The sequence below is a fragment of the Giraffa tippelskirchi genome, chromosome 3, assembly GCF_054371585.1.
Source record: "Giraffa tippelskirchi isolate mGirTip1 chromosome 3, T2T-mGirTip1v1.2.pri, whole genome shotgun sequence".
Classification (NCBI taxonomy): domain Eukaryota; kingdom Metazoa; phylum Chordata; class Mammalia; order Artiodactyla; family Giraffidae; genus Giraffa; species Giraffa tippelskirchi.
Genome location: NC_137277.1, coordinates 105,714,606 through 106,250,738, shown reverse-complemented (window position 1 = coordinate 106,250,738; position 536,133 = coordinate 105,714,606). Strand labels below are relative to the sequence as shown.

At 38.4% G+C, this 536,133-nt stretch overlaps 6 protein-coding genes, 3 long non-coding RNA genes and 2 pseudogenes across 74 annotated transcripts; 5 read left to right on the top strand and 6 right to left on the bottom strand.

Annotated features, from left to right (window-relative positions):
• Positions 1-4,686: 4,686 nt before the first annotated feature.
• Positions 4,687-16,785, bottom strand: RBM43 (RNA binding motif protein 43). Its single transcript, XM_081575111.1, has 4 exons — positions 16,744-16,785; positions 10,306-10,513; positions 9,164-9,252; positions 4,687-8,120 (listed from the first exon to the last, which is right to left on the bottom strand). Exons 1-4 carry the CDS (start codon positions 16,744-16,746, stop codon positions 7,392-7,394), a joined length of 1,029 nt encoding a protein of 342 aa, XP_081431237.1. The 5' UTR covers positions 16,747-16,785; the 3' UTR covers positions 4,687-7,391.
• An 11,291-nt stretch (positions 16,786-28,076) lies between these two features.
• NMI (N-myc and STAT interactor) lies at positions 28,077-47,862 on the bottom strand. 3 transcript variants are annotated; one of them, XM_081578145.1, is made up of 8 exons: positions 47,562-47,862; positions 38,805-38,894; positions 37,964-38,059; positions 35,315-35,477; positions 32,014-32,120; positions 31,740-31,926; positions 29,269-29,375; positions 28,077-28,488 (listed from the first exon to the last, which is right to left on the bottom strand). In XM_081578145.1, exons 2-8 carry the CDS (start codon positions 38,886-38,888, stop codon positions 28,303-28,305), a joined length of 930 nt encoding a protein of 309 aa, XP_081434271.1. In that variant the 5' UTR covers positions 38,889-38,894; positions 47,562-47,862; the 3' UTR covers positions 28,077-28,302. The 3 variants fall into 3 exon arrangements, with proteins under 3 accessions (XP_081434271.1, XP_081434270.1, XP_081434272.1); XM_081578144.1 differs by having other exon boundaries at positions 47,626-47,862; XM_081578146.1 differs by having other exon boundaries at positions 28,077-28,478; positions 47,626-47,862.
• Positions 47,863-51,087: 3,225 nt separating this feature from the next.
• Positions 51,088-51,992, top strand: LOC145543712 (large ribosomal subunit protein uL18 pseudogene; annotated as a pseudogene).
• Positions 51,993-97,203: 45,211 nt separating this feature from the next.
• On the top strand, positions 97,204-118,892 carry TNFAIP6 (TNF alpha induced protein 6). 4 transcript variants are annotated; one of them, XM_081578142.1, is made up of 9 exons: positions 97,204-97,447; positions 98,483-98,630; positions 99,710-100,071; positions 100,645-100,707; positions 105,429-105,566; positions 107,000-107,161; positions 111,580-111,808; positions 113,949-113,989; positions 118,195-118,892. In XM_081578142.1, exons 4-9 carry the CDS (start codon positions 100,692-100,694, stop codon positions 118,371-118,373), a joined length of 765 nt encoding a protein of 254 aa, XP_081434268.1. In that variant the 5' UTR covers positions 97,204-97,447; positions 98,483-98,630; positions 99,710-100,071; positions 100,645-100,691; the 3' UTR covers positions 118,374-118,892. The 4 variants fall into 4 exon arrangements, with proteins under 4 accessions (XP_081434268.1, XP_081434269.1, XP_081434267.1 ...); XM_081578143.1 differs by having other exon boundaries at positions 98,483-98,733; positions 99,979-100,071; XM_081578141.1 differs by lacking the exon at positions 99,710-100,071.
• A 17,218-nt stretch (positions 118,893-136,110) lies between these two features.
• On the bottom strand, positions 136,111-137,411 carry LOC145540455 (ubiquitin-conjugating enzyme E2 variant 1 pseudogene; annotated as a pseudogene).
• Positions 137,412-141,386: 3,975 nt separating this feature from the next.
• On the bottom strand, positions 141,387-150,075 carry LOC145541492 (uncharacterized). Its single transcript, XR_014079061.1, has 3 exons — positions 148,922-150,075; positions 142,165-142,248; positions 141,387-141,663 (listed from the first exon to the last, which is right to left on the bottom strand). It is a non-coding gene; the product is annotated as an uncharacterized LOC145541492 (long non-coding RNA).
• A 59-nt stretch (positions 150,076-150,134) lies between these two features.
• On the top strand, positions 150,135-206,664 carry RIF1 (replication timing regulatory factor 1). Of its 7 annotated transcripts, none has more exons than XM_081578135.1 (36): positions 150,135-150,254; positions 150,641-150,754; positions 151,677-151,755; positions 154,014-154,110; positions 155,596-155,723; positions 155,817-155,911; positions 156,943-157,132; positions 158,900-158,992; positions 161,087-161,225; positions 163,203-163,354; positions 167,446-167,563; positions 168,310-168,480; positions 168,659-168,769; positions 169,422-169,484; positions 169,728-169,828; positions 171,242-171,304; positions 173,023-173,093; positions 173,308-173,488; positions 174,797-174,904; positions 175,252-175,401; positions 184,250-184,349; positions 186,320-186,584; positions 187,692-187,734; positions 188,749-188,951; positions 189,516-189,615; positions 190,754-190,873; positions 192,141-192,286; positions 193,203-193,283; positions 193,365-193,419; positions 193,788-196,982; positions 198,906-199,052; positions 199,379-199,456; positions 199,546-199,661; positions 200,049-200,202; positions 203,718-203,826; positions 204,263-205,750. In XM_081578135.1, exons 2-36 carry the CDS (start codon positions 150,651-150,653, stop codon positions 204,475-204,477), a joined length of 7,341 nt encoding a protein of 2,446 aa, XP_081434261.1. In that variant the 5' UTR covers positions 150,135-150,254; positions 150,641-150,650; the 3' UTR covers positions 204,478-205,750. The 7 variants fall into 7 exon arrangements, with proteins under 7 accessions (XP_081434261.1, XP_081434258.1, XP_081434262.1 ...); XM_081578132.1 differs by having other exon boundaries at positions 171,242-171,328; XM_081578136.1 differs by having other exon boundaries at positions 150,135-150,477.
• Positions 206,665-212,194: 5,530 nt separating this feature from the next.
• Positions 212,195-457,194, bottom strand: NEB (nebulin). Of its 50 annotated transcripts, none has more exons than XM_081578089.1 (178): positions 457,117-457,194; positions 456,419-456,503; positions 455,810-455,874; positions 452,521-452,562; positions 449,068-449,268; positions 447,115-447,222; positions 446,543-446,647; positions 445,759-445,863; positions 444,780-444,884; positions 439,205-439,309; positions 435,488-435,592; positions 434,733-434,840; positions 431,875-431,991; positions 430,070-430,174; positions 429,871-429,978; positions 429,672-429,776; positions 429,136-429,234; positions 426,737-426,841; positions 425,983-426,090; positions 423,122-423,238; positions 421,320-421,424; positions 421,121-421,228; positions 420,922-421,026; positions 420,386-420,484; positions 417,984-418,088; positions 417,226-417,333; positions 414,373-414,489; positions 412,313-412,417; positions 412,114-412,221; positions 411,915-412,019; positions 411,379-411,477; positions 410,004-410,108; positions 408,929-409,036; positions 408,730-408,843; positions 407,471-407,572; positions 407,264-407,371; positions 407,070-407,174; positions 405,859-405,957; positions 403,375-403,479; positions 402,691-402,798; positions 402,493-402,606; positions 398,668-398,865; positions 396,575-396,682; positions 386,369-386,467; positions 385,476-385,580; positions 385,281-385,388; positions 380,341-380,652; positions 380,029-380,235; positions 377,845-377,949; positions 376,795-376,902; positions 374,566-374,877; positions 373,390-373,596; positions 371,462-371,566; positions 369,867-369,974; positions 368,603-368,914; positions 367,867-368,073; positions 367,290-367,394; positions 367,021-367,128; positions 365,840-366,151; positions 364,212-364,418; positions 361,223-361,327; positions 360,291-360,398; positions 358,474-358,785; positions 358,147-358,353; positions 357,652-357,756; positions 356,559-356,666; positions 347,451-347,762; positions 347,043-347,246; positions 343,445-343,549; positions 341,053-341,160; positions 340,396-340,707; positions 339,732-339,935; positions 339,129-339,233; positions 338,932-339,039; positions 337,033-337,344; positions 336,537-336,740; positions 335,966-336,070; positions 332,673-332,780; positions 330,740-331,051; positions 328,482-328,685; positions 328,040-328,144; positions 326,464-326,571; positions 324,367-324,678; positions 323,841-324,044; positions 322,750-322,854; positions 315,898-316,005; positions 314,473-314,784; positions 313,213-313,416; positions 312,664-312,768; positions 311,579-311,686; positions 309,927-310,238; positions 308,232-308,435; positions 306,747-306,851; positions 306,493-306,600; positions 305,822-306,133; positions 304,775-304,978; positions 303,857-303,961; positions 302,866-302,973; positions 301,176-301,487; positions 299,934-300,137; positions 298,406-298,510; positions 297,429-297,536; positions 296,261-296,572; positions 294,051-294,254; positions 293,596-293,700; positions 289,044-289,148; positions 288,632-288,943; positions 287,597-287,701; positions 286,967-287,065; positions 286,605-286,706; positions 286,366-286,473; positions 285,570-285,881; positions 284,120-284,224; positions 283,906-284,010; positions 283,432-283,539; positions 282,122-282,229; positions 281,907-282,020; positions 281,244-281,441; positions 280,581-280,685; positions 279,796-279,900; positions 279,595-279,699; positions 276,236-276,343; positions 274,045-274,158; positions 273,534-273,731; positions 273,105-273,209; positions 272,376-272,480; positions 271,315-271,422; positions 269,610-269,717; positions 268,186-268,293; positions 267,536-267,640; positions 267,330-267,434; positions 266,605-266,703; positions 266,158-266,268; positions 262,083-262,187; positions 260,998-261,102; positions 260,638-260,742; positions 258,312-258,416; positions 258,055-258,159; positions 257,314-257,418; positions 256,230-256,334; positions 254,873-254,977; positions 252,597-252,701; positions 252,114-252,221; positions 249,412-249,516; positions 247,781-247,885; positions 247,244-247,348; positions 246,522-246,626; positions 246,323-246,433; positions 245,333-245,443; positions 245,015-245,116; positions 244,803-244,907; positions 240,362-240,472; positions 239,659-239,763; positions 239,010-239,114; positions 237,375-237,479; positions 235,862-235,972; positions 235,321-235,431; positions 234,644-234,757; positions 233,989-234,093; positions 230,847-230,951; positions 230,210-230,314; positions 229,507-229,599; positions 228,430-228,522; positions 226,420-226,512; positions 225,847-225,939; positions 224,689-224,781; positions 223,000-223,092; positions 221,989-222,081; positions 221,376-221,468; positions 219,745-219,837; positions 219,356-219,448; positions 218,943-219,035; positions 218,008-218,115; positions 217,719-217,902; positions 217,493-217,585; positions 216,410-216,556; positions 216,012-216,122; positions 212,195-212,949 (listed from the first exon to the last, which is right to left on the bottom strand). In XM_081578089.1, exons 3-178 carry the CDS (start codon positions 455,843-455,845, stop codon positions 212,927-212,929), a joined length of 23,814 nt encoding a protein of 7,937 aa, XP_081434215.1. In that variant the 5' UTR covers positions 455,846-455,874; positions 456,419-456,503; positions 457,117-457,194; the 3' UTR covers positions 212,195-212,926. The 50 variants fall into 50 exon arrangements, with proteins under 50 accessions (XP_081434215.1, XP_081434206.1, XP_081434216.1 ...); XM_081578080.1 differs by having other exon boundaries at positions 216,016-216,122; XM_081578090.1 differs by lacking the exon at positions 254,873-254,977 and adding an exon at positions 254,140-254,244.
• LOC145541491 (uncharacterized) lies at positions 220,490-255,067 on the top strand. 2 transcript variants are annotated; one of them, XR_014079059.1, is made up of 4 exons: positions 220,490-220,682; positions 227,385-227,599; positions 230,576-230,684; positions 254,581-255,067. It is a non-coding gene; the product is annotated as an uncharacterized LOC145541491 (long non-coding RNA). The 2 variants fall into 2 exon arrangements; XR_014079060.1 differs by lacking the exon at positions 254,581-255,067 and adding an exon at positions 231,142-232,465.
• A 16,694-nt stretch (positions 457,195-473,888) lies between the features above and the next one.
• Positions 473,889-483,135, top strand: LOC145541485 (uncharacterized). The gene is made up of 4 exons (XR_014079056.1): positions 473,889-474,071; positions 482,309-482,389; positions 482,545-482,776; positions 482,884-483,135. It is a non-coding gene; the product is annotated as an uncharacterized LOC145541485 (long non-coding RNA).
• Positions 482,858-526,555, bottom strand: ARL5A (ARF like GTPase 5A). 5 transcript variants are annotated; one of them, XR_014079055.1, is made up of 10 exons: positions 526,228-526,555; positions 515,736-515,796; positions 514,484-514,631; positions 512,654-512,737; positions 507,802-507,953; positions 504,834-505,158; positions 491,691-491,787; positions 490,104-490,210; positions 483,696-483,931; positions 482,858-483,241 (listed from the first exon to the last, which is right to left on the bottom strand). XR_014079055.1 is itself a non-coding variant. In XM_081578078.1 (6 exons), the coding sequence occupies exons 1-6, from the start codon at positions 526,271-526,273 to the stop codon at positions 505,110-505,112; spliced, it is 540 nt and encodes a 179-aa protein (XP_081434204.1). In that variant the 5' UTR covers positions 526,274-526,555; the 3' UTR covers positions 500,593-505,109. The 5 variants fall into 5 exon arrangements, 1 of the variants encoding a protein (XP_081434204.1); XR_014079054.1 differs by lacking the exon at positions 483,696-483,931; XR_014079053.1 differs by lacking the exon at positions 490,104-490,210 and having other exon boundaries at positions 483,696-483,952.
• Between the last annotated feature and the right edge of the window lie 9,578 nt (positions 526,556-536,133).

Below are 536,133 nucleotides of genomic sequence, written 5' to 3'. Positions count from 1 at the left end.
CTTCATTGTATCAGCTCAAAACCTTATGAGGTCAGAGTTATTATTCCCATTTTATAGATGTGAAAACTGAAGGCCCAAAGTCATCAGTCAGTAAGTAGCATTGCTAAAATTCGATCTTAGACTATCAAGCTGACCATGCCGTCAGCCTCTGTACTCTTGATTACTACATAGGCAGTGTTCTTCTGACACAGTGCTACTTGTAAGTGATGCCTACTAGCTGTAGCTTATAAAAAGAAAACAAAGACAAATGTATTCACTTCTGAACATTAGACATTTAAAAAACAGAGAATATTAGTTAATATATGACAAAACACTAATCTTTTATGAGCGTAAGTAGGCTGTACAGAAAACACACGCTGTGAATGGATAAAGAGAACATAAGATTAAATGCTGCAATGAAACTGCAGCTAGGACAATTAACACCAGCCAGACAGTTGAAGGCTCCCAAATTCCACTAATCATTGTAGACACATTAATCTTGTCGTGGCATACAGGGCGGATTGAGGGCATGGGGGTGGGGAGAGCAGAGCCAGAAAGGCCAGTTAGAATATTATAATGGCTCAGGTATGAGCTCATTACAGTAGAGCCATTGCGAATGGAAAAGAGGAAACAAATGCAAGTGATGGTATGGAGATAGAATCCAAAATGCTTGGTGAGGGACGGGAATTGTGAGCTTTTCAGTCTAACAGGTACCTTGCCAGGGAGAAAGAAGGTGAGTGAGCTGTCTAATTTGGTTGACATTTTTGATAAACTTCAAACATCTATCTTCACCAGGAGCAACTTGTTCCTCCCAATCTTCATACACATCCCCGGAAAAGGCTACCATTTTTACATTTTATCTTTTTATTCTCCTCAAGAAATTATTTAAACAAATCTCTCCAACAACAAAAAGAACCTTTTTTATATTTTATGTCCCTCTACTCACTCCCTCCCTAAAAGTCCCTACTCTTTAAGTTAATCTTATAATATCTTAATCAGTGAGATATTTGTTAGACTAATTTCCTCCCGTCCTTAATCCATAGAAAATCAAAAGGAGGTATTAATATTCTGCTCATATTGCTTTCCTCAGAAATATGTTAACTGTGGGATGTTCTTAATAGACTTACACAAGTAAGTGAATCTTCATAACTTCTCCAGTGAGCTCCTAGAGCTGACAACAGCCAGATACCAGCATAGAGAGACCCAGTGAATCTTCATAACTATCAAATTAAGTCACAAGCAATCTTTGTCTTACTGGTGAAACCTAGTCAGAAGCTAGGCAAATGGAGGGAATTCAGGGAACATGCCTAATGCTTTCCTGCCAGGGCAATAACTGGCCAGCCTGCTTGTGTTTGTCTTGCTAGAGTTTCCTGTACGAAAGGAAATGATACAAGAATTGAGGACACATCCTAAAGAGAAGGTTAGAGATATTAGCTTTATGATATTGGCAAGTGGGAAAACTATGTAAAAAGACAGAAAATTCCAATGAACACGCATTTATAAGACACTTATTTCAGTATAAAATCCTGCACTAAATTCTGTGAGGAACACAGAAATTGTTCATATATTTCATAATTTGTGGAATGCCCACTTTGTGCCAGGCACTCTGTTATAAACAGGGGATAGATAAAGTAGAAAAAAGACAAAAATTTCTGCCCTTGGAAATTCCCTGGTGGTCCAGTGGAAGACTCCTTGCTTCCTCTGCAGGGGTCATGGGTTCAATCCCTGGTCAGGGAACTAAGAATCACATGGCATGGCCAAGAAGAAAAACCTTATAAGAAAAACTTACAAAAAAATTCTAATCCTCAAGGAGTCCACAGCCACGTAGTGGGAAAGGGAGACAAGAAACCAACAAAAAGTACAGTGAAATCCTATCACAGAGAGGGGGCTATAGAGCATACAACAGGGTCCCACACAGAGAGTCAGTGTAAGGATCAGGAGTTTTTTGAAGGAAAGCCATGTGTATTGGTTTATGGAGCTGCCGTCACAAGCTGCCACAAAGCTGGTGGCTTAAAACAACAGAAGTTTATTCTCTCACGGTTCTGGAGGCTAGAAGCCTAAAATCAAAGTATTGGCAGGGTCACGCTCAATCTGAAGACTCCAGGGAAGACCTCCTCCTTGCCTCTCCCCATTCCTGTGGTTCCCTGCCATCCTTGGCCTTCCTTGTCGTTGTGTCACTCCACCCTCTGCCTTTGTCATCACAAGAGCATATTCCCTGTTTTCTCTGAGTCCCTCCCCAGAGTGTCCTCTCCTGTTCTTACGAGAATACCAGTCACTGGGTTAAGACCTCATTCTTAACTAACCACATCTACAAAGACCCTGTTTCCAAATAAGATCACATTCTGAAGTTCCAAGAGGCCGTGAATTTTGAGGGAATACCACTCAACCCTCTAAACGAGTCAAGAAACGACCTAGGCCTGATCTAAGGTGGTGGCTACATGAATGGAAAGGAGAAGAAACCCAGAATGACTCTTTGTTTTCCAGTTTCGGCAACATGTTGGTGCCAGCTCTGAGATGAGGTATTCCAAGCAGAGGGAGCTTTTCTTGGGCTGTTGGTGTTACCAAGCTCTCACGATGATAACCACTATTCTTTTTTTTTTTTTCTGGCTGCACTGCGCGGCTTAGGAAAGTGCCTTAGTTAGCCAACTAGGGATCGAACTCACACAGTCATCAATGAAAATGTGGAGTCCTAATCACCGGACCGCAAGGGAATTTGCTACTACAATTCTTGACCATCTCTTGCTTAACATGTTTTCTAAAACTCAATAACCCTGCAAAATAGGTATTATTTTCAGATTACAACTGAGAACACTGAAGCTAGAGGGGTGAGCAACTTTTCCAGAACCACTCAGTTTGGAGGAGGTAAAAGCTGAAAGGGAAAGGGTGGGTGGAGAATATGGAAAAGTTCCCACTTGAGTTTCCTAAGCCAGTATTCATACCAGGAAATGGTCCTAGAGTAATGACATTTTGACAGGATAGTTACATTCCTTAAACTACTGTCTTTTGGGAGCTCCATACCTTGTCACTAACAAGGTTTAGATGGAGAAATTCTCAAGGCAAATTTGACATTTCCTTCCCTTTACTCCTTTATATATGTGAGTTTTTCATAGAGGAATCAAAGAATCTTGTCCCTAAGTTAGAAGTTGTATATAATAACCAAAGCTGTTAAGATTTAGCCATCCTTCTCATTTTGAAGTATGATTTTATATTTATATGTAAAAGCATTTTTAAGAGCCATCCAGTTAGTCCCGATATAGGTTATTAGTGGAAATTGAGAGGTGCTCTGTTCTCAGAGACAGGCAGTAACATAAAAGCAATACAAAATGCACTATTTGTCCAAGGTTTATTTGTAACTTAATTTCTGAATAGCAACATGCTTTATAGCTAAATTTTATTATATTGACAATCTACTCAGAACTTTAACTTCTGAACGGCTAAATGCAGTTAAAATTCTACAAATTAAAATTCCATATATTAAATTAAAATTTCATATATGAAAAAGCACAAATATTCCGTGATTTGTAAATAGGCATTACTTGGAAAAATGAAAATGCTGGAGTAAAATCTTTACTGATGATTTGGCAGTGTTTGCATTCCTGTATTTTATCCAATAAATGACCTCTTTTACAAAGCATTAAAAAAGAAATTCAGCCATCCCTAAACTTGGTATTCATCTACCAAACCAAGTACTGTCCTGTTCTCCCTTCTCATCCCTCCGTTGGACTAACATCCATCCATAGGCTGTCATCCATAAGCTCTGGGAGCTTCTCCTGACGCTTATTGAAGAAAATTACTCAAAACACAAAGAGAAGGCAAAAAATAATTCTGTGACCTTTCGATGCCATGCTAGACATGCTCTAATAAGCCCACTTTTGGGTCATCTCTTTTGAGGAATACAAGTTTGTTTCACTTAATATCACAGTTGATTAGGGCAATGACATTTTACAACTCTGTAAAATTAGAAATTTAACTTCTTAAAAAACTGCTAAGGTGTGATTATTTTCTGTTTAGCTGAGAAAACAACCTTCCAAATCAGGTTTATTGCATTGACAAGTTTTGTTTCTAATTTAGCAATTCTTACTAACATGCTTTCTCCTGTTGACTTTTAAATTTCATTTCTCATGTCCTTTTTGAATCAGTTTTGTCATTATGCTCATTTACTCAATAATAAGGTAGATAAAACTTTAACACTTTTTCCATGAGAATTATGCTAAAAATTGGGAAATGACTAACATATCATAGGTAAGAACTGCTTCTCCAACTCTACCCCAAGTGCTTCTGTGTGTGTATAGCAAGCACTGCTGTAATGGCTTGTTTACTTTCTCTGCCAGACTACATGTTGAATTCTAAAGAGTCAGTGAACATTTCTGTTAACGTCACACTGTTGTCTCCAGAACCCAGAGGACAAGCACAACAAAAATCCCTGAGTTTCTTACTCAAATGTTTCAGAGTCCTTTCTCCTACTCTTTTCCTTTGTTCATCATGAGTGAAACTCACACATCTTCTTTTTTAATTTGATAATGGCTCTTACCACATTCTGCAGCCTCTCTGAAAAGTACCAACTTACTATCTAATTAAATGATAGGTTTTTCTCCCAATGGCAGACACATAGGAGGGTTTAGGCTTGACAACAGAACAGAATCCACATTATCTCCCTAGGCATCAGCAACTTTCAAAAATAAATTTTAATAAAAATCACTACTACCATTTTGAAGATTAAAGAGTCAGTTTTTATTAAGGATAGAAAATGGTTACACAAGCATATTATAAGGAGAGTGTCACTAAATGAACTCTAAAATGGACATCAATATGTAAAACACCTGAAACAATAATCTTCTCAAACAAAAGATGCAATATTCATACCTGTAAACCAGTTAGCAGCATTCAGTCTAGCAATCAAGGAATGATCATCACTCTGACCCAGCTCTTTGTTGAAAGACTATTCTATTGGTGTTAAACTTGTGGTAATAATGAAAACCTGTGCAGGTATCAAATACAACTGCACCAGTTATCAATTTATTAACTCAGCTTTAAATTCATCCTCTATGCCTACTCAGTAACAACAAATCTGGGCCCTTTAAATATTTTCCCCTTGTAGCTGACAAGGTGTTAGGCTTTCTCAGTAGAGGGCGCTGGAGAGGCATTGCGGGAAGAAAGTCTTGTTCCTACTTGAGTGGATTAAATTGGCAGGCTCTTCAGAATCCGGCGTCCCCCCCATACCTACCCAGCTTCTTCAGCAAAGGCAGCTTCTCCAACATTAGGCTCCTGCAGCACGGGTAGCTGCTCCCGTGTCCAGCCCCCCCAACCCCCCACAGAAGGCCTCCCCCCACTCAGCAGCTGTAGTACACATTGGCCAGCAGGAACCCCCTCAGGCATGTTGTAAGGGCGGGTCCCTAGGCAGACACCCACTGTGAACAGACTCTTCCAGTACCCTAGAGGGCGGATTTCTAGCAAGATCCCCTGACACAAACCCTCCAGCGAAGTCTGGATTTCAGTTCTGGGGTGCATGGTGGATGGGAGGAGGTTCTTCATTGGGTGCTCTATCTAAACTCCTTGTATCTGCTATTTCTATATCTGGTAGAGTTTTCTCTATTTCTTATGAGCCAATCCCTCATTATTCCAATTCCCAACTGCTAACAATTCTTTATCTGAAACTTTCCCTGTTCAAATTACTGTGTGCCTCCTCTCTCCTGATCGGACCTAGACTGAGACAATACCCCTAGAAGCAAAATGAAAACCAAACACCTAGACTGAGACAATACCCCTAGAAGCAAAATGAAAACCAAACACCTTTTTAAAGATACCTTATTGGGTACTTAATATAAACAGAAGTTTCCCGTGACAAAAAGTTTAGCCGTAGAGAAATGAAATAAGACATTCAAAGAAATGGAGATAATTTATATAGTTGGGATTTAGGTAGCTAAGAAAAAGGAAAAGCACATAGATTTGTCTTAAGCTTTTCTACTGCTACAAACAGTTCAAATCATCATAATCATGTTTGTTTACGTTGAGATGAGCAAGATGTATGTTTTATAATCCTGGGAGGGTCTCTGCAGTGCCCCAGATACTGAAAACTAGCTTAATGCTAAATTAAATGCAAGTCAGTCACAGACAGCCCAATGACTTACAAGTTTTACTTCTCTTTCAGTAAAAAATTTTCAAATCCTTCTGTCATCTTTAAAGGAACATTTCTCAATTGTTTAAGTAGCATTCAGAACACTATGAAAGGGAGAAGAACGGTTCACTAACCAAGAGCATGGGCAAGTTACATTCCATCACTGGGCACCAGTTTCCTCATCTGAGAAAGGGGGATCAAGACAGTGCCTACCTCACAGGGTTCCTGTCAGGACTGAAGGAGTCAAGATAGGCAATGCACTTAAACTTATGCCTAGCAAGTAAGTGTTTGCTATTATTCTCATCGTCCACAATCCTATTGCTGAAATGCTATTACTTTTACAATTATAAAATAGACACTACATCATTTCAACAAGAGAATCAACATTTTATATAAGCAATTAGGCTAAGTAAGCGACAGTAAAAATGTCTTGTATGTCCAGTAGCCTTATACCAATATGGGATTTAGTCAAGTAATGACTACCTGCATCAGAAATACTTATCATCTAAGCAGCTTCTCAGGTGAGTTTTGCTAACATTTTAATTCTATTTGTGGTAAACATAAACTTTATAAATGTTAAGCTTATGTAACTTTATAAATGTGTAAATATTGTCAATGGCATAATAATAATCAAACTTCTTATGTGTTAGAATGAAGGCTCTTTTAAAAATTTATTTATTTTTAATTGAAGGATAATTGCTTTATAATATTGTGTTGGTTTCTGCCATACATCAAAATGAATCGGCCATGGGTATATACATGCCCCATCCCTTTTGAACCTCCCTCCCACCTCTCACCCCTCGAGATTGTCACAGAGACCCAGTTTGAGTTCACTAAAGGCTATTTTTTTTCCTAAGAATGTGGGGTTGCAGAGAAAGTGAGGTTTCCTCAAAGTTTAGTGAGTTTTTTAACTTTTATACCTTAGATACTATCTTTGGGTTGAACTCTTACTGATGGACAGCTAAATAACTTCAGACAAGGGTTTTTACGTTCTCAAATCCTAGTCTCTTCTCCTGTAGCATGAGAGTGGCAATGCCTATGATGAAAGATGGTCACAAGAATTAAATGAGATAGGCAGTTCCCTGCCAGTCCAACGGTTAGGACTCAGCACTTCCACTGCAGGGGGCCCAGGTTTGATCCCTGGTTGGGGAACTAAAATCCCATAAGCTGTGCGATACAGCCAAAAACAAATAAATAAATGAGATTAATGTGTGTAAAGCTGGCATCACGCATGACATCACCACTGCTTAGTAAAGGAAGGTATCAGCCCTTCTTGTTAGTACTGCTGAGGATTTTATTACCTAACTTTTTGCCTTATTAATTCCATGACCTCTTTTTTAAACAAGTATGTGTCAGAAGGAGGTCCTATAACATCAATGTGTGTCTTATAGAAATTAACCAGAACCTGAAGGTAACTCAAACTTAGCTGCTTACATGCCAACTTAATATTTTTTTTCTCTCTACCTTCCTTTCCTTCTAAAATAAATGTCTCCTTTGTAAGCTCAAAGTGAAGAGCATGTGAATATTTCTCAATGAACTCTTTTACCTGTTTTTCATTGTTTGGCTGAGAACCACCTTGAGCATTCTTTATACAAAGTGTGGTAATTTCACCATCCACTGTCTCTTGACATAGAACATGAAATTTTCTCAGTGTGCTTTCATAAAATTCTCTCTTCTTTTTCAGGTAAAGGAAAGTATCTGTGTCAAGAACAAGACTTTCTCCTCTTTTCGTAGTCTCAGGTGTCAATGACCTGGGTGGCTTTAAAGAGTGACTACTCTGTGTACTTCCCCTGGGGCTCTGTCTTCTCCTATTTTTTTCTAAAAGAAAACTTGCTTTTAATAGCAAAGATTCTTTGAGCTTCTTGACAGCCAGAAATGTTCCTTGAACAGAGATTCTTCCATTGGCTTCCAAAGGACTTAAGCATAACGTTGGGATTTCCCGTTTCAGGTCCATTACCAGACTTTCTAGATGGATTTGACTCCGAAAAACAGAAAGATCAAGGACAGCCTTTACAGAGCTGAAGACCTAAAATTAAACAGAGAAGTTAAAACAGCACCACCTCGGGGAAAGACTGCATAAACACATTCTTGTTTTGCCACTTTGTCTGCCCAGCAGTAGCACTAACCAGGTCTCCAAAGCCTGACAGACTGGCTTCTTGCCCCATAACTGCCCATTAAAGGGGCCCCACAACCTATCAAGGCCACAGTGTTCGATGTGGGGTTCACAGTTCCTCACTGGATTCCCCCAAATTGAGCTAATTAAATATTATTTAGAGGCAGAATGTTTTTTTGAATCAAAGTTTTAAGCAGAACGCATAGATAAACTGTTCCACTGGTGCTCCGTGGATAGGGGTCCCTGGAGAGAGCCCTCCCCCCTCTTGAGAAGTTCATTGGATGGCTGCAGAGAACCCTACCTTTGTTACAGAATAAAGTTTTAAATCAATGCTTTGAATTTTACTTTTTCCTCTTATTTCCTCCTTATCTGTGTCTTCAAAGCTCCTTTTTAATGTTCATCCAAATTGGTTTTTTACCCCACAAAATAAGTCTTTAGGTAGATGCCAGACATCATCCATGACAGTATAAGAGCTCATTGTCACTTTAAAAGTATCAAGGAAGGGGAGGAAGGAAGGGAAGTTGCTCAGTCGTGTCCGACTCTTTGCGACCCCGTGGACCGTAGCCTACCAGGCTCCTCCGTCCATGGGATTCTCCAGGCAAGAATACCGGAGTGGTTTGCCATTTCCTTCTCCAGAGAATCTTCCCGACCCAGGGATCGAACCCAGGTCTCCCGCATTGGAGGCAGATGCTTTAACCTCTGAGCCACCAGGGAGAGGACAAAAAAAAAAAAAAAAAGTATCAAGAGCATCATAGAAAAACAGGAAAACAGAACAAGCAATAACAAAAAAACTTTCAAGACACAGGTTTGGCCTTTAACATTGACCCAGGTTAAGGAGCTTGCACTTTCTTTTCTAGAAGTCATGGGGTGAAGGTGCTTTCTGCCTCCTGGGTAGGAGACACTTGGCAGAAAACATGGGATCTAGACGATCAACATGGCTTCAGGGTCACACCTACCTTTTCACTGAAATGGGAGACTGTGAGTTGAACAGATCCAACCATGTCTGCTAGATAGTGTTCCTTTTTTCTGATGACATTCTCTGCAACTACGTGGAAGAGGGGCCATCAGAAAGGTTTGTGGCACAATACAGTAATAATTATTTTAATTAATAATAATAGAGATGTTCAATTCTTTTAAAATACGTAAGATTTTTTTCTGTTTTTCCTCTAAATTCAGCATTTAAATCCTTTTTCCTTCTAGTTTAATATATTAAAATTTATACATATATATATATATATATAAAACACATGTATGTTATGTGTGTTACATACATAACAAACACCTAAAAGTAAATCCCCCACCACTCTGTTAATTATGGTCATGAGGAGACTTCACCTTTCTGAATCCAGGATATCACACTATCCCGGCTGGTTTTCCTCTGATTCACTGGCTGACCTGCTCAGTCTTCTTCACTAATTCTCCTTCCCTCCCCCTTCTCTCAAGGCACTGGCATGCACAATCCATGAGGCTAGAGAGGTGAACAGCTCCGCAGACCCAACTTTCTCACCTATGTCAGGTGCAGGCCAGGAAGAAAACGGCTCAATGTGACCTCAGATCCAAGCCATATTTCCCCAGTCCAACTTTCCCATTAATAAAGCATCACCTATCTTGTTTACGAGATTACGGATAGCTTTTGTGGGGCTTTTTTCTGTATTTTACAAGTTTTCTACAATAAAATGTATCACCTTTATCTTATGATATAGATGGACTTAAAATACAGAAAACAAGAAGTCTTTAAGACTTTTTCGATTAATGACAACTCTATCATAAGGCACTTTCACATATATTTTTCCTAACGCACTATTGTGCCACTTTTATATTCAAGAATAGAATTACTATTTTTTAAATTTAAACTTTACCAATCCCATGAATTATTTTGTTGTTGTTGTTGTTTTTGTTGCTGCTGTTGTTTAGTCACCAAGTTGTGTCCTTCTCTTTGTGACTCCATGAACTGCAGCACACCAGGCTTCCCTGTCCTTCACTATCTCACAGAGTTTGCTCAAACTCATGTCCATCAAGTTGGTGATGCTATCCAACCATCTTTTTAATTTCATTCCAGAAGTATTTCTAAGGTTATAAAAATTTGATTTGGAAATACCTGTTTTTTCTTTGAATGTTACATATGCAACTCCCTTAGTTCTTGTTGGATATGTCACATCTTCAACAACTCCACCCCCATTGTCAGTATCTTGAAAGTGAATCTTCACTAATGTGGTCAGTAACTGGTCATTAATACCAGTTGGAAGACCAGCAACTACAATTGTTCTTTCAGAAGCTTTGGATTCCTTAACATTCAAAACTGATGCCTGTGAAAGAAACAATAGGACACTTTTTAAGTATATAAGATTCTACTTAATATAGGCAATATTACACACCAGTGGGAAAGGCTATTTTATTTAATAAAGGCCCTCTTGGAACTGATCAGATACCTGAAAAGAAAAATATCAAGGATAGGAGCCTGGCCTCACGCCATATACCAGCATATATGCTATATACATTTGAGAGTTAAAATGTAAAAAGTAAACCCTCTTTTTTAAAAAATGGAAAACACTGGTTAATATTCGCCAGATGTTAGAAAGACCTAAAAATAATTGTAATCACAAAGGAAAAAATTAAGAGATAGTTTTCTAAATCAAATTTTTTTTTAAAAGTCAAACTAATCACAAAATGTGATAGTTTGGATTTGACCGTATGTATTCTTGATTCTAGAGTTGAAAGTACATAAGACAATAAGAAATACGTTCCCTCTTATTTTTTTGTTGTTGGTCAAAACTAGGGAAAAGTCACTATAAAAAATAAATCAATGAAACACCAGCAATAATATTGGGACTGCAGTGGAGTAAACCCTACCTTTCAGCACACATCTGAGATACAACCCAACCACTGAGAGCACACGCTATTGCAGACCATGCCACCCTGGGCACAGGGGATCAGCTGCAAGCAGATTCTTCCCTGAGCTCATGCTCTGTTCAGTTCAGTTCAGTTCAGTTCAGTCGCTCAGTCGTGTCCGACTCTTTGCGACCCCATGAACCATGGCACACCAAGCCTCCCTGTCCATCACCAACTCCCAGATTTACCCAAACTCATGTCCATTGAGTCGGTGATGCCATCCAACCATCTCATCCTCTGTCATCCCCTTCTCCTCCTGCCCTCAATCTTTCCCAGCATCAGGATCTTTTCAAATGAGTCAGCTCTTCGCATCAGGTGGCCAAAGTACTGGAGTTTCAGCTACAACATCAGTCCTTCCAATGAACACCCAGGACTAATTACCTTAAGGATGGACTGGTTGGATCTCCTTGCAGTCCAAGAGACTCTCAAGAGTTTTCTAGAACACCACAGTTCAAAAGCATCAATTCTTCTGTGCTCAGCTTTTTTTAAAGTCCAACTCTCACATCCATACATGACCACTAGAAAAACCATAGCCTTGATTAGACAGACCTTTGTCTGCTTTTTAATATGCTGTCTAAATTGGCCATAACTTTCCTTCCAAAGAGTAAGTGTCTTTTAATTTCATGGCTGCAATCACCATCTGCAGTGATTGTGGAGCCCAGAAAAATAAAGTCAACCACTGTTTCCCCATCTATTTGCCATGAAGTGATGGGACTGGATACCATCATCTTAGTTTTCTGAATGTTGAGCTTTAAGCCAAATTTTTCACTCTCCTCTTTCACTTTCATCAAGAGGCTCTTTAGTTCTTCGTTTTCTGCCATAAGGGTGGTGTCATCTGCATATCTGAGGTTATTGATATTTCTCCCGGCAATCTTGATTCCAGCTTGTGCTTCTTCCAGCGCAGCGTTTCTCATGATGTACTCTGCACATAAGTTAAATAATCAGGCTGACAATATACAGCCTTGATGTACTCCTTTTCTTATTTGGAACCAGTCTGTTGTTCCCTGTCTAGTTCTAACTGTTGCTTCCTGACTTGCATACAGGTTTCTCAAGAGGCAGGTCAGGTGGTCTGGTATTCCTATCTCTTTCAGAATTTTCCACAGTTTATTGTGATCCACATAGTCAAAGGCTTTGGCATAGTTAACAAAGCAGAAAGAGATGTTTTTCTGGAACTCTCTTGCTTTTTTGATGATCCAGCGGATGTTGGCAATTTGATCTCTGGCTCCTCTGCCTTTTCTAAAACCAGCTTGAACATCTGGAAGTTCACGGTCCACGTATTGCTGAAGCCTGGCTTGGAGAATTTTAAGCATTATTTTACTAGTGTGTGAGATGAGTGCAATTGTGTGGTAGTTTGAGCATTCTTTGGCATTGCCTTTCTTTAGGATTGGAATGAAAACTGACCTTTTCCAGTCCTGTGGCCACTGCTGAGTTTTCCAGATTTGCTGGCATATCGAGTGCAGCACTTTCACAGCATCATCTTTTAGGATTTGAAATAGCTCAACTGGAATTCCATTACCTCCACTAGCTTTGTTCGTAGTGATGCTTCCTTAGGCCCACTTGACTTCACATTCCAGGATATCTGGCTCTAGGTGAGTGATCACACCATCGTGATTATCTGGGTCGTGAAGATCTTTTTTGTACAGTTCTTCTGTGTATTCTTGCCACCTCTTCTTAATATCTTCTGCTTCTGTTAGGTTCATACCATTTCTGTCCTTTATTGAGGCCATCTTTGCATGAAATGTTCCCTTGGTATCTCTAATTTTCTTGAAGAGATCTCTAGTCTTTCCCGTTCTATTGTTTTCCTCTATTTCTTTGCATTGATCGCTGAGGAAGGCTTTCTTATCTCTCCTTGCTATTCTTTGGAACTCTGCATTCAAATGGGTATATCTCTCCTTCTCTCCTTTGCTTTTCGCTTCTCTTCTTTTCACAGTGATTTGTAAGGCCTCCTCAGACAGCCATTTTGCTTTTTTGCATTTCTTTTCTTGGGGATGGTCTTGATCCCTGTCTCCTATACAATGTCACGAACCTCCGTCCATAGTTCATCAGGCACTCTGTCTATCAGACCTAGGCCCTTAAATCTATTTCTCACTTCCACTGTATAATCATAAGGGATTATGATTATAATACACTCTCTGTTAACTTCTTATATTAATGTTTTAATTTATTCCCCAGCTCATTTAGGGAACTAGACCTATAAACTTCTCCCAATGCTTCTATAGTTAGTCCAGCCTGATTACACCAGAGCTCAGATATAATCTATCCTAAATTATCCCCAAGGAGGACAGGATATCTCATGGGTTCAAGTCATGGTTGATCAATCACAAAGATGTTTTGGTTTTCATTTCAGAGGACTCTGTATACTCAGAGTCAGACTTTACTGGCCATAGGCAAACTGCTTCTGACCTCCCTGATAAAGAAATCAGTCTAAGCACACATACTATGTCCTATCCCAAGAGTACATTAAACTGAAAATGAAAATAGAATAAAAAAGATAATAAATCCAGTTAAGGAGAGCAATCAGCAGCACAGGAGAGATCGCAACAAATTTGTTGAAGACTGGAAAGACATAAAAGTATGTGGAAGTATATGACAGGGTAAACCCAGAGTAAAGAAGTGGGGGCTGCAATGGAAAGGGGATAATCTTCTTGGCAGAACCTCAGGAATTAAAAAAGGGACCAAAACCAGAATGATTAGTTGAAAAGCTAGCAGCAAGACAAAACTAAATGAACATTCTAGGGAGAATCTGACCTGCTAGTATAGGTGCTGGCACCCCAGAGCAAATGCCCCTCCCATCCTTTCTGGTATTTGAAAAAGCCCAAGCCTAAAGATCATCAGAAAATTAAAGCATGGCATATTTGGAATAAATTACAGACTACAAATAAAGATTCTATTTGACACAGCTGTTAGGAATATTTTTTTGTAACTGGAAAAAGGAAAAATACACATGACATTGGACCAAAAGGAGAAAAAGTAATACAGAATCTATTAGACCCTGCTGTAAACAATATTTACTGTTTGCATAATAATATAAACACTCTCATAAACTTTTAGACGAATTTTGTAAAAATCTTCAAAATTACCAAAGACTTAAATATGATTACAGAATAAAATGGAATCATTCAACCCTATCAATAGAAGACTAAAGGCAAAACTAACAGAAGTTGAGAAAAAAAGAAAAATCTATACTTAGATTACAGAAAATCATATAATACTATAATCTTAAGTGTATTATGAGTGAAATAAAAAAAGTCCATAGGAGAATTTAAAATACTATTAAAACTTCCAAACTTGGAAGAAGGGAAAAGTCAGAGTTCACTCCAGTGAAATCCTCATTTATCACAACAGGAATTCAATAGAAAATGACTGAAGTCAATGATAACTGATCTCTCAGTATTTCCTTTGACATTTCAGCCAGTAGTTATTAACATAGGGTGGCAAAAATGTACCTGCATTTCTTAGAATACATAATATCTTGTCAATCAGTTGATCAATTAACTAATACAGTATTAACTAAGCATGTGCTCTATCCCTGGCAATATGTCGGGTACCAAAGATGACACATACAAGATATAAAACACCCCTTACCCTGAAATTGTTCCACCATAAAAATTTCCTGAACAATTATTATGTGTGGGGCACCTGGATAGGCTTTAGGATTACCAACACACACACAAAGGGGACCTCCCTTATGGGTGAGGAGGAGGCAGACACATATGTAAATCATTTTAGCAGTGCTTGATAGACACAAAAAGAGGAAGATCTTCTTAACAAGAACAGACCAACACCCCAAAATGTGAGAAGGATACAAGACCATTCACAAGAAAATGCTAAAACACACAATAGAAGCCATTCTGAATTAGGAAGCAAGATTAATGCTGGCTAAAGCAGTCAAAGAAGGCTTCATGAAAGACAGACCTTGACGGCTGAGGTCAAATTTTAATTAATGGTCAAATTTAATTTAAAATGCAAAAAGAGTTCACAGCAAAACAAAGGGACAGAGGAGTGGAGGATGCAAATAGCTTCTGTTGAGACAAAGAAAGCAAAGGTCCTTGTATCTCTTAAAAGGGAAATTCATAATTGACTCTTTGTTATGGTAGGTACTTTCAATGGAGCAAAACAGATTCTTAAAATATTTGGGGACAACTAGATTGCATAGGAGACAGTAAAAATATAAAAATGTGTTCCTCCATCCTAGCCCCATGTGTAAGATGTAATTATCTTAAAATAGTTCTAGAAGAGGAAAAAAAAATGACAGACTATTCAGACGTTCAGGGAATCTTGTTTCATAGAAGATTTGTCTTGACTTACTGTGCATCTAACGGTCCATGGTTAAAGTGGCTAATGAATTAGCATCCTTTTTGTCCTTCATCAGTATCAAAGAAAAACTTTCAATCAATTTAAATTCAGAGAATCTTACTTCTTCGCCACTACCTTCAGCAATACTAGTGTCATATTTCTTTATTCAAATGTGTAAAATTTATCTTTGAAATCAACAGACGGCTATTCATCTCTTCCATCCACCATTAAGAAGAAAAAGAGAGGTCTTCGAGATAGCCCTTTCAATAGTTATCACATGGAGATACAGTTTTTTTGAAATAAGAGCAAAATTCAGGCCAGGAGGTATCAAGGTGATGCCATTTTCCCTGTATCAGTGATACGTTTTAAGAGACTTTTGACCATCCTATCAGAAAGCAAAAAGATATAAAGATAAACTGAATTTATTTTTTAAGGAAAGCACTAGGGAGAGATAATTAAATTTATCCACTTCATCGACTTACATTCCTTTTCTTAAAATTGGTTTCATTCAAGTTGCCTTTACTGCCCCTGGTAAACAAAATCACACTTGAAACTCACAACTGCTTTGGCGTTTCTCACCTGAAATGGAAGGCCCCTGCCACTGTTTTCAGGCGCTTGATGGCAAAAAGGAGCCTGCCTGCTTAGTCGCTCAGTCTTGTCCCGCTCTGTGGGACCCCCTGGACTGCAGACCTCCAGGCTCCTTTCTGTCTACGGGATTTCCAGGCGAGAATACTGGAGTGGGTTGCCGTGTCCTCCTCCAAGGGATTTTCCCCCACCCGATGGAAAGAACACGGAAGGCTAAATCTTAAATTTGCTAACAATTCTTGCTAGGCATCCAAGATGGTGACAACACAAAGCCCTTTGTGTCTAGAGAAAGAACTAAGGCCACAAGAGAAAAGAATTCCCGCTAAGACACCAGGCTGCTTTCCCAACTTGTGTCCTTGGCTCCAACCCTTCTGGCTGGCCCTTTAACAAAGAAAACGGTGGCCTCCATTTCTGGGCAATTCTCTTCGCTCCTGTTCCCCAAAGCGTGGGAGGACAACAGTTAGCTCTAACACTGCCACTCCTCGAACAAAGGGCTGTGTCCGGGACAGCCGGGCACTGGGTGCGGGAGGCGGCCGCGGCGATGCGCGCCTTCGGACCTGGCGGCACAGCTACGGTCAATTTCAGGAGCGCGCCGGACTGCCACCCGGGCAGGTGCGGAAAGGCTGGGCTGGGTTTGCCTCTGGGGTCCCTCCTCGCGCCTCCCCGGGTCACCCCTCACTCACGCCGGTCCTCCGGATCTTGGGGGGACCGGATGACGGCACGGGGACCACTCCGCCCTGCAAAACCCAAAACAAAAGCAACTTGCCATGGCGGAGGAGAGACTCGCCTTCGGCGGCCGGCGGGGCCCAGAGCTAGGGGAGCCCGGGCTGGCGGACAGGTTTTGGTTTCGGTTTTCTGTTCCCGCTCTCTTGGAGACCGCCCCTCCGCCCCACCCCGCGGTTCTGCGGCCTGGGGCCCTCGGGAGGGGAGCCTGGACCTGGGACAGCGGCTGTAAGGACGCCCCCGGTAATTTTGCAACTTTTGAAACCAAGCTGAAGAGAGGCCAGAGGATTCCCTGGCCAGAGTGTGGGCATTCTCCCCGGGGCTGTGTCCTGCGCGCAGTAGAAGCTGAATGATCCTTCTTTACGCCCTTATTATCTCCCTAGCCCTGTTCTCACCACGCCATGCTTGTCTCTCCTCTTGTCACCTACCCAGGGCCAGCAGCTAGGTGCGCAGGGCGCAGGATGGACGGCTCACTGTCCATACCAAGAAAGAGCTCACCACCCTGTCCACCCTGTGCTCAGATTCCTCAGCCAGACACCTATTGGGACGCAGGGAATCTACATACATAGCTTCAGAGTCAAAGAGAGCATGAGTAAGAAAAGCAGATGGCTGACTAGTATGCAGAAATCCAATTCCACGACTAAGAAATACAAGCTGAAATCAGAACAGGATCCCTTTCTCTGGGGATTAGATTGGCAAAAATTTAAAAGTGTTGGTAATATCCACCGTTGACCAGTGTGGGGAAGCATCAGTGTTGCTGCAAGCGTAGACAGGTATAAACATTTCTAAGGATTTTGGCCCCTCTCAAAAATGTAAAGTGCAACAACAACAAAAAAAGTAAAAATGCATATGTCCTTATAATTAGCAACTCCATTTTCAGAAATGAAGTTACAGTGCACAAGAGTAACTAAGATATTGTACAGAAATTTTAACTGTGCATTGCTTGTAATACAACTTTTTTTTTCAGACACTGGAATCCACCCAGTTTAACCAAGAATATAACTATTACATGGCCAATAGCACATTTAAAAGGCCTATGGCTATGAAGATTTTAAAACAATGAGGTGTAATTCCCCAATTTATATTTTGTATTCAGATCCCTACACTTAAAAGCCCACTGTAATGTCCAATAAGCATGCAAAATTTAATGAGAACTTCCTCCCATTCTTCCCTCTTGCTAAACTGCACTAGCACCCACCAAGGAGCTTAAATTCAAGACTTAATTGTCTTCCTTAATCCCTCTTTTCCTAGCTCAGTTAGTACAGTCCATTAACTGCGCACTCTCTCCAACTTTGTTTCTACCACCCAAATGAACCCAGCCTTTCGGCCTTGTTCCCCTTCAATTCATTCTGGATACCACACCCAGTAAGATATTTTTTAAATGTACATCAGGTTTGATCACTGTTCAAGCACTTCATTGTTTTTCTGTTGCACTTTGAATAAGATTTACATCCGCACCAAGGAGGGTTTCCCTGACCCTGCTTCTACCTCTTGACCTTGTTGGCTCCTCCCTGATACTCACTTAACTGGCTCACTGCTTTCACGGAGCCTTAGCTCAAATGAGCCCTCTTCAGAGAGACTCTGATCACCCAGTCCAAATTTGTCCCCCCAGTTATTATTCAATCTTAATAACACTCACCTCTTTCTAAAAATATCTTCACACATTTGTTTCTTTTTTCTTAACATGTCACCTTCACCAACACATACATAGGAGGGTAGTAGGAAGGGGGACCCCTTCAGGGCGGGAGAGTGGGCTTTTGTCTAACACTCAAAAATGAACTGTCCCAGGAGACACACGTGCTGACAGAAAAAGAGATTTTATTGGGAAGGGACAATGGGGTGGAGAGAGAAAGGGTAAGGGAGTCTAGGAGAACTGCTCTGCCATGTGGCTGACGTCTCAGGTTTTATGGTGATGGGATTAGTTTCCAAGCTCTCTGTGTCCAATCATTCTGACTCAGAGTCCTTCCTGGTGTGCTGTGCATTGCTCAGCCAAGATGAAATCCAGCAAGAAGAATTCTGAGAGATTGGTAGGACTTATGGACTGGCATCTCCTCTCTCCTTTTGGCCTTTCCTGAATTCTTCCGGTGGGTAGTAGCTTGTTAGTTAAGATAACTCAAGCAAGTGCTTACTATCAGGCCTGGCCAGGGTGGGCAGTTTTGCTCAATAGTTTCCCTAACAGTATTGCTCGCCAATATTCTGTTTGTCCTCAATTCAATCTCATGTGGAGGGACTGGCCTTCTTCCTTTGATGCTAGGCATGGTCATATGATTCATTCAGCCAAAAAATGTAAGGAGAATTGATAAGTCTCATATTTGGATGGGAGAATTTCACTGCTTTAGCCCAAGAGTCTCCAATGCTCTCTTTGCCTTGGTGCTCATAGAAGCATGTATTGAACATGTGTCAGTGAGCCAACATGTAGAACACAGCTGCAAGAGGGAGTTGCCTGAACCCATAGCAAAATTTACATGATTATGAATAACTTTGATGTTTAAAACCCCTGAACTTTTTTTCAGCAGTATCACCTAGCATACTCTGACTAATATATCGAAGCTACTAGAATAAAAGAACACCAAGAAAATATCTGCAAATCACACATCTGGTAAGGGATTTGTGTTCAGAATACACAAAGAGCTCTTACAACTCAAAAATAAGATAACCTACTTCAAAATGGACAAAAATTGAAGAGACATTTTGTCAAAGAAGATACATGAATGGCTAATATGCACATGAAAATGTGCTCAACATCATTAGTCATTAAAGAAACGCAAATTAAAACAATGAAATATCACTCCATACTGACTGTAATCAAAAAGACAGATAACAGCAAATGTCAAGAATGTGGAGAAATGAGAACTCTCATGCATTGCTGTTGGGGAAGTAAAATGTTACAGCCATCTTTTAATATAGTTGATCAATTTTTCAAAAGTTAAGCATAAATTTACTGTGTGACCAAGAAAATTCACTCCTGGATAATCCCCCAAGAGAAATGAAAACATGCAAGCAAACACTTATAAGCAAAAATTCATAACATTATACATAATAGCCAAGAAGTAGAAATAACCCAAATGGCCATCAATTGCTTAATAGATAAATAAAATGCATTATGTAGAGAGATATATCTCTCTATATATATATATACACACACACAAGGTAATACTGCTTGGAAATGAAAAGGAATGAAATACTGATACATGCTATAACAAGGACGCTGCTGCTGCTGCTGCTAAGTCGCTTCAGTCGTGTCCAACTCTGTGCGACCCCATAGACGGCAGCTCACCAGGCTCCGCCATCCCTGGGATTCTCCAGGCAAGAATACTGGAGTGGATTGCCATTTCCTTCTCCAATAACAAGGATGAAGCTCAAAAAAATCCTGCTAACTCCAAAAAATCTGGACACATAGTGCCACAGTTAACCAGAAAAGATAAATATGTGAAGAGAGAAAGTAGAAAAACAGTGCCTTGGGCTGGAGGTGGAAACAAAGATTAACTGTAGATGGACATGAACACCATAATCCAAGTTGGGATCCTTCGTCTCCAGGGAATAATGAGAGATTTCAGAATAGAGTCAACAATGCAGGGCTACTCACCTGTGGAATCAAACCTGGCCTCGACTGACCCTTAACATCGTTTGTGCCAACTATTCCAACTTGTATGTGCTTATAGCATTCTGGATACACTACCCCACAAAATGACTCCTTGACATATTGAATATTTCAAACTTAAGGAAATGGGAGGTACTAGAAGGACTTTCTGAACTTCTCCCAAAGCAGGTCATAAAACCCTCATGTGAGAGGTGCTCTCCCTGTACCCACAGGAAAGGAACATCCTGATCTCCAGAGACAGAGAGACACAGAGAGGAATCTGAGTGAATAGGCTTCACTAAGCTCCCCTTCTTTTACTACACTTAGCTGATGTTGTTGTTTAGTCGTTAAGTCCTGTCTGACTCTTTATTACCCCAAGGACTTAGCCTGCCAGTCTCCTCTGTTCATGGGATTTTCCAGGCAAGAATATTGGAGTGGGTTACCATTCCTTCTCTAAGGGATCTTTCCAGAGATCGAACCCTTGTCTCCTACACTGGCAGGCAGATTCTTTACTACTGAGCCAGTGGGGAAACACACTTAGCAGGTACTCTGTAGCCTATCATTGTCCTCCTTCTACAACATCACTCTTCAACTCTTGACACAGTCAAGAAAGCAAAAATAGATGTTTTTCTGGGACTCTAGTGTAACTCAGGTGTAACCATTTCTCTGGTCTTAATTTCCTTATGAAGGTTCCCATGTCACATAAAACTGATATTAAATAAATGCGTATACTTTTCTTCTGTTAATCTGTCTTTGTCAATTTAATTTCCATATCCAGCTAGGCACGCTAAGAGGCTTAAGGAAAACTTGTTTCTCCCCCACCGTGCCAGACTGTCTCTGAGGAAGCATGACTCCAAATGTGGCCAAAATAATTCTGGCAGTTTATTACTAAAACTACATCCAAAAGAAAAATATTTAACCTCTTATAGGCCCAGTTAGAAAACCTCCTATCTCACTACACTTTTTTCTGTCTCACAGCTTAAGTAAAATCAAATTGGTTGACATTTTTCTGAATGTTTTTAATCTGTGATACCAGAAAAACAAAAACAAAGCCTATTACTAGATATGTCACCTGTTCAGTTCAGTTCAGTTCAGTCACTCAGTCGTGTCCGACTCTTTGCGACCCCATGAACCGCAGCACGCCAGGCCTCCCTGTCCATCACCAACTGACGGAGTCCACCCAAACCCATGTCCATCGAGTCGGTGATGCCATCCAACCATCTCATCCTCTGTCATCCCCTTCTTCTCCTGCCCTCAATCTTTCCCAGCATCAGGGTCTTTTCCAATGAGTCAGCTCTTCGCATCAGGTGGCCAAAGTATTGGAGTTTCAGCTTCAACATCAGTCCTTCCAATGAACACCCAGGACTGATCTCCTTTAGGATGGATTGACTGGATCTCCTTGCAGTCCAAGGGACTCTCAAGAGTCTTCTCCAACACCACAGTTCAAAAGCATCAATTCTTCGGCGCTCAGCTTTCTTCACCGTCCAACTCTCACATCCATACATGACCACTGGAAAAACCATAGCCTTGACTAGATGCCAAAAGTCCATCTCAAGACTCTTGAGAGTCCCTTGGACTGCAAGGAGATCCAGTCAATCCATCCTAAAGGAGATCAGTCCTGGGTGTTCATTGGAAGGACTGATGTTGAAGCTGAAACTCCAATACTTTGGCCACCTGATGCGAAGAGCTGACTCATTGGAAAAGACCCTGATGCTGGGAAAGATTGAGGGCAGGAGAAGAAGGGGATGACAGAGGATGAGATGGTTGGATGGCATCACCGACTCGATGGACATGGGTTTGGGTGGACTCCGTCAGTTGGTGATGGACAGGGAGGCCTGGCGTGCTGCGGTTCATGGGGTCGCAAAGAGTCGGACACGACTGAGTGACTGAACTGAACTGAACTGACTAGACGCACTTTTGTTGGCAAAGTAATGTCTCTGCTTTTTAATATGCTGTCTAGGTTGGTCATAACTTTCCTTCCAAGGAGTAAGCATCTTTTAATTTCATGGCTGCAATCACCATCTGCAGTGATTTTGGAGCCACAAAATATGAAGTCAGCCACTGTTTCCACTGTTTCCCCATCTATTTGCCATGAAGTGTTGGGACCAGATGCCATGATCTTAGTTTTCTGAATGCTGAGCTTTAAGACAACTTTTTCACTCCCCTCTTTCACTTTCATCAAGAGGCTCTTTACTTCTTCTTCACTTTCTGCCATAAGGGAGATGTCATCTGCATATCTGAGGTTATTGATATTTCTCCCAGCAATCTTGATTCCAGCTTGTGCTTCTTCCAGCCCAGCATTTCTCATGATGTACTCTGCTAATAAGTTAAATAAGTAGGGTGACAATATACAGCCTTGACGTACTCCTTTTCCTATTTGGAACCAGTCTGTTGTTCCATGTCCAGTTCTAACTGTTGCTTCCTGACCTGCATACAGGTTTCTCAAGAGACAGGTCAGATGGTCTGGTATTCCCATCTCTTTCAGCATTTTCCACAGTTTATTGTGATCCACACAAAGGCTTTGGCATAGTCCACAAAGCAGAAATAGATGTTTTTCTGGAACTCTCTTGCTTTTTCGATGATCCAGGGGATGTTGGCAATTTGGTCTCTGGTTCCTCTGCCTTTTCTAAATCCAGCTTGTACATCTGGAAGTTCAGGATTCAGGTATTGCTGAAGCCTGACTTGGAGAATTTTGAGCATGAGTGCAATTGTGCGGTAGTTTGAGCATTCTTTGGCATTGCCTTTCTTTGGGATTGGAATGAAAACTGACCTTTTCCAGTCCTGTGGCCACTGCTGAGTTTTCCGAATTTGCTGGCATATGTCACCTGTATCTTGATAATTACTTATCTTCATAAGATATGATATTCATTGTAAAGATTTTCAGATAGGATAGAAAGAAAATTATTTTTAAATGTCAGTGCTGAAATGTAGCAGTGGGATAGTCCTTTGTTGCACAATTTATACAAGTATAGACTGATGCCTACCTTTCCAGAAGGCAATTGTAGTCATAAGTTAAGATCCTTAAAAGTTAACTTAAAAGCCATAAGTTACGATCCTCAACATATCAACCTAATAAGTATCACCTTGAAATAAGGTCAGCACTGCAGAAAAATATTGTGTAACGAGATATACAAGGGTTTATGTACAACTTACCACTTCTAAGTATGAAAGAAATGGAAACAATCTTAATGTCAAACAATTGGGGAAATAATAGCATGGGTTATATTCATAAGATTAAATGTAACATGATTAAAAAATGAAAAACTAGAAAAGAGGACATAAAAATATCTTCCATTATCCATGAGGGTAAATTTTTAATGATTTTTATCATCTTCATTATACTTTGGGTAATTTTCAAGAAGAAGCATCCTTTTCTTTTTAAGTATCAACTAGATATCATTAATGCTATTCACTATACAGTTTTGGCTTTCTGCCTTCCAGGCATATGATGCGATTGAATATCCAAGTTCCTTTACAGTTGGGTGGAGCCACATATGTAGCTCTAGTTCAGTCGTGAAAGGAAGAAACATATTTGGAACAAGAATTTCATTGTCAGTTCGAGACTCTTCAAAACTCTTTTTCTCTGGCATTGCATCCAGCAGTAAAGCTGGTGGTCACTAAGTGTCTACCATGGGCATTCCTTCTGTTGACCCATCATGGACATGTAGCATGAACAGTAAGTGAACTTTTGTTGTTTTAGGTCTATAAAACGTGGAGATAATTTATCATATCAACATCACATATTCTAACACAATTAATACAGAAATTGGTATTCTGAAGTGGAGTATTGCTGTATGTGTGTGTGTGTGTGTGTGTGTGTGTGTGTGTGTGTGTGTGTGTGTGTGTGTGCTTGGTTGCTCAGTCTTGTCCTACTCTTTGCAGCCCCATGGACTATAGCCCAACAGGCTTCTCTGTCCATGGGATTTTCCAGGCAAAAATACTGGATTGGGTTGACATTTCCTCCTCCAAAGGATTTTGTAGGGAAAAAAAAGAAAAAGACAATCTACAACACAATCTAAAACACTTGGCTTTGGCTCAGAGTCCAAGCGGCAGATGATGAGAAAATAGAGATTAGGATGGTAATCAGTATTATGTAGCGGGGAAACATTTGGTAAAACTATCACACATGATAGCTTGGAAGGCAGATAATGTACCTACTAGCTTGCAGTTTTATTTTTTTTTGTAAAAACAGTGTGAAAACCAGAATTAGTAGCATATGTCTCGGTGAGTTTAACAAAGTAATATAAGAAAGAAGTGAGCTTAAAAAAGAATTGGCCCGTTTGAAAGCAAGAAAAATGGGGAGTAAAGTCCAAAACTATGGGAACTTGCAGAGGTGGACATACAATCCTTTTCGTTCTTAAATGATAAAACTGAAAAGACCTTTGAGTAAAAAAGACTGATTAGATCTTCTGCAAGGATAAAATCAGTGATCAAATCAAGGTTTAAATCTGAACAAATTAAGGTCCCTCAGAGTAAAAATGGCAATTAAGGTTGTGGAATTCAATAAACACTTTCAATTAGACAAACTAATTCAGGGAAAAGAAACGATAAGTGGCCTGATTGACTCAAATCAAGTGAAGACAGGGAAAGAAGGGAGCAAAGAAAAAGCAGAGAATTATAGCTACTCTGAAAAGAGAGGGCTTCCTTTGTAGCTCAGCTGGTAAAGAATCTGCCTTCAATGCAGGAGACCCTGGTTCAATTCCTGGGTCAGAAAGTTCCCCTGGAGAAGGGAAAGGCTATATATTCCAGTATTCTTGGGTTTCCCTGGTGGCTCAGACAGTAAAGAATCAGCTTGCAATGAGGGAGACCTGGGTTCCAATCCCTGGGTTGGGAAGATCCCCTGGAGGAGGGCATGGCAATCCATTCCAATACTCTTGCCTGGAGAGTCCCCGTGGACAGAGGGGGTGTCAAAGAGTCAGACACAACTGAGCACAGCTAAAAACAGAAGTCTAGGAAAACAAAGCCAAAACCAAAGGTATGGCTATTAGCATATGTAAGCTGACCAGACTTTAGTCTATTGTAACAGAGAAAAAGCCTATTAGGTTTTTTAAATATACCAGCTAACCAGCCACTGGCCAGGTAAAGAAACTATGACTGTTCAAAACTTTAAAAACTTGGTCCCAAACATTTATCATAGAAAGTGTACCAAATGAGGAAGCTTTTCAGCCTCCAAGAAAAATACATTATGAATGTCCAGTCTAGATATGGCCCAGGAGAATAATGGAAAAAGAAGAAGGTCCAGGACCTATGAGAACAATGAGCAAGAAAAGAACTTCCAGGGAGTCACAGCCGCATCAAAAACTCCATGGGATTTCACAATGGCTCTGGCCCAGTGACGGCTTTGTGCCTCCCATTCTTTCCTTTTCCAAATGCAAGAGAGCAGTTATCTTATTCTGGTTCTACTACTGTCTATGGGGGGGTCTCTGGATAAAGAGGAGTAACATTCAGACTTGATACAGAAATTTCCACATATCGCCAAGAGTTTTTGCATCTTGAGTTTCATGTTACGATTGGGTGAAATTTGAGGATTTTTTACCTTGGAGATGGGGTGAGTGTATTTTGTGTGTGAAGAAGAGTGATCCAAATATTGATAACCAGTAGGACAGCACAGACTACCCTTGTTAGTATTCTGGGCTCAGCTACATCTGGTTTTTCTCATTTTTATAAGACAGAATTTTCTAGTCCCCTTATGTTTCAGTGAGGCCATGTGACTTCCTGGCCAGTGAGATGTGAGAGGAAATAACACAGGTCACTTTTGGGTCATAGCATTTAATTTCTGGTGCAAGACTTTCCAGGCTTCAGCTTCCCCACCTTGATGATTCTGGAAGCATGCCTCAAGATGGGGCCTGAAGTGATCAGGACAGAGTCCCTTGCCCATCTCTGCTGGATATTTAGCCTGAGTGAGAATACTTTTATTCTGCTAGGTCTCCAAGTCTTGGAAGGTTGTGTTATCTGAGTGTGACCTAGCCTCTCCTGACTGATAAATCTACAAACAGCAAAATGCACATGTAACTCCACATATCTGTCTTTTCCTGATATATACTGACAAAATCTTTTCACACATTAATAAGTGGAGCTAGCTCACCCTGGACACACAATTGAAGGATTCCTAACATTATATGCAATATATTAAACAGTCAATACAGTATTTTTTGTTAAATTTTTAAAGAAAACTTTCCTCTTGTAAAATCTCCAAAACTCTGGAAATAAGCAGGAGTGTCAATGCTTGATTTCCGAGTTTCAGTCAGATTACACTAGGTGGAATGGTGAAAGAACCCAAAGGAAAAGTATAATTTTCTAGAATAAGTAACATATCAAAACCATTGTGAAAATTTAAAATGAAATGAAATTATCCATTGTACTGCCTGAAGAAGGCCCCCAGAGGAACAAAAATGACAGTGTCCAACTTTGTTGTAAATATTAGGAAAAATTTATTTCTGATTAGCAGTCTGCTACAGGTTCAAAATGACACACTCTGTGCTATGAGACTGTGTCAATCAAAATTAAATGAGGTTCTTTAAATTCTTCTTCTTAATATTTTGGGAAGCTTGAAATAATTTTACTATTTCCAAAGAACAGCTGACAGAATGAGAGATTTTTTTTTTCCCCTAAAATGGTGAATACAAAGATTTATCATAAACTGCCCAGTTTTTAGGTACCATTTCTTATTCCAAAGAGAAATATGAGAGTAATGAGTATTTCTGATGGTACTATACTAACTTTAAGGGATTCCCCAATGGCTCAGCAGTAAGGGATCCACCTGCAATGCAGGAGACACTGGTTCAATCCTTAGGTCAGGAAGATCCCCTGGTGGAGGAAATGGCAACCTACTGCAGTATTCTTGCCTGGAAAATTCCATGGTCAGAGGAGTCTGGTGGACTACAGTCCATAGAGTCACAAGAGTCAAGTATGACTGAGCACACAGACAATAACAACTTTAAAACCTAAAAATAAAATATCAGAAGCAAAACCAGTATTTTTTTTCCTATAGTTTTCCCTTGTTTATTTTAGATGGCAGGCAGCATTGGATAGGTTTAGGTTTATAATCTCTTCTAAAAGCATTTCATTTCTGCCATCATTTTAATATGAATTTAATTCTGCGGTTGGCTCTTCATGAAACATATTAGTATTAAAACTGTCCAAATATTCTTTACCAAAGAGAATTTTACCTTCTCTGATAGGAAACTTGAATTTTCCCATTGAATTTCTGCACGTTAAAAACAGCATGACGCTAATAAACTCAGTCTCTCTCCAACTAAATTTTAAGCCCCTAACTGGTAGATATGGTGCAGACATTCATTCCCAGCATCTCCCAAGATGTGTGATGAGTCACTAGCTTTGCACTTTCCTCTCTCTTTATTCCAAGGTTTTCAATCCATTAAACTGACTCCTTACCTTATAAGTGTAAAAGAAAATTCCAGTATTTACAAGTTCAATTTGGAGGGGGGATGTCTTGAAAGGAATCAGGGGACACTTGGCATTCTGGGTGAAAGTTCAAGAGAAAGACCACACTCAGCTCTGAGAAAGACTTTGGGGCTGTGGGATGAAATGCTGGGCAGAGAGGAAAAGTATTGCTCTTGAAGTTCCTTGAAAAGTCAGTAAAGTCTACAGAAATTACAAACTGCTAAATGCAACATTTCTTCTGGGAAATGTTAAGAGTCAAGTCTGCATGTTGGTGGACCTAGATCCAAAACAGACTGGAGCCCACAAGACTATGACAGAAGGAGCCAACATGGCAGGCAGACAACTGGATGGCTTGCGGTTCTTTTCAACAGACATGGCATCCAGCCACAAAATTTATGAACAAAACTGTTTTAATACAGTTACTGCATTTGTAAACACACAGCACAGTTGGAAACAAAGAATTTAAAAACACAGAAATATATTTTGTATCTAAGAATAAACGAACACTAAAGAATTACATTTTTCTTTTTTTTTTTTAAGGAAAGGGACATTCATTTTTGTCAAGCACTGACAGGAAGCTGGGTTTAGAAGCTCTAATTTTCATAGGATTCCGTGAGCCTATTCTTCAAAGTATGCTGTGTGAGGTTGCCCAAGGGAACATTTGACCACCTCTACTTCTCCACCTCCATTCTTCTCCCGCTGAAAGTGAATGCTAATGAAATCCTCTACAACTTCTTCATCTGTCATCTGAAGGTCTTTCAATCCAGTCAGAAGCACTGTCTTCTTAGATACTCCTGAAAATACCTAAGGAGGAAAATAGAAAAATGAAAGATAAATAGCAATTTTCTAAGAGCTGTGAATTGCAAAACTTTACATTTATAAGCTCTGCTCAATATTTTGGACAGTATCCTAAGAGAGACAAGTGGCCTCAGGAAGATTTTTCAAGGAAGAGAATATCAGAGTTAGACATGAGTTTCAGAAAGATAACTCTGGCAGAATTGTGACAAGTGGAGGAGAGGAAGGCAACTCTATGGAGAGAGAGACCAGTGAGAGAAGTGGTGAGAAGTGGAAGTGAAAAAATTGAGTGATTAAATAGATGTTGGAGGTGAAGCTAAACCAAGAGTTAGGCATGAGTTCTAGTTTTCAGGATGGTAGACTAGGAAGATCATGATGACCTTTTAGGAACAGAAAAGAAGACCTTTCTTTTAGGAACAGAAAAAAGCAGCAGGTTTGGAGTAAAGATAATGAATTCAGAGAAAATAAGAAGGGAAAACCATTTTTAATGCCCAGTGATAGTAGATATATGAGAAAAATGTAGTTATGTCTTCACATACAAAAATATTGTGCCATAGTCTGAGTAATTTCAGTTTTAAAAAAGTGAATAATAAATTAAGGTACAGTTTTACATTAAAAAGTATTCTGAAAATAGAAAAATCCATTCTGTACCAGGCAGATATGGAGAGACTATTTTGATATCCCTCATTAATAAGATTCAAATGAAAACAGAATCATAACTTTTTATTTTTGTGGGGGTGGGGAGTCAAGCACTTAGCTTCCAAAATGAAAGAAAAGAGATGACTTTACCTGAAACTTTTTCAAGTGTGTTTCTGTGTATGGAGAAACCGTAACTCTATGGCAGTTTTGATTTATATAAAGAGGATAGTCTCTCATTTTCAAAATCTTGTCAGCAACTAGAAATAAATTTTTAAAAATTATTTTCTTCTTTATCATAAACATTTTTAACCAAAGGTAAAACTTCTTTCAAATAGTATGTCAAAGTAAACAGTGATTTGAGTGATTAATTTTTAAGAAACTCTAAAATCCCTTTTAAACAATTCACAGTACATAGTTTTGAAAAACAAGACCAAATGATAACGAGACTTAGATATCGCCGTCTGCCTTAAACTATTAGTCAGTCAATGGACAGTGTGCTACAAAGGCCTCAGATAGACCTACCTTGAGCTACATAAAATGGGATAACCATCTGCAAAAAGTAACCCAGCCACCCTAACAAAACCCAGTATTTCCCAATCTTTCAAGAAGTATATGTGAAAAATACAATTAGAATACTCTCTATCTTTATGTGAGAGATTTATAGAAAATTACTATATTACTATGATATATATAAAATTACTGTAACTGATACATGACATTCAGTAAATCTCTGTAATGATGTTAATCAAAGGTGGAGGGGTGCTGAATGTCATCCAAAAAACATGAATGCAAATAACAAAAATTCATCAGTTTTCTCCAACATAAAAAATAATCAGAATTATTTTTAGCAGCATTTTTCTCCTAGAGAGGAAACAGCTAATGTGTCAAGATTGCATAAAGTTTAACAGAAACAGTTCTTAAGAATATCTGATCACTTCTTTTCTCCTCTCACCAGTCCACCTTGAATCAGCAATGTGGTACAGTGGTTAAGAGTGCAGACCCTTGCTGGCGAGAACATGGAGAAATTGGTACCCTGATACATTGCTGGTAGGAATGCGATGGTGCAGTCACTGTGGAAAGCAGTATGGCAGTTACTCAAACATTAAACATAGAATTACCATATTACCTAGCAATTCCAGAAAGATTTTGAAAAACATTCACCTAACCATAACTACATAACAGGACAAAGGAAGTTTGGAAATTTAAGGAAATGGCTCAATTTTTATTAAATTAATGTTGTCTATTATTTCAATTTTCTTTAAAAAGCATGTATTTTTTTATTATGAAAAAACCTAATCAGGCAATGGCTTTTAATTGTATAGTTGGATTTCTGTCATATGTAATAAACCCAGGAGAAGCCCTAAGAACTAACAAGAGCAAGAGACTTTTTTTTATTGAAAATTACTTGACTTTGGACACAGTTGGGGAAGGAGAGGGTGGGAGGAATTGCGACAGTAGCACTAAAATATATAAAATAGATATTTAAATAGATAGCTAGTGGGAAGTTGCTGTATAACACAGGGATCTCAACGTGGTGCTCTGTGACAGCCTAGAGGGGTATGGGGTAGGGGATTGATGGGAGGTTCAAGAGGGAGGGGACATATGTATACTTACGGCTGATTCACATTGTTATATGGCAGAAGCCAACACAATATTGTAAAGCAATTATCCTCCAATTAAAAATAAATTAATAAAAAAGAAAGTCACTTGACCATATTAACAGAAGCAGCTGGAGAATCTTTTATTTTTAATCATAATAATGTAAACCTCCCTAAGATGATTTGATAAAAGTCCATTTCTACTGAAAAAGAGACCAGCTGTTCTCTCCATTACCCCCCTTTTTCTTCCTGGAAATGATTCCCTCCATTTAAGAGACCCTTGTCAATGGTAAAAAGTGAGATGGAAGAGATAGTTTCATATATATACACACACAGATACATATGTGTGAAAGTGAAGTGAAAGCGAAAGTTGCTCAGTCGTGTCTGACTCTTTGTGACCCCATGGACTGTATAGTCCATGGAATTCTCTAGTCAAGAATACTGGACTGGGTAGCCTTTTCCTTCTTCAGGGGATCTTCCCGACCCAGGGAATGCAATGCGGGAGACCTGGGTTCAATCCCTGGGTCGGGAAGATCCCCTGGAGAAGGAAAAGGCTACCCAGTCCAATATTCTTGACTAGATAATTCCATGGACAGAGGAGCCTGGTGGGCTACAGTCCATGGAGTCCCAAAATTTCTCTGCCATGCACCCACCGTGTGATCTTGGGTAAACTACTTATCTTGCATATGTCTTAGCTGCCTCATCATTAAAATGAATATAACACCCTCATTCAGAGTTGTGCTATGGATCAGAGGAGATAAATGTGTAAAACACCCAGCTCCATGCCTGGCAGGTGATAGGAAGGCATTAACACGGAGGGACTTGTTATTTCTAATCTTATTTTTAATAGTATTCAGGAAAATCATTTTCAGGACACTACCATTTTATAAGGTTAAAAAATCCCTGTTATTATGCTACCTAATAAATTCCAAATAAAAGAAGTAGAAAAAGAAATATTTTCAGACCTGGCAGAGCATAATTGAAACGCTCGAGTACTGTTTAACTCTCTCAGTGCCGTCATACCTCCACTTTGCACAAAGGTGATGAGGGCGCTCCGGGTCTGCTTGTCGTATTCCACGTACTCCACTTCTCCGCCTCCGTTGCGAGACTTGGAGAAACTCAATTCTAGCTTGTCTCTCATCTGACTTTCTGGCAGTTCATCAGGAATGTCAGTAACGTTGATTTTCATTTTAGACACTCCTACATGAACCTGGGAAATTGTTTCATGTTCAGGAGTATGGACGAGAAGTGTCTTTGCTTAATAGCATTCTAAAAAAAGCTTTGATCACCATGTTACCTGGCATTTGACTCCTAAATTTAATGTGACGGGGTTGGCCACGAGCGTCACATTTTCATTCTGTACCTGCACATGATGCCGTTCCATTCTGATCACATTCTGGGCAACTGAAAAATAATTTGGGAAGTATGAATTTCCAATATTTCAATACACTTTTACACATTTGGCTTAACAAAAAATAATCCTGGGTAGTTTAACTTTTCTTTAATTTTTTTATTAAAAAAAATTTTTTTTGGTGTTGTTTATTTTTGGTGATGCTGAGTTGCAGCGAGCGGGACTTACTCTCTAGTTGTGGCACACTGGCTCTCAAGTGTGGGCTCGGCAGCTGTGGTGCACCGGCTTGGTTGCCCCATGGCATGTGGGGATCTTAGTTTCCAGACTAGGAATCAAAGCTGCATCCCCTGCATCAGCAGGCAGGTTCTTAACCACAGGACCACCAGGGAAGTCCCCAAATTTTCTTCAATTTTCAGGGATCTTATTTTTACATTTTTCTTAGGGTTCCTAAATGATAATGGTGTTGCCACCATACTAGGATATATTAATGTCAAAATACATCAGCCAAAAATTACAATGTAGAAATTCTCAAGTTCTGGATTCACCTCTTAAGAGATAAGCCTGATGATCCTTTAGAAATTCAGTACAGTCAACACCCTTCCTTTCCACTGTTGACAGAATTATCAGAGAATTCCCTCAGTACATTAAAGCCCAGCCAGAAATTTCTTCCAGGTTGAGTAAGCTGGGAAGACTTTTGTAGGTCAGTGTCATTCTGACAATTAATCTTATTTATCATTTCTCACTTCTTCTTAATATGTTACAAGCACCATAGAAATAAATATTTGTTCTTATCTCTGTCTTTCCCAAAGATTACATATTAAAGACCACATAGACTTAAATACCAAAGAGTGAGTCTTCATTTTTTTTGGAAGGCAGGTCATATTTAACAAAGAATTCTACTTTCACTAAAACGCTCTTGAGATCATTCATTAAAAAGTCAATAGCCTTGATATACTGACCACGAAACTATCAAATCTAATTTATCCATGCAAATAGGAGAGGCTCAGTAATATAATTTTGCCAAAAATCATTAGAAATCCAAAAGCAACTATATGTCAGTTTAAAATGCATGTGGGTATGTGTTTTTTTTTAACTGTGTAACATGAGAGTTTATAACATTTTACTTGTTGATATTGGAGCTGTTTATTCTAATACGTCATGAAGACAAAAGATGCCCAATCCTGGGCTTATAAACCTCACATGTGTTTATGACAACCAGACAGCACACCACAGCCAGAGAAAGAGAAAAACAGGGCTGGAAAACAGGGCGTTGTCATGTGGGAATTCAGATGCCTCGTACCATGATGTGACTCTATAACTTGAATTATAGCGTTTTTGTTGTTGTTAATGACAACCGGGAACAATAACAGAGGATGCCAACCATAAGTAATACTTAGATGATGACCTTTCCCTCCCAATCCCCACCTCTCCCTCGCCCCCCAAACCTCCAACATCTGGTGATCTGACGCAGTTGAGAGGCACTACTTATGTTTCAACCCTTGTGACTCTGACTGTCAAAAGCCAACTCCCATTGATTTGTGTGGGAACCCAAAGTTGTCCCAGAGGAGCAGGACGTCAGAGTCATGCCACGAGTGGAAGCAGTGACAAAGCTATCTGTGAAGAGAATCTTATTCTCAGCATCCCCAGGTAATTTCTATATCGGATCCCACCTTCCCAAATCCTCACTTCTATCTTTCAGTTATATCCCAGTGACCACTGCCAATGGCCAACAGGGTTCTTGACCTCACCCTCCATCCACAGCTACAAGGGTGGAGCCAGGGTGGACAAAGAGAATGTGCATATAGTGACCTGCCAGAATGCCTTTCTATCTATTTTCAGGCTATAGTAACTAACCAGGCATCAGGAGACGTGAGTTATAATCATAGACTCCCAGTACCTGAGCACTGGAAGTGCTTGTGAAGACTATCTGAACCCACTCATCACTTGACAAACATGAGAACAGAGGCCCAGATGGTGGCCTGCACAGAGGAATAATGGTCCAGTAGAAAGTACAAGGGTACTCGGGGTTTGGTTCTCAGCTCGGCAGTTTATCACCTGTATGGACCCTGTGCAAGTAAGCTTCTGTTTCCTTAGCTGAAAAATTTCTTAACACGGAGCAATAACAACAACTAACATTTATTAAGTGTTTATTATGTATCAGATACTGTGCTAAGTATTTTTTCAACACTTCTCATTTAATATTCAAAGCAACTCCATGAGGTAGGCACTGTCACAAAGCCTGCCATAAAAACTTGAGATTTATAAAGAACCCAACCCAAACTACACTTCTGCAAAGAGGCAAAGCTGGGGACTTCCCTGGTGGTCCAGTGGCTACAGCTCTTTGTTCCCAATGCAGGGAGCCCAAGGTCGGTTCCGGTCAGGAAACTAGATCCCATACGCCAAAACTAAGACCTGGTGCAAACAAATAAATAAAAATATTGGGACTTCTCTGGTGGTCCAGTGGTTAAGAATCTGCCTTCCAATGCAGGGGACATGGGTTGGACTCCCTGCTGGGGAACTAAGATGCCACATGCCACGGGGCAACTCAGCCTACATACCGCAACAAAGATCCCAAGTGATGCAACTAAGACCCCACACAGTCAATTAATAAATAAAGTGCTGTTTTGGTTTGATTAAAAATAAAAAGAGGCAAAGCTGGCATTCAAAGCCATATTCTCCTCATTAAGGTGTCCCCAGCTCTCAAGAGGGTTTCACACCATGGCAAAAATCAGGTCCCACTCCAAATCTTCGACTCCAGAGCTCTTTTCATTTTCATGCCTTGTGCACGTAGGTAAATCACTTAAACATCTGAGAATCTGATTTCTTAATGATGTAAATAGTATCTCTGTCTTATTACTTTTACAGAGTCATATGAGTATAAAATGAGACCATGTCTGTCAGAACTCTCTGCTTTGCTACCTTGAAACATTATTACTAGTATTATCATTTGCAGGTAGCAGGAGTGGTATAAAAATGCTGGTATTGGATATCACAACACGGGTTTGATTTCTAGAGCACTCATATTCTGTGCTAGTGATCATGTTCAAATCACTCAACATCTCAGAGTCTTGTTTTCTGGTCTGCAAAACAGGGATAATCATATCTACCTCAGGGCACCTCTATGAGGATGAGACGAAATGATATATACAAAAATTGTAAAGCAATGGCCAAATATCTACAAAAACTCTTTGGAAGTCCCAGTGCTTTCTAAAGGTAACATGGTCAAGTTTTTGAACGTTAGTCATACCTTCTTCTTTTTCAAAGGTAATAAGTGCTTGTCCTTTTTGAAGCTCATAAGGGACTTTTGAGCTCACTTGACATGAATAGGAGATATTTGAAAACTCGCTGTCACTCTCAGGATTCTCCATAGATGTGAACTTTATCTTTGTTTCAGGAATATCCTCATTAATCTAATTCAAACAGAAAGGTTTGATTAAAATCAACACAAGAAGTAACTTAAGTCCTTCCAGTGATAATGTGATCTGATTAATAATTCATTCTCCACTGACTTTATAACCCCACAGAACACTGAGGGTGGTCTTATTTAATATCACTAGTAATTGCTTCTTCCCAGAAAAGTACTCAGTAATCTAGTCAAATGTCAATTCTTTAAAATTATTTCACAGATGAAACTATAAGTATATAGTCTCTCACTTTTTCTAATCAATGTTTAAACTGGTCAATATTGTGTTGTTTGGTTCTTAAGCCTACATCATTTCTGCAGAAAAGTATCTTCTAAACAACTATGCCAATAATACGCTGTTTCACAGAGGAATCATTGCACAGTATCTTTAGTCTCATTGCAAAGAGGTATGAAATAGACATGGGTGCATACTGCAGTTATTTTGACAGCAAACTCAGGTAATGTCATCCAAAGAGAAACTCCTAAATTCAGTTCACTGACTTAAAATTTATCAAATGTAAACTCCCCCTTCCTCAATACCTGTCCATCAACTTTTTAACCATTCCTACAACTTAGGTTTATAAAAATGTGAAAGGACACCACTAGCAAGATTTGTATAAAAAAAAAAAAAACCTGGAGGATAAAGTTAAGTGGTTATACTTAGGTGCTGAAAATCACTAGGATGAACAGGTTTTTGTTGTTTAATCTCTAAGTCACGTCTGACTCTTTTTGCAACCCCTTGGACTATAGCCCGCCAGACTCCTCTGTCCGTGGGATTTCCCAAGCAAGAATACTGGAGTAGGTTGCCATTTCCTACTCCAGGGGATCTTCCCGATCCAGGGACCTAACCCATGCATTGGTAGGCAGATTCTTTACTACTGAGCCGCCAAGGAAGCCCTGAACAGACAGTACAATTACACATAAATGCACAAATGAGTCAGGTGTTTTCATTTCTATTTCTCATGGTTATTTTACAGGTTGCAAGGACAAGTATTATCATGAAGAGATTAGAAACAGCCAATGAGTCATTTGGTCTAATCTGACATTTATTCTACAATTTGACATGTCACTTCGCTAGAATTTCTGATTACCATAAGTCTGATTTCAAAACAATCTGCAGTGTGAAAAGGCAGTGTTTCCCAATAACAGAGAAACATCTAGTATACCCAGAAGTGTCAAGAGCTTTCCCCAGTGAGAGTGAGAATGGCTGTTCTAGTCCTGAGCGCACCATGGCAGGGAACAATGCACTCATGGTCCTTAGACCCCAGTTTTCAGTCCTCTGTGAAGTGGATCAACTGAGTTGGCTGGGTTCCCAAGACCCTTTGGGTTGTAGGATTAAGTGATTCTACCTCCAGTCTAAAAATTATGCAGGATCTTAACAGAGACTTCTCTAAACCTCACAAACACAGGAAACCTCACTTCTGATATTTAACATCCTATCCCCAACTTCAGAAATAAAAAGTGATAATGCTTTAAAGTATTTTTTTTTAACAATCTGGGTTTTGATGAAGAAAAAGGGAGTGAGAGCTGTCGAAGTCAAATAAAGAAAAAATTAAGAAAGAATTTAAATGGTGAAGATACTCTTTCAATTTTTTTTTTAAACTGTGAAACTCACTTAAATTATTACTTGGATGAGGACAGCAATGAAAGAATTTAGTGAGAAGACCAAGAATTTTATTCAAAAATGATTGATAATGACCATCAGTGGGAGGCTGTGTGTGTTGTATTAATGTATATATGAATATTAACACATGCATTAGCATAAATGTATGAGTGAGTGAGTGTGTGAAGTTGCTCAGTCAGTCCGACTCTTTGCGACCCTATGGGCTGTAGCCCACCAGGCTCCTCTGTCCATGGGATTGTCCAGGCAAGAATACTGGAGTGGGTTGCCATTTCCTTCTCCAGAGGATCTTGCGCACCCAGGGATTAAACTCAGGTCTCCTGCATTGAGGGCAGACTCTTTACCGTCTGAGCCACCAGGGAACCCCAGCATAAATGTATAGCAAGATGAAATTTTACAGAGGGATCACACACCTGTGACCAGCACCCAGGTCAATCATCAGAACAAGACCAACATCTCAGAAGCCCTCTGGGGTTCCCTTCCAGTTTCTATCTGCCTCTAACAGTAAGCACCATACTAACTTCTAACACTGTGCTTTTGTGCTCCCCTTAAGTCAAAGCATATGGTACGCCCTCTTTTTCCTTTTTTGGCTCAACACTGTGTCTATGAAATTCATCCATGTTATTGCATATAGTTATTGCCTGTTCATTTTCATTGCTGTGTAGTATTCCATTATGTGAATACACCCGAATTTATAAATTCATTCTACTATGGAGGGAGAGTTGAGTTGTTTTCAGTTTGGAGCTGTTGCAAACAGTGGTGACATGAATGATCATAATGTCTTAGAAATGACTTCTGTATCATTAAATTTCTTTTTCTGGAAAAAAATAGCATCTGTTAAAAATGAGATACAAAAATAATTAAAGGGGTACCTGGGAGGTCCTGGTGGTCCCTTGTAACTCAGCTTCAAGTTTTTGGATCTCCTCCTTTAACTGAATATTTTCCTTTGTAATTTCACTAATTAATTTCTAAAAAATAAAATAAAATAACAGCCCAAATTTAAAGAGCCTAACTTCATTTTTCCAAATGAGTTAAAGAAGCAAAAGTTCTCTCTCTGAACAAGGCAAAGAAAGACATTAGATAGTCTCAGAATAAATATGATCACATGAATAAACACTTGTACAATGCTTTACATCATCATCTGTTGATTTTTCTACCACTGCCAAGGATTATTATCTCCATCATACAAACAAGGAAACCACCTTTCATGCTAGACCAAAGTCACAGAAATGTTTATAGTAGAGCCAGGATTGAGACTCATGTCTTCTGAATCTTAGCTCAGGGCTCTACCAACTCGTTCCTAGCTATTTGTGACTCCAACATGAATTTTAAATTGCAGCATAATTGTGGACATATGTTAGTCTAGGACAATTAAAGATTTTTTTGCCACAGTATAGCTCAGGTAGTTTAAAGCATAGCCTCCATTCTGTCGGGTCTGATCATATAATTGTTAACGAAGCTCCTAACTTCTAGGTGCAAGTCAAAGAAATGAGAGGAAGTGAAAGAGCAGTTAATAGGAGTTGTGTAAGAGAAAGAATAGAAACATGATTCTTCTTGTCAGTCTTGAATACTAGAAGTAAGAAAAAAAACTGAAAACCCTAATATTCTCCCAAATTCAAGTTAATGTTGGACAAAGACATATGAAACATGCCTCACTGCAAAACCAATAGATATGTCAATTTTTAATAGTACTCAGTAATTTTTCCTTTTTACCTGGTTTTGTTCATCTTTCATAATTTCTTCAGCTTGCTCACATTCCTTAAGAACTTCTTTTTTGTTATCTTCATCAGCTGCCATGACTCCCTAATTATTACAAAAAATAAATACTTCAAAAATAGTACATATGCACAAAGTCAAGAAGAAAAAATATCTTTTACCCTTTTATGGATAAAACATCTCTTCTTTGCTATATCTTTTTCCCTACAATCAAAGTCTTTATTATCATGTGAATTACATTCAAACAAATTCTGTATTTCAAATAACTTTCACATCTATAAATATTTAAAAGGTTCTAAAAATCCTTTGTATTTCAATACCATAATAGAACATAATAGGTATTAACATTCCTTTGTAGTTCTGGTCTCAATCATGATATGATGCCCCATTTTAAAAGACTATTATTTCAGTCTTCTAGACTTTTTCCAAAGGCTTTAATTTAAATATTTCATTCTCCTTGTTATACTCCAAGAATGTAATGGAGTGAAAATATCTCCAAACACCTTTCCTCTATGATAACTGAGGTTTTCACAAAACTTCCCCTGAGTTCACACACTTGAACATGGAAATAAAAACAAAGTTCATATTTATTTCTAAAAATCTCTGATTGAAATGGCATTCTCTTCAAACATGAATATTGGCAACAAGTCACATGGTATTTGTAGTACCTGTGACAAAAGTCACCAGGACACATGCCTCAATTACTGAAGCCTTTGTGCCGTAGAGTCCATGCTCTGCAGCAAGAGAACCCAGCACAATGAGAAGCCCGAGCACTGCAACTAGACAGTAGCCCTCCCTCACCACACCTAAAGAAAAGCCCTCACAGCAACGAAGACCCAGCGCAGCCAAAAATTAATTAATTAATTAATTATTTTTTAAAACGTCACCAGGATGGCAGATAGTTTCATAAAAGACAGAGGAGCCTGGTAGGCTGCAGTCCATGGGGTCGCTAAGTTTCGGACACGACTGAGAGACTTCACTTTCACTTTTCACTTTTGTGCGTTGGAGAAGGAAATGGCAACCCACTCCAGTATTCTTGCCTGGAGAATCCCAGGGACAGAGGAGCCTGGTGGGCTGCCGTCTGTGGGGTCGCACAGAGTTGCACACGACTGAAGCAACTTAGCAGCAGCAGCAGCAGCATACTGGTAAAGTAGAAAGTGAAGTACAGTGTTAGTCACTCAGTCGTGTCCAACTCTGCGACCCCATGGACTGTAGCCCACCAGGCTCCTCTATCCATGGGGTTCTCCGGGCAAGAATACTGGAGTGGGTTGCCATGCCCTTCTTCAGGAGATCTTCCTGACCTAGGGATCAAACCCCAGCCTCTTGGGTCTCCTGCATTGGCAGGCGGGTTCTTTACCACTAGCGCCACCTGGGAAGGTATCAGTATACTGGTATACACTACTAAATTAAACATTTGCTTTTTAAATAACACTGATAATCATATTTCAATATAATTGGTTTCCTTTATAATTCTCTGTATTTTGTTTTAGATGACTTAAAAAACTTTCTGAGAAAAGCTCACAGACTTTATCAGACTGGCATCAAAAGAGTAAGAACTCTTGCCTGCATATGAATTTACCGAAATGGAGAAGTCCCAGATCAAATATGACACAAGGAATATCACAACTATTTTTACTGTTTTAGAAGCATATAAATAATGTGTCTATTAACACAATCTTCCAAGATTTCAACTGATTAAATTCTCACTATTCCTATAGAACAAACAGAAAAGACAGGTATTCCTCTTTAAAAATACAATAGAAGATTAGCAAAAAATTAACTATGGCTTAGTTTACTCAGTGTGAACCCAAGCAGTGTCCAAAATATGGGTCACATGGTAATTCTACTTTCAATTTTTTGAGGATTCGCCATAACTGTTTTCCATAGTGAATGCAACAATTTACATTCACATCAAGAGTGCACAAGGGTTCCCTTTTCTCCACATCCTCACGGCATTTGTTAACTCTTGTCTTTTTGATGATGGCCATTCCAATAGATGTAAGGTGTTATCTCACTGGGATTTAAATTTACATTTCACTAGTGATTAGTGACGTTGAGCATCTTTTCATGTTCCTATAGATCTTTCATATATCTTCTTTGGAAAAATGTCTTTTCAAGTCCTTTTGCCCAGTTTTTAATGAAGTTATTTGATATTTTGGTATTGAGTTTCATGAGTTCTTTATACATTTTGGATATTAACCCCTTATCAGATATACTGAGGCTTCCCCTGTGGCTCAGCAGGTAAAGAATCTACCTGCAATGCAGGAGACACAGGAGACACGGTTTTGATCCCTGATCGAGAAGATTCCTTGGAGAAGGAAATGGCAGCCCACTCCAATGGACTGGATTTTCCTGTCTGGAAAATCCCATGCATGGAGGAGCCTGGTGGGCTACAGTCAAAAGGGTGGCAAAGAGTCTGACATGACTAAGCACTGTACATATACATCCATCAGATATATGGTTTGGAAATATTTTTTTCCATTCCATAGGCTGTCTTTTTACTTTGTTTATGGTTTCATTTGCTGCATAGAAGCTGTTTAGTTTAATATGGTGCTGTAACTCACAGCTTCACTTTTGGAAATATATCCAAAGAAAAAGAAAACCCTAACTTGAAAAGATTTCTGTATCCCCTGTTCATTGCAGCATTATTTACAATAGCCAAGACATGGAAATAACCTGCATGTCCCTCAGTGGATGAATGAATAGATAAACAAATTGTGGTGTGTATATGTATATAAAGTGATTATATACTTTATGATATTATTCAGTCATAAAAAAAAATGAGGAAATTCTACCATTTGCAACCACACTGATGGACCTTGAAGGCATGATGTTAAGTCAGACAGAAAAAGACAAATATTGTATGATCTCACATATAGAGTCTAAAAAAAAAAAAACCAAATAAAACTCATAGAAGAAAAAGATCAGATTTGCGCTTACCAGAGGTAGAGGGTGGTATGGAGGGTGATTTGGAGGAAAGTGGTCAAAAGCTACAAACTTCCAGTTACAAGATAAATAAGTAGTAGGTATGTAATGTACATCACGATGACTGTAGCTAACACTGCTATGATACATAAGGAAGTTGTCAACAGAGTAAATCCTGAGTTCTTATCACAAGCAGAAATTTTTTTCTGTCTTTTCTTTTTATTGTATCTATATTACAAGATGGATGTTAGCTGAACCTAATATGGTAATCATTTCATAATATGCGTGAGTCAAGCCATCATGCTATAAACATATACAGTGGTGTATGTCAATTATTTTTCAGTAACACCAGAAAAAAAAATTGAAGAAGAAGCAGTCATGAAGCACCTAGATCTTGGTTTCTAAACTATTTTCCAATGAAAGGATCTCCTTTGAGCAAAAAGGAGCCCTCAAAAGGGCAGGAATACACAAGATGAGCATGGAGCTCCCAGTCGCCAAAGGTACATAAACATGATTCATCAAGTAAGAAAATATGTGGAGGACAATAGGAGCCAGGTTCTTCATTGTCAGAGAAAGTGACTTAAATATGGAAAGGGAAAAAAATAGAATTAATGCTATGAAATGGAACTGGAGATATCAGTATAATCTCATAATTTCTGATAGATTGATAGGAAAGTACAGAAATTTAAATATAGATATAAGTGTGCAGATGTGTGATATTTCCCAGTTCTGTCTGCTAAAAGGGCCTGGAAACAAAGACAATAGCAATGAGCACATTTAGCATCCAGAATTTGGTTTCTAATACCATTCTCAGCTACCAGGAACCAAGGCTATTCAGAGAAATGGCCGCTTCTAGAACTGGGACAGGAAAAGTATAAGACAAGCGTCTTATGATGCCAGAAAGCAAGAAGTGCTCAAAGAATGATGAGAATATGTCACAAGAACAGAGTCCAGCTTGAGGGGGTTCTTACTGGAAGAATCTGGGAATCAATTAAGCATAGAGATAAATAATGACAGTAATAATTAATCCACTTAGTACTAAAGCAGATAGATAAATTGATATTTTTATGACAAAAGGACCATTTAAGTAGCTTAAAATACTTACCCACAAGTACTGCTAACCAAATTCCAGTGCAATCTCAATCACTTAGGTGTTTTGAGTACTCACCAGTCCTGTTATTGACCAGCCCTGAAGGAGATCAACAACTTCAGTAGGGGTAAGTCTCAGCTTGCCCTTTTGCATTGAACATGTCAAGCTGATCTTCAAGAATATAAGCACCACAAGGGCAGTGATTTTTGTTTTGTTCTCGAAAGTATGCCCTACTTCATCCAGAACTATACTGGAACAGTACCAAAAGAATGCTAGGGATATAGTTTGTACTCAAGAAATGATATTTTTAAATTGTGTTAAAGTGAGCTATTTCAAATCCTCAAAGGTGATGCTGTGAAAGTGCTGCACTTGATATGCCAGCAAATTTGGAAAACTCAGCAGTGGCCACAGGACTGGAAAAGGTCAGTTTTCATTCCAATCCCAAAGAAAGGCAATGCAAAAGAGTGCTCAAACTACCGCACAATTGCACTCATCTCACACACTAGTAAAGTAATGCTCAAAATTCTCCAAGCCAGGCTTCAGCAATACGTGAACCGTGAACTTCCAGATGTTCAAGCTGGTTTTAGAAAAGGCAGAGGAACCAGAGATCAAATTGCCAATATCCGCTGGATCATTGAAAAAGCAAGAGAGTTCCACAAAAACATCTATTTCTGCTTTATTGACTATGCCAAAGCCTTTGACCGTGTGGATCACAATAAACTGTGGAAAATTCTGAAAGAGATGGGAATACCAGACCATCTGACCTGTCTCTTGAGAAACCTGTATGCAGGTCAGGAAGCAACAGTTAGAACTGGACATGGAACAACAGACTGGTTCCAAATAGGAAAAGGAGTACGTCAAGGTTGTATATTGTCACCCTGCTTATTTAACTTCTATGCAGAGTACATCATGAGAAACGCTGGGCTGGAAGAAACACAAGCTGGAATCAAGGTTGCCAGGAGAAATATCAATAACCTCAGATATGCAGATGACATCACCCTTATGGCAGAAAGTGAAGAAGAACTAAAGAGCCTCTTGATGAAGGTGAAAGAGTAGAGTGAAAAAGTTGGCTTAAAGCTCAACGTTCAGAAAACTAAGATCATGGCATCTGGTCCCACCACTTCATGGCAAATAGATGGGGAAACAGTGGAAACAGTGTCAGACTTTATTTTTGGGGGCTCCAGAATCACTGCTGATGGTGACTGCAGCCATGAAATTAAAAGATGCTTACTCCTTGGAAGGAAGGTTATGGCCAACCTAGATAGCATATTTAAAAGCAGAGACATTACTTTGCCAACAAAAGTCCGTCTAGTCAAGGCTATGGTTTTTCCAGTGGTCATGTATGGATGTGAGAGTTGGACGGTGAAGAAAGCTGAGCGCCGAAGAATTGATGCTTTTGAACTGTGGTGTTGGAGAAGACTCTTGAGAGTCCCTTGGACTGCAAGGAGATCCAATCAATCCATCCTAAAAGAGATCAATCCTGGGTGTTCATTGGAAGGACTGATGTTGAGGCTGAAACTCCAATACTTTGGCCACCTCATGCGAAGGGTTGACTCACTGGAAAAGACCCTAATGCTGGGTAGGATTGGGGGCGGGAGGAGAAGGGAACGACAGAGGATGAGATGGTTGGATGGCATCACCGACTCGATGGACCTGGGTTTGGGTAAACTCCAGGAGTTGGTGATGGACAGAGAGGCCTGGCGTGCTGCAATTCATGGGGTCGCAAAGAGTCAGACACGACTGAGCGACTGAACTGAACTGAACTGAAAGTTTCCTTACCCTGAGCAAACTGTTCTTGAACTTCACACAAGTAGAATAATTTAGCATGTATCTTTCTGTATGTGCTAGAGTTTTAAACTCAACATGTGTTAGAGATTTGTTCACATTATTGCATGTATTAGTAGTTTATTCCTTTTTATTGGTGTGTAGTATTCCCTACATGGATAGTTCACACTTGGTTTATCCATTCTCCTGTTGGCGGGTATTTGGTTGTTTCCAGTTTGGGGTCACTATGAAGAAAGCTTCTTAAAGCAAAACAAAAACAAACATAAGAAATACTTCCCCAAAAAACACTTATTAATTTCAAAGGGGAAAAGAGTAAATTTTAGTGAAGAAGCCAGGCAGACGCCACCATAATGAAACAGTCAAAGTAAATAATGAGATACATCAAAATTATCTGACATATGATAGGCCCACCAAGAACACAGCAAGACTTCTGTGATGCTCCTGCCAAAGATGCATAAGCTGAATTTAAGAAAAAGGAAACAGGATACACACTGGCCTGTTCTCTTCAAAAGTGTTAAGCACATGAAAGCCAAGGAAAGATTGAGAAACTGTCCCAGAGAGGAGGCTAAAGATACATCGTAACTAAACACCATGCATAGTTCTTAAATCTGTTATATACGATCTTTGTGTTACACACTATATAATAGGAACAATGGGCAAAATTAAAATTAGATCGAAGCATTAGATGGCATTAATGTACCAATATTTATTTTCTGATCTTGATCGCTGTATTGTAGTTATGTAAAGAACATCTTTTTTTTTTTTACAGGAAATAAATGCTCAAGACTTCCAGGTTATGGGTCATGATACCTACACTCAAATAACTCAGGAAAAAGAAAAGTTGTTACTTGTAACTTTTCTGTAAGTTTGAAAGGGTTTAAAAATTTTTTTAAAGATACATATTAGTAGTTCTTATTGCATCAACAACTGCAGAGTCTTTACAACAGTATTCATCCCAGATCTTACACAATTTAACCCCACCTAGTCTTATTTAGACAACTCCTGGACCAAGTTCCTTAACCATACTGAACACTCTAAGGGTTTCTCTTCTCCCTCCTGTCCCTCAATGTCACATCCTCCCTCCCCTGCCAATCTTAATTTCCACTTAATGAAATCCTACTGTTCTTCAATGTCCATCCCAAATTCCCCCCCAAGTTCTTGAAGTCTTTTCTGATTCCCCCAAATGATACTACTTCTCCCCCATTACCTCTCTTGGGGAGCTTTATTTGTGTACTTGTGTCATTTTCCATGACAAGATAGTCATGACCTTGAGGCCAGGGACTACATTCCCTCTTCCTTGTATCCATTCAGAGTGTGAGTTCACATACTGAAAACACTTAATGTTTATACAGGACTGCGTGGTATCTTGACTCAGGTATTTGTTCAGCTCCAGATACCTGGGGCATGCGATGTTCTATGCAATGTTCTCATTACATTTCCAGAAAGCAGAAACTGCAACATTCTTTAACTGCTTTTTTAAGTCTATTCTTAAATTCTTGTAATAAAAGCTCTCAATAATACACTTAACTCATATAAATGGTCTACTACATAATATCCCCAGAACTTGTTACAGCATATATAGTATCTGGATACTTTCCCTCCTTGATGAATGGGATGTATAGTAATAGCTTTCTTTTTATGCACTCAAAAGGTAGGCAGAATAATGGCCCTTTTAAAGAGGTCCACATCCTAACCCCCATAATCTGTGAAAATGTTAGGTTATGCTGCAAAGGAGAACTAAGGTTATGACTGAATTAAGGTTGCTAATTTACAGCTGACTTTAAAATATAAAGCTCTTCCTGGATTATTGGTGGGGAACAATGTAATCACCAGGGTCCTTCTTCAAAGTGAAAGAGGAAGGCAGAAGAGCAGAATCATAGTGAGACGTGACAAGGGAAGAATAGTCAGAGAGATGCAATGCTGCTGGTTTTGAGGATGGAGAAAGGGCACCACTGAGCCAAAGGAGATGAGCAATCTACAGAAGCAGAAAAGATGAGAAAACAGGTTCACACCATTAGCCTCCAGAAAGGCAGGCAGAGCAGCTGACACCTTGATTTTAACCTAGTGACGCCCACCCAGACTTATACTGATATATATATATTTTTTTGTAATTTGGCCAGGTTGCAGGGCATGTAGGACCTTAGTTCCTGGACCAGGGATCGAACTCACGGCCTCTACAATGGAAACACAAAGTCTAACCACTGGACGGCCAGGGAAATCTCCGACACATAATTTTAAGATAAATTTGTAGCTTTTAAGGTTTTACTGAGTCCATGGTAATTTATTATGCTAGCAAATGAAAAAAACAGTACAAATCACCTCCACCTGTTCACCACCTATTTCCCTAACATATTCACTGTGGTGCCAGGACTGATAGAGGCAAATCTTCCCATACACATGCCTGGCAGCAAAAACAAAGGAAATGAGGCAAAGGAAGGAAAAAAGGAGGCAGAGATGCACAGACAGGATTGCTTCTTGTTTTTTAATATATGAGTGTTGCATAGATAGGGAAACATCACATTCTGTTTTGGATGTCTCTTTAAATAAAATCCTGTATGTTCTGAAAAATCAGGCACGACTGCCAAACCCTGCGCCTGCCAAGAGACTAAATCTCCTTAAGGAATCTGTTTTCCTAAGAACTTTCTCCTGAGACACTACAGAAACAGTGGGGAAACACAAACCATTTTAAGTTTCAATTTCCTAAATGAAGCAAAGCAAAGGAGACGGGGTCAGAGGCCCGGACTGCAGGCAGAAAGCCCCGTGGACCGGGGGCAGGCGCGCCCCCTCGGCGTCCAGGTGGTCCCCACGACCTCGGCAGCGGGCAGCGCAGGAGGGCGGCGCAGGGGATGGGGGCGCACAGCCAACGACCCCCCACTCTCCGCCAGGCGTTCCCACCAACCCTCAACCCCCCGGGAGGTCCCCGGCACCGCGGAGCCCGCCTTGTCGCCACTCACGGCCTCTCCAGCCCGAGCCCACTAGGAGCAGCAATGGCAGCGCGGGAAGGGGTCGCCCACTCACCCGCCTCGGCAGGCCGAGCTCCGCGCCTAGGTTCCCGGAAACCTCGCTGGCGGCGCGCGGTAGTCGCTGGAACCCTCGGGGCCTGGCTGGGGCTCCCTTGTCCGGAAGCGCCTTCAGCCTTTTTCAAATGGATGGCCCGCGCATCAACAGTTTGCTTCCTTTTAAAAAAAGAAAGAAAGAATAAAAGAAGAAAACTACCAAATGATGATTTTCTTTCAGTCTAGTCACTGCTCGAATACCAAACCCAGTTCTCCAATGATTAGTCACTAACAAGTTATACCTATTTTCACTTTCGATTTTTAAAATGTGTTGGTTTTGTTTTTGTTTGGAGGAAATCTACTGCCAGAGTATTCCTGAAGTTTCCATAGACATGTTTTAATAACCACTCCTTCGGATGTGTATCACAGGACACGTTTTTGGAAAAATGGACAGAAACCAAATAAATCCAAGTGGCAGTCTCTCTTCAGACAATAACTCTCACTGTAATCTGTTGGTCACTATAACCTTAATCTACAAATCCTCGCAGCCAGCACAAGGTCTACTTTTGTGTGTTTCTTCTGTAACTTCGCAGGAAATTGGAAAAGTGTGGTGTTCAACTGATTTCTGTGATCCATGTCCCTTGAAACTTTTCTTATAATCTTTGGTATTATTGTGAAGCTTGTAAACAAATACTTCACTAGGTGTGATCTTTTTCTTTGAAACGGAAAACATCTGGTTTATTTCAAAAAATGGCAGTGTTTCTGAATCCTGTATGAGAGCTACCCCACAGCTGCACTTACTGTAAATAGGTCAGGGAGCAGATGCATGAAAATGACTTCCAGACAGAAATTCTAGTTGATAGTGCTATATAGTAAAAAACTGACATATAATCTGATAAAAGATTAACCAAAGTCAAATTCCTTTATATCAAGAATATTGATGGCAATCTAGTTTACATTGGACTTCCTAACTGAAAAAAATAAAGTGGTGTGTAGACACTTGTGCTCATCAACCCAGTCAAAAGAGCAACAAAACGCTACCTGATACAGCTTGAGAATTACTTCTGGTCTCCCTTAGAATTTTATTTTTTATTTTATTTTTGGCTGCACCATGAAGCTTGTGGGATCTTAGTTCCCTGACCAGGAACTGAACATGCGACCACAGCAGTGAAAGCACCGAGACCTAACCCCTGAACCACCGGGAAAACTCCATCCCTTAAAATTTTAGAGAACATGAACTCTAGAAATTATTTAGTTCAAACCTCATTTCTTCTTCTATCTTATTTTTGTTTTTTATAAGAAGATACTAAGCAATAGGACCATGACCACAATGGGACTCATCTAAGATGGACTCCAATCTTGTTAAAGGACAAAGGATACAGATAGGAGGGAAGCCATTGGGCCACCCACACGCTGAAGCTGAGCCATGTGTAACAATCTGAACTCAACTCAGCTTCAGATTCAGGACTCTGCAAAGCACTGAAGTTCTGAAGATAAATAGTCAGATCCCAGATATATTATTGTTAATAGTCGTAATTGCAAAGATCTACTGAGAACATCTAAGCATTTTGTAAACATTTTCTGATTTGCCAACAGCAATATGAAATAAGTATTATCCCCATTTTGCACATGAGGAAACTTAACATGCTGATCCAAATGTAGGCAATGAATCCGTGATGACATTAATATCTTTCTCTATTCTCAACCATGAAATCAGGCTCTACATTGTGTTCTACAGGACATGAAGAAAGAAGGAATTCTATGGGCACATATGATTAGGAAATGCTGCATACTGGATTCACACTTGGGAGGTTCACAATGCACATCCACACATTAAGAGTTTTGAGAAATATTGCAGAGAAAAATTAAAGCATACATTTAAAAATTTAACTTTATTTAATCTTGAATTTATCAAACTAACTTGACCTTTAAATTCTTTTTTTTTTATTATTTTTTTAAGAAACAGCTATTTAAATCTTGAAAAGTTCCTAGTGGGGCAATTTGAACTATGCTTTACTAATGATGGGGTCCAGGACTTGATTCCTCAAAATATGGCACCTTGGCATATTGACTATTTTAAGTGGAAGGAGTTTAAGAAAACAACAGAAGCTCTAAGACAGTTACTCTGACCTTCTTCCCACTACTACCTTTGAAAGAGCACCTCCTGTGAGAGGTGCTCTCTCTATACCTGTAGGAAAGAAGCATTCTTTCTCCAAAGACAAATGGACCCGGAGAAGAATCCTAACAAATCAACTTTGCTAAGTTTTCCCCAGTTTACTTTGATTACCTCATATTCTCTAACCTATTATATTCTTCCATGACTATCCTCTCTTCACCAAACCTAGCATGAAAATTCTCAGGTCTAACTATTTCTGTGGGTCTTCATCTCTTTTGTTTTTTTTTTCTTTATTGGCCACGCCACACAGCATGCAGAATTTTAGTTCCCGGACTGGGGATGAAACTTGTGTCCCCTGCAGTGAAAGTATAGAGTCCTAACTACAGAATGGCCAGGGAATTCCCATGAGTCTTCATTTCCTATTGAAGACTTCTATGTCATGTAAAACTTACATTAAATAAAGTTGTGTGCTTTTCTCTTGCTCATCTGTCTTTGTCAGTTTCAGTTGTAGACCTAGCCAGGAATCCTATGAAGGTCAAGGAAAACTTCTTCCTTCTATCTATCTACCTACCTATCTACCTACTTATATATCTGAACATGTCATGTAAATCTACACAGCCATGATGTGAGATGTATATTGTGCTACGGATTTATCTCCCCACCAGATGGCAATGAACTTCTCCCAGACTTCCGTGTAAAGGCACCACCCAACCCCTACCCCCACACAAACACATCAGTGTTACATACTTTATCACGTGTGCTATGAAGTGTGATACTAGGAGTAGCAGAACACAAAGGAGAAAGCAGTCCCTTCTACCTCAAGAAGTCAAGGAATGTTCCCTCCACAGAAGAGGTGAAGATTGAGCTGTCTCTTAAAGGCAGAAGCGACTTAGCACGCACACACACTTAAAGGCAAGAGGAAGTGAACTGAGACCAAAGTTCAGGTGAAAAATCCCCAAAGAAAGAAACAACTCGGGAGGCACCAAGAGTTTAGCGGGCATGCAAACCACGAAAAAACCACCTGATACCTCTTATGTTATGCTCTTTCTTTTAGAAAAGGTCTAGCACACCAGGTTTATGCTGCTGTTGCCATGATTTTGGTAATCCTGTTTGCAGTTCATGCTTGAGGAAGTTGGAACATTTGTACCATCCATGCCCAGCACTGTGCAGGGTACTGAGTGATACAAAGGAATTGTTATTGTTGTTTAGTCGCTAAGTCGTGTCTGACTCTTTGCGATCTCACAGACTGTAGCCTGCCAGGCTCTTCTGCCCATGGGATTTCCTAGGCAAGAATATTGGAGTGGGGCTTTTCCACCCCCAAAACCGTGCTGGTCCTGTAGCTCTGTGGCAAGCTGCGGAGTCAGGGTTATGTTCTGCAGGATGGGGTTTGTTAAAGTTGTCAAGAACAAGGCCTACTTCAAGAGATATAAAGTGAAATTCAGAAGACAGCAAGAGGGCAAAATTGACTACTATGCTCGGAAACGATTGGTAATCCAAGATAAAAATAAGTACAACACACCTAAATACAGAATGATTGTTCATGTAACAAACAGAGATATTATTTGTCAGATTTCTTATGCCTGGATAGAAGGAGATATGATAGCTTGTGCAACTTATGCTCACGAACTCCCAAAATATGGTGTGAAGGTTGGCCTGACAAATTATGCTGCAGCATATTGTACTGGCCTGCTGCTGGCCTGCAGGCTTCTTAATAGGTTTGGTATGGGCAAAATTTATGAAGGCCAAGTCGAGGTGACTGGAGATGAATACAATGTGGAAGGCATTGATGGTCAGCCTGGTGCTTTCACCTGTTACCTGGATGCAGGACTTGCCAGAATTACTACCAGGAATAAAGTTTTTGAGGCCCTGAAAGGGAGCTGTCAATGGAGGCTTGTCTATCCCTCACAGTACCAAACAGTTCCCTGGTTATGATTCAGAAAGCAAAGAATTTAGTGCTGAGGTACACAGAAGGCACATCATGGGGCAGAACGTTGTAGATTACATGCGTTACCTGATTGAAGAAATGAGGATGCTTACAAGAAACATTCTCTCAGTACCTAACGAACAACGTAACTCCAGACATGATGGAGGAGATGTATCAGAAAGCTCATGCTGCAATACGAGAGAATCCAGTGTATGAGAAGAATCCTAAGAAAGAAGTTAAAAAGAAGAGGTAGAACCATCCCAAAATGTTACTTGCCCAGAAGAAAGATCGGGTAGCTCAGAAGAAGGCAAGCTTCCTTAGAGCTCAGAAACGGGCTGCCGAGAGTTAAACCAAACCACAATTTTCTACCAAGATTTTTCAGATAAAGACAATAATAAACTTATTGAACAAGGAGCAAAAAAAAAAAAAGAATATTGGAGTGGGTTGCCATTTCTTCTCCAAGGGATCTTCTCACCCAGGGATTGAACCTGAGTCTTCTATATTACAGGAGGATTTTCTACCACTGAGCTACTGGGGAAGCCCACAAAGGAATTAGGTAACATCAGTCTGGTTTTCAAGAGGTTTGAATTGAAATATCTAGAGTAAAGGAATGTTGCTAAGAAGGTAGATTTTAAATGCTCTCACCCCAAAGAGAAAACAATAATTACATGACATGATGGGGTATTATCCATGGTAATCATTTGATACTCTACATATGTAACAAATCAATACTTTGTATGCCTTGTTCATCTTAAATTCACACAATATTATTTGTCAATTGTATCCTAACAAAGTTGTAAAAAAAAATAAGTAAAATAGTAGACAACAGATTTTTTAAAAAGTAAAAGAAAATGAGTATTCTATCCCTTACTATCAGGCAGGGCTTCCATGGAGGCTCAGTTGGTAAAGACTCTGCCTGCAATACAATACAGTATTCTTGGGCTTCCCTGGTGGCTCAGCTGGTAAAGAATCCCCCTACAATGCGGGAGACCTGGGTTCAATCCCTGGGTTGGCAAGATATCCTGGAGAAAGAAACTGTTACCCCCTTCAATATTCTGGCCTGGAGAATTCCATGGACTGTATATAGTCCACGGGGTCACAAAGAATCGGACACAACTGAGTGACTTTCACTCACTCACGATCAGGCAGGCAGTACTATATAAAGAACATGGTTTTCGTATGAGTTGTTGGTTTGAATACCAATTCCAAGTTACTGAAGTTTCCCAGCCTCATTTTTCTCCTCTGTAGAATGGAGCTATTGTGAATGAGGTACTGCTACATGTCAAAGGCTAAACACAGTGCATTACCCAGGATAAGTGCTCCATTAGCTTGACACTGGTAGCCCAGGTAGCTGTTACTATCTTTTTTTTTTTCCTTTGGCCACACTTCACCACGAGGGATTCTTAGTTCCCCACCTGGGATCAAACCATGCCCTGGCAGTGAAATTGCAGAGTCCTAACCGCTGGACCACCAGGGAATTCCCTTCAATTACTATCTTGTACACGGGTGAGCATTTTTTTCCAGTTTTTTTCCTTGTATATTTCTTCCGCTTTGTCTTCCTACCTAAAAAGATACTTTTAAGACAAAGACCATTTTTTATTTCTTTTGTGTCACCTGCAGTTACTAATGACTATACTTAGTACATGCAATATAAATACTTATTTCTAGCTAGTAGTTAGATACAAAAATAGGAGTCAAATACTCTGGGTCCAATGTTATAACCCCTTTGAATAGGTTTTCATGTTAGTGTATGAAAGTTTGACTAAGTGAATAAAATATTGTGAGATCGATCAAGCATTAAGAAACAGAAGTTAATCCAAGTAAACTAACAATAATAAAATTAATGCATAAAGGACATTACCTTCTTAAATCATGCCTGTGCCACTGACTTATCATATAAACATAAATGTTCCGTCAGAAAATTCTGTTTTTTGTTAAAGTATTTAGAGAATAAAGCTACTGTCTTTGGACAATCCTGAAAAGGACAAGTAATTTCCTGCTTTGCTTACAAACTGAATACTGCTTCTGACAGAATTCTCTCAGGGTGAAGTGATAGAAGGATTTTTCCTATCACTTTTTTCGCTTGGCTTGAATGTAAGATCACAGGGGAGAAAAAGCTTAAAGAACCTTGAGATTTTCAGAGCGCTTAAAAAGAACATAGCTTTGGAATCAAAATATTAAATTCTAAATTAATTATATTATCACCAAAAATCCCAAATGAGAAAGAATAAGGCAAAGCATCCAAATAGATCAATGCGGCTTCTCAGGGAGTTCAGCAGTTAAAAAGAATGTGCATAAACATAGTGAAAACAACTAAAGAAATATGATAAAAAATTTACTTTGCTTGACTATCTGTGTTTTTTGATTTGGGAATTTATAGTTTGCTTTTGCCTGAGAAGCTGTATGAGAGGTTCTAAAAATTGCCAAGTAGCAAGATTTGGATTGGTGTTTGAATATTGGGTTGGTGTCTGATTATTCCCCTGGTTTGCATATTTCCTCTACAAGAGGTGTCAAGTCATGGCAACAAGGAAATTCACCAATCTACTCAGAGCATTAAAAACATATCAGGCAAAGAGCTCAATATCCTAAGTTACACTTATTTTCAGTTGGTCTTAGTGTACCCAGTTATACATAGGGGCATAATTTCCACTAAGATATATCTCAGTGTAGTATATGATTTCTGTTGAATCGTGTCTCAAAGTCACAAGAAAGAAAATGTGTCTTTGGGTAAGATGACGCCCTCTATACCAGGGCTTCTCAAACTTTAATGCCCATCTGAATCAGCTGAGGATCCTGTTAACATGCAGATCCTGATACCACAGGCACGGGGTGAAAGTTCTTCATTTTGAACCTTGCTTGGTGATGCTGATGGTGCCAGGCTTGGACTATACTTGGAGTATCAAGGCTGTAGACTAACCAGTTCACTGAAGAAGAAAAAGGGAGTGGAAGGGGCATTCCAGTGGCACTCCTGACTGTGTGGCTCAGTCAGGGAGTACAGACCTTTTCCTGTCTGCCAGCCTGTTGGCCTAGGTTCATGGGTAGAAGGCAAGGCATTTCCTGGTGTCCATGGTAGACAGGACAACAGCAGTTCCTGTCTTTCATGCCATCTATTTCAGAGGACAAAGTCTCCTTGTGTGCATTAGGCTGCCATTAAAGCTGCTCTGAAATGGAAAGGAAGGAATAAGCCATGAGGGTGAATGGGTCAAAATGATGCACAAGTGGAAAGAAGAAGTAAGGAAAAGCCAGAAAAAAAAGAACAGGACTAGTGCATCCAGGGACCTTGAAAGGAATATTCTTGTCTCTTTCATTAAGTTATTCATTTCAGTTTATTCTAAATAGTTTGCCCTGGTGTCCACTGTAACAAGATAGAATGACTTCACACACAGGGCTCATTTTAATAACAAAATATCTGCATGGGGCAGTTTGATGATGTTGGACACATAAAGCCAGAGGTAATTCATCCCTCTAAATGCTTGAACTCCTCCAGAGAAATTATAAAGGAAAAAGATCTTTATCTCCAATGAAAACAAAACAAAGACGTGTCCTTCAGATCTGCTTGGTGACTTTATGAATTGGAATAGAAACATTATTGCCTCTGGGAGGTCGACCTCAGCTGATTTTCAATCATTTGAAGAATAAGAACTCTAATTTTGGTGCCAATACTCAAAGCGAAGTGTCCTCAGGTGGATGAACAACAACTGGTAGATTGGCTTGTCGTGGAAATTGCACCCCCTTAAAATCTCCAAGAGAACTAGGCATAGTCTCTGCTCTGACCCTTACCAGCTCTGTGAATCTGTGCGTATGTGATGGATCTGACACAAAATAGGTGCTCAGAAAAATGTGAGTTCTGATCATGTTTCCTTGAATTTTCTAAGATTTTGTTTCTTAGTTTCCTCAAATTTAAAATTAAGATAATAACTTCTACGTAACAATTATAGGGTGTTTGGTGTACATTAAAATTCTTTTTGAATAGTAAATGTAAAAATAATATTATTAATATTGGATTTTGAGTTGATTTTCAGAGGTAATTGTGAAATAGGAGGTAATCGTGAGATGAGAGGTGATTGTATAGGTGGGAAAAATATAGAAAATTTAAATAAAATTTAGGTTCTCACAGGGGCACCAAGGCAATGACTATAACCTCAGTGGTTGTTCATTGTACTTCTCCTGGTCTTCCAGAAATGTGCAGTGCCTGCTGGGAAGGAACTCTGGACAGCCAAGATTTGCTTGATTGCTGTTCTAGAATTAGATAGAACAAGTCAGTCAAATAACAAGTTCAAGATTCATTCATATTCTCACTGTTTCTCCCAACTATTTTTTCATATTACCTTATGAACTTTACATAAGACAGATAAGTAACTGTCGAGTGGTATTTTGGATGTGTGTGAGCTCTAGTCTCTATTCTACTGGGTCCCTGGTGGCTCAGATGGTAAAGAATCTGCCTGCAATGCAGGAGAACCCAGTTCAATCCCTGGGTCAAAAAGATGCCCTGGAGAAGGAAATGGCAACCCACTCCAATATTCTTCCCTGGAGAATCCCATGGACAGAGGAGCCTGGCAGGCTACAGTCCATGGGGGTCACAAAGAGTCAGACACAACTGAGGGACTAATACACACACACACACATACACACACACACACACACACACTCTTTCTCTCCTACTACCCTGATGATACCACAAGCAGCAATACAGTTTTCCATGCTCTTCTTTACTGGTTCCTTTCTGTGGCCACTAACCTCATCTGCCCTCTCCTAGGGACACTGTGACCAGATGGTCCAGGTTTCTTAAGACTTCACTTCAAATATTATATCCAGTTTCATTCTGTGCCATAGCCATTGTCTCTTTTTCTTCACACCCTCTTGTATTATGCAGATGTTGAGAACAGACATGCAGATACAGTGGGGAAGGAGAGGGTGGGATGAATTGGGAGATTGGGATTGACATATACACACTGCTGCTGCTGCTGCTGCTGCTGCTAAGTCGCTTCAGTCGTGTCTGACTCTGTGCAACCCCATAGATGGCAGCCCACCAGGCTCCACCGTCCCTGGGATTCTCCAGGCAAGAATACTGGAGTGGGTTGCCATCTCCTTCTCCAATGCATGAAAGTGAAAAGTGAAAGTGAAGTTGCTCAGTCGTGTCCAACTCTTAGCGACCCCATGGACTGCAGCCTACCAGGCTCCTCCATCCATGGAGGAGGCAAGAGTACTGGAATGGGGTGCCATTGCCTTCTCTGGTATACACACTACCATGTGTGAAATAGATAGCTAGCGGGAACCTGCTATATAGCATGGGGAGCTCTGTGATGACCTAGATGGGTGGGATGGGAGTGGTGGGAGGGAGATCCAAAAGGGAGGGGATTTTTCATGATGGTTAATTTACATCTAGAATTTATTTGCTAATGATTCCTTCACCCTTTCATCCTACACACCCCTGCCAGATTATTCTTCTAAAAGTTCTGCTGTTATCATGTCATTCCACACCTTAAGCATTTGCAAGTGACATCTAATATATACAGCCCATACTCCAGGGTGCAAAACCCAGCCTCCCTCCCATGCTCCCAGGCCCAAACTGTTTCCTAATCAAGCTGGCTACAGCTCATCGTTTCAACTTTATCATTCATTCATTCTTCTTCTCTGTATCCAACCAAATTAGTCAGCTATCCTGCAATTCCAGAATAGTCTTATCAACCAACTGATTTTGTTTCTTTCACCATTTCTCTTTCCTGAGATATTTTCCTTTTCCTTTCAATTATTTCAGTCATACATGACTTCTAAGTGTACTTAGAAGTACACATGAACTTCTAACAAACAGATATCATACCTTAAAGGTAGTGATGATATGTAAGATATCAATAGCTGGTCAGAATGGACACTGAACCCCCAGAAAAGCTCTAGCCAGAAGGCTGGAATGGTGTCTAGAAGATCTTTCCGGGCCAGGCATCGATCCTACAGTTACTGGATTCTAGAAGGTGGAGGGAGGAGGGAAATTGTTGGGAATTCCTGGTAGAGATATGCCCAGGGCAGTAGAGGCCCTGGGGTGGGCTTAGGGGGAGACTGCAACCAATGACACAGAAATATTTCATTATTTAACATCTGTGATGAAAACACCCAGGGCACAGTGGCTGAACACGTGTCAGGGTTTGCTGTTGCATCTCCAGGCTCAACTTAAGTTCCTGCGCAACAACCCCAGAGGCAATGATCCCACCCCTTCTAAATTATTTTAGCATGTTTTACCCATACCACTGGAGAATCCCATGGACAGAGGAGCCAGGCAGGCTACAGTCCATGGGGTTGCAAGAATCAGACATGACCTAGTGACTAAATCACCACCACCCATACCACTTAATAGGTAGTCATAATTCATAGCCTTGCATTGTTAATTGTCTTTTGAGGGTAGTCTTTTCCAAAATAAGAGTTACACTGTAACTCTGTCTCTCCCTAAATGTCAAATATTTCTTCGCCTTTTTTAGGCAATCACTTATCCTATATTTATTAATGAAAATTACCGAATGAGAAACTAGGAACTATGTACACCATAATGTGGTCATTTCAAATGATCTCATTTATGAAGTGAGGGAGTTACTGACATCTTTCAGACTCTGAGAAGAGCTAGACACTTTCTTCTCAGAAATACCCACACAAAATTGTACATACAATTTCAGGCATCTCATATATCCCCTAAAGTCATTCAGAGATTCCTGGGAGTCCATAGAATCTAGGTTAAGGACTGTGATTTAAAAGGAATGTTATAGAACCAGAACACTAACCTAAAGAATTCACTGGATTTTGTTTTGGTTTTGCTTCTTACACGTACATTTATAAGAAGGAAATGGTCCTTATACAGGGGTACAAATGTTTCGTGTTCCTGTCTTACAGAACTTGCTTACATTTACAGCCAGACCATGTTTCACCCAATGTACACTCCAAGTAAAGCTGGTTGATGATGACTATGAGCAGGTCTCGGACCTGAAGCTTTCAAAGCTCAATTACTTTTATTAGCACTCTTGGTTTTATAAACAATGAAGCTCATCAACCCTGTTTTTACCCAAATCTCCTGGTAAACTTGAGTCTAGTAGGGTTTCACCAGGGGTCCAAACCTTTTTTTCCATTTGGAGGATAATTGTTTTACAATGATGTGTTGGTTTCTGCCGTATAACAATATGAATCAGCCATAATTATTTATATATATATATATGTCCCCTCCCTGAAAGCCTCCCTCCCCACTTCTGTTTCACTCCTCTAGGTCATCACAGAGCACCAGGCTGGGCTCCCTGTGTTACACAGCAGCTCTCCACTAACAATCTGTTTTACACGTGGTAGTGCTATATATGCCAATGCCATTTTCTTAACTTGTCCTACCCTCTCCTTCCCCTACTGTGTCCACATGTCTGTTCTCTATGTCTGCATCTCCATTCCTTCCCTGAAAATAGGTTCATCAGTACTATTTTTAATAAGGTTTTGAAGCATCTTGGAGCAGGACAAATGGCTCAGGCCACAACAAGGCCCTACAACTACCAAAGACTTAACTTGGATGCTCCCTTGGTAAGCCAGTGAGAGATATTTAGACAAGTTCATCCTAGGTCACCTCTGGGATCACAGTATCTCAGTGCCAATCTCCTTGCCTCTACCTGGAAGGCAGAAGAGCAGCAGGACCCACATGCTTGCCGTAATGGTCCCCTGAGAATGTGGCACTGCTGACTATGGTTTCAGCTAAAGTGCACACATTGCCAGCTATCCTCATAGATGTCAGATAACAAATGCCAGTAACAATCTGGAGTGGGGCCATCTTTGGTTGAATTCATTAACAGGTACCACTGGCCAAAGTATATCTAACTATGGAGGAAAGGAACATAGGAAAAGGCAAGATCAACTTTGTCTTAGATAGAATTTTGTTCAGCAGGGAAAGCAAACTTGGCATACAAACTAAAACATAGATGTGAGGTATAAAACAGTGAGATCATTGTCACTAGAACTCTGTACGGAATTGACTCCCACCGAGTTACGCGCCATGACTCAAAGAGATGGGACTTCCATCAACTCCCCAAGGTAGTTAACTAGCCTCTTGTAATAAATTTCTTTCTTTCTGTAAGAAGAGCACTTATTTATAAGGGAGCTCCCTGCTATGGTAGAGACATGAAAGTCTAGAAAAATTATACTTCTTCATATTTCACACTGATTTCCTTTACTTCTTGAAAAAAGTAGAAAATCTATATACTATTAATATTAATCTTTGGATTGTTTTTGGAGCTCACTAGCAGTATGAAGACATTATTAATAGATGTGGATAGTGAAGAGAACCCCAGAAGATAATAGTATGGAAAAACAGGGCAGTAAATGACAATTAAAATTAGAGCCAGTCAGAAGGGATTAATTGAGAGATTGAGGTTGATATACATACACACTCTCTCTCTCTCAGTCATGTTCAACTCCTTTCAGCCTCATGGACTGTAGCCCAGCAGGCTCCTCTGTCCATAGAATTTTCCAGGCAAGAATACTGGAGCAGGTTGCCATTTCCTACTCCAGGGGATCTACCCAACCCAGAGGTTGAAACTGTCTCTTGCATTTCCTGCATTGACAGGTGGATTCTTTACTACCAGTGCCACCTGGGAAGCCCATATACACACTACTATATACAGAATAGATAATTAATAAGAACATACTGAATAGCATAGGGAACTCTATTCAATACTCTGTAATAACTGACATGGGAATATAATCTTAAAAAGAGTGGACATATGTGTAAGTATAACTGACTCACTTTGCTGTACAGCAGAAACTAGCACAACATTATATATCAACTATACTCCAATTTTAAAATTAATTAGATAACAATGTTAGGACCAACTAAAAAAATTAAAATAAAAATAAGTTTTAATTCACACACACACACACACACAGATACAAGATGTCCATCAACAGATAAATGGATAAAGAAGATGTGGTACATATACACAATGGAATACTTCTTGGCCATAAAAAGGAATGAAACAATGCCATTTGCAACAATATGGATGGAACTAAAGATGATCATACTAAGTGAAGTAAATCAGAAAGAGGAAGACAAATACCATACAATATCATTTATATGCAGAATCTAAAATATAACAAATGGACTTAACTATGAAACAGAAACAAATTTACAGAAAGAGAAAACAGATTTGTGGTTGCCAAAGGGGAGAGGGGGTGCAGAACAGATAGAGTCGGAGTTTGGAATTAGCAGATGTAAACTATTATACATAGAATTGATAACAACAAAATCCTACCATATAGCATGGGGAACTGTACTCAATATCCTGTGATAAACCATAATGGAAAATAAAAGAGAATGTTTATACATGTGTAACTAAGTCACTTTGCTGTATGGCAGAAATTATCACAACATGGTAAATCAACTACACTTAGACAAAAAAAAAAAACAAATAGAGCTAATCTTTGGCTTTTCTGGCCAAAGACCAAAGTAATATTACTGAGAGACACAAAAAAACAGTAGATATTTTTCCAAGAACTCTTTAGAGAAATTACATCAGTTCTCTGGACACACGTTGAAGAGAGGGTATGCAATGAAACAGGCTGTGACTCAGTGCAGCCCTAGTTTTCATCCACTTTGACAACTGTGATGGGATACAGAAGTGTCTGAAAAGGAGAAAATGAATTCTATGTCATTCTGTATAGTGCAAACACTGTGATGACAGTGTGAGATCGAGGGGATCTCGGGTGGTCGAGGGAATGAGCATCAGGAGAAGCAACTCCCCTGCTCTTGTGCCGCTAATTCAACATGCTCTCAAAACCAAGCTACGAGAAGCAAGCAGTCGTGGTGAGAAGGGTGGATGGTGGGAAGAGGGGGAAGCAGAGTTACTTAACTGTCTTCTGCTGTTTCTTGATTTATGGCCATCTCTGTGCAATGAGTGAAATACGCAACTTCTCTCCAACAATCTGTCTTGGTTATTGGGCACAAGGTTGAAGTAGTATTAAGCCTACTGTTTTAGCACTCTTGTCCATTCTCTCCACCAAACAGCCATCTGGCCATTATCGGAAGAGTGACTAAGGGGCTGCCTTGTGCACAGAAGCAACCTGGGAATACTTGTTGAATAAGGTAATATGAATCAACTCATGACCTTGACCACACTCTACCTGTTTACACCACAGCCTTGGCCCTAAGATGACATGCTCCTTGGGAGAACAGCAGCTATGTCTGAGAATAAAAAGCAACTCAGAGAATTTTAGGCTGCCAAAATCTGGAAATGTTGGGAAACTTTCAAGTGAAATAGTAGTAAAGGCTTAACTATGGGTTATAGGATTACTATTAGAAAATGTTTGGTAAGATGAATGGACAAATAAAACACAGGAAATATGTACAATGGAGTTATCATTTTAAATAGGAAGTAAATTCTGACATAAGCTACAACATGGATGAACCTTGAGGACATTATTTGAGGTGAAATAAGCCAGTCAAAAATGGACAAATATTGTATGACTCAACTTATATGAGGTACTGACAGCAGTCAAATTCATAGAGTTAGAAAGTATAATCATGGTTGCCAGGTGCTGGGGGATGGGAGAAATGGAGAGTTTGATATAGCATTTCAGTTTGGGATGATAAAAAGGCCCGGAGATGGATGGTGATGATTACACAACAGTGTGAATGTACTAGATGCCACTGAAATGTAAGCTTAAAATGATTACTGGTAAATTCTACTTGGGTTTCCCTGGTGGCTCAATGGTAAAGAATCTGCCTGCCAAAGCAGGATGTGGGTTTGATTTCTGGGTTGGGAAGAACCCCTGGAGAAGGAAATGGCAGCCCACTCTAGTATTCTTGCCTAGGAAATCCCACAGACAGAGGAGCCTGGTGGACTACAGTCCATGAAGTTGTGAAGAGTCAGACACGACTTAGCGACTAAATCACAACAACAAAATTCTATTTACCACAATTAAAAATAAAAATTGTAGTCCTATTTGTATGTTATTTTTATATAACATTGTCAAATTATGTGAGTAAAATCAATCACTGTTTTACTGTTTCCAGATCGATGGAATAAAAAGAAGACTGATGTGTGTATCTGGCATTAAATTTCTCATGTATCTGGGAAATGAGCTCAAATTATTTCGTACGGGAATTCAAGAAAGAGGAGACTCAGAATGTTGAAAGAACTTGATCATTCCGTGAAAAAGTAAATGAAAGAGGAAGAGAAGAAGACAAAAGAGGAAGGAGGAAGAAGAAGAGGAAGAAAATGACCCCTGACCTTGGCACTTTCATACAAATTCACTTCCACAAGCTTCCACACACACTATGTCCCCAGTTTTGGATCCAAGATATAAATGCAACCAAGTTGAAATCTGATTTTCCAATCTAATTTCCCAGAACTCCCTTACACTAGTTCCTTCAGCCATTTCAGTCTGGTTAGCCTTAGAAATTCCTGTCTCCTCTCTTCATTCACAGACTCTCAGAGCTGGAGAATTCAGAGGTCATGTTTCCAACTGTTAGCCAGATGCTTGAACCCTCTCTACACAGTTTTTCCTTCAGTAGGGCTGGCATCCTACTCAGTTGGGCTCATAGACTATTCTTGCAAAAGAACTACTTTCAGGGCAAAAAGAAATAAGCACACTCTAAACTAAAAGTCAAGTTTTTCTTATTAATTTTACCTTAAAAGAATATTAAAATCCAATTACAAAACATTAAGTCTATAGTGATCCCATTTTTGTCCCCTCCTGAATGTGTCTCTGTGTATACCCAGTAAAAAGTCCCCACAGAATTATATAGTTTCTGTGCAAGTAAAGTCATGGGTGCTCTTTATTTTCTACCTTTGTTTATTTGTATCTTGTAATTTTTATTCAATTGAGGTTTATTATTTTTTCAATAAAGAAAAAGAAAGTATCTATAAAGTGTGTTTATTCATGTAAGTGAAAAGAATTGAAGTGGTGATTAGTTATATAATAATACAATATTTGCAACACAACAAAAAACATAAATTAACTTTGAAATGTACCTGGGAGAATTCAGTCTAATCAAACAAATGGAGTGAAGGAATTGGTGATGGTCTTCTGCTTCCAAGGACAGAGAGATTAGTATTCATAGGACCCGAACTAAACCATAATACATAAATTTGATGTTGAAGATAACAATAGAAAGGACTGGGGATTATCTGGGACAACTGTCATTTTTCTCTGTGCTTGATTCTCCACCCCACTCCTTTATTCAATACATGTTGAACCTTAGGGTTTATCTTGTGTCACACCTGGTGTCAAGCCTTGAGTAGGAATTCAAAGATGACTAAGACACAATCTTTGCTCTCAAAGCACTCACACTTTTCCTATTTGGCTAGAAAAATGCTCCAGTAGGCAAACTGATGCTGTCTTCAAAGGTGTTTTCAGAAATACTTTGGTTAGGGGCTTCCCTAGTGGTCCAGTGGCTAACACTCCTCACACCCATTGCAGGGAGTCCAGGTTCAGTTCCAGGTCAGGGAACTAGATCCCACATGCTGCAGCTAAGAGTTCTCATGTTGCAACTAAAGTTCCACATGCAGCAACATAGATTGAAGATCTCCTGTGCCCCAACTAAGACCTGGTGCAGCCAAATAAATGTTAAAAGAGAAAAAAGAAAAAACTTCGGTTTACCATGTCTCATTGTCTCTGCACACCTCACAGTTACCTGCAGGAAAAGCCCGGGAGCTCTTTCTGTGTTGGCATCTTCGACTTCTGATATTACTGGTGTGGGCAGATCCCATGTACCTCCGACTGACCTGTTTTGGTGAGCTTTGGCCTGGGCTTATTAAATATTCATGTTTTTTTAATTTGATTTTTTTTAACACCAGAAACATTTTGTATTAGGGTATAGCTGATTAACAATGTTGTGATAGTTTCAGGGGAACAATGAAGGGACTCAGCCAAACATATACATGTATCCATTCTCCCCCAAACTTCCCTCTCATCCAGGCTGTCACATAACATTGAGCAGAGTTCCATGTGCTATACAAAAGTCTTTGTTAATTATCCATTTTAAATATAGCAGTGTATACATGACCTTGCCAAAGGCCCTAACTATGCCTTCCCTCCTGCAACCATGAGGTTCATTTTCTATGTCTGTGAGTCTCTTTCTGTTTTGCAAGTAAGCTTGTTTGTATCATTTCTTTTTAGATTCCACAATAAGGAATGTCATATGACATTTCTCCTTCACTGTCTGTAAGTCAGACAGAGAGGGAAAATTATCAAATATTTGTAACCTGGGCACTCTCTTCCTCAAGGAAAGACTAAGTATTTCCTCTCTCCAAGGACACACTCTTCTCTACCTTGACTTTCTGTTCAATAGCCATAAGCAAGATCTTTGAATCTCCTTCTACACTCTTTCCTCTCGTGATGAACATAAGAAAGAACTAGTAACAAAGGTAAATAAAAGACTTAGATTCAATCAAATTACACTTGAAATCTCTTATCCTCTCATCTGTTCATCAAATTCAGGAGCAAACCTCCAAACCAAAATATTCCCAAGTCAGCACACTTCTTCCCCTTCTTTAGAGCTACTACCACTATCCATGACAACCATCCCATTTCTCTCTCTGGACATCTGCAGGGCCTCCTTACATGACTTCCTGTTTTCCTTCTTAACCCACCATGAATTATTTTCTGAATAGATTCCAAAGGGATATTGCTAAAGTATAGATTAAATCATGGCTTGCATGTTTGCTAAGTTGCCTCTGTCCGACTCTGCAATCCTATGGACTGTAGCCTGCCAGGCTCCTCTGTCCATGGGATTCTCCAGGCAAGAATACTGGTGTTGGTTGCCATGCCCTCCTCCAGGGGATCTTCCTAACCTAGCAATGGAATCCGCATCTCTTATGTCTCCTACATTGGCAGGTGAGTTCTTTACCATTAGCACCATCTAGGACATCTCCTGCTTAACAACCAATAGCTTCCTACTGCATGTAGACTAGACTCCACTGCTGAAGTGACTTCCATAACCACATAGTACTGGTCATTGCCTGCTTTTCCCCTGCCATTCAGCTCCATCACTGTGATCTCCTTTCTGTCCCTGGAGTAGAGGCCAAGTTCATAATTGCCCCAGAGCGTATTTTCCAGCCTTTCAATCTATCCGGTACACTTGGCCATTGATTTTTGCCTGACACTTTCTTCACCTCATTCAGATCTAAGCTTTAATTTCACCTCCCCAGAGAGGCCTTTCCTGACTTTCTTTTCTGGAAGCTTCCCAGTTTTTCTCTATCATATCACCTTACTTTGTTTCTGCAGAGCACTTATCATTATCTGGTAATTTTCTCATTTATTTATTTATTGCTTTATTAATCTGTCACTGTCTCTAGAATATAGGTGCCACAAAAGCAGTAACTTTTTATGTCTTATTCGTTACTGTGTTGGAATTGATGTCTCGCACAAAGTAGACATGAAACAAGTAAGTGCTGAATGAAGGTGCTAAATGTGTAAGAGAAAATGATTGTAGATTTGGTGAGCTTAATATTATACCCATTACACAGGCTCATTCATTCACTCACTTACTCAAAAACAATTTATTGAATTAATTATATACCAGGTAGTATTTCAGAAAACAAAGGTAAATATAACCAAATTCTTACCTTCCTGGATACTTAGAATTCCTGTACCTAAAACTGGGGAATATAACCAAGGAAAGATTTATAATATCATGTCTTAAGTGTTATATTAAAAATGTGTATAGAATGATTGGGGATGTGGGCTCTTCTATGTGGTGAGTGGACTTTCTCTAGTTGCAGAGCCTGGGTTCCACAGCACTCTAGATGAGGCATGAGGCTTAGTTGCCCTGCAGAAGGTAGGAATCTTAGTTCCCTTGCCAGAGATTAAACCCATATCCCTGGCATTAGAAGGCAGATCCTTAACTACTGGACAAGCAGGGAGATCCAATCATCTTGAAGAATGAATTCACCAAATGTGTTTCAGAGAGAAGAGACAAAAGACAGAGAGTTGAGAAAAAGAACGGCACCTTTGGGCAGGGTGGAAATATAGGTTACTATCCAATTGTAGAGTTTAAACTTTATTCTGGAGGATTTTAAGAGAGGGAGGACACTCTCTGACTTGCATGTAAAAAGACTACTCTTGTATCAGAGTAACAAATTAATAGAAGGCAGAAATGTGGCAGAACACAGAATAGTCAGAGGATGACACCTGGACTAAAGTAGAAGCTGAAAGAATGGAGAGGAAAGGATAGACTTCAGGGATATTTAGGGAGCAGAAGTAGTGGAACTTGGGGATCAATTAGAGCTTCTCAGGTTATGAGGTCTGTGAGGATGCAGGATTGATAGACACAATTATATCCTCTGGCACAAAGTATCTAAGTTCGTAATAAATAAACAGATACAAGAACAAAAAAAGGCAAAGTCTAAAGTCAGTCCCAGTTTCCAGTGTGGGCATCGGATGTTACTGATACCATTACCAATATACGGGCAAGCCTAGAAAGACGAAGATAAATTCAGGTAGGAAATACTGGATGTGTGGCCCTTGCTAGCAAGTTTCAGGCTGTCCACACTTGCTCTGCATTCTGCTTGCAAATAAAATGGTTCCTTTTTTAATTCCTCTCTATTTTATGACACCTTTTTATCCCAAGATAAAAGAAGCCACTTGGCACCTTCAGTGTTGTCATCAGCTGTCTCCAGTTTACTAGGAAGAAGTTGACTAGGAAGAAGTTGACCGTGTCACTAATTTTTCCACTGCCACATTATATCAGTTGCCCTTTTTGAAGCCTTCCAGCCTCCACTGATAGTCTTCCTGACACCTCGTTAGCCTCAGCCTACTGCCTGATTCCCAAAACAGTATTTTAACGTTTTGTTGTAAGAACAGCCCAACTCCTGTTTCAGTTATCTATTGCTCTATACATAGAGCAAAACACTCTATGCCATCCAATTATTGTTTGAAACAACAATAATTTATTGAAAGAAGGAAAGTGTAGTTGCTCAGTCAAGTCCGACTCTTTGCAATCCTATGGACTGTAGCCCTCTAGGCTCCTCTGTCCATGGGATTTTCCAGGCAAGAATACTGGTGTGAGGTGCCATTTCCTTCTCCAGGGGACCTTCTAGACCCAGGGATTGAACTTGGGCCTCCTGCATTGTGGGCAGACTCTTTATCCTCTGAGCTATCCCTAATAATTTATTATTTCTTATAATTTCGCTGTTTGGCATGCTGGATGGTTTTGCTGGTCTCACCTGAACTATGGGCTGCTGGTCATGTGACTCTTTCCAAGCAGAAGTGAGGCTAGCCTGGAAAGTCCAAGAAGACCTCACCACATTGCTGAGAACATCATGCTCTCTGCTGACGGGGGAGCCTTGTTTTTCCTCTACACTGTCCCACGTTCTCCACTAGGCTAATCTGGGTGTCTTCACAGTATGATGATCAAGGCTAACTAGGTCCCAGACAGTGAAGAAAGAGACTCATTTCCTGAGGAAGTGAATGCAAGGTCATATTACACAGGGACATAGAAACGGAGAGACATGATTCACTGAAGGTCATAATAATCTACTGCACTCATTCACCCTTATGTAAAATATGCCATTGCTGCATCTGTCATGATTGATAAGCTGGCTGCAGCAGCCAGCCCCAACACAACACTGCTCTTGCTTAGTTTGATGCCAGTAAAACGGATGATCTGTGTCCTGCCTGTTTTAGTAAATAACTATTTCTGTGCCAGTCTCATGTGATGCATCTGATTGTTGTGATTTCTATACTCACCCAGCAGAAAGGAAGCTGGAAATTACGATTTTGGATTACCCATTAATATGGCAAGATTTCTACCATAGCTAACCATCAAAATATGAAGAATGTGTTCAAAAATTCCAGTTAGTCACAAATAACAGATATCTTTCTCTCTTTAGTAGCGAAGTTCTGTCCGACTCTTGCAACCCCATGCACTTTAGCCTGCCAGGCTCCTCTGTCCATGGGATTCTCCAGGCAGGAATACTGGAGTGGGTTGCCATTTCCTTCTCCAGGGGATCTACCGACCTAGGAATCAAACCCAGGTCTCCTACATTGCAGCCAGATTCTTTACCGACTGAGCTATAAGGGAAGCCCTAACAGATATCTGCTATCTACCAAATCCTTCAGTAAAGTGTAAAAACATTTTACAACCTTAAGTGGTGATGTTGTAGCAAATAAAGGAAAAGAGCTCTAGGTGGAATTGAGGCTTATCACATGCTTACCTGATGCTTAATCAGAGCTAGAGCAAATAGCATGTTATTGAAAGTCTGTGCCCAAAAAGCCCAGTAAATGGCAGCAAATTGAGTCATGGTTCACATGTAACTTGGAGCAGCAGAGAGAATACAGATTTCAGGCCAACATTTCCAGAGAAAAGTGACTCATGTTAAAAAGTAATTTTTATAAAGTATACAGTTATCAGTTCAGTTCAGGTCAGTAGCTCAGTCGTGTCCGACTCTTTGAGACCCTATGAATCGCAGCACGCCAGGCCTCTCTGTCCATCACCAACTCCCGGAGTCTACCCAAACCCATGTCCATCAAGTCAGTGATGTCATCCAACCATCTCATCCTTTGTTGTCCCCTTCTCCTCCTTCCCTCAATCTTTCTCAGCATCAGGGTCTTTACAAATGAGTCAGCTCTTCGCATCAGGTGGCCAAAGGGTTGGAGTTTCAGCTTCAGCATCAGTCCTTCCAGTGAATATTCAGGACTGATTTCCTTTAGGATGATGGACTGATTGAATCTCCTTGCAGTCCAAGGGACTCTCAAGAGTCTTCTCCAACACTACAGTTCAAAAACATCAATTCTTCATTGCTCAGCTTTTTTTATAGTCCAACTCTCACATCCATACATGCCTACTGAAAATACAATAGCCTTGACTAGATGGACCTTTGTTGGCAAAGTAATGTGCTGTCTAGGTTAGTCATTGCTTTTCTTCCGAGGAGTAAGCGTCTTTTAATTTTATGGCTGCAGTCAGCATCTGCAGTGATTTTGGAGTCCAAAAAATAGTCTGTCACTGTTTCATTGTTTCTCCATCTATTTGCCATGAAGCGATGGGACCAGATTCCATGATCTTAGTTTTCTGAATGTTGAGTTTTAAGCCAAATTTTTCACTCTCCTCTTTCACTTTCATCAAGAGGCTCTTTAGTTCTTCACTTCCTGACATAATGGTGGTGTCATCTGCATATCTGAGGTTATTGATATTTCTCCCAGCAATCTTGATTACACTTTGTGCTTCATCTAGCCCAGCATTTCTCATGATGTGCTCTGCATATAAGTTAAATAAGCAGGGTGACAATATATAGCCTTGATGTACTCCTTTCCCGATTTGGAACCAGTCTGTTGTTCCATGTCCAATTTTAACTGTTGCTTCTTGACCTGCGTACAGATTTCTCAGAAGGCAGGTCAGGTGACCTAGTATTCCCATCTCTTTCAGAATTTTCCACAGTTTGTCGTGATCCACACAGTCAAAGGCTTTGGTGTAGTCAATAAAGCAGAAGCAGATGTTTTCCTGGAAACTCTCTTGCTTTTTCGATGATCCAACAGATGTTGGCAATTTGATCTCTGGTTCCTCTGCCTTTTCTAAAACCAGCTTGAACATTTAGAAGTTCACAGTTCATGTATTGTTGAAGCCTGGCTTGGAGAATTTTGAGCGTTACTTTGCTAGTGTGAGATGAGTGTAATTGTGTAGTAGTTTGAACATTCTTTGGCATTGCCTTTCTTTGGGATTGAAATGAAAACTGATCTTTTCCAGTCCTGTGGCCACTGCTGAGTTTTCCAAATTTGCTGGCATATTGAGTGTAGCACTTTCACAGCATCGTCTTTTAGGATTTGGAATAGCTGAACTGGAATTCTGTCACCTCCACTAGCTTTGTTTGCAGTGATGCTTCCTAAGGCCCACTTGACCTCACATTCCAGGATGTCTGGTTCTAGGTGAGTTATCACACCATCGTGGTTATCTGGGTCATGAAGATTGTTTCTGTATAGTTCTTCTGTGTATTCTTGCCACCTCTTCTTAATATCTTCTGCTTCTATTAGGTCTATACCATTTCTATCCTTTATTGTGCTCATCTTTGCATAAAATGTTCCCTTGGTATCTCTAATTTTCTTGAAGAGATCTCTAGTCTTTCCCATTCTATTGTTTCCCTCTATTTCTTTGCACTGATCACTGAGGAAGGCTTTCTTATCTCTCCTTGCTCTTCTTTGGAACTCTGCATTCAAATGGGTATATCTTTCCTTTTCTCCTTTGCCTTTAGCTTCTCTTGTTTTCTCAGCTATTTTTAATGCCTTCTCAGACAAGCATTTTGCCTTTTTGCATTTCTTTTTCTTGGGGACAGTCTTGATCCCCAGCTCCTGTATAATGTCATGAACCTCCATCCATAGTTCTTCAGGCACTCTGTCTATCAGATCTAATCCCTTGAATCTATTTGCCACTTCACTATATAATGGTAAGGGATTTGATTTAGATCATACCTGAATGCTCTAGTGGTTTTCCCCACTTTCTTTAATTTAAGTCTGAATTTGGCCATATGGAGTTCTTGATCTGAGCCACAGTCAGCTCTTGGTCTTGTTTTTGCTGACTGTATAGAGCTTCCTCATCTTTGGCTGCAAAGAATATAATCAATCCGATTTCAGTATTGACCATCTGGTGATGCCCATGTGTAGAGTCTTCTCTTTGTTGCTGGAGGAGGGTGTTTGCTATGACCACTGTGTTCTCTTGGCAAAACCCTGTTAGCCTTTTACTTGCTTTATTTTGTACTCCAAAGCCAAATTTGCCTGTTACTCCAGGTAGCTCTTGACTTCCTATCTTTGCATTCCAGTCCCCTATAATGAAAAGGACATCTTTACTGGATGTAAGTTCTAGAAGGTTTTGTAGATCGTCATAGAATCATTTGACTCCAGCTTCTTCAGCATTATCGGTCAGGGCATAGACTTGGATTACTGTGATATTGAATGGTTTGCATTGGAAATGAACAGACATCATTCTGTCATTTTTGAGATTGCATCCAAGTATTGCATTTTGAACTCTTTTGTTGACTATGATGGCTACTCCATTTCTTCTAAGGGATTCTTGTCCACAGTAGTAGATATAATGGTCATCTGAATTAAATTCACCATTCCAGTCCATTTCAGTTCACTGATTCCTGAAATGTCGATGTTCACCCTTGCCATCTCCTGTTTGACCACTTCCAACTTGCCTTGATTCATGGACCTATCATTCCAGGTTTCTATGACATATTGTTCTTTACAGTATCGGACTTGACTTCCACCACCCGTCACATCCACAACTGAGGGTTGTTTTTGCTTTGGCTCTGTCTCTTCATTCTTTCTGGAGTTATTTCTCTACTGATCTCCTGTAGCATATTGGGCACCTACTGACCTGGGGAGTTCATCTTTCCGTGTCATATCTTTTTGCCTTTTCATACTGTTCATGGGGTTCTCAAGGCAAGAATACTGAAGTGGTTTGCCATTCCCTTCTCCAGTGGACCACGTTTGTCAGAACTCTCCACCATGACCCATCCATCTTGGGTGGCCCTACATGGCATGGCTCATAGGTTCACTGAGCTAGACAAGGCTGCGGTACAAGTAAAGAGCACAATATACAATACTTAATTTTCCATTGAAAATGCTGCCAGTAAACTTTTGCTCACTTTAAACTCTTTCACATTATTTTCTGATCTTTTAAGGGAGAGAAAAACTGATTCTTGAGCTATGTAAGTCCACATTTGCCTGTATTTCCACAAACATATTAAGAAAAAAAACCCAGAAATTTCTATTTCAAATTAAAATTTACAAAGTCTTGAGAGACACTTGCTTCCACTCTACTGGTGAGAACAAGGTATTAGCTACAAAACCATAGTTTAAAAAAAAAATCAGAACACCTGAAATGAATACAATGTATGTCAATTACATGTCAATTTATATATATATATACATATACATATATATATATATATCAGAAAACTAAGAACAACCCCCCTAAAAAAATCCCTTAAGTTAACTAAATTATAGAAAGTAATAAGCCCTTTCTAGAAGAGATGAAACTCATAGCTGCTTTCATTACTAGCAGACTAGAGAGAGAAGGAGAAAGCCATAGATTAGACTGATGTAGTCAAACAGAGGAAGCAATGTTGCTTACTTCAGTCTCAACTGAGGTCTCCACTCAAAATCTTTGGCATACAATAAAAATTTATTTATAAGACACATAAAGAAGCAAGATGTGACCTAATTTTAAGAGAGAATGTAGTCAAGAGAGCAAACCTAAAGTTGAAACTATAGACCAGAGACAGGAACTTTAAGGTAACTATGTTAAAAATGTTCAGTGATTTGGTGGGTAGACAAATTACATAATATGCGTGAATAATGGATAGTTTCTTTAGAGATGGAACCTATCAAAAAGAACTCATTGTAAATATCTGAAACAAAAAACAAAAATATCAATTTGACAAGCTCAACAGAAGCCTGCACAGAGCAGAGGAAAGGATCAACTCAAATACAGGTGAAAACACAGAAAGAAAATAGAGAAAACAAAATGGAACAGTGAATCCAAGAGTTGTAGCAACAAATGGTCTAACACATATTATATGTACTGGATCCCCATAAAGAAGGGAGAAAAAATGGGAAAAATAAACATGTGAGGAGATAGTGGTCAAGAATTTTCTAAGGAGTGTCTGAGTTGGTAAACATGTGGAGGTTCAGGGAAAATGGAACCCTGGGAAGAGCTTGGAAGTTCCTTGCACCTTCTCACAAACTTTGCCCTATGTAGCTCTATCATCTGGCTATTTCTGAGTTTTATCCTTTTAAAATAAACTGGAAACCTAATTACATTGACAATGATTGGCTATGGAGACAAAACTCCCCTAACTTGGCCAGGAAGATTGCTTTCTAGCAGCGTTGCACTCCTTAGCACATCTTTCTTTGCACTTCCTGCCAGAATTCTTGGCTCAGAATTTGCACTAAAGCACGAGAACAGCATGACCAGGAACACTTTGAGAAAACAAAGAACCTAGCTGCCAACCTTATTCAGAACCACATTTTCCAACTTGTGAATGCTGAAGTTATTTCATGGGTTCCTTGCATCCATTCAGGCACCAAGTCCTGTCTACATCAGAACAATAATACATCTAACATATCTAAAGAAAGTAACTGCAAAAGAATATACACCATATGATTCCATTTAAATGACATTCCCAAATAGGCAAAACTTATCTGTGATGACAGAAATTAGAACAACGCTTACCTCAGGTTGTTTGAAGGGTATTGCCTGAAAAGGAGCAACAGGAAAAGTTCTGAGGAGATGGAGGTGTTCTATGTCTTATTTAACCAAAACTCATTGAACAAACCATCTAAAGTCTGCATTTTATATAAATTATACCCCTACTAAAAGCATGATAAAGAAAAAATGTAAAAAATAAGTCTTTAAAAAGTAATCTAGGCCTAGTTCTTAAAAACAAAAGTTGTCAACATTCTGAACTCTTTTAATCAATGTTAAATAAAACGTATCAGTCTAACATCATCTTCTTCCAACCCAAGAACTTAGACATGATGGTGCAAGAAATGAGAAAGATTCTGAATCACCAGAGAAAAACTATTTTAATGCAATCAGCTTGCATGATATCATGTCTGACTAGAATACAGGAATGGAAGAAAGAGTTCTATTTTTCACTAATAATAAAAATAAACCTAAGATAGTCAACTACCAAGTAGAACATAATGTTACTTTTTCTCCAACATTTTCATATTTAAGAAAAAACTCAAAGTTTTATGGTGCACAGAAGATCTTTTTAGAAAGATTTCCAAAAGCAGAGTAAGAATTTTCATACTCTAAGTTTTAAAGGAGTGTTGTGTTATTTTAATGAAGTATAAGATCACTCAGAGAAAAAACTTATCCTTAATATTTCTCTTTCCTTTCTTCCTCTCTTTTTCAACCTTCCTCTTCATGATTGTTCTCATATCTTGATTTCATTAACAAAAAAGATTGTTGTTCATTATGTAAGATACTGGTTTAGTGACTGTAAACCAACCAACCAAATAAATAAAAAGCAGTAAGAGAAGCTTGTATAAAATACAAGTTAATTTCTCTCCCACAAAACTTTGCAAGCACAAGGGTGTGACAGCATCACAGTGTCAAGGATTCAGATTTTTTACATTGTTGATCTGCCATCTCTAGGGTGCCTCCTTCATATATGTTGTCCATGTCCATATGCCAGGTAGCAGAATTATTATTCATCAGTTCTTTGTATTTGATTGGCCAAAAATTAGTGGAGGACAATTAGCAGATGGGGTCACAGTTTTTTCTGATGCTTCCTAAGTTTGACCATTGGGAAATAATGACCATTTATATTTATATTAGAATGCAAGAAGTTTGGACTGCCATTCCAATATGGCAAAGCAAAAACACCTCTTGACCCTCATTGTCATTACCCAAAAATCTAACTGGAATTATGGTAGAAAAATGCTTAAAAGAAAAACCTCAAAAATTTACAAGCATAGAGAATATGGGAGAGGAGATAATAAGAGACATCAACAAAATAGACAGGGTAACTTAGCAGACTAGAGGAAGAAGAAATGAAATGTCCAGTAAGAGTGAGGATAGAGAATGCCAAGAAGCATGTGGATTAAGTCACCAAATCCTTTAAAGCCAAGAAATTAGAGCCACAAATTGTCTTCCCACAAAGAGGGAAGTAGATGAAGCTGTAAAGAAGAGGAGTGGCTGGTGGTTGGCACAAAAGTAGTTCAACCACTAGATCTCCTCACTACCCTGCACAGCCAAGAAATAGACCTTCCTCCTCTGCAAAAGGGCCTTAGAGATATCTCCAAGCAAATTTGAACAGATAGCTTCATGAACATGTTTGCCTACATGGAAAGCTGCTGTATAATTCTGCAGGAGGTTTAGAGCTGAAATAGCAATACAGGCAGAGAAAACTGAACAAATGGGGAAAAAGGCAAGTATTACCTTCAGAGATAGGATCTTCAGAGAAAATATCCATCTTATACAGGAATGAGTATTTAATCATAGTATACTTACTGGACTCAGCTAAAGAGAGCCATTTACGTATATGCATAGTCATAGTAGTATAAGCACTTAAATAAGTGTTTATACTTCTGGTATAACTATATTGGGTGGATGAGGGTGGGAAAGTGTGGAGATGATAAGAAGGAGATAAGAGACCTAAATCTTTATTTTTCATAGTAGAAAACCAGTGGATAATAACTTAAAGTTAAAAATTAAGAAACAGTACTATAAGCATATTATAACAGAAATGCAGAGGTATAAATACCTAAAGAAACTACTGAAACAATCTAAAATGATTGACATGAAGTAGAAATTAAATGAGTGGGGCAGATTAAAGAGAGGTCAGACAAGAGGTTGCTATATTTTCTCTTACAGAACTGACTTTGCAAACTCTGATAAAAATTTTAAATTAAATGTAGGGGATTCCCTGGTGGTCCAAGAGCTTCCCTGGTAGCTCAGCTAGTTAAAGAATTCACCTGCAATGCGGGAGACCCTGGTTGAACTCCTGGGTTGCGAACATCTGCTGGAGAAGGGATACGCTACCCACTCCAGTATTCTTGGGCTTCCCTGGAGGCTCAGCTGGTAAAGAAAGCACCCACAATGTGGGAGACCCCGGTTTGATTCCTGGCTTCGGAAGATTCCCCAGAGATGGGAACGGCTACCTCATTCTAGTATTCTGGCCTGGAGAATTTCGTGGACTTCACAGTCCACGGGGTCGCGAAGAGTTGGACACAACTGAGCGACTTTCACTCACTGGTGGTCCAGTGGTTAGGACTCTGTGCTTTCACTTGCTGAGGGACCAGGTTTAATCCCTGGTTGGGAAACTAAGATCTTGCAAGCTGTGTGGTGCAGCCCTCCAAAAAATTTTTTTTTAATTTAGAGTGTTGACTTTTTAATTCTAGCCATGCTAGTAGGTATGAAGTGGTATTTCATTATAGCTTTGATTTGTATTTCTCTGATCACCAGTGATACTGAGCATCTTTTCATGTGCTTATTGACCATTTGTATATCTTCTTTGGAGAAATGCCTGTTCAGATCCTTTTATTATTTTTCATATTGCATTATCTTTTTATTGATGAGTTGTAAGAGTTCTTTATATATTTTGGGTACTATATCTTTATCAGATTTTGCAAATATTTTCTTCCATTCCGAGGGCTGTCTTTGCATGTTTAATTTTGTAAGATACTACCAATCTGTTTTTTAGAATGGGCTTATCATTTTTATTCCTACCAGCAAAGTATGAGTGTTCCATTTTCTATGCATTCTCATCAGCATTGGTGTTGTCATTTTCTTTAATTTTAGCCATTCTGATAGATGCATCATGATATTCTAATTTCGTATTTTCTAATGGCTAGTGATGTTGAACATCTAAATGTGCTTATTTGCCAGCTATCTACTTTCTTCAGTGAGTTATACATTCTATTTATATGTTTGCCCACTTTCCAATTGGACTATTTTGGTTTTGAGTGTTCTTTATTTTAGATACTAGTCCTTTCTCAGATATATGAATTTCAAAGTTTTCTCCCAGTTTGTAGCTTGTCTTTTCATTTTGTTAACAGAATTTTTCCTAGAGCAAAGGAAAATAATTTTTTTTTTTCATTTTGAAGAGGGACAATTTATTAGCATTTACTTTTAACAGGTAGTGTTTTGGGGTCCAGTCTAAGACCTAGTCCTTTGATCCTGAAGTCTCTGCCTAGTCAGATTCTGAAGATTTTCTCCTTTTTCTTTTTTTCTCTAAAAGTTTTGGTTTTACATTTTACTTTGAGTACATAATCCATTTGAGCTAATTTTTAATAAAATGTGAAGTTTAAGTCTTGTTTCATTTTTTCACCTACAGATATTCAGTTGCTGTAGCACCATTTGGGGGGTATGCATGCATACATGTTAAGTCGCTTCAGTTGTGTCCAGCTCTTTGTGACCCTATGGACTGTAGGCCTCCAGGCTCCTCTCTTCATGGGATTCTCCAGGCAAAAACACTGGAGTAGGTTGCCTTGCCCTCCTCCAGGGGATCTTCCCAACCCAGGGATCAAACCTGCATCTCTTACATCTCCTGCATTAGCAGGTGGGTTCTTTACCACTGTTGCTACCTGGGAAGCCCTTTGGTGAGTATTCATTAGTTAAATCCATTTCCCCTCTAACCTGCATTCACTAATCAATGTCGTTTTAATTGTGGCTACAAAAGACTTGCATGTCCTTCAAGCTGCATGTAGCCTAAACAATATGATGTTGCCTGAGCAATTTTTCCACAAACTTAGAGTCATCTGCATTTTGCTTGAGCTAAGCGAAGAGTCAGCTGTGTATAGTTCCAGCTGAGCTGCTTAAGGCTGGATGAGATCACCAACCCTTCAGTTGGGCCCTCAAGAGTGACCACTTAGTGACCTTTGGGACACACAGCGTCCTGTAGCTCAGTTAAGCCTGTGCAGAACCATTTTTATTGCACTTTCCCCAACACCTTTCCCCATGCTCTCCATGCCTCCAACTGCCCTGTTGCTTTATTCTTTATCCCAGCATGAACCACTGTGCATGCTCAGTCATGTCTGACTCTTTGCAACCTCATGGGCTGTAACCCACCAGGCTCCACTGTCCATCGCCTTTACCAGGCAAGAATACTGGAGAGGGTCGCCATTTCCTTCTCCAGTGGATCTTCCCCACCCTGGGATCGAACCCAGGTCTGCTGAATTGCAGGCGGATTCTTTATCACTGAGCCACCTTTATCCCATAAATGCCCTAAGCCCCTTACCTTCAGGGAGGCAGATTTGGGATTTGTTCTCCTGTCTCCTTCCTTGGTCCGTCTTGCAAATAAACCCTCTCTTTGCTGCAAACCTTGTTGTGCTTCAGGCAAAATAAACCTGGTTCAGTAACAAAAGTCTATTCCTAGTTTTCCTGCACTGAACTAACATTTCATGCTTGTCAAAAATGACTTGGACATATTTGAGTCTATTTTTCTATCTGTTCTATTTATCTATGTGTCTACCCTTCAGCCAGTGCCACATTGTCTTGATCACTAGAGCTACTTGGCGGGCAAATTATATCAGGTAGTGTGATTCCTCTCCCTTTATGCATCTTCTTCAAGGTTGTTTTAGCTATTTTAGGATCTGTATTTTTCCATATGCTTCCTAGGTGGCTAAGTGGTAAAGAATCCACCTGCCAATGCAAGAGACCTGGATTCGATCCCAGGGTGGGGAAGATCCCCTGGAGAAGGAAATGGCAACCCAGTCCAGTATTCTTGCCGGGAAAATTCCATGGTCGGAGGAGCCTGGTAGGCTACAGTCCATGAGGTCACAAAGAGTCGGACACGACTGAGTGACTTCACTTTCACTTTCACTTTTCAACCTCAAGTAACTTATCATAAGTCAAATTGAACCTATTTAACTGAATGTATAGGAGTAATATGGGGCTTCCCTGGTGACTTAATAGTAGAGAATCTGCCTGTAATGCAGGAGACTCAGTTCAATCCCTGGGTCTTCCCAACCCAGGGAGATCCCTGGAGAAGGAAATGGCACCCCACTCCAATATTCTTGCCTGGAAAATTCCATGGACAGAGGAGCCTTGTGGACTACAGTACATGGGGTCTCAAGAGTTACACATGACTTAGCGACTAAACCACCACTCATAGGAGTAATATAATGCTGGTCGACCAACAGTGACTTTGTTTCCCACTTAATTTATTAGACTCTTTTAGATTTATGCTATTTTTCAGGGATTGCTCCCAAATATTACTAAACGACTCCCTTGGCATTTTAGACAAAGGCAAATCTGGTGCTCATTAGTGAGTCATTTTCTTTGGCTCTCATAAAACAACATGGGATTTCAGAGGCACAGAACTGAGCATTGATCTACTCTTAGACTGTAACCAGCAGAGATTGTAAAAAGTCAACCATTGTTTCTGTAGGCAGGGTCTACCGACCATCTATCCCTGATGGGGTAAGAATTTTCAATTTATTTTCTGAAGACTTGTTGAATTTGTGTCTATCCATGCCAAATGCCAGCAGCCTCCAGTGGCACCTGTAAATAGCCTTCTTTTGGTTGCCATGTTTATCAGTCAAGGCTTTTGTCTGAAAGCAACTGAAACAGCTGGCTATCTTAAGCAAAAAAGAAATTTATTATAAAGTCATCAGAGCTGACCGAATTGGTGAGAGTCCAGATGGCCCCACTTGAGAAATGAGAATAATCTCAGAGTAGACTGTTCGACCAGGTTGAGCAACAGAAACCACGACAACAGTCACTCAGAGGACAAGGCCTCTGCCTCTGTGATAAACCTGACTTCACAACCTTTCAGGACAAAGTGTAGGACAGTGTCCAATAGGGAGATCCAAAGCTATATGTCCCCTGAATCTGTCTAAGGCCAAGATGGTTACTATCTCCCACTGAGAACACATGTATTGGGAGATATCTCAAAAGGTAGATGACGATAGTGCTAGAACAAAATAACACAGTTTGCATGGTGGCCATGGCTAAAGGCAAAATTGTGGACTATTATTAATATTAAGTTGTTAAAATAGTATTATCAAGCCCCAATATTTTGGCCACTTGATGCGAAGAGCTGACTCATTAGAAAAGACCCCAATGCTGGGAAAGAGTGAAGGCAAAAGGAGAAGGGGGCGGCAGAGGATGAGGTGGTTAGATGGCATCACCAACTCAATGGACATGAATTTGAGCAAGCTCCAAGAGATAGTGGAGAACTGAGGAGCCTAGCATGCTGCAGTCCATGGGGTTACAAAGAGTCAGACATGGCTTAGTGACTGAACAACAGCAAGTGGTATTTTCACAGTAACATCAGAGCACAGTTATTGAATTACCCTGCTTTTCACAGGATCACTGATTTCGTATAAGAATAATATATCTTCCCAGTATCAATAATTATGAAGTGGAAAGTGGTCTTGTTTCATTTGCTATCAATAAACAGCCACATATTGGGGAAGAAAGTGCTCTAAAGTATATAGATGGCAAACAACAGGTTATTATGGATCTCTTTTCTTCAGTTAGAGAAAGTTATAATTAGGTTTAAATAGATAAATATGGCAGATTTAACAAATGCATTACTGTTCTCTCCCTCCCAAAAGCCCACTGTGTGCGCTATGCTGTGCTTAATCACTCAGTCATGTCCAACTCTTTGCGATCCCATGGACTACAGCCTGTCAGGCTCCTCTTTCCATGGGGATTCTCCAGGCAAGAATACTGGAGTGGGTTGTCATACCCTCCTCCAGGGGAATCTACCCAACCCAGGGATTGAACCCTGGTCTTCTGCATTGCAGGTAGATTCTTTACCAACTGAGCCACCAGGGAAGCCCCAAAAGCCCACTAAAAGACACTAAATGGATATATTTTATTATTTTATTTATTTTTAAATTTTGGCCCCACCTCTTGACTTGTGGGATCTTAGTTCCCCAACTAAGGATTGAACCCTCACCCTCAGCAATGAAAGCACAGAGTCTTAATCACTGGACTGCCTGGATATACTTTAAAAGATCCTTATCTAATATGAAGATTTTGGATGCTAGAAAGCAGACGTGAGAGTGCAACTACCTTAGCAAAACAAGGAACGAAGTCCTGTCTTAGTAGTGAGGGAAGTTGAGAAGCAACAATTATACTGCATAGGAAAAAAATATGCTCAAAAATCGATAGTGCCATATACTTGCATAAGTGGTAAAATAGAATTGGTTGAAAAAGTGTTGAGGAATCATCATAACTCCCAGATCTGTACCCAATGCTGATCAACTTAACCACCACCCTCCTCTTGTAGAAGACTCAAGGTCTTTTTGGTTTTTGCATTTTTTCCCTTTGAAGAGGGCAAAGTAGATGTCTGGATAGGAAAAAAAAATCAGTTACAATAGAGAGTAGTCATGATGTACTTAAAACCGAGCGATTAAGTGGATATTTTCATAATGAATGATGAAGTCCTGGCTTCTTTCCCTACTTGGCTTTTAGGTATGGCAGCCAGACTGTCTCTCCAAAGTAAATGATTGGAAGATTCTTATCTGGGGAACTGTTGGTTTTTAGTTGTTCAGTTGTGTCTGACTCTTTTGTGATCCCATGGACTGTAGCCTGCCAGGCTCCTCTGTCCGTGGGATTTCCCAGGCAAGATTACTGGAGTGGGTTGCCATTTCCTCCTCCAGGGGGATTGTTCTGACCCAGGGATCGAAACTGTGTCTCCAACATTGGCAGGCGGATTCTTTATCACTGCACCACCTGGGAAGCCCATCTGGGAAATAGGACCAGTCTAAAAGCTCAGACCTAAGCTGTGTTTCACAAAAACACAGCTCAGCCAAGTCAACCTAAAATGAAGATCACGGCCAACAAGATTAACCTGTGCACTCTAGGTCTCTGTTCCTTTTTTTACTTCCAATTCTTAAATATGAACAAACACTCAAAGATTACCAGGGATTGAAAACATATGCAACACGAAAAACAATGATGAAAATATATGAACGAAAGGAATGTGGAGGAAATGGAGACTAAGCAGAGAGAAGAAAATTCAATATCTACCAAACACAAAAATCCAACAAACCAATATCTTCACATAGTTAAAAAGGACAGTATATCAACGAAATATAAATATTAATGTTTAAAATGGTTCATTCCAGGAGAATAAAAGTGATGGGGGACAGGGAAGGAATGATGGCAAAAATGAAAAGTTCAATAGAAGTGTTGGAAGATAAAGTCAGATAAATCTCTCAAACAGTAAACAAAAAAGACAAGTGTGAAAGACAGAAAAAAAGATCAGGAAAACTAGAGGGTAAGAAAGGAATTTCTAACATCTACAATATAGTAATATGAAATGCTAGAAAGAAAGAACTTGAGAAACACAGAAGACAACAAACTAATCAAGAAAAATTCCCAGTGTTCAAGGGCATAAAATTCCAGATTCTAAGAGCCCATTGTCCAAGACAATGATGGGGAAAGTCTCTCAAAGAAGACACAACTTTGTGAAATTTCATAGCACCAGAGAAAAAGAGATTTAATGAGATTCTGGGCTTGGGAAGACAGACACTTTAGGAATCAAAATCTCAGAAGCGATGTCATTATAATTCTGAAGAAGGTAATTTCTAACTGATAAATCTATAAATTATCAATCAAGCATATCAGTCAGGAAGAGGGTGCCCTCCAGGAGGATAATGGAGAAGGCTGAATAAAGAAACTGACTGAAGTTTCAAGCAGAGCCTATTACTGCCAGGGCACAAAGAGAAGGATGAATTACTAGCATGCAGAAAGTCGGAAGACAAGGGCTGCATCCTTTAGCAGAGGATGCAGATAATTGCCTCAAGCTGACAGGAAGGAGGCCAGGAAACAAAGGCCCCAACCTCCTTCCCCCTGCCTCCCTCCAGACTCCTGCCTGTTTCCCATGGACCAGACACCCTGAAGATGAGGAACTCTAACAATGTTGTTTGTAAACCTCAACTCCCAGGAAACTAAGTAAGGTGAAAACAAGGAGAGTAAGTTATAAAGACTAAATTTGTTTAAATATGTGAAGTCTTTAGAATAATGGCCATCACTATTTATTTATTTATTTTTGGTTATGCTGGGTCTTCATTATGGCATGCAGGCTTTCTCTAGTTATGGTGTGCAGGCTTAGTTGCCCTGAGCCATGGGGGATCTTAGTTCCCCAGGCAAGGATCAAACCTTCTTAACCACTGGACCACCAGGGAAGTCCCTGACCATCACCTTTTAAACACTCAATATATCTTATCCATTATTGTTGTTGTTACTGTTTGTTTACTATCATTATCATCATTAACAAGAAACTATTAAAAGTCACATGAAATCAAATATTGACAAAGTTTCTAATTGTTTTCTAAATTCCTCTTTCCCTGATAAGATTCTTCAACACAAACACATAAAATATATAATAAATTTTATTAGCATAAAAAATTTTTCTCTTGACCCCCAGAAACTTTTCAAATTTTTTCCAGATTTATTAGGGATATGTCATTTGTAATAAATTTTTATTGGACTTACGGGTAGTGATGTGTAATTCAGAAGTAGTGTGACTAGGCAGGGATGACCACACAGAATTAAGTCAGCACAACTATTTTCCAGGAAAATATTATGACTTAAACAGTATTTTCCCATGAAAGAACTTAATCTGATCACCATAGTGCAATGTTTTGCAACATAAGTACTATAATCCCCAGATGTGCTAAACAGAATGGGGTAAGATGTTGGGATGGGTGGGGCACTTAATACGAAAATAATAGAATTGAATTGATCTCAAAATATGATTAGTTCAAACAGCAAATAACCGATTATACAAAACATGTTGTTCAATGTTTTCTCACAATGTGATATAAATTTTAATAATAACGAGATGTCAATTTTGGCCTATCAAATTAGCAAAGATTTTAAAAATTATGTTATCTAGTACTTGTTGGCGTGGAGGAAAAATAGTACTCATACTGAAGGTGGCATGTATGAATGAAAGCTTTTCTAGAGAGCAAGCTGGTATTATGTATTGAAAGTCTTTAAAAACCTTCAGACCCATTACGGTCTACATAGAGGAGACAGAAATGAAAAAGATACTATACTATGAATAGTAGAGATGTGTTCCATGTGCTATGAGAACAGAGAAGTAGAAGAGTCAAGAAATTAACTGTTTAAGAGAAGCCAAGATCATTTCACAAGAGAGGGCATTCTGATAGGATTTTGAAGAAGTAATAAATATTCATCTGTTACACAGAAACATTTCAGAAATTAGACACACTCCTTCAGAATTATGCATCACCATGAAAAACCACAGCTGGAATCAAGATTGCCAGGAGAAATATCAATAATCTCAGATATGCAGATGACACCACCCTTATGGCAGAAAGTGAAGAACTAAAGAGCCTCTTGATGAAAGTGAAATAGGAGAGTGAAAAAGTTGGCTTAAAGCTCAACATTCAGAAAACTAAGATCATGGCATCCGGTCCCATCACTTCATGGTAAATAGATGGGGAACCAGTGGAAACAATGGCTGACTTTATTTTTGGATGCTCCAAAAATCACTGCTGATGGTGATTGCAGCCATGAAATTAAAAGACGCTTACTCCTTGGAAGGAAAGTTATGACCAACCTAGACAGCATATTAAATACCAGAGACATTACATTGCCAACAAAGGTCCATCTAGTCAAGGCTATGATTTTTCCAGTAGTCATGTATGGATGTGAGAGTTGGACTATAAAGAAAGCTGAGCGCCAAAGAATTGATGCTTTTGAACTGTGGTGTTGGAGAAGACTCTTGAGAGTCCCTTGGACTGCAAGGAGATCCAACCAGTCCATCCTAAAAGAGATCAGTCCTGGGTGTTCATTGGAAGGACTGATGTTGAGGCTGAAACTCCAGTACTTTGGTCACCTGATGCAAAGAGCTGACTCATTTGAAAAGACCCTGATGCTGGGAAAGATTGAGGGCAGGAGGAGAAGGGGACGACAGAGGATGAGATGGTTGGATGGCATCACTGACTCAATGGACATGAGTTTGGGTAAACTCTAGGAGTTGGTGATGGACAGGGAGGCCTGCGTGCTGTGGTTCACGGGGTCACAAAGAGTCGGACACGACTGAGCGACCGACCTGAACCTGACATGATGAAAAACCATAGCGGCATGGAAAAACATACTCATCAAAGTGAGGCTTTCCATATGTCTAAAGAGGTGGGAGATACTTCCTGACATTGCTTTTAAAATCATAACGTACGAACAAGTTAAGCAATTGCTCATCTGCAGTACTTCCCATCCCTCAACCACCAAACACCTGTAATCTGGTAAAAACAAACAGAAAAAAAGAACATAAAACAACAAGGCTAACATAGGGATAAATTTTTTTTTTTTTTTTTAGGGATAAATATTTAAGAAACTAATGTGGAACTTATTTCAAGCAAAAAGGCAGGCAGGTTAGCAAGGAGTGGGCATAAGCAAGTTGTGGCAAGCAGCCTGAGGTGCCACACTACCATTTATAATTACATTCAATATTTAAGAATAAAATAACCATATTTTATAATAAATATATTGATTTTGTTGTTGTTCAGTCGCTCAGTCATGTCCAACTCTTTGTGACCCCTTGGACTGCAGCATGCCAGGCTTCCCTGTCTACCACCATCTCCCAGAGCTGCTCAAATTCGTGTCCGCTGAGTTGGTGATGCCATCCAACCATCTCATCCTCTGTTATCCCCTTCTCCTCCTACTTCAATTTCTCCCAGCTTCAGGGTCTTTTCCAATGAGTCAGCTCTTCTCACCAGGTGGCCAAGTATTGAAGTTTCAGCTTCAACATCAGTCCCTCCAAGGAATATTCAAGGCTGATTTCCTTTAGGATTGACTGGTTTGATCTCCTTGCAGTCCAAGGGACTCTCAAGAGTCTTCCCCCAACACCACAAGTCAAAAGCATCAATCCTTTGGCGCTCAGCCTTCTTTATGATTATTATTTTGAGAAATATATTATTTTGGAAAAATTCAATTTTAATAAAGAATTCATGTCTGCCACTTTTACAAATGAACTTCTATAACCATTCAACCACAAGCACACCAGAAAAGTGACAGAAATGAGGAAAATTTGGGATAAATTTTTTAAAAAGCAAGAGACAGTTGGCAGTAACTGATGTTAACTAAGAGAAAAGAGAGTAGCAGATGTCTGTCTGTACTGAGTTTCCCCACTTCCTCTTCCCGGGTTTAGAGTAACCTTCTTTCTCCTCCTGCCAAAAATCTCTTTTTCCATTTCCTCATTGCTTCTTAATTGAGAAACCCCAGGCAGAGAAGGGGTTGGGGCAGCATCAGAGTACACAGTGCCCCTCAGGACTCTCCTGCTCCTCACATCCAGCTTTGTACATATATGAGAGGGACAAAAGCCAAGAAGGGAAAGAGAGGAAACTCCACTTGGAGAATCCTAAATGGACACGATTTCTTGGAATATCTCTCTTCTCTTTATTTCCTCAAGCAAACTGTGTGTGTATCAGAGAGAGAGAGAGACAGAGAAGAAGGAGGAAGAGGAGGAGAAGGAAGAGAAGGAGAGTGGGAGGAAGGGAGAGGGAATTTGAAGGTGTTCAATTGCCAATTTGGTTTGCACTTCTGCTGTCACTGCCACCCTGCTCTAGTGGTGAGGGGAAGAGATACAAAGATAATGACAACTTAAGTGGAAGACTTTTTTTCTCAGAAGACCTTTTAAAATACAGATTTAGGACTTCCCTTGTGGCTCAGTGGTAAAGAATCCATCTGCCAATGCAGGAGACATGGGTTCAATCCCCGATATGGGAGGAACTAAATCCGTGTGCCACAACTATTAAGCCTATGCTTCAGAGTCCAGGAGCCGCAACGACTGAAGCCCACGCACCCTGGAGCCCATGCTCCACAACAAGAGAAGCCACCGTAGTGAGAAACCCTCACCACAGCTTGAGAATAGCCCCTGTTTGCCACAACTTGAGAAAAAAGCCCACACAGAAATGAAGACCCAAGACAGCCAAAAATAAGTAAATAAAATTTAAAATGTTTAAAATACAGATTTATATTTTAGTTTGCAAATGATGTATCCTGGGACTAGCGTTCATGTAGCATAACTAATTTTCCAAAATTAAAAATGCTATCTGGATTGTTATACTCTAGTGGAATAGTCAACAGAGACTTCTTTGAAAAATGTGATATAAAGCCCCAAGGGGATTAGCCTTTACTGAGTGCCTGTTATATGCCTAGTACTTCTCATGTGTTAGCTCACTGAAATCTCACAGGAACCTTGCAATCTATTTACTCACGTATTACAGACAAGTAAACTGAAGTTCATGCTCAGGGTCACAAAGCTAATTCATCTGACTTCAAATTTGTTCTCTTCTCAGTACCATACTCTCTCTCTCTTATGAATTATCATTATTATTATGATGGCTATGCTTCTCAGATTGAAGGTGAATTCAATGGAATAACTGCTATGTTTGTGGCAGGGCTTTTCCAAAACAGGCTTGTTTTCAAGAATACGTTTGTTCATTTGCTCAACAAACCTTACCAATGTGACAATGATGTCCTGAAATCACTTTTAATTCAGAGAACACTATCATAAGAATGAACTCTTAAGATAGTCTGAGAGAAATTCATTCTACCTAGGGAGGATAAAGGAAACTTTCATAAAGGAGAGGGAACAAAATTTTGAGTTTGGAAGTTTGAGTTTAATCTACAAATAGATTTTTTTCTAGTGGAGGAAGGGGCAACATAGACAGATGTGGTACATTTGGAAATGGCAAATGTCCACACCCAAAAATGGCAAAGTTCATGTGAAAAGCAATTGCAGGCCTCCAACACTGAAACTCTGAGCAGATCCAGTGGAACTGTGAAAATGAAACTTGTAAATATGTCCTTGTAATACTTGAAATGATCATAAAGTAGAATCATGAGTGTTAACATTCCTGATTTTTATTTCTTCTTCCCTAAGCTGACTCAATGGACATGAATTTGAGCAAACTCTGGGAGATAGTGAAGGACAGAGGAGCCTGGCATGCTGCAGTCCATGGGGTTGCAAAGAGTTGGGCATGACTTAGTGACTGAAAAACAACAGAAACAAAGCCAAAGGGGATAAAAAGCCCACAATTCTGGGATCTCTTGATCTGAAGAATTCCACATTCTTACAGGTAGCAGAGATGACCAAACTTCAGACATGCTTTCATGCTAACTATGAGGTGCATTAGAAAGGAGCATCTCTACACCACTGTTCCCTTGACCTTGTGCAAAGGTAACCTCAGATAAGTCTGAATCATTATTCTTGTCAATTCTTAAAATTCGCCCAGTTTTAATAGTTCAGCCTAACATAAAAATGAACTTCCAGAGGTAGAAATACAAATGATCAACAAGCCTATGAGACTATAATTCAATCTCATTGTTTTAGGATTTACCTAAGTAAATGTGAAAACTGTGGGGCTACAAGATATTTCTCAATGTCTCTCATACTTTTCACGTTTCTGTCCTTTTGCAATATTAAGCTCCAAGATAATTCTTCTTTTCCATCTCCCAGGTCTTATTCAGTCTTCAGTTGTGTCCGTTCCGCTATTCAGCTCATCTAGTTTTTGTTTCAGTGATCATATTTTTCATTGCCGTCATTGTTCATTGATTCTCTTTCATAATATTCTGTTCTTGTTGCATGGTTACAATCCACTCTTACCTCTTGCTCTATAAATCCAGCTTCTGCAGATGTTAGCTGGGTTTAATGCTTCCTTCGTGGTTGTGATTTTTCCTTTAATGGTTGGTGATTTTGGTTTTCAGTTCCTCTGTGTATTTGAGATCCTACATTTACCTGTCTGAGAATTCTGCTTCTGTTCAACAAAGTCTGCACCAGTTATTGTCAGGAAAGAGTTGAATCTGATGCCTGCTGGATTGTTTACAGTAGTTTATCTTCTGGAAATACTAGCTCCTTTCTGAAGATAAAAATCACCCCTGCCTTGGACTCAAGTGCTCACCCCCACTGCTCCAGTTAGGAGGGGACAGTTCTGCTGGCTTCCTCTTGCTGGGCCAGGGTTGACCTGGTTGACCATTCTGGATGCTTCCTTAATCATACTAACAATTGCTGAAGAGATCCTTTCTATTCCTTACAGTCACTGTTATGTGTTCAGAGAAATCCTGGAGCCAGTCCCACCTTCAGCAGAAGCACCTTCCTGCTTATGTATTTTCCTCTACTTAGCTAATCAGGTGTGTTTCTCTTTGGAATTTTTCAAAATTTCTGCACGATGATGGCATTTTCCCTGATTTTTAGTCCTATGAATATATTTTTCTCTTAATTTTTTTTGTTTTGTGGCTGCTGTGGAATGTCTATATAGGAGAGATTTAAGGGCTACAATCTGTTCCTATGGAGGAGACTTAAAAAAAAAACTTTTAATTTTATATTAGAGATTAACAGTGTGTTAGTTTCAGGGGTACAACAAAGTGATTCAGTTATACATATACATGTATCTATTCTTTTTCAAATTCTTTTCCTATTTAGGTTGTTACATAATATTGAGCAAATTTCCCTGTGCTATACAGTAGGTTCTTGTCAGTTATCCGCTTTAAATATAGCAGTGTGTACATGTCAATCCCATACTCCCTAACTATTCCTTCCCCTCATCCCTCCCCCTGGCAACCATAAGTTTGTTCTCTAAGTCTGTGAGTCTGTTTCTGTAAATTATTATTACAAAATTATTCTTTTGTAAATAAGTTCATTTGCATAATCTTTTTTTAGATTCTGCAGATAAGCAATATCATATGATATTTGCCTTTCTCTGTCTGACTTTACAGAGACTTTTAAATATCGATGATATGCCATTGAGTGCTATTGAAATAAGTAAATAAATAATTATTTCAAAAATTTGTATATATGTGTGTGTTCTTGTGGACTTCCCTGGCGGTGGTTAAGACAGTGGTTAAGACTCTGTGCTTCCAATGCAGTGGACATGGGTTCAATCCCTGGTCAGGGGACTAAGATCCCACATACAGTAATGATGCGGCAAAAAAATATTGTATATGTGTGTGTGTTCCTATATGTATTTATTTCTATTTATTTATTCTCCCAATAGTACCTAATGGCAAAATATACTAAATATATGGTAACACACACGCATACACACATAAACACACTTTGCCATTCAATTAAAAACTCTCTTCGTTTAAAACAGATTGCTGTCCTTAATTCTCTCAAATAAATGCATTTAACTGGACCAAGGATTCATAGAAGTTCATGAACTAGGGGACTCCTGAAAAAGAGCTGTGAAGGTTGAAAGAATTAAGGAAAGAAACATGTTGGAGATCATTTCTTGGCCCTTAAAAGGCACCCTCTAACTTCAGGATCAAATTCAAACTCCTTAGGTTTGCAAAGAAGACTTGGCTTGGCCTCCCTCTGGCGTCATCTCTGATCACTTCCCCATCTACTATGCCCCTTGCCCTGCTAAACTGGAGAACTTGCTGTTCTCCAAATGTATCAGCTGTTTCAGTTTCTGAGCCTCCGCATGTGTATTTTCCTTTGCTTTGTAGCCCTGGCAAGATTTTCACATCCAAATGTTAATACTGTTTAAAGATAATTCTTTGGTTAAAGACTCCAACTGATAATGTATTTATTACAAATTAGCTACCATGTTTCATCCCATGATATGCAACATTATCTTCCTTTTCAAGGATGCCAGAGCATGATTTACATGTCAGCCTCCCCTTGATCCTAAGGCCATCAATATCTCTGAGCATTGGCTGTGCAGGGACAGGGTATTAGATAGGTATAAAGACTTTCAGAAACACCTTATTATTCCTTCTCTGGGAGATAAGAATAATAACATTATTGACTTCAGTAATGATGTGTGAACAGGACTCAGCAGACTTGGGTCTTGACCCAGATTCAGATAAAGATGAATTTGACAGGCCAAGACAATTTAATTTCTCTCAGCCTCTGTTTCTACACTGAAGATGCATCCTCTACATGAGGGTGTTAGAAAGGTGCTCCCTCACCTCTCTCCCAGGTTTCAAATTTAGTAGCAGATCAAATAAATTTGTTTTTTTTTTTAATTCTGAATTATTTTAATTACTCAGTAACCAACATTGTTATTAAAATACTCAAATAACACTAATAGAAAAATATTTCTCACCAGTTCTCAGAATTCTTCCTTCTCATTCTTTACACTGCTGCCCGGTACCCCAAGATATTGCCAGACGATCATTTATTTAATCATTCCTTTGCTGATGTACATCAGTCACTTCTATTTTTTTGTCTCATTATACAGAATGTTAGAGGGAACATCCTGGTAAGAAGTTGCATATTTTCTAACATATCTACTTTATTTACAGCAGAAAGTCTGTGCTCTGAGTTTTGTTCCCACCATAAATTGGCTAAGAAGTGTTAAAACAAAGATCTCCAGTGTATGCAGATAGAAGTCCCCTAGAGATGGAAGCTTCAGAAGACCAACAAAGCACTTTCCCTTGAAGTCTGACAATTGTAACCTAGAGCTAGATGAATATTAGCTGTGAGCAGCCGTTCCTTGGAAAAGGATGTCAGGGCTGATATGTAGGATGTTGACTCTCTTCAGGTTTGGGCCCAGGATGAGCATTGACGAGGGCTTAGAGAGGGGAGTAAATCCTTGAGAGAACCCAGAACCTCACAGCAAGGTGAGCTACTCGATTTGCTGAGTCACTGGAGCCATAAAGACAGGAGACAACAGAGAATCCCTTATCTTGCTCCTCATAAAGCCCTCTGGGTCTTGTGAAAGAAACACATGTAATTATTGGCCAGAGCAGGATGGAATCTGGAAGCTTCTCTCTTCACTACCATGGAGGCCACAGAGGGAGGTCAGTGACCACCCTGACCTGAAGAGATGCTACTAGTGAGAGAGAAGCCCTAGACCCGTGGAGGGCAGCACCACAGAACAAAATAGCAAAAGTAGAAGTAAGAAGACCAGTCCAGATGAAAGTGCCAAACAGGCCAAGGAAGACTGTGAACTGACTTCAGATGCTACAGGAGCTCTCTGTACTGAAGGCTGCTAAATGCTAGGGGTGCTTAGAGTCAACATCTCCTGCAGTCCTCACTAGTACTCCAAAAGGGATAATACTAGATATCCCTGTTGGACATATGAAAACATAAGTCAAGCAAGAGTCAAAAAGTTCTCTTTCCTTTCTTTCTTCCTTCCTTTCACAAATATTTGTTCAGAATCTGTGATGAACCTGGTACTATTCTCAGCACTGCAAACAGAGGTAAACCAGGAGATAAGGTCCCTGCTTTCATGGATCTATATCCTAGCAGATGATGACAAATAACAAAACAAATAAATGAGTCAAAATATAAACAAATACATAAATAAACAAGAAAAATATTAGATTGCAATAAGTGTATTAAGAATATTAGGTTGTGATGGATTTAAAGTAGGGATATTAAGGGAACTTTTGGAGGTGATGGAGATGCTCCACGTATTTTAGAAAAAAAATTTTTGAAACAGTTGATTTTCAATGCTGTGTTACTTTCAAGTGTACAGCAAAATAATCAGTTATAAATACACATATATACACTCTTTGAGTTGCTCTACATCTTCCTTAGGGTGGTTACACAATTGTATGCATTTGTCAGAATTCATAGAATGGTATACCTTATAAAAGGTGACTCACCATATGTAAATTAAATCTTGGAAAACTTGACCTTTAAAAAATAGGATTCTATAATAAAAAGCTACAGAAGCTGCTTTGGGTTGTACAACAAAGCCTCACCTAGACGGCTGTAATTAAGTTGAGATTTGAATGTAAGGAAGAAGGTGAATTGAAAGGCAGGTTTTTTTTTTTGCAAAATCTCTTTGGTGGGGGTGAGCTTTGCATATTCAAGTTAGAGCACAATGCGTGAGGTTGGAGAAGTGGACAAGACCCAGAACATGGGGGAGGTTAGAAACCAAGATCAAAAGATTAAGGCTATTTTTGTGCCACATGAAAACTTAGGTTTTTTAAGCAGGTGAATTATAAGTTCTGATTTATACTTTTGAACGATCATTCAGACTTGTAGAAAGCAAGAGTGGAAGGAAGGACACAGGAGGCTATTAAATAGTCCAAGCAAGAGATTATGGTGTCACGGAATGAAAACATAGAGATAGAAAGGATGAAAACATAGAGATAGAAAGCAGTAGATATAACACAATACACTTCCATGCTTAGTTGCTCAGTTGTGTCTGACTCTTTGAGACCCCATGGACTGTAGACTACCAGGCTCCTCTGTCCATGAGATTCTCCAGGCAAGAATACTGGAGTGGATTGCCATTTCCTCCCCCAGAGGATCTTGCCGACCCAGGGATCAAACCTGCATCTTCTGTGTCTCATGCATTGCAGGCGAATTCTTTACCTGCTTTACCCACAACCAGGGAAGCCCCCAAATACCATATAACTATATTATATTAATTAGGGTAACAGGTAAATCCCGATCTCAGTGGCTTAGCAGAGTAGAATTCTCTTTGGTCTTCCTGACTGGTGTGCTTCTATTTGGTACACAGAGGATGAGGCTCCTTCTACCTTCTGACTGCACTCTCCCCCGGGGCTATGGAAGTCCTCCTCGTTCAGTCATCAGATGGCAAATACATGGCCAACTGTGGGAGATTTTTATGGGCCTGGTCAGAAACTGTTATGTATCAAGCTAACCCACACTATGTTAACTAAAATCTAGCCACATACTCCATGCACCTAACTGCCAAGGAGGCAGAGAAAAGTAATCTATGACTGTGCTCAGCTAGAAAGGGAACCTGGTTTGGTAATCATCAATTTCTGCTGCCATTTTCTCTCAGAGGTAGAGATCACAGGACTTGGGAAAGGATTGTGTGACACTGATGAGAGGAAGAGAGGAATCAAGAAGGAAGCCTCAGACATGTACACACTTCTTTATTTAAAATGGATAACCAGCAAGGACCTACTGTATAGCACAGATAACTCTGCTCAATGTTATGTGGCAGCCTGGATAGGAGAGAGGTTTGGGGGAGAATGGATACATGTATATGTATGGCTGAGTCCCTTTGCTGTTCATCTGAAACTATCACAACATTCAGTTCACATTGTTAACTGGCTATCAGTTCAGTTCAGTTCAGTTCAGTCACTTAGTCGTGTCCAACTGTGCAGTCCCATGGACTTCAGCACACCAGGTTTCCTTCTCCATCACCAGCTCCTGGAGCTTGCTCAAACTCATGTCCATCGAGTCAGTGATGCCATCCAATCATCTCATCCTCAGTCGTCCCCTTCTCCTCCTGCCTTCAATCTTTCCCAGCATCAGGGTCTTTTCCAATGAGTCAGTTCTTCGCAACAGGTAGCCTAAGTATTGGAGCTTCAGCTTCAGCATCAGTCCTTCCAATGAATATTCAGGACTGTTTTCCTTTAGGATTGACTGGTTTGGTCTCCTTGCAGTCCAAGGGACTCTCAAGGGTCTTCTCCAACACCACAGTTCAAAAGCAGCAATTCTTTGGTGCTTAGCTTTCTTTATGGTCTCTCACATCCATACTGGCTATACCTCAATAAAAAAATAAAATGTTCCCAAAAAAGGAAGCCTCAGAATTCTCTCACTAGTGATGCTTGGCAACGGGGGTAGAAAAACGCCTAAGATGTATGCTTGATTCCTCACCTTTCTCTGATCTCACCTGTTATGAGGGAGGATGGATGGAAGGAGACACAAAGATCTTGCCCATAGCAATTGAGCAAAACATAAAGGCAGAGATGGAGGAAGTTATTCTAAAGGGAAGCTGTCCCTGATGATATAAAGTATTTCCCTGAAGAAGGGTGTACTCACCTGGCTAATTATACCTAATACTAAGTGAGAAGCCATCGGTCTTGATGCAGCAAGCAGCAGCTAGTCTTACCAGCATTGTTCATACTGAATATGCTAAGACCAAAAATCTTCCTGGTGGGTTTTCCCTTCACTGAGTTAGAGGATGTGCAAAGACAATGGGCATAGTATTACTTTTAACTATAACCCTTCCCAAAACTCCCAGGTGAAGAATCAAGCCTACTTAATAACTTTTTAAAAGCAAATTTTGAACTCTTTGAGATCACTTTTTAAATCTTTATATCCAAACCTAGTACACAGCATAATACTTAACATAAAATATGCCCTCTGTAAACATTTGTAAAAAATTAAATATTTATATGTAGGCTAAAGGTCAAGATTGGTTATATATAGCAAGTTATCTAAAAGCAAGCAAGTATACTACATGACCTCAAATCTATGAACTATGGTTTGGCTTCAGTTTTGATCCTATTATGACTAATCTCATTTTCCTTGGAAAGATGTTTAATCCTAAACCACCCATTTATCTACTTAGACACAAAATGCTTAATTTTCTTAAGGGCTTGTAAAAATTTAATATTCTGTTCTAGTCATGGTTTTTTTGGTATTCTTTATCAATTTCATTGTCATGTCAATTAAGTTAATGTCTTTAAATATATGTATATGAATCGCAACTTTTTCACTCATTATACAAATGATACATATTTATTGAACAAAAATTTACAGAATACAAAACTAAAAACAAAAAGAAGAAAATATAAAATGCTTATAACCCAACTATGCAGAGATATTTGGCATCTGTATGTATACCCTTCTGGACTTTATATTTCATGTATATTTATACATATCCCTCCTTTATCAAGATAGGATCACTCTGAACTTAATATTTCTGCACCTACATTTTAAAAAATATTTAAAAAGCAAATTCCAAGTGAGAATGTTTTAAATTTATTTTCAAATATGTGTTCTTTGTTCCAGCTTCACACATCATGGTAATTTTTCCTAAAAGCAGATATAGGTAACACTTATTCTATGGACTTCAGTAACACAAATGAGTCAAAATTTAACTAAAAGGGTTTCAGGTCAATATAAGTAAGGGCAGCATAGCAGGTATTCACAACACAGGTAGAATTTGAACCAGTTGATCTTTAAGTCCCCAAAAGTGAGTTCTGTTATTCTCTATCCAGAGTAAGGGAAGATAAGAGGAGGAAGCAAGAGTTTTCAAGATTTACCAGAGGTACAGGGAACTGTATGATTGTAATGAAAGCATATGGGGAGTACTGATCAATAAATTTGGATGGATTGAAAGTCTGTCATACAGAGGGAAGGAAGAAAGAGAAGAACAAATGTCATATATTAATGCGTATATATGGAATCTAGAAAAATGTACAGATGAACCTATTTTCAGGGCAGGAATAGAGACAGAGATATAGAGAATGGGCATGTGGGCATGAGGGGAGGAGGAGAATGGGAAGAATTGGGAGATTAGGATTGACATATATACACTACCATGTGTAAAACAGACAGCTAGTGAGAACCTGCTGTAAAACACAGGAAGCTCATCTTAGTGCTCTGTGATGACTCAGAGGAGTGAGATGGGATGGGGGGTGGGGGGTGGAAGTGAGGTCCCACAGGGAGGGGATATATGTATACATATAGCTGGTTCACTTCTTTGTACAGCAAAAGCTAATACAACATTGTAAAACAATTATACTCCAATAAAAAAAATTGGAAGACAGATCATACGCAAACTGGGGAGTTGTGATTATAAGGAGGCAGGGTGGGGAGAGGAAGGATATTAAGTACATAAATCATTACTTCCTTCTCTTTGTTCTCCTCTTCCTCTTTCTTCTTCTGGCTTTAACTTTTGTATCTGAATGTCCCTAGATCTCCAAACTTCTGAAGTAATTCTTTGCTTTGAATTCCCATATACAGATATACGACCTACTTCAGTATTCTTGCCTGGAGAATCCCACGGACAGAGGAGGCTGGCGGGCCACAGTCCATGGGGTCACACAGAGTCGGACACAACTGAAGTTACTTGGCACAGCACAGCACAACACATATACTCACTGCTTCCTATAAACTAGGACAAATTAAGTTATGCTAACAGTAATGAACAATCCCCAAATCTCAATGACATAAAATAATAAAGGTTTATATTTCATTCATGCTACTTAACATCAGGGACTTCCCTGGTGGCTCAGTGGTAAAGAACCCGCCTGCCAATGCAGGAGACGTGGGTTCAATCCTGAGTCGGGAAGATCCCCTGGAGAAGGAAATGACAACCCACTCCAGTATTCTCGTCCAGGAAATCCTAGGGACAGAGGAGCCTGATGGGCTACAGTCCATGAGGTCACAAAGAGTTGGACACAACATGTGACTTAGCAACTAAACACACACACACACACACACATATAACATCAGACTCAATCAGGGATCCAAGTGATAGACCAGCCTCTATCTCAAACATTTCCCTCCATGCCGGAGGGAAAGAGAATTCTAGAGAATCAGCAATCAAATGCTCATCTCTGAGATAACACATCAAATCTCTGCTCACATCTCACCAGCCAGAAATAGTCACATGATCTCACCAAACCACAGGGTACAATGCTACCAAAGTGCTGCTGGAAGGTGAAGAACAAGAAATACTTGGCAGGTATTACTAATTACTTTCACCCCATATGCTTATGGGAAGTCCAGTGTCAGTTTCAGATCTCTTTCTGACATCTGTTTTCCCAAAAACTTGAAAGCACATTGTTCTGTTCAGTGTCATATTCAGTTTCTAAAAAGCTTTTTGATATAAAATAATTAAATGTTTCACTTTTCCATATATTTCCCATTGTTCTACATAGACTCCATTCAGTTCACTGGTGCCGTAAAAGTTTGCAGCATTCCACTTGAAGATTAAGTATTTATTGAATAAATGAGTGGAAATTTAAATTTATTCAATATTTATTTATTGAATAAATGAGTTTAAGAAGCCACATATTTCTTAAGCCTTGCTCTATGCCATGCATTAGAATTTCTCTCCAATAGTTTTAAATTGCACACTAGGGAAGTGAGTTTTATTTCTTTTATTGCCTTTATTCACATCATGGTCCATACGAAGCTCTTGGGGTGGGTGGAGAATTCCTGTACTGTAATTTCATGGCCTTACTGGCAATGTTCTTAATTATGTCCTCTACTGACATATTTTGTAATTCACTGAGCTCTACCGTTTCCTTCTCTTACCTTCTCCTCTTACTCTTTCCTTCACTTCCCAAGATTACAAAACACATGATATAATCAACAAATTATATAATTTATGCTTTAGTTTTAATACTATATGCTATATGTTTCCCCACAATGTCTAGCTATTCAAGTGTATTCTTTTTAGATTATTATAATTAGACATGTGATTTCTTAGAATGTATTTTTTTTTCTTCTCTTCTTCTCTCTACCGCTTGATCCACATTCACCTGACACTTCTCCATAGCTTTTCCCTGTTAGCTGAGGTTGGACATATTGAAAAGATTTTAAATGTCTCCTCTCTTCCTCTGACATTTGAAATTCTGTCTATCTTTAGAGTCTGTTTTAAAGTTTGTGGAATAGTGACATCATCATACCACTGTGCCACTTCAGGCAATCTTAAACTTGTTCAATGCACTCTTAGCCCAGATCAAGTATGACAATCTCCCCACCTTGTCTTTAGGTGTCTAGAAGGGATTGGGCTTATGAGCACTGAAACTCTGTGGGAAAGCAGTCGGAAGGGGAGCTGCCTCTGCCAAAAAAAAAAGGTCCTGCCGGGCTTTCAGTCAGTGACTGGCCAGTGCAATCAAGAGATGGAAGGAGTAGGGGAGGTAAGGTGACATTTATCTCTAAAGGCTGAACACTGGACTAGCAAAGTCTTCTAGCCTTTGAAAGGAACTTTCATCAGTGTATCTTCTCTCAACTCAAATACATGTGCGTAGTGTGTTCTGGGGGGGGAGGGGTGGGCAGGGACGGTTTGTTTTCTTGGGCGACTTTCAAGATTAGTTCACAAACAAAACTTCTTCTCTCCTCTATCCTTCTCCCTCTGGTTCCCCCCTGAATTCCCACCCACACCCACGGCATCTTTTCCACACAAAACCCTCATTCTCCTTTTTTCTTCCACAATCGAACTCAACACCCCCTCAAAACCAGAACCCACAAGATTAGGCAGTGTTTCCTCTTTGCTTAATGTAGGGTTTCCAAACATTGTGCAGAGATGGGGGGAATTGCACGGGGGAAATGGGAGGGGGAGAAAGAAATCCTCCCCCCTTGATTGGGTTAATCCATTAAAGTAATCATTAAATGTTTATGCTAAAATAAGGTGAACATTTACACCTCGTCATACTTGGAGATTTGTTAAAATGTAGATGAATAAAGAAGCGTATCTCTTGTTCATTATTTGGCCTAGTTAAAGGTTAATTTTCAACCCTTTCCTGGTAATAATTTTTGATAAATAAGGACAAGAGGGGACTGAGTACCTTCGAGAGATGCAGAAAGCACATGGGCAGAGAATGTGACCGGGCAAAGAATGGGAAAAGCTGTGATGGTTCAGTTTTTGCCTTGTGCAAGTAAAGTTATATTTACTTCCTAAACCATGGCTTAAAATAGTCATATAATTCCATTTTCCAGAGAAACATGGTTTGTTCCTTCCAACTATCTCTTCGTCCTATTCCCACTGACCATGCTTGTCTTCTCCATAGTCACACCTACCTGGTCTAGACTAGATTCTTCTTGGCACCAAACTTAAACCCTTGAAATTCTATGGGTGAACTGGTATATAATCATCTCATCTCTCATTTGCTTTGGGTCCAAAATAGAGATTTTTGAATCCTGACAGCTTTATCCAACCTCAGTGAGTGTTAGAAAAATTCTGTAACCTCAGTCTACCTCCTACAACTGCTCTTTCCAGGGGAGATGAGATCAGGGCAAGCCTTAGATGTACAATGCAAAGATGCCTAAGAGATTCAAGTTAACTTTAGATCAGAGCAAGTCCAGAAAGCTGACCATTTCAAAAGATTGAATATCAAAGGAGGAACTAAGAAAGCATGAGAGAAATGAATATAATAGGAACAAATGGAAGCAGTTTAGTAGCAGGAGTAGAGAGGATACATAGCAAAGAATGACCAATGAGAAAGAGATGTCAAAGCTGCCCCTCCCCGAATGGCTGTCAATCAACAGGAAAGGCCAGGGAGCATCAGAGCAGTGCCGTATTACCAAACAGGTTACCCAAAGACCCTGCACAAAAGGAGAGCGAAGTTTGGGTATTTTAAGGTATGGTGACTTCACTATGATAACTGTGCCTATTATTTTGATAATCTTCAAAGTTAGAGTGGGGAAGCTAGCACCATATTTTAATTAACTTTATGAGAATCTACTAACCCACCTTCCTCCCCAAATAACAAGGATTTGTAGCCTGGAAGATTTTGTGTTCTAATAAGATAGCCCCAAACTGCTGGAATGTCCTAAGCACCTGAAACTGAACTACTTTTCTGAAAAATGATGTATTTACCTACCTTGGACAACAATAATCCAAGGACTGCAACCCCACCGTAAGACAGAAGCAGACAGAAAAGAAAGTAAAGAAATCCTACAACACTGGAGACAGTTCAGAATTGGCCAACTATGCACACTTTTTGTTTCAAACCTTCTGTTCAAGCTTGACAATGTTTAGGGGAAACTAAAGTATAAATAATACTACCAGGGTCAAGTTCAAGATTAGTGTTTAACCCCAAACCCTATACCACATTTGACTTACTGCAAATGAGATACTTAGGGTCTCTCTTAAAATTCCTACTGAAGTGTGTTTCTTTTGTTTTTTGAAACCACCACTGAATCTGCATCAAGTTATAAAGAACTTCCTAACAGAAGAGTGTCCGTGACAGACAGAATAAATGATCCCCTTTCCAAGTAAGTGAATTTTAAAATGTAGATGATCCTTCTATATCCTTAGTTTGAGTTGCCAATGCAAATGAGTCAGAGGATTTGCCTCAGACAGTGAGTTAATTGTGTAACTCTACAGCAGAAAATGCCATTGGAGAGCGCTTGCTGACCTCACAGCTGAAAAAAAAAAAAAAAACATTTAAAAGATGTGGAAACCAGATGTTTCAGACACATTTCAGCCTCTGCTCTGAGGATTTATCCCGAGCAGCCTCTAACAGGACATTCCTTCTCTACGACTGAGATATGATCATCTTAATTTACTTATTTGTCTTGCTATGGGAAGAGGCTCACGGATGGGGATTCAAGAACGGAATTTTTCATAACTCCATATGGCTTGGTAAGAAACTTCACTCATGAGCTTCTTGCTGGGGAAGTCACTTCTTTGAATTCATACAGAAGTGAATCAAAGCTGTAAATTTTTCTCTTCTATTTAAGGCTGATGTTTTCTAAGAAAATTGTTTGGGGAAAACAGCTGATGGAGTGTATATATCATGTTTTTTTTTTTTTAAGTGTTCCTGCCTTCTAAAATTTTAGAATAGCTTTTTATAAAGTGAACTGTTGAGTAGAAAATAGAGGTTAATATTTATAGTCCATATGAAAATGTCCTTTAAAATTTTCAAAACAGGTGTGGTAGTATAATGAGGAAAGTGTTTTTAACAAAAGAAAGTTACTAATACATTATTTTGTTCTTATTTCAATGCATTTGCAGTCAGATTTCATAACAGGTAACCATAAGAGAATTGTAACAGGTAAACTGGAATATAAAATAATTTTACAATCACTGCTCTGTGTACTCTGACCTGTAGTATATCTCATGTTTTTCCAAACATCTTTCGACTAGTTTTACAAAGCCATCTTGTAATATAGAAAAAATGAAAAAAGCTTGTATTTCTGAATGCATTCTTATCACTTGATTTCTTTTGTTTGAGCTAGCCATTTAAATACTTTCCTACATCTTCTGTTAGACAAGGAAAGTTTCTTTTGTTGTTTTGTTTTGTTAAATGTAAGGAAATGACACAGGCCTAACTGAGAATATAAACAATAGACCAAAAAAAAACTAAATAGATAAAACCCCAAATGCCCCATAGAGTACTCTAAACAATGTTTTAATTCTCATGATACAGACTATTATTGCTTTATGTTCACTGTTTTATCTGATGGTGAAAATTTTTTGAATTGCTCAAGAAGAAAATTGACAGATCCTTATATAAAACAGAAAAATAAAGAGAAAGCAAAATGAACCTAGATCTTGATTTTATGCTTGCTAAGTGGCACAGAGTTGTAGAATATCTTCCCTTTCAGCATATTACTTTCTGGTAATAACTACAGCCATGCGGATTTCATTAAAAAGCTCAATTTGCAATGCACAGCCTTACTGCCTCTTTTTTCAGCTTGAGCCAGTGAACTACTTTCATGCTGAACAGTGCAATCCATTTGGCCAAGATGGGGTCTGAAATTTACTAGAGGAATGAGCAAGTCTTTCTGTTTATTTTCATTACACACCATTGAACTTGAGAAACATACACCTATTTGTCAGAAATGAAAAAGAGGATCAAAGCTAGTAAGAGTTGAACCCAAATGGATAAACTGAAATTCTGTCAAATTCCCTAATGATGAAGTAAAATGGAGTTTTGGGTTTTTTTTAAGTGATGTTGTATATCACCAACATAGAAACCTGGACAATAGAAGTTCTGTCCCAGAGGTAGAGGGAAGGAAACCCAAATATTTGTTAATAGTATGCTGCACATCTGAGGCCTAGAGTGATTGCATATTGCTTCAAAGTGGGACAAATTATTGACCAGTCAGCCTGGCATAAACTGTTCACAGTTGGTTAGATCAATGTAGTATTAGAAAACTGTTTAGAGGGGGAAGAGAGTTGAATTAGAAGGCAGGAATCTGCTAGCAACTATCAAGAACAAGGCACTTAAAATTCTTGGTCTCAGTTCCATGCTGGGAAAATAAGAAGTCTGAAGTAAGGGACCCTAAGGTTTATTTTTAACTCTTGTATACTCTAATTTCTTCCATAGTAAATTTTAAGACACATAAGGATAAGTGACTTCAACTAGTTTAAATGGAAAATCAAAAAATGTACAAATAAGCAATTCCTTTTAACCACTGTTTTGAATCTGAAAAAGGAAAAGGGAAAAGTAACATTATTATGAGCTCCTATAGGATCCAGAAGCAATGCTTATAGGTTTCATGGTCTGTATATTCCAAAAAGTAACTGTCATTATTCCCATTTGATAGATGAAGAAACTGAGGTTCAGGCAGTAATTTATACGAGGTCACACAACTGGTCTATCACAGAACCAGAAGTAGAAATCAGAGCCAACCTGCTACTGTTACCGCTTACTATTAATAAAAGGAAAAGGAAATTATTGGTTAAGCAGATTTTCAATTTTAATGAATGACAGCTAGAAAAATTAATAAATTATTACTTCTTCTGAAAGGTGAAACTCTTTAGATTAAGACTCATTATTCAAAGGACCATTTTAGTAGTATAAATTCTGAATTAAGAAATACTTTAAAATAAATCTGTGCTTAAAATATTCAAGTACACATGCCAAGAGTTCTCAACTTGTTCATAAGGCAAGATAATGGGAAGTTTGGGTCTCTTTCAGGAGCACTGTGGAATATTAATATCATTTAATCAATTAAAAATTATAGTATAGACATTACTGCTATTTAAGTTACTATCTTATTACTAGACAAGTTTCAAGAGGTACCAAAGTTTTAAGAAAAACTACTGGGAAGAAAACTTAAAATTATTTTTTAATCTTTCTGTTTATTTTTTTCCCCTCCAAACCTCTGTTAAAAGAAAAACTGAGACATACTTAAAATTTGGAGTTTATCTGAGCAAAAATCCATTTGAATTCGGCAGCATCCAATTTAACTGAAGGAGCTCCAAGGAGTGGTACAAAATGCAAAACTTTCATAGGCAGAAAGGAGCAGGCATAAGGAAGTTTTACTAGCAAAAAAGTAGGCTTTTGATAGCTAAGTTACTTTCCTTTAGGGGATAGTAGAGTTCTATCAGGCAGATGATTTAACTAGTAATGATCAGGAGTCTTCTGACTAACTGGTTTAAGACTCCATTTCTGGGTAAGCTGAAACTATACTTAAGCCTTCATTTGGTGATGTGGACAGGCTTGCTGTCTTGTTTCTAATACATCAGATTTTTATTTTGGGAGTAAAATATAAAGGAAATTTTAGTTTGAGAAACCTGGGCAGACAAAATAATCAAATTTTTTTCAAATAAAGATCTTTTAGAGAACAAATACAGTTCTAACATTTTTAAAAAGTAACAATCATCTCCATCACATATATTAGTGAATACTACATGTCTGTCTTCTCTACTAAAAGCCTCAGTATCCCTGTACTTCAAAATAGACGTACTTGCCTTGCCCATTTGTGCCCAAGTTGCTTAAGAACAGGGCTTGATTCCCTAGAACATAGCAAAGTACCTAGTGGTAAATACTTAACACAGCTACATTGGAAACTGGCAAAAGTTGAGTTAATGAGGCTTTACCCTATGAAGGACACTTGGAAAGTAGGGAACTCTCAAAAGGGCAAATGACTTTGATGTTCCTTGTGTGTTCTGACCTCTAAGTATCAGACTGACAAATGCACTGTGTATGCATGATAGGCTTTTACCATATAAGATATAAGAGCAGGATCTCACGAGTTTAGAAAAGCAGGGAAAATGCCAAGCAGCATCTCCTATTAAATTGGCATTGTCAACTTCAGCTTTGGGTAGAGAGTAAAGAACAGTATTTCTAATACTGCTGGATTCATACCTTGCTGCAAGGCTAGAAATATAAATTCTTGCTGGAAATGGTCTTAATGGTGGCTGATTACACAGGTCGGGGTACAAAGACTTAACAATAATCTTGATAGTCTACACAGAACTATTAGAGCTATGTTATGATTATTGTCCTGGGAATCTTTTCACATTGTTTCTATGGCAAAATGTACTCCAAACTCAAAACAATCAATTTAAACAGTGATCTACTAGGAGACAGCTCACGTATGACTTAATACCATCTAAAATGTGCTGGGAACAAATGTGAACTAAAAAAAGACAAATCAGGTAAAGAACTTAGGAACTGGTAGTTAGGTGTGTCCCACTTTTTCTCAGCTGTAGTTATATCTATTTTTCTTTTCTTTAATGCACTATTTGGTGCCTTTGGATTCTTTCAAACTCTTCCTCAGTTTTTATTTGTTTACTAAATTCTCAATTACATTGCATTACTCATTTCCCTCAAATGGATATTTTGGCTTATTTTCTCCTTCATTATGAGCCAATTTTCATTGGTTCTTTTGCCTTTGACTCCTTTTCCTAGTGCTTACCTTTCCAAGCTTTTAAAACAAAGCAAAAAAAACAAGTTAAAACTTTATCACCTTTGGATAGTGCAGAAATACAATGCTGTATTAAAACTTTCTTTCGGGCTCTCAGTTCAGAAACATAACTTAGTCTCAAGTTTCTCTCTGTGTCCCCCCCCAAATTCCCCTCATTCAAAATGTTTCCCAAAGCTTTCTAACAATGAAAACTCAGCCACTCAAGGCAGCCAACACAGGGAACCCTTTGGCAGGAACAATAGCTGATGTAATCTTCCAGATGAGGCCACAAAATTTCCCTTGTTCGACAAAAATGGATAACAGTGCATTTACGACATTTTGTGAATTCACAGAACAAGCAGCAGGCGTGTACCACAGGGAAGCGCGATCCGGCAAATACAAGCTCACCTACGCAGAAGCGAAGGCGGTGTGTGAATATGAAGGTGGCCATCTTGCCACCTACAAGCAGTTGGAGGCAGCCAGAAAAATTGGTAACTGCTTTGAGCATAATATTTCTTCTTTTTCACCCTTGGAAAAAAATTTTTTCCACCTTTCCTGCAACCTCTTATTAAGACTTACTTCGCCACCTCTGCTAATAGTTCCTCTGGCTTCTCCCATTTTCTCTGCCTAGAGCTAGATGGTGGACAATTTCTAAAACAAACAACTGAGTTGGAGTCACCTCCCATTCAGAGCAAATAATTTAAAGTCAAAAGAAAATGAAGATATCATCTCTATATCATTTAATTTTCTCATTAATTCTAATGCCATTGCTACTCATTTTTAATATTATACCATTTTATCTTTTCTTGATCTCTGTGGGTTTCCTCAGCTGTTAAATGATGTTACTGTGTTGAATCTTACAAAGAAATTCACTTAGTAGAAGAAACAGTGAATTTAGTGATTTTTTTTCAAGCTTTTCCTTTTCTTTTTTAACATTAAGTGGGAGAATGCATTTGTACTTTAGGATCAAAAGCCATGAGGAAAAGAGTTGTAGAGCACCAGATGAAAGATACTGGGAAGATGATGCCAGGACACCTGGTGAAAACCCAGTAATTAACAAATACTGTTTGCTTCTTTATAATAAAAGCTGGGGGTTGGGAGAGAGTGAGGGGGCTGCTACTGTCTCTCCTGGACTTTCAGGAGAATCCAAAAGGCCGCCTCCATTCAGAATTATCTTCTCCATTAAAGAAATCCCTTTGCTGATAGGAACATACCTGGCAAAGCTCATGCAAATATTATATATTAGCCAAGACAAAAATAAAGGTGTTGTCAAAAATGGCCCAGAGTCTTCCCCAGATGACTGCTCAGTCTATACCCACAGGGCTGTGTGTGACACAGTAACTGGAATGATGCGTGCAAAAGCCAGAGCCATTACTAGCCACCAGGGACTTGTAGTCAAATCGTTCTTGGATGGCATTGGCAAATATTAAAAGAGCCTCCAAAGCTGAGCAAGGAAAACAGGGCTGAGGCTTTGTTTGAAATGTTGAGTGCTTTTATCTTTATTCAAATTTTTAAAAATATTAGCAATATATTAATTGATCCTGAAAGAGACACTATCATTTGAAAAAATTTTTTTCAGTATTGGTGATAATTTTAGTTATCTCATGGCACTAGTAGGGTCATTTGTGAAAAGAAGCGAGCTCTGAAATTGGATTGTTTTCATATCCATGGTATTATTATTTCTTAGTCCATCTTTTTTTTTTTTTGCCAAGATGTCATTTTCTAGTAAAAGTCAGATGTTATAAGAACTTTTATACGTGTTCAAACTGTATTTTTAAAGAAAACCGTTTTTCCCCTTTTATATGAACTGGATTTTGGCAGTTAAGACACCGTCCCTGTTGGGAGGGGCCATCTTGGTTGAGATGACCTTTGCCCAGCTGAGGGAACATACAAGTTAAGCCATTACTCTTCCATTCTCTTGCAGGATTTCATGTCTGTGCCGCTGGGTGGATGGCCAAGGGCAGAGTTGGATATCCTATTGTGAAGCCAGGACCCAACTGTGGATTTGGAAAAACTGGTATTATCGATTACGGAATCCGTCTCAATAGAAGTGAAAGATGGGATGCATATTGCTACAACCCACATGGTTTGTGGAAAATAGTAATTTTATACTATACCAAAACAGTTACATCTTATAAAAAAGAAATGTCTTCTTTTTCCAGAGACAAATCAATTTAATAATGATAATTTTAAAAAAATTTTAAATATACATTTGGCTGCATCAGGTCTTAATTGCAGCGTGTGGGCTCAGCTGCCCCATGGCATGTGGGATCTTGGTTTACCAGACAGGGATCAAACCTGTGGCCCCTGCACTGCAAGCCAGACTCTTAAGTACTGGACCACCAGGGAAGTCCCCAGTAATGATAATTATTAATAACAACTACCATTCATAGAATGATTATGTTGTGCCAAATGCTGACTTATGTCCCTTCATCCACACTGTCACTTAATGTTCACAACTCTGCAAGGAGTTATTGTTATACTCATTTTAGAATTCAGGAAACTGAAAGTTCAAGAACTTAAGTACTTTCCCCAGATCAGACAACTGATAATTAGTAGGCAAGTGAAATCTCAAATTTAGTTTTCTGTGCCAGGAAACTTCCTGAGCACAAAGGAAAAAAAAATGCAGATTATAAACTTATCACAGTGAATTAGCTAAAACTATGAAGTACTATGATACTACAAAATGTTAACTGTTCAAAGTTATCCTTTTAATAGAATGAGAAAAAGGAGACAGGATAAACAAATTATTTTTCCTAATTTCTTTTTGTGTGTAAATTCTTAAACTTCCAAACTAAGCAACTCCCACTCTGTTTTTTTTTAACGAATATATACTGGATATTCTAGTTATTATTATATAGTATATGTTTTATTCATATTCTTTTTCCATGGTTGATTGTAGTCAGGAAAACTTTAAAGAGAAAATTAACTCATCATAATTACTATCAAGAGTAATTCTTGCTCCATGCTCTTAGAGAAAAAAGTAGACTGTTTGGGGATTTATTTCCCCCAGGATAATACTGCAAACTGTTACAACATGTCACAAACTATTTCCTACATTTATGATCATAAATATCCTCAGGTGGTGTCCCATTTGGATCTCCTTTATGAGAAAGTCTGTAACACAGTAGGAGAGTTACAGTGAAGTTCTAGCATAGTATTATAGAATTTGTTACCATTTAATAATATTAGTCATTGGAGAACAGTTTCTCATGTTTGTAGCTAACCTATATCTCAAAATAATATGTACTCTGGTAGAAAAGAATTTTGTCTAGAGCTATCACCTACTCCCACTTGAGACAAAATATGAATAAATACAGCGCATTCATATAGACTCTTTCAAACCACTTTGACATACATTAAGCCTATACTATACTACATTTATGGAATAGGAAATGGCAACCCACTCCAGTATTCTTGCCTGGGAAATTCCAGGGACAGAGGACCCTGGCTAGCTACAGTCCATGGGGTCGCAAAGAGTCAGATACAACTGAGCACGCAAGCACGCATACAACATCTAGTCCTATATTTAGTCATTGTTAATAATTTATAGTCCTTCTTTTCCTCTCTCTCTCCCCTCCTCTCCCCCTTTTTTTTTTTTTTCGGTTGTGCTGCACTGCTTGCAGGATCTCAGTTCCCCAACCAAGGACCGAACCCAGGCCAAGGCGATGAAAGCCCAGAATCCAAACCTCTAGGCCACCAGGGAACTCCCCCTTTTCCTTAAATATATTTATACAGGCACTTCTCTTTTTACTCTAACTTGGAGATACTGATTAATTAATAATCATTATTTTCCTGATACTGTTATGATTTTTTTTTCATTCCAATCATTTTTCAGTGAACTGTGCTTCTCCATTGCTAGTTCAGGTGGCCCCCAGTCCCCTTCAGGTTAACCACATCCTAAATAATCAGCATATCGCTGAATCTAAAAGTAAGCTGAGAATTGAGTAAGAACAAGTCTCCTAGGATTCTGTACATTTCATTGCTCTTTTATAAGAATGCCAACTTAATTTACAAATTTTTGTAAGTTGTATCTATTTCTCATAGAGGCTGGGAAAATGTGTACAGAATAGACTTGTTCTTACGCAATTCTCAGCTTACTTTTAGATTCGGTGATATGCTGATTATTTACGATGTGGTTAAACTGAAGGGGACTGGGGGCTGCCTGAACTAGCAATGGGAGAAGCACAGTTCACTGAAAAATGATTGGAATGAAAAAAATCATAACAGTATCAGGAAAATAAAGTAATGATTATTAATTAATCAGTATTGCCAAGTTACAGCTGCTTGAAGCAAGAAAGAACAGGGTCATTCAGAAGTGTTCAGAAGTAACCTTGCTCATTCAAGTTCCGACCATGTGGCATGATGCTGACTCCCTCCTGCATAAACACTTCTTAACCGATTAGCAGTCAGTCTTCAAATTTATAAAGTCAGATTTAAGAAGTCTGCTTCATAAATCTGTCATTTTCTAAATAAGCCAGAGATGAGGCAACAGTTATATATAACATGAAATGTAGAGCTGATAGATCTAGCTAAATATACAACCAAAGTAGTTCAATATTTGGATTTTTCCCTAATCTAATGATATATACATGGAAGATATAGGAGGCTGGGAATTTCCTAGTGATCTAGTGGTTAGGACTGCGTACTTTCACTGCCAAGGGTGTGGCTTCAATCCCTGGATGGGGAAGTAAGATAGTGCAAACCGCAAGACACGGCTATATATATATATATATATAAATATTATTTATATATAGATATTATATATATATGTAAATATAGGATGCTATGGGACAGAGAAAATCACTCCCAAAGTGGGTACTTGTTAGTCGCTCAGTCATGTCTGACTCTTTGAGACCCCATGGACTGTGTAGCCCATCGGGCTCCTCTGTCCGTGGAATTCTCCAGGCAAGAATACTGGAGTGGGTAGCCATTCCCTTCTCCAGGGGAATCTTACCAACCCAGGGATCCAATCCAGGTGTCCTGCATTACAGGCAGATTCTTTACCATCTGAGCCACCAGGGAAGCCCCTTATGTGCACATAAACACTATATATTTTATAATATTTAATAACACAGTATGAACAGCTTACACTTTGCATAACACCATTAAGCTATCCTCTATATTTATCCACAGAATAGTGCTGTGAGGGAGGCAACAGAAGAGGCATGACTACATTTATTTTATCAATGAAGGCACTGAGGTATAGACTGGTCACCGAGCTCAGACTAGGTTACTGACCTTCCTTGTCACACTCTAGCCTTTCTAAGAGCCTATTCTGTCCTGGGGACACAAACTCTTTAACCTCTATGGTGTTAAGGATTGTAGCACAATGTTTTATCATGGTTGTTTTAAAGAAGAATATTCTTGTAAAAAGCCTCTAACTGGTACAATAAAAATATCTTTGAATACTACCAGAGTCACCACCTCCACACCACCGCTCAGATTATTTTCAAATTTCCAGTTTCTACCTTTTCTTTAAGACACTAGACATTCAGTTGATATGGAATTAAAATGAACTGGGACCCTTCTATAGCTTTCCTTCTAGATCATACTGCAAAATTACTGTTCTGGCAGAGATGGTTCGCTCTTATAAGAGGTTATGGGACATGACAGAAATCTATGAAATGGTAAATGACTTGAAAAAAATGAGCATAGATCTCTCCACCAAATCCTCAAATAGTATTAGAATTAAGTTGCTAATTTAAACCAGTAAAACAAGCACAGAATGATTATAAATTCTTCGTTTTAACTGGATTAGAATGACCAAGTTCCCTCAGTTCAGTTCAGTTCAGTCGCTCAGTCGTGTCCGACTCCTTGAGACCCCATGGACTGCAGCACGCCAGGCCTCCCTGTCCATCACCAACTCCCGGAGTTTACCCAAACCCATGTCCATCGAGTCGGTGATGCCATCCAGCCATCTCATCCTCTGTCGTCCCTTTCTCCTCCTGCCCCCAATCCTTTCAAGTTCCCTAGTGGTCTTTATAAGGATTTTCCAAACAGAATTTATTGCATGCATTATTCTAAGTGTTCAAGTCCCTAAAGACACAGTGGTGACACCACAGGACAAAATCCCTGTCAAAGTTGGTGATGTAGATATATGTTGGTGAAGTAGGTATATGTTGGTAATATACGTAGGTATATGTATCAATATTTGTCAAAATACACTTAAGTGTGCACGTAAGATGTGTGTTCTATGCTTAAAATGTGAACAGAGCAAGAAATGTAAACAGGAGCACAATTATTTCTTCTTGCTACTTTACTTTTTAAAAAAAAAATCACAAGTTGTCTATGTTTATTTTCAAGAATTTAGCAACTATCAACAAAAAAAATGCAGTTATTCTTCAGCTACAATTATACACAATATACTATGGAGGTTATATATTTATTCATGTCTTTATTTTTATTTCATAAAAAGTACTAAATAGATGGACACTAAGAAATGAATATTTTTTTAAAGTAGAATCATCTTTTTAAGTGCTCTTTTTTCTTTTCTCATTTCAGCAAAGGAGTGCGGTGGTGTGTTTACAGATCCAAAGCGAATTTTTAAATCTCCAGGCTTCCCAAATGAGTATGATGATAACCAAATCTGCTACTGGCACATTAGACTCAAGTATGGTCAGCGCATTCACCTGAGTTTTTTGTACTTTGACCTTGAAGATGACCCAGCTTGCTTGGCTGACTATGTGGAAGTATACGACAGTTACGATGATGTCCATGGCTTTGTAGGAAGGTATGTGTTGCTTCTCCATACAGGAAGCTAATGAACATCTGATATTTTGCATGATGCTTCTTTAATAATTTCTCCCCAACTGTCCCTACAATATTGATTTTCCAGTTTATCTATTCCCCTGCAACATCCTTTTCTTTCCTAACCAAGATTTTTCTTTGCACTGTTACTCCTAACAAGCCATAGTCAGCTGCTACCTCTACTTATGATTAAAATAGTGATAGCTACTTTTTGATTTGTTAAATTGTAACAGTTAAATATTCCATTTATACAGACCTCAAGATTTGACTAACAGGAGAAAGAAGATACGTAGGATGGGGAATTTGTTGGGTTTTTTAAGTGTTCTGATTTCTGTCAACCTACTAAAAATAATTATAAATTCAGTAATTGTTGCCTTTCTTCTGTATACAAAGCATTGTACTAAGCATTATGCATATAAGGTAAATAAGTACACTAGAGCCCCTTCTCTCATACAGTTTAGCTCATTATACAATGGATAGCTTCTTAAAAATAGCTTTCTTTGCCATAAAAAGACAAATGTTCCTTTCCTCAGTATTTCTCTCCTGGTATTTCAACATGCTGGGACACAATATCTTTGGTGCGTGTTTTCACCCAATATCTTTAATATAGTTTAAATTTTACAATACAAATTTTGCAACATTATATGAAATATTATAAATTAAAGAGAGCACAGTTAGGTGTTTTATATATTCAGGCCCCCACTTAATAATGTGCATTTTAAAATATCTATCATCAATGAATTATAAGTTATCAATTCTCTATTATCCATGATAGTAATTTAATGAAAGAAAATAGTAGTGGGGATAATTTAAAATAATAAACAATATCTTTTTATTGAATTTGAAATCTGTAACTTAAATAAAAAGAAAAACAAAGGCAATTCTTGCATAAATGAACAGCAGTTTTTGGATGGAAAGTGTTTTTTTGTTGTTGTTTTGTTCTTTAGCTGAGACTACTACTATAGAAAAAAATACAAATAGTTTTAAAAAATAGCTTGAAGAAGACTAGAAGTAGGATCTGAGGAATTAAGAACAAAGTGTTTGAAAGAACAGACTTCTTACCTTGGGACTTAAGATAACATTTTTATTCTAAATCTAGTTTCAGAAATCAATTACAGTTCTAGATAAAATGACTTTTTAATCTACAGGCTAATTTGTTACTTACTGGATTATATTGTATAATTTACCTTTATAATAGACTTTCTCCCTCTCTGGAATAAACTACTTTTTTTTTTTTTAGAAACTAACAAAAACCCTTACTTTTTATATAATTATGTGCAAGGGAATTCCTTTCAAGCCATGATTCAGATAAAAATCACATCATCTTATAAGGTCCAGCGTAATTTTTTCCTTTTTAAATCAGTCATACCTCCCACTTTCTTTCATACCCCCCATTCATCTTTAACTGTGAAAAAAACTTCATGAGATTAATCAGAAACAAATTTTTAAAATTTCCCAAATAGATTTAAATTGTCTATCACACAAAAAGCTTTGTAGACACACAGAATAGAAATGCCACAAATTCTTTCTTAAGAGTCTCAATACTGCAAGAAGGCTATTTCAAACAATATTTTAGCCTCTCTTCTCTCTTGCAAGGGCTTTCCAGGTGACTCTAGTGGTAAGGAACCCACCTGCCAGTGCAGGAGAGTCTCAGGTTCAATCCCAGGGTCAGGAAAATTCCTTGGAGGAATGCATGGCAACCCACTTCAGTATTTTTGCCTGGAGAATCCCATGGACAGAGGAGCCTGGCGGGCTACAGTCCATAGGGTCGCACAGAGTCAGACACACTGAAGCAGCTTAGCACTCATGCAGGCTCTCTTATAAATTCTAGTAAAAAATAAATAAAAAATAAAATGTTGTAAATAATAGAAAAGTGAGCCATTACTTAGAGCAACTGGAGTAGGCAACGGCATCCCACTCCGGTATTCTTGCCTGGGAAATTTCCACGGACAGAGGAGCCTGGCGGGCTATAGTCCATGGGGTCGCAAAGAGTCAATCATGACTGAGCTCACACTCACCTCTTAGGGGAAATATGAAGTACATCAATTATCAGTTAAAGTCACTTGCAAGAGCTATATTATAATCATTCATGTGACCTCTCCTTTTTAAAAATTCTCTTTCAGATACTGTGGAGATGAGCTTCCAGAAGACATCACTAGTACAGGTAATGGCTCTAAATCGAGGAACAAAACTATGATTTGCTTTCTCAGTGTCACTGAAAGTGAACTATCCAACAGTTATTACTACGTAACTTTTTAAAGTTGAGAACTGAAGACAGACATGGCTTGCTAGCCTGTAAAAGGCAAAGAACTATTTATACTTAAAAAAGTGTGTAGTCTCTGGTTACTTGCAGGAAAGGCAATCTGAGATAGTCTTGAGTCTGCAAATCCATAAATACTGCTCTATCTTATAATTCCCATAAAATGTGGTAACAAAAGGCCCAAACTTTTCATCGATAAAGGATTGGAGTAATTTGTCAAATTGTTAAAAATATCTTTCATTGCTGAAAAAAATTTTAAGTTGTATTTATTTATTGCATTTTCACATTAGTACAGCAATCCCCAGAAAGTCTTATGAAGATCACAATTCTGTTAGGTGTTTTTAATAGATATTACATGATAAAAGTGCTCTAAGGTCAGGTAAATTGGGGAAATGTTGGGTTAAACAACGTTAAACAGGTTTCTTTGTTAGAAGATGTCAGAGAACTTTTACTATGCTAATTACGCATAGTTAAGGAAATGGCAACCCACTCCAGTACTCTTGCCTGGAAAATTCCTTGGACTGAGGAGCCTGGTAGGCTACGGTCCATGGAGTCGCAAAGAGTCGGACATGACTGAGCAACTTCACTTTCAATCTTAAAAGCCTAACAATAGTGAGCAATGTTTTCCAAATCTTTTTCATCTTGCTAATTATTTTATGAGACTGTTCCTCGAAATGTGGGCCAAGAAATGTTCCAGGAGCAGCATACATTTATCGCAATAAGCAATACCACTGCTATTGCCTCAAACTGATACTTTCTGGCTAACAACTTTTACTTTCTTTGATGTCTTCATTTTTCTTTTTATTTTCATCACTAGCACCAGTAATTGGCATTCTGGCTTGCTCTATTTTTCCTCTGATCAATAAAAAAAAAAGTTATCACAATACTTCTGCAACTAAAAACACCAAAGCTACATTGAATTGCAATTTCAAAACAGTCCTTAAACTGAGATACTACAAGCTAAATTAGTCCCACACCCTAGCTTTGCTCCATGCAGTTTTCATTGATGAATCATTACAAGAGATGGAAATTCTTGTTCAATACTGGAATGATTAATGCTTAAAGTTTATTAATTCCTTACTATGTCACAATCTCCTTAGGAAGAGTAATCTGTTAAACTTTCTATTTATCTCTTATTCTTTACTTGAGAACATATTTCCTGTTAACAGAAAACTAAAAGAAGACATTTTATGAGATGTAGGACGGTAGTTGGGAGGGGGATGAGAATTCTATTTTAAAAAAGTGAAACAGAGGGAGAATCCAAAGGAAGCCTGAAACTTGACATTTTTCTTATTTTGTCTAAATCAGACTCCAAATGTAATATCAAATCAGTGTTTTTCTTGCATAACTGCAAGAAACTAAAAAAAGAAAAACCCACACAATTTATTATTCAAAGAGAAACAAATCAACAGAAAGAACATAGTTAAATAAAGTGCCAAAGAATTAGCAAAACAGCAGGAAGAATACACACTGATACAGAGTAATAGAAAAAGAATATATAAAATAAGTTTAAAGTACTATCCTCTCAGTCAAGCATAATGCTGTTAACATTTTGATCTAGTTTTCTTCTTAAATATATGCTTACTCACCCCAGGATATTTATATTAAAAAACAAAAACAGAGAGTAAACTAAAAACTACCCATATTTGTACCACTTTAATAAATGGTATATAAGGAAAGAAAGTGCCCACTCTTCTCATCTCTCCCTACCCAAGAAAGGCATTGGACAACTATGTGGTGTCCATCTTTCCAGATGTCTTCCTATAACAAACAAACATTATATACATGGAGACTATGGAGCTACTTCAAAGTCACAGTATAATTGGGAAGCCCTGTATATTTAGATCATTCTAATTCTTTTTAATGACTCTTAATAGGTGCCATAATTTGTCATACACCAATATTTAACATCCTGAAGGCAGTTGTTTCTGATTTTTTTGCCTTTTGCTATTCAACATTTCACTAGAAATTTAAAAAAGATATTTATTTATTTGTCTGTGCTGGGTCTTAGTTGTGGCATGTAGGATCTAGTTCCTTGACCAGGAATTGAACCTTGGCTCCCTGCATTGGGAGTGCAGAGTCTTAGGCACTGAACCACCAGGGAAGTCCCCTAGATATTTTCATACTTTTACTTGTTAGTGCTATTTTTTTTTTAAGAGTCAATTCTTAAAAGTGAAATTTTGGGGTCACAAGTAATGCACACTTAGGGGTGTGTGTGTGTGTATTTTCAGTCGAGTCTGACTCTTAGCTAACCCCGGACTGTAGCTCCTCTGTTCGTAGAATCTTCCAGGGAAGAATACTGGAGTGGGTTTCCATTTCCTTCTTCAGGGAATCTTCCTGACCCAGGGATCAAACCCACAACTCTTGTGTCTCCTGCATTGGCAGGCGGATTTTTTACTACTGTGCCATGTGGGAAGCCATAGATGTGGATCAGTTCAGTTCAGTTCAGTCGCTCAGTCATATCCGACTCTTTGTGACCCCATGAATTGCAGCACGCCAGGCCTCCCTGTCCATCACCAACTCCCGGAGTTTACCCAAACCCATGTCCATTGAGTTGGTGATGCCAACCAACCATCTCATCCTCCCTCATCCCCTTCTCCTCCCGCTCCCAATCCTTCCCAGCATTAGGGTCTTTTCCAATGAGTCAACTCTTCGCATGAGGTGGCCAAAGTATTGGAGTTTCAGCTTCAACATCAGTCCTTCCAATGAACATCCAGGACTGATCTCCCCTAGGATGGACTGGTTGGATCTCCTTGCAGTCCAAGGGACTCTCAAGAGTCTTCTCCAACACCACAGTTCAAAAGCATCAGTTCTTCGGTGCTCAGCTTTCTTCACCGTCGAACTCTCACATCCATACATGACTACTGGAAAAACCATAGCCTTGACTAGACGGACCTTTGTTGGCTTTTAAATATGTCTCTGCTTTTAAATATGCTATATAGGGTGGTCATAACTTTCCTTCCAAGGAGTAAGCGTTTTTTAATTTCATGGCTACAATCACCATCTGCAGTGATTTTGGAGCCCCAAAAAATAAAGTCTGACACTGTTTCCACTGTTTCCCCATCTATTTCCCATGAAGTGATGGGACCAGATGCCATGATCTTAGTTTTCTGAATGTTGAGTTTTAAGCCAACTTTTTCACTCTCCTCTTTCACTTCCATCAAGAGGCTCTTTAGTTCTTCTTCGCTTTCTGCCTTAAGGGTGGTTAGATGCCAGCAAATTAGCACTAGGCCCTACTGTGCCAATTTTTATTTTAACCAGTTGAGTAGTTTACAAAAAATTTTTCTTTTTTCATTTAAGCAGCTCTCCCAAGTTTGAGAAGAGTGCAGTAGACCAGAGTATGAACTCTGGGTTCAAACCTGGTTCTGCCACTTCAAACCCTGTGGCCTTGGGCAAGCTACTCAGGCTCTCTGTGCTTCAATTTCATCTATAAAATGACTATTTTAATAGTATGCACCTCATCATGTTGCTGTAGAAAATAAGATGAAAGACACTTAAAGCTGTGCTTGACAAAAGCAAACATTAGCATTCAGTGTGTATGGGGGTTTTGCAAAGAAATCCGGATTTGTGATTTGGATTAAGAAGGCTTTTCCCACATGAAAAAGAAAAATATTCCTACATTTATTTCATATAATGAAGTTTTTCTTTTTTCTTTTTGGTACATGTTGGTCTTTAATGCAGGTAAAATGTAGTTAAGTGCTTTGTTTAAAAGAGAGATCTAGCTTTGTGGCTTTTTTCCTTTTTTTCTTAGCAAATGCAAGATTTGTTGCCATCATTTAGTAAATAACCCATCTGTTTCTCACTGGTTTGAACTGCCTGCTGTCCTCCTGTAATTCTACCGGTGTTTCTTCTACAAAGAAAACCTTTTAAAACAGAATAGACAAAATTTCCTGTAGGACAGATTAGAGAGCCACAGGAAAAATCTGGAAATCTTTGCCCCACCTGGCAATGATACTACAGACTCAACAACTTGAGAATATAGTTCTGAATTCTAGGAGTCTTGTTCATGAATTTTTATAATTTCCTTATGAGAATGATGCATCTTTGAACTGTCAGCAAAATTGAAGGAGAGTAACATCTTGGTTCTTCGGCATCTTCCTCCTTCCCAGGAAATGTCATGACATTGAAGTTTATAAGTGATGCTTCAGTGACTGCAGGAGGTTTCCAAATCAAATACGTCGCAGTGGATCCTCTATCCAAATCCAGTCAAGGAAAGAATGCAAGTACTACAAGTACTACTTCTACTGGAAATAAAAACTTTTTAGCTGGAAGATTTAGCCATTTATAAAAGCAAAAAAAAAAATGGCATTCTGTATTTATGTTACTATCTTTTGGAACACTTTTGATCTCACTTTTATATTATTATTATTAACATTTATTTATTATTTTTCTAAATGTGAAAGCAATTCCTGATAATTTGAGGAAAACTGGAAAATATGGAAAAGTTTGAATGAGAAAATAAAATCTACCATAATCTCCTTGCATAAAAATAGCAAGCATTAAATTTATACATACTTTTTTAGTCATTTTTCAATTTGTGATATATGTATATATGCATCTATATGTATTTGTACTTCAAATTATTGAATCCTACTCTATGTACAGTTTGACATCTTGAATTTTTTTTAACCTTGAACTTTATGGTATACACATTTTCCCCTATCACTGAGTATTCTGCAAAAACATGATTTTGAATAACTGTAAAATGTCCATGGTATGATTACCCCATACTTTCTGTAAATCTGTCTCTATTGTGGGAATTGTTGGTTGTTTTTATAAATATTGTTTCAATAAACATCCTCGAACATATATGTATTTGGACCTCCCTCTAATTATTCAAGATAGGGTCCTAGAGGTGGAATTACTGAGTCAGAGATTAATTAAAATAAAAACTTTTTTGAGGTAGATCAGCTGGACTTTATGACACTAAATGGGATGGGTGGTAGGCTGGATGGCAGGTGGGCCATACTCACTCAGCAGACGAAGGTATCTTCTAGGGAAGGTAGAAAGTGAATGGACCAGGAAAATAGTGGGTTTTAAGGGCACATTAAGGGCACATTTCATCTCACATGCTAGCAAAGTAATGCTCAAAATCCTCCAAGCCAGGCTTCAACAGTATGTGAACTGTGAACTTCCAGATGTTCAAGTTGGATTTAGAAAAGGCAAAGGAACCAGAGATCAAATTGCCAACATCCATTGGATCATTGAAAAAGCATGAGAGTTCCAGAAAAACATCCACTTCTTTATTGACTATGCCAAAGCCTTTGACTGTGTGGATCACAGCAAACTGTGGAAAATTCTTCAAGAGATGGGAATACTAGACCACCTTACCTGCCTCCTAAGAAATCTGTATGCAGGTCAAGAAGCAATAGTTAGAAGTAGACATGGAACAACAGGACTGGACTGGTTCCAAATCGGGAAAGGAGTACGTCAAGGCTATATATTGTCACTCTGCTTATTTAACTTATATGCAGAGTACATCATGAGAAATGCTGGGCTGGATGAAGCACAAGCAAGAATCAAGACTGCCGGGAGAAATATCAATAACCTCAGATATGCAGATGACACTTCCTTTATGGCAGAAAGTAAAGAAGAACTAAAGAGCTTCTTGATGAAAGTGAAAGAGGATAGTGAAAAAGTTAGCTTAAAACTTAACATTCAGAAAACTAAGATCATGGCATCCAGTCCCATCACTTCATGGCAAATAGATGGGGAAACAATGGAAACGGTGACAGACTTTATTTTTTGGGGCTCCAAAATCACTGCAGATGGTGACTGCTGCCATGAAATTAAAAGATGCTTGTTCCTTGGAAGAAAAGCTATGACCAACCTAGACAGCACATTATTTTGCCAACAAAGGTCCGTCTAGTCAAAGCTATGGTTTTTCCAGTAGTCATGTTTGGATGTGAGAGTTGGACGATAAAGAAAGCTGAGCGCCGAAGAATTGATGCTTTTGAACTGTGGTGTTGGAGAAGACTCTTGAGAGTCCCTTGGACTGCAAGGAGATCCAGCCAGTCTATCCTAAAGGAAATCAGTCCTGAATATTGATTGGAAGAACTGATGCTGAAGCCAAAGCTCCAATACTTTGGCCATCTGATGTGAAGAACTGACTCATTTGAAAAGACTCTGGTGCTGGGAAAGATTGAAGGCAGGAGGAGAAGGGGAAAACAGAGGATGAGATGGGTGGATGGCATCACTGACTCAATGGACATGAGTTTGAGTAAACTCTGGGAGTTGGCAATGGACAGGGAGGCCTGGTGTGCTGCAGTCCATGGGTTGGCAAAGAGTCGGACATGATTGAGTGACTGAACTGAACTGGACTGAAGGGCACATATGAACTTTGCGATATGGATCTTTCTTTTTTTAATTAAAAAATTGTTTTAAAATTTTTTGGCCACCTCACATGGCATAACATTTTTTAGTTCCCAGACCAGCGATAGAACCTGTGCCCCCTGCAGTGGAAATCTTAACCACTGACCTCCAGGGAATTCCCTGTGGTATGGACCTTAATTGGAGATGGGTCAGCAAGCTATTTTTCTCTGAATAAGGACAAAGACAGATTAGTGAGAGAGTAGGAATCACCAGAGTTGGGCTTTTGCCAAGTGAGTGTGGTAAGACAGGGGTAAGGGAATAGAGGATGTAGGTCAGGAGGCATTGCAATGATAACTTAGGAAATTTAGATTCATAAAGAGTGAAGAGAAGACAGTTAGGAAATAAGGAATAAAGCAGTAGACTCAATGAAGTAAAGGTCTCAAAGGGGCTTAAAGGGCTGTCAAATCAGTATGAATCAGTACATTGGAGAGATAGTAGGTTATGGTCTGAGAATGAGATATTAAATTTATGGTAGGCATAGCAGCGCTCCCCCTAAGATGTCTGCAACTTAATCCCTCAAACCTATGAATATGTTCCCTTACTTGGCAAAAGGGACATTGCACAAGTGACTAAGTCAAGGATCTTAAAATGGGATATTATTCTGGATTGTCCGAGTGGGCCCAATGTGATCACAAGTGTCCTTAAAAGTAGATGAAGGAGGCTTAAGAAAAGAGAGTCAGAGGAAATATGTGACAAGAGAAGCAAGGCCAGAAAGATGCAACATTGATGGCCTTGAAGATGGAGGAAAGTGGCCATGAGCCAAGGAATGTGGGTGACTTTTGGAAGCTGGAAAAGGCAAAGGAAGAAATTCTCCCCTAGAGCTTCTGGACAGAATACATCTCTGCTGACTCACTGATTTAGCCCAATGAGTCCCCACTGGATTTCTGAACTACAGAACTATAAGATAATACATTCATATGGTTTGAAGCCACTGGGTATGTTATAATTTGAGGCGAACAGTGATAGAAAGCTAATACACCTGTTAATCAATTTCATGCAGGCTTAGACACAGGAATAAAAGTCTAATTCTAGATAACAAAGCATACACAAGAAGTCGTAAACAGAAGAGTGTTGTTTCTCTAAACTCAGCAAAATTAATTTAGGTAAATATTATTTAAGGCTAGTATATCATCTCTCTGTTCATATGTTCTCCTGCCTACATCTAATACTTTTCCACTTCCTTACTCATGATTTTTTTCCACCCTTTTAAAAAAATTTTTTCCCTCACATCCATAGGTTTTTTGGTCTTTTTTCTCATAGTTTTCAGAAATTTAAGGGTAATTGACTAACAATATTATATTATTTCAGGTGTACAACATAGTGATTTGTTATTTTTATACATTACAAAATGATCATCATTTTAAGTCTAATTATCATCTGTCACCATACAAGGTTGTTGTTGTTCAGTCGCTCATTTGTGTCCAACGCTTTGCGACCCTGTGGACTGCAGCACGCCAGGCTTCCCTATCCATCACCATCTCCCAGGGCCTGCTCAAACTCATGTCCATTGAGCTGGTGATGCCATCCAACCATCTCATCCTCTGTCATCCCCTTCTCCTCCTGCCTTCACTCTTTCCAAGCATCGGGGTCTTTTCTAATGAGTCAGCTCTTTGCATCAGATGGCCAAAGCATTGGAGCTTCAGCTTCAGCATCAGTCCTTCCAATGAATACCCAGGACTGGTTTCCTTTAGGATAGACTGGTTGGATCTCCTTGCAGTCCAAGGGACTCTCAAGAGTCTTCTCCAACACCACAGTTCAAAAGCATCAATTCTTTGGCACTCAGCCTTCTTTATGGCCCAACCCTCACATCCATACATGACTACTGAAAAAACTACAGCTTTGACTATATGGATCTTTGTTGGCAAAGGAATACTATTGATTATATTTGTACCATGAATAGGAATTTAAATAATAAATTGAAGAATGTGTAAACATTTGAAAATTATAATGCTGTCTAGGATATAAGGAATTATTATTGATGATAATGGTGGTAAATATAAATCCTCTAAAATTTCCCAAAAATAATATTAAAATGAGTGAAATATTTAGAATGATATTAAATGCCATCTATTTAACAGATGGCATTATCATACTGACCTAGATTCCCCTATATTCAAATGGTATAGTGAGAAGATTATACACGATCAGAGACGGGTTATAATGACTTCTGCAGATTTGGCTGAATCATTTACAAACCTTTCTACTGAGATTTAGGATACATTATGATCATATTCTAAGATCTATAGAAATATTTGAAAAGGAAGAGTTATATATAGACAACTTTTAGCAAAAATTTTAGTACAAAAAATGAGTAAAAGAAAAAGTGACATAGAACATTTTTTAAAACATGATTTTCTTAATTCAATTTAGCATCTTTTGTATTTCTAATCTAATATTTTTTATGTTCTAGAAATTTCACTTTATTTGAATGTTTTCAACTTAATACATGCTCAGATGTATTTGTAGATGGTTTGTCTATTTTTTTTCTTTGTCATGTTTATGTTTGGGTTTGGGAGGTTCTTTTTTAAGCTTTACTTACTTTCAATTGAATGTGATCTTGATATCAATATCATTCTCTGAAAATAAAATAAATTTACTAATATTTATATGTATACATATTCAGTATTTTATTTAATATAGCATTCAAATTCATATTTTTTGAAGAAAATTTTTTGCAAAGGAAGTTTTTTAGGAATATGTTTTATAACTCATTCCTCTCAAAAAAACTTTCTTCCAGGCTCTGTTTATTTTGAAGAGAAGTTGTTTTCATGTCTTGTATTGTTTTTAAATTTCTAAAATATATATCTACAGCTATTTAATTTCCTTTTGAATAAATGCCCAGCAAAGAAAACCACAAGAAGAAATCACATCCCACAAAACCTCAATGTATAAAAGTAGATTCCCTAAAAACACAAACTCTTGGGCCTCTGCTGGGAAAGCCATATCTTTAAAGAGTATTTTAAAAATACTCTTAAAAAAAGTAAAAATTTGACTGTCAAACAACTATAAACAAGAGTATTACTTGCCTAAGTATTAATAACTTTACAGTTGTTCTCATGATGTCAAAAGAAAAGTTACATGGTATTAGATTTAACTGAATCGAGATACTCACTTAAAATAAAATTACATGTAGAATACAGTACAAAAAATAATTTTCACATTGCTTTTTGAAATATTATCCTTGCTACAGTGAATGAGAATCACAATTTTTATAGTGTTCTTTTTATTTCTCTATTATAAAACACCAAGTATTTTAGTAATTAACATTTTTCAAATACAAACAAGAACACTTAAAATCACAGCATATTGGGACTTCTCTGGTGGTCCAGTAGCTAGAACTCCATGCTCCCTGTGCAGGGGTCCTGGGTTCTATTCCCAGTGAGGGAACTAGATCCCACATGCTGCAACTAAGACCTAGTGCAGCCAAATAAAATAAATGACAGTGGATTAATGACACCAGTGGTGATAGCCTTGCATCTCACTCAAGAAAAGCCAATGATTCCCATGATTTAGAAGACCCATCTAAGTCATGATCTGGACCCCTCCCTCTAACCTCTTTCATCTCATCTCCTTTTTCTTCTCTCACCCCTCATCCACCATTATTTCATCCCAGCTACACTGATATCCTTAGTGGGCCCTTTACTCTAAACATCTTCTCCCTAAAATTTCATATTCCCTTCCTTACTTTATTCTTATCCTTAAAAGTTATTGCTACTTACATATTTAATTATTTACCTTGGTTTGATCTCCTACTAGAATGTAAGCTCCATGACAACAGTGACTTTTGCTAGGATTTTATTTGCTTGTTTCCCTGTTCTATCTATAGGCCCTGCAAAAGAGCCATCACATAGAAGATCCTCAATTTAATGAAGGAATGTATTAGTATTGGCTTTTATCTAGAATGAAATACAGTATATGAAATATAAATTGCTTAAAAGTCATAAGGGCTTCCCTGGTGGCTCAGCAGTAAAGAATACCAATGCAGGAAACATGGGTTCAATCTCTGGGTTGGGAAGATTCTTTGGAGAAGGAAATGGAAACCCACTCAGACTTTTGAGAGTCCCTTGGACTGCAAGGAGATCAAGCCAGTCAATCCTAAAAGAAATCAACCCTGAATATTCATTGGAAGGACTGATGCTGACACTGAAGCTCCAATACTTTGGCCACCTGAAGCAAATAGCTAGCTCATTGGAAAAGACCCTGATGCTAGGAAAGATTGAAAGCAAAGGAAGCAGGCAACAGAGGATGAGATAGATAGCATCACTGACTCAATGGGCATGAATTTGAGCAAGCTCTGGGAGAGAGTGGACAGAGGACCCTGGTGTGCTGCAATCCACGGGGTCACAAAGAGTGGGATATGACTTAGTAACTGAACAAAAGGTGCATGCATGCATACTCAGGTGTGTCAGACTCTTTGTGACCCCATGGACTGTAGCCCACCAGGCTTCTCTGGAATTTTCCTGGCAAGAATATTGAAGTGGTTTGCCATTTCCTACTCCAGGGGATCTTCTCAATCCAGGGATCAAACCCACATCTCTTACTTCTGCTGCATTGGTAGGTGAATTCTTTACCACTGTGCTACCTGGGAAACCCAAACAAAAACAACAAAATCATAAAGTCAAGTGGAGAAAGTAATAAGGTGTGGGCTATCATGAATATTCTTACCATCTGCTAAGAATTAAGTAATAGAAAGTGTATATTTTACACTGTATCAGTAGGGTCCAGTCAGGAAACTTGAAACCACATAGTATTAAAATTTGAACAAGGCAAGTTTACATAAAGAATTATTAACTACTACCAGAGATTTTTTTACAAGCAGCAATATATTGGCTTGTAGAAAGTAAAAATATAAAGAGATATCAGCATAGGTACATAGAGCCACAAGCTCTATGAGATAGAGCATCCTTGGAAGAATCCCCCCAGGACTGAGACCCAGACCTTGATGGAGAGGGTAACATTGGCTCCTGGGTGGCAGAGAAGTCACAGTGGTATTGAAATCAAGCAGGACCCTGCAGGGTCCTCCCAAGTACAAGCCCCTCTAGGTCCCCACTTCTTATTTATAGGAAAAAACTTTAGTCTCCTAGGCCTTCCCTGAGTTCCAAAGAGCACACTCAAACAATTAATGATTAGAGAAGTGAGAGAATACAGAAAGTAAGGAAAAGCAATCAAGCCAGGAAAGTAATACTAGCTTGAACAATAGTTCAGTGATAAACAGAATCACAGGATTCCTAGCTTCTCCTCAAGGGATATAGATAACAATCTGATGTGTGTCTTTGAATGATTTTGCAGATGCTAAACCCCTACTCACTCACCACACAGTGGAGGATGTCGACTATGTACTGATCAAAAGCACGAGACCCCAGGGCTTCCTAGGTGGTGTTAGTGGTAAAGAATCTGCCTGCCAAGCAGGAGACACGAGAGATGCGGGTTCGATCCCTGGGTTGGGAAGTTTCCCTGGAGTAGGAAATGGGAACCCACTCCAGTATTCTTGCCTGGAAAATTCCACAGACAGAAAAGACTGGTGGACTAGAGTCCACAGGGTCACAAAGAATCAGACATGATGGAGCACACACACAAAAAACTGGATTTTTGTGAAAGAAGATATTGAGATAAAAGCACTAGACCCCAGACTGGTTGGAACCAGAAGACTGATTAAGATTCCTGAAACAAACATCAACCTGCTACCTCACTACCAGCCAATCAGAAGAATGTCTACAAGCTGACCATGTACCCTGTGACCCTTAGTCATAATGCTGCCTGTAAACATCCTTGCCTGAAAGCCATTGGGGAGTTCAGGTCTTTTGAACATTAGCTGCTGATTATCCTTACTTGCATGCATGCTAAGTCACTTCAGTCGTGTCTGACTCTTTGTGACCCTATGGACTGTAGCCCCCCAGGCTCCTCTGTCCATGAGGATTCTCCAGGCAAGAATACTGGAGTGGGTTGTACCCTGCAAATAAATGTTGTACTTTCCATCACCATGATCCAGAGTCAGTAGATTGGCTTTGCTGTGCAACATGCAAGTGAACGCAAGTTCAGTTTGCAACAGGACAGTGTATGTGGAACTTTCTGGAATGCACCCTACTGGGGAAAGCTATTCATAGAGAGGTGTCTCATGGAAGACCCTTCATTACTCAAATCATTTGATGTGGGCGCTAAGGAGACCAGGGTGCTGTTGGTCTTGAGGCACTGCAGGAGTTGGATGTTGAAGAAGCCCTGTATACTCTAAGAACTTGCTGAGCAAGCCCTGTGAAACCAGAAAGGAAAGCAGAAAGCCCCTCCCCCATCTCTCCAGTGCTCTCCACTGACAAAGCTTAACATTGTGCAAAGATGCATAAATGATAAACTTTTGAAAATTTTTTCGTTTTTTTCATCCACATGTATGATGGAATATCTGTAATCCTATAACATATATTTTATTACCTAACAAATTCTTTCTTTTTTTTAATTCTTTTATTTATTTATTCATGTAAAAAAATATTTTTTTGTTTGCACCTCATGGCATGTGGGATTTTAGTTTTCAGTTTCCCAATCAGGGATCAAAACTGTACCCCCTGCATTGGAAGCAGAGAGTCTTAACCACTGGACCACCAGGGAAGTCTCATAAAGGATAAAATTTAAGGGGCCCATCTCCATTTTCACAGAGCAGGCAATGAAATATTTAGAACCAAAAAGGAATGAACTGAATACTGGCACAATATCTATTTCTTAAAATTATAATAAATAGTACTATTTTACATACTCTTGAATATTTGGAAAAATGCATATTTCTTACCTGAAACCTACATTTTTAGGAGACTATGGTATAGGCCAAGATTTTATTCCACAGAAGTACCATCTGAAATATACAGGCCTTCAGAATATGTGGACTTCCTAAAGTAAAAACATCATCTGTGCTCAAGGTCTACTGGACAAATTCATCTGAATGTTATAAGTGATGGCTATATTGATAAATTTAGTGAGCTGTTCAGGAATGATAAAGTCAAAGGTAAAAAGATGAAAGGCTTAAGAATTAGAAACATTTAATATTAACTGCAGCAATTACAAATATGTCTTATGTTGTCATTTTTGCTGGGAAGTGTTCATGTTTAGACAATAAGTGTTCATAATAAGATCTGCTTAAAATAGAAAGCAGTACACTTAAAACAAAAGTCTAAGATACATCAATTATAAGAAAACCTAGGTCCATTAAAGGTTTCAGGCATGAAAATTGCCTGAACTTGAATTTTGTTTGCTATGTTCTTAGGCTGTTAAAACATCCTCTTTCAAGTATTCTCAATAAAAGTTAAGCTTAAAAGTATTTCCCAATAGAATCCACAGTTTCCCCTTTATAAGAGTTTATTCAAGATATATAAGACATAGCTCCTGCCCTAAAGTCAATCTGAAAATATAAAACAGCATTAGGCTTTTAATGTCACAGAGAGAGGGGTTCCCTGCCTGTCCAGTGGTCAGGACTTGGGGCTTCCCACTGCCGGGGCCACTGTTCAGTCACTGATGGGGGAACTGATATCCTGCAAGCCCTGGAGCATGGCCAAAAAAAAAAAAAGCTGTCACAGAGAATCAGATTTGGAGGGGTGCATAGACCAGAGTGACTAGCAAAACACAGCAGGTTGAGTCTAGATGGTTGGCTGCATTTGAAATCAAATTTTTCTATGTATATTTTTATACCTAATAAGTATGCCTTATCAACAGTCAATTCACATATTGTAGGCAGAAGTAGGAAAAATTGCGCCAGTATATGAGCTGTTTCTTGCAAAACCAGAAAGAGCAAGGTTAGAAGGTAAAAATGACTAGAGTCGTGAAGCGTGACGAGCTGACTGTTTCTTTTCAATTTAAAAGCTATATGTCATTAAGTTTAAGAATGCTATGGAGGACAATGCAGTGCTAGATAAATGCTGGCGTTCCAGCTACAGTTTCACTGCTATGGGGAAAAAGAGCATGCTGCCTAAATGGCAGTATGTGCAGCACACTGGATCATCTACTTACATACCTCTTCATCTAGAGGTTTATAAGTCAACTAAGATTTCTGTTTCTTTTTGTTTTCAATTTAATTTAATTTGGGGCTAGTTTATTGGCTCATATTAATAAAACTTGAGAAATGACAGATGATATATTATGAGTATTGTTCTTTCAATCCTGTTTCTCCATCTACTCATTTCTACTTGAGAGTTATTTCCAGTGTCTTGGATAGCCTTCAAAAAACAGTCTACATAAATATATATATATTTAAACAATTACTTACTTGCTTTAATTTTTTTTTTTTTGTAATTTGGCTACACCGAATCTTAGTTGCGGCACTCAGGATCTTCACTCTTCATTGTGGCACTCGGGATCCTTAGTTGCAGCATGAGAACTCTTAGTTGCCGCATGCAAGCTCTTAATTGAAGCATGTGGGATCTAGTTCCCTGACGAAGGATTGAACCTAGGCCCCTTGCATTGGGAGCATGGAGTCTCAGACTAGACCACCAGGGAAGTCTCCTACATAAATGCGAATATATATATTTGCACACACATATATTCCATTTTCTCTTCCCCATTCCACTTTTTTAGTAGCATATTATATACACTCATCTCTGTCTTAATTAACTTCATTTATGATATATTAGACAAATAATACAATTTACCAAGTTTATGTGTGCAATTCAACGAGCTTTGGTAAATGCATACACTCACATAACTGCCACCATAAACATGGTGTAGAATATGCCTATCTTTTAAAAATGGCAACCTTGGGCCTCTTTGCAATCAATCTTCTCCTGCCATCCCTTGGGCCCTGAAAATAACAGTTTTTTCTATCACTAGAGTTCTGTCTTTCTTAGAATTTCACTGAAATGGAATCATAGGGTATGTAGTCTTTTGTGTCTGGCTTCTTTCATTTAGCATAGCTCTTTTGAGATTATTTCAGGTTGCTATCTGTATCATTTCTTTTTATTGCTGAGTAGTATTCCATTGCATACAGTTTGTTGGTATTCATCAGTTGATGGACAAGTGATTTTTCCAGTTTTTGGCTACTATGAAAGAAGCTGTTATGAACATTCATGTACAAGCTTTGTCTTGACAGGTATTTTCATTTCTCTTAGGTGTAAAAAATACTTAGGACTGAAATTCCAAGGTTGTATAATATATTTACATTTAACTTATTAAGAATCTGCCTATTGCTTTCAAGATGTCTACCATTTTGCATTCCCACCATCAATGAATAAAAATTCTAGGTGGTCATATCATCATATACTTGGTATAGTGTTGTTGTTTTTTGTTTGTTAGTTTGTTTGTTTTAGCTATTCTAGCAAACATTGAGTGGGTATTAATTTGCATTTCCCTCATGGCTAACAATGTTGAGCACATTTCCATGTGTTTATTTCCACCTTTACACTTTTTATAGTGATGTGTCTGTTAAAATCTTTTGACCATTTAAAAATTTTATTTGTTTGTCTTTTTATTATTGAGTTGTAAGAGTGAAGACGAACTAAAGAGCCTCTTGATGAAAGTGAAAGAGGAGAATGAAAAAGTTGACTTAAAGCTCAACATTCAGAAAACTAAGATCATGGCATCTGGTCCCATCACTTCATGGCAAATAGATGGGGAAACAGTGGCTGACTTTATTTTTGGGGGGCTTCAAAATCACTGCAGATGGTGATTGCAGCCATGAAATTAAAAGATGCTTACTCCTTGGAAGGAAAGTTATGAGCAACCTAGACAGCATATTAAAAAGCAGAGACATTACTTTGTCAACAAAGGTCCGTCTAGTCAAGGCTATGGTTTTTCCAGTAGTCATGTATGGATGTGAGAGTTGGACTATAAAGAAAGCTGAGCACCGAAGATTTGATGATTTTGAACTGTGGTGTTGGAGAAGACTCTTGAGAGTCCCTTGGACTGCAGGGAGGTCCAACCAGTCCATCCTAAAGGAGATCAGTCCTGAATGTTCTTTGGAAGGACTGATGTTGAGGCTGAAACTCCAATATTTTGGCCACCTGATGTGAAGAGCTGACTCATTTGAAAAGACCCTGATGTTGGGAAAGATTGAGGGCGGGAGGAGAAGGTGACAACAGAGGATGAGATGGTTGGATGGCATCACCAACTCAATGGACATGAGTTTGGGTGGATTCCAGGAGTTGGTGATGGACAGGGAGGCCTGGCATGCTGAGGTTCATGGGGGCGCAAAGAGTCAGACACGACTGAGTGATTGAATGGAACTGAACTGAAGAGTTCTTTGCTCTATATACAAGTCCTTTGATGTATGATTTGCAAATATTTCTATTGGTCTGTTTTTTTCACTCTCTTAACAGTATTTTTTGAAGAGCAAAGTTTTAAATTTTAATGAAGTTTCCAAAGGAGATCAGTCCTGGCGTGCTACGATTCATGGGCTTGCAAAGAGTCGGACACGACTGAGCGACTGAACTGAACTGAACTGAATGTATCATTTTCCTTTATAGCTTATGTTTTTTAAGTCTTATTCAAGAAATATTTACTTACTCCAAAGTTATTAAGATTTTCTCCTATATTTTCTTCCAGAAATTTCATAGGCTTTATTTTCACATTTAGGTCAGTTAATATGACTTAATTTTCTAAATGGCAAATGGTCATCTTTCTTTCTTTCCTCACACTAAATTGCATAGGCATCTTGGTAGAAATTCCATTGACTATACATGTATAGGTCTACTTTTGGATTCTGTTCCACTGATCTATAGGTCTACCTTTATACCAATACCACCTTCACTTGATTACTGAAGCTTTATAATAAGTTTTGAAATCAGAAAGTTCTCTAAATTTCTGCTTATTTTACAAATTTGTTTTGGTTATTCTCTCATTTTAATAGTTGTTTTCCCTTTAAATAGGCCATGTTTCCGTTTCTTTGCTTTGCGCTTGTTTATTGAGATTTGGGCATCTGAAAAATAGCTTAGCTAGAGATTTGGGGACCTATCAAAACTTTTCTGGGTAAGGATCTTCTCTGGACTTGTGAAGGTAACTTCCCGGTTAAAGAGGGTTGCCTATGCTGCTTCTTGGGAGCTCATAATCTTCTTCTCCCTCTAGTGTCTGTCTGGGTACTGCAGTCTCTCTGGTGGGATGGTGATGGTCAGTCCCTAGGTTCTGTCTCACATTTTGCGACTCTAAGGACTGCAGCATGCCAGGCTTCCCTGTCCTTCACTATCTCCCAGAGTTTGCTCAAACTCATGTCCACTGGGGCTTCCCTGGTAACTCAGCTGCAGTGCGGGAGAATTGGGTTTGCCTGCAATGCGGGAGACCAGGGTTCAATCCCTGGGTTGGGAAGATCCCCTGGAGGACAGCATGGCAACCCACTCCAGTATTCATGCCTGGGAAATACCATGGACAGAAGAGCCTGGTGGGCTACAGTCCATAGGGTTGCAAAGAGTCGGACACGACTGAGCGACTAACAACACACATGTCCATTGTGTTGGCGATGCCATACAACCATCTCATTCTCTGTCGCCCCCTTCTCCTCATGCCCTCAATCTTTCCCAACATCAAGGACTTTTCCAATGAGTCAGCTCTTCACATCAGGTGACCAAAGTATTGGAGCTTCAGCATCAGTCCTTCCAATGAATATTCAGGATTGATTTCCTTTAGGATTGACTGGTTTGTTCTCCTCGCAGTCCAAGGGACTTTCAAGAGTCTTCTCCAGCACCATAGTTCGAAAGCATCAATTCTTCGGTGCTCAGCCTTCATTATGGGCCAGCTTTCACATCCATATACGATTACTGGAAAAACTGTGGCTTTGTCAGCAAAGTGATATTTCAACCAGCAATCTTGATTATAGCTTGTGATTCATCCAGCCTGGCATTTCCAATGATACACTCTGTTCAGTTCAGTTCAGTCGCTCAGTCGTGTCTGACTCTTTGTGACCCCATGGACTGCAGCACGCCAGGCCTCCCTGTGCATCACCAACTCCCAGAGTTTACCCAAACTCATGTCCATTGAGTCGGTGATGCCATCCAACCATTTCATTCTCTGTCGTCTCATCCCTTTCTCCTCTCACCTTCAACCTTTCCCAGCGTCAGGGTCTTTTCAAATGAGTCAGCTCTTTGCATCAGGTGGCCAAAGTATTGGAGTTTCGGCCTCAATATCAGTCCTTTCAATGAACACTCAGGACTGATCTCCTTTAGGATGGACTGGTTGAATCAGTCCAAGGGACTCTCAAGAGTCTTCTCCAACACCACAGTTCAAAAGCATCAATTCTTCGGTGCTCACCTTTCTTTATAGTCCAACTCTCACATCCATACATGACTACTGGAAAAACCATAGCCTTGAATAGACAGACCTTTGTTGGCAAAGCAATGTCTCTGCTTTTTAATATGCTGTTTATGTTGGTCATAACTTTCCTTCCAAGGAGTAAGCATCTTTTTATTTCATGGCTGCAGTCACCATCTGCAGTGATTCTGGAGCCCCCCCCAAATTAAGTCTGTCACTGTTTCCACTGTTTCCCCATCTATTTGCCATAATGTGATGGGACCAGATGCCATGATCTTAGTTTTCTGAATGTTGAGCTTTAAGCTAACTTTTTCACTCTCCTCTTTCACTTTCATCAAGAGGCTCTTTAGTTCTTCTTCACTTTCTGCCATAAGGGTGGTGTCATCTGCGTATCTGAGGTTATTGATATTTCTCCCAGCAATCTTGATTCCAGCTTGTGCTTCTTCCAGCCCAGCATTTCTCATGATGTACTCTGCATATAAGTTAAATAAGCATGGTGACAATATACAGCCTTGATGTACTCCTTTTCCTATTTGGAACCAGTCTGTTGTTCCATGTCCAGTTCTAACTGTTGCTTCCTGCCCTGCATACAGACTTCTCAAGAGGCAGGTCAGGTGGTCTGGTATTCCCATCTCTTTCAGCATTTTCCACAGTTTATTGTGATCCACATAGTCAAAGGCTTTGGCATAGTCAATAAAGCAGAAATAGATGTTTTTCTGGAACTCTCTTGCTTTTTTGATGATCCAATGGATGTTGACAATTTGATCTCTGGTTCCTCTGCCTTTTTTAAAACCAGCTTGAACATCTGCAAGTTCATGGTTGACGTATTGATGAAGTCTGGCTTGTAGAATTTTGAGCATTACTTTACTAGCGTGTGAGATGAGTACAATTGTGCAGTAGTTTGAGCATTCTTTGGTATTGCCTTTCTTATGGATTGGAATGAAAACTGACTTTTCCAGGCCTGTGGCCACTGCTGAGTTTTCCAAATGTGCTGGCATATTGAGTGCAGCACTTTCACAGCATCATCTTTTAGGATTTGAAATATCTCAACTGGAATTCTATCACCTCCACTAGCTTTGTTCGTAGTGATGCCTCCTAAGGCCCACTTGACTTCACATTCCAGGATGTCTGTCTCTAGGTGAGTGATCACACTGTCATGATTATCTGGGTCGTGAAGATCTTTTTTGTACAGTTCTTCTGTGTATTCTTGCCACCTCTTCTTAATATCTTCTGCTTCTGTTAGGTCCATACCATTTCTGTCCTTTATTGAGCCCATCTTTGCTTTGCATGGTATACTCTGTATATATGTTAAATAAGCAGGGTGACAATAAACAGCCTTGACGTACTCCCTTCCCAATTTTAAAGCAGTCCGTTGTTCCATGTCCGATCCTAATTGTTGCTTTTGACTTGCATACAGGTTTCTCAGGAGACAGGTAAAGGTGGTCTGATAGTCCCATCTCTTTAAGAATTTCCCAATAAAAAAAATTAAAATTAAAAAAAAAAGAACTTCCCACAGTTTGTTGTGATCCACATAGTTAAGGCTTTAGCACAGTCAATGAAGCAGAAGTTTTTCTCTCTCTTGCTCCATGATGCAATGGATGTTGGCAGTTTGTTCCTCTGACTTTTCTAAATCCAGTTTGTACATCTGGAAGTTCTTGGTTCATGTGCTGCTAAAGCCTAGCTTGAAGGTTTTGAGCATTACCTTGCTAGCGTGTGAATTGAGCACAATGGTAGAGTAGTTTTTCAACATTCTTCGGCATTGTTTTTCTTTGGGATTGAAATGAAAACTGAACATTTTCCAATCCTGTGGCCACTATTGAGTTGTCCAAATTTGCTGACATATTGAGTGCAGCACTTTAACAGCATCATTTTTTAAGATTTTAAATAGCTCAGCTGGAATTCTATCACCTCCACTAGCTTTATTTGTAGTAATGCCTCCTAAAGCCCACTTGACTTCACGCTCCAGGATGTCTGGCTTTAGGTGAGTGACCACACAATTGTGGTCATCCGGGTCTTTAAGACCTTTTCTGTATGGTTCTTCCATGTATTCTTGCCACCTCTTCTTTTTTTTTTTTGGAACACAATGAATTGATTTTATTTTGGTATGCATCCACATCTCAGCATTTAGTGGTCCTGAACAGAAAAGTGGAAACACGCAGCGATTTGCCAGGAATTTCAGGGCTCTGCTGCGCACGCCAAGCTCTTTCGTGATCCCTGCTGAGGACCGGCAGAAGAAGCAACACCAAAACCAAAGTCTGCACCGAATTCAAGGTTCTTTTTGTTCCAGTTGTCAGCTTCCAAACTAGACCCGAATGGACTGAAAGGATGAACGAATGCGAGCCCTGTGTAAAACTTCTCCAATTTTAAAAAGCTAGCACCTTTACAGGAAAAGAAAACAATTCATTCAGAGGGATCCTGTGTGCTCACAAGTGTCTCTATGGCCTTTCTCCAAGTTTCACCACCAAGGAGGTTGCGAGCGGGCAGGTCTGAGTAGCCCTGGTGACTGTTCTTTTCACCTTACCGAGACCTGAGCTAAAGGAATGCGTCAGCTGACTATGGCAGCAGAGGGTGGCAAGGCTGAGAGCCCAATCTTCATTTCCCAGGCTGGTGGAGAGGAAATAAACTGTGGATCCAAAACTAAATGAGGGGAGGTCAGAGACTCTTTCCAACCTTACCTGATGGCTTCTGGCCAAAGCAAGGAAGCGTCATGGGAAGAGTTGGGTGGTGATGGTGCAGAAGGGGACTTGAGGAGGAGGAAGGAAAAAGCAGCACCCCTCGATTAAGGCAGGGGGAGAAGATATGGGGAAAGCCCTGAATTCCTCACCAAAGGCCAATTTCAGAGGGGAGCAGAAGGGTTACAATCTATGCCTTGGCCAAGGGCGGCAGTGGAGGGTTGGGGGGAGGAGGATTGATGGCTTGGAAGGGGGGCGTCACTTAAGACTTAGAGAAAGAGACCAGGGATGCAGACAAAGCACCCCACACACCAGCAGTGTCCCCCAGGCTGTGACCTGAAACCTTCACGGCTACGCTAATAAGCCACCCCTAGCTGGAGGGCTGTTGCTGGGAGGGCGGGGGGAGGGGAGAAGGCAGAGACCCCAGGCCATGGAATCAGCAGCAAGGTGATTGTGTGATGTGTCTTTTCACAGTTGAGTTAGATGTGCCGCACAGGTTAGGAAGGGAATCAACTTAAATATAACTTTCTTGATCCCAGAAGTTCAACTATGTGGACAGTGGTTACACTTGACCGGATGCTTTGTTATAGCACAACTTATATATTTCAAATGGACAAAAAAATTAGTATCATTTACAGTATCTTAAGATAAACTGCCTTTGAATGGGAGCTTTCTTTGCAGTACTTTGAGGTCTACAAGACGAATCTAGAAAATTTACTACTGTGGAAAATGAAGACTGCTTAAATCGAAGGGGGGGCAGGGGAGGGCCTGTGGTTTTTCTTTTTGATTAATTGCTGTAACACTGTCCTTCAGGCGGCTGAGGGAGTTTCATATTTTCTTTAGACATCATTAGGCGCCAAAGCTCTTGCAGAACAACTTTGATGCTATACTAATCCTGCCATTTTGCTAGCACTGATATGGCTCTTGGGTCCACCACTCCATTAGAACTATTAACTCCATTCATATTAATTTTTGTTACAAATCTTACAAAGGGGGGGATGCTTCTGGGTATTTAGGTCCACATTCTATTTTAAGGCTGTATATTCGGTTTTCATAAATTGTCCGAGCCCGTGGTGGCTGCCATCTTGCATCGCTGTCGCTCAAAGGCCGGCCCTTGCCACCTCTTCTTAATCTCTTCTGCCTCTGTTAGGTTCTTACCATTTCTGTCCTTTATTGTGCCCATCTTTGCATGAAATGTTCCCTTTGTATCTCCAATTTTCTGCCTGATAGAACAAGCTGTTGTACGGCTATCCTTTTCAGCTACCCCCAACCCAGCATTTAATGTGCACATCCAATCTTTTCCCATCAGTATACTGAACCAGACAAGACAGAAATCAATCTCTTGGGCAGAAAAACCAGACCATTAGATTCACCTTTTTGTTTCCCTTCCAAGGGAGAATCTAGGAGTTGGCAGTGCCAGTGCTTTACTGGGGAGTAGGCGGGGGAGAGGGAGGAGCTAAGATAGGCAAATGGGAAGATCTTTCCTACTTGCTTCTTTATGTCTCTTCTTGGCTTTGCACTTGGCTGTTGCAGCCTCTTAACTGCTTTCTCATAAAGGCAATTTAGCACCGATATTGTGTTTTTTTAATTTTTAGATATTTATCTTTTTGTTTTTTGGCTGCACTCTGTCTTTGTTGCTGCTCTTGGGCTCTCTCTAGTTAAGAGTGGGGGTTACTCTCTAGCTGTGGTGTGTAGGCTCTCATTGCTGTCACTTCTTTTGTTTGGAGCATGGACTCTAGGACGTGCTGGCTCAGTAGTTGTGGCACATGGGCTTAGCTGCCTCGAGGCATGTGGAATCTTCCGAGACCAGAGGTCCAACCTGTGTCCCCTGCACCAGCAGGTGGATTCTGTGCCACTGGACCACGGGGGAAGTCCTGGCACCTCTACTGTTATTAAGTTGGTGTCTCCATGGGGAACAAAGGCCTGGAATTTCCTATTTCATCATCTTCTTGCTATTACTGCTCTTGTTTACATTTTTCAGTTTTGAAGACTCAAACTTACAGAAAAGTTCAGACTACTATAATGAACTCTCACCTAAACTGACTAGCAGAACTATGGCTAATATTTTCACCCATTTGCTTTATCTCTCTGTCTGAACAAATACTGAACCATCTGAAGTTAAGTTGCAGACACATATTTGACTCTAAAAATTTCATGTGTATTCTTTAAAACAGGATGATATTTGTCAAATGATGATAGGATCAACACTTGATATAACAGTGTCGAATTGATTGTTTACTATAGAAAAGAATTTTTTTAAATAGGACTTTGGGGATTGGCAGGCTTTTGGAAGCATCCGTGGGTTAACGCCATCAATTGCAGTGTGGTGACTTAGGCTGGAGAAGGCAATGGCACCCCACTCCAGTACTCTTGCCTGGAAAATCCCGTGGACGGAGGAGCCTGGTAGGCTATATAGTCCATGGGGTCGCTAAGAGTCAGACACGACTGAGCGACTTCACTTTCACTTTTCCCTTTCACGCACTGGAGAAGGAAATGGCAACCCACTCCAGTGTTCTTGCCTGGAGAATCCTAGGGACGGCGGAGCCTGGTGGGCTGCCGTCTATAGGGTCGCACAGAGTCGGACACGACTGAAGCGACTTAGCAGCAGCAGCAGCAGACTTAGGCTACTGTTGACTAGCACTCCACATCATGTTTACTGGACTGAGTTCATACTGGGGCTGACTTTCAGAAGTGAGGCCCTGATGCTGAGTAGTTTGCTTTTAAAATGCTTTTAAAATCTGTGTTCACTGAGGTGAGCTGCCGATCAATCGAACAGGCTTAAGACCAGCTCTGATGGTTAGCTGCTGATCAATCGAACAGGCTTAAGACCAGCTCTGATGGTTACTTAAAATTACGGCTTCTGAGCAAGCAGTGTTTTCCAGCATTTGTGGGGATCCTTTTATAACCAGTCCTCTCTTTTCATCCTCATTCAGTCAAAGCTGAAAGAGCGACCAAATGTCCAGATTTTTACTACCACTTTTGTTCATTGTTCCTGAGTGTTGAGGTTCCCTTTATGGAGATATGATTTTCAATTTGCACATTCATCATTGTGATTTTATCTTGCTTTTATCTTTGAATCATTTGCTGAATCACTGTTAGCCCAGTGGCTGGGTGGAATCATTCAAAACTTTGGACAACAGACACTGAACAACAGTGACACAACAAATAAAATGAGAAGTTCCTGTAATATTAAAAGGAAAAGGAAGATATGCCATAACCATGTACCAAGATTTTACAAGACTGAAGAATAAAACAAGGCCTAACAACTCACCGAGTTTACCTTAGTCAGTTTGTCTTTTCTTTCAACTTTAGTTTTACCTCCCCTAACGTGTTATTCCCTGTATGAGGAGAAATTTTAGTAATAGCACAGACTCGATCTTGGCTAGCCAAAAAAAGAAAATTAAGGCTATTCTATTCTATTACCTGTAGGGCTCAGTCAATGTTAAGGAGCAAATTTTTAGTTACCACTTCAAGTTGTGCTTGCGGGTCAGGGAAAATATTTTGAGGAGTCTTTTCCCACAAAAGGTTTTATCTTTTAGACTCTGTTTAAAGAAATGTAGTTCACTGAAAGTGTTGAGGAGTTAAACTCCTGAAATGATCTCACAAACAGCCCTACAGATCATTAACCTTGGTTCTGGGTCAGCACTGAAGAGACTGACTTTCACAAAGGAAAAAGAATCCAGGAGGTGCCCAAAGGGTATGATCAATCTAGAAGTTACAGATCTGTTGTCTTTGGGTGTAGTTATGAGAAACAATTACCACTAAAACACAAGAATAGTTATATCCCTCTCTTGCCACAAAAGAATATTTTTGTTCATTTATATATTATACATAATATAATTTTATATAATCTATTATCTTATACACTATTAACTAATATATAGTGTATTACATAATATAGTTATCAATATATAAGCTATATTATATATTGTAATACCGTATGTTACAATATTATATAAATTTTATAAATATTTAATTTTTATTATGTAACATACCTTCAATTACTTTTAAACCTGGCTGTATTAGCAAAGCTTAGGAGAACTAAATTACAGATCTAGAAAAGTGATTGTTTTTATTTTTAATTTTTTTCTTTTCCAGCTTTAAAAAATACATTTATTTATTTAATTTTACTCTTTTCCAGTTTTACTGAGGAGAGGCGGTGGTTGTTTTTAGTAAAGTTTACATCTAAGCACATCATTATTATTGGTTAGGGCAACATGATAGACTGAACAAAAAGTACAAACTTTCAATTAGTAGAGAATAAAAAGTATTATTATGTAAAAGTATTTAAGAAGGAGTGTGATATATAGAAGAGTATTGCTCCAACTGTCCTGGGAATTATAGATTTTTTTTCTGACTTTCTGTTTTTTTGGCCACACAGCTCAAAGGATTTCATTTCCCTGACCAGGAATTGAACTCAGTCCATGGCAGTGAAAGCACAGAATCCTGCTAGTCCACTAGGGAAATCCCCCAGAGGTCTTGGGAAAACACATTTTACAGTGTGTAGCTACCAGCTTATTCTTAAGATCTTGAATCAGCAATCCATTTTCAGGAACCATCAGTTACTGGAGGGTCTCTGGAGAATGTCAGTTTAGGATCTCCAATAGCTATAACTTTTCAGTTGCGTTAAGGTCTTTACATTTTTCTAGAGGATTGTCAGTGATATAGACAATAAGGTTTTGGAGTAAAGAACAGAATCCTGTGTAGCTAAAATTTACCCCATATTGCTGGATAAATAAGATGAAACATTCTATATAGGAAATTTGAGATCTAATAGTATTTTAACCATTGTGAGTGTTGTGGCTTTTCAACAGGCAAATGTTTTAACTTATCCAGAAAATAAATGTACTATTAATAGTATATATTCATAAATGATAGAGGGAACCAATTGTTAAAATTCCATCAGTGATCTCAAAGGATCTTTTAGGGCATGATCTTAGTGTTTGCCTTATTTTCACAATTTTTCCAGGTTAATTTGTGTTGTAATAGGGCATGAACTGGCTAAGTCCTTTGTTCCTGAAAGTGTTCACATAATGGTTTGATTCTGTGACCAATTTGTCCCTACTATGGTGGGCTGTTTCATGGACAATTCCACAAGTGTTCATTTGGGGTGTTATTGGGTGCTGTCAGATAGCCGTTATAGATTTGCTAGACTTTATCCTCATAGATTGGATACCTTAATCATCCCCAGTATTTTTTTTCAGAATTTGGGTGTTCAGATTTTATCCATCTATGATAAACTCTTTAAACTTCTACATTAATTTATGGCTTTTATTTTTGTTTTTGATGATTTAATGATGTCCTTGTATAATGACTTTAATCAGAGAAATCTGTTTAGCATGACAATCTATAAATGTATTTATATAGTATATGTAAAGTATTTCTATAGTTATTATAGAATAGTATACTCACTTTTGTAATATCTCTCCTGTGAGTGTCTAGCTTTATGACAGCAATTATTTTAGCATGAAGACATCAGATAATTGATGTATCTGTTATTGCATATCCTTTTGGTGATGGTTGCACAATCTGTGACTATACTAAAGCCACTGAATTGTACACTTCAAATGGGTAAGTTGTAAGGAATGTAAAATAAAGCTGTTAGAAAAAAAGGGAAGAATGAAAAGCATGACATTTATTTCACATAAAAGAGTAAATATGAAAAGTTGCTCAAATTCATTATCAGAAAAAGGCAGATCAAGACCACAGCAAGATACTCTTTTACACCAGTGATCAAAATTATCAAGTTCTAGAAAAAAAATATTGAGCTCTCCTATAAAATTGCTTGTGGCATTATGAATTAGAAACAGTACTTGGGAAAATAAGTTGTCATTGCCTTATAAAGTTAAATGTTCTCATTTCTTGTGACTCAGAAATTCCAGTAAGTATATACCAATAGAAAGAACTTTCTGATGAGATTAGTAGTGATCACATGCATGCTGAAATGTGTAAACGTTTGAAAGATCCAAATTACTCAATGACTTAATATTTTTCAAATGACCAATGCAAACTGATACAAAATCATGCATAAGTAAAAGATCCATTCAGAATTCAAGATACACTAATGTACTTTAATGTAACAGAATATTAAAAGTTCATCTGATTTCAGATTCCACATTGCAATGAATCTTTAAGAAACTATTGCTTGTAAAGTTTTGGTGTTACATAAAAGAAGAATATCCACAATTATTTGAAGAGGCTATAAAAACACTGTTCCTTCTTCCAACTACCTCTCTATGCCAGGCTGGATTTTCTTCCTGTTCTTCAACAAAACAACACAGTACAATAAATTAAAGGCAGAATACTTTCTGAGAACTCAGCTGTCTTCTGTTAAAACAAACAAAAATAAAACATAATGCTATACTTCTAATTATTTTCATAAAATCTTGTCATTAAAATGTATTATTTATACTAACACATAGTGGACTCATTTTTGTTTTTAAATGAATTTTAAAAGTAAATATTTTAAAATTTCTAACAAAACAAAACCAAAGCAATCAGCAGGAGAATATGCAGGTCAATGGCAAACATTTTCAAATGGTAGAGCTTCAAAGCAAAAGGTCTAGTAACCTTATTAAACTCTTCCATGTAGCTACCAAATGACACTATTCCAAACCAAAAGGTCTAATTACTTAGAACAAAGACCTAAGTGTAACAACCTTATACAAAAACTTTGTTAAACATCCCAGGCTAAAACAATAAACACAGCAATGAGAAGTCAATGAAAGTAGAGCTCAGGTGGTTACTGAAACTGACTCATCTGGGAGCTGACCTGACAAAGTTTGGACACAAGGGCTCAGTAAGAGCACCCATTGACCCAGAGCTTACCTGGAATAATGCAAAATCAGCTTTTAAAACAATCTTAGTGGAAATTCCAGAATTGCCAAGGGATAATGAGACTTCCATTGACATCTGAAATAAAAAGACAAAAGCTGAATTTATGCCTTACCATAGTAATGGAGAACTATGCTGGTCAGGCAGAATCTGAGCAAACCTAACTGCAGGACTCATAGGGTCTTTGGAAAGTGTGGCGTTCAGGGTAGGTGGGCTTTGAGGGGCATAGAAGGGTTGGCATGATCCTTAAAAGCTTGGTTACGCAAGTGACTATTGTTGATTGGTTGGTACTCTAAGGAATATTTTTTGGATTGAGTTTATCCCTGATTAGTTGACTTTTATAAGAAAGAGGTTAATGATGATCAGTTGGCTTACAAAAGCAGGTTCACTGAGATGAGTTGTGTTTATCAGCTGAATGTGTTCTCATTGTGACTTGGTTCTGTTTTTGTTTAGTCACTCAGTTGTGTCCCACTCTTTGCAACCCCGTGGTCTATAGCCTACCAGGCTCCTCTGTCCATGGGATTTCCCAGGCAAGAATACTGGAGTGGATTGCCATTTCCTTCTCCAGGGGAGCTTCCTGACCCAGGGAAGGAACCAACATCTCCTGCATTGGCAGGTGGATTCTTTACCACTGAGCCACCTGAGAAGTCTGACTTGGTTTTATAGCTGCAGAGAAATCGATCTTTTTCTAAATTTGTGAGAATTTCTCATTCTGATTTTCTTACAGAACCACAAGACAGTTATCAAATATATTTATTATAACATGTCTTTGTTCAAATTTCACTATTCCCTTAGAGCAAAAAAATTTTCAATTGAAGCATAGTTGATTTACTAGATGAGTTATAAGCTGGAATCAAGATAGGTGGGAGAAACATCAACAACCTCAGATGTTCAGATGATATCACTCTAATGGCAGAAAGCGAAGAGCAACTAAAGGACCTCTTGATGAGGGTGAAAGAGTAGAGCGCCAAAGAATTGATGCTTTCAAACTGTGGTGCTGGAGAAGACTCCTGAGAGTCCCTACTGATCCATGATCATGCATGCATTTAGTTGTTATGGCCCTTGAATCATCTTTATTCTGAAACAGTTCCTCTACTTTTCTTTGTTTCTCATGACCTTGTTATTTGAAGAACATAGGCCAGCTTTTTGTTTGACTTTGGTTTTTATAGAACACCCTTCAATATGGATTTTTCTGATTCTTTCCTAATGGATAGATTTAGTTTATAAATTATTGGTAGGCACATCACAGAAGTGATGCTGTTACCCCAGTGAATTACCTCATGGAACCTCAGTGATGCTAGTTTGTGCAAGTTTTGGTGATCTTCATAGTCGTCTCCACTGTAAAGTTACCATTTATCTCTTATTCGCTAAATATCTTATGAGGAGATACTTTGAGACTGTGCTCCTCCTTAGAATTTTGCTCAATGGTTTTAACATTACTGATAATTATTGCCTGAATCAATTAGCATGGTTGCAAAATGGCATTTCCTAACTCTGTCATTCTGTCTCATTCCTTTATTTATTTATATTTTTAGTATCAGTATAGGCTCATGATTCTTATTTTATTCAATGGTCTATGATTCCACTGTTCCAGATTTAGCCAGTGGGAGCCCTTCAAGCTGGCTCCTATGTCCTTTAAACATATTCCCAACATTTTTAAAGCACTTGTTACTTTCTGGCACAAAAAAAGATATTCCAGGCTCTTATACTTTCTCAACCCAGCCCTGGTATTAGTCATTTCTCTAACAATGTTTGGATCCTTTTAGTGAGACATTTTTTTCCCATTAAAATAGTTTGGATTTCACTACATATTAGTAAGTACATAGATAATTGCATAGTATTCTATAATATAGTTGGACCTAATCTATTTAACATGCCTTCGTTGGTTGTTTCTAATCTTTTTTCTTAAATCAAACAATCCTGAAATGAAATGTCTCCAAACTTTATGAATGAGCATATTTGTAGGATAATCATTTAGAAGTGGTATTTTTGCATCAAAGAATTTGTAATTTTGATAAATACCGCAAGTTGTCTTTCCTAGAGATTGTACCAATTAACATTTCTAACAGTATCATGAGGACCAAAAACGAAGCTTACAAATTTAGGTCAAAATTCTGTTTTATCCATAGTATACTTAGAGGACTTACAATTTTCGATTGTATTATTTTACTAGAATAGGCAGTTTAAGAAAAATTTCCTTAATCCAGTGATCAGGAAAAGTAGAACATTTAATCCTGCCCATGAGTAGCCCTGGTGATGAATTCAAACTGGATTAATTTTCTAAATTTGTGGTTATGTTCTTTCTCCACAAAGGCCTGAAGCATAACAATGAGTCACTATTCCTTTTGACTGCTCAAGACTGTCAGTTTCAATTATCTGTGTAGCTCTTGAGCTTCTAAAGACTTGTTTTCTCTCCATAAATATGTTTTGAGATATAGGCAAATGATTTCTGCCATATATGGAGGGGTCCTTTCAAAAGCAGATATTTGTATTTCAATTACAAATAATATTAATAGTTAAAAGCTGTCCTATAAAAGTTAGGGAATTCCCTGGTGGTCCAGTGGCTAAGACTCTGTGCTCCCAATACAGGGGGGCTGGGTTTGATCCCTGGTCAGGGAACTAGATCCCATGTGCCACAACTAAGACTCTATGCAGCCAAATAAATAAAAATAAATATAAAAAAAATAAAATAACAGTTAAAGAAAATTTGTGCCTGGAACACAGTAGGAATCTCAGACTTTGGTTCTGAAAAGAATAGTTTAGGGGCATATTAAAAATGCAGACTACTTGACTTGTCCAAGAACAACTGATTCAGTAGGTCTGAATCAGGTATTTGCAGTTTGAGAAGCTTTCCAGTTCATGATGCAATGATTTTGGAACCACATTTTGAGACAAGAAGTGAAAGTCACTCAGTCATGTCTGACTCTTTGTGACCCCATGGACTATATAGTCTATGGAATTCTCCAGGCCAGAATACTAGAGTGGGTAGCCATTTCCTTCTCCAGGGGATCTTCCCAACCCAGGAATTGAACCCAGATCTCCCGTATTGCAGGCGGATTCTTTACCAGCTGAGCCACAAAAGAAGCCCACATTTTGAGAAATATAGAATTAAACAACTGCTGATGAACTGTAGTCTCATACTTTTAATGTGGGCTAGAAAAACCACTTCAATGAAAAAGTGTTTTGTTGTTATTGGGAGAGCATTCATGGTTTTCTAACATATTTTAATTAAATCGGAGAAACCAATGTTTCTATGGCTAATATTTTCTGAATATTTATAGCGTGTACCCACTCATTGTTTAAGCATTTTTCATGTATTGATTTACATATACCTCATAAGCCTATGTGGAGAAGGAAATGGCAACCCACTCCAGTACTCTTGCCTGGAAACTCCCATGGACGGAGGAGCCTGGTAGGCTGCAGTCCATGGGGTAGCTAAGGGTCGGACATGACTGAGCGACCTCACTTTCACTTTTCACTTTCATGCATTGGAGAAGGAAATGGCAACCCACTCCAGTGTTCTTGCCTGGAGACTCCCAGGGACGGGGAAGCCTAGTGGGCTACCGTCTATGGGGTCACACAGAGTCAGACAAGACTGAAGCGACTTAGCAGCAGCAGCAGCAGCATAAGCCTAAGAGGCAAGTGCAATTACTCCCATTTTACAGAAAAGGAAACTGAGGCACAAGAGGTCGAGTGACTTGCCAGTCACATAGCTAAGAAGTTGTAGGGTCAGGATTTAAACCTTAGTAATCAGCCTCTCTCATACTATATTGCCCCTCTCTTTTCATTTGAACTTGAAGGAACTCAATTTTCTCATCTGAAAAGGAGTTGACTTGGTCCTAAATGGCAGGAGCCCTCTGCTCAGTTCAGTGGAAAGTGTGTGGTTACATGTACAGATAAAGCCCTTGGTCTATTAAAGGATTAAAACACTTCTTAGTTAATATAATTATATAACATTGTGTAGTAGGTCTGAATGCAAGGGTAGTAGATTTCATGATGGTCATGGGTTATGTTGTTAGCTATATATTTTTATTGTATAGGAATAATGGGATAAAATAATCTTAAAAAAATTTTTCCATCTATTAATTATTGAAAAGTCCATCATGGGATCTCTTAGTAACATAGGATTGAAAAAGCTAAAAAAGATCTCAAAGTCTGCCCTTCTTTAAATGAATCCAGCAAAATAGTTATCATGTTGGGTAATGTTTCAAACATCTCTCAGAACCCTTATTGTTGTTTAGTCGCTAAGTCATGTCCAACTCTTTGCAACCCCATGGAATGTAGCAAACCAGGCTCCTCTGTCCTCCATTATCTTCCAGAGTTTGCTCAAACTCATGTCCATTGAATCTATGATGCCATCCAACCATCTCATCCTCTGTCATCCCGTTCTCCTGCCTTCAATCTTTCCCAGTATCAGGGCCTTTTCCAATGAGTAGGCTCTTTGCATCAGGTGGCCAAAGTATTGGAACCATTATACTCCACAGTTTTTAAATGACAAAATTAAACTAACTCATATATTTCAGAAAAAATATGCAATTTTTCAATCAGTGTATTCATGTAATAGTGAAAGTGTTAGTTGCTCAGTCTTGTCCGACTCTTTGCGATCCCATGGATCCTGTGTCCACGGAATTCTTCAGAAAGGAATATTGGAGTGGGTTGACATTCACTTCTCCAGGGGATCTTCCCAACCCAGGGATTGAACCCAGGTCTCCTGGATTACAGGCAGATTCTTTACTGTCTGAGCCACCAGGGAAGCCTATTCATGTAATAAACACCAGTTAAATTCCTACTATGTGCCAGGATTTGTGCTAGGCATTAAAGTAAGGATATTTATCATTTACCGAACTTTGAGGATGGTGTTTTTCTTCTCGTTTTACTGATGAAGACAGGACAAGTTAAGCATTTTAGGGGCGGATCCTAAGTTGCAGAGTGAGAGAACAGTATTTCACTTCTCACCTATTTGATTCCAAAACTGGGCTCAGTGCATTAACTTCAATAATTTGAATTACAGATGGATATTTTATGTTACTAAATGATTACTAAAAGAGTTCTTTCAATAGTGAGCTTTCATAAGACTGTTACAATGTTCAAGAGTAAATCCACCATAAAAATCATATCCTACAGGGCAGAGCTCATTAAATGTTGATAAATGAATGTAGCTTAAACAGATTAATTTTGGGTTACACATGACTATATTAAAGTTCCCTAGTTTACTCTTTGAGCTTCACATTGTTTATTTGTAAACTCAGGAAAAGTACTTCATCTTAGAACCATTTTGAGAAATAAAGGAGATCATATATTAAAACATCTGGCACTCAGTAAGAAACAGTTTTTCGAAAAGCAATGTTATAATTCTGAAATATGTTTAGGTCATAAACTGGGATTCTAGTTGGACAGGTGGACAGATCTAAGAATTATTAGGGAAGATTCATTAGGACCACAGGGACAAGTGTGACAAAGGAGTCACTGATAGACATGACACAGGCTTGATTATTGCTGGAAAATATGTGATTAAATAAAGAATGGGGAAATTGGGCAGGAATATTGGATTGAAGGTGCAAGACTTTTATGTTCTGAGGAGAAACAGAGATACAGGATTTGGAGAGGCAGAGAAGATAGAAGTTAGTTGAATGAATAGATGAAAGAATGGATGAGTTAATACATGGACAAATTAATAAACTAGTTCAAAATATTCATTGGGTGTCAGGTAGTATAAAATTCAGTGCGAGCATGTTCATGGTGGTTGCTTCCGAATTCCTATAAAAGAGAAGCTTGAGTATAGCAATCTAGTTGGAAAGATGTCTGGAGAAGTGTCTATGTGGTGAATGAGATTTGTCTAGAGATCAGATTGAGAAAATACCAAAGAACAGGGAGGGGGCAATGCTTGAGATAATGGCTGGAACTAATGCCCTCAGGCTAACCTGCAACTCTTCCACTTCAGACATATGTAAGATACTTTAACAGGTTTAGATTCAAAGAGCTATCTTAGCATGGAGACATTTAATTCTCCATTGGGATAAAGTAGATAAGGGAAGGATTTCATTAAAAGGTATATTTTAGTTGACATTTATCACACTTGAAAAACTGACTTAATGTTCTAAACACAAAGAACAACATAGAGCTTCAAAGGCACAGAAAATTTACAGATTTTGGCAGATTGTTTAGAACCTGGCTGAAGTGGGGCTCAGGCTGGAGGTGAAGCAGTGACCCAATAATAGGCTTGCATGTTATGCCAAGAATTTTGAAATTCATCCTGTGATTGATGGGAACTGCTAAAGGATCTCGGATGTGAGAGTGACAATGATAAAATATTACAAAACATTTCAGGAAAAGCATGGTTGTACACATTTGAAAGAGGAGGAGCAAGATGACCACCCCAACCTCTTTTTTATACATGAGGAATTGGGGGAAAAAAAAGTACAAAGGCCCTATATACAAGGGATTGATATTCTAGTGGGGAGAAGCAGACAATAAAAAAAATAGATACACAATGAAATATCAGAGTGTGATAAGTGTTAGAAAGAAAAGAAAAGCAGAGTGAGGCCCACCAGCACTGGATGGAGGTACTGAATACTTGTCTCAATACAAAGTTAATGTTTTTTCCACTAATCTCACAGCCTTCATAAAAAATAACAGGATTTCAAGATCCTCTGTCTCTTTCCAACACAAGAGCTCCACAATACTGAAATCTCAATGCAATGCAGTGCAAACCTGTCCATATATTTCATTCATTGTGTAATAACTTCTTTACCTTAGGTATCTGTGTTTCGCCAAAATGCAGAAAATGAGCAAATTCCCCTCCAAATGTTTAAGGATTTGCTATCAGACTGCATCGAAAAGGTTTCTCCTCCATTATGTCTGAAGTGTCTCTACAGTTCATCCAGACACAGCTTTAAATCATTTCTTAAAATCTTTCATTTCCACAGCTTGGCTCACAAGGACTCGTGTGTCTCCTTCTCTCTTTTCCTTCATCTTTTTGTTTAAGAAACAGGTTCTGAGAGCTTGCTTTGGCAGACGCTTTGCTAGGTGCAGATAACACAGAGCAGGGCAAACCACAGCCCTGAATTCAGTACAACTGATAGTTGTACAGTTGGATAAGTAGAGGCTCAAGCCGGGTGCCTGCACCCATGAGGCCAGAGTGGAAAGACCGGTTGCTCTTGGGCCTTAGATGCCTACTTTAAAGTTGATACAATTTTGCGTGCAGCGGAAAGTGCTCAGAGGTCAATAAAATGGGTAAGGACTTTCATTAAGGGTATAAGTAGGTTCTCCAAGTATTAGTCAAGTCTCCAAGTGTTAAGGGTTAATCAAGTCCCACCCTTCAACACCTGAGGCCAATTAGAAGAATGTGGATCCTAAATCGACTGAATCACAATATCTAAGGCGGGAGGGCGTGGGGGGCAGAAGCAGGCAGTTGAATCATGAATATGCTCCGGGCCATTGTTATGTACACTTAGAACCGGAGAGCCTCTGGCTTCTCCAACCTCTTCTCACTTGGCTTTCACCTGAAGTCGGTACTATTAGCATCCATATTTTACATAGGAGTAAGTTGAGGCATAAAAAAGTTGATTAACTTGCCAAAGTAACGCGGAACTAGGGTTGGAATCTAGACCAATCTAAACGTTGCTCTTAAATATCACAGTACAGTTATCTCCTGTTGTTAAATGATTTGTTGCTAATACTTCAACAAATACTGGACTTGCAGTTTGAAGATCCACTAAATTTAGTCTGGTGAACTTGGGCGATCAGCTTACATTTTGTAATTTCAAGTCTCTAGAAGGTTAAATTTGGGCCCAACCTCCCTCCCCTCCACCCCCCGCAAGGTGACCTGAGGGGCAGGGCGGGACAACAGGCGGGGAAGGGAGGCGATCGATGATTTGGGCGCTCCGCCCCCTGTTGGATTGGCTCGAGCCTCTCCCGCTAGGCCTGTTTTACTCCCGCGCGCTCCGGGGCCCGCCCCCGCCGCCATCTTGGTCGAGGAGGGAGCGGGCCGCACGCGTGAGTAAACAGCCCGAACCGGGAAAGTCGAGCTGTGGCCGCGTCCGGGTGCTGCAGGGCAGCGGCGGAGACAACGCAGGCCTATCCTCGTACGTCGGGGTGAATGCTGGGGTTTCAGTGCTAGGCGGCGGGGAACCCTCAGCTTGGTCAACCTCCGCCCCCTCGCGGCGAGACGCCTTGTTCCCCGGGCTTCTCCCGCCCCCCGCTGGTCTCCTCCCCCTGTTGAAAGCTGCCCGGGAAAGTGGTGGCGGGAGCGGGCCGGGACTGGAGCGCGGCGTGGGCCTGGGTGCGTGTTGCGGCGCTCAGGAGAAGGTTAGGCCCTCGGGTTTGTGCGCCAGGGGCCCCGGTGTGGACGCGGTGGGGCTCTGAGGCCGCGGCGGGATCGCGGGTCTGGGGAGCCTCGCGGGTCTGGGGAGCCTCCCGGGTCTGTTTCCATCGGTCACCGGATTGTCTCCTTTTCCGGTCCGGGCCTCAGGGTGGCCGACATGACGGCCGCGGACCAGAGCCCCCTGGCACCGCTGTTGGAGACTTTGGAAGACCCTTCCGCCTCCTTTGGAGAGCAGACCGACGCTTACCTGACCCTGACCAGGTGAGGTGGGTGGGGGTGGGGCGCCCTGGGGAGTCGTGGGGGCAAGACAGTCCGGGTGCGGCACGCCGAGCGAGTTTGTGTATTCAAGAAGCCTGGCAGCTGGCGAGGGGACACCGGGGTCGCTGGTGAGGCGAGGTGGGGTGGGGGGGTGCGTGCTGGGTGACATTCCCGGGTACAGGTGTTGCTGTCCTTAAGGTGTCTGTTTGGAATGAGGAAGCCTGCACGTGTGTCCTGTAAGAGGAGAATTAAGAAAAGTTTGATTGGGAGGGATTTTGCCAGAGTAGTGGTTTTTCAGTGTAAGCCACCTGTATTTCGGGACAGTGGGGAAACCCAGAGTTGGTTTTTTAATATAGAGCAATAACCCGAATTTTATTTAACCGCAAGTGCTTCACACCGTTTTCTCCCCTGCAGCCTGTATTTTTCTGACTTATCTGTCGGCTGTTTGGAAATTGGTACAAAACGATAAATGCTTAGTAAGTTTTAGTAAATTTGTAACTAGGGATAGGTTTCCTTGTTTCCTCTTGACCTAGTGAAGCTGTCAAAACGTTACTGTGTGGATGCACAAGTTATTCTGAGGTTTATTCGCGTTTAGTCGTTGTTTTAGTCGCCTAAGTTGTGTCGAACTCTTTGCGACCCCATGGACTGTAGCCCACTCTATCCATGGGATTTTCCAGTCAGGAATACCGGAATGGGTTGCCATTTCCTTCTCCAGGGGATCGAACCCACGTCTCCTGCATTGGCAGGCGGATTCTTGACTTCTGAGCCATCAGGGAAGCTTCACTTATTTCAGATGTATATCGCATTAAATATTCTTAAGTACTGGGTCAGTTCTAACATGATGTCTAAAAAGATTGTGCAAGTGTTTCATAGCTCATTTTTGTATGTACCATTTGCATAAACTTATGTTCTTTCTGCTTTTAAGTCGTATGACTGGAGAAGATGGAAAAGAAATCATTACTGAAATTGAGAAAAAACTTCCTCAGCTATTTAAAGTTTTAAAGGTATGTATCTTTGTTGTAAATAGTAAATAGTTTTTTACTTTGTGGGGAGAAAAATATTTTGCTAACTAACTCAAAAACTTTGACTCTAAAATAACAGCAGGGTTATTATAGTACTGTTTGAGGACTTGCTGTGTATCAAGTGCTGTCTTAATTTTCTTGTTTTCTGTTACTTAATCCTCCCTGTCCAGCTGAGGCTCCTCTTTAATCCCCACTTTGCAGAAGAAATTGGTTTAACGTGTGTAAATTTAGTTGCTGTGACCACTTGAATCCAAAACTTGCACTCTTTCAGTGCTTCTAAGTGATTCTGTAGTTTTGTCTTTGATCTACTGTGTAGGTAACATTCATTTTTTTAATCTTTACTCACCCTTATTTCTGCCATTCTTGCTCGATTAAAAAAAAGTTATTATGCTTATCTTGTTTGCTTGTTTATAGGGAGATTGTGTAGTTTAGCATCAAACTGATAGACGTATATTCTTGTCCTCGTTTGAGTATACTGTGGCTTTCCTAAACACCTAACTTAATTTCCTTGTTTTTGTAATGAAGAGGTTGAACTAAATCTCCAAAGTCCCTTTGAGTTCTTATTTTTATGACCCTGTTTTTGTGCTTTTAAATGGAAGTATTCTATCAGGTTGTTTATTGCACACTTAAGCATTATTTTTGGCTAAATATTGAGGCATTTGGGATACTGCCTTGCCTAACCTTAAATATTCTTATAGCCTTCAGTTCTTTTTGTTCATATAAGCAGGAACTTTACTGTGTAGTAGTTCATGACTTATCAATAAGTGAGCAGTGTTAACGATATTATCCGATTTTTCTTTGTCATTTTCCACATTCCAGTACTGTTTGATGTGATGAAGACATGTATCATCTATTTGGTATTTGAGAGCATGTAGGATCGGAAAATCATTTACATGCAATTTGAATCAAGTTGCATTGTTTGTAAATAGAGTTTGTAACTAAAATGCCTGATAAATAATTATTTAGAAGCCTGTGGGTGGTTAATGACAGGATGATCAAAAGTTGATCACACATATGCTAGCTGCTATTTAGGAGATAGAGTATTAGCTCTCATAGTCTTAAGTGTGTAAGACTTCATCCATTTGTGATTGTCTGAACTGATTGCCTTAATATCCCATATATCTCAGTGTTTAGTATTTTGGATGTTTGGTCTGATTAATTATAAGATGGGTGCTCCAAGGAAGTGTCTGTTCTTATATATGACTACTGCTGCTACTGCTAAGTCGCTTCAGTCGTGTCCGACTCTGTGCGACCCCATAGACGGCAGCCCACCAGGCTCCCCCGTCCCTGGGATTCTCCAGGCAAGAGTACTGGAGTGGGTTGCCATTTCCTTCTCCAGGGCATGAAAGTGAAAAGTGAAAGTGGAGTCGCTCAGTCGTGTCCGACTCAGTGACCCCATGGACTGCAGCCCGCCAGGCTCCTCCGTTCATGGGATTTTCCAGGCAAGAGTACTGGAGTGGGGTGCCATTGCCTTCTCCAATATGTGACTACTAACATTTACCATTCTTCCTGGTCAAACATAACAAGTAGTTGAGGATTTCTTGGATATCTGATTTTAGAAGCAGTGGGGAGGCTTAAAGATACATTAGTTTGGAATAGGAAATGGTACCAAGAAAGATGCAAGGTTACAAGTAAATGTAGGGTTAGGAGCAAATGGTAAGACCTTTGCCTTTGACAAGTTTGAGATTTTATAGCTTTTACATGCAGAATATGGGGTTGGGCTTTGAATTCCAAATGGTCATGGATTCAGAATCTACTATCTGAAGTATTGAGATGACATTTAAAGCCCCTTGCACTTTAGCTACTTAGTGAACGTTACATTCTAACTCCTTCCCTCTCTGTTAGAGGTGGTGTTCCACTCTATAGCTGAATGTCAGCTTTTGCCTTTGAATCTTTGCTTACTTTATGTGAAACAGTTTTGCTTCTACTTTTACTTCCTATCTAGTGTCTTCACCATCTTCCATTTGTTGCCCCCTTTCTTTTTTTTTTTTTTTTGCTTTCAGGTGTGCCCAGATGCTCTTTTTCTTTTAAGGAAAATCCTTATTTAGCTGATCTCCACAGTTTCCCTCTTTCTTTGTCAAGCTGTATCCATTGTCTCTTAATCTTACTCACTTTTAATCTACTCAAGGATTTGCTAATTTTTGCCATTAAAATATAATTTTGTTTTTAATGGACTCTTCCGTCTAAAAATTCATTTGCAGTTGTACTTATTTGTAACAAATGTGGTTTTGTTTTTGTAGACTCACATTACCAGTCAAAACTCAGAGCTCAGTAGTGCTGCTCTACAGGCCTTGGGGTTTTGCTTATATAATCCCAAAATTGCCTCTGGATTATCAGGTACGTTTGTTGTGATGGAATATTTTTAGAGTTTATAGTTTGATATTGTTAAAAGTACTGTTACTTCTCAATTTCACAACCTGTAGTTTAGGGTTTGCTTTTGAGAATGAGTCTGTAGATTATATCAGTAGATGATATCATCGAAGTAAAGTTTCTTAGACATAGCTCTAGCGTTGATAACTTTAAAATTTGCTCTAAAATAAAATATAGTAAGCCTATTTTAAAATGTTGACAAAGCCATCTTTTATAACAAACATACCTGCTTTGGAGGTTTATAATTAGATGAAATTAATTTTGGAAGGTAGATGGGTCATTTATTTTATACAAGCATGTGTTAAGGAGTTTGCTATTAGAAGAGTTCTTTTACATAGTGGTAAATTAGATAATTTGGAGCTAAAAATGGTAATGAAAGCACAGGGTCTGATGCTCTTCTGAGTTTTCTAGCATCCTTGACCCTCTGCATCCTTGGATGCAGAACTTATGGATATGGAGATCTCAGTACTACACCATTTCATGTAAGGGAATTGAGCATCTCCTGGGTTTTGATATTCCTGAGGGGAAGTCCTAGAACCAATCCCCCATGGATATCAGGGGAGGACTAGAATCCTAATTGTTGCTCTGTAAGTAGCTTGTCATAGTATAGGTATGGGATGATCTTTAGAGATGGGTAATTAGGAATAGGGAATAAAGATATCAGAAAGTTGTTACCATCTTTTTTCCGAGGGAAAAGTTTCCACTTATTTAATACACAGAAATGTTAGCAATCTGAAGTAGGAGTTGTTCATTTTGTAGCAGAGACACAGGGTTTATAACATCTTTCCAAAAACTGACTAGTATGTTCAAACCTAATCAGTCAGTTCAATGGCTTAGTTGTGTCCGACTCTGCTACCCCATGGACTGCAGCACGCCAGGCTTCCCTGTCCATCACCAACTCTGGAGCTTGCTCAAACTCATGTTCATCAAGTTGGTGATGTCATCCAACCATCTCATCCTCTGTCATCCCCTTCTCTTGCCTTCAGTCTTTCCCAGCATCAGGATCTCTTCAAATGAGTCGGTTCTTCACATCAGGTGGCTAAAGGGTTGGAGTATCAGCTTCAGCATCAGTCCTTCCAGTGAATATTCAGGACTGATTTCCTTTAGAATTGACTGGTTTGATCTCTTTGCAGACCAAGGGACTCTCAAGAGTCTTCCCCAACACCACAGTTGGAAAGCATCAAACCTAATAATAAGATCCTATAGAAATATTTTAGTTGAAAAATTACTGATTTCAATTCTACCATCTGTTTTCACTGGGTATACCTTCTCTCTGACCTGAATTTTGTGTTTTGGGAAAAAGTTTGATTATTAGCATAGGTTTTTCTGGTCCTTTTCTCTGGATATGCATTTAATTTTATTGACAATGATATTTATCTATTATTATGTTAGGGATTTTAAAGGATGTAAATGATTCTACATAATTAAAATGTTTTTCTGCTTGTTTTTCAGAGATAAATATTCAAGAACTGCTTTCAAAACTGAATGATATTGTTAAAAGTTCAGATAAAAATGTACGTACTAGGGCACTTTGGGTGATATCCAAGCAGACGTTTCCCACTGAAGTTGTTGGCAAAGAAGTGAGTATAGTTTTTGTATATGTCTTCTTAACTACATGCCAGTTAAAAAATTGAGGCTTACTCGATTTGTATTTATTTGTTTCTGTCTTTCAGGTATCTAGTATAATTGACTCATTAGAAATAGTATTTAATAGAGGAGAGATGCATTCTGCTATTGTGGATTATGAAGCATTAAATGTCATTATAAGGTATGAGTTTGGATACTATGCAAATTAGAATAGTTTCAGTAATTTAGAATTGAAGGAGGAATCTTTTGGGACTTGAATTTGAGTTAGACATTGAAAGAAGTAAATGTCTTCTAGACTAAAAGTCTCAAAGTAATAGGAAGAGGAAAATAGATGTGCATTAAGGTAGATGTGCAAAAGATTTCTTTATTTTTACTGAAATAGTCTTAAAAATATCTCTGTTAGAGCTTTTACAAAAGTTTAAAAAATAGAGACTTCTAAGTTGGCTGTAGCAGGTAATTTGAAAGTGAAAGTGTTAGTTGCTCAGTCGTGTCTGACTCTTGGTGACCATATGGACTGTAGTCTGCCAGACTCTTCTGTTCATTGAATTCTTCAGGCAAGAATATTGGAATGGGTTGCCATCCCCCTCGCCAGGAGATCTTCCTGACTTGGGGATGGAACCCGGGTCTCCTGCATTGCAGACAGATTCTTTACCATCTAAGACCAGGGAACCCGGTAGCAGGTATTTAGGAAAGCATTAAAACAATTTCTAACAGCGGATGAGGGGAACAGGAAAATCTTCTGTCTTCTTCCTACCCATCCTTGCTTTTCATAATGGATGTGCTGACAACACAAACTATGATGTGCTTTCTCTTAACTTGTTTTTCATTCTTTAGTTGAAACTATTCTTTAGTTGTTGAGCTATATACTTTAACTAGTATTCTGATGCCCTGATTGATGTTCACAGTATATCATGGTTCTGTAGCTGTTCTCTCCTGTAAGAATATAATTTGTGTAAAAATAATTATTAAAGTTTTTTAATCTGAAGAAAGATGATGTGTTTTCATTATTTGAAAATTTTATTAAAATAGGGAAGTCTACAAATTAAGTTATGTTAGATCTATTTTTGTGTGTGTATATTGTAGATAATCTAAAATAAATGGACCGTACTGTGCATATTCTGTGTACTTTTACTTTGCCAGTAGTTTAGACATAAAAGTAGTTTAGAACTAAAACTACTTAAACTAATTTAGTCATTGATTTCTCTATTACAGACTAATTGACCAAGCCCCAGTTCAAATGGGAGAAGAGTCAATTAGGTGGGCAAAATTGGTCATACCTTTAGTGGTTCATTCAGCCCAAAAAGTACATTTGCGGGGAGCCACTGCTCTAGAGATGGGAATGCCTTTGTTGCTTCAGAAACAACAAGAAATAGCATCTATCACAGAGCAGCTTATGACTACCGTAAGTAATACTTAAAGGATTTTTTGGATATTGCACTGTGAGGTTTTGCACCAAGCATAGGACTCATATTGGTGTAATTGCACTATGATCTAGGAAGTTCCTCTTTGAATTAAAACTAAGAATTGCTTGAATTAATGTCACCCAGTTCTAATTACAGTAAGGAAAGGAGCTGTCTATTCAATGTTAACTGCAATCCAGGCATTTTATTTCATCCCTAAAGAATGAAGAAATTGCATTTTTGGAGAAGGGAGAGCATTATCTGATTCTTTGCTATCTGGATTGTTACAGAGTAATACCAGTAGCTACAGATTTAAGGCATATGAGTGCATGTAGTGTGTACAATTTCCTAAAGTTATTATTTGCCCAAAGTTTTAGGTGGTTCAGCCTTTCTTATAACGTTTATTGAGTACCAGTTATATAATGGACATTGTTTTAGGTACTGTGTATATAACAGTGAACAAAAGCAATTTGTTTTGGAGCTTATTTTCTAATGGGAACAATAATAAAGTATGTAGTACATTTAGTAAAGAGATTATGGGAAACAACGGGGACTGGATGAAAGTGCTTTCCAAGAGGAAGGGTGATGCTGTCAGGGAAGGAAAAAGAATAGGTGATTTGAAGGTGATACAGGAGTTAGCTAATTGAATGAAAAGGAGTAAACTTACTCAAGTTAGGAGGAACCATGGGAGCAAAAGGCCTTGTTCTGATGTGCTAGGTTGTATTCATCAAACACTGGGCAGTATGATAGAGCGAATGAGGGTGAGAGGGTAGGAGATGATGTCAGAAACAGGGCCAAGCCACATAGGACCTTGGAGACCATTGTAAGCACTTGGCTTTTATTGCTTTATTGCTTGGTTTTAAAGCATCTGGATTATATTGAAAACCATATTTGAAGGTTTTGAGACTATGAGTGATACACGTACAAACTTGGCTTTTGAGGGGATCCCTCTGCCTATGTTGAGGAAAAAATTCTAGGCAGGCGTTGCATAGGAGCAGGGAGCCTAGTTGGGAGGTAATACAGTAATCCAGGCGGAGGGGCAGACTTCCACATTCTAAAACCTCGGGTTTTGTTTGTTTAGTTTTTTAAAATTCAGGATTCCTCGTGGTAATGGCTGAGCTAAAAGTAACTCCAATGTTTTTTTGTGAGATTTTTAACTGATCAATTTATTAACTTTTTAAGAGCTTATATAGGCAGTCATTGAATAGCTCAAGTTTAACCCATGTATAATTTATAGTTGACCCTCTGTATTCATGGTTCCTCTGCACCTTTGGATTCAACCAACCATGGACTGTAGTACTGTGGTATTTACTGCTGAAAAATATCCAAATGTAAGTGAACCACACAGTTAATAACACACTTTATTCAAGCGTCCACTGTATAAAATTCTTAATAATAAATTTGAATTCAAATTTTCTTAGATGTATTACCCATGAAGCTATTAATGTATTTTTTAAGTTAATAGAGAAGTTAAAACATCATCATTTGAACTCTAATGATATGTATGCTCAAGTTTTTAGGGGAAAGTATATTGGTAGGGGAAAAGAAAGCTATATTGATGGATGGAAGAATGGCCAGATATGTGATAAGACAAGCATAGTAAAATGTTAGTGGTCTTTATACTTGGACATTTACTATAAACTGTCAGCCTTGCTATATGTGTGAAACTTCCCTGATAAAATATTGGGAAAAGTTACATGGCTGAGACAATTTAATACTGCATTCTTTTCAGGAGTCTTTTTGGTAAATATTTTTGCTTTTGTTTTCAGAAATTACTTTCAGAACTCCAGAAACTATTTATGAGTAAAAATGAGACTTATGTATTAAAATTATGGCCTTTATTTGTCAAACTTCTTGGGAAGGTAAGTTCACAGTTAAGGTTTTTATACACACCAGACCTTTTATTTTCTTAACTTTCCATAGTATAGTTGATCCTCATTATTCATGTGTGCCATATATATGAAAATTGACCTACTTACTAAAATTTATTTGTAAACACAGTATCAGTATTTGTGCTGCTTTTGGAGTCAATTGTAGACCTGTAGAGTGGCAACAAATTTGAGTCTTACAGCATGCATGTTCCAGTCTGAGGTTGAGCCAGGGTTAGGTTCTACTTTTTTGCTTTACTTCTTAATGTCCTTTAAACAGATGTCTGTTTCATGATACATTTGATGCCACATTTTTCATGTTTTGCACTTTTTCTTGGAGATTTTGGTTTTAAATGGCCCCCAAGTGTAGTGCTGAAGTGCTGTCTGGTTGCTAAGCAGGGTAAGGCTGTTGCCTTAGGAGGAAGGGTGTGAGTTACAGTGCTGTCTGCTGTGAGCTCAATGTTAGTGAATCAAACTGTATATATTAAATAAGTTGTCTTTAAACCAAACACACATGAAGCAAGATTGTGTGTCAGATGGTTGATGAAAATGTGATCAGAGGCTTGCAGGAACCTAATCCTGCATTTTCCCTAGAAGCCATGGCACAGAATTTGCTAATACAGTATCAAGGCAACTTTATAGAACATAACTGGTGAATAATGAGAATTGACTGTATATTCTTTCTTTAAGCCTGGTTTTGAGGGAGAAGTTGTGATTTTTTTTATTGTAATCATAATATTTATCATAACCATCCTAAGGTATACAGTTTAGTGATATTTTAAGCATTTACAGTTGTGTAAACATCACCACTGTCTATACCCAAAACTTGTTTGCCATCCCCAACAAAAACTGTACATGTTAAATAAGCAGTGGCTCCCTCTGCCCCTCTTCCTGCAGCCCCTCGTAACCTCTATTCTGCTTTCTCTCTGAATTTATTTGCTAATTCCTAAGTTTTGATCTTGGTTCCATTTTGAGTTTATTTTTGTATGTAGAATAAGACAAGGATCCAGCTTTATTATTTTGCACGTGAATACTCCAAGCACCATTTGTTAAAAAGACTGTTCTTATTGAGTGGTCTTGGCATTCTTATTGGTAATCAGTTAACAGTATATGTGAGAGTGTTTTTGGAATCCCTATTCCATTGGTCTATTATGTTACTCCTTATGCCATTACCATAGCTTTATTTTTGGCGGCTGCATCACATGGCAGGAGAGATCTTAATTCCCCAATCAGGGGTCAAACTCATGCCCACTGATTTGGAAGCATGGTCCTAACCACTGGACTGCCAGGGAAGTCCTCACTACCATACGCTTTAATTACTGTAGTGTTGTAGTAGGTTTGGAAGTCAAGGGAATTGATTGAGTCTTCCAACTTCGTAATTTTTTTTTTTTCCAAAATTGTTTTGGCTAAATGGAATTCTTTCATAATGAATTTTTGAGGGTAAGCTTTTATTTCTCAGTTGGAAAAGGTCTTCGGAATTTTGATAGATATTGTGTTGGACTTGCAGATTACTTTGGATAATATTGCTGTTACAATGATATTAAATCTTATTGATGAACACAGAATAGTTTTCCATTTATTTAGGTTTTTTCAAATTTCAACAATACTTTGTAGCCTTTAGTTTAAGTCTTTCATCTCTGATTAAATGTGTTTCTAAGTATTTAGTTCTTTTAGGTGCTGTTATAAATGGAATTGCTTTCCTAATTTGCTTTTTAGATTGTTCATTGCTTTTGTGTAGAAACACAACTGATTTTTGTGTGTTGGTTTAGTACTCTGTACAGAGAGCCTGGTGTGCTACAGTTGTAAAAGAGTCAAACAAGACTTAGCAACTAACAACAGCTTGTACTCTGCAACATTGCTGAAAGTATTTTATTAGCTCTAGTGGCTTTCTTAAGAGTTTTTGTGAATTTCTAAGCCAATTTTTTATTTATATTCTGTTCAGATTATGTGTGGATTATAATCACTTATGACTGTTAATGTTCTATCCTGTGTATTTTTAATTGGGATGCATTAGATAAATGAATGTTAATAGTGCCTATAATTGTTTCAGGCAAGTAAAAAAACTTCTTAATGATTTTTCCTTTTTAGACCTTGCATCGAGGTGGGAGTTTCATCAATTCTCTATTACAGCTGGAAGAACTGGGATTTCGTAGTGGAGCACCCATGATTAAAAAAATAGCTTTTATTGCTTGGAAGAGTTTAATAGATAATTTTGCTTTAAATCCAGGTAAGTAATATTTTAAGACTGATTTTTGTTATGAGTTTTACTTAAGCAAGATGAAAAAGCTTTTATGATTCTTTTTTTTGGACTTAATACTGAATATTTACCTATCATTGAGTATTTTAGGGAATAAATTTGTAGCTAACGATAGAATTTGTAAAGGCCAGGCATTATTGAAAATCACAGCTATAAAATTTACACTATTTCAAAAACTGAACAAAGTGGCATGCCATTTGTGGTTTTCTTAGTACATTCCAGCACTTACCTGAGCACTTATGTACTTCTCATTTAGTCATCATAATAGACATCAGATGGTAAGTATTAACACTTTCAGAACGATTAAGTATTATCAGAAGTCATATAGCCAGTAGACTACAGCAAACAATGGTGATTGCTGTGGAATTCAAGTATCGGTGACAGAGGAACTTTTTTTCAGGACCTTTAAGAATAGCACCTAATAGTGGGTTAACATTAATACATAGGAGTGATTCCTTTTGATGTTTCTTACCCTTATCTTTTTACTGTCCATTGGAAGTGTTTAATATATGTATGAGAAAGTGTTTTGCTCATAAGTGAGAAGTATGAGTCTACCTACTTAACTGTAGTTAATCTTAGATATAATTGATAGTTTATAAGATATGCTAAGTAATGTTGATTTCATCCTGTTTTCTCTTGCAAAGACCATTAGTAATCCTTCTTCCCTTTTAAAATGTGTTTCGTAATTATTTGCATTAACTACAACTACTCTTATTGAAAATATTGGCAGCCATATATTTTAATTGGAAATGTTACCTTTGTTGATAAGCTCTCAGTGTGAGGTATTATATTGTTGAGGATTAAATCTACTGAAATTATATATCTTTGAGTTAAAGAATAAAATGGGAATGACTTAAAGAAGATCAATAAAATGCTATCTGATTTGAAATAGGTCAAGATCTAGAGAGTCTGATTCTGTGTATTCATGAACTCATTAAGGAATCAGATGCTTGTCTTTCTGTTGTCATTGTTAATATGCCTTTGTTGCAGCCTGCAGGAAGGAGGGAAGGCAGAAGGGACAAAAATGAACTTTTTCCCAGAGAGTCAACAGTCTATAAACAGCATTTCAGAAATTCCACATACACTTCTGCTTAAATCTCACTGGGAGAGTGGCTAAATGGGAGACTAGATAAAGTAGTTCAAAAGTAGACACCTAATTCTAAATGAAAGTGAATATTTAGATTTCCAAAGTCTCATGGCACCAACAGTTAAAATGTTTGATAAAAGAAATAACTAGTAGATTTTTTGAAGTTTCCGTAGTGGTCTGGGGTTAAGAATTTGCCTTCCAGTGCAGGGGATGCAGGTTTGATCCCTGGCGGGGAGCTAAGATGCCACATGCCTCGTGGCCAAAAAAAAAACCTCAAACATAGAAGCAGTGTTGTAAAAAAAAAAAAATTCAATAAAAAACTTAAAAAAAAAAAACTAGTACGTTTTTTAAATGACAGCCTTTTTTGAGGTAAAAAATACGCTCTATTTTGTGATCTGTAAAAGGGGGATAATGAGAATACTCAAGCAGTTAGAGTTACTGAGCGTTTTAACATTTAGGCTGGGCAGCTGTTGTGAAGAACTGCCCTGTGTGTCAGTGGAAGTTCAGCAGCATTCCTGGATGCAGCCCACTAGATACCAGTAGCTCTCTATCCCTACCTCCCAGTTGTAACAGCCAAAAATACTGCAGACATTGCTGAATGGTGGGAAAATCAGCTCTGGCATAGGGTATCTAATAAATATTATTGTTGTTTTTTTTTAATAAGCCTTATTAAGTATTGTGACCTAACTGTACTAGAGTGTCAGCATGAAAATTTTGGGGAGAATAGGAATAGCTACTGATTTAAAAATTTTTTTAATTCTCTTGCTAAAGTAAAAGACTATTGCATGCTGTCATTCTCAAAGTTTAATCTTTAGCTTTTCAGTGCTTTTACTTGGGTGCTTATTTTCTTTTCTTTTAAGAAATACTATGTAGTGCAAAAAGACTGAAGTTGTTGATGCAACCTTTGAGTTCTATCCATGTGAGAACAGAAACTCTAGCGCTGACAAAACTAGAAGTCTGGTGGTATTTGTTGATGAGACTAGGACCTCATCTTCCTGCTAATTTTGAACAGGTAACATTGCAAGTGTTGATTATGATACTTGATGTGTTTTTTTTAATAGTATGTTCTCAAAATCCTACCAATCTAGCTTTCAGTGCTTAGCAGACCAGCAGACCATGTTATATATAAAAAATGTTTTTCACCCTGACACAGAACTTGAGGTCATTTTCCTTAAAGGATATTCTCCAGTTGTCTGAAATGGACCTCCACAAACTTTTTAATCAATAGACACTCATGTGTCTATTCTTATTCTAGAGGCATTATGAAAGATTTTTTTAAAGGAATTGCATATGACTTGGAATATAATTGAGGGTAGACTCAGCATTACTGAAATAGAAATCATGTGCTACACTGGGTAGATGATACAAAGTTGGAGGAATTCTAATTTTTAAATCTCTTTCTAGGCTATGTAGTGATAACCAATCATTTAATAACCCTTGTAGCTTTTCACTGTTACACATGAGTTTATTCCTTTAGATTTTGATATCCTTGTTGGCATTTAAACTTAAGTTATTTTGTCTAAGTAAAAAAGAGTAGCTCTGATAACTACTCTTACTTATTTTTAATTAATTTATATTTTAATAATTTTATTTTTATTTTTGGCTGTGCCGGATTTTCGTTGCTTTGCATGGGCTTCCTCTAGTTGCAACAGTGGGGGGGGTCTACTCTTTGGTGCGTGGACTTTGCATTGCAGAGGCCTCTCTTGTTGCAGAGCACAGGCTCTAGACGAGTGGACTTCAGTAGTTGCAGCTCACGGGCGCTAGAGCCACAGGCTCAATAATTGTGGTAAATGGGCTCAGTTACTCCATAGCATGTGGAATCTTCCTGGACCAAGGATTGTACCCATGTCCCCTTCTTTGGGGACAGATTCTTAACCACTCTGCCACCAGGGAAGTCCTTAATTTATTTTTTATTAACGTGTAGTTGATTTACATGTATTAGTTTCTGGTGTACAGCAAAGCGATTTAGTTACATACATATTTTTCATATTTTCCATTATTATAGGATACTGAATATATTTCCCTATGCTCTACAGTAGGACCATGTAGTTTAGCCATCCTATATTTAACAGTTTGCATCTGCTAACCAAGTTCCCTGTCCAATCCTCCCCTACCTGCCCTCCCCCTTGGCAACCATAGTCTATTCTCTATGTCTGTGAGTATGTTTCAAAAATAATTTCATTTGTGTCATTTTAATTCCACATATAAGTGATACCATGTGATATTTGTCTCTTTTTGACTTACTTCACTTGATATGATAATCTGTTGGTCCATCCATGTTGCTGCAGATGCTATTATATTTCATTTTTTTTTTATGACTGAGTAGTAGTCTGTGGTATACGTATGCCATGTTTTTAATGCTTTCATCTGTGGATGGACATTTGCATTGCTTTCATGTCCTGCGGAGAAGGCAATGGCACCCCACTCCAGTACTCTTGCCTGGAAAATCCCATGGATGGAGGAGCCTAGTAGGCTGCAGTCTATGGGGTCGCTAGGGGTCGGACACGACTGAGCGGCTTCACTTTCACTTTTCACTTTCATGCATTGGAGAAGGAAATGGCAGCCCACTCCAGTATTCTTGCCTGGAGAATCCCAGGGACGGGGGAGCCCGGTGGGCTGCTGTCTAGGGGGTCGCACAGAGTTGGACACGACTGAAGCGACTTAGCAGCAGCAGCAGCAGCAGCAGCAGCATGTCCTGCTGTTTATGACAGATAGTGCTACTGTGAACATAGGGGAGCGTGTGTCTTTTCAAAGTACAGAGTTTTGTCCGGATAGATGCCCAGACATGGAGTTACTGGATCAGATGGCAACTCTATTTTTAGTTATTTGAGGAAACTTCATACTGTTTTCTATAGTGGCTGTACCAGTTTACATTCCTACCAACATTGTAGGAGGGTTCCCTTTTCTCCACACCCTCCAACATTTGTTATTTGTAATTTTTAACGATGGCCATTCTGATTGATGTGAGGTGGTACCTCCTTATAGTTTTGATTTGCATTTCTCTAATGCAATTGAGCATCTTTTCATGTGCCTATAGACATGGAAAAGTGTCTGTTTAGGTCTTCTGCCCATTTCGATTGGGTTTTCATTACTGAGTTGTGTGGGCTGTTCATACATTTTAGAAATTAAGCCCTTGTTGATTACATCACTTGCAGATATTTTCTCCCAGTTGGTAGATTGTCTTTTCATTTTGTTATGCCTTCCTTTACTATACTGAGGCTTTACTATACTGAGTACGTTTAATTAGGTCCCATTTGGGTTGTTTTTTTTTTTTTGCTTTTATTTCTATTGCCTTGGGAGACTGACCTAAGAAAACATTACTGTAATTTATGTCAGCAAGTATTTTGCCTATGTTACTTTCTAGGAATTTTATGGTGTCCTGTCTTGTATTTAAGCCACATTGAATTTATTTTTGTGTATGGTGTAAGGAAGTGTTCTACTTCATTGATTTACATGCAGCTGTCCAATGTTCCCAACAGCACTTGCTAAAGAAACTGTCTTTTCACCATTCTTTTCTTTGTCAAAGATTGATTGACCACAAAGTTTATTTTTGGGCTGTCTGTTCTGTTCCATTGATCCATATATCTGTTCCTGTGCCAGTTATCATGCTGTTTTGATTTCTGTAGCTTTGGCGTAGTCTGGGAAGGTTATACTCCTGTGTTATTCTTTCTCCTCAGGATTGCTTTGGCAATTCTGGGATGGTTCCATATGGCAAATTTAATAGCAATCCTATTAAAATGCTTTGGGTAGTATGGCTATTTTAACAGTATTCTTTCAGTGCAAGAGCATGGGATATCTTCTCATGTCTTTCCTTTTTTTTTTTTTGTCTTTATAATTTTTAATTATTTTTGGCTGTATTGGTTCTTCATTATTTTGCTCAGGCTTTCTCTAGTTTTGAGGAGCAGTGGCTACTCTTTGTTGCAATGCACAGGCTTCTCACTGCGGTGGCTTCTGTAGCAGAGCACAGACTCTGGTGTGGAACTCGGTAGTTGGAGCACTTGAGCTCTAGAGCACAGGCTCAGTAATTGTGCACGGACCTTCCCATTTCTTTAAATCATCTTCAGTTTCCTTTATTAATGTTTTATAGTTCTCAGCATATAAGAATTTTACCTCCTTGATCAAGGGTATTCCTAAGTATTTTTCTATGTGATTTTAAAAGGGATTTTTTACTTTCCGTTTCTGATGATATTACTGTACAGAAGTGCAACAGATTTCTGTATGTTAACCTGGTATTGTGCATACCTTGCTGAATTTGTTTATCGGTTCTTCCTCAAGTATACTTGGATTTTTTTAGCAAGTTCTTTTTAAATGTTTAATTGCTCACTATATTGAAGTTTTTAAATTTGTTAAAGCATGAACTAATTAAAATTGGGCATTGATTGTCAGCATGTTATTGGGATCATAATTTTTCGAAATTCTACCATTATTAGTTCCTAGTTGGCTATGTGTGCTCAGTCATGTATGACTCTCTTCGACCCCATGGAGTGTAACCCGCCTGGCTCTTCTATCCATGGGTTGCCATTTCCTTTTCCAGGGGATCTTCCTAACCAAAGGATTGAACCCCCATCTCTTGCTTCTCCTTCATTGCTAGGAGGATTCTTTACCACTGCACCACCTGGGATGCCCTCCTTGTAGGCTAATCTTAACCAATTGTCCCATCCATTTCTTGGCATAATCTACTTACTGGCTAGATTGACAGGTCTTGGAATAATCTTAGAAATGAGCTTGAAGTTGTCTTGGTTCATATTTTTTAAGGTGTTTTTTTAAAAAGCTTTAAATGGTCTATCTGCCAGTAACATTAAAACTCATGTATATGTTATTTGTAAAAGCTCTTTATGTGTATAATTTTCCATCTGGAATATAGAGCTGAAATTTATAAATAATATATATTTAGGGCAAATATAATTGTAATACGATTTTTCACTTTTCCAGATTTCAGTTTCTACCTTTTGCATCAAGGCTGATAAAATTTCAACATACCAAGACAATTGATACTGCTTCTTAAGGAAATGTAACTGTATTTTGTAAGATTTTTTAAAAAATGACATGTATGCAGTTTACAGATACAATTCCCTCTGTCTCTTTTTTTCTTAACCCCAATAGGTTTGTGTGCCTCTGATTCAGAGCACAATAAGCGTTGATTCCAGTGCTTCACCTCAAGGGAGTTCATCTCGTGTAGCTACTACTCCAGGTTTAAGCCCTATGACCCCAGTACACAAAGGTAAGAGGTAGACCTACTTGTTGTTGTTTTTTTTTCTGTATTTTTTTTGAAGGCTTTGAATCAAGTTTTTGTTCCATGTAATTTACGTAAAATTAATCACATAATTTTGGTTCCCATATCACAAAATTGTTTTGACTGTTTTATGTATGTGTTAGGACTTCCCTGGTGACTCAGGTGGTAACGAATCCAGTTACTGTCTTCTGCTGTCATTACATTATTATAGTTGCATACAATCAACTTTTTCCCATGACATTATGTGAAGTGCATTAGATCCTTAGGTTTGTTTTAGAATCTTAGAGTTATTATTAAAAATAGCAGGTTTATTCTGAGTCAAATTTTATATTTTTAGTAATGCCTACATGTTAATATTTTAAAGTATAGGTAAATGCCTGAGATTTGTTTTCATTTAAATGGTGTATGACACTCATCTTTTGTGTGTGTGTGTGTGTGTAAAACTCTAATCTTGTTCTTCTTAACCTGGTATGTTTAGTTTTGTTTTTGGGCTGTGACTTCCTCGACCAGGGATCGAACCTGCACTCTGCTAGGTGCAGTCTAATCAATTGGACCACTGGGGAAGTCCTTAGTAAGATTAGTATTAAGAACTCTGTTATGGGCTTTAAACAAAAAATCTTCAACTTTTATTTGAGAAATAAATTATTTAGTCTTAAAGGTACATTGCGTTGAAATGAAATAAAATATATTTGACTAATTAATCATACGTAACTTAGTTATTTTGTTTTTTGAAGGTGCTTCTCCATATGGAACTCCCGTAACCCCTCGGATGAACTTGAATTCAAGTTTTGGAATGGCCACAATCCCCTCTATACAACTTTTAGGGCTTGAAATGTTGCTTCATTTTTTGTTGGGTCCAGAAGTCGTGAGTTTTGCTAAGCAAAACAAACTTGTACTGAGCCTAGGTATTTAATTTTTTAAAAATAATTTCAATTATTAAAACAATTCAGAACACTGTAAATTGGGGTGAAGAAATTTTATGTCTTTTAATAGAAAACATAACAGACCACCTAATGTTTTGTATTGAGAAATTTATTTCATAAAGCTTTGGTTTTGAATAACTATCTTTTTTTTCTCTTTTAGAGCCACTTGAACATCCATTAATCAGCAGCTCTTCTTTTTTTTCCAAACACTCAAATACACTTATCACTGCTGTTCATGATAGCTTTGTTGCAGTTGGAAAAGATGCTTCTGGTGAATATTTAAGAGAAGATTTTTTATTGCTTAAACCTGTGTTTAAAAAGAAAATAGTAAATATACAGTGCCACTTGCTTCTAGATTTTTCTGCAGGAGCTTTATATGTAATTCATTAAATCCTAACAGTAACCTTATGTGTTAGCCCATTTTGCAGATAAGGGATTGTGTTGTACAGAGAAGTAAGTAACTTGTGCCTGGTTATGTAGTAAGTGATATGATTCATACCTGGGCTTTGTGATTTTAGTACCTGTACCTAAACCTCCTGTATTCTAAAGCCTTCAAATAATGATGACACATTTCAAAAATAAGATAGTTTGCTATTTAACTTGCTGAAAGGTTTTTGTTTAGTGGCTTTCAGATAGCCTTTTGAATCTTGGTTTTTCCTTGTATCAAAAATAAAGTGTTCAATAACAGAAAATATGGTTAATAGGAAAAATTACCCAGAGTGTGTTAGTCCATTTGAAAACATCTTTCTCTAAACAGAAATGAGGTGATAGTATATTATAAACTGAGTTAAAGGGTTGACTATTACGAGGAAAATTATATTTCAAAGTATCGCTCAGTTTATTTCTGTAGTATAAGCATAAAAGGGGGAGCCTTTGTATTTATATCTACTTCATTCTAAAGTACCTTTTATTTTGTTTGGCAGATGTAGTTATCAGTGCTATTTGGAAGGAGTTAATTAGCTTGGTGAAGTCAGTTATTGAATCAGGTAAGCATTGTAATGATTAAGACTTTTATAGCAGTCAGTGAATTGTTTGGCTTTCATATATAAAATTTATTTTAAAATCAAAGTATTGTATCTTCTAGACTTCTGATTAATCAAATCACTTTATTTTTTAAAATTTACTTTTTAATGGCTCTCTGAGTATATATTTTTACTCCTGAATTTACTATATTTTCACCCCTAAAGACACATCTTTAGAGCTATAACCCTTCTTGTACTTTTGGATAGGTAACAAAAAAGAGAGACCAGGTTCTGAAGTTTTGACTCTTTTATTAAAATCTTTGGAAAGCATAATGAATTCAGAAGTATTTCCTGTACTAAAAACACTGGTAAGTACAATACCTGTATGCTGGAATTTTAAAACCATACTCTGAAATTGAATTTTATTTTGAAGGTACTAGCACAGATCAAGATTTGGGAAGACATTTTATATCAAGTATTTATCAGCAATTTAGCCCTGACATAAATACTGTCCCATTGGTTTTGGAGTCATTTGAAACCTTAGTAAAGTAAATGATGACAATGGCAACTCCAAAAATCTTCCAGTGATGAGAAAAAGCATAGGCCGTACAGAGAAAATGGGATAAGAAGCGTGAAACTTAAACTGAAGAAAGTCGGATGAATACTAATTTTATAACAAGATTGCTGAGCCCCACTAATTGTTACTTTGTACATTTGAAAAAATACCTAGTGATAATCTTGTAGAGCTTTTGCATTTTAACTGTGGCCTATATAGTAGAGAAAAAAAAAAGCAAATTGGGATACTTTTTGTAATAGTTTCCCAAAATAATCTGCAGATGGAACAAATCATACCCTTAAGTAAACTTTGAGTCTGTTTCTTTTATGTGCCATGACAGCGATATCTGCTGTGACAGTAGAGGATAGTAGTTAATAGCCAGTCTCTAGTATGAGGCTGAACCTCAGCCTATTAACTTAGTGATCTTGGGCACTTGATCTACTCCCTTGCCTCTCTGTAAAGAAGAGATGTAGTAGTAGTTCTTAATTAAGTGAGTTGATAAATGCAGAGCACTATGGGTTGGAACAAATATGTCTATGAATGCATAATTATCATTAGTTTCTGTTCAAAATAAGAGGGTATGAAACTATTTTCACTAATAATTATTTTTGTCATGTCACTGTGTTATATACTGCAGGTTAATACTTGTGTAATAATACATTTGGATGGCAGTTTGATAGGCTCTGTCACATTTGAGAGATGTGTCTTAGATCCAGCTTTTAGTTAGAAGTCCTTTGAATATTGGCTTCTGGCACTAGTGGGTACATACTTGATTGCAGAATTTCTTTTTGTAGTATAAAAAATAGCCTCTAGGACCATTAGTTTTTAAAAAGTTTGAATAAGCTATGCATATTCGTTTATCAGTTAAGAATATGTCAGTGTAGACTGAAAACTGTTTCACAGTCAGGTGAAGAAAGTTCAAAGTATCTCATAATATCAATAATGTCATAAAAGAATAGATACATGACAGCCAGCCCAGGAAATTATGTTCTCTGTATACTTTATATGGAAAGTTAGGTCTAAAAAAACTCCAGACTGACAGCATTAATTATTCCTGGAGATAAGGAAGGACCTTTTAATTTAATTTTTTTTATTTCTTTACTTGAACGTTTTAAGCTAATGAAAATGTGTTTACATTAATGAGTGAACATTACGTATAATAAATTGTTAAAACTATAGTTCATACTAATGACTAATACACAGTAAAACCTTTTGTCTTTCTTAGGTTCTCATGGAAATTACAATTAAAGGACTTCCTCAGAAAGTATTAGGTTCTCCAGCATATCAGGTTGCTAATATGGATATTCTTAATGCAAGTATCTTAGATGTAATGATATGATTAAATCAGCTAATTTTAAAAATCCATGTTTTTTTTTAAGCTAGAGAAACTTAGATTGCAAAGTTCAAAGAGAACTGAATTTGAATATGCTGATTATATTAAAGGAAAAAAACATAGACAAAGTATAGGTGTGCTTCAGAGATAATTACAAGTTCAGTTCCAGACCACTGCTAAGAAAGTGAATATCACAGTAAAGCAAGTCACATGAAATTTTTGGTTACCTACTGTATGTAAAAGTTATGTTTATATTATAGTCTATTAAGTGTAAGTAAATAGTATTATGTCTTAAAAAAACAATGTACATACCTTAATTTAAAAGTACTTTGTTGCTAAAATTGCCACTTAATCATTTGAGCCTTCAGTGAGTCATAATCTTTTACTGCTTGGGGGTCTCGCCTCTGTATTGATGGCTGCTGACTGATCAGAATGATGGTTGCTGAAGGTTGGGGTGGCCATGGCAGTTTCTTACAACAACAGTGATGTTTTCTATGACTGATTCTTTCTTTCACAAATGATTTCTCTGTAGCATATAATGCTGTTGGATAGTGTTTTACCCACAGTAGAACTTCTTTCAGAATTGGAACTAGTCCTGTCAAATCTTGATGCTGCTTTATCAGTTAAGTTTATCCTGTTGTCATTTCAACAATCTTCACAACATCTGCACAGGAGTAGATTCCGTCTTAAGAAACCACTTTCTGTGCTCATCCATAAGGAGCAACTCAACATCTGTTTACATTTTATCATAAAATTGCAGCAATTCAATCACATTTTCAGGCTCCACTCCTAATTCTAGTTCTTTGCTATTTCTACCACATCTGTAGTTACTTCCACTGGTCTTAACTTTAAGCATGCCGTCACTATTAAGTTTAATCATTTCTAGCTTTTGATTGAAAGTGAGAGATGTGCAGCTCCTTTCCCTTCAACATTTAGAGGCCATTTTAATGTTGTTAATGAATCTAAATTCAATATTGTGTCTCAGGGAATGCGGAGGCCAGAGGAGAGGGAGGGAGACAAAATAATAGCTGGTCCATCGAGCAGTCAGGACACACATTAAGTTTGAAAAATCGTGAGAATTACCCAAAATGTGACAAAGTAAACAAATACTATTAGAAAAAGGATTCCAGTAGACTTGTTCAAAACAGGGTTGCCACAAACCTTCAATATGTAAAATATGCCATATCTGCAAAGCACAATACAATAAAGGATGCTCGTGAGGAATTAAATAATGGCATATTGATGGAGCCCTTTTCCTGGATTAAAGGGCTCTAGAATAAAAGGTTTCTCTTTGCTTTTATGTAAATATAATTTTGGTTACTGTTACAAGTTTGGAAGCTTCGTAAAACTGGCTTAGTTATAGTGAAATATATTTAATATCTGCTGGATGGTAGGTATTGTTGATCCAGCAAGTTTTAAGTCAGTGTTTAGGAATCTCTTAATATTCTTTAATTGCTTGTCTAGATGGAAAAACTGTAATTAAATATAAAGAACTTGATTTTTGTGTGTAGTTTATGGAAATAAATTTGCTACCATTTTTGTTGAATCCTAAGTAATTTCAAAATTCCTCAAACTTGAAAGGGTCATATTTCACATAATTGTAGAAAACAAGTGTAACAAGAGTATACTATTGGTAACAAGAAGATTGACTGCCATCTCCCATCTTTCTTCAGGGAACCCCTGCTTTGTTCTTAATTCAGTTAATTTTCAATAATCTATTGGAATGTGGTGTGGAAGATGAAAGGTAATTTTAAATAAACTATTTTGTTTATCGGAGAAGGCAATGGTTTTGTTTATCTTGGAAAGTTTGTTATGAATGATATTCTTTTGAGTTACAGACATAAATTTTTTAAAAATTAAAAAAGTTGAGATTCATTTTTGGGGGTAACTTTGCTATAATGTAATTTATTTTTACAGAAAGTATAGTTAATGCATAGTTCACAATTTTTTTCCATCAGGTTTTTTCTCAACCTGGAAACACTTGTAGGCTGTGTTCTTTCTGGTCCAACTTCACCACTAGCTTTCAGTGACTCTGTCTTAAGTGTTATTAATCAAAATGCAAAGCAGTTGGACAACAAGGAGCATCTTTGGAGAATGTGGAGTATTATAGTCACCCCATTAACAGAGTTGATTAATCAGGTATGTAAGTCAGCTGCATGTTTTCTCTCAAGTTTAATACCTTGCCTTTTTTTTTCTTTCTTTGTTATATAGTACATGAGTATATGAATAGAAATTTGTATTTGAATGGAAGATATTACATATTTTATCTGTGGGATTGGTTAATTTTCTTTTCTTTAAATTACTTGATTTCATTGTGTTTCTGCCTTATTCAAAAAAGTGTAACTTAGTGGGGACTAAATAGTCCATTTTCTCTTACGATTAGAAAGCCAGAAGGCTCACATGGTAGATACGGATTTCCCTGTTTTTATCTTGGATTCTTTCATTTGTGCTATGGGGAATAATATGGATGTCTTGACTAAAATATATATTCTTAGATATCCATGGTCAAATCATGTTGGTGATTACCTCAAAGCCATATAGTAGTTCCTAAACCTTTAATTGTTGAGTTGACTGACCTTTACATTTAAATACTTAAAAAAGTGATAATATTGGCAAGGTATGGCGCTCAAGTTCTGTCACTATTAATAGTTCATTAGCAGCTTTATCAGTCTTTAAATGGAATTATTCTTTGTGAAATAGTCTGTTATAACTTACAAATGGAGTGAGGACTCTGAAGAATTACATGATTATACAGTAGCCCTTATTTTAGCTACTTGAGCCAACACATTAAACATATTCCTTTGGAACAACAAGGTTTATATTCCTAAATGGTTTCCTTCTGTTTGAGGTCTGCTAGAGGCCATTTTTATAAGTCCTTGCTTGAGTCTTACCTTCTGTGTGTAGTGAAAGATTCTGGAATCACCTCTGGGATTCTTATTTAGGACTTAAAACACAGTATATTGTTTCCCAGGGTTGCTTAAGAGATTACCACAAACTGGTGGCTTAAATCAACAGGAACTTATTAAAGCTCTTGGGGCCAGAATTTCAGTAGTAAGATGTTGGCCGATTTGGTTTCTTCTGGAGCTCTAAAATAGAGAGTATGTTCCATGCTTCTCTTAGCTTCCAGCAGTTGTTGATGTTGTGAATCCATCACTCCAGTCTCAGCCTGTCTTCACATAGTGTTCTTCCAAGTATCTTCTATTAAACTTACTCTTTTGTAAGGATACCAGTTATTGGATTAGAGCGTGCCTTAAGTCAGCATGACTTCCTTATTGCATGATTACATCTGCAAGGACCCTAATTTCAAAGATTAGAGAGGTTAGGGGTTCACCATCTGTTTAACATCTCAGCATTGGGGAGCATAATTCTTACTACATGGGGTAAGGTGTCACTATTTAGGACTAGAATTAGATGGTGGTTTGTCTAACTTCATTATTCTTTTTTCAGACCAATGAAGTGAATCAAGGTGATGCCTTAGAACATAATTTCAGTGCTATCTATGGTGCACTGATTTTGCCAATAAACCATATTTTTCCAGCACAAAAAATTCCAGTGGTAAGACAAATTTTTACGTGAGGAATTTGCAGTTTTTAAATATTATGTTACTCTTTGTAATGAACTTCTATAGTCTTAAAGTAAGACTTTCTTATGATTTATAGTCAGCTTAAGAGAAAGGAAAGTGGTGAAGAGAGAGAAGTTCCTCTTGACCTTTGTTGATTGCTGATATTGTGGCATTTTTACAGTTCTTCAGTTAGACCTCTGTGAAGGTGGGCAAACTTACTACCCTGTGCTAGTCTCTGCTGACACCTTAAGTGTTACTGTGTTTTTAAAATGTTAAACATGTATTCTATTAAGTTATTTAATATGTAGATACACATTTTCTAAATTTTTTTTATTATTAGGTCACCATGAAGACCTTACTTAAAACTTGGTCAGAATTATATAGAGCATTTGCTCGCTGTGCAGCTTTGGTGGCAACTGCGGAAGAGAATTTATGCTGTGAGGAACTTTCTTCCAAGATAATGTCCAGTTTGGAAGATGAAGACCTTTCAGTGAGTTTATTCGGATACTGACCTTTTTTGCATTTAAAGGATTCTTTTCAAGTAAATAGAGATAATGTTTGTGAACTATCATTAAGTAATGCTTTTAGTTGATAAGTAATGAAGTTAAGGTATAAAACAGGTAACAGCTTTGTGAGACAATTTTGTGTCATTGGACTCTAAGGTCCATGTATCAGGACCACTTGATAGTGATGTGCTTTTACTACTCTGGCGTGCCTTTGCCATTCTAGATGAACAGTACAAGGACTTTGCCATCCTTGATCTTGCTTTTTCCCACCTGTTCTTTTTTAATTTAATCTTTTAATTAAAGATAATTGCTCTACAATATAGTGATGGTTTCTGCCACACATCAACGTGAATCAGCCATAGGTATACATAGGTCTCTTCCCTCTTGAACCTCCCTCCACCTCCCATGCATCTTAAGTTGTTACTGAGCCCGGTTTGAGTTTCCTGAGTCATTCAGCAAATTCCCACTGGCTATCTAATTTACATATGGTAGTGTATATGTTGGGCTTCCCAGGTGGTGCTAGTGGTAAAGAACCTGCCTGCTAGTGCATGTAATGTAAGAAACATGGTTTGATTCCTGGGTCAGGAAGATCTGTGGGAGGAGGACATGGCAACTCATTCCAGTATTCTTGCCTGAAAAATCCCATGGACAGAGCCTGGTAGGCTCAGACTGTTCATAGGGTTGCAGAGTTGCACACAACTAAAGCAGTTTAGCACAGTGTATATGTTTTTATGTTACTCTCTTCATTCATCCCACATTCTCCTTCCCCACACCCTTGTCCATAAATCTGTTCTCTACATCTGCATCTCCATTACTGCCCTGCAAATAGGTTCATCAGTACCCTCTTCCTAGATTTCATATATATGCACTAATATATGATATTTGTTTTTCTGTTTCTAACTTACTTCACTCTGTATAATAGGCTCTAGGTTCATCCACCTCATTAGAACCAACTCAAATATGTTCCTTTTTATGGCTGAGTTGTATTCCATTGTATATATGTACCACAGCTTCTTTATCCATTCATTTGTCTATGGACATCTAGTTTGCTTCTATTTCCTAGCTATTGTAAATAGTGCTGCAATGAGAACGTTGGGTTACTGTGTCTTTTTCAATTTTGGTTTCCTCAGGGTATATGCCTAGTAGTAGGATTGCTGGGTCATGTGGTAGTTTTATACCTAGTTTTTTTTTTTTTATTGGAGGATAATTATAATATTGTGATGGTTTTTGCCATACATCAACATTAATTGGCCATATGCGTGCCCCCCCCCCGTCTTGAACCCTCCCCCACCTCCCTCCCCACCCTATCCCTGTAGGTTGTCCCAGAGCACCAGCTTTGGGTGCCCTGCTTCATGCATTGAACTCGAATGGATCATCTGTTTTACATATGGTAGTGTATATATTTCAATATTACTCTCACAAATCATCCCATCGTTGCCTTATGCTGAGTCCAAAAGTCTGTTCTTTACATCTGTGTTGTCTTTGCGGCCATGAAAGTAGGATTGTCGATACTGTCTTTCTAAATTTCTTATATATGCGTTAATATACAATCTTTTTCTTGCTCTTTCTGACTTACTTCACTCTGTATAGTAGGCTCCAGGTTCATCCAGCTCATTAGAACTGACTCGTGCGTTCCTTTTTATAGCTGAGTAATACTCCATTGTGTCTGTGTACCACAACTTTCCTATCCATTCATCTGCCAAAGGACTCTAGGTTGCTCTTTCAATTCTGGTTTCCTCAGAATATATGCTCAGCAGTAGCATTGCTGGGTCGTACGGCAGTTCTGTTCCCAGATTTTTAAGAAATCTCCATACTGTTCTCCATAGTGGCTGTACCAGTTTGCATTTGCACCAACAGTGTAAGAGGGTTCCCTGTTCTCCAAACCCTCTCCAGCATTTGTTTGTAGACTTTCTGATGATGGAAGTTCTGACCTGTGTGCAATGATGTCTCATTGTGGTTTTGATTTGCATTTCTCTAATAATGAGTGATGTTGAGTATCTTTGCATGTATTTATTAGCCATCTGTATGTCTTCTTTGAAAAAATGTCTGTTTAGGTCTTTTGCCCACTTTCTGATCGGGTTCATTTTTTTGTTATTGAGCTGCTTGTGTATTTGGAGATTAATTATTTGCCAGTTTTATATGCTGCCATTTTCTCCCTTTCTGAGGACTGTCTTTTTACCTTGCTTACAGTTTTCCTGCAAAAGCTTTTAAGTTTAATTAGGTCCCATTTGTTTATTTTTGTTTTTATTTCTGTTTCTCTGGGAGGTGGGTCATAGAAGATCTTGCTGTGATTTATGTCATCGAGTGTTCTGCCTTTGTTTTCCTCTTAAGAGTTTTACAGTTCCTGGTGTTACATTTAGGTCTTTAATCCATTTTGAATTTATTTTTGTGTGGTGTTAGAAAATGTTCTAGTTTAATTCTTTTACATGTAGTTGATCAGTTTTCCCAGCACCACTTGTTGAAGAGATTGTCTTTTCTCCATTGTACATTTTTGCCTCCTTTGTCAAAGGTACAATGTCCATAGGTGTATGGGTTTATCTCCAGTCTTTCTGTTTTGTTCCATTAATCTATATTTCTGTCTTTGTGCCAGTACTATACTGTAGCTTTGTAGTATAGTCTGAAATCAGGAAGGTTGATTCCTCCAGCTCCATACTTCTTCCTAGAGGATTGCTTTGGGTATTTGGAGTCTTTTGTGTCTCCATATAAATTGTGAAATTTTTTTGTTCAAAAAAAAATTGAATTTAATCTATAGATTGCTTTGGGTAGTATATTCATTTTCACTATATTGTTTCTTCCAATCCAAGAACATGGTATATTTCTCCATCTGTTTGTGTCATCTTTGATTTCTTTCATCAGTGTTTTATAGTTTTCTGTATACAGGTTTTTTAAGTTAATTTATTCCTAAGTATTTTATTCTTTTTGTTGCAATGGTGAATGGTGTTTCCTTAATTTCTTTTTCTGATTTTACATTGTAAGCCTATAGGGATGCAAGGGATTTCTGTGTATTAATTTTATATCCTGTGACTTTACTATATTCGTTGATTAGCTCTAGTAATTTTCTGGTGGCATCTTTAGGGTTTTCTATGTAGAGTATCATGTCATCTGCAAATAGAGTTTTATTACTACTTTTGCAATCTGAATTCCTTTTATTTCTTCTCTGATTGCTGTGTCTAGGACTTCCAAAACTGTGTTGAATAGTAGTGCGAGTGGGCACCCTTGTCTTGTTCCTGATTTTAGAGTAAAAGCTTTCCTTTTTTCACCATTGAGGATAATGCTTGCTGTGGGTTTGTCATATCTGGCTTTTATTATGTTGAGGTATGTTCCTTCTGTGCCTGTTTTCTGGAGAGTTTTTATCATAAATGGGTTTGAATTTTGTCAAAGGCTTTCTCTGCATCTATAGAAATAATCACGTGGTTTTTATCTTGAATTTGTTAATATGGTGTATCACATTGATCTTGCAAATATTGAAGAATCCTTGTATCCCTGGAATAAAGCCTGCTTGGTCATGATGTATGATCGTTTTAATATGTTGTTGGATTCTGTTTGCTAGAATTTTGTTGATTTTTGCATCTATGTTCATCAGTGATACCAGCCTGTAGTTTTCTCTTTTTTTTTGTGGCATCTTTGTCTGGGTTTGGTATCAGGGTTATGGTGGCCTCATAGAATGAGTTTGGGAGTTTTCCTTCCTCTGCAATTTTCTGGAAGAGTTTGAGTAGGATGGGTGTTAGCTCTTCTCTAAATTTTTGGTAGAATTAACCTGTGAAGCCATGTTGTCCTGGGCTTTTGTTTGTTGGAAGATACAGTTTCGATTTCTGTGCTTGTGATTTGTTTAAATTTTCTATTTGTTCAGTTTTGGAAGGTTATACTTTTCTAAGAATTTGTCCATTTCTTCCAAGTTGTCCATTTTATGGGCCAGTAGCTGCTCATAGTAGTGTCTTACGTTCCTTTGTATTTCTGTGTTGTTATAATTTCTTCATTTTCATTTCTAATTTTATTGATTTGAGACTTTTCCCTCTTTGTCTTGATGAGTATGGCTAATGGTTTATCTATTTTATTTTCTCAAAGAACCAGCTTTTAGTTTTATTGATCTTTGCTATAGTCTCCATTTTTTTTTCCATTTGTTTCTGCTCCGAATTTTATGATATCTTTCCTTCTACTAACTGGGGGTTTTTTTTGCTATTTTTCTAGTTGCTTTTAGTGTGAGGTTAGGTTGTTGATTTGATGTTTCTCTCTAGTTTCCTGAGGTAGCCTTGTATTGCTGTGAACTTCCCACTAAACACTTTCACTGAATCCTATAGGTTTTGGGTTGTTGTGTTTTCATTATCATTTGTTTCTATGCATATTTTGATTTTCTTAGTGATCCTTATTAAGAAGTGTGTTATTTAGCCTCTATATGTTTGTGTTTTTTACAGTTTTTTTTCTCCTGTAGTTGATAATCTAATCTTACAGGATAGTGATCAGAAAAAATGCTTGAAATGATATTAATTATTAGAAATTTACCAGGGCTTGACTTGTGGCCCAGGATGTGGCCTGTCCTGCAGGATGGTCCATGTGCAGTTGAGAAAAAGCAGGTGCCACAGCTTCTTTATGCATTCATCTGTCTATGGACATCTGGTTTGCTTCTTTGTACTAGCTAATGTAAATAGTGCTACAGTAAACATTGGGGTTCAATTCAGTCTCTCAGTCGTGTCTGACCCTGTGACCTCATGGACTGCAGCACACCAGGCCTCCCTGTCCATCACCAACTCCCGGAGTCTACCCAAACCCATGTCTATTGAGTTGGTAATGCCATCCAACCATCTCATCCTCTGTCATCCCCTTCTCCCACCTTCAATCTTTCCCAGCATCAGGGTCTTTTCAGATGAGTCAGTTCTTTGCATCAGGTGGCCAAGTATTGGAGTTTCAGTTTTAGCATCAGTCCTTCCAATGAATATTCAGGCCTGATTTCCTTTAGGATGGACTGGTTGGATCTCCTTGCTGTCCAAGGGACTCTCAAGAGTCTTCTCCAACACCACAGTTCAAAGGCATCAATTCTTCGGCTCTCAACTTGCTTTATAGTCCAATTCTCACAACATTGGGGTAGATGTGTCTTTTTCAGTTTTGGTTTCCTCGGTATATGACTAGTAATGGGTTTGCTGGGTCATAATGATGGTTTTATTCCTAGTTTTTTAAGGAGTCTCCATATTGTCTTCCATAGTGACTGTATCAATTTACATTCCCACAAACAGTGTAAGAAGTTTCCCTTTTCACTACACCCTCTCCAGCATTTATTGTTTGTGGAGTTTTTGGTGATGGCCATTCTGACTCATGTGAGGTGATACCTCATTGTAGTTTTGATTTTCATTTCTCTAATAATGAGCAGTGTTGAGGATCTTTTCATGTGTTTATTAGCCATCCATATGTTTTCTTTGGAGAAATGTCTGTTTAGGTCTTTTTCCCACTTTTTGATTGGGTTTTTCTGGTGTTGAGTTGTATGAGCTGGTTGTATACTTTGGAAATTCTTTGTCAGTTATTTCATTTGCTATTATTTTCACCCATTCTGAGTGTTGTCTTTTCACCTTGTTTATAGTTTCCCTTGCTGTGCAAAAGCTTTTAAGTTTAATTAGGTCTCATTTGTTTATTTTTGTTTTTATTTCCATTACTTTGGGTCATAGAAGATCTTGCTGTGATCTATGTCTTACAGTGTTCTGCCTATGTTTTCCTCTATGAGTTTTATAGTTTCTGGTCTTACATTTAGGTCTTTAATATACCTATTAGCTTTTTAAAGTCTGTCCTTTGGAAGTTTGTGGTCTTAAAAATGTAGGTTCCTATTCATACCTTTCCCTTACTCTATAAAAAGAATAACTACTGTCACCAGTTTGATATGTATCATTCTAAAATAAACCAATAAGTTACATATTTATATGCATATATATATGAATACAGTGTTCTTCCCAGTTGAAATTTATTTTATTACTCTGAAGCATGCATTTTTTTTTATTTGAAAATATTTCTAGTCCTTGATAGCGGTTACCCCTGCTGAGAAGAGTAGAGATAGTTATAATGTGTCAATTCTGATTATGGAATTTTGATATCATAGTATTTGTCAGAGTGGCTTTAAAAGTGTGCTGTTACTGGCCACAGAGACAGTGAACTTGTTGAATGTTTTTGTGATTTTTAGGGAAAAGCTTGATCCTTGGTTTTGGCCTTTAAATTCTTGCCTTGGATGGACTTAGAATTGATGCTTTTGAACTATGGTGTTGGTGGAAACTCTTGAGTCCCTTGGACTGCAAGGAGATCCAACCAGTCCATCCTAAAGGAGATCAGTCCTGAGTGTTCATTGGAAGGACTGATGTTGAAGCTGAAACTCCAAGACTTTGGCCACCTCATGCAAAGGGTTGACTCATTGGAAAAGACCCTAATGCTGGGAAGGATTGGGGGCAGGAGGAGAAGGGGGTGACAGAGGATGAGATGGTTGGATGGCATCACCGACTCTATGGACATGGGTTTGGGTAAACTCCGGGAGTTGGTGATGGACAGGGAGGCCTAGTGTGCTGTGATTCATGGGGTCGCAAAGAGTCGGACACGACTGAGTGACTGAACTGAACTGACATTTTCTCTTCTGAAGAAATTTAGAATCTTCCTGAGTTTTATAAAATACCCTTTTGGGCTTTTGCTTGGCATTGATTGGTTATATTACATTCAGAGATTAATTTGGAAAATAATTTATATCTTTATGACATTGAGTTTTTCTGTTCAGAAATATTTTTTTAGTTCTAAACATAACCTAGCTTGCTTGATTTGGGGGTTTTATAGTTGTTTTTCAGCTAGTATAAATGGTCTCTTCCCTGCCCGTACTTGGTTACTACTGGCATCTATTAAATCTTTTGTTAATATACATTTCTGTATATTAAACCAGTTTTGTGTCCTTGAGATTCCCTTCTTGGTCACAGTGAAATTCTTTTAAAACATTGTAGATTAGTGTTTTAAGATTTTTTGCAGATACCTTCATTTGTGAGATTGAAGTTCCTCATTGTCCAATTTTTATATTGTAGAGATGATAAACATATTATGTGACCAATAACTCCTTGTCAAATATGTAACCAAGTAGTTACAATTTTTAGGTTCCAGAAAATTTTTGATCACAACTCTGAACCCACTCCAGTGTTCTTGCCTGGAGAATCCCAGGGACGGAGGAGCCTGGTGGGCTGCCGTCTATGGGGTCGCACAGAGTTGGACACGACTGATGCAACTTAGCAGCAGCAGCAGCTGAAGTTAAAGATAGGCTCATTTGTTACATTTTCTGTAAAGTTTTTCATTTTCTACAAAATACACACCTAAGACTATTCTTATTTTTGTTACTGCTGCTGTTGCAAATTCATCATTTGATACTAATTTTGTTATTATCAACCTATTTTTTAGTTTAAGTTTTAGAGTTTTCTTTTTGCCTTTGTAATTTAGACGTTTCACAAAGGTTGTGTCTTGAGGCATCTTTTAAAATTGTTCTTTTAAGTACTTGGTAGATCCTTTCAATTTAAGGAGCTGTTCCTTCATCTGAGGGAAAAGTGTTGAGGTCTTCAGGTGTCATCATCTGTGTCTCTTCTTTCTCTATATCTGTTTGTGTTTTGCTTTATTTCTGGTACTGCTTTCTGGGAGCTTGATATTTCTAATTGTGTCCATCTTTAGATTTAAATGCTGGAGTGTTTTATATTTTTATTTTTACGTTTAATGTTTTTAAGTGAATATGATTTCCTCTTACCTTTGAGGGTATTTTCTTCTGTTTCTATTATTACCTCTTTCCTTGTTGATTCGTTCTGTTGGTATTTAACACACCACCTTCATATCTGACAATAAAGGCTAATATTGTGTAATATTATTAGCTGGAATGTGTTTCCTAACCCAGGAGAGAACTCCTGTTTATCTGGCTTTGATAGCAAATTGTAGTTATAAGGAAGCTTTGCCTTGTAATTGTGATCAAGATGGAAGAATCTAGATCTTTAATATCTTTTCTGTATGGGTGTGTAGATTGTCATTTGGACTGAACCTTCCATGTCGTATTCATAGGTTAACAGGCAAGGGGGCTCTCCCTTCCCCTTCTTGGTTCTTAACATCTACCGGGGAAGGTTGTCTTTGGCAGACCTGTGAATTAGTCCAGTAAATTGGACAAGTGAACAGTATTGGAGAATAAAGGAAGGTCAAATGTATAGAACTTTAATTTCAGTAGTCTTTTACCCATTTGGTTTTTCTAATAATGACCAGATCTTTTTCTCAGAACCCTCCCTGTGTCTTGTTACTCAGTTTCTTCTATGAAAGCTCACTGGTTTTTTTTGTTTTGTTTTGTTTTGTGTTGAGAAGTTCTTGACTCGTGGTACTGGGATTTCCTTTGTTCTATTTCATTTGGATCTGAGGAGGGAGGACGAAAGAATATCAGGGAGCTTAGCAACTTTTTTATGTTTGGTTTTTCTGGGTTTAGCGAACACTTCCATTTCAGTATTGAGGGAAAAAAAGGTATAGTATTGAATACTTGGCATACAGCAGATAACTGGGAAATAGTCATAACCATATAGTTGATTGGAGAAGGAAATGGCAACCCACTTAAGTGTTCCTGCCTGGAGAATTCCATGGGTGGAGGAGCCTGGCAGGTTGCAGTCCATGGGGTCACAAAGAGTTGAACACGACTAAGGACTAACACACACACACACATAGTTAATGTGTCTTAAATGACATAAGCTATGGTGTGTGTTAATATGTCATACGTGAGAGTTAAAGTGTTTTTTATTCAGGCTTACAAGTTTTATAAACCATGCCATTAGTTAAAAGATTGTAATGTAATCCCTAACTGTTCTTTTCTAGAATTTATTGTTCTTGGATAGGATCACTCATATTATTACTGTAATGGTTGATTGCATCGACTTTTCACCATATAATATTAAATATCAACCCCAAACTAAATGTAAGTATTTGTTCATTCAGTCTTGTATAAGCAAGGCTATCTGAGCTGTATCAGGGCAAATCCTAATAGCTTTTCCCACCTCATTTTACCTACCTTTAATGTTATATAACCATGTTATTTTGCTAGTTCACATGCTTGCTCTCTTTCCCTCTCTCCATGTATCTTCTCACCCACCCCTGCAATGTATAACTCCTTTTTATGATCCAGAAACAAATTTTGTCCTATTTAGAGATTGCCTAATAATACAGATGATTTTACTTATCCATCTGGTTACAAGGGATTATCTGGACAAAAAGCTTGAACTTAGTTAAAATGTTCTTATTTAATAGCCTTATCTGAAATAATCATTGAATTGATGTTAAATTGCGTAGAAAATCATGGCAGTGGTTAATTGGTTATGGTTTTACAGGAAATTTAAAATGATTCTAAAAGTGTAACAGTTTTTACTGTATAAAATTTGGCAATTGAAATCTTAACAAGTCTTATTTTCATAACTATATGCCTTGATTAATTCTAAATTATATTGTAATATGAGCTGTTTTAATGTACTAATTGGTTCTTTGAAATTATATATTTTCTACCAGTGATCATATATGATCATACTGAATAAAAAAGAACCTTCTAGTAATGAAAAATATCTTGTTTAAAGGTTACTTTTCCTGTTTAAAGAGTGGGAACATACTCAATTTTCCTTTAATAAGATCTTTCTTTGAATTAGTATAAAGATTTCTAGAACATAAAATATTTGCAGGGTTTTTTTGGGGTGGGGGTAGTTTTTATAGTAATATAGAGAAACTTGTTTGGTAATTAAAGCATTCCATCCTCAAGCCATAGAAACAGATTTTTTTTCTTTAGTCTGAGCCCCCTTTCAGACTGAGCAATACTTAATCTGATTACCTCTTTGTCAGGAAAATTAAAATTCTCTAAATACCTGAGCTATAGAAAGGTTATATAGCAAATGATAGCAGAATATATATTTTAAGCCCCTGAAGTTTGATAAGGCATAGATGATGATCCCCTTGTTGAAAGTTTTACATGTTTTGTCAACTTCTGAAAAATTAGAATTAACTAAATATCCATTCTATCCATGATCTATAAACCCAGAATTAGAAATGTTTTTTGTTTTCAATCTTTGTCTTGCAAGAGGTGATCCTGGCTGTTTAAATTTATTGAAACTTGGGGAGATATCTAGAAACTGCCAGCACAAGCTGAGAGGAAACAATTTACAAATAGTTGAAATAAAATTGTTATTATTCATAAATATGCATCAGGATCACTTTGAGAGTTTTTGATAACTTTTATTTTGTAATAATTTGTTTTAGAGAAACATTGCAAAAATTAAACACAGACACTAAATGTTTTTTACTAGGATTCCTCAGTTATCAGTTGATTCTTTTGTCTTATTTTCACCCCCACCCCTTTTTCTACTTTTTATTTCCTAGAACGTTTCACAGCACTTGTAAGACAAGTCTTTGATCTAAAATATTTCCCAAGTCTTGTCTTTCATGACCATTAGACGTGAAGTAAAGGCAAAGTTAGATTTTGAAGGTCTCTCAGTTGGGGTTTATCAGTTATTTCCTCAATATTAGATTGAGATTTTATTTCTTTATGGGGATGCTACAGAAGTAATTCAGTATTTTCTTATCAGCGCATTATGTCAACAGGCATATAAGTCATTTTGTCCCACTATTGATGATGTTAACATTTACTGTTAAGATCATATCTGTCGGTTTTGCACTATAAAATTCATTAGGAAACACTTATAGTAAATGTTTTGTGGCAAATACTTTGAGACTTCGTAAGTATCTTGTTACTCAGCATACTTTGATTCATGAGTTTTTCATCCGTTGATGCTTCTTGGTTAAAACACTGTTTCCTGAAGTAGTGGATCATATTGTTTCATTTAATTACATAAGTTTGCTTTAATTACCATTAATTCTAAAAGCTGTCACTGTTTAATTTTATCTTAGCACCACAGAGACCTTCAGATTGGTCCAAAAAGAAGAAGGAACCTTTAGGGAAGTTGGCTTCTTTATTTAAACTTATTGAGAGAGTGATCTATTCTTTTCACACTCTAAGCCTCAAGGAAGTACATTCTGATACTCTCCTCACTATTGGCAACTCAATCACCAGCATTCTTTCCAATGTACTTGGACGTATTTCTCTGCCTTCTATGATCCGGAAAATATTTGCAGCTTTAACAAGACCTCTGGCATTATTTTATGAAAACTCAAAGTAAGTATTTTGCCTTAATAGCTCTTTGACTTAAACATATATAAGATATGGGTAAACTACCCATAAACTAGATATGGGTAGCAGACTTTTGTTGTTGTCATATCAGCTTTGTTGTTAAAGATCTTAATCTTTAAAGTTTACCAGAGAGGATAATATATGAAACTATGCTTTTGTTAAAAAGATACCTCAAATAATAAAATATGAGGTAGAAATTGGAAGTCCCTTTATTCTTCATTCTTAATCCAACACTCTTTTTACTTTAGTGCATCTCTTTACAGAACTGTTAATACAGAAAGCTTACATGTTAAATATATAATGTATGTGACTTGACACACTACTTAGCAGTTAAGTATATGATATTCACTTAACCTAAGTATCTCATTGTTTTTAATGTCTGCAGAGGACTCCATGACACTTTACCCAATTTTCTGTTGGACATGTTTTCTAGACCTTTTTCTCATAACTAACAATATCACAGGTCAATATATTTGTACATAAATCATTTGCCACTATTCCTACAGAACAGGGCCCTAAAATGAAATTGTTGGTTCAAAAAGTATGTGCATTTAAATTTTTGAATTACTCTCCAGAAGTTTGTGTTGTTTTATATTACCTTTTGCATTTGAACCAAAGCAAGCAGTATATAAGAGAAAAACCATGAAAAAATCCCAACTAACGTATTTTGAAGAAGCATTTTGAGAGAATTCATCAGTGTTCTTTATAGCAAGCTTATGTGGTTCAGTCATAATACAGTCTGTTTTTCATAAACACAGAGGCAGCTTTAGGAACAGATTTAGTGGAACTTCAAATTCATTAAGTTTTTGCAAGTCTTTTTTAGTCCTTAAACTTCATCAAAAATAATGCTTTTTAAAAAGCATAGAAACAAGTGACTAGTAATAATACTTTGAAGTCTATTCCAGATGTTTTTCCTTTAACTCTTATGTTACAAGACAGGTTTGTTTTATGTTTAATGTTTGCAGTTTGACATTTTGTTAAGTCTTTGGGCACCTTTTTATATCACTACAGGTCTCAGTTTTTGGCTGCGTTACAATGTTTCTAGGTTTAATGTTCTAAAATATAAACGGTACTCTTTGTTTTTCTTCCTAGGTTTGATGAAGTTCCTAAAGTGTATAGTTGTATGAACAACAAGGTAAAAATAGACATTGTTCATAAAACATACTTTCATGAAGAAAAATTTTAGAATTTAAATGTCGCCCTTCAATATAGTTCTGCTGATTGTTTTAAAGAGATATCATTATACTTTAATTTTAATGAACTTTTGATATGAAATGAGTATAATCCAAGGATCATTCACAATTTAATAATATTACCTTAAGTTCATACAACTCAACTACTCCGTCTCATTATGTATGAAGATAATTGGCTCCAAGGTCAGGCAACTATTAATCTCAATTTATGTGAAAACAAATTTCTTCTGTTTATGGAAAATAGGCTTGAATTCAAGCTGTTCTATCAATAAAGTAAGTTCTTGTCAGCTTATAAAGAGTATTATATATTGAAGGTGATGAGAGCTTTTATTTTTTTTTTTTTTATTTTTTTTTTTTTATAAATTTATTTATTTTAGTTGGGGGCTAATTACTTTACAATATTGTAATAGTTTTTGCCATACATTGACATGAATCAGCCATGGGTTGAGAGCTTTTAAAAAGCGATTTGAGGACTTCCTGGTGGCTCAGTGGTAAAAAAATCTGCCTGCCAATGCAGAAGACATGGGTTCCGTCCCTTATCTGGGAATATCCTACATCCTGCGGAGCAAATAAGCCTGCATGCCACAGCTACTGAGCCAGTGCTCAAGAGCCCTGGAGCTGCAACTACTGAGCTTGCGTGCTACAGCAGCTGAAGCCTGTGTGCCCTAGAGCTCATGCTCCACAACAGGAGAAGTCCCCTCAACGAGAAGCCCAAGCACCACAACTAGAGAGTAGCCCCCACCCAGCCTGTGCAACTAGAGAAAAGCCTGTGCAGCAACAAAGACGAAGCACAGCCAAAAATAAATCAATAAAAATTTTTTAAAGTTATTTGAGTTTTAAAAATTGAAATGATAACATGCTTTGTGAGTTGTTTAGTATGCTTTGTGCTTTTATTTTTTCTCTTTGAAAAGTAACATTTCTAAGTGTTACCCTAATGAACTTTTTCTTTTTCCTAGTTAGAAAAGCTACTAGGAGAAATTATTGCTTGTCTACACGTCAGCTACACTGGAACTTATGACAGTGAACTTCTTGAAGAGATCTCTCCATTATTATGCATAATATTTTCACACAAGAATAAACAGATAAGAAAACAAAGTGCTCAATTCTGGAATGCCACATTTGCTAAAGTGACGATGTTGATTTATCCTGAGGAGTTAAAGTATGCTAACGATAAAACTTTATATAGTTACTCTGTTCTGATTATGTAAATTGACATTTTGGTTTTAACATAAATACTTATGCAGAATCACTGTAGAGGATTTCCTAGTTAAAAATATTCTTATTTGGAGTACATGGTAATTATTAAAATTATTTGACCCTTTGCTTTGGTCCTTAGAATAAACTTAGTTTTAGAAACACAAAAAGCAGTTTCAAATTATGCTTAACAAAAGGAGTTTCCGGCAAGGGGCAGGAAGCTGATGGCTGTTAAATCTAGCTGATACATACTTAATGTAACAGTCTGCTCTTTTTTGAAATTTTACGGTAAAAATTTGGAAAGTTTGAGAAGTTTTTAAAGTGTAAAATTCAGAAACTGAAGAGTTTAGTGAAATATTCTAATATTGTCTGTAAATTTCTCCCGGTTTTATGTATGTAGAGTAAGAAACAGTCTTAAGCTGAATGTATTTTATCACTTTAAAATTGTAATTGAACTGTTCTTGTTAATGTGCCATCAGTACTACTTAATTCAAAGTATATTTATTCATTTATTTGTTTATTTTTGAAGGCCAGTACTCAAACAAGCCAAACAAAAATCTCTGCTTTTATTGCCTGGTTTGGAAAACGTTGAAATTATGGAGGAATCCAGTGGACCATATTCAGATACAGTAAGTTGGGGGGGATGTTTGTGTTTACTTTTATATGATGTTTGAGTTGTTTATTGGATATCAGTGTAATTTTAAAAAGGACAGAAGCTTAAGACTGTTTTATTGAAGTGATAAAACAAGTAAAACCTGAACAGTAGAGTTCCGTAACATAGGGGTTTTGCATACAGTTCGTTGTGTGGTCTAGAAAACTTACAAATTAAAAGACGGTAAATTTCGCCATAGATTCTCATGTAAATAATACCCGATTCTTATTCATTAATGATCTTTTATTTAAAAAAAACTGGCACCTCATGTATTCTTTTACAAAGGTCAGAATTATTAAGATGTGGTTAAATGTTGCTTTGTATAAACTAGGAATTCTAGTTACTATTCCCCACCTAAGTAAGAGCTACACTTCATTTTCTCATTTCTTTCCATTGAATCTTATTTCTTCTGTTAGAGAAACAAATCATTGATACCACATTTTCCATTTGGAACAAGGTTACTGTGGTTAATAATACTAGATGACTATAAAGATTAAGGAGTAAAGGTAAAAGTACTATATACTCATCAGGTAGAACACTCTTAGACACTTTGTTCCTATTCAGCAACAAATGAGTCTAGCTATTATTTGTTTAGAACCTGTAAGAGAAAACGTTTTAGCTAAGTACTCTATTTAGTTTTGGTTTTTGGATAAACTTAAAATTCTCATCAGAAAATTACCTAGACTTTTTGAGACTCATTCATTGTAATATGGCTTGAAAAAACCATATATTCTGTTAGGAGGGCCTGATAATATTTTCTGACATGTATGTTTTATTGTTTAAAGTGTTACAGTTTGGGTTTTTCTGTTAGAAAAGTTTCCAGTAATAGTGGGATATTTGAGTCCAGTAATTTTTTTTTATAATATCTATTTGGTATAGCTTATTTTAGAATTTATAAAATTAAATGATGCAAGACTAATGCTGTATAAGTTGGAGATACCAAATCTATTTGCTGTTACTGTATTAGACAATGGCTTTGTTTTCTTTGACATGATCTAGTAGATTTGAATACTCAAATTTGAAACGAATATTGATAATACTGTAATTACCAATGTGAAAAGGATAAATAAAAAACATTTGCACATAATAAAATTGTTTTATTTTTATAAAAACAGACAGAAAATTCGCAATTAAATATGAAGATAAGTGGCATGGAAAGAAAATCAAGTGGAAAAAGAGATTCTTTTTTAGCACAAACAAAGGATACAAAAGACAGTGTGAAACCACCAGCTAAAGTATGTTTTTCCAAAGTGTATTTAATAGAACTTTTAAGATTAAAATATATACCAGCTTGAGAACATATAACTTCTAACTGGAAGAAAAAGCTGTTAAAAACTAAATAAAAGATGGGATTGTAGGGAAATAATAGTTTGGCCTAGAAAGACTATTAAGATGGTATGGAAATCTTGACACTTTGGGAGATGATTACTTCTTAGTAAAGTTAAATCTGCATAATACTGAGCGTTTATTTAGTATAATTACTCCAGGCAGTAACCCTCTTCAGATAGAATGAAACTAGATTTGAATAACTTAGGTAGGATGAAAGGAGAATATTTTAGAGCTTCCTTTATTGACTAGAAAGAGAATGCCTGCATAAGACATTTGTCATAACCTCATACATAAAACTCGGAGAAGGCAATGGCACCCCATTCCAGTACTCTTGCCTGGAAAACCCATGGATGGAGGAGCCTGGTAGGCTGCAGTCCATGGGGTTGTGAAGAGTCGGACATGACTGAGCGACATCACTTTCACTTTCCTGCATTGGAGAAGGAAATGGCAACCCACTCCAGTGTTCTTGCCTGGAGAATCCCAGGGATGGTGGAGCCTGGTGTGCTGCGGTCTGTGGGGTTGCACAGAGTCAGACACAACTGAAGCAACTTAGCAGCAGCAGCAGCATATATAAAACTAGATATCTAGTAGCTAGTGGCAAATTAACCAAGTTTCAGATAGTCTTTCTTTCAGGGCCTCCAGTAGAGGGGTTATTCTAGAATCTTGAGACCGTGGCTCTGGGAAAATGAAAAATATTTTTAAAGAATAACTTCGACACAGTCTTGTAGCATTATAAAGTAAAATGAAAACAGCTGCTGAAATTTTGTAAAAGTGACATTGGGTATCAATATTAGTATGTCGGGCATATGATTTTGGCAACTTTTACTTGAGTAGTTTGTGCTTCAACTTGAAATCACAGATGTACTTTTTTCCTGCCAAACCACTTGATTTCTGCATGTTGGGCTGAAAAACATATTTGCCCATGCTTCCTTGGTAAGCACACTTCTTGAAGAGGTGTAATTTTATTTTCTCAGTAATTAATACAGGCAGAATGAAAAGAAAGCTAGGGACATTGTACTAATTATAATTATCCAGGAATATCCTATAGGTTTAAACTTCAAACATCCTAGTCGTCATCAAAAACCATTATCAGAGTGCCAAAGAGAGATTGATTGATGTATTGGAAAATAATTTTAGAAACTCAAAATGTGCATTTACTGTTTCAATTTCCAGTTGAAACTGGAGTCTTCAAAAGCAAAGAGTGAAATGCCTTTGGAAGAAGAAAAGTCTACTGACTTTGTGTTTATACCTCCAGAAGGAAAAGAAACAAAGGAAAGAATACTAACTGAACACCAGAAAGAAGTACTCAAAACAAAGAGGTTTGTAGTACTTTTATCTTGAATTGAGTTTTCTGTATTTACATTTAGATTTCATGCAGCAAACCATAATTTTGAGTTTAGAACTAAGATACTGGTTTATTATACTGTATTTTAAATGTCAAAAAGATTGTACGTAACTACATTTCATAGTGTGTCAGGCTATCTTGAAATGCACCAAATGTTCCTAAACTGAATCCCTTTATTGAGGTCTTGAAAGATCAGGGAAATGGTTTCATGGACACTCTTGGAAATAAGCATCTAAGACTTGATTTTATATTGTTCTTAAAAGGTAACTAGATGTAGAATTGTAAGCTTAATTGTAAGAATATGAAATATTGAAGTTGCTGTTTAGTGGCTAAGTCATGTCTGACTCTTTGCAACCCTAGAGACTGCAGCACGCCAGGCTTCCATGTTCTTCACTGTCTCCCCAAGTTTGCTCCAACTCATGTCCATTGTGTCGTTGATACCATCCAACCTCTCATCTTCTATTGCCCCGTTTCTCCTGCCCTCAATCTTTCCCAGCATCAGGGTCGTTTCCAGTGAGTCTGCTTTTTGCATCAGGTGGCCAAAGTATTGGAGTTTCAGCTTCAGCATTAGTCCTTCCAATGAATATTCAGGGTTGATTTCCTTTAGGATTGAGTAGTTTGATCTCCTTGCTATTCAGAGTACTCTCAAGGGGCTTCCCTGGTTGCTCAAGCAGTAAAGAATCTGCCTGCAATGCAGGAATTCTAGGTTTGATCCTTGAGTCAGAAAGATCCCCTGCAGAAGGAAATGGCTATCCATTCCAGTATTCTTGCATGGAGAACTCCATGGACAGAGGAGTCTAGCGGGCTACAGTTCATGTGGATGCAGAGTCAGACACGATTGAGAGACTTAATAGACACAATATTAAAGTGAGTCTTAAAATCTTTTTCAGGTGTGATATTCCTGCCATGTATAATAATCTGGATGTTTCACAAGATACTTTATTTTCTCAGTATAGTCAGGAAGAATCTATGTAAGTATAGAAGTTGCTGAAGTAACTGATTTTCTGGTTCTTTATTAACAGTATTCTAATTTGCACACTTATTTATTTCAGGGAAATTTCTACTTTAATTGAAAAATCAAAAGAAGACTCCAAGATGATATTTAAGGTACATTGTTATTTTCATATTTTGGGTTTTTTCGAATCAGCTTTCCATTATTGAGTCTCTTATATTAATGTTAAGATTTGTTGTATAATGTCTTAACTCTCCTTAGCAGTCAGTCTTTAGCAGAATTATAGTTGTTGTATGTGTGGATCTGTATCTGTGTGAGTGCATGTTTGTTTAAATGTATTTGGCTTTATTGAATACTTGAATTGGAAACACAAATTAATGAGCATCTACCATCACCTTTGGAATATTTGCAAAATATTGAAAGTCAGATTGCCCTTTGAATTGCTTACGTTTTAAACAGAATTTCTCCAGAAAGTCAGACTTGTTTCCGGTTAATCTATATGTATATGTACATTTCTGTGCAGGAGGAACAAAAGGAGAATGACATTGTTGTTCCTCAACATGTCATGGAAAACTGCGGTATGGATGAACGTCTTGAAAAGGCTTCCCCTTTGAATAACGAGTGTGGTTCTATTGAGGAAACCAGTCCAAAAATACTGAGCAGTAATAATGATGCCAGAAAAAAAGCTTTAATTGCTTCAAAGAAACCAACTGAATGTGCATCTACTACAGAAAATCCATTTGGTGTCAGCAGTAGCTCGGTTTCTAATGCCACCATTTCTGGAGCTCCCTTACAGCCTACAAGTCGAAGGCAGTCCTTTATTACTTTGGAAAAGTTTGATGGTTCAGAAAATAGACCTTTTAGTCCATCACCCTTGAATAATATGTCATCAACTGTAATAGTGAAAAATAACCAGGAAAGCATGGCTAAAACAGATGACCCATCAAAAGCAAAGAAAACAGAAGTGGCTCTTTCCAAATCTGACTCTGAAAAAATAATGCATGGGACTAAGAGATCAAGCCGAAGGTCGAGTAAACCTGAACCAACAGGGAGTAAAAAGTCTAAACCCTTAGAGAAAAGTACTCGAGAATCTGTTGATGGCACGATAACCTTAGAAAATAACCCACCTGGCTTGCTTAATCAGACAGAATGTGTGTTAGATAATCAGGTTCATCTCTCTGAATCTACAATGGACTATGAGGATACAATGCTTAAATCAACAGTGGAGAATACTGTATTAGAAAACAATACTGTAGAAGAGGGAACCTTAGAAATTAACCTGGAATCCAAAGAAAACACACCCCCAGCCATAATAACAGATCAGACAGTAAATGAGGATAGTCATATTCAGGTAACTCCAAATCATAAAACCCTTAGGCGATCTTTAAGGCGACGTTCAGAAACAGCAGAACCAACCACTGATAGCCAAGATAAAGAAAATAATCATCAGAAAAGGGAAAGACGTAAAGAAGAAGAAAAGACTCCGCAGAAGAGTCCATTACATGTAAAAGATGATGTTTTACCTAAGCAAAAAATGATTTCTGAACAAGGTGTACAGGAAAACTTAGTTGACAAAGGAAATAATTTACATGAGAAGACTTTTGGGGAGACCAGTGCTAATGCTGAAATTGATGAAAATAGAAGAAAGCCAGATCTTGAGAATACTAAATCTGAGGGAGATGCTGTGCAGGACATTGCAGATAAATCCTCCGAGAAACCAGTAAGGGGACGAACACGATATCAAACGAGAAGAGCATCCCAGGGTTTACTTTCCAGCATTGAAAATTCAGAATCTGATAGTTCTGAGGCAAAAGAAGAAGGTTCTAAAAAGAAAAGATCTGGAAAATGGAAGAACAAAAGCAGCGACAGTGTTGACATTGAAGATCAAGAAGAGAAAATGGTAAAACAGGAATGTATAAGGGTTGAAAATCAGGCACATGATTATAAAGGGAATTCTGAAGTAGACAAAGATATAAAACCTCAAATCTGTGAAAAAAGAGATGAAAGTAATACTGTAACTCTTCAAGATTCTACAGCATCTCCAGATTTATTACAAGTTTCTGATGTGTTAAATACTTCTGAGGGAAAAAGTAAAACTAACGAAGATGCAGAACATTCCTCTTCAAATGCTTCTGTACCAGAATCAAATCTAAGGACTAGAAATGCCAGTAAGAAGTTACATAAGCGAGATTCTATAGAAAATAGCATGGGGGAATCCTCAAAAATAGGGACATCAGACATTTCTTTGCTTTCTGAAAAAACCCTTCAGACAGTAGAATGCCAACACAAGAGAAGTAGGAGAGTGAGGCGATCTAAAGGTTGTGATTGTTGTGGAGAAAAGTCACAGCTTCAAGAAAAGTCATTTATTGGGTTAAAGAATACAGAAAATTACGATGTGAAAGTCAATGAAACAAAAAAGACAGATGTGGAAACACCTGTATCTATTTCAGAAACTTCGAAAGCTGATCTGTACTCAGAGGTAAAACTTTTAGATGAGCATCATAGTGTGAATTTTCATTTGGATCTCAAGGAAGAGAATGATACTGCTAATGATTCATTAATTATATCTGAAACTGAGTTGAAAGAAAATACTACTCAAAGCTTTCTTCCATCTGAAATGGTAAAATTTAAAGAAACTTCTGGTAGGGATGCTGAGGAAGCAATATCTCTAGAAAGCCAGGAGCCATCTAATAAAAAATGTAAAACTATTGACCCACATTTAGATGTTTCCAAAGATATTTCACTGAAATGTTTGGAGACCAAAGAAGAAAAGTCAGAGGACACCCCAAAAGAGAAATTGAGTACAGAGAACATTGTTAATGTTGAATCAAATGCAGAATCAAATCCAGAAGTAGATGGTATGGAATTGAATGTAGAAAATTATCAGTCTGAAGCTGGCTTCTCTGAACAAAAGAGTGTCAAAACTGGTATTTCAGAGAAAGAAGTAACAGAGGAAAACAGTGAAAGAATGGATGCACCTGAAAAACTGAAAGCCGGTGAAGCAGTAACTGAGGAATTTAATTCAGCTACTGGTTATTCTGATAACCCGACACCTGTAAAAGTGAATGCTCAGGTAGAGATCTCTGAACAAATAGTGGTTGGGGAGCTAGGCAGAGGAAGTGATCAGTCTGATCCAGGCTCATCTGAAGAAATGAACCCTGAAATGAAAAATTGTGAAAAAACAGTGGTTGGTGAGGTGACTACTGAATCTGACCACGTCACTGAAACGGAAGATGAAGGTTTAACTACCAAAGCTTCTCTGCCTATAGAAGCTGAAACAAAGGAGTTAAATGTAGAAATCGATAGCTTTGTTCCCGACACACTTGAGATGATCACTGAAGAAGGAAAGGTTGACCCTAACAAAACTGAAATGAATACTGAACCTAATAAATCGGAGGAAACACAACTAGATGACAATCAAATGGCAGTAGAAAGGAATGAAACTTTACTGGAGGTTCACCATACTTCAGAGAAAGTAGAGGAAACACCACAGCCTCTGACATCTGAAACAGGTGTTTCTGAACTGATATCAGAAGACAGTAATACATCTCCTCAAAAATTAAAGGATCTTGATCCTTTGTTCATGTCAGCAAATGAGAGTCCTAGTGGCATGCACACACGTTGTGTCTGGTCTCCTTTGGCTTCTCCATCCACCAGCATTTTAAAGAGAGGACTAAAAAGACCCCAAGAAGATGAAATCTCGTCACCTGTTCACAAGGTAGGGGGATTGAGGCTGAATATTAATGAGTCCAAGTTTAATTGGAATATTTTGGCCATGTGGTGACACTTAGTGAATGACAGAATATTAGGCTTATATGACCATTCATTATGAATATATGCTATGACAGGGAAAAGGGCAGGTAGAAGGCAAGGTGTTGAGATTTTGAGAAAAAAGACTGAAGCCCTTTAGGTATTCCTTTATTTCAGGACCTGGTGTCAGTCCCTCAGTTGTGCTCGACTCTGCGACCCCATGGACTGCAGCCTGCCAGGCTCCTCTGTTCATGGGATTTTCCAGGCAGGGATACTAGAGTGGTTTGCCATTTCCTTATCCAGGGGATCTTCCCGAACCAGGGATCAAACCTGGGTGTCCTGTACTGCAGGCAGATTCTTTACTGACTGAGCTACCATGGAAGCCTAACACTTAGCTATAAATCTTGATTCACCCATCACCATTTTTCACATTTTGCAAAATTGATAATCTTTCATGGTGATTTTTTTCTGCTCTTCATATAATACACGAGGAAACAGAAGCTGATAAAAGAGCTTTAGTTAGCACTTACTGTGTACTAGGACATAATGCTGTCTGTTTCACATTTAAGTGTTTATATAAACTTAGACCTTTTCTAATTAAAAAAATTTCTTAGGCTATGCCTTCATTAATTTCTGGATATGATTTCATTTGTAATTAATCTTTTTAATGTCCCCATCTTCTTCACTATATTTTTATTCTTTTAGTTTGTACACATATGGATTACCTATGTATCTGCTTTAGCCTCTGGCCCTGTGACTTGAACATAGTTTAGAAAGGAAAAGTTGCATGTGCTTTACGTAGCTCCACTTGTCCTCTATAATTAGCTATTTTATAAAGGTACTGTGTGGGCATTCCTTAATTTTGAAATTGGACCTACCATTTACTGTGGAATATATGTGCTTATGTATACAAACATGTATATATAGATAAAATCATACTGACAAGTAATTTTGCCTTTAGCCAGCATGTTGTGAAAACTTTCCCAGAATATACTAAAAATTTTTGTATTGAGAATTTAGAGATTAGTTCTCAGGAAGACTTAACACTTGAGGGTTTTTGGTTTGGTCTTGCTTTGCTTTTGAGTCTCTTACCTTTTTTTTTAATCTTAGGTTTAAATAGGCCATAGATGTTCTTGAGAAATTTATGAAGATAAAATGATGTCTTCAGTATACTTTAGATTGTTAATGCCAGTTAACTATAGTCATGTTTTGTTTGATAGTAGCTCATGTTTAATTTTTATTTACGTATGATAGTTGTCTATAGCAGATATTTACAAAAAGTTCCCACTATTTTGGGAATAAGACATTTATATACATATTATGGTTTTATGTGCTCCGTTGGATACTTTCATCAGATAGCTGAGTAAGTGAATAAAGAGTTGAGAAAAGGGCAAAATAACTTCAAGCTGGGCTAAGCTTTTGTTTTTTGTTTTTGTTTTAACAAAAAATCCCACCCCATTGCTGTGACTCTGGTACCCTCAAAGAATTAAGAACTAAGATTACTAAGGTATACTAGCGGCCAGTTAGTACTGTCTCTGCCTCTTTACCTTGTTCTTGATGGTCTGTAGTAAGCCTATGAGGTTAGTAGAAATTTGTATACTTGTAACTGTCACATGCAATTTCACTAAGTTTTTGCTGCTATCCTTTCATTCTCCTTGTTGCTGTACTTTGCAGACAGTTTAGACCATGGATACTGAGAATGACCCTTGGTCTTGAGTGATATTTGTGAAAACAATCACCAGGAACAACTGCAGCTATGTGCAGTGGCTTCTAGTGAGATAAATTAGGCCTCTAAACATACATGCTAGTTTTGGCTAACCTTATAATGAGAATTTATGGTATTATTTTTTAAAACCTTTTAAAAATAAAAACATGACTTAAATGTTTCCAGGTTCGCCGTGTCTCCTTTGCAGATCCTATATACCAAGCAGGATTGGCAGATGACATTGATAGGCGATGCTCTATTGTTAGGTGCCATTCTTCAAATAGTTCTTTCATGGTAAAAAGTGTTAAAACTTCACCTACTGTGCAATCTAAGGTAAGCTGTAGGCTTTAAAAAATACATATGCAAACACAGAATTGCATTGGGTAATTTGTCTTAAAGTTAACTTTTTAAGAAACAAAATGTACTTCGTTTGGATATATTTTTCTTTTGTCTGCTTACTTGGTAAGCAGACATGAAGAGAAGAGGTGGTAAGAGGCATTGATGAGCCAGCCAGTAATTGATCCAGTAGTATTGTTATTAGATTTTACACTTTCTAAAAATTGTAAGATATGACTGCAGTCTGTCAGTTGTGAAAATAAACTTGTAAAATTATAGTTATCTAGGGTTCTGAGTTTTTTTTTCTCCTTTCTTCTGTCTAGCATAATACCACTTCAGCCAAAGGATTTCTGTCCCCAGGATCACGTAGCTCTAAATTTAAGAGCTCAAAGAAGTGTTTAGTAAGAAGTGCTTTAGTTTTCATGCAACTTTATATTTTCATGTTCAGTTAGGTGACCTCTGTTTAACAGCTTTTGAAATTTATTCTAAGATTGCAGAAATGGCTAAGGAATCTGTGCCATGTCCAACAGAAAGTGTTTACCCTGCTTTGGTGAACTGTGTAGCACCAGTTGACATCATTTTACCTCAGATTACATCCAACATGTGGTAAGTGGTTATTAATCTCTGGCCTGTACCTAGAGATGCCACTTTGTTAACAGGGATGTTTAAATGATCAGGGTTCTCATGTTTAGAACTGATTTTTCCATACTTTTACACATTTTGTTTTTAGAAGTAAATGAAAATACAGCTAGGAAGATGGTTGAGATAGGGCAGTAATAGAAGTATTGAACAGTTAATCTTGTTTGAGCCAGGCATACACATCAGATTCAAATTTTGTTTTAAATGCACGTATGTCTGTCCTCTGTGGGATAGGTGTGTCTATGGAAATTTTGTTATGATTGCGCTTAAATCAGGAAAATCAATTGGATAGGCCTTTACAAATAGAAAATATAAAACTTCATGACATTTTTCCTGTTTCTCTTATCTCTTTAGGGCAAGAGGACTGGGACAGCTCATTAGAGCCAAGAATATAAAAACAATTGGCGATTTGAGTACCCTTACGGCATCTGAAATAAAAACTCTTCCTATCCGTTCTCCAAAAGTGTCTAATGTAAAAAAGGCTCTCAGAATATATCATGAGCAGCAGGTAAAGACATAGATGTTAAATTGTGTATGAGTAAATGATCAAACAGTACAACTCCAGAAGTTTGCATTTCAAGTATTCTTGCTTTAAAAGCTCATTTTATATGATGCCTTAACTTCCTTTCCCCTGCAGTCAAGAGTAACTTAAAAGGTTGATTTATAATTCCACAGAGAAGTTTACTTATTTATTTTGTACTGTTGTTGTGTATTACACCTCTTTATTCTTTGAATTCTACTTTTCTAGCTCGTCTTTTATGTCTACCAAATAAGTGATTGGTTTCCTGGCTGCTGTTTCTAAAACCTAGATGTTCAAATCTAAACATTTACCCCCCAGAAATCTTGCAGATTTGTAGTTAACAGTATTTTGATTTTGATATCCAAAGCAGTTGTGATCAATTTTTTTTTTAACTTGTTCTTCCTATCAACTTTTAACACACAGATATTTCAGGTTATGGACATTTCTTAAGATTCTTATGAAAACCGAGATTCTTGTCCCTCTAAAAATACATATAGAAAATTTTGTATATCATTTCAGAAGAATTTACAAACTCTTCTGAAACCCATTCAGAAACCTTTTATGTATTCATCAATAGGCAAAACTGTGAATAAATAAAAAATGGAGTATGTTAAGAGTAAAAACGGTGTTCTGTTAGAATTTCTGAGATTGGAGTTTGCAGGCTACTGAAGACTTCAGTATTCTTAAAAATCCTTGATTTGTTATTAGTTTTGTTTGATCTTTTGAAACATTTAACCAGTTCAAGAAAAACAAAAACTATTAGTAATTTGCGTTTGTGTAAGATGAAGAGTTGAAACTGCTTTATTGAGGTACAGCCACATACCATAAAATTCGCCCACCCAAAGCACACAGGTGGTTTTTTAATACAGTTACAAAGTACCACAGCCTTCACCTTGACCTAATTTTAGAACATTTTTTATTCTTTTAAAAAACGAAGCAACCGCCCTACTCATTCATCAGTCACTGTATTTCCACCCCCAATGCAACTATTAATTTTGTCTTTCCTATTGTGGATATTTCATAAAAGGTGGGTTCTTATAATCTGTATATAGTCTTTTGTGACTGATTTCTTTAACTGAGCATAGTGTTTTCAAGGTTCACATGTATTAGTACTTCATTCTGCTTTATGGTTAAATAGTAGGTTGGTGCAAAAGTAATTGTGGTTTCAGACCTTGAATTTTAAATCATTATATTAATAACTAGGTTCAAACACATCTTTATTAATCAAAATAGGAACCATTACAGTCAACGCATTTTTCCCAGTGAGAAATGTTTGTTTATTTCTGTAGTGTAAAAATCTATCCTTTGAGAGTCGATGAACCTCTTGAAAGTAGTTTCTGCCTACTGCTGGTTGTGGAAGTGTTTTCCCTGCAAAAAAGTTGTCGAGATGCTTGAGGAAGTGGTAGTTGGTTGGCAATAGGTCAGGTGAATATGGCAGATGAGGCAAAACTTTGTAGCCCAAGTTGTTCAACTTTTGAAGTGTTGGTTGTGCAACGTGCAGTTAGACGTTATTGTGAAGAAGAATTGGGGTCATTCTGTTGACCAATGTCAGCTGCAGGGGTTGCAGTTTTTGGTATATCTCATCGATTTGCTAAGCATACTTCTCAGATGTAATGGTTTCGCTGGGATTTGGAAAGCTGTAGTGGATCAAACAGGCTGCAGACCACCAAACGGTGACCATGACCTTTTTTTCATACAATTTTGTCTTTGGGAAGTGCTTTGGAGCTTCTCAGCCCAGCCACTGAGCTGGTCATTGCTAGTTGTCGTACAAAATCCACTTTTCATTGCATGTCACAGTCTGAGAAATGGTTTGTTGTTACTGTGTATAATAAGAGACGACGACACTTCAAAATGATGATTTTTTTGATTTGCAGTCAGCTCATGAGGCACCCACTTATCAAGCCTTTTTACCTTTCCAATTTGCTTCAAACGAAACAACTGTAGAATGGTCGACGTTGAGTACTTGGGCAACTTCTCTTGTAGTTATAAGAGGATCAGCTTCAATGATGGCTCTCAGTTGGTCTTTGTCAACTTGCGATGGTCAGCCACTATACTTCTCATCTTCAAGGCTCTTGTGTCCTTTGCAAAACTTCTTGAAGTACCACTGCACTGTATGTTCATGAGCAGTTCCTGAGCTAAATGCGTTGTTGATGATGCGAGTTGACTGCTCTTTTTGTGACTCATTTTGAACTCAAAGAAAATTGCTCACACTTGTTTTTTGTGTAATATCATTTCCATAGTCTAAATAAATATAAATAGCAAGTAATAAGTCATGAGCAAAAAACCATAAAGTGAGAAATGCTCATTAAAATGATGTATAACATAACCACATTTGTTTTGGAATGTATTTCAATATCAAATTATGAATTTCAACAGTGTGAAAACTAGAATTAGATTTGCACCAACCTAGTAATACCTCATTCTATGATTATGCAGCATTTTGGTTATCCATTCATCACTTGTTGAACATTTGGGTTGTTTACACCCTTTTCTATTACAGATATGCTGTTACGTACATTCATACACAAGCTTTTGTGTGGACATGTTTTTATTTTTCTTGAGTATATCTGTAACAGAATCTAATTGCTGGGTTATATGGGAACTCCGGCTTCCGTGGTGGCTCAGCGATAAAGAATGTGCCTGCCAAATGCAGGAGATGCTGGTTAGATCCCTAAGTCAGGAAGATCCCCTGGAGAAGGACAAAGCAACTCACTCTAGTTTTCTTGCTTGGGAAATCCCATGAATAGAGGAATCTGGTGGGCTGTAGTCCATGGAGTGGCCAAAAGAGTCAGTTGTTTAAAGAGACTAAACAACCCCCAGTGATTTTAAGCAGCTAGTATAACCCCTTAATTTTATTCTCCAGATTAAAATCTTACAGGTAGTCTCCCTTCACATTTTTATAAACCTAAGTTGCAGGAATGGTTAAAAAGTTGATGGACAGGTGTTGAGGAAGGGGGAATTTAAATTTGATAAATTTTAAGTAATTGAATTCAGGGGTCTTTCTTTTTGGGTGAAATTATCAGTCCATGGCGTTGCAAAGAGTCTGACACGATCTAATGACTGAATAGCAGTAACTTCTAACAATCTGAAATTAGCATTTTCTCAATCAGCAATCAATAAGCCCTGTTCCCAAGCCTTTGAAAATTGTGTTCTTTTTTTAAAAAGAAGTCCGTATATTTAAGCTTGAAAATGTCTGACTTAGACTTGCTTTTCCCATGTTCCCGAACCTGGGGAATAAAATGTGATTTTTCTTGGCTACCACGGCTATGTTTCTGGACAAATTCATTAAGAAATAATATAAATCCCTTAACCATCTCTTTGAAAAAACACTATGTAGTTCTATTTTTGTGTTAGTAGAACCATGGGTTCTTAACAATAGCTAGACTGTAAAACATAGTTTGTCAGATTCTTTTCCAGTATTAGTGGTTTTATTATTATTAGTCCTGTTAAAAATAACTGTCACTTTTGTTTTTATTTTTACTTATCTTAATGCATAAATCAAGGTGAAGTCTCGTGGACTAGAAGAGATTCCAGTTTTTGATATTTCTGAAAAAACAATAAATGGAATGGAAAATAAATCTATCTCTCCTGATGAAGAAAGACTTGCCTCAGGTATATTAAGATTGGTTGACTTTATTGAAGAAATATTTTGTTGCTCTGCTTTTAGTTCTAATTTGAGCATGCTCTGATTTTTTTGTGTGTGATAGTTTTTAAATACATGAAAAAAAAGCTGATGACTTCAAGTATATCCAATTGCTTTTTCTCTAATTGGCAGCTTTTATTCTATCAAGATCTAAAATGAGGATATAAACTAAACATTGCGATCCAGTTATGTTATGAAGTAGTCAGGATTTCTTTAGTGGCACAGAATAAGCTATGGTGATTTTTCTGTAGCCTCACTCTCTTGATCTTGAACAGGGGCTATGTCAATTTGCACTCTTAATTTGAAACCTAGGCACTTACATTTTTTATTAACTTAGAAGGAGATGCAAGTTAAGGTGTATCTGGAATAGATTTTAATTGTGCTATTTTTTTCTCTTTCCTTCAGATTTAATTGATCCTGTTGCTTTAGAAGCTCCGTTACCTAAAAATCTTGTGGCACAGATTAGTGCACTTGCTCTTCAACTAGATTCAGAAGATCTCCATAATTATTCAGGAAGCCAGCTATTTGAAATGCATGAGAAACTTGGTAGCATGGCAAACTCTATAATTAAAAATCTGCAGTCACGTTGGAGGTCACCAACCCATGAAAATTCTTTTTAGTGTTTTAAGAGAAAATTGAAATTTTTTTTTTTTAATCACTGGATTTGTTGATTCATAAAGTAAGTTCTGAAATACAGCACAATTTCAGACTGAATGTTTGCGAAGTTGGTAACTTCAAATGCTAAAGACCAATAGCTTATTAAATAAGTTAAATTTTGTGAGTGAGAGCAATCTTTCCTGTATAACATATTTTCTTGGCTGCTATGCATAGTTTTTCCAGAACTTGTTTAATGAAATGTGAAAGCAAAAACTACAAGCAAAAGCATAAATTTTGTTTTACGTACTCATGCATATTTTAATGAAACATTTTATGTAATATACCTGTTCTAAGTAAGAAAAACTGAAAATTTTTATTTGAAGTTTTTGCTTAACTGATACGATGTTTATACTTTCTTTTTTTTTTTTTTTTAATTTGTTGTGCTTGAGGTTTAAGAAATTTGTTCTTGGTAAAACACCCCAAATGAGAGGCAAAAGAATTTTTTGGAATGTTTTTCACAGACATCAGCTTCATTTGGACAGCTTTCAAGACAAATAATCAAAAGTTTCAACTTTGGGGGTTAAATATTAAAGCAGAATTAAGTGATTCCATTCATTTGCATTAGCAAATACTTATGCAGCAGCATTTGCCTGTGAAAATATACTCTTATGAGATATAGACTATTCATTTAAAAATGCACGACTGTTTGTACATTATGTATAGATTAAGTCTTTAATTTATGAATTTCAGTCGTTAGTTGCATGAATTTTTCTGTAGCCTCTTGTGAATACCTTTGTTTAATAGAAACATAATTTTGTATATATTGAATACTGAGATATCAGTATGGATAATAGAAGTGCTTTGTGGGATTGCTGCAGATATTTGTAGGATTCTGTATCTACAAATAAAACAACAAATAGTTTTGTACTTAGTTAATAGTTAAACATAAGTTTATTTTCTAAAGTAAGCAGAACAAGTACTAGAAATGAGAAAGTGTTACATGACAACCTTCCTATTCATTCCCATAACCTTTTTTTTTTTTTCTTTTGGTTTGAAAGAGGGGATCGGCCACTAGAAATAGTGCCTCGTTACATTTCTCTTTAATAGGGAGTTAGCTTGAGTATTTTCATTATAACTTGGAGCATAAGAAACCTAGAGCTTATCTGCTGTTTCCACCTATACCTAAAGCAAACTTGGGAGAAATCTGAAAACTGTTCTTTAAAATATGTATGTTTTATTGAGTTTTAAAAAATAGGGTGTATGTAATTAAAACATTTCTGATTTTACCAACTGGTATTAGTGCCTGCCTTTCCCATATTTGTTTCATCTTTTTAACAAATATCTCACTTGTTTTCTAAATAGAATGAGTAATCTCAGATTTAGACTTAATTCAGAAGTAACCCCTACTTGAAAAGGCACACGTTCTTTAGCAACTTACAGAAAGTTTAATGCTTGTGTCTTGGTTAGCTTTATATTCAGAAGGGGACTGCCACCCAGTCATGATAAAAGTTGGTTTCTTTTTCATAATCCATTATCATTACATTTACATCAGTAAATATTTTGGGATCTAAGCTTGATATTTATATGCTGAGGATGGTTTTAAAAGAAAATCTGGGACCATTGAACCTGAAGGATTGCAGCTTGAATTTAAACACTTATAATTTTGGTTTAATTTGTTTGTCATTTATTCCCCAAGTTCTATTTGAGTAAACCAGCACGTTTTGATTGAACAGGTGTTAGTAGAGGGATATGTATGTATGTTGAGAGGAACCAGAATTAACTCATTTCCCGACCTCATATCTTAAAATTTGTGTGAGCTAAACTTACTTGCCTGGTGGACTGAAGTTCTTGGGAAGGTGAACAGTAGCAGAAAATGTGACCAAAATGAATACCATTTACTTCAATCACAAGTTTGATGCAAGTGCAGATATTAATTTTAGAATATCCTGGTTTAACAAAGATATATTCTAAAGTATTTAACAACCAGTTTGCTAAGTCTTCAGTAGTTGATATAGTTATGTGTATATTTAGGCTCCTTATTTTCAATATTCTTGCCTTAAAACTTTCTGCAGATTTTTTTCCTGAGTGTTTCTGGAAGAGAAAAAGCATTAATATTCCATGATCAGCTCCAGTGTGTGTCTTTTTACCATTAAAGTGAAATAAGTTTTTTCAAATAATTTCTAATGGTTAATAAAACATGACAAACATTACTAAGAACACTCAAATGTGATTTTTTATTTTATGCATTTATAAAGAATATAGTTGCATGCAGAACCATAGTATAATTTTTCATGTTCAAAAATGAATTTCCAGTATTTCAGTGAGCACATAATTAAAGATGCTCTGCAGTTTGAACAAGTTTGAAAGCCATTGTTGAATAGTGGAAAGCTTTTGCTCTAGTTTCCTTGTCGATTATAGGATGATTTAGGTTAATAATGCAGTAGGGTAATAGTCAAAAATAAGATTTGAGTATGAATTTCCCATGATTCTGTTTCTGTGCATGTTGGTAGTAGTCAGGGGTGTTTTATATTTAAGAATCATAAAAATGTCAAGAAAATTCAGTTATGTTTTGACTGAAGGTGGGAGGGAGGACAAGAAAATTGGGAAAATTGGAAAAATGGGAGGGATGTGTGGAAGATATACAAGTAGAGTTTTGATTTTTAAAGAGATGAGTAGTTAAAAGTGAATGATGTTTTAAAGGCAGGCTTAGTTGAAATTTAACAAAAGATGCAAAAACTTAACTCATTTTCTTTTAATGCCATTCCTTCCGACTTTGACTTTATAATCCACCAAGAAAAGCCTAGTTTCTATCTAGTATTCTTAATAACTGATTTTCTGGGAGATTATTTGTGAGCCAAGGTTAGAGGTCATAAGAAAAGCAGTTGTTAATGTTATTAGGCTGGGGTTTGAGTCAGGGGAGTTAGCTGCCTGCTTGTTATTACAACACATGTCCATTTTATCCCTAAGCCATTAGAAAGGTCTTATACTTTGTATGCAAACATTAGAGTGAAGTCCTGACTTTTAATACAGTGCTTCTCAAACCTGCATGTATTTGTTAAAATGCAGATTCTGATTCAGTAGGTATGTGATGAGAGCCTAATAGTTCATTTCTAAGAATTCCCATGTGATCCATACAAATGCTAATGTCTGTGTACTGCATTTGTGGTAATAGGTCTAAGAGGCTTCAAGATCCAAATTAGCTTTTGGTAGCCCAGGCAGATTTATATCCTTAAAATTATTGCCACAAAATATAACAACTAGTCTTTTTAAGAAACCTTTTCAGATGTCTGAATTGAGGATTCTGACTGGTCTTGAAGGCTTCATATTAAAGTTAATAAATTTAAATAAAATTGTTAAAGGTAGAATTTTGCCTAATATGGAGACTTTTAATATAGAAGATAAGTATTTTATGTTATCAAGAACCTGATTAAGCAGTTCGGACAATGTGGAATCTTAAGAGTATATATGAATTATGTTCTGACTTTTTTTTGTTAATATGAAGGTAAATTTTCATAATATTAGAGATGAATTTAGTCTCTAAATCTTGCCTTCTAGGTTATAGGACTTGATTATTTTATTAATAAACACTGAAAATAGGCTACCCCTGACAAAGGTTAATTTGGCAGTGAAGTTAGCCGTGCTGTAATAAGTCAGTTCTGACAAGTGTGCCTTGCTATTCCGTTTACTGAAGACCTCTGGTGAGTGCTATGACAGTATGTGATCAAAACTTCCTATTTTGTTGTAAAATGGAGTTGAAAGAGTTGAGTAATCTGATCTTCAAAAATGATTATCAGAATTTATTGATTTTATTGTTTCAATCTGTAAAACAAATCTGGTCTTTGTGGTTTTTCATGGCCCAGTTAATAATGTCTATTATATGCCAGGTTTTGTACATTGCTCTTGGAAAGTTCCATTAAAATCTGAGTCATTTTGAAGATTTGTAGATTAGATCTGTAGTCTAATACAATTATGAATGTTCATTTAGTTCTTGGAATAGAATGTTAACTTTTACAGTGTGATCTTTACCATTTTTTTTTTCTTTCTGTGCCAAGCCTTTCACCAAAAAACAGGTAAAACTAAGTGCCAAGCTGTAAATGCTTCCTCCCCTGAAATATGCCATTAGAATAAAAGTTAACTTCTCCCTTTACCTATGATTATAAAATTAAAGACAGTATTTTAAATTGATGTCACATGGAAGAAAAGAACCTCCGTAGCTTTTGGTTTTCTACTTGTAATAGAGGGAACAATATCTTTATGCCACAGTGTGCCATTTTATAATTGGATGAAACTAAGCTTATCAGCAAATTTACATGTTGATTGAGATTGATGCACTGACAAATGATAAAATGAAGAGAAGAGAAAGATAGATTGAAATAGCAATAAAGAATTAGACCATTAAGTATAGAGAAACAGTTATCTTTATATTTTGAAAGTAGCTGACAGCCAGTGGTCCCTGAGTTACTCTATATATAATACAGTATCATAATAGATTATTAATCCCTTCGGTAATTATTTAGAAATATATTACTTAATACTCCGCCTCCCATCAGTAAATAATTCCAACAAAAGACCATTACTTCTTAAATGGATGAACCTGCATACAAGTAGAAAGTTCAGTTTCAAAATAGTGTCATGGAACTGAAAATGGAATGTAGAATAGCTGTTTTGATACTTAATTGAATAATAGATGTCTGAAGAATTTTTTATGGGATGGAAATTTTCTAGAAAAATGGAATTAAGAGTTGATTTTGATAATAGGAAACAAAAGACAGCAGTCTTTAATAAGTTTTTAAAGAGCAGGGAGGGATTGACAAACTATAGCCTGCCACTTCTTTTTACATTTAAGGAACTAAGAATGAATTTCATGTTTTCTAAATGGTTGAAAAGAAAATATTTTGTGACAAAATGCACAAAATTGTTTTGTTGGTAAATAAGGTTTTTCTGGGACACAGCTGTGCTTATTTACATGTTTGGCTGCATTCTTGCTATCGTGGCAGAATTGAGTAGTCTGAAGACTGGGTGGCATGTAATAACGAACCTAATTACATATTTACTACTTGCTGACCCTTCAATTGTGCCAGTCCTTGACATATACAGTAGTTTTGTTCATATATGGCATATCATCAGTTTGGTTACTTCTGGCTGGCAGAATAGGGTTTTTTATTTAATTTCTATATCCATTATTTAGATTTTATTTTATAAAATGAGTTCCCCTGATTTCTTTTATGTCTTACTGTTGCTCAAATATGCATATACTAGAAGATACTAGTATTTTTTAGGTATACCTTTTTCTCCTTAAATTCTTAAAAGATTATTATGTATTTGCCATGGATATTAAGGGACATGATATGTGAAGGAAAGGCATCTGGCACTGATTGGTTAAATCACACCTGTAAAACAAATTGGGGGGTTTGGGAGTTTGCTTTCTGTGTTGGTGAGTAATCGATTACTTTCAATCTTGAACACTACCTCTTGTGGATAGACTTGACTAATACGCACTTAGAAGAGGACTGAGAGAAGCCAAATCAGTCATTTATTAGCTCTATAATATTTTTGTTTTCATCACTTGATAAATTCTAAGAGAGCTTAGTTTTACATTCAAAAAGTATTTATATTTGATAAGTCGAATGATTTAAGTTGAACCTTCACAGAAGTATGTGTTCATTCCTTGATTACCTGTACTAGTAGATGGGAAATAAGGGTACAGTCAGTTTTGTTGAATGCTTATACAATGTTTGAAGCAGGTACACCTAGACTAAAGTTGTATTTTCAGGTTCATTATGACTGGTTGAAGGAGAGAGAATCGGTGTCTGATCCGCAGTAAAACTTTCATGATCTATTGAGAGTTGACTGTTGTCACTTGCCAATCGAAACTGGACATTGAAACATTTTTAAAGAAATGCACTTTAATCTGAAATAAAATTTAAAAAGAAAAAAGTAAATTCTGGTACTTGTTTTTCTTTGGTGTTTGGGTTTTTAATTTTTTTTGTTTCAGTGAGTCCTCCTGAAATTAATTAAATGGTTCAAACACCAGCCAAAAATGAGTATTGTATTCCTCCACGATCACAGGAACCATTCATATTCTTGCCCTCTTTTATGGCCTGTTTTTAACCAGAGAGGATCTCTGTTTTATTGATAGTTTCAAGGGTTCCACACTTCTAAATTCATACTTTAAAAAAAATTGAAGTATAGTTGATTTATAGTATTGTGCTAATTTCAGGTATACAGCAAGGTGGTTCAGTTTTATATATTTTATTTCAGATTATTCCCATTATAGGTTATTACAAGATACTGGATATTGTTCCCTGTGTTACACAGTAAATCTTTGTTGCTTATCTGTTTTATGTACAGTAGTGTTTATCCGTTAATCCTATACTTAAAGTTTATCCCCCTTCCTCCCTTCTCTCCTTGGTAACCATAAGTTTGTTTTCTATGCCTACGAGTCTGTTTTTTATAGAGATTAATTTGTATTTTATAGATTCTGCATGCAAGACGATATTTGACTGACTTTGTGTGATATTTCCTAGGTCCATCCATGTTGTTTCAGATGTCAATGTTACATTCTTTATTATGGCTGAGTAATATTGTGAGATATACACACACACACACATATATATATATTCACATGCTACCTAATTGTAGGTTTGATTTGGCATTTCTCTAAAACTTAAGTGATTTGTGATTTTGAGCATCTTTTCATGTGCCTGTTGGCCATATGTATGTCTTTGGAGAAATGTCTGTCCAGATCTTATGCCAGTTTTTTGATTGGGTGGTTTGGTTTTTTTGGTAATGAGTCGCATGAACTGTTGGTATATTTTGGAACTTAAGCCCTCATAGGTGGTATCATTTCCAAATATTTTCTCCCATTCCGAGGTGGTCTTATCATGTGATCATTTTCCTTTATTGTGCAAAAGCTTAAAGTTTGATTAGGTCCCATTTGTTTATTTTTGCTTTTATTTTGCTTAGAAGACTGTAAATTCATGCTTTTAAGTAAGAAAAAAAAAGTGTGAGATTTAGTGATGTTGAAAGATACTGTTATTAGTTTACTATGGCTTCTGTAAAAATCAAAAACTGAAAGGCTTAAATAATAGAAATTTATTGTCTTGGTTCTGTAGGCTAGAAGTCTGAGATAAGGTGTCAGCAAGGGTTGGTTCCTTCTAAGGGCTGTGAGGAAGGCTATTCCATGCCTCGCCTTTAGCTTCTTGTGGTTTGCTAGCAATTTTTGGCTTTCCATCACCCCAGTCTCTGCCTTCATTTTTACATGTGCTCTTTGCTCTGTTTCTCCAGACACAAATTAAGGAGCTTAGGGAGAGCAGTATTACTACAGCAATAAAATAACGTGACAGATCTTTTGCTTTTTAGAAAAGATACTCTGTACACTGAAGCAACAAGCCATTATTGGTTGGCACTCCACTCTTTGCCCATTTAATGCCTTTGCCACAAACTGCCAGCCTACTGGATCCAGATGAGGAAGACCCCTTGAAGTTAGGATTGGATCCCACAGCTATTTCTACAACTTTATAAGCCAAGCCATAAGGAAAGCTTCCTGAACATAATTTTGAGAAAGTCCTACACTTGTTCTTATTTTTTTAATTGAAATATAGTTGATTTTCAGTGTTATATCTTGTGCATTTTTCAGTTTAGTTTTTGTAGTGAAGTCTAGCATAGATTTGCTTTGTTGAAGTTATTATTTGTAGATATTACAACTATTAAAAAGTAATGCTCATTCCATCAATGGTGTTTGTTGCAGAATTATAGATTTTATTAGACACTAGTCTAACACCAGTTTATATTGACTATCAGCTTCATAACTTCAGAACTGGATTAGAAATAAAAGTATCAGCAGTCAGTAAGCAAGGAAAAGGTGAGTATCTGCCATTTTTTAAAAATGTGTTTAACATGTTTAGAGCTCTTGATTTAGAAAAGAAATACTGTTAAACATTTTAATAATGGAGAAAGACTCTGGATTGATACAGCAATAATATAACAATGCAGAAGCTTTTAAAAATGTCTGTGCTGAAATCATTTTAAAACCCAAAAAAGTTTTTTAATTATTAAAAAAAAAAAAAAACCTTTGGTTTTAATGTTTTCTCAGGTTTTATGTGCAAGTCGGGAAAATAGAGGTAAGTCTAGTTTAATAATTGGATAGATTAATTGTACTAATATGTTTACTGGTGAATTACTCAGGTATGTGTAGAAACAAATTAAGGGATGGTACAACCATAAATCATAAAAACTATTAGGCAGAATAGTGGAGAGTCTAAACTGAAATATTAACAAGATCTGTAGGTCTGGTGGAGAGGATTGATGCTTTGAAGTGTCTAAATAGCTTCAACATAGTTGGCTGGGAGCATGCCAGTCCTGCCAGTCCTCTGCACAGTGCCATACATCCAACCTTCATCAATAGCTTGAACATTCACAATGGCATCTCCATCTTTGAAGGACACCTCATCTGCATCAGCAGCCATATAGTCATACATGGCACGGAAGATTTTCTATTGGTAAGGACAAAAAAGGGAAATGTTAGATTTGCAACAATTAACCTAAACAACTAATTTTAAAGTCTCTTACAACACCAAAAACTTAAGTTGCATGAAACAGAATGTGCAACTACCACCAAAACTAAAAAGACAAACTAGGAGAAGATATTTGCAAATTGTATATCTAATAAGGATTACTATCTAGATATATATATATATATCCCTGATGACTCAGATGGTAAAGAATCTGCCTGTTAATGCAGGAGATTCAGGTTCGATCCCTGGGTCAGTAAGGTCCCCCAAAGAAAGAAATGGCAACCCACTCCAGTATTCTTGCCTAGAGAATTCCATGGACAGAGGAACCTGGTGGGCTACAGTCCATGGGGGTCAGAGAGTCAGACACGACTGACTGACTGACACACACACACACATCTATTCACATCCTTTACTGAGGATCTGAATTGTCAAAAGGAGATACACTAAGCGCTAACAAGCATATGAAAATACTCGGCATCATTAGTCACCAGGAAAATGGAAAGCTACAATGCGATACCACTACACACTGGAATGATAATTGAAAAGAACAGGTATTGGGGAGGATGTGGAAAAATTGAAGTCTTTTATAAAGATGGAAATGGAAAATGGTGCAGACAGTTTGGAAAACAGCTTTGGAAATTTCTCCTATTTTAGATAGTTACCATGTGACCTAGCAATTCTACTGCTAGGTATATACCCAAGAGGAATGAACGTATGTCCACACAATAACTTGTATACCCTTATTCATAACAGCTAAAAACTGGAAACAGCCCAAATGCCCACCAACTGATGAAGAAAACATATTTTCATACAATGTAGTAATATTTGCTAATATAAAGGAATTAGTACTGATAAATGATACATGGATAAACCTAAAAACATAAAGCCAGTCACAGAAGGCCACATATTACATAGTTTCATTTATATGAAATGTCCCAAATAGGCAAACACATAGAAATTACATTAGTGGTTATACTAATGTTTTATTAGAGAAAAAGAATTTGAAAAATCAACAATAGTGCATATTTCTCTCACTTGGAGAATTTGGGAGCCTACCAGAAATAAAATTTTCTAGAAAGCTAATCTAAACAATGGTGAAAACAAAAAATACAGTATGGTGAGAAAGGAAGATGGGGTGTTGCTAATCAACAGCATAAAGTTTCAGTTAAGCAAGATGAATGAATGCTAGAGATCTGCTGTTCTAGAGACAACTCAACCTTGAAGCTATAGTAAATGTACACTGGAAAATAAGAGGGTAGGTAGATCTCATGTTAAATGTTCTCACAACAACAAAATTTTTACAAACTAACAATTTAGAGATACAAATAAAATTTGAAAGTGCCCAAATTTTCTTCATAGGAGCAGCCACTGGTTAGTTATTTGGCATGAGACCTACATATTTTTCCCTAGCATTTTGAAACACATTCACATTCAAGGATAGCCCCCCCACATAAGTGGAATACTGTAAACAATACTTGATCTTTCCATTTGATATAGCTTGGAGGTCTGTCTGTACATAGATTTATTCTGCTGAAGAAAATTCCATATTTTAATAATAACCACAAGTTATTTTAGCCATTTCTATATTTCTAGACAGTAAACTATCTTCCTGTATTCGTCCACTAACCCCATAGTGTTTGTCTTCAGGTGTCTGTCTTTGCGCTGAAAGTATTAGTGCCTTTTAAGTTTTCTTAAAAGTTTGCTACTATAATAGAATACTTTGTTATAATTTGTATATTTCTGGTTAGTAGTCAGGGTGAACCTCTTTTCCTTGGCCATTTTTATTTCTTTTGTTGTAGATGGTTTAGTCATATGCTTCCAGGCCTCATTTTGAAGGGAAGGGGAATAATAACATCAGTGAATTTTGGATACTTTATGTGGTGTTAGATATTAATCTTTTGTTACATATAATTTCTCCCAGTTTGACATTTCTTAGTCTTTTCCTTTACGTTTCTAGATTTTGGAACTTGCCGAGGAAGGTTTTCCCATCTCCAATATTGTAAAAATAGTCTTTTTCTGTAGTATTTTACAATTTTGCTTTTTTTCCTCTGCTTATTTGTAACTCTTTTAGGGTCTGTTTTTGGACTTCACTTGTTTTAAAATCTATTCTCATGCTAAATTCATATTTAATTATAATAGCTTTCTAGCATATTTTACTCTTATGGTTAAGTCCTTTCCTATTGTCATTTTCAAAATTTGCTTGATCTTACATCTTTACTCTTTCAAATAAATTTTAGGATTAATGTATAAAATTTTTATAATTATTGTACGAGGATTTGATTGGAATTGCCTTGAATTTATGGGTTTATTTCTGGAGAAATGACGGCAAGATTCCCTTCCTGAACTATAATAGGTTTTAATACTTACCAATCTTTATGTCCTTTAGTAAAGATATTCTTCATACAGATATTTTTCATTTCAGTAGTAAAGAATTATAATATTATGTTGTAATATTATGAAATGAGATCCAGGGTTTTTAAAAAATATTTATTCATTTATTTGGCTGCACTGGGTCTTAGTTGCAGCATGTGGGACCTAGTTCCCTGACCAGGGATCGACCTGATAAGCATTCAGAGTCTTAACCACTGGACCAGCAGGGAAGTCCCAAGAGATCCAGGGTTTTAAACTGAGTTTCAAGATACTCTGGTGAATTGGTGAGCATGATTTGACTTATCTCTTGTACATAAAAGGGAAGATATAAGGTGTGACCAGATTACATGTGACACGTGCACACGCATATAATATGGAAGAATGATTCCAAACAACAGATGCTTTGCTTTAAGATGGTGGGTGGGTCTAATGAGCCCACAATGATTATTTTGCTTTAGTTTTTCTGTGTGTTTTGTGTGTGTCCATGTGTTTGTTTTAAATCACTGAATAATGCTCTTTAGTTATGTGAGTTGTTAATGAAGGTTCTCTGATATTTATTACTGTTAACATTATACAAAATAGAAGTTTTGGTTTAAAAAAAAAATCAGCACACCTGTAACCATTTTTTCACATATCAAAAAAGAAGGATGACTTGAGTAAGTGATGGTTACTTACTCCAGCAGTGGATGGGTGAGATGGGATGGAGGATACAGTTGTCTGCTGGGTAGCAACTGAAGATGATCGTTGCTGTGGGAGCTCTGTGGTTCTTGCATGTTTATAACCTGAAAGGAAAGAGGAAAATAGCATTAGGAGAAAACATGACTAGATATCATTTACTCTGTGTTGAGCAGCTGAGCAGCAGTGTCTTCCCCCTTAATTTAAAAAGAATGATTTCCAAGAAAGGAGGAATGAAAATGAAATAGCTAACTGTATGTAGCTCTCCTCAATTTTAGACTCTCTGTAGAAGAAAAGGTCCTGATTTTTTCTGTTTCTACTCAAAGCATCTCTTACAGTAACATCCAGTGAACTGGCTCCCACGGCTGTTGAGGTCAGGGCCATGCACTTGTACCTGCCGAGGTTGCAGAGAAGAAGACGCCCCCATCGCTGTAGGTGGAGAGGCGGGCAGCTTCCGAATGCTCGGACTTCTCCTCGCCACCACTGAGGCTCAGCCCGCTGGCTGATCGAGACTGCTCCCGGCTCCGGCGCTGAGCTTGTGCTGAAGGAGGTAAGATCCATCAGAGAGCGGACAGAAATGAAATTTTCCTAGCAGTAATCCCTAATGGTAATTGGATCTCAGTTGGTTTTTGTTCATCATCAAACAGTTTTTAGTAGATTTCCATGGATTAAACCCTCAAAACTCGATAATACAAGGTACTCCTCGTTTTCCAGTTGAGAGTTTAATCACCCAAGGTCCCCTAGCCATTAAGTGGTATAGCCAGGCTTCCAATCCCTGAGTCTGTCCTTGACCACTGTTTTTTCCTGCTAGCCTGCTCATTTTCCTGGCTCACCAAAACAAAACAGGTAGTAATGTTCACATTCAAATTCCACCTTTCAACTTCTCCAGAAATTTCCCCTGATTTCCAAATTTATTTAGATGGCCTCTCTGTTTCCACAATCTGTGTGAAGACCTTTAAAACTGTTCATGTCAGGGCATAACTGCTGATTTACTGATCTCTATTCATCAGACTAGATATAAATTCTTTGAGATTTACAGGCACTACATATTCTACTTTTAACATGAATAAAGGGTATGAAGGCATGTGGCCTCTTGTTGAATGACGATCTTCCTTGACATAAGGGAGTTCAGAAAGTTGCTAAAGGTCAACCCCGTTTTTTTCCCTTTACTTAAGTATTTTATTTTATTGTCATTATTTATCCAACAGAAAAATTTACTACCTGTTTTTCTTTAGGAAAAAAAAGTATAATGGGGACGGAAGGGGACTTATCTTGAGGCAGTGAAACAATCTTTTCCTAACTTGAACTTGTCTAGAAAGTGAGCTTGGCGCACTAGTCAAGGAGATGTTTTTATGCTGAATGAGCAACTCAGGAAATTGAAAGCCCTGGAGGAGATGAACTTTGAGCCTAAACGCCCCTGGCACTAGCCCACTAAATCGTGATGTTTATGTCATAAGCCTTTTGCAGCATCACATACCGTTAATCATGTGTAAGCTTCGAGACTGAATATTGTCTTCTGCTGGATCATAGTCAAAAACTGAGCCCGGATTGGTACGCCAGACACGTAAACCTGAAAGTGAGATTAAGGGTCAGCACAGATGTTCTCAGACTTGTTGATAATTTGGAGACCGAAATATGAACCTAAACAACCTCAGGCAGATTGAATAATTTAAAGCTGATTTTCTCCCCCAGATCCCAGTTACCTGTAATAGTTTCCTGATCCTGGTCATTCCGTTTCTGTTCCATTTCTACCACTTTCCTCTGAATACCCCGGTAGCTAATGTCACTGAAGTCCTGTGTGTTCTTCTTCACTCTCTCAGTGATGGGGTCTGTCACCACCGGTGTGAAGCAACCCTTGTGTTTCTCAAAGTCTTCATGATATTTCACCTGAAATTTCATTAATTCATTTGGTGAAAATAGGATGGTGTGATCATTTACTTTTTCACTTGTTCCAACAGGCTGCCCACCCCATCTGAGGAATCCCTGACTCACTGTTGAGATGTGGCGCTGGGTCTCTCTCACCCGTCTCATCTCTGGCGTGTCCAAGACATAGGCAGCTTTGCCTTGTATTTGTTTCCGGAAGCTATCAGAATAAAGCACCTGACGGAGGAGAAGCCATGGATGAGGGCAAGTTATGGTACCATTCTAATTCTGAAGTCTCAAAATCTTTCCAACAGATAGAAGTGAAGGGAGCTGGGGAGGGAATCATGAGTCACCTAAAAATTCCCAGCAAGCCCGTGACAGCAGAAGTGCTAGCAAGAGGGTAGAAGGGCAGGGCTTGAATGAGATAAAGGATTTGTTTTGACTCTGAATCATTTTCAAAGGAGATGGGGCAAAGTATAATTTTGAAAGGAAAGGAAAAAAATCGTTCTTGAATTTGCTGGGAATTGTAGCACCAGTACATTGGATGGTATATGGCACTAAATGTGATACATTTGAAAGAACTGTCCTTTAAAATAAGTGATCATGTCCAGATTTTATAAACCAGTACACTAATACAGAAATCAAAGTCTCAGACATGAAAAACCCAAAATATCAAAGTCAGAGTAAGTCATCCATTTCATAGTATTACCTGTTTCATAAAGCATCTTAAAGAATTGCTGAAGACTGAGAATGTTAGGAAGTCAATATGTTATAGTCAGTTATGTAAGACTACCTCAGAGTAAAAGGGAAAACATTGGCAATTAACTTGTTATGTCTTAGTACAATCATTTGGAATTTAAAAGCATAGTTGTGTTAATTTTAGTGTAAATTTTCAGTGGGATAAAAAAATGCACATTTTTATGGTGTTAAAATGTTATTTTCAAGATGTTGCATTTCTCTTTTTGTTTTAGTGTGTTTTTCAGTTGAATGAGAAAGACACTTTATGATGTTAAATTGTTATTTTCTAAGTTGTTGCACTACTCCTTTTTAGTCCTGGAGAATACCGAGCTAATGTTTTCTTGGTTGCGCTTAGCTCTCTCCATCTCTGGAGTGACCGGTGTCGGAGTTGCTTTTCTCATATTCTCTTTGTACAACACCTAGAGGAGCCAAGAGAGCATCCAGATATCAGAGAGCAGAAACCCAATTCTGAAAACCACCATCTAGCTGTTGTTATGGCTCAATTATGTCACACTCTATAACACCTCATGAAGAGAAGCCATTAAAATGTTATGGTATAAAGCAAAAGGTGAAGAAAGAAATCAGTTTGAGCTGGCAGGGCTGGTATGGTTTTTAAGTGGGTAAAGAAGGATTTTAAAAGATAAAAGTTTGGAGGAAACTGAGAGGTAAATTAGTGGTATAACTATGTTTGCCAGGCTTGTTAAAAGTGTCACCGTCTCTTTTTCCCTCTCTCAAATACCGAGCTAAAGTTTTCTTGATTGCGTTTGACTCTTTCCATCTCAGGAGTAAAGGGTGTGGGGGTGGCTTTCCCCAGGTTCTCTTTGTATAATACCTGTGAGATACAAAGTTGGACCCGAAAGTCACTGGGAGGCAGTAGTCAGGCTATTCAATGTAATGCGATTTGGGGGAGAAAAACCCAGGTTTTATCTACTACTATTAGTGAGAACACCTTAAGAAAAAGCTTTAAAAAACAGTTAATGGCAACAGTCAATGTAGTATGTTGTTTAGGGGAGATTCTAAAAAAACTTGCATTTTGTTTGTTTTTAACCTGGGATGGAGTTAGGAGCAGGTCAAACGGCAGGGGTTACTTTGCAGAAAGAAAAGCACTTTTGTTTCTCAAGACAATACCGAGCTAATGTTCTCTTGATTGCGTTTGACTCTCTGCATCTCTGGAGTGACAGGGGTTGGGGTGCCTTTGCCCACATTTTCTTTGTACAAAACCTATGCGAGTCCAATGGATCCAAAAAAGAAAAAAAGAATTACAGTTACAAAAGATTAAACAGAACAGATCATTTGTTAGGAGGCTCAGATTGTTAAACTATTTGGGCAGTAAGATTAGATGGGAAGAAATATGTTTCCAAAGCAAGCTGATAATAGTTACAGCACATTTCCAGAGTAGAACCCTGTCCTGAAATCCTTGCGGCCTAAAAGACAGAACTATAGTTTTTTGTGCCTAGTTCCAGGGCCCAGATGGGAGACCTCCTTTACTCTACCACTAATCTATGCGTGTCAAGCACCTGACAGACCATTTGTCAGGACTTAGGAGCAGGTGCTTGAATACTTAGGAGCAGGCACTTGAATAACACAGAAGGTGGAGGCTGCTCCCTAAATCAGAATGGGAGACTGGACCCTTTTGCCACACACATCAGGGAAATGTATCTGTGTTCTGCCTCTTGCTTTAATTCAGAACATCATCATACTTATCAGTAAGTAAAAATGTTTTCAGCAATTCCATCACTAATAGGGTTAGTCAATAGGAAACAACAGTAATGCATTGTGATAAATTCCCAGCCTCCCTGTCACCAGTGTCATTCTTGATGTCACAGAAGATTCAAGCCATGGAATTCAAAAGGAAGAATTCTATCAAAGAACTGATTCTCAAAGTTGAGATCCCTGGACAACAAGGTTAACATCACCTGAGACTTTGCTGGAATTGCAAAATGTCTGGCCCCATGCCAGATCTACAGAATAAAAGACTGACACTTGGGGTCTCAGTGACCCTGAAGCACACTAAAGTCTCAGTAGTCCTGTGTTTCAGTATCAGAGGAATCTCTCTAGTATGTAAGGTAATGTCCCGACACAAACCCCAATCCACAGCAGTCTCTTTACATCACAGAACGCAGGCTTACAAAAAGTGGCTTACTAAATTAGCATTTAAAGACCATGAAAGACAGAAGAACAGAAAGAACTAAAATTGGTAAAACAAAAAATAGTTCAAATGACACTTTAAAGTAAATGGACAGTGATTTGGCAAAACTACTACTGGATCTTAATTTATGTCATTATGCCTGAAGGAGAGTATAGGGGTTATTTTTCCCAAGGTCTCTTTGTCCAAATCTGACGGAGTAAATTATAACCTAAAGTCAGCTGCAAAAAAAAAAAAAAAAACAAAATTGCAATTCTGATGTTCCAGAAAGAATCCTGTCACACCTACTACTCCACTCCTCACTTTTCACAAATACATAAAACAAAGAGACCTTAGGGGTAATGGATAGAGAGTTAAGTTTGGGGAGAGAGGAGCAAAGGATGACTTATGGGAAAATCTGTTACTTCCTGATATTAGAACTTTAAAATAATGGATTAAAGCAACCTTGTTATTCTGAGGTTAAGTCCAGGAGTAGCCTTAAAAGGAAGAAGGATAAATGTGATTAAGAAATTCACAAAATTTCAGTTATCTTTAAAAAGTAGGATTAATATGTATTATTTTATATTATTAAAGAAGTAGTTTGGTGTTTTTTTTTTTATCTTGCCACAAGTACCGAGCTAATATTTTCTTGATTGTGTTTGATTCTCTCCATCTCTGGAGTGACAGGTAAAGGGGTTCCCTTGCCCATGTTTTCTTTGTATAACACCTGTGTGATAAGCATCCAGAAAAAGAACTGTAAGTAACATTTCATTTGTTGTGAGACTTTGAGGGTGAGTTCAACTTCCTTGTTACCAAACGACACAATAATCCAAGGAGCCAGGAGTTATATGCTGAGAAGATGCCACCAAAAACTTTAACGATAGCCATTCTTGGGATAAGGAGACTGACTTTATCTAGGGTCTCTAGCTGCTGGGGAGAAGCTGTGGAGTTACCTTCCCAAATAATCACATGAGGATTTGAGACTGTTAGAACGTGGTTTTGTTGTTATCCAAGCAAACTAAAAGAAAAGAGGTTTTAAAAAATATTTTTAAATGCCAGATGGAATAGAAATCAGAATTAGCAAAAGAATCCATAGTAGTACCACAGAAATGAGAAATGTCCTTTTGCTAAGTGAGGTATATTAGAAGCAAAGGAAGGGAAATAGGTTTAAAAGAAGAAAAAATGTTAAGTATCAATTTGTTTATGAGGTTAAATGACAGCTACTTTTCCCTTTCTTTCCAAAATACCGAGCTAAGGTTCTCTTGATTGAGTTTGACTCTCTGCATCTCTGGAGTGGTGGAGACTGGGATTCCTGTGCCCAGGTTTTCTTTGTATAGCACCTGTGTGATAAGAAAGCATCCAGAACAAAAAGAGCAGTCAACCACTCTCCCCTTCTTGCAGAGCAGTGGTGAGTAGCAGGGCAGAGAGGAAGAGAATGAGTTAGAGGAAGGAAAATACCAGAAGCTTCTAGGTCCATCCTGTAGGAGCCTAAAGACATCCTTAAAAGCAAGGGAATGCAGGAAGGAGCAGCAAAAACTTGAAAGTTTTGTTGCTGAACTAATCTCTGCAATGCTGAGCAAAGGAGAGCACCATAGAAAAGGAACCATGAGCTGCACCCCTGAGCTTGTTATGAGGATGGGAGAAAACAGGGCAGAGACAGAAGGAGAACCAAGGAAGTTATTTTGTTTTGGAAATATTAATCAACCACATAAGGATATTTAGGTTTTATAAACATTGCATATTTGAAGGTACATACACGCAGATCTTCTTTTGTTGACTTTCAAAAGAAGTCAAATTTTTAGTTTGGGTGAAATATTGGTAAGAATTATACTTGAGGCAAATGGAGAACAGTGAACAAATGCTAAAAGAACTTGAAAATATCTATACAAATACCAGTAGAGATCAAAAAGGTTAGAATAGAAAATAAGGCCAACAGTTTATATTTATCTACAGAACAAATTTTTGTAAACTCTACGTTCAAAGTTGCCAAAGCAGGATAAATGTGGCGGCTTAGACATTGGGTATGTTATGTTTTTAAAGGTTCAAAAGTAATATTGAACATTTTTTAAGTGATATTAATGTTTAACCAAAATGGGGAAACTGATTTCACAGGAAATGGCAGCATTAAGTTGTGAACAAGACATGTCAGAGTTTTTACTAGAATAAGTTGATTAGGTTTTAAGATATAGCCATTAATCTTTTTAAAAAATGATTTTAAATTAGTTAAAGGGTTTTTTGTTTGTTTGTTTTTTAAATACCGAACTAAAGTTTTCTTGATTGTGTTTGACTCTCTCCATCTCTGGAGTGATGGGAATTGGAATCCCTTTCCCGATGTTTTCTTTGTATAACACCTGTACGACATAAGAAAGCATCCAGAAAAAAACAAGAGCAGTCAAAACAGCCCTTTGAGCTATCATTGAAGGAGTCTATGAAACACAGACATCACACAGGAAAGACAAATTCACCAAGTCAACCTGTCTTTTCTAGCACAGGTCTGGATGAGAACATGTTCCACATTTCCTTGGCTAAAGGGCCAGTGTATTTGATATTCAACTTTTATGCTAACTCATGTTAAATGTTGATTTTCTGTGTTAAAAATTATTTCATGAAAGTACTGAAATACTTAGTGTACCATAGAAAGGTTATTTTTTAATTGGAGAGCAAACATTCATTTTCCCTGCGCAGAATATTCGTTTTACAGAATAACAAATATTTTAAACCTCAGGTCAAATCTATGCAATATAGGAAATAGGTCTTTGTTGTGTAAATTCAAGTTATACAGGTGGTTGAGTCTAAATACAGAATCTTTAAAGGTTCTATGCACCACTGGACAATTTTGCGTAAATGCAACCTATGTAAAAATTAACACAAATGGTTACTTAAAGGAAGAAATTGTCCAGGATCATCAGAATCATTAATATCTTAAATAGACATACCAATAATATACTTACTCTAATATAGATGAAAATAATTTTTAAATAACTTTGAAAATTAATGTAGACCTTTCCAAAAGAAGGAATAATAATAACAAACCTATAGGGAAAACAGTAAATACAACATTCCAAAAACATCAATTTATACTGAAAATTCAATAAAATCAAAAGATTGTTAGTGAATAGTAATTACAAACAAAAACAAAACACAAAAAGACAGTGGGACCAAAGAAAGTTATTGATATTATCTGGAAGTTTGATTCCTTCACATAATTATTTCAGTGAACAATTAAAAAACATTTTGGATGAAACCTCTCCCTACTGCTCTACTCCTCCCCCCCCAAAAAAAGAATCCAGCTAAATTTTCCTAATGACATTGGATTCTCCATCTCAGGCACAAGTGAATCTAAGATCCTTATATAAAAGCTTCGCAGACTATTGAGTATTATAGTTTTTCAACAAAAATATTAAGAAAAACATAAACTCATCTAATTCAAGTATTTTTTTAAAAATCATAAGGTCTGGATTTCTATTGACGGAATGTCTTGTTTGGAACAAGTATCAAGATTCCTTTGGGTTCTGGTTCTGAGCAATTTTCTCTCTTGGTGCCACTGTTTAACATTTAACAGGTGGGATCTCTGTTAAGGTAACCCCTGTCCTCAGCAAGGGCCATTATTTCTACATGGGGCCTCAAGTCCTGTGTCTTTTCTTACAATGCTAACCCAGCCACATCAAATAAAAATAGTTCTAAGTAAATAAAAGCTATCGTATTTGGGGGTTTTGGATATAAATTAACTTCAAAAGTCCTATAAAACACGGAAAGGAGCCTGTGAAAAGTTGTAAGGGACTGTTACAGGAAGTATAAAATGTTAGAATCAAATGGTGAGTAAGAGATCTGGAAAAAGGAAGAATTTAGTTGATGAGATTTTTTTTTTTTAAGGGACTAAAAGGAGTTTTGATAGAAAGGTATTATTATTTTTTAATACGAAGTTAAAGGAGCTTTCTCCCAAATACCGAGCTAAAGTTCTCCTGGTTGCGCTTGACCCGCTCCATCTCAGGGGTGACAGGGAGGGGAGTCCCCTTGCTCAAGTTCTCTTTGTACAGAATCTGTGTGTATAAAACCAACAATCAAATCAGCCTGGATCCATTGTTTAGGTAGACTTAGGTTTTAAGGTAGGCTCTAAAAGTATTTTTGCTTGTTTGTTTTCCTAATGATATGAAATAGGCCTAAATAAATTTAAGAAATAGATCAAGTATAGATTACCTTTGGACATTTCATCACAAACAGTATGATGTCTGTCTCATACAAAAAAGTGGCATTAATACCAACAACAGACCTTTCAGATTACAGGCAGGAGTCACTTACTGGATTTGCCAAAAATTTCATTGAGATTTTCTGTAAGATATTACCAAAAAACCCAAATGAACTTTTTGGCCAACCCCCATACATATATAGGCCTTTTCTCAAAGGCAGGATTAGGACTTACCAAATAGTGCTCAAGTTAACTGAAACTCATATGCATAATGAATGAGCTGTTGGTAATTCTCAGGAGACCAAAAAGAAAGGGGTTTGGGGAATAAAATAAGTAAGTATTAAAAGCTAAGTAAATATTAGCTTTCAGTGACCCTGAAACTATTCCAAAGAAACCCATTTATATCTCTTGTGATATACAAAAAATAGCTGAGCCAAGTAAACTTGTATTTCTGAGTCACTGTGAATTGCTAAGTTGTCTTTGGAATGAAAATGTTCAAGAATCAAGAAATGCTGCAAACACAGAATACATCAAACAGAGCCATAATAAATACAAATAGAATTCTAGTTAACATTGTCCTTTTGAAGGCGTGTTAGATTTTACTTTTGATTTGTGCCACAGATCAAACAGTTAGAAACATCTACTGTTATTCAGGGATTTGAGGAAGGAAACACTAAGTATTATAGGTTTTTAAGGAATGTGATCAATAGCTATGTTTTAGGAAAAACAGTTAAAATTTCACACCAGAACTAAAATACTAAATTAGATTTGGGTTGAAAACTGAGGTAACATTTGGTGTCATTTTCATTCTATGAATTTAGTATTTTTATAGGAAGAAAATTATATATTGGCAATGTGTTAAAAATATTATTTTTAAATAAAAATTAAGGGATTTTTTATTTTTCCCCCTAAGAAATACCGAGCTAAAGTTCTCTTGATTGCGTTTGACTCTCTCCATCTCTGGAGTGATAGGTGTTGGGGTTCCTTTCCCCAAATTTTCTTTGTACAAAACCTGTGAGATACAAAAAAGTACCCAAAAGACATTCAAAACAAGCACAAAGATCAAGGAAGAGAGAAAACTGGGGGCAAGGGTGTGTGTGAGGAGGGAGTTTTAGTGAGTTATATTAGTAAGAATAATACTTCTACTTGTTACTTCACGTTTTAAGTATAAACTCTATTCTGCTAATTCTGGGAATGAAAAAGTACAACAGAAAGCACTGAGTTATAGGATATGAATGTAATGATGAGAAATCTTGTATTAATTCTATTTACAGTATTTCAGATCTCAGTGGTCACACTGATCAGTCACCAAAAGGGTTAAAATACCATCAGAAAAATGAGTCATTTTGTGTAAGACTAGATGGTCAGGTGGTAACACACACACCACACACACAAAACTGTTAAGATGTTATTTTTAAAAAGAATGATGGATTATTCTAGTAAGTTTTTAAAATGGGAAGTCAAGTTTCTTAATTGATATATTTGTAAATACCGAGCTAAAGTTCTCCTGATTGCGTTTGACTCTTTCAATCTCTGGAGTGACAGGGGTTGGAATGCCTGTTCCCAGGTTTTCTTTGTACATAACCTGTAGAAGATAATTAGAACATCTAAAAAAGTGAAATGACCACGAATCCTTTGGATTTATACCTATATGCCAGCTATTTGGTGGAAACTCACAGAAAGAATCTAGCTTTCAAACATGACATTTAGGAATAAGGAAAAAAATGCCACAAATATTTATTTTCTCTCTTCAAAGGTAGTAACTTTACTGCCTTGAAGACTACTAAATTGTGGCACTTTTCTTTAGTCAACATTTAGTATCGATACATTCCTAAAATGCATTAAATAGTGCTAATACATTCAACATTGAAACAAACATTAACCATTTCATAACATCTAGTATTAGTCCCTTGAATAGAGCAGGTCCACAGCAGGTTATACATAGGTGGCTTGGTTTAAATTTTTCCAATCATGTGTACTCTTCTTTCAGGGTTATTGAGAATTTTGTTTTGTATTTTCTTCAGAAAATTCTTAACTGGTCTTTAGTCTTAGGTACCCCTTAATGTAAGAAGACTTGAATAGTTTATTTTTGCAGGTAGGTACCCCTTAATGTAAGAAGACTTGAATAGTTTATTTTTGCAGGAAGAGCAACTTTCTCTGAAATTTTTACTCAGTGTTGAATCGTGTAAATTAGTGTTTTTGAATAGGGAGAAGTCCAAAGGACTGTGTTAATGAAACAAGTGAGGAACTTCCAGAGCCTTTTGGCATCCTCATTCTACCCTCCCTCACAGTGTTAACAATTGTCCACCTAAAGGAAGGAAGGAATTCTTTTAAGTGGATGGATTCTGTGTTGTACTAGAGCATAGGCTGGGGAGCAACAGGGAAAATCTGGGGGTTTGTGTCACAAATTAATTCCTAAAATCACTGCCACTAGTGCTAATATCTCTGTTTTGCTAGGAAACTTTTCAAGATCTTTAACAATCTACCCTCTTCGAACAAAGTTGTATTTCTTTACTGGGCAAGGCAATGGAACTGATCATGGACCACGGAACAAAACAAAACTAGAGAAAGGCAAGAAATTGGGATCAGAAGCGGCAAAGGTGATGCTGGCTGGCTTTCCTGGATGAGTGGATGTGCAATTCTAAATGCAGCTTGTAACCATGGGAGCCAAGGTAGGAAGCAGAGAATGCAAAGGGAATGAGGTCTAAGTCGTCTGTATCAGACGACTTGCAAGAGAAACAGCCAGTGTTCTCTAATGGAAATTCAATGGGATTGAATTTCCTCCAGTGGCCAAGAAAGGCTCAGATCAAGAGCCTCGCCTTTTATTGGCTACAAACTATTTCCCAAACTTCACACAATCTTTGGCTAGAAACTGCTGTGGATGGGAAAGAGTGGCATGTGGCGCTGCGGGGATAGGGTGTGGGCAGAGGTGGGGCTGGCTGGACAGAGGTCAGGAGAAATGTGTGCTAAACCTGCTATCTCAAGTGTGGTGGGTCTCCCAACGTATACACAGACACTGTACACAGGTGCCTGAAATTCCTAGTAAGAGAACAGGCTTAAGATACACCTTTGTGGGTAACAGCCAGCACCTTCAGACCACACTGTATTTACTAGGAGAGAGCGAAGGACACAGGGTGAGGGGAGAAGGCTATGTAGACTTCACAAGGCTACCCAGGGTCTTCTGGATGGGGGAGAATATCCTGAGGTACATGCATGTACACAGCTTTGTTTTATATTTTATGTTTATATGTTATGTGTAATTAACAAGATCATCTCAGTAACCTTATCACTACTGTCAGCACATTTTACTTTAAGGAACTGTACATATGATGATTAAACATGAAGCCAAGTCCCTTCTACTCCCTGATTATGTAAAGACAGAATTTCCTTATCTTGATTTTGCAAACTGCACTGCCCATTGCAGGGCAGGGAGGGTTGTCCAAGCGGGTAGGAGGAGGAAGGGGTGACGCAGGAAGGGGCCAGCATGGGGAGGGGCCATTACCGAGCTGATGTGTTTCTGTGTCTGCTTGACGCGCTTCACTTCAGGCAGGTCTGGGATGGGCGTTCCTTGTCCAATCACCTCCTTATACTTCACCTGCAGGTATAAAAATGGGAACATGAGCATGTGTTTGGTTAGTTTCCCCACAGTGTACCAAGTCACGGTTTAAATAGCACAACCTCTATACTTAGTGGGAATGGGGCCACATTCTGATACTGGGTCAGAGGAGAACCATGTCAAGGACAAGGACACATGGGTTCTCTCTGGTTTCTTTAGGGGTGGGGTCCACACTTAGACTGAAGCCCCTTCTCTTCCCTGAGGTCTCCCATGTCTTATGCCACAGTTCATGTGCCCAGGACAGACACACTCACATACACACACCCAGGAAGGGCCATTCTCTGACTCACAAGTGACAAGGATTCTCTTGACCAAATTCTAGTCAGGCTCCTCTCAGTCTTCTTCCAAACTAGGCCTTAACCTTTGGACATCTTTGTGCCGCCCAGTTTTAGCAAGAATCCTGCTAAGTCAGTTTAGCCAAAATCTCCCACCCTGGATATCTCATCCTCCTTAATATTTAATCAAATTCCTTACCCCCCAGCCCCGAGGTGAAGTCTGACTACCTTGATCTGCCATTTTAGCTATAATCCCCCCTTTACTTCCCTGTTTTTTCTGAGTAATTTTCCATCCATTGATCTTTTCTCCACCTTCCCATTCTCCCCCATCCCACCGCATCCATCCACCCCTTATAAAACCCTACTTTCCCTTGTATTCAGAATTGAGCTCAGTTCTATACGGAGATCTCTTTTCTTCTATATTACAATTGTCCTGAATAAAAATCTTTTTTTTTTTTGACTAAACTACTGTCCAACTCTGGTTCATTTTGACACAGGGCTCTCCATTTTTCATGTCTAACAAGCCCTCATGAAAACTGCCTTGACACTGCATTATGAGATGTCCCTCTTAGTTTAGCAACTTCAGCTGTTTTGGTGACAGAAGCTTTGAGTGCAGCTCAGCCATCAGTGTGGATGATCAAAGGGAGGCAGAAGATACTGAAAATGAGTCCCCAGTGGGTGTCTTTACCGAGCTGATATGGTCCTGGGTTTGCTTCACTCTCATCATCTCAGGTGTCTTTCCAATCGCCGTTCCTGGTGAGACATCCTCTTTATATAAAACCTGGGTATTCAGAATTAGGACAGAGTTACACAGAAGAAAGGACAACCACCATTCCTGGAGAGAGTAGGAAACATGGCTTCTGTGAAAACAAAGGACACTAGAGAATGTTCTTAGGCAAGTGCTGGAGTGTCTTCTGCGTCAGCCCCAGTAACTCAAACACGTAACAACACACATCACTTTTCAGACCTGGAGATTTCTTTTAAGATTATCATACTGTATTAATACATAATGAGAAAAACCAGAAAATATTGATTAAAAAACACTCCAGTGTGAAACACAAGATCCATTAAATAAATATAAAGTCAATTATTTTGGGGAAGGATAATAAATCACAGTGTCTAAAAGAAATCCGTCTTCTTGAAGCAAGACGACATGTGTTACTGCCCTGGGATCAAAAGCTCCTTTGTTAGCAGGTTTAAGTTGTTATTTCTAATGGTCTCTGGAGTGGTGGTTTTAGAGCAAATTATGGGAAATTTTAACAAATAACTGCTAGCATTAACTGGGAAGGTTAGATGTTAATTGTCTGAATCAGCGTGAGGCTAGTATATTTTTAAAGAAAAGACTGAAATTATTAGGTTAGCATTAAATGGAAAATAAATAGTAAATATACCGAGCTGAAATTCTTTTGATTTTCTTTAACACGCAATATTTCTGGCGTGTCTTGAACAGCTGTAATTTTTCCTTTACTGTTTTTAAGGTCATACTGGTATTGGAGCTATGAAAAAAGAGTAAACATCTTGTTATGAAAAGGGAGTAAACATCTTGTTAAGATTTCAACATTGTTTTATATATTTCTAATTGTCCTATATTGTGTAAGGGAAGTTAAAACCTTATATATATATATTTTTAAATGTATCTGCCACAATAATCATAGATAGCCAATGAGAAATTCAATAAGAATTTTGGAGAGAAACTAAACTTCCAAACCCTAAAAGTAGTTGTTTTTTGTGTTTTTTTTTAAATATCTCTTGCCTAGAATTAACTTTGAAAAAGATGTCACCACCTGGAAAAGATGGTGATAGTTCATATTCAACGACAAGAAGTCACTAACAAAGTGCGAGATGATGTGGGACGGAGATAGTAAGGTGAGCCCGGAGGAAACTGGAACATACATCTCCTGGGCCGGGGTGGGAGGTGCTGAGGGCAGCTGTAGGCTGGGTACCCAAGTGTGTGCCCAGAGGCATTCTCCTTTCCCGGCCTCAGCCGAGGTCCCAGTGAGGTGTGCCTTAGAATCGATAAAAACTCACAAGGCTGAAGTTCTTTTGGTTCTCCCGGACCCTCTGCATCTCTGGGGTGTCCAAAACGGTCTCATAATATGACATGCACTTCTCTGCATCTTCCTTGTACTTTTTCTGGAAATAGATTCCAAGAAATAAGGATGGTGAACAACACAAGGATATAGGCCAATGGGACCTAAAATAGCCCTTCCTGCTCAGCAGAGGGAAAGTCTTTTTTTTTTTTTTTTTTGGACTGTTTAAGGATGTTAGGGAGTTGTAAAGCAGAGCCCTCTGGATCAGTGAACACCAGGCCTCTTCTTTCCAGGAGAACTGAGCCCAAGATCCACTGCCATGACCCACTGTCATTTTGGTGTTGGAGAAGAACTGCGGTGTTGGAGAAGACTTGAGAGTCCCTTGGACTGTAAGGAGATCAACCCAGTCAATCCTAAAGGAAATCAATCCTGAATATTCATTCATTGGAGGGACTGATGCTGAGGTTGAAGCTCCAATACTTTGGCCACAAAGAGCTGACTCATTGGAAAAGACCCTGATGCTGGGAAAGACTGAAGGCAGGAGGAAGAAGGAGAAGGGGATGACAGAGGATGAGATGGTTGAATGGTATCACCGACTCAATGGACATGAGTTCGAGCAAGCTCTGGGAGTTGGTGGAGAACAGGGAAGCCTGGTGTGCTGCAGTCCAGCATGCAAAGAGTTGGACACAACTGAGCAGCTGAACAACAAAATTGTCAATGGCTAAACTGGCCAAGTGGCCATATGAGGGAGGTGACAGCCCCTGAGGTTCCTGGCAGCGACAAAGGGATGCCTACAGTGAACTGGATGGAGCCAGACTATTCAACAGGCAAAATGGAGAAAAGTAGGAGGGTTGAGAGCCATCAGCAAGGCCTCTTGAATGCCAGTCCTTGGTTGGTGACAGAGATATTGTCACTGAACTGTGAGCAGGTATGGTTGGGCTACTGGCTACAGGGGTGAGCCAGCAGGCAGATCCAACAAGAACTTCCAAGATGGGTTCAGGAAAACTACATTCCCAGGTGTTATGAAGTATAGCCCAGTCAAGCAACTACTGCTTTCTAACTCAACGATTAGAAGACAAGCAAAAAACTTTAATTTGGGGCTACTCAAATAAATTTCAGGTTCCTGATCAGCAGTGACGATTAAAACAAATGAGGATATATCCTGGAGTATGAAGGACATCATACTTTCTTTATCTCTCTGTAGGAAGAGAGAGAGTTATCCATCAGGAAGAATCATGGTTAGGTTGTATGATTAGTGTTGATGACATAATCTCAATCTTGTTAAAGAAACTGATAATCAAATGTGGGTGATTGACTTTGTTTCTTCCAGATTTGCACACAAATTTTACATCCACATTTTAAGAGACTGATTTTCTAACTATGGGTGGTAACTCATGCCTGTCTGAATGGCCATCATCAGAAAGACAAGTGATAACAAACATATGCTGGTGAGGGTGTGGAGAACAGTGCCCCACTGGGATTGTAAACTGGTTTTGCCTCTATGGAAAACAGTATAGAGGATCCACAAAAAATTAAAAACACAACTACCACATGATCCAGCAATTCCACTTCTAAGAATATATCTGAAGGATATAAAAACACTAATTTGAAAAGATACCTGCACTTTGATGTTCATAGCATCATTATTTATAATAGTCAAGACATGGAAACAACCTAAGCGTCTATCAACAAATGATGGATAAAAAATGTTGTGGTGTGTGTGTGTGTGTATATATATATATGTATGTTTAATTGTGGCTGATTTGCATTGCTGTGTGGTAGAAACGAATGCAGGATTGTAAAGCAATTACCCTCCAATTTAAAAAAATGTTGTGCTATATATGTACAACGGAATAATATTCAGGCATAAAAACAGAAAATCCTGCCATCTGTGACAACATGGGTAGACATGGAGGTGCAACACTAAGTGAAATAAGTCAGAGAAAGACAAATACTTGATCTCACAAATAGGTGAGTGTATGATCTCACATATTTGTGGAATCTAAAATCAAAACAAACTCGTAGAAAAAGTGATCAGATTTGTGGTTGCCAGAGGTGGGAGTTGGGGGTGAGGTGGAATTGGAGAAAGGTGGTCAAAAGTGACAAACTTCCAGTTATAAAGTAGTAGGGATGTAATGAATAACATGATGACAACTATAGTTAATACTGCTGCTTGGTGTGTGGAAGTTGTTAAGAGACTAAATCCTGAGAGTTCTCATCGCAAGGAAAAATTTTCTTGCTTGTTTTCTCTTTTTACTATATGATGGATGCTAATTAAACTTATTGAGGTAATCACTTCACAATTGATATAAACCACACCATTACACTAATAGCTCAGTTGGTAAAGAATCTGCCTGCAATGCAGGAGACCCTGGTTCAGTTCCTGGGTCGGGAAGATTCGCTGGCAATGGGATAAGCTACCCACTCCAGTATTCTTAAGCTTCCCCGGTGGCTCAGCTGGTAAAGAATCTGCCTGCAATATAGGAGACCTGGGTTCAATCCCTGGGTTGGGAAGATCCCCTGGAGAAACGAACAGCTACCCACTCCAGTATTCTGGCCTGGAGAATTCCAGGGACTCGACAGTCCATGGGATCGCAAAGAGTCAGACATGACTGAGCGACTTTCACAAACCATTACAACTGTACACCTTAAACTTATACAGTGATACATTCAATTTTATCTCAATAAAACTGGAAAAATAAATTATGTGCATGCATGTGTGTGTTCAGTCATGTCTAAGTCTTTGCGACCCCATGGACTAGTCCGCCAGGCTCCTCTGTCCATGGAATTTTCCAGGCAAGAATACTGGAGTGGGTAGCCAATTCCTACTCCAGGGATAAACCCATGTCTCTTGTATTTCCTTCATTGGCAGGTGGATTCTTTACCACTGGCACCACCTGGGAAGCCCTTAAAAAATTATGAGTGGAACCATTTAAGAGTTCTTCAGTACCTTAAAATTCTCTCCTTTATTTTAATTCTGATATCGGAATCTCAAGTCTAACTCAAATTTGCATCATAGATGAATCCCTTCTTTTCTACTGGGCAAAATTGTGATTTGAAAGAATCTCCTTCAGTATTGATGGAAAGACTTGTTCTTTGTGATTGGGGTCAGTGTGTGATATTCTGATGAATGTCCTTACCTGGCTTGAAAGGTTCTTGACTTGCTGGGCGTGAATGATCTCCGGAGTGTCAACCACAGAAGTGAAATTGGCTTTTTCCATTTCTGCTGATTGCTTATACTTAATCTGCAAAAGGACCATCCAACAGTTGGGTAAATATTTACAGGGCGCATAACATTTGTTGGCTCAGTTTGAGTAATAAGTGATTAATATTTCTTTTCTAAAAGGATTCATTATTCAAAATAAAAAAAAAATAAAAGGATTCATTCATTTGCTACTCAACAATTGTTTTTTCTCTTATCTTTATAGCTTTATGCTAAGGAGTGAGATTCGGAAAGAAAGGTTGAGTCCTAGACTTTCTATCTAGTTGATTGGGGAGTGGGTGGGGTGAGGGCTGGTGAGAGATGTTGTGCAGGGTTTGGGAAAGGAGGAGGAGAGAGATAATCAACAGATAGTAAGGCACTGATTGTTTTCGGAAGAGCTGGGAGAAGGGCAGATGAGAGCAGCCCTGGCAAAGGTCCTGGATCCTTTCATCAAAACAGATTCCACCATGCCATTGTATGTATCTGACTGTAATTGACCAACAAGATAATAGAAGGAAAAAACTGTGTTCTTATAATCACAGCTACTTTTTTGGGTTTTTTTTTTTTTTGAAAGACTGACATGGAACACTCACCTGACTGGCAATATCTGTAGCATTCCTGGCTCTCAGGAAGTCGGGAGTTTCATTGGCCATGGCATTCAGACCTCTTCCTTTGACTTCCAGCTCCAGATCTCTCTTATATTCTTTCTATAGTAGCATTAAAAGAAAATGTTACTTAACTGTCATAGCAAGATAATAAATGTGCAAAGTGAATATAGATCCACATAACATGCCACCTGCATTGCTGGTGTCACCGTCACCGCTCCCTGGAGTAGGATGGAGTGGTGACAACAGAAGACTGCTTTAGAAAACTCTTATACTCATGCCAGAACCTCCTTTGGAGCAATTTCTAGCATTCTCTGCTTAGAACATTAAAGTATAAAGCATATTTTAAATCTGGTTTGGTACATAAACGATTACACTTAGGTGCCCACCACTCCAGTGTGGTGTTTTTATTTAAATGGGCACAACAAATGTATCAAGATTAAATCAAAAGCTATTAGATAAAGAACAGGCATAGCCACTATGGAAACAGTTACAGTATCAACTCATCAGAAATCAAGATATTTTATGTAATGATTAATAATCATGTTGAACAGAGAATCTGAAATTAAAAAACTTTTTATCACTTTTTTTTTTTTTAATGCAACTTGGCTAGGAAGGAGCAGATACTCGGTTGATCCTGTGCATGCAGTCGGCTGGGTGCCCACCTCGTTGAGGATCTGGGTGGCATTCTTTGCTCTTAGCATATCCGGTGTGTCTTCCATTTCACTGAGACCCTTCCCACGGATGCTTTCCTCTAGATCTTTCCTGTACTCTTTCTATAGCACAAAATACAAGCAACAATGCTCACAAGAAAGCCTGGATTGTTCCTCTTTGCTGAAAATTCCTTCACCAAAATACAAAACAAAAACCCCCAAACAAACAAAAACCTCCTAATTTCAAACAGTTACAGTTTAGTCAATGAAAAAGTCAATAAAGGCAGGGTATAAGCTTCATCAGTTAATATCCAATATCAAACAAACTAGAAATTAATAGAATGCTAAGATAAGCACATTTTATTAGGTATTCAATTAAAAAATTAGGAGAATTAACAAGGGTAATAGATTAGGTGCTAGTATGAAACACATGGGAACCCAACTTGGAACCCGAAGAGTTAGGTGGTGGTGAAAATGGTAGGAATACGTTGATGAGTGTCATTAGTGCAATTATTTGAATCAGGAGGGAGAGAAAAGACCGAGTGGGCACTACCTCGCTGGCTATTTTGGTTGCATATTTGACATGTAATAGAGCTGGTGTGACCTCCAGGCCAGTCAGGTTTCTGCCTTTAATGGACTCTTCATAATCTTTCCTATATTCTTTCTAATGTAAGTAGGAAGGAAAGACAAGAAAGAATGTTTGTTACAACTTATTTCTCAACCCTAGGAAGAAAACAATTACATTTTCTTTCTGTGGCCATAGCTTCTTGATCTTAGTTCTGCTGATAATCACACATTTGAAACATGATGGCCTGTTCTGGAAATACCCTGGGTAGAGCAAATTACCCAAGGGAACTTAGAGGCTGAGAACCTTTGGTGGCGTCTCATTTGCCTGTCTGCCACTCCCATGGGGGCTGGCCCTCTGAGGGGAAGGACAGATGTACTCCCAAGACTCTCAACCCATTGTCCTCTCTCCTGATGACACTTTTCTGAAGGCAATAAAAGATTCTACTTCTGTATTAGAAGTGACTCGGGAAGAAAATAAAAAACCACTCAGAGGAAGGGGATCTTGAGGGCACCAAATGCAAATTTGCCCTTTCTCATAATCACAACTATTATTCTAAATCACCAAGCAAATAAGGTGGATAATGAAGCCCAGAGAGTTTCTCAGGCTTTGTTCACTGTTGGGATGAAGGGCCACCACCTCCCCCATCTCTCAAGTCCCTGGATGAGGCTGTATGACTGGGAGGCTTGGAATAGACATTGGGACTTGATTTTTGTCATTTTCAATTCTGATAGAATTTGACATCTACAGAAAAGTAAGTAGTACAAGGAGCTCCCACAGATGCTTTACCCAGGTTTACCAACTGTTTTAAACAGTTTAAAATTTTCTGTTATCTGGCATTCTACACACCAGAAAGCTCCCCAAACTACTACTTATATTGAAAGCCATTTATCTTTATGGTTGGAGATATGCCTATGAAGGTGAGGCAGAAGAAATCCAAAATAAGCCTGTTTCCCAATGAAGACTTTCTAAGTTTCAAAATAAGATTCATTCTTCTCCACTATTGCTTAAAATTTTTTTAAATTTCATTTTAGATGCCTCTGCTTACATTTCTAAAATGGGAAATATGACATACTGACTTTTTTGATATTTTGATAAAAATCCTGATTAAAAGGAAAAAAAAATCTTCCTTTCTGGGACTGGAGGCTTCCTATTAAGAGAACAATTCAAAGCCAACAGTGGGTCTGCATAGAGGGAACTGATTCAAAGAAAAAATTACATTCAAAATAATTTGTTTCAGTATTAGCAACAGTTTGCTATGTCCTAATTCTTTGAAAAGAGTAGTTGAAATAAAACATGGTAAATGTTTATTATTCAGAACCTTTTTTTATATATATAATGGAACCACAGGATTTGAGATATGGAAAAGATTGGTAATTATATGTTGAAGAATCCCATCATCCACATCTTTGGGATAACAATGGGCTCAATACTTTTGCGGGTAGAGATTGTTTGCTTTAGCTTGGTATATTTGCTCTGTGGGGGTTTGTGCAGGACTTACCCCACTCTGCATCTGCTGAGACTCCTTGGCAGTGATGTACGTTGGTGTTTCAAAGTCTAGCATAGGCTTCCCTCGTTCCCTTTCGTACTTTTCTTTGTATTTCACCTAGTGATAAAACCCTTATGAGATATCTCTGGCAAATTCTGAGACAGAGACCAGTTTAACAATAGCATTTTTAATTGATACATTATGTCCAATTGGGTGGCATCTGGTTGCCATGCAAAACAGTTTCCTGTCATGTTTCAGAAAGTAACTTTTTATTTTGGTCTGGCAGGATAACACCATAACTGTCTGCAAGGCATGGTCAGGATTTGTGTTCAATTCAAGGAGACAAAAGGATCACTGCAGAAGAATCAGCCATGACAAGCATTAAGACAAGGAAATTCACGGGAAAACTGCCCACAGAGAAGGTCCGCCGAGATTTGATGCGTATAGATGTGAATATTTTAACCTGAGCATCAGCCAATATTTCTAAAAATCTCCAATCTTCCCTTCATAAGAACTTTAATCAGGGACCTGGGGCCTTAATTTAATAGATAATGCATACAACTTTATTTACATATCAATAACTCAACTGAGGTAATAACTAGTCACATATTCAATGCTGCCAATATAGATCGGTATAAAAATGAAAACCAGTTGGCTAGTCATTGACTGAATTTCTAACAAACCTGACATTCTCACAAAGACCCCAAGGCTATTTTACAAATACGAACTCCTCATCCTCATCACAGGGGCCCAGGAATGGGAGGAGCCTATAGATATCCCTAATTTACACAGAAGACCCTGAAAGAGAGACAAAAGCCTGGGTCACACAGCATCTCATAGCAAAGTCCAATCTCAGCTCTCTTGCTTATGATGACACATTAACATAGAGGTCCAGGAACATGGGCTGCTTTACAGATGATGGAGGGCATTTCCAGTAATTCAGCCCTCTTGTTAATGCCCAATGGGGACGGAAATAACTGAATTTGTGAAATAGGTCATGTGGCAGCAAATTCCTTCCCTGAGTTCTTTCCTGTGAGAATCTTGTATAAATTTTGCAATTTCTTCCACACCCAGAGACTACTTCATTGGTGACCTGATCATATCACTCCTCTGCCCCAAATCCTCCAAAGGCTCCCTATCATTCTTAGTAATATTTTCTTTTCTTTTTTAAAAAAAAATATATTGATTGATTGATCTGGCTGTGTCAGGTCTTAGCTGTGGCATGTGGGATCTTTAGTTGCAACATATGGGACCTAGTTCCCCGACCAGGAATCAAACCCAGGCCCCCTGCATTGGGAGCACGGAGTCTTAGCCACTGGACCACCAGGGAAGTCCCACTAATATTTTCTAAGGGGTCTGTCTCCCTGGTGATGTAATCTTTCTGCTTCCAGTCCCTGAGAGTAACCTGAATAACACATACTGCATGCCTACACACTGTTTCTCCAATGTATGTAGATATTGTTAATCATTCATAACATGAACACTTGTTTCAACATGTTGCTAAATTCCAAGCCCATAATATCTTTGGGCATTTTCACAAGCAATTGTTGCTACAAGTGTAACTACTGTCCTCTAGGGGAATCCATGAAAACTTTTGACATTGTTAGGTGAATGTGCAAGAAAAAAAGACAGTCTTGGTCAACTTACGATACTCTGTAATTCTGTGGCCTCTTTTAGATGAAGCTGCTCCAGATTGTCAGGTATTGTGTGGTAGTGGCCTTTACTCTTCTCATAGTTCTTCTTATACTGGTACTGAGGAGAAGGAGGCAAAAAAAGGCACATTGATGGCAAAGCTGCTCAGCATTCCTATTTTTCTCTTTAGGTTGGATATTTACACAGCAGCAGCATCAGGACCAAATGAAAATTAGCGAACACCACATAGGGGGTTAAAAAAACATTTTAAAGGATGAAGATACATGTTCAATATTGTCAGATAATAAATACAAGGATGTAAGCACTTAGATTATATATATGGCTTATTCAAAGTAGGCTTTTAAGAGTTAAAAGTGAAAGAAACTATTCCGACTGTTAAGTCTATGTTTCTAGGAGGAGGAAAGGGAGTGGTTAATTGGGAGAAAAAGAAGTTAAAATATTCCCCAAATAGAAGCATTTTTATAATCTGAGAGGTGTTGCAGTCAGTGGAGCACTGGTAGATTAATATTGTCATTTGGAAGAATGCACTCCGAGAACAAACATGCTTTCAGTAGCGGAGAAGGAGATGCATGTGACCTCACAGAAGGAATTTAGCTGTAAATGGGTGAAACAAGCTGTTTTTGGAGCAAACGATTAAGCTTACAGAACTGGCAAGGTGGCTTGTATTCAAGACATGGTTCATTATCAGAGATTCCTTCATGTCAGTCACAGGTTTGTGAAGTTTCTTCAAATCAGCCTTATACTTAACCTGTGCCACAGTAAGGGGAAAAAGGAAATCATGTACATAGGAAATGGAAAACGGTACTAATGAAGCCATAATAGGATATCTCATCCTGAAACAAATGCTGGAAATGGTGATAAAAAACCATAACTCATTTACAATAGCCAAAAACGGGGAACAACTCAAGTATCCATTGACAGATGAAGGGACAAACACAGTGTGATATATATATAAAGTGGAATACTATTTAACCATAGATGGAATGAAGTTCTGACATATGCTATACAGCACGATGAACCTTGAAAACATTGTGCTAAATGAAATAAGCCAGACCAAAAAAGGACCAATATTACATGATTCTACTTACATGAAATCTCTAATAGGCAAACTTATAGGGACAGAAAGTAGATTAGAGCTTACTAGGGACTGGTGGGAGAGAGAAATGGAGAGGTATTGCTTAATAGTTATAGAGTTTGTGTTTTGAGCTGATGAAGCAGCTTTGGAAATAATAGTGGTAGTTGGACAATATTGTGAATATAATTAATGCCACTGAATTACATACTTAAAAATACTTAAAATGGCAAATTCACATTATATGTTTTACTACAGTTAAACAAGCACATACCTCACTTGTAAGATTATTAGCATCTTTCATGACCTTGTAGAGCTGGCTATCTTTTGGATTGTATTTAGGTGTCTTGCCCTTCTCTTTGTTGAAATTTTCTCGGTATTTAACCTAATAGCAAATGCAAAAATCCAAATTATTCCTGAATGTCAATTTATTTGAAGGCTGAGGAACATGGGAAATGTAAATGCAAAAGAATATATGTTACACATAAAGTGATCATATAATTTATTATCCAAATTAGGCCACTTTTAAGAGTAAAAGGGAACATTATTAATAATTATGCTGGGACAACAGGCAATTGAGTATAAGAACAAATGACATAGTATTTGTTTTGCTCATTTTTATATTATCCAGAGGTATGAAAGATTCACTTCCTTTTGATTCAGGACAAAAATGCATGGGAAAAGGCTTCTGGCTAAATTCAGAGACATGATCTAACATAGCTGATTTGAAGCATTTCAGTCCTCCTAACTAGCAAAACCGAAAGCATTTTAGGTCTATTACCAGGAGTCCAAAGAGGCTTTATAAATGATCAAGATAAATGAGAAGTAAGGAATCGGTTGAATTTAGGAGAATTTATTATTTTGTACTTTAGCTATATCATTTTAATTTTTTTAATGGGCAAAATATTGGCATAACTTTTGAGTAAAATAATTTAGGGGTTAATGGCTTTGATAAAATTTCAGGTTAGAAGGAGGAAAGAAGTGAGATAAATTTAACGTAAAGAGAAAAATAAGATTAAATATATTTTACTTGCAGGATATATAAAAGAATATGCAAAGGATTAAATAACCTCAATTTCAAAACTAAGTGCAATGCCTGGCACTAATAGTTGCTTAATAAATGTGATTTGATTGATGAAAGAAAGAGACAATCATAATGCCTAAGCGAAATAGCTAAAGATGAGATTTACTTATAGGAATATTCAACAGAATAAACTGAAAGTGACAAAAACACTTCCTTATTGAAAGACAGACTGATTCCTTTGACACTAGGATTAACATCAGAAATAGAACCCTACTAGTTACTTATTATGGGCTTCCCTGGTGGCTCAGATGGTAAAGAATCCGCCTGCAATGCGGGAGACCTGGGTTCAGTTCCTGGGCTGGGAAGATTCCCTGGAGGAGGAAATGGCAACCCACTCCAGTATTCTTGCCTGGAGAATCCCCATGGACAGAGGAGTCTGGCGGGCTACAGGCCATGGGGTTGCAAAGAGTTGGACATGACAGAGTGACTAAGCACAGCACAGTTACTTATTCTAGGAAGAAAGAAAAATTAGCTCTTTCTAGATGTTAGCCCGCTAAAAGGGCAATATTTGATGCTCTGGGACACCTAGAGTTTCTGTTGTTGGTAAAATGAAAGACTTGCTCATTCAAAGTTAGCACAACAGGATCTGGTTGCCCAGATATTTCACACTGTAGACACTTAAAATCAGTCCCCTCATGCTTCATCACTTTACTTCCCCACGACTTTCCACATCCAGCAGAACAGGAACAAGAGGAGGCCACTCAAGTGCTAAGAACAATGAAGTCTGCCACATTAAAGGAGAAGCATTCACAGTGCCAAGACTCATTTATTTTGAATAAATCTCCAGTAAAACGCACAGACAAAATAAGCATGCAGAGCAGTACAGCAGGATGCGGGCACATTGAGTCAGACACACAATGAAGGAAGCAGAAACAACAGAACAGAAAAACACAACATAAAATGCTACAATGGCTCTTCTCTGAAAGGAAATTCACTCCCCAAATAAAATGAAAAGCCTGCTAAGGAAAGTCAGAGGTGGTGAGCTGGTGTCTGGACCAAGAGAAAACTTTTCCTAAGGATACAGAAACCCTAAGAATAGGGCTGATCCCAAGAGCTGAGAAACACAGAAAAGCAAAGTCAGGTAGATGTGCAGAGGCAAGACTGGGGAAGAAAAAATGCAAAGACTCATCTCTGATGTGAATAAAATCCATTTCTTTAGAAGAATGCTAAAAACCCTCTATCTTTTAGAAAATAACTCACGTATGAAAAAAGTACTTGAAGAGCAGCTTTCTACTGGCCTTTCAGTTCCTTTTTCTTCTGTTAATTTTAAGCAGATTCAAATTTCTAACTTTTTAATTAAAAAGTTATGCCTCCTCTTTCCACAAGAAGGCCCCAAGCAAATGCAGTTGAGCATAACTACTGCCAGGAATATGAGCCACCACGTCCAACCTTCCTTTTTGACTGAATCTTCTTAAGTACTACTCTATTTTGCATGATAAGGACACATATCAGATTCAGGACTTCAAGAATTCTTAGAAAGGTGTGCGATGAGGTGGGAAGTACAGTAAACCCACATTCATGTGGCATGTGAAATGGAAAAGCCTTCTTTCTCTTGTTTACCAGGGAAACCTGAGGTGCAACTGTGCAGTGCCATGTTGCAAATGGCAACATCAGTGTCCATAATCCCAGTGGGCTCAGAGCATGTGGGAAAGAGGTTTTCAATCAATTTTTTCAAAGTTCTACTGAATACAAAGATCTAACATCCAGTCCTACTTCTTTGCAGAGACTTGAACAGGACAGTAATATTGGCACTTCTAAAGACTGAAGAGCAGGTTCAAGAATTAGAACATTTCTTGCTATTGAGACTGTAAAACATAGGGTGAAAGCTACAACTGAAAACATCTTGAGCAGTTTATACTGTTGATCTGGAGTATATCTGAACTGCGAGACCATAGTAAATAACCAGTCTTAAATGTATTAAATGCCAACGACAGTCATCAGCAGAGGCTTTCTTTCTGTGGTTGGAGATAAGTCTATCTTCGCTTCATCCTTTGATCGGTGTCAGCAGCCTGAAGAAGTTAGTAGACCATCTCAAAACTACTCTACCTTCCTACTCTGGAGGTATGTTCCAGGGGGAACGTTTCATGCAGGAAAAGATGGGTGTGTGCAAAAGTATATCCCCTGACAAATTTCCACAGCATTCTCCACATTCCAACACGAGACCAACAGAACAAGAGTACAGCTTGGTCAGTCCCCTGACCAAGGCTAAGAAGGTAGACAAGAGAAAGAGGAAGACAGCGATACGGCCTTGCTGGTGCTGGTCTTACATCACTGATGAGCACATTAGTTTTCTTAAGCTGCCTCATCATAGGGGTGTCATAAGATGCGGCGCCGTGCCCGTGCCCTCTCCTTTGGCCTTTGATGTATTCCACCTAGAGTGCCAGCAAGACAGCAAAGTCAGAATGGGCAGGGCCCACACAGATAGGATCTCCTGGACCAGGGGCCACACCAGGAAGCTGTCAATCCTGAGGAAGCCTTTCCCAGGAAGTAATCCCAAGAAGGGGAGCTCATAATATCACCTGGTCAGGTGTCATTCTCCACATCACAGAATTCATCTGAGGTTAGAAATACAGGCCTTGCGATTTTCAAAACCAGCAAAGTCTTCAAGGTTTCAACTTGTTTTTAACTTGCTAATAATTTGAACTTGGAGATTTAAAAACACATTAAAAGTGTTTTAAATTGAAAAGTTCTTGTTACATTTTATTTCACTACTTTTTGTGGGTGATTTCATATCTTTGTTTCAAGTACTTATACCATTCCATTAATTTGTAATAAAAATACTGCATTGGCATTTTAAATTTAAAAACTTAAAAAAAAATCATATTTGCTTATCATTAGACATCTGAACTTTTTTGTCTCTTCATAATTCCCATTTCTTTTGTCACCTGACGTTACTACTTGTATCTTCCAAAAGATTGGGATTTCATGTTTGACATTGCTGAAAGGCATATATACAACCACCAAAGATATCCTAAACCTATTTCTTCAAACAAATACTTGAGAAAACAGTAAAGAAGAAGAAGAAGATAAATAAATATTAAAGAAAAAGAAGGCAGGATCTCTGAATTGGAGAAGAAATAAGATATTCTTGAACTCATCTTTCTGGAGTAAAACTTGCCCTCTGGATGATCTGGTGGTTGATCATGGAGTCTCTGATCTAATGTCTGAAAACTTGTCATAACTCAGGAGTATTCTACATAATTAGTCTAACAAGGGAAATTAGGTAATGGGGCAATCAAGTTTGGGCACATTTCTGAGTCCACCTTCTCACTAATATGAAATCTGCTAGCATTAGGCATTCCCCCTCAGCTCCCTGTGCATACCTCAGTCAGACACAACCCCAAATTGTAATTATTTATCCATAGACATAGAGTCTGAGGACATTTATTCCCCCTAGTTCCTAGCCCAAGCTTTCAATGGATGTTTGTTAAATAAAAAAGTTAAAGTGACTGCACCTGATAGAAATTTTCAAAGCTTTTCGTGATATAATTTTCAAAGCTCTTGAGTGCTATCAAAGACCCTGTATCTTTTTGATCACTAATACTTCTCTTTCATTCTGGGAATCACTTCTTCCTGCAGGGTTTCTAAACACCTCCTCACATTAGAGCGACTGCTTGCCCATGTATGTTACCTGGCTGCTCAGCTTGGCTGCCTTCTTGGCCATTTCAATGTCGGGGCGACCAAGCATGCTGAGTCCATGGCTGCCTTCCTTGCGGTGCTTGGCTCTGTACTCCACCTGAATCAAAGAAAACCAAAATGGGTAACATGTTCTAGGTGGCCGGTGCCTTGTACTACTTGCTCGCTGTGCGTGGTAGACTGGCAACGTTTTAAGCATCCGCTTACCTCGCTGGCCTGTTTGGCAGCCTGCGTGGCCTTCTTGATGTCTGGCCGATCGGCCACTGTGGTGTAATGCAAGTTTTCTTTTGCATCTTTTTTGTAAGCGACCTTCATTTGGAGAAAGAAAACATTTGCTTGTTTGAGAGACAGACTTTCTTTCTGAAAGGAACCTTTTTGATTAAAACCAAATCAATCCCACCACCATATATTTTAAACCAGCAGATATAGAAATTAGGGTGACCACTCACTGGGCCCAGCCCCGCATGTGCCAGTGTGGGACCCCCTGGTGCAGGCGGGCCCCAGAGAGTGAGAAGAGGAACTCACGTTACTCTGCTTCTTGGCCACGTCCATGGCGTGTTTCACATCTGGGGGCTCCAGCATGATGGAGTAGTTGGATTTGCCTTTCTCCTTGACAAACTTCTTCTTGTAATTTGTCTGAAAAGAGCCAGAATTACTTAGGTGAGGAGGGGAAGCCGGGAACAGAATTATTTTACTTGAAGAACTGTGAGAAGATCTCAAGGAAAATCCTTGGTTCCCCGTTTTGGGGTCATTTTGGAACTGGGGTGTCTTGTCTGTATTCCAGTTCTTCTATGTCATTTCTGTCCTGGAGCCTGACATTGAGCCACACACCAGTCTTTAAAGAATGAGTGACAAGCAAAGCAAACTTTTTCATTCATCTTTTTAAAATAAAGGGAACCTTATAAGGCTCACAAATACAAATTATTAAATATATGATTTATTATAAATACATGATACAATAATAAATACATGATTATTAAAGCATTATCGATAAGGATGTAGTGGGCAGTAGGGAGATGTGAAGACATGATTTTGATTCTCTAAAATTGTTCAGCAGTTTAAGGAGAAGAGCGATGACGAGCAAGACAGATTTTCACTATCAAATCTTCCTCCCTTTATTACCACTAGGGTAGTGATATCTTTATTGCGAGACAAGACATCCTGTGGTAAAACCCATATCTGCCACAGTTGCCAAAACTGGAAAGTCAATAAATATTGAGTCTTTATTATCCTTACTATTTTTGGTTGCGCCATGTGGCATGCAGGATCTTAGTTCCCTGACCAGGGATCGAACTCTGAATTGGGAGCATGGAGTCTTAACCACTGGACCACCAGGGAAGTTCCTATTGAATTGTCTTTTAAGCCAGTGTTCAAAGTTCACATATAGGTACTGACTGTAAGAGTGAAGTGACGTAAAAGAAAGTGTGTGAGAGCAAAAACATGACTCAGTCTTTTGCGGGATTCTAAGGTAAAGTGGCATTGCTGCGGCCAAGAGTCCTGGGGCTGTTCACTTACATCACTGACATTCTGGGTCACTTCTTTGACATGAATAGTGTCCCGGGTCTCGGGCAGTGTCGTGTACGAACCCTGCGCCAAGTGCTTCTTCACATACTGCTTGTACTTGTTCTGGGAAAGCACAGAGAGCTTGTTACAATGCCAGCCTGGGGCATCAGCCCAGAACAGAAGGCGAGCATATGGGCTGCCGGAGGGGTACCTCGGACACCAGGCCGCTGACTTTCTTTGCCAGGAGGATCTGTGGCGTGTCAGGCACGACATGGCAGCTTCCTCTTTCCTTGACGTGTTTCTCTTTGTATTTCAGCTGCAGGGGTGAGAAAAAGCATTTCTTCAGCTCCTCTGAGTCTCCTGCATATTTTTCATCAAGCTCCTGAGTTACTAAATAGAGCTGGGAGAGTAGTGTCATTGACATAGTTAGAAACATTAAACTCAGTATAAGATTTGATGTTCAGAAATCTTGGGAAATACTAAAAAAGGATTCTATCTCGTGCAAGCTGAGGCTTTAATAACAATCAGAAGGAATGTTATGATGAATCTTTATATATGCAGCTTTAGTTCAGAGCACTTTGAAATGTCATTGGACCCTCCCCCAAGCCCTGGGAGGCATTATTAGTCCTCCTTTCCAGCTGAGGAAACAGGATGCATAGAGTGTGACCCCAAGAAAATGACTATGTTTCCTTATAGAGTCCAGCCAGGCCCTCAGATCCCCAGTTCTGGCTAGGAGGGCTGGCTCGCGGAACCTCTGTATCAGGCCCGGCCACCTGACTGTAACAGCTTCCCACTGCTGCCACCCTGCTCTGCCAAGTCACTGCTGTGGACTCGGGTCAGCAGCCCTCCCTAGTCCTGGGTGCCCCTGGGGCCTGGGCTTCAGAAGACAGCCCTGCGTGAGGCTAGGCCTCTGGGAAGGGACCGCATGCTTACGTCACTTTCGATGATAGAATTCTTCAGGGCCAGCACCATGTCTTTGTCATCCGTGACAGAAAGCTTGCAACCCTTGAGGTACTCTCGGTCCAGCTTGTATTCAAACTATAGCAGAAGAAAGGCAGAGGAAGCTGGGAAAAGATGCCAGGCACAGGAGCAAGCTGGTATCTGGTTAAATTCCTAGGGAGTCTTCTTCTTGAGGGCACTATGAGGATTTGCTGCCAGGATGGGGGCAAGGGTTTCCCGGCTGGGTCCACTGCAAGCTGGGCTCCTCCTCGCCAGCCCCAAGGCCAGGACAAAGCTTTCCTGGTCCTCCCCTGCCTCCCTCAGGAGCTATTAGTGTTTGGGCTCAGCCATGTGAGACCAGGCTGTGTGGCCAAGTCTACTTGCTGAGCTTGCCTTTCACACTTCACAACCCTCCTATCCTTCTTGGATCTCAAATGAGCTTTGGGTTAACACAGTGACAGTGGTAATTATAGATAATGAGGGACGTTTCTGCCTCGGGTATGTCATGCAGTTCTGTCTCTCTTATCTCACATCGCTCTGCTGCAGGGTCGACTTAGCAGCCTGGATGAAGTCTGGGCGGTCAGGGGTCCATTTCCAGTAGGCTTTGGTGGCTTCATACTTCTTCTTATAGTCCAACTGTTTTTAACAAGACAGAAACAGGTCAGTTCATTCAGTGACCTGAATTCACAACCATACACGCAGCACAGAGGGACTCAGCCTGCATTTTAACCTTTAACAAATCATGGTTCTTTATGCAAAAAGAGAGCCCCAGTTAAAATTTCTGTACAATTTACGCAACTAGTTTTGTCATCCTATGGGACCCCTTGGCCTCAAAATAGAGGCTAATAATTTTTAAAGGATCCAGATGAAACGATTTTTCAAACTAACTCTGCTAGGACAGTTTAATTATTTTGAGTCAAGTATTCTAACTAAATTCAGACAACTTTAAAAAAATTATTAAACATTTTTTATTTTCTGCCAGGCACTTCTCAAAGTGCTTTGTAAATATTAACTCATTTAATCTTCATCACAACTTCATGAAATCAGGAGCTGAGCAACTGTCTAGAGGGGCTAAGTAAGCTGCCCAGGTGAGATAGCTAGTGAGTAGTGGAGCTGGGGTTCAAACCCAGGCAGCCTGACTTCAGAGGGCGAGTGTACTTGCTAGGTTTGCATTTGAGCTGGAGAACTGGCTACCTCAGGCTGAATCTGAGGAATAGAGTGTATATAATTTCATTTGAGTGTCCTTGCCCTCACTATCAGCCACATTTCTTCACTCTTTTTGTCTCTCCTTTTTCTTGGTCAAGGTATCATTTGTGTACAATAAGATACACATGCTTTCACATATTAATTTTGATCAAATTTTTTCCATTTCATTGTGAAATTTTCAAGCATATGAAGAGTTGCACACACAAAAAAAAGAGTTGCATGAATCTTACAGAGAATACCCATATACCCAACACCTAGATTCTACAATGTACATTTTACTGCATTTGCTTTGTCCCACATCTATTCTGCTACTTATCTCTGCATCCATTCTCAGGACACCTGTAAGCTCCCTGTCAGCCCCTAAAGGCATTTCAGTTTGTTTGCCCTAATAAATACAGTTCTCTGTGGCACTAGCGGTCACAGCTTGGATTTTATAATCTTTCACTGTATAACCACATATATTTTTAAGAAGTCAGTACTTATCTAAATGCACAAAAAAGTTTCTGTGGTTGAGGCTTTAAGATGCCCCATCACACAAAGAATCAGCACAGGGAGATGTGAGCAGGAGGAAGGTCTAGGTCAACTCCTGACAGCATCAAGCAGCTCAAGTGCTCTCTTTTTTCAGAAGAAGCAGGCTCCAAAGTTTGAGGCAGGAGAAGAACAAAAAGACTGGAGACACTTTCAAAAATGTAACCTTCATTTCAGAATTAAATCTCCCATTTCTCAGTATCCTGACACAGCGGCTGAGTGGGTACAATATCCATGGGCCACCCTTGCTTTTTCCTACCTTTCCCTGGTGAGAACCACGGGAGCATTTAGAGGTCAGCGTTATCACTCATGCTCCAGGGCCCAGCCCTTGATCTGGAGTCACTAGAATGCAACCACCTGAAGTGATGCCAAAAGAGGCCATGTGTCCTGCAGAAGCTGATGAACCCCTGTTAGATTTAGGGACTTACATTGGTGTTGACTTTGTAGGCATCCTTGGCTGCTTTGATATGAACAGCATCTGGCTCAATGGTACAGTTGGACTTAGTTCTCTGGTAAACTTCTTTGTATTTCAGCTGCAGGAGGAAACACAGGTTAATTTTTTAAAGGAGCTCACAAGTGTCTTAAAAAAAAAAATTAAAATTGTAACTATAGTACACAATGCTTCTTAAGACTGAATACAGAGGAAATGATGCAGCCATCACATCTAGTAGACATGCACTTATCCTGTCTCAGATCTTAGAGTCTACCCCTCAGGACACATTGCATCTGTTCACTGAGTTACCATAGAATTTATGTCCTCTGAGCTTGTGCTGAAAAGAACAGCTGGATAGCAGTCTATGTGTTTTCCCTTCCCCAAATCAGAAACTCCAGAGTTTAGAACAACCACTGATGGAAGACAAGGCTTCCCCCAGTGGCTCACCCAAATGGGATCAGGCTTGTCCTCCTTCCACACCCCTGTAGTTGTAGCTGTTATCATGTTGTAATTATTCATCTGTCTATTCTTTCTTTTGAGCTAAATCCTTTGCGGGCAAAGTTGTGTATCATTCATTATTTCACTCCTAGCAGCACGCACTTAACAAACAACATATGTGCTCAGTCACTCAGTCATGTCTGACTCCTTGCAACCTCATGGACTGTAGCCAGGCTCCTCTGTCTATGGAATTTGCTAGGCAAAAATACTGGAGTGGGCTGCCATTTCCCCCTCCAAGGGATCTTCCTGACCTAGGGATGGAATCTGCGTCTTCTGCATTGGCAGGCAGATTCTTTACCATTAGTGCCACCTGGGAAACTCCCAAGGAACCAAATAAATATTTGATGAATCAATGTACTGATGGGTGAATGCTGTCATCATCATTGCCATTGCTAGAGTTTCGGTGGGCGGGGGAGAAACAGGGAAGGCTTAGCCTCTGTGAGCCCAGCTGGTCCTTTTTTTCACCTTGAGCCTGGAATTTCTAGCTTCACTCATTTTTGCTCCTTTTAAATTTCAGGGCCCTGGGGCCTCGTCTGGGCATTCTCACTAATTATTGCAGAAGGATCTTAGGTCTTAACATGGTTAAATCTGAAATAAAACTATCCAAAGGAAGCCACGGTAGTGCTTACTAAATTTGCATGATCATGTGAATCACAGTTTTCTGTGCTTTTTCATAAATGTAGCAAATCAGTAGCTTTAAGTTTCAGGCCTGGACATCCATATTTCTCATCAGTTTGGGTTATTGTTATAATCGGGAAGCTTAAGGAAATGGATACAGAATTGCTTCACTTTTTTTTTCAATGAGAGAGAACGGGCTGCTCTACATAGGGGATCTACCTTATAGATGTTTATGAATACCCGATGTTCATGTTTGAAGTGCCAAAACTTATTTTTATATGAAAAATATAAAAAATATTTTTAAATGATTTATGCATTTCTGCCTTCATAAACAGCGCACGGATATATTTAACATTTTTCTAGGCAACTCAAATTCAATAGTGTGAACCCATTTGTTTATCTACCAAAGAACTCCTGAGCACCAGCCTCAGTCAAGGCTTTGGGGTAGGGATTCCACAGTTGCTTTTACTATTCTTTATGATGCCCATAAAGCCATGGAGTTCTTTAAAATATTAATCTATTTGTTACCCAAAAGCAAGGAGATCAAACCAGCCAATCCTAAAGGAAATCAACCCTGAATTTTCACTGGAAGGAGTGATGCTAAAGCTGAAGCTCCAATACTTTGGCCACCTGATACGAAGAGCTGACTCATTGGAAAAGACCCTGATGCTGCGAGATTGATGGCAGGAAGAAAAGGGGGGGACAGAGAATGAGATAGTTGGATGGCATCACCAACTCACTGGATATGAGTTTGGGCAAACTCCAGGAGATAGTGAAGGATAGGGAAGCCTGGCATGCTGCAGTCCAGCAAAGAATTGGACACAACTCAGTGACTGAACAACAACAACCAAAATGATGACAGTTTTCCACCACAGAATCTAGCTCTGTATATCAAAATATATGGATATAATTTCTACTCAAATTCAAAGTATTAGGATTTAATGGCTACGTTGTTCCTCTTAGCCGAGATGAAGCTTATAGCGTATTAATAGAGTTTATGGCCCACTGCATTTTTCAAATGGTCTCAACAATATCCTCCTACGCTACATGCTTTTCTGCAATGTGACCTTCCCATTTGTTCACCCAGAGGAGGCCTGTATCTCTTCACCCCTTGAATCTAGGTGTGCATACTATGCCCAGCAAAATAATGCAACAGTGACTCTGTGTCAGTTCTAGGAGTAGCCCTTAATGGGTCTGGAAGCTTCTACTCCAGCCTCTTAGGACCCATCCACCACACTGTGGGACAGCCAAACCACAAAGGCCATGTACAGAGGTTCCTGTCTGTACAGTAACTGAGTGCCCAGCCCAGCTGTGATCAGGCGCCAGCACTGGGAGCCAACAATTCTTGGTTGCTGTGGCTCGCCTGAGCTGCAGCTGTCTGCTAGCACATATAATAGAGCATCTACTCAGCTATGTCCAGTCAGCTCACAGAATGCTGAGCAAAAAAGGATGACTGCTGTCTCAAACTGCTACAATTTAGATTGATTGTTACACAGGTATAGATAAGAGGTCCTGGGTTTGTTAAATCACATTAGAAAGAGGCCAAGGTGAGAGAGGCTGCAAAGCTATCCCGGTACTTACATCACTGACTTCATCTTTGACCTTCCGGACATGCAGCAGCATGGGCGTGTCGTGAATTGTGGTGTAGCCTCTGGGTTTGGCTTTGTTGTATTCCAACTTATACAGTATCTGAAAGAGATGTCAAGGCAGAAAGAGCCAATGTTATGCATCTCAATTTATATTGTAATGTATGTAAAAATATAAAGGGAACATTGTTGCTACTGTCATTGAGTATATATAAAGGAAAGAGAGTCCCATAAACTCATCAGGTTTTCATGCTTTCTGCAAAGGCTCCCATACCTCTACAATAGGGTGTCTGCTAATTTGGCTGGGATGATTCTTTACTCGAAAAGAAGAGTTCTGAGCAGAGTAGGACATTCAGTGTCCCTCCCTCCCTCCCACTAAATGGCAGTAGTCTTCCAAACATGTAACCATCTAAAATGCCCTTCCACATTAGCAAATACCCCCAAGGTCAAGAAACCACTCAGTGCTCCCTGTACTTACATCACTGATTTGTTTGTTGACTTTTGTAGTTCGCAGGTGTTCTGGAGTATCCACAATTGAGGTAAACTTGTCCTTTGTTTTTTCATAATTCTGTCTGTACTTGATCTAAATTGTAGAGGAGAACAAGTTAACTTGAAGTAGGAGAGGGCCTTCAGGGACTCTAGCTTTCCTTTTGAGACAGTCCCATGGAAAACAATAGGACTATTATATAAGCCATAGATGTGGGGAATGATGCCATGCTTTCATATTAAATCTCTGTTTGATAGCAATAGGGTAATAGAGTAATAATAGTGAGGAAATAATAATAAGACTAAAATGATAGTTTCCATATATTTTATCCATGTGGAAACTGAATCCCAGAGAGGTTAAGAGTGTAAGCTAAGGGCCTGTTAGAGTGAAATCTCAGAGCCAGGCCTAGACCCATGCTCTCTGGAGTCTGACAAGGAATGATTCATTCACAGTAAGCTGCATCAAATATATATTTTCTTAAGCTATGTTTTCATATCAAAGATGAAACAGATGAAAAAAAATGAATACATACAGTTCAAAGCAGTTATTTTAAAAGACATTCACTTTTGAAATTTTCAAGTCATGATTTTTTTTTCATGCACATAAGCAGTTTCAAGCAGACACAAAGAGCTCAGAAAAATTCCATGCACAACTATCTGATGATCATATCAAGATGAAGAGAAAAGTTCAGGCAAATAGGATGTCCATAGGAAGGCATCCTCATTTCATGTGTGGGTCTGATGTCATACTAAAGTGATAAAACAAGTTGCTAATACAAAGTAAAGTGATAAAACAAGTTGCCAATACAAAAGATTGATTAAGAACTTTTTGGGGGTGTGGAAACAATGGCATTTTTATTAACATTGTATCTGGTAGTTAGGCAATGACCACTGTTTTTTTGCTGCTTCAAATTTACCTTTCAACATATGATGGAAAGGTGGCAGAGTGTGCTTCAGATGAGCTTGTAGGAAGGCAAGGTGATCAGTAGTATTGTTAACAAGTGTGTGTGAGGACAGATGTACTGAAATAACCTAACAAATACAGCATCAAACACAAGAGGGGCCATGAATATGTCCAATATTCAAAGAACTGCACCATCATCCTCATCTCTCCAAAATGGTACAGAGTAGTCATTAGAGAGCAATGGACACATTGTGTGAAAATTTTAGATATTCAGGCCTTTTAAATACTGTCAAATTTACCTAAGATCCTTATCTCTAAGAAATCTATTTCTTTGGGGCAAACAGTGAAAAACATAAACTAATGTCATACCAATTTGGAAAACTTTGGCAAAGTTTGAAAAAGCCTCAGTCTTACTAGGAGTTCCAAAGGTGTCAGAAGACGTAGAGAAGCTGGCTGCTGCGGCACTGCACTCGGCCACATCCAGAGGTAATTGGCAGGGAGTGAATGTTTATGCAGCTTTGTCATGTGAAACCAGCTTGGGCAGGGGGCAAGGGAAGGAAACCAGGGAAAGCTTAGAGGTGAATGCCCCCAAGGCTTCTCAATCTCTTCTTCCCATCTCATCAGACATTACCTGGCTCCACATGTATGTGTTGTAGAGGGCAATCAACATATCTGGACGCAGAATTTCATTACATCCTTGTTTCAGAAGCATCTTGGCACTAGATTTATATTTTCTCTGTTCATGCAAAGAGCAGTGAAGCACAAAAGAGACTTATGAAGACAGAAAAGAAGACGGCTCTATATCCCGATCACCTCTGAGTGAAGAGATGTAGGCATACACACTTTGTGTTCTCATGTGTATGTGTGGGTGAAGACACCAAATGCATTATAATGCCAAGCAGGCTGACTGTGAATTTGCAGCTGACCACCATAGCCTTTGTAAATGGGCAATAATAGAGACAGACCCACCAAAATTGCCTCATAGAAAAGATGACATCATTGGAGTAGAAAAATACAGTAAGGAATTCTGTCTTCGTTCCATTAATTTGTTTCTTTGTTTCTGCATTTGCAGCTTAATTTGCACTTTGCACCTGCAGTTGACACACAGGCCCTCCAGAAGGATGAAGGGTGGAAGGACCCAGCTGTGCATTGCCTCTTCACCACAGCACACGTGAGGACACAGAGCATAGACTGGCACATTCAAAGAGCTCGTGGGCTCTTTGGGTGGCTAGACAGATACTCTGGAACAGAACATCCCAATATCATAGGCAGAACCTATGACATCCTTGCAGCAGACGGGACGACATCTCATGAGAAACTGGAGCGCAGTCCTGCTTGGCATCCAGGCGGCCCCATCACAGTACCTGACTGATCTGGTCGCCTGCGATCTTAGCCAGCAGATGTCTAGGCTCATCGACTACCAGGTGGTATTTATCTTTCCGCTGCTCATAATCAGCTCTGTATTTTTTCTGCTCAAACATTATATCAAATTATAGCAAGAGTACAATTTCAAGGCTGTATAGAAATGTCCCAAAATAAACACTTCAGAGAGCCAGAAACGTGTCCTTTCTAGAGGTGGGCTCCCAAAACATCCAGGGTAATGAAAACAGGAAGGCAAAGAGAGTTAAACAAAGGAAGATCACCTGGAGAAGGCTGGGGCTTGGGCTAGATCAATGATGACACCCAAGTGGAAGCACCTTGTGCCTAAAATGTCCCATCTTTATATATGATGTCATTAGCAATGTTGGTTTTATGACATCCTATATTGTATTTATAATAAGGCACTGACAAGCTATAGGCTTACTCCTTAATGCTGGTAGAATCAAAAGCGTATTCATGGACACATTCTAATGCTAGTTAATTTATCTTATTATGAAAGAGACCTGGCAATACTTCATGAGTTAGAAAAATAGAAACAAAATATATCAAGACTGTCTTCCTAAGAAGTTACTAACAGTAATTCTTCAGAGTCATCCCACCTGGAAATCTACTGAAAATAAAGCAAATTTAAAAACAAAAAAGAAATACATTGAAACAAATATACCATTGGCTATATTTTCATATTTTAGATTCATTTTACTAATTTTCATTTACTAATTTTCTAATGTTTTTGAATTTATGTAAATCTGTAGAAAATACAAAGACAGGAAATTAAATGTAAAACCACTCAAACATATGTTAATTCATAGCTTGCTTATTTCATCATTTTAAGTTAAATTTAACTTAAAATACTGCAAAGCCAGTTCCACAAAAAACTGGGTAGAAGACAGGAATATCCCGAGTGCAAATGGACATTTCTCTGCAATGTGTGAGTAACTATGGCAATATGTTTGAATGTGTGAATCACAACTACACGATTAGGGCTGCCATTCCTGGGCCTTGGTAAGGGATACTAAATTAACTTTGAACTTAATGGGTCTCCCAACTCTATACAGAATCCTGCTGAAGGGAGTTCAGCTGAGAGTCACCCAAAGGGCTGTGCTGCCGCATGCCAGTGTCGGCAGAGGCCATGCTGGCTGTGGGCCCTCACTGCACTCTGCACAGGCCCTTCATTTGTTCTTATTCCTTCTTTTGGCAGAGCCCATAAAACAGGGATATCATAAGTGTCTTCCCAAAGACTCAAAGGCTTGCCTGTCATTTTATGTTTTGAGTTTTAATCAAATGTCACTTATAGACTACTAAGGGAAGTTAATAGGTTTAACTGGATCAGGTTATACGTACCTCATTCATCAGTTGAGTTGCAAACTTGAAATGCCTATTGATTGGACAATCAGCAACATACTTGAAATTTGACTTTGTCCTTTCAAACACCTCTTTATACTTATACTAGAGAAAACAGAAACATGGTTACTTGATAGCAGGTTGTGATTATCTTAAGAGTGAGACATGTGTGATTAATTCATTCAGAGAGTTAACAAGTAATTACTGAACATACTCTATCTCCCAAAGCAATGCAGGGCATACCACCCCAATGCCTTGAAAACTAGCCCCCAAATACATACTTTCATTGAGTAGACGTCAAATGGATCTGTTCCCATATTGGGTAAAAATTCAAATCAGTTTCTTCTTTGTTTCAATATTTATAGTGATAATTATTTTACTTTGAAGGTGTTTCCATGTGCACATGAAGGCAGTTTTTAACTCTTTAATTAGAAGTAGTTTTCCAGGAATTAATTATAATATCTTAGAGTAAGAATATGCTAGCATCTAGACCACTACCTGTTTTTAAATAGCCCCACGAACTAGACAATTTTTTAAATAATCTTTAGGGATTGTAACAAAGAATATGTGACAGAATGAACGTGGTTCACAAAGTCTAAACTATTTACTATCTGGCGCCTTTCAGAGAAATTTGCTGACTTCTATTTTAGAACTCAAAGGAACCTAATCTGATTGCTTTATTTTGTAAGTAGGAAAATGAGGCCATAAAAAACAGTTATTTGCTTCAAGTCACGTGTTAAGTTTGTGAATCAAAATAATCTCACTTTATATTTGCTGCCATATCAAATCATCCAGAGACATATTACTAAGAAGGAAATTGTCGAAGAGCCGTGAGGAGTTGTACTGAGATGGCCTTTTATCAAATTCCAAGGAATGATATAAATAAATGATTACTGTTATCAATGAGGTCAGTACTAAAATATTCCTGAGTAGAGTGAATAATGCAGTATGTGTTCCTACTTTAGGGTCTAGAAGCAAGGACAGAGATGGAAATATGAGGCGCTGTTTCCTCAGTTCTAGTACTCTCTGTGGGCAGTGGAGGACACTGCATGGATGTGGCCATTATCCCTGAGTAGATACATACCTTGCTGTAGAGAGTCTTGTTCTTTTCAGCCAGAGTAAAGTCGGGAGTATCATAGGCATAGCAACCAATGCCTTTTAGCCAGGTCAAATCTTCTTTATATTTTACCTGGGAGAAGAACATCAAAGAGTTTTAAGAACCTACCTCCAAATAGCAGTAGGTTAGGATCAACAAAAGGAGAACAAATAGAAGCTCTGTGAGGTATATGGAATAATAAAGTACTGAAATAATTATTTAAGAGGTGTTTACATTAATACTGATTTTTGCCCACTTTATGGTATATTGTACTGCATATGGGAATTTTCATTTTAATACCAATTAAAGCAACTTGAATTTAACAGGCATACTTTCCTAGAGAGTATATCATTAAGCTGGCAGCTGTATTTTCATATAAAGAACTAAAATTTCTTTCTAAATAAGCATTGTTATGTGTCTTAATTGCTTCATGAAGTAGTCTCTTCAGTAGATCAAAAATAGGTTATTGTTTAGATGAAGTATATCACTTTTAGACATGTAATATGATGTAACACATTTAGAAGAAAAATTAGGCTGATAAACTTGAATACATTTTTCTGTCTCCCAAGTTGAAGCTCACTTATTCAGCAATGAGTGTTGGGACTTAAACATCCTCCATACACAAGAGCTAAAAGTTAGTCAAGTTTCAATCAGTTGTTATACAGTGTTTGATTTCATAAGTCATGTGGGCATATGAATTTATGTGTAAAAATAGATTTCACAACTCACATCACTAACTGCATCAGTGACTGCCCGATGGTGGAAATGCTCAGGGCGATCAGGAATGGACCTCCAGATTCCCAGCTGGCTCATGTAGTTCTCCTTGTACTTTATCTGTAAAACCACAAAGACAGTTTTAACGTCTTATCCAAAGTTAACATAAAAAAATCTACTTGTTTCCAGACAGTTTTAGGAAAGGGAGGATACTTTTAAAAATGATGGTGGGTTACTGAGTCCAACACAAGCAGAAATAAGTAGGGACATACTTTGCTGATGTGGTCCATGACTGTGCGATGGTAAACGATGTCTAGGGCGTCCTTCACAGTGTGGTATTTTCCTTTGGTCTTTTGAAATGTTTCTTTATAGCGTAGCTGGAAAGAGAGAAAGCACATGGATTGTGAAAAATTACCAAATTATATAATTAAGCTCTTTTAACCTTGAATTCTCTTGTCTCATTTCTTATTTTTCTCTTGAATAAATTTGGGAGAGATCAAAAAGCTCTTTCACATCCTGGAAAAGGACTTTAAGAGAAAACTAATCAAACTTGCATAAAGTATGGAGTTTGGTTAAAAATAATGTATCCAAATTGGTTTGTGACATATGTCCCATGGTAATGTAGGCTGTTAACAATAGGGCACTGGGTGTAGGCTATGTGGGAACTCTGTACTGTATTATTGCTACAGCTAAAGTACTAAAAGTACTTTAAAAGTTTATTTAAATGTAAAATGAGCAAACCAAAAGCTCATTTGGGAGGAGAAGGGAAAAAAAAGCATAACTTTGTTGAGCCCAAGACCTACTAATGTACATGGAAAAAGAAAGATTTAGTTTTAACTCCTGGTATTAAAATATCTTCTCCATGGAGCAATCCTGAAATCTGATTTCATTATAATCTCTTTGTGATATTGCAAAAGATATAGCTCTGACTTTAGCCTAGGAATATCACAGAGGATTCATCTCATTTACACTAAATGAATACTTCTCTCAGCACACTGTTTTCAACCTCAAACAAATCCTTTCTTTCTGGGTAGCTGAGCAAACACCTATTAAAGGATTCCTTTAACGTCGTTTTTCAGCTGGGTACTCTCTTAAGATCGTTTTGCTCTACTTGTGGGGATAGCCATGGTAGATGTGGTATCTTAATGTGAGATACCACTCTTGTTACACTGGCGTAAAACGAGCTCCAGGGGCCACTTTCACTGTGTGGACATCTCTGAGCAGTGGTGATGCAGAGTAAGTTTGGGTCAAATTAATATTCAACGGTAACCTTGAAGTGATAAAGATAGGGATGTCACAAGAAGACAAAAAATATCCAAGCAAGTTGATTTTGAGGTTAGCATATGATTTTCTCTGGTGGCTCAGATGGTGAAAAATCTGCCCATAATGCGGGACACCTAGGGTTGGATCCCTGGGTCAGGAAGATCCCTTGGAGAAGGGAAAGGCCACCCACTCCAGTATTCTTGCCTGGAGAATTCCCTGGACAGAGGAGATTGGCGGGCTACAGTCCATGGTGTCACAAAGAGTTGGACACAACTGAGTGACCTACACTTTCACACTTTATAATCTTCTCAGCTTATATTTTAAGCAAACTGACATGGCCTTTTTCCAACCAACAGACTCCTTTTAGCTGCAAATGAAAATTTATGACAAAATTATAGAACTGAGATGTTGTTCCAATTTTCTGTACCTTTTCACATTTCAGTTTAGGGATCACTGTAACTAGCTAAGATGCCTTGAAATCCTAGAGTTATGTTGCTAAGTTGAGGGTGATGAGGTTGCTTGAACTTTCAGCTGGGTTAAGTCCCAACAAGTGCAGTCCTCCAGAGACCCCAGTTCAGGTAACAGGTGCAATGAATTCACAGTTGGGTTCTGGAACACAAAACTGGTAAGGACTGACCATCTACCCAGGGTTGATTTATTTCGTATTTCATTAACAGAAAATCTCATTATCGTTGAAAGGCACTCTTGTCCTTGGTCATATGGTATGGGAGATGAAAATCTGTCCCTACTAATTCTAACAAATGTATCATTCACACGACTTAGCAATCAAGAGAGGAACAAATATTTTCTGAATATCAACTAAGAGACCAGTACTGTTTTAAAAATGTGTACCATTATCTTGAAATTTAGTCTAATTTAATTATCACAATTCTTATACTCATTCCAAATACAAGAAAAGAGTCTCAGAAAAAATAGGTAAATTATATCGAGTCATACAGCAGGCAAATCACAGCATCAGGATTTGAAACTGTGTTTGGCTGGCTCCAAGGGCAGCATTTTATGGATAAGTAACAATTAGTCATCAAGTACCCCTAGGAAATGCTACCGAGGAATCAGAAGGATCATATTTCTGCTCAGAAGAGCAACGAGAAAAGCAGCAGGTTTTCAGGATCTCCCAGCATTATTCTTAGCAACTTTGCCAAATGGGTATTGTTTGTGCCTGTTTGTTTGGCTTTTGTGTTTTCGTTTTTTTCCTGATTCATGTTGTGAGGCAGGACTTCGAAATACAGATGTGACTATAATATCTCATGCTTCTCAGGTACCACCACTTTGGCAGCCCCCTCACAGCAGAAGGAAGAAGGGAGAGATGCATACATCACTGGCGTTCCAGTAAGCCCTCTTGGCTCTGATGAGGATTGGCGTGTCTGGAACTGGAGTGTACTTGTCCTTCATCTTTTCATATTGAATCTTGTACTTGTTCTAAGAAATGAAGATGGAAGAGAGAGAAATTTAAGCTCAGGCGTTTTCATCCTTCCCAATTCACAACCATGTCACAGATCCACCCTAGGGACACAATGGGTAATGCTCATTAAGAGAATAGCTCTGCCTCTGTGTCTTGATACTGCTGAGCACAACTTCTAGAAAGGAGCTCTCTGATCAGAGGCAGGAGGTAAAGGTTTGAGTGAAGGATTTGTTTTCTTTGCCCAGTGCCTCAGTGCTGAATTCCCAACTTACCTCGCTGACCATGTCCTTCACGTGTCTGGCGTGCTTCAGGGCTGTGGTCTGGTTTCCAGCGTGATGATGGGGTCTTTCTTTGGTGGCGAGTTCAACATACAGATACTAAATAATAAGAATAGGGATCAGATGTTATAGAGATAAAACACCATACTTAGTATTCAGTCCTCTTTACTCATTTCTAACCCTGAGATGGAAGGGCAGTATCTACCTGTTATTACCCTTTTGTTTGTTACATCTGTTTCTGTTTATTTCTTTCTCCATCCCATGTTAAGAAACACAGGTATGCACTCTAGTTATCTAACATTCTTATTGCTGAGTATGGTTTAATCTAAATACATGTGATAAAATGCCAACAGAAGAATGAGAAGATTCTGATAGATTCCTCAACATATTTTCCCCCATTTTTGTCTGAATGCATGAAATGTGGTCTCATTCGTCTCTGGACAAAAGAGAGGTTCTATGGAACAAATTTTTAAAATTTATTTTCAGCACCTGGAGTCCACAGACCACTCATCCAATGATTAAAATTGTATAGAACTTAGAAAAGATGGCATGGCATTACTTGCTCATGTGAAACCTAACCATAGTGACAACTGTCCCCAAAGAAAACAGCTTCTTGAAGTTAAAGGGCCTAAGGCTGCATCAGGACCACCAAGTATGAGGGTCTGCTACTGACAGGAGTGGTCAGGAACACAGAACCACCCCCGTAAACACACACACACACACTCTCCCCGTGCACACACACACACGTGCGCGCGCACACACACACTCTTCCCATGCGCGCACACACACACTCTTCCCATGCGCGCACACACACACTCTCCCCGTGCGCGCGCGCGCACACACACACACACACACTCTCTCTCTCTCTCTCTCTCTCTCTCTCTTTCTCTCTCTCTCTCTCCCTCTCTCTCTCTCTCTCTCTCTCCCTCTCTCTCTCTCTCTCTCTCTCCCTCTCTCTCTCTCTCTCTCTCTCCCTCTCTCTCTCTCTCTCTCTCTCCCTCTCTCTCTCTCTCTCTCCCTCTCCCTCTCCCTGTGGTGCCAGCCCGGGAGGTTTCTGAATCTTCACGTATGAATGTTACCTGACTCTGAAGCTTCTGCCCTCTCTTGGCTCTTATGAGATCAGGTGTATCAGGAACTGAAGTGAAGACTGACTTCTGCTTCCTTCCTGCCGCTCTGTACACCAGCTGGACATAAAATAGCGATAACTGTCATTCTGTTTCATTGACACGTTCTGTGCCCTGAAGATGCCTTTATTGCTGACTTCAAAGACAAAGCAGGGGCTCTCCCACTGCAACAACCTCAATTTCTGTCCAATAAGTCAATTTACCCCCTCCTTTTCTTTTTCCCCTGTATCAAAATTAGAAACATTCTGCAGCCTGTTCAAGTGTCCAGCCTCCCGCTATGTTCTTGGTCCCTTCTCACCCATGCCTTCTAGGACCCTGTTCCAGCAGTTACCCCCTGCCTCTCTAAACCTTCAGCTCTCCTGATTTTCCAGCCCTCTCCCTTCTTCTACAAACAGACCCAAGTCCCTCTTTTCATCAAGTCTTTTCCAACTTCTGCCAAAGGCCTTATTTCTTTCTTTCACAACCAAGCAGACTATGTGTTTTTCTTTTCTCTTTTGATTAACTTCTCAAGGGAATAGTTTGGCTGCCACCCAACCACTCCAAGGAAGTGAATTTCATTAACACTACCGCAGACATTACAATTGCCAAATCCTAGAATGCTTCTCTGCAGCAACTGTAACTGCTCAGCAATTTCACGCCTGAACTCTGTTCTCTGCCTTCCATTCCCCTATTCTCCCCTAGGTGGCCTCCCATCTTTCTAGGCACTCCTCAGCTTCCTTCTACAGTTCTGCACTCCCTCAAAGACAGCTATTAGCTGGAGTTAAGTGTTGGCTTGGCCCCTTTTACCCTATACATTCTGCTTGGATAACCTCATCTGTACCCAGGACCTCAACCATCAGTCTGAGATTGATGGCTTCCAAATTTTGTTAAATAGCTCCTTCATATCCCAGCCACACAGGCCAGAAACTTGGGGAGTCATTCTAGACCCCTTTTCCCTCATCTGCACATCAAAACAGTCATGAATCCTGGACTCCTAACTTTGTGACGGTTCTTAAATATGACCTTCTTCTCCTTTCCCACTGCCAGTGCCCTAGTTCAGCCTCCTATACTGCTTGTTACTACACATCCTTAAGAGCCTCTAAACCACCTTCCCAAATCCTCTAATGGACACTCACAGGGTTTACTCATCTTTAAAAAGCCTGAGAAAAAGATTTTTTTAAAGTTGAGAACTAATTAGGTCTTAATGTTCAGACTATCCTGCTCAGAAATAATTCTTCAGTGACTTCTCATCAAGTCCAAGATCATTAATATACCAACCACAAGTCTTCATAACCTGGCCTGTCTGTCCTAGGTCTCACTCTCATTTCCCAACAGTCTTCCATATTCCCCATGCGCTATCTGAAACCAGTCCCAGTTTCTAGAACTCATTATGGCCAATTTCAAATACTTTCTACCTAGAATTTTCTTCCCTGTTTTATCTGCCTGAAGAACTCATAGAGTCCATATTGTCTTGATCATTCCTGTAGGATACTCTTTACCCTATTGATGTCTGTTTCTTCTCAGAAATTTTGAGCCCATGGAATGCAGAAGCTCAGTTTATCATTCTTTTATCACTTTGTATTTAGATAAAAGATCTGAAAAATAATAACCCACTAGTAAATATTGAGGCTATTTAGTATTATTTAATATAATAAGGCAAACTAGAAAGTCTAAATGGAGAATAAATCCTAATTTATCCTAATCGTGGATAAAAATGATGGTTGAACAGATAAAATGTAGGAAATAAATAATATGTATATACATATATATGTTCATGTCCATTTCCTTACATCTAAATTATATATAAGTACAAGTTGAAACAAAATTTGGCTCATTTGCTTGGGGCTGTTTTTGGTGTTACTACTGAAAGAAAGGAGATAAACAGAATAGAAATTTACTCTTTCTCCCAGGCTAAATTTTGAATAAATCAAATCCACAAAATCATGGAATTTTATGGCTAAAAGAAGCCCAAATCATCATCTAGTCTAATTCTCTAGCTCAGGAAATTGGGGTGTTGAAGTGAATTAGATAAGGTCACATGACAAAATGGAAGTAAATTTGGAACTAAGACTCAGATCCATGCCATTTCTATAATTCTCTTTGAAGTATATTTTCCCTATACTTAGGTATGCATTGTTTGGTATGCATTGTTTATGCTCCTTTGGACATCATATCTGCTTCCCAGTACTACAAATAAATAGGTGTCAAAAAGTTGCACAATTTAAAGACAACTCCAAAATCAATAAGTTGAACTTTGGGTCATCAACTTTTTACTAAGCTAGTATTTCCAAAACTTTCCTGATCTTTAAAAACCCCAAAGTTCTTGGGGAGGAAGGAGAGGGTGAAATGAATGGAGAGAGTAGCATGGAAACATACTCTGCCATATGTAAAACAGATAGCCAACAGAAATTTGCTGTATGACTCAAGGAACTCAAACCAGGCCTCTGTAACAACCTAAAGGGGTGGGAGTTGGGAGGGAGGTTCAAGAGGGGGGGGACATATGTACACCTATGGCTAATTCATGTTGATGTATGGCAGAAACAAAACCAACATTGTAAAGCAATTATCCTTCATATAAAAGAAACCCCAAAGCCCTTATTAAGCACAATTTGCAGGCTCTACCCCAGACCTTCTGAATCCAAGGTAGTAGCTTGCATTGGTATTTTCTCAAGCCAGATTATTCTACAGTGAGGCAAGTGTGAGAGAAATTGCACTACTAAAAAAAAATGCCTATTTTTCTTCCTCAATGTTGTTGTATAATATGCACAAAATCACACTAGGAATTGGGAAGAAGAGAAATTAAAGTTTTAGATAATTCTGAACCCAGACAGCTAAAAGAAGTAAAGGTATTTCAAAGATACCAACAAGCACTTTAAGTTCCCAACCAACTTAATTATTTGGTGGCTGGAGGAGAGATGTAATACTTTAAAGCAGTGGTTTCCAGTGCTGGCTGAATATTAGAACCATCTATGGAGCAGCTAAAAGCACACAGATATCCAGACAGAGTGCGGCTTGGGATTGGAGTCCACTCAAGGGCAGTTTTAAAATATTTCAGAGATGATTCTGATACTTAGCCAGAGTGGAGAGGCACCTTTACAGAGGGGGAAAAAACCCCACATGCATTCCTATCCGAGTGCTAGCACTGGTTGAAATAACAGAGGGAAGCACTCAGGAAAGCAAACGTGCTCAGGGCAGCATTTGTAACAGCTGAAGGGTGACTCATCCTCTGCCCTAGCTTACTCTGAGTGTAGGAGGCTGCAACTCCTCTCCACCAAGACATGCGTGGTTTTCCAGGGCTCCTCTAAGTCTAAGAACATCAGTCATTCCTAATCAGCACACATCAGAGTTATTGAGAAAGGAGAGCTAATGAAGTGACCTGACAGCTGGATGGAGTCTGATGAATAAGGCCACAAGACAAACTGGTTTGAATGAGAACGGCCCACTGACCATTTACATTTGTGGGATGTCCTTACTTCTAGGAAGCACCTTTTAGTCTCTGGCAAACATGGACATCTGTTATGACCAAAGCACTATAGTATACACACAGAAATAAGATGGGGGGCCAATCTTCAATGGACCAACATAGGTGAAAGGGTCACATCTGTGCACAGCTAACTGCAATCAATCAGGAGCCTTGGTGCAAGGTGGGGCAGATGAAAATGAAACTGAGTCTTTTGGAACTTGAGAGGGCAGTGGAGCAGAGAGCCATTGATAACACTGCCATGATTAGAGTCCTGACAGCAGGGATTAACGACGGAGAAAGTTTAGATATAAATTCTGTTTGGAGACTATGACAATAGTGTAAGACAGAAGGACTCTCTAATCTACAAAATCGTGCAAATGTTCAGCTATAGGTAGGGCAAGTATCCACAGCCTCATCTTATTAAAAACGGACAAAATAAGTAAACTGAGGCAAAGTGAGGTCAACCGACTCATATACACAGCGTGGCCACACTCTTTAATTAAAGGCAGAAGGAGATCTGGGCCAGTACAATTACCTGAAAAAAGAGCGCTAGAGGAATGAGGCCCATATGGTGACAGATGTACTTACCTCGCTCAGATGTGTCTTCAGTTCCTGCACTTTTCTGTATTCCGGAGTGTCGAGTACCACCTTGTATTTGTCTCGCATCTTCCTTGCCTTATCGGTGTATAGGTAGTGAGACTTAAAAAGACAACAATGGGAATGCAAGTCGATTAATCACTTCAGGAACTGCATGTCATGGTCGCGCCTTGCCTTTCCAAGGGTGGGCATGAGCAAGCCGTGCTGACCCTCTCTGTGTCCTGGGTGTCTTTCCAGGTGGGACCAAAAACAATTCGTCATTTTACTAAGTTCACTACCTTTTACAGGAGGCATACATCATCTTAAGTGAGTCATGACCTGCTCAGTGGGTTGAGGGCAAATCTTTCCCTAACAGAAGCTATAAACAAAGATTCTTCCTGCCCAGCCCGTGAAGCTGTGCGGGCTGAGCTGTGTGCTGGGGTGGGGTGGGGGGCTCACCCAGAGCTTCCGCAGGTGCCGGGAGCGGACCATGTCTGGAGTGTCATACAGGAAGCAGCCCAGTCCCCTCAGGATCTGCAAGTCCTCTTTGTATTTAAGCTGTGTCACAAACATAGAAATAGAGCTGGTTGTGAGCAAATTCAAATAAAGAACAATTAAAACAGGGTAGTGATACTTTTATACTGAAGGACCTTCATTTTGGTTCAGCACATCCACCCCGTCCTCTGAGTTTTCTTGAACTCAAGTAAATCACAGGGTTTTAAAATTTAAATTGCTAACCCTGACCTGAAAAGAGGACATGGCTATTATTTTATTATTACATGGATGAAAAATACCATAGATTAAATGGAGTGGTCTTTTATGAGAAGGAAACATTCAAGGAGAAAAAAAAAGTGACAATAGGAAGTGGTGAAAGAGGGTGGGAGTAGTGGTAAGCAAGAGAAGATACTAAATGTGACTAGGACAGAGGCCACTTGGAGTGAGATGCTAGTAATGATTTGGTGTTGAATGTAGAATGGTGGTCAGCAATTCTTGTATCTCCCAAGTGGTCCTCTTACTACTTGGAGAAATGTAGGGTCCTGCTTCCACACTATTTTACCTCCAAGTTGTACACTCAGTTTACAAATACTCAGTGCAAAAAGCTGCTCAAAGACTGGTTGGCTTCCATGTGGAGGTCAAGCCTGCTTATTAAGAGTCCCCCAGAAAGACCCTTATGAGATGCTTACATCGCTGGTGATGTCTCCCACGTAGCGGCAATGGAGCACCTGGGGTGTGTACGGCAGCGAGATCATGTGGCCTTGCATCCTGAAGAAGTCTGATTTGTAAATCAACTACAGGGGAAAAATGCCCATAAACACATAAATTAGAGACCAATGGTTGACCATCATCCTTGGGTTCCATGGCCTTCCCTCTCTTCTAAGAAAATACCCACCTCGCTGACAGCCTCTTGAGTCTTCTTGACTTGGCGGATTTCAGGCGTGTCAGGAGTGGTGTGGATCTTGTCTTTCAGTTTGTGGTATAGTTGTCGATACAGTCTCTGCATTGGGGAGAAAACCATTCCAGGTGTTTAGGATGATGAGGGCATCTGAACATTAATCAAATATTTCACATATTTAAAGAGCCATGAAAGGCAAGATTAAGGTACAGAAAGTGATTGAAATTAGAAAAACATAGAAAATGGTATTTATTTTACTTGGGTGAAGAATTTGAAGCACAGTCTTCCACTTTCTATCAGATGGCTGGAAAGTAGGGTTAGATATTCAAACCAATGGTTTACGTAGAAAACCATTCAGGCTCATGAATCAGACTAATATGCAACCTTATTAAAGATTTTTTAATACAAATGTCAAAAGAAGGAATTAATTTGCATTATAATCTATGGATGGGTGTGTCTCAACAAAGGTATTACTAAATATATAAAAATATTGCCATGGGATACTGGTATCAAAATGATGACAGAAAGAATCCCCTTATTCCTTGCTGATAAATTTAAGTTTGTAGCTGAAATACAACTAATTCTTAATGCATTGCAAACAAAGCCATGGTCTCTGAAACTCCTCAAAGAATTAATAGTCAGAGTACCTCGCTGGTAATGTTGTTGACCCTCCGGACGTGGACAAATGGGACATCATTGGGTCCCAGTGTGTACCCATATGCCTTCATGTGTTCATAAACTTCTTTGTACTTAAACTGCAAAAGCAAAGTGAGATTGAGATCACTGATGGATGAACATCACATTTGTCAAACAGAAGAGGATTGTCACTTTGATTTGAAAACTACACTCTAAGCATTAATTATGGAAAAAAATATCATTGACAAAATTTCTATAATAATCTGTCTCGAAAATTATTTTGTTGGCTAATAAAACCAGGTCCAGAAAGGAATATAATTCATGGTTGCCTAGATTAAATCTGTTTGTAAGTTGGTAGGCAAAACACAAGAAAAAACCTGTATGTTTAGTCCCAATATGGCTAGGAAATGAAGAATATGCAAAGCAGAAATGAGAGACTGATTTTAAGACTGATGGATGAACAACTTCATAAACTGTTTAAAACAATGATGTTAGATAATTAAATCTGTGACTTTGCTTTGGAAACCATATTACTGGCCACTGGCTGTGGGACTTTGCTGGCCAGTAGGTTCAATTTCCAGGGCTCTGGAGGGCAATATGGAAGGACGATCTCATTTTTGAGCTGCTGGCTGGTTTGGGGGTATGGCTTGAAGGCCAGAATCACCAGGATAGACAATGCCTCTCCAGGTCTGCTCATTACATCCCAACCTGACACTAGTGGGAAAGGTTGCTATCAGAGCTAATGCCTGGGAAAGCTGCAGGTAATGAGAACCTAACTACCCTCCAAGCTTTCTAGGAAATGGGCAAGAAGGTCAGTTATGAGGCAAGTATCAAGAGTCCTTTTCAAAGGAACACACGGTGAAGTTGTATTTTTTTATAATAAGATATTGCAGAAGGCCAACTACACTATTGCCACATAGCAGTAGTGCACATATGAAGGAGCATTTCCAGTAGGTGATTTGAGATAGTTCAGGATGTTTCTGTGTTAAGGCCAACAGAATTAGAAGCATTATGGCAGCCATGATCCTTGAGCCAAGGTAACTAAGTCATGCAGATAGAACCCCATGAAAGTCGTTTACTAACCCATCATGCTAACCAGGCACTGCTGAACTGCAGGAGCAGCACGCCTAGAAATTACACCATCTCCCCTTCCCTGCTACCATCATTTTTATAAAAACTATTTTATTTCCAACTTTTTTTTGGCCTCACTGCATGACATGAAAGATCCTAGTTCCCCAACCAGGGATTAAATCCGTGTCCCTCTCAGTGAAAGTGACAAGTCCTAAACATTGAAACGCCAGGGAATTTTCCTCCCATCATTGTATCATGCTGAAACTTCAAGGTGTGATTAAAGGGATGAAAATAGGCTATTAATAAATATTAGTATCCTCCTTCCTACTTTAAGCCCCATCTCAATGAGGAGGAGATCACTCACATAGCTGCTCATGTATCGGGTGTCCTTGGTGTGTTTGAAGTGAGGGGTGTCAACTGGAAGCCTGTATCCAGTGGGCAGGGCATGCAGGCCAGCTTTCCGGTACAGATTCTGCCAGGATGAAGAAGAGCAAGTTAAATGACAACTATATCAAATGATGGATCTAAGTTAAACAAATCATTTCCAGCTTGTGTTAGCTTTTCAATCTACTTACACTCACTGAATTGATTTCAAGAAGGAATTAAGTAAATTCTAAGAGTCAAGCAATGAATTAAATTCAGTTCAGTCGCTCAGTCGTGTCTGACTCTTTGCGACCCCATGAACTGCAGCACACCAGGCCTCCCTGTCCATCACCAACTCCCGGAGTCCATCCAAACCCATGTCTGTTTAGTCGATGATGCCATCCAACCATCTCATCCTCTGTTATCCCCGTCTCCTCCTGCCCTCAATCTTTCCCAGCATAAGGGTCTTTTCAAATGAGTCAGCTCTTCGCATCAGGTGGCCAAAGTATTGGAGTTTCAGCTTCAACATCAGTCCTCCCAATGAACACCCAGGACTGATCTTCTTTAGGATGGACTGGTTGGATCTCCTTGCAGTCCAAAGGACTCTCAAGAGTCTTCTCCAACACCACAGTTCAAAAGCATCAATTCTTCGGCACTCAGCTTTCTTTATAGTCCAACTCTCACATCCATACGTATTAAATTACACAACTTTTTTTTTTTAAAGAGCAATGAGTGAAGAGGCTTAAAGAAAATACCTCTATTTCTAAACATATGCCTGGTTCACAGAATAGCATCCAGCAATAATTTGGGAAAAGTAAACAAGCAGCCAGTGCCCACCTCTGTGGTTAACCCTATGGTTAGCTGATATTCAAGCCATCACCAATCCTGAGATAGTAGTAATTATAAAACACATCTTTGGGAGCCCTCAGAGCCCCATAAACACATGTCTTGATGTTAGGCTGTTGGGTCGGGAGGCTCATATTCCATGCAGGAGGAGGAAAGGAGTTTCTATCTGTGATTTGAAATAGTCTCTCTCTCAGGGGAGGTATAAGAATTAAGACTAGTACTTAAAATGTTAAAAACCAAGTTACTTTTAACATTCAATACAGGAGAGAGGCATTAAACTTGAGACCAATGTAACACTGAAAGTGAAAGTGTTAGTCGCTAAGCCGCGTCCGACTCTTTTGCGACTCCATGGACCATAGTCCACCAGGCTCCTCTGTTCATGGGATTCTCCAGGCAAGAATACTGGAGTGGGTTGCCATTTCCTTCTCCAGGGGGTCTTCCTGACTACCAGATAACAAAGAACGAGGATATTAAATATGTGAGTGGAATCTAGTTTCTTTCTCTTCTGAATTCTAACAGTAATCTCTAGCTTTATTTCTTATTGTACATAGTCTTTTATGACTACATGCCTTGTCTTTGTCCTCTTGTCTTAGATTGTAAGCTTTTTGAGAGCAGAGATAGTCGATTGATCCTCTTCTATGTATGCATTGTTCCAAAAATGCCCACTGCTTGCTCTCAGCCAAGAGGGCAGACAGGTGATACACTGTTTTTCTGTTTTGTTTTGTTTAGCTCGTGTGACTGGAACAGTCTTTATGATTTACCAGGTCAGGCTGAGGATGCCCAGGAGAGGCCACTTCTACAGAGGCCTGGCCCTCGTCCTGGGTTTCTGCCGGGCAGTCTGCCCAGCTCTCACTGCTCACCTCACTCTGGAGCTTGTATGCATGAAGGGCCCGATCCAGATCCACGGTTTTTGTGGTCGGAGCCACTCTGCCTCTGATGCTGTGCACGTAGTCATAGTGGTAGACAGCCTGGATGCAGAGAGAAGCAGAGTGAGTGGACTGCACTGTGGCCTCAGGGTTAAAAGCAGCAAAGTGAATTCAAATTCAAGTCTCTTAATATACAGATGCAGCCTGCTCCCTTTGCCTCAGGAACTCTATCTCAAATACTGGGCCTTGTCCAACGGAACAGGGCCAGCGTGTGGATCCCACACTGAGAAATCAGTGGAAGAGTCAGCTCAGGCATATGAAGAGGAAGAGCGGGCATTTTACCACGAGTTCCACAATAAAAAGTTTTCATGTTCTGAATCGCTGGTGGGATTTAATATTTGCATATTAACCTGTGGGGTTAGTAAAAAGGGGGCAGCCTGCTCTGTACCACTGTGCTATTACATAGGTGCTTTCCATCCACTTCCCGCTGTCCACATAAGGATGCTGAGGCTCAGGGGATTAAGTGCCTCTCTCAAGTCTATTGGATTACATGTGCTAGAGGCCTCATCAGTAACTGCAGAGACCCTCTTCTCTTCATCTTATCGTGCATGCACATGTGCTAAGTCATGTCCAACTCTTTGCAATGCTATGGGCTGTCCATGGGATTCTTCAGGCAAGAATACTGGAGTGGGTTGCCATGCCCTCCTCCAGGGGATCTTCCCTTACCACAGTGAGCACTAAATGAATTAGAAAGCTGAGACCATGAGGCATAAACCTTTGCTCATGACACAGGGATACAAAAAGCAACCTGGGAAGCTCTAAAACACTAAGGATTTCATAAACTTGGATTACTTACAATGCCACCCCAGGAAACTAATAAAACACGTCAGGTTTTAGGAAATCAGAGAAGAATCTTCAGTACTTTCTAAGGCACCAACACTGGTGTCCCATTGAGAAATGGCCTGGCCCTGCCCTGTCTTTCATTCTTCCCACTTCTGCTAGTGCGATGGCCCTGTTTTACTCTTCCTGAAGTAACTTCTCCAGTGGGCACTTACATCACTTAGTTGTTTCCCACTTTTGACAGCCTGAACGTAGACAGGAGTGTCAGTAACCAGCTTGTAATTGTTCCTTGTTTTCAGCACGTGAGCTTTGTACTTGATCTGTCAAAAGGAAGAAAGAAAATAAGCCTGTGTTAGACTATTCAGTATATTTGAAATTGTTGGTTTTCACATAGAGCTTGGCTGCTTTTAGCTCATGGCATGCACATACATTAGCCCTGAATTTTACAACAATCAGCGTAAGCAATGCTTATAGTCACATGGATCATCTAGAGTCTTCTAGGAGGCTTGACAACTGCCTTCCTAGGAATATTTAAGCTTTCTTACTAAAATCTTGATTATAGTATTACCTTGCCTAGCAAATCCTCTCTTTACAAATAGATCCTGTCTATAGCATCACAGACTTCTAATAAATGAGATATTTCTAACAATAGGAATTATGTGCTCATTAATATATCCAAAATTGTTCAGAAGGTGGGAGAAGAACCAGGGGTCCCTTCTGCACCAGAGGACAATGGGACAGCTCATCTGCATTGTCTGCATTCCTGAGAAATGGCCACTCTCCTCTTCAGCATCTTCCTCCAGCTCAGCCATCCTCAGCACCACTTCAGACACAGTTGGGTGTGACAGTGTCTGTACTTGACATCCTCTCCCCTTGACTCCAGACCACACAGGGAAGGAAGCATACTTGAAAGAACCAAAAACCAAAAAACAAGGTGAACTCACATCATTGCGTAGATCGTAAGCATGCTTGGCATGGAGAATCTCAGGAGTGTCCCAGACGTAGCAACCAATGCCTTTCAGCCAGGTGAGGTCATCCTTGTACACAATCTGGGGGTTGCAACAGAAGGAGAGGGTCGGAACAAGAAAACTTGACTGTAACTTTAACACCAAAGACACAGACACACTCTAGACCCAGGATGACTTTGCAGAATGAAAAGCAAGACATTATGCCCTGAGGCCATGGGTGCTCTGCAGACTTCAGCATGCAGAGCCCTGCTTCTAGGGACAGCTCGAATTCCTGGCAGACCCCTGGGTGTACAGGAAAATGATTCTGGAAGAGGGCTGAGCTGAAGAACCAAGTGAGTCAGTCTCTCTTCGGGGGCTGGGGGGTGGGGCTGGGGAGGAGGACCTTAGTGTAAGCAGTGGACTTACGTCACTGATCTGGTCTGTGACCTTCCTGACGTGACTGTTGACTTGCAAGTCGGGGTGGCAAATCCACTCGTGGAGGTGAAGTCGGTAGTCAATCTCACTGACTTTCTTCTGAGAATCCTTAGCAGTAACCATCTCTACCATGTCAGGCACTATGTGGATTTTCATCTTGTTTTTCTCATAAACAGATCTGTACAGGCGCTGTGGAGATAATGTAACACACCAGTTACACAGGGAACTATGAAAGGATCCTGGCAACACGTGGCTTTCTTAGACACCACAGAGGTCAGGGGCACCACTTAGAGCAATTGGTTGGGGGCAGGGTGGGGACTGGAAGTTTCTGACGCTTTCTACAGATTCATAGGGGTGGGGGAAGGCAGTATGGGCTGAAATAACTCTCAGCTTCTTCACACGTGCACAGTCAGTGCCATACGCATTGCTGAAGAGAATGATGTTCTGACTTATAGTTGGTTCTGTTACTCGGCTTTTGAAACCAGCCTTTAGGATCACTTACGTCGATGTTAAACTTGCCAACTCGGAGGCACCGCGCTGTGTTCGGATCATCTTCAACACTTCTGGGTAAAGTGTAAAGAGCTTTGAACTTCTCATATTCTTCGCGGTATTTGATCTATAGAGAGAAAATACAAAGGAAGTAAAACAGTTTTGAAGAGCGATGGATCTATATTGTTAAAAGAACATGAGACCTAATTAATAAGAGCCCAACTCTGAAGACGGGCCACCTGGGGGTCAGCACTTTTCTGAGCTTGTTTCCCTGTCTGTGCCCAGAGGTAGAGGAAGCATGGTACCTGCCATAGGATTACCTGAAGATTAGATCAGACCATGTGTAAACATCCTTTAGATATCATTTTAAAAACTCCCATACTGATAGGAGTATTTCTGCTGTTACTACAAAAATTTTAAAGATGATGTAATTTAAAAATTATCTCTTTTGTGATATTGGCTTTGTTTTTCTTAACCATAGTAAAGATTAAAAATGTGCTCAGGAATTTCTTTGTTTTCAATAACTGACAAGTCTGGTGCTTAAGAGACTCAATCCTTGAATTTCAGTTTCTATGAGGTTTTCCAAAAATACAGTGCAACTAAATTCTATGGGAAAACCGATGTCTAGTTCTTAAGACATATTGCCTATTAACGAATGTTTCTTTATTTTATGAACTAGGAGGAAAGGCCTTTACAGAGACTGGGATCCTCTCTTCTGGCATATGATAAAATAACAATTCTCTTACAACTCAGAGGCCCACATCTCAGTCAAGAGAAAAAAAGAAAAGATAGGAGTATTTATGCAGAATTTCAGTAAAGCTCTTCACTGATGGAAATCAAGGAAATTCCCATCAGAATTTTCCAGAACATTAGTTCACATGGTCCTTATATCTAAGCTATTCCTCAGTTATAAAGAAAATAGTATTCAAAGGCATTAAAAAAACTAAAGTTGAAATCCTTCTTTTAAAAATTAATTTCTCTATGTTTGATATCATTTCAAGAACAATTTGCCTGGACAATCTTGCATCTAAGTTTTTTTCATGACTAAAGAAAAAAGCCTTTGCTGAGCTTTCAAAAAATTCTTGAATGAAAAGCTTGATCCTTTGGGCTAATCTGTTTGCAATCTTCCAAATTAAGTTGGTTCTGGGAAAAATCATATAGATTTAATTTTTCCCTCTGGGTAAAAATTAATTCCATATGTTGTCTAACAAAGTCTTTTTCTAAACTGTGCATTTCCAGGCTTATTAGATGGTAGTGAAACCAACTTCCTGGGTCTCTAGCATTTATATGAAGATTAAGAGAATAGAATTGAAAGATCAGGATGCACTGTCTTTAGTGTAGCAATAAGTACTCTTCTGTAAAATACTTATGTCAGAAGGAACTCTCAAAAACTTCAGGTGTATATGTATGTGTTGATCTGCAGTACAAAATAGATTTCTCAGTGTGGGAAAAAAGATCTGAGAAATATTGGTCTAAAGTGTTACATAAAATGTTCAAAATTAAGAGGTAAGAGTCTCTAATAGAGGCAAAGTTTCTGAAAGAAAACTAGGCTTATTAGAACTGCAATGAAATTTATAGGGAGTTTTACAATAAAAGGTTTCACTTAAGAACATATCAGGCATAAAGGGTTAAAAGTGCTAAGACCTTTTACTATATTCAAACAGCTCACGTGATTTAGGATTTTTTCAAAATTATATCTATACCTACGAAAAGTTTTGTTTTTAAAAAACAGTTTCAAAAGATTTTTAAATTTTTATATTTCATAGTTATAAAGTTAATGATTTACTCTTAAATCATATATTTGGGGCTGATGAAATAACTAGTTATCACATTCACTGGTTTATTTTTCTACCAAAGGTCACATAATTCTATTAAAAAAAGAGTGCATTTTATATGGTGTATTATGTCTTCTATTCCATTTCTGGCTAAAATATCCATATCCACCCATGTCATTTGCACACAGGAGGCCTAAAAGGTCACATTGGTGTCCTTCATGTGTGTGTGACTGTCTCTGGACTTTAGGGCCCTTGAGAGGAAGAATAAATACACAGACTTTGTGATGACCGAGTGCCTGGAATTTTTTGCTGGTGTGCTCCTTTGAAAGTGCTGAGGGTCCTTCTGGGCAGCACAGGAACCAACCAGAAACATTCTGGGAGAGGAGAGGAGGGAAGGGCAACAAATGGTGGAAAGGCTAATTGACTTACATGGCTGGCCATGTGCTTCTGGTTCTTGGCATGTGTCAGGGACATGGTGTTAGGAGGCAGGATGTAGCTGGTGGCTTTCACTTTATCCCAGGCCTCCTTGTACAGGTTCTGTAGGGGTTAAAAATCTTGTGAACACAGAATAATGCAACCTGGGTAGCTTCCAGAGGCAAATTTTCCCTGTTTCTGTCCTTCTCAGACATTCCCTAACAACCCCAAATCTCACTCTGTGGGAACCAAGTGCTCCGAGGTAAATAACTGTTTTACTGCCCTGTTCATAATTTCAGAGTCCATTATTTTGTTCTCTCCCATAGCACTTATCACAGTTTGACAGTTATCAGAGATTTTGATGACATATTCATTCTTCCATAGGCCTAGGATTCCTAGAGGATGAAAACCACTAATATTAAATAGATATACAGTAGGAGATAAAATGTTTCCATTTCTAGGTATTTATTTACTCAGGAGAAATAAAAAGCTATGAACACACAAAATGAAGTGAAAGTGAAAGTCGCTCAGTTGTGTCCAACTCTTTGCAATCCGATGGACTATACAGTCCATGGAATTTCTCCAGGCTAGAATATTGGAGTAGGTAGCCTTTCCCTCGGAGAAGGCAATGGTACCCCACTCCTGTACTCTTGCCTGGAAAATCCCATGGACGGAGGAGCCTGGTATGCTACAATCCATGGGGTCGCTAAGAGTCGGACACGACTGAGCGACTTCCCTTTCACTTTTCACTTTCATGCATTGGAGAAGGAAATGGCAACCCACTCCAGTGTTCTTGCCTGGAGACTCCCAAGGACGGGGGAGCCTGGTGGGCTGCTGTATATGGGGTCGCACAGAGTCAGACACGACTGAAGCGACTTAGCAGCAGCAGCAGCAGCAGCCTTTCCCTTCTCCAGGGGATCTTCCCAACCCAGGGATCAAACCCAGGTCTCCCGCATTGGAGGCGGATTCTTTACCAGCTGAGCCACAAGGGAAGCCCATGATCACACAAAACCTATATGCAAATATATACAACATCTTTACATAATTGTCAAAAACTGGATGCAACTCAGCATGCCTTTAGCTGTGACTGAAAAAACAAACTATGGTTTTGAATTTTGTTTTGCTGTAAAAAGGATAAAGTACTGATTTAGGCAGCTATGTGCTAACATATAAATGCATTTTGCTAAGAGAAAGAAGCCAGACCTAATGGCTACACACCGTGTAATCACATTTAAGTGACATTCTGCAAAAAATAAAACAATAGAGACAGGAAAAAATGCCAGGGGAGAGGAGTGGGGCAGAAGGGGTTAATCTGGAGGTGATATAGAATTTTTCTGTATCTTGACTATAATGGTGAATACACGATTTTATGTATTTGTCAAAAGTATAGTACTATGTACTACAAAGAGTAAAATTTACTGTATGCAAATTAAAACAACCAACCAATAATCAGGATGGGGAAGGGAACTAAAATGGAATACAAACTGTAGCAAATAAATCTAACTATTACAAATGTATAACAAAGCTACAGTGAAGGAAGTGCTGAAGAAAACAACTGACTTGGTTAGTTTATAAAATGGTATCTTGACTGGATACTCTAAGGCTATAGGCAAAAATAACTGTACACAAAACACCTTACTCTAGTTAGTAAATTTGTTTCTCACAGGGGTGTGTGTTAGAAATTCTGAAAATATTTTGTATGCATATAAGGGTGGCACAAATAAGTAGATATATCATAGATAATGAGAGTCAATGTTTTCATTGGAAAGAAAATAGAAAGTTACAAGTTGGAAAAGTAAGTTACAAACAAGGAAAAGGTGAATGAACCCTGTGGTGCTGAATTGTATTAGACGACAATAGTTCCCAATAACAAAGTTGAAACCATTTGAGCATCAAAATAAAAAACAATAATATTAGATTCTATCCTATAGAATAAAATAAATATCCATGCTGCTGCTGCTGCTAAGTCACTTCAGTCGTGTCCGACTCCGTGCGACCCCATAGACGGCAGCCCACCAGGCTCCTCTGTCCCTGAGATTCTCCAGGCAAGAATACTGCAGTGGGTTGCCATTTCCTTCTCCAATGCATGCATGCATGCTAAGTCGCCTCAGTTGTGTCCGACTCTGCGACCCTATGGACAGCAGCCCACCAGGCTCCTCCATCCACAGGATTCTCTAGGCAAGAATACTGGAGTGGGCTGCCATTTCCTTTTCCAAAATATTCATGAGCCTATACTGATATAAATAAATAGAGAAACTGACAGTGGAGAAGGAACAGCTAGCTGTTCCTTACAGAAGAATTCCAATTGATAAATGTCAAAGGGATAAGGGAAAGAGAAAACAAGTGGTAAGGAACTGTAAGAATTCTTGCAGGTAAGATCAATCAGTGGATGCTAAAATATATGAGAGAAAGTGTGAGGAGAAACAGGATAATTGCATAGTCCCAAAGAATCTCCTCCAAGATATTTATTAATAACAAAGGTAAAAAAGAAAGTCTACAGTGGAGAATCTCAGCAGATAGCAACTTAAAATAAGTGATCAAGGTCATTCCCAGGTGCTGATACCATGTAACACTGGCTATGATGTGCTGAGAAGGGCACATCACTTCTGTGCTATTCTTGCCAAGAAAGGAATACCTTAAACCTAATCATGAGCAAACTTAAGATCAACTCAAGCTTCAAAACATTCTACACAATAACTGGCCAGAATTCTTCAAAAGGGTCAAGATCAGAAAAAGACAGGAAAGAATTAAGAAATTCTCAGATACAAAGAGACTAAGGAGTCATGACAACCAAATGTAGCATGGGATCCTGGACTGGCATCTGGGACAGAAAAGCCCTTTAGTGGAAATACTGTTGAAGTCTGGATAAAGTCTATAACATTATTACAATGTTTATTTCTTTTGTTTCGGTAATTGTTCTATGGAGAAAAGTATATGGGAATTCTCTTTTCTACTTTTGCAATTTTTCTGTAAATCTAAAATTATTTCAAAATGAAGTTTAAAAAATATTTGATGAATTAACCAATTCAGAGGAAGAAAAAAAGAGTGCCTCTGTTGATCTATAAGTCACTGGCCAAAGGAAAAGCTAGGGAAAAACAAGTTCAGGGTCAACAAAGAATAGCTCCAACAGTACCTGTTTGCACTAGGGAATGAGTTAGTGAATTTGTATCAACTGCAAGACATAGAACAATACTCAAATTGGGGCTTATTTACTTGTACCTATTAGAATTTATAAGATAAAGTAGGAACTTAAAGTTCCAGGAAAAAGATTAGAAAGACCTTTGGGGGTAAGGTTGCTTGTTCCTTTTAATCTCTTATTGTCTCTAAAGGTGGAAAAGGTAACTCAAATACAGAGAAAAGAAAACTCAACTCACACTGCTAAACAGATCCTTCAGATTCTTGATTCTGTCATAATCCACTGTTTCTACAACTGTCGTGTATTTGTCTTTGATCTGATGATAATTCTCTTTATATTTCACCTACAGACAAAGAAGATGGGTTATTCTTTTCTATTATTTGACAACATGTAAGACAATAACAGCTTGTCCTGGGAGAGTTGTGCACGGAAGACGCACCTCACTGGCATTAATGCCACTTTGAAGAGCAGTCACGTAAAGTGGTGTGTCTGTGACCAGGTTATAATTCTTTAGATTTTCTTTACCTGCTGCTGTGTATAGTATCTGTGAAGAAAAAGAAAAGTTACTGAAAATGATAAAATGCAGGTCTGCCATTTGTGCCAACTTAGATGTACATTTCTGGATTTCTGCTTTAATCTTAACAAAAAGGATAGGTTGGACAGTTCTGCAGACTTTGTACAGCTGTCAAAACTAACAGTTTCTCTTGACCAACAGTGGAGTCTGGATCTTTGCCAAATCCCTCCTTCATCATGTTGTCTTTTCCATGCTTATACTCTGTCCCTGACAACAGACTCTCAATTTCAACATCCATCAGATAGCTGCCCTCTCCGAGATGAATTTTTGCTGTGAAGTTTTCCAAATAAGTACTTTTTATTTCAAAAGTTAAATACTTATGGTCAAAGTATGCATTTGGTTTCTACTCCTTACCAGTTAACCTGATCAACTAAGGTATACATGCTTGAGAGTAGTTCACTATGAAATAGCTCCCAGATAACAGTCTGCTATAAATGTCTATAGCCTTAAACCACAGGGGAGACTCAAACTGAGGAAGGCCAGCACAGAAGAGGTTTTATTGGGCAGGGGTCTTTGGTTCCCTTAGATTGTGTACTGTCAGAGTCACTTTCTCCACCTGGGCACAGGGACAGTCTCGCTATTACCTCACTGGGAGCACCATGGAGTCCATCAATCCACAGTGAGCTAGTCCTTCTAGGAATATGGCTCACCTGACTCTGGAGGTCATATGATTTCTTTGCATGGAGGATCTGGGGTGTATCCCAAACGTAACACCCAATGCCTTTCAGCCAATTCAAGTCATCTTTATACACATTCTGCAAGAAAGAAGGAACAGTGAAAGGTGACCGGTACTAACTGAACTTCCAATCGAGTATTTGATTTTCTCCTGTCAGCCTTTGGCTGTGCTTAGTATACTCAGCTATCATAGGGTGGGTTTTTCAACAGCTGGAAGGTCTTTAATGCCCTAGTCTAAAGAAGTTTAGGAGGAGAGCAAAAGCTAAGCCCAAGAGTACTGGAGCGGGTAGCCTATCTTTTCTCCAGGGGAACTTCCTAACCCAGGAATCAAATGGGGGTCTCCTGCATTGCAGGAGGATTCTTTACCAGCTGAGCTACCAGGGAAGCCCAATGCCCTAGTCTAAAGAAGTTTAGGAGGAGAGTAACAGCTCAGTTTTAGTCTAGTGTTGAAGAGATTAAATAATTAACACAGGCGTCTCATTACTCTGAGGGGATCTTTACACCAAAAAAAGTTACTCCTGCCACTTTGTACTGAAAAGCGGCAGGATTTAGGAATACAGAGACAACAGGAGCATGGGGGCCCAGGCAGGGCTGGGTGAAGGCTGTAACTTAATCAAGCTGCAGAAAGGACCACATACATCACTCAAGATCTCCTGCGCGTTTCGGACCCGGACAACATTGGGTTCTTCTGGAAGAGATGTCCACTGGTGGAAGTAGTGTCGGTATTCCAGGTCACTGAGGATGTACTGGCACCTTTTAGCCAACACGTGATTCATCATATCTTGGGGGATATGAACATTTGCTTTGGTGTCCTCATAATGTCTTCTGTAGTTCAACTAAAGAATGATATATATTTAAAGACAAAAATAAGAAAGCCATTGAACTATTCTGATCAATCTTTTCTAGAGTCTTATTTTCAATATAGATCAACATCTTTAGGCTGGATCAAGGTTAAAAAAATGACACTTTAATATAACTTTAATATATTCTACTTCTTTAAAAATTTCCCATCCCTTTACTATAACACAGAGTAAAGAGGAACCTTGTTTTCTCCTTTTTCCAAATACAGAGCCCTCACTGTGTTTGGAGGAACGGGGTTGGGGGGGTGGGGAAGGGTGAAAACTGATAGCTACCAAAGGTGTGCAAGGCTATGTGGCAGGGGCAGGGGAAAGTCTCAAGACTGATTCACTCCTCACTATCCCACCTCCAGCTGATTTTGAAACAAAAGGCAGATTATAAATAGGCAGAAGAGTAGTACATTGAAGTGTGCAAATCCTCTTGTTAAAGTGAACTTTGCTTACCAAGCTCCTCATCTTTTGGAAGTCCAGACAGTGAACCACGTTGGGGAACTCACTGATTTCTTTTCCAGCCAGGTAGTGACCCTTCAGTTTCTCATACGTCTCTTTGTATTTCAGCTGTGAAGTAGGGATGGCATTGAGAATCACTAGGACTTTCCAACGAGCCCTTTATGGCTAGAAAGACTCTCAAACTTACAAAAGGAAAAAGTCCTACTGACCTCACTGTTCACAAAGTCTGCATGCTTGGCTCCCACAATGGGGATATAGCGTTCGTCCAGGGTGTAGCCATAGGCCTTGGTTCCCTCCCAAGCCCTTTTGTACAGTATCTAGGACAAAGAAATGCATATAAACAAAACTTTGCATTCAACCTCTTCTAGATGTCACTTGAAAGAAAATGGTAAAACCAAGGTAAAATATTTATGTTTAAAGGCAAGGCCTAAATCTTCCTTTACAGCCAATAGTGTGCCTACTTAAGAACAGGATATTCTTTGGACTAGTTGCAAAGTAAACCTACTGACTCCAAGACATTTTATAACAGAGTTTAACTTTATTTACATTTCTAATAAATGTGAAAACAAATTTGCACACAGGGAGAGAATCACCAAAGATTGCTTCCCATTCAGCATACACACACACACTCTTTAGATTAGCTGAATTAAAATTTGGAGAGCAAGTCCTCCACTTGCTGGCTGGAGATATCTGGACATGATTGCTAAGAAGGGACCACCCTTTCCTCTCTTCTTTCTGTTGGTAGCTGCTTGGTCCTACATGTGCCCAGAAGTGACATAGCACTTGTTACATTATTGTCTTTTAAAACAATTATTTATTTTTAATTGGAGGATAATTGCTTTACAATATTGTGTTGGTTTCTGCCATACATCAACATGAATCAGCCATAGGTATACCTATGTCCCCTCCCATCTCCCATTCCATCCAACCCCTCTAGGTTGTCACAGAGCACTGGGTTGAGTTAGCTGAGTCAAACAGCAAACTCCCACTGGCTATCTGTTTTACATATGGTAATGTATATGTTTCCATGCTTCTCATTCAATTCGCCTCACCTTCTCCATCCCCTACTGTGTCTACAGGTCTGTTTTCTATGTCTGTGTCTCCATAGCTGCCCTGCAAATAGGTTCATCAGTACCATCTTTCTAGATTCCATATTATGTATTAATGTACAATATTTATTTTTCTGACTTACTTCACTCTGTATAATAGGCTCTAGGTTCATCCACCTTCTTATTTGTACATCATCTCCCTCACTTGCAATGCTCCTGAAAGTCTTATCTTATTGATCTTTAGCTCCTCAGTGTCTCCCTCAGTGCCTGGCACATCACAGGGCCTCAAACAATACTAGCTGAATAAATACTACTTGCCCTAAATAATATGCCATAAAATAAGAATAAATACAACAAAATAATAGATCTCCTTATAAGTTCAGTTGTTAATAAAGTCAGCCAAGAGCATGAATACTAACAAAAGCTTAAAATTCAGAACTGAGTTGTACATCACATAAAATAGAACTTACGGTACTGTAGAGTTTTTCCATGTCTTTGGAGTGGGTGATATATGGTGTATCTGGAGAAAAGATATACTTGCCCTTTATTAATTTATTAAATGTTTCTTTATATTTTACCTGAGGAGAGAAAACAGAAGAGAACCTTTGATTATTCTAAATATATATTTAAAGTTTCACAAGATCTACCTAGCAAAAAATAGTTACATTTAGAGATTAATCAATGGGTTAAATTTCATTATATGATATGTAATTTATATTATAACTAACACAATGGAATGTTTGGGATAATAATTTAGATATTATCTAAAAGGGGTACAGCATATGTCCTACTAGTGACTTTCAAGACATTCTCCCCCAAAGATTTTCTTATAATTTACTCCCCATTTACTTACAAACCATTATCTGGAGTTAAAGAAAGTCTGTTCAATGACAGACAGTTAAGGTCCCAGTTTATATACCTTATTATACACAAAGAAAACTTACATCACTTTGATTGACTGAGTTAATCTTGGCAAGAACAATCTCTGGAGGATCCACCACACTTGTAAAGTTAGGATAGTTGGCAAGAGCATCTTTCTTATATTTTATCTGCAAAGGAATAGAGACGATTAAGATAGGTAGTCCCCTACAGGGTACCTATCCCCACATGGTAGGTAAGGAGGCCAGGCTTTATGTAGGAAGAAAAGGCTCTGCATACCTGATTCACCAATTCCTGGTTCCTGGTAACCCTCACATGGTCCACAGAATCCAGGGGGATCCAACCAATGCCTCGGAGCCACTCCAAGTCAGCTTTGTAGATATTCTGAGAGCAGAAAGGGAGACACAATTCAGGTGTAAATAATTCAGGCACATGATATCAGGCAGCAGATTAGAAACAATTTTTTCAGAAGGTTTTTAAGGCTTTCTCTCTAGTGGCTATTGGCCCCTTGATTCAAACATGATTTCATCTGTACACCTGAGCAATATTTCTCATGGCTGTTAATATGAATGAGGAACTATGCAAGGTGATTTGAGAGATGAGTATAAAGAAAGTCTCTGAAATGTAGAGAGAAGTTATCTATGAAGTAGACAGTGGTAGGTGCTGCAAGAGCAAGACCACTTAGATGCTGTGGGAGTTAAGGGTAGGGAACCATTGCTTTCACCTGTGAGCATAAGACAAGGTTTTGCCAAAGGAGTTATAGTTTTAGATGGACTTGATATACACAGTTATATAGAAATCTGTGGGCTATTCAGACTAAATAAAGGAAGTCACACAAATAAATGCTCATGCCTTCTAGGGTTGGGGGCCACCCCTCCTGTCTATCTTTACTGTCGCCCCCACTTCCTGGATTCTCTCAGGCCACCACACACCACATAAAGAGGAGTTGCTGATCTGATTAAAGTTCCATAAGGTTATCCTGCTGCAGCCACCAGTGAGATGGGATGTTCAAGTTCAGTACCTGTGCTGCAGGAAGTATCTGACATCCTGTTTTGGTGACAGTGAGAAGACCCACATAGGGTGAGCTTCTCGGTGCTCCTGAGCACCACACTGATGCATTGTGTTTCTGTTTCCTACAGACTACTGGTGGCAGGTAGAGATCTTGATTCAGGCTTCATGGGGAAGTGACCTGAGATACATTCTCTATCCCAGCTTTGCCAACCTCTGCATAAGGGCTTCTGGCCCTTCTGCAGCTCATCAGTACATTGTGTCCCTTTTGCTTTGATTTCCTTGCAAGCAATTCCTTCATGAAAGCCTTGAGGAAGGAGATGCTTGGCAAAGCAAGGAGGAGGCATTCCCAGGTCTTGACTACACTATCATGTAATATTGTTGAAATCCCAAATCAGTGTCAACTCACGCCCAAGCTAATGATTAAGTCAGTCGACAATTTTCCATGCACATGTGAGGAACTGTTGATGATAGAGATGGTACAGAAACAGATTTTTTAAAATTTGACTTTGAATGTTATTCAGAAATGCACAGTCAGTAAGTAAAGCTGTCCATTACTGCTCCAAACTTTTCTCTACTTCATATCTAGCCTCAGTTCCCTTCTGAGAGCAAACTATATATTTATGGTTCTGAGTTTCAAAGACTGGAGGCTCCAAGTTGGTGCTTATGATTCTGAGTAGGCCATATGCCTCTAGATAATTAAGAGACAAAAATCACTTACATCACTCTGTAGGTCATAGGCCTTCCTTGCTTGAATAACATCATTTTGGTCAGGATGACATATCCATTGGTGCAGGTAATTGCGGTAATCAATGTCACTGGCAAGGGCCTGTCCCTCCTTGGCTGCCAACACTGACACCATATCAGGAGGTATATGGATTTTGGCCTTTGTTTTATGATAGTTCTCTTTGTAAAGTCTGTCATTCTGAATCTGGCCTGCATGCTCGAACCAAACCAGTTTAGGATCATCTCTCATCGTCGGGACACCCACATAATGACCTTTCTGCTTGACGTGTTCAGCTTTGTATTTCAGCTGGTAGGAAGAGGAACAGAGATTCCATCAACTTAGACCAGCACACAAGGCAGAGGGGGCTTGAAATATCAAGCAAGCTCAGGCCCCCAGATATTTTTGTTACTCTCGCAAGAATAAATATGAAAAAAATTTAAATAGAGATGAAGAAATTACAATTTAAAAATACAAAAATATACACTTATTTTCTAATTCTGGCAATACCTTATTTGAAGGCTTAGAGATTTTAGGGAAGCAGAGAATAGAAGAAAAAATAAAGACCTCAAACAATAGTTTTTGAAGAAGCAGAGAAATAAAAAAAGATGAAGAATGCCAAGAGCCCACAGGAAAAGGACAAGAAGGGAGCAGGTACTCTGGCCATCCCCAAGGCCAGCCAGGCCTGCCAGCCAACAAGGAACTCTCCATGGTGCTATGTCTTAGGATAACTGCATCCCTGTAAGGGCAATGGCCAGCCTTTGCAAAGTGCACTCATATCAGAATAACATACCTCACTCTGAACATCACCAGAATGATGGGCATGAACAAATGGCACAGCATCTGGAGGCAAAATGTAACCGGTGGCTTTTTGTTTCTCCCAGCTTTCCTTGTAGAGATACTAAAAGACAGAGAGAAAGCCATGACAAAGGGTTAAACTGAGGAGTCAGAGTAGAGGGCTAAGTCTCCTACAGGTATGTTATAGTCCTCCATCCTCACAGAAAGTGTCAGGCATCCAGGCAAAATCCTTACCTGGTCCAGTATCCGGGCTGCCTCCTGGGCAGCATGCAGCTGAGGGGTTTCTGTGAGAGTGTACTTTGATTTTGTGTCATTCCAATCTTTTCGGTACTTAATCTAGAAATGAGAAGCAAGTTGGTAAGTTCCTTGATATTAAGAACACATAACATTTTCCAAGCAACTGCTAGCATCAGTTATCTCAATATTTACAATCTGTATCTCAGACAATGATTGTACAATGAGTGTAAGGAAGTGGAAAAGCTTTGCAAATAACATCTTCCAAACGCAGAAATTTTATTATTTTTAAAATTTTTTAACAGATCATCTTTATTTAAAATTTTAATCTAGCCATTTTAGAACAATAGTCATGTACTTACATCGTTCAGGATTTCACCACTATGTTTTGCTGTCACATAATCAACTCTGTCATCCACAGGAGTAAAGTTGAGAGTTTCTATTTTTGTGCGATATTTTTTCTATGGGAAAGAAAATCTCTTTTAGACAGTCATTGTCTCTGGTCCTGAGCAAGATAACGCTGCATTTAAGGGCGTGTCTGTACTAGAAGTATAGAATGTCATATTTCAATGGCATCTTTTTGGCAATTTGGCTATCTTCTTAGCATTTTATTTTTAAACAAATGGGTTGACATCTTATACCTTCCACAGATTTTAAGGTAGCAGGTTTGCTTAGCTCCCCAAATCATGTAATATTTCATTATGTGTACTCAGTGTGTGTGTGTTTTTCAATTTTCAAACTTCTCTCACGTGTATTGCCATTAAGGACAGAAGAAAATTTCCATTTATACAATTCCAAGCATCACTGAGTGGTCTTACAGGTATTCTTATGGGTGCGGTCCCACAATGTGACGGGGACAGTACAAGATTATTTTGGAAAGGATAGCACTTGAAATTGTAATTGCTGATAGGGAGTGACTGCATGTTAGCTGGTGTATTTTTGTTTAGTCTCTTAGGAAATGTGCTGAATGTCAGGATAAGATCTTGGAATACCTCACTGAAGATGTCTCCCATATGCTTGGCATGATTGACAGAAACAGAATCAGCAGGCATCCACCCAATCCCACGTAACCATTCCAAGTCAGCCTTGTAAAGAGCCTGTGAAAATAAGACCAGGAAGAAGTCAGCGAGCCTGGTCACACTTATTCTATTCATTGGTCTGATGGAGAAATGCAATTTAAGAATGACATACTCAAGCACCAGACAAGTAACATAAGTAAATTAATGATGTGGTGGCATAATAAACTGGGGGCCATGTTTGCTATTTAAAGGGGTTTAGTACTCTTGCCTGGAAAATCCCATGGACGGAGGAGCCTGGTAGGCTTCAGTCCATGGGGTCGCTGAGAGTCGGACACGACTGAGCGACTTCACTTTCACTTTTCCCTTTCATGCACTGGAGGAGGAAATGGCAACCCAGTCCAGTATTCTTGCCTGGAGAATCCCAGGGACGGGCGAACCTGGTGGGCTTCCGTCTACGGGGTCGCACAGAGTCGGCCACGACTGAAGCGACTTAGCAGCAGCAGCAGCAGCAGCCTTAATTCAGCCCCAGGTCATGACTACCAATGGCTAATCCATGTCTGGAGCTGCATCCTCTAATTTTTTTCCAACAAAATGGGAAATTCTAGATTTGTATACAAAATTCCCTGATTTTAAAACCTTTTAAAACTTAATTCAAAATTTAAAAACACTGTGTCAACTAAAACACATATCTATGCCTATATCCTGTCCATGGACCGCCAATATTTTACTTACAATTTAAACCTCTGTTGCTGCTTAAGTTCTGTAGAAATAATACTTTCAGAGTAGTTGTCTTTAATGTGATACAATTAAGAACTATATGCAACCACCACTTATTTCCTTATCCTTCATGGTACTGGTGATTTTGATACCATACTATAAATTCTAACCAAAACCAAATTCTTGGCTGTATAAAGACATGAAGTGATGATGCAAGATTTAATGACATAAACTTTCTGGGAGTCATGGGAAAATGATGAAAGAGTTCAGGCTAAAATGCAGCCCACTCACATCACTTTGCAGATCATAAGCTTTCCTGGCCTGAATCACGTCATTCTGGTCAGGCATGCATGTCCATTGGTGCAGGTAATGGCGGTAATCAACATCGCTGACCAGAGTCTGCGAATTTTTAGAGTGCTCGATGGAGAGCATATCCGGGGGGCTCTGGAACTTAGACTTCCATTTGGCCCAGTGCAGCCGGTACTCTCTTTCATTCTGAATCTTGCCAGCTATGAGGGCCCAGCGGATCTTGTTGTCATCCCTGGCTGTGCGGGTGCCCACGTAGTGTCCCTTCTGCTTCTCGTGATCAAGCTTGTATTTATACTGGAGACAGAAAAACACAGCAGATGGATCACAGCATGAACTCTCTATGTACCTGGGGTCTTTGCATGCAAAACTGAGGAGTAAACAAGACCACACTTACGTCACTGGCGATCTCCCTGGAGGCCTTGGCAGCCTGGATGGGGATGGCGTCCAGCCGAACGTCACAGCTCATCTTCATCTCATCCCAACCTTCACGGTAAAGTTTCTGAAGAGGAGGAAAAACAAGGTATTGTTCGTGGTTCAAACTCACCAGTGACTACAGGGGTTCAAGTAGAATTAATAACAAAGGGGTGCAGTTTTGAAGTCCTAGAACCAGTTTACAAAGAGAGTATAGGTGAAAGAATCATTATGGACCAATGTACTGGAGAACAAAATCATGTCTGGAATCCAAAGATCTGGACTTGACAAGGTTTCTTTTTTAATTTGAATTATAATTTCAATATAGTTGTTTATGGTTGATGTAAAAGGGTTTAGGTGCTTCTTGTATTGATAGCACTGGGATCAGTTTAAGTTCAGACATTAATGGGCTATTATTGAATTTCTTCATAATTCTACTTAATTCTTCATTTCAATTTTGTAATCTTCAGAATTAAAACTTTTTACATTCTGAAAAACAAGAGGGTTTTTCATTTGAAAAACAACAGGGTTTTTCCCTCTCTACACAGTTTTTTTTTTTAGATCTTCTAATACGATTGTTGATGAATATTGTTTGGAAGTGTTAGATCTTTTTACTGAAGCACTGATTAGAGGTAATAGGCCATTTTCTAAGTGTAGCACTGTTGTGTTTGTAAAGAGAGGTCAATGAAAATAGTGACTGATTTACAGCTAACTTTCTAAATTTATGTTCATATTTAAGTGGATAACTTCTGTATTAACAATGTTAGAAACAGCAGTAATTTAAATGTATAACTCAGAAGTCAAACCTATCAATTAGTTTCATGGCCTTCGCATTTTGAAAAATCAGTGCTTAGACAGGATCTGTCCTTTAAGTATAGAAAAGTTTTATATAAATTTTCATTCAAGTTTTTGTATTGAGTGGGCCTATTTTAATGCTTGACTTGTTTTCATACAAAAGAAAGTGTTTTCCACTTTTAAATGTATTATAATAGAGAATACTTAATGGAAATTTATAATTATGTTATTTTAAAGTTTTTGTATTTGTTTTATTACATATATTATTATACTATTTTTTTCTTATGTGATACACTTTTTTTATGTGGTCAAATATAATTTTTATTTGAGTTACAAAAAAACTGGACTTAGGACCTAACTTTCATCTACCAACTTTGAGAATATGGGCAAATTCTTTAATCTGTTTAAGCCTGAACTTTCCCATATGATTAAAAACAAAATAACACTGTCTTATCCACGTGATTGGTGTCAAGTTTAAATGAATCAATTTAACATGAATTTGCTTGGTTACCCATAAAATTATATACAAATGTTCTGAAAAAACTGCTTTCTAAATGCTGAAAATAACTTAAAATAGTGGACTTTATCAAGATCACAGTACTAGCAACACTATGTATAAAGAAAGTGAATATTTTGTTTAGTATTAAAATAGGATGTTTGATACCTTCCAAAACAGAAGCCATTCTCATTAGTGTCTAAATTTAACAACTTTACTTTTGGCATGGTGTCAAATACTAGTCTTGCTTATATCATGATACTAATGGTGTGTACATGCATGTTAAGTTGCTTCAGTCATGTCCAACTCTGTGTGACCCTATGGACTATAGCCCACCCGGCTCCTCTGTCCATGGGATTCTCCAGACAGGAACACTGGAGTGGATTGCCATGCCTTCCTCCAGGGGATCTTCCTGACCCAGGAATCAAACCCCCATCCCTTTACGTCTTGGAAGAGAGGTTCTTTACCAATAGTGCCATCTAGGAAGCCCAATATTAATGGTAGGGTTCTGGTATTTCCAGTTGAGAAATTTATCATGCAAAAGATAGCACATGAGACTTTCCAGAACTCTTTTTCCAAAGATGCCTATGGAGTGGAAGGAAGAGGCCGATTCTATGCAGTGAAGAGCTGGCTGTCTCTCCATCCACTCACTTGGCAATAAGAGTGCACTGCACCATATACTGTACCAATTGTAGTCCAAAAAAAGCATCAAAATTTTGTTTTCTTCCCAGCCCTTGGAAAAAATTGGCTCCTAAGAGGCTCATTACAATAAAGTTGGTGGTGCAGTACAGCACATGGTAAGGAATGTTTACTTGGAAGACTCCTCTCACAAAGATTTATTATTTTTTGAAAGATAAAAGGTTCCAAGCCATGGTGGACTGTGTTAAGAAAGACAGTATCCTTCTTCTAAGGCCATACTGTTCCACACACAGAAAATCTGTGATTCATGAAGGTACTACCTTTCTTGAACTTTCTTAAACTGTGAAGCTACCTGTGTAACTGAATTCTTTCATTTTATCTAATAGAGTTTTAAGTTGATCTCTCCCTTTCCCCTGGCATACAATGATCTATTCTGCAAAGGATGATAATTCTGCCTTTTTCTTTCTGATATTTATCTCTTATCCTTACTCTTTTTTTTTTTTCCTTTTTTTATTGATGTGCCGGCTTTTCATTGCTGTGCAGGCTTTTCTCTAGTTGAGGCGAACAGGGGCTACTTTTTGTTGCGGAGTAATGGGCTTTTCATGGCAGTGGCTTCTCTTGTTGTGGAGCACAGGCTCTAGGGCACACGGTCTTCAACAGCTACAGTTCTTGGGCTCGGGCTCAGGCTCAGTCTTCGTGGCACATGGGCTTAGTTGCTCTGCGGCTTGTGGCATCTTCCTGGACCAGGAATTAACTCGTGTCTCCTGCACTGGCAGGTGGATTCTTTATCATTGAACCACCAGGGAAGCCCTCTTATCCTTACTGTTAATTAATTATTTTGGCATAAATGAGAAGCTTATCACTAAGCTATGTTCAGAAAATGTTAAAAACTGGTAATGAGCCTCTTGATGAAAGTGAAAGAGGAGAGTGAAAAAGTTGGCTTAAAACTCAACATTCAGAAAACTAAGATGATGGCATCTGGTCCCATCACTTCATGGCAAATAGAACGGGGAAACAATGGGAACAGTGACAGACTTTATTTTTTGGGCTCCAAAATCACTGCAGATGCTGACTGCAGCCATGAAATTAAAAGACGCTTACTCCTTGAAAGAAAAGTTATGACCAACCTAGACAGAATATTAAAAAGCAGAGACATTACTTTGCCAACAAAGGTCCATCTAGTCAAAGCTATGGTTTTTCCAGTAGTCATGTATGGATGTGAGAGTTGGACTATAAAGAAAACCAAACTATAAAGAAAGCTGAAGATTTGATGCTTTTGAACTGTGGTGTTGGAGAAGACTCTTGAGAGTCCCTTGGACTGCAAGGAGATCCAACCATTCTAAAAGGAAATCAGTCCTTAATATTCATTGGAAGGACTGATGCTGAAGCTAAAGCTCCAATACTTTGGCCACCTGATGTGAAGAACTGACTCAATGGAAAAGACCCTGATGCTGGGCAAGATTGAAGGTGGGAGGAGAAGGGGATGACAGAAGATGAGATGGTTGGATGGCATCACTGACTCAATGGACATGAGTTTGAGTAAACTCTGGGAATTGGTGATGGACAGGGAGGCCTGGCGTGTTGCGGTTCATGGGGTTGCAAAGATTCGGACATGACTGAGTGACTGAACTGAACTGAACTAGTGGGCATCCTTGGTTTACTCCTGACTTGAATGAGAAACTTAGTTACTTGATGAGCCTTGCCTTTGATTTGAAATTTATTCTTAGTTATGACAAGAAAATATTCATTCATTCTTATTTTGCTAAGATTTTATTAAAAACAATAAGAATGGATATTTGATTTGGTCACACATCTTTTTAAATCTAATAAAATGAGCATACAATTTTTCTCTTTTGTTCTAGCACATTATCAGTTTTCTGAATATGAAATATTTCTGGCATTCCTGAGTGAATCCTAGTTATTTGTATCATATCATATTCATGTACTATCGAATTTGATTTGTTAATATTTCATTTAAGATTTCCTCATTATTATTGGTTTGCAGTTTTCATTTGAGGCACTTATCTTTGACAAGTTTTGATAATGGTGAAGGCTTTCCTTCTTTCATTAGGCTCTATAGTTATTTATTCCTTGAAGTTTGGAAAGAATTGCCCTATAAAATCATCTGGGTGACCCTGACATCAGAGAGGAGTGAGGAGAGGTCTTTAATAACCCTCTTAATTTCTTATAATATGTTTTTATTCTTTTTCTGGAGTCAATTTTAGTAATTTATAATTTCATAAAAAGAATCTCCTATATATCTGGGTTTTTAAATTAATTTAAATACAGTTGTGAAATGAATTCTAATTATTTATGTTCATCTGAATCTGTCATTCATTCCCCTTTCTTGTTTGTGTCTCTTCATTCCTCTTTCACCATCTTTCTCCTTGCTCCCTTCTCTCTTTTGTCATGTTGACACTGCCTCACAGTAACTGGCCTTACCCAGTGACTCAGAACTAGGGATCTGCCCCTGTCCTTACTCCTGGCCAAGGGCCTCCTTACCCACACAATCTTCTCTTCCTTGGCTATGAAGAGTTCCCTAGTGATAGCTTCGTACCAATTGGGCAACTTTCCAAACAAAAGAGGAGTCTGTTGCAGTACTTACATTGCTCATGTTAAGAGCATTGGCTCTAGCAAGATTAATTTCTGGAGTATCTGGCATTATGTGGATTGAAGTTTTATCCTTGTCCCAAACTTCTCTGTACTTTGGCTGTGGAAAGAACCAATAACAAAATTACTTCACAGTTTGTAATTTTGCTAGTTGCAGTGTACAACTTTTGATTTTTCTGGTCCCAAATCTTTTCATATTAAAAATTTCCAGAATCTTTTCACATGTTACTCAAATTTGTTACGAAATCTGTATTGCCACCTTTCATTTGTACTTTGAGATTTTGTTTAAAGTTAGTAAGCGGTAACAAAACAACCGTGTCAACACCACTTACTAAAATCTTTGCTATCATCAATATTACTATTATCTTACAAATGGATTACCAGATTAATTATTTAGCATTCCTTTATAACATGAACTTAATTTTAATACAGAACAAAAATGTGACTCACAATACTAATATTTTCAGCATTTGATTTAGCAAGGACAACGTCAGGTGTGTCAGCAATACTTGTGTACTTGAGTTTCACCACAGGCGTCCGATAGACACTGTCTCGGAAGATGTGCTGGGCATTTTTGACTCTCAGTACTTCCGGAGATCCTTCAGGCATCCAGCCAATGCCACGTAGCCACTCCAAGTCAGCCTTGTAGATGGCCTGGGAAAGAAAACAAAGTCAGGAGAGGCAGTTTTTTTTAAAATCTGTGGTAAAGTAAGAAAGCAGCTTTTCATGTTACATTTTCTCTTCCAGAAACAAAAATAAAGCTGAGCATGGGCCTAACAGAAAGAATTTCTCATATGCACAGCAGTGTTTTGTCCTGCTTTGTCTTCTGTGGTGGGTGTGTGTGTGTTCATGTGCATACACAAATTCTAGAAAGCAGAATGATGCAGAAGGGATGCCCTGCTTGGGGGATATGTGGGAGATTTTTGAATATTTTGGCTATCACCTCATTAGCCAATGCAGACTTTGAAAAAAAAAAAAAATACAGACTCTCCAAGAAGTTCTCCACACAAAAGCCAGAATGGTCTTTACAAAATTCATCATTCAAATCTGATGTCACAACATCCCCCCAACCTATGACTTCCCATTGGTCTCAGGATAAAGATCAACATCTTAACCTGGACTAGACTGTGATGATGGTCTAGCATCAGTCCCTACTCATTCTTCCAACCCCATCTGACACGTGCTTCCCTTTGACCCATATGTTCTGACCACACTGGCCTTTCAGTTTGTGGTTTACATACACCCCCCTTTGTATATGTTCATCATTATGCAGGAATGTCCCCTGTGTTTTCCTCACTGAACCAACTCCTATTCTCTTTTCTTATCTCTAAATCAGCATTTCCCACCTCACTTTTTCATAGTGCAGTGACCACTCTTTTTCAGCCATCCCATTTTTGCTGATATTCACTAGTTGACATCTGTTCCTTTATCATCAATGTGAACTTCCTTAAGTCAGAAACTTTGTCTTGTGCTTCTTTATTCACCATTGTGCCTTTAGTGCTCAGCACAAGACATGGTACATGGTAGGTTTAATAATTATTTTTAAAGGGATAATTAAGAACTCAATCCCTAGTTCCACAATTTCTATCCCACTTGGGTTTTCTTCCTCAGGACAGCATTTCCTTTTGAACTGGGATTTGCATTTTCTTGGCTATCTCAACATGTTTTCTCGGGAATATGTAAGTGGTTAACCAGATAAAATTGCTCTGTGAAACACCAGTTATTAATTTCATTAAAAAACCATTGTGTTCCTCAGAAATAGTACATTAATAACTAATAGGATACAAATATCAAGCTAAAATAAGGAGTAAGAGGAGTCAAAATGCAGGGAAATTTCTACCTTAGTGAAGAAGGTTCTATGTTTTAATGTGTGAAGTATGACAGATACCCAAAATCTAGAAGGATTCTGGAAGAGGATTACACAGGTTTTGAAGCTTCCCTTTCTTATTCTTTAAGAACTTGATTGCTATGCATTCTTTAATACACCAGTATGGTTCAGGTTAATGAAGAGACTGCATTTATCTAGAAACTGGACTAAATTCACCAAATGGCAATCATTTCAAATGATAGGTATACTCTTCTATAACAAACTCATCTATTATATTAAAATATCTCCTGAAGCTTAAGGGAAGTTCAGATAACTAAAAGAAGGAATTCATTCCATACAAGAAACAACTATCCTGATAGAATTCATCATTTTCAAAAGATTGAATGGTTAGAAAATATAAGTAATCTAAAAATATTTTGGACAAACTAATGAAACATAATGTTGTGAAGAATACAAAGTTAAGGAAAATGCATGAGCTTAGAGCATGCTGCTAATCTTTTAAATTAATTTCAAGGAAGACAGCCCCTGTCATTCCTCAACTAAAAACACGATGACACTAATATTTAATAAGCTACAAACAATGAATACATTAACAAAATCTATAGAAAAATTCTGGTAGCCCCACTAACAATGAAGATGAAAACTTTCTGAATAAGCCCAGAAGTGAGGCTTGTGATTAACAAACTTAGTAAAATATCCCAGGGAAGTGCTCAGGCAGGGAAAGCATTCCTGAACATTGGAAGGAGTGACCGGGCAAAGCTGTGGAAGGCTGTCTTTCTGGGGATTAGTCATCCCCTCCCCTCCATCCCCAGGTACCAGAGCAATAACTTACATCACTCTGCAGGTCATAGGCTTTCCTGGCTTGGATCACGTCATTCTGGTCAGGAAAGCAAGACCACTGGTGTAGGTACTGGCGGTAGTCCACATCGCTTGCTAACGCCTGGCCTTCTTTGGCAGCGTTGATGGACACCATGTCCACTGGGATGGTGATCTTGGCCTTGTGGTCATTGTATGCCTTTTTGTACAGCCTGTCATTCTGCATCTTCAACACATTTGCCGCCCAGACCAGTTTAGGGTCTTCCTTGGCATTGCGACACCCAATGTAATGACCTTTCTGTTTCTCGTAAGCAGTTTTGTATAGATACTGGTGGATGCGAAAGGAAGAAATAAGATTTGTTTCTCCAAACTAACTTTTTCTGGACAGCCTGCTCAAATAACTCCCTCATATTACCCTTTTGGGGGCACTGTTTTTCTTTAAATTCATACTGCAAGTTTTATACTTGATACTCTGGTTTGCCTTCTACGTTTATATTCATGAAAACATTGTGAACACCTCAAAGGCAAGAACTGTGCTTCTGGGTTATCCTCCAGTATAGGATTGTCCACTGTTTCCCAAACTTCAGTCATTGTGTGCCATTCTCACATGTTCTGTCATAAAGTTTTGTGACAATACTACTTGTACTTCATATTTTACTTTGTCAATTTGATTTCTTGTCTAAAATAAATATATTTTAAAGTTTAAACTTATTTACAATTTTTATTTTAAAATTCATAATCCTATCTAAGTGGACAAAATCAGTGTTTTTCTAGCACACATTAAAACAAATGTAACTGTTTTAAAAATGCTTGTCCATATACTACATAAAATTACCCCAGGAACCACCTAGGCATGCTGCACTTCAAGAAACAATAGAATTCTTTGTGCCCACTGGATCTCTGTAAGTGTTTATACATTAACTGATACTGAGAAGATATTGAAAAGAAAACCAAAATCTGTGCTTAAATATATGAAGTGTGGAAATAAGCAGAGAAGTAAGTCATCAAATTGTCGTCAAAGTTGTTCTTGAATTTGGAATTTTAAAGCAAGACACTAGAAACAATGCCCTTCATTCTACTTAAATATAATTCCTGGGGAATTATGTTAAAGATTAGTACAGTTTTCTCTCTCTGGCTGTCTGTGAATTAGTGTTTGTTAAGGCCGAGCAAAGAGGAGCTCTCACATCACTGGCAATGTCCCTGGAAGCCTTGGCATGCTGGATCCCAATGGCATCTGCTCTCAGGTCATAGCCGGTCATCTTAACATCTTCCCAAGCTTGCTGATATTGTTTCTGCAAATAGAGATTGCAATGCCACAGTCAATCTGAAGAGGGGGCTACTGAGTCAGCACTACTGATATGCTCAAGAATACACATTAACAGTTACACTGAAAAATTAACTTTCCCTTAAGATTTATAAGGAGAAGGCAATGGCACCCCACTCCAGTACTCTTGCCTGGAAAATCCCATGGACGGAGGAGCCTGGTAGGCTACAGTCCACGGGGTCGCGAAGAGTCGGACACGACTGAGCGACTTCACTTTCACTTTTCCCTTTCATGCACTGGAGAAGGAAATGGCAACCCACTCCAGTATTCTTGCCTGGAGAATCCCAGGGACGGGGGAGCCTGGTGGGCTGCCGGCTATGGGGTCGCACAGAGTCGGACACGACTGAAGCGACTTAGCAGCAGCAGTAGCAGCAAGATTTATAAAATAGACTGGTTTCATACTGAACTTAAATTCTAGTACATTTTAATGACATTTAGTAAAATTCTCTTCCTGGATCTTTTTTTTTTTTAAAGAAGAGAATTTAAAAGACAACAAATCATATGAAAATGAGAAAAATTATGTGTAGATAATTTGGCTTTTAAAAGGAAAAGTCAATGATAGGCCACTAAAAAGTAAAACTAAATATTACCATACATGCATATCTATGTTTTGATGTCATGTGTTTGGTGTAAACCACATTTTTCCTACTAAAAAAGACAAGGACATATGATAACACATATGTGTGTGCACACACATATGGCACTTATCATTAAAGACTAGAAGCAAAAGGAATGTTAATGAAATGCCTATTGCTAAGTGCTCTCTGAAGCACACTAACGAGAGGTTTGGTGAGGCAGAGAATACAGTGTGAAGCAAGTGGATATGCAGGGCCTTACATTGCTGATCTGCATGGCATTGATCTTGGACTGCAGGATCAAGGGAGTATCAGCTGGTATATTCACGTTCGCCTTCTCTTTCTCCCAGGCATCACGATACAATGGCTGGTAAAAATGAAAAACAAAGGATTGTTGATTAGTAAATAAGCCAATTACCACATGAGTAATACTATAGGTATGATGAAAGTTTCCCTTTGGATGTGTTCAGATATTAATGTAAATTGCATTTTGTTTTCATCTGTGTTTTTATTCAGAAGGTGCCAAAAGTGACTTCAACAAGAACACATTCATGTGTGTTATAAATGTAAAATGAATCAGAAACATGAACTAAATTTATCCTCTTTTATTTATTCACATGTAATTATCTGGCAGATAAGCCCTCATTGCAGGTAACTGTGATAATCCACATTTCTAATCGAGTCCTGGCTTTCTTGGCCCAAATAACTATCATAATGTCTAATATTGGAGCTGCCTCTGGACTTTCAAGTTATTTCACCATTGAATAGCAATAAAAAGGTGGCAATTTTGTGATCATGGTATTAACTGGTGGACCTGTACACAGGCCAGGTTTCAAAATGTGTTCAAAGTGTACATCAGAGTCTATGGAACATGAAGATGCCTACCACATTTATACTGAACAAAGAGTTATCTAACCAAATGAAATGTGGATGCTGTTATTGATTGGTTATATGAGATTATATCTGGATACACGCATGTTCAAGATTCAAGATTCTAATCCTGGTGTTAGCAATTTAAAGTTCATAATTACAATTTTTTCTTTTCTCTTTTTTAAATTATGAAAGTATGATAACACATTTACAGGAGACTTGGAAGATACAGAACAAAGTTACATATAGTTCTATTATTTTTTTAAGTAGATAAATGAAGATTTTTCAGTCCGAGTTTCAATATCAAACTCTCAAAAATTAACAAAATGAATATACAGAAAAGTAGAAGGATATAGCAGACCTGAAAAGCATTATGAACCAATTCTACAATATTAAGATTTATACAATTTTCACACAATAGTAGGATACAAATTCTATTCCAGTTCCCATAGACAGTAAACCAGGAGACACTGAAACATATCCAGGGACATAAAATAACATGCAAAAATTTCATGGTCTAAAGGTATTAAAATCACACAGAGTCTGTTTTCTTATCACTGTGGAATTATGTTAGGAATCAATATCAAAAGGTATCTGCACATATTTTCAAGTGCAGTGTGACATTTACCAAGAGAGATCTTTGACTTAGCCATTGAAAGCATCAACACAGCTAAAAGGCTGAAAAAACAGACGGTGATTGCAGAGAAGAAAGCATTTAAATGAGAAATTAATGTCAAAATGAGAAATTAATATCAAAGATACTTTTAAAAAACCCCGTGTATTTGAAAATTAAATGTCCATTTTTAAATGATGGGTGTATCTAAGAAGCCATAACAAAGAAAGTTAGAAAATAAAGTTCACAATTATAATTTTTATTGAGACTTATTCAATTTGTCTGAACATATCATCAATTGACTTACCTCACTGATCTGTACGGAATTGATCTTTGCCAGAATAACTTCAGGGGTGTCAACAATGCTGGTAAATTTGAGGGCTTCAGGCCTTGTGCGATACAACCTTTCGTTCAGGAGATTCTGGGCATTCTTTACTCTCATCACTTCCACGGAACCCTCTGGCAACCATCCAATACCCTTCAGCCATTCCAGGTCTGATTTGTACACGTTCTATAAGAAGGAGAGGTCCACAGAGCTCAGAAGAGTCAATTCATGTACTAGAGTATGATGCCAGCAAACCACACATGACCTCTACTTAAACCAGCTGGGTGGCCAGTGCCGGAAAACTCAAGGATCAACATCAGATGTTAACATTTGAGTGTTACATCTCTGGCACACACCTCTGCAAGAAGTTTAGATTAGAGGATCATATAGGAACTGGAGCAGGGCTGGCAACTAGCACTTGTGGAATGAGAGATTGCAATGACACGTAATGTTGTTTTTACGGAAGATTGAGCTTCTGTGCTCACTACTTGAAGCCTGCCTTTGACGTGCCACTGGGGATAACATCTGTAGGAATCTAAGATAAAAAGGTCCTTAGAAGCAGGTATGTGCTCAGTTGCTCGGTTGTGTCCAACTCTTTGCAACTCCATGGACAGTAACCCACCAGGTTCTTCTGTCCATGGAATTTTCCAGGAAAGAATACTGGAGTGGATTGCCATTTCCTCCTCCAGGGGATCTTCCTGACCCAGGGACTGAACCTGCGTCTTTCGCATCTCCTGTGTTGGCAGGCAGATTCTTTACCACTGTACCACATGTATAATGATAAACAAAATACATACTTACATCTATGTACACTTCTCCTTTTTTCTCTAATATTATTTAAATATATATAAATACATAAACGTATATTTACACATTTTTCCTATATGTGTCAGATAAACTTGAAATCCAACATTTTCTTATGCTTACATCTGTTTCTGACATTTGGATACCTGATCATGCAAATGTAATGGATCAGGACAACTGGGATTGAAATTTTCTACCATAATTACATGGAGTAAGAGTGATTTTGATCTTGATGAATAAGGCCTTCTAAAAGAAGGAATCCTCTTTAAGATATAAAATATGTTCAGAAAAACTCCATGGAAATATATAGAATATGTTAGATTCTATTGAGATCAGTATTTAAATTACATCCTTAGGGAATATACTGTGATTAGACACACAGACACACATCTCCCAGGAGTCTGGAGACAGGATACGCACATCACTCTGCAGTTCATAGGCTTTCTTTGCCTGGATCACATCATTCTGATCTGGCAGACAAATCCACTGGTGCAGGTAATTGCGATAATCAATGTCGCTAACCAGGACCTGGCACTTCTTGGCCTGAACAATGGACATCATGTCCAGCGGTGTATGGTGAATTCCTTTAGACTTCTCATAAGCTTTCTTGTATTCTCTGTCACTCTGAATCTTGGCAGCATGGATAAACCATACCAATTTGGGGTCATCTTGCAGGGTGCGGCAACCCACGTGGTGGCCCAGTTGCTTACGGTACCCTTCTTTGTATTTGTACTACAGGTATGAAAAAATAGATGAAAACACATATGAAAATGATGTATGAAGAGGACTTTTCATTAAATGCTTTTGGAATATTTTTTTAGCCTTAATGTGACTTGGCTCAACATGGGCAGTCATTATATATTTCAATTCACTTTAAGGAAATTAGGGTTATTTTAGATACTTTCATTGAAGACATGAGCAAGTCAGTAGGGATATAGTATGGTGGACAAGATTAATAAAAAAATAACAGCTAACAATTACTGAGCAATCACTATATGTCAGACACTATTATGAGTGCTTCAAAGTACTAGGTCAATTCATATGAAACTGCTGAGTTCTTTAGTTAAAAATAGTTGAATAGATACAATTATAACCTGATTTAATCCTCATAACATCTCTATGATGTTGATAGTAGTATTATCACATGTTTCAAATGGGAAAAATAAGGCACAGTGGGGTGGTAATCATTATTCCTAAGGTTGCCTGGCAAGTGAAAATTAGGTCAAATGGTCCCCAAGAGTACTGAAGGTAGCTGAGGTAGGAAAAAGTCATATGTGTGGTTTTGGAGACAGACAAGAAAGGTGCATGTTTCAGGAATGGAAAACAAGGTTGATGGTTCAAATCAGAAGATGGCAACAAAAGGCCTGTGGACAAAAGTTTCCACTTATTCTAAGTGTCTTAGGGCCAGAGTAAGACAGTTTCTCTTTCCTGTATTTGGATAATACAGGAACATTTGGACAAAATGGAGAGGGAGAGAGAGAGAGAGAAACTGGGAATAAGGCAGATACTGTGGATTGACTATGGGTTTTAGAGATAAAAATAAATAAGAAGGAAGAGACAGCCGGATACATAAGATAAAAAATAAAGAATTTGAAGAAAAGGAATGAAAGCGGCTTAAAGATTTGGAGCTGGGCCTTGGTAGGATAATTGATTTGACTGCTGGTAAATTTTTAAATTACTGTTAAACAAACTTCAAATAGTTATTCAGAACATTATACATATGCCTCCAGCATAAGATCTGGTATATAAAATGTGATTTCAGTCTTAAGTCTAACATAAAACTTTCATCTGTGATTTGTGTTTATGGAGAATGTCATAAAAATGTGGAGGATTAAAAATCACATTGTACTGGCTCCTAAATTTTTCCCAAGAATTTTGTATAGATTCTTCATGATATTTCACTTCTACTTAGAAACAACTTAGAAGTGATTTATACATATACTTCATCTATGTTTACCTTAGTGCTTTTCATCCCATTTTAATATTTTAAAATAGAGTTTTTAGCACAAAAATTTAAAAGTAAATCAAGCCAAAGTAAAATTCTTGAAAAATTCTTTCCCAATCTGTTGTATAGAGTAGAAAACCCACAAGGAACTAGAAGGAGCTGTACCTCGCTGGCAATTTCTCTGGAGGCTTTGGCATGCTTGATTTCAATGGCATCTGCTCTCAAGTCATAGCCTTTCTGCTTGGCCTCATCCCAGTCTTTCTGGTAGAGTTTCTGTTGAGGGAAAACACAGGTTTGCTTATAAGAATTGAAAATCAGTGGACAGACTCAAAGTAGTTATACTATGAATCATAAAGCACACTGTACATGATGGCAGCTTAAGAAAAAACAGTCACTTCTGAGTTCTTTCAATTATTGCCTAATTATTTTATGGAGCACAGGGTACTTGTGATTATAATTTTAAAGCTAAACATCTAAAGCTACTATTGCTTGAATTATTTGCATCCATCACAATGTAGTACAATGTGAAACTATCCCCTTACACATGGGAACTAAGAATCAACCGTGAACCTAGAAAACCTTCATCCAGCTACCATGTAAGACTAGGTAAGATTTTTTCCTAATGTTGCCCTTTGACTTTTCAAAGGACTCTGCTGAAGGAATGTGACATAGATATCATACCTATCCTGCACTCTCCACATAATTAAAAGTTTTGGTTTTTCTTATGGCCTTGAAATGTCAAACAAGAAAGTTCTGGATCAATCCAAAACCTATAAAGATAATAGAGAATGTTACCTCTTATACTTCCTTGTGTAAGAGGCACTTAACTAGGGATTTCATTATTCTCAATTAGTATATGATGAAACTGAGCTATGGGCATTGGATGTAGGACAATGACTTCCAGGTTGAAAGGAGGACATCAATAAGATTCAGGTACCCCAACTCTCACAGTGCAGGGACTCAGATGTGTATCTAAACTAATGTTTGAAGGAGAATTTCCATTCATATTGCCTTGGGAATGGTAGCTAAATAGAAAGTATCTGACACCCCAAGCTATAAACACTTCTAAGGTGGGTAATTCATCCATTATAACACATTCCATATGCTGACAGATACTGTCCTTCAAAACCTTTATACTCCATATTATGCCTCTTACATTGCTGATTTGCATGGCATTAATTTGAGCCTGCAGTATGAGTGGTGTGTCAGAAGGAATGCTTATGTTGGTTTTATCTTTATTCCAGGCTTCTTGATACAGTTTCTGTGGAGAGAAGGAAAATATTATTTTAATACAGCGATAGATACTTGAAACTTAAGCCTTTGCAACTATTTAACCTGGAAAAATGTTTTGTGCTATGTTTGCAATGGTTGGTTTTTTGTGTCAGCTTGGCTAGGCTGAAATACCCAGGTATTTGGTCAAATATTATTCTAGCTGTTTCTGTGAAGGTATTTTTTAGAACAGATTAACATTCATACCAGTAGACTTTGGGTAAAGTAGATTACCCTCTGTGATATGGGAGATGGGGGGCTTCATCCCATCAGATGAAGGCTTTAAGAGAAAAAAGACTGACCTCCCCTGGGCAAGGGTAATCCTGCCAGCCAACTGCCTTGGACATGTCTTCCTGGGTCTCCAGCCAGTTGGCCTATCTTGCAAACTTTGGACATGCCAATCTCCACAATCATGTGAGTCAATTCCATAAAATAAACCTCTGTCTCATACATCCCATTTAGCTCTGTTTCTCTGGAGTTTTCTGACTAATACAATATTCTACCATTTAATGTGGAGCATTATGCCATAAATTTTGTAATAGGTATTTGCTTTCCTGTAGTGTCATGCAGTGACAGTTTTCATTTTACTGTTTCCAAATTTGTGTGTGAAATAGCGGAAAGGCACACTGGCATTTGTCACAACTCTACTTGGCATGTGCCTTCACTAAACTAGCCAAGAGATTCTTCGAGTTGCTCCCATCACTTTAGATCTTTGAAGAGACGCAATCCATTTGCTCCATTTCGGTGGCATCTTCCAAAGAGAAAGTCCCACAAGAGGAGAACCTGGCAGTAGGATGGTTCTTACCTCACTCATTTGCAGAGAATTGGCTTTTGCCAGGACGACCTCTGGTGTGTCGACAATGGAAGTAAATGTCAAGGCTTCTGGGCGTGTCCTGTAGAGTCTTTCATTGATCAGGTCTTGAGCATTCTTTACCCTGTTCATTTCCACTGAGCCTTCTGGCATCCAGCCGATGCCACGCAGCCAGTCTAGGTCTGATTTGTACACATTCTACAAAGATATTAGACACAAAAATTGTTCCAAGTGTTAGACACAGCATCCCTGAATTGAAAAGTAAGTTCATGGGGTTGAGGGGTTCATAAGCCCAAGAGATGGTGGTTCTCAAAAAGTAGGACCTGAGATTTTACATGACTCAGCGGTTTCAATATCCAGAGTAATTTTTCAATTTTCAATATCCAGAGGAAAATATTTTTTTTTAAATAAGGGCTTTATTTATTCATTCATTTAGCCACATGGCATGTGGAACTTCCCCAACCAGTGGATCAAATCTGTGCCCCCCTGCACTGGTAGCACAGAGTTTCAACCAGGGAAATCCATGTTAAAGAATAATTTTTTATGCTAGGCATGAATACGAATAAAATGATAATAATGCTAAATTTCATGATGATTCGATATTACAAAGAAATCATATAACTGAAAAAATTTAAAGATACTTTGTTGAATCTCATTCCATTTTCATCCCATAATAACTGACCCAAGGAAACTCTGTTCAGTGTTTTGGATATAGTACAATAGTGGTAGTTATTTTTTTTAATATTCAGATAATTTAAGTTTATCTAAAATAAATTTTCATTCCCAGACATACAAAGGATGTGAAAAAAAATAATCTGGAATCTAGGCTAGGGAAAAAGGATATGACCTAAGCAGAGTTCTTTATCTAACGTTCTTTGATTCCCATAACATAACTCCTAAACAGAGGTTTTAACAATGTGAATGGTGCCCCCTGAGGTGGTGCAGTGAACAACTCATGGGTCACTCTACAGAGGCACTGTCTGGACAATTAACAAATTTATGCCCTCCCATTCCACCTTTCTCAAAGTTCACGTTACTTACATTACTCTGCAGGTCATAGGCCTTCCTGGCTTGGATAATGTCGTTTTGATCAGGTAAGCATGTCCAGTGATGCAGGTAATTTCGATAATCAATGTCACTGACGAGAATCTGACATTTCTTGGCCTGCAAGATGCCTAACATGTCCACTGGGCTACTGAACTTGGTTTTCCACTTCTGGAACTCCTTCTTGTACTCCCTCTCACTTTGAATCTTTCCTGCATTCATGGCACACATAATCCTGGGGTCGTCTTCAACACTCCGGGCTCCAATGTGGTGGCCTTTGTGTTTCTCATATGCTTCTTTGTATTTGTACTAAAACATGAGAGATACAGGTTTAGAAGCCCGATTTTAATACCATATGCATGCTGACAATCACAGACAATAATGAAAACCCACAAGAAATGGACAAGAGTTTTACATTGCAAATATTTTGATATCTCTGAACAACTTTAAACTGTTTTGTGCTATCATAAAGGTAACTATAATCATATATCTTCACTGCTGAAAACTTTTTATGCAACAACTTTGACTACAATTTCAAAATGTGATTTTTTTTCTCTGGGACAACAAAAGGAAACAGCAAGAGGAAGCAACTACAAAGTGTGGCCCACCAGCTGCACTACGGTTGTTCAGCAAGGTGAGACCAAGGGGGTTAGACAGAGAGCACGTACGTCACTGGCAATGTCCCTCGAGGCCTTGGCACTTTTGATGGAAATAGCATCAGCTCTCAGATCATAGTCCTTCATCTTTGATTCATCCCATCCCTTGGTGTAAAGTTTCTAGGTGGAGAATAATATACAACAGAAAAAGAAAAGTGTTGTAGAAAGTTAATAGGCCAATTCTAGTAAGGAAGGTGCTAAGATGGTAACAGAATTTTAACTAGTTCTAGACTAAAGGCTGAAACAACAATGAGGAAGTCTCTTACATGGCTGATATTGGCAGAATTGTTCTTGGCCAGCAAGATTTCTGGGGTGTCTGGCATCACATGGATGGAGGTTTTGTCAGCATCCCAAGCTTCCGTATATAAATGCTGTGGGGGAAGTAAGGTAAACCCCTTTGTTAAAGCCAAATACATTGAAGTTATTATCAAATTTACTTCATTTAGCTGTAAGATAACCTTTTCAAGTTTATTTGGAGGTGAGGGAAGCAAAGGGGGAGAGAGTAAATCATGGTCATGTTTAAACAGAGACTGAATAGTTTTATAGCCAATGGAAAACAACATCATGATCTCAATTATTAATTCTTTTTATTTTGTGACTCTCAAGCTTACCCATAGAACCTTAAAGGATGGAGCTTGGCTATAGAACCATGATATAGTAGAAATCCCTAGATTTCAGAATCAATCCCAAGGTCAAACCCAGCTCCTCCATGTCTAAGCTGAGTGATCTTGAGAAAGGTACATAAAGCCTCACACTTGTCATTTTTTTGAGGGGGGAGGATTATCATACCTTTCTAATTAAAGTTTTTTAAAAACCTTTATGCTTGTCTCTTTCTTTTAGTTGAGGTGAAATTGGTATATAACTTTATTGAGTATTTTTTGGAGATTAACCATAACATATGTATAATGCCTGAGTCATAGAAGGAACTCCACAAATTTTATGATGTTTCCTATTGTTATTTTCATGGTGGGTGCTCTGTTGATGAGTACGGTATAGAATAGACTTTCTGAAGTTTTAATACCTTAAACTTCGAAGTTTGCTATCTGAGAGCCAATTTCTTACGCCACACTGAGCACACAATTTCATTGCCCTGATATTTGGAAGACATTCAGGCAGGTGTGGGAGAATTCAGAAAAGTTCAATTCAACTTCAAATGTGCATATTAAGGGCCTACCTACTGGATGAAGAAATTAGTCCAATATCAATAAGCAGACTGCCAGAATTCTGAAGGAAAAAAGCAATCATCTATTTTGTGTAATAAAACTGAAAGCAGCAGTAACAGCTCACTTTCCAGAGTGGGATTTCAACAAGCAACTAATTTGAGATGTGCACTGACAGTGCCATGCACAGTGTTTCTCAGACTTTTGAACAAAATCTGAAACAGGTGTATGTTTTTTTACAAGATGGATAAAGAGACACCAATGACTTGAGTCAGCTCTGCTGAGGAGAACATGCAGAGAAAAGTATTGCATTTGTGGACGTCTCCAGGTCACTGCTCAGAAGAATGTGTGCTTTAACCCCAGAGAACTTGTTTTAGGCTGTGCTTCCCCATGCACACAGAGAATGTGGGGTCAGGGTTAAGAAGAGCACACAGGTCCAGCTAGAATTCGAGCTTTGTTGAAGGCCTGCATGAGAATCAGGCCCATCACCTACCTCTCCTTTCTCTGGAAACCCTCCAGGACATTTCTCACTTTATGAGCCCAGTATGAGGAAGGTATGACTCAGGCAACTGGCCACAGCTGAAGACTCACCTTGCTTATGTTCAGGGCATTATTCTTTGCTAGGATAATCTCTGGGGTGTCTGTAATGCTTGTGAACTTGAGCTGGACTGCAGGCTGGCGGTACTTTCTTTCACTCAGGATTTCTCCAGCTTTCTTCACATGCTCGACCCCCACAGAGCCAATGGGCACCCACCCAATGCCTCTTAGCCACTCAAGATCAGCCTTGTAAATAGCCTGAAAATGAAATAATGTCAAATATTTGTAGAAATTACCTCCACAACCTGACATCTCATGATTTAGCATAGACAGATGGTATATACTTTTGCAACTCATTTGTGTAAATTTCTGAAAAGACACAGTACTGCTTTACTTTGATGTAGAACATCTAGTTCAACACTTTGTCCCTGAAGGTAGTCAATGTCTACTGTTTTAGAGACCTATGAAATCTCTAATAATACATGATTTCATTGATACAAAACCACTTTAAGAAAATTTCTGCCAGCCTCCCAATACAAAGTGTTTATTCTCTGATTTGATTGCCCATACCTGTTTGTATGGGAATAATTCTCTGTTAGAATACAATTTCTTCCTAGCTCTTTGAGCAGTGGCCTTCACAGCCATTGTGCAACATAAAGAAAGGATGAACACTACAGCATGTTGAATCAATGTGTTTTCTGGGGACAACAAAAAAGGGATCATTTTTCACATGATTCTATACTCATGCTTCTAAGCCAAAGAACATATATTTTTTCTTTTATTTAGCTTATCCTCAGTCTCCTTTCTTGTGTTGTAGTTCAAGCAAAAAAATATATTTTGTCCTGCTTTCACATTTCTTCTTTCAATTTGAATAATTGGCTGATGAAGAATTTTTCTTATAAGTAACAGTTACAGTTCTTTTTGTTTTTATGGCTTTTTGGGAAACTATTTTTTAAAATGCCACTACTTTTATCATTCTCTCAAAAGTGACTACTTAACAGAGCCTGATCAAGAAAACAAGGAGCTACTATACCAATAAGGTAGTATTTGAGTCCCAAGGACAATCTATAAACTTTTATGCATAAAATTAGCTACAAGAGTATATTGTACAATGCTAGGAATAAAGTCAACATTTTACAATAACTATAAATGGAGCATGTTTAAAAATTGTGAATCATTGTATTGTGCACTTGTAACATATAATACACTACAATACACTTTAGTAAAAAGCATATATATATATAAGTACCTCACAGATTTAGTTTTTTCTCCTGATACTCTAATTTTATTTTTAATTTTTAAAAAATGAAGTATAGTTGATTTACAATGTTGTGTTAGTTTCGGGTATACAGCAGTGATTCACTTATATAACTTAATATATATATATATATATATATATATATATATTCTTTTTCAGATTCTTTTCCATTTTAGGTTATAAGATAATATAGCTCCTTGTGCTATATAGTATGTCCTTGCTGTTCATCTATTTTATGTAGTGTGTACCTGTTAGTCCCCAACTCCTAATTTATTCTTTCCCTTCCTTAGTTTAATACTTTTGATAACTATTTTCCAGTGTGATTGGTTTCTTCTGAAACCAATGTGTGTGTGTATATAATTTTATGCTTTTCATGATATTGTCCTGAGAAGTTTTCCACAGGTTTCACAAGACTGCCAAAAGATTCCATAGCACAAAAAAAGTTAGAATCCCTTCTTGAAACCTTGCTGAAGAATATTAAATCCACTCACATCACTCTGAAGGTCATAAGCCTTCCGAGCCTGAATGACGTCATTCTGATCAGGCAGACAGATCCATTCATGAAGCGGATGCTTATAGTCTATGTCGCTTACAAGGATCTGACACTTCTTGGCCTGCACCAACCCCATCATGTCCACTGGACTACTAAACTTGGTCTTCCACTTCTCAAAGTCTTTCTTGTACTCCCGATCACTCTGGATCTTGGCTGCATGGATGGACCACATCATCTTGGGATCATCCTTAATATTTCGGGCCCCAATGTGGTGGCCAAGCTGTTTGCGGTAGCCTTCCTTGTACTTGTACTGAAGAAAAAAATAAAGATATAAGTCTAATGACAGGGACATCTTATTTATATCACATTTTATAGTTTCATAGATATATTATTTCTTTTGATTTTCCCCACCACTAATGTGAGAGAAAAAGATTAATATTATCAACTCAATTTTATAAAACAGAAAACTGAAGCCTCCAGGAGTCAAGTGATTTGTTCAATGTCACACCCTAAGCAGGTAGCGGGGCTAAGACTAAAATGGAGAGCTTCTGATTCCTAATACTTTTCCCATCAACTAAACTATACTGCCTAGTTTACATTTGCTTAACAAGTAACGTAAAAATATTTTATACAATTTGAAAGAGAATCTACTTAAAGATGTGACTTTTTATAAAAAAGTTTTGATATTATGAATGTTTTAGAATACTTCCCTTGTAATTAGAATTTATAGTAAATTCCATAGTCAAACATATGAGCTATGTTTAGAAAGTTTCACCAGGAAATACCTCCCTTATTTGCCTGTCGATGTCATTGAACTTTTGCCCATGAGAGAGTAAATGCCTTGGGTTAACAATCTATTTTTAAAAAGTGTTACTCAAGAATAACACTTTATAGTCCATTTTACCGTGAGATGGTCATAGTGTGGGCTTCTCCAGCTTAGAAGCCAGAAACAGTTTTGATAAAGGAAGAAATGAACCATATGCCTAAGGTCTGGGACACTTCCAGAAGAAGGAAAGTCTGGATGTGAATCCTAAGGAGCACTGGTACAGCATGAGGGTACTGGACATCCTCAGGAGATGTTTCTCATGAGATGTGAAGGACTAGAGAGGAGAGGAAAGTGGGTGCTGAGTAAAAGCTTTGCTTACTTCTCAACTTATTCTTGTGTCCAGTTATGAGCATCTTGGCAGGAGAACCTTACTAAAGGTCAACAAAAGATTAAACAAAACTCTAAAATGTACCCATAATTAACATTTTCTCTTAATGCAAGAATAAATGTATAGTAGTAGGAAAGAGTTCACATTCACATTAGCTGATTTACATGTGGTATGAATGTCTTTAACAAAAACGTTTTTTCTTTATTACAAACATCTGGGTCATCAGCTGCTCGACTTCTGAGGCTCAAAAATAGGAACCCGTTTTTAGTGTTCATAAAATACTTATTTTTAAAGAGTGCAACTCCATCTTTGACAGATTAATGGGTATTGAACTTGGTATCTTTTGTTTTCTTTTTCATTTGCAACTTTGTACATGGGGGAATCATTAAAGGAGATTGGGACTTGCAGGCTAAATTTCTGGCAAGAAAAGCTGTAAAAGCTGCCATTTGTAAACATCTTTGAGTAAGAAATGCATCTTCTAAAAATATCAACTTACATCACTAGCAATATCTCTTGATGCCTTGGCTGCTTGGATTGGAATGGCATCCAAACGCAAGTCATAACCTTCCTTCCTGGACTCTTCCAAAGCAAGTTTATAGAGTTTCTGTAGAAAAGAGAATTAATCCATCATTGCTCCTTTTGTAAAAAATGAAGCTATTTATTATTAAGCTTTATCTGTCCTCACTTAAACTACAGAAACAGATCCACAAAGTATTAGTGTGGGTTTGTAGAAAACTATGTTTCATAGGTGCTCAAGGATTTTAAGGCACATGGTTTAAACTTTGATATTTTGATTAGCAAATCACAAAAGTTTTTAGGGAGGAACCAGTATCTGGTTGCTAAAATTCTGTTTTGCCAAACAAGCACATGTAAAAAAAATCCCAACTGTTTATTATCACAATTTTAATATAAAAGAAAGGCCATCTTAATGACAAAGGAGGAGAAAAATAAGTATGGTTATTTCTAAATTGAATATATTTGTATTTGATAACAACTCAATGTGTTGTTCCTGTTTTTTCCCATTTTTGCCATGGACTATCATCCCAGACTATGATCAATCTGTAGACTAGGTTTTCAAAAATCACCACTCTAATGAAAATGTTGGTTCTGAAAGAGATGCATAGGAAAAAGCTTGCAAATAACATTAAATGGTAACCAGAACACAATGAAGCAGCAAAAAAATACACAGTACAGCAACTCACTGCATTCTAAACCCAGTGTCAACCTGCTAAATAGTTGCTGAATAAAATAATGACTTAATGACCACAGTGCCCTTAGGGGCGTATAAGGCTTTAGTAGTATAATCCCTTTGGGGATACTTCTCCGTAAGCATTTCATTCCATGACATCATCTTCATAAAAGGCTGGTCTACTTTGTGGACCTCCCACACAGCCCACAATTGAATCAAGAAAACTATCTCTTGAATCAAAGGAGAACTATCTGTTTTAGTGACAATCTGTTTTAGTGACAATATTGGCTTGCAGTGCATACAATAAATTGGTTAAAACATTTCACCAAGGGAACTGTTATAGTAGTTCATTTTTGCCTTTCTCTTCATGATAAGATCAGTAGGTTACTCACATCACTATAGTTGATTCGGTTGAGCTTGGCTAGCATGATTTCTGGTGTATCAGGCATGACATGGATTGTTTTCTTGTCATTGTCCCAGGCTTCAGTATATAAGCGCTATGAAAAAAAAAGATGAGAAAAATTATTTTGGAGCTCACATTTTTTGATTATGTGCCAGTTACCTTTTCTTTGTACAAAGTAGAAATAAAACTAATAAAGTTGCATAAATTCCTACTTTTCAAGTAGATAAATTACTATTTCCAAAAGAATTTAGGTTACTATTTCATTGACCCAGTTTTTACTGTTTCTTATGAAAACATTTTTTAACAGTGCTAAAAAGTATGATTGGGTTGCAGTTTTTAATACCTGTAATTGTGAAATACTTACAGCACATGGTATTTTTAACAGCTTAATATTCTGAAGTATTACTAAGTAACATGGTGTTATAATGGGAAAGTCACTTTTAAAGGTATTATAAATCCTATAAGAATCTTCAAAATGTAGTAACATGTCATAATTTTTACTTTGTTCTATACTTGATGCTGAGGAGTGAGGACTCACCTTATTCATGTTTATAGCATTGTTCTTTGCCAGCACCTGCTCCGGGGAATCAGTTACGCTGGTAAATTTCAGTGCATCTGGACGCTGGCGGTAGATGCTGTCACTCAGTATCTCTCCGGCCCTCTTGGCATGAACTACTGCCAATGAGTCAATTGGAACCCAGCCAATGCCTTTCAACCATTCAAGGTCTGACTTATATAAATTCTGCAAATCAACCAACAAGAAACAGTTATGAAAATAATTAGTTTTTTTCAGATTCAGAGTCATAAAATGTATCATACTGTGAGAGGAACACAAAAAGCACTGAACAGGTAAAGCTGCCATCTCAATTAATCACTCATTCATAAGCATTATTGACTCCTGAGTACATTTTCCCTAAGCATTGCTTGGCATAGAGGATTGTACTAGGAACAACAAAAAATCTTTCTAAAAAGTAAAGACACTGTCCTGCCTTTGAGGGTATTAAAAGATTTTCACTTAAGAGCAGAGTTTCTTTAGCTTTGAAAAAGGTGTTCTAATAGCCCCCCAAAAGACCATATACTTAGACAAACACTGTGTAAGCACTACAGTAACAAAAATTCTTGCCCTTTTTAAGGAAAAGAGGTGAAATTCAATTATAGTCATGAGTTTCAACATACAGTAATGTTAAGTTTTGCATATCATACTCTTGATATGCATTTTTAATTGAAATATAATTGACCTATATCAGTTTCAGGTATATGATATGATTCAAAATGTATATTGCAAAATGTGTATATTGTGTATATTGCAAAATGATCACCTCAATATGTCTAGTTAAGATCCATCACTACACATACCTACACTTTTTTTCCCTCATGATGAGAAATTTTTAATAAACTCTTATCTTTATTTTCATCTTCAAAATCACAAAATATAAAGTATGTAATGGGGTGCTATAGAGAGAATATATTAGATATTTCCTAATTATTGGCTTTCTTTTACTCTCATTAGGGCATGCTAACTATATTATTATGTGCTCAGTCACTCAGCTATGTCCAACTCTTTGTGACTCTATAGACTGTAGGTCCTCTGCCCATGGAATTTCCCAGACGAAAATACTGGAGTGGGTTTCCATTTCCTCCTCTAGGGGATCTTCCCAACCTAGGGAGCAAACTTGCATCTCCTGCATTAGCAAGCAGATTCTTTACCACTGCACCACCTGGGAAGCCCAGTATTATTATTATTGCACTATTATTATTATTAACACCAGGATGCAGAAGCAGCATCGGGGATACTCACATCACTCTGGAGGTCATAAGCTTTCCGAGCATGGATGATGTCATTCTGGTCGGGCAGGCAGGTCCACTCATGCAGAGGATGTTTATAGTCCACGTCACTAACCAAAGTCTGACATTTCTTGGCCAAAACAATACCAAGCATGTCCACTGGACTGCTGAACCTGGTCTTGTATTTTTCAAAATCTTTCTTGTACTCACGGTCACTCTGCATTTTGGCAACGTGGACGGACCACATCATCTTGGGGTCATCATGTATCGCTCGGGCACCAATATGGTGACCCAACTGCTTGCGATAAGCTTCTTTGTATTTGTACTGAAAGAGAGAACCCAGTAAACGAGGAGGAAGCACCAAGGGATGGTCCCTGCTGCTCTCTCTGTGGTGACACTTTTCTACAAAATCCTCAGGACTTCAGGAGAGTTTCATCAAACTGGCTACTGTGATGCTCCACACTGGGCCATGCTTTCTCTTAAAAAAGAAGATGTGGTGCTCATTTCACCTCCACAGAATAACTCCACAGTGATTCCTTTATATTATGCTAGCGAATTATATGTTTTAACCACAAAAAAATGTGATGGAAAAGCGAATATTGAAAGAATGAGCTTCAGTTACAGTGACAAGTAGCTTCTCAGAAGTCAGTCATGCAGGCAGACCGAACTGAGAACATATTGGAGGGACGTGTTTATAATGGCTCATTAATTTTCTTCTCTTAAGGCATTCTGAGAAATAATATCCTCTACATAATAATTGGCAAGGAGTAGTTTAAAAATGGGCAATTCTTGTTGGTAATGAGCATAGTGTTTCAGTTTTGCAAGATGAAAAGGTTTTGAAAGTCTGTTGTACAACAGTGTGAATATACTTATGGACTATATATTGAAAGTGGTAAATGGTTATTCAATTTTATTATGATTTAAAAGAAAAACCTACCAAAATGGACAATTTTGCTACTCTTGGATTAATATTTAAGTTGTACAGGAACCTCACATATTCATTTTTAGGGTAAAGGAATATTGATTTTTGTGGACCCCACAGCAAAGAAATATTTAACATTTTCACTATTTTATGTCCTTTCTCAAGTCAAGGGGAACAACTCAGTTAAACCTGTTTCTTTCCTGGCATCTTTGCCTTGAGTATAGCCTAAGGAGAGCTCATGAGGTTTTATGAGTAGCTCAACATATGCCCACTTAACTTTGCTCTTACTAAGCAAGGATCAAAAGATGAGCATCAGAGGAACCACAACCCAGAGTATCTCTATGAAACTCGGACAGGCGACTGACTGTCTCAAAGCCTCAATTTATTTGACTATGCAATGAAGGCAGTTGGGTGGATGATGACTATAGAGACTCCTAGCTGTGTTCCAAGAGTGTGATGCCCTATGCAGGTGGCTGGGCTGCTGGTAACAGATGTAAGCACGTGATCAGCTCTTACGTCACTCGCTATCTCCCGGGAGGCCTTGGCAGCCACGATAGGAATGGCGTCACTTCTTAAGTCATATCCTTCTTTCTTGGCTTCTTCCATGGCCTGACGATAGAGGTTCTGAGGAAAGAAGTAGTAACTTTTAGACACAGTGCTCACTTTCACTCTAAAAATGTATTAATATTTCCATCAAAGGAAGACTTTTGTTTTTTTAAAATTAATTTTAATTGGAAGATAATTGCTTTTACAATATTGTGATGAAAGGAAGACTACTTTTGGATACAGATCAAAAACTAGTATGTTCAGCCTTAAATAAAAAAATTTTTTTAAAGATCTCTCTCTTCCTTTTACTTCCTAATTACACAGTGTGCAACTTATTTGTTGAACTTGAAATTTTACTTTCAGGTTTAACTCCTTCAAATTTTACTCATTAAGTTATTCACTCTGAAATGTGCTTGAATTGCTCAGCATTTGTTCTTTTTATGAAATTACCAAAAATGTCTGCTTATTTAACTGCAAATTTGAATTAGGATCAATTTTACCAGCAGAAAATATGATATAATAACAACACTACCACCATGGGCATGTACCTGTATTCTAACAGTGCTAAACTAAGGATCATCCACTGTTTCTGAATATCTTTGTTAATACTATTTGCTCTCTATTCATTTTGTTGATTGCTGGCAATTGCTAGCAGATAGAGGGGTATAGTAGGAACCAGGGATTTATGAGTCAAAAGGACAAAACTGATGAAACTGTAATAATTTCTTTATGAATTGGTAAAAATACCCACTATGCAGTTTCTGGGCAAGACAGATGTACACAGAAGTTAGAATATAGGTGTTCCAATGGGAACACAACTTGAGAACCACTGCATTAAATCATCTCTACCTGTAGTATTCAGTCTTTTTTACTAGTGAACCATTACAAGAATTTAATTCTTAATTAGTAATAATTTTTAAATAACTTTTAGAGTTTGAGAAGGATGTAATTGAATGTTTTTAATGTGGATTAGGCCGAGGGAGGCGGCTGAGAGGAGCTAGCCTGCGCCTGAGGCCAGGGGTGGCCGAGAGGAGTTACCCCAGGTCCAAGGAGCGGCGGCTGCGTGGGCAGAGGAGGGCAGAGAGGAGTTACTCCACATTCAAGGTCAGGAGGGGCCGTTGTGAGTAGATACCCCTTGTCCAAGGTAAGGAGCAACAGCTACACTTTGCTGGAGCAGCCGTGAAGAGATACCCCACGTCCAAGGTAAGAGAAACCCAAGTAAGACGGTAGGTGTTGCAAGAGGGCATCAGAGGGCAGACACACTGAAACTATAATCACAGAAAACTAGCCAATCTGATCACACGGACCACAGCCTTGTCTATCTCAATGAAACTAAGCCATGCCATGTGGGGCCACCCAAGACGGATGGGTCATGGTGGAGAGGTCTGACAGAATGTGGTCCACTGGAGAAGGGCATGGCAAACCACTTCAATATTCTTGCCTTGAGAACCCCATGAAGAGTATGAAAAGGCAAAAGGATAGGACACTGAAAGATGAACTCCCCAGCTGGGTAGGTGCCCAATATGCTACTGGAGATGAGTGGAGAAATAACTCCAGAAAGAATGATGGGATGGAGCCAAAGCAAAAACAATATCCAGCTGTGGATGTGACTGGTGATAGAAGCAAGGTCTGATGCTGTAAAGAGGAATATTACATAGGAACATGGAATATTAGGTCCATGAATCAAGGCAAATTGGAAGTGGTCAAATAGGAGATGGCAAGAGTGAACGTCGACATTCTAGGAATCAGTGAACTAAGATGGACTGGAATGGGTGAATTTAACTCAGATGACCATTATATCTACTACTCTGGGCAGGAATCCCTTAGAAGAAATGGAGTAGCCATCATGGTCAACAAAAGAGTCTGAAATACAGTACTTGGATGCAATGTCAAAAACGACAGAATGATCTCTGTTCGTTTCCAAGGCAAACCATTCAATATTATAGTAATTCAAGTCTATGCCCCGACCAGTAACACTGAAGAAGCTGAACTTGAACGGTTCTATGAAGACCTACAAGACCTTTTAGAACTAACATCCAAAAAAGATGTCCTTTTCATTATAGGGGACTGGAATGCAAAAGCAGGAAGTCAGGAAACACCTGGTGTAACAGGCAAATTTGGCCTTGGAGTACAGAATGAAGCAGGGCAAAGGCTAACAGAATTTTGCCAAGAGAACACACTGGTCATAGCAAACACACTCTTCCAACAACACAAGAGAAGACTCTACACATGGACATCACCAGATGGTCAACACCGAAATCAGACTGATTATATTCTTTGCAGCCAAAGGTGGAGAAGCTCTATTCAGTCAGCAAAAACAAGACCAGGAGCTGACTGTGGCTCAGATCATGAACTCCTTATTGCCAAATTCAGACATAAATTGAAGAAAGTAGAGAAAACCACTAGACCATTCAGATATGACCTAAATCAAATCCCTTATTTCTATACAGTGGAAGTGACAAATAGATTTAAGGGACTAGATCTGATAGACAGAGTGCCTGATGAACTATGGACAGAGATTCGTGACACTGTACAGGAGACAGGGATCAAGACCATCCCCATGGAAAAGAGTGCAAAAAAGCAAAATGGCTGTCTGAGGAGGCCTTACAAATAGCTGGGAAAAGAAGAGAACTGAAAAGCAAAGAAGAAAAGGACAGATATTCCCACCTGAATGCAGAGTTCCAAAGAACAGCAAGGAGAGGAAAGAAAGCCTTCCTCAGCGATCAATGCAAAGAAATAGAGGAAAACAACAGAATGGGAAAGACTAGAGATCTCTTCAAGAAAATTAGAGATACCAAGGGAATATTTCATGCAAAGATGGGCTCGATAAAGGACAGAAATGATATGAACCTAACAGAAGCAGAAGATATTAAGAAGAGGTGGCAAGAATACACAGAAGAACTGCACAAAAAAGATCTTCATAACCCAGATAATCACGATGGTGTGATCACTCACCTAGAGCCAGACATCCTGGAATGTGAAGTCGAGTGAGCCTTAGAAAGCATCACTACGAACAAAGCTAGTGGAGGTGATGGAATTCCAGCTGAGCTATTTCAAATCCTCAAAGATGATGCTGTGAAAGTGCTGCACTCAATATGCCAGCAAATCTGGAAAACTCAGCAGTGGCCACAGAACTGGAAAAGGTCAGTTTTCATTCCAATCCCAAAGAAAGGCAATGCCAAAGAATGCTCAAACTACTGCACAATTGCACTCATCTCACAAGCTAGGCTCAAAATTCTCCAAGCCAGGCTTCAGCAATACGTGAACCATGAACTTCCAGATGTTCAAGCTGGTTTTCGAAAAGGCAGAGGAACCAGAGATCAAATTGCCAACATCTGCTGGATCATCGAAAAAGCAAGAGAGTTCCAGAAAAACATCTATTTCTGCTTTATTGACCATACCAAAGCCTTTGACTGTGTGGATCACAATAAACTGTGGAAAATTCTGAAAGAGATGGGAATACCAGACCATCTGACCTGTCTCTTGAGAAACCTGTATGCAGGTCAGGAAGCAACAGTTAGAACTGGACATGGAACAACAGACTGGTTCCAAATTGGAAAAGGAGTACGTCAAGGCTATATATTGTCACCGTGCTTATTTAACTTCTATGCAGAGAACATCATGAGAAATGCTGGGCTAGAGGAAGCACAAGTTGGAATCAAGATTGCAGGGAGAAATATCAATAACCTCAGATATGCAGATGACACCACCCTTATGGCAGAAAGCGAAGAAGAACTAAAGAGCCTCTTGATGAAGGTGAAAGAGGAGAGTGAAAAAGTTGGCTTAAAGCTCAACATTCAGAAAACTAAGATCATGGCATCTGGTCCCATCACTTCATGGCAGATAGATGGGGAAACAGTGGAAACAGTGTCAGACTTTATATTTTTGGGCTCCAAAATCACTGCTGATGGTGGTTGCAGCCATGAAATTAAAAGACGCTTACTCCTTGGAAGGAAGGTTATGACCAACTTAGATGGCATATTTAAAAGCAGAGACATTACTTTGCCAACAAAGGTCCGTCTAGTCAAGGCTATGGTTTTTCCAGTGGTCGTGTATGGATGTGAGAGTTGGACTATAAAGAAAGCTGAGCACAGAAGAATTGATGCTTTTGAACTGTGGTGTTGGAGAAGACTCTTGAGAGTCCCTTGGATTGCAAGAAGATCCAACCAGTCCATCCTAAAGGAGATCAGTCCTGGGTGTTCATTGGAAGGACTGATGTTGAAGCTGAAACTCCAATACTTTGGCCACCTCATGCGAAGAGTTGACTCATTGGAAAAGACCCTAATGCTGGAAAGGATTGGGGGCAGGAGGAGAAGGGGATGACAGAGGATGAGATGGTTGAATGGCATCACCGACTCGATGGACATGGGTTTGGGTAAACTCCGGGAGTTGGTGATGGACAGGGAGGTCTGGCGTGCTGTGGTTCATGGGGTCGCAAAGAGTCGGACACGACTGAGCGACTAAACTGAACTGAATTTGTGACAATTCACATTCTCTTATGTTGCAACTTTTTACAAGGAAAAGCTAAAGTAAACAAAAATAATTTAATGTATTTGAGATAAAATCCCAAGGGAGGGCATTTGTTCTTAAAAATTTCTAGAAATGTTTATTTTGTAACTAGAGAGTCAAATACTTTTATACTTTATATTTTTCCTTTGAACAATAAATTCTCAAGTTTGTCCTTATGTATAAGTGGGAAAAAATGTGCTTGAATCATTTTGTGGCTTCAGGCCAAACATTCTGTTCTTTCAACATTGGAAAAAGAGGCAGGGCCTCAAGGAAAACACTTTTAGTGTCACCAAGGCTATATTTTAAAGAATGTCTAGTAAGTTCAAATATTTCAAGAGAACTATAACAGGTAAATGTGAGTTTAAGAGATAAAAAAGAAGATATAGTTGCTTTATTTTATTTTATTTACTAAGCATGAAGTGAAGGTATCATTGGTAATGGGTTGAGAAGAAATTCACATGGGCCATTCTAAAATCTAATCATCAAAGCCCGTCTTTAGGGAATTAACATAATTATGCAATTTAAAAGAAATAAATCCAGCTGAAAATTTGAGAAGTAAAAAAAATAGCCTAATTTCCTCTCAGCAGTCTGAAAAAAAAAAGAAAGAAACCCTACTTCATCTGACCTAATTTTAACAAAAGGAAGAGGCTTAAAAGCATCATTACCCTTTGGCATAGAAACTAACAGCATCTGCCTGGGGTGAGGCAGAACATCTGGGAAAAGCTAATCCAACAGAGAAGCTCTGTGGCCAAGAGAAAAATTGCTCATTCAAAAATGACTGAAGCCAAGGTCAGTCAAATACTTATGATCAGGCTTGGCCTTGGGCCTTCTTATAGTGCTAGAGAAAAGGAAAACTGACTCCTCTTCATTTTACTTGTCATGCCTCTTCTTCAGGGCTACATGATGATAGGCAAAGTAATTAACAGGAGTAAAATAATGAATGTGGTCAGGACTTGAAAATGAGTACTTAAAATTTCCAGTGTTCTCAAACTAAAGGGAACTCCACCCTCTTTTTTTGAATGAAGATACACAAAAGAATGTAAGAAATCAACATTCATCTTGAATGAACCAGATAATTCTTGACCTTGATGAGAACAATTGGGTAAGAAACTGTTTCCTATTCTGCAAAGATATGTGATGACAAATTTAGTGGGGCTGAAGACAGTATGTTAAAAAAATGTTTTGTTTTGTTTTTTTATTGTTTTCACACAGTTTTGAGATGGATGAATTAAAGAATTCTTATTTCAGTTCTTATAAATAAACTGTGGTTATTTTGAGAATAAATCAAATAAACAGGCTATTTTAAGCATAGATTAAATAAATCTAATTGTCATGGTGACTTGAGTGTAAAGGGAAGAAATTAGTTTATTAAGCAGTTATTGTGTGCCAGGCTCCACCTGGGGCATACTACACATACTACCCTATCTAGCCATCATAAAAACTCTTCAATAGCCATTTTTATCTCATTTTACAGATGAGATAACTACAGGAAAACTCACTGAACAAATTTTGAAGCAAGTACTAACCTGATAACCAGCAGTGATTATTTTTTAAATTAAAAATCACAATATTATTTAATCATTAATAGTTGACTTTGATAGTTTTTTTCCCCCCACTCATGACATGGAGATATTTTTGTATTTATCTGTTTTTTCTATTTTTTTTTTTATTGAAGTATAGTATAGTGTGGATGTGAGAGTTGGACCATAAAGAAGGTTGAAAACCGAAAAATTGATGTTTTTGAACTGTGGTGCTGAAGAAGACTCCTAAGAGTCCTTTGGACAGCAAGGAGATCAAACCAGTCAATCCTAAAGGAAATCAACCCCGAATATTCATTGGAAGGACTGATGCTGAAGCTGAAGCTCCAACACATTGGCCACCTGATGTGAAGAACTGACTCACTGGAAAAAGACCCTAATTCTGGGAAAGATTGAGGGCAAGAGGAAAAGAGGGCGACAGAGGACGAGACGGTTGGATAGCATCACTGACTCAATGGACATGAGTTTGAGCAAACTCTGGGAGATAGTGAAGAACAGGGAAGCCTGGCATGCAGCATTTCATGGGATCACAAAGAGTTGGACACAACTTAGCGATTGAACAACAACAAATAGTTGATTTAATAATACTATGCTATGTTACTTTCTTCTATAACTATTTTTGAATACAAGGCTATATATATTCATGGTAGGTTATAGACAAAAATAAATAAATAAAACTGAGCTAACTGACCAATATGTGAATTAAACCCATAATTCTGACCTTTCTGCTACATCAGCAAAATCAACATGGTCAGGTTCAAATAAACAGCCTTACCTCACTATAATTTATTTTATTTTGTCTTGCCAATGTAATTTCAGGTGTATCAGGCATCATGTGGATTTGAGTCTTGTCTTTGTCCCAGGCTTCTGTGTATAAGCGCTATGAAGGATAAAAAAGGTTAGTGAATTAGGAAAACAATGTTTGTTGTAAACAGAGGTTTCCAACTTAGCGATCATGACAAAGTTGAAAGCCAGCATCCTTACTATCTGGGCTGTGTGCTGTACACCAACATTCTTCAATCTCTTTGATGTTACAATATATATATAGTCACTAAATATAAGTGTAGGCTAAGATATGAAAAGAAAATGTGTATTTTGTTACAAGACCACTTACACTTCAATTAAATTAAAAGCAAGTATTATCTAAGCATGTATACACATCTATATGTACTGAGGTTATATCAGCAAATCCTTCCCATGATTTTGTTTGTTTATTGGCTGCAGATGTAACTGTTATGGAGAAGGCAATGGCACCCCACTCCAGTACTCTTGCTTGGAAAATCCCATGGACGGAGGAGCCTGGTAGGCTGCAGTCCATGGTGTCGCTAAGAGTTGGACACAACTGAGCGACTTCACTTTCACTTCTACTTTCATGCATTGGAGAAGGAAATGGCAACCCACTCCAGCGTTCTTGCCTGGAGAATCCCAGGGAAAGGGGAGCCTGGTGGCCTGCTGTCTATGGGGTCGCACAGAGTCGGACATGACTGAAGTGACTTAGCAGCAGTAGCAGCAGCACCTGTTATGCCATCTCTAGATTTGTTTTTGATAAATGTCATGAAGACTTGCACCTGACTTGTTTGTTCTATATTTACTTAGGTAAGTACCAAACAAGAAAAAAAAAACCTTGATATCAAACATGTATAACTATTAGACTTAAAACAATTTAAACACCAAACAGTTGTCCTACTCCTAACTCTATTTCACAAGAGATGTCAGAGCAGAAATTTCTACATACATTTTGAGACTACCCAACCAAATCACCACACACAGGATGGCAATTGTTTAAAACAAAAAAGACTTAGCTAGTCATCGACATTCTCAAGGACATACAGCCGTATTTTATTTTCCCCCAAATTGAGGGCTCACCTTGTTCATGTTGATGGCATTGTTCTTGGCTAGCACCTGTTCCAGAGAATCAGGCACACTGGTGAATTTCAGCGTGTCTGGACGCTGGCAGTAGATGTTGTCACTCAGTATCTCTGCAGCTCTTTTGCACCTGACCACATCCACAGACCCAATGGGGACCCAACCAATGCCTCTCAGCCACTGGAGATCTGATTTATAAATGTTCTGGTGAGATCAAACACAAAAGCAAGGATTACTGAAGCTGTTATGGCACTTGATTTCAAAAATGAATGCAAAGGACTGCAAAATGTGGCTAGGCAAACTGTGTGTCTGTGTCTTTTAAAATATGAAGCCAAACTGGATACAGTTCATGGTATTATGTTCTCTCTAAAAGAAAAGCAAAGCACAGTAAATTAAGGGTGGAGGGGAAAAAAACATTATTCTTTTTCTGAGGGCTTTACCGATCCTAGACCATTATCTGCATATTACTATGTATTACCATCATGAGCATGGTCAGCAGCAGTATTTAATGGGTCTCAGTACTCACGTCACTCTGGAGGTCATAGGCCTGCCGGGCATGGATGACATCGTTCTGGTCAGGCAGGCACGTCCACTGGTGCAGGTAGTTCTTGTAGTCTATGTCGCTGACCAAGGTCTGGCACTTCTTGGCCAGCACCACCCCCAGCATGTCCACTGGGCTGCTGAACTTGGTCTTCCACTTCTCAAAGTCCTTCTTGTACTCCCGGTCACTCTGGATCTTGGCCACGTGCATGGACCACATCATCTTGGGGTCATCCTCAATGTTTCTGGCTCCAATGTGGTGGCCGAGCTGCTTGCGGTAACCATCTTTGTATTTATACTGAAATAAAAGTAGTCATTTAAAAAAATAAAAATGAATGAAAAGAGCTAAAAGTTTTATTAATATAAAACTCTGCTATTTTAAAATTGGTAATTCTTGTAGAGAAATGAATCATCTGAATATCAACTTATCTCCTCATCCTAAACTCTGACTAGACTTCACAGCAATACTCTAATGGGAAGCAGGCCAAATGACATAGTTCTATGGTTTGCAGATGTTAAGTCTCTGGACATAAAGGCAGCAACACTTTGCAGAAAATCAACTGGAGTTAATACGGCCTTTTTTTCTTTTTTTTATCTTGGGCCAGTGAAATCGTTAACCCAGAAGTTTTACATGTGATTTTGAGAATGCTATTCCTGAGTGCACAGGAACCATTTCACCCCCAGCCCACTGCACCCCTCCCAAATGTGGCTCTGCTGACTTTCACTGAGTTACAGGACCCCTGAAACAGACTGGCTTGTGTTTCCATCCTTGTGTACCTGGTCTATTGGAGATGAAATTTGGGTGAGGTTTGTTGGGATTCCTTGAGGGAGAAAAATAGATTATATGACTACAAGAAAGTGGTTTGTTGTTGGTGGCGGTAAGAGCTGACTGTATTATCTTCTGTCCACTTCAGGGAACAACGTTACACAAATCCTAGCATATATTTACAGAAGTCTGAATTCTCCACCAAAGGCACTTCTTTCAGAGACAGCAGAAAGAGAAATCAGGCTCACTATATTGTTGGTTTAGGATGTCATAAAACTCTTTTTTCATTTAAAAATAACTCAAAAGGAAGCACTCAAGGTCGTTTTTCAAAGAAAGAGTTGGCAAAAATCCCAAGAAGTTTTGGGGAAAGGCAAATTTTCCTAAACCTGTCTGTACCAGATCTTTTTCTTATATTGATCCAATACATGTAACCACATTTTTTTCCAGCTTTTTTCCTGTCATTTTCTTGTTTCTGTGTGCTCCAAATATGCAGATGAATGCCTCATAATTATGTATACGAACAAGTTCAGTTCAGTCACTCAGTCGTGTCCATCTCTTTGCAACCCCATGGACTAGAGCATGCCAGGCTTCCCTGTCCATCACGAACTCCTGAAGCTTACTCAAACTCATGTCCATTGAGTCGGTGATGCCATCCAACCATCTCATCCTCTGTCATCCCCTTCACCTCCCGCCCTCAATCTTTCCCAGCGTCAGGGTCTTTTCAAATGAGTCGGTTCTTCGCATCAGGTGGCCAAAGTATTGGAGTTTCAGCTTCAGCATAAGTCCTTCCAATGAATATTCAGGACTGATTTTCTTTAGGATGGACTGGCTGGATCTCCATGCAGTCCAAGGGACTCTCAAAAGTCTTCTCCAACACCACAGTTCAAAAGCATCAATTCTTTGGTGCTCAGCTTTCTTTATAGTCCAACTCTCATATCCATACATGACTATTGGCAAAACCATAGCTTTGACTAGACAGACCTTTGTCGGCAAAGTAATGTCTCTGCTTTGTAATATGCTATCTAGGTTGGTCATAGTATAAAAGGGCAAAAAGATACAAACAAATGTAGATTCAAATTCTTTTTTTTTTTTTTTTTAACTGAAGTTTAGTATACTCGCTCTGCTTATGGGGCCTGAACACTAAAATCTTTTGGAGTTAAATTATTAAAGGGCTTTACAAATGAAAGACTTCATTTAAAGCACAATAAATGTGCTTTAACTGACACCCAGAAGAACCATGCTATTGTAATACTGATTCTGCCTCCCCACCCCATCCAGTCATGTATATCTGTATATCCATGGAGTGTTGGTACTCACGTCACTGATGATGTCCCTGGAGGCCTTGGCTGCCACGATCGGGATGGCATCGCTTCGCAAGTCGTAGCCTTTCTTCTTTGCCTCTTCATTGGCGAGTTTGTACAGAGTCTATAGGAGGAAAGTCAAGAGTTAGAGCAGGTTTGACAGTGAAAGATTTGATGGCAACAATCTGGAGTTTATCAAGTGACATATCACAAAATTTTAAAAAGCAAAGTCTCTGGAAACAACTTCCTAGCGATACTGGAAAGTAAATAAATTATATTTTACCAAAAAACTGTAGCATAAGAAACAAATGAAATACATCAATGAGTATTAACATAGAATAATCTGTTATTTATATCATTATAGATTAATATATATATAATATGTAGGTTATATGATATATTATGTATATCAACATAGATTAATATAATTTAGTGATATAGATTGATGGACAAAGCATCAATTTATACATCTTAAGTAAAAAGAAACCTGCAGGACAACATGTTTAATATTACTCATTTGATAAAAAAACATATTTATATACTCATTCATTATTAAAAAATTTTGACAATCATGCAATATTTTATAATATTTAAAAAACAAATGAGAAAACGATCAAAGCACAACTTAAAGTTAACTTGAGTATGATCTCAACTTTAAGATTCTAACTTTTGGCTGCCTCATATTAGTAAAACATGCACCTATAAAATTGCATTTTACTTAAAAAAATAATAATCAGCCTTGTCAAAGGTGAGCACTTTTTTCTCATGCCTAATGTTCTCTTTCTATAAGAGGAACTCGATTATTTCATTTCTGCCCTGGAGAGGTGCTGCAGTGACTTCCTGATATGTCCGGTTGGTGAGGAAGGGACAGCAGGGCAGGCCCAGCTCAACTCTGACCTGCTCCCTTTAGGAAAATATGCCCAGTGCCCTCCTCTGCATATCTCTGTGCCCTAAGCAGGACTCACCCCCAAGCGAAGTGGAGCTGACTCTCCTGCTCCAGCATGGCCTATACCTGGATGGGGAACCTAATTCTGGGGTTCACTTAGCAAGTTCATTTGGCTCTCATACAAACGTGTCCTTGAACCTAACTCTAGTAATAAAAGATGTGAGATTTTGACTTCTAGTTTCATTGTTTTGCTTTCCTTCTCAATTCCACTCAGGATCCAGGTGGGATGGGGGTACATATTATTAGCGGCCCCCTTGGTTGGGTTGCCAGATTTAACAAGTAGGAAGATAGCATGCCCAGCTGAACTTGAATTTCAGATAAGCAGCAAATAATGTTTTCATATAAATAATAAATCAGTATTACAGCTGGTCATACTACTCCTTGGATGCCAAAAATACTCTCCAGTTGCACTGACTCACACCAGTAAAGACCATAAATGGAAAAGATAACGTGACTTCAGTTTGCCCCTGGAATCCTATAGCATATGATATTCAACTACAGATGAAAGGTTGGATGGGCTGAGTGTTCATATCACAGAGCTATACCCACCAGGACAGCAGAGATCCAAGATTCTTCATAAAAGTAAGTGTAGGAAACAAACTACAATGACAACCACAAGTATGGCCCCACAAGATTTTGCCCCTACCTCACTGTAGTTGAGTTTGTTCTGCCTTGCCAGCATGATCTCCGGAGTATCAGGCATTATATGAATTTGAGTTTTGTCTTTGTCCCAGTCCTCTGTGTATAAGCGCTATCAAAGAATATGTTGATAGAAAAGAAAGAACATGTTGATAGAAGACCATTTGAAACAGAATTACAAAAAGTCAATTAAAGCAGGAATGTTATTGACCTAATTAGGAAAAAATAAATCAGACTAAGATATAGAGTATTCAACTGAGGTTTGAGTCTTAATGATGGTTATCAGGGTTACAACAGAGGATAATAGAAATTACTTAGAGGATTTCAAGTATGTCATTTAGGAGGTAAACATGACACCACACTTGATGGACAATTTTAACTCCACTAGTGATTAATGTCTCAGAACCTCTTTTTGCATCTTGGAGAAGCTTGAGGCAGCTGGAGCTCACCTTGTTCATGTTGATGGCGTTGTTCTTGGCCAGCACCTGCTCCAGGGAATCAGGCACACTGGTGAATTTCAGCTTATCTGGAGGCTGGCGGTAGATGTTATCACTCAGTATCTCTGCAGCTCTCTTACACCTGACCACATCTGGAGACCCAATGGGGATCCAGCCAATGCCCCTCAGCCACTGGAGATCAGACTTGTAAACATTCTGTGAGGAGGAAAAAGGCAGGAACTCTTCAGCAAGACCGAAAAATTTAGGGTCACGGTGCAAATAGAATCAATAAAAAAATACGATTCTGGCTGTTGCTTTTATAGAAAACAGGCTTGTTGTATTAGGCAGACCAGCAGAGGAAGTATGTTCAAAAATGACCCAGAAAAGTAACAAAAAATGATCAAGTATTTCAGGTTGTTAGGACAGGAATAATTGAAATGAGTATCTTCTGTCAGCCAGTTCAGTGGATGTTCACTCTGTGTCAACAGGAAAAGAAGCTAACCCAGAGAAAGAGAAACTGCACAGACATCCAGCTACAGGCTTTCAGTAAATAAATGTTAGGTCTAGTCAAATGAAATACTCTGCAGCTATTAAAAGCCTATTTTAAAGAATATCAATGACTTGTAGAAATGTCATTAATATGATGCTAGCAAAAAAATAGCATAGAAAACAATATGTGTATTACATGAGCAGGAGAGAGCTTTTTCAGTGGTTGGATTATTATTGCCTTCTATGTGTTTTCTCTTATATTTCAAAAATATCTGTAATGCTCTTTTTTCTAAGCAACAAGAAAAGAAGCTAAAATATAATGACAGGACTTCCCTGGAGATGGTTAAAACAGTGCTCCCAATGTAGGGGGCGTGGGTTCAATCCCTGCTCAGGGAACTAAGATTCCACATGTGGCCAGAAAGTAAAAACAAAACAGAACAATAATGACAGAGAACCTCTGAAGCCCAGAGGCAGACCTTTGGCTACTTTAACACTGTTCAAGATTTAGGACAAAAAAAATGATCATATTAATGGTCCGCAACCGGCTCTTCACCAAATTCTCAGGATGGGAAGCATAGACTCCTTTCCAGAATTGTCTTTCCATGTCTTTATTTGACACTTTAAGTAAATTTTTTCTGCTAAAGACTTTCATGTCCTTAGTAGGTATTCATAACTACTTCACAGTGGTGGAATTGGACCTTTGCCCAACTCATCTGAAGGATTTTTACCTGGAATGGCATCTAAGTAGAGCATAGAGGTGGCTCTTTTACTGTCTAGTCTAAAAACCTGTTGGAATTGCCTTATGCTGAGTAGTTACTGCCCCTTAAATAACAGCAAGAATGAAAACAATAACATTTTACACTTTTGGATTGCTTAACTTTCATATGCTTCCCACATTGTTAAGACTATGTCACTATGACAAGGAGGGATCTCAAAAGGGCACCTGACAAACGCAAGCAAGTGGTCTGTCAATGCGGTCACTCCATGGGCAACATTAACCGTTTTTAACTACCTTCCTTGTGCAGGCAAAGCCTTCTTTGTAAAACTCAGGACTCTGCATCTTGTAAAGGCTACAGAACAGATGTGGGAGTTGCCACAGGTAGGCTACACAATTTCTAGGGACAACCATTTAATTATTATGTTAATTCATATTATTCTCCATAGTCTTCTAATGCTTAATAATTCCTTCAAACATCTCTAAAACATATGCTGCAAAAAATGCACTTCTCACATCCAGATTTGAGATGGTGACTCTGCTTCGAATAGGTACTAGATTCTGTCACTGCCTTGTGACTGCTCTACAAAGAGAGCCCTGCTGAGAGGAGAAAGTGCCAGGGAAATAACCCAATAGCGTCCAGACTCAGTGACTTCTCTTATTTCATAAGAATAACAATGAATCTTGCAGCAGTAGTCTACTAATGAAAAACTTATTTGTTTTTCAAGGAAGCTAAAAACAAATTCTTGAGTAATTTTTTAAAAAACAAAAATGTGTTCTTTCCCCCTTAAAAGAATAAAATAAAAGGTCTCCCTGTGGTAGACCTGTAATTCCAACACTGCTTAATTCCAGTTTTATAAGACCAAGTCCAGTCGGTAAACTTCACTTTCTTATAAAACCTAGTAATGTATCCACAATCAAACAGTAAAACTATTCTCTGATTCACATCTCATTCACTAAACAAGAAATCCTAGCTTGAGTAGCCCAGTGAGTTGTTTACAAAGGATGGCTTTCATATGGTTCAAGACCCTTCTGCACATGGCTCTGTTATAGATGCTGTACTCACGTCACTCTGGAGGTCATAGGCCTGCCGGGCATGGATGACATCGCTCTGGTCGGGCAGGCACGTCCACTGGTGCACGTAGTTCTTATAGTCTATGTCGCTGACCAAGGTCTGGCACTTCTTGGCCAGCACCACCCCCAGCATGTCCACTGGGCTGCTGAACTTGGTCTTCCACTTCTCAAAGTCCTTCTTGTACTCCCGGTCACTCTGGATCTTGGCCACGTGCATGGACCACATCATCTTGGGGTCATCCTCAATGTTTCTGGCTCCAATGTGGTGGCCAAGCTGCTTGCGGTAACCATCTTTGTATTTGTACTGAAATGAAAATGCACAAATCAGATTTTCATTAGAAGCCTTTAGAGGTCACAAGTCTGTACAAATCATCTTGCTTATATCACAGTTGTATGCTGACTTTTGCTAATAAGCACTAACTCAAGGCAGTAGCCTACCTTTCCTCTAGAAGCTTATAGTGGTAATAAAATAGATGGAATTTGTAAGATTGTAGTGTATACCCCAAATCACCTATGGCCTAGTAATAATGAATAGTTCCAGAGGCAGGACGTGCACACAGTGGAGAGGCCATTTGGACCAAGGAACTTGGAGAAATGAGTTAGACACTAAAAGCATATCAGAAAAGAGATGCGCTCAGTGACAAGATGGGTTTAATAAGTAGTAAAATGATTGTCTGGTTTCTGTGAGGATAAAGTCAAGGTCAAGGACTACCTGCAGTAGCAACAGAAAAGAATTTAGTATTTCATAATAGATTCAGACATTCAGTGATGGTTGCAAATTTGGCATAATTTTGCAAACTGATTAAACTAGGGGAGCTGACATAGCAGCCCAGCTGGTTAGAGCATGTTACTAAAAAAGTCACAGGTTCTCATCTTTCATGGACCAACAGTGTTTTTATTATTCCATGGCCAATGACATCATCCTGGAATCCAAGTTAATTATCCAAAAAATATGCTTCTAGTCACAAAGATAACTGAGTGAGAAAGTATAAATGAGTCAGCAGAGGCAATACAGTACAGTGGGAAGGAATGAGATGAACTGGAGTTTCAACTCCACCACCGACTAAGAGTTTGACTTTAGACAAGTTGCTTAAGCAATCCACAAAACAGGGATAATCACAACAGTTACATCCTAGGGTAACTATGAAAACTAAGTGACATAATGCATGTAACACTCTTAGCACAGATTTCTCAGTGCTTTTGGTTATTATTATTTTGGTATCTATTATTATTTGCATTAATCCACTTGTAGGAAGGCCCAACGTATGTAAACTAAAATGAGTCACTAATATGATCTTCCTCATAAAACACAGTGTATTACCATATTCCCAAATAGTGGCCTGAATTTTAGAGCAATGGTCTGTTCTCCAAGAATCCCTTGAGGTACCAAGGAAGGATGATGGTTTTATTCTGTAAGGTACAAGCCACAAGCCAGGAGCTGGTGTTAAGGGTGCAAGCTTGGGCTAGTCTGGTACTGATCAACTGTCTTCTTCTCATGGTCATATAAGGGTGCATTGTAATGATAAGTATCATATGCACTTTTTGAGTTAAAATGCTATATAAAGCCAGGCCATGATTCTCATTGGGAGAACTTAAGTTTATGAGTCACTCTTTCCATCAGCACTGTGACAATTTTATATAAGTACCTCCAAGCCTGCAGCTACACTCTAACAAATTCCACATGAACGGATCTTTCTCTGTTCTTGGTGGATCAGCTTTCACTGTAGATACTGTGTCTTAACAGTTATAAAAATTTAATAAACATTCAATTTTTCGTTTCCCTCAAAGCTAGATTTTAGAAAAATCCTACACAAATACATCGGGCTTTATTTCCAAAGGGCCAGGAAAGTTCTTGTCAAAGATTTAGTTCAGTGAAAATGTCCCTTCAGGCTGACCACATACTTGCAGTAAAACTGACAACTCACATCACTGATGATGTCCCTGGAGGCCTTGGCTGCCACAATTGGGATGGCATCACTTCGCAAGTCGTAGCCTTCCTTTTTTGCTTCTTCATGGGCGAGTTTGTACAGACTCTAAATTTAAGCAAAAAAAAAAATCAGTTAGATATTGACATTCATATCCAAATATTAACAGAGAACTAAAACAATTCACTAAGTTCTACACCGATAGGTGCCTGTAATCATCTCACTGTTGAGAGTCCTATGCTTTGTGATTTTTTTGGCAAAGTTGAGTCTTAAAAATGATACCTATATGGAACATGGTACTTTTGTTTTCCATTTTTAAAGTTATGTTACATTAACTATATATAGGTATTATTCATTGTTTTAAAATTTTGAGTTTTAACAATGAATCAGTTTTGGAAAGCTGAAACGAATGGGTCTAGGTGGCAAAAGTGGACAGGAGGAAAACTAATTCAATCTACATTTATTCTGCATCAACTCTGTGCTGTGGAGTGGTTGGTACTTGAGAGCCAAAGATGAATATGACCTCTCTCACTTTCAAGGTTGCTGGAGAACTGATGGAAAGACTGATGTGGAACAAGCTGCCAAGAAGTCAAAATACAAATGGTGCTTTAGCCATATTATTAGAACAAACTCCAGGAAGGAAAAATTGATTCCGAATTGAAAGATCAGGAAGTTTTCTGCAGAGGGAGTAGTCTTTGCATTGGACCTTGAGTGATAAATATGGTTTCAATAGACTGAGATGGCGGTCAAGGGCACAGGGACTTGTATGAATCAAAGTACAGGGAAGGAAAAGTGCAGGGATGTCAAAGGAAGTGGGGGCAGTGCCAGGCAGAGGAAATGGCAACACAGGACTGAAAAAGGTTAGGAGTTGGGCTGTGAAGGCCTGGTGATAAGTTTGTGCTTAACTCTATATGAAATGGGAAACCAACAACACTCTTTGAGGGAGAATGACATCATCAAATTTGCATTTTATCTTCCTGTCCTAAATGAGAAAGAAACACAATAGAACTGAACTAAGCTAACAGAGAAAACTTGCAGAAAGCAGACCAGGCAGGTGAGGCATTCAGTTCAGGGCATCCTTCCTGGGCCTCTTTGAACCAACCGCAACATACAGCAGCTCTGAGCTTTTGCAGTAAAGACAGAGCTGACAATTCCAGAAATGCTGAGTGGTTAGTTTCAGGGGCCCTTTGCCTCTTAAAACATTTGTTCATACAGCATGTACTTTCCTGTAGCATTATGGGACCTATACTGCAAGTTTAGCTGAAAATTCACTTATTTTTGAGAGTGGCACTTGATGTTTTTAGTTTGGGATGACAATTTAGCGTTAGTTATATAAGCATTAAAAATATAGTTTGTACCCCCCCAAAATAAAATGACTTAAGTTGGTGACTAATTAATTTAAATTCTCTCAGTTATATTCTGCAGAAGAGGAATACATGTTAAAATAGGCCGTCAAAGAAAGAATATTTTCCTGGCAAGTAGCACAAAGCTGGGAGAAATAACTAATACATCGCTGGACAGAATCTTGGATTCACAAAAATCTCCATAGGCTTAAATCAATAGGTTCATTCTAAGAAAAAAAAATTGCCGAGACATAAATGTAAGTCTTTGAACTGAAATGTAAGTTGCCAAACGCATAAATACAAGACAGAGGAAATCTAGTTTAAGCCCATGTAAGTTGTGTTAGGCTTTTAGTTGACCCCAAGTCCCATGTACACCAGCAGTGACATAGTCGCCAAAGACTCCTAAGGCACAGGGTGAAGAAATGGAGGGTGAATAAATGGAGGGCGAATGTCCAGAAGAGGAAATGCAAAGTCAACGGTAATCTACATTAGTCATTCCTCACCTGCAGGACTGTGTTCGGTTCTAAGAGTCACATTCTAGCAGGGATGTCAGGTGAGGAATGTCCAGGAACATATAATAACCCTGAGAAGAGTACTATTATAATGTTAAACCCACTTTCCAGGTGGAAAAACTGAGAGACTGTGGAGATGTTTAGATTAGAAAGAGAACATGGGGTGAGCTGGTGGGGAGGCACACAGCAGCAACCCCAGCTCTGGGGGGCTGGCACAGACTATGGTCTTAGAGGATTATGTGGGTCTGCAGAGAGAAACCATCGACCCAGTACATGAGAAACATTTTGTAAAGGAACTGCCAGAACAAATGGGTTGATTTATGAGGTAAGCATCTTGTCACTGAGAACACTTAAGCTAAGGCAGGATGATGGTTTATTGGGTGAGGATTCCTGCCCTAGAGCAGAGGCTGACCTCTCAGCCTAAACATCTGTGGTTCTAATTAAGAGAGTAGCATTGACACATATACCCTTTTTGTTACCACATGTAAAAATAGCTAAGGGAAGCTTCTGTAAAACACAGGGAGCTCAGCTTTGCTCTGCAATGACCTAGACAGGTGGGGTGGTGGTGGTGGGAGGGAGGTTCGAGAGAGAGGGAATATATGTATACATATAGCTGATTCACTTTGTTGTACAGCAGAAACTAATACAACACTGTAAAGAAATTATACTTCAATTAAAAAAAAAATATCTGTGGTTCTGATATGGGGCAGCTCTATGCTCACAGAAAACAAATAGGAAATGGGCTTGCTAATGTGTATATTGATAGGTCCCCTCTGTCTCTCAGTTATTGAATTGTACTGTGATTTTAATCCTTGACTTAAACCTTATAAAAATTGTAAATTTTGACCCTAACCTATAATTTAGGAAAAACAAAGCATGTGTGGAAAATAAGTTTAGCACAGCTATGTAACGTGTGCTATGTGCTAAGTTGCTTCAGTCGTGTCCGACTCTTTGCGACTCTATGGACTGTAGCCCACCAGGCTCCTCTGTCCATGGGACTCTCCAGGCAAGAATACTGGAGTAGGTTGCTATGCCCTCCTCCAGGGAATCTTCCCGACCCAAGGATCGAACCCGCATCTCTTTTTTTTTTTTTTTTTTGAACCTGCATCTCTTATGTATCCTGATAAGGCAGAGATAAATGTATTTTGGTATATTGCCAATTTCCTAACTTAAATTAATTAAAGAAGAAAGTCTAGTTAATCTTCTGGTTACTGCTTTAATTATCAGTTCTTAAAATTTACACTGCCTAAATGGTAATTTGTGCTACTTCAAGATTGATGCTTAGGATGGTAATTGAGAAATGCAAGAGTTGGTACTCACATGGAGCAAGAAATGGCATTCTTTACAAATTGGTCATTTAGTATTACATCACCATGGAACAGATTAATTGAAATATGAAACACCAAGAAAATGTCATAGAATTAGCATCTGCTCCCACCTCACTGTAGTTGATTTTGTTCATTCTTGCCAACGTAATTTCTGGTGTGTCTGGCATGATGTGGACCTGGGTCTTGTCTTTGTCCCAGGCTTCTGTGTACAGACGCTAGCAAGGAAAATAAAAAATCTCATCAGGAAAATAATTCAGTGTATATTTAATAGAAATTTCAGGGCCACAAGAACTTCAGAAACAAAGATAACAAGAGGTTATGCATTTTATACACATTATGTATTTTGTACATATCTTCAAGTAATCAGTTCATAGTAGAACAGATATGTAGCAGTGTCTTCTGATACTCAGAATTGTATGTTAGCAAAAGCAAATTTAGAATATCTTATGCAGAGATGATTTTCCATAAAAATGTGCCATTTTATCAAAATTATGAAATAACTACTGAAGTAAACGTTAAAATATAAATGGCATAGATATTAGATATGGATAGATATATACAGAGAGAAAGACAGACATATCTTTTGCTGCTCAATTCTCTATTTCTTTCTTTCCTTGATCATGCTTCTTTTCCTTTGGTTCAGCTTTAGGAGTAATGACTCTCTGAATTTTGAAGCCTCACCTTGTTCATATTGATGGCGTTGTTCTTGGCCAACACTTGTTCCAGAGAATCAGTCACGCTAGTAAATTTGAATTTGTCTGGAGGCTGGCGATAGATTTTATCACTCAAAATTTCACTCGCTCTCTTGCATTTTTCCACCTCTATAGAGCCAATGGGAACCCAGCCGATGCCTCTTAGCCATTGGAGATCTGACTTGTACACATTCTGTTAATACAAATAGTAAGTATTTATCTCTGGTTTGGGAAAACATTTTCATCAACAGGACATGAAATAAAGTAAGAACACTTTTGAAAATTTGGTGGACAGTTTGGTGGACAGACAGGGTATCAGACAATATCCCTTTGTGGTCTGGAGGGTTTGACACTGAACACTCACAGGAAAAGAAGAAATGTTTTCCCCCACTTGCAGGGCCTGGAGAGGTTGGTGCCACTTATCCAATGGATATTAATTCATTGATTTCCCACCTTTGCGTGTCATTATGATCCTCAGTACTCACATCACTCTGGAGGTCATAGGCCTGCCGGGCATGGATGACATCGCTCTGGTCGGGCAGGCACGTCCACTGGTGCAGATAGTTCTTGTAGTCTATGTCACTGACCAAGGTCTGGCACTTCTTGGCCAGCACCACCCCCAGCATGTCCACTGGGCTGCTGAACTTGGTCTTCCATTTCTCAAAGTCCTTCTTGTACTCCCGGTCACTCTGGATCTTGGCCACATGCATGGACCACATCATCTTTGGATCGTCATGTATCGCTCGGGCACCAATGTGATGGCCAAGCTGCCTACGATAGCCTTCTTTGTACTTGAACTAGAAGAAGAAAATTACTGATAGTCACCTAGTATAACTTTTAGTACAAAGTACAAAGATTACTAGGCTCAGATTTTCCTATTCATTAAAAATGCTTTCCCCCTGAATATTTCTAGCCTGGAAAATTCCATGGACAGATGAGCCTGGCAGGCTCCAGTCCATGGGGTCACAAGAGTCAACATGACTTAGTGACTAAACCACATTCCCGAATATATAAATAATATGTGCATCTGCATCTTATAAACCATTGAGAAAATAAAGCTTGTATATATGCATACAAAAAAGAAAATAGAAATTAAGACATTCTGCCATTTGGTGACAACTGCTGATGAAAATGACTTTTTGTGGGGGTGTGTGTTCATGTAAGAGAGAGAATATATTAATAAAATTAGAATGGGGTCATATTGTAGATGGGTTTGTGTCTGCTCATTTCAGTTATTATTTAAGCATTTTCCTATGTCATTATATGTTCCCTGTGTGTGTACAACCCTTTGTGACCCCACAGACTATAGACTGCCAGGCTCTTCAGTCCATGAGATTTTTCCAGGAAAGAATACTGGAGTAGTCAACCATTTCCTCCTTCAGGGCATCTTCCTGTCCCAGAGATCGAACCCATGTCTCCTGTGTCTCCTGCATTGTAGGCAGATTCTTTACTGCTTGAGCCATCAGGCAAGCCCATATATTCCCTACAAACATGATTTTTAATGGCAGCAGGTATTCCATTATATTGTATTATAATACTTTTAATCCTTCTGTGACTGCTGAAGATTTTTAAAAAAAATATGACAGCTACTTCCCACATTTTGGATATAAAGGGAAAATATGCTTTTGACTTCACAGACAATAGAAATAGAAGGATAAATATTTCTAGAAATGTAAGCAAATCCATCTTTTAAAGTAAATAAATATCCACAGCCAATTATAGGATGTAGAGATAAACATACGATTCACGTGAATGGTTGGAGTATAAACAGAATAATGTGTTCCATTCCTTCAGAACCTCGTAGGTTTACTGGTTCACAGGAAATGGCTGGGTTTGGAAGGGATCCTATAACGAGTTCAACTGCATATATGTCATGTTGTTTGTTGCTGATGTGTAGTCACTAAGTCATGTCTGACTGTTTGCAATCCCATGGACTGCAGCCTGCCAGGCTCCGCTGTCCATGGGATTTCCCAGGCAAGAATACTGGAGTGGGTTGTCATGTCCTTCTCTGGGGGAATCTTCCTGACCCAGGGATCAAACCCGAGTCTCCTGCGTCTCCTGCCTTGGCAGGTGAATTCTTTACCACTGAGCCACCAGAGAAGCCCTGTACATCATGTAGCAAAGTCAAAAGGCTGTCTGAGCTATCGTAAGGCAGCCAATGCTTTTGTTCAGCAGGGAATGGACATTATTTTGAAATGCATGTTGCTATGGATTCAACCATAGCTAGAAGTTAGACTTTATGTTGAGAGCTTCATTACCATTATTTTAGACTATTTACTTACAAGACACCATTAGCTAAAACCTTAACCTCACAGCTTACTTGCTCTGCTACATATCCTTGAGAGAAACCAAAGCTGAGCAAAGAACTCTGCAGGCGCACTTACTTCACTTGCAATGTCTCTGGAGGCCTTGGCTGCCCTGATAGGAATGGCATCTATCCGCATATCATAGCCTTTTCTCTTGGCTTCATCTAGGCCAAGTTTATAGAGTTTCTGAAAAAAGACATAAATCTTTGTAAGTCTGATCTATAAAGTACAGTATAAGAAAAAAAATTACCATGCAGCATAAACACATTGCTTACCTCACTGTAATTTATTTGGTTTTGTTTGGCTAGTAACACTCCAGGAGTGTCTGGCATAATGTGGACAGTGGTTTTATCTTTATCCCAAGCTTCTGTATAGAGGCGCTGAAACAAACAAAAACAGGTGTGACAAGCTCAGGTCAGTAATGAATCTAGCTCTTAACGAGAGTAAAGAGTGTGCTCTGTGAGTCAGTGCTTGTGACCCCTTTGGGTCTAGATGTCACATCAATAAGAAGTGCAATACTTACTTTAAAACCACTTTGAAAGTGAAAGTGTTAGTTGCTCAGTCATGTTCAACTCTTTGTGAGTCCATGGACTGTGGCCTGCCAGGCTCCTCTGTCCATGAAATTCTCCAGGCAAGAATACTGGAGTGGGTTGCCATTCCCTTCTCCAGGGGATCTTCCCAACTCAGGGACTGAACCTGGGTCTCATGCATTGCAGGCAGATTCTCTACAATCTGAGCTACCAGGGAAACCCACTTAAAAACCACCTTAAGGCCAAGCAAAAGAACTGAATATAATTTTTATTTTATAGAAACAGATTTCAGTGTTTACACACACATACAAAAATTAACATCCACCTCAAGTTAAAGAAAGGACTTACATGGTTCATGGTAATAGCATTGTTTTTTGCCAAAACCATTGGGATGGAGTCCATAAGGCTGGAAAACTTGAATTTATCTGGGTGCTGACGGTAAACGTGGTCACTCAAAATCTGGGTAGCTCTCTTGTTCTTCTCATCCTCAAGAGAGCCACTAGGTAACCAGCCAATGCCTCTGAGCCACTGAAGGTCAGACTTGTACAAATTCTGAAATTTTAAGTGATAGACCATTAAACAGAAGTATAATGATAGTCCCCTAAAGATATAAAATTTTGTTTTATATTACATTATAAAATACTACATTATACATTTCAATGCTTACATTCCCTAGGAAATTTTTAAATTTTGGTATTTCTTGGGAATCCACAGAATGTTCACATTAGAAATAGATTTTGAAAGACATTTTTAAACAGAACACAGAGAACGTCAAAATTCTACTAGATCAATAATCTGGAGGTTTCTACCAAAGCAATAGGCACTTCCCTGGTGTTTTCCTTTGTGAAATTAACGATGATCCTGGTATTTGTGTGACTGGATAGAGTGTGGACGTTAGTCCAAGGAAGTAGAATTCAGATGTGTAAACTCAACTCCCTTCATTTGGAGGGAACTTTGACACTTAGGAAAGCAGACATGGTTTTTATTGGCCAAGAGAAAATCTTAGACTCACGTCACTCTGGAGGTCATAGGCCTGCCGGGCATGGATGACATCGCTCTGGTCGGGCAGGCACGTCCACTGGTGCAGGTAGTTCTTGTAGTCTATGTCACTGACCAAGGTCTGGCACTTCTTGGCCAGCACCACCCCCAGCATGTCCACTGGGCTGCTGAACTTGGTCTTCCACTTCTCAAAGTCCTTCTTGTACTCCCGGTCACTCTGGATCTTGGCCACGTGCATGGACCACATCATCTTGGGGTCATCCTCAATGTTTCTGGCTCCAATGTGGTGGCCAAGCTGCTTGCGAAAACCTTCCTTGTACTTGTACTAAAGGAGAAAAAAAACAAAACATGTCTTAGTTTTTTGAAGATTAACTTATGTTACTATCTTTGTGGTGAATTACAAAGCATATTAACTCCAAATATTTTCACAAGGCTAGAGAGCCACAGATTTTTTTTTTTGATAGGAAAGATTAAAGGCTAAATCCAGCTACAGATTCCATACATAATAAATATATCCTTGAGTTTATCCCTGTCCCATGCTGCATCTCTGGGATCATTTCACTATTTTTAATTTGTTACTTGGAAGACTCTCTTCAATTTAAAATTAAACTGAGACTTTTTTGAAGTGAAAATTGCAATCTAATCAGACAAACAAGGGATAAAGTCTTACTTCGCTGGCAATTTCCCGGGACGCTTTAGCTGCTTTGATTGGTATGGCATCAACGGGAAGATCGTAACCTTTTTTCTTCAACTCTTCATAACCCATTCGGTAGAATTTCTGTTAAGAGATGAAAATCACTTTGAAAAAAACTATTTCCCATCAACATCTGCAGCATAATGAATCCAATGTGGTAAATATTTTAAGAGTTCAAGAGAATAGCTTCTGAGCTCTAGAATACTCAAATGTAACTGGAAATTGTGCCCATTGATTGCTGATGATCTTGTTTTAAACTCTAAAGCTCTTCAATTACCTAGACCAATAAAGTTAAATGTCAGCTCTTTCCAAATATTTATGAGAATGAGACAGAAATAAATTGGTAGATGAATGAAATGAAATATCATCAAGGTGCTGTTTTCCAATTAACTTTGACTGTTTCAATAGAAGTTTTTGTTAGAAAAGAGCAATATCTCTGCCATCTAACACTAGAGTCTATTTCACCATATAGAGCTGTCCAAAAGGAGCCATTTTTAGGCAAGAAACAAAGCCCTTCATAATTTTTACAATGTAAGATTTTTTTTGAGGAAAATTTAAATATCAAATTTTAAAAGTTTAAGTGAAATAATTTCTCTTCAGATTTGTTACATAATTAAATAACTGAGAATATAATTTAATGCACTTCATTCAGAAACCAGATTGTTTCAAGTACCTATTAACCTTGGACTTGTTTTTATATTTTAGTCCTTTGTGGTATTACTTCAGTACCTTATTTTAGCTAAGGTCTTCATATTAGAATTTGTTGTTAAAATATTAATTTTTACATCTATAAATTTCAGGAGGTTATACTATGACAATAAAAATAAAAATGAAATTAATCTGCATGAGTTTTTTTTTAATTAGTTTATTTTCTATTTCTTAACTTTACAATATTGTATTTGTTTTGCTATACATTGACATGAATCCACCATGGGTGTACATGTTTTCCCCTTCGAGAATCCCCCTTCCACCTCCCTCCCCATCCCATCCCTCCGGGTCATCCCGGTGCACCAGCCCCAAGAACCCTGTATCATGCATTGAACCTGGACTGACGATTCGTTTCACATATGATAATTTACATCTGCATGAGTTTTTTTATGCTCATCTAAATTTTATTGTGGAGTAGGAAATGGCAACCCACTCCGGTATTCTTGCCTGGAAAATCCCATGGACAGAGGAGCCTGGCAGGCTATATATAGCCCATGGGCTTGCAAAGAGTTGGACATGACTGAGCATGCCCACACACAAGGGTGTAGAGAAAGTCAATGAACCAGATTGAAAATATAAATTTGAGATGCTGCATGTTCACTCTTACATAAAGAGGTACAAGATGAAGTCCTTGGAATTTATCATTCACTTTCCTTTTTTTTTTTTCATAGTGGTCTGTCTGCTTGACATCAGAATTCTGTTTTCTCTTCTAACAGTTTGCCAGCTCCCTTTCTAAATAAATTCTAGGAAATATTATGGTTTAAACACAAGTTCTGGCAAGAAGATAACTGTGAACTTAGCCCCCATGTCTTTAAAAGTGGTTAAGGAGCATAAGTAGGCCAAACTAGAAAAAGTGATGATACTGTGAATAGAAGACTAATAAATTCCCAGATTTCATATATCGGAGTCATGGTTGCTCTGGCTATGGAACAAGGTCCCAGAATTGTTCAGAAAGCCCATTATGAAGACAAAGGCAGAACAGAAAAATAAAGAAATAGTATAATGGATCTCTAACCTTACAAGGGAGAAGGCAATGGCACCCCACTCCAGTACTCTTGCCTGGAAAATTCCATGGACGGAGGAGCCTGGTAGGCTGCAGTCCATGGGGTCGCTAAGAGTCGGACATGACTGAGCGACTTCACTTTCACTTTTCCCTTTCATGCACTGGAGAAGGAAATGGCAACCCACTCCAGTATTCTTGCCTGGAGAATCCCAGGGACGGCGGAGCCTGGTGGGCTGCCGTCTATGGGGTTGCACAGAGTCGAAAACGACTGAAACGACTTAGCAGCAAATTTTATTGAATTTCCTGTGTGTCAGGCACTATAGTGGCTAAGCACTGTAGATCCAAAATGATTTGTCTCTGCCCCCCATGAAGTTTCTGTCCACACAGGGAAGAGCTATACAGACCATTACAATATGACAATGTGTGTAATAATGAATCACAAGGAACAGAGAGCACATCCCTCCAACTCCATCCAACAGAGAAAATGCCAGTTATTGAAATGTTCAAGCTAAAAGCCATTAAATGAGGACTCTAAGTCATACGAAGTTTGTTAATTAAAATGATTCAAGTATTCCAAATAGCCTCCAAATAAATTCAGTGCCTCAGAAGCAATCAAAAGGAGCTATCTGAAAATACGTGTTTCATTTGGAAACTTACATCACTTGCGTTGATTAAGTTTGCTTTAGCCAGAATAATATCAGGTGTATCTGGCATGATGTGAACTTGAGTCTTGTCTTTGTCCCAAGCTTCTCTGTAAAGTATCTAAAATGAGATAAAAGGGTTTTTCAGTGGGGCTCTTAGATTAGTTAGTGACATAGTTAATTTCAAATAGTGTTACTAATTCATCTAAATTAAGCAGTACAGTAGCATAAGCAGAAAATAGGTATAGCATTTCTTGACTTATGAGACACAGTTGCCTTTCAAAATATAATTATGGATTATTTTTTCAAAGTTGCAACTAACCCTGCCTGTAAGAAATCAGCCCAAATATTTAAAGCCTTTACCAACATCATCAAACAGAGCAGCAGTTCTCCACCTTTTGGGATTATAACAGTCTCCCCCAGGATTTAATTAGGAGACAGCCCTTATTCTGGCTTCCCAGGGGCTCAGTGGTAAAGAATCCGCCTGCCAATGCAGGAGATACAGGTTCAATCCCTGAGTCGGGAAGATCCTCTGGAGGAGGAAATGGCAACCCACTCTAGTATTCTTTCCTGGAGAATCCCAAGAACAGGGGAGCCTGGTGGGCTACAGTTTATGGGGTTGCAAAGGAGTCAGACACAGTTGAGCATGTATGGATCTTATCTTCTGGAAAAATGACGCATTCGGGGTATGTCTAGATATTAGGGAGTCTCATTTCCTATGTGGTTTATCATACAGTTATACCTCATAATTGTTTGAGGGGATTAGGATTCCCGCAAAGGATTTTGTATGAGATTCATCAAAGTCTCTTGTATGTCCCAGGGTCATTCTCTTTCTTCAACAGAAAACAAAGGGACCCAAACAAAAATCTCATTGATTTATTAAAACCATGGGGTAAAAGTCTGATGAAAAATAGTGTGCTTACATTGTCAGAGAGTCTTCCCACAAGTTACTTATCAATTACAAAGGATAAAATAGTAACTAGACAGTGGAGAAACCTCTCAACACCATTTCACCCAAGCGATCAAAGCTAAAATAATCAGTAATAGGATAGATTGATATCATATGCCTCCTCCCATACTGTGTAGAGGAGGATGCAACATGTGCTATCCTGCCAAAAATACAGAACCTGAGTCTAATCATGAGGAAACAGTAGATAAACCCAAATTTACAGAGGTTCTGTAGAACAACTGGCCTGTGCTCTTCATGAATATGAAGGACTTGTAAGGCAAAGAAGTGAGAAATCAGTTCAGATTAAAATAGACTAAAGACATGACAAATAAATTCAACGTGTGGTCTTGGGTTGGATCCTGGATCAAAAAACATTTTTCACTTTCTGTAAAGGACGCTTGTGGTAAAATTGAGTAAATTATGTACACTAGTGTTATTTTAACACTACTTTTCTGATTTTGATCATTACACTGTGGTTGTATAAGAGAATGTTCTTATTTTCAGGAAACACAATGGAGTATTTAGGGATAGAGCAGTATCAGGAAACAACACACACACAACACACACACACGTAGGAAAGAAAGAGAAGGGGCAGGGGGAAAGAGAAAAAAGGCAAATGTGACAAAATGCTAATTGGTGAATATGGGTGAATATATACATATATATATATGTACACACATGCACATATAAATTATGTGCGCTAAGTTCAACTTTCCTGCATGCTGAAATTATTTCAATATAAAGAAACTTTAAAGTCTCATTGGTTCCTCGGACTTGTCAATTTCCCTTTGAGGTGTGCAATGTGGGGTGTGAGGGGCTGGCACTTTTCTCCTTCCTGACATGCTTACTATGGTCCTTGTAACCCAAAGACCTTCAGGACTACAACAAAGCAAGGCTTATACCTTTATCCTAGACCTGGACTAACCTTTATGATTGAGAAAGATCAGTGTTTCTCAGCCTCAGAACTATTGGTGTTGTTTACTGGAGGATTTTTTGTTGTGAGCTGTCCTGACTTCAATCCACTGGATTCCAGTAGCATGCCGCCCTCAAGTTATGACAAGCTATGAGTGTTGCCAAATGTCCCCTGTGGGTTGAAACTGTCCCTAGTTGAGAACCACTGAGTTGGACCATTTCAATGTCATGTGTTACTTTCACCTCACAGAAAACAGAAAATGCTAATAATGTTTGTTTACACTGAGGTAGATGAACTGGTCTATTCAAAAGGAGAGACAGCAGGCTCAGGCCCCCAGTGGCCCTTTCCTAAGGCCTAAGGAGATCACTATCCTGTAACAGGGACACACTGTAGAGGTCTATCCTGAGACTTTGATGTTGATAGGTTTCATGACGCAGGGTTTTTCTACTGGCCACCATATTAGTTCAGAACTTTATACACAGCCCTGTTTCATGAAGAAAGAAGAAACTTTTCTAAAGGGGGAAATAATTTGTAGAAATTTGTTGCTTTATTAGTCACCTGATGGATTCAAATTGTCATCATAAAAACAAAAAATGATAACATGAACATTCCTAACAAAGCTCACAGGTCAGCAATTACTATAAATTTTGGATATCAAAACTGCAAGAAGTCTATGAGGGGGTGATTGGGCAGAGAGGAGCCACAGTTTATCAAATGCTTTTGTTGTATTGTTGTTGTTTAGTTGCTAAGTTGTATCCGAGTCTTTTGTGACCTCATGGACTGTAGCCCACCAGGCTCCTCTGTTCATGGGATTCTCTAGGCAAGAATACCAGAGTGGGTTGCCATTTCCTTCTCCAGGGGATCTTTCCAATCCAGAGCTCGAACCTGCGTCTCCTGTACTGGCAGACGATTCTTTACCACTGAGCCATCCTGGGAAACTATCAAAATGCTTACTATGTGCTAATTAAGGGCTTACATATATTCTATAAAAACATATGTAAAAAATATAAAATGTTATATATATTTAGATCTAAGGCCTGAAGAGTTATTATTATAAATCTATTTAAATGTTCTTAGCTCTAAAATCTTAGTGCACATAGTTCAATGCTCTGTAACTTTCAGGGTTATGCTTCTAACTGAGGAAGGTAGAGTAATCTTTCCCTTCTTTGCATAGAATTACTCTACACATCTTTATTTTATTCAACAAATACTTACTGAGCACATATTATCGTGCCAGACACTGTTATCAGTGCTGGAGAAGGAAGTAAGAAGGAAATGGAAGATACATAAATACAAATATAAATAAATATATATAATCTATTATGAATCAGCTAAGTGAAGTGTATTATAATCACTTGAAAGAAAATATATCCTTTATGACATTTCCCCTGTGCCTGTGTAAGGTACTCAGAATATCTGCCTCTAATACACGGTACATGTGGGTCTTTAACACATACAACATCTGGGTCTTCAACACACACAAGTTTCAAATAAAGAAATATGTTCAATAGTTTTCTTGTTATGCTTTGGATAAATAAACAAGCAAGCTTTGGGTGACAAAAATTGATACTAACTCATTTTTACAAGATCCACTGCAGGGTAATTGATAATTCAAATGAAATAACCAAACAAAAAAATGATGATGTGTGATACAATGCTGTATTATTCTACTAATTTATGAAGCAAATACTGTTGAGCACCTACTGGGTATCAGGCAGTATAGTTTTTTTTTATCTCTGAAGAGGTACTCACATCACTCCTATTTTTGGCATTTGTCTTTGCCAGAACTATGTCCATGGCATCAGGAATGCTGGTGAACTTGTTTCTATCCGGAGGCTGGCGATATTTCTTTTCACTGATGATTTCTGAAGCCCGTTTGTTCTTTTCTGCCTCCAAAGAACCCAAGGGACTCCATCCTATGCCTTTCAGCCACTCAAGGTCAGACTTATACAAATTCTGTGAAAATACAAAGCATGCCATCAAAATTGCATCCTCATCTGGACCCTTGACTCAAACAATTCTATGCATTACAAAAAAAGGTATGTTTTAGAAATTCAATAATAATTTGTCTATGTAGTTTGTCTCTTTATGATTAAATGATCACTCATATGAGATATGAAGTACTGTACATATAAACTACGAGATTTAGTAGAAACTGACCTCACTCTGTAGTTCATAAGCCTTTTTAGCTTGGATCACGTCATTCTGATCAGGCAGACATGTCCACCCATGGAGGTAGTTTTTGTAGTCCACATCACTGACCAATGCCTGACATTTTTTGGCCAGCACCACCCCCAACATGTCCACTGGGCTGCTGAACTTGGTTTTCCACGTCTCAAAGTCCTTCTTATATTCTCTTTCACTCTGCATTTTGGCTACATTCATGGACAACACAAGCTTTGGATCATCTTGCAGACTCCGGAATCCAATATGGTGGCCGACTTGCTGGCGGTAGCCTTGTTTATATTTAAACTGAAATCAGAGGAAACAGTTCTCTTATTAACATAAACACAAGTTAAACTCTGTTTTGTTTGTTTCCATGTTTTCAAAACTGAAATGAGAATGTCATTTAACTTAGTAAGAAATGTGAAAACTGGTTGATTCATGCTCATATATGGCAGAAATCAATACAATATTGTAAAGCAATTATACTACAATTAAAAATAAACAAATGTAAATTTTAAAAAGAGGGAAAAAAAAGAAATGTGAAAGCTTAAGTAGAGGCTTCTAAAAAGACATAATGTAGCTGAGTATCAGGACAGGTTATGATAAGAAATTAAATTCAACTAGAGGCAGAAATATATGTTGGAATGTCCTAGACATTATGTATGCTGACTCTAGGGTAGCATTTGATAATGCTTATAGGAATAATGGGAAAAGTATAGCTAAGTGGCAAACAAAAATTGGGAAGATTCAGGACTTGATGAGCAGGCCTAATAGTGTAGATTAATTTATTAAGCTGCAGGGTTTTTTAGTGGTTTGTCATATAATTGTGTCATATAAACTTGTGCTGTTCAGGATCCATTCCTCTGTTGCTCATAAAAACTGCCAATTATGTTAGAATAGAAACAAAATTCCACAAGATCTCAACATATTGCCAAATAGGTCAAAATGAAGTACATAAATGTAAGAAAGTAATAGTGAAATCCAACATTTAGATTCAATTGGGAAAAACTGCATTATTGTTGGTGACAATGACAAGAGTAATAATAACAATAATTGGATAACAGCATTTACTTGATGCCAGATGCTGAACACACATTATACTTTACAGAAATAGGTTCTACTCTCTCTTGATACTCAGCTTCATGGTTATGTCTTATTAAAAATGCTCAGGAATTTCCATGGACCATCAGCTCAATGTGTGCAATATGACAAAATTGCTTTTTAAAAAGTATATTTCTGTAAGAGATTCTGTAGGAGTACAGATAAAGGCAAATCAGAAGTTCATTTGCTCAGCCTGACCTGAAACAGGAACACAACACCAAGTTTTAAGGTACTCTGTTTTGAGAGGGGCTTTGAAAATATCGAATACATCACAAGTGGAATGATTTAAGGACTTAGAAAGCTAAAATCAAAGGAGAATAAGTAAGAAACTTGAAATGTTTGAAGGGATATCAGGTGAAAAGGGAAATATGCTACTCTGTGGTGTTCTAGAACACACATCTAAGGCTAACCAGTAACATGTTTAAGTTTGAAATAAGGAAATATGTAATGGCAACTAGAAATGATCCAGCAAAGAAACAAACTGCCCTGAAAGACACAAAAATTCTTATATTTGTAAATATCCAGAGACCTATTAGAATGGAAAGAAGACCTATTAGAAAGGACAGAATGATGTTGAGTGGGAGATTAGATTAAATAAACATTGTTATCTTCTAACTGTCAATTCTGTGATTCTAACTTATTAAGTATTGATAAAAATACCTCTAATCTCTTTAGGTGGCATAGACACAAGAACCATTTGAAACTGAGAGGAGATATAATCTCTACAATGGTGGGAAATTCATTTAAAGGTAATTCAATTTTAGGGTAAGATTTCAAAAATTTCTAACAGACTTACATGAAAATAAATGTTGTTTCTTAGGAAAGTACTGATGCAATGTCTTAATTTCCTAAACTATCTTCACCTCGTAGGGAATTCTAACATTAAATGGAAATGAGTTTACTTTCTGAGGACCATTCAGACATCACTGTTGCTTTAGGTTCATCATCACATTAATGAGATATTGACCTGCAAGCCAGAGAGTGGGTAATAACACGTCATCTAATTAATTTACCAACACTTCTGGAGTGCCACAGATTAACTGAATTAGAGAGAAATTTCCCTTATAGTCTTAGAATTTATTGTCAGATTGTCTTTAGACATGCTTTCTCTCCAAATCAAATCCTTGTTTTGCTTTGATTTAAAGATTTTGATTAAGAGGCTGTGACAAAATTCTGGTAATTCTCTATAGCTGAAATTCTCCAAATTTTTGGTGTTTAATTTTGGGCGTTAACAAAATGATATGTTTTTGAGTTTGCAAAATCTCTAAGTTGAATATTTATAAAAATTTAATTGACCAATAGGAACTGTATCCAGTTTTTTCACCAAATTTACTACCCTTTCGAATCATAATTAGAGGTTGCCTTGGCGGTTTCCTGGCAGTCCAGTGGTTAGGACCTGGAGCTATCATTGCCGTGGCCGGGGTTCAATCCCTGGTGGGAGAATTAAGAGTCCACAAGCCACATGCAGCCAGAAAAAAAAAAAGTTTCCTTGAAGAGTGAATATCCTTGTTTTTTTTTTTTTTAATTAATTTATTTATTTTAGTTGGGGACTAATTACTTTACAATATTGTAATAGTTTTTGCCATACATTGACATGAATCAGCCATGGGTTTACATGTGTTCCCCATCGTGAACCCCCTCCCACCTCCCTCCCCATCCCATCCCTCTGGGTCATCCCATTGCTCCAGCCCTGAGCATTTGTCTCATGCATCGAACCCAGAGTGGCGTTCTGTTTCACATATGATAATATACATGTTTCAATGCTATTCTCCCAGAACATCCCACCCTCACCTTCTCCCTCAGAGTCCATAAGACTGTTCTATGCATCTGTGTCTCTTATTCTGTCTTGCATATAGGGTTATCGTTACCATCTTTCAAATTCCATATATATGCATTAGTATACTGTATTGGTGTTTTTCTTTCTGGCTTACTTCACTCTGTATAATGGGCTCCAGTTTCATCCATCTCAATAGAACCGATTCAAATGTATTTTTTTTAATGGCTGAGTAATATTCCATTGTGTATATGTACCGCGGCTTCCTTATCCATTCGTCTGCTGATGGACATCTAGGTTGCTTCCATGTCCTGGCTATTGTAAACAGTGCTGCGATGAACATTGGGGTACACGCGTCTCTTTCAATTCTGGTTTCCTCGGTGTATATGCCCAGCAGTGGGATTGCTGGGTCATATGGCAGTTCTATTCCCAGTTTTTTAAGGAATCTCCACACTGTTCTCCATAGTGGCTGTACTAGTTTGCATTCCCACCAACAGTGTAAGAGGGTTCCCTTTTCTCCACACCCTCTCCAGCATTTATTGCTTGTAGACTTTTGGATAGCAGCCATTCTGACTGGTGTGAAATGGTACCTCATTGTGGTTTTGATTTGCATTTCTCTAATAATGAGTGATGTTGAGCATCTTTTCATGTGTTTGTTAGCCATCTGTATGTCTTCTTTGGAGAAATGTCTGTTTAGTTCTTTGGCCCGTTTTTTGATTGGGTCGTTTATTTTTCTGGAATTCAGCTGCAGGAGTTGCTTGTATATTTTTGAGATTAATTGTTTGTCTGTTGCTTCGTTTGCTATTATTTTCTCCCATTCTGAAGGCTGTCTTTTCACCTTGCTTATAGTTTCCTTTGTTGTGCAAAAGCTTTTAATTTTAATTAGGTCCCATTTGTTTATTTTTGCTTTTATTTCCAATATTCTGGGAGGTGGGTCATGGAGGATCCTGCTGTGATTTATGTCAGAGAGGGTTTTGCCTGTTTTCCTCTAGGAGTTTTATAGTTTCTGGTCTTACGTTTAGATCTTTAATCCATTTTGAGTTTATTTTTGTGTATGGTGTTAGGAAGTGTTCTAGTTTCATTCTTTTACAAGTGGTTGACCAGTTTTCCCAGCACCACTTGTTAAAGAGATTGTCTTTTCTCCATTGTATATTCTTGCCTCCTTTGTTGAAGATAAGGTGTCCATAGGAGCATGGGTTTATCCCTGGGCTTTCTATTTTGTTCCATTGATCTATATTTCTATCTTTGTGCCAGTACCATACTGTCTTGATGACTGTGGCTTTGTAGTAGAGCCTGAAGTCAGGCAGATTGATTCCTCCAATTCCATTCTGCTTTCTTAAGATTGCTTTGGCTATTTGAGGTTTCTTATATTTCCATACAAATTGTGAAATGATTTGTTCTAGTTCTGTGAAAAATACCATTGGTAGCTTGATAGGGATTGCATTGAATCTATAGATTGCTTTGGGTAGTATACTCATTTTCACTATATTAATTCTTCCAATCCATGAACACGGTATATTTCTCCATCTGTTTGTGTCCTCTTTGATTTCTTTCATCAGTATTTTATAGTTTTCTATATATAAGTCTTTTGTTTCTTTATTATTCTTTTTGTTGCGATGGTGAATGGTATTGTTTCCTTAATTTCTTTTTCTGTTTTCTCATTATTGGAGTATAGGAATGCAAGGGATTTCTGTGTGTTACTTTTATATCCTGCAACTTTACTATATTCATTGATTAGCTCTAGTAATTTTCTGGTAGAATCTTTAGGGTTTTCTATGTAGAGGATCATGTCATCTGCAAACAGTGAGAGTTTTACTTCTTCTTTTCCTATCTGGATTCCTTTTATTTCTTTTTCCGCTCTGATTGCTGTGGCCAAAACTTCCAAAATTATGTTGAATAGTAGTGGTGAAAGTGGGCATCCTTGCCTTGTTCCTGACTTTAGGGGAAATGCTTTCAATTTTTCACCATTGAGGATAATGTTTGCTGTGGGTTTATCATATACAGCTTTTATAATGTTGAGGTATGTTCCTTCTATTCCTGCTTTCTGGAGGGTTTTTATCATAAATGGATGTTGAATTTTGTCAAAGGCTTTTTCTGCATCTGTTGAGATAATCATATGGTTTTTATGTTTCAATTTGTTAATGTGGTGTATTACATTGATTGATTTGCGGATGTTAAAGAAACCTTGCATTCCTGGGATAAAGCCCACTTGGTCATGATGTATGATCTTTTTAATATGATGTTGGAGTCTGTTTGCTAGAATTTTATTAAGGTTTTTTGCATCTATGTTCATCAGTGATATTGGCCTGTAGTTTTCTTTTTTTGTGGCATCTTTGTCTGGTTTTGGAATTAGGGTGATGGTGGCCTCATAGAATGAGTTTGGAAGTTTACCATCTTCTGCAATTTTCTGGAAGAGTTTGAGTAGGATAGGTGTTAGCTCTTCTCTAAATTTTTGGTAGAATTCCGCTGTGAAGCCGTCTGGTCCTGGGCTTTTGTTTGCTGGAAGATTTCTGATTACGGTTTCGATTTCCGTGCTTGTGATGGGTCTGTTAAGATCTTCTATTTCTTCCTGGTTCAGTTTTGGAAAGTTATACTTTTCTAAGAATTTGTCCATTTCCTCCAAGTTGTCCATTTTATTGGCATATAGCTGTTGGTAGTAGTCTCTTATGATCCTTTGTATTTCTGTGGAGTCTGTTGTGATCTCTCCATTTTCATTTCTAATTTTGTTGATCTGATTCTTCTCCCTTTGTTTCTTGATGAGTCTGGCTAATGGCTTGTCAATTTTGTTTATCTTCTCGAAAAACCAGCTTTTAGTTTTGTTGATTTTTGCTATGGTCTCTTTTGTTTCTTTTGCATTTATTTCTGCCCTAATTTTTAAGATTTCTTTCCTTCTACTGACCCTGGGGTTCTTCATTTTTTCCTTCTCTAGTTGCTTTAGGTGTAGAGTTAGTTGATTTATTTGATTTTTTTCTTGTTTCTTGAGGTACGCTTGTATTGCTATGAACCTTCCCCTTAGCATTGCTTTTACAGTGTCCCATAGGTTTTGGGTTGTTGTGTTTTCATTTTCATTCGTTTCTATGTATATTTTGATTTCTTTTTTGATTTCTTCTGTGATTTGTTGGTTATTCAGAAGTGTGTTGTTTAGCCTCCATATGTTGGAATTTTTAATAGTTTTTTTCCTGTAATTGAGGTCTACTCTTACTGCATTGTGGTCAGAGAAGATGGCTGGGATGATTTCAATTTTTTTCTGTAATTGAAGTCGACTCTTACTGCATTGTGGTCAGAGAACATGGCTGGGATGATTTCAATTTTTTTGAATTTACCAAGGCTAGATTTATGGCCCAGGATGTGATCTATCCTGGAGAAAGTTTCGTGTGCACTTGAGAAAAAGGTGAAATTGATCGTTTTGGAGTGGAAAGTCCTGTAAATTCGATTAAATCTAATTTGTCTATTGTATCATTTAAAGTTTGTGTTTCCTTGTTAATTTTCTGTTTAGTTGATATATCCATATGTGTGAGTGGAGTATTAAAGTCTCCCACTATTATTGTGTTATTGTTAATTTCCCCTTTCATACTTGTTAGTATTTGCCTTATATATTGTGGTGCTCCTATGTTAGGTACATATATATTTATAATTGTTACATCTTCTTCTTGGATTGATCCTTTGATCATTACGTAGTGTCCTTCTTTGTCCCTTTTCACAGCCTTTATTTTAAAGTCTATTTTATCTGAAATGAGTATTGCGACTCCTGCTTTCTTTTGGTCTCTGTTTGCATGAAATATATTTTTCCATCCCTTCACTTTCAGTCTGTATGTGTCCCTAGTTTTGAGGTGGGTCTCTTGTAGACAGCATATATAGGGGTCTTGTTTTTGTATCCATTCAGCCAGTCTTTGTCTTTTGGTTGGGGCATTCAACCCATTTACATTTAAGGTAATTATTGATAAGTATGGTCCCGTTGCCATTTACTTTGTTGTTTTGAGTTCGTGTTTAAACATCCTTTCTGTGTTTCCTGTTTAGAGAAGATCCTTTAGCATTTGTTGGAGAGCTGGTTTGGTGGTGCTGAATTCCCTCAGCTCTTGCTTGTCTGTAAAGCTTTTGAATTCTCCTTCATATCTGAATGAGACCCTTGCTGGGTACAGTAATCTGGGTTGTAGATTATTCTCTTTCATTACTTTAAGTATGTCCTGCCATTCCCTTCTAGCCTGAAGGGTTTCTATTGAAAGATCAGCTGTTATCCTTATGGGAATCCCCTTGTGTGTTATTTGTTGTTTTTCCCTTGTTACTTTTAATATTTGTTCTTTGTGTTTGATCTTTATTAATTTGATTAATATGTGTCTTGGGGTGTTTCGCCTTGGGTTTATCCTGTTTGGGACTCTCTGGGTTTCTTGGACTTCTGTGACTATTTCTTTCCTCAATTTAGGGAAATTTTCAACTATTATCTCATCGAGTATTTTTTCATGGCCTTTCCTTTTATCTTCTTCTTCTGGGACTCCTATGATTCGAGTGTTGGGGCGTTTCATATTGTCCCAGAGGTCCCGGAGGTTTTCTTCATTTCTTTTGATTCTTTTTTCTTTTTTCCTCTCTGCTTCGTTTATTTCCACTATCCTATCTTCTACCTCACTTATCCTATCTTCTGCCTCCGTTATTCTACTGTTGGTTCCCTCCAGAGTGTCTTTTATCTCGTTTATTTCATTACTCATTATATATTGACTCCTTTTTATTTCTTCTAGGTCCTTGATAAACATTTCTTGCATCTTCTCAATCCTTGTCTCCAGGCTATTTATCTGTAACTCCATTTTGTTTTCAAGATTTTGGATCATTTTTATTATCATTATTCTAAATTCTTTTTCAGATAGATTCCCTATCTCCTCCTCTTTTGTTTGGTTTGGTGGGCATTTCTCATTTTCCTTTACTTGCTGAGTATTTCTCTGCCTTTTCATCTTGTTTAGATTGCTGTGTTAGGCGTGGCCTTTCTGTATTCTGGTAGTTTGAAGTTCCTCTTTATTGTGGAGGTTCTTCACTGTGGGTGGGGTTGGACGGGTGGCTTGTCAAGGTTTCCTGGTTGGGGGAGCTTGTGTGGGTGTTCTGGTGGATAGAGCTGGATTTCTTCTCTCTAGAGTGCAATGGAGTGTCCAGTATTGAGTTTTGAGATGTCTATGGATTTGGTGTGCCTCTGGGCAGCCTGTATATTGATGCTCAGGGCTATGTTCCTGCGTTGCTGGAGAATTTGCGTGGTATGTCTTGCTCTGGAACTTATTGGCTCTTGGGTGGAGTTTGGTTTCAGTGTATATGTGGAGGCTATTGGATGATCTCTTATTAATTAATGTTTCCTCTGGCTTTCAGTCTTATTCTTGCAGTAGCCTCAAGACTTCTCCATCCATACAGCATTGGTAATAAAACTTTTAGGTTAATGGTGAAAAGATTCTCCACAGTGAGGGATACCCAGAAAGGATCACTGAGTTACATGGAGCGGTGAAGGGTGGGTGGGTGGGGGCATTGTTGAGGTGACCAGGAGGAGAAGAGGGGGACTCAAACGTGGAGAGAGCAGTATAGCCAGTAAGCACTTCCCTCTGTGCTCTCCACAGTCTGGAACCCTCAGAGAGGTTCACAGAGATACACAGAGAGGGGGGAGGAAGGTAATAGAGGTGAGGATGAGAATATCCTTGTTTTAGGAACTTTCGACCAGATATTCAGGGGAAAGTTAAGTCCTCTGTATCTTAAACCTAAATTCCTGCCACTTCCTGTATTTTCTACACCCTGAGCCAATTTATTGTAATTATGTAAAAGCAAAGATGGCCTAAATATAAAGAATCAACAGTGAATTTTAAATATGTGCAAAGAAAAATCTATTAACATCAGGTTGTTGAGGTTATATATTGTCTGGCACTTTGAGTTTGGTCTAAAATAGACAAATAGAAGACAGGAGAATTATTTGCATGTCAGTGGGAAAACAAAGTTTTTGGTTCTTTCGTAATGTGTAGAAGCATCATGACTTAGTGTAATGTGTCTTATAGGTTCTCTGGCTCAGTCTCTACTCAGGAAGCCTCTTTTTTGATATTCAATCAGTGAGAAAGAAGAGTGGATTGGGGTAAGTGAAGAGGGTAGGAGATGAAGGAGATTGCATTACATTTTGAAAGGTGAGGACTAGCTGTAAAAATCATTACCAGCACATTAAGGTACTAGATTCAGACATCAATATATCCTCATAGAAGTCAAAAAATACTTACATCACTAGCGATGTCTCTGGAAGCTTTGGCTGCCTGCACAGAAATTGCATCAACTGGGAGATCATAGCCTTTTTTCAAAGCTTCTTCCCATCCAAGTTTATAGAGTTTCTGAAAATTAAAGATAATATTTACCATTATTCAGTGTATATTAAAACTACAAAGTATTATTGAACATAAGTTTACCTAAAGAGTAGATATCAGATTCTAACATCATCTATCTTTATCTCTAAAGATATGGATAATAAAGAAAATAAGCTGTTTAACAGAGCAATGACTTAGCATCAAGTGATCTGGCTTCGACTTTTTTTTTTTTTTGGCCTCTGAGACTCGCTTCCCACTACCTTGGTATTAACAGTATAGCTGAGCATGGCTTTTTCCATTCAGACACAATGTGTTCATATCAGGTATATTAGGTAGATTTCCTCTACAGTTAAGTACAGTCTAGGCCTACTAATTTGAATATAGATATTAAAGTAATTGATTAAAATAAGGTCAGGTAACAAAATTTTAATTATCTAAATGATAAAAGTAATAGAAAACGAAATGCCTTTTGTAAGGTACAAAAAACAAGTTAATCTTTCTGACTCAAATTCATTGAATGGATGCATGTATGTTAAATTGGACAATAAGAAAAATAGCTGAAGGTCATCCAGTGCTTACTCTGTGGCAGGCACTGTGATGAGAGCCATGCTTGCAGTTCTTCATTTGGTCCTCACAGCAATTCAATGTAATAGGCACTTTAAAGGTACCAGTTTTAGGAATGAACAAACTAAGGCTTAAACCCAATATTACACAACTCATAAATGGGAATGTCAAAGCTCATACCAGATCTGTTTGGTGCATCTTTCTTTCAGTAACTTGAGATTTATTGATTTTCTACACTGTACCAAACACAATTAGTACTGAGATAAACAAAAGAGGCACAGTACCTACCTTCATGGAATATATAATCACAGCCGTTCACTTGCTTCTAACCACCATAAATTGCAACATCCCTCTATTAACCACTTTGAGTCATTCATTTCCATAGCTTCAGCATTTACATCAATTATATACCATGACATCATTTAATATGTTTAATTACGTATTTTACCTGACTGTATATTGTTTGATTTTGCTTGGCTTGTAAAATATCTGGTGTATCTGGCATCACGTGAATCTTCGTTTTATCTTTGTTCCAATCAACAGTGTATAAGTACTAGAAAGTTAAAAAAAATACATTTAAAATTGGAGTAATTTTTTAGGTCAAACAAGAAATTAAAAAAATAACATAACATTTGAATGCACTCAATTTGAATTAGGTTAAATTAATTTACTAAAGTAATATATAATTCAGGAAAGACACCAAAAATAAAATCAGACTTAAAAAATAATTTAAAAGAAAGAATTATTTCTAACTCAATTAGAAGGGCAAGGGAAATAAAAATAAGAGATAGGGAGCAGAAAAAAATGGTGTAGGGAAGTGCTCTGTTACTGTTTGCCACTGCATAGAAGTGATGAGTCCAAATTAAAATTTCCCAAACAAGAACCAGAGGCCGCTAGCCCCACCTGGCTGGGAGTTGCGGGGAAGGTTGGCTGTTCAGTTTACCTTGTTCATGGTATGGGCATTCTGCTTAGCAAGAACCATGTCCATGGAGTCATTCAGCTTTGTAAACTGAAAGTTGCTAGGATGCTGGCGATATTTCTGGTCACTGGCATATTCAGTTGCTCTCTTGGCCTTCTCCACTTCTAGGGAACCAGCTGGACTCCAGCCAAGCCCTTTGTACCATTCATTGTAGTCCTGCTTATATTCATTCTATAAAGAGAGGAAGCACATTCTACTTCATCAATTTAGACACAAAATGTGGCATGGGAGCCTGTAATCTCCCTTCTCATGCTAGGAACGCAACCATCACCCAGAAAGAAGATCACTTACATCACTCTGTATGTGATTCATATTCTTGGACAGCTGGATGTTCATGGCATCAGGGAGGAGAATATACTTGTGAATCAGGTGCTTGTAGTTGGTATTGGTGATATTGGCTTGGGCATCCTTGGCGGCCGTGACACTGAGCATGTCGGCAGGGGTGTGGTAGTTGGTCTTGGTCTTCTCATAGTTTTTCTTGTACTCCCGGTCAGATTGCATTTTGGCCACTTGCATGGAATGAACTAATTTGGGATCATCCTCAAGATTGCGGAAACCAACCATCTTCCCCCTCTCCTTTTCATAATTGTGTTTGTAATTATACTGTGAAGAAAATTTGAATATTTATTCAGAGCAATTCCCTTGACCAGATATCATTCTAGTGTCAATATTCTGTATTTCATAAAAAATGATATGAATTCTGCAGTTCAGAGAACACGTTTTTCACATTTAGTTATGTAACTTGATACAACTATACATTGTGAGGTAGACAGCAAAGTTATTCTTACTGCCCCCATTTTATAGAGGAGTAAACTGAGACCCAGAGGGATGAGTGACTTGCTAAGGTCACTAAGGATTAGAACCTCGATCTTGTGATGATACACCACACTGATTTCTGCTCTTATGCTGTTGTTAAAAGGGACCTGTAGTAGGTAATAAGAGTACAGCAAACAAGAAAAAAATAGCAGACTGTTCCAAGCAGTTTAATGTTGTCCCAAGAAATCATACAGCTGGACTTACACTGATGAGAATAGGCTCAGTTATGAGACATACAGTATACTTTTAGGGTACCTTTATATTTGTGGAGTTCTTTTTCAGATTCTCCATACTGGTGTAATGGGGAAGAAGTTTTGCTATTTATCACCAACTTCCCTCTATAGTGGGGAGATCCTGATACATGGAAATCTTCATATTTGGCCCGTCTCTCGTGGGTTCAGGTGTGCAAGTTAGGGGTTACGATCTGGGAGAGCCAAATGACTCCAGCACAATAGAGGGAGAAGAATATGGAGTTCTGGGGACCATGCAGGAGTGGGGTAGAGATGGAGAGGAAGAAAAGATGAAGAGCAGAGAAGGTGGAGGAAAGAGAAAGTATGCCTGGGGGATGGCTAAGGAAAGGGTGCTCTGAATGTACTCCTCCCACTTCGCCCAAATCATTAATGTTCACTGTGAGTGGATTTCTTATTGAAACAAACAAATGAAAGAAATGAGTCTCATTGAGATGATGTGTTATGGCAATGGTAGGTAGGCACACCAGCTCTCTGGGATGGGGGAGGGGGGGGAAGTCCTAATTTATAATGTTTGCCAATTTCTCTGGTGTAAACACTTCCATCACAGCTTTTATCAAGCTGTCAATAGTTTAACAATGGGTTTGCAAAATTCCTAATTATTTAATAATCAGCTATCATGAGAACAAAAGATCGGCACCCCCAGCACAGCCCTTTCTGAGACATCCTGTTAGGAAGACAGTCTAAGAGGCAGTAGGCAAGAACAACACGAGTCTTCATTAAGAAGACTTAGTGAATGGCTTTGGGATTTCTACAGGCCACGGTCTCGGTGAGGGAGACCAAAGTAAATTCACCCAGATCTCATGAGTCAGGGAGCTGACATCTAGGTGGTCATAATGTGACTGGCATTCTATTTTTCTGAAATATCCAAGAAAACACGAGAGCAAGGTTAAGACACCTTCATAGAGCATAATGGGGCTACTGTTAGCAGGCATGCTTTTTTTTTCCTCATGTTTTACTCATTCAGTGTTTCCAGAACTCAGCCCTTATTATTTTGGTAGAAGAGAAACCCCCTGTCAGGTGACCGCTTTCCTTTAGACTTACATCACTTGCAATCTCTCTCGAGGCCTTGGCAGCTTTGATAGGAATTGCATCAGTTCTGAGATCATAGCCTTTCTTTTTAGCCTCTTCCAAAGAAAGTTTGTAGAGTTTCTGGAAAGAGAAGCAAAGGAAACAATTTTCTTCTGAATAGGAAAATCTGAATTTATTTTCAAAGACTAAACTGGCACTGAAGTAAGAAATGTGAAAGTCCAGTATATTCTTATTGATGCACTTTGTTAATAAGAGTCAAGAGAAGAAAACAAAATAGCCATGTTCTTACATCAAAATACTTTCACTGTTTTGCAATGGACATTTTTATGTATATAATTGTATGGATTCTACAATCCAAAAAGAAGTCAACTATCCCAAATCCCTATGTAACTCAAACAAACAAAAGAAAAAAACACCTAGTAGGATCTGAGGGTTTCCTAGCAACTGGTTAGGATGAGAAAGGAAGTGAAATAAAACCCCTATGCAGTTTCTAACAGTACGTGTTGCACATTCCTTATGGGACGTGACCTAAATTCTTCAAAATGTTCTTCCCTCTATAATTAACTTTTCCCAATACTCCCTCTTTAGAAATATTTCAAAAGCTTGGTAGAAGGACTCTTTAAGAAAGTCCTGGGATTCACTCTTTATCTCTTATCCTGGGCTCTAAGCCATTTCCTTTAATTCTCCTAGTTTGATAAAAAGTACCTACCCCTAGAACAAAATCCAACTCCCTTCGAATTCCTAACTGCTGGGCCCAAGTCCCATCAATAGGCCTATTCCTATTCTTATCAAAGCAAGATGAGAAAGAGAAAGATGCTCATTTGTGGATTCCCACTCATTTTCAAAACATTCACTCTCAAAATTGAAACATTAATCTGTTACTTTGTTTTTACTAGTTCAAATGGGTAGGAAAGAAAGATGACAACAGGGGGGATAGTACTTACATCACTCAGATTAATTGCATTTGCCTTTGCCAGAATAATCTGGGGGATATCAGGCATGATGTGGACTTTGGTCTTGTCGGCCTCCCATGCTTGTTTGTAGAGGTGCTGGAAAGTTAAAAAGAAAGAAAGAAAAAAAAATCAATGGAAGTTAATATTTAACATTTTTAAAGTCATTTAGTACATACATATTGAAAGTGAAAGTGACAGTCGCTCAGTTATTTCCGACTCTTTGTGACCCCATAGACTATATGGTTCATGGAATTCTCCAGGCCAGAATACTGGAGTGCGTAGCCTATCCCTTCTCCAGAGGGTCTTCCCAACCCAGGAATCAAACCCGGGTCTTCTGCATTGCAGGCAGATTCTTTACCAACTGAGCTATCAGGGAAGCCCCATATGTACATATTATTTTACACAAATATCAATATTTTATGTATTTTTGTTAGCTCACTCTTATTTTTTAAAAGTTTAAAGGAAAAATGTGCTCAAACAAGATAGTGGAGAGGATGGAAAATGGAAAATAAAATGTCCTGTCTTCTTATTTTACAACCTGGCTATAGCATTTCCATCTTAGAATTTTCTAGGCATATTAAAGTCCACATACAGTCCTTTTGAAATATAAATGAAGTCATATATATTATTCTACCTCTTGCTTTTTTGCTTAATATTATAGGATAGACATCTTTTAGCCTTCTTAAAATAATTAACTTCATTCATTTAAAGACCTGCGTGGTATTCAATGAAAAGGTGTCACCTAATTGATTTAACCAGTTCTCCATTGATAGACATTTAAATTTGTTTTCATTTTCTTTTACAGTAAGCAATGATACCATAATCTTTGCAGTGATCTGGAGATGCACCACCCAGATACCCATTCAAGGAAGGACTTGGTGCACAACTATTTGCAGACAGCCTCCAAATTGTCACCTGCTTCAGGGTTTTGCTGCCTCACTCAAGAGCATTCTCCTTGGTGGCCACATTCAGGGATCTTCAGAGTCGAGGTACAAAGTCCTGGCCATTTTACCCAGTGCAGGACACTCCTGACAGGCTGTGTCCACTCAAGAGCCCTCTGTGGCACTGACCTAGGCTTTGTAAGGCCAGCACCCCAGTTGGACCCCTCTTGCCAGGTCTACCTCCCACAGGTATTGATCCTTGAAAAATGCCCTGTACTCCAAATTACACCTCAGCATCTCCTTTTGGAGACCCTAACCTGCAAAAAATACTAACACATATATGTATATATGTATATCTTTGCGCTTACGTGAGGCCTTCTGAAGGGTATTGGGTGGATGAATTTTAATTTTAATTAACACTAGCAAAAACTAGTTTACATTAACTTTCTTTCCAATACTGTATATCACATAAGTTTTTAATTTTTGGAAATCTTGTAGGTGAAAAATGCTATCTCTTTGTTTTAGTCAGGTTTGATTTAAAAAATAAAAACAAATCTTCTAGAGTCTTCTTCTAGATCAGGGGTCAATAAATGTCAAGAGTCAGATAGTAAATAATGTTAGGTTTTGCGAGTCACAGAATCTCTATTAACTACTCAATTCTGCTATTGCAGTGCAAAAGTGGCCACAGACAATATGCAAATAAAGAGCTGTGGCTGTGTCACAATGAAAATTTACTTACGAAAGCAGTAATTTTCTGGTCTCTGTTCTAGACCAGCACAACCAATCAAAACTATGCAGTGATGAAAATGTTCTGTGTCAACCAACACGACAGCTCCTAGCCACACAGGGCTATCAATCATTTGAAATGTAACCAATGTAAATTAAGAATGGAATTATTATTATTTAATTTTAATTGACTTAGATTTGTCATCACATGTGGCTAGTGACTATAGTATTAGACAGTGTAATTCTAGTGGAAAGAGCAATACTTATTCCTCAGAGTCCTGGCTCTAGTCTACACCAGGTGATTCACCTGCTGTGTGTCTCTAAGGGAGGTGTCTTGCCTCTCTGGGCCACATGATCACCAAGATACCTCTTAGTGCTAGCATTTGCTATTTCTATGATTCTCATCTTGGGATCAGTAGTCTAAAATGGTAATCATTAACATTGGAAAAATGAAAAAGTGTTTAAAAAGTAAATGTATGTTTGTGATAGTTTAAATTCTATATCTTAAAAGGGACACTGAGATTTGTGACTTGTGTTGACAAGTCCCTTTCAAAGAGTCTGATCTTCTTGACAAACTTCTCTCTCAGAAGATTCCAGAGGATTTACTCGGAGACTTAGCATAATACAGCTCTTTCTACATCACTTTCTGCAACTGTATCATGTTAGGTCCAAATTATTTTCCCCCTTTTTGGTTAATCAGCGACATTTCTAATTGTGATCTGCACAATATAACCAATGCTGCTGTAATTATTCTGTTATCTGCAAATTGAAAACAGGTGTCCAAGGAAAAATGGTAAAAACAAAACAAAACAGGTGTCCAAGGGTGATGTGCTTGTTTGCTTGTTGGTCATGAAATCAACTAATAATAATGTCAAACTACAGTGAGCCTTTCCTAAAGACTGGAATCATTACTGATCCAAGGAACTAGTGGTAGAGAGCAATTGCTCTCAGGATTGGCCAGAGAAGTCTCTGGCTCAGAAATGCTGCTACAGCCACGTAATCTAGGAGTTTTATTCCAGCAAAGAGCAAGGAAGCAGAGGTGGGCTGCAACACATAGCTGTTATAAGCCCTATAATCTACTGATTCAGCATTATGAACTTCTACTCAACTTCACCTTAGACAAGTGGGACTCATTTTCAAGATTTGCATTAAAAAAGTCTATACTTACATCTACTGGGTAGGGTGGTTCATTAAACATTTGGAGAAGGCACTTTATTAGGACTAATTTCTATCTTTTTCTTTAACTGTAAGACTTTTTTAGAGGAAACATTAACTATGATGCTATAAAACTTATCAAAACCTGTAGATTAAATTTAAGATATTCCCGGCTTATTTCTGATTCCTGTTAAACACTACATTGTTGAAAGACTTACTTCATTCATAATTTTTGCATTATTCTTGGCCAAAACCATGTTCATTGAGTCCATCAAGGTGGAATACTTCAAAGTGTCTGGATGCTGGCGGTACTTCTTTTCACTGATAATCTCCATGGCTTTCTTGTTTTTCTCAGCCTCCAGGGAGCCCAGAGGGAGCCATCCAATGCCTTTCATGAAGTCAGCATAGTCAGCTTTGTACTGATTCTGCAAAAGAGGAAAAGTTTGAGGGTGAGAAGAAATCACAGTTTCCTAGAATCATGAGCAGGTATTTAATATTTCATAAGTTCCCCTTCAGTTTTCAACCAATAGTATATTCAACTTCAACTACTTATATCCCTAAATTTCTTTTTCACATTTCTTTGCATGAGAAATTTAAAACAAGCAGTAGTATCTTTGTGATTTGTTTCTCTCAATACTTTCATAAAGAAAAAAATGCTAAGAAATACCAAATAGATCAATCTACCTTGTGACTACTGTCTCAAGAAAGGTGACCATGCTGGATTAACTCTCTTACAAAAACCTCCAAGTTCCCTTGGCTAATAGATGACTCAGGGGACCCCATTTCTATCTTTAGCTATAAGCCTTTGAGCAGCCACCACAGTTACAACTCCTTCAGGTATGCCAGAAAACCTCACCAGTACTTTGTGCAAATTTCATTGCTTCCCTCCTGAGTTCTGACATTTTCCTCTATAACTGTACCATAGTTGCTTTCACTCAGATACCTATGTACCCCTCCAACTATAGCTCAACTCCTACATTTCTAAAGAGAAATATAGGCTTGGTTTGGCCTGCCTTTGGTTCATAATTTAAATTCACTTCTTCCAGCCACTAAAGGGCCTCTATAGCCGAATTCTTGGTTTTCCACCCTTTGTACCTTCTTCACATTTATCCTAATAGCTGTTTCAGCCATCATCTCCTACTTCATCAGTAAGTAAGATAGGCAATTACAAAGTCAGAAATGAAAGCTGTTTGGGAATGAGGAGCAGCAGCTCTCAAGTTCCCCACTCCAGTACTCTTGCCTGGAAAATCCCATGGATGTAGGAGCCTGGTAGGCTGCAGTCCATGGGGTCGCTAAGAGTCGGACGCAACTGAGCGACTTCACTTTCACTTTTCACTTTCATACATTGGAGAAGGAAATGGCAACCCACTCCAGTGTTCTTGCCTGGAGAATCCCAGGGAGGGGGGAGCCTGGTGGGCTGCCGTCTATGGGGTCGCACAGAGTCGGACACAACTGAAGCGATTTAGCAGCAGCAGCAGCAGCAGCTCTCAAGTTATCTGACTTTTTGCTTCACCTCTTATTCCTTAATCAGGAACCATAAAAGATATGGAAGCCACAAAAACTGCCAACTTTCTCAGCTAGATGTATTTCCTTCAACAAATTCTTTCTGAAATCAAATTTCATTTGCTATTCCTGAATCTAACATCCAGCAATGCTCACAACAATAATAGGTCAGATTCATTCCTTTGTGTTTAAAAAAATTCAGTCCAAGGTAAAACATGCAACATCTTATTGGGAAATTATATATGAATTTCTTTTTGGATTTTCAAAATGTCGTTACTTAGAGTCTTTGATGATTTGCTTATTATCTCAAAGTAAATGCTCTGCAAATGTGGCTATCACGTACATCACTTTGAATCTGCATCATGTTTTTGGCCAATTCCAAGCTCATGGCGTCAGGAAGCATGTTGTAGGTATGGATCACGTTCCTGTAGTTGGCATTGGTGGCCACCTCCTGAGACTTCTTGGCGGCCACCACACTGAGCATGTCCACCGGGGTGTGGAAGTATGTCTTGGATTTCTCATACGCCTTCTTGTACTCCCGGTCCGACTGCATCTTGGCCACCTGCATGAAGTGCACCAACTTGGGGTCGTCCTCAAGGCTCCGGAAGCCAATTTGTTTCCCTTTGGCTTGTTCATAGGCTTGCTTATACTTGTACTGTGGATGGAAAAGGAACATGAACATGAGATAGTGAAGGAAAGAGAACAAAATATAATTCACTAGATGCCATTAGCTTAGTCATGGGTTTAGGGCTACTCTAAATTTAGAAAAGGAAGATTTGCTGGGGATGAGACAGGGAGCAAACTACTTTACTTCAAATTTCTTGCCAGAATTGAGTCCATGAGGGAAAGAATCACCTCAGAGTTAATCAAAGAGAGGTGTAAATAAGTTGCTTTAGGGAGACTTAGAAAGAGGCTTTTCCCACTCAGCTGTGTAACCAATGGAAAAGGCTGTAGGCACCATTTCTCTACATTCAGGAAAGAGCCTGGTAATGAATCTTCTGGGTAAAATGTATAGCTCATATCCTTAGAATTGTACAGCTCATATGCTTAGAATTGCCCACTAACAATTTAATTATTTTGGGGCTTCCCAAGTGGCACTAGTGGTAAGGAACCTGCCTGCCAATGCAGGAGATGTAAGAGATGCAGGTTCGATCCCTGGGTCAGGAAGATCTCCTGGAGGAGGGCATGGCAACCCACTCCAGTATTCTTGCCTGGAGAATCCCATGAACAGAGAAGCCTGGAGGGCCACAGTCCATGGGATCTCAAAGAGTTGGGCACAACTGAAGCAACTTAGCACATAGCACAATTTAATTATTTTAACAAGACCCTGTTACTTTTTACATTAAATAATGAATACATGATTAGAGGGTCCTTGGGCTGGGTGAAGGGATGTGTCTTGTGTGTTACAAAGGATGGGGGTCCCACCAACATTGAACAGAGCTGACTGCAGCTCCTATATACACACAAGCTTGGCTCATTTGCTTTTTTCCTTTATACTAAATAAAGCCCACAGGAAGCACTTACATCACTGGCAATGTCTCTGGAGGCTCTGGCAGCCTTTATTGGGATGGCATCAGGCCTCAGATCATATCCTTTCTTCTTTTCTTCTTCCCAGCCAGCTTTGTACAGTTTCTAAATGATGAAGCAGAAAAATGCCAGCATCTTATTAGTCAGATTAGAACGGGGATCCTGGTTTTAAAGTGGTTGGCATGTGGGAGACAGATACTCCACAAACACTAGTTTCCTTCAGCCTCCCCATCCCTCATATTTGTTGCTGTTGTTCAACTACTTACATCACTCATGGTGATCTGGTTTACTCTGGAGAGTAAAATGTCTGGAGTATCAGGCATGACATGAATAGTGGTCTTGTCTTTGTTCCATTTCTCAGTGTAGAGCCTCTGCAACAAGAAAGGCCACACATGACTATATAGCAGGACTAATCTGCAGTGTGCTATCACAATGTGAGGGTGAGACCCACAGTTCCAGGGCAGAAGAGGGTCAATTTGATATAGGAAAATGAAGCAAACAGCAAGAAGATGGGCTGATGAGACTGAGCACATGAGTTTAAAAAACCATCAAACATGGGAGCCCTCTTTCTACTGAAACAAATGCATTCCTGCCCCAACCACACACTACATGGGGTTTTGTGGTTCTATCACACACTCAGCATGGTGTTGACAGACAGCCTGGGGTCAGTATAAGTTGGAGCTCTCTAGATACAACCAAGGTTATAGGCTACCCCCTCCCACCACCATGGCCATGATCATCAGAAAGATGAAAACGCTGATGAAGGTCAAAGTGGTGATGCCCGGTTCAATGGCCTGAGCACTGCGGGAGTTCTAAGGCTGAGACCAGCAGGTGAGTTCTTACCTTGTCCATAATCAGTTTGTTACTTTTGTTTAGTGCTTGCTCCATTGTGTCCATGGCATATGTGAACTTCAGCTTCTCGGGGTGCTGGCGGTACTTCTTCTCACTGAGAATCTCTCCTGCTTTCTTTGCCTTCTCTGCCTCCAGCGACTCTAATGGCATCCAGCCAATCCCTTTCATCCAGTTGGTGAAGTCAGATTTGTACAGGTTCTTTACAAGGAAAAAAGAAATTTCATTGCAGAAAGAGTCAAGGCCTGGGTTTTTTTAGACAGATTATTTGCCCATTAAAAAAAAAAAAAAAAGGACAGGGGGATGGGAAGAATAACCCATATTTTATTCCCTACCATTCTTCAGAAAAAGAAATTAATTATAAAAGTGAATGTATTCATGATGGTTTTGAACAGACAATCCTGACCCAATCCCTTTGAAAATTTAAATTTCTTAGGGGAAAATTAACAAAATTTTACATTGGAAGGAATATTATATAGCATCCATTTGGACCTCTTAGTCTTTCGCAGAATACATCATATACTGGGTCTGACATCCGAAGTTTAAAAATATGTCTATAATAACCAAAGAAAACGATATGTTATATAGTTCAAATGAGTAAAATCCTAAAACCCCCAACTCTGGAGAGGATCCCTAATTACAGTGAGTCCAACCATGTTTAGGATGGAGTGAGCTACCAGTAGACATGGACAACTCATTCTACGCTGACAATCTGATGAACGCTACATACATCACTCTGTATCTGCATTGCATTCCTGGAGTGCTCCACGTTCAAGGCGTCAGGCAGCAGGGTGTAGTGGTGGAAGGGTTGTTTATAATTCGTGTTGGTGGCAACCTCCTGAGATTTCTTGGCTGCTGTCACGCTGAGCATATCCAAAGGAGTGTGATACTTGGTCTTGCTGGCTTCATAGCCCTTTTTATACTCACGATCTGACTGCATTTTGGCTACATTCATGAAGTGAACCAGTTTAGGATCATCCTGAAGACTGCGAAATCCAATTTGTCTGCCTTTGGCTTTCTCGTAGCCCTCCTTATATTTGAACTATATGAAAAAGAAGGGCAGATGGAAGTTTGATAGAGTAGACTGTAGGAAAGTGTTCAATTGAATTTATATCACAGATTAAGAAATAGACAAACTGCCTGAATCTACGTAACATCTAAGTTTTTAGTATTTTTAAATAAACAACTACCAAAATACTTCCAACGGATGGTCTTGGGATCTGCTCTGGGGATAATTAAAAGTGGAATAAGTTACAGCTTAATATCTAGATTAGTCATAAGTAGATTCTCTGAATATGCTCAAAGGTTCCTAAAAAGTTTATTAAGGATTTGGTGTACATAGTTTTTACTATGTTTCTTTGATTAATTTGTATTACCTTATTAAGTATTTGCATAATCCTGAGTAAATTTCAGCAAAGACATTATAAAAACTAGCATACTAGACTCCAAATGAATATGTTCCTACTATATCAAGGTATTATATCAATTCATATAGAAAATAAAACTTAATTTGTAAAAAGTAAATTAAGTAAGTAAATAAGTAAACATGAAACTTACAACAGAAAACTAAAATACTGTCATTTAATCTATAATTCTTCCTGGTTTTCCATAAATCACCAGATTTTTTTCTTTATGGAAATTATAAAATATTGTATTCTTTTAAAATACTGGGAGACTTTTTGATTTAGTGGTATTTCAGTATACCAAGGTTTTTTCTTAACAAAATCCAAATGAAAAGTAGTTTTCACATTCATAAATAATAATAATGAGAATTTCAAGTATTTCAGAGTTTAAAAAAGTCCTATCATTGGTAACTGAATTGAGCTTTTAAATATTTTTAAGTGAATCAAGATAAAAAAATTGGTACATAAGATATTATGAAATATTTTTATATTACAATCTTTATTTGCTTTCTAATATAGCTCATATAACCTCATACCATGTAATGATTTGTAAAATATAAAGAAAGCTTGCTAGTTTCAAATTAGACTTACATCGCTAGCAATATTCCTTGAACTTTTTGCAGCAACAATGGGAATGGCATCTGGTCTCAAATCATAGCCCTTAGCAAGGGTTTTCTTCCAATCTGCTTTATAGTGAGACTTGGAAAAAAGGAAAGATTATTTTAATATTTGACATAATTAAGAGAAAAATTAAACACGATGCCAAAATCTTTGTAATATATCCCTTTCTATTAAAACATTCAGAGTTAGGGTTCTTTGTTCATCTTTTAGGGATCTATTAGATTCTTTTTAAAAAATAAATCAGTAAACTTTATTCACAGTATGATCTCAACTGCTGTAAAAAATGTATATGTTTGTATAAAAAAAACAGAAAGGTAATGCTTTGAATGTGGGATAACAATACTAATTTTTTCATAATTTTCTATACTTTTCAATTTTTCTATAATAAGCATGTAATGGTTTTATTTTCTTGTATTTTTTGTATGAAGAATTTTAAACTTACACAAAGATGTGGATAGTAAAATTAAAAATTCAGACACAGTATTACTCTGTTTTAATTAACCTTAATGTTTAAATATTACTTATAAAAGTAGGAAAAAAGTCTTAAATAAACCAAAAGCATAAAAATGAGTACTTAAAGATTGCTTATTTGGTGATAAAAGAGAGTCTAAAATGTTAGGAAGAATGATTAAGTCATCTTTTAAGAAATGAACAATTTTATCCAGGTTTGATTATGTCTTTAAATTAGAATTTACCAATTTGATTTAAAAGCAAAATGAAATAATTCATAACAGTACATTTAAACATCACCACTAATTAAGTATCCAAGAGAGATGCTAGTCACATACAAAAAAAGACTTTCTAAAGAAAATTGTGGTGAGCATTTTTAGAAGTTTAACAAATAGCCAAAAGTCAGAGATAGCTATACTTAAAATTACTACAGATTGTGCACTCCTGATTTTCCAATCTGTTTGTCCCAATTTCTTTCACTTTTTAAAAAATGGAACACAGACTACTAGACTGATTTAACAGCTAATGAATCATAGCCCACAGTTGGGAAAAGTCTGCATTAAGTGAAATGAATGCTACCTCCAGCCTCATAGTCTATGATAAGAATCCAATCTGGAGACTACTGAATTTGCAAATTGGTCCCCATACAAGGAGGGCAAGAAGAAACTTAAGAAACAGGCTAAACTCTCCAGCTTGGTAGGTGACAGGTTTAATAAACAAGGAAACTTAAATTAGTGAGTTTTTTTGGGCAGTCACAAGACAAACAGATCTTTGCAACTGCCCACCAGAGCCATACTAGTTTATTTGGGCTTCAACTAGATTCAGTCCAAGTGGTCTCAACAACACATTGGTCTCTCAAGGCCGTGTCCTTGAAAATGGCTCCCACTGTGGGAACAGTGGGGAGAATGTACATTCCAAGGACAGGAGCGGGATAAGGAGCCTCTGATTGCCCAGGATCAGCTCCAGGGTCACCTGACAGTCTTGTCCTCTCAATGACCTTCTCCAACAAAGACTCAAAGGGCCCACACTCAGTTAGCTCCCTCTAAAATTCTCAGCGCTGGAAAGGGGAGGCCCCTGTATGCAATACTAAGACAGGCTCCCAGCCAAATACTCACATCACTCATGTTGAAGGCATTGACCTTGGCTTGAATAAATTGGGGCACGTCGGGGTCCATAGTGTACTTGTGCTTCACTTTCTCTCCCTCCACCTTGTAGTTCAACTAAAAACAAAGGAGGCAGCATGCAAACTGTATTAGCTAACATAATGTAAGTTTCATCTAGCACACGTTCCTTTAAAAAGGAAGATTATCATTTGTGTTTTTCCATTTACAAGGCAATTAGCTACTCTATCATGCAGAGGGAGTGTTGATGGACATAGTCATTCACTCATTTCACCAATATTTATTGTACAATGGTGTGGGACAATTGGCAGTGTGGTAGGTCCTGTGTTTAAAGTGTTCAAGTTTATTTAATAAATAAATAAAAGCTGATCTTGGAGTTTATAGTCGTGTAGAGGAAACAGAATAAGCACATAAACTGCAAGATGGAGCTAGAATTTGTGGTGTAAATAAAATAACTTTAGGAAAGAAACAAAAGGGGACATCAAAGGCTCTCTAGAAAGGTAGCATTGATGCTCAAATGTGAAGAAAGGGGAATGGTCTAGGCAGAAGAGGAGCATTCAGAGCCCTGGGTCTGGAAAGGCACAGCCAGCTTGAGGGAAAGAAGTCACAGAGGGCTCTGAGGGGGTCCCGGAAGGATTAGACAGGCGGAGGGCAGGGCCACAGAGCTGAGGGCCTTTTCATTTCAACCAAGTTAACAAGTTTAGATTTTGAGTTTGAGGAGAAGTTATTAACAGGCTTTACGTATGAGGAGGACATGATTCATGTTTTAAGACAGTCTGTTTGGTTGTCATGTGTGACCTCAGGCAGGGAGTCCAGATAATGGATTACTGTAGTGGTCCACATGAGAGAGAGGGAGGCCAGGACTAGGGCTGGTGGCAGCTGAAAGACGGAAGTGCTCCAACAGGATGGCTGAGAGAGTGGGGAGGTAACTCAGCAGGTGCGCTGGATGCACGGGTTCACACAGCGAGGTGTCAGTGGTGACTGCCAGGTTTCAAGCTTGAGGAACTAAGGAGATGTGATGGCCTTTACTGGGACAGGGAGTTCTTCATAAACTGAGTGTAGGGTTTTCCTAGCTAACAGGAAAAACAGAGTGAAAAGTGACACTTTGTCAGTACAAGAGAAGTTGTGAGAATCTACACCATTTAGTGCCACTAAAATTGAATTAATCTTGAAACATCTGTGGTAATGTGGAACTGTTCTGAGAAATAATATCCACAGTTAACTCTCAAATCTGAGCCAAAGAATGCATTTCCCGTCTTCAAATATCTGGGACCTAACACACATAATTTCTTCCCTCCTTTGTTTTCTACTTACCGCTCTCTTTCTGCTGGAGGTATCCTAACATGACTCTGAACTTATCAAATGAGGTGAAACACTGAGCATTGTTATTAGCCTCTGACTAAGAAAAAGGGTCCAGATAGACCCGAGCTTAGAAAGGAGACGCCAGATGATTTTGAAAGTAAATTACTTCGCCCCTCCCTAGAGGCCTCTCTCAGAATATCAGGCTATGGTTTTCTTTTTTTTTTTTTGACAAAAAGATTAAGATATTAACCTTCTTCTTATTTGCCTAGGTAGAACTCTTGCAACTCAGAGCAATAAATATCTTGGGTTTGCAATTCAGACAAGGTCACAGCTGATAATAGCGATAATTTCTTTTCACATCGATAATGTATGGGTCTGCTTATGAATAACAGACTCTCCACATTTGGAAAATAAAGCAAACTTGGAACATCTTCCTTCTCTCCTCCCTGTTCTTCTTCAAGTCCCAAGTTGCTTCAAAGGTAAAACCCTTTGAATACGGCTCTGAAAGCAGGTGATTTACTAACACAGAGGCGCGCTCACAGATTGAGTTAAGAAGGACAGTGGAGTAGCTGGTCATGGGGTTATTCACAGACAAAACCATTTGAGGGGAAACCACTTACATCACTTAGCTGCTTTGTGTTGTGCTGAGCCAAAACCATGCCCATGGAATCAGGCACACTTGTGAACTTGATGGTATCTGGGTGCTGTCTGTACTTTTTCTCATTTAATGCATCGCCTGCTTTTTTGACCTTCTCAACCTCCAGAGAACCAATTGGGATCCATCCCATGCCCTTGAAGAAGTGGTTGTACTCATCTTTATATACATTCTGTAAGAGAGTAATCTCAGATGAGAAGATATCCTAGAGCACACTCAAGGGATGTTCCAGAAATCTGCAATTCTATCCAGGGGGAAGGAAAAGCAGCCTGTCAGCATGCTTGTTTCTACAGTGGCACTCTTGGCTGTCTGCCACAGAGCTTCTTACCCAGAATTTGATCATAAGAAAAAGCAGTGCTGTCATTAGAGTGCATTATATATTCCAAGAGGGAATCTAGGACACATATTTCCACAGGTACTGCTTTAAAAATGTGCCTCTTTTGACAATAAATTGGGCTTTCCCTTTGATTTCACTGAAAACTCCACAACTTGTGCATTTCACCCACACTGTCCACCTAGGCCCCTCTATCTCAGTGTGAGAAAGACATTCTCATTGAGCAACAATAAATGAACACCATTTCTTCCTTTTACCAAGGACAATTTTTACAAAAACCTGGCTCCTGCAGCAGGAAATGCCCTGCATATTAAACACCTTCCTCATGTAGCTCTCCATGAGTCATTCTGCAATCACAAAACCTTCCTGGTTCACTATAGATGACTCGCTATATAGACACATGCATGAGAATGTGACCTTGAGTTAAAACAAAAAAAAACTTTCTTGAATTGAGGAAGAATAGAGAATGCTCATATTTTGCATTGTACATATCACCACTGAAGCAGGCCCACCAGGAGCAACCATTTTGTCTTGTTGAGAACCAAGGTAGCTTATGTACTTAGTAGAATATGGTGCTATATTTGATCCATAAGTTAATAAAGATGTCAATGATTGTGATGAGAGCAGAGAAAGCTAGTAAAACACAGCTTGTCTACCATGCCTTTTTTACTGTTTCAATGATGATTGTGTATTTTAAAGTGCATTTTTCAAATATCTTACTGTATTGCAAAGTCTAACTAAAACAGGAAGAAATGATCGCCCATTTATTATGAACATCTCAAGGTCTGATATATTATACATACTCACATCACTCTGAATTTGATTCACATTCCTGACATGCTCAAGACTCAGAGCATCAGGTAGGTATGTGTAATGATGTATCGGCTGCTTGTAGTTGACATTGGTGGCAACATCCTGGGCCATCTTTGCAGCTGTAATGCTAACCATGTCCCCAGGGGTATGGTAGCTGGTCTTGGTGTTTTCATAGTTCTTCTTGTATTCACGATCAGACTGTAACTTTGCCACATTCATATAGTGGACCAGCTTGGGATCATCCTGGAGGCTTCTAAAACCCACTTGCTTTCCCTTTGCCTTCTCGTAAGCCTCCTTGTATTTATACTGCAGAAGAAGAATTTGGTTAGCAAAGTCCTAAGCACTGGGAACATTGGGTGAAGCAAGTATATTCACACACAAAGAATATTATCACTTTCTGAAAGACTACACAAGAAATACATTCCACAACCCCTACCCAACACCCTCCAACCTGATAAAGTTTAGAGTGAAAGCATTTATTTTCAGCAGTGCTAGGTTATAAATGAGTGTTATGATAAATTCAGGACCAGTTCCTTTGTTATGAATTCTATAGAAGATTTGCATGTTAAACTTTCTATAAAGCCAACTGAGTTTTCATACTTAATATAAACATGACACATTCCAAAATGTAAGACCAATCTCTCTTGGTTTCCCAAGGATGTGAATTTTCCTAATCCAACATGTTAGTTCACATCACAGAATATTAGAAATACTTTTGTTTTCTATTCTGATTGGCCCAGTGATAGGTATACAACAGGTGCAGAAGAAATTCTGAAGAACTCTACATGAAAGATGTTTATACTCATCTCTCTTTGGGATGGAGTATAGAAAATATTATTACGTTGTCTCAGGTTAACTTCATATGGTTTAAAAAAAACCCTCTCCTTTTTAAGTGGCATCAACTTGGGTGCTGCATAGGCAGCTAAGTAGCTGGGCTTTCACCCAACCCCATTTCTCAGCAGCTACCCTCCAAGCTTACTGCTGAAGCAGTGCAGATGAATTGAGGAACTGAAGAATAAGGAAGGAACCACTGAGCCCCTCCCCCATCAGTAAAAACCTAACTGCAAAAGCTCTGCTGCCCGAGGTCTCTCACGGCTAAAATTGGCAATGGGGTATAGATTAAATTATACTCCAGGTAATAGATCAAAAACCTCAATTCTTATGCACAAGAATTCAAATCTACCCAAACTCTGAAGATGCTCTGCTCCTGCCCTTTAAGCACTGATTTATAAACAAGAGTTTAGCAGGCAAAAGGATTATCCAGTGATTTCTAGACATATTAGAAAAAGTTCTATGTAAGGGCTAAAAAGAGAAATGATAATGTCATATTTTAGACTTTCACTTTCTCCTTAAACTAGATTTCAAGGTGATGGGCAAACCTTTGAGGAACACATTTTCAATACCAGCCCTAAATGGAAGGCTGTAGAATTCTTATACCCTATCTTCTACATGGTCTGTACATGTGGCTCCTTTCTTTTCTTGTCTGAAACCAAAATTGAAGCCTCTTTGAAGTTTGGGGGAGAATAGATACATGTATATGTATGGCTGAGTCCCTTTACTGTTCACCTGAAACTATCACAACATTGTCTGTTAATCAGCTATACCACAATGCAAAATAACAAGTTAAAAAAGAAACTGTAGCCACTGGAATACGGCATGACAGTGAAATCTATGGGTGTGCATGCTTTTGGAAAATTTTGTTTTTCAATGATGGGAAGAAGTCAAGTGTATATTTTTTCTATTACAGATGAAATGGGTACCAATTCTACTATAGATGAAATAAATCAAAATTATATTCTAGAAAAGTGGGCTTTTCCCATTTGGTTTATAAAATCTATCCATTTTATCTAACATCTTCTCAACCTTCTTAATACAATTATAATGCAGGCAGTCATCTGAATTTAATGTGTTAGTGTCAGTCAGGATATTCTCCTTGAAAATAAATGTGAGCTGTGAGGGAAATGTGTCAGGGAAGGTAATTTGGGCTATGAATCAGAGGAGAAAGCTGGTTTCAGATTTATGACAGCTGTACCAAGTGGGGTCAACTGAAAAGAATCACAAATCATTGAAAAAGTGACAAGTTTTCAAAGCAGTATTAGTGGAGAATTTCAATGTCATTAAATCAACACTTTGTTTTCAATGTGGTATCACTTTAACAAGCACCCATTTGATTACTTTTTAAACAGGCAATCCACCAAGATTTCACCCAGAGTTTTTACTCACGTCACTGGCAATGTTTCTCGATGCTTTGGCTGCAGTGATGGGTATAGCATCACCCATAACATTGGTGCCCTTGGCTATTAAATCATGCCAGTCCCGTTTATAACACACCTGGGATGGAAAAGGAAAAAGATGTCGGCATGCTGTGGGGTAATTAGCTACAGTGATTCCTCAACAGCTGGGATTGTTTTGTTCTTTCCCAGAGAGAAGCTAGAAGAATCTCCTATAGCACACCCTGTTTTGAGAAGTCACGCTAATGGTAAATCAACTATATTTCAATTAAAAAATAGTCACTTTAGCAAAATGCCATACTTTATACAGCATAAAATTATTAGACTCTGTACTAATTATTCACCCAAGTCTGATTTAGGCACATATTGAAGAGGGATACTGAGAGACTGGAGAGATCCAGAGGAGAGTAATCAAGGTTCTAGAAACCACAGTATAATGAGGACCAACTGGAGAAAATGAAATTGTTCCATCTTATGAAAGAAAGATCCAAGGAAGACCTATAATTAGCTTTAAAATTTTTAGGGTTATTGGTTTAAAAAAAATCATTTATCCTTATTTTTATGGAGGATTAAAAACTTCCTTCATGTGCAAAACTAGGAAAATGAGAGGAATAGGGGTTGAGGTCTAAACAAAGAAAATGGCTATCCCCTAAGAGTTGTCCTAGTACACACTGGCTCAGTAGTAAAGAATCAGCCCACAATTCAGGAGACACTGGTTCAGTCCCTGAGTGGGGAAGATTCCCTGGAGAAAGAAAAGGCAACCCACTCCAGCATTCTGGCCTGGAAAATCCCATGGACAGAGGACCCTGGCGGGCTATAGTCCATGGGGTCGCAAGAGTTGGACACTACTTAGTGACTAAACCACCACCACCACCACACTTGAAAAGGCCGACTCAAGAAGTTCAGAACAATCATTATGAGGTATGATCTAACGGGGTTATAGAGAAAATTGACCTAAATTGTCAAGGCCTTGTCATACTCTAAAATTCTATTATTTTATTATCAGGTCTGGATATCACACCCCATCAAAAACCATACTTACATCACTTAAATTGTAAGCATTGCACTTGGCCTGAAGAAATTGAGGAACATCAGGACTCATCGTATATTTATGTTTCACATCTTCTCCTTTAGCTTTGTATAAGATCTGCAAAACATCATCACAAAAATAAAATGCATTATGGATGGTACAAAAGGGAAACTATATTAATCACATGCTTAAAGGAGTTTTTTGTGGCATAATCTCCCACTATTTCTATTGTTTAAAATGATCAAAGGCATCTTCCTATTTTAAGGAAACTCAAGATCTTCATATCTTAAGGAAAACACAACAGCCTCTGTATTAGAGAGAAAAAAAAAATCCTAAGAAAATTGAAATCTTTGCTTGCCAGAAATGAATAAAAAATGAGTTCAAATGTGAAATCCTGAATTTCATGAATTCATGAATCCTGAAAAACATGAATAAAACAATTCACTAAAGCCAGAAAAAAGTCATTTTTTTTGTTAGTAGAGTTAATAGTTCTTAGAGTCTTGTGTTTTGTTCATTTGTTTTTTATTCTTAGAAAAAGTTAGCTAGAATGAGTCAATTCTGCTAAAAAACTTTCTATTATAATCATATCAGTAAGGCACATAATAATTTTCTCATAATGTAAAGGTGCTTACATGTAAATCTAGCATATGCAAAAGGTTTACCACTTCAAATTTGCCCTATTTTGTCATTTTAAAGATGTCTCAAAGACATCAAAATGTGTGGCGTAGGACTCGTACTGTGTCCTCCTCTTGATAATTAAAAAAAACTTGCTTAATTTCTAAAACTAAAACAGAATCAGAATCTCAAGCAGATTTTTCATCTCTTGATTATCATTTATTGTATATGCCTCCACTTCTTTAGCATGGAATACCATATGGAAACCAGTGTACATATATCAGAAGTAAAATCTGAAATGACTAATATCTAAATGAATCCCCAAATACAAAATAATCCTTTGCAGGAATCTAAGAGCTATCTTCATTTCTTCCTCACTGCCTTTAGAAACCAACTCTACTCATTCTGAGAATCTCATTAATTTCACCTTCTAAACATTTCCTTACCCACAGCTATTGCCTGAGTTAAGTCTAAATAATGCTTCTGTTGAAATTCTGTGGCAGCTTTCTAATTCATCTCCTTGCCTCCAATCTTTCCCTTCTCCAATATATCCTCGGCATTTTTTGCCAATTACTTTTAAAACCCAGATCTAATTATAGAACTCCATGGATTAAACATCTTCAGAACTTCTCGTTACCTACCCACTGAAGTCCAGGCTATGAATTAGCATGCAAGACCCTCAATAATTGGTTATAATCCTGCATTCTTCATCCTTCACTGTCCTTCCATTCACTAGTTCTTGACAGTCATGTTTTTCGTTTTGCCGGGAAAGTGGCCTTTATTATTTGCCAGAGAGGCTCTGGCAAGGAGTTGCCCTCTCCCCTTGTACCTACTTAGCACCTGCCTCTCCTGTACCATTTGTCTCTCTATATGGTGATGCTGTTTCTAGCCACGCTTCTGTCTTATACTCTTGTCCTGTATTTGTTTTATCCTATATCCTACTCATTCTTGTCTATCTTTATATCATCAGCACATAATACAGTGAAAAGCATTCAAACATTCATTCATTGAATTAATGAGTGAGTGCTTTTGATGTCCCTTTATACTCTTCCATATACCAAAATTTCCTTTAGATCTATCTTTAGCCAGAGCATATACACTGCTCATGGACAGGCAGGCAAACAATTTACCAATCTCCACCAAGACATAAGTAAAGTCTCTCTAATAACTGTGTATGATGAATTCTGAGGTACAAAATCAACTACTCGTGTATTATTTCACTGTATTAATATTTTATATATGAAAAGCAAATACAGAAATCTTTATATAGAATGGACTATGATGAATTTGCCATAATAAGATGTGGGGATTTAAGAACAGAATGTTTTGTACTATGTCAAATTTATTCAATAACAGAACTTCGAGGCAGTTAAAAGAGGAAGATGTTTTAAAAAGGAAGGTAAAAAGCAAAATAGAAAATGTTAGTATCCGAAGTAAAACTAATTATAATTTTTAAATAAGATAATAATTCTAAAAGGAACAGAATAAAATTTTCAAATTCGTCCAGAGAATAAAAATGGCAAGCTGATTTTTTTAAAGCCTCCCTCCATCCTCTTGCATGCTCAGTTTTGTTATACTCACATCACTGACTTGCTGTGTGTTCTGTTTTGCCTGGACCATAACTGGGGAGTCCACAATGCTGGTAAATTTGAGGGTATCTGGATGTTGCCTGTACTTCTTTTCATTCAGGGCATCACCTGCTTTTTTAACTTTTTCTACCTCCAGACTGCCAATGGGTATCCAGCCTATGCCTTTCATCCAGTTATTGTAGTCTTCCTTATAGACATTCTACAGCAAAAGGGGGAAGAGAGGAGTGAGTGCCCCAGGCAGTGGGTTATCTCACAAGGCTCCCACCTTAGAGGGAAACTGTCTTGTGGAGTAAACATCACTTACATCGCTCTGTATATGCATCATGTTTTTAGACAACTCCAGGTCCATGGCATCAGGCAGGTAGGTGTAGTGATGGAGTGAATGCTTATAGTTGACATTGCTGGCAACATCTTGAGCTTTCTTAGCTGCCACAATATTGACCATATCATGGGGCGTGTTGTGTCTCGTCTTTGTCTTCTCATAGTCTTTTTTATACTCCCGGTCTGACTGTATTTTGGCCACGTTCATATAATGAACCAGTTTAGGATCATCTTGGAGACTTTGGAAGCCAACCATCTTCCCTTTGGCTTTTTCATAATCTTTTTTGTATTGGACCTATTGGGAAAAAAGGTGGGTATATTTTTTAAGTTAGGAAGATTTTACTGAACATTGAGACCGTGATTTGAAGCAATTGAGCTCCCCAGAAATTATTTTCATAACCAAACAATTTGATATTGGCCTGTATATATATGAAATGTAGCCTGGTAAAATTAAAATGTTAGAGTCCGTTTGGTTGCCTGTAGTTGCTTCTGCCACCCAAGAGAGGTTGGGGTGGGGATTTACTATAATTCACATCAGTGACAAAGTAAAACAAGTTCTTTTCCACCTCGACAGTGATACAGACAAATGAAAATTTAAATATTTGGACTCCTCTGGTGGCTTATACCATCTGAACCACCAGGGAAGCCCAAATATTTCACAATCTCCATGAATTATACTATGCTTCTAAAGCCAAATACCTGGCTCTTTCAGTAGCAGTAGTAGAAGAAGAATTTTACTAGTAATAGTACAGATTGTGGTCCGCTGGAGAAGGGCATGGCAAACCACTTCAGTATTCTTGCCTTGAGAACCCCCTGAAGAGTATGAAAAGGCAAAAGGATAGGACACTGAAAGATGAACTCCCCAGGTCAGTAGGTGCCCAATATGCTAATGGCGATCAGTGGAGAAATAACTCCAGAAAGAATGATGGGATGGAGCCAAAGCAAAAACGATACCCAACTGTGGATGTGACTGGTGATAGACGCAAAGTCCGATGCTGTAAAGAGCAATATTGCATAGGAACCTGGAATTTAGGTCCATGAATCAAGGCAAACTGAAAGTGGTCAAACAGGAGATGGCAAGAGTGAACGTCGACATCTGAGGAATCAGCGAACTAAGATGGACTGGAATGGGTGAATTTAACTCAGATGACCATTATATCTACTACTGTGGGCAAGAATCCCTTAGAAGAAATGGAGTAGCCATCATGGTCAACAAAAGAGTCCGAAATGCAGTACTTGGATGCAATCTCAAAAACGACAGAATGATCTCTGTTCGTTTCCAAGGCAAACCATTCAATATCACAGTAATCCAAGTCTATGCCCCGACCAGTAACACTGAAGAAGCTGAACTTGAACGGTTCTATGAAGACCTACAAGACCTTTTAGAACTAACATCCAAAAAAGATGTCCTTTTCATTATAGGGGACTGGAATGCAAAAGTAGGAAGTCAAGAAACGCCTGGCGTAACAGGCAAGTTTGGCCTTGGAGTACAGAATGAAGCAGGGCAAAGGCTAATAGAGTTTAGCCACGAGAACGCACTGGTCATAGCAAACACCCTATTCCAACAACACAAGAGAAGACTCTGCACGTGGACATCACCAGATGGTCAACACTGAAATCAGACTGATTATATTCTTTGCAGCCAAAGATGGAGAAGCTCTATACAGTTAGCAAAAACAAGACCAGGAGCAGACTGTGGCTCAGATCATGAACTGCTTATTGCCAAATTCAGACTTAAATTGAAAAATGTAGGGAAAACCACTAGACCATTCAGGTATGACCTAGATCAAATCCCTTATGAGTATACAGTGAAAGTGACAAATAGATTTAACGGACTAGACCTGATAGACAGATTGCCTGATGAACTATGGACAGAGGTTCGTAACATTGTACAGGAGACAGGGATCAAGAAAATCCCCATGTAAAAGAAATGCAAAAAAGCAAAATGGCTGTCTGAGGAGGCCTTACAGATAGCTGGGAAGAGAAGAGAAGCGAAAAGCAAAGGAGAAAAGGAAAGATATTCCCATCTCAATGCAGAGTTCCAAAGAATAGCAAGGAGAGATAAGAAAGCCTTCCTCAGTGATCAATGCACAGAAATAGAGGAAAACAACAGATTGGGAAAGACTAGAGACCTCTTCAAGAAAATTAAAGATACCAAAGGAACATTTCATGCAAAGATAGGCTCGATAAAGGACAGAAATGGTATGGACCTAACAGAAGCCGAAGATATTAAGAAGAGGTGGCAAGAATACACAGAAGAACTGTACAAAAAAGATCTTCACAACCCAGATAATCATGATGGTGTGATCACTCACCTAGAGCCAGACATCCTGGAATGTGAAGTCAAGTGGGCCTTAGAAAGCATCACTACGAACAAAGCTAGTGGAGGTGATGGAATTCCAGTTGAGCTATTGCAAATCCTGAAAGATGATGCTGTGAAAGTGCTGCACTCAATATGCCAGCAAATCTGGAAAACTCAGCAGTGGCCACAGGACTGGAAAATGTCAGTTTTCGTTCCAATCCCAAAGAAAGGCGATGCCAAAGAATGCTCAAACTACTGCACAATTGCACTCATCTCACATGCTAGTAAAGTAATGCTCAAAATTCTCCAAGCCAGGCTTCAGCAATACGTGAACCGTGAACTTCCAGATGTTCAAGCTGGTTTTAGAAAAGGCAGAGGAACCAGAGATCAAATTGCCAATATCCTCTGAATCATCGAAAAAGCAAGAGAGTTCCAGAAAAACATCTATTTCTGCTTTATTGACCATACCAAAGCCTTTGACTGTGTGGATCACAATAAACTGTGGAAAATTCTGAAAGAGATGGGAATACCAGACCATCTGACCTGTCTCTTGAGAAACCTGTATGCAGGTCAGGAAGCAACAGTTAGAACTGGACATGGAATAACAGACTGGTTCCAAATAGGAAAAGGAGTACGTCAAGGGTGTATATTGTCACCCTGCTTATTTAACTTATATGCAGAGTACATCATGAGAAACGCTGGGCTGGAAGAAACACAAGCTGGAATCAAGATTGCTGGGAGAAATATCAATAACCTCAGATATGCAGATGACACCACCCTTATGGCAGAAAGTGAAGAAGAACTAAAGAGCCTCTTGATGAAGGTGAAGGAGGAGAGTGAAAAAGTTGGCTTAAAGTTCAACATTCAGAAAACTAAGATCATGGCATCTGGTCCCATCACTCCATGGGAAACAGATGGGGAAACAGTGGAGACAGTGTCAGACTTTACTTTTTTGGGCTCCAGAACCACTGCTGATGGTGATTGCAGCCATGAAATTAAAAGACGCTTACTCCTTGGAAGGAAGGTTATGGCCAACCTAGATAGCATATTTAAAAGCAGAGACATTACTTTGCCAACAAAAGTCCGTCTAGTCAAGGCTATGGTTTTTCCAGTGGTCATGTATGGATGTGAGAGTTGGACGGTGAAGAAAGCTGAGCGCCGCAGAATTGATGCTTTTGAACTGTGGTGTTGGAGAAGACTCTTGAGAGTCCCTTGGACTGCAAGGAGATCCAATCAATCCATCCTAAAAGAGATCAATCCTGGGTGTTCATTGGAAGGTCTGATGTTGAAGCTGAAACTCCAATACTTTGGCCACCTCATGCGAAGGGTTGACTCATTGGAAAAGACCCTAATGCTGGGTAGGATTGGGGGCGGGAGGAGAAGGGGACGACAGAGGATGAGATGGTTGGATGGCATCACCGACTCGATGGACATAGGTTGGGTAGACTCCGGGAGCTGGTGATGGATAGAGAGGCCTGGCGTGCTGCAGTTCATGGGGTTGCAAAGAGTCGGACACGACTGAGCGACTGAACTGAACTGAGTACAATTTTAATGAGTCTTTGGATATTCAAAAGGAGACCCAGAACAAGTAGTGTGCAACACTAATTGGCTCTGAATAATAAAGTGGGGAGAATTGAGCTTCTTGAGGAGATCTGGGAAGAAGCCCAGGAAACTGAGAAGCAGAGACATGAGGGAAGGTTTGTGTGAATGTTGGGATGCGGTGGCTAGAAGGGAACACCACAGAGAAAGGGGTCAGTGAGAAATCCTGGAGCAGGGCTTTTAGGACACAGACTTCCATTATTCAATCTTAGTGTATTTACACTGGGGCAGTGTTAACTTCATATCAAACAATCAATCAAGTTGTACTTGGGATTGGAAGGATACTAAGAAACAGCAGCTGTGCTCCATCTCTGGATCATGCAGAGGAGAAAGAATAAGTTCAGGGAAGAAGAGCCCAGCTGAGCCAGAGCAAAACCATCCTGTGCAAATCAGGAGCCTGAGGTGGTCAGAAAAGATAAAGCCTCAGGCAAAGAAGCAATGGTGGGGAGGGCATCCCACTTCCGGCAGGACAGCAGGAAAGGCCTTGAGGCCATTATATTTAAATCTCACAGAGGAAGTGACTTCAATTCCCGTCTGAATTGAAGTAAGATAGGAAAAGAAAAACAAGTCTTAACTTTAATGAAACCTAATGACTGACTATTAGGGGCTCCAACACTGGAAGTCCATTCATCAGTCTTTAGAAGCAAAGGAGTAAAAAGAGAGATACGGGAAAGAGAGAATTCATAGAAATTAAGCAAGTTTTGAGATAAAAGTTTACCATCAGGAGGTTATGATGATGTAAACAGCAAGTAACTCCTTTATATCTATCAGAGGAATGACATGAATTTGTGGAGAATTATAGAAGAGAATTTAAAATTAGGGGGCTTGATTAGAACAGATCAGTCAAGGCTAAACACATCTTTACCCCTAAGAAAATTCAGATCTGTTTGGAGAACTTTCCTTCCCTAATAGTTTCAGCCTGGCTTGCTCCAAGTCAGGGACAGCAGATGTGGTGACTTGGGTAACAAGCCCACCAGCCCACATTTTCTGGTTACACACAGGAGACCACCAGCTGGACTTACGTCACTTGCTGCCTGCCTGGCTGCTTTGGCAACTTTGATGGGCATCGCATCAATTCTCAGGTCATATCCCTTCTTGCTCAAATCTTTCAAGTCTGCTTTGTAGATATTCTGTAAGAAAAATGTCATTTGAAGATAACTCAGACCACATGCAGAAAAGGCTTAACCCTCCGTGAGCAGCTGAACCCACGTGCACACCTCACTGATATTGTAGGCATTGACTTTAGCCTGAATGAACTGGGGCAGGTCTGCTGGCAGAGTGTACTTGTGAATAACTTCCTCTCCTTTGGCTTTGTAGGCAACCTGAAAGGGAATAAAAAGCATAAACAAACGAATAAAGTACAGGAAAGTGTTTCATGGCACAGGAAAATTTCTGAGCAGATCACACTGCATAGAGGAGTTTTTTATGAAACACACAATCAGAGCTATCCCCATATTCACTTGAAAATACCTGTAGGCATTTAAGGTCTCCTATGCCATTGCACAGGGTCTGAACTTAGTGCCAGTTTAGCCTTGGCAAAAGTCCCTTGGTATGAGCTAAGAACCTCCAGATTGATGTCGGGTACCTACCTAGGAGCCCAGGGAGGTGACCCAATGAAAAAGTTAACCTTCAGACACTTTTTTGAGCATAGGAAAAGGTAATAGGGTAGGATTCACCAACTACCTGTATTATACTTTTTGGGCGGTGAGTGACTAAAGGAACTTAGGGGTAGTTTTACTAAGCATTCTTTTTGCCTTAGCTCTGACTTAAAATAGTAACTCCTTCATATGATGTAGTATCTACATTCACTTTCCTCATCTTTCCTAGACACAGGTTTGTGTTTCTGGTTATCAAAGAAGTCCCTCTTACCTTGTCCTTGGAAAGCAATGTATAATTGTGCTAAAAAAAAACAACTGTCAGCACAAAATACATTATCTTCTAAAGATATAAATAGGGTGTGATTTTACTAGTGAAAAGCTGAGGGATTATACTGTTGCTCACATACTTGAGTCTCTTTAGATTATGTGATAAGTACAGGTGATCATTACATTTAGAATACACAAATATTTGTATTAGTTAACATTTAAATACAGAGAGAATTAGCACTTACATCACTCCTCTGGGCCTGGTTAATCTTAGATTGTACTATAATTGGAGCATCTTCAATTGAAGTAAACTTGAGAGTATCTGGATGTTGGCGATATTTTTTCTGTTTGATGAATTAAAAAGAGAAAAAGGATATTACTTTCACCAAAGGCTAATATGTATTAAAATCTTATAAATTCATTTTGGAGGGACAAGAATTTTTTCTGATTTTTAAAATGTAAAAATATTAGATTCTTTGTTGTCTTGGGTGGGTGCAGGGGAATGAATACAATACAAAAGCCAGCATTTAAAGAGATCGTTTTAATTTTCAATTGTTTGGGGACAGTACAGACTAATACAACTTTCAGGAACCGACTTCACTCTCTTAATTTCTTGCTTATGATATGAAAGAAGGCACTGTCAGCTCAGTAGAATCCTGAAACCTCACAGCGCTTTCTAAAGGATTAACAGAAAAGAGTCAAGGACAAGTGGAGTAGTTTTACATGACACTTAGAAGCTCTCAGGGGTGCCATTTTCCCTGTCACTCCATCAGCAACTGAAGTTTTCCAGTTGAGGAACTAGGGCAACAGCTCTGGATTATGAACAAAGAAGGGAGGACTTTCACTTTGCAAGCCTTGATGTGGTTAATCCATAAGTTATCACCAAAGGGCTGAGGAGACACAGGAGAGGGGACAGTGGGAAGGTGTTTCAATTGGTAGCTATCAACATCTAGCTACCCTCATTCCTATATTCTTTTCCTAGTTCTCTTCCTTTGTGCATATTATAGTCCTTCTCTTGTGTATATAGAAGCATCTGCTCTTTCAACTTCAGACTTCTGAAAACCACCAATCCAGAAGAGCCCTTTCTGAATGAACTCTCTTGAGTAGATAAAGGAGTTTCTACCCAAAACAAACAAACAGTAGTACAAAACAACAAGAACAAAAACTTGGGTGTGGAAGACAACCCTCACTTAGCACCTCTGATCCTGCTTTGTGTGGTCTAACTTCCTGGATGACGGATTCACCTGATAGCAGTGATAATGTTCAGCTGTTGTCAGAGAAGGGACTGCTTTAAGAACCCCAGGATCACCACTGTTTCTTTTTAGACTGAATAACAATATATACACTACTTCAAAGTCATCAAGAATATAGCACAGGGAACAATAATACTTCAAAGAAAAGTATTTCTATAATTGTCACTATATGCATAATTCACTATCACCATATTTTGGGGGGAAAAAATCCGTATGCCCAGTTGGACAACCAAAATGTGATATAGCCATACAAAGGAATACTACTAATAAAAAGAAACATATCAGAGAATATAGAGAAGATGGCGGAGGAATAGGACGGGGAGACCACTCTCTCCTCCACAAATTTATCGAAAGAACATCTGAACGCTGACCAAACTTCACAAAACTACTTCTGAAGGCTGGCTGAGGACGTCAGGCTTTCACAAAAACTGCGCATTATCTTCAAAAGAGGTAGGAGAAATTATAAAAGATAAAAAGAGAGACAAAAGAGTTAGGGACGGAGACCCGTCCCGGGGAGGGAGTCGTAAAAGAGGAGGAATTTCCAAGCACCAGGAAACCCTCTCACCGGCGGGTGTGGGGGAGGATTTTTTATCTCGGAGGGCAACGTAACTGGGAGGAAAAAATAAATAAAATCGACAGATTACGTGCCTAAAGCAACTCCCAGCAAAGAACCCCAGACGCTCGCATCATCCGCCACCAGCAAGTGGGGGCTGAACGGAGAGGAGCGGGCGGCATTGCCTAGGGTAAGGACCGGGCCCGAGTGCCCCGAGGGCAATCTGAGGGAGCTAACGTGAGATAGTAACCTAAACTGTGGGACAGCGAGAGAGAGAGAGAGAACTATCCCGCGAAAAGCCCAACTCTAAGGCACTGCCGGCCCGCTCACAGAACAAAGGACTGAGCGATACCAGAGGAGAGCTAGCCGGCTGCGGACTGCGCCATCCCCCGCCGGACACAGCGGGCAGGCGGGGCCCGCCAGAGCCGGAAAGGGGCAAACTCGGCTCCAGAGAGGGCACCCCCTACCAAACTGCAAACAGGCTCCCAGTTTTTAAGCAAAGACTGCCTGAGATCCCGGAGGGTCGACAGCAGCCGGGAGGGTCGCAGCCAGAGACCAGCTCCCCAGAACCGACACAAAGCACACCGGAGCCGGGCGCGCCCGTAAACCGAGGCGGGGACCAGGGAGGTGATAAGCCGCACCGCCCCAACAGGGGACAGCGCCCTCGCCAAACTCCTGGCCGCCTGGGCAGCTCCGACCGGGAACGGCACAAGCCGCGGGCAAAATCGAGTCTGCGCCTTTGTGGAGTAACCGGGAGCCTGAACCTGAGCGGCTTAGTCCTGGGAAGTGCACGCAGCTCAGGGCCCGCTCCCCGGCCGAGTAACCTGAAGCCTGAGCAGGGTAGACGGGGAAAGCACACACGCCGTGAGCGGGGGCGAACCCAGTGCGGCCGAGACACTGCGAGCTTACCACACACACGCCAGAATTGCAGTGTTCCTTCCTCCCCACAGCACGATTGAACAAGCGAACCTAAAGAGATCACCTCCACCGCTTTGTTGCAGGGCGGAAATTAGATACTGAAGAGATCTCCAAACAGAAGCCAAATAAACAGAGGGAAGTGCTTTGGAAGGGACAGGCCAACAGATTAAGATCCCTGTAGCTAATACCGACTGCATTAAAAAGGACCTACAGATCTTGAAAAGTATAAGCAGGAATAAGGATCTATCTAAAACTGACCAGATCCCACACTGCTCACAACAGCTCCAGAGAAAGTCCGGGATATATATATTTTTTACTATTATTATTTTTTTTAATTTTTTTTTAATTTTTTTTTTTAATTAAAACAATTTTTTTTTCTCTTCTTTCCTTTTTCTTCAAGTCCTCTATTACACCTTTAACTTTCATTTTCATAACCCACTATTAACTTGCAAAAAAAAAAAAAACCCTATTTTTGAAGCAAACTACATACATATATCTTATACCTTTTGTGTTTTTTTTTTTAATGTTTTTTTCCTGTTCTACATTTTTTTACTGTTTCTTTTTTTACTGTTTTACTGTTTTTTTTTCTTTTTACACTGTTCCCTTTTTTCTTTTTTTTTTTTTTTTTTTTTTTAGATTGTAAGTTTTATAAGAGTCTAACCTCTACTCTAGATTTTTAATCTGTGTTTTACATATTTGATATCAACTTTGTACATTTAAGAACCCAATCTTTAGGACCCATTTTTACTCAGGAGTGTGATCACTGGCCTGATCACTCTCTCCCCCTATTGATGCTCTTTCTTCTCCCCCAGGGAACCTCTATCTCCCACCCTCCTCCTTCTCTTCTCAACCCAATTCTGTGAATCTCTGAGGGTGTTCTGGGTACCGGAGAACACTTCAGGAACAGGATACTGCCCAGATCTCTCTCTCCCCTCTTAATTCCTCCCTTTCTACTCATGCTCACCTCTGTTACCTTCCTCCCCCCTCTCTATGTATCTCTGTGAATCACTCTGAGGGTTCCAAACTGTGGAAAGCACAGAGGGAAGTGCTTACTGGCTAGATTGCTCTCTCCACATTTGAATTCCCCTCTTCCCCTCCTGGTCACTTCAACCCACCCCCCCCCACCTCATCTCTCCATGTAACTCAGTGAACCTTTCTGGGTATCCCTCACTGTGGAGAATCTTTTCACCATTAACCTAAAAGTTTTATTATTGAGGCTGTATGGAAGGAGAAGTCTTGAGGCTACTGCAAGAATAAGACTGAAAGCCAGGGGAAACATTAATTAATAAGAGACCATCCAATAGCCTCCATAAATTCACTGAAACCAAGCTCCACCCAAGAGATAATAAGTTCCAGAGCAAGACATACCACGCAAATTCTCCAGCAACGCAGGAACATAGACCTGAGCATCAATATACAGGCTGCCCAGAGGCACACCAAATCCATAGACATCTCAAAAATTAATACTGGTCACTCCATTACACTCAAGAGAGCAGAAATCCAGCTCCACCCACCAGAACACCGACACAAGCTCCCCCAACCAGGAAACCTTGACAAGCCACCTGTCCAACCCCAACCGCAGTGAGGAACCTCCACAACAAAGAGGAACTTCATACTACCAGAATACAGAAGGGCCACGCCTAACACAGCAATCTAAACAAGATGAAAAGGCAGAGAAATACTCAGCAAGTAAAGGAAAATGAGAAATGCCCACAAAGCCAAACAAAAGAGGAGGAGATAGGGAATCTATCTGAAAAAGAATTTAGAATAAGGATAATAAAAATGATCCAAAATCTTGAAAGCAAAATGGAGTTACAGATAAATAGCCTGGAGACAAAGATTGAGAAGATGCAAGAAATGTTTATCAAGGACTTAGAAGAAATAAAAAGGAATCAATATAGAATGAATAATGAAATAAAGGAGATAAAAGACACTCTGGAGGGAACCAACAGTAGAATAACGGAGGCAGAAGATAGGATAAGTGAGGTAGAAGATAGAATGATGGAAATAAACGAAGCAGAGAGGAAAAAAGAAAAAAGAATCAAAAGAAATGAGGAAAACCTCCGGGACCTCTGGGACAATATGAAACGCCCCAACATTCGAATCATAGGAGTCCCAGAAGAAGAAGATAAAAGGAAAGGCCATGAAAAAATACTCGAGGAGATAATAGTTGAGAATTTCCCTAAATTGAGGAAAGAAATAGTCACAGAAGTCCAAGAAACCCAGAGAGTTCCAAACAGGTTAAACCCAAGGCGAAACACCCCAAGACACATATTAATCAAATTAACAAAGATCAAACACAAAGAACAAATATTAAAAGCAGCAAGGGAAAAACAACAAATAACACACAAGGGGATCCCCATAAGGATAACAGCTGATCTTTCAATAGAAACCCTTCAGGCTAGAAGGGAATGGCAGGACATACTTAAAGTAATGAAAGAGAATAATCTACAACCCAGATTACTGTACCCAGCAAGGATCTCATTCAGATATGAAGGAGAATTCAAAAGCTTTACAGACAAGCAAGAGCTGAGGGAATTCAGCACCACCAAACCAGCTCTCCAGCAAATGCTAAAGGATCTTCTCTAAACAGGAAACACAGAAAGGATGTTTCAACACGAACTCAAAACAACAAAGTAAATGGCAACGGGATCATACTTATCAATAATTACCTTAAATGTAAATGGGTTGAATGCCCCAACCAAAAGGCAAAGGGTTGCTGAATGGATACAAAAACAAGACCCCTATATATGCTGTCTACAAGAGACCCACCTCAAAACTAGGGACACACACAGGCTGAAAGTGAAAGGATGGAAAAACATATTCCATGCAAACGGAGACCAAAAGAAAGCAGGAGTCGCAATACTCATTTCAGGTAAAATAGACTTTAAAATAAAGGATGTGAAAAGGGACAAAGAAGGACACTACATAAAGATCAAAGGATCAATTCAAGAAGAAGACGTAACAATCATAAATATATATGCACCCAACATAGGAGCACCACAATATATAAGGCAAATACTAACAAGTATGAAAGGGGAAATTAACAATAACACAATAATAGTGGGAGACTTTAATACTCCACTCACGCATATGGATAGATCAACTAAACAGAAAATTAACAAGGAAACACAAACTTTAAATGATACAATAGACAAATTAGATTTAATTGATATTTACAGGAGTTTCCACCCCAAAACAATCAATTTTACCTTTTTCTCAAGTGCACATGGAACTTTCTCCAGGATAGATCACATCCTGGGCCATAAATCTAGCCTTGGTAAATTCAAAAAAATTGAAATCATCCCAGCCATCTTCTCTGACCACAATGCAGTAAGATTAGACCTCAATTACAGGAAAAAAACTATTAAAAGTTCCAACATAGGGAGGCTAAACAACACGCTTCTGAATAACCAACAAATCACAGAAGAAATCAAAAAAGAAATAAAATTATGCATAGAAACGAATGAAAATGAAAACACAACAACCCAAAACCTATGGGACACTGTAAAAGCAATACTAAGGGGAAGGTTCATAGCAATACAGGCGTACCTCAAGAAACAAGAAAAAAATCAAATAAATCAACTAACTCTACACCTAAAGCAACTAGAGAAGGAAGAAATGAAAAACCCCAGGGTCAGTAGAAGGAAAGAAATCTTAAAAATTAGGGCAGAAATAAATGCAAAAGAAACAAAAGAGACCATAGCAAAAATCAACAAAACTAAAAGCTGGTTTTTCGAGAAGATAAACAAAATTGATAAGCCATTAGCCAGACTCATCAAGAAACAAAGGGAGAAGAATCAGATCAACAAAATTAGAAATGAAAATGGAGAGATCACAACAGATTCCACAGAAATACAAAGGATCATAAGAGACTACTACCAACAGCTATATGCCAATAAAATGGACAACTTGGAAGAAATGGACAAATTCTTAGAAAAGTATAACTTTCCAAAACTGAACCAGGAAGAAATAGAAGATCTTAACAGACCCATCACAAGCACGGAAATCGAAAGTGTAATCAGAAATCTTCCAGCAAACAAAAGCCCAGGACCAGACGGCTTCACAGCGGAATTCTACCAAAAATTTAGAGAAGAGCTAACACCTATCCTGCTCAAACTCTTCCAGAAAATTGCAGAAGATGGTAAACTTCCAAACTCATTCTATGAGGCCACCATCACCCTAATTCCAAAACTAGACAAAGATGTCACAAAAAAGGAAAACTACAGGCCAATATCACTGATGAACATAGATGCAAAAATCCTTAATAAAATTCTAGCAAACAGAATCCAACATCATATTAAAAAGATCATACATCATGACCAAGTGGGCTTTATCCCAGGAATGCAAGGTTTTTTTAACATCCGCAAATCAATCAATGTAATACACCACATTAACAAATTGAAAGAAAAAAACCATATGGTTATCTCAATAGATGCAGAAAAAGCCTTTGACAAAATTCAGCATCCATTTATGATTAAAACCCTCCAGAAAGCAGGAATAGAAGGAACATATCTCAACATAATAAAAGCTATATATGACAAACCCACAGCAAACATTATCCTCAATGGTGAAAAATTGAAAGCATTTCCCCTAAAGTCAGGAACAAGGCAAGGATGCCCACTTTCACCACTACTATTCAACATAGTTTTGGAAGTTTTGGCCACAGCAATCAGAGCTGAAAAAGAAATAAAAGGAATACAGATAGGAAAAGAAGAAGTAAAACTCTCACTGTTTGCAGATGACATGATCCTCTACATAGAAAACCCTAAAGACTCTACTAGAAAATTACTAGAGTTGATCAATGAATATAGTAAAGTTGCAGGATATAAAATTAACACACAGAAATCCCTTGCATTCCTATACTCCAATAATGAGAAAACAGAAAGAGAAATTAAGGAAACAATACCATTCACCATTGCATCAAAAAGAATAAAATACTTAGGAATATATCTACCTAAAGAAACAAAAGACTTATATATAGAAAACTATAAAACACTGATGAAAGAAATCAAAGAGGACACAAACAGATGGAGAAATATACCGTGTTCATGGATTGGAAGAATTAATATAGTGAAAATGAGTATTCTACCCAAAGCAATCTACAGATTCAATGCAATCCCTATCAAGCTACCAATGGTATTTTTCACAGAACTAGAACAAATCATCTCACAATTTGTATGGAAATATAAGAAACCTCGAATAGCCAAAGCAATCTTGAGGAAGAAGAATGGAACTGGAGGAATCAACCTGCCTGACTTCAGACTCTACTACAAAGCCACAGTCATCAAGACAGTATGGTACTGGCACAAAGATAGAAATATAGATCAATGGAACAAAATAGAAAGCCCAGAGATAAACCCACGCACATATGGACACCTTATCTTCGACAAAGGAGGCAAGAATATACAATGGAGAAAAGACAACCTCTTTAACAAGTGGTGCTGGGAAAACTGGTCAACCACTTGTAAAAGAATGAAACTAGAACACTTCCTAACACCGTACACAAAAATAAACTCAAAATGGATTAAAGATCTAAACGTAAGACCAGAAACAATAAAACTCCTAGAGGAAAACATAGGCAAAACACTCTCCGACATAAATCACAGCAGGATCCTCCATGACCCACCTCCCAGAATATTGGAAATAAAAGCAAAAATAAACAAATGGGACCTAATTAAAATTAAAAGCTTTTGCACAACAAAGGAAACTATAAACAAGGTGAAAAGACAGCCTTCAGAATGGGAGAAAATAATAGCAAACGAAGCAACAGACAAACAATTAATCTCAAAAATATACAAGCAACTCCTGCAGCTGAATTCCAGAAAAATAAACGACCCAATCAAAAAACGGGCCAAAGAACTAAACAGACATTTCTCCAAAGAAGACATACAGATGGCTAACAAACACATGAAAAGATGCTCAACATCACTCATTATTAGAGAAATGCAAATCAAAACCACAATGAGGTATCATTTCACACCAGTCAGAATGGCTGCTATCCAAAAGTCTACAAGCAATAAATGCTGGAGAGGGTGTGGAGAAAAGGGAACCCTCTTACACTGTTGGTGGGAATGCAAACTAGTACAGCCACTATGGAGAACAGTGTGGAGATTCCTTAAAACCTGGGAATAGAACTGCCATATGACCCAGAAATCCCACTGCTGGGCATATACACCGAGGAAACCAGAATTGAAAGAGACGCGTGTACCCCAATGTTCATCGCAGCACTGTTTACAATAGCCAGGACATGGAAGCAACCTAGATGTCCATCAGCAGATGAATGGATAAGGAAGCTGTGGTACATATACACAATGGAATATTACTCAGCCATTAAAAAAAAATACATTTGAACCGGTTCTACTGAGATGGATGAAACTGGAGCCCATTATACAGAGTGAAGTAAGCCAGAAAGAAAAACAACAATACAGTATACTAATGCATATATATGGAATCTGAAAGATGGTAACGATAACCCTATATGCGGGACAGAATGAGAGACACAGATGCATGGAACAATTTTATGGACTCTGAGGGAGAAGGTGAGGGTGGGACGTTCTGGGAGAATGGCATTGAGACATGTGTATTGTCATATGTGAAACAGAGCACCATTCCATGTTCGATGCATGTGACAAGGGCTCGGGGCCGGGGCAGTGGGACGATCCAGAGGGATGGGAGGGGGAGGGAGGTGGGTGGGGGGTTCGGGAAGGGGAACACATGTAAACCCATGGCTGATTCTTGTCAATGTATGGCAAAAACTATTACAATATTGTAAAGTAATTAGCCCCCAAGTAAAATAAATAAATTTATAAAAAAAAAAAAAAGAAAGAGAATATAAAAAAATAAAAAAATAAAAAAATAAAAAGAAACATATTTTGGACACATGTAGAAATATGGATGAACCTCAAAAACATTATGCTAAGTGAAAGAATCCTGATTCAAAAGATATTTCTGGAAAAGACAAAATTATAGAGATGGAAAGAAGATCTGTAATTGTCTGGTGTTGAAAATGGGTGTGGTAATTTTGGGGGGAAAAATTTAGCATCTTAAAATTCAATTGTGGGTCTGACATCACTGAATATATGCCAGCAGCCAACTCCCTCCTAACTATTTTGAAGGCAAAGTATGTGAGTAGCCTCCATAATTTCAAATATTCTTTTTTCCTGCTGCTAAAACCATTCCTAACTAGTAAGGGGAATCTCATGAAACCCAAGGCCAAAATTGAAGCAACCTTAAACTCATCTCTTGATACATCCAATGACCTAACCGAACTTCCAGTCCAGCCTCCCTTGACCATGATGATTTCACTCCTGTTTTATGTATTTCAAAGTATATTACTCATTTACTAGCTTGCTTCTGAAAAATAAAGATGCGTTTACCATCAAAAAAAAATCTGGTTGTGGGGATGGCTACACAACTATATGATTTAATAAAACTTGTCAAGGTATACATTTAAAATATGTGAATTCTGTGGTATGCAAACTATACCTCGATAAAGTTGTTGAAGATATTTCTGCCATAAATGGTTAACATAAATGACTTTGGTGATGTGAAGGGGTACAATTACCTACTGAGATAATGCATACACATGATAATTTGGTTTCTTTCTGTAACAACGATACCAGAAAATGAAGTGGTAAAGGAGGCCCTTCCCGTGGTTTGGGGGGGTTTAACACAACACATTCACAACTCTGTCTCTGTGACACACAGAGAGGTGATGGCTGTACCTCATTCAGAATGTCTGATGCTCGCTTTGCCTTTTCCATTTCTAAGGACCCAAAAGGCACCCAGCCACAACCCTTCATCCAGCTGTTGTAGTCAGCTTTGTATTCCACCTAGAACACGGAGAGAAAAGTTACACTTCTTTATTCAGAGCCATCCTTATTTGTAAAATCATTAACATTTTTCCCCCCAAAATGCTTGTAAGATTTCTGACCAGGTTCCTCACTCCATGCATTGCAGTTATTTTAAACATTTCCTTGGGGAGAGATTTTAACAGTCCTTAGGTTTTCACTGTTCTTTCTAGTTGGCATATATTCTCCTTCATCCTTATTTCCCAAGTATGCAGAATTATAATTGCAATCGGGAAAACGCTAAACTCAAAACTATATTTCAAAGAACAAATGAAACTGCTATATTTTGATCATCAGATCTGTTTGCTCACTAGAACATTAGTATTGTGTTTCTATGTCACTGAAGGCCATATTGAAGATGGATAATTTTGCTCATTTGCTGATAAGACTTGATAGTAATTATTTGTACTAAGTGTTTACACACATTGCCTTCATGTGTAATGGTCAGCTTAAGAGTGTTTCTCCATTAGCTAACAATGCATTTAAAAATAGTTGTATTCAATAATTTGCTTATGGAGAGCAGTTATCATTTGGAATTGAACCTATCTGGGGGACAGTTACTTGATGCTATTAAAATAATAACCTACTCTTAACCAACTCTTGTTGTCTGGCTATAGATGATACCTAAAACATATGCTCTAGATACAAAATTTAGATCAGTGGGAGCCTTTTAAATGGAATGAAAAATCAAGAAACCATTGGTTCCTGCCTTTGAGAAAACTGTGATTTATTTGGGAGGAAGAAACATAACAAAATGAAACAAACTAAAGGATAATAATGCATAAAATAGAATTTTTAGTCATGAGAATGTAAAATTGTACAGCTGCTATAGAAAATAGTATAGCAGTTTCTCAAAAAATTGAAAATAGAACTATTTTATCATCCAGAAATTCTACTTCTGTGTATATACTCAAAAGGATTGAAAGTAGGATCTTAAAGATATTCACGCACCCATGTTCATTGTAGCATTATTCGCTATAGCCAAAAGGTGGAAACCACCCAAATGTTCACTGACAGATGAATGGATAAACCAAATAGCATATATACATGCAAAATGGAACATTATTCAGCCTCAAAAAAGAAAAATTCTGACACACACACTATGAATGAACCTTGAAGACATCATGCTAAGTGAAATAAGCCAATCAGAAAAAGGCAAGCACTGCATAATTCCATTGATATGAGATCTTTAGAGTATTCCAGCTCTCAAATAAAGTAGAAGGGTGGTTGACAGGGGCTGAGGGGAAGAGGAAATGGGGAATTATTTAATGTACATAAGATTTAATTCTTGTAAGATGAAAAAGTTCTGAGATTGATTTTACAACAATTAACTGCTGCTGAACTGTACACTTAAAAATGGTAAATATGGCCAACATTATGTTATGCATATTTTACCATTAAAAAAAATAGAATCGTTAGGACAAGGTGTTCAATTGTATAGCTCAGACAAATCGATTTGCCTAAAGAAGTTTTGATCTGCAGGAAAAAACCCAGCTATTATAAAAAGTAATATGATAAATCATACATTTTATTTTCAGACAAGATAGCAACCTATACAAAAAATTACTGACTGATGAATGTGACAATTATGCTAATGGTGATGATAGTACTAGCAAATGTTTATTGAGAATTCACCAGGGCCTGGCACCATGCTGAGTATTTTGAACGCATTTAAATAATCAAAACAGTTCTTTTGTATTATTCCAATTTTATAAGGAGGACTCTAAACTCAGGAAGGTTGATTAGTTTCCCAAAAGCAATGTGATGGGGTGCCTGCCAGCCCCAGGCCTTTCTAACCCTGAAGTGTGCTCTCTTAGAATCCCCAGGATCATTTTCTCATCACATATTAGCTACATACAGAAGACAGTGCAGACACTTATGAGAATTGCCAAAAACATCACTAAGCTTAGGAACCCTTCTCAGTTTCTACCTGAAATAGCAGGAATAGAGAAAATCTGGTTACTCACATCACTCTGCAGTGCATAAGCCTTCTTAGCAAGGTCCACATTAACGCTGTCGGGCGGGTAGCTGTAACTGTGTAAGAGGTGCTTATAGTCCACATCGCTGGCAATTGCCTGAGATTTCTTAGCATGAGCGAGTGGGAGCATGTCAAGAGGTGCCGTGTAGATAGTTTTTGACTTTTCATAGTCTTTACGATATTCACGCTGTGAACAAGAAATTACCAATTATTAATACAAATCTTCAACAGATTTGCAGAAAAGCAGAGATCTCTATTAAGCAATAAATACAAGTTAGAGATATAGACCCAAACATCTAGTTTGTGATTTTTTCTTAAAATTTGGTATGTTTCACCTTATTGAACACCTCCCCCCATATCATACTTGGACAGATCTTCTCAAAATTTTTTTTTTAGATCAAAGAGGAACTGTCAGACATTATGAATGGGCCACAGTTTCTGCTTCAGCCAGCTATTATTTTATTTTAAAATAGGGTTTTTCAAGGACCACTAATAAGCATTATTTCTACCAAGGTAATAACCGTTGAAGAGTTTTCCACTAAAGAAGTATTTTTTAAATTGTCAAAAATTATACGACAATCACTTCATACTTCTGATTGTATAAAATGACTACTTCGTAAATACGGCTGTACACTTGACTTCTTGACTTTTCTAAAGTCATCTTTAAATGAACAGTTACAGATTTTTCAATCTGACTATTTTACTTCAGTTCAGTTCAGTCACTCAGTCATGTCCGACTCTTTGCGACCCCATGAACCGCAGCACGCCAGGCCTCCCTGTCCATTACCAACTCCTGGAGTCCACCCAAACCCATGTCCATTGAGTCGGTGATGCCATCCTTTGGGGTTCTCAGTGGAGCTTATTTATTGTAAGGTTTTTGTTCATACTAAGTTTAATTTTGGTTACAATTTAAAAGAAGCTTCAGATTTCAGCAGCTACACAATCTCAAAGGAGAAAAATTTATGAAACTGAGCCATGAAAGTAACCTTGGTCTTTATGCACAGTGTTCTCATAAACCAGATGTCCTGACTGGGCCTCAGAAGAAACTTTCATTGGCTGGTTTTCTGGAATGGTTGGAGAGGGTGCTAATTAGGTCAAAGCCCAGGTTCATCGTGTTTGCTCACCAATTACCTTAACAGAGAGAAAAATTCTGGCCCAGTACCCTTAGGAAAATTCTAAACCCATTATATCTCCCTATAATCACATAAGTGCTAAGACAGTGATCCAAGCTAGCAAGTATGGATGTGCATTATAAAGTTCCTGTAGGAATTCCTTCTGCAAATAATCTGATCTTTTAGCTTTACTAAGGAATGTAATCTTCCTTTTAATCTTTCATGGGTAGTCAGTTTCATAGAATAAATATATCTCTTAATTGTAAAATCTAGGCCCTGGTTTATGATGATAAAATATGGCCATTTTCTGCTGGCATGCAAGAACACTGAAAAAAATACAGTTTGTTTTTATTAGAAATAAACAGATAAAGCAATGTTGTAATAGCAGTTGATGTGTGGAAGTGCTTTTGACTAAACTGTTTTGGTCACGCAGCTTACCTGATCTTAGATCTCTGACCAGGGATCAAACTCATGCCCTGGCAGGGAAAGCACAGAGTCATAACCACCAGATCACCAGGGAATTCCCTCAACTATGTTGTTCTAACTCTCTGTTCAAATTCAAACCAGCTCACACCTGTCTGTACATATAAAAGGTTGTCAAAGTTCCAAATGGCTATATTTTTAAATTGAAGTATAGTCGATTTACAATATTAGTTTCAGGTGGACAGCATAGTAAGTCAGTAATTTTATAGATTACAGTCCATTAAAAGTTCAAGATAATGGCTATAACTGTGATAATTCTGTGCTCTAAAATATATCTTAATTGTGTATCTATTTTATACATAAGCAGTTTGTATCTCTTAATCCCCTATCCCTATCTTGCCCCTCTCTCCCTCTTCCCATGGGTAACTACAAGTTTGTTTTCTATATCTATCTCTGTTTTGTTATGTACATTCATTTTATTTTCTAGATTCTACACTCAAGTGATATCATACAATATTTGTCTTTCTCTGACTTATTTTGCAAGCATAATATTCTCTAGGTACAACCACACTGCTGCAAATGGCAGAATTTTATTCTTATTTATGGCTGAGTGATACTCAATAGTATACATATACCACATCTTGTTTATCCATTCATTTGTTGGACACTTAGGTTGCTTCCATATTTAGCTATTGTAAATTAGGCTGCTGCAAATATTGGGATGAATGTGTCTTTTTGAACTAGAGTCTTCCTCTTTTCTAGGTATATGCCCAGGAGAGGGACTGCTGGATCATATGGTAGCTCCACTTTTAGTTTTTTAAGGAACCTCCATACTGTTTTCCATAATGGCTGCACCAATTTACATTCCCACCAACAGTGTAGGAGAGTTCTCTTTTTTCTATATCCTTGCCAATATTTGTTATTTTTAGACTTTTTGATGATAGGCATTCTAATAGGTGTGAGATGATATCTTATTGTTGTTTTGATTTGTATTTCTCTAATAATTAGCTATACTGAACCTTTTTTAAAATTTTAAATTTAATTTTTAATTGAAGGATAATTGCTTTACAGAATTGTGATGGTTTCTGCCAAAAATCGACCATGTTGAACATCTTTTCATGTACTTGTTAGCCACGTATATGCCTTCTTTGGAAAAATGTCTATTCAAATTTTCTGCCCATTTTTTTGGATTGTTTCCTTGATACTGAGCTGTATGAGCTGTTTATATATTTTGGATGTTAACCCCTTGTGAGTTATATTATTTACAAATTATTTTCTATTTCATAGGTTGTCTCTTCATTTTGCTATGCAAAAGCTTTTAAGTTTAATTATGTCCCATTTGTTTTTGTTTTTATTTCTTTTGCCTTGTGAGACAGAGCCCCAAAAATATTACTACAATTTATGTCAAAGAGTGTCCTACCTAGGTTCTCTTCTAGGAGTTTCATGATTTCAGGTCTTTAATGCATTTTGAGTTTATTTTTGTTTATGGAGGGATGCTCTAATCTCACCCTTTCACATGGTTAAAACGAAAGCAAAAGATATTAACACCTTTTTCTTTCATCATGAAAAACTAATATTTCAAGATATGTTGAACATTCTTACCACTCTTAGAGGATTCTTTAAGCATTTTAAAATATAGTGTATATTATAATTTATGATAGTGTATGTTTGCCTCTCTATGCTAAGAATTTTAACTGGAAGATGATAGATGGCCTAAAGGCAATATTTAGGGAATCCATGAATTCTCTGAAAGGTAAAGGTATGAAAAAAATCTCCATTCTTCTAAAAGATGATCCAAATCTTTTATCAGATTCTCAAATGTAACTATAATTAACGGTATTTTTTCTTAGATCTAGGCCAATACTAATTACTAAAGTCAATAAAGAGCAAAGTTCGCTATACTAAGATTTTTTTATCTCTGACTTATGATTTTTCTTTCAAAATAAGGCCACTTTTTAAAACTTAATAATTTTAAAAGTTATTTTTCAATTAGAAAATATGAAAATACCTTAATGTTTTCCAAATGATGCTAAAAATTATACTCAATATTCTACTAAATATGAGCACATAGGTCTTTCAAAGTGAAATGGTAATCAAGTACAAATAATTTCTCTCCTCAAACATGAGAGGTACAAAAACTTGGGGAATGATTCTACTTTTAAAGTTCTGCTCAGCAGTTTGTTGTTATGAACTTGATGCAATCCTTTTACATTACTATCCTTGGCCATATTAACTGGCACACAATACTAAAAATAAGATAGATTGAGAAAAGCACTCACCTCACTCTGGTTTTTGGCCGTCTTCAAAGAGTGCAGCATCTTGGGGTCATCATTAATACTGAGAGCTCCAATCATCTTCCCTTTGCTTTTCTCATAGTCTTTCTTGTACATCACCTGCAAGGACATCACACGAGTCAGATCCCACTCATCAGGAAGCATTGTTGAGACCCCCTGCCCAGGTGCCCAAGCCATACTCACATCACTAGCAATCTTGGTGTTGGCTTTGGCTGCCAGCAGGGGAATGGCGTCCACCTTAATGTCAAACTTCTTAGCTTTGGTCTTCTCCCAGTCATGCTTATAAATATTCTGGACAGAAAAATTTCAGCACAGGAATTTTAAGAACAATATCTAACACAGATTAACTCAGTAAAAATTTAAAAACAGACTGAAACTTTGCATATAGAGACTTATTTTACCTATTTAATGCTATATTTACCAAATGAGAGTATAGCTTATTATTTATCATCCGGCTTCTTTCCTCCACCACAAAATAAGTATAATATACTCTTTCCAGTGTTCTGTAAACTTTCTAAAGACTCTGCTATCTTCATACATAAAGGGTAATATAACGTGGCAACAAACTGGAGAAGGGGAAATGTGAAATTTCCTTATGAGAGTATGAGAGATCTTGTGAAACTCTAGGGATTGGTGGGGAGGAAGGGGGCTTCGTGATTGAAAGAATGTTTCTGATAGTAACAGAGATTATGGAAAATGAAATCTAATGGCTACCAGAGAGTCTTAAGGGCATTTAAGTTCAAAAGCTCCACTTAGCACTCTGGCAAGCATCTTAACAGTTGTTTATTTGCATAACTCCTTATCTGGTCTTTTTAAGCATTCATAATATTTCCTCTTCATGCATACACCAACATGTATGGTACTCACATCACTCAGGTTATAGGCATTGACTCTGTGTTGTATAAACTGTGGAGCATCTGCTGGTATGTGGCACTTGAACTTCTCACCTTCATGCTTTGCCTTGTAATTCAGCTGAAAAGCAATAGAAAATAGCCAAACAGTTCAGGGTAGGAACTTCCTTGAGTTTATAAAGAAGAATGTATATAGCTAAGTCGCTACTATCCTTTTTATGACTCAAAGAAATAGTCTATCCAGTCAAAATCCAGCATAGGATCCAGACTCTCACTTTCTCTTTCATGGACGCTGGTATAAAACAACTCTGGGTTATCATTTTGTAAATGCCATCACAATGTATATATGGGAATCTCATTGTCCTCTGGGGTGTGTCTTGAGAACATGAACACTTAAAATTTATGTAATCGGAGCACTGACAAAAATGATAATTCTAAATAGAACGCTAGAACAGTTTAAAAGATACATAAATTCTTACCAAAAGTACAAGATACGGGACTTTATTTGAAATTTTTAAAAGGTGACATTAGGTGGAAGGAAGAGAGTGTAAAGAAGGAATGAGGCTGTTGAATTTTGGAGTTAAAGGCAAATGCACTGAGAAGAACCATGCATTTCAGATCCTTCAAGACAGAACCCCTGACCTCACCAGGACAACGAGAAGAGACGGTGGTTCCTGGGCACCATGCACAAGACTACATTCCTCTGCCGCTTGCCAAGCTCAGTTGCAGCACTGATGTTATTAGTATTTGAAAGTAGTGAAAATTGCTCAGTTGTGTCTGACTCTTTGCGACTCCATGGACTAAACAGTTCATGGAATTCTCCTGGCCAGAATACTGGAGTGGGCAGCCGTTCCCTTCTCCAGGGGATCTTCCCAACCCAGAGACTGAACCCAGGTCTCCTGCACTGCAGGCAGATTCTTTACCAGCTGAGCCACCAGGGAAGCCCAATGTTAGCTAGTTGTCCTTTACTGGGGCACAAAATATTAATATGCTGGGAAAAGTTGCACATGAACCAATATGTCTTTTGGATTACATTGACATCATTCTTTTCTTTTTTAAATTGCCTTACAGTGTTATGGAGAAAACCATAATTCCAAAAGATATATGCATCCCAAAGTTCATGGAAGTACTATTTACAACAGCCAGGACATGGAAGCAACCTAAAGGTCCATCAACAGAGGAGTGGATAAAGAAGATGTGGTACATATATATAATGGAACATTACTCAGCCATAAAAACGAACAAAGCTGTGCCATTTTCAGAGATGTGGTAGGACCGAGAGATTGCCATACAGAGTGAAGCAAGTCAGAAAAACAAATTAATCATATAGTAATATGATTGATTAATATATTAATATATTTTCATTAATAATAATATATTGATATATGTTAATAACACTAATATGATTAGTAATGTATATAAATCATATATTAATATATATTAATCATATATTAATGCATGTATGTAGAATGTAGAAAAATGGTAGACATTCCTTTCTTTACCAACTGCACGAGATAATTCATGTTACTAAAAACCATGTTTAAGTAGGGCAAATGGAACATTACATTGTCCTGTCTTGAGGAGCACATGCTACTCCTCAGGATTTATCTGTGTTCACACCTGTCTACTCAGGACTTCCCTAGTGGCTCAGTTGGTAAAGAATTTACCTGCAATGCAGGAGACCTGGGTTTGATCCCTGGGTTGGGAAGATCCCCTGGAAAAGGGAATGACTACCCACTCTAGTATTCCTGCCTGGAGAATTCCATGGACAGAGGAGGCTGGTGGGCTACAGCCCATGGGGTTGCCAAAGAGTCGGACATGACTGAGCAATGAACACAGATACTCAAAGTGGGGACTAGGGAGTTTATATAAGTCCCTCCAGGCCTACCAAATTAGAATCTCCATTTATCACCCACATACACATCAGTATTTGAGAAGCACTGCTGCATGGCTGGATCATTCTACTTTAGACCTTCCTTGACTTCCTAATCCAAAGTGCACCCCCATCACTTTCTCACACATCATCTGATTTGAATTTATATTATCAACATCCTGTATTAGTTTTATATTATTGCCTGGCATCTTTCTTGTTTCTGTGCTCTTTTTCTTTCTGTAAAGAAAGCCTTGTTGGCAAACTCAGGAATGGGAAAATTTTGCCTTGTTACCTACTCAAGTAGCTGTTTTTGTTGTTGTCATTTAAGTTGCCTTGAAATTTTAGTATGCATTATTTTTGGAATGTGAGAGATCCTAATGAGCAAATTCCCACTAAAAATTGAGGAGTTATTGCAGAATTATTAGTCATTCTTACTATTGTCTGACATCATTCTTCCCGAGGCTACAATTTAGTCTAGCAGCTTCATTTGCCTTTTATTGAATATATCTTAAAAAGTGACATTATTGGAACAATAGATGAGCCCATGAAGGTGAAATATGTAGATGCTGATGTCCAATAAGCAAAGCATTCTGGGTCACCCACACTTGCATTAATCAGGGAACTTACATCACTAAGCTGCTTTGTGTTGAGCTGGGCTTGCAACAGCACAGGAGAATCAGTGACAGCTGTGAATTTGGTCTTATCTGGATGAACTTTGTAGGTATGCTACAAAAGAAGAGGTCTGTTAATCAAAATTTCATGTTTCTTTAGATTCTTGTTCATATACACAATAACATGTACAAAGTTTCCAGCCAAAAATAGAGTGCATTTTGTTCTTGAAAACTTTGTTGATGTATTCTCACTTCCTCTCTATCTCCCTCTCTCCTGAAGTTGCCTCCAAACTGGTTTCCCTGCCGCAATTCCACAGCCAGATTAGCCTCCCCCTGCGGAAGGGCTGCCGTCTATGGGGTCGCGCAGAGTCGGACACGACTGAAGCGACTTAGCAGCAGCAGCAGCGGAAGCCTTACAATGGCTCACCACTGGACTCGGATTCAGTGTAAAGTGTACGCTGGCCTACCAGCCCTCCCCTACAGAACTCACCTCCCTCCTTCACCTCCTACCATTTTACCTCTTACTGCTGTCCCTTCTCTGGTATATGTCTGTTACCTCATCCTTTCAAGTCCTTACATGCTGAGTGTGTCTCTTTGCAAGCTGTTGTTCCCACTGCTCTTCCCTGGATCTTGGCATGGCTATACAGTCTTTGCCTTAGACCTTCCTTGACCACCCAACCTATGGTATCCATCCAGTCTCCATCACCCACATCATTCTATTTTAACCCTATAGCATCACTTTAGTTTTCTGATCTTTCTATCTTTCTAGTTTCTATGTTCTTTGTCTGTTCTTTGTTCTCTGTCTGTTTTAGCATCTGTCTCTCCTTCTCAGATGCACACTGAACTAGAAATAGCCCAGCTTGTCCCCTATTCTTTCTCAGCACCAAGGACAGTGTCAGGCACATGCCAGCCCATCATGTAAAATACACACCTATCTCTTACAAATCATCATGTTCACTCTTTCCCCAAAAGTTGTGTGTGTGTGTGTGTGTGTGTGTGTGTAGATATATGTATATACAGACTAGTGGAAATAAACGTTTATAAAACCTGAGATCATTTTGTAACATAATTTTCTTCACAGTAATTTTTATATTTCTCAATTCTATCCAAAAAATAAAATTTAACATCTGCTAACCATTAGATGCTAGCATTTAAACTGCTGAATTGACCACTAGATGGCACAAGAATGCCAAACACAATCTCAAAACTTCAGGGCAGCTGACTTACATCTTTACACTGGTCTAGCTTCTTGATTGCTTCATATTCTTGTGTTATTGTCTGAGGGAAATAGCATTTCCCTTTATCTTCTTCATATTCTGCTTTGTAATTTTTCTGTTATGAGAAAGAACAAAAATAGATCATGATTTCTATCATCCCCAACAATGTTACTGAGAAGCACGAACAACTGTCTTCAAACTTACGTCACTGTTTTGAGCTGAAACTTTCATGCAGTGTACTTGATATGGGTCTTCAAAACTGCCTATATAATGTCCCAAAACATCGTGCACATATGAATCTTTATATTTAGCCTGAAAAAGAAAACATATGTTTTCAAACTCAAATAGACAGTTATTTATCAGACAGGAGGAGAGCCCTCAAACCCAAGGGGTAACTGTGGCCTTTCGAACCTCACTGAAGTTCTTCAGCAGGGTATCAAGTTGATATTTAGGAGTCTCACAGTAATTCATGCTCTTTGCCTTTGTCTTCTCATAGTTTTCCTTGTATAATCTCTGTCAAAGGAAAAAGAAAATTAAACAAAGAAAATAAAAGAATATATCTCATGGAATAGAAGCTATTCATGTCACTGCTATACTTTACTAGAAGGGAAATTTTTTATTTATTCAGCATTTGTTTTCTACAAAGCAGAAAAGCAGAATGAATATGGTAGGGGCTCTTGCCTTATATGATCTAGTCTGCAGTAACCATAAATATGTTCAGAGTACTTATCCTAATACTTCTCAGCCAGAATGAATCACAGCTCACCAATGCTGCTGTCTAAGCAACTTTTTATCTCAAAATATTTTTTCCCACTTGAATGTGTTTGAAGGAAAATGATTTTTTTAAGAGTTGGTATGAAATATTGTAAAAGGTATAAAGTGGAGTTTCGATACTTAGGCACAGTTGTAGAACAAAAACACATCTTACAATACCTCTGGAAGCTGGCTTTTATCATTAAAACCTAAATTTTACTTTATAACAGTGATATACAAAATATGACTTTTTTGTGTTATTGACTGCATCATGTAGTTCTTCACATTCTTTTAATTCTTCCATAAATAAATCCAAAAAATATCCTCAATAAAGACAGTAATATTTATAAACAATACACAATAGGTAATATTTCTTCTTTGTTATGAATTAGAAAAGCAATTTTTGTAAAAAAAGTTTTATTTTTAATAAAATATTTTAAGTCTTTAATATGAGATCAGTATTTTACAAAATTGTTAAAATACTTAAGCTTCACTGAGTTTTCCCTACTTTGCCTGTAGCCTGGTTTTCTCACTTCTTGCCTTTTATTTTTCTATATTTATTTTTGTCAAGTACCTAGAGTTAGGTCATGGCATGGAATGAGTAGGTGTTTAGACATACTGAGACACTGAGTTCATTTCTAGAAAAAACAATAAAGAAAATAGTATTGTTAGTGTAATTTACCTCCTAATAAAACAGAAGGCATTAAGGGATTAAGGGAAGCTTTACAATACTCTCTGGTGTCTCAAAGTACAGAGACATCATAAGAATGAGGAAGTCAATCATCCTTTACCACTGGGTTTTAACGTTTGATTTGTCATCCTGAATCTGAGATTTCAGTTAGGCTAATGACTCATCCACGCTTATATTAAACAGTAAGTACAGCCACATCGAAAGACAGGTTCACAAAAGCACTCACATCACTCTGGTTTTTGGCCGTCTTCAAAGAGTGCAGCATTTTGGGATCATCATTAATACTGAGAGCTCCAATCATCTTCCCTTTGCTTTTCTCATAGTCTTTCTTGTACATCACCTGCAAGGACATCACACGAGTCAGATCCCACTCATCAGGAAGCATCGTTGAGGAGCCCCTGCCCAGGTGCCCAGGCCATACTCACATCACTAGTGATCTTGGTGTTGGCTTTGGCTGCCAGCAGGGGAATGGCGTCCAACTTAATGTCAAATTTCTTAGCTTTGGTCTTCTCCCAGTCATGCTTATAAATATTCTGGACAGAAAAATTTCAGCACAGGAGTGGGCAAAACTGATATGCATGTTATCACACTTTATAGACTAAAGGGTAACCCAATAGTTTGTCTTAATATAAAATAGGCCATTTTCATTGTTTAAGAAATTTTAAGTAATTTATTTTAGATAATTCTTCAGATGAATCTTCCTGTTCTCCAAGATTAAACTTCTTTACTCACCATGAGAATATTTCATTACATTAACTTCATTCTAGTTATCATAATACTATTTGATTCCTAACACTGAATATTTTACAGAGTAGCACAAATAATCTATAGTTAACTTACTTAGTGTTATATAAAGGCACCATTTTCATTTGATCTCAAAGTTCCCTGAAAAGGTTATTTTACAAATCATTATATTCACTGATGCTAGATGATTTTAGTACTTATTTATAGAATTATTGAAAAAATTGAAATCCTCATGGGTAACTTGACTTTCGTATAAAATTAAGTTTGGAAATGAAAAATAGCAATGGATACCTGACCTTATGCCTTCTGAATACCCTGTATCTTTGTCAGTGCAAGTTCTCTTACATGTAGAAATAAGTATTTTTTGTGTGATATAAGGAAAATTATAGGCTTGAGAAATAAATGAAATCAAACTGTGTCTTAAATATCAGGTCCTGAAAGAAAATTATAGTATAATATAAAAGAATATATGGCTAAAAGAACTAACATTAAGATTTGAGATTAAACATACATGAACAGTGACATTTTGAGGGTTGCCTAAAATATATTAAGCTTGTCTCATTGTGTGAAGCTACTTACAAGATTGCTACACACATTTTATAAGGGGAGTTCAAAGTTACCCTGGCAGAGGGAACATGATATAAATGTTAACCCTTATTCCCATCTTTAACAATGAAATGTTTATTCAATGAGGCAATTCAAAAGTAAAAGCATAGTTGTTAATATAACAGAAGGCATAGTGCATGAGAAACTCACATCGCTCAGGTTATAGGCATTGACTTTGTGCTGGATAAAGGCAGGCGTATCTGGAGGTATATGACACTTGAACTTTTCGTTTTCATGTTTTGCTTTGTAATTTAGCTGAGGAGGGGGGAGGGAAAAAATGAGCAAATTAGTCCTCTATTCAGAAGAATTGCTACAAAATACAAAAGAAAAAATCATGTGGAGTACATTTCATAAAATGTAAAATACATTTTGTTAAATAACAACTGACAGAGTTGTCATGATCAAAAGAGAAATCCAGAGTGAGGGTAGGCCACCTTTCTCATCAGCACCTCCGTGGTGGATTGTCGATGCTATTATCACATCTGGCACCATGGTAGGAACCTAATGGAAGGAGGGGGCCACTTTTCTTACACACAAGCTCCCCTCCTTAAATATCACAATTGGTCCTGTAGATTCTGAGAGTGTCATCCTTTCTTCTTCTCGGCTGTCATTGCTCACGCTATGGAGAATATTTTCTAACAAGCCTGATTATGTCCCCTCACATGCATGATGGTTTGTGGATACTCTAACTGAAGCTTTCATTTCTGGCCATAATCTACTCAAGTTATTTTTATTTTCATTTTTTTTTAGTTCAACATAAATTTGAAAATTCACACTTAAAATTCATATGATTAAACATATCTCAAAGACTCCATTTCCCAAAAATAAGCTTGTATAAGAGAGAAATCCCATGTACTGAATACCTACTCTGGGCCAGGATGTGTACCATGAGCATATTTCCTTTCATTTCATCTTCAAAACAAGCACATATTATCAAAGGGAACTGTGAGGTATGGAGAGGTTCAAGAGCTTGCCTAGGCCCCCAGGTCATAAAAGACAAAGTTAGAATTTGAATCCAGTTTTCCCTTGTGGCTCAGACAGTACAGAATCTGCCTGCAATGGAAGAGACATGGGTTCAATCCCTGGGTTGAGAAGATGCCCTGGAGAAGGGAATGGCAACCCACTCCAGTATTCTTGCCTGGAGAATCCCATGGACAGAGGAGCCTGGCAGGCTACAGTCCATGGGGTCGCAAAGAGTTGGACACAACTAAGTGACTAGCATTTTCACTTTCACTTTTGTCTGACGCCCAAATTCAAGTGCTCTCCAGTACATTAAGCTACATTTAGTTTCTCTTCTACAACGCTCTTATTATAATTGTTATCCACCCAAGAAGAGGCAAGGGAATTAACTAAGTATTTTAGGGGATTACAAATGTATACAAGTTAAGCTCGTTAAAACTTACGTAGTCTTTTTAAAATAAATGTGACAAGGATAAAAACCCTTTTTTATAGATGAATTTCAAGTACAGAGCTATGATATATCATCCCTCAAAACTGGATTTCTTGGATATTTAAGAGAACTTACATCACTCAGCTGCTTGGAATTGACTTGGGCTTGTAGCAGAACAGGAGAGTCAGTAACTTGAGTGAATTTTGTCTTATCTGGGTGGACTTTGTAGGTGTGCTGTGGGAGAAAAGAAATCAGGTTTAGTGTAGTATCACTTGTCAAAGTCTGAGCTGGCCTATAGGCCAAGCTGGCATATCCCACTCCCCCCAAAGAAAAGTAACTTGTAGGAAATAAAACACATTTTTTTCTAATTAGACTCTAGTTTTGTGGGGGGATGCTCTTACATCTATATAGGAAACTGTTTGATGTCTTCAAATTCCTGATTACTTTTCTTTGGGAAAATGAGCTAGAATAAACACTTGAGTCGTATGGGTGACCACAGGGAAAATATCTATTAAGTATTAAATATTTAATTTAATTAAATAAAAAATAAATGGTGTTTCTTACAGTCTCCTGCTTACATTTGTTGGCAGAAGTGCCAAAATTGTAAAAATATCTTGACCACTAGATACTGTGGAGGTTGGTAATGTTCATAGTGTATACCACAGACTTACATCTTTACATTGATCTAGTTTTTTGATCGCTTCATATTCTTGAGTTATGGTCTGGGGGAAGAAGCCTTTGCCTCTGTCCTCTTCATATTCTGCCTTGTAGTTTTTCTACAAGAAAAAGAAATCAGACATAAGGATGCAACCACTGTACTCATGCCCTGAAAATGTGCTATTTGGAAAGTCAAACTGCCTTAGAACTTACGTCACTGTTCTGAGCTGAGACTTGCATGCAGTGTGTATGATACGGATCCTCGTAGCTGCCTACATAATGTCCCAAAATATTCTTTAAGTAGGAATCTTTATATTTAGCCTGAAAGACAAAACATATATCATTTGTTTATTGGCAAAATGATGGGTCTTCACTTTCACGGAGGGAATAAGTGTGTGGGGGGGTGTCTTACATCACTACTGAAGTTGTGCAGAACTGTATCAAGCTTAAATTTGGGGGTCTCACAGTAATTTATGCTCTTTGCCTTCGTCTTTTCATAGTTTTCCTTGTATAATTTCTGTTAAAGGAAAGAAAAAATCAGTTAAAGTAGGTTCCTATCACTCCCACACTGATTATTATTGCACTTGTATTTTCCAACACTAAACAAAGGAAGAAGAAAAAAAAGATATTACCTGTCAACTGTCTTAAAACTAACAATGACACATTGGGGTGTTGTGAATGATTTAAACCTTTTCTATTAGCAATTATTATAAAGCCTAAATTTTTAATATTCTCCAAAAATTAAGAACCCAATATATTGCGTAAGACCAAACCCTTAGTTGCAGAGGTGCTGGAGTATTTCTGACTTACCGCCTTTTCTACCTGCCAACTGACATACTCTTTCCTCACTAATGACGCCCTGAGAAACAGGAACATTCTGAGCGACAGCAAATTTTTCATTTTTTTAAAAACAAACTTTCATGGAAAAAGCCTAGCACACAGAGAAATACACACTCTTCCTCCTTCTACCAAGGAGAAATTCCCTGTTATATGAACAGGCTGTATATCTTAAAAATAAGGAATATACAAACAGTCTACCAACCCTTCTCCTCTGCTAGACTTATCTTCAGCTCTAACCATTACTGGATTTTACAGTGCCCAACTGATAAAGCAGATCATTGTCATTTTTCATGCTCATTTTAACTTTTTATTTTATCTAGGACTATAGCCGATTAACAATGTTGTGATAATTTCAAGTGGACAGTAAAGGGACTCAGTCACACACACACATACTGGTGCTGTTCATTTTTAATATTTTTATATTGTTGTCTTTTTCAACAAAATGGATTTGAACTTGGGTTTTTATGTTCAATAAAGATGATCTTCATTCAGGAAACAGTGCTTTGCACTGATTTCCCAGTAGAGCTATTTGAACAGATTCATTTCTATCCTCTCACCTGCCACATCACTCACCCCACCTCCTCGGTCACATGTACACATATCTATGGTGCTAATTTAACTCAAGGGACAAAGATAACTAATCCACACATAATCTCAAATACTCGGAAACTTAACACTACCTAATCGAAAGGGAAAAACTCAACTGACAGTATGTTCAGTCTCTTTATATACATAATCAAAGTGGCCTTGAGCTGTGAGTCTTCTAATGCCAGGCCAGTTCTCACTTATCTAGTGTATTTGAAAGATGGTGGATTAGACAAGCTCTTAATATTCCACTATTAGAAATTCCTGTGAAGACTTAGGGAGGCATCTTTTCAGTTTTGCTCTCTGCAAATGGTGGTTTCTGGGGTCAAGACCTGAGTAGAAAGTGGTGGAGGTTAGGGAGAGAAGTGAAATATAGGACATTTCCCTTCTTCTCTCCAGCAGCAGGCTTGAAGAACACAAGGGTAGGGCACTAAGTGGCTCCAGCTCCTAGTCCTTCCATCTCAAAGTCTCCTTCTGCCTCCATGATAATCACAACTCCTACAATGCACTCTTTGCCCACACAAAGGCACAGACTCCCGGAGTTTCAAGGGAACGAGGATTTCCCTGCCCACTGAACTAGTCCACAGGCTCCCCAAATTGACACATATCATACTCAGAGACACTAATGCCTTCCTGTTGTTAGACAGCTCCAGGGAAACTGCTACCCCATAACCTTCAAGTATTTGCAAAGTTCTATTTGCACCCCACTCCAGTACTCTTGCCTGGAAAATCCCATGGACGGAGGAGCCTGGCGGGCTGCAGTCCATGGGGTCACTGAGTCAGACATGACTGAGCGACTCCACTTTCACTTTTCACTTTCATGCCCTGGAGAAGGAAATGGCAACCCACTCCAGTACTCTTGCCTGGAGAATCCCAGGGACGGGGAAGCTGGTGGGCTACCATCTATGGGGTCGCACAGAGTCGGACACGACTGAGGCGACTTAGCAGCAGCAGCAGCATTTGCATTTAGTCATTATAGGAGGAGAGAAATTTCATCCCTCTTGCAGCTCAGGTTAAAAAAACAACTTTTGACAAGATTATACTTACATCACTCAGGGCATCTCCTGCTGCCCTCAGCTGCCTCAGCAGTGGGTTTTCTGAAGCAGGAAGTACATTATAATCTGATTTTCCTTTATTCTTTTCATAGTCTTCTTTGTATTTTACCTGTGGGAGTAAAATAAAGTGATAAAGTAACTCTATGCCACTTTTGTTCTCGTTGTCTTTTACACATATTATGACATAGCTCCATGAATCAATTTTCTCTTCAGAAAACTGGCAGCTTGACATTTTGTAAACAAACTATTCATAGTAACTCATAAGAGCAGTGGAGAAAATGCATATATTTTCAGGATATATTTTCTTCCCATCATTTATTCATTCAGAAGTATCCATAGAGCATTGATTATGTGCCTGGCTCTGGGACAGTTTCAAGAAACAATAACACATGGTCCCTACCCTCAGAGAGGGAGGGAGGGACGGAGAGAGAGACACAAAGAAATAGAGGAAAGATATACATCATCATAATGACAGTGTATCATGTCCTGGATACCTGCTGCTCCAGAACCCTCATCCAGCTCTTAACCTCCAGCTGCCTATCTACCAACACATGTTTAAAGAAAAAGCTAGAAGCATCATCAATCTAGCCTTTTATGCCTCATCTGTGACTATGTGTGTGAGCACATGCGTATTTAATGTACACACGGGAGGAGGAGGAAGGAGTAGGGGCTAGATAAATGGTGACAACCTCATCTTTTCCTCTGCCCTCCCTACTTTTCACCTTTAATTCCAGCTCCAACAGAAGCTTTAAGTAAGGCCACAGAAGCCCCCCTCAGAAGCATGTCCAAAGGGAAGAAGAAAAAAAAAGAAACTGATCCTAACCTTGACCACAAGCCCCAGTGCCATTTATTTCTGCAAGCAAAGTACTTTTAGAATACAGACATGTTCAGGAAATCCTAGGTAATCTGCCAATATTTATGAACCTCAGAAAACAATCGGCTCGGTCTCCAAAGGCGGGAGATGCACAACTGAAACACAGATGTACCACCCCTACAGCCCAGGTGGGGGACTCACAGAGGATGTTCTTCAGAAGTGGAGGATGTAGGCAATCTCTTATAGAATTATCTACTTCCATGACCAATGGAAACAACTAGAAAGGAAATTCCACAGACCTACTATCCCCCCACCTGCATCTGGGATTCACAGCTTCCTCTCCTATTTCAGGGAAAGTCATCCCCTGCTCTTAAGCACCAGGTCCCTGCCCCTCTCTTTCACTCTAGGACAATGCTCCAGCCACTCTCCCTCCCCTCCTCAACATGAGCTCATTTTCCATCTACACTTGAATTTTCTTCTATCAGCCTAGAAACATGGCATTTTTGTCTCTTACCTCAAAAATTTCCCTCTTCACCTACTTATCCATCAGCTACTACCCCTTTCTCTTCTTATCTTCTCAGGAGTCAAGTACACTCATATTCTTCTATTTCTCTCTTTTCACTAACAAACCCTTTCTAAACACTCAACCATATTGCTCTTATTAAGCTTACCAGACACCATTCATTGATAAACCCACTTCAGAAACATTCGACACAATTACTCACTCCCTTCCACTTTCATCAAGTTCCCAAGACATCACTCTTACCTAACTTTGCTTCTACCCCATCTCACTGATGTCTTCACAAGGAAGCACTCTAGAGTCCACTCCTTAGAGTTTTCTCTCTACACTCGCTCCCTTGATGGCCTCCAGTCTTATGGCATTAAATATGATTCATACGCTACTGATGCCCAAGTTTATACAAACTTTCCAGATATATCCCCTGCAATGGCAGATTCATATAATCAACTGCCTACTTGACATTTACCTCTCTCAAAGGCATCTCAAAATTTACATGTCTGAAGTTGAGCTCATATTTCCCCTCCAATAAGAAATTACTTACACCTTCCACCATCTTCCCTATCTTGACAAGGGAAACCCTATCGATCTAGTTGCTTAGACCAAAACTTTTCTCTCATATCCCATATTCAACTCCAGCAAATCACGTCAGCTCTAATTTTGAAATACTTCTCATCACTTTTCAGGCTATTCTCCTGGTCCAAAACATCACTGCCTTGCACCTGGATCCTGAAATAGTCTCCTAAGTGACATGATCTTCCTACTTTCACTCCTCCTGCAGAGCCAACGCCAGGCTTATAATCAAATCTGATTGGCTTTGAAGCTATTGCTCTTTCTAGTGCTTTAGAACACCTGTTGCCGTTTGGTTGCTAAGGTGTGTCCAACACTTTTGCAACTCCGTGGGACCCCCCTGTAGCCCACCAGGTTCCTCTGTCCATGGATTTCCCAGGCAACAATACTGGAGTGGGTTGCCATTTCCTCCTCTAAGGGATCTTACTGACCCACGGATCGAACCCATATCTTCTTCATGCAGGCAGATTCTTGACCCGTGAGCCACCAGGGAAGCCCCCTTTAGAATGCCTAGGAGTACACTAGTTACCAAAGTCACTCTATAGACTATATGAGTAAATCCACGGATTCATGTGTCTTGTCTGTGACTAGATTTTCACTAGTTAATAAGGAAATAGAAAAATAATGGTAGTTGCAAGTGTGAGAGTGTCTGTGTTCCCAGAATGCTGCCAGTTACCTTTTCTTGAGAAGTTCTTTTGTCCTTTCTACTTCTGGGTATCAAAAGGTCCTTTAGTTTATGAAATGCTGAAGATGGTAGCTGAGTATTGTGAATTCTCCTACATGGCAATTTTTAAAAAATAATTGGTAGCCCTATTATAATCCCCAAATATTTTCTTATTGTTCCCATGAGAACCTTTTCCCCCCATTATATACAAAAGCAAGAGTTGTAAGAAATTCCCCCACACTGAGACTATATCAAGATCAATCAGAGAATGTCCCCATACCTTGCTAGCTGCCACCCCAGCTTGTTTATTCACTTTGTACTCTGGGGTTTCGGTCTGCATGAAGTAGATCTGGTCTTTCATATTCTCAAAGTCTTCCTGGTATTTTTTCTGTAAGACATGAAACATGCTGGAGAACTGCTGTGGCAACAACTACGCAAAAGTCTTATATGGGAAGACAGAGGCCACTTGGAGACATTACCCAAAGCCATGGTCCTCTTAGCTTCTGCGGGTCAGATTACAGTTATAGAATATGATGCTATCACAAAAGCCACTAGCAGCTTAACAGGAACTTGGAGCAGTTATAATAGGTTGGAAAGACACCCTCAAAGAAGGAGCTCTCAAAGGCCAGAGGCAGAGAACTTAAGAAAAAAGAAAAAGAGGTTTTCTACATTTTCCAGGGAGGGGATCTGGGGAGAGACTAATCAGTTTCATAAATGTACCGGTCGAGTGCCCAGACACGGAACAAATCAAAATGGGCCTCTTTCATCTGTACTCACCATGAAACCATACTGTTCCAATGAAATATGAGGCAAGAATAATGGAATCAAATCAAAGCAATGCTTTGGAAAAGGAAGGAAAGATGGTGGAATTTCTTTCTAAATAGGGACCCTACACAGCTTTGCCCCCAGGAAGAGTCATCTGGATGGAAATGTTCCGGTACCATTTCAGGAGCAGTAAGTAGCCGGACGTCAAACAGGAAAGAATCAACCTCTCAACCCAAGGACATCGGGCTTGGATGGATATCCCTTCCTACTTACTGTGCTGATGTTACGAGAGTTCATTCTGGCAGTTGCAATTTCAAAGCAAGGTGTCTCACTCCATTTGCCTTTGACTTTATTTTCATAGTCTTCCTTGTATTTTTGCTAGGATGGAAAAAAATACAGAAAATAAGACAAGCAAAATCTGGAGATTGACAAATAAGGCAGCAAATTAAGTGGCAGTGGTCAGCTTTCAAAAATATCTTGACCAGGCCCTTCCTGTGTGCTTAATAGATGCCTTCAAATCTTCTAGTATAGTGTTACTTATCCCACAAAAAAGGTGGATGCAGGGCATAGAGGTATCAATCTCCCCTTTGCTGAGTTTAAGGACTTAGTTCACAGAGGACTCACAGATGGTCCCTGGTGTTTGAGGGAAGACAAAGTCAGAAGCATCTTCCTTCTGTAATTCATTGTTATTGATATAATAAAAGCACTCAACCCCAGATTTTCATGCCAGATGAACTTAGCCATTAATTTCTGAGCTTTACTGAAACTTCTAGTTATCCAGACAGCAACACTACAACAAAATTTGGCTTGTAGGCCAATGAATAAGACTTTCTGGTTTAGACTTAACAAAAATTTAATGAGAACGGACAAGCAATAAAAAAATGAAACTGCTACCCCATATTATCTCCTGAACACCACACTACCTGAATCCTATACTGTAATCTCCTTGGTGAGAGGAAGTATATGTTCTTCATTTTTGTATCCTCAAAATCTAACACAAAATGCAGCATGCAGAAGTTACCTCACAAATATTTGTTTGACTACAGGAAATTGAACCTAGTCCATGATCTTTTGACTACTGTGGCTTGACTGTTCTTGAAATGGAATTAATCCAGCCAACCCCAAGATTGGGACACAAGTCAGAGATGGGTTAGAGCAATTTCCCCACCTTGGACGATAGAATGTGTCAACAGACATAACCAGTGGGTCTTAAGGTGCTTGCATACCCCCACCATATTCTTCAAACTCTTCAAAAGAAGAAAGTGGTTTTCTGGAATGCCTTTAAAGAACAAGTACCAAGGGTGAGAGAGATGCAGAGCCAGTGAATTTGAGTTAAAGGAAATCTACCCCTCTCTCTAATGCCCTATTATCCTTTCTTCTCAAAGGTTAACATTCTAGATCCCAGTTTCTCCTTTCAATTGCAGACCTAGTGTCAGCTGGAAATTCCAACCTGAAATCTTGTATCTTTCTTATTGTGAGTCTATAAGGAAGCAGAGAAGCTCCAGGACTTCAAGAAGCTCAGTGTTGCTCACAGAACTCCACCTGCAGTAGTGGTAGTGTGCATGGTGGACACAAACAGCCCTGCCTGCCTACACATCTCTACAGAATGCACCAAGCCAAGAGGAGGTGCTGGTATGCACTTGATGACTCTGGACAAAGACATAGGTGAGAGAATTGGTTCTGAAAGATATGATAAGAAAGGCTGGTAAACAGAATGGAACAGCAATATAACCATCCCAGATATGTGTTCATTATGTTAACATATGAACTGGAGGCTAGAAGACAAAGGGATGGATCTGGAAAATCTAATTTGACAAGGAAATGCTATGAGATTAAAGCATGAAAGAGCGTAGATAAAGGAGATATTATCTTTTTGGAGAGAAGGCAAATGATGGTACTGAAACATGGGTCAAAGCAACTTGAGAGTGGTGAAGACTTCAAGAGAAAGGCAGCAACATCTAAGTCACCCCTTTCCCTCTCTTATTGGATGGCTTGTTGTTACATCAACTGCTACCCATCACAGTTTTCTTCCCAATGGGACTATTATTTTGGATGCACAGCAACCGTTAAGAACTTGGAAATCCAGGTAAGACTGGGGTGAATGATTATCACCACGGTGGATAATCTGACGACCTTCATCCACAGCCCTCCTTCCCTTGGCTAATACTGTTATTCTACAAAGCAACCCAGCCCTAGCAATACTTTCAAAGTACTCAATAATGTCTCTGCATCCAACCGAACGTTGCAATCCAATAGGCATATAATGCAAGTCACCATGGTAAATTTTCTAGTAGCCATACCTTAAAGTGTTAAAAAGGAACAGGTGGGGAATTAATTTTAATGACCAGCAAGGATCTACTTTACAGCACATGGAACTCTGTTTAATGTTATGTGGCAGCCTGAAGGGAGGGGAGTTTGGGGGGGAACGGAAACGTGTATATGTGTGGCTGAGTCCATACATATAATTGTTATCCACCCAAGAACAGGCAAGGTAATTAACTAAGTATTTTAGGTGATTACAAATGTATACAAGTTAAGCTCGTTAAAACTTACGTAGTCTTTTTAAAATAAATGTGACAAGGATAAAAACCCTTTTTTATAGATGAATTTCAAGTACAGAGCTATGATATATCATCCCTCAAAACTGGATTTCTTGGATATTTAAGAGAACTTACATCACTCAGCTGCTTGGAATTGACTTGGGCTTGCACCAGAACAGGAGAGTCAGTAACTTGAGTGAATTTTGTCTTATCTGGGTGGACTTTGTAGGTGTGCTGTGGGAGAAAAGAAATCAGGTTTAGTGTAGTATCACTTGTCAAAGTCTGAGCTGGCCTATAGGCCAAGCTGGCATATCCCACTCCCCCCAAAGAAAAGTAACTTGTAGGAAATAAAACACATTTTTTTCTAATTAGACTCTAGTTTTTTGGGAGGATGCTCTTACATCTATATAGGAAACTGTTTGATGTCTTCAAATTCCTGATTACTTTTCTTTGGGAAAATGAGCTAGAATAAACACTTGAGTCGTATGGGTGACCACAGGGAAAATATCTATTAAGTATTAAATATTTAATTTAATTAAATAAAAAATAAATGGTGTTTCTTACAGTCTCCTGCTTACATTTGTTGGCAGAAGTGTCAAAATTGTAAAAATATCTTGACCACTAGATACTGTGGAGGTTGGTAATGTTCATAGTGTATACCACAGACTTACATCTTTACATTGATCTAGTTTTTTGATCGCTTCATATTCTTGAGTTATGGTCTGGGGGAAGAAGCCTTTGCCTCTGTCCTCTTCATATTCTGCCTTGTAGTTTTTCTACAAGAAAAAGAAATCAGACATAAGGATGCAACCACTGTACTCATGCCCTGAAAATGTGCTATTTGGAGAGTCAAACTGCCTTAGAACTTACGTCACTGTTCTGAGCTGAGACTTGCATGCAGTGTGTATGATACGGATCCTCGTAGCTGCCTACATAATGTCCCAAAATATTCTTTAAGTAGGAATCTTTATATTTAGCCTGAAAGACAAAACATATATCATTTGTTTATTGGCAAAATGATGGGTCTTCACTTTCACGGAGGGAATAAGTGTGTGGGGGGGTGTCTTACATCACTACTGAAGTTGTGCAGAACTGTATCAAGCTTAAATTTGGGGGTCTCACAGTAATTTATGCTCTTTGCCTTCGTCTTTTCATAGCTTTCCTTGTATAATTTCTGTTTAAAGGAAAGAAAAAATCAGTTAAAGTAGGTTCCTATCACTCCTACACTGATTATTATTGCACTTGTATTTTCCAACACTAAACAAAGGAAGAAGAAAAAAAAGATATTACCTGTCAATTGTCTTAAAACTAACAATCACACATTGGGGTGTTGTGAATGATTTAAACCTTTTCGATCAGCAATTATTATAAAGCCTAAATTTTTAATATTCTCCAAAAATTAAGAACCCAATATATTGCGTAAGACCAAACCCTTAGTTGCAGAGGTGCTGGAGTATTTCTGACTTACCGCCTTTTCTACCTGCCAACTGACATACTCTTTCCTAACGACGCCCTGAGAAACAGGAACATTCTGAGTGACAGTAAATGTTTCATTTTTTTAAAAACAAACCTTCATGGAAAAAGCCTAGCACACAGGGAAATACACACTCTTCCTCCTTCTACCAAGGAAAAATACCTTGTTATATGAACAGACTGTATATCTTAAAAATAAGGTATATACAAACAGTCTACCAACCCTTCTCCTCTGCTAGACTTATCTTCAGCTCTAACCATTACTGGATTTTACAGTGCCCAACTGATAAAGCAGATCATTGTCATTTTTCATGCTCATTTTAACTTTTTATTTTATCTAGGACTATAGCCGATTAACAATGTTGTGATAATTTCAAGTGGACAGTAAAGGGACTCAGTCATACATAGACATACTGGTGCTGTTCATTTTTAATATTTTTATATTGTTGTCTTTTTCAACAAAATGGATTTGAACTTGGGTTTTATGTTCAATAAAGATGACCTTCATTCAGGAAACAGTGCTTTGCACTGATTTCCCAGTAGAGCTATTTGAACAGATTCATTTCTATCCTCTCACCTGCCACATCACTCACCCCACCTCCTCGGTCACATGTACACATATCTATGGTGCTAATTTAACTCAAGGGACAAAGATAACTAATCCACACATAATCTCAAATACTTGGAAACTTAACACTACCTAATCGAAAGGGAAAAACTCAACTGACAGTATGTTCAGTCTCTTTATATACATAATCAAAGTGGCCTTGAGCTGTGAGTCTTCTAATGCCAGGCCAGTTCTCACTTATCTAGTGTATTTGAAAGATGGTGGATTAGACAAGCTCTTAGTATTCCACTATTAGAAATTCCGGTGAAGTCTTAGGGAGCCATCTTTTCAGTTTTGCTCTCTGCAAATGATGGTTTCTGGGGTCAAGACCTAAGTAGAAACTGGTGGAGGTTAGGGAGAGAAGTTGTGAAATATAGGACATTTCCCTTCTTCTCTCCAGCAGCAGGCTTGAAGAACACAAGGGTAGGGCACTAAGTGGCTCCAGCTCCTAGTCCTTCCCTCTCAAAGTCTCCTTCTGCCTCCATCAGAATCACAACAAAACTCCTACAATGCACTCTTTGCCCACACAAAGGCACAGGCTCCCGGAGTTTCAAGGGAACGAGGATTTCCCTGCCCACTGAACTAGTCCACAGGCTCCCCAAATTGACACATATCATACTCAGAGACACTAATGCCTTCCTGTTGTTAGACAGCTCCAGGGAAACTGCTACCCCATAACCTTCAAGTATTTGTAAAGTTCTATTTGCATTTAGTCATTATAGGAGGAGAGAAATTTCATCCCTCTTGCAGCTCAGGTTAAAAAAAAACACTTTTGACAAGAATACACTTACATCACTCAGGGCATCTCCTGCCGCCCTCAGCTGCCTGAGCAGTGGGTTTTCAGAAGCAGGAAGTACATTATAATCTGCTTTTCCTTTATTCTTTTCATAGTCTTCTTTGTATTTTACCTGTGGGAGTGAAATAAAGTGATAAAGTAACTGTATGTTACTTTTGTTCTCGTTCTCTTTTACACGTATTATGACATAGCTCCATGAATCAATTTTCTCTTCAGAAAACTGGCAGCTTGACATTTTGTAAACAAAATATTCATAGTGACTCATAAGAGCAGTGGAGAAAATGCATACATTTTCAGGATATCTTTTCTTCCCATCATTTATTCATTCAAAAGTATCCATAGGGCACTGATTATGCACCTAGCTCTAGGACAGTTTCAAGAAACAGTAACACATGGTCCCTACCCCCAGAGAGGGAGGGAGGGAGGGAGGGAAGGAGAGAGAGATACACAGAAATAGAGGAAAGATATACATCATCATAATGACAGTGTATCATGTCCTGGATACCTGCTGCTCCAGAACCCTAATCCAGCTCTTATCCTCCAGCTGCCTATCTACCAACACATGTTTAAAGAAAAAGCTAGAAGCATCATCAATCTAGCCTTTTATGCCTCATCTGTGACTATGTGTGTGAGCACATGCGTATTTAATGTACACACGGGAGGAGGAAGGAGTAGGGGCTAGATAAATGGTGACAACCTCATCTTTTCCTCTGCCCTCCCTACTTTTCACCTTTAATTCCAGCTCCAACAGACGCTTTAACTAAGGGCACAGAAGCCCCTCTCAGAAGCATGTCCAAAGGGAAGAAGAAAAAAAAAGAAACTGATCCTAACTTTGACCACAAGCCCCAGTGCCATTTATTTCTGCAAGCAAAGTACTTTTAGAATACAGACATGTTCAGGAAATCCTAGGTAATCTGCCAATATTTATGAACCTCAGAAAACAATCGGCTCGGTCTCCAAAGGCGGGAGATGCACAACTGAAACACAGATGTACCACCCCTACAGCCCAGGTGGGGGACTCACAGAGGATGTTCTTCAGAAGTGGAGGATGTAGGCAATCTCTTATAGAATTATCTACTTCCATGACCAATGGAAACAACTAGAAAGGAAATTCCACAGACCTACTATCCCCCCACCTGCATCTGGGATTCACAGCTTCCTCTCCTATTTCAGGGAAAGTCATCCCCTGCTCTTAAGCACCAGGTCCCTGCCCCTCTCTTTCACTCTAGGACAATGCTCCAGCCACTCTCCCTCCCCTCCTCAACATGAGCTCATTTTCCATCTACACTTGAAGAATTTTCTTCTATCAGCCTAGAAACATGGCATTTTTGTCTCTTACCTCAAAAAATTCCCTCTTCACCTACTTATCCATCAGCTACAATCCCTTTCTTTTATCTTCTCAGGAGTCAAGTACACTCATATTCTTCTATTTCTCTCTTTTCACTAACAAACCCTTTCTAAACACTCAACCATATTGCTCTTATTAAGCTCACCAGACACCATTCTTTGATAAACCCACTTCAGAAACATTCGACACAATTACTCACTCCCTTCCACTTTCATCAAGTTCCCAAGACATCACTCTTACCTAACTTTGCTTCTACCCCATCTCACTGATGTCTTCACAAGGAAGCACTCCAGAATCCACTCCTTAGAGTTTTCTCTCTATCCTTGCTCCCTTGATAGCCTCCGGTCTTACGGCATTAAATATGATTCATACGCTACTGATGCCCAAGTTTATACAAACTTTCCAGATATCTACCCCTGCAATGGCAGACTCATATAATCAACTGCCTACTTGACATTTACCTCTCTCAAAGGCATCTCAAAATTTACATGTCTGAAGTTGAGCTCATGTTTCCCCTCCAATAAGAAATTACCTATTCCTTCCACCATCTTCCCTATCTTGACAAAGGAAAACCCTATCCATCTAGTTGCTTAGACCAAAACTTTTCTCTCATATCCCATATTCAACTCCAGCAAATCACGTCAGCTCTAATTTTGAAATACTTCTCATCACTTTTCAGGCTATTCTCTTGGTCCAAAACATCACTGCCTTGCACCTGGATCCTGAAATAGTCTCCTAAGTGACATGATCTTCCTACTTTCACTCCTCCTGCAGAGCCAACGCCAGGCTTATAATCAAATCTGATTGGCTTTGAAGCTATTGCTCTTTCTAGTGCTTTAGAACACCTGTTGCCGTTTGGTTGCTAAGGTGTGTCCAACACTTTTGCAACCCCATGGGACCCCCCTGTAGCCCACCAGGTTCCTCTGTCCATGGATTTCCCAGGCAACAATACTGGAGTGGGTTGCCATTTCCTCCTCTAAGGGAACTTCCTGACCCAGGGATCGAACCCACATCTTCTTCATTGCAGTCAGATTCTTGTCCCGTGAGCCACCAGGGAAGCCCCCTTTAGAATGCCTAGGAGTACACTAGTTACCAAAATCACTCTATAGACTATATGAGTAAATCCACGGATTCATGTGTTTTGTCTGTGACTAGATTTTCACTAGTTAATAAGGAAATAGAAAAATAATGGTAGTTGCAAGTGTGAGAGTGTCTGTGTTCCCAGAATGCTGCCAGTTACCTTTTCTTGAGAAGTTCTTTTGTCCTTTCTACTTCTGGGTATCAAAAGGTCCTTTAGTTTATGAAATGCTGAAGATGGTAGCTGAGTATTGTGAATTCTCCTACATGGCAATTTTTAAAAAATAATTGGTAGCCCTATTATAATCCCCAAATATTTTCTTATTGTTCCCATGAGAACCTTTTCCCCCCATTATATACAAAAGCAAGAGTTGTAAGAAATTCCCCCACACTGAGACTATATCAAGATCAATCAGAGAATGTCCCCATACCTTGCTAGCTGCCACCCCAGCTTGTTTATTCACTTTGTACTCTGGGGTTTCGGTCTGCATGAAGTAGATCTGGTCTTTCATATTCTCAAAGTCTTCCTGGTATTTTTTCTGTAAGACATGAAACATGCTGGAGAACTGCTGTGGCAACAACTACGCAAAAGTCTTATATGGAAGACAGAGGCCACTTGGAGACATTACCCAAATCCATGGTCCTCTTAGCTTCTGCGGGTCAGATTACAGTTATAGAATATGATGCTATCACAAAAGCCACTAGCAGCTTAACAGGAACTTGGAGCAGTTATAATAGGTTGGAAAGACAACCTCAAAGAAGGAGCTCTCAAAGGCCAGAGGCAGAGAACTTAAGAAAAAGAAAAAGAGGTTGTCTACGTTTTCCAGGGAGGGGATCTGGGAAGAGACTAATCAGTTTCATAAATGTACCGGTCGAGTGCCCAGACAGAACAAATCAAAACAGGCCTCTTTCATCTGTACTCACCATGAAACCATACTGTTCCAATGAAATATGAGGCAAGAATAATGGAATCAAATCAAAGCAATGCTTTGGAAAAGGAAGGAAAGATGGTGGAATTTCTTTCTAAATAGGGACCCTACACAGGTTTGCCCCCAGGAAGAGCCGTCTGAATTGAAACGTTCCGGTACCATTTCAGGAGCAGCAAGTGGCTGGACGTCAAACAGGAAAGAATCAACCTCTCAACCCAAGGACATCTGGCTTGGATGGACATCCCTTCCTACTTACTGTGCTGATGTTACGAGAGTTCATTCTGGCAGTTGCAATTTCAAAGCAAGGTGTCTCACTCCATTTGCCTTTGACTTTATTTTCATAGTCTTCCTTGTATTTTTGCTAGGATGGAAAAAAAATACAGAAGATAAGACAAGCAAAATCTGGAGATTGACAAATAAGGCAGCAAATTAAGTGGCAGTGGTCAGCTTTCAAAAATATCTTGACCAGGCCCTTCCTGGGTGCTTAATAGATGTCTTCAAATCTTCTAGTATAGTGTTACTTATCCTACAAAAAAGTTGGATGCAGGGCATAGAGGTATCAATCTCCCCTTTGCTGAGTTTAAGGACTTAGTTCACAGAGGACTCACAGATGGTCCCTGGTGTTTGAGGGAAGACAGAGTCAGAAGCATCTTCCTTCTGTAATTCATTGTTATTGATATAATAAAAGCACTCAACCCCAGATTTTCATGCCAGATGAACTTAGCCATTAATTTCTGAGCTTTACTGAAACTTCTAGTTATCCAGACAGCAACACTACAACAAAATTTGGCTTGTAGGCCAATGAATAAGACTTTCTGGTTTAGACTTAACAAAAATTTAATGAGAACGGACAAGCAATAAAAAAATGAAACTGCTACCCCATATTATCTCCTGAACACCACACTACCTGAATCCTATACTGTGAGCTCCGTGATGAGAGGAAGTATATGTTCTTCATTTTTGTATCCTCAAAATCTAACACAAAATGCAGCATGCAGAAGTTACCTCACAAATATTTGTTTGACTACACTAAATTGAATCTAGTCCATAATTTTTTGACTACTGTGGCTTGACTGTTCTTGAAATGGAATTAATCCAGCCAACCCCAAGATTGGGACACAAGTCAGAGATGGGTTAGAGCAATTTCCCCACCTTGGACGATAGAATGTGTCAACAGACATAACCAGTGGGTCTTAAGGTGCTTGCATACCCCCACCATATTCTTCAAACTCTTCAAAAGAAGAAAGTGGTTTTCTGGAATGCCTTTAAAGAACAAGTACCAAGGGTGAGAGAGATGCAGAGCCAGTGAATTTGAGTTAAAGGAAATCTACCCCTCTCTCTAATGCCCTATTATCCTTTCTTCTCAAAGGTTAACATTCTAGATCCCAGTTTCTCCTTTCAATTGCAGACCTAGTGTCAGCTGGAAATTCCAACCTGAAATCTTGTATCTTTCTTATTGTGAGTCTATAAGGAAGCAGAGAAGCTCCAGGACTTCAAGAAGCTCAGTGTTGCTCACAGAACTCCACCTGCAGTAGTGGTAGTGTGCATGGTGGACACAAACAGCCCTGCCTGCCTACACATCTCTACAGAATGCACCAAGCCAAGAGGAGGTGCTGGTATGCACTTGATGACTCTGGACAAAGACATAGGTGAGAGAATTGGTTCTGAAAGATATGATAAGAAAGGCTGGTAAACAGAATGGAACAGCAATATAACCATCCCAGATATGTGTTCATTATGTTAACATATGAACTGGAGGCTAGAAGACAAAGGGATGGATCTGGAAAATCTAATTTGACAAGGAAATGCTATGAGATTAAAGCATGAAAGAGCGTAGATAAAGGAGATTTTATCTTTTTGGAGAGAAGGCAAATGATGGTACTGAAACATGGGTCAAAGCAACTTGAGAGTGGTGAAGACTTCAAGAGAAAGGCAGCAACATCTAAGTCACCCCTTTCCCTCTCTTATTGGATGGCTTGTTGTTAGATCAACTGCTACCCATCACAGTTTTCTTCCCAATGGGACTATTATTTTGGATGCACAGCAACCGTTAAGAACTTGGAAATCCAGGTAAGACTGGGGTGAATAATTATCACCATGGTCAATAATCTGATGACCTTCATCCACAGCCCTTCTTTCCTTGGCTAATACTGTTATTCTACAAAGCAACCCAGCCCTAGCAATACTTTCAAAGTACTCAATAATGTCTCTGCATCCAACCGAACGTTGCAATCCAATAGGCATATAATGCAAGCCACCATGGTAAATTTTCTAGTAGCCATACCTTAAAGTGTTAAAAAGGAACAGGTGGGAAATTAATTTTAATGACCAGCAAGCATCTACTTTATAGCACATGGAACTCTGTTTAATGTTATGTGGCAGCCTGAAGGGAGGGGAGTTTGGGGGAGAATGAAAACGTGTATATGTATGGCTGAGTACATATATATAATTGTTATCCACCCAAGAACAGGCAAGGTAACTAAGTATTTTAGGTGATTACAAATGTATACAAGTTAAGCTCGTTAAAACTTACGTAGTCTTTTTAAAATAAATGTGACAAGGATAAAAACCCTTTTTTATAGATGAATTTCAAGTACAGAGCTATGATATATCATCCCTCAAAACTGGATTTCTTGGATATTTAAGAGAACTTACATCACTCAGCTGCTTGGAATTGACTTGGGCTTGCACCAGAACAGGAGAGTCAGTAACTTGAGTGAATTTTGTCTTATCTGGGTGGACTTTGTAGGTGTGCTGTGGGAGAAAAGAAATCAGGTTTAGTGTAGTATCACTTGTCAAAGTCTGAGCTGGCCTATAGGCCAAGCTGGCATATCCCACTCCCCCCAAAGAAAAGTAACTTGTAGGAAATAAAACACATTTTTTTCTAATTAGACTCTAGTTTTTTGGGAGGATGCTCTTACATCTATATAGGAAACTGTTTGATGTCTTCAAATTCCTAATTACTTTTCTTTGGGAAAATGAGCTAGAATAAACACTTGAGTCGTATGGGTGACCACAGGGAAAATATCTATTAAGTATTAAATATTTAATTTAATTAAATAAAAAATAAATGGTGTTTCTTACAGTCTCCTGCTTACATTTGTTGGCAGAAGTGTCAAAATTGTAAAAATATCTTGACCACTAGATACTGTGGAGGTTGGTAATGTTCATAGTGTATACCACAGACTTACATCTTTACATTGATCTAGTTTTTTGATCGCTTCATATTCTTGAGTTATGGTCTGGGGGAAGAAGCCTTTGCCTCTGTCCTCTTCATATTCTGCCTTGTAGTTTTTCTACAAGAAAAAGAAATCAGACATAAGGATGCAACCACTGTACTCATGCCCTGAAAATGTGCTATTTGGAAAGTCAAACTGCCTTAGAACTTACGTCACTGTTCTGAGCTGAGACTTGCATGCAGTGTGTATGATACGGATCCTCGTAGCTGCCTACATAATGTCCCAAAATATTCTTTAAGTAGGAATCTTTATATTTAGCCTGAAAGACAAAACATATATCATTTGTTTATTGGCAAAATGATGGGTCTTCACTTTCACGGAGGGAATAAGTGTGTGGGGGGGTGTCTTACATCACTACTGAAGTTGTGCAGAACTGTATCAAGCTTAAATTTGGGGGTCTCACAGTAATTTATGCTCTTTGCCTTCGTCTTTTCATAGTTTTCCTTGTATAATTTCTGTTAAAGGAAAGAAAAAATCAGTTAAAGTAGGTTCCTATCACTCCCACACTGATTATTATTGCACTTGTATTTTCCAACACTAAACAAAGGAGGAAGAAAAAAAAGATATTACCTGTCAACTGTCTTAAAACTAACAATGACACATTGGGGTGTTGTGAATGATTTAAACCTTTTCTATTAGCAATTATTATAAAGCCTAAATTTTTAATATTCTCCAAAAATTAAGAACCCAATATATTGCGTAAGACCAAACCCTTAGTTGCAGAGGTGCTGGAGTATTTCTGACTTACCGCCTTTTCTACCTGCCAACTGACATACTCTTTCCTCACTAATGACGCCCTGAGAAACAGGAACATTCTGAGCGACAGCAAATTTTTCATTTTTTTAAAAACAAACTTTCATGGAAAAAGCCTAGCACACAGAGAAATACACACTCTTCCTCCTTCTACCAAGGAGAAATTCCCTGTTATATGAACAGGCTGTATATCTTAAAAATAAGGAATATACAAACAGTCTACCAACCCTTCTCCTCTGCTAGACTTATCTTCAGCTCTAACCATTACTGGATTTTACAGTGCCCAACTGATAAAGCAGATCATTGTCATTTTTCATGCTCATTTTAACTTTTTATTTTATCTAGGACTATAGCCGATTAACAATGTTGTGATAATTTCAAGTGGACAGTAAAGGGACTCAGTCACACACACACATACTGGTGCTGTTCATTTTTAATATTTTTATATTGTTGTCTTTTTCAACAAAATGGATTTGAACTTGCGTTTTTATGTTCAATAAAGATGATCTTCATTCAGGAAACAGTGCTTTGCACTGATTTCCCAGTAGAGCTATTTGAACAGATTCATTTCTATCCTCTCACCTGCCACATCACTCACCCCACCTCCTCGGTCACATGTACACATATCTATGGTGCTAATTTAACTCAAGGGACAAAGATAACTAATCCACACATAATCTCAAATACTCGGAAACTTAAAACTACCTAATCGAAAGGGAAAAACTCAACTGACAGTATGTTCAGTCTCTTTATTTACATAATCAAAGTGGCCTTGAGCTGTGAGTCTTCTAATGCCAGGCCAGTTCTCACTTATCTAGTGTATTTGAAAGATGGTGGATTAGACAAGCTCTTAATATTCCACTATTAGAAATTCCTGTGAAGTCTTAGGGAGACATCTTTTCAGTTTTGCTCTCTGCAAATGATGGTTTCTGGGGTCAAGACCTAAGTAGAAACTGGTGGAGGTTAGGGAGAGAAGTTGTGAAATATAGGACATTTCCCTTCTTCTCTCCAGCAGCAGGCTTGAAGAACACAAGGGTAGGGCACTAAGTGGCTCCAGCTCCTAGTCCTTCCCTCTCAAAGTCTCCTTCTGCCTCCATCAGAATCACAACAAAACTCCTACAATGCACTCTTTGCCCACACAAAGGCACAGGCTCCCGGAGTTTCAAGGGAACGAGGATTTCCCTGCCCACTGAACTAGTCCACAGGCTCCCCAAATTGACACATATCATACTCAGAGACACTAATGCCTTCCTGTTGTCAGACAGCTCCAGGGAAACTGCTACCCCATAACCTGCACGTATATGCAAAATTCTATTTGCATTTAGTCATTATAGGAGGAGAGAAATTTCATCCCTCTTGCAGCTCAGGTTAAAAAGAACACTTTTGACAAGAATATACTTACATCACTCAGGGCATCTCCTGCCGCCCTCAGCTGCCTGAGCAGTGGGTTTTCTGAAGCAGGAAGTACATTATAATCTGCTTTTCCTTTATTCTTTTCATAGTCTTCTTTGTATTTTACCTGTGGGAGTGAAATAAAGTGATAAAGTAACTGTATGTTACTTTTGTTCTCATTCTCTTTTACACATATTATGACATAGCTCCACGAATCAATTTACTCTTCAGAAAACTGGCAGCTTGACATTTTGTAAACAAAATATTCATAGTGACTCATAAGAGCAGTGGACAAACTGCATACATTTTCAGGATATCTTTTCTTCCCATCATTTATTCATTCAAAAGTATCCATAGGGCATTGATTATGCGCCTGGCTCTAGGACAGTTTCAAGAAACAGTAACACATGGTCCCTACCCTCAGAGAGGGAGGGAGGGAGGGAAGGAGAGAGAGATACACAGAAATAGAGGAAAGATATACATCATCATAATGACAGTGTATCATGTCCTAGATACCTGCTGCTCCAGAACCCTTATTCAGCTCTTAACCTCCAGCTGCCTATCTGCCAACACATGTTTAAAGAAAAAGCTAAAGGCATCATCAATCTAACCATTTATGCCTCATCTGTGACTATGTGTGTGAGCACATGCGTATTTAATGTACACACGGGAGGAGGAAGGAGTAGGGGCTAGATAAATGGTGACAACCTCATCTTTTCCTCTGCCCTCCCTACTTTTCACCTTTAATTCCAGCTCCAACAGAAGCTTTAAGTAAGGCCACAGAAGCCCCCCTCAGAAGCATGTCCAAAGGGAAGAAGAAAAAAAAAGAAAATGATCCTAACCTTGATCATGAGCCCCAGTGCCATTTATTTCTGCAAGCAAAGTACTTTTAGAATACAGACATGTTCAGGAAATCCTAGGTAATCTGCCAATATTTAAGAACCTCAGAAAACAATCGGCTCGGTCTCCAAAGGCGGGAGATGCACAACTGAAACACAGATGTACCACCCCTACAGCCCAGGTGGGGGACTCACAGAGGATGTTCTTCAGAAGTGGAGGATGTAGGCAATCTCTTATAGAATTATCTACTTCCATGACCAATGGAAACAACTAGAAAGGAAATTCCACAGACCTACTATCCCCCCACCTGCATCTGGGATTCACAGCTTCCTCTCCTATTTCAGGGAAAGTCATCCCCTGCTCTTATGTACCAGGTCCCTACCCCTCTCGTTCACTCTAGGAAAATGCTCCAGCCACTCTCTCTCCCCTCCTCAACATGAGCTCATTTTCCATATACACTTGAATTTTCTTCTATCAGCCTAGAAACATGGCATTTTTGTCTCTTACCTCAAAAAATTCCCTCTTCACCTACTTATCCATCAGCTACTACCCCTTTCTCTTCTTATCTTCTCAGGAGTCAAGTACACTCATATTCTTCTATTTCTCTCTTTTCACTAACAAACCCTTTCTAAACACTCAACCATATTGCTCTTATTAAGCTCACCAGACACCATTCTTTGATAAACCCACTTCAGAAACATTCGACACAATTACTCACTCCCTTCCACTTTCATCAAGTTCCCAAGACATCACTCTTACCTAACTTTGCTTCTACCCCATCTCACTGATGTCTTCACAAGGAAGCACTCCAGAATCCACTCCTTAGAGTTTTCTCTCTACACTCGCTCCTTTTGATGGCCTCCAGTCTTATGGAATTAAATATGATTCATACGCTACTGATGCCCAAGTTTATACAAACTTTCCAGATATCTACCCCTGCAATAGCAGACTCATATAATCAACTGCCTACTTGACATTTACCTCTCTCAAAGGCATCTCAAAATTTACATGTCTGAAGTTGAGCTCATGTTTCCCCTCCAATAAGAAATTACTTATTCCTTCCACCATCTTCCCTATCTTGACAAAGGAAAACCCTATCCATCTAGTTGCTTAGACCAAAACTTTTCTCTCATATCCCATATTCAACTCCAGCAAATCACGTCAGCTCTAATTTTGAAATACTTCTCATCACTTTTCAGGCTATTCTCTTGGTCCAAAACATCACTGCCTTGCACCTGGATCCTGAAATAGTCTCCTAAGTGACATGATCTTCCTACTTTCACTCCTCCTGCAGAGCCAACGCCAGGCTTATAATCAAATCTGATTGGCTTTGAAGCTATTGCTCTTTCTAGTGCTTTAGAACACCTGTTGCCGTTTGGTTGCTAAGGTGTGTCCAACACTTTTGCAACCCCATGGGACCCCCCTGTAGCCCACCAGGTTCCTCTGTCCATGGATTTCCCAGGCAACAATACTGGAGTGGGTTGCCATTTCCTCCTCTAGGGGAACTTCCTGACCCAGGGATCGAACCCATATCTTCTTCATTGCAGGCAGATTCTTGTCCCGTGAGCCACCAGGGAAGCCCCCTTTAGAATGCCTAGGAGTACACTAGTTACCAAAATCACTCTACAGACTATATGAGTAAATCCACGGATTCATGTGTTTTGTCTGTGACTAGATTTTCACTAGTTAATAAGGAAATAGAAAAACAATGGTAGTTGCAAGTGTGAGAGTGTCTGTGTTCCCAGAATGCTGCCAGTTACCTTTTCTTGAGAAGTTCTTTTGTCCTTTCTACTTCTGGGTATCAAAAGGTCCTTTAGTTTATGAAATGCTGAAGATGGTAGCTGAGTATTGTGAATTCTCCTACATGGCAATTTTTAAAAAATAATTGGTAGCCCTATTATAATCCCCAAATATTTTCTTATTGTTCCCATGAGAACCTTTTCCCCCCATTATATACAAAAGCAAGAGTTGTAAGAAATTCCCCCACACTGAGACTATATCAAGATCAATCAGAGAATGTCCCCATACCTTGCTAGCTGCCACCCCAGCTTGTTTATTCACTTTGTACTCTGGGGTTTCGGTCTGCATGAAGTAGATCTGGTCTTTCATATTCTCAAAGTCTTCCTGGTATTTTTTCTGTAAGACATGAAACATGCTGGAGAACTGCTGTGGCAACAACTACGCAAAAGTCTTATATGGGAAGACAGAGGCCACTTGGAGACATTACCCAAAGCCATGGTCCTCTTAGCTTCTGCGGGTCAGATTACAGTTATAGAATATGATGCTATCACAAAAGCCACTAGCAGCTTAACAGGAACTTGGAGCAGTTATAATAGGTTGGAAAGACAACCTCAAAGAAGGAGCTCTCAAAGGCCAGAGGCAGAGAACTTAAGAAAAAGAAAAAGAGGTTGTCTACGTTTTCCAGGGAGGGGATCTGGGAAGAGACTAATCAGTTTCATAAATGTACCGGTCGAGTGCCCAGACAGAACAAATCAAAACAGGCCTCTTTCATCTGTACTCACCATGAAACCATACTGTTCCAATGAAATATGAGGCAAGAATAATGGAATCAAATCAAAGCAATGCTTTGGAAAAGGAAGGAAAGATGGTGGAATTTCTTTCTAAATAGGGACCCTACACAGGTTTGCCCCCAGGAAGAGCTGTCTGAATTGAAACGTTCCGGTACCATTTCAGGAGCAGCAAGTGGCTGGACGTCAAACAGGAAAGAATCAACCTCTCAACCCAAGGACATCTGGCTTGGATGGACATCCCTTCCTACTTACTGTGCTGATGTTACGAGAGTTCATTCTGGCAGTTGCAATTTCAAAGCAAGGTGTCTCACTCCATTTGCCTTTGACTTTATTTTCATAGTCTTCCTTGTATTTTTGCTAGGATGGAAAAAAAATACAGAAGATAAGACAAGCAAAATCTGGAGATTGACAAATAAGGCAGCAAATTAAGTGGCAGTGGTCAGCTTTCAAAAATATCTTGACCAGGCCCTTCCTGGGTGCTTAATAGATGTCTTCAAATCTTCTAGTATAGTGTTACTTATCCTACAAAAAAGTTGGATGCAGGGCATAGAGGTATCAATCTCCCCTTTGCTGAGTTTAAGGACTTAGTTCACAGAGGACTCACAGATGGTCCCTGGTGTTTGAGGGAAGACAGAGTCAGAAGCATCTTCCTTCTGTAATTCATTGTTATTGATATAATAAAAGCACTCAACCCCAGATTTTCATGCCAGATGAACTTAGCCATAATTTCTGAGCTTTACTGAAACTTCTAGTTATCCAGACAGCAACACTACAACAAAATTTGGCTTGTAGGCCAATGAATAAGACTTTCTGGTTTAGACTTATCAAAAATTTCATGAGAATGGACAAGCAATAAAAAATGAAACTGCTACCCCATATTATCTCCTGAACACCACACTACCTGAATCCTATACTGTGAGCTCCGTGATGAGAGAAGTATATGTTCTTCATTTTTGTATCCTCAAAATCTAACACAAAATGCAGCATGCAGAAGTTACCTCACAAATATTTGTTTGACTACACGAAATTGAACCTAGTCCATGATTTTTTGACTACTGTGGCTTGACTGTTCTTGAAATGGAATTAATCCAGCCAACCCCAAGATTGGGACATGAGTCAGAGATGGGTTAGAGCAATTTCCCCACCTTGGACGATAGAATGTGTCAACAGACATAACCAGTGGGTCTTAAGGTGCTTGCATACCCCCACCATATTCTTCAAACTCTTCAAAAGAAGAAAGTGGTTTTCTGGTATGCCTTTAAAGAACAAGTACCAAGGGTGAGAGAGATGCAGAGCCAGTGAATTTGAGTTAAAGGAAATCTACCCCTCTCTCTAATGTCCTATTATCCTTTCTTCTCAAAGGTTAACATTCTAGATCCCAGTTTCTCCTTTCAATTGCAGACCTAGTGTCAGCTGGAAATTCCAACCTGAAATCTTGTATCTTTCTTATTGTGAGTCTATAAGGAAGCAGAGAAGCTCCAGGACTTCAAGAAGCTCAGTGTTGCTCATAGAACTCCACCTGCAGTAGTGTGCATGGTGGACACAAACAGCCCTGCCTGCCTACACATCTCTACAGAATGCACCAAGCCAAGAGGAGGTGCTGGTATGCACTTGATGACTCTGGGCAAAGACATAGGTGAGAGAATTGGTTCTGAAAGGTATGATAAGAAAGGCTGGTAAACAGAATGGAACAGCAATATAACCATCACAGATATGTGTTCATTATGTTAACATATGAACTGGAGGCTATAAGACAAAGGGATGGATCTGGAAAATCTAAGTTGACAAGGAAATGCTATGAGAATAAAGCATGAATGAGAGTAGATAAAGGAGATTTTATCTTTTTGGAGAGAAGGCAAATGATGGTACTGAAACATGGGTCAAAGCAGCTTGAGAGTGGTGAAGACTTCAAGAGAAAGGCAGCAACATCTAAGTCACTCCTTTCCCTCTCTTATTGGATGGCTTGTTGTTAGACTGACTGCTACCCATCACAGTTTTCTTCCCAATGGGACTATTATTTTGGATGCACAGCAACCGTTAAGAACTTGGAAATCCAGGTAAGACTGGGGTGAATAATTATCACCATGGTGGATAATCTGACGACCTTCATCCACAGCCCTCCTTCCCTTGGTTAATACTGTTATTCTACAAAGCAACCCAGCCCTAGCAATACTTTCAAAGTACTCAATAATGTCTCTGCATCCAACCGAACGTTGCAATCCAATAGGCATATAATGCAAGCCACCATGGTAAATTTTCTAGTAGCCATACCTTAAAGTGTTAAAAAGGAACAGGTGGGGAATTAATTTTAATGACCAGCAAGGATCTACTTTACAGCACATGGAACTCTGTTTAATGTTATGTGGCAGCCTGAAGGGAAGGGAGTTTGGGGGAGAACGGAAACGTGTATATGTATGGCTGAGTCCCTTTGCTGTCCACCTGAAATTGTCATAACATTGTTAACTGGCCATACTCCAATACAAAATCAAAAGTTTAACAAAAATATATTATTTTACTTTATACAAGAGACGCCAAATCCTGTCAGTTCACAATAATCAATATAAAATAATTAGTGAAACATTTTACATTCTTTTTGTCACAACAAGTGTCCAAGATCCAGTGTGTATTTTATCCATATAGACTCAATTCACACCATCACATTTGAAGTACTCAATAGGCACATGTGACTGGTAGCTACTCTGTTAACAGTGCAGCTCTAGACTAACTGGCAAGCCTACAATCATGGAGAGACTGGGTATAGAGGAGTTCAAAATAGATTTTTTAAAATAATTTTTAAGTACTCACTCTGTATACTCAAATGAGGTTGAAGAATGCTGCATTAGTAAGATTTGTTTTAAAATATGTTTTTAATAAAAATTTAAAATAGATTTTTCTTTCTAAATGAATACTTGAAAGCAATTTTTTATTTTTCTTCCAAAAAAGAATTAAATTGTTCTTCTCTCCAATCTTATTTACAATATCAACACTTTCAAGAGGCCAACTGTTTGTCAACAGTTCGCTCTGGTTAATTTCTGCTTAGCCCTGCCTGGGCATTTTGGGCTTATGGTATTCCTATCAATGAAAATTTACTGTACTTACTAGACCTTTTACCCCAAATAGTTCTTGTTCACACCAGTAGGTAATCTACAATATCAGATACTAAAAATTATTACTGAATAGACCTCATCATCCATAATTTTCTTCCTTCTCCTTTACTGAAGACGTACCTTCCCCCTAAATACCCAAACAAGATAGAAATCTTGAGGTCCCATCAAAACTCAAGAAGACCAAACTAACAGTCAACTCCACAAAGGGCAAAGGAAAGCATTTAAACGCAGTAGTATTCCAAGAGAAAGTGGCCTGATTTGGGCCAAATTAAAATAGGAATTTAGCATGGATCTATTCATCAGTTGAACATCTGTCTCTCTGCATTCCCTGTCAGGGCTGCATTCCTCAGAGCTAGTTTACCAGACTAAATATAGACAGACTAAGCTGTCTACCAGGCCTAGGAAATTATGAGGTACACTGCTCAGGGATGTCTAACCAAGCTGCCTCTGAGAGACCACTCGTACATTCTTATTTTCTCCAAGTCTGATTCTGAGCATAAAACTATACAGGGTCTGTGCTGAATTAAAACAATCAGATTCTTTGTGGAAATCGGCGGTTACTTGGTTACTCTGTTAGTATCCTTCTCATAAGTCAGAATGTCAAAGGACATCAGGATGTGGGTTGTGTTCTCAAAACACACTTTCCCATCTATCAATCACTGAGTCATCCAGCTGACCAAGTATTTATTAACATGGTTCCATGGTGTTAATGGATGTGTTGTAGAGTTTTCAGGGTCATAGGCAAAAATACTCCCTACTGTTTGTGTTGCGTTTTTAGGTTTATCTTAATTACTTTCTCTGATGGTTGGATTATTCAGTAGAAGTTTTTAAGGGAGACAGTGTCTCAGCCCTATTTACTTACCTTGCTCACTTGATTGGTTACTTTCTTGGCAAATTCTATATCTGGAGGATCTGGCAGAGATGTGAATTGAGTTTGCTGTTCAGCAAGACCTTTTTTGTAGGCAATCTGACAAAATAAAAGACAGGAATGCTCATGAATCTATTTCCCACATTCCATTTACTGGTATTAAAAAAAAAAAGATTATGTTTTCCCCTTTATTTGAAGTCTTACATTTGAGTGTACCATAATTTATCCTTTTGGATGTTAGAGGCCCTTACTCTCAGCTTTACTAGTGATTTCAATTTCTTTGAGTCTTCCTTCTCTAAGACTATTGGCCTTAGATCCATCCCCTTCCATTCATCTCCACATCATAATTTACAACTAATATTATTCTCTTAACCAGCATCCTCAATTCCCATTCTCCTGTCTTTACATCACACCTGCTCACAAACTCTCCACACTCTGGATTAAGTCAACCACACACCTCGACTGTTCTTAATATCCAGGATACTGAGTGCTGCTGAGGAAAATCACACAACTCTATGGATTCTGTCAGGATAACACCATGCTGCTGCTGCTTAGTTGCTCAGTCATGTCCAACTCATTGCGACCCCATGAACTACAGCCTGCCAGGCTCCTCTGTCCATGGGGATTCTCCAGGCAAGAATACTAGAGTGGGTTTCCATGCCATCCTCCAGATAAGCAGGGTTAAAAAGGACACTAGAAGAAGGTGCAAAGGTGGGAGAGACAGCCTCTTGAACCCAAACCATTAGCTTGAAACTTATGTATCTGCCCCATGGTGTGTCCTGTGAACAGCAACGTGCTTGGCGCTCTGTGTCCAGAACTCTAATTTACAGTATCCAATTGCCACTTTGCCTTTATTGAAGCTTGAACATCCCATTTTGTGCTTCTAGTCAGTCTCTACTTCCAGGGCTCATCTGAAACCCCAACAACCTCCAACCAGCTCCATACTCCTCTCAGCTTCCTGTTTCATAAAGACAGGCTGTACACTTCTCTGTCTTTCCTTATCCCTGCTTCTTTCACCGGCTGCATGGTTTGGAGGGAGCACCCCTGGAAGAGCTCAAGTCCTGCACTCAGGGTGCTGCTCCCTTTGGTAGCCCTAAATTTTCCCTCTATCAGTTACCCCTTTTTTTGTTACAGCTTCAACAGTTCTCTCACCACGTCTATTCATTATGCATCCCTTTGGCTCCTGCTCTTTTTTTTCTTCACTACTGACTCCTCCTTTTCCCACCAGTCTTGACCCCTACCTCAAACAATAAGAACGATTCACAGGTCCCCAGACACACGAAGTCCTTTCACTGAACCTCAGACATGCTGTTCCCTTTCCCTAGAAGCCCCAACTCCACCCTCTCCCTATCTGCCTGCCAACTGCTACTCATTCTCCACATCCTAAGACAGGCACAATTTCCCCTCTTGAGTCTTTCTTGTCTTGATGACCTTCTCCTGGGATCTCACTCCACTACCCTTACCTCCTTTAAAAAAAAAAAATCAGATGACACTGTATCTGGTTGTTTACATGTCTGTCCCTCCTTGGATGGTGAGCTCTGGCATGGCAGAAAACACAACCTCTCATTTGGAAACCCTGTTCCCTGTCTACTACCTGACTGAAGCAAGGGTTCAATAATTGACTTCTGAGTGTGCATTTTACGCACTGAGGCCATTGGGGGAGGTTTGAAGAGGAGAATTCTCCTCCCAATTCTTCTACTACTCAGCCATGAGACTTCTACAAGTAATTTCTCCTTCCATGCGGCTGTATCTTTTTTTTATAAAGAGGTCGTATAGTTCCAAAGTCACAATCATCTTCTTCATACTTTAACCAAGTCTGTGTATATGTTTAGTCACTAAGTTGTGTCCAACTCTTTGAGACCCCATGGGCTGTAGCCTGCCAGGCTCCTCTGTCCATGGGATTTTTTAGGCAAGAATACTGGAGTGGGTTGCCATTTCCTTCTCCAGGGGTCCTTCATGGCCCAGGGATCAAACCCGTGTCTCCTGCACTGCAGGCGAATTCTTTACTCATTGAGCCATAATCTAACTATATCTTATTCTAATAATATCTACCTAGTACCTATAACAAATGCTTTCACAAATTAAATCAATTGGGACACAAAAGACAGATTTTAAAATGTATTTGTATTATTAATAATTCCATGGCTTACTTTCTTTTAAATAAGGGAAGACTTACTTTAGACATAGGGCAACCTGTATTTTCTGTGACTGGCTAAGCTCTTAAGGAGAAAGCAACATTCTACTAGGAGGAATGCTTATTAAGTATGACATCCTGTCAAGAGTTTTCTGAGAATTCAGATCTAGAAGTCCTAGTTTCTCAAGAACCTTTGCTCAGAATTCTGTCTAGTTAGAATTTAGTACTCTGGATCAACTTAAAGACTGTCGGTTTTTGCAAAGTATTTTGTCTCTACTTAGGTAATTAGAAAAACATGGTAAGTTGGGTTAGGAGGGACACAAGGAGAGGGAGTCTCTGAAACCAAACCCTTAGCTCAAAATTCACACACTTAGCCAGTGGCATGTTCGGTGGACAACAGCTTGCTTGGGGCTCTGTGCCTAATAATTGTAGATGTCTGTGGTGCTGACAACAGTATTAATAGGCATGCTGGTAATCTAATACTTGGTCTACCACAAAAATAAAAGCCATATCTCAACTGCCAAATCTTTCTGAGGCAAGAAAAGGAAGACTCTACTTCATTATTATATGTCCCTCTTTATTATGTCTTCTATTGAGATGTATCAAAAAAATGTGGTCAACTCTGATTGTTCAAAGTCCATAGCACTAGAGTGGCATGGAGGTGACCCTTCATCTCTCCCTTTTATGGGTAAGAGGAGACATCTGGTGATTAAATGCCTTCTTGGAAACCTCTCCCTAGGTTTACATGACATAGCATTTCCAGGTTCCCCTTCAACTTCTTTGGTCATTGGTTCTGTCTTCTCCTAGCCCCTACCCAGGTGTTTTAAGAGTAGGTGTCCTCCAGAACTCTGCCCTTGGCCATCTACCGTCCCTCATACATTCTCATGTCTGCAGCTGTCACATTTTAAAAATTATTTGACTCTCAAATATTAATCTCTTGTACTGATCTCACCCCTGTGCAAATGCCTTGATCTGAATGTTTCTTCCATTATATCAACTCTATTTCTCTTTTCACTAATGCATTTTTACCACCTGTACCCCTGTTCACCTAGACTACCAGGACTTTGTCACAAACTCATGGATATTTCCTTTCGCACCTTTGTCTCCAATATCTAAATGTCATTAACACTTTAAAACACTTATTACCTTCAGATTCCCTTCTTCCTATCCTTTGTCTCCATCATCCTTCTGATTTGTCTTTATTACTAAAATAGTATTCTATAAATTATGATGTTTTCTAGTCTCAGTCCACCATATGGTCCATCAAAATTTCTCCAGATTCTACTTTTATCATGTTATTTTCCTCTCCAAAATCTTATGATATGGTAGGCAATGAGAGACATCATATCAAAGTTGTTTTGTCTGATTTTCAAGGTCCTGCTACCTGTTTCTTATAAGTGCCTGCCTAACTCAGCACCCAGAGTCTTCATTTTACTTTTTTAAAATTATTTTAATCAAAGTATAGTTGATTTACAGTGTTGTGCCAAATTCTGCTGTATAGCAAAGTTATCCAGTTACGCACATATATACATTCTTTTCCATTATGGTTTATCACAAGAAGCATTCACTCTGTCTCCTAAAACTCTAGACTCACATCATGTATGTCCCTTTGTCCAGCACTATCTCTCCACAAAATGCCTTTACTGTTTACTTATTCCCTCTGGATCACCACCTCCACACAGCTTTCTCTGATTATTCACATATTCCTGTCTTAGCAAATATCACACTGTAGAGTTTGTGGGGTTTTTTTTAAACTTTTGTCTTGTCGGTATATATCACTTTCAATCTTACCAGCCTGATTTTAAATTCTCAGGGGAAAGGATGAAAATTTCTTGTTGTACTTTTTCATCCTGCCAGGTATGCATGCATAATGGTCTTCTAATTAAAAAATTATTGATAATTTGATAAAGGTCACACAACAACATTGTTTATTCATGAGATACAAAGCCAAAAAGCTAATCTTAAAAGAGAAGCAGAAGGTCCCCACACATTAAAACTGATGACTTTTACTAATGGCTTTAATATTTTGTTATGCTTATTTTCCAGCTTACCCTATAGAAGGATAGGATTATATCCGTTATATTTTCATCAGTTATATGAAAACTAGGATAGAAATATGTCTGTTAAATTTAGTTGATACCAAGTGATAGGAACTAAAAAAATAGACCTCCAAAGTTGGAGATACCTTCAAATGAGTATGTATAGCTCATATTTATATTTGTAACTGGACAAGATGGGTATAATCAGGAAAAGATGGATCTTAAGATGCGCTGGAAGTAAATCCTGATGAGTCTCAAAATGCCAAGTGACTTAAGTCCATACTGAATGTAAGAGGTTCAGTATCTATTGAATATAAGAGAATAAACATCTCATTCTATAATACAGTTTCCCTGAAGATTAGAGCAGTCTTATTTTAAATATGGCCTCTAGCAGATCAAGGGATCAAGAAATAAATACCTCAAAACAAGGGCTACTCAAAACAAGGCTAAAGTTGGGGTCTCTGCTGCTGCTTTCAACACTAAGGATTCTATTACTCCTTTTAAGTTCCTCTAATAAAGTTTTCAAGGTCTAGGATACTAAAATTCTGGCCAGTAGGGCTGCTGATTTTTTTTTAAACTAACTCTAAAGTATCCCCTACATATGCTCTATGGCAGGAGCCCTTTGTGAAATAACCCCACTAAGATGTTTGCAAAGTATGTAGTCAGATTCCTGTGCAGAAGAAGGGGACTACCACAGTTCAGACTTACAATTAGGACAGCAAATCAAAATCCTTCATAACATTGTTCACTCAATACATTCAGGAAGCGGCTATAATCCCAAAAAGTTTTTTTAAAATGCCACTCTATTGTCACAGAGAAACTTAACTCCAGCCAAGGTGATGGAAGGACACATGTTCTAGTGGAAAGAACATTGGTCTTGGGATCACAAGACAAGGCTTTTGATCTGAGCTCTGCCACAGACTACTAATGTAACCTTAGACTCAGGTTCCTTACCAGTAAGAAGAGAGCATGAGACTAAATAATATCTAATATAAATTATAAAATCTGGTTTAAATTAAACATCATAAATTATGATTTGAAATATATTCCTCTGCAATAGTAGCGCTTAATCCTTTTTTTTAAATTTTTTTTGATGTGGACTATTTTTTAAAAGTCTTTTTTGAATTCATTACAATATTGATTCCGTTTTATGTTTTGGGTTTTTTTTTTTGTTGGCCATGAGGCATGCAGGATCTTAGCTCCCTGACTAGAGATTGAACCTGTACCCCTTGCATTGGAAGACAAAGTCTTAACCACTGGACTACCAAGGAAGTCCCAATAACACTTAGTCTTTTTAAACAAAGAGTTGCAGTGAATTTCTGGCTGGAAGAAGTGTGTCCTAATTCAAGGTGACCTGATTCTACACTACCAAATGTGCGCACCGCACTGCACTTACGTCACTGAGAGCTTTCTGGGCTTGGGCGACCCTCCTCAGCTCCGGGCTATCATTATATGGATAAAACAAAGTTTTGTCAGCTTCCCAGTCTTCAGTGTATAGTTTCTAAATCAGAGAAGAGTGAAAGTTATGAGAATGTGAGAACACACTGACCTGAAATATATACTTCTGAATTCATCCATCAATGACATATAGAACCCAGGGCAAAGGGAGAGCAAAGGTAAGTGGAGTCCACAGATTCTATTCCATCTAAGTCATATTTGTCAATAGCTTACCCGGCTTATTCTGACATATCTTATTTACTGCAGAGCAGATGTGTCTCATTGTGTTTCATCTTTGACTTTACCTGCCTCCTGCAACTAGTACTAAGGAAAGTGTAAGAAGTCAGGAAGCACTTAGCATAATTTCTGTGTTTAAACCTTTAATACAAGTGAGAAAATTAAACCTTTAATAACAGTGACAGCCAGGCATGTCCAACATAGAATGTAGGCTCTACACTTTGTGGGTCTCAGAACTGGTTTTCGGGTGCATCTTTTTTTTGGGGGGGGAATGTGGATAATTTTTTTTTAAGTCTCTATTGAATTTATTACAGTATTGCTTCTGTTTTATGTTTATGGTTTTTTGGCCATGAGACATGAGGGATCTTAACACCCCAATCAGGGATCGAACCCTCAACCGCTGCATTGGAAGGCTAAGTCTTAACCACAGGACTGCCAAGCAAGTCCTCTCAGGCACATCTTTGTTTTCCCCATGCACTCTTCCCCAGTTGTTCAGACCCTGTCCTCCATTAGGCCCAGGAACATTTTTCTCAATTCCTCTTAGCCAGCCTGATCCCTGCAGCCCCATATGCCTCAAGGCTACTCACAAAATGGCTGGGGAACCATATTTTAGATTAGGCAGAGTTGACAGGGTACCCCTCTATGTGATGTGGTGGGAGGATCCAAGAAGACAGAAGTAGCAACAAAGCAGAGGCCCCTACCTTACTGAACATGGCTGTGTTCTTGACGGCCTGGACAAGTTCAGGGGCGTCAGGAGGAAGCAGGTACTTATCCTTGGTGTCTTCCCAGTTCTGCTTGTATAAAACCTGGACAGAAAGAGCAGAGAACCTGTGGCTTGATGTCTCCCCCAAAAGCATGAGGGTTTACAGCGCAAAGGAGAAGAGTCGCCCACACTCAAGTTGTCCTCATGTGAAGGCCACTGAGGTGCTGAAGTGACACCAGCGTCAACTACAGAAATGTCGACCAGGTCGACATCCCATGATACTTTCCCTGCATTAGTAAACTTTCACTTGAAAAGTCTAATTTGGTCAGCTGAATCACGATTCTGATTCTCTATTAGATTCTTTTCAAAGGTTGAAACCTGTCGGTCATTGGCTAAATTTGGATGGTAGATGTGTTTGATTTAGATGGTATTTTAAAAATATTTTTAATTAGTTGCTTACATTTGAAGTTTGGAGATTTCTCATTAAAAATTCACCTCCCAACTTCTTAAAAAAGAGAAAAAAAAAACAGACTCTGGAGACACCTGAATTCTGTAGCTGGAGCTGAGGTCCTGGGCTTTCCAACCCCCATAGCTTTGATGGTCCACTTCAATCACTGGTACAGACTGCCTGACATGTGTGGCTGTTAGACGCCACCATGCCTGTGGGCTCATGTGGAACTGAAGAGCAGGATCTGGCCTGTTCAGTTTTCTCCTCCAAGGCCAGGCAGTTATAATGCACATGCTACTTGGTATTCCAGCCATCTATACAACAACCTTGTTACCTTACTGACTTGCTGCGACACTTTCTTTGCATGTTCAATGTCCTTTGCTTTTTCGTCGACGTGACAAATAGTTTTGGCAACATCACCATCCATTCGATACTTAACCTGCCAAAATAATGCACAATTAGAACTCATGACAGGCATGAATATATGAGTATATTAAAGAATATCTTATAATAAAGAACATTGACCCAATCACTCTATGTCTGCATCCAAAGTCAAGTTTCTGCCTTTTAGGTAGAAAGCTGTGAACTCCAACTATCCATAGAGCACCTGTATCCACTGATTATCTGTTATCCCGCCCAAATTTCAGCCTCCCTGTGCAGCAGAATGGACAGTCTCAGTGAGTTGGAACTCCCATCTCATACTACCTTTAAGCCAAGGTTTTAGAAGTCTCTTTAGATTCACATTTAGAGCAACATAATCTATGGCCGGTGCTTCTTCTATATTTTTAGACTGGCTCACAGTCATTTGACCCCTTATTCTCTCTACACCTATTTAAAGCCCTCTATTCCCAGTGGTAGGGACATTTCTGAAATGACTCTCTCCTCTATTTTAGCAATGTGGCCCACCTCACTGAGTTGATCTTGAACTTTCTTGATTCTGCGAAGTTCTGGGGTATCGGTTGTGATGGCATATGGCTGCCCTTTTGCTTTCTCATAGTTCTTCTTGTATTTATTCTAAAAAAGATATCAGATTATTAGCCTAAAACATGACAACACAGCAGCAGAAATTACAGGCAATACATACATCCTGTCTTATTTTTTAATCCTTCAAGTTATAACAATTATCAATTATGACAGCTTTGTTTTTGTCCCCTACTCTGATTCTCAACAGAAACTAAAATATATATGTTAATTGTTCTTCCCAAGCATGGCTGAATACTGGAGACAGTAGAAATTTTATTATAAATTATTGTCTTGGAAAAGCCCTCAAATGATTCTTTCAATATTTTTATTGTCTGAATTCACACATGAAAAGCTGGAACCTCAGTAGTTTTAGGAAATACAGAAATTTAGTCAAGTCTAAAAAGATTTGATTGCTAATACAGTGAAAAATATTCAGTTCAGAAGTTGCAGCTAGATCTCAGTGATTTGGATAACTGAGACACCAGCTGAATTAATGGGAAGTATAAATTACAAAGTATTTTGAAAAGGAATGAAATTTTATTATTTCTGCTAAATATACGAGCTCTTGCTTTAACAATATGCATAATTTATCATTCTTAAAACTTCAAGAAGACTGAGTGGAATAGTCAACAATCTAAATTATACTACTGGTTTCATTTCTAACCACTTTAAAGATATTACAAACCTTTGCCAACATTTTGTTCAGACTATCAAAATTCTAGGATATTACTGTTTGAATTAATGAGGTGTTTACAGCAATAAATTGACAATAAACTTTTCTATCTTTGCTGAATACTGCAGTGATAAAAGAGGCAAGATAATCTTGTTCTTAAAAATCTAAGTCTTAGAAAACCTAAATTTTGAATCATTCAAGACTCTGAAGTAGAAATTTACCAAATAGTCCCCAGTAGTTAACATTCAACCGGAAATGAATATTTATTGGCCAACCACAACATGATGCTTTTGACGTAAGTATTAATCCTATATAATCCGATGCTCCCCTGAGTACTTTTCATCTTTTTTAAGCCTCCAAAAGATGTACAATCAGGCCACCTAATGAGACCTCAGTCTACCCTGGACAATCAACAAGTTAGCTGCATTTAAAGTGTTTAAATCTGCTGGCAGTCAGTGTAACTTATAGAATTAGACATGGAAATCTAAAGACAGGCATCTTCAAGAGCAGTGATTCTCAGTGTGGGCTGCCCATTAGAACCTGGGCAGTTTTTAAAATCCTCTACAGGTCCCAAGCCTGCCTGGACCAATAAGCTAGAACAATCTGGACATCGGTAGTCTTAGAGCTCTTAGAATCTCAGGGAATTCCAACGTGCAGCCAGTTAAAAAAACCTCTGTTTCAGGTTACAGTAGAACACTCTGATCCTCAATTTCAGATGAGTTTTCTTAGTCTGATCTTGGTTTCTTAAGATCTTTTTAAAAGATCACATTCTTTTTCACTCTATACCTCCTAGAGACACTGTTAGCTAGTCTATTTGAGAGGCATCATGCTCAGACATAGCATAAATAAAAGCTATTTAGTTTATGTGAACTGATTTCAACTAAATCTATATCTAACTCTATAAATTTGTAACTCTGATTTCATTGTTCCAGACTGGCAAACAAATCGTGATTAAACACCGTAAATTCTTTACAATTGCCCTTATGCTTATTTTGCAGGGATAATTTCAGTAAGGATGCTTTCCCTGATGCTGGCTGGAATGGTGCAAGTAAATTACGTGAAAGCAGAATTCAAGAGTTTTGAGACATTATATTTCTGTAAAATAAGTTTTCTTTCACACAATGTTGAGAAGCAAAATCCAGCCAGCGTCCAAAACACAGTAGGTTGAGATCAGTAATTTCTCAGTAGTAAAACTAGACAAGTGGAAGTTTTTTGAAACTTACTGTGCTAAAGAGATCCTGCATTTTCTGACTGTGTGCAATGTAGGGAGTCATGAACTTTGAAGGGTCCACCTTCTTTCGAATAACCCTCTTCCTCTCCACCGGCTTTTCAGGTACTGGCTGTGCCAGGGCTGGTCTGGAGGTTTCTGATTGCTCATAGTCAGATGTCCTTTTTGTCGTAGTTTCATAGAATCTTGTTATTGTCTGAAAATTTGGCATGAATTTATATCAAAATTTGACAACATTATGAAAGTAAAAACTGTAATACTATGATCTTGATATACATTATTCTAAACTTCAAGTCAGATTGATATTCTTGGTGTTATTAATACTTCACATCTAAAACAGGCCAAAGCAGGAAATCACATGCTACATCCACATGAAGGTACATTATGTTACATAAGTCTGAATGCTGACTGTCGGATTGCCTGGAACAAAAAGGTTACTTCTTACATACTTGCAACATTGCCTTAAAACTCCATTTGCCTCATCTTGAGAAAGAAGAATGGAACTGGAGGAATCAACCTGCCTGACTTCGGGCTCTACTACAAAGCCACAGTCATCAAGACAGTATGGTACTGGCACAAAGATAGAAATATAGATCAATGGAACAAAATAGAAAGCCCAGAGCTAAATCCATGCACCTATGGACACCTTATCTTCGACAAAGGAGGCAAGAATATACAATGGAGAAAAGACAATCTCTTTAACAAGTGGTGCTGGGAAAACTGGTCAACCACTTGTAAAAGAATGAAACTAGAACACTTTCTAACACCATACACAAAAATAAACTCAAAATGGATTAAAGATCTAAACATAAGACCAGAAACTATAAAACTCCTAGAGGAAAACATTGGCAAAACACTCTCCGACATAAATCACAGCAGGATCCTCCATGACCCACCTCCTAGAATATTGGAAATAAAAGCAAAAATAAACAAATGGGACCTAATTAAAATTAAAAGCTTTTGCACAACAAAGGAAACTATAACCAAGGTGAAAAGACAGCCTTCAGAATGGGAGAAAATAATAGCAAATGAAGCAACAGACAAACAATTAATCTCAAAAATATACAAGCAACTTCTGCAGCTGAATTCCAGAAAAATAAACGACCCAATCAAAAAATGGGCCAAAGAACTAAACAGACATTTCTCCAAAGAAGACATACAGATGGCTAACAAACACATGAAAAGGTGCTCAACATCACTCATTATTAGAGAAATGCAAATCAGAACCACAATGAGGTATCATTTCACACCAGTCAGAATGGCTGCTATCCAAAAGTCTACAAGCAATAAATGCTGGAGAGGGTGTGGAGAAAAGGGAACCCTCTTACACTGTTGGTGGGAATGCAAACTAGTACAGCCACTATTGAGAACAGTGTGGAGATTCCTTAAAAAACTGGGAATAGAACTGCCATACGACCCAGCAATCCCACTGCTGGGCATACACACCGAGGAAACCAGAATTGAAAGAGACGCGTGTACCCCAATGTTCATCGCAGCACTGTTTACAATAGCCAGGACATGGAAGCAACCTAGATGTCCATCAGCGGACGAATGGATAAGGAAGCTGTGGTACATATACACAATGGAATATTACTCAGCCATTAAAAAAATACATTTGAATCGGTTCTATTGAGATGGATGAAACTGGAGCCCATTATACAGAGTGAAGTAAGCCAGAAAGAAAAACACAAATACAGTATACTAATGCATATATATGGAATTTGATAGATGGTAACGATAACCCTATATGCGAGACAGAATAAGAGACTCAGATGCATAGAACAGTCTTATGGACTCTGAGGGAGAAGGTGAGGGTGGGACGTTCTGGGACAATAGCATTGAAACATGTATATTATCATATGTGAAATGGAACACCATTCCAGGTTCGATGCATGAGACAAAGGCTCAGGGCTGGGGCAATGGGATGACCCAGAGGGATGGGATGGGGAGGGAGGTGGGAGGGGGGTTCAGGATGGGGAACACATGTAAACCCATGGCTAATTCATGTCAATGTATGGCAAAAACCACTACAATATTGTAAAGTAATTAGCCCCCAACTAAAATAAATAAATTTATTAAAAAAAAAAAAACTCCATTTGCCTCAGGGAACACTTGAAGATAGGATAAAAATAAAACAAAAATATTCTCAATCATTTAAAAATCTTCTTAAACTGCATGGTAAAGTGAAAGCAAAGTGGGATCAGGGAACAAAAAAAATGAAGGCAAACAAATAAAACTCAAATTCTTGACTTTAATATTAACTTTTAAATGATTCTAAGAAAAAGTTGCTTGTTCTTCAGGTGTTTAAGTATTCTGTTATATGAGACAAAGAATGATGAATTTGAAAAAATGAATCACATCAATAATATAAGTGATTACCATTCTCTTGGCTTCAGTCAGTTAATAAAGTGAACTAGAGTGCCATTTACACTAATAAATGCCTAGGTGAACATGAATGATGATGACAACATAATGGGGTAGTTAGCTTCACAGCAGTACGTGGTAGGTGGGAAATTGCTGCTTGTTATAATAGACTTTATAGTGGAAGAAACCAAGGTCCAAAGTTTGGGTCTAATCCAAAGTTAAAAAATACGTAAGAAAAGAAGATAAGCAATTAAATTTTCAATGCATCTCACAGTAAAATTTCCTTGACAGCTTATATCATCTGTACCAAAGGAAGAGTTCCAGCATCAATTAGGAAAAAAGAGAAATCTAAATAATAAGGAAATTGTACATTTATGACACATACCCTGATTTGTGTCAGATCACTGCTAATAGATTGCTCTCTGCCCCTTATTACTGACGTATGATTGATGGTGAGAAACTAACCAGTTTACAAAAGCTACAGTTGTTAGTTTTTATGCAGGTTTCAGGATTAGCCATCCACGTCACGATGTGTCATGCTTAAGAGAAGCAGCTCCATGCAGAAAATTAAGCATGAGAGCGATTTCAGCTTAAAAAAAAAAAGTTCCAGCTTAGAATATTTATGGAAATGACTTTCTTAGAATTCCTAATATGCCAAATTCTAAGTAGCATTTTATTGTATCATCAAGGACAAAGGCTTGGAGGTTCCATTTCTTTTGAGCAGAGTTGGTGCCCAAGAAGTTATGACTCTACACAATGAAACTGCTGGTCCCCACACAAATCTCAAGTCCAAGGCCCCACCTTTGTTGCAGAGAGTGGTGATAACCAATTGCATTATTCTAATAAGCATCACCTACACCAAAAATATCACCCAAGTAATGGGGGAACCATCCCTAGCCATTTTGGATATACTGAATAGTAAAAACAGGTAACATTCATACTTATACTGCCAGCTGCTGGGCACATAGGTGAGTGACCTCCAGATTCTCCCTTTTGCCAGCTTGGTGGCCCTGGGAGTCTGAGAGAGGAGAAAACTTTATGCTTTACTGAGCATGCAGCCTGTTCAGATGTGGGCTGGACTTACCTCTCCTGGCACCTCTTCATAGACTGTTTCCTCTGTGTAATACTATAAATAGAGAACAAAGGTATCATTAGAACCAAAGCAGGAATCACCTCTGCTTTGCCTCAGTTGAACCACTTAGTTTATTTTACCAGTCCAGTGGTTTTCAACATTGGTGGGAAGGAAGTAATGGCGGGGGCTGGTCATATTTTGGAACCCATTTCAACTATGTGAAATATCAGAGTAGCCACAGTGAAAGCCATCAGACTGGACAAGGAGATGCAGGGTGATGAGAAAGGTATCTGAGGATGGCTATTTATCTGGTGAACCTATTTTGCTTGAGAAGTAAAATGTTTTCTTATAGTACTCTCAGAGTTTGCTGAGAATAACAATATCTTGAGTGTATGGATTGGGCAGAGAGGAAATGTGATAAAAAACTCACTGTTTGCTAACAATAAAAAAAAAAACTCAGAAACCTCAGTGTGAATAAAATTTTAAAATATCTTTTTCATGAAAATGATAGATCTGAAAGCATATACACATCTTAATTATCCCTATATCACCCTGATGACTAAGTAATAAGAGTTTCTTCTGGAGGTATGAATAGGTCCCTTCTGGTAACATGATGGTCCTAAAAGGGGTGCTGTCATACTATAGGTGTGATTCCTAATCACAAAATGTGGGGAAGTCAGGCAGCAATTTGCCACTGATGGCTCTGAGGTGCTTGCAGGCTGGATCTGAAATCAAATCTACTTTTGTACTACTTCTGACATCACTAGCAATAAATAGATGTGGATAGGAACTGGCTGACATTTTGTTTCAGATGCGTAAGGAGAGTGGAATCCTGCCCCTAGCGTCACCCAGCTTTGCTGGATGAACAGAAGGAAAGACTGGTTTAGGCCAAGGCATACAGGAAAGGGATAAAATGAAACCACTTGGCTCATTTTCTCAGTTAACAAAATGAGTAACATTTTATGCTTCATTTTTTCTTGACCACCAAAACATATACTTGGGAGGGAGGGAAAAAAACATTGAAGGCAAAATTTCCCTCAGAGGCCTCCTTTCTTTTGCCCTTGGTTCAGTGATCTCTCATCTCTCTTAACTACGGTCCATAGGCCACATGCTCTGTTTCACTTGCAATAAAATTAGCATAAAAGTTGCTTAATGTCTCCCACTCTTATGCTTCCTCTGCTCCTGTACTATTTTTTTTTTAATTTTTGAAATCTAATTTTGTCTCTGTGTCCTTACATATAGCAACAGAAATCACAAGCTCTTACAGGACAGAGAATCTCTTTTAGGTGCTATGTCTTCATCACATGGGAAATACCATTTGGACACTTTAGGGAATGCTGTTTGATGCTGATCTACACGGAACCATTTTTTTTCTGGCCACACAAAACAGCAGTGACTTGCAAAGAAATTTTTAACTAAAGTGAATGATTCACAACTATTTTGGATTTTCTTAGCATCCAAGTAAAAGCAGCTCTTTGGTAGCCATCCAATTTTACCTTTGCTGAGCTCTCATCATTAGTAAATATGTCTTAGAAAAAAAGCTTACCAAAAAAGGCAACATTATCCAAGTGGTTGGCATTAACTTGTGAGCCAAATCTCACTTTTTTTTTAGAGCTGTGCCACTAAATAGATAGTATGATAGCACATCTTTGCCTTTTCCTTTCTTTCTAAGTTTTACTAGAGAAAGACAGTACAACTTTACTCACTTGTCCAAGAGCCCCAGGAGAACAAGCTAGTTCTTGTTTTGTGAATTCTTCCCTACCTATTTCCTTAAATCTGCCACCAATCCATTCTCATGGCATCTTTTGAGGTCAGAGAGACCTTGGTTCAATTCTCTCTGGCAGAAAGTCTATTAGTTTATCACCTGCTGGTCCCAGAAACAGGGAACAATATGGCAAGGAAAAGATGCCTAAAAATAGCCTCCTCCATTTTTATGACATCTAGTTAAATCCTTCAAATCTAGCTCTAAGGGTAATTTCCAATGACCAGTTAACACCATTATTTTAAGGAAGACAAGGTATATTTAAGATGGAGGCTAAAAGGTATTCCTGGTATTACCATCATACAGAAGGCAATTTAATCTATAATTGTGTTAGTGCTTGACAGTGATTATTCTGACCAGCAGGGGTGTATGTAAAATGTGCACTAGTGAAAATATTGGAGACTGAAGATCTGGCTTCTGGCATTTGAACCAGAAAGGTTAAATGTTATATTGAATGAAGGTCAGCCTTTTTTTCCTTCATATCCTTCAATAATAAAAGCAATTGTATTTTTAGATTAAAATAAAATTTTCTTGATCTAAGTATAAACTGTCACATAAAATAATATTCCAAAGATAGATTTTGGCATGTTCATTTGGAATTTGATTCTGGGTAACTTAAATTTCACTCTTGCACAGATTTTCAAAACTGCTTCCATGTATCTTGAGCACTTAGATTTTCACGTTTAAATCATCATCGTTAATTGGCAATCGTTAAGGACTTACAGATTCCAATGGCAATATATTTACATGGATGCTAAAGGCAAGAAGTGGTAAAGAAAAACCACAACATAATAAAAACTAAAATAAAATAAATATAAAGCAACAACTTTATAAATCATGTCAGATATCCCAATAACTTTGAAGGAATTTTTCAAGATGCCCACTACGGTCTTTTGTTCTTTTTCAAAATTCAAATGCAAAAGCTAGTCTTGTTCCCTTGGGTAAATAGGATGGAGTTGGTGGGGAAGTATGGCTCCAACTGTCACTTGTGAGCCCCATGATTTTTACATGTTTGTGTGTGTGCACATATACACATGTATAAAATCTTACATATATATATATATATATATTACTCTGAACACTTAATCCATTTCACCCTAAACATAGATAATTAGCTAGCTGAAGCAAGGAGAAAGTAGCTCTTTTTCCTCTGTGGCTGTGCAAATATTAAGAAATAGGATTCGGTTCTCAGAACTTTCTCTTCATTTCCTCTGTCCCTTTGGCCACAGGCGCTGGGAAGTGGGGAAGAAGGTAGTTTCAGAAGGCAGTTGAAAATCCACCTTTACCCCATACTTTTCGTGTGTGTGAATTTAAAGAAAAGCAGAAGTGGGTAACAGTGATACTTCTTTTCAGTTCTAATCCCACATAATTATAGTGAAATGGAACGTAAAATACTCCTTTTCTTATGCTTTAACGATGACTCTTTGTGAAGTTATAATAGACAACGTATTTTTCAAACGATTAATTCACCCACACGGCTTTGACTATCGCCACATAAAAACACTCTTTTGTCAGAGTCAGGAATTTAAAAAATCTTACCTCCACCTCCTCCTCATATTCATCGTCATCTGCCATTTTCCCAGAGTAGTAGTGGCACCTACAAACTTTTCATATTCCAGACAAACGAAAATACATTAGAATCTATCTCCAGGACTGAAATCACCTTATACTATTATAAAAATAGAATTAGAGGTTAATCTGTTCTATATCCTCATGTATTTTTGCAGGCTAAGTGAAAGGAGATATGTAAATTCTGGTCTAAAAAAACAGGCTTCAAGTTTCTCAATTCCCTCAGGAATGTGTTTCGTATTGCTACTTCTAGCTATATGATCAATCTAGTTTAAGTTGTAAAATGAAGCTGAGGTGACAGAGAGAGAGGGTTTGGACAAAGGAACAGAGTATTTACATTTCCAAATACTTGGAGGAAAAAAATACTTTCAAGCAAAATTTCAAGGAAAAATTTTAGGGAAAGTTCAACTTTGCTTTCAGAAAAAAGTTGGAGTTTTTCCTGGTAGCGCCAAAATTCTAAGAGGGCTGCCTTAGGTCTCTATCCTGTTATACCACACTGTATACAATAGAGTCTATGCTTCAAATTAGAACACATAAAAATAAATCTGTCAACGGACTTGAAAAGAAAAAAATAGAAACCTCAAGGCAACGGGGTTATTTTCTTCCCAAACACCATTGGCTTGTACGGATTTTTCCTCTTTCGTTTCTGTAGCTCTGTTCAAACCTGAAAAACAGCAAATTGTTAAAGCATTGACTGAAGTTATGAGATAGTGGGTCTTGGGCCCAAGTTGCTAATTCAGGAACCAGCAAAAGGATCTCCCAAGGCCTTCTTTGACGCCAGAGAGGAGGACTCTCTCTCTGTTGGTAAAAGTAGATGATGTTTTGAAGCAGCTGTCCCTTCGCCGAAAGATATTTGCTTGTAAACCAATACCCCAGCTGTGGCTGGTTTTGTTAAGCTAGCAAAACTGCCGCTCATTCTGAGTCAAATGAAGTCCAGTAGAAACAGATAAATATAGGAACGAAGGACATAGATCTTTTTTCATACTAGTATATTTAGAAAAAAGGAAAAACAAAGGCAAAAAAATTAAAAAAAAATTTGTTAGACAAGATAGCCACTCGGTCAAGCAGTAAGTTGGTTAGTATAGGACTTTAATCACACACTACACGTCAGGTATAAGTAAGACCTGAGCTGGGCCATAGAGTTATAGACTTTCCTAGTCATATTTGCATCACTCATTTCCCCAGTTAAGACCCAAATTTTGGAAAATACCTCAAGGAAAGTTGTAAAACATCTCCTAAAAGAATATTACAGGAAAAAAGCCATAAATTTGCCTTACCTTCAATCTACCAAATAAATTTCCTCAGCAGCAAAGCCTCTCCCAACTCTCCCCTCCTGACAACCCCAGACAAGAGCCGGAGTGGAGCATGGGCTCCGAATTATCATGTGGCCGGAGAAGCCAATCAGATCCAGAGTCGCTCAAATTTCAGAAGCTAAATATACTAAGTGATCTTCTGAAAACCACCTGTTCATCAATTCCACTAAAGGATAAAGGGTAACAAATTGCTTGCATAGAAGTATTCAAATGTAATGGAATTTTACCTAACTTCCAGCATATGGGGTTCAAATTGAGGTTTAATCTCTCATTTCCTACCGCTCTGTGTTTATATATATATTTATATTTATATTCACGCAAAAGAACTTAGAAGAAAATCAGCATGACTTTGAGGGGCTTTAATCCTTCTGTAACTGCTTTCTTCTCACCAGTATTTCCATCTTAATGGAGATAAATAAGCTTGCTCTTATACAGCTCACCTGGTGAGCCTGGGAAGTTACAGGTGTTGATATGAAAGAAATAGAGGGATAAGACCCAGAAAACATCAAGTTGGTAAAACCAATTTTTTTAAATGTGATAAAATGAAGTGATAGGTGAAAATACTTCGTGGTGATGCTAGATAAGGTACCCACAGGGCGTAATTAGAGAGATTAGGCCCCATAATTTTTCTATTACTAAACCAGTGAGGGGAATGCCAAGATCATATTCATTACCTTCTCCCTTTGTAAGCAAGCCTAGCTGCTAGGAATACAGAGCCTCCCTCAGTTCAGTTCAGTCACTCAGTCGTGTCCGACCCTTTGTGACCCCATGAACTGCAGCACGCCATGCCTCTCTGTCCATCACCAAATCCCAGAGTCCACCCAAACCCATGTCCATCAAGTCGATGATGACATCCAGCCATCTCATCCTCTGTCATCCCCTTCTCCTCCTGCCCTCAATCTTTCCCAGCATCAGGGTCTTTTCCAATGAGTCAGCTCTTCGCATCAGATGGCCAAAGTATTGGAGCTTCAGCTTTAACATCAGTCCTTCCAATGAACACCCAGGACTGATCTCCTTTAGGATGGACTGATTGGATCTCCTTGCAGTCCAAGGGACTCTCAAGAGTCTTCTCCAACACCACAGTTCAAAAGCATCAATTCTTCTGCGCTCATCTTTCTTTATAGTCCAACTCTCACATCCATACACGACTACTGGAAAAACCATAGCCTTGACTAGACGGACCTTTGTTGGCAAAGTAATGTCTCTGCTTTTTAATATGCTGTCTAGGTTGGTCATAACTTTCCTTCTAAGGAGTAAGCGTCTTTTAATTTCATGGCTGCAATCACCATCTGCAGTGATTTTGGAGCCCAGAAAAATAAAGTCAGCCACTGTTTCCACTGTTTCCCCATCTATCTGCCATGAAGTGATGGGACCAGATGCTATGATCTTAGTTTTCTGAATGTTGAGCTTTAAGCCAACTTTTTCATTCTCCTCTTTCACTTTCATCAAGAGGCTCTTTAGTTCTTCTTCACTTTCTGCCATAAGGGTGGTGTCATCTGCATATCTGAGGTTATTGATATTTCTCCTGGTAATCTTGATTCCAGCTTGTGCTTCTTCCAGTCCAGCATTTCTCATGATTTACTCTGCATATAAGTTAAATAAGCAGGGTGACAATATACAGCCTTGACGTACTCCTTTTCCTATTTGGAACCAGTCTGTTGTTCCATGTCCAGTTCTAACAGTTGCTTCCTGACCCGCATACAGGTTTCTCAAGAGGCAGGTCAGGTGGTCTGGTCCTCAGATGTAACTAATTGGGTTATTGATTTCTTATTTGTTTCAGATGACTCTGAGAGGCAAAATATGAATGCAGGTACAAAAGGGCTCAATTTCTGAAGAGCAAAAGCAAACAAAATGGAAATCAGTAAATTATTAGAAAATAATGCTCTATTTGCAAGTCAGAGGGTAAGACACTGTATAAAAATTATCCAACAATTTTCTACCTGCAGATGATTCTCACTGACTAATGTCTTTCCACTCCCTATTCTAAGGCAAAACTCGACAGGTCACTCGCATCTTAATGTGGATTTGGAACTACACATATTGTTATGGTTTTTTGGAGGGAGGTTAAATGTTAGAAAGAAATCTCACATTTCAAACATATGTACCTCTCCCTTTTCTGTGATTCATATGGCAGTAAAATTTGAACATCATCTTTCCATCTGAGTAATTATACCTGTTGATTTCATTTGTTTTCACAAGTTTTCTCGCCAAGGAATATTTGTGTGTAATATGATCATTTACCTGGAAACTGCAAACTAGAAGAATGATGACTTACTATTCACCACGTGCTTTTTAAAAGATGGTGTTACATTGAAAAATAATATGGGTCTTTTAAAAAAACATATAGTACAAAAATATATAAAGTAAAAAATAAGTATAAATTAATGCTTATCTGGAGTTATGCCCTCAAGATGAAAGAACCCCTCTATTTTTCAGGCCTATTGATGGCCTCTTCTGTGGAAGAAGAATAAATTGATATCTTGATTTATCAGTAGCTCCTTACATGCCTTTCACATAAGTGCTCAATAAATATTAACCATTATTATTTTAAAATTATTAATACATTTTTAAACAATTTATTGGTATCTTTACTCTTTATATTAGACTGAAATACTAACTTACTGTGAAACTTGTGAAATCAGACTGTAGTCTAAGAATTTATGATTCAATAGGAGTTTGGCTGTAAGACTGTATGTTGTTGTTTAGTCGCTAAGTTGTGTCCAGCTCTTGAGCAACCCCACAGACTGCAGCCCACCAGGCTCCTCTGTCCATGGGATTTCCTAGGCAAGAATATCAGAGTGGGTTGCCATTTCCTTCTCCAGAGGATCTTTTCAACCCAGGGATCAAATCCGCATCTCCTACGTTGTCAGGTGGATTCTTTACCACTGAGCCACCAGGGGAGCCTGTAAGACTGTATAATTGGGTACAAAACAAAGCAGGGTACAGTTAGGTACCAGTAGCAGGCTTCAGATGTTGTTTTCTGAAATACCAAAGTTTAAAAGTGTCATGCCTGGAGACCATAATAGATTTTATGGAGGAGATGCATTGTAATAGAGTTTCTGTTGTTGCAGTTTGATTTCATTAATTATTTTAACCAAATTATATCTGTACATTATTTAAGAATTAAATAGTTTTGCAAGGCTTCTTACTAAAATCAGTGCCTCCTGTTTCCATCATTCCTCTGTTTTCCCCACCCTGGAGACAATCATTTTAACCCTTTTAGTGGAGTCATTTGTTATTTATCTCTACATAGTTAACAAAAATGTCTCTATTATTCTTTTCTGATTTTTCCAGTCATTGGTATTATCTGTCAGGTTCCTACCTTGGAAGATGAGGCTTTAGTTCTCTTTAATATAAAACCCCACTCTCACCAGACACAAGCCTCATCTCCCATCTCTATACTCCCAATAATGTTTTATTTATATGATTCAGAATTCAATGTTTACATTATTATGATTAACAAAAGGCTGTTCACAGCTGAACCCCATATATTATGATTTTTTTTTTCCCTGCCCAACAGTTAATTTTTCTGCAAGTTGATAGTTTTTGTTTTTTTTTTTCCCTCTCTTTCTGTTTTTTCTCCATTGGCTTCATTTTTCTAGACAAGCAGTATCAAATACAACTTTCTGCAGTACTGGAAACATTCTAATACCACTACCAAGACTGTAGCCACTAGCCACATGTGGTTATTGAACAGTCAGTACATGTCTAGCATGATTGCGGACCCAAGATTTTACATTTTTTGTTTAATTTGTGTTTAAATAGCCACATGGTGGCTGGTGGCTATGGTGTTGAACAGCACAATTCTAGAGACTTATCACTACCTCAAACTTGCTGTCTAAATCTGCTCTTGTCCTTTTCAAAGACATCAAGCAGCATTTTATGCATGCTTGTATGCTAAGCGGCTTCCGTCGTGTCCGACTCTTTGTGACCCTATGGACCACAGCCTGCCAGGTTTCTCTGTCCATGGGATTCTCCAGGCAAGAACACTGGAGTGGGTTGCCATGTCTTCCTCCAGTGGATCTTCTCAACCCAGGGACCGAACCTGAGTCTCCAGCATAGGCAGGTGGCATTCTTTACCACTAGCGCCACCTGGGAAACCCTAGCATTCTACACTTCTATTCATCTTAGACCTCTCAGGGAGCCATCTGTTCCATCTGGCCTAGTTTCTTCTGTAGCTGGTGCTCAGGACTTATTCTGAATCCCCTTCACTGTTATTCTGGGGATTATGTGGATTATAATATGAAAACTCCCATTCCTTTATTGAACTAATGTTTATTATGTAAAATGTAAGAGGCACTGTTCTAGGTGCGTCCACCATGCATCAGGCATTGACTAAGCAATATTTATGCTCCACTTCTTGCTTATTAACAGATCCAAAATTTAGTTTTGGACAGAAGTATGCTAACTTAAAAAATACACTCCTCTTCAATTCCTTAAATGTTAGGGGAAAACTGTGACAGTTTTGCCAGTAAGATTTAAGTGCAATTCTATAGAATAAGGCTCCTGGGAAAGGTATGATTTTATTGATGAGCAGGGTCAGATCCCACTGGCATGCACTGTTTTCCTCTTGTCATTCCTCCCTTCTCTAGACCTAGAACACAGATATAATGTCTAAGGGCAGAGCAGCCACATTGAGACTATGAGGGTATAAGTCATACACTAAGAAATGTAAAGCTAGAAGGGGCCTTAGTCTTTAATGACTTCCTTAATTTTTATATTTCATAATTAGTTTATACTTCAATGAGTTAAATATATAATTGCATAAATAATTACATTATGATTATTTTAAATGTTCCTGTGTATTATATATTAATTTTTTCTATTTTCACTTTGCCACTAATAAAGTTGGTTATTTTTTTCATGTTTATTGACTATTTGTATCTTTTATTCTGTGTATTGTCAGCCCATATCTCTCCGCCTACACTGATTTATAGTCATTCTTAATATATTATAGACATTGACCATGTGTCTCTTCTGTATGTTGTGAATATTCTAAGTTGCTTGTGGTGTCTATGGCCATAGAGATATTTTAAATCCATATGCAATCAAATCAGGAAAGCCCTCTCCAGTTTTGACACTACTTAATAGGTGCTGGTGCTAAGTCGCTTCAGTCGTATCTGGCCCTGTGCGACCCCATAGACGGCAGCCCACCAGGCTCCCCCATCCCTGGGATTCTCCAGGCAAGAACACTGGAGTGGGTTGCCATTTCCTTCTCCAGTGCATGCAAGTGAAAAGTGAAAGTGAATTCGCTCAGTCATGTCTGACTCTTCGCGACCCCATGGACTGCGGCCTACCAGGCTCCTCCGTCCATGGGATTTTCCAGGCAAGAGTACCAGAATGGGGTGCCATTGTGAATTAATTTAAATGCCACTTTTAGTACTTCTTGAATTAAATTGGATGTCTGTTTCTAGAGGCTTGTGTTTTTTCTTGTTTTGCTTTCCTTTTACTTTCTGGAGTTTTGCTTTTTTAGGTTTTGTGTTTGTTGTGACTTTTAATATATACAGAAAACTATATAAAACTTATGTGTGTGCATTAGTCACTCAGTCGTGTCCAATTCTTTGTGACCCTCTGGACTATATCCCGCCAAGCTCCTCTGTTCATGAGATTTCTCAGGCAAGGATACTGGAGTAGGTTGTCATTTCCTTCTTCAAAACTTATGTGTACGATTTAACAAATGGGGTAAAGTGAACATTCATATAAATATCAGTCAGGTACAAAAAGGTCATCTATGTCCTGTCCTTGAGAGTAATAATTTCCTTGCTCTTATTTTTAATTTTACCACCTCTGTATGCACTCCTAAACAAATTTAGTTTTGTTTTTAAATTTTACATAATGGATTCATGCTATATGCAATTTTCATAGCATAACTTTTCATTTAACATCGTGTTTGTTGATTTTTTAATTATATAATAATATTTGTGTGTGTACTTGTTAGTCGCTCAGTTGTGTCCTACTCTTTGTGACCCCATGGACTGTAACTCGCCAGGTTCCTCTGTCTATAGAATTTTCCAGGCAAGATTACTGGTGCGGTTTGCCATTTCCTTCTCCAGATAATAATGTATACTATTGTGTAATACTTGAAATATTTTATAATATGACTTTGCTTCTATTTATCCATTCAGCTGGTGAGGAGCAACTGAGTATTTCCAGCTTTTGTCAATTAAGAACAAAGATGAACATTCTTGCACAGGTGTTCTGGTATTCATAGACAATTAAATGACCAGAGTATGTAAGTAGGCATGTAAATTATAGGTCAAAGAATATGCTTATCTTCAACTTTATTAAATAATGTTACCTGCTCTCCAAAGCTGGTACCAATTTATATTCTCATCAGTCACGTATGCTTTTAACCTGGCTATAGTAAGATTAAGCTTTCTAAATTTTGTCTGTCTGATGGCAATGTAATAATTTAATCTTGTGGTTCTAGTTTGCATTTTCATTACTGCTAGTAAAGTTGAACTCTTTTTCATATGTCTATTAGACATTTGGATATTTTGTTGTTTTTTGAGAAATATCTGATTAATTCTCTTGCCCATTTTTCCATTGAGTTGTTGGGCATTTGCTCACTGGTCTATAAGCCCTCTTTATATGGATATGAATCCTTTGATAGTTGTGTTGTAAATATCTTCTCTTCTTTATGGTTCTTTTCATTAGTTTCACACTGACATCTGATGAACAGGAGTTCTTAATTTTCAGGTAATTAACTTAATAATTTTCTCCACTGTGACCAGTGCTTTCAATAAAAAAATCCTTCTACCCTAAGATTATGAAGATATGTTCCTGTATACTCTTCCAAATACTAGGAATTTTACCTTTCAGATTTATGTTTAATCTATCTGGAAATTATTATTTTTGTGTATACCATGAACAAGAGATCTAGTTTTATTTTTTTCATATGGATTGTCAGTTGTGTCAATTTTAGTGGAAATTCCACTGTTTCCCCATTGGATGAAATTCCTCCTCTGCTATCAGTTTTATCTACATATATATGAGTTCTTTCCAGACTCTATTCTATCTACTGGTCTACAATATCACACTGTTGTTTTTCTATAGCTTTATGATCTGTCTTGATGTCTGGAAGAACAAGTCTTCCCACCATATTATCTTTAAGAGGGTTTTGGCTCTACTCATCTTAGATATTCTAAGTAAATTTTAGAAGCAGTTAATCAATTTCCCTAAAAAGCATTAATTCAACTAATCTATTTGACTCTTTCTAAGTCAGTATCACACTGTTTTAGTTCTTGTAGCTCTTTTATGTTTTGGTATCTATAGGGCAAGTTGCTTACAGACTTCTAAAACTCATCTAGATACCCTTATCCTTTTGTTCTTTTAGAAGTTCTGAGAATAAGCTTATCAAGTTCCATGAAAATTGTCCTTGGATTCTTTTTTTAATACTTGCATTGAATTTGTAGATTTATCTTGCAAGAATTGATACTTTATAATGTAATCTTCCCATCTAGATTTTTTTACATTCATCATTAGTTTTATGGGTTTTGTTATATAGATCTTACACATTAAATAAAATAAGCATGCGTGCATGCTTAGTGGCTTGGTTGTGTCCAACTCTTAGTGACCTTGTGGACTGTAGCCCACCAGGCTCCTCTGTCCATGCGGATTCTCCAGGCAAGAATACTGGAGTGTGTTGCCATTCCCTTCCCCAGAGGATCTTCCCCACCCAGGGATCGAACCCGGGTCTCCTGCATTGCAGGCAAATTCTTTACCACTGAGCCACCAGGAAAATAAGTGTATTCCTAGGCATATTAAATGGCAACCCACTCCAGTATTCTTGCCTGGAAAATCCCATGGACAGAGGAGACTGGTGGGCTACAGTCCATGGAATCACAAGAGTTGGACACAACTTGGTGACTAAACCACCACCAGGAATATTAAAGCACTTATTTTCATTGTGAATTCGATTTTGTATGGACTTTCTAGTAGACACTATGTATCAAGTCCCTCTTTTTATTACTATTACTGATTTATCATTTATAATCCTTAATAACTTTTTAATAAAACTTATTAGAACTTTGAGAAAGGTGGAAATAAATGTCTGCTCAGGCAGCTGTCTTGAATCCAATGCATGGACAGAGCAATCCTGAGTGAATTTCAGACAGAACTTTCAGAGCCAGAAATGATAGGAGGAAGAGCATTAGTAGATAGTATGAATAACCACATAGGGGTGGAAAGTGTGTGACATGTTCAGGGAATGAAGATTAATGCGATTTAGGTCAGGTAAGGTAAACATAGAAAAGTAATGGAAGACTCTAAAATAGCAGCTATACTGTGAAGGATCCTGAATGCCCAGCTAAGCAGTAGAAAAATGGAATGCTCCGACAATGTCATATTGCTATTCTCTTCTACATAGTGTAGAGCTTTAGGTTAGTCAGACAGTAGTTAAATAAATATACATCAGAAACATATTACATACACAATTAAATGCATTCAGTTGTGAAACATGCAGATTCAACAACATAGCAGGATATATAGGTATGAACTGGAGCTTTCTCAAATTATCAAAACTCCCAGGTGTTATTTGCTTTTCAAAAGCCATGTCAGACACACTAAATTTCAGCAATATTGCCTACTCACCCTTCTAAATTCTCCCACCTCCTCTTACCGCTGCTGCTGCTGCTGCTAAGTCGCTTCAGTCGTGTCTGACTCTGTGCGACCGCATAGACGGCAGCCCACCAGGCTCCCCCATCCCTGGGATTCTCCAGGCAAGAACACTGGAGTGGGTTACCATTTCCTTCTCCGATGCACAAAAGTGAAAAGTGAAAGTGAAGTTGCTCAGTCATGTCCGACTCTTAGCGACCCCATGGACTGAAGCCTGCCAGGTTCCTCCGTCCATGGGATTTTCCAGGCAAGAGTACTGGAGTGGGATGCCATTGCCTTCTCCATCCTCTTACTGAGTTTTCCTGTAATCAGAACCCATGAAAAACACATAAACATGGAAGAGGGAAATTTTTAAATGTTAACTTACCTTCTGGCCCATTTCTGGGTTCCTTCTCTCCTGTTCCTGCTTTCTAGGAGGACTTAGACACAGGTTTATTTTTTAAGTGAGCTCTCCATTAAGTTTCTTTGTTTCTAGAGTCTTGACTTTGAAGCTGCATGTCTCTGAATCTCTGCACTAAACTGAGAACAGCCACGGGTTTTCTTTGTTTTCCTTGGGTGCTTGTCTCTCCACAGCCTACCCCAAATTGTCCTTTCAACCCACTACCCGTGGTTATTCAATTGTTATGGAGTAAATTAACAGAATTTACAATTTACTGCCCATTTCCAACCAAACTTTGCCAATGGATGAGTGCCAACTTGAGATATAAAGATATTAATAAAATAGCAAAGCTGGTTTTCTTGTGAACTTACTCCATAGGCAGTACCTCCAACTCTTGCCCTCATACACAAACATATGTGTACATGTGTGTGAATCCTTTCACGCATATATAAGTATGTGTGTGTGTATTTCTTTTTGAGGGAAATGACTTCCCAAGTACTAGTTTGAATATATGTCTTTACATTGTCCTTAAAAGTAAGATCTAGTGTTCAAAAATCATTCATTATATGTATTTGTGTATATGTAAATATAGAGAGGCAGCCATAGAATTTACAATAGGAGCGTGTAGCTTAATTGTAGACAATTTTTAAAATTAAATATACATTTCCATGTACTAGTTTTCATATTTATTGGTCTTAGGGGAGGTAGCCGCTGTATCACTTTCTAGTTAGCAAGAAAAGACCATGTGAAGGAGGTAGGATTTTATGAAGTCCTGTGTATGCCAAACCAAACCACCTAAGCCATCCTTAGACAATAATTTTTTTAAATCTTTAAAAAAAAAAAAGTTAACCAGTTCCTAATGCTCTGTGAGTTATGAGCAGTCCGGGACTTCATAACTCACTTGACAGGGTTTGAACCAATATCTAACTCCCCTGTCTGTCACTGTCAGTGGGATCAGGACAGTTCATTTTTCAAGAAGGAAAGTGAAGAGGAGGGAGTTTGTCAGTAATGTTTTTATGAGCACTCACATAGCACTGGAAGTTGAATGTTTGACAATACAGAAAATATGGGCAGGTAAACAGTGGACAATAGTGGTCCAATTGATTCTCAAGTGCAGTGTAGTTCCAGGAAGACCCCAAAATGCAGGTCTGTTCCTGAAATCCAGTTCATCATGGTATGGACAATCTAGCTGACCTATTGAACACAGGTGGTCTGGAAGTGACAGGAAAACAGGGTCAATTCTATCTTCTTCAGTGACTTAAGATATTCTTTAGGAAGGATGAGGGTAGCACTATGGACCCTGAATTAAACAGATAATCTCAGATCCAAACTGCCACCTAAATAGCTGCACTCCTGGAATCATCATTTCAGTAGACAGCTGCCTAGAGTGGGCATAATTGGTACTTGGTTACTCTTGAGAATAGTTTTTTTTCCCAAAATGGAAGTTTGTACTATAGAACCTCTCTATGACTTCCTTTTCTCAAAAGTAACCAAGAAAATTGGGACTGGTCTTTCCCCATAGTTCTTGAGAATCATTAGTCTTACAAGTTGGTCCATGAAAAAACGGTTCCATTGTTAAGAAGTATGGGAAGTGCTGAGCTTTCTAACCCCTCAATGTGATTCGCAGGCACATTCAATTGTAATGGCTCTAAGAAATGGCCTCCAAGGAAAAGAAATCTACTGGTTTCTTTGGTTTTACCTTGGATGTCTGAAAATTATTCGACCCAGAACAATATATTTAATTTTGTCCCATTGAATATACTTTGCAGATCCTGACATTAAGACTTGTCCAGTGTGGCATCCTCCAGATCTGCCTCAGTCTAAACAAACCCTGGGGACTGGCACAGAAAAAAAAAACTGGCTCACAAGGCTGGGAAGAGAGAGTTGGTTTACTAACTTTCCCATCTCTGACCTGCATGCAGTTTAATTGAGAACTAACTGTATTACACTCGAAAATCCTCCCCCTGCTTCAGGACTCATTTTCTTTATCTGTAAAATGAGTGAGCTCTATGACCCTCTCCGCTTTGTCATTGCATGAAATACCTTCCTATGTGTGAGGTTCACTTTAGAACTTGACCTCTCCACTGCTCCTTGGGCTGCTGAGTGACAGACAACACAGCTAATCTTCCATAAATAGATGTTCCATATCTCGGGTCTCAGGATAAATTTATAGCTGAAGATTGACACATAGTAACTTTCAAACAAGACCATTTTGAACTCCATGAGAAAACATTTTACACTATTTAAAAAACATTATATTATAAAGCAATGGTATATTTTTAATTTAACAAGTATGAAAGCACAGTCCTGAATTTTACTTAAAAATAAAAAATGTTTAGAATTAACCAATACTTACCAAGCAATTTCTCCAGACAGGTCAATGACCAAGAGGCATTTCAATGCACCTTAGAGCTATCCCAGGAGCCACTAGGGTTAAATATGACTTTTTAACCTAGAAAACTTCTATTTGTTTCCTCCTGTTCTTTATGAAGGGCTTCCATGATAGCTCAATTGGTAAAGAATCTGTCTGCAATGTGGGGTCCTGGGGTTGGGAAGATCCCCCAGAGAAGGGAATGGCTGCTGCTGCTGCTGCTGCTAAGTCGCTCCAGTCGTGTCCGACTCTGTGCGACTCCATAGACGGCAGCCCACCAGGCTCCGCCGTCCCTAGGATTCTCCAGACAAGAATACTGGAGTGGGTTGCCATTTCCTTCTCCAGTGCATGAAAGGGAAAAGTGAAAGTGAAGTCGCTCAGTCGTGTCCGACTCTTAGTGACCCCATGGACTGTATAGCCTACCAGGCTCCTCCGTCCATGGGATTTTCCAGCCAAGAGTGCTGGAGTGGGGTGCCATTGCCTTCTCCGAAGGGAATGGCTACCTACTCCAGAAACCAATAAATGACTTTTCAGTGTGATTAGTACATTTCTTGATTGGTTACAGGTCTGCCTCATTCAACCATCCTAGGGATTTAACAACTAGCAGGAACATTTTGTTTCTCTATTATTTTGCTTAACTCTGAATGGTGACAAAAGGGTCTATACACCAACTGATCTAAAAATGAATCTAAGGTTGCAGAGGCTGAGACGGAGCAATAGTAAAGTTCAAATCTAATTTAGATGCCCAGGAAAACATGGCTTTCAAGGAAAAATACTTAGAGAAATATTGCTGAATCTTAAGTCATGGTACTTCCAGCAAGAAACTATGAGACAATAAACTAGCAATGTATCAATTTCAAGTGAGTATCCAAAACAAAATTCTAACCCCATTAGTAATTTGGAACTTGCTTCGTGAAATAAGCAAAAAATAGTTCTACAGATAAGGAGTACGTCAAGAACAGTCCTACACATAGGGAATAGGTAGAGACCGTTAGCTTTAAATCGCACAATTCCCAGAGGTTAAATACCTGGCATCCATAGAAAGACAAAGGAATCATTCCTCCAACCTCAGCTCAGTTCACCTTCCTGACTTTCTCTTTATCCAGATGCACAAAATGGAAATAAACACCAAATTATAAAGCTGATTGTTGCTTTGCCATGCCACCTAAAACCCAGACTGGGGGCCTTATCAGAGACTATTTTGGGCTTTCAGCTCAAGAAAACCCACAGGTGGTGTTTTATCAATGTACGATCTGTCCCTTGGCCCTCTGGACATATTCCACCGTTTCTAAAGCCTAATCTGCATCTCTGTCCCTGAGGCTCTTTTCCTCAGGCCTAGAGGAAGCTATACTGCACAGCAAGGTGCAGACCTATGTGAAAAGAAATTAGCATACCACACCGGTCACTAGCTACCACTCTCAACTGTGACTGTCAGGAGATTTTGTATTAATACCCCAGTTCCCTCCCACCTTGATAGGAATAATTCTGAGGCACGTGTTTTGCTCTGATCCCAGTTTCCCTGTGGCTTAACAGTTCTGCCTTCCCTTCCTTATATTACATGCCTTCCTTTACTGGAGTTGTTTGCACTTCTTAAATTGTTGTTTAGTCGTGTCTGAACTCTTTGCGACCCCGTGGACTGCAGCATGCCAGGCCTCTCTGTCCTCCACTATCTCTCAGAGTTCGCTCAAATTCATGTCCATTGAGTTGGTGATGCTATCTAACCATCTCATCCTGCCTCCCTCTTCTCCTGCCCTCAATCTTTCCCAGTACCTGTGTCTTTTCCAGTGAGTTGGCTCTTCATATCGGGTAGCCAAAGTATTGGAGCTTCAGCTTCAGCATCAGCCCTTCCAATGAATATTCAGGGTTGACTTCCTTAAGGAGTGACTGGTTTTATCACCACTTCTTAAGTACTTTCACTTAAATCCATCTTCAGTGTCTGCACCTGGGAAAATCCACACTACGACATTAGTATATCCATTTCACAATGAGGAGGGGAAGTTCTCTAAAACGTTATATGTACTGCAAAGGTGCATCTTTGTCCAGGAAAACCTCTTCCATCATGCTCAAGCTCTCCAGAGGCCGCTCCAGTGGGCTCTTATGATTGCCTTGCCTGTGCCTTTGACTCTTCCACCTTGAAACGTCCCCTCCATCTTCTCAGCTAATTTATGTCTAAATGTCTCCTAGAAGCTACATCAAAATATAACTATAGGGACATCCTGGTGGTCCAGTGGTTAGGACTCTACACTCCCAAACCCTAGTTGGGGAACTAAGATCCTGCATGCTACAGCAAAGTAAAAAAGTGACTACCCCTTTCTCTAGGATAGTTGCCAAAGTGTGGTCCCAGGACTAGCAGCATTAGGATCACCTGGGAACCTGCTAGAAACGCACATTCTTGAGTCCCTACCATAGGCTACTGAATTAGATTCTCTTGGGTAGCGGCCCAGCATCTCTATTTTAACAAACCCTCCAAGTGATTCTGCTGCATGATAAACTTTGAGAACTACTGCTCTCAGAAGTATTTCCTGCCACCCACAATCTAACTGTAAAAACCTCCAACTCCAGTTTCCTGCCCTCTTCCACAGTTTTTCAAACTCTCTTGATGCCTCCTCAATCTCTCTCACGTGGACCACTTTTCTCCTTCTCCAATGTAACTGGTTTAATTCAGGCCAATCCATATTTCTCTCTTGAATTATCAATGCAGTCCCCCAGCTGGTCTCCCTGAATATGTGCCTCCCATCTATTCTCCGTCAGACCTTAGGTGTGTGTGTCTAAAATGCAAAACTGCTGTGTCCCTTGTAGTGCTTCAAATATTTTCATTGCTGCCTGTCATCTAAAGGTAAGTTTATGACCCAAGGCCATTGGTGATTTGGATCCTACCTTTTTCTGGATTTCAGATACAGCAAAGTACCTACAGCTTACCTCCCCATTCACTCCCTCAAGGAGTGGGTGAACCACCTCTATGACAGGTGCATTCCTTAAGATCTTAAAGACCCTGCTAATGCTCCTCCTTAAACAAGCCGTTCAGTTCAGTTCAGTCATTCAGTCATGTCTGACTCTTTGCGACCCCATGGACTGCAGCGTGCCAGGCTTCCCTGTCCATCACCAACTCCTGGAGCTTGCTCAAACTCATGGCCATCGAGTCGGTGATGCCATCCAACCATCTCATCCACTGTCGGCCTCTTCTCCTCCTGCCTTCAATCTTTCCCAGCATTAAACAACCCTTCAAGTCAATCTCTGCTGCAGGGATGAAGAGGGGAGAGAGGGAGGGGCCAAAGCTTGATTTTTTTTTTTGCTACATTTTCAGTTTTGCTTGAGGTAGGTCTTACCCCTCAGGGACCAGTGAGGGCACTTGGCTTCTAGCCCCTTCTGCATTCACTATCTTTGGCTCTAGGATTTCTTTTGTCCCTAAACTCTTTGAGATGAATTCCTCCTCTGTAAACTAGAGATACATGCTTGCTTTGTGTAAAACATGGGGCTGGTTGAGGCTCAAATGAGAAAACGTTTATAAGCTTTGTAAGCTCTGAAGTACGAGACAAAAGTAAGATATCATTGTCAAATAACTGTAATAATTACACTATCCAACATTTAGTGGACATTGATTATTTGCCAGGGTTCATCTGAGCATAAAGTACACCATTTTATTTTATCACTTTAATGACCCATGAGTAAGATACTACAATAATTCCATTTTATATAAGAGGAAACTGAGGCAGCAGAAATTACAGATAACCTGCCCAACATTACTTGGAAGTAATGGAGCCAGGATTCAGACCCAGGTACTGTCAGCTCAGAGCCCAGTTTCTTAACTCCTATATGCTACTTCTTTATGAGCATGTCTGTGACTGTAGGGATGTGACATTATTCAAAGAGTTTGACATATTGTAGCACAGGCCAGTTAAACTCACAGTACAGGGATCAATCTATGGCTCTATCGTCCATCCATCCATCTACCTACTCACTGGTCACTCATTCACTGTCCTCTACTGGTGGCTGGAGTGGTGAAGAGTCTTATTCCTGGGGTCAGAGCACCTGAGTACAAAGACACTACCGTGTGACCCTGAGCAAGTAACCTACCTGCTTTGCACCTTGGGTTACTTTCCTATAAAATGAGGAAGACATTTGTACTGGTCTCAAAATTTCGTGCAGATTAAGTGAAAGAATTTATGTAAAACATTGAGCACTGTGCCTAATCTATGATAAGTATTCAATCAGTGTTGGTTATTATTATTATCATTTCTCTGGGGGCAGTAGCCATGTGGTCAGGCAAAGCAATATTCTCTACCAAAATGTCAAGAATGCGTTATAGGAGCCATCACGTCTCCAGAGAATGCTTGCAGCACTGAGAAAATTGTCTTGAGCCCTTGAGCTGTCTTTGGGTCAACAGACAAGAACACACAGGCTTAAGACCTGGGGTCAACACAGTGCCGAATGTGGAGCTCACTGCTGCAAATAGCAGCCACCTGCAGGCTGGACAGAATGTGTCCACCCTCTGGCGAGGAGCAGGCAGGGTGCAGACAAGGAGCACGCAGGAGACAGCAGGCACTGCTCTGAGTCAGGGGCACAAGGGTGTGAGGAAAGCTAAGCCAGAGCGAATGCAGTGTGTGTTGGCTCAGTGGGCAGAAGAGAAGAAAACTAAGCACATTTCAATCAAAAGTGCTTCTTTCCGAGGGGGGGTGGGGGCTGTGCTATCTGTGGGGTCCAGCCTCATTTTCACAAAGGATCTCAAGAAGAGGCCTCTGAACTCAAGTTTAATTAAGGGAATACAATAGCTGACCAAAATAAACCAACAGGATTAAAATGAGTCACTGTTCATCAGGGAACTGAAAACTTGGATCCCACTTCTTAGAGTACACTGTAAATTAAGATTTTGAAGTTAAGTCCTACAGTTATCTTGTGAATAACATAATTATATTGCACTCTGTTTCTGTGTTATAAGTTAATCTGTTGATTGAAAATACTCAAAGTATCCCACAATATTGATAATCTTGCAGTCCTGCTGCAATGCTTTTTAAAAGTTGTTTTTTTAAATAGATCATGAATCTCCAGAGTGAAAGTGGAACAGACCAGGCACTGAGTCTCCTGAAGCTTTATATTACTTTCACAAAATGAACCTCGGGATGTTACGGATTTGTGTGTCTCCCAGCCCCCCACCCCACCCCCCAACAAAGGTAAATTGACCTTCTAATCTCCCAGGATCTGAGAATATGACCTCATGTGGAAGCAGGGTTGTTGAAGATGTGACTAATGAAGTGAGGTTGTAGTGGAGTAGCACAGACATTTAAACAGTGTAACTGGTGTCCTCATAAAAAGATGAGCAACACAGAGGAGAGTGCTATGTGCAGAGACAGAGTCACAAAGGAGAAAATGGCCACACGAAGGTGGAGGCAGAGACTGGAGCCATGTATCTATGAGTTGCTGGAGAAGCCAAGGATTACCTGCAAACACCAGCAGCAAGAAGAGCCAAGATTGGATTCTCCGCTACAGTTTTCTGAGGGAGCCTGGTCCTGCCAACACCTTGATTTTAGACTTGCAGCCTCAAGAACTGTAAGACAGGTAAATTTCTGTTATTTTAAGCCACTCAATTTGAGAGACTTTGTTACTACAGCCCTAGGAAACTATTACACAAGATTACATCTTCCCTCTATTTTCACAGACTCTGGTCCAGGCATCTGTTAGAACAGGGTCCCAAGTGTTACCTTATCTTTGTCTTCTCTCACTAGGCTACAAGCGGGAGCTTATTCATCTTTAACTCAGCGTGTAATAGTTGTTCGATAAATGCATATTTAACTGAATGAATGATTCTTAAAGAGCCTCTGGGATTCACCGTGGCTGCTGGCCCAACTTCAGCCTTCAGCACTTGAATACTGAACTATTTTCCAGATTAATAGGTATACAAAGGTGCAAGGGATGAGAAACCAGGGCAGCAGCAAATGGCCCTGGAGGACACTAGAGGATCTGATACACTAAGTTGGCCACACAGCCTTGATCTCAGATTCGCCCCTTACCTCTGACCAGCCTCCAGGCACACACTTTTGGGTCTTTTTAAAAGTAAGTTGATTTGCCTGGGAGACAACTCCTTGATATTAAAAACGAGTATCACTTCAATGTTCAGTGCACATGTAGGAGATATTAGCTGTATTTGATATTTCTCCTTCTCCATATATTATGCACACACATATGAACACACACACACAAGTACATGTGTGTGTAGGTGTGTGTATAAATTTCTGATAACAGCCTTTGAGTTGATATTCAGTGACCTTTACAGGCCACTACTGTATACACAACCATTTGGTTGAAAATAATCATGTTATCATTAGCCATGTCAGTTCTGGAAAGATGAAATATGTAACAAAAGGAAAAGAAACAGTAAAACAAAAATCAACCCATTATAAGGTTGTGTGTTTTCAGAAGTACTGGACATTTTAAGCGGAGAAGGCAATGGCACCCCACTCCAGTACTCTTGCCTAGAAAATCCCATGGACGGAGGAGCCTGGTGGGCTGCAGTCCATGGGGCCGCTAAGAGTCGGAGACGACAGTGCGACTTCACTTTAACTTTTCACTTTCATGCACTGGAGAAGGAAATGGCAACCCACTCCAGTATTCTTGTCTGGAGAATCCCAGGGATGGGGGAGCCTGGTGGGCTGCCGTCTATGGGGTCGCACAGAGTCGGACACGACTGAAGCAACTTAGCAGCAGCAGCAGCAGGACATTTTAAGTTCTTCAAAATTTATAGCTTCAAAGACACCCAATCTGTACTAGAAAAAGTTGTATTTTGTTATTTATCCCAGATGCAAATTGAGTTATTTCTAACAGAACCGTCGTGACTTGAACACCAGAACCATCCAGCCAACCTCAATAGTTGCCCAGAGGATCAGATGGGAAAGAGAATGACTGTGTGCTCACCATCTGTTCACCATATGCCTGAGAAAAAAATTCAGAAAATCCATGTTCTCAGGGCCCCTGGACTTCGAATCAATCACCTGCAGGAGAACTGCCTCCTTCCACTGGCTACGCTGACCATGCTGCAGTAAACACATTTGACAATCAATGCTCAGAAACTTGCTTGTCTAGTACAGTGGGACACACGGTACCAGAGAGAACGCTGACCCATTGAGGGTACAACTTCACACGCCTGTCTTTTAGATGTGATGCTTGGCTACTACGGGCTTTCCTTTCTCTGAATCCATACTCTGGCCTACCTGTCAAGCAATGTGAAATCCAGGAGTTTGCCAGAGGGTTAACAGACACTGTAGTTTCTAAACTGGGGTATGTTACTCAAAATTAGCGATCGATACAGAGCATACTTTTTGAACATTTAAAAATATTCTTGGGACCCTAGTGATTGGAAGGAGTTTTCTTGGGGTTGCTCCAGGAATAGCTGACACAGAATTTCTCCATCTCCCCCTCTCCTTTACATATTTGAATTTTGCTTCTGATAAGCAAGCCAGATTTTTTAAAATTATTTGAATGCATTATAGTAGCTACTCAGTAAATAGTTATTGAATGACCCAAAAGATTCAAAATATATGTGCTTAGTGAATTTTGGATTAACAAATGTTAAATAATGTCACTGCTTAAGAATGCAAACCAGACTAAAAAGATCTAGTCAACGAAATCTATAGGAATGATACACAGGTGACGATCTTCCTCTTGGTACTTGGTACTTGCTTTATGGATATTTCATACACTATCAGCTAGTCCTCTTGGGGATGAGAGAGGAAACTCAGAGGTCTTGAAATCCTTTTACAACTTTTAACAGCTTCATGGAAACAGATAAACCAACCAACCAAACAAAAAAGAGTGGAGATATATATACATATATATAACTGATTCACTTTGCTGTACACCTAAAACTAACACTACATTGCAAACCAACTATATTCCAATAAAAATTAACAACAACAAAAAAGCAAATTCATCAACCACATGTGGTTGAAATCATACAGGGCCCCGGGGCTGTGTGGGAGATACGAGGACCCCGTACAGAGATCTGGGTCAATATGTTACAGTTCCTATCACCACTAGCTCAGCAGATCCCCTCTTTGAGATGCATGCTCAGCACTACCCAGAGGCCAGACATGTCCTCAACAACATCTCCCCTCTGCTAGAGGACAATGGGAAGGTCTGGCAACCTGAGCACTAGTGGAAGCCTTTGAGGCCGAACTTCTGAAAGTTTCCTCTGCTTTTTGGCCACATGGGTTCCTGAACGTGCAGCCATGCCTATTTTTAAAATTAAAAATAAAATAAGTAGCAATTTTATTATATTAACATTCAAATGTACACACACACACACACACACACACACACACGTAACCAGGGGATGTAGTCAATGAAGATGACATCCATAGGCTCATGAACCTAGCTTGTGCTGGAGACACTGCTGGACCAGCAAGCATGACTCTGCCCCCTCAATCAAAGCATGCATCCAATGAACAACTGCTGAGTGACAATTAATGTGCTAGGCTTCTCTGGTGGCGCGAGTGGTAAAGAACCCACCTGCCAACGCAGGAGATGTAAGAGACACCAGTTCAATCACTGCGTCGGGAAGATCCCCTGCAAGGGGCATGGCAAGCCGCTCCAGTATTCTTGCCTAGAGAACCCCATGGACAGAGGAGCCTGGTGGACTACAGTCCATAGGGTCACAAAAAGTCAGACATGACTGAAGTGACTTAGCATACATGCTCGCAATCAATGTGCTAGGAATGTGGATATGTGGATATGGTGATGACTGAGAAAGACAAAGTCTCTGTCCTCTTGAATTTACATTCTGGCAAGGAAGATAGACTGCACACAGTGGACAGATCAAAGTTGTAACAGGCAAGGGAAGAGCGGCAAGGCAAGCTGCTGGTCTGAAGAGCCACGGAAGTTCTGTGATAAGGTGAAGTTGGAGCCCAGGTCTCAGTGAAATGAGAGAGCCACATGAATGTCTGAAGGAGACCATTCCAAGCAGAGGAAGCGACAAGTACTAAGGTCCCAAGGGAGGAATATGCCTGACCTATTTGAGCAAGAGCAGAGCCAAGGAAGCAGGAAGAGGTTGATGGAGATTAGCAAGGAGCGGTTCATGTTAGGGTCAGATCCCACGGGCCCTTATTATGCTTTTGGTAGGTTCTGAGTTGGGGAGTGACAGCCATGTACACTGATCCACATGGATAATCCTGAAAGGGCATTCGTTCTAACAATTGGGTGTCCTTGGCAGACTTCTCAGGGGTAGCCAGAGAGTCTGCAATCCTTGTAGAGGATGAGTTCTGAACCCAGTATCTTGGATTGTCGTCATTGTTCAGTCACTAAATCATGTCCAAATCACTCCTTGTGACCTCTATGGACTGCAGCACGCCAGGCTCCTCTGTCCTTCATTCTCTCTCCAAGTTTGCTCCAATTCATGCCCATGCTATCTAAGCATCTCATCCTCTGCCGCCCCCTCCTCCTTTAGCCTTCGATCTTTCCCAGCATCAGAGTCTCTTCCAGTGAGTCGGCTCTTTGCATCAGGTGGCCAGACTATTGGAGCTTCAGCTTCAACACCAGTCCTTCCAATGAATATTTGGGGTTAATTTCCTTTAGGATTTACTGGTTTGATCTCCTTGCAGTCCAAGGGGGACTCTGTTGCCTGGAGAACCCCATGAACAGTATGAAAAGGCAAAAAAGGTCTCTTAGATTCCATGGGGCTAATTCAAGAGTGGGAATCACCCTGCCCACTGTTTCTCTCCTTCCTCCTGCTTCCCACCCTCAGGAGTTGTTCCTCCTCAGTAGACTTCTGGGAAAGGTAAACTGGGGAGAGGAGATAAAACGCAAAGTGCAAGTCATCCAATTTGAATCTTTCAACTTGGTCCAAGCATAGGGAAAGAAGGGTGAACAAACATCTGATCTGAAGTCTGGGAAGTAGCTGATCCATGTCCATCAGTAATATCTGTCCTTTTTGCTTTAGATTCATGAATCCAGGCCCACGCTGGCCCTTTTTATTTATTTATCAGTTTATTTTATTCTATTATTTCTTTTGTTTATTTTAGAGGGCTTACCCCTCTGAAAAGATGTATACATATATCAGCCCACGCAGCCACGCACCCTAGAGACACTGAGGCCAGGAGAGCAGTGGTTTTCGTTCTTTGCTTTCAAAAAATTTTATTGAAATAATGACCGAGGGTACTATGGGAACAATTTATCTACAACACGTAATTATTCAGCTTAGCAAATATTTTAAAAGTAAGCTAAGAGACAAAAAATAGGCATTGCCATGAGCTGCATCTGTGTTCTCACAGAGGAGAAAATACAACAGAAAAGGGAAAGGTGGGAGATGACAGGGCTTCTCTCGTCATACCAGTGAACTCAGACTTTGAAAATACAAGACGAACCGGAAGGCATACCCTTTCCAGCCTCCTGCCTGCACTCATCAACTTCACAAATTTTCCCAGGCGCCCTAACAAGCCTACTCACCTCTCACCTCCCTCCCCAACCTCCTCCTCTCACCTCCACCACCTTTCACCTCTCTGCACCACCAGAGATGGAGGGGAGCTGAGGGAAGCAACCCCAGTTAGCAGCCGAGCCTGGGCTAGAAGTCCAGGGGTCCAAATTCTCCTACCAACCCCAGCTGCCTTTGATTCATTCATATCCTCTCTTCCTTATAATGAACCACAAGGGAAAACTCAATGATATTCAGCAAGTTATTTCCTGCCTCAACATTCAAAGTTCAGGCCAAGAAAGGAAGTTTAGAGCTACTGAGTAAACACTGGTGCTAAAGCCTGCAAGGCAAGTATTCCTACCAAATGTGACCGATGAAGACACTGGCCATCAGAAGAAGGAAGGAACGTGGCTGTTTAGCTGCAGTGCTGGTGCCAGAAAGCTGTGTGTGGCTGGGTTCCCTCGCTGACTCGCCTGCTTCAGACTCGGAGTCTCTTTTTGAGTGTCCCCAGCACTGTGATGCCCCAGGGCCATGGTGAGCTATAGTTTCAGATTCTTCATGGGCCATGAACTGTCCCTCATCAGCATGTGGCAACAGCCCTACTTTTGATTCGGGGCTCAGGGTATGTGGGTTGTGGGTGGAGGCAGAGAGGTGCTTCCTGGAATGATAGCTCATCCAGATATCCATCCTTTGAGGGTTCCATGGACTGAGGGAAACTCCAAGCCACTCACCTTTCCTCAGAGCTGCTCTCATCCCCCCTTGTGCGTCAACTCACAGGCAACAGGAAGAGCAGGTGGCTGTTCCAAGCTAGAGATCACTGGGCAAGACCACGTTTGAGATTAACAAGCCCACCTAGCACTGAGAAAAGGTGGGCTCGGAGGTGTACATTCAAGCACCAGAGTGAACCAGCCAGGCCTGGAGTGGTTACCTCACTTGTCTTTTCTGCTTCCTCCTCCCAACACACACACACACAGACATACAAACACATGGACACACACACAGACATACAGACACATGCACACACACACACACACACACACACACACACACACACACACACACACACACACACACACACACACACACACACACACACACACACACACACACACACACACACAGGTTAATATTACATGCATGAGAGATTAGGCAGAATCTGAGCAGCTCCAAATGGTGGAATGAGACTCAATGGAGGGTGAGGCAGCTCACAGAGGTAGATTGGGGGTTAACATGGACAGGCATTCTTATAACCAGAGCTGTCCGATCAAGGGGCAGCCTGCTTGGTAAGGTGATAGTTGTTGTAACTCAAAGATGTAACAGAAGATGGCTGCAAAGCCTCTGATTTGGAATGCTGGGGGAGGCCTCAGCATGCCGCAGTCCTTCTGATTCTATGACTCTAACAGATCTTGAAATAGTTCACTTACTGTCAACTTGCACTGAATCATTTTGCTGAATCACCATTTCCTAAAGTCACTATGACTCAGACAGGGTTTATAAGCAAAGCTTTTATCTCTATATCTCAAATGTGCTCAGTTTGAATCTGTAAGAAAGAAGATAAATTTATAAACGAGGGGTTTATTCTTGCCTTTCAGAGATAACTTACATATATTTCTCACATTTTAACTCTCTCCTGTAATATATTTTTTAAAAAAGTTACTACAGACAGCATTTTTGGACACCCTCAAATGTTCTCAAAACATAGGGAGTCAAAAATTGATGTCCTACTCTCTGACAGAGAAATCCTCTTATTAGCCTAAAACACTCTGCTCAGTACTCCAGACTCATCTTACACTTGTCTGGGGTGACAGAGAGAACTCACTAACCTTCTTCTTAAAGAAAGAGTGAAATATTTGCCATTTCTATTGTTAACCTGTTCTGTGACCTTGGGAAACTTACTAGCTTCTCCAAGACTCATGGAAATAGAGACTATAATAGCATCTATCATACAGTTACTGTTAGCATTAAATAATACATGTAATATACTTTTTGCAGTATCTGACACATGGCAAAAAAAAGTTAGCTACCATTATTATTCTTAAAATGATGGAACTTTATTAGAAATTACATAAAGAAAAAATATATATACACAAATGAAACTATAAATCAGTCATAAAAAAGATGAAAATTTGGCATTTTCAACACCATGGATGGACTTGGAGGGCATTATGCTTAAGTGAAATAAGTTAAACAGAGAAAGACAAATACTGTATGGTATCACTTATGGGTTGAATCTAAAAAATAAAACTAGTGAATATAATAAAAAAGGATACAGACTCACAGATATCAAGAACAAATTAGTGGTTACCAGTGGGGAAAGGGAGTAGCAAGATAGGCATAGCGGTTAAGAGGTACAAACTACTATATATAAAGTAAATAAGCTACCAGGGGGATTTCTCTGGTGGTCCAGTGGGAACCTGTGCTTCCCCTGCAGGGGGTCTGTGTTCAATCCCTGGTCAGGGAATTAAGATCCCAAATGCCATACAGTGCAGCCAAATAAAAAAAAGCTACAAGGATATATTGTACAACACAGGGAATATAGCCTGTCTTTTATAAAAACTATAAGTGGAGCATGACCTTTAAAAATTGTGAATAACTATATTGTACACCTGTAAAACATTATATTGTACATCAACTATATTTTAATAAAAATTTTTTTAAATACTAAGGAACTATGCCTTAAAATGCTCTTTCATGTAAAAAAAAGTCTGAAGATAAGCAGTTTTGGGCTAGCATGCAGCTCCCAAGCATTATTAACAATAACATTAACCCAGACTCCTACATTTTCTCTAGAAAGTTTAGCATGTGATACCCATTCTCAAATCACCTCCTGGTCCAAGATGGTTGCTAAAGCTCAAACCACCTCATCTGTATTTCAAGAAGTAGGAAGACAAGAGAAAGATAAACATGCACCTTCCTAATTTCTGGTCTCTGTTTAACTTTGCAAAGGTTACTGAAGCTCTTAAGAGTCAGAGGCCAGAAAAGGCCTTATGGACAATCTAATGAAGTCTGATTCTCCATTACACAGATAGGCAAATGGAGATAAACTATGTCTATAGATAAAATATCTTGGCCCAGGTAGTGCCAGAACTAGGGGACTGAAGAAATCTGAGATGATTAACAACTCTGTGGACCCATCAACTTTCCCTCTGTGGGCAGCCCAGATTCAGACTCTCCAATCAAGGAAAGCCAGTTCTAAGGAATTTACATGCTAAACAAATCCAGACTTCTGAAGGCCTTAATTTAGAAATAGGGACCCCCAAGCCTTAGCCTTGCCTCCCTTTCCAGCCTTCAGCCTGGCTTCTATGGAGCATTCCCAATATCTAAGCAGATAAGCCACTTTATTGCCATGTCATATTTACAGTTTAGAACTTGCTGTTGTGTTTTCTTTTCTCAGATCTAGTTCATGGACTAAATAGAAAGGTGACATCAAACAGTTGAGCAAACAGCTGTCGGAAGCCGCCTCTGAGCACTCTGGGTAAGCAGCTGGTCCCCCTCCAGTGACACTCTGTGGCAGGCTCACACCGAAAGGTCATGGCTACCAAACAGCAAGCTGGTTGGAGGTGCCTGGGACGTGACATCTGTTTGGAGTCCACTAATGCTGGTTTTACTCAAGAATTTGTTGTTTTTCAGGGCAACCATGGATTATTATGACTACCAACATTTGCTGTCTATTGAATGACTATGGAGTAAACAGAAAAGGCAATGTGTCCATCTTCAAGAAGAAGCTGGCAAACAGGCTACATGTGGGCTGGGAAGGGGGTACATTTCATTCTGGCTCATCAACAGATGGTCCCACAACAGCCCTTGGAGGCCTCACACATCATACAAACCCACTTATTCGTTCCCCACCAGGGTCAGGGAAGTGTTTGCTGGGACCTTCAAGGACAGCGAAGGTGTGGGGTGGGGGAGGAGGGTGTTGGCCATAGGTCCTGAGTCAGGCTACTTTATTTCCAACCTCTTTTATTTCAGGAGGGTCACATGTGCATAAATTGCAGCCAAGACAGTTAACTCTCCTACAATAAATACAAGTAACTACAGACTACAAAGTGAACTCAAAAACACTCACTCTGAAAGACTCCAAAAAATGACTCCAATCAGAGTCTTCATAGCACCATGGTTTTACAGAAAAGTGGAAGGAACTTTTAATATATTCAAATCTAATCTCCCTGTCCTCCACACAACATTCCTGTTAGATAAATTTTAGTGCCTGTTTGAACCATTTCAAGGTCTGAGATTCCTCAGTTTTTTTGAGGCAGGTTTATTAGTAATGCTCTGCTTTGGTTCTGCAATTCCTCAATAGAGAATGTTTAAGTAGCGAGGACCCGGCCTAGAGGAAGAAAGAGAAGAAAGAATCAAATTCTGTACGCTTTAGTAACTTAAATAAGACCATAAACAAAGTCAGAAAACTGGTAAAAAAACAAAAAAAAAAACACACAAAAAACCTGTGATACATATAAGAATGGGGTTAATTTTCCCAATACACAAAAGCACTTATACAGCAATTTGATAAAAGAATCAAATTTTAAAAACGAGAAAAGGCTATGAATAGGCAGTTCACAAGACAAAAACGGACCAGTAAGCAGATGAAAAGAGCTTTTACTGCAAACATTATTCAGTTCAGTTCAGTCACTCAGTTGTGTCTGACTTTGTGACCCCATGGACTGCAGCAAGCCAGGCTTCACTGTCCATCACCAGCTCCCAAAACTTGCTCAAACTCATGTCCATCAAGTCGGTGATGCCATCCAACCATCTCATCCTCTGTTGTCCCCTTCTCCTCTCACCTTGTCTTTCCCAGCATCAGGGTCTTTTCAAATGAGTCAGTTCTTTGCATCAGGTGGCCAAAAGTACTGGAGTTTCAGCTTCAGATCAGTCCTTCCAATGAATATTCAGGACTGATCTCCTTTAGGATGGACTGGTTGGATCTCCTCGCAGTCCAAGGGACTCTCAAGAGTCTTCTCCAATACTACAGTTCAAAAGCATCGATTTTTCGGCGCTCAGCTTTCTTTATGGTCCAACTCTTAGAAACATTATTAGAGAACTGTAAATTCAAGCAATGAAATGCCATTTTTCACCAATGCTTGACTAATGTCAAATCATCTGATAATACCCACAACATGGGGAAACACACTCGTTCTTGAAGAACAATTTAGTTATGACTATTGAAATTTAAAATGAACACAGCCTGTGAAATTTGGTTCATAAATATACTTTTATAAGTGCACAGAAATATTTTCAGCAATATCTGTAATAAAGGAATGTTTGCAATAGAAGAAAAGTAAACAACTTTCCTTTCTATCGATAAGTAACTGGGGTAATAAGTGGAGGTACATCTAGCATGGAATACTCAGAGCTACTAAGTCAAATGAGGCAGATTTACATGGGTAAAAACAAAAGATACCCAAGACATATTAAGGGAAAACACAAGGTGTAGAAATGTGCATATGAGCTTATTTATGTAAAAATTATATATGCTTGCATATTCATAGAAATAACCTGCAAGAAGATATAAAGTATTAGTATTAGTAATTATTTATTTGAAAATCAAAATATGCAAAGGCAATACTGTATTTCACCTCTGGATACATGCATATGTAGCAAGTAGAAAACATGCATGGAGCACAGACATAATAAAATAGTTTAGGCGGAAGAGGACTGATACTGGCAAGGGGCCCATAAGAACTTAAAAATATATTTGTTTCATTAAGAATACATACATAATGTTCTTTATAAATATTTGAAGGGGGAAAAAATAAGAAAGACTCATTTGACTCAAACATCCATTAACCTTTATAAAATTTCTTAAAATAATCAGTGAGACAATGATGACTCCGTTTTTTTTAATGTGAAAGCCTGTAGCAAGTATGGATTAATTTTTCCTTGGAGAAATCAGATCTACTTGGTAGAACATTTTTGTACTCATCTTTTTTGTTTACTAGATTTTTCTCTTAATATATTCTGAAAAGAAGAGTTGTGCTTTCACAGCGTGTTTGTTTGTTGTCAAAGAGAGCTGGTATTTTGTCAAATTAGCAGCTTTTTTTGTGCTGGGGAAACAGTCTTACCTTTCTCACCCTACTTTGGAAACCTCTCATGAAAATTACTGGATCTTTTATAGATAGACCATGGATCGCCAACAAAATTTTACTGGCAGATACTGTTTGAAACTTGTGCAGAATGTGTCTTCATTTTCAGAAGTCAACATGTTAAAACCATTCTCAGATATGCACCATGGAATTTGCCCTTAAATATCCTTAAACGTGCTCTTGTTCACAGATTCCCATGACACCTTCAGGAACTTTGTGCAAAATGATTCAGAATCTACCAACCACATTTGCTCTGTCAGAGCAGAGGTGGGCTCAGTAACTCTGCACTAATGGCCCTTTTGTCCTTCTGATTCAGGAACTCACAGTAACAAAGGATGATGATGGTACTGACCAACGAAATGTAATCATTAGTCAAGTGCAGGTGGGAGACAGTTCTTGCTTTGGATATGAGTGAGTGGCTTACCTCTTGTACTGCACACATATTACTCTCACAGTATGACAACTGAGTTTTAAATGCACACAATGGATTTTTCTCTCAAGCACTGTGCCATAGATGCAATGGTGAATATTATCTAGCGAGAGGCTCTCATCTAAAAGTCACTGTTTAGGAGACAATTTCCTACCTGGTAAACTGTCTTCAGTAGACAGCCTAGTTGGCTAGTTTCAAATTCCTAACTGAAAACCTGATGGCCACAAATGAGCCAAAGGAAGTTTTCATAATAAGAAAAGAAAAAGTGATCAGCATTACATACTCTGTCACCAACAAACCCCAAGAACAGTATCCTTCTGAGAGATCTCTGGTGGTGTCTCAATGGATTCCGTTCCGAGATTCTCTGCTGGCAGAGAACTTTCTGACAAAGCCTGCTGCCCATTTTCTTCTCCCACCCAGGCAATAAGGCTGCTGTCCTTCTGGTGTTCTTTGCACGTGCTCTGTGGGTGTCTGCCTTCCATACAGATGTCCATCTTGCCCCTCATTCTATGGCCTTATCCATTAGGGCACACTAGGTCTCCCTGTGGTTCCAAGTGCTAGCAGGTAAATGAAGAGGCCTCAGGTCAGTAGGTATGGCTTTTCTCTGCAGCTCTCACGATGAGCCTTTCTTCCTCTGAAGCTTTGCATTATTTTTATTATCTAATAGCTACAACATATCAAGCCCTATACACTCTAGACCTCACAGTCCAGTGCAGGAGTCAAGAGCCTCATGTGGCTACTGAGCACCTGAAATGTGGTTAGGTCAAACTGAGATGTGCTGAAAGTGTAAAATACAAAATGGGTTTTTAAGACTTAGTATAAAAAAATGTAAAATTTCTCATTAACAATTTTTAAGTTGATTACATGTTGGAATGATAAGATTTTGGATACACTGGGTAAATAAAATACATTATTAAAATTAATTTTACTGTTTCTTTTTTACATGTAGCTACTGAACAATTTAAAGTTACATATGTAGCCCACATTATATTTCTATTGGATGACGTTACTCTGGACAAGTGTTCATCCATCCATCCATCCTTCAAATATTTACTGACGGCCTACTAGGGTTCAGGCACTAAAGCAGGTACAGATGCATTGGTGGGGTTTGTGAAGTATGCCAAGCCTTTGCCCTCATAGAGACAGTAAATAAGAAGGCAGAAAGATGGATAATTACAATACAGGGTAGGTACAACAAAGAAACAGCCTCAGTTCAGTTGCTCAGTCATGTCTCTTTGTGACCCCATGAATTGCAGAACGCCAGGCTTCCCTATCCATCACCAACTCGTGGAGCTTGCTCAAACTCATGTCCATCGAGTCGGTGATGCCCTCCAACCATCTCATCCTCTGTCGCCCCCTTCTCCTCCTGCCTTCGATCTTTCCCAGCATCACAGTCTTTTCAAATGAGTCAGTTCTTCGCATCAGGTGGCCAAAGAAACAACCAGAGTATCGCAATAGATAATAGCAACAGTGAGAGGCTGGGCCCAGTTTATGTGGAGTGGCCAGGGAAGATTGCACCAAGAAGGTAACACTGGTGTAGAGACCTGAGGGTGATGTTTCACGCCAGACGCATGAAACCCAGGAGGAGGAGGACTTCAGAAGAGAGAAGGGTCGGTACAGACCCTGAGGGTCCTGGAGCACCGTTGGTGAAGGGGACCACTGGATACCGTATGAGACTGTTCATGGAAACATGCAGGCCTGACAGGTCAAAAGGAGTTCAGATTTTACTCAAGGCAAATGGGAAGCCAAAGAAAAGGTTTAAGGAGAGTGTCAAATTGATTTATTTTATGCTTAAACTACGTTTTTTTGGCAACTGCGTAGAGAATGGATTGGAAGGGACAATGGAAGATTCTGTAGTTAGGCAATTGCAGCAGTTCAGGATAGAAGGGTGGTAACTTATTCTAAGGTGGTAGCAGTAAAAAGTGCTCAATATATTTCACTTGTCCTGAAGACTTCCAGGCTTCTGGGCTCAAAGGGACACAAAGATCATCAAATGCAAATGAATAACTAGGAGAGTTCAGTTCCCTTCTTAATGTTTCTGAGGAGCACCAGAGAGGAAGTTACATTTTCCTGGTGGTTCCTCACCACTTGTTCCTGGTCTCTGCTCTAGACACAACACTTGATCCCTTATCAACGCCTGCAGGATGCCCCAGCCTGTCCCAATCAGTCCTTCTCTTGATTCCTTAAAGCAGTGTTAATTCAAATCTAAGGAAGCTGCAAAGCTCTACTAAAGACACAGGAAAGGGTAACAAGAAACTGGAGCACCAAAGAAAAAGCAACCTTCACTTTATTATCTATCATGCCTGTTGGGAAGAGCACTCTAGTCTTATCGCTTTTCCCTTTGGTTCCAGGGAGAAAATTTGAAAATCCAGTTGCTTCATTTCTCAGAGCAAGCTACTTTTATACCCACTCTATACCAATCTCTCCCATACAGCTGGGTCTGGACTTTGCCTCTCAGAAGTAGATGGCCCATCAATATCCTTTCCCAATCAAAAACATAAGTTTTCCTCTGTTGAGGACCTTTCATGTGGAAGCATCTGAAATTAGGTTTTAAAATCACATTTTCTTTCCTCCACATTGTATGATCTTATTTAACTCTCCTCCTGAAGTAGACATTATACCCATTCACGAAGGAGAAAAGTGAAGCTAAAAGAAGTGGCCAAGAATAATTTGCTCCAAATCCTACAACCAATCAGGAATGGAGAGAAGATTGAAAACTGAATCCAGCTAAAACCCTGGCTGGCCATCAGCAGCCTACACCACCTCCTGGCAGAGATGGGGCCCAAGGGCAAGGTCGTTTTTCTCCTCAAAGCACCATCATCCGCTCACCTCCCTTTTGAGAATCCACTTTTTGCCTAGACGTCTAGAGATTCAAGGACACATCTTGCAGAATCTGTATGTCTTTCCTCAGTGAGTGGAGGAAACAAATAACCAGAAAATGGGCAGAAGGAGGTAACTATGTAGAAAAGAGGCCAGGAAAATCAAGAAATTAATACCTTATAGCCTTGACTTTTTTTTTTTAATTACAAAGCAAGGTTGTCTGCTGAGCTTGGGCTAATGAAGGTAAGGAAAATGGTGGAGACCCTACCTGTCCACTGAGGTGCTACAATATCTCACATGGGCGAGGAGAAGGGGCACCTGCTGTGTGTGGATTTAGGTACTTCAGGATGCACTCTGTACAAAATGGGATTCCCATCTGTCACTCAGTTATTACTGTATCTACCATACTCAGGTAAGGGTATTCCACTGTTAAAGAGATAAAAATTTCACCTTAACCAATGGAAAGCCATTTTAATACCAAGCACTTTGGAAAGTTCCTGGTGTTAGCAAGGGGTCCGGGGATTAGTTATTCAAAGTTAGTTATTAATATACTGTTTTGAATAGGAAGTTCTCTCAGAAATGCCTCTCATATCATACACTATAAGCAACTGTGTCAACATCTGCTCCTTAACTCTGAGACTTTCCCTTTTCTAAAATTATTCCTTGGGTCTAAAGGCACTTTTGAAAACTGCATTTTTGGATTATCACGTCCCAGAATCTTGTTTAGAGGCAAGTGTTTTCTCATATAAATTCTCTTGACCCTCTCCCAAATCCTCTGCATGGAGTTGTTGGGTCAGGGCCTGTCACAGTCACCACGAGGATTGGGCCTTAGCCTTTGGGGGAAATGACGCCTTGGTCTTACATGAAAGGAAAATTTTCTTTCTGGAGACTTCCCCTAACACTGAATCTTGCCTTGGCTTTTGCAAAACCATACCCAAACTTTTAGAAAAAATTCACAATTGCATTGTTTACATACTCTCTTGTCTCCCTATATCTATTGTCTTTATCTATTTCTGTTGTACCATGAGAGAGCAAAGCTGAGAACATTTATTTGCATAAACAACTCAATGTCTCTCTAAAATAGAGTTCCATACTACTACACTATACTGACATGAACCATTTAGGAACTGTTGTATTTCGGAAAATAGGGACAGAATATGTTTGATTGAATAAACACATATGTATCCTTAGTTTTGTCTTATTTACAGTAAGACTGAAAATTCACCCCACAGTTACACGGCCTTAGGTGATGGGGCCTCTCACTACCTCTCAGACCTTGTCTCCCATCCAATCCTTGTGGATTCTACATCCTACAAATATCTTGAACACACAAGTTTTCCTATGAATCTAAAACCTCTTTAGCCACCTATTTTGGCTCACCTTCTTATCCTCACTCCACAATACAATCCACATATATTGCACTACTTTTGTCCTCTGAATAGGCCATATACTTCTATACCTCCTTATCTTTCACAAGCATTCTCTGCCCCAAATCACTTTCTTCTTCACCTGGTTAACTTCGACTCTTAAAACAAAGCTCAAATGTCACTCTCTCCCCAAAGCCTTTCTTGACCTCCCTCCCAGTCTGAATTAACTGAGTTAAATGTATTCTTTATGGCCATACTGTTGTCAACTTGTCAAAGTGCGCTACATGACAGAGGGCTGTTGTCTACAAATCCCACTGTTCTCAAGGTTTGTGATACAGTGATGACCAGGAAGCAGCTCTCCAGCCAGGGACTGTATTTCCCAGCCTCCCTTGCATCCCGAGATGGCCATGTGACCAGTTCTTGCCAATGGAATGTGAGCAGAAATGAGGCATGCCACCTTTAGGGCTGAAACAGTTTAAGAAGCAGACATACCTCCTCTATTGTCTGTTCCTTCTTCAATCTTGATGCAATTGACAGCAAGGCCCAGGGGATGGGTAGCCACAAGATAGAAGGACCTGGCCATCAAAATGGAACACCACCTTGGACAATTATGGGAGAAATAAACAACTTCAAGGAATCTCTGACTTATTTTGTTGTAAGGGAAAATTGTTTTTTAAAAAAAGTATTGGTTTACAGGTAAACAGTGAATCTGTAGAAAATTAGTCATTGATTTCAGCACCATTTGATCATTTTAAGGGACTTTTGGTTCTTGTATACTGAAAGATTCAATGGGCTTATTTAGGTGGTTCCAGTATTTGGAATAGAAAAGAATAAAGGTCTGGACAACTAGAAAATTCTCTCAATACATGTTAGAATTCAACTCAGAGCTGTTCCCTACCAACTTAATTTTTAAACAATATCTTAAATCAATTTTAATACCATTTTTGTTGAGTGGACTAGGAATTCAAGAAACACATGCATAGAGAACATTATTAATTTAAATGCATCATCACTAGCAAACATCTATTTTAAATGTTGTTACTGTTCCACTAAATCTTTTAAAAATGATACTCGGTTTACTAGTACTTCTATGATAAAGTAACTGATTAGTATTAAATAACTTGAATGGTAATTCTGAAGGAAATATTAGCTAAAACATTGTCCTAGACCTCACGAAGGAATAAAGTTTCAAGCTCAAACCAGGAGAACCTCCCAAACATTTGTTTGTTTGAAGTCTGAAAGAAAGAAAGAAACAAAAATGGGAGAGAGGGAACGGAAAAGGGAAGGCTATTCTATTTAAGGAGGTTGTTACTTTAAGGCCCCAGAGTATTGAATCAATGGTACTGAAATTTCAGAGAATTGAAGAAGGAAGGAAGAGGTGAGTAGTAGGGAAGATAAGTTTTTCTGACAGACACATCACATTTCAGACACCTGAACAATCACATAGGCAACATATGTCTGTAGGTGCCATGAGTCTAAATAGAAGCAAATTGTCAGGAATAGACATGGAGGTTTGGTAAAACCCTGAATGACTTAAGAGTAGCAGAGTGGTGGTGTATCTGGAGGAACTCCCACAATATAAGTAAAAAAGAAATCAGTAGGCACAAATATAAAAATAACCCCAAAGAAGAACCAAACTATATAATTGATACCTAATAAAAGGGAGAGATGCTCTGGCATAGACTTATTTCTTATAGATCTTGGGCCAGAAACCTTACAACTAGAAGCAGAAATACTTACATGTGGTATGTTAGATGTTTCTAACACTGCAGAAGTTATTTGCTTGTAAGTCTCCCCCATGAGATTAAGCAACCTGCGAACATATGTGGCTTCATTCTCTATGTCTCTGTCTCCTAGCACCATTTCTAAGACATGGTAAGTACTCAGGCATCTGTTGAATTTCATTTTGCTATTGTACGTAGGAAGTTGAAAGATGCACTTTTGGACACAAGAGAAGGGGAGTGAGGAGATACATATGGTGTCAAAAAATCACTTGTAGCTAAAATATTGTCCTAGGAAAAGTAGCTATACACTTTACAGATTTTGGGCCAGGTTGTTGGTCCACTGAATACTACTCACTTCATTTGTGTTTCCTTTGAGCCAAGGAGGATGTGAATTCTGACGCCTTGCTTTCATGCCGTGGAGATTGTGCACTTATACGCCTGTCAGCCTTGCTCTGTGAGGAAACAGATAACTAATAAACATCGCTGAAACATACTTAACTGTCTTAGATGAAATTCGTAATATAGGTTTAAATTCTAGCCACCTCTATTTTCTTCCTGTCAGCCTTTCCCGAATTCCCAATGTGGGCTATGCAAGCTGGCTTGGTTGCACTTTGAAGACACAAAAATATTAAAAAAAAAAAAGCATAGGTTTCCTTTGACTTTAATGAATAGACTTCCAGCTCATTTCCTTTAAAACACTGCCCCTGAATTGCTAATTACTTCATGGTCTTTTTTTAAGTACACTCTCCTCTCCTAGACTGACAAAGCCAGCTGCAGCATTGTACTGTCTATGGAAATGATATCATCAGCACTCTGTCCTTGAATAAGACCACAATCATTACATGTGGCTCTTTTTCACAGAGCAGGAACCGAATATATGCTTGTTTACAGCAACAGTGCTCACAAAGTTATCAAGTTGGCACTCTATCAGTGAGCAACTTGAAATCAAAAGAAAGATCAGCATGAAATACCTGAATCCTCTTTTAAAGTAACAGTCATTTTAATTTTAATACATTACTAATGTTTAAAATGTTAGCTTGATGTTTTCTCATATTCAGATTCAGCACATGAATTTTGATAAGTCAGCTGAAAATTATATTTTATTTGCTTATAGTCATTATTCATTAGATACATTTCTTATACTTCTCTGTTCCAATTTTACATCGATTATAACATACTGTTTAATTACAATTAATTTGGAACTAATTATAAAATTCAATAATTATTAAATAAAAATTTAATAGTTACAACTAAGTCATTTTTATACCTGGCATAAAAGTTAGACTGCATTCCTACAATCCCATTCCTTATAGAGAGCATCTGTTAACCACCCCTATGTATCAGCTTTGCTTTTTCATGGATGGGCTCTTACATGTATTCATTTTAAGGGGTAGCAAATAATTTTGTCTGAATTAAATGAATTTGTTATTTAATCAAATGATAATACAAAAATAAAATATTTGAGAGCCATACTACCATGAAAAATGTATAAACATCTTTTATTAAAGTAATATTACTATCTGGCAAATATTAGTGAAGCAATTAATTAAACTATAAATAATTTTAATTTGGTTCTCATTTATTAAATACAAAAATACAGGCGATTTTATAATCTGAAACAAAGATTTTACATTTTCTTAAAAAAACGATTCTCTAAAATATACCCTTTTTTGTACAGCCAAAATGTTAACTATTTACAAAAAGACTTATTAAACATTTAAAATTTATTTCTATCTTTAGTAAATCTTTTCCATTTTTGTCAATTATTTTCCTACTTTCAAAAAGTAAACACATTAACAAATTCTAAATGTAAAATTTTAATTAAGTTGGAAATTAATTTTTAATTATACTTCTCCCCTTTTTTTCACCTAGTAAATATGGGAACTTACAGAAAATGTGCAGAAATAAAAGATCAATTTTACCTGTTTTCATTTGACATTCCACAGAATATCACTTAAGGAAAAAGAGTTCCACTGCTAAAACGACCTTGAAAAGTAAGGAAGTTGAGGTTTTACGAAAGTGTGTATGTGGTAGGTCTAGGTTTATAGCCCAGGTTGTCACTCAGCCCACTGTTTGGCTTACTGTTGCTGTTAGTTGTTAAGTTGTATCCAATTCTTTTCCGACTCCATGGACTGTAGCCTGCCAGGCTCCTCTGTCCATGGGATTTCTCCAACAGGAATGTTGAAGTGGTTGCCACTTCCTTTTCCAAGGGATCTTCTGACCCAGGGATCGGGTCATGCCTGACCCATGCCTCCACCACTAAGCCACCAGGGAAGCCCACTTGGTTTACTCTACCATCCCACTTATACACTACTTCTTCAATCTCCCACAATGTATCTTTTTTCTAACTCTCACTACATTTTGCTTGTATCTTTTGAAAAATAACCATTTGAATGGGTCTTATCTATGGTCAGGAATCCTTCAAAAGCACGAAAATATCAACAATAGCTAAAAGAGTAGTTCATATCTTTATATACACAATGATTGATGAGAATTCTATCAAAATTAATCAACCATGCAACTGGGGTTTGCAAGTGGTATTGTATCCATGAATTAATTTTTACTAATCACCTTGATCTCTCTTCATAATGCCCCAAATGCAGTTAAAGAGAAAACAGAGTTGCATCTCATTTACTTATAAATTAGAAACATTTTAGTATTTTTCCTACCCATTAAGATGATTTTGTAAAAGCACAAACAAAAGTGATCCAACGCTGTCTTCCAAGTATTAGTATAACACACTCAATATAGATATCTGGTGTACAAAAGCATAAAGAACCAGAAAAATATCAACCATAATGCTGTCATCTTACCACAACCTGTAATACATACTGTTGGATATTATTTTCTCTTTTTCTGTGCTTTTTTCCTAAGCATATAGTTGAGATCATACCAGATGTAAAAGTTTGTTCTCACCTGTCACAATCACCAATTATTTCCCCACACTGGACATCTTCCTTGCAAAAAAAAATTTAATGGCAGCATGTTTCATCTTATAATTTAACAAATCCCTTAATATGCTGGACATTAACGGATGGACTTGGAGCTCTTTTTGAATTAATTAACACAAGACTTTCAACACTTTTTACCTTTGAATTGTATTCAATGTACAGCTCAAGCAGGGTCCTACAAAAATGCAAAATCTTAAAAACAAAGAAAATGCAGGATATATATTTCAGTAGGTTGAAAGCCAATAATGTCCTCTTTGTTGATCCTATTATATTAACTACAAACAGTTTATTTGGGGAAAAAAGGAATAGTCACTATCATCCACTTAGGTACATATAAAAATATCCCACAACCATTAGTTATAGTTATTTTTCATCTTCTCCATCACAAAAATTTTGAATCAGACAAATCATAATGAAAGCCTAATATATCCAACTAAAATTTTTAATTTTTCTGAAACTAATTTAAGATACCACAAAAACAGGTTAAAAGATTAATGACATGGCAAAAGATCACTATACTTTAAAATAACTTTCACAATATTTCGGCTACCTGATGCAAAGAGCTGACTCACTGGAAAAAACCCTGATGCTGGGAAAGACTGAGGGCAAGAGAAGAAGGGGATGACAGAGGATGAGACGGTTGGATGGCACCACTGATCCAATGGACATGAGTATGAATAAACTCTGGGAGATAGTGAAGGACAGGGAAGTCTGGCGTGCTGCAGTTCATGGGGTCGCAACAAGTCAGACATGACTTTCACACAAAGTGGCAGTAAAATGTACAAAGGAGTTAGAAAATTTGTATAATACAAATGCCCAAAAATCTATGAAAATGTTCACTCTCGTACCTCAAACATACTAGGAAGGTTTCACTGTTGACTTAACAGATTAGGTTAAGAATTTAAAAGCATGAAACAGTAAGTGCTTGAAATATACAAAGATGTGTTTCTGCAACTTAAAAACTTGTTCATCAAACACAATTTTTTTTTTTACAAAAGATAATGATAAAATGGGAATTTCAGTCACACTTGGGAAAGAGTACATTCTGTATTATTAAAATGAACCTAAACTTCCTATAAAACAAAGAAACTTCTAAAGAAAAATAAGATGACTAGCATTAAAAGCTGACAGTTGTAGACTTAACACATACGCAGGAAAAAGGATCACCAAGGCATTAGACCAGTAGCCTATGTTAAAGTATTTGAGCCTTGTGGCTCAGATGGTAAAGAATCTGCCTTCAATGCAGGAGACTCAGGTTCAATCCCTGGGTTGGGAAGATCCCCTGGAGAAGGGAATGGCAATCCACTCCAGTATTCCTGCCTGGAGAATCCCATGGACAGAGGAGCCTGGTGGGCTACATCCATGGGGTCAAAAAGAGTAGGGACATCCCATTGCCCCAGCCCTGAACATTTGTCTCATGCATCGTACACATGTAAACCCATGGCTGATTCAGGTCAATGTATGGCAAAAACTAATACAATATTGTAAAGTAATTAGCCCCCAACTAAAATAAATAAATTTATTTAAAAATAAATAAATAGATAAAAGTGGGAAAAAAAAAAAAAAAGAAATGTACCGAAAAAGAGTAGGACATGACTGAACAACTTTCACTTTCACTTCCCCACATTAAAAAAAGATCAGCTGGGAGTATTTTTTTTTAGGTTTTTTCCTTTCTATTCTTCCTTCAAAAGTCAATGGTTACATTACAAGAGGATTAACAAGTAAACTTTGCACAATAATTAAAGTTTAACGATTACAGAAAACTTGAGGGTAGAGAAGCTCCATACTGCCCTTGGCCAAGTCAGGGAGAACTAACTAATGAACATGTATCACAACCTGAAAACGCCTGGAAAGAGCAGGCCTGTGAACCGCCTGTGAAAAGAGATGAACAGGTTAACAAATCTTACTATAATATAAAATATCTTCAGATAGAATTGACCAGGATGTGGGTACTCCTTTGGGAAGATAATTGGGCAATATATAAGTAATGCTTTTTAAAATTCGACACACCTTTACTCAGTAATTCAATTTGCAAACGGAATAAAAAACAAATTCAAGTATTAATTGTAGTAAAAAATAAGGAACAATTTAACAACATTAGAATGGTTAAAAAAATTACGATAATCCAAACAGGCAAACACAATATATCCATTAAAATAATGTCTTGTATGTAAGAGATGTTTATAGTACATTGTGAAAAAATTACAGGGTTTTAAAATTCTCTATTCAAAATATTGACTCAAATTTATACCCATTCCAAAGTGTGGACAGTGGTTTTATTAGAATGATGGAGCAATGAACAATTTTAATTTTCTTTTTGCTTTTATGTCTCTTTTCTAGTTTTTACTCAAATCATGCATTTCTTAACTTTTTTGCATTCACAAACTTATATGCTAAAAAGATATTTACAAAAATTAAAGGGACAAATGGGGAAATCTAATGATCAAAGACTAATATATTTACTATTTAAAGAACTTATCCCATTCACAAGAAAAACACCAAGATTCTAATAATAAACAAACAAAAGAATAATTAAGAAGAAACTGAAGCATGTAAGAAAAATAGTCTCAATAATCAAATGAGTGCAAAATAAGACAACATGCTTATCCTTTTATTAAGAGTGGAAAAGGTCCTCCTCCAAGTATACAATAAATAAAGTATGGAAAAATAGGCATTCTTAAATCCTATCAAACCATTTAATCCAATAGTTTCTCTCCTGGGATTCCAGCCAAAAGAAATAAAGGAATACTCTGAACTATGAAAACAACTTTCAGTGGAAGCTGTCCATCACGATGTTCCTTATAAAAGAAAATAATGGAAATACAGTAGAATATTATTTGGGGATTTAAATAGTAGAATAATTCAAACACTGGGTCTATTTCAAAAAGACTTTATCCATTTTGATATAGAATGATATGCTAGAATGTAAGGCATGTAGTGATATGAAGGAGAAGGCAATGGCACCCCACTCCAGTACTCTTGCCTGGAAAATCCCATGGACAGAGGAGCCTGGTAGCTGCAGTCCATGGGGTTGCTGAGAGTCAGACACGACTGAGCGACTTCACTTTCACTTTTCCCTTTCACGCACTGGAGAAGGAAATGGCAACCCACTCCAGTATTCTTGCCTGGAGAATCCCAGGGACGGGGGAGCCTGGTGGGCTGCCGTCTATGGGGTCACACAGAGTTGGACACGACTGAAGTGACTTAGCAGTGATATGAAAAGCTGGTCACTCAGGCAGCCTAACTCAAGCAATTCCCAAAAAGTTGGTGGAAGTCATAAGGAACACATTCAAAAGGACTGCCAGAGGCTATTTTCTGTTGTGAAAATACCACTCTTTTCATGGGACAAGGTTATTTACCACCAAAAAGAGGACATTCCAGATGTGAAAACTAAAACGAGGAAGGGCATAAAAGATCAAGACGATGATGACCCAGATCTTTTCCCAAAAGAGCTGTTGTACCATTTATTATTTCAATGTCTGCAGATGCTAAACCACAAACTCTGGTCCATTCCTGACATTCCTAGATGCAGAGTCACACAGATCTCAAAGAAATAAAATTTGTACATATTTATTTGTCCTGCATGATGCTTTTAGGCCATTTTTAAGAAAAGAAGTCTTATTTCTATTAGAAGAACTAGTTAGAAAAATATATAGTCACTTTGAGTTCCTTTTGAAATAAGGCAGAATTAAATAAAAATTGAGATGACTTAATTGAAACAATTAAATGAGGTAGTTCTATGCTACAATCACATAGATAAGAAAATTCATACATGGGGGAGTGAGCACAAAAATATTAATAGTTTGTTCACTGATTTGTCAACACATATAAATTGAACACCTGTTACGTACTAGGGCATTGTGTTCAGTGCTGAGAGACACAGATTGGTAAACACAGTGGTCTAGAGCTTATATTCTAGGAGAAAGACAGACCAATAATCAGATAAACATGCATGTGGGAATGTTGCTCCTGCCATCCATAACTTTTTTCCTCCTTTTTATTCTGTTTACTATCAACCATTCTCATGAATGTTCACTTTAAAAATATTCAGTTGAAACAAAAAGACTGGACTTTCCTCACATTGCAAGACAAATCAATCACACAAACTGGTCACTATTTATCAGGTTCATTCATGTCCAATTCAAATACCTAGAAATAAAAGATAGAATGCTATTAATTGACTAAGTTCCAGAAAAAGGATCCTAGAGATCAGGACAAGCATTTTTTTTTTTTTTTTCCATTTGCAGAATACACCTGTCATACCTTTTCAACTGCCCTGGTGATCTCAGTCCTGGGCAGTTAACAGAGCTACCATCACCAAGTCTGCACACATTCAGACAAAAAACCAGAATGAAAACACTGACAACATTGGACATGTGAATAGTAATTATAATTAACCTTTTCTAAAAGAAAAGATATTTGTAATAGTACATAATAGGGTAACAATTTAACTCATCTTTTTTTTTTTCTTTTTACTCAAAGCATAAAGCAAAGACAATACTTTATACCAGGTTTACATGCAACTTAAAAAAAAGTTAATATACATATTAAACATGGAAACTCACCAGTAAAGTCATATTTGTTATTTCCCCTCAAACATACCTTAACATTATTTATTTCATTATAAACAAGGTCCTACAATTGGTCACCTGACCCAGTGCCTTACATTTCTGGAGCTTGACATTTCAGTCAGTTATGGACACAAGAATGATGTTACAAGTATAATGAAGTAACACACCTGCAAAAAAGCTGACTGCACTATTTTACCAATGGAGAAGTCCCTACATCATCTGCCATGACGTCCAACATGAGCACCAACATAAGTATCCCCCAGTCACCAACAAAGTTGTCTTGTCAGGAAGGTCCAGAAGCATTATTTCCCTACGTAAGTAACATATAAGCACTGATGAAATATAAAAGCACCCAAGTGCTCTAAGATCATCACTTTTTGGAACAATTCTTGAATGTAAAACTTTCCTAGGATACAGAGAAATACAAGTTAATAAAATGACAAAGAGATAAGAAAAAATGTCCACCTCTTCTTGCATACAAAGCTTGAGTCAAAACCTTGTATGAAATCAGAAAATTTAATACAATAAACCTAAAAATGTTCAAAAAGTTTCTAATTTGGTATATTAAATGCAGTTTCAATTATGTCAATATACATAGAGCATATATGCCAATATACAGAGACTAGTTGGAACACATCCTCATTTAGGTTTCTCTAGGAAAATACAGTAAGGAAGATTAATATCTACAAGAAGAATCTGTCATATTTAAAAATCAATAGTTAATTAGTAAAATGTATTTTAAGCACAAATTAAAATCAGTATACATTTTCCTTATCTCTAGCAACCAAAAGAGCCCTCATTGGACATAATTATAGCTTTCTTTTCAATGTGTTATCTTGAACATTAACCTAAAAAATATCTTTAAAAGTGCTCTGCAGGTATCACTTCCTCTTAAGGAACCATAGAGGGACATAAAGTAAGAAAAAGCTACTCTAATCTAAAGGACTATTTCAAGCAAAAATAATTAGAGGAATTCTTTATATCACAAATGTAAGAAGTTTGGGAAGAGAATAGTATGTGTTATAATAATTAATTTCACATATACCTTTCACTTTTCATGCAAGATTGTTTAAAATAGAACCAAAATATAATTGTAAATCACTGAAAAAAGTCAAGCCTTTGCCCCTAGAGTTCACAGTCAACAAAGAGAGAGAGGAAGGAAGGAAGGAAGAAGGGAGGAAGAAAAGATAGAAAAGAGGAAGGAAAAAGAAGGAAGGGAGGGAGGGAGAAAGGAAGGAGGAAGAAGGAAAGAAAGAAAATGAAAGAAAAAGAAGAATGAATATGAGAAACATAACAGCATCCTATCAAATATTTTATTTTTTAAGAAGAATCTAAAGAGGAAGGATTCTGGTGTGCATGCACATGAAATGGCTCAAGATCTAAATGATATGACAAAATTACTAACCACCAAGTATGAGGAGAATTAAGAGGCTACTCTTACACAGGCAACAAACTTTTACTAAGGTTTTAAAACACACAATATAACTTTCTGTGTGTTAAAACTATTTTAAAAAACAGCAACAGAGTTTTTTCTAGTTTTGGCATTAACTAACACTGGAGTCAGGGAATATTTGTATTTGGAAAGAGGAAAAAATGGTTTTGCTCATGCTTCCTTAACCTGTGGTTTATTCAGGGTTAGGATGGGTATTTTCATTTTCAAGGCTTTTTATTCAAAGCAAAAATTATGACTTAAAAACCCTCAAGGCTGTATCATCAGTAAGCCAAGCACATATAATACCATAGAAAACACATATAATTTATTAGATGGACTTAAAAATCAACACAAATCAATTTTAGGCACTTGTTGAGTACAGACTATGGGAATTCTCTACCAAAGAACATAATATCTAGCAGGCAAGACCATAAAGATTTAAACTTTAGTTTTTAGAACAATACACAAGGGCTAGACAATTGATAAGATATATTGCATAATTAACCCAACTGTATCCTATTACAATTTCTTAATAATTCCATACACAATTTTAGGGTTTAATAGAAGCAGTCACTCTTCAGCATAAAAGTTTTTAAATTCTTTCTTTCCTTTACTCCACCATACCAGTCTTAAATACCACACATTCTTTGTGGGAGCATGATATAGAAGTATTATTTTTATATTAAGCAGAACTTAAAAAAAACTATTTTCTATATTAAATCTGCATCCATAGTGTTGAAACATGATGGCTGATAATTCTGATGTTTTTTAAAGTTCATTTCAACAGGTTTAGTTTGTAACGATAAGTGTCTCATCACTAATTCCTTTAGACAGTTAATGTTTACCTCTGTTCTTTAAGTAAACGTGAGGGGGAAAAATGGGATGTGGTTTATGGTTTTAAGGATGTGGGGATGGCTTCAGGTTAAACACTATATATATGATTTGGTTTGTCGTCTTTCTTCTCATATTATTTGTACGATATTATTCAACACATACCTCATTTTTGGTAATGGGAAGAGAATACATGTATAACTTAATCCCTTTCACATCTAACTAGCAGCTCAAGGAGCTGGCAGTCTAGGTACTTCTCTTATCTTTCTGAATCTACTTTTCAGTGTGAGAAGCTAAAAATAAGAAGTATTAAAATGCTAAATACAGTAGAATTTAAAGGACTCTACTGCAGGCATTTATGTGCTGTGTACACAGCAAGCCAGTTTGTGTTGTACTCAACAACTCTGACAATACTCTCCAATAAGCAAAGTGCAAATCAATGAATCAAGCCAGTGGAGGATAGCACAGACCAGAGAACCAACTTAGAGGCTAGCAGTTTGGAGAATAATGGATATAGGTAAAGTTGAGAATATCTCCAGGACCAAGAGAACATATCTTCATTGATGGGGAAAGGAGTGCAGGGGATGCTGAGCTATGGGAAAGCCAATCCCAAAGCAAGAAGTTCCAGATTATACTTGGGACAGTGGCAGGGTTCAAAGTTAAGTCATGCAAAACCTGGCCTTGAAAGATGGATTCATTTCAGGATACAACTGGGCAACTGAGAGAAGATAACCCCAGAATTCACAGATAGTCTGGGATGTGCTGCTATCCCCTATATACAAAGTAGAACACGACAGATAAATTCCCGAAAAGGCCTGCAGAGAAAACTAGAAAGTTGTCTACAGTTTTTCTATTTACACTAATATAGACAAATTTTGAGGTTGTCTGTACTGTATGTGGTTGCTGAAGTCACAGCAAGAAATGTAAAGTGCCTAAGAGATGGGACAGTAGAATCCCATTTCTAGGCATCTTAATACTATACACTCAGACAAGAGAGACAAGAATGTCTCAGGGACTTCCTGCCTTTGCTCAGTGCCCTGCACTTCTCTGATCCCACTGTCACTACCTACTAGGCACTTCTTGAAGACCAGAAAACAGAAACTCTTTTCTATTCCATGCCGTGCTTCTAAAAATCACTTTAACTACCTGCATTAAAAATGCCAGACAACAGGTGAAGCACTTTTTTATTCTTAAGGCAAAATGTCATATTCCCTACCCACTTTCCTCTGCACACCAAACCACCAGCCTTCAATGTATTCTTTGCCCATCCATGAGGGCCAAAGAAGATAGACCTGGAAAACTTCAAACAAGGATCCTCATTAGAATGTGTAAGATATACTTTCTAAACGCTACATGACAAAATTAAACATATTTAAATGCCTTTAGCAATATGGTTCCTTTTATCATGGTATTGAGAGAAGTTACACAATTTTCAAAATTAGTATCAAACATAAGATATTTAAATCCAGTCACATGAACAGAGGTATGGAGCTTTGTTCTTTTCGAAGTTGAGCATAATAACCCTAAATAAGATGTTTGTTTAACCCAAACACAGTATATTAAAAAACCAAAAACAATGCCCTTTGTTTAATTCCACTTAAAAACTACATATAAATTGCCAACATGACTATTCATGAGGTGCTCCATGTTATTTGTAAGTAATACTGTTAAAATGATTTTGATGTATTTTCACATTACAAATTAAAAATTTTTTTCTGATGTAATTCTGGTTTTATGCACAAGTACAAAGGTACCCTACAGCACATGGGGTCACAAAAGAGTCAGACACAACTCAGTGACTAAAACAACAATAAAGGTACCCATCTTATTTCTAATGCTTGGCCTAGAGGGTAGAAGATAACCAAAAAAGCATGTTTTATCAATGTGGTATAACAGTACATGCATTCTCATGATGCCATGTCAATCACTACACCAATTGTAACAAGGTAACACACGCTTTAAACATCCGATTAAGATTAAATTTTGGCCAACACCTTGATGACAAGGGACGGACTGTGCGGGTATACAGTTGAACTGATGTGGCGGCAATCCAAGGAACTAAATTATAATTACTCAAATTGAAAGGCAAAAAGGATTAAAGGTGTGGATTTGCTGGGTTACTTTACAGAGTATTTGTTTCCGATGACACTGCAACATCTACAAAATAGATTTGGGTTTTTAATATACAAGCAATTCCTTACAGTGATTTGAAAAAGTATGAGGACATATGAACAACTAAAGTTAGTAGTTTAGGATTTACTTTTTAAAAGGAAGTTGACAAATACTAAAGCGTTATACTTGCATTTTGAACATAATATAAATATAAAACAAAATATAACATATAATTTTAAACACTGATCTCCCATGCCTGACTTGGATTTATATGAGTATTTTATAGACAGGAATTTTCTGAGTTTTGTCAATAATTATAGTATGTACTATTTCTCATCAAAATCTTTGAAATTTAAAAGGCTGGTATTAAAGCTAATTTTTTTCCCTTGCAATATTCTAAAACACACCAGTTTTGCACTAGTCATCAGATTTTCAGGGCATGAAAGATACAACAACATAGTACCCAAGAATATGTTTTAACACATTTAGGATAAGTTTGCTTATAGTTACAACAGAAATACCCTAGGTTTTCAGATCCAGAAAAAAGAAATACCAGAGTAAACATAAAAAGTTTGGGGGCTAAGTTACTTCTTAATAAAAATAATACATTATGTTGATCAATTTTTAAACCAAATTCTTAAAAGCATTAAAAAAAATTCGTATTTTGTAACTGTCAAACAATACATTCATGTGGTGTAAGATGATAAAAGGAAACTTAGACACAAATAAAACCTCAAACTATTTCAACTCCTAAGATAAGAAATCAGAAATTTTCAAATTAAGAAATTATCTTCACTGCTTAGAAAATACGCTTCACCTTTCATCTCAAATTCACTTTAAATGCTTGACATAGAATTTCGTATCTAAGAAGACTGTAGCTAAATTATTTGACATTGTTTATGGTGTGATACTTCTCTTGGTAGACATATTTCACACAACAGTTTCCAACTAATGCCGAAAAAAATCACTTTGTGATTTTAATCTGTTAATGATTGGCCAATTAACGGATTAACAATTCACCCAGTAAATTTAGATGGCATAAGGTCCAATAAAAGGAGAAATCTGATAAGTGCTCAGTGTGCTATTCTGTCCACCAGTAATACTAAGTCAAGAATATGACAGATACTCCACTCAAGCTAGATTACAGCTTTACATGTATGTGATCTGCTCAATAAAAAATTAGGGACACAATGTGAAGCTTTTTCCTTTCTTTTTTTTTTAAAAGAGCAGCTCAATGATTTGGGGGTGGGTTAGTATGATACAGAGAACATAGGGGAAGTACAAAATGGCACTCACCATCAATGCCAGTACTCATCCCATTATGTTTGTAACCAAGGATATTAGTTTTTGTGTTATTTGCTTTTCTTTAAGAACATAAATCAAAGCCATTAACTCAAACTTGAGGTATATACACAATACATACACAACCTTATGCAAAATACTTTTCATAATTACATTTTAAAATATTGGAAACTGAGTATCTGTGCTGATTTGTATTTTGACTTAATGGAACAGGAAGAGAACAACATTCAACAAGGGAGGGTTATACTGATGATAAAGCTCTGAAAGTTAAAAATGTCTTCCTCTCCCTTTGTACTTACCACAGGCTACACAATGTCCTGAGAGGATTCATTATGAGAAAAATGTCAATCACAGCTTTAAGACCTTACTTTGGAAGGAACTAATGAGAAAGCAGATTGAAAGGTGAAACTTCATCTGTGTTTTCAAATAAGTGGTCTTAATTTTTCTTCTTATAGAAAAAGTTTAAATGTTTAAATCAGTTTATTATAAATATATCTAAACCATTAATTTTTGCAGCTTTCAGGAAAGTCCAGCACTTCATTTACACAAAGTCTATGAGAAGAGGTCAGTAGAGATCATCTAATCTTAAGTCGTGACATCATCCATTCAAGTCCTTGGCATAATCTATAAAGAAAATAAAATATCTTGATCAAATTCTCAACTAAAAAGCTATGAAGAGCAAACTAAAAGAAGATACCATTTTTTAAATCTATCTAAACAACAAACATTAGAAAAATCAGTAATATTCAATGTGGGTGCTTTACTTTCATACAGTAAAACTACATTTTTGGTTCTGTTATGTCTCTAGTGCATAGAATACTGCTGGATACATAAAAGAAGCTCAATAATTACACAGTGAATGCTCACAGAAAGTAATTTAGTAAGAAGTATCAAAAATACCAACACTCTACCCTTTTTTTTACTTTTAGGAATATATCCTAAAAAAGATAATGACATGTTTTTATGTATCATTACTGTTCATGAAGGCATTTTTAATAGGAAATAGTAAAATCTAGATGTCTGGCAATAGAGAAAAAATTTAACAAATTATGGAACATTCATATGATGATGTATTAAAAAATTCCTTTCAAAGATTGTTTTACAATATGACAAAATGCTCACAATATAAATGAAGTAGAAATGGCAGGATATTTAATATATAGCAGCTATTAAAACAAAGTATGCATGTAGTATTTGTGACATCTATACATTAAAAAAATCTGAAGGAAATAAAATCTCATATTACTAACACCAGTTATCATTGAACAATGGGTAATTGAGCATAATCCAAAATATAGAAAGAGATACTTATTGTGGTAAAAGAATCTAAATGTTTATTTAGCAAGAGGGAAATATAACAAAATGAAGGACTGTTATGAAGCATCAATCAATATCTATGAGGAGGTTTTACAGATATGAGAAACAATGCTACCACATTAATATTTAAAAAGCCAGAGCTCAGATTTTTGTGCCTAAGTCTAAAAATGTAAAGACAATAGAAATAGAAGGAAAAGAGGGCAATGAAGTAAATAAACGATTGTTTTGGTACAGGCTCATACTTTTTTCCTATTACTTCGTTACCTTTAAACTACTCATAGGAAATGATACAGTAACAAGATGAGTAAATTAATTAATTCTACACTGTTAGAGGTACAGGAGTTACTTAAGAGCAAACTAGAGACTGCACTAAGCACTTAATATCCATTACCTAATCTTCACAGTACTAGGACCAGAACCCTTCCCATACTACAGAGGGAGCCTGACCTTAGAGAGGTGAGCAAATGACAGAGGCGGGAGTCAAAATGTCACCAATACTAAAACCAAGACTAAGGTGGTCAGATTACACAGGAAACAACATTTCCCCTAAACCAAACATTTCCATTTGCTAACTCCTGCAAATGGAAGACCACATAAACCCAAAACTGAAAAGATGGCATCATCTGCTGATGTCTCCTTTTAAAAATAAAACTGCAGGAACTCAAAATACAGGGGGGTGATGGCTGTATCACACTGTGAATGTACTTAATGCCCATGTATTGTACACTTAAAAATGGTTAAATGACCAGTTTTATATATATTTGCCACAAAAATTAATTTAATAAGTAATGTTCTTAACAGATTAAAACTGCCAAAATTCATATGTATCCTAACTAATGATATATTTTCCACACAATTACTCAAAGTATATAAGTTAAATCTTTTGAGTCCTAGATCACTTATCTTTGTTGTCAGATTTAGTATTATAATCAGTGCTTTTGATTTAAGACTTTTGATAAAGATAATTATACAAATAAAGATACACCAATATCTATATATGTATCCTATATGTATACAAACTATTTGACAAAGAACTATGTAGAAGATATTTTTACTTAAATGAGTATGTGGATAGTCAGTATTGTCTGATTTTTTTTTTTTGAATGAACAGATTTGCTTTTTTGAGGTTCTAATAACTATGCTCTTCCAAATGTCTGTGATCAGGTAACTGTGTCTTCTATTTCCCTAAGATTCGGCTTCATCTCCAATTTAGTTCTTAAATTTGGGGGTGGGGTTCTTCAGGTGTTAGAAAAGGGCAGAAGCTTGAGGCATAGATACGAATTTACCTGCAGTGGCAGAAATTCCATTCTTTACCTGCAGTGGCAGAAATTCCCTTCCTTTTAAGGTCACAGAGAAGGGTAAATCAAATACTGAATTATTGACACCATCTAGCTATGCCTCATATAACATTATATGTTCTTTATCTTACCTATAACAGTGCTGACAAGCTCTGCCTGCTTGAAATCCTTTCACCCCTGGGCGTTAGACTAGGGCAAAATTTTACTGCAGGCACCACCCTTCCCTCCAGGGCCAAGGACCCTCCTGCCACACTCTCTCCAATTCTAACTCTTTTATTTTTTGAAGTGCAGGAACTCCCTTTCGGCAACACTGATGGCATATCTGCAAACTAGTCCCTCATGCAAATCTTCTATTTCAGCTTTTTTATGCATAAAACATGAATTTAAAATAACTGGTCTACATGACTGTTAGGAATAAATGATACACCCTATAGAAAGCATGCAAGGCATAGGACATACTCAGCAGGTGCCAGTTCCTTTCTTAGAATGTAAGTCTCACCAACAGCGCAGGAACTATTTCCTGACTTGCACGGACTGTGTCTTACGAATCTCTCCCTCACAAAGTTCTGTACATGGTAACCATAAATATTTGATTCTAAAAAGAAATACATGTTTTAAAGCTAAATACATGTTATTCATGAAGACATCTTACCCCTCGCCAGTAAGAGCACAGCATGCCTGGATGTGCCACTGGTGATCTTTAATAGAAGTAAGTTTCAAAAACTGGGAGATTTCTGCTACAGTCATGCATCCTTTAACATCTTGTTTGTTAGCAAAAATCAGCAATCCAGCTTTCCTTAGGTCCTACAAAAGTAAACAAAACTGTAAAGGTCAATTCATTTTTTCAACACTTTCCAACTTAACAGATTATATTTGATAATCTGTGTTACCTAAATTTTCTCAACTACTTTACATAAAAGTATCTCATAGCTCTTATGATGGAAAGTAAACATCAAACTGAACTGAACACACTTAAATTAATCAATCTATACTTGCATGTATTTACATATTTCTTACAGTCCTAGATTACATTTTTATGGTCCTACGTGCTCTATTTAACAGTCACATCTTCCAATTTAGTACATGTCTAACATTCCCCCAGGATTCCCAAGTGGCTCAATGGTAAAGAATCTACCTGCCAATGCAGGAGACAGTGGTTTGATCCCTGGGTCAGGAAGATCCCCTGGAGGAGGAAATGGTAACCTACTTCAGTATTCTTGCCTGGGACATCCCATGGACAGAGGAGCCTGGTGGGCTAAGTCCATGGGGTTGTAAAGAGTCAGATGTGACTTAGCAACTAAACAACAACCACCCAAACCCCAATACTCTTTAGTGTGGCACTCAAGAGCTTTCAAAATTCTTGCCCAACCTATACTTTAGGTAGAGCTTCCTTGGTAAACCTAAGGCGAGTTATGGATTTCTCCCTTGTAAAAATGTACATATGTATATAAGCCCAAAAAGGTTTTTGTACAATTTTAAGGTGTTCATAGATATCCTAAAGTCCATTTGTGAATACTGGACTAAGAAACCATGATGGATCCACTCCACTAGTGGACTGAACTCACATAAAATTCTACCTATGTATTTTAAGAGATACAGAGAAAACTAAGGTTTTGGTGCTATGTCTGCAAGTGTTTCCAACTCTGTTGAATGCCATCTTCTTTTCAGGGATCTCAGTGAGAATATTTTGGTTTCAATCATGTGTATGTGTATTTGAAGCAAGAGTCTTCAGTAGGTTTAAACAGACATTGTTCCACATTATTTTACTCTTGCTAGAAGAGAGTCTCGATGGCTTTTCATTCTTTCTGAAGTAAATAAACAACAGAAGTAGTAAATTTCTTACTCGGTTAAAAGGAGTTCTGCTGTGTGCTTTACATAAACAATGGAGACTGACTTAGTTACAGTGCCCTCTGCAGGACAGCACTACAGTACTAGAGATAAGGACAGAGTTACCTGAATAACTTGGTCAGAAAAGGGATACTCGTTCTAGAACGAGGGTCCCAAACCTCTGGAATCTAATGCCTGATGATCTGAGATGGAGTTGATTTAATAATAGAAATAAAAGTGCACAATAAATGTAATGTGCTTCAATCATCAGGAAACCATCTCTCTCCCCTCCACGGGACTGTGGAAAAATCATCTTCCACAAAATTAGTCCCTGGTGCTAAAAAGGTCAGGGACCACTGCTCTAAACACATTAAGTTCTAAGAGTTCCTATTCATTGCTGTGTGACTCAGGGAGCTCAAACCCATGCTTTGTGACAACCTAGAAAGGTGGGATGGGGTGGGAGGTTCAAGAGGGAGGGAACATATGTATACCTATGGTTGATTCATGCTGATATATGGCAGAATTCAACACAATATTATAAAGCAATTATCCTTCAAATAAAAATAAATAAAAAAAAAAATACTACCCCCCCAAGAGAGTTCCAATTCAATTTGTTTCACCTATAGTTCAGATCACCTGTCTATTTATATAAGACAGAAAGTTGAAGGGATGACCTATAATTAGTGCTCATATGCATTATCAAGTATATGAATTTTTTTTCTCTTATCCTAACTGGAAAATGGAACAGTTATCAATAGTTGATATATGGCTGAATCATTGAGTAGATGGACTTTCCATGGGATTTAATTTCTATCTTCCTATCGTTTAGATTTCACTATCTCTTGCCAGCATGTGTTGAAATCTTTATATAGGTCATGCCAGGTAATGCTGGCATGTTCAAGAACAAACTTTAGAAATATTTGACAACAGAAATATTTGGTACAAGTTAGGACACATAGTTTATGCTATTTATAAGTAACCTATATTCATCACTTTTAGTAACAAAATTATTTGGAGAAGCCTGTAGACTGAAAATTGGAAAACCTATGAAACAGAGCTAGGTACTGCAATGTCTAAAAAAAAAGAAAAAAACCCATATTGAATGTAATTTTTCTAGATATTAAAGGCTCAAATTTTATTTAAGGTTCTTGATTTTTTTTTAAAGCTATGTTATCTACATTTAAATATTTAGGAAAAGAGGAAAATTAAGTCTTCCTTTACTTTTTATTAAAATAACCTCACAATAAAGTATGCATTATGCTAATAGTAGAAAGAGATACACAGGATTAAGGCTGTTAACTTGACTTAACAAGAGGTCAAAGTACAAGGTAAAGAGTGGTGATCTTTTGTACATCACGCATTTTAAACACTTTGAAACAGTTCTGCTACACACCACAGACTTCTGTTCTTAAGAGTCTAAAAACAGTTTCTAGTTTTGTCAAGGAAATGAATAGTAGCACACACAAGACATATTTACTTATTAGCACTGTCTATATGCCATATATAGTTGTCAATTTGTTTCTCAAACTCCATTTGTAAAGATGATTACTAGAAGTTGAGTCATTCTGAATAAAATTTATCTATTCTTTTGTTTTTGGAATTTTTAAAAAAATCCATGAGTTTCAAAGTTTTTGCGCTTCATTTAAGATGAAGCTCTCAGAAATGTATTTAAAAGCTGTAGCTCTGTATTTCATAAAACACAGAATCACTACTGGTGATGATAAGAAGACTGTTGTTTACTGTGGTATGCATGAAGCATTTGACTAACCCATGTCGAAATTCGTTTTTCATTCTCAAATTCTCATCCTTGAGCTGGAAGCTCCTCCCCAGAACTCCGCCTATTGGCTCTTCCTGACCCTGTTAATTAACTTAACTCTAGCTCCCAATTTCACCTGTAATTCCTGTCTTTTCTGGTAGTCTCATCCCTTCTCCTTTCACTTTCCAGCTAGGCTCTATTTCTGGCTTTTACTATTTTTCCTAGCAAAGAGCCTGAATCATGTGAATGCTTAAATTCAAAAGCTCATCAAGTCACATAAACTACTGGGCCTCAGTGTGCTAATCCATAAAAGATGAGGTTAACTGATCTATGCAAGTTAATGACTCAACTCATAAAATCCAATGACTCTGTTAGAGCCCTACTCTCTGGACTTGTATAATACTGATGTCCTACATATTGGCCAATTAGAGTAAGAATCAAATAGGGAGGCTACCTATTAACAGAGTAAAAAATATAGTCAAGAGACAAAACACATTTTGTGTGTTATTTTTCTTTTTATAAAGTCTTCATAAAATAGAAAAACTCTTTGGTAAAAACTGAAGAATGATGCGTTGTTGTAAAATGCCAAGGGGAAATTTTAAAAAGCCTTAGCCCATGCCTCTTTTATTGTTTACTTTTTCTCAAACTAGAATTGAAAATTGTTAAATACATGTACAAAGGCAAGATGAGTTTTTTAAAAAAATTCCAAAGGATTTAACACAACTGCTAGAATCAGTTCAAAACAGCATCTTGGTGGGTATGACTACCACAAGCAAAACAGGAACTTCAATTTACATAACTACTTCACCAAGTTTCCTTACACGTGAAACATACCAAAATTCTTAATGAAAATCACAAAAGCAAACCATTGAATCAATATTAAAACCAATATAAAACTTCATTACAAAGATATCCAAGTTTCCTTAAGCTTTATTAAAAATTTCACTCAAATAAAAATTATACAACACATTTAAGTATTTACTATTCTATTTCCACCTTCGAGTTGAGAAAGTAACATCTGCGATAAAAGGCAAGCAAAAATAATCAGATGCCACTACAGTTGGCCTTCCTCATCCATGGGTTCTGCAGTCACAGATTCAATGAACCTCAGGTTGAAGATATTCAGGAAAAAAAATTCCAGAAAGTTCAAAAAGCAAAACTTGGATTTGCTGCGTATTTTCATAGCATTTACACTGTACTAGATATTATAAGCAATCTACAGATGACTTAAAGTATACAGGAGGAAGTGTATAGGTTATATGCAAATACTGTACCATTTTACACAAGGAACTTGAACATCTTTGGATTTTGGTACCTACGGGCATCCTAGAACCAAAACTCTGCTAACACAGAGGTACAACTTTATTACAAATAATATATGATTTTATAGTTACCATTACCATTACTGACTATATTATTCAGTCCATTTAATTCTCAAATTATGTTAAGTTATATTTCTAAAGGACTAAGAAAATGTGGCTAGTTATATAGTTTTGTTCAGTTGAGGGAAAAATATCAGAGACTAAAGGGCAACCAATTTAAGTATTAGTCAGATAACTGAGTTATAATCAGAACTTGCTGTATGTCTTAGAAATAAGATGCTGTAAAGTCTTAATGATAATCCTCTGTATGATTAATCTATTTAAAATGAAAAATGAAAGCCATTTTAGATCTTTTTGTCCAGGAAAACTTCTAAACCAAATTTATCTAAGATAAATGGAGTTAAAATCTACAACTGACTCCACAATCTTTTTTACTGCTTCCACATACACTTCCAAATTGGAAAGTGTCAAAATTACAAACCCAGCAGACTAATAATTTTCTCCGAAAATCTGAAATAATATCCCCATGAGAAAATAGAAAGTAAAAATGTGATAAAAATATCCCCCCAACACACATCTAATGCCAGAATCCTACTTACCTCATGGGCTAACATTTTATAGAGTTCTTCTCTAGTTACAGAAATCCTTTCTCTGTCTGTACTGTCCACAACAACTATTACAAACTAAAATAATTACAAAAAAAGTCATTAGTGATTACATAATTTGCTATCTGTAAAATTTATCAATTATTTATTTGATTTACAGTCTAACAACTATCAAGAAATTAGAACCTTATGGTATGGTATTATTGAAAACCAGAGATACCCACTATACATTGTGAAGCCTAAAAGGTCTAATCTTTAATTCAAACATATTTACTAATTTCTAAGAGAAAATAACAGACAATATGATGTCATCATTCTATTAGAATATTCTGCTAATAAACTAAGCAAAATATAACATGTTTGTTTTCTAAATTAATATCTTAATTCTATAATATCTTAATTAATATCTAATATCTTAATTCTATTTGCACTGTGAGTCCGTAAGACAAAAATATATTATGGCCCTAAATTTAAGTTACTTCTAGACAAATACTGTTTATTAATGTCAATTTAAAAATCTAAAAGGGCAGGTGTATACGAGAATAAAGTAATATGAGAATTAAGTTAATTTTCAAAAAAAAATAATCGACAAATTGGAAGAATAAATCTATATCTAAAACTATGCCCTCTTCCTTCTGTAAGTGGTCCCTGCTACTGCAAGCACAACTCTTTCCTGAACTGATGATGAGACCAGCATCAGAAGATGCAGATTCACAAAGGAGCTGTGCAGGACTGAGCTACAATGCCCCCCTCCTTCAACTCCATCAGCACCAAAAGGCACTAGGGAAACAGGAGCAGGTATAGTCACTTTATGATGGCACTGGTTATGCCCAAGTTAATTCTGACTGCCTATTATTAGTCTGCACTATATATTGTTCAGAACTAGCTTTTCATTTCCAAATAAACCACTTAATTTTCAGGATCTTTTCTATTCTCAGATTTCATCAACCACAATGCAGACAGATAAGAGAACTGCTACTTGACCTCTTCTCTCATTGAGACTTTACTGATATGTGGTTATATGCTCTAAGACATGTCCTACTCTAAACCTTTTAACAAAGCTATTGATTTTCAAGATGTTGGCATGAATTTATAATACATGCAGTATTTTATATGGGAATACTAATCATATATATATATATACTCCTTCTCCAAAAGACACGATCAAATTCTTAACAGAGTGTTAGGCAATCAGGTCATTAGTGCCTCAGTGATATTATATTCATTCATATATACAGTTGGAGACTTATTAACTTATAACCATCACTACAAAAACAAATGTCACAGCCTGTAATCTTACAAGGTCTATACAGTGAAGCTCTCAAATGCCAGAAATTTCCTCTTGGCAAATAATATGTAAATAAAGCATATGACTATATCTAAACTGTTTTATAATAAAACAAGTTCTTTAATGTGCAATTCCATTGCATAAAAGAAAATACATAGTAAAATTTTGAACAAGGATTCAAACCGCCAGAGTCCTCTCATTTCCTCTATGCAGACACAAGTAAATAGTGAGAGAGAAATGAAGTTACAAACTGTGAAATGGAGTTCTTTAGAAAAACAATTATTTAAGACAAGCTCTGGGATCAGTATAAAATCAGACCAATCAATCACCAATTCTTCTTACAGAGGTTCAATGAGAATGGATATACAGAACAATGACCCTGAAAGAGGGAATTAAAGATCCCATTATGTTTAAAGTCTACTTATATTAATATTAACATACTGTGATATTTCAAAAAGATAACTTTAAGAGTTATATCTAGAAAGTGTTTCCCAAGTATCATATTCACAAAAGACTTAGTATATTAAGAAACATACCTCCGTGTTAGTATAGTAAGTGTTCCAGGAAGAACGAAGAGATTCTTGGCCACCAATATCCCACATTAGAAAACGTGTATTATTAATCACTATCTCTTCTACATTACTTCCTATTGTTGGGGACGTATGTACAACTTCATTCATAGAACTGAGGAAAAAGTTCAAATATATCACAATTAGCAAAGAAACTAGATTGTTTGAATATTTTTCAACTAAGGGATAAATCAGCATAACCTCTTTTTATATTTTATACCCAATTATCCCCTTTCCACTAGGTTTATTAAGAGTGAACAAAGGGTTCACTACTGTATATATAGCACAGGAAACTCTAGTTGGTGCTCTGTGGTGACCTAAAAGGGAAAGAAATCCAAAAAGAGGAGATATATATGTATGTATGGCTGATTCACTTTGCAGAGCAGAAACTGACATACCAGTGTAAAGCAACTGTACTCCATATAAAAAAAAAAATAAAAACAGGATACTACATATTACACATATATTACACACATGTGTAGGATTTCCCATGTGGTTCAGTGGTAAAGAATCCACCTGCCAATGCAGGAGATGCAGGCTTGATCCCTAAATTGGGAAGATTCCCTGGAGAAGAATTCTCCAGAATTCTCGCCTGAAAAATCCCATGAACAGAGGAGCCTGGCAGACTACCATCTACTGGGTCGCAAAAGAGTCGGACATGACTTAGCAACTAAACAACAACAACAACACACATAAATAAATTATGTTCAGAAGAATACTAACAAATACACATACTGGACTCTCTGTGTTGGAAAAACTATATCCCTGGAATCATAGATATGAACCATCCTTCATTTTAAGATGCATTCTTTGGTAAAATTTGAAATGCATCACTATCACGTGTTGTATAAAAAAATAAAGCTCTTTGAAATGTCAAAAAAAAAAAAAAAAGAGTGAATGAAGAGTTCAAACAGAGGTGGAACTAGGCAGTGGACTAGGTGGAATACTCCATAGTTTCATTTCAAGAAACTACAGAAACAAATATTTGTCTGCTCTCTACAAGCAAAACAACTGAACAACATGCTCAACGTCATATAAAGTTCCAGCTCTCCAGAAGCAGTTGCTTAAACTGGGCTCCTGGCTCATGGCCAACCTGCCTTCTTACAGAGTAAGGTGGATTCCATAAAATTTTTTACTGCTTTCGCTAATTAAGTACCACTTAGGCAGAGAAAGTAACTATAAACAAAAAGATACAATTTTTTAGGTAGTTAGTACTTACAACTGGTAAAGGATGGTAGTTTTTCCTGCATTATCCAGCCCAACAATGATAACTTTGTGCTCTGGAAAAAAAACCAAAACAGTGATTTATTAATCAAAAATTAAAATTTTTCCCATTTCATCTACTCTTTTCGGCCATGGCATAATTCAGTGTTTGGCATTTTATTCCTTCTTGTAACTCAAAAGAACATCAAAGCAAGAGGAGAATTATGGTATTGGTCTAACCCCTCATTCTACGTAGAGAAGTTTCACCTGTCTAGGAAGCCAGAAGTACTACATTCTTTCCACTCCTTGGAAGCCGACTCTCAGTCAACTATCCCAAATACAATCACAACAAAAATTTATGTAAGACTTAACATGCTAATGTTTTACATTGGACTAAGTTACTTAAGTTCTAAATGTGAATTTAAGGCATTAATGGGGATGTACAGGTGAGATGGGTGAATGGCAGGGAGAAAAAGGGTAGCCTTTTATAGCTGCTGTCAGCAGGCATCTCTAAGTATCTGGGCACATGTGAACCATAGGGTCCTTCTAACCAAATTTAAGGACCTATTTGGCTATGGTGGCAGTGACTCCCTGCCCCCTTGGCTTCTACAACATCCCTTTTTCCAACTTTTTCTTCCTCTGTCTCTTGATTTGTTTTTTCCAACAACTCCTTTTCCTTGGGTCCTCCTTCAAATATTCATGCTGTCTTCTTGCATTCCTTTCACATTTTAGCAAGGTATCTTGGGGCCCATCTATTGCCATCCTGTCTAAAACTGACTCCCAAAGACAGCAGTGCATGGAGGAAGCTAATCTCCAAAGATGGTCTCTGGATATTCATCCCCACTTAAATCCTGGCTGGCCCTATGACTTGCTTTTAACCAACAAAATGCAGAAGTGACTGTGCGACTTCCACACCTGGATCATCTCACACCTTGCAGTTGCTGCCCAGCTCTTGGACAACTCCTCCTGGAGTAAGCCAGATACCAGGTAACAAGTCCGACTACCCCAAGATTGCTGTGCACATGAGTGAGGAAGCCTGGGAGACACACAGTTGCCCTCAGCTGTTCTAACCATTCCAGCTGAGATGCCAGACACACAAAGAAGCCACCTTGGATATGCAGCCAAGTGGAGCCAGAGATAACTCCAGTTCCAGCTGCCATCCAACTGTAATCAAATGAGCCCCAAGCCAGAACTTCCTAGCTGAGCTTAGTGAACTCATAGGGCCATGAGAGACAGTAATAAGTAATTCCTTTAAGTCATCAAATTTAGAAGAACTGGCTTGTTACACAGCAACAGATAACAGAAGCAAGATGGGAAAACACATGTGGTTGTGTGACCCTGAGCAAATGACTTATTCCTCTAACCATAAGCTTCCTCACTGTAAAACAGGGAGGAACAATACTATCTTTCAGGGTTATATAAGTAAGACAGCACTTGGGCAGTGCCCACTACCAAGAAAGACAGTTCCTAATCCATGTTCCCAAATCTTTTCCAAGCTCCAATCTCCCTAGTGGATAGATACAGTGCCCCTCAACACATCCTCAAACCCAATTTTCAAACCTTTTCCTGATTCTATCTTACTTTATTTGCTTACCGGTATTACCATTATTTCAGATGCCTTTGGAGTCCCTCAACCTCAACATCTAATTTGTTACTAAGTTCTATTCTCCCTCAAAAATATATTCTGAACCTACCTCCTCCCCACTGTCCTAGCTGTAGTCCTCATCTCTTACTGTACTTAACTGGACCTATCTCCAATCCATCTTCCTGTTGTTTCCCGAATAATTTTTCTACACTATAAAGCTGATAATGCCACTCTCTTATTTAAATGCTGTCTCTCCACTTTGACAGGAAAACAAAGTACAAGTTCTAAGCCTTGTACCTAAAGCCAGTCCCAAATGAGTAGGCTTCAGCTTTATCCCTCACTATGACCACCAGGCATCTAAGCTGGAGTTCAAGTTGTTCTTCCTACACAAGCTGCCACCTATGTCCACAGCAAACATTTCTCTACCTCTACTCATGGTGTTTGCCTGTGCTGGAATTATCTTCTCCAATTCTCCATTTCAAGAATTCCTACTAATCTTTAAGCTATAGCTTCCCAAGAAAAATCACTTTCTCCTGCTCTTCTGCCACACCTCTAACAGAGCACTTATAATGATTTACACGAACACTAATCATCTCAGTTTAATGAGGCACCCTTCAAGGGTACTTCCTAGTAACTGCAACTTTTCTGGTATAATAAATGCTGAATTAATATTCATTCTATAAATAAGAAATGTTAAAGATAAAGGAGCTCTTCAGGAAAAAGCTTTTCCAGTCAGGTTGTAGATGTTTTTCAAATAGGACATTTACCATTAAGAGGAATTCCTAATGCTATCTAGGTACTTCCTGTTACACAAAAATATGAAGATCAAGTAAACAGAAAAAAAAATTGTTTTAAATAATATACTTTGGCAGGCCAGTGCTTTCTTTTTTAGGTTGCGCAGAATGTGGGATCTTTGTTCACCAATCAGGGACTGAGCTTGCACCCCCTGCAGTGGAAGTGCAGAGTCTTAACCACTGGACCACCAGGGAGGTCCTAGAAAGTTTTAATAAAATCAATGATGTCCAGTGACTCACATCTTTGAAGAGCAGGCAGCTTAGAACCACTGGCGTCCTAAAGTGACGTGACCATGCTCCCCCAACACAGGTTCTTAAAAGTCATTTTAAAAATGCAGGGCCCAGTCTATTTCATCTTAGGGTGAAGGGACTGAGAAAATGAGAACTACCTGACAAGTGCAGTTTCTTCCTAAGGAAAAGTACAGGGTGACTGGATTAAAATTAGAAGATTACTTGGGGAGCATGGGCTTCCTCAAAGGGAGTGTTAAAAAGGCAGTGGCAAATCCATCTTCACAGGAAGGTCACACCTGAACAGGGCCAGATTACTGAATCCTTGGAGCAGGGGCCCTTTATACCTGGGAAGTTTTTAAATGGCAAGGCAATTTTGCCTGACTCTATGTTTTTCTATGTCCTCAAATTGAGCACTCCCCTTTTGATGACAGATATCTTTTTCAGTTCTAGTAATACTAGCAATTATAAACATTTTAATACAAGCAGAGTTCACATTGGGCTATTCTCTGACCTCTGACTTAGATGAGTTTTTAGTTTCCCACTTGAATAGAATACCAGTTTTTAATAATATAATTCATAAAACATCAGCTTATTTTTAAGTTTCAGGAATGTTATTTTGTCAACCTCTTTGTATTAGCTTCAGGACTAAATTTAGACAGACTTACCAGTACTCAGGAAGAAAATACAATTACCCTGACCAATGAGAGAAATGGTACTCTAAAAATAGTACAAAATTAATAGGGGCAAAACCAATACAAATTTAGGCAAGGATCTATGATACATAACTAAACAGTAACTAAAAAATGTGTGTGTGTGTGTGTATGAATCTTACACAGAGAGATCACAAATACAATAGCACTATCTCTGGCAAGGTCCTTAGTCCCTAAAGGTGGTTAAACACTTATTCTAACCATGCTGCCATTTTTCAAAATATTTGGCAATTTTCTCTTGCAATTGCTTTCAGAGCCGGAGATACACTGTTTTGAACACTCCCAATGGTGACTGTTTAACCCCTGAAGATGAATCTGATTTTAAAAGAGGAGGGGAGTCCCGTGGTGTCATCTCAGTCATAAGGTAAAAGGCAGTTAAGATGAGTGTTACCTTTTCATTATTAAATGAGGTGTGATCCCTAAATGATATGATTTTAAAATGTGCTTCTAAAAAAATTCTAAAAGGAGTTTCAAAAGGTATTTTGAGTAACAGTAGGACTTAACAGCAGAAAACTATCTGGCCTCCTAGGGTAACTGCTTTTATGTGAAAACCCTACCTGGTTTTGTTTTTAAAGTGGTCTCCTTAATTTAGCCATGCCCCACAGGACTTATTTCTTGATTTCAAACACATTTTCTACCATTTCTGTGAGGAAAGACTAACTAGGCAAAAAAGAAAAAAAAAAACTAAAGATTCTGTGTCATACCTGACCACAAGATGAACATGATAAAGTCAAACTACTGTGAACCAAGCATCGTGCAATAACACACATATACTGAGATAAAGCAGATGGCACAAGAAGTTCACAGTGGGATTTCATCTTCTCCTGACACAAGTGGAAGACAGGATGGGGTGAACAGTTTCAAGACACAATGTCTTTTACAAGCCACTGAATGAATGAACTAGAGAATCAATAAGATGAAATCAGGTCACATAATTTGGTGGATAAAGATGCAAAGTCTCGTTAAGTCTTTCTTCACTAGTGCCTAGAAATAAAAGCAGCACACTGGGGAGAGAAGGCAGAGTGGCTGATACAGGGCGAGAACTCATGTCTGGTGTGGTAGAAAATAAACAGGAGAAAAGAGTGTCAGAGATGTTCAGAGAGGAAGTAGAGAAGCAGCTCAAACCACTCTCCATACTGGAAACAACCTCCCTCTTCTAACTAATTTTACAGACTCAGTGAATAACCGTCACCTACAAAAGCATAAATATGCAAATACTCCCCCAAACTCTTAAGACATAAAGCAGATTTGCAACATCAATCAAGGAAATACAAGCTAACATATTCGAACACATGAAGGTTTTTAGTAGCTAAAATATTAAAGAGAAGAAAGGATCTCGCATCAAACATGTGCAGAATCCAGAAAACCTCTGGGGAGCCCCATGTTCTGTGGCTCAGTCTTGAGATCAGGACAGTCCAATGAGGCCACGAGCCAGAGGCCCTTCTCCTCTTCATCCCTAATACCCACAAGCCACGTTCAATACCAACTTATATCTACTTCCTCCCAAGACTTGTTTTTTCTCTATTTGAATTTTTGTGTTTTTACAATAAAGCACCATGGCTATCTTCAACAGCTTCCTAAGTCTGAGGTATAGCATGTGGGTCACAGTGAGAACTGTAAGATTAAGACATCATTGTGCAATGGGCTCAAAGATAAAGGTGCCAAGTCAAAGGTGAAGAGTTGGTTTACCCCCAACTATAGGGTTAGATTCGGAGAAGGCAATGGCAACCCACAGTACTCTTGCCTGGAAAATCCCATGGACAGAGGAGCCTGGTAGGCTGCAGTCCATGGGGTCACTTGGAGTCAGACATGACTGAGCGACTTCCCTTTCACTTTTCACTTTCACGCATTGGAGAAGGAAATGGCAAGCCACTCCAGTGTTCTTGCCTGGAGAATCCCAGGGACGGGGGAGCCTGGTGGGCTGCCATCTATGGGGTCGCACAGTGTCGGACATGACTGAAGCGACTTAGCAGCAGCAGCAGCATAGGGTTAGATTATTCACACTTTCTAATAATCGGCCTTCTCTGAATAGCCTTACATTCTCTCACCACTGCAACCTGTTTCTCTCACTACTGGAATGGAAGAGCCTTCTATGAAAAACACATATTCCAGCTAAAGTGTTACAATGCACTTCAAAACAAATACTACATAGAACCTAAAATACAATGTGTATACAAGAGACAGTTATTATGCGAAAATGTAACAAAACTTTTGGCTGTTTCAATGCTTTGATGCATGTGATTTATGACAAGTTTACTACTTAGTATGATTTTTCTTTTAGAGTATCTATGCCACAGCATTCTTGCAGTTTTTCAGATAACTCCAAACAACTGTACAGTCACAGTACCTGGATGGCATTTTGCGTTATCACCTGGGCTTTAGTCTCCCAATCAATACTTGACTCTTTTGTCATGAAAATGCTTGTTTCCCTTCTTTATTTCCTTCTGATATACTCAGGCAGCCTACCAGTTCTATTTACTGACAGGTTCTAAAAGTCAATATATATCCTGCCAACTATCAGTCAGTAAATTAAGCAAAAAAAAAAAGTCATCGTTATCCTGGAGAACTTCTATCTCTGTGAATCATACCAAAGCTAGAAAACACAAATACTTAGGCAGATAAACTGGGAGTCACCCTGATTCTTCATTCTCACCTCATATCCAAACTAAGTCCCATGGACTCTTCTCACAAGGAACAAAAAAATCCCATTTCTGTCAGGTATACTACAGTTTTCACAGGTCTTAACACAGAATCTAGAGTAAATCATGTACTTAATAAAGTATGAATGAATAAATAAATCAGATTTGGAAGACATAAAGGTTAGAAGGGAGATAACCAATAAAGTCCCTCATATTAAAAATTCAATTTGCAAAATCTAAAAGCATCATCAATTAAAAAAACAAAGTTTGAAAATAAACTTGCAACTTATGGCAATGGTAGTGAAGTTTCGGCTGGAGGGGGAACCAAAAACTTTGCTGAATGAAAAGCAACAATTATACATGACAAAAGTAGAGATTCAATTAGGAAACAGCAACCACATAGCAATTTGAACTTGAAAATAACTACTCCAGAGGACTGGAGTAATGAGGGACTGGCTAACAAGAAGTAACAATAAAGATTAAAGGAATGACAAATATACAGCGCTTTCACCACCCTAGGGCTGAGACAGGGCTTCTCCCCACAACTCCCCAGGACTGAGATGCAGACCTTGCTGAGGGCCTGGCCATGGCTCACTGAATGTCAGAGAAGTAACCGCGCAGACTCGCCAGTGGATCTTTCTGGAAATCCTCCCTCCAGCATGCTGGGGAAAGCTGTTCATTGGGAAGTGTTGCCCTGGAGGACCTCCATTCTGAAACCAACTGAAGTGGGTACTAGAGGAAGCTGCTGTGACCACTAGACAGTGCAAGAGCCAACAACTGGAGAAGGTGTCCTCACTGCATGAGCAGGAGAGGGCCTGCTGAGAGGCACATCATATCCAGAAAGAAAACCCCCTCCTCTTGCAGTGGCACCTACCAACAAAGCTTAACACCATGCCTTTAAAAGACAAGTATTTAAGGACTCAGCTCTGTATGCACAGAGCACACAAAAAAGGCGAGTTTGGAGCTAAGATTTTAATAACTGGCACAGTTCACCCCTTTGGCTACTCAGCTTCTATAGATACTCGTTTACATGTTTGAATTCCCACACGATGAAAAGAACAACAGAAGCAGAGGTGGCTTTCCCAGCATCAGGTCCTGTGGCACCAGCAGCTTCTTCAGAACTCATTCACAATGGATCATTCCTTTTCTGCGAGCTAATCAGGAGAATGAAACAGTGCTCCCCATGAGGAAACTTCGTAACTTCTTTCACAGTTCACATGAGAGTCTAAAAGTTCTTCCTTTTATCTAACATGAATCCTTCTTATACAAAGAAGTTTTTGTTAGGTTTCAAGGGCACCAACTCAGGCACTAGATGATCCTGGTTAAAGTCTCAATCTAAAAGGGCTTCCCAGGTGGCACTAGTGGTAAAGAATCCACCTGCCAGTGCAGGAGATGCAGGAGACTCAAGTTCAATCCTTGGGTCGGAAGATCCTCTTGAGAAGGAAAAGGCAACCCGCTCCAGTCTTCTTGCCTGGAGAATCATATGGACAGAGCAGCCTGGTGGGCTACAGTCCATGGGGCAGCAAAGAGTCAGACACGACTGAAGCGACGTAGCACCAAAGGTCTATCACTTTTAATTGCAGTGCCTGGAACAAGTTACCTAATGTTTCTTTGTCCCTTAAAAACTGGAGACTATCAGCCTCACAGGATTCTTAATAGAGTAAAGCAATTAAATGAAGACTAAATCAACTACATGAAACACATAGACCCTAACCCTTGCAAGTCAGTATTAACTGCTATTATTTTATCTATAAAGATGAAGTTAGCTTATCTCCCCACACAAAGGCAGGGGGTCTTGTCTGTTTTGTTCTCTGTCTACCCCACCTGCGTCTCTTGTGTCTCCCTGCATGGATAGGCAGGTTTGTTTTTTTTTTTTACCACTAGCACCACCTGGGAAGCCCTCTACAACAGACCCCAGCACAAAACAGGTGTTTAAAATACTTGTTCAATGAACAAATGGAGTACTGATCATAAGCCCTTCTATACTAAAAGATGCTAGTGGCAACTCTCCCAAGCCCTAAAGTTGTAAAGACTTACAGTTTAGTAACTGAGAAACAGCAATAGGGACTGGAGGCGGGGGGGGGGGGGACGGGGGAGAATTCACATGAAAAAATGATGCCAGTCACTTCTTTAAGGCCAGTGTCAGCAAAATATTTCTGCAGTATTTACCAGTTGCATCACCTAGGAAAATCATTCCACTGGTACCTCAGTTTCCTATTTTCAGGACAAGAGAAAAACTACTTCAAAGGACTGTAAAAACTTTAAAAAATGATATACACAACAGCATCTAGGACAAAGTTTGTATCCTATTAATTTAAGTTATCAACGTAAATGCAACCTCTGGGTTTTCAAGTATGAGCTATATACAATTAGTTTTGACTATGAACTCAACCTAGCTAAGCTTAAATTGAAAAAGTTGGTCTAAAGGGAGATAGAGAGAGATGTCACACAGTTTGTTTCATCAACATAGCAAATTCTGTTATCCCTCAAAACTTCCTTGCAAGAGTTTATGTGAAAAGAACACAGGACTGTGTTCTGTATCTTCTGGAAGTAAAATGAAGTTTAATACAGAACAGAACTAAAAGACCAATAAGTACCTGACAGATTTAAAGTGACCCTGCTGATAAGACAATCACATCATTTAACAGGAAATAGTTTATTCATATTTTCATAATGCTGACATCTAAATTTTTAGAACTTCATTAATTTCTTACTATTTCCCAATATTGAAAAAAAGGTCCAGTCAAAAATTACCACAAAACAGAGGTAATAAGAACACTACTCAGTGATTTTTAGTGGTAACAAAGCACACATCATTATTTAGTACTGTCAAGTAGCTGCTGGCAAAGTTCTGAAGTCGTTCTTCACTAATAGAGACAATTTTATCATTGACTCAAAATAGAAAGTGGAGATATCTAATTTTTCTTGCAGGACTAGAGATCAATTAACTTTCTAAATTTCACAGTAGAGTAGAAATACTAGCTTTGCTAAAAAATAATACAAAACTACGGATTTAAACATTAAAATAGACTATCTACTATAAGTACCACCAGTATCACGGCAATGTTAAGTTTCAATTCTTAAGACCTACAGATTAAGTTTTCAGGATTTGTGGGCTCCATGGTCATACAGCCAAGATTTCCTGCTACTCTAGGTGAGACCCAGATGGACAAAGGTTAAGTGACTGGTTTCTATTCACCCTTTTCTCAACAGAAACAGCTAGCTAGAGACAGTGTATATTAGAAGGGGCTTTCTCCAGTTCATGAAAATTCTCCACATCATTTGAAATGTTGCTCTTCCATTTAGTGTCATGAGATCTACACTATCATCTTTATTTTTTAAAAGATAAACTAGAGATGACAAGTTCCAGTTCTGCTCCCTTCCCATTGCCTTCTTGTAGGAGCAGCTGGATCACCAAGGAGGAGACAGGGATGGTTGCACATAATAGATGCCACCATTCATTTAAGTCTTTACTGGAAAATTTTGGGCTGTGACAGTAACACCAGCTTCACAGGAGGCAAACACAAAGTTATTGACAGCAGGGATGATGAATCACCCAACTTGAGTTAAAAAGAAATGAAAGTACACTAGTAACTATTTTGTATCTTAATGGCTGTGTTGTCTTTTTGTTAAAATTGCATCCTCTTTCCCCCAGTTTTACACTTATTTTTGTAACAAATTTCAATAAATCTGATATGCATTTCAAGGTAATGCTTGAGTTTAGATGAACTTAAGCATCTCTTTATGATAATACACTCCATACCTGGTAACTTACTAGTCACTTACAGTTACCAGATGTTTCACATGATATGATTTTTAAGTGCTTTCAGTGATACTTTAACATTTTAAATCCAGCCATAAAAACCTCCACTTAAATAAGAAACGAGAAACACGAGTAGGAAAATGACCTTAAGCTTAACCTTAAACACAGATGCGAATCTGGCGAACGGAAAGAGGACCATCACTGATCAGGATGCAGAAGAATCTTCCCAAGGCGGGGGGGACGCGGGGGGACGGGGAGGTGGAGGTGCAAGGCAGGCTCATAAACCTGAATGTACTGGCTAAGTCAAGAGAGATTTCTCGTGTTTTCCGCATTCTGCAATCCTCGGTCGCTCAGGGGTGCGTTTGGGGCCACAACCTATAACCTTAATCCCAGAGAACCCCAGTACTTCTCCGTGGTGTGCAAACCCAACCGCCGAAGGTAAAAGGACTGAAACGTGAGCCAGGCTGGGCCACTCAGGGGCGTCGAACGTGGGGCAAGAAACCTTTTCCACTCCCAACAGAAATCGGAGCAATGGGTGTATTTGCGAAATGGATTTCTTAGGAAGGTCTCCTAAGACAAAAGGGCAGCGAGTCGGGAACCATTTCCCGAGCTGGGAGTGGGATCGACCAGCCCCAGGCCCGCAGCCCCAACAGCCCGCACCCAGCGCAGAGACCTCGCGCGACCGCAGCGCCCACATTCCGGAAGTATTCGGAGACCCCCCACCCACCCACCCGGCCGCGGGTGACCCTCTCCCCGACCCGTACGCGCTCGGCCCGAGCCTCTCACCCTGGTGATTGAACAGTCTCCATATCCTGGTGAAGAGAATTCCCATTCTCGGGCAGCGGACCCCCCCACCAGCCACCCGGGCCGTCTGGCCTCCCCCGGCTCAGGCTCAAGGGGAGGAGAGAGACGCGCCGGAGCCTCCGTCTCTGCCGCTGCTGCTGCCGCGCTGGCCGTCGGCCCGCTTCCTAGGAACCGGAGGGAGGCCGAAGCCCAGGCCGCCGTGCCGTGCGCGAGGCCCCGCCGCTGCCGCCGCGGCTCCCGCCTGGCTCGCGGACATCGCCGCCGCGTTGTCTCGAACGAGCCTCGCGGGCCACCGTCCTCCCCCAACTCCTCTCGGGCGGCTGCGGCGGCGGCGACCAGGCGGGCGGGGGAGGCGCGGAGCGGGGCGGAGGGGACGGGAAAGCGCAGGCGCGCGGCCGGAGGGGCGGGGCCTGGGAAAGGGCGCCCGCCTGGCCCTGGCTTGCTTGTCAATCTAAGCGACCTGTAGGCGGCGGAACTGAGCCCCAGGGTCAGGCAAAGCGGGCATCGGGTTGGGGCAGGTGGCTCTGGACTGCTTGCTTTGGCGTTTTTTTCTACCTTTCTTCCACAGAGCCATAGTGTGAACAAGTCACTGAGTGCCCAGTGCTCTTCCCCAACCTTGCTCGCACACTACGCCAAAAGCCCCACCTCCTAGCCTTCAAAGACATGGGTCTTTGAGGGAGGCTGAATACCTTTATCCCTCAAATCTTGACGCCCCAAAGGGTGGCTTTACCTAAGCAGTGGCCTTATGACCATCATGTACTTCAAGGTTTTTCCCTTTCCAATATCCCTTCACTTGCAGATTAGTCTTGCCCAAAACAACGATCTTGATTAGTTCACTCCCAGGTTTGAAAATGTTTAGTGCCCCCTAAAGCTCTTTGAGCAGTAAAGTCCAAATACCTTAGAGACTGATACACATTGACTCCACAATTTGGCGTCAACTGTCCTTTCCAGCTGTAACTCCCATTATTCCAAGCTGGTTAAGCAGCTGGTGAAATGTTCTCTCTGCTCTTTTAGGCTTACACACCTTGAACAGCTGTGTCACCTGCTATGCAAGTGTCACACCGTATTTCATCAAGCCTCTAGTGTGGGATACTTACTTAGCTGAAAGCTAGAATACAAGTGAATCATTAGGTAACATATCAAACTTCTTATTTTATGTGTTATTTTTTTTTAGCTGGACAAGTTACTTAACCTCACCAGGCTTCCATTTTGACATATGGAAGCAGAGGGTTTGTCTCTAAGGTCTTTTTTTGATTCTAGATCATCTGATGTCTATGATAATTTGTCTGTATTTATTAGAGTCAAGAGGTGGGAAAACAAGAAACCAAGGTTGTACTTCTTCTCTTCCACAAAGAAAAAAACAGCTCCAACCCCTTCTACTTTAACTTTGGTAAAAAGGAAGAGAAAGAAAAATGTAAGAGAGCTGTAAAAGTTATTTGGAACTGCTCTGTCCCCCATCTGCAAGAGCTGAATGAAATGAAACAAGATCAACAATGAACTCCACCTTTCCACCCCACTGCTGCTAGTCATACACTATATCTCATCACAATATATAGAAAAATAACCCATTTAAGGATGATATTAAGACAATCTACAGTTTTTCTAAGTTGTCTGAGCTAGAAAGCTTGTACCTATAAAACAAAGGGCAGCATTGAGGACTGAAGCATGTCTCCTTTTAAACAACTGTTCAAGAAAAACTCCTTTGGTTTCTTTTGGGGCTTATGGTTAAACAGCCAAAGTTTATAGGAGACATATGAAGGGAAAGAAAATTACAGTATTAATTTCTTTTATGGATTATGGATTTAATCCATTTTAATTTATGGATTGTTATAGTTACATAATAAAGTACTGTTTAGAAAAACAAAAAAATTGCATAACCAATTTATATTAATTCTCTTAATATTTCCATTGCACACTGTAGGTAATGCTTTTGGCAGCTCTAAGACTTTTTACAAACTCCTCATACATCTCTGTCAACTTCTTAAATGGATGTCATATCCACATTAACTTGGGAAGTTAGGGCTTCATATTTTATACACCTACATTATTACCCAGGAGATGGTCTCCCAGCTTATTTTCTAAGTATCTCTCAAAAAAAAAAAAGGCAGGGCAGGGAAAAGAAGTTTTCCTAATACAGTCTTGTCCAATTGTAGGACCCATGGGTGAAATACAAATTTGGAACTACTATAGAAGTAATTGGGAACGTTCGTTGAATGGTATGAAGCTGTTTGTAAAAAGACTTATTATGAGACTTTTTAAAGATTAATTTATTCATGACTATAATGACAGGCAAAATGTCGTTGGAGAGACTTCTGCTTCCATATGTAAGAGAGAGGGATGGTCTTGAATTACACTCCTACCACTAATAAATAGGCAACTGTACAAAATATAGAAAACAACTGTTTTCAGATATTGGCCAACACCCAGCACGGGACTGAGATCCTTGATAAAAGACACAAATGTGGATAGTTTTATTAGTATGTGGATTTCTGCCTGGAGGCAATTCTAGCTAGCTACAGTGGGAGTGGAAAATAGAGTCTGGCAATCTCCTTGAGATGAAAACAGAGAGAGATCAAGGCTACTACAATCTGTGAAGCAGTGATTGAAAGGAAGAAGCTATCCAGAAAAAATCTTCAGAAATCTACATAGGTTGAGCCTTTGAGCCTTTGGCTGCATATCAGTCTGTATGTGTGTAATGTAAAACCAGTATGAGGCTAGTCCACGGGGCTAGTCAATAATGACTTAAGGAAAAAAACAAGCACCGAGGAGCTATAAAACAAGTAATCTCCAGAGTTAACAAAGGGCCAGTGTGAGTTCTCTTCAGCTGGTGTGAGGAGAAGACACAGAATATATAGGATATTCAGTAGATCCCCCAGAGGCCTTAAAGAGGAGCTAAATTAGCCTAAGCATAAGTCTTACTCTGTGTTTGTGTGTTAGTCGCTCAGTCGTGGCCAACTCTTTGCGACCCTATGGACTGCAGCCCACCAGGCTTCTGTGTCCATGATATTTTCCAGACAAGGATACTGGAGTGGGTTGCCATTTCCTTCTCCAGGAGATCTTCCCAACCAAGGGATCAAACCCTGGTCTCCTGCACTGCAGGCAGATTCTTTACCAACTGAGCTACAAGGGAAACCCTAGACCCAACATAAAGGAGCTTAAAAACAAACCTTGAAAGAATCAGACTAATTCATAGTTGTCTATCAAAGCAAGTCCAACATTCTTTACAGATCAAGATGACAAGATCAAGTCATTCACAGTGGAAAATTTACAATACCTTGAATCCAATAAAAAATCAGTGGACGTTTAAAGAAACATGAAAATAAGACCCATAACCAAAAGAAAAATCACTCTACCAAAATAGATACAGGCCCAGGGAAGTTAAGTGATTGCTCCAAACCCATAGCTTGTTACTGCTGGATCTAGGCTTTGAACCCAGCCAAGGTTAGAGGCCACAATCTAACCAGTATGTTAATCTGTATGTTGTGTGACAGGACAAGCAAGATGCTTCCCTCTACAAGTATCTCATTAGTGGAGATGTACTGATTGGCTTCAGGCATAGGGCCAGGCTGATGGAGTGATTGCAGTGAGCTGCGCTTCTTCCAGCTGGAACTTGCAGTTTGTTGGTGGAAATGCCTTGACAGTTGGAGCAGCCTTATTTAGTACATCTCCAATAACTGAGGCGCCATTCATTCAGTCAGTATTTATTGTATTTCAGGCATGGTTATGTATGCTTCAGATGCCTACCAGCTTAAAAGCATCTAATATATATATTTTTAGATAAAAGTACTTCAGAGAGAAAGGTTACAATGAGCTCTGGTTTATTCATTTTAGTTGTGTCTAATAACCTATGCTCTGCCTATTTTCCATGGGGATGGAGGGCAGATGGAGCAAATGTTATAATGCTTGTGAAATAATTTGGCTATAATAAATCACTGTATAATCCCAATACAGTGTTAATAATCAACATAGAACATATTTCTTTTGAACTTCTTGTACACTGAGAGAAAAGTCAAGTGTGATCAAGGCATAGCACAGACACTTGACACTGAGCCTGTGAAACGTCATGTCATAAGCTACATACCATCCATGGAATTCTTACTAGTACAAAATACCTTTGGAAACTTCTGATAATTGTTAAAAGAATAATATAGAGGTTTCTTGTGAACAATACAGTTTATTGTTTGTTTTTCTATATTCAGTCCTATTACATACATATATTGTAATATATTCTATTTCACACGTGGTTATGCATTTATGTGTGTATGTGTATGTATTTAACTACAAGCTCTTTCCCAATATATTAATAGTACTTCTTTTGTGATCACTCATAATACCTAGCAGAGTATTCAGGAGACAGTCATTTAATTGAATCTGTGTTTTGAGGCTAAATGTTTAGACTTTTTTTTGTTTAAGAGATAGAGGAATATACCTACCGATTTCCAATATATCTTCAGTGTATCTCCAGAATAATATAAAGGAGAGGTATAACGCTGGTTTCAGTGTTTTTTTTTTTCATTTATTGTATAAAAGAAAAAAATTAATGCAGTTGGTTTGTACACATTTAAATTTCATAAAACAAATCCATATAAATTAGAATACTATATGCATGCACTCTGCATTTTCTTTGTTAAATGTTTTGGTTCACAAAAATAACAACACATTTTTTTTTCTTTAAAGCCACTAAAGCAGAGGGAGAACAAAACATGCAGCACTGTACACATTTGCATAGTATATTTTACCCAGCATGCCTTGTAGAATGCTACACATTTACCTATATAAGGAAATAAAAGGGGGTAAATTATCAAAATAAATGATTCAAATTTAAAGAAAGGAAAAATACTGGATAAAGGTATTTTTTGTCGTTGTTGTTTTTTGTTTGTTTTTCCACTTTGTAGCTGGAAATACAGCAATAGCTTGGGATATCAACAGCTCTTGGAATAGTAGGGAAATCTTTTTACATCAGTTTGCCATGTTTACTTTTAGTATTAATAAGTTTATCTGTTTTTCCTCTCCCACCAACCTTTCAAAAAACAGCTAATGGCTTTTACTTATGTTTCAAAATAGTATTCAGTATGAAACAAATTGAAGAATCCCTAAATACTTGTTGGGACATCTTTATTTATCATTTTGACTGTAGGCTGTGAAAAATATGAAACATTTCAAACATGTCCACAAATTCAGAGGAGCCCTGTGAGCTCACTGGATGTTACCTTTCATAGTTGTTAATGAAGGAGAAGAAATAAGAACAGTAAATATAGTATGAGTCATCACAAAATAAAATTTAATAAGTTTTATAGAAGGGAATAAATAAAATAAATTACATCCACAGATTGCAAGGCTCTGAAGTAAATTGCTGGAAAAGTATCAAGCAGCAAGTTAAAAAGATGGTAGATGAAATAAATCTGATAAAACTTAGAACTAAATCTATATACTTTTAAAAAATACAACTGCCAAATTTAACAGTGGATTTTGTTATAAGTTTGTGCTATAACAAATGTGCTTCTTTCTCCTCAACCTATTTTTATATTATTGGCAAAATATATATCTTTTATAATTTCGTACTGTACAATATATGTTTTTGCTACATTATTTTTCTACTGCTAATGCAGATTAGAAATAACAACATAGATTTATTTTGGCAATAAAATGCTTTCATTTTAATAATGTCCCAGAAAATATTGTAAGGCATATGAAAAAGAGTATGCAACAATATAGCATTAATGATCCTGCATCTTTAAATACATCCCTTATACATACAGAATTCACACTGATTTCAGTTAAAGATGTGTGAAAGTGGCATGCAAGCAGAGCAAGAGTGGCCCCTACATATACACATAGCCATTTGTTGAGAAATTTAAGTGTTCAGAACATAACCAAGAACACTTACAAAGTATTGAAAAGCTAGAGGCCAGCCACTTTTAGTTCCTAGATAGTCTTCACTTTTACTCTGTAATTCAAAGAGGAAGCATCAGTGTATTCCCCAGACATTCTAAATGCATTAGTAACATTTTCTACCATCTTTCTACAAACATTTTAAATACATCAAAAGAAACAAAGGAAAATTTCATATGTAACTATGACTCCCCCAAACTCATGACTGTTCGCTCTTATTTATATGTTTTCATGGTAAGTGGGAGCTACAGCCCTTAGTCAAGATTATCGGATGAAATATTATCTAGTCCTTTCAAATCATCCCTTAATCACATGAAGCATTTGATAAGAAACCATCCACAAGTAGAGAGAGATAGTTGCTATATGAGGATGAGTTTCATTTGAGCAAGTTTATTTTAACAAAAGGAGAAACCTTTAAAAAGTAATTTTTGAATACTGTAGCTCTGTTTGTCCATATAAACCAATTACTATTTGACTAACTTGACTGCAACAAAAGAGTTATCCTTGCTGTCTGACAACTATAATATTGACTGGTTTGGTCATGATTATAATTTAAAAGAAGAGGACTTTCCTGTTCTCTGTCCTATAGACATAGGTTTAGTAAGTAACTTAACAATTACAGCATTAACAATATTTAAAGGTATAAGGAATTGAAGAAACAAATTTAATTATATAATTTTCTATCATGTTTTCATTCATAGTTATTCAAAGAATGAGTTTTATATAATTCATAAAGAAAAGAACATGCAACGGTGAAAGACAGAAATATAGGCCAAAATATAAAAGAAATAGGGGCACATTCCCATTTATTTGAAACATTCATATGAATTTGTTCCAATGGCCTGGGCTTCCAAGATGGCCAAGTGTACGCAGGAAAAGTCGAGGATCAACAAAATTTGAATTTGCAAACCAGCTGCCCTTAAACATCAGGTCTCTGAATCTGCTTTTAGAGTTTGATGATATAACAAATTGCATACAAAAGTAATTTCCTTGCAGTCTGTCTTGTTTCCTATGTACTGACATACTAAATGTTTACCTTGCCTCTTGATAAGCTGTGAACCAATTCAAAGAAAATTTCACTAACATGGAAGAAATGAAAGGGTGAGGAGCATTTTGGTAACAATTTAAAATCCAAAGGGGAAAGTATATTTTAACAATGTATTCATTTAGCTTTGCAGCAAGGTTAGCAGTAAGAGTAATAAATTCACTACTTATTGAAAAGTGTCTTTCTCTTTAAAGACAGATTGTTTTCTCTAGAGAAGAGGTAGTATAAATATCGATATAAGGGCAATTTCTATAGTGAAGTGAAAGTTGCTCAGTCATGTCTGACTTTTTGTAACCCATGGACTGTATAGTCCATGGAATTCTCCAGGCCAGAATACTGGAGTGGGTGACCATTCCCTTCTCCAGGGGATCTTCCCAATCCAGGGATAGAACCCAGGTCCCCTGCATTGCAGGCAGAACCACCAGGGAAGCCCGAGAATATTGGAGTGGGTAGCCTATCCCTTCTCCAGCAGATCTTCCCGACCCAGGGATCGAACCAGGGTCTCCTGCATCGCAGGTGGATTCTTTACCAGCTGAGCTTCTATAGTGGCATTATGTTATTTTTATTTTTTACCCAATACCAAAATAAAATTGTGTAATTAAGAAAATACACTGGCATGCAAATTAAGGTTGCCTAGAAACATTCTTAACAGACATCCTGGGTCTCAGCAACATTTTATGATATGTTCATTCAAGGAGTTTCAATTTGCAAACCATCTTTTGGCATTGATTCCTTCTCTCCCTCCGTTTCACTGCCCTAGGTTTCTATTATGAATTTTAAGGCCCTCACACAAAAGACAAGTTCAAGTATGCAGGTATGAAAAGAGGTTAACATTCCAAAAATACACTTTGCAAACAACAACAATAATAAAGTAATTAACAAATTATTCAAAGGGAACATATAATTTTCTCAGAATTTGTTTTATATTTAAAAAATTCATTAAGAACTAAGTGTGATGACATATTGTCACATAATTAAGACTCTCTTATTAGGAAAGACTATTGGTCTGAATTGTTAATTTCAATTTTCTTTCCAATAGAACTGTATAAAGATAAGAGAGAATTATCAGTCATTTAAAAACATATCTAAGTGCTGCTTTAAATATTGGAGTAAACATTGCTGATAATAATACTGGAGTCACATTACAGCCTTGAGAATCAACATCAGGATTGACAAATTGCATTCCTTTTTTTCCAAGACTACATTTCCACATGGTCACACGAGTCTACACTGTTACATGTTCGCTGACTGAAATTACAGAATATGATTTACATATTCTGAAATTATATACGCTGAAAGTACAGAATATGTGGTTTATACTACAAGTTAATACAGCCTCAAAACGTCCTAAGACTTGTTTCCCCCCCATATCATTTGCTATTGTTAAATGAAACCCATTAAAAACAAAGTATTTGTGGAATACGTATTTTCCAAAGGTGCTTGATGTGCTTGGCAAAAATAAAACTTTTCATTTAGTATGTATCTGTATTTTAGTATCAGTTACACAATAAAATCTAAGGCTTAAGAAAAAAAAGGAAAATGCATATCCCTTATTCATTTGGAGAAGACAACTTATTAGAAAAGGAAGGGGAAAGAATGTGCCAAATCCAAGTAAAAATTTAAATATATCCATCAAGAAAATATACATTATACCCTTTCCAAGGTTGTTAGCTTTTGAATAAGAACACAAAGCAAAACAGGTGTGGATGCTCGATGGTAAAGGAAAGACCGGTCTTGTGCACAGACATTGAATAGACCTCTCTTTTTATCAGCATGACATGGAAGACACAGAATATAGGCATTGAGAGGTCTTTAAAAATAAGAGATTTTTAGAAGTTGAAAGAATATGGTAATCTTGCTGACTAGGAAATATATGTAAATGCTGTTACAGCTACCTGCTGTAAAATGTAAATATCTTAAAGTAGTTAAACGACCAGATTGCTAATGCTACTACAGAAAAAGCTGAACAGCTGTCTAGTCTAAGTTTAAACACCTTGGTGCACTCCTTGCAATTAAATATTTTAATGCGCACAAACAAGAAACCAGGAAAGCATATAGAAAAATGTTTTGGTAATGTCTTCTTTCTCATGCAAATATGTGCTGTACATGTAATAAATATATTTGTTTGCTGGAAAATGCTCTTCTGTGCTCTAACAAAGTATTCAGTAATGGTAGGTTGCATGTTTATTAAAGTGCCTAGTGGATATAACTCTTTTAAATGTCTTAACTGAAAGTTTCGTAAGCTTCACTAGATGACAAAAGAACCTCACAAGCCAGTATCACATAGTAACTTTAAAAATTCACTGAGCCCACATTTTTTAAATCTATCAAATATTTCAGATAACTCACATAACTATGGATATCCTCATTATCAGCTAAACAGGTTCATAATGGGGTATGCACAGTGAACAACAGAAGGAGAAGGCATTGGGGGGGTCAATAACGAGGTTCAAGATATAACTAATCAAGAGTAGGGAACCTATTTTCATGGTCAAGAAAATTGTTTAACTGGTGCATGCTTTGAGAGCATAAACACTGAAAGGCTTGGATGGGGGGAAATAAGATAACACAAAAGGAATCATCGTTTTCTAAAAAAAAATAGGCTTTATGACATAGTAGTAGAAAAGGATTTTTATGCCCGATCTTATGGGGGCTTTAGAAAAACAGACTCTTAGAAACAAAAGTCTTTTCCTAAAGACTTTTGTGTATTGTATAAAAGAGTCAATTTCAATAGTTTCTTGGATCAGAGTGAATCTAAGGCTTCTTTGATCATATAAGACATAAGATCACTGATTCCATACTTATAGCCACTGGAAAAACTGTGAAGACTTAATAGGTAGAGAAGAGTGTTCATTAGAAATAAGGCAGTTCAATCTTCAAATTCTTTATAATTCTCTTCAATAAAAATGATACAATTTTAGTGAACAAATCTATTCTGAATCTACGAGTTT

Excerpts from the sequence above, each read along its gene's own strand:
- RBM43 (XM_081575111.1), bottom strand. Across the intron at positions 9,253-10,305 it reads AACATTCAAAGAAAAAACAG|TTGCAGAGAATGTCATCAGA; the intron begins GTATTTCCAAAT and ends TCTTCCACGTAG. Across the intron at positions 8,121-9,163 it reads TCTCCCATTTCAGTGAAAAG|GTCTTCAGCTCTGTAAAGGC; the intron begins GTAGGTGTGACC and ends GTTTAATTTTAG.
- NMI (XM_081578145.1), bottom strand. The coding sequence starts at position 38,888 with ATGGCAGCTGATGAAGATAACAAAAAAGAAGTTCTTAAGGAATGTGAG. Across the intron at positions 32,121-35,314 it reads TACCTTTGAAAAAGAAGAAG|TTGCCCAGAATGTGATCAGA; the intron begins GTATGACTAACG and ends ATTATTTTTCAG. Across the intron at positions 31,927-32,013 it reads ATTTAGGAGTCAAATGCCAG|GTTCATGTAGGAGTGTCTAA; the intron begins GTAACATGGTGA and ends ACAATTTCCCAG.
- TNFAIP6 (XM_081578140.1), top strand. The coding sequence starts at position 100,984 with ATGATCATCTTAATTTACTTATTTGTCTTGCTATGGGAAGAGGCTCAC. Across the intron at positions 105,567-106,999 it reads GGAGGCAGCCAGAAAAATTG|GATTTCATGTCTGTGCCGCT; the intron begins GTAACTGCTTTG and ends ATTCTCTTGCAG. Across the intron at positions 113,990-118,194 it reads AGAAGACATCACTAGTACAG|GAAATGTCATGACATTGAAG; the intron begins GTAATGGCTCTA and ends CCTCCTTCCCAG.
- RIF1 (XM_081578132.1), top strand. The coding sequence starts at position 150,651 with ATGACGGCCGCGGACCAGAGCCCCCTGGCACCGCTGTTGGAGACTTTG. Across the intron at positions 169,829-171,241 it reads TTCCTGTACTAAAAACACTG|GTTCTCATGGAAATTACAAT; the intron begins GTAAGTACAATA and ends TGTCTTTCTTAG. Across the intron at positions 189,616-190,753 it reads GTGGACCATATTCAGATACA|ACAGAAAATTCGCAATTAAA; the intron begins GTAAGTTGGGGG and ends TTATAAAAACAG.
- NEB (XM_081578080.1), bottom strand. The coding sequence starts at position 455,845 with ATGGCAGATGACGATGAATATGAGGAGGAGGTGGAG. Across the intron at positions 418,089-420,385 it reads ATTCCAAGCAGCTGAGTGAT|CAAAAATACAAGGAAGACTA; the intron begins GTAAGTTCTCTT and ends TTTCCATCCTAG. Across the intron at positions 303,962-304,774 it reads ATTCTCTGCAAATGAGTGAG|AAACTGTATCAAGAAGCCTG; the intron begins GTAAGAACCATC and ends TTCTCTCCACAG.
- ARL5A (XM_081578078.1), bottom strand. The coding sequence starts at position 526,273 with ATGGGAATTCTCTTCACCAGGATATGGAGACTGTTCAATCACCAGG. Across the intron at positions 507,954-512,653 it reads ATAAAATGTTAGCCCATGAG|GACCTAAGGAAAGCTGGATT; the intron begins GTAAGTAGGATT and ends TTACTTTTGTAG. Across the intron at positions 505,159-507,801 it reads TGTGCTCTTACTGGCGAGGG|ATTATGCCAAGGACTTGAAT; the intron begins GTAAGATGTCTT and ends TTTTCTTTATAG.